The sequence below is a fragment of the Eleutherodactylus coqui genome, chromosome 5 (genome assembly GCF_035609145.1).
Source record: "Eleutherodactylus coqui strain aEleCoq1 chromosome 5, aEleCoq1.hap1, whole genome shotgun sequence".
Classification (NCBI taxonomy): Eukaryota; Metazoa; Chordata; class Amphibia; order Anura; family Eleutherodactylidae; genus Eleutherodactylus; species Eleutherodactylus coqui.
Window position 1 is genome coordinate 161,512,821 of NC_089841.1, and position 537,409 is coordinate 162,050,229.

Below are 537,409 nucleotides of genomic sequence, written 5' to 3' on the forward strand. Positions count from 1 at the left end.
TGGGGCGAGGGTGAGCGGCGGAGGGTAGTGGAGGGGGGAGAGTGAGAGAGATCTCTCTCCCCCCGCTACTCCTGCTCACCCCGCCGCCCCCTCCCCCCCCCCCCCGAGCATGCTCGGACCAGTAAGCAGTTACTCGAGAAGAGCGATGATTGCTCAAGTAACTGCTGTATCCGAGCGTGCTCACTCATCTCTAGTTCCAGTACATATAGAAATATCCCTGCCTATATGACCATATAATCTGATACATCAGTCCAGAATGCTATAATCGTGAATTAAGAACTATATTAATATAGATAACTATATTAAAGGGGTTGTCCCGCAAAACAAAGTTGGGGTATACACTTCTGTATGGCCATATTAATGCACTTTGTAATGTACATTGTGCATTAATTATAAGCCATACAGAAGTTATTCACTTACCTGCTCCGTTGCTAGCGTCCTCGTCTCCATGGTCCCGTCTAATTTTCAGCGTCTAATCGCCCGATTAGACGCGCTTGCGCAGTCCAGTCTTCTCCCTTCTGAATGGGGCCGCTCGTGCCAGAGAGCTGCTCCTCGTAGCTCCGCCCCGTCACGTGTGCCGATTCCAGCCAATCAGGAGGCTGGAATCGGCAATGGACCGCACAGAAGACCTGCGGTCCACCGAGGGTGAAGATCCCGGCGGCCATCTTCGCAAGGTAAGTAAGAAGTCACCGGAGGACGGGGATTCGGGTAAGTACTATCCGTTTTTTTTTTTGAAACCCCTGCATCGGGTTTGTCTCGCGCCGAACGGGGGGGCTATTGAAAAAAAAAAAACCCGTTTCGGCGCGGGACAACCCCTTTAATGTTGCCGCCAGTTTGCGCCTCAAAGTTTCACATGGGGCAGAATATGTTGCGGAATATGTTGTCCCTGAATTCTACACCAAAATCCTGTAGAAGGGCTTTAAGACAGGGGGGCACAACCCACAGCAGATTTCGGTCCTTGCCCCACTAGAGAGAAACAGTTGGTCACCTGTCTAGGTGATCAGCTATGTTTCTCTATGAAGATCGCTGGGACTGGCTTTAGCAGGACTATGATGAACAATTTCTTTGACTCATTGGTTAATACAGACTTCTGTCACACTTATTGGCTATTTCGGTGTGACAAGAGCATGTAAAATGTGTTATTGGGGGGAGATTGTGATGTGGGAGAAGACAAGAAGACATGGCTCCGTGAGGGTGAGAGGAAGTGCAGATTATGATGGAGAACACGTAGTTCTGTGCGGGGGAATTGTGATGGAGGACACGTCTTTCTGTGCAGGCAGATTGTGATGGAGGATACGTGGTTCTGTGTTGGAGGATTAGGATGGGGAGACGTAGTTCTATGAGTGAAAATTGTGATCTAGGGGGTGAAGCGATTTAGGGGGGATTCTTATGTGGGGGCATGTGGTTCTCTTGGGGATAAAGAGAAGGAAGTTGATGTCCAAGATGCTATAGTGGGTGGAGATGGTTCTTCTGAGGAAGGGAGTTAAATGATGTCGGACAAGGGGAAAGATGTCAACGAAGCATTGTTGAATAAAGTGAGGGCATGATAGTAGATCAGATAACAGGCACTCAGAGAATGATATGATGAATTAAGTAATTTTTATATTTAATCTATGTTACATTGTTTTAAATCAATGAGTTTATGACGTGTATGTTTTATTTTGTATTTTTTTCACTTTGCGCACATCCGCTTTGGCCATTTTATTTGTGCCAATATGCAGAGAAACACCTTTTTCTCCACTACTGTAGATGCATCCTGAATGCCCACAATTTGGCCCTCCAGTGGTGTAAATATCACACTCTAGTGACCACTCTGCCACTATATATGTTGCGTTACACATTTCAGTATTTTTTATGTTATCACACGCTAGCTTTAAATGCCTGGCTTGATGAAGCTACTTGTTGAGAATGAAAAGTACTTAGTGAACAAATTACCTTTCTAAACAGAAGTAGGAAACTTGATGTCTAACTCCTCTATAAAACAGCTGGGAGGTAAGGGGAGATGAGCAGCTTTCACACCTCTAGTATGACTTATCTTGGGGCATCTGTATATTGGGCATATCTGCTTCAGGCTTTCCGTAGTGGAAAATCTTAAGCAAATCCGCAGCTAACTGATGTGGATTTGGCCGTGGGTTTTGTTGCGGATTTGCAGCAGGTTTTAGCCCTTGTATTTCAAGGGTTGAAAGCCACAGCAAAAATCGGCAGCATACATAGGCATTAGAGATGAGCGAGTATACTCGCTAAGGCACATTACTCGAGTGAGTTGTGCCTTAGCCGAGTATCTCCCCGCTCGTCTCTAAAGATTCGGGGGCCGGCGGGGGAGAGCAAGGAGGAACGGAGGGGAGATCTCCTCTCCCTCTCTCCCCCCCGCAACTCACCTGTCACCTGCGCCGGCCCCCGAATCTTTAGAGACGAGTGGGGAGATACTCGGCTAAGGCACTACTCACTCGAGTAATGTACCTTAGCGAGTATACTCGCTCATCTCTAATAGGCATGTTTTGGATTTAGAATCTGCAGCATTTTTCAAAAACACTGTGGCTTCAGTGCAAATATTCTCTGCTCCATGTACAGCAGATTTAGCAAATCTCCTGCACATGGCTTGTACTATAAATGCTGCAGAATTTCCGCAGCATTTGTGAAGTGTGTAGTCAGCCTTATGGCAAAAGAGCACATTTGGACAGATAAGAAGCACTTTGTAAAGTTTTTTTTTCACCTGTCATCAGTCAAGATTATGGCTTTTCCCAAGAGATTGATAGAAAATTCAGTGGGGTCCACCGACCGTTATCTAATGGGCAGCTTTAGGTAATACAAAGAGACAATTCCATAAATGAATATTCACTGACATTTGCTATGCTCTTTGTGTTGTTATGTAGCTGAAGTCTCCATAATACAGTAACACACCACAGTATAAACTTTCAGTAAAGTCCTTAAGACTTCTTTCTTCTTCATTTTTTTTTGTTTATGGGAAGGAGATTAACCATCTCCCTCCTCCTTTTCCAAATGAACCCCTCTCCTTAGTCAACCCCTCTGTCTCTCTCCTTCCCAAACATTTAGCACGTGATGCTGTTCAGATGTGTCACTTCAGGCCATAAAAGTGAAGAGAGAGAACAAAGGGCACAGAGGAGTATAAATCCCCAGCAGGGATTCTCTGCTCACTGACACAAGCACCAGGCAGCTCCTCCACACATACACATAGAGGAGAGGAACACAGAAAGAGGAAAAGAAAGACAAAGAAAGAACAAAGAGTCTGTGGCACATCTAGTAGCACTACCTCCAGCAGACAACCTGTGCCAGGATGCATCTCCTTATCACCCTAACTGCCCTGTGCCTACTAGGGGCACAAACTGCAACTTTACCTCAAAGGAACTCCAAGCAGAAAAGCCAGGTGAGCTACATCCAGAGAAAGTTATTTTCACAAGTCTTTCATGTCATTCTGTATTTATTGACTCTGCACTTGGTATGTGATTGAATACATTGGCACAGTTCTGTAGGATGAGTTAACACATGGTGCTATGTGCTGAGACAGCAGTTTTCGTGCATGAGTTGTTCCTCTCTTGTACTGCTCTTCCATAATAAATCTGCATCTTGTATCTTGGTATAGTAGGTGTTTTCAGATATCAGCTTGCATTTTAAATATTCTACTCAATGTTTTGACCAGATTGCAAATATAATATCAGTAGAGTCTGTGTAAAGCATCACCTCAGGTGGACTTCATGCCTCTAGTGGCAAATTCACCAGAATGGATGGCATAAGGGATTAGTATAAATTAGCACATTTGCAAGTTTACCTTTATGAAAAAGGACTGCTAAACCCTTTTAAACCGAATAGTAGCCGCATGTACCTGGTGGTCACACTTAGCACAGCCATCCACTATATGGAGGTGCCAATGCTGGTATGCTAGGGGTGCTCCTTAGTGGAGTTGGAATTGTTCTTTGGATTATCTGCCACATTACAGAAAAAATAATAATAGAAATATGTAATTTTGTCCTGCACATGTTTCCACCTGGGAAGAATGTGCCGCAGGCTTTTAGCAGTGCGAGGGCGATGATTTTCTGATTGGATGAGTGTGACAGCCACAGGACGACTCTGGCAGACCCTGTTTGTATAAGGGATGTCATGTTTCTGTGCTGTCAGCTGCCTGGGATTTGGAATCTGCAGGCTGGCGTTTTTTATATATCTGGGTTAAGCACAGTGTATGTAATGACAGCTTTTTGCATATACAGAAAGCAGCATTTCAGCTGTAAACCCTTATGCCATCATGGGGATTTAAATTGAAACTCAGTCATGTGATGAAAATGTTGGAAAGACCGTATATAATTCCCTCATTCACCGAGCCGGCTTACTTGCATGATGTAGCAGCCTATACATAAAGAATAGGAAAGATTATGTCAAGCTGAAACAGTGGGAGTTGGAACAGTTGATATTTCCATGTCCTCAGTATATTGCATTGTCTCACAAAGGGGCTGTATGTGCCAAGGTTCTGCCTGGAACAAAGAACGGCATCTTCTTTTTGCATATGAAGTTCAGTAAGTAAAGAAGTAGCAATGGGAGGAGCTGCTAAACAAATTGATTCAATGGGCTGGATTCATTGCCAAAACAAAGGGGATAGTTCTCTACAATGCAGCGGTACCCAAAAATTGCTGTCCCTGCCTACAAGTCCCCTACTCATGTGTATTGCTGCCTAGAAAGTTGACAAGCTGGTGGCAGCTACAGGAGCCGATGCAGAACTTGCCCAGATGGATTCTGCGTTCTTGTTCAGAGTTATTTCCGATCTTTTGAAATGTTTATCCTTTGTATAAACAGGATCTAAAAACATAGCACAGATTGAATGTTCAGTTCTGTGGAAAAGAAGGGCAGAGGGTGATGGAGAGAGGACGCGGTTATATAAAAGGTCACAGCACTGCCATTAAGAAAGGCTTAGATACAAAGCTAGAAGTTTTTAATGAATTTTTGGTCTGTGGATGAATAACCCAGTAATCTTAAATATAGATATGCAGTGATGAATGTGTAATAGTGTTGTAGCACTGACTCACTGGACAGAGGCGCATTGTTGACTAAACCAATGTTTAATATAGACTGTTAATTCCTTAAGAGCAAAGCAATAACTGTATATACTTGAGTATAAGCCGATCCGAATATAAGCCAAGGCACCTAACTTTACCACAAAAAACTGGAAAAACGTAGTGACTCGAGTATAAGCCTAGGGTGGGTTTATACAAGGGGACTCCCTGCGGGCAGTAAAGAATCCCCTGCCAGTGGCCAAGGATTGCAAAACCCTTCTGATTGTTTTTAATGGGGATGCCTCTGCTGGAGGCCCCATTGAAAGCAATGGTGTGCTGGCAACCCCTGCAGTGATTTTCGGGGAAAGGCTTTAAATATAAGCCCTTCCTTGAAAATCATTCTTAGCTGTAGTAAAAAATTAAAAAAAAACATATATACTAACCTGTCGACCACTGCTGGGGCTCAGGCGCGTCTAGCCGCTTGTCATCCCAGCACTGTAATGAAGTTCTTTCAGCAGGCAGGGATTTAAAATCCCCACTTGCTGAAAGGGCTGCATCTGATTAGCTAAGCGCTCAGCCAAACACTGGCATCGCTCAGCCATTCACTCAATGACAGCTGAGCGCTGCCTGTGATGGGTCACAGCACTCAGCCAATCACAGGCAGCGCCTGGCCATTCAATGAATGGCCTAGCACTGCCTAGGATTGGCTGAGCGCTATGATCAATCACAGGCAGTGCTCAGCTGTCATTAAATCCCTGCCTGCTGAAAGAACTTCATTACAGTGATGGGACTCAAGCAGCTAGACGCACCTGAGCTCCAGCAGCAGCGGAGAGGTAAGTATAGATTTTTTTTAAATGTTTTACTACAACTAGGGATACTTGTCAGGGAAGGGCTTATATTTAAAGCCCTTCCCTAAAAATCACTGCAGGGATTGCTTTCAATGGGGCTGTCGGCAGCAGCCGTGGCCCCATTGAAGACAATGGTGCACAGGACCCTCAGTTAAGTATAAGCCGGGAAGGGGGGGGGGGCTTTTTCAGCATAAAAAATGGGCTGAAAAGTCGGCTTATACTCGGGAATATACGGTAATTATATATTTTAATCAAAGATAATGAAGAATACGTTCTAAAAGACAATACATCCAGCGCTGGTGAATTGTCAGTGTTTAAAATCTAAGAAGCATTTTCTCTTGGAATTTAAAAAAAAAAACCAACAATTTAAATTAAGTCTTTGTTTCCTCTGTAACTCTGTAAGTTATTGAAAAGTTTGCATAGTTGTATGTGTATGTCCAGGTTTTTACGCAGGTCACATCATGTAAAAAAAAATCGCAGCCGCGCTGCATTGCCACGATCTGATTTCAAAAGGCATTAGGGTTTTCTCGTACATTCACACGGCCGCATCGAGTGAAAAGGATACTCCTGTGGCGGTCAGCAGAATGGCTCTATTTAGCTGTCTTCTTCATCGAGGGCCGGACCCAGGTAAACGCCTCACTCTCCCTTTTTTTCAGCTCCCATAGGAATCAATGGGAGCTCCCTGTGATTTTTGCCCAAAGATAGGTCATGGCCTATCTTTTGACACTGCGAGGAAAAATCGCGGCTGAAAATCACCTACGTAAATGAATGCATTGGAATCCAGTGCTTTACATGGTCGCGATTTTCCGGCAATATTTTCTCATGAGTAACAGCTACGAGAAAACGCTCGCCTGAATGAGGCCTAAGGCTGCGATTCCACGTACACGAACTGGCTTACAGCTGAGACTCTGCCCAGCCATGAGCGCCAGTGGAAGAATGATCTTGCCAATAAGTTCCGCAGGATCATGTGGCTATTGGCAACTGCCGCGAAGCAGAGTCTCAACCGCAAGCCAGTACCTGTATGTGGAAATGCAGCCTAATCCAGCTAAGTTTCAGGTTTTTTCTTTCACCGATGTAACCTTTCCTGTCCTACCTAGTGCTAAGAGTACCAACAACCGGAACGGATAAACCTTATCTACAGCCAGTACCAGTATAAACTGCAAAGCAAGGCCGCATTCACATGGCCGGGAGCGAGGAGAGAGGCAGAGAGTCGGTGAGGGGGAACTGCTTAGATGGAAGCATATATAAATTTGGAACTATATGGTCACAAAATAGCTTTGTGTGGGCAGAGTAGTATGCCTTAGCTTTTGGGTACTGTGTGGCACTAACTAGACAAAGTGCTATAGGTACTCTCCAGGTAAAGTGTGCACTATTTATCTGTGCACTGTACGGCACTATTTACTGTATATTGCTGTCCATCTTTACTCTCTCAGATATTTGGTTGTTGTAAATTAAAAAGTTAATTCAAAACCTTGATTAAACTGCAATGCAGAAAAATGAGTTCTTAACCCACGCTAAAGAGTACACACCCAGAACTGATTAATTAAGGTAGGCAAGGCAATAGACTATTGTTCCTGCTAAGCTGTTGTGAAGCTTAAAAACTCCCCTTGCTCGGGGAGAATCCATGCCTGTGCAGACTCCTGACTCCCGCCTCAGTGATCAAGCAAATCACTTGTGATGTTCTCTGCCCTGTCATAAAGACATGTTGAAAATAACCCCTATACTGCCATAGACCACCAGAGATCCTCACATTAACCCCTTCACTACCCTAGACTACCAAAGATTTTGGTCTATGCAACTGTAGACCACAAGAGTTGTGGCCATAAACCCCTTAATTACAATAGACAAGCAGTGATTTCATCTTCACCCCTTAGACCAGCATGTCTTATCAAGGGGCTAGTCCCAGCGATAATCGTTCCGCATGCAGAAACTGAACAATGAACAAGAAGTCGACTTCTCATTTGTTGTTCAGTCGAGGCATGCATTTATACTGAACCATAATCGTTCAGATTCATGCTGGATCGCGGAAATCTGAACAATTATTGTTCTGCAAAATTTATATAGACACCCTGTGTACTGTATATCTCGCTGCTGTATACAATAGCTAATTAGTAGTGCAATTATACTGTAATATTAAAGGTAATAGTGTCCAAGTGTGTAACTAGCTATAAAGGCTACATTTAAACATACAAAGGGGGATGCAGCGATTTTTACATTTGCAAACTATATTTTAACACTGCAGAATTCCTTATGAAAATTTAAAAAGAAAAAGCAGAATTGAACCCCACATGTAAAAATCACTATTGTGACATAGTTTCAGGAACCTTTTCTGATACTGTGGCTACTGACCAAAGCAAAACTGCAACAAAACCGAACTACATGTGTTACCCACAGCCTTGCATTTTTTGATGTGGTTGTGGTCTAACTTTGGGTTGCATCACAATATACAGTGGGAACCTGGCCTAATAGCTATGAGTGGCAACAGGGAAATAGGTTGTCAGCAAACAATAATTTTATGGTGTAAAGATGTAATCAAGTAACAAACTTTTGTTTTCTAGTTTGTGGTTGATTTGCAGGGCCTTTTACACTAGGCAGTGATTGGGAATGAACATTCATATGAGTGCTTGGTTGGCCAATCACTGGCCAGAAAAAAGTGTGTTTAGGCCGGTTCACATCTGCGTTTGAGGTTCCATTTTCCTGTTCTGTTTGGAGAGCAGGAAAAGGGGATACCTGTAACCAAACGGGTCTGTCTTAGTTCAGAACTGAACAGCGCTGAACGGACCTCATTGACTATAATGGGGTTTGTTCGCTTTCCGCTCGGCTGTCTGGCGTGTAGCTCTTTTTCATCCAGTATTTTGTGCCAAATCTGCAACGGAACCTCCAATGCAGATGTGAAACCACCCTTAGTTATCTCCTCCAACTAGTCCATAATCCTAAATCTAGATATGCAGTGATGAATATGTAATATTGTAGTTACACTGTATGTAGTAGCACTGACTCACTGGACAGCGATGCATTATTCACTAAACCAATGTTTAAAACAAACTGTGTATTCCTTAAGAACAAAAGGATAAAGGCCCATTTAAACACAACGATTATCGCTCAAAAGATATCTTGCGCTCCGAGCAGAGGATGCAGAACACAAGCAGGCAAGCAGAGTATGCAGAACACAAGCGTGGCCGCTTGTCTTCTGCATCCAGCTGTTCCCTGCTCGGAGCGCCCGGCTGTTATACAGCCAAGCACTGCAAGCAGAGGATGCAGAAGACAAGAAGGGTATCCCCGCTTGTCTTCTGCATCCAGGTGTTTTCTGCACGGAGCACCTGGCTGTTATACAGCCGAGCACTCCGAGCGGGGTATGGAGAACAGAGCTGGACCGCTGTGTTCTTCATACCCAGCCTGTTATTAGGGAGCAGGACAGCTTAAACAATAGTATCAGCTGTATCCCTCTGTGAATCCCTGATAAGGCTCATCGTCCTGAAAGATGGCGATAAGCGACGGCTTAACGAAAACTGCATAATGTCAGTGCAGTTAAACACAACAATTATCGCTCAAAAGATGGCTTTTGAGCGAATTTTTAGCGATAATCCCTGTGTCTAAATGGGCCTTAAGATATATTTTTATCAAAGATAATGAATATGTTACAAAGGACACTGTGGGTGTACATGAAGTGCTGGTGAATCGCAAGCATTAAAATCTAAAGAACGTTTTCTCTTGAAATGTAAAAAAAAAAATCACACATGTGCCTGGAGCTTATTGCTATAAGGCAATGTATATCTCTTGTGGGAACAAACAATCAAGCATGGTAAAGTCCAATATGTCTAGTCCTTTTGTATGTCACTTCTGACCCACATCACAGGGCAGTCATCCAGCCAGCCTGCTATATACTGACATGAGGTAAAAAACCCGAAGCAGCCTGTCTGTACATAGTTATCTTTTTTTCTGGCAAAGACTTTGGTTTTGGCTTCTATTCCCAGTTATCTTACAAGACCAATTAGAACATTGACTTATAGGGAAATTACCCTCCAATAGGTGGCACTGCAGAGGCATTGTACCATCTCCCATTTCCATACAGGAATTCAGAGAATGTCAGAGAGACAATCCCAGTGTTATACAAAGCCCCATCATGCCATAAGCTAAGTGAAATGCAGATACAACACCACAAAGTTCAGGAATCCCTCCTGGAGTGTTCCTTTAAAGGGGTTTTCTGGGACATAAAAAAAGTTAAACAGTAGTGATGAGCGAGCATACTCGCTAAGGACAATTGCTCGAGTGAGCATTGCCCTTAGCGAGTACCTGCCCGCTCGGCAGAGAAGGCTCGGGTGGCGGCGAGGGGCGGGGGAGAGCGGGGAGAAACGGAGGGGAGATCTCTCTCTCCCTCGGTCCCCCCCACTCCCCCTGCTCACTACCGCAACTCGCCTGTCACCTGCGCCGGCAGCCGAACCTTTTCTCTTGAGCGGGCAGGTACTCGCTAAGGGCAATGCTTGCTCGAGCAATTGTCCTTCACGAGTATGCTCGCTCATCTCTATTAAACAGGCTTAAAATGAAGAAAAATTGAATACCCACCTATCCCAATGGCTCTCCGTCCAGCACTGCAGGCCCAATGCCTGCTGCATGGAACCCGGAAGAAGCAGTGGCAGTCACGTGTCTGTCATTTTGCATGTGACCGCTCAGCCAATCACAGGCTTCAGTGGCCATGGAATAATCACCTCTAAATTCTGAGTGGTTGAGCGGTCACGTGCATAATGAACGGCACGCGACCGCCCGATGCTCCCTCTGAGTTCCGGGCGGCAGGCATCGTGGCTGCAGCATCGGACAGGGAGTTGCTGGGATAGGCAAGTATTCAGTGTTTCACATTTTAAGCCTGTTTAACTTTTCTTAATATCCTAAAGCCCTTTTTAATTATATTTCACAAGTAAAAACAGATTCCTGAACATCTGTGGTGGAAATAGCTAGTAAAAGAGAGCAGAGTTTTGGTTTTCCTAAATATTCTTCTTAACATTCTCAGCACTTAAATATACTGTTTGCAAATACCACTTGCTTTTCCTGCAGCTGGCTGTAGATATGCGGATAGTTTGACTGATACGACTTGTCTGAGTGATACTCTTGGTGCTTACAAGTAATTTGCAACAGTTTTTATGTTCCTAAGGCCTCATGTCCATGGGAAAAATCAGGCCCGCTATGGATTCTTCATGGAGAATCCGTAGCGGGTCCCTCCTGCCCCGCGGATATGAGGGCTGAAAATAAGAATAAACTTACCCGCAGCGGACCATGGAGGTCTTCTCTTCTTCACGGCCGGATCTTCTTTCTTCGGCCGGCGGATGTGCTCGGCACGCCGGCAGCGTGCCGCGCGCATGCGCCGGGCACATCCGCCGGGCCGAAGAAAGAAGATCCGGCCGCGAAGAAGGGAAGACCTGCATGGTCCGCTGCAGGTAAGTTATTCTTATTTTAGGTCTACCGAGGATCCGGACGGCTTCCATAGGCTTCAATAGAAGCCTGTGGGAGCCGTCCGCGCGGGAGACCCGCACCTAAATGGAGCATGTCCATTTTTTTTCATGCTCCATATTTTTTTTAATTCACTTTTATTGACCATCCGCGGGTATTTATCTACCCATGGGTGGCCAATGCATCCCTATGGGATGCGGATCGGCGTGCGGGTGATCCGCTGCGGATTTTAAATCATCTTTTGCCCGTGGACATGAGGCCTAATATCTATTACAGTTTTCAATAAAATTCTTGGAACAGTTTAGAAAACCGTTATGTAAAGATGTCTCTTATTGGTATAATATAACTCGCCAATGGCAGACATGAATTGGTGTAATCCACGTTCTTCTCCCTGGCAGAAGCGCTGCCCACAAACATGCTGCAGCAGCCATTCTACTGAAAGTAACTAACAAGAAAATATTTTGACAAAGTCATGCAGATGCTGTGTTGTCTGTTTAATTAGGCAGCAGACCACAACTTGCCAAACAGTATGGGTGACTAATGTAGCCCTTGGTCAGATTCGAACTAAGTACCCCAGTGCATTACTGAATAAATGACCATTTACATATAGTTGATTGTTTCTTCTTTTCGAGAACGCCAAGTATGGAGACTTAGAGGCAATGGAATGCTCCACTGGGGAATGTGATTGCTCTCAGTGAGAGAAACAAAATAATCTTGTACAACCCCAATTCCAAAAAAAAGTTGGAACTCTGTGTATATTGTAAATAAATGTTTAAAAAAAAGAATGCAATCATTTGCAAATCTCATATTATTCACAATAGAATATAGAACATATCAAATGGTGCAAGTGAGACATTTTTTCCTTTAAAAAAAAAACGTATTTAGAAATTGATGGCAGCAACACATCTCAAAAAAAGTTGGGACAGGGCTAACAAATGGCTGGAAAAGTAAGTAGTATTAATGAAAAACAGCTGGGTGGAACCAAGCCTCTACAGCAGGGGTGCACAACTTTATTCTGAGGGCCACATTGCCATACTGAACCACTTCCAGGGGCTGCAGGCGTATTCCTATCTTAGACATTTATGGTATATCCTATGTATATGCCATAATCAGAATAAGTTCCACTTTCAGGACTCCCACCTATTCGGAGAATGGGGGACACCTTCCCTACCAATCAGCACTCCAGAGAGGAGGAGACAATGCATGTGGCTCTCTCCATTGTAGATAATGGATGTTGGTGTAACGGCCTTGTATTTCATAAGTTCTGTAAACTACAATGAAGAGAGCTGCATGTATGATGCTTCTAACTCATATACTCATTTCTGAAGTGCCAAATAGGTCAAAAAACTTTATTCTCCTAATATATTGGGGCCCCAGACATGACTACACAGTGCACCCTTAGTACTTGTCCTTATATACAGGGGACCCAGATATGACTACATAGTGCACCCTTAGTACTTGTCCTAATATATAGGGGACCCAGACATGGCTACACAGGACACCCTTAGTACTTGTCCTATTATATAGGGGGGCTAGTGCTACACAGGGCACCCTTAGTACTTGTCCTAATATATAGGGACCTCAGACACAGCTACACAGGGCACCCTTTGTACTTGTCCTAATATATAGGGACCTCAGACACGGCTACACAGGGCACCCTTAATACTTGTCCTAATATACAGGGGACCCAGACATGGCTACACAGTGCACCCTTAGTACTTGCCCTAATATATAGGGGACCCAGACATGACTGCACAGGGCACCCTTAGTACTTGTCCTAATATACAGGGGACCCAGACATGGCTACACAGTGCACCCTTAGTACGTACCCTAATATATAGGGGACCGACACATGACTACACAGGGCACCCTTAGTACTTGTACTAATATACAGGGGACCCAGACATGGCTACACAGTGCACCCTTAGTACTTGCCCAAATATATAGGGGCCCCAGACAAGGCTACACAGTGCACCCTTAGTACTTGTCCTAATATATAGGAGCTCCAGACACTGCTACAAAGTGTACACATAGTACTTGTCCTAATATATAGGGGGCCCAATGCTACACAGGGCACCCTTAGTACTTGTCCTAATATATAGGGACCCCAGTGCTACACAGTGCACACTTAGTACTTGTCTGTTCCTGTTGCCCTGCTCTGTGCCACTCTTCTTCACTCTGACATGGAAACTACATGTGAGCAGGCACACATAATATTTCAGATGACTGGGGCAACATGCGACCCACAGTGCACAGAATGGTATTATGGGCCACATGTTGTGCACCCCTGCGCTACAGCCTCACTTATTAGAAGTTTGCATACCTGCATGTCAATGTCTGCCTTTTTAACAGGCCTAGTAACAATGACTAGGAATATATGCCAAAGCTTTCTCCAGAAGGTAAAACTGACCATTAAGGGCTGATGGCCACCGCGCTCCTCGTGACGTAAATCTGTGGCAGAATAACACCGCTATTAGGTTCTATTGAACCTAATAGCTTTTCTGCCTGTTAGTGCTCACATGCGTGACTCTGCCATGAATTTCCGCTGTGGGGAAAAAAATCGTGGCATGTTCTATTTCACCGCGTTTTTCCGCAGCTGAGGTCTCCATTAATATAGTATTAATGAAGACCGCTGAAAAACATGTGTTTTTTTGCGATTACCAGCGGGGACTTTTTGTTTACTACCGCGGTACTCCCGAGGTGTAAATCCGCAGGTGTATCCCGCCCTGTCCGTGGGCATGAGCCCTAACAGACAGCTGTTTTGGGGGTTTTGCCCTTCATCAGTGTAAATGGGCTGCTGGTTAGCTGGGTGACAGGCCTATGATGTAGGTCACTAGGGGTAAAGTTTCTCCTTAGGGAGAGCAAGTGGAAAGTATTAGGAGACTTCTAACAACAGGCATGTTTCTTTGGGAAAGTTATATGCAAATGGTAAAATGGAACAATATCTCTACATCGCCACTAGCTGCTCTCACTAAGGAGAAGCTTTATCTGTCCCGACCCACGTCATAGGCTTCTCACCCAGCAACCTACTGTACACTGAAATACCCTGACTGTACATGGCTATCTTCTGGAGAAGGCTTTGGCTTATATTCCCAGTCATTGTTACTAGGCCTGTTAAAAAGTCAGACATTGACTTGCAGGAATGCAAACTTCTAATAGGTGGCGCTGTAGAGGCATTGCTCTATCTTCTCCTTTGCATATGGTTTGGCTGAGGAGCAGAGAGACAGCTGCTTTTTTGGCTGCATTGAAGGGTACTGTGATCTCTGTTGCTCTCAATGATTTATGTAACCCAAAGACTCAGAGGCCTAAAGAGCTGGGAGGGGAGCGGGTAGCATGTTATTCATCCTGTCTAGCTCTTGTATATGTAAGGTTAATTAGCCTTTACCTGTCTCCAGGTAACTTTAAATTTGAGTCGCTGATATCTTTAGACACTGATAAGTGGCATGTCAAAGAAAGAGGGAGAAGTTAGTCAAGAGCTTAAAGTGTTTAATGGTCTGAATCCTGAGGCAAAATTAAGGCCTCTGGGTCAAATAGTACAGACACAGACTGTTTACCATAGTCAGGCTGTAAACTCCAGAGAATAGGATGGAAAGTCAAGCATGACAAAACCATTAATTTACAACTGGCAATATCCCCACAGAAATCCATTTGTCTTCCGATGAAGGAACAAAACTAGTAACAGTGCTGCTGATTACACGGGCAGATCCTAATTTTCCACTTTGGCACTGAATGATCAGAGTCTTTGGTCACCAACCGTTTTCGAGGTCACTACTTGATTAGAAAGATCAGAGCCATATAATTGTGTGCCAAGTTTGAAGGTTATTTAGCAAGGACATAGAGGCATAGCATGGTTTCCAATAAAAGCTCAACAGCTCATGTTTATATACAGTATATACCGCAAAAGGTTCTGTTATTCCTATTGGTCACAGAGTAAGTGATGTCAGTGGCTGAAACGTTTCAGGGCAGTTGCCAGAGGGGTGACCCTGGGCACCTGGCTAATGTGAAGAGCTGGGAGGGATAAGTTCTGGCTTGTCATAGCGGCACTTACCAGGCTCTAGTCCCAGAGGGATGATACGCAGCCAAGGTCAGAGTATGCTTGCAGGCCAGCTTTGACACCCCTAGGATAGGGAATGCCAATAAACAAATTAATGGGGGTAGTACTACTTATCACTCATGACGCCACCGTTCCCACACACCGGTATGCTACGTGGCTGAGAAATGAACACAGAGACTTGTGTATAGTACCTCAAGTCCCCAGGAATGGTTACGGCCTAATATAACTTTTACTTGAATAATAAACTTTTTCAACAGGTAATGCAGGTACAATTCACTTTAAAACGTCAGCATGCTATAGCTCAAAGGTCAGGGAGGATACGTAGGATGAATACGGTCCTACAGGCCACGTTATCTGTATGTCATTGGTCCTGGATTGGGAGTACTCCAGAGGAGGAGGGGGGGGGGGTAAGGGTCACTCCACAGACTCTCTGGCAGAAAATTATTAACAGGAAGGCTTAGACAATAAACACATCACATGGCAGGCGCGTTGCTGTGACACAGTAAAGTACCTCTGTCTGGTGATCCTAAGTATGGACGGCCGCACAGGAAGAGCCTGTAGTGTGAACTGGTACCTGTTTAGAACTTTTTTGTATATCTCTCTCTCTCTCTCTCTCTCTCTCTGATGGTGGGACTCACTCCTTCACATCCACACTCCAAGCACTATGGGATATCGTTCCTTTACCTCCATCTTCACCTACATGGAAGCTGAAGGTGCTTCCATGTGGCTTTGTGTTAGCACTATCTCAGGTAGACAAGATGGAAGACCTCTTCCCATTTTTAAACACTCACATTTATAACCTTGCTTGTACCACATGATAAGACAAACTGATACATCTACATGCAGGCAGTGATTTTATTACTGTTAACCTCTCAAGCGTCGCAGCTGTGCAACACACACTGGATATGACAGGACAAGCTTTGCACAGTGCATCTACATAGGACAAAACATGTATGATGACATTTATGGAGGGGACCAGGATAGTGTTCTGGGCCACTACACAGTGTTCAAGAACAGGCCTATCTGTAAGTACTCCAATACATTTACAATAAAATATGAAGCAATTTTGTAAAACCGTTTTATTACTTATATTATTTATTTACAATTTCCTCTATATCACCAATTTTTTTGGTATAGAGATTGTCATCTGTCATAACAGTCCTTGTCTCCAATGGAGTTAACAATCTAATTTTCCCATATTAAACACACACGCAGACACCCTCTTTGGCCAATTCTATAGGATGGTTAGAGACTGCAAACAAGCCATGCTGTAGTCTAAGGAGGCCTTTACATGGGATGGAATATTCAGCAATCCATTGTGGAACATTTCCCTATCAGAATTCAAGGTCTGAATGCAAACTTTGATGCAGAATCACTGGCAGAATTCTGCCATTTTTAATTTTGACTCAAAATCTGCAAATTAGACATGTGGATTTTGGTGCAGATTTTTCCACATTGCAAAGTATTATATACAGCGTCCTACATAATATTCTGTGACATATGAATGCGCCCTTATCCTGCAGTCATGTGTTACTACTTTACATCTGTTTCCTCTTAGTAAGAAGAGCGAGCAGGTGGAAGAGAAGTATAGGCTGCAGAGGGGAAAAATGCAGAATACCAGCCATATAATGACCAGATATAGTGTTACACCTTATGAGCATGTAGCGTGCTGAATTGGGCCTTTGGCTGGGGAGACAGCAGGGAATAAACCTCTGTTGTGTCACGGGTGGCTTGATCATCTCTACCTTGTGTATTCAAAGCAGTGACCTGTCCAACCGCGTATAGGACCCAAAATTAGTAGCCTTGTTTAATGAGTTCTTTTACCTAAATGTCATGTGACACCAGTGCCTCTTATCAAGTGAGCAGTCACGTGCGCAGAATAAGAGTCCACAGTCAATTAATAGTTTTCAAACCGGAGGCACATGGTTTACTTCTACTCATGTTTTCAACTTTGACTTTCCAAGAACAGAATACGGTGACAGTCTTAGGAATAACACTTCTTACAAACTTTCCCTCTGACGCAATTCTTCAACACACACATTTCTAGGAGTTTCTTTTTTCTCCCGACACTTCAGGCATCCTCAGTTATCTGAGGTACAGTCCCTGTGGATAAACTCTTGACACAGTGGGTTAAAACACATCACTTATTCTTCTTTCTTACTTGTTATGTCCTTTCTTTGGTAAATTTAGTCACTCTCTATAAAGTCCTTGGTTATGCTCAACCTTGTCCCTTGACTCAGTAGTTAAGCAGAAGAATGTAGGATCAAAACCACCAACTTTTCCATAAGGCTCCGCACTCCAGGCTCCAGTCCCCAGAGGGGACATATCCTCTTGCAAGCGAGATAGCCTGAGGTTCCACTCATGCAGAAACACCAGAGTTTCGGCCTCCTGCTCACACGTCCTCTACCGACTACATCTCTCTTCGTCTCTCCTTAACTCCGCCCCTAACGTCTCTAGACCTCCAATCACACCACACACAATTTAGGGGAGACATACTTGCCATCACAAAGATTAGTAGCTCCAACACAGATAAACACAAGACAGATACACACTTCTGTAGTTTTTAATAATACCATTTCTTGGGTACATATAATGCATTATATAACTTTTATATAGATTTTCTTTAAAGGAAAGGAGAAAAAATCTTGCAATTGCTTTTGTGGGTTTTTTTACAGCGTTAAAAATGCAACATAAATGAAATGATACAATTTTTTTCGTGGTTTGAATCAATTACGACAATACCAAAATCATATTTTTTTTAAATGGTTTTGCCCTTTTACACACCAAAACCCTTTTTTACTGTTTTTTTTTCTGCATTACTGCATTCAAAGTCTCTGACTTTCTTAATTTTTCCATGGACGGAGCTCTATGAGGTCTTGGTTTTTTGTGTGACGAGCTGTAGTTTTTATTGGTACTATTTTGGATTACATACAGCTTCTTTGCTCAAGTTCCTTGTGGTTTTTTTGGGAGGTGAAATGAAGAAAATATGTATTTTGGCTCAGTTTTTTAAGATTTTTTAAAAAGTTTTTATGATTTCTGAAAACTTCTAAAGTCCTGACTGCTGTACCCTTCACTAACATCCCTATAATGTTTCTTGGCAGTTGGGACCTCATTTTCACCAAGTCCCTGACTGTATGTAATCCAGTGGAACTGATGAAGGGGTTTCTCCCCGAGAAGCGTATTTTAATGCTGGTTGTCTAAATCACCAAATAAAGGAGAATTTGAACCTATTCATTCTAGTAATTTGAGTGCTTCTGGAGCACTGCGCTGAGCCACCAGTTTTTTGTCTTTCCAGCAGGGATGTGGTGACCATCTTGGAAATAGTGATGTAGGGAAACATCCGAAAAGAAAGTCAGGATAAGAAGGCAATGGCTGCATGATTTCTACCCATGACACAAATACCTTTCATATCTGGAATTTTTGAAAATTCATTTCACAACCGAAATACCCCTTTAATTTACTTAGAATGTATGTAAACGTATATAATGGTGAAAGCATTGACATGGCTCGTGTCTCCATGTAGCTCCAGCCTTCTACTGAGCCAATGTAAAAGTACATACACCTTAGAAACTATCTTTTTATTGCTCAAAATTACTTACGTGTAACAATTGCGTCTAACAATGTTTTCTGTCCATTGCAGTACTGGGAGGACGGATTATCCATTTGTTTTTTATTTTGTATATCAATTTTGATTCGCTTGTAATTAAAAAGGGAAAAATAAAGAAAAAAATGCACCTCAAGTATCTGCCCCGAAGAGCACGTATGAGCATTCTTGTCTTTAGAAATGAAGATTGTTACTGACGTTTCAAACATTCAAAGCAAAAAAACTCTAGGTTTACTCTAAATAGCCTTGTCTTTGTAAATACCTAGCCGCAGTTTTGGTACTTTGAGCCTCTAGTCTGTTTTTAGATTGTAAGTATTTCAAATAGCATCTCTAAATATTATGATAAGAAAGGATTAAACTGTTCGGAGATTACAGTGTGCGCTTTCTTTCAAGGAGGAGGATATAGAAACATAGAAAATTAATGGCAGAAAAAGCCCACATAGTCCATCTAGTCTGCCCGTATATTATTTCCTTGTTATTTCTCTCTTAGGATAGATACTTATCCCAGAATGCTTGGATTCATTCCTTGCTGGTTTTCCAACAACTCCTGTTTTAAACATTTACTACTTACTCTTTCAGTAAAAAAAACATTTCCTGACATTGCTTCTGGTTTTCCCCAAATAATCTCAGATTGTGCCCCTCATTCTAGTGTTTAGCATCCTAATAAAAGCACTTCCCTCTTGAACCTTATTTCTACCTTCAACATATTTAAGTTTTCATCATGCCCCCTTCTCTACTTCAAGCTATACAGATTAAGTCTTCCTGATAAATTTTGTTCTTCAGACCTTCCACCATTTTTGTATTTAGACGTGTTCTATTTTTTAAATGTCTTTCCAGAGAAGAGGTCTCCTGATCCGAACGCTGTATTCAAGATGTGATCTTACCAAAGCTCTATATAGCGGGATCATAATCTCCCTCTTTCTACTGGTAATACCTCTAGCTATGCAGCTGAGCATCCTACTTTCTTTGCTGTGGACTCATTTTGAGACTGTTAGAAATCAGGACCTCTAAATCCTTCTCTTCTGAAGTCCTGGATAACAGAGAAAGCTAACTTGATACTCATTCTAAGGATTTCTTTTCCCTTAGTGCATTATTTTACATTTGGAAACATTATACTGCATTTTCTATTGTTTTGACCATTTATCCAGTAAGGCTAAAACTTTCTCCATGTTCATCCCACCACCAGGAGTTTCAACTGTATTGCACACTTTTGTGTTATCAGCAAAGAGACAAACCTTACTTATGAAACCTTCATAGGTTACCAATGAAAAATTATGAAACCTTCGCTTATGAACATATTAAAAAGAATGACCCTTGTGGTTACCACTTGTAACTTGGCCCTATTCAAAATACACTCAGTTAACAACACTTTGATATTCTTTTAAGCGATTATGAATCCACTGGACTATCAAAGGATTAAGTCCAGTTTTCAATAACTTGTCTATAAACTTTTTATGTGAAACTGTATCAAAGGTTTAACTGAAATCTAGATAGGCAATATCCATGGCATTACCTTCATCCATCACTTTTGTGACATAGTCAAAAGAAATCAGTGAGATTAGTTTGACATGTCCTGCCATCTCTATAAATCTCTATATACTATTGAGGAGGAAAGCACTAAAGGTCATTACGGGTCGTTGTATTTACATGACGTTTAAGATCTCAGGTTATAAGAACCATCCTGAATATATATTTTCCTACAGATCGACTACTTGAAACAATGTAGATCATAATAGAATATATATAGTACATATGCTTTCTTTTTTTACCTATTTTCAGTAGATAGTACTTTTGTGCTAGCACTTTATTCAGCAAACACGCTGAAGTTTGATTCCAAGGATTCCAAAGACACTCAGCCTTCTTGCACATGACTCAAAGATTGTACAGCATCTCCGCATGAGACTGCATGTCCCGCTTTATAATGCTTGGTTGGTTGCTGTGTTTGCAGAGCTATTCTCTCCTAGAAGCAATGCCTATAGGGGATAAGATCTTTGTACTTGCAGCATTCAATAAGGCATGTTTTTTTTCCTGTTGGATCGGAGTGAAGTTCAACAGAAAAAAAATCTCTCTATGCCTCCATATATAATTGAAGGCATAAACAAGTACAGTAAGGGCCCTACTCACATATAAAGTAGCTTTTTTATGGCTCTCTTCAAATAGAGCCAGAATACAGCTGTGTGCAAAAGGCCTAAAGGTAGGACTACAGTGTAACTGCATGTCACCTGCAACCGTGCCAGGATATTTAGTTTTTATTCTCCATCCCTGAGTCCTCCAAAATCTAGCATTTGGCTTTAGATATTGTGAGAGCCGCATTGCACTACAGTCATTTACAGATGTGTTCTAGTCACCTTATTCTATTGTGGGTTGCAATGTTGCTTGGTGATGACAACATATCCCATCGTGCAGCATACTGTACATCATGTGGTCGTAGATTTACGGCCATCGAGCCACTCCAGTATTAAAACATATCAAACACCATGGCCAATATTGAGCATGTATAAACTAGGAATCCTCACATTATCCAGTAAGGGTAAGGTCATACATTGCTGATAAAATGTGTGAAAAAATCTGCACCTAGTAGAATTCACTCACTGCAGTGAATGAATTCCATCGTGAAAATCCATTGCATTTCGCAAGAAATAGGGCGTGCTGCGGATTTCAGTATCTTCTATAACATTACTCTATTTTGCTGTGGATATTTCCCATGGTAAGTGAACAGGACCTGTTAAAACCCCATGCTTATACATGGCACTGTACATTGCTGCGGGATTTTGGCATGAAATCTGCAGAGAAAATTCTGCAACAAATATGCAATGTGTGAACTTATTGTAATGCCACCGTCCAGGAAATTGGGTGGTCTGAAAAAGAGATTGCCTTTTGGGAAGGTTTCACTGCATCTATCTTTTGACACTGTAAAGGTACCTTTACATGGAGCTGGAAACAGCAAATTAGGGCGATAATCATCCTGTGAACATACGGTCACCGAGCACAAAATCGCTCACTTGTTGGAGTCACTTCATTTTTAGCAGAACTAAAGTCCAACTGACTGTCGGTCCATGTAAACAGGCAGTCTTTCAACTATGAGTGACTGCCTTGTTACTGTGAATGGAGGCAAGCGCGCCGTAACGATCCTCTGCCTCCATTCACAGAACAAGTGTTACTCCCATGTAAAGCACAAGAGCGCTTTTTGGGCAAAAGTCCATGGCATAGCTGTCGGCCACTTATGTGTCTAACAGTCGTCCTGTGTAAAGGTCCAGTAAATCTGGATGCACACATTTAGAGAAACGTCAGCCTAAAAGCTTGTGCTTAAAGCTAATAGAAAATACACATTGTGACAATTATTTGCATCCCATTTAGGGTTTTCTAGTGTTCCCTATTGTATGAGTTTATGTTATAGTTTTCAATCAGTATTATTTTTAGCCTTGCATTCTTTCCCCAAAATACCAACATTAGTACATTTGGTAGACCTAGTAGAACTGCAGCAGTAACCGTTTTGTAGGACCATCTCAATCATATAGAATTTTTTGATTCTTGAAAAGAACGCTAAGGGAAATTCATATTATGCCCTGCCCAATGCAGTCCCTAATGATGTATGAGTTATATATTATACCCATAATATACCCATGGACTTCAAGTACAACCTTTCTCCTTTCTTTGTAAATAGGAGGTGGTAGAAGATGGAACTCATTAATTGAATTTCCAAAATCAGGCAACAAAGAGGACAAATTATTATAATGTCTACTTGAAAGGAAGAACTCAACTTCTTTTATCTACAGGAGCAGGATAATCCCTCCTTGAAGTCACGGTTATGGATGAGACAACCTCAAACAAAGGGAACTATCAAACCTCATAATTCTTGGAATCCTCCTCGCTGTGGAGTACCTGATATCCCTGTCCCTGCAGACTCTTCAAATGGTCGCAACAGACAAAAACGGTTCGTGCTCTCTGGAGGACGATGGGACAAGGCAAACCTTACATACAAGTAAGTTCACGCCTTTTATTTTGTTTTTGGATTATCAAGAATGATGTAAGAACTGGTGTATAAGTGGACAAAGAAGTAGTAATAATAACAGCAGTGACAAAAGTCATAATTGTTGGTTCAAACTGCGTTTGGTAGCACTCCTTCATGCAGGTCGGATGTGGTGCAGTGTTCCAGACTCAATCAGTATCAGAAATAAACGGTCGGACAGCACATACTGTAGTTCTTTTGAATGCTCATAAAATTTATTTGGACAGTCCAGATGTTCACATAAGGCAACGTTTCAGGCTCAACGCCCTTTATCAAGCATATGAAGAAATTTGAAATATTAGGGTTTATAGTTATTCGGCCTGGATATGGCTAACATCCAAAAGTGAATACAGTCAAAAAAAAGTCCTGTGACATGGTATAAAAAGGGGACCTCAGTCGCCAGTGCTGTCAACACGAGGAGTACTGGCCAGTCACAGCAGCATGTAGTGCTTTAGACTACCAACGTATACTATGCACAAAGTGTGTCAGCTAGTCAGAGAAGCACTTTGGCCAACTTAGTGACACTTTCTAAGGGAATGACAATGGCAAGTCTGCGACTTTGCTGGCCACTTCAAGACAGATGCTGAGGAACAGTGTAGACCGCTGACAACACTGGACTTTTTAGGAGGTTTAGCTAACATGGTAACAAGCAGGGGCAACATTAGCTCCACTTGCAGTGAGGCAGAGATGCCACAACCAGTTGGAGCTCTTTAATAAAGCAGCTGCAGCACAATGTTATATTGCAGGCCAGCACTGGTGATCAGGATCATATTCATATATTCACACTCCTCCTTGCAGCCTTGCTGCTGATTGACAGGTATTTCTGTGTTACAGTACATAGAGAGAGGTCTGTCAATCAGCAGCAGTGGGCAGAGAGGTTGAGGGAAATAGTGACTATATTAATGTTAATGAAACTCTTCAGACTCCTCTCTGCCAGACACTGCAAACTTAATAAGTATTATAAAACTTTTGTACTGATTGGTGTAGTCAGCACATCTATCACCATATTGTGCTGGCTGGAACAAGGGTAGCATCAGCATAGGTTTTAACACAGTTTGCACCCGCTCATTTTAAGGCGGTAATAGTCACACTTAAAATCAAAGTCTGAGGATTTAAAATCTGGATCACAGCAAAACTTTACACTGTAGATTTTTTTCAGCAACATGCAAATGGGATTTCTCAAAATCCCATGCACTCTACTGCTGCTGTAATAAGCTGTGGATTTTCTGCTGCAGAAAATCTATAGTATATTCGCTACATATGAACATACCCTAAGGAAAACGGACCAGCATGTCCCATCATGCACATGCTGTCACTGTGATATAAGAAGACGCAACAGGGAGGGGGTATAAGAGAACTACAACTCCCAGCACATTCAGACTGTAATTATAAGATGTCAAAAAGTATAAGAGGAGAGAACTATAATTTCCAGCGCTTCCATGGCTATAAGATCTCACTCAAAAATCCATCATCACAGGATTTTCAATCTCCACTGCTGAGCTCCTTTCCCCTTGTGATATCATCATAGGGCCTTCAGCCCCCTTCCCCAGCACACGTCATAGTCTATACTGCTAAGCTCTGCTCATCATGACATCATCGTAGGTTCTTATTCAATTACCATCTAAACACCATGAATGCTCCCCTCCACTTCTCTTGTCTGCCGCACTGCCCTCCTTTCCTCCAGCTCGGTCATGTCACTTGAGGCTGGAGGCTCATCATGCCTCATGGAAAGAACGCCCCTGATTGTGTGTTTAAAGGCCCATTTAGACACAACGATAATCGCTCAAAAAATGTCACTCAAGCGACTTTTGAGTGATCATTGTTGTGTCATTTACAGCGCAAGATCGCTCAAGATGATCACATTTTGCTGCCAGCGGAGGATGCAGAAGACAAGCTGGGTGCCCACTTTTGTCTACTGCATACAGCTGTTTACCCGCACTGAGCGCCAGCTGTTATACAGCTGAGCGCTAGGAACGGAGGATGCAGAAGACCAGCGGGGTGTCCCCGCTTGTCTTCTGCATCCAGCTGTTTCTCACTCCGAGCATCGGGCTGTTATACAGCCGAGCACTCCATCCCGGGTATGGAGAACAGAGCTGGACAGATCTGTTCTTCATACCCAGCCTGTTATCAGACAGCGTGATACAGCTGAAACAAAAGTATCAGCTGTATCCGGCTGTGAATCCCTGATAAGACTCATTGTCGTCTTTCAGCACACTGAAAGACAACGATGAGCGACAGGGTAACGAAAACTGCACAATTCAAGTGCAGTTACATACAACGATTATCGCTCAAAAGATGGCTTTTGAGCGAATTTTGAGCGATAATCATTGTGTCTAAATGGGCCTTTAGTAGAGATGAGCGAACGTGCTCGGCCCCGCCCCTTTTTCGCCCGAGTACCGCGATTTTCGAGTACTTCCGTACTCGGGCGAAAAAATTCGGGGGGCGCCGTGGCGGCGCGGGGGGTTGCGGCGGGGAGTGGGGGGAGAGGGAGAGAGAGAGGGCTCCCCCCTGTTCCCCGCTGCTACCCCCCGCACCGCCGCGCCTCTCCCCGCCCCCCGGCGCCCCCCGAATCTTTACGCGCGAGTACTGAAGTACTCGAAAATGGCGGTACTCGGGTGCGTAAGTACTCATTACGAGTACGTTCGCTCATCTCTAGCCTTTAGATATGAAGGCATGAAAACTATTGCAAAGAAAAAATGGAGGTTTTACTCCTAGTGACCACACTAATCACTGCTTTTATTTTCATATAAATGCTGAGATTTGATTGGTTGCAATAGTACTATGAGGGATATGTCCCATTCTTCTCTGCACTAGTTTTCATACTTTGTGTTTAGACACCATGCTCAAAGATTTATTTGCTCTCCGATAATATATACCTTCCAACATTTGAATTGCAATTTGTAGGGCATTTTAATCCCTGCTTGCTTTACACCCAGCAATGCCTCACAAAGTATTATGCAAATTTCCCAAACCCATTCCTTTATGAAATCTTGCTTACAGGACCCCTGACAGTTATGATTGATTGGGTCACTCCTGTTTATATCCAGAGGCTGAACACCCCTTCCTAGGCTTGATACTGTGGTTTAGGGCCCATTCAAACAGGTATATTTTCTGTCATTGTGCTGTCTGTGTATTTCACAGACAGCACACAGACCCATTTTGTCCAATTAGGCTATAAACACAGGTGCTCTTTTTTATGTGGACCGATGGTCCACTTTGAAAAAAATTCCTGCATGTACTATTGTGGTCCATGGGTCAGGAAGGGTATCGTTTCTCCTTAAGGAGAGCACCTAGAAAGTGTGTGAGGAGACTTAGAAAGCCGTCCATGCTCCTCTGAAAAATATGTAAATAGGAAGATGGAACAATACCTCTGTAGTGCCACCTATTGGAAGGCAGTATTCCTGCAAGTCAATATTAGACTTTTTAGACAAGCCTCATGACAATGACTGGGAAATGTAAACCAAACCAGAATACTATACACAGACAGCTGTTTCTGGCTTGGCTAGTGAGAGGCCTATAGACGTGGGTCAAGAAGGGTATAGTTTCTTCTTAAGGAGAATAGGTGGTCCTGCAGTGGTAATGTTGCATCTTCCCATTTGCATATTTCCCAGAGGAGCATGGATGACCTTCTAAGTCTCCTCACACAACTTCTAGGTGCTCTCCTTAAGAAGAAATTATACCCTATCTGATCCACATCTATAGGCCTCTCACTATCCAAGCCAGAAACCTCAGGATAGTAGAAGATCCTCCAGAAAGGGAGCTGCTCTAAGTGAATCCCCATTCTGGAACATAGAGGGAGGTCCTCTGTGAGTTGCTAAGCTATATGTCATATTTATATTTAAAGGAAACCAGACACGAATTACAGTAGAAGCACCGTATACTAAGTAATGGTGCTTATAGTTCAGATGATGTGGAGTCCGGGGCGCGTGCTAACTTTACTTGGATTCCCCATTCCTGCAGAGTCCCCAAATAAAGTCAGCACGCACACAGCCAACTTGACCCTTTTTAGAAGACTATGTGTACACTTCCATTCATCTCTAAGGGAGTGCGCTTGCACGGTCTTCTGAAACAAATCAAGCTGCTGTGTGTACACTGATTTTGCTGGGGAACATCAGAGAAACTGGGACTGGGTGAGTATGAAATGAGGCTCCCTGGACTCCACATCACCTAAACTATAAGAACCATCATTAAGTTTACGGTGCTTATAGTTGGTGACAGGTTTTCTTTAAAGGGAATCTGTCACCATGTTTTTGCAGTCCTCACTATAATGTAGTGAGAGGCACAATGATTTGCAGTAATTGTGTGCTGCTTAGATCTGTGTAATAGTTTTGGAAAAAAATACATTTTATTGGTAGCAGCCAGTTAAGGGAACTTTAGCAGTCCCTCTGTGCATGAGCAGCTACTGATAAAATGCAAGTTTCTCCCAAACTACTGCACAGATCTACACAACAGACCTATCACTGTAATCAGTGTGTCTGTCACTATCTTGTGCTGCCCCCAGAGAGGTGCAGAAAGATGGTGACAGGAAATTGGATATAATGATCTTGAGAGGTTCTTTAAATATATCTTGAATATTTGATGTTCAGGAAAGAAATCTCCACAAGTGCTTGTTTGGGGAACAGGGCAGTAAACTGACCCACACTCATTCATTGGAAACTTGCTTGAAAACAAAATATGAAGCTGCACAATTGAGAGTATGATGCAAGATAGTGGGGATTTATAAAAATGTCACAATCTCCACAGATTTCAGGCTGTGTACCTTCACATCCTCAGCATGCTGTAGTCTGCATAAGGTTCAGATTTCGCTATGGATTTCGCCCTTGGCATAATGATAGCTGAAATACTTGGCGATGTGATAATTACAAATCCTGTTTTGTCCCCAATTTGTCATAGACTTGCTGGCCTGTTCCAAACTGCAAGTGAACATAGTCTACCACTTCATGTTCTGTACATATGATTAGTAAATAAAGGTATATTTCAGTGTTGATATTGGTGTCCGTTTATAACATTGTCTCATGGTTTTAGGATTATCCGCTTTCCATGGCAGCTGAGCAAGGTAAAGGTGAGAAAGACTCTTGCTGAAGCACTTAGAGTATGGAGTGAGGTGACTCCTCTAACATTCACTGAGATACAGGAAGGACGTGCCGACATCAATATTGACTTCACACGGTAAGAGAGAGGAGTAGAGGATAGGCGTAGGTTGCGATGTGTACAGCTTGGAATCCTATTACTGTGTACTTAGTAAATAACACTAGCAAGTTATTTTTATTTTTTGATATACTATACCAGCTTTTAAATTTGTGTTTGTTTTATTATTAAAGCAGTTCTGTTAACGTCTCCCATGATCACTATTAGAGGGCAGCATAGGACATGGAGGGATTCTGTGCTTGGGGATATACTGTACAGTTTTCTATGATTTAATTATTTTTATGTAAAAAGTTGTTTGAGGACTTCTCACTTTACTTTGTAATAGTATGTAGTTCCCATGAGCCACCATACTAATAAAGCTCTGCCGGCACCAATGGCTGAGATTGGAAATCATTCCGATGCTAGCTGTTTAATCCCTTAGATGTTGTGATCACTGCTGACCAGGACATTTGAGTTGTTAAAAAGGTAAGGTGCTCCGATTTTTATCAAATTGGCACACTCTCAAAAGAACTGAAGGGTCTAATGGGTTGCTATTGCAGCTAGAAACATAACAATAGATTCAGGTCTTCCATGGCTGGAAGTATCTCACAAAAAGGTTCGTGGCAGCATCCAGGGCGTAATGCAAAAATAAATAATTTATTCCTCCAAGAACATGCTACGTTTCGACCCTCATGGGGTCTTTCTCAAGCATGAGATGCTTAAGAAAGACCCCATGAGGGTCGAAACGTAGCATGTTCTTGGAGGAATAAATTATTTATTTTTGCATTACGCCCTGGATGCTGCCACGAACCTTTTTGTGAGATACTGTGATATACTTTGGGGGGTCTTCTGAGGCTCTGACCCCCACATTGCTGGTGTGCACCCGTTGGACTTATTAGTCCCCTTTTCGGTTTGGTTTGAAGAACCCTGAGGTGTGCTGCGAGTTAAACCCGTGTGGATTCTTCCATGGCTGGAAGCCTATTAGGCTGTGCTAAAAGTTTCACAGGCATAATACATAAATATTGTAGCATATTATCTAATGATCAGGAGATTGGACAATCACATTTACCAGTCGGACTAAAAAAAGGTTCTGAAAAAGTTTCTGAAAAATTAAACAAAAATTAAAGTAAAATTACAAAGTACAGTACCTGTTAGTGAAAGGGCTTTAACAAACCCCATTCACTCAGTGGAAGAAGTACACTGTAAATTCTAGTCATGCTGTGGATTTTCAAATGCAGAGCATACCCTACTGTAAAGATCAACAGATTTCATTCACTTCAATACTGTGAAAATCCACAGCAAAATGGCCAATGAATACATGTGCCGATTTCACTGCAGATTTTAGTGCAGAATTACTTGAAGACACTTTCTCGTATGTATTTGTATACATTTAGGGCATAATTATGTAGCAAAGAGGGAATATTGTAGGTTTCACAGTTGAATGCTTTTCTGCTCAACCACGTATAAGCTTCTTGATCATTTTGAATGATTGGAGGTTGGGGGGGGTGGCGGTGATAACATGCTGCTGACATCGCTTCAATATATAATAATCATACAGACAAATAAAACCATGAAATATATATTACAGTTTTTCATGGCGAATGAATGAATTACAGAAACTGTTTCAAGCTTCTACTCCCAATAATAAACTTATCTCCCCATTCTAGTTGTTAAAAGTTCTACCAACCAGAGACATTCCAGTAGAGGTACTTTACTAACCTTTTCACTGCTTGGTGGACTGCCAAAAGGCTCAAGATCTCCTCCTGGGATGAAAGTCTTTCGCCTAATCATTTATAAATATAACTGTCAAGCATTTTATAAAGAACATAGGGGCTGATTTATAAAACTGTTTAAAAGAAAAGCTGCCTTTGTTGCCCTTTATGTTATTTTTAGTGTGTATATTGTCCAGCATCATTTCTTCTTGGTTGGTGGTTTATTTGCTAAAATAGAAAGGTCAGGATAGCTAACAGGTCCTCTGTAGGAGGGGCTATAGACATGAGATTTCTCTTCACGGACCTTGAATTCTTCTATAAGTTTAGTTTATGTGAAAATTGTCTGATGATTCCCCATCTTGTCACATCGGGAAAAGCAAAAGCTGGAAAAAACATTGGCTGGTGACCTGTAATCTGCACCATTGGTCTCAGGTAGCAGTTGAATACCCTCTCCCTATAGAAATAACATGTTTGTTTATGACCAGTTAGAAGCTCAATCACAAGTAGTTCGTCCTAGTATTGGTGGATCAGTTAAGAACCTGCAAGTGAGCCTAGTCTATGGTACCTGGGCACCTTTGTTGATGGTGATGAGTCAGATATGGTGACAATGGAAGCACATCCTTAGATCATAGACAGTATATGCTGAGTCAGCTCAGCACTAGGAACATAATAGTAACTTACTGAATTAAACTGTTATACGTTTGCAGGTACTGGCATGGAGACAACTTGCCATTTGATGGTCCTGGGGGCATCCTTGCTCATGCTTTTTTTCCAAAAACACATCGTGAAGGGGATGTACACTTTGACTATGATGAAGCATGGACCATCGGGAACAATTTAGGTAGGTACTGAACATGCAAATCTACTAATACAATGGCACTCATGACTCTCCTATTTCTCTATCCCTCTACTATTGAAACCATTACTATAGCTCTTATAGTAATATATTTGTTTCACTCCTTGCAGGAACAGACCTTTTACAAGTAGCTGCTCATGAGTTTGGCCATGTGCTTGGCTTACAACATTCCTCAGTCTCTAAGTCTTTGATGTCTCCATTCTATACCTTTCGCTATCCACTCAGCCTTAGCACAGATGATAAACAGGGAATCCAATACCTGTATGGGACTCCACAACCTCCATCTTCAGCTCCAACCATAAAGCCTGAAAGCCACCAGCCTGAGCCTGAGAGCAATGAGATCCCTTATTCTGAGGTTTGTCTAACAATGCTGACTTCTTATGTAAAATGTATTACCCTACTGTATAAAAAAAGGGTTGTCTGATCTTGACAACTCCTTTTCAAATGTCCTGTCCGGGTGTGTTCACACATTTTGGATTTATTGGGCAATTTCAGCTGTTTAGTGCACACTGATATTCTGCAACAAAGTACAGTACATGTTAGTGCAAGGGATCTAACAAACCCCATTCACTCAGTGGAAGAAATCCACTGTGCATTCGAGTCATGCTGTGGATTTTCAAATGCAGAGCATACCCTACTGTAAAAATCAACAGATTTCATTCATTACAATACTGTGAAAATCCACACCAAAATCACTAATGAACTACATGTGCCAATTTCACTGCAGATTTGAGTGCAGACTTACATGGAGAACATTTCTTATATGTATTTGCATATGCTTAGGGCATAATTATGCAGCAAAGAGGGGATATTGTAGGTTTCATGGTTGAATACTTCTCTGTACAACCACATATAAGCTTCTTGATCATTTTGAATGATTAGAGGTAAACAAATCAAGGTCAAATTCAAAATTTGTGTTGCAAACCGATATCTACACCAAAAAGTGACAGCATTTTTTCCAAAGAAGCATCTAAGAAAAGTCTCATTACAAAAAATGTGATTTCTGATTTTACATGATTTTTTTTCACACATTTTTTTTACCCTGTTGAAATCAAAGAGACAGAAAAGCCACAAGAGCCATGCCGTAAAGGCAGAACTTACACATCTCTTATGAGATTTGAAATGTACAAGATCTTCACCATATAATGGACAACCACAGTTCTTACTCATAAACAATAGCCCGTCAATAGTCTGCATTCACATTGTTTTGTAGACTTTTACCAAAGACGGGTCTAAATATCATTACCATAACATTCTTTAAGGGATCAAGCTCGCAGCCTTAGAGTGAATCTGTCACCTCAGACTAAGGCCTCGTTCACACGAGCGCTGTTTTAGCGCAGTATAGGCACATGAAAAGATCACGGCTATACTGCACTAAAGATCGCGTGAACAGGTGGATTCCAGCTATTTTAATTAGCCCGTTCACACGATCAGAGGTGTGTGTTGTGTGTTTTCCAGCTCCTATAGGAGTCTATGGAAAGCACGCACCAAAGATAGGTTGGGTCCTATTTATTCTCGCACGACAGACCTTAGATGTGAGCTTTACAGTCGCATGCTCTATCTTTGATTGGTACGAGTATTTAGCGTGTCTTAAATTCCTTCATGTGAACGCTTCTATAGGAAACCATTAGTTCTTATAGAAGTGCTCTTTTCACGAGCCTCTAATGCGTGAAAACAGCGCTAGTGTGAACGACGTCTTAACCATAAACCAAAGTGCTAAATGAACCGTATAACGGACACTGACTGCAATGTAATTTGTATCTTTATACCCCGTTCCCGCTGTGTGCCCACAAATCGGCTGTTTGTTGCATGCTGATGCATAAGAGAACTAGCATTTTTGCCTGAATGCACCAAAAATGGAGTATATGAGCTTACTGCATACTGTTTATACAATATAGGGGTATAGCCAAAATGGGGAAATCTCCTCCTGTTTCCAACTACCTGTCCGAAACAGCCAAGCACTTCAGCCCAGAGCTGTTTCTGTACCTCCCGTTTACTGCAAACTATGGAAACTGCATAGCATGCTGTGCTACACTGTTTCTGTAGCCCTCCTTCACTTCAGTAAGAGCTACGGAAACAGCGCTGGGCTAAAACACTTGGCTGCTTACATCAGCTCTGACCCAGTGACAAGTATATATAGCAGCGGTTTCCCATTTCAGCTATGAAAAGCCGAGATAGGAATACCCCTCAGAAAACAGTATGCAGTCAGCATCTAGGCTCCCCTTGTGGTAGTTACAGACAGTCAGAATGTAATAATTTGTGTCTATGCAGGGGATGTAGAGCTCTATATTAGAAAAACTGTGCTCCGATCGCTATAAAAATATATTAAGAAATTAAGACTTTTTAGAAGTTTTGAGTCTATAAGTGATGTTCATGGATTGACATTGCCTTTAAGCATAACGAAAATTATTCCATTACCAGAAGTATATTAGGGAATTGTACATAGCAGTTCCAGATTATAACTGCAGTTTAATTCACCCCATGTCTGTTGATTTTAATAAAAAAAAAGATTGGTCTTGGCATTCATATTAGTTTTTACAACTTTTTCTTTTTAGCCAGATGCCTGTACAACAGATTTTGATGCTGTGTCCACAATCCGCGGTGAGCTGTTCTTCTTTAGATCTGGGTATGTCTGGCGCCTGAGAGGGGGCAAACTTCAGAGTGGCTATCCAGCATTAGCTTCACGACACTGGAAAGGGATCCCAGAGTCTGTAGATGCTGCTTTTGAAGATTCTGTTGGGAACATCTGGTTCTTCCATGGTAAAAAGTATTACTAAACTGTTATAATTTATCCATAAAGGAGATCTACCACAAATGACATAGAAAATCAATATAGAGAAATCCCTTTAGTGTCTGTTAATGCCTTATTTCTATCTTGAATTAACATTGTTAGCAAACCGCTGTCCAGGGCAGCCATACATGTGAAGCTCTAATAATAGTACTCCTTTGATCAGGCACTTCATCATATGGAATCCCCCATATATTGTGGTATAAGGGCTGATTTTGCTGTATTTATTGGGTGCCGCACTGTTTGATGCTCCGCAGACATTCCTTTTCGGTACATGTTTTGCTTATTAGCTCTTCTTTATTCTCACGGTTGACTTATTTATTGTTATTCGTGTTTCTATTAGCATGCCTTTTTGCACATTACATCTTATTATAAGTTTGCACTATAATGGGATCCCATTGTTTTTGTCATCCCTTTGAATACTTTTTACTCCCTTTTGAATTACTTTTAATGTCGTCTCGTTGATGTGTTACTCTTGTTTTGTGGAAAATAGTAATTTTTTCATTATGGGTGTGCATATGCTCGTGAGAAGGTTCTCTGGTAGTCCATCCCATCCCAGGAAGTGGTTAATATGCGATGAGGGCATATATAGCTGTATGGTAATATAATCTGCTCAGTTATTTTTGCTGACATAAGGTATTCATCAGGTTTTCTTTGTTCTTGAAATTGAAAACACGAATATCTAGAAGTGATGATAAATTATCATTGTTGCCAAACCTACAGCTACAAAGTCTCTGATGGTACAAATTCATGTCTAATACTTTGGCTTACAAAACTGCAGATATACGTATATGTGGATAGATGATTTTATATAGCCCAATAACAAAACGGTGGTCTATAAATCCAGGGAATATAGAACTCACAATAAAGTAAATGCGGAATTTAGCTGTTTTTGTGACAAACAGTGCCCTATTGAGAGAGATTCTATCTAACAGCAAAGGAATGGATGAAGGTATTGCCATATAAAGAGGTACTTGTTAGCCTATTATAACAGTGTGCATTTTAGTGTGCAGATGCAAGCTAGGGCAGGTCCATGGATCATCTCACATTCTTAGCCTTTGTTGTGTGTCTGCACATTGGAGCTGCAGCATGTCCTACTAACCCTGAGGCACAGCAGATAATCAGGGTTCTGCCAGCTCAACTGCCCCATGAAGCAACAAACCCTAGGGCACAATATTTCAAACACTGCAAGAAAGAAGCATTGACAGACAGGTAGCAGACATAGGGAGTATAAGGTTTATAAAGATATGTACAACCCCAATTCAGAAAAAGTCGGGACGCTATGTGAAATGTAAACCGATGTACAGAAAAAAAAGAATGCATTGATTTTGGAATGTTGTGTCATCTTATTCAGAACACATATCAGAAGTTGAAAGGGAAATATTTTTCCATTTCATTAAAAAAATACTAATTTTGGGACAGGGTTGGGACAGGGTTAACAAAAGGCTGGAGAAGTAAATGGTACTAATGAAAATCAGCTGGAGGGTCAATTTTCTACTAAATCACATGACTGTATATAAAAAGAGCATGTTAGAGAGGCAGAGTCTCTCAAAAGCAAAGATGGTCAGAGGTTCACTAATTTATGAAAACTGTATAAAAATTGTGGAACTATTTCATAAAAATGTTCCTCAACGTGGAATTATGAAGACTTTGATATGCCACCATTTACAGTACATAATATCATCAAAAGATTTAAAGAATGTGGAAAAATGTATATGCACAAGGGACAAGGCTGACAATCAATATTGGATGCTCGAGATCTACGGGCCCTCAGGCATCACTGCATTAAAAGAAGGCATGATTCTATAATGCAAATCACTGAATGGGCTCAGGAATACTTCCAGAAATTATTATCTGTGAGCACAGTTCACGTGCAATCAACATATGCAAGTTAAAGCTGTATCATGCAAAAAAGAAGTGATATACAGTTTTATCACAATCAAGAAATGCCGGTGTCTTCTCTGGGCCAAATCGTTTTGGAAACCACGGTCGTTGTGTCCTGCGGAATCAAGAGGAGAGGGACCATCCAGCTTGTTATCACCGCACAGTTCAAAAGCCTGCATCTCTGATGGCATGGGGTTGCATTAGGGCCTATGGCATGGGCAGCTAACACATCTTGAAAGGCACTACCAATGCTCTTTTAGAAAAGGTCTTGCATATTTCCACAAGACAATGCTAAACCACATACTGCATCCATTACAACAGCATGGCTTCTCAGAAGAGTCCGAGTACTGAGCTGGCCAGTGGTAGTCCAGATCTTTCACCAACAGAAAACCTATTTTACGTATTAGGAAATGAGAAACCTGGAACAGAAAACCCAGGACTGTTTAGCTGCTAGAATCTTACATCAGACAAGACTGGAACAGCATTCTTCTCCCATAAATTTTTGAATTTGTTCATTTTTAAAAAATGAAATAGAAAAATGTCTCACTTTCACCTTCTGATATGTGTTATATGTTGTACTGTGAATAAAATATGGGTATATGAAATTCCCAAATCATTGCATTCTTTTTTTCTTTACACTTATTTATATTTTACAACTTTTTGAAATTGGGGTTGTAGAATTTTCTAAAATAAAGTAAAAATAATGAGCTGGCAAAGTTGGATGACACAGATGAAATTTTTTTTATAGTATCCCTAAGGTCAGAACTTTATTGGAGCATAGTACAGCATCATGAATGTAGTAGAGCTCGTGTCCTTTAACTGGATCTGTTTCTATAATCTTAAATGAGTTATTTGAGTTATGTAAATGGAATCTCAAATGGTACCCATTGTGTAGAATAACAAAACAGCTGATACTTGTCACGGATTGGAGAGGGGACAACCTCACCGATCCCGCCTCTATTACTGATTTGCCACAGATTGACTGCTCTGGGCGCTCTCGCTGCTATGTCCATGTGTCACTGCAGAGCCTTGATCAATCACTCTAGCAGGATTGGTAGCATTGAGTCGTTAGTATACAGGTGGATCTGTACCCAGCTTTTCCAGGCTTCTGCACGCATGCAGACCGAAAGCTCAGACCCCCCCTCAACTCTGTTCTAACAGTCCAGCACCCTGCAATACCCACACGCGCACACGTTACCACCAAAGCTGTTAAGGTAAACTAGGACTCAGACTATGAATTATGAACACAATCTTCAGAGTTATGGTTTGTTTTAAAACGGACAGGGCTTGACTAATAAATTGCAGATTTATTCAAAAATGACTAGCAATGCAAATATACATAATATATTATATATACATTACATATATATATATATATATATATATATATGATATACAAAAAGGTTATTACACGGGAGTATAAGGGTATACAGATATACACAACAATATAGTATTTTAAAATAAAACAAGGAGAAAAATAAACGAAAGTTACCAGATTTAGGATATCCGGCCTAAGGTTCTGATTGGCGGAGTTCCTGGAAACAAAACTGGACAGTCCATATGCCACAGAATACCTCCGTGGTCTGGAAACAGGGGTCTGTGGAACCCCAAATTATAAAGATCCCTCAGAACACACCTTCCCACGTCCTTTTGGATGTCATTCAGGAGGGTTGGGGTGGGGCCATGCATCCCTTGTGGAAAAATCATAATTTTGCATTTTCCTTATAGCTCAGTGGGAGGCCCTCCGATCGAGAATGTATGCCCGGCATATTTCTGGTCATAATTTTATCTACTCAGCGACATCAAGCATAACACGTAAATTATAACAAAGTACACGGATACGCTGTTAGGGGTGTTCTGGTCTTCGGACCTCAATGTGTCTAGATGCGTTTTATTCAGCTGGCCCGTCCGATTCCAAAAATATAACTCATATTGGAAAAGGATCTTCGCGTGATAAAAAACCCTTGTTAAAAGATTATCCATTAATCTGGCTTTATGTGACAGGGAGTCTATGTGAACTACCCGAGGTGTTAAGCCTCACTGGCAGGGGGTCAATTAACATCTACCTGTCACTGATTCAACTTTATTGCCTTTATGATCAAAAGATCTCCTGAGAAAGGATACATATCAGAGGCCTCTCAGATGTGAGGAAGGAAGGGGAGATTAAAACATTGAATTCATCTTTCCCAGTATCCTGAGCGGCAAGTTCCTATGGATAGTTGGGGGACACTTCACCAATAGCTCTAAATCACAATACTCAACGCTCCTCACTCTTCCCCTGCCGGCGGCTCCGTGTCTACCTACTGACATCATCTTTACAGGCTGATGTCAGTCTGAGCCATCTCCAAACAAGCTGCTGCAGCCGATGACAGTACTCCGCGATAATGCCTGAACACTGTCATTGGCTGCAGCAGAAGATTTACGGGATGTCACAAGCTGGTTGCCACCCGTAAACTAAGAGCACAGCAGAGACCCAGAGCCGCCAGCAGGGGATGAGCTGGAAGAGGTAAATATTAACTGCTTTGTTATTTTACACCATGGGAGATTGGTTGAGATGCCTTTACATAACTCAGACAATCATTTTAAGGGAGTTTAATTTGTAATCTGCAACTGTATTTATATTATTTTCTTTATAGGTTCAAAGTACTGGGTATATGATGGAAAGTTACAAGCCACAGGTCCCTTTCAGATATCGGATCTTGGATTGTCCGTGCCTAATGTTCAAGCTGCATTTTTGTGGGGCACTAACAAGAGTAAGAAAACATATTTATTTAGAGGAGCTGAATATTGGCGATTCAATACAAGCACACGACGAATAGAAAGCAGACACTCCAGAAGTATGAGTGATTGGAGAAGAGTTCCCACAAGCATAGATGCTGCCTTCCAGGATGAACAAGGTGAGATGATAGTAGCATAGTATCTTATGTCTTTTTTCAGCCTTTGTCCATTTAATTCAGCCTATTAGCCTCCCACCGCCCCACCCCAATGTTGATCCACAAGAAGGCAAAAAAAACAATGAGGTAGAAGCCAATTTTCCTTACTTAAGGAAAAAAAGTCCCTTCCAAACTCTAAGCCTGGGAATCAGAATAATCCTTGGATCACCGACCCTGCTAAAGTAATCAGTGACCATAACGTAATATTGTAAAGCTCAATAAAGGCAACCTGGTCCCTCTTCAAACTCTTATTGAATTTGCCAATACCACGTCCTCAAGCAGAGAGTTCCATAGTCTCATTGCTCTTACAGTAAAAAACTCCCTTCTATGTTGGTGTAGAAACCTTTTTTCCTTTTACATGTAGAGGATGCCCCCTTGTTACAGTCACAGTCCTTTATTTCAATGGGAGTATAGCTACCTATGAGACTTCTTGCTCTGACCCAGATAATGACATCTGGCCCCACTGTACTGATAGTGGGCTGGATGATCAGTCAATCACTCGGGATTTCGAGCGGTGGATCTCCAGTGATAAACTATTAATGTCTCAAACTGAGGATTGAGGTAATCAATAGTATTTGCCTGGAAAATCCCTTTAACCCTTTCCAATCCACTGTCTGATGTCTGAAGATATTATAATTTAAGGCTGTACAGCTCCTATGTTGGAAGACATCCGTCAGGGTTCTCTTACTGTATATTGCCAGCCTCTCTGCTGTCAGAGCCTATCCAACATGCCACCTCATGCAGTACTGGCTTTAGCCAGCATATAGCGCCATTGTATGATGGCAGAAAAAAAGTAAGCCCCCTAGGAAAACCAGGATAAAAATTGGATTGGAAAGGGTTAACCTGATTATGACCAAGTTCCATACTTGCACAGTGCTTAGTCTTGAGCTTTAAACCCGAGTCAATAACATGGAGCGGGTTTAAAGCCGCCCAACTGACCCTGAGGAAAAGACAGAAGTGGTTTATAATCACCAATGTCTTTTCTTCTTCAACCTGTATAATGCTTAAAGGGGTTGTCTCGCGAAAGCAAGTGGGGTTAAGCACTTCTGTATGGCCATATTAATGCACTTTGTAATATACATCGTGCATTAAATATGAGCCATACAGAAGTTATTCACTTACCTTCCCTGCGCTGGCGTCCCCGTCTCCATGGCTCCGTCTAACTTCAGCGTCTAATCGCCCGATTAGACGCGCTTGCGCAGAAGGGTCATCTGCCTTCGGGTCTGTCCGGCTGAACCCCTTTAATGTAGCACTATGTAGTGAACAGAGGAAGTGGCAGGCCCTCTCACTCTATTGGACCCGGTGGTCACATGATCACCCACATCTTCCCCAACAAGACAGAGCTGTTGGGTTTTAGTAGACCCAGTTTAGCTCTAACACTAACTAATATCACCATAGGGGGATTTTTTCACCTGTAACAAGGACTCCTATGGATTATCCAGTTACAGTGGAAAACTGTAAAATAAGAAAAACAATTACACTGTGAATGTCCATGAGATCTTATATGATATCCTGGGGAACATATATGTTAAAAAGAATATTAAAAAATTAGTAAAAAAAAAAAAATATATATAGATTAACATACAAATATATTAATGATAAAAATAGAAAAAAAACACTGCTAACGCCAACCCAATCTGTCACTATAGTCACCATATAATCCGAGAAAAACATTGGGCCATTAGAATACCACGTGCATAATATCACTAAAATTTGTCTGGTCATTGAGAATCCAAACACTATGGTTATTAAGGGGTTAATGTAACATAATGTACAGAACTTTTAGCATCTTTGCCTCTATCCTAGCAAAATATTCAGAAATATTTACTATCAACTTTACCATTTTTGACTTTTACTTGTAGGTTTTGCTTACTTCCTCCAAGGGCGATATTACTGGAAGTTTGATCCTGTACAAGTTCGCGCACTAGAAGGCTATCCACGCTTGGTTGGCCAAGATTTCTTCAATTGCCCAGTGGCATCATCATCATCAGCCAACTCATTATGATGAAACCAACTTCACAAGACTTTTCCTAATACATATATATATTCCTGCATAGCACTGAGGTAACACAAGCCTATGTTTCTTACCGGACTGCAGAGATTAATGCAAAGAACAGCCTTTTCTGTGAAATCAATCATTTTTTATTTTATTAACTAAAAAGCAAGTTTAGTTCAAAGTACGTAGTTAAGGCACATTCTAACCCTACCACATTCTAGTATGGCAAAAACATTATAACCTTGCTGCAAGCCATGTGATAGATTGTCAGGAAGCCTAGAATTGCATATCTGGGAAATAAATTGTTTCAATGAGTCAGTTCTAAGGGACACAGGAAACAAACGTTTCCCTAAAAGCTAAACATCTATTTTAGATTATAGTCTTTTTTTTTTTAGGAACTACAAGGAACAAGTGAGCACTAAGTGCAGTTATGTGCCGCTAGTTCAGATTTTACAGCATCAGTGACACCAACATCTAGAAGTAATAGTTTTATTGAAACACTGAGAACAATAATTTCTTCATCAGTTAGTGAAGAAGCCACATTGGCAAGATTCGCAACTGTATGTTTAAGGCTGGGCTCAGACTACCGCATGTTTACCGCTTATTACGCAGGCTCTGTACGTCTATGTTATACATGGTACCTTGCAGGCAATCAGTTACATTGCCTTAAGTAGTTTTGCTTACAATAGCGTGTCGGAAATGCGTAATATGCAAGCATATATATGTGAGATAAAGCCCATTGTTCCTTATGGGGGAAATATGTATACGCACGCCCATATGAAATTACATTGCGCATGGGCGACATGTATACATGCCGTCACTTGGCGACGGTGTGGGAAATATAAACAAAAGTACTGCACATAATAGCGGTCTGGTGCAGTATAATTTTGCCGACATACATGGCAGTATGCAGGGTCATGGTCACAGCTCCACAGCTGCGAAAAACTCTGTGGGACCCCCACAGCGTTTTACGTTTACGGCCATGTGAACCCGGCCTTCCTCATTACACTTTGGTAACAATTATGATATTAAAGTGGTAGTCCAGGATTTAAAAAATAAATAAATAAAAGGGTGACAGCAGCAAATGTGATAAAGTAAAAAATAACTAGTACTTAAGGCCCTTTTACATGCAAACGACTGAATGAACCTGAAGGGAGTTGCTGACATTTTTCAATAACAAATTAATTCCTGTAATCATCTGTGTTTTCCTCCACCAGTTGTTTGCTCAGCTGGGCGTGTGCTTAGGCGACTGTTATTGCATAAAGACTTCACCCAGCTGAGCAAACATCTGGCTGACACATTCCATTGTTCTCCTCCTGGATGAGTAAACACTACACTAATGGAACATGCACTGAACAAACAGCATTTAAACGGAAAGATTTTCCAGTGAACAAACGATGGATTTTATGCCAACCTAAAAACCTTGGCTAACGATAATTGAATGAATAGTGCACGACTGCTGCCGTTTACAAGTAACGATTATAGCTCATTTTCATCCGTTTGAATGAATTTTGAGCTATAATCGTTGCATGTAAAAGGGCCTGTACCTTTCTAATCCCTCACATTTTTGGGTGTTCTTGTCAACCCTTTGTTTTCCTTACTGCAGTGATGATCTGTACGTAACTGCTGCAGCCAATCACTGGCTTCAGTGGTGCCGTCTGAATACACAGCACAAGACCACTGAAGACCGTGATTGGCTGCAGTAGTCACATGGCTGTATGCCACATCATCATAGTGGCAGGGAATTCTAAGGTAAGTATTGGTTATTTTCTATTTTATCACATTTACTGCTGCTAGCCAAACGTTTTGAAACCCCAGGGAACCCCTTTAACACAATTTGCAACACTTACCAAGCAAGAATTTTTGTTTCTTTTTTATTTAATGTATGTATCTGTATATTGCCAATACCTCTTGCAGTGCTGGACACTGTGCCAGGAAAGGTATTGTGATACAAGATTGTTAATTCATGTTACTGTCTGGAAACAGTAGCTGTTTCCATACAGTTCCAATAGCATTTGTATGAGTTATACGTTTGTATTAATGAACTTATGTAACATAAACTAGAACTGCCTTATGATTGTTTTCAGTATAAACCAAGTGTATAATATTTCTCAAACTGTGTATCTTACAAGTTATTATTCCACAGGATGTCCCAGTGCCTTAACACTGATTCTTGACTCGACATCTACAACCACAGTCATGTGTTGGGAAATTTGTAATATGCCAAAGCACAATCTGCTTTTTAGGTTTTACAGGTCACATATAGCTCATCGCAATAAGTAAAGGGTTTTTTAACCCTTTGCAATCCATTATACAATGGCGCCATCTGCTGGCTAGAGCCAGTACTGTGGTATGTGACATGCTGGAGAGGCCCCCGACAACAGAGCGGCCAGTATTCTACAGTAAGAATACCCTGCCGGACATCTTCCAACATCGGAACTGTACAGCCTACAATCAGAATGTCTTTAGACATCAGACAGTGGATTGGAAGGGGTTAAATCAAGAGTGGCCGCTTTAGATTGTTTCCCTGCACAGTGCCGCTCTGGAACTGGTGCTGCAATTGTGACCTTTTACAGGGCTGAATGGAAGTTCTCTGCCCATCAGCTGGTCATGAACCACACTGTGCAGACTAAGGCCTCATGTTCACAGGCGGGACAGATTCCACCCACAGCAGAATCCAACTCTGTGCACGGCTGAGGGCCCTGCTTACCTGTGCAGGTCTTCTTGCGGATGTGTGTCAGCGCACCTCTGCACATGCGCAGTATGAGGGGTTTTTTTTTCAAACTCATGCTTTCCCGTGGAATCCGTGGCCGGTCCGCAGTGTCAATTGCAAATGGGATGGCTTCCATTGACGTAAATGGAAGCTGTCCGTGCTGAAACCGCAGCAAAATGGAGCAGAAGGTCTGCAGAACAAATCTGCATGCATTAATTAAGCTGTGGACGCCCATGTCTCCATATGGGCGGCTTGAATTACGGCACCCGAGCAGATTCCGCAATTTCAATTGGCCTGTGGACATTGGGCCTTAATGTCAATGGTATTGTGGCCCTTGTTCTAGAGATTGATCTAGAGAAGGTTCCAGCAGGGAAGCTTCCTTCAAGTAGATTTATATTAATGGTGGCCAAGCGGATAGATTCTTACGTTGTCAAATGCAACCCAAGACTCTTAATGTGTTACATACAAATCTCTGCTTATATTTTAAACTTAAAGGGGTTGTCTCGCGGCAGCAAGTGGGGTTATACACTTCTGTATGGCCATATTAATGCACTTTGTAATGTACATCGTGCATTAAATATGAGCCATACAGAAGTTATTCACTTACCTGCTCCGTTGCTAGCGTCCCCGTCGCCATGGTTCCGTCTAATTTCGGTGTCTTCTTGCCTTTTTAGACGCACTTGCGCAGATCCGTCTTCTCCCTTCTTCTCCCTTCGGCTCCGCTCGGCAGCATCAGCATTTTGGCTCCGCCCCCTTGTACGCATCATCGCGTAGCTCCGCCCCATGACGTGTGCCGGTTCCAGCCTCCTGATTGGCTGGAATCGGCACATGACGGGGGCGGAGCTACGCGATGACGCGAAAAGGGGGCGGAGCCAAAACGCCGATGCTTCCAAGACCAGCCGAAGGGAGAAGATGCATCTGCGCAAGCGCGTCTAAAAAAGCAAGACGACACCGAAGTTAGACGGAACCATGGCAACGGGGACGCTAGCAACGGAGCAGGTAAGTGAATAACTTCTGTATGGCTCATATTTAATGCACGATGTATATTACAAAGTGCATTAATATGGCCATACAGAAGTGTATAGACCCACTTGCTTTCGCGAGACCACCCCTTTAATATTTTAACCAGTCCAGCAAGTCAAACAGTGTACATACTATATATAAGGGGGCTATTACATGAGCGCAAGTGGCAGCCACTAGTGCTCACATTTTCCAGACAATTTGGGTGGCACCTGTGAGCCCAGTTGCCACCTGGCAATTGTCAGGAAAACGGGAACGTTAGCAGCTGACACTAGCACTCATGTAATAGATGTAATAGCTCTCATAAGAAATAAAGCACTACAAATAACAGCTGAAAAGATGCAACAGACTTAACCCCCCAGCAGTTTAGGATGAGCTCTTTTTGTTTTGCAGGAAAAGGACATTACAGTTTTGAATGAACAGACCTCATTGTACTTTAAATGGTTGTAGCGCTAGTTTTATTAGGGCTACCAACATGCTTTTGATTCTTGGCTTTAAAATGACACCAAAAACATGTTGGTAGCCAATAGAGAGCGAAAGCTACATCTGTTTGAATTGGGGTCAGGAATACAGAATTTACAGCTGTGCAGAGGAGAGATGGAGGGGAAGAGGGATAAGCAGGGAGCATAGAAGATCTGTGATTATCCTGTATATCCCACTGTCCGAGGGAAAGGTCAACAAAAAATTTTCTTTATACTTTCACTCCCTTTCCATCAATCAGAGGGCATACTTGCTCTCTGATTGTCACATATGGGTTTTATTCCCAGAAAATAGATGAAATGAGAACTTGCTCATTTAATCACTTCTTTACACCATTTAGTCCTGCAGATTCTGCAGCCATTGCTGATCATGGCATCTAAATGTTTTTACAGGAAAAAAATGTAAAACCTTTTATCACCTTACAAAAGGTTTTAAATATTGAAAAAATAAAAAGAACAAAAACAGTTCACATAACTGGTATCACCACATCCATAACAGCCCGTACTATAAAATATTAGGTTATTTATCCAGAACGCTAAATTTAAAAATAAAAAATATGCTAATATAGCCATTTTCTGATCATCTCACTAGCCCAAAACAGGAATAAAAAAATAATTTAAAAATCATATATGCCTCAAAAATGGTACCAATTAAATCTACAAATTGTCCCACAAAAAACATTCCTTATACAGCTCTGTCAACTGAAAAATAAAAATATTCTGGTCCTGGAATGGGGTACCACACAAAGTATTTTTGTAAAAAAAAAAGGGTTTATATTATGCAAAAGTGATAAAATCTAATAAAACCTATTAGGGCTCATGCAGATGAGCGTAGTTTTCTGCACTGCTAGCAGCGCACAGAACACGCCTCTAATAGAAACCAATAGGTTTCTATAGAAGCGTTCACATGGAGGTTGTTAGGTGCACCAATCACAACCAAACGCCTGTGTGAGGGAGATTTGAGATACCATCAGTAGCAAATTAAATTGCAGCACCACACTCCTATATCTTTTAGTTCACTACCAGTTGTTTAGATCCAGAGTCTGAAAAGCCTCCTTTATATAATTGGAATGGGGTTTTAGATGCTAGATGTAACAAAGAATGTCGCTATTCACTGTTGGCAAACAGAAATCTTGAAAATGGTGAAGAACTGACACAAAACAAATTAGACGGTTGCATGACATTACAAAAGAATGGAACTCCGATGTTCTGGCCACCGTTGCACTGACTTTTTATTATTTATTTGCTTTTAAAATACTAAATGAAAGGGGTTGTCCCGCGCCGAAACGTTTTTTTTTTTTATTCAATAGGCCCCCTGTTCGGAGCGAGACAAACCCGATGCATGTGTTAAAAAAAAAAACGGATAGTACTTACCCGAATCCCCGCGCTGCGGCGACTTCTTCCTTACCTTGCTAAGATGGCCGCCGGGATCTTCACCCACGGTGGACCGCAGGTCTTCTCCCATGGTGCACCGTGGGCTCTGTGCGTTCCATTGCCGATTCCAGCCTCCTGATTGGCTGGAATCGGCACACGTGACGGGGCGGAGCTACGAGGAGCAGCTCTCCGGCACGAGCGGCCCCATTCACCAGGGAGAAGACCGGACTGCGCAAGCGCGTCTAATCGGGCGATTAGACGCTGAAATTAGACGGCACCATGGAGACGAGGACGCTAGCAACGGAACAGGTAAGTGAATAACTTCTGTATGGCTCATAATTAATGCACAATGTACATTACAAAGTGCATTAATATGGCCATACAGAAGTGTATAACCCCACTTGCTATCGCGAGACAACCCCTTTAAGCAACAAAATGGTTTTTATTAAGCTTTCCAGCAATTTTGCTGCTGTGTCTATGCAAGGGGCCTTCCATATCCATGTTAGGGCTTTCCGTCTCTGTTCCATTTTTGGAACAGAGAAACGGAATTGAAACGGAAATACGCATTCCCATTTTTTCCCTATTCATTTCAATTGGTTTTCAAAAAAACGGAACACAAAAGGAAAGCTGTTTGATTCTGCCCCGTTTCCGTTTTTTGTTAACTGAACAAACAGTGCTGCGGGCTGCGTTACTTGTTCAGTTAAAAAAACTGAAATCAAACGGAACAGAAGCAAACTGAATGCTTTACGTTTGCTTTCAGTTTTTCTTTGAAAACCCATTAAAACCAATAAGGAAGAAACAAAAACATTTTAATTCTGTTTCTCTGTTCCGTTTTTGGAGCAGAGAGCCGGAAAGCCTAATGCAGGTGTGAAAGGGCCCTAACTCTTTACATAACTGGCTGTTCTGCTGATTCTGACACACATCACAGCACTTAGCCCACTGCTGCTGACTATCCTTCCCCCATCCTTTTCTCTGTGTTAGGCCTCATGTCCACGGGGAAAATCAGATCCGCTGCAGATTCTCCATGTAGAATCTGCAGCGGGTCCCTCCTGCCCCGCGGACATGAGCGCTGAAAAGGAGAATAAATAAGAATTAACTCACCTCCCATCCGCTCCGTTTCTTCTCTTCGCGGCGGCGTCATCTTCTCTCGTCGCGGCCGGATCTTCATTCTTCGGCTCGGCGGATGTGCATGATGACGTCGGTGACGTGCCCCGCGCATGCGCCGGGCCGAAGCAAAATGATCCGGCCGCGACTGAGAGAAGATGGCGCGGCGCCGAAGAGAAGAACCGGAGCGTGTAAGTAAAATATGATTTTTGTGTCCCGCGGATCCGGACGGCTTCCATAGGCTTCAATAGAAGCCTGCGGGAGCCGTCCCCGCGGGAGACCCGCACGAAAATGGAGCATGGTCCAGATTTTTCCATGCTCCATTTTTTTTAAAATCCCTTTTATTGACCATCCGCGGGTATTTATCTACCCCGCGGGTGGTCAATGCATCCCTATGGGGTGCGGATCCGCGGGCAGGAGAAGAGTTAAAATCCGCTGCGGATTTTAATTCTTATTTTGCCCGTGGACATGAGCCCTAAGGGTTCAGTCAGACAAGCGTACTTTAGCGTATTTTTGTGCACAGAAAAATCCTGCATGCAAATCGCAGAGAGTAGAACCCATTGATTTTAATGGCTTCATTCTCATTTCTTTTTTTTGCGCACACAGTCTTGACGGGAGAAAAAAAATAGGTCCTACTCTATGTTGTGCGCAATTGTGCACCAAAGAGGCCCATAGAGGTCTATAAGAGGTGCACAAATTCGCACACGTGTACTCACGAATATGCACAAAATGCTGCACACACCGGCACCTCATTTGGCTTAATAGCCATTAAATCATGCGGGGTGATTACTCCACCCATGTGAACTAGCAGTACGTGCACAAATACGCACGTTTGATCATCCGTTGTGTTTACACTGAATGATTAATATTCAAGTACAATCGATCTAGTGATTTCTTTGAATGATAAGCATTCCGTGTAAACGCACCTTTGGAGATGGCAGCAGGGAGAGGGAAGTGGATGTACACAGTAGACCAGAGTGTGGAGGGGGTGCATATATGTTATTGGGGAGCAGGCTGTACATATTCAAAGTATAAATAAGGAGAGGAGCACCCAGGACAGTTCTTATGGGCAGGGAGGTAAGTACACATGGCTTCGATAGGACAGTTCGCAAGAAGCCTCTCAGAAGTCCAGAGTCATTCCGTATCAGAAGCGGAACAACTAATGTGCAACGTCTTGCTCAGTGTGAACAGCAGTAATTCAATCTTTGAACAACTGGCTGGTTACTCTGAATGGAGTTGGGTGGCTGGAAGAGATCTCCGGCGCGCTGTGCCTCCATTCTCGGACAGACTGTCTATCGCTCCTGTGTAAAGGTATCTTATATCACACAGTCTGTGTAAAGAGAGAGGAGGACGCTCATGGCAAACACTACACAGAGGCGGGTAATCACTCCTTACTGTCTGTAAGCACATGGGAGAAGAGATCTCTCTTGGCTGCAGGAGAAATCAGATCTAGGATGATGTTGTACTGATACATGAGAACTTAGTGAAAATAGCGGATACACCATATCTTATCCAGCATGTAATAATGGGAGGGACATGTCTGAAACTAGGAGCAGGTTGAAAACTGAATATCAGGGGATCTGAAAATGAATGAAGGAATAAAGAGTATAGCCTGACACCTAGTGCAACTCTTTTAACTCAAGGTAACTACTAATATATGTAAATGTCATTTTTACTACGTCAAAAGTGTCCATATACTTCAATATGCTCTTTTAGGAAAGATGTATGTCCCGTCTATGAGAACGACTCCTCTTCTGGCTGGCTTGAGCCATCATTGTATTACATAGATGCCTATTCATCTGAATGACCGCCATGTAATACTACATTTCTCCTGCAGTGGACGCAGAAATGCTTGGCTGGTAGCAACTTTCCCTGGGAAAATCAGGTGTCTGATCAACTGATTGCCACACTGCTTACATTTTGAAAGGGTTGTATCTTAGGGTGCATTCCCACGAACGTATATCGGCTCGGTTTTCACGAAGAGCCGATATATGTTGTCCTCGTGTGCAGGGGGGGGGGGGAGGATGGAAGAGCCAGGGGCAGGAACTGATCTCCCGCCCCCTCTCTGCACTATTTGCAATGGGGAGAGGCGGGTGGGGGCGGGGCTAATTCTAGTAACTTAGCCCCGCCCCACCTCCTTTCATTGCAAATAGTGCAGAGGGGTGGAGAGGAGGCAGAGAGGGGGCGGGAGATCAGTTCCTGCTCCTGGCTCTTCCATCCTCCCCCCTCTGCACACGAGGACGACGTATATCGGCTCGGCATGAAAACCGAGCCGATATACGTTCGTGTGAATGCACCCTAATGTTGTATCTAATGAGACAACATCTTTAATTCCATTGTGAATAGAGAGCAAAAGAACATTTCAACATTGATAGCATTTATACTTTATCCAAATATTAATAAAACTTGTGGGTGCTTTTAAAAACACTAAATATGATTATGTAACAGTCAAATTTGGGATTAAGGTGCTAGCTTATCCAGTTTTTCTGTGGTTCCCTTAGAAGCTGGATAGGGGTTCTCTGACCAGAACATTTTACAGTAGCCAAGTTGTAAAGGTTCTCCAGAAGGATAACAATTTGCAGTGGTTACCCAATGTCGAAGACGTTGGGAATTACTGGACCATTAATAGTATTAGCAGGCTTCAACATTGAGTCAAGTACTAAGGACACTGCAGTTACCAAATATTTCCTGGGTAGGGACTATGTCTGGTATAGGTGCTTCTGAAATCATTTCAGGCTTTGTCAGTTCATACACCTGGAGGATTTGGGCTAACGGGCTAATTAACGACTAATCCTTTACTGGTACTAATATGTTTGAGAATGTTGCTGTATATTCTATCATTCACACATCAAGCCATTATGCAGTGTTCTTATTGCATGCTGTTATTTAAATATTAACTATTGTGAACCTGTTATGCTTTATTGTTGTATATAATCTTTTTATATGATCTGTAATAAAATGTGTTTTTATAGAATGGTTTTGTTTGTTTATTATTATTGTAAATTGCAACCAGTTTGATCTGTGGATGCTACTTTCTATATATCATTCAACCTAAAAATATGGGTAAAATCTTAAAAATGATTTATGATGCTTCACTTATTATATTATGTTACATCAGCTCTTACATGACTATTGATATACAGTAAAAAGGGTTTTACATGGTATTGAGGTCATCAATACTTGACTGACTGGGGTCTGCCATTTGGGAACCTGGGTGATGAGCTGTCAGCACTGCTATACACAGTGGTATGGAGTTGGTAACTGCACGTGTAGCTCCCATTGACTTGAATGAGACCACAACCTGCAGTTACTATAAATAATAATAATAATCTTTATTTGCATAGCGCCAACTTATTCCGCAGCGCTTTCAGGCTACACAGGGATTGGAGCAGCAGCTTCTGCTTTGACTTATGTAGTGGTGTTGACAGTGGGCATTTGATCAGCTGATCAGCCTGGGTCCCGAGTAGTGGACCCCAGCTGCTTAACTAGTAATGACCCGTCCTAAGGCGAGGTCATCAATAGTATTTCCCTGGAAAACCCCTTCAATGCAATTTTACCTGGTTGTCTCAAATAGTTTTGAAGAGTTTTCTTCTAGGAGACTGGAAAACAGAAAATGGCAACTGTGTAATATATGGTAAAACTTCAAATCTGTTGCATGAAATCTGATCTGGATATGGGGGTGGTCTTCTCAAAGAGGTGGTCATTTAGACCTGTTTTTCGTTACTTGAATATATGGTTTGGTTCATCACATACACTGATTATATTATTGCCAGTGTGTTGTCAAAGCGTCTACAAAAGTTTCCTACCCTCTTTGATCCATCCCTATTAGGAGGAATGGTCAACATCAGAAGAATCAATTTTCACATTGTAAAGATACAAAAAGACAGCCTTCTCCCGCTCAGTGTTAAAGGGGTTGTCTCGCGCCGAAACGTTTTTTTTTTTTTTCCATAGGCCCCCCGTTCGGCGCAGGACAAACCCAAGGGATGTGTTAAAAAAAAAAAAATATATATATTACTTACCCGAATCCCCGCTCTGCGACGTCTTCCTTCTTCCTACTTCTTCCTTCACCAAGATGGCCGCCGGGATCTTCACCCACGATGCACCGCGGGTCTTCTCCCATGGTGCACCGTGGGCTCTGTGCGGTCCATTGCCGATTCCAGCCTCCTGATTGACTGGAATCGGCACATGTGACGGGGCGGAGCTACGATGACCAGCTCTCCGGCACGAGCGGCCCCGTTCACCAGGCAGAAGACCGCACAGCGCAAGCGCGTCTAAAAACGCCAGAAGAAAGCGAAATTAGACGGCACCATGGAGACGAGGACGCTAGCAACGGAGCAGGTAAGTGAATAACTTCTGTATGGCTCATATTTAATGCACAATGTATATTACAAAGTGCATTAATATGGCCATACAGAAGTGTATAACCCCACTTGCTGCCGCGAGACAACCCCTTTAAGGCCCATTTAGACGCAGCGATTATCGCTCAAAATTCGCTCAAAAGCCATCTTTTGAGCGATAATCGTTGTGTGTAATTGCACTGACATCGTACAGTTTTCATTAAGCCGTCACTCATTGTTGTCTTTCAGCGTGCTTAAAGACGACAATGAGCCTTATTAGAGCTTCACAGTGGGATACAGCTGATACTATTGTTTCAACTGTATCCCGCTTCCTAATAACAGGCTGGGTATGAAGAACAGAGCAGTCCAGCTCTATTCTCCATACCCGGCATGGAGCGCTTGGTTGTATAACAGCCGGGCGCTCCGTACAGAAAACATCTGCATGCAGAAGATAAGCGGGGACACTCCGCTTGTCTTCTGCATCCTCCACTCTGAGTGCTCGGCTGTATAGCAGCCGGACACTCGGAGCAGGGAACAGTTGGATGCAGAAGATAGCCGGGCGCTCGGAGCGGGGAACAGCTGGATGCAGAAGTCAAGCGGGGACACCACGCTCGTCTTCTGTATTCTTGACTCTGAGTGCTCGGCTGTATAACAGCCGGGCGCTCGGAGCAGGGAACAGCTGGATATAGAAGACAAGCTGGGACACCCCGCTCGTCTTCTACATCCTCCACTCCGAGCGCTCGGCTGTATAGCAGCCGGACACTCGGAGCAGGGAAGAGCTGGATGCAGAAGATAGCCGGGCGCTCGGAGCGGGGAACAGCTGGATGCAGAAGGCAAGCGGGGACACCACGCTCGTCTTCTGCATTCTTGACTCCGAGTGCTCGGCTGTATAACAGCCGGGCGCTCGGAGCAGGGAACAGCTGGATATAGAAGACAAGCTGGGACACCCCGCTCGTCTTCTACATCCTCCACTCCGAGCGCTCGGCTGTATAGCAGCCGGACACTCGGAGCAGGGAACAGCTGGATGCAGAAGATAGCCGGGCGCTCGGAGCGGGGAACAGCTGGATGCAGAAGGCAAGCGGGGACACCACGCTCGTCTTCTGCATTCTTGACTCCGAGTGCTCGGCTGTATAACAGCCGGGCGCTCGGAGTAGGGAACAGCTGGATGCAGAAGACAAGCTGGGACACCCCGCTTGTCTTCTGCATCCTCCGCTCGCAGCGCAAGGTGATCGCTAAACTTGTAAATGACACAACGATGATCGCTCAAAAGTCACTTGAGCGACATTTTTTGAGTGATAATCATTGTGTCTAAATGGGCCTTTACAGACAACCCATATTTTGAGAATCTACACACACTTGTAAAAGAGCTCTAACTACACAGTCATACAGGTACACAAAGGGGAAAGGGGGCAGGAAGTATTTCCTGAACCAGTTTTATTTGCATAGTGATACCCGAGCAATCCTAAACAAGTCATTGTGAGACAATCCCACAGCAGCTCTAGACAAAAAGGAACCGCAAAGAACACACACAGGCTAACAATCCCAGATTTGTAGTACGAGGCCTTAAAGGTGCATTTTCATCTCATCACCAATCCAGAGAAGTCGACCCCAGTGTCTCCCAAACTTTTGACAGTGGTGGTCATGCACGCACGCCACTGCGCCATTCACTTTATGGGAAATCCGGAGATAGCAGAGTTTAAGTGACTGGCAATCTCTGGTGGTACAATTGAAGTAAATAGGACTGCTAGTGATTGGCAAGCACTTGGGAAACAGTGACCACAATATAATTAATTTCCAGCTGTCATTCAAGAGGAAGCCTTATTAGAGAGCAAAAAACCCCTAAACTTTAGTAAGGTAAAATTCGATCAGCTCAGAAGTACTATTAGCAACATTAATTGGGACAATGTCCTCAAAAACAATAGTACAGGCGACAAATGGGAGAAGATTAAAAACATCCTAATTACCGCATGTGAGCAGTTCATACCCTTTAAAAACAAAAGAACTACAAGTAAAAGGAAACCAATGTGGCTCGACAAGACTGTAAGAGGGGCTATAAGCGAAAAGAAGAAAGTGTTTAAATGATTAAAACAAGAAGGCAATTAAGAAGCGATAAAAACATACAGGGAAAAAACTAATTATGTAAGGAAAAGATAAAAACTGCCAAGGAGGAGGCAAAAAAACTGATTGCCAAAGAGAGCAAAATTAACCCTAAACTATTCTTCAATGATATAAACAGTAAAAGGATTTGCACTGAGAGCACAAATAATGCAGGAGAAATCGTAGCAGATGATGGGGGGGGGGGGAACGGACAAATGTATGAATTCGTTTTTTATCAGGTGTATTCACAAAGGAAAAAAAAGAAATGTCACACGAGATGCAGAGGGATAAAACGAACCCTCCCCCCCCCCAAAAAAATATCACCTGCCTAACTCAGGAGGAGCTGCAGAGCTGGTTAAAAAAAGATTAAGGCCGCCTGCACACGGGCGGAAATCCCGCGGGATTTCCGCCACTGAAAGTTTGCATAGGAGTGCATTACAATACGCACTCCTATGCAGACGGCCGCGGTTTGGCCGCGCGAAATCTCGCGTGGCAAACAAACTGCGGCATGTCCTATTTTTGTGCGGGGCTCGCACTCACCCGGCTGCCGGCTCCGGTCTGCGCGTGCGCCGGCTGCGCGGCAGCCGGCACATGAAAGAGCCGGGGCCGCCAGGCGCGGGAGAGTACGCGCTCGTCCCTGCAGGCTCTCGGGTCGGGTCCCGCGGCGAGAATTCTCGCTGCCGGATCCGACCCGCTCGTCTGCAGGCGGCCTTAAATCGACAAATCCCCAGGCTCAGATGGAATACACCCAAAGGTTCTAAGGGAACTAAGTGACGTGATAGACAGACCAGTACTAGACAAAAAGGAATAAAAAAACTGATGCTCCTGTGATATGGAAAAAGGGTAACTTACTTTGTAGGGGTGCCTGGTCCGCGGCACTCCTTAATCCAAAATGACATGTAGTGTAAGACAGATGATAGAGATGTTCTCAAATGTTCCAAAGTGACGGTTTATTCAAAGTATGCAACGCGTTTCAGCTTAAAAGCAGCCTTTATCAAGCATATAAAGTTCTCCCGGCCAGCTGACGCCCAGTCTCAGTGATGGCAGGCCTACCTGCAAAGTAAGTTTTTCCATATCACTGGAGCATCAGGGTTTTTTTTCCTTTTTGTCTAGTACTGCTCTTTTGTTCTCTCTGACGCTTTCCATCTGGGATGTTGCCAAGACCAGTGTAAAATGGATTTCCAATGTGGATGCAACTATTTGATACATCTCTCTGCCAACTAAGATTCATCGACGTACCGGGATCCCTAGAGGGTCCTGATGCGTTTGGGGTGAGTCCTCATTGTCTCTTTAAAGGGGTTGTCCCGCGGCAGCAAGTGGGTCTATACACTTCTGTATGGCCATAATAATGCACTTTGTAATGTACATTGTGCATTAATTATGAGCCATACAGAAGTTATAAAAAGTTTTATACTTACCTGCTCTGTTGCTGGCGTCCTCGTTCCCATGGTGCCGACTAATTTTCGCCCTCCGATGGCCAAATTAGCCGCGCTTGCGCAGTCCAGGTCTTCTCCTGTTCTCTATGGGGCTCCGTGTAGCTCCATGTAGCTCCGCCCCGTCACGTGCCGATTCCAGCCAATCAGGAGGCTGGAATCGGCAATGGACCGCACAGAAGAGCTGCGGTCCACGGAGGAAGAGGATCCCGGCGGCCATCTTCACCGGTAAGTATAGAAGTCACCGGAGCGCGGGGATTAAGGTAAGCGCTCCGGTAGGCTTTCTTTAGGTCCCTGCATCGGAGTTGTCTCGCGCCGAACGGGGGGGGGTTGAAAAAAAAAAAAACCCGTTTTGGCGCGGGACAACCCCTTTAACCTTTTCTTATACCATCCAACTCTGCCTTTGGAGCGCTATTAATCTGACTTTTTTGTTGCGATGGACAGACTGCTATTTGTTATATTTAGGGACACTATTGAGACCGAGATTGTACCACTGGATTGGCACATTGCCAGTGTGTTCCAATATTCAAAAAGGTGTCAAGAAGGGAGCCTGGTAAGTCTCACTTTAATAATTGTTAAAATATTTGAGGGGTTCATGGTAGACGCCATACTAGAATACCTCAAGGAAAACAATGGATAACTCCTTATCAGCACGGGTGCATGAGGGGTCAATCATGTCAGACCAATTTGATCAGCTTCTACAACAAAGTAAGTTCTAGGGTAGATCTGGGAGAGGCTATTGATCTTGTATATCTGAATTTCTCTAAAGCATGTGACACCGTGCCACATAGGTTGATAATAGGTTGATGTACAAAATGAGACAGCTTGGTCTGGGCGAAAATGTGTGTATCTGGGTAAAGAACTGGGTTGGAGATAGAAAGCAGACAGTGAAATAAATGGTTCGTACTCTGATTGGGCCACAATCCCTAGTGAAGTGCCACAGGGTTCAGTATTGGCCCCCATTCTGTTCAATATACTTATCAAAGACCTGATAGATGGACTGCAAAGATGATACAAAATTATACAAAGTGATTAAAACAACAGAGGACAATATGCGGCTACAAATGGACCTAGATAAGCTGGGGGCTTGGGTAGAAAAATGTCAAATGAAGTTCAATGTTGATAAATGTAAGGTGATGCACATGGGCAGGAGAAACGGATGTCACCAATATACACTAAATGGGGTACTGCTAGGGAAAAGTGAGATGGAAAAAGACCGAGGGGTACTAGTGGACTGTACATTTAACTGGAACAACCAATGCCAGTCAGCTACTGCAAAAGATAATATAGTCTTGGGGTGCATTAAAAGAGGCATAGGGGCAAAGGACGAGAACATTATCCTTCCACTATATAAGGCACTTGTCAGGCCCCACATGGAATACTGTGTACAGATCTGGACACCGGTGCTCAGGAAGGATATTGCAGTACTTGAGAGGGTTTAAAGGAGGGCAACTACACTAATAAACAGGATGAGAGGACTGGAATATCCAGAGAGGCTATTAAAATTGGGAAAAAAGACGGCTAAGGGGCAATCAAATAACTATATATAAATTCATGAGGGGACAATGCAAGGATCTTTCCCATGATCTGTTTATACCCAGGACTGCAACGGTAACAAGAGGGTATCCTCTACAGTTGGAGGAAAGAAGGTTACATCACCAACATAGAAGGGGGTTCTTTACTGTAAGAGCAGTGAGACTGTAGAACTCCCTTCCTGAGGATGTGGTGATGGCAAAATCGATAGAGGAGTTTAAGAGGGGACTAGATGCCTTTTTAGAGCGCCATGATACTACAGGATATAGACATTAAATAACCAGCGAGGTAGTTGATCCGGGTCTTGAAATCAGGTATTTTTCTGACTGCCATTATGGAGTTGGGAAGGAATTTTTTCCCCCAAATGGGCTAATTGGCTTCTGCCTCATTGATGTTTTTTTGCCTTCCTCTGTATCAACAAGGGGAAGGTGGAAACCGGCTGAACTAGATGGACATTGTCTCCCTTCAGCCTAACATACTATGTGACTTGAACTCAGCTCTTTCCAGCAGCTCCCATTAAAGTGAATAGTGCGGTGGCACACATGCGCAGCCACCAGTGTCAAAATTCAGCGACACGCCAGAAGTGATTTTTTTTAAACAAAACCACGGTTACATGTAGTAATCAATTGATGGAAACGGTAGGGGTGAGGGTCCGGCTCCAACGAGCTTACATACTACACATAATGGAGTGATACAGAAAGTAAGGGGGCTGGAGATATATTACGAAAGGGTAAGATAAGATACTGCCTGATCTAACATAATATATCTCTGTCAAGATTGATTACTGTACAGATTTCTATGCATGCACTATTCTGATCCATTTTGCTGAGGAGGCTCACCTATTCAAGTCAATGGGGATGCAAGAAACAGCACTCAGATGTTGTCCATATTTCATGAATCCATTGCTAAGAAATGCAGAAATAAAGGATTGGGCCTGTTACAGACATAAAAAACAGAAGATATACTGAAGTTAAAAAAAACAACATACAGACAGTGTATAGATGGCATACAGAACTGCACACAGATGAAAAACATCCAAGACACATCACGGAAGAGTTCTCATACAGTTGAGTGCCTTTTGCCTTACCCTGTTCTTTCCTTTTGCACCAGTACTTGCCTTTGAAACCTACAAGGTCAATGATCCAAATTGTGGAGTGTCCTATTCTTGTCCATTCTCACGGATGAGAATAGGGAATGCAATGTTTGTGAATGTCGGATAGCACATGGATGTGTGCCCGTGCGCTGCCGGATGCAAGTTACACTCAAGTTTATCATGCACAACACACATTAGGGCTGTGTTCCCTTTGTTTAGAATAACTTAGCGGTATTAGTGTACCTTGACACCACCAGGAAGTAGTGCTGGAGAGAGCACTGACAGCCCCGTGACGCCCCCAGTACCTTATTGGCTGTACAGAAAGCTTCCCAGCAGGTCCTGGAAAGACACTGTGATGCTGCTGTCCCAGCTCCCGTGGAAGTGTTATCCTCCCTGGTCATGCTGTATGTCTGCCAGTCTCCCCGGGCACTCCCAGAAGTGAAATCCGGCATGGAGCCATTACTGTGGCAGAGTCCCCGTCCTCAGGCTGCTCGTGTCCTTCGGCGCGCATCAGTTTTCTCCCAACCTCCGGCGCCAGGACGTCGCAGCTCCCTGTCAACAGTGTTTCTTGGCGCAAATGCAGTGTGTCTCCCCGGCTTCATGGTCGTCCAGAACTAGGTAGCACAATGGATCTACAGTTGTACCTGTCTCTCTGGCCGCACGATGCTCGACCCCTTCAGCACAGCTCCATTTTCTGGCAACCGCCGCCGGGAGGACATGCAGCGTATGCTCAACCAGCATCGGCGCTCCTGCTGCTCCCCGCTGTCCGTCTGCTTTCTGTCGCCAGCGCCAGTGGCGGTATCAGTAATCCACATTCTTCACATGCACTGGTGGCAGAAAAGTTGCGTCCCGCACGTTCTCCGCTGTCCGCGGTTTGCCCAGGGAAGATGGAAGGGCCACGGCTGGATATCAGTGTAGTTTGACGCCACCAGCAAGTACCTTTTAAAAATGTGCCAATCGCTATCTAGGGGTGTGACAGAGCGTTCCTTCTGTCAAACCCCTACCTTCCGATGGTGTCAAGATACACTTATTACCAACTTATCCCTATATGATAAAAGGAGTATTTAGCCACCTAGACCTGTGTTGACCTATAAAAGGGCACTCATCCTGCACCCTTCATGGTCAGAGATCTCCCTGGTGACTTATTATAATGTACTGTATATTTATAAAATAGAACATGTCCAAAGAACGAGTCCAAAGATAGGCTTCAAAACTGGTGGAAGGTCTCAAGAACAAAACTTATCAGGAAAGACTTAAAGGAGATGTCCCGAGGCAGCAAGTGGGTCTATACACTTCTGTATGGCCATAATAATGCACTTTGTAATGTACATTGTGCATTAATTATGAGCCATACAGAAGTTATAAAAAGTTTTATACTTACCTGCTCCGTTGCTGGCGTCCTCGTCTCCATGGAGCCGACTAATTTTTGGCCTCCGATGGCCAAATTAGCCGCGCTTGCGCAGTCCGGGTCTTCTGCAGTCTTCTATGGGGCTCCGTGTAGCTCCGTGTAGCTCCGCCCCGTCACGTGCCGATTCCAGCCAATCAGGAGGCTGGAATCGGCAGTGGACCGCACAGAAGAGCTGCGGTCCACGGAGGAAGAGGCCATCTTCAGCGGTGAGTAGAGAAGTCACCGGAGCGCGGGGATTAAGGTAAGCGCTCCGGTGAGCTTTCTTTACCTCCCTGCATCGGGGTTGTCTCGCGCCGAACGGGGGGGGGGTTGAAAAAAAAAAAAACCCGTTTCGGCGCGGGACAACCCCTTTAAAAGAATTTAACCATTTCTAATCCAGTGTCAGACCTCACCCGATATTGAGATTTCCCTGCATAGCTCCCACGTTGGGCAAGGCTGACACGTTTCTAACACCATGCAGAAGAGAGGTCCATCATCGGAGTTCTCATCTGTATATGTATATTACAGTATGCTGGAGAAAGGTCCAATGTGGGAGCTCTCCTCTGCATACTGTAATATACATATGCTGAAGAGAACGCCGATAACGGACCTCTCTTCTGCATGTTGTAGTACATAGTAACACATTTAATTTTCAATAAATTGCTAATAAAATCATGACAGATCATTTTTATGAGTTTCTGTTGAGTAATTCCAAGGAATCTACAATGCACTTTCCCACCCAAAATAAATAAGGGCTGCGGAGTGTGTGGGTGGCAGGGAAATTGGATTGGAAAGGGTTAATCTGTATAGTCTGGAGGAAAGAAGGGGAGCGGGACATGAACGAAATAACCGGACTAACTCGGACGGCATGCATGTGCCATATGATGTCTTTATAAAGGTCCCACTGAAAACAAGGGGCGAGGCGTTCTGAGGGAACCCCAACAGATAGGAGATGCTGTGATTTTTTTCCTCGCCCATGTGAAGAAGTCCAATCCAGTCATGAGACGGGTCCATTTGGCCAGGGGTGCCCAAAACAGAGCCCCCAATCACGTTGGTGAACGCACCCTTATACTTTTTTTATTACAACTCTGAGAGGACAACATCCTCTTTTCTCCACCCAGCATGTAGCTATAAGATCCATAAAACACTTCCATTACAAGATGCAACATACTGCAGACTACAGCGAGTATTCATCTGGATACTGGTATTTATTAACAGCAGCGCTGGAGAACACGCGAGCCACAAGGAACAGGTGACTAAGCGTCATTACGTTTCACAGTCGCTTCAAAGCGCATGCGCAGCAGACATGACGTAGACGCAGAGCAGCTCGAAGACTTCCGAGCGCGAGAGAAAGCGAGACTGCAGTACTGCGCATGCTCGCTGTCCAATTGTTCTAGCAGCCGCCGAAGCTAATTTAGCGCCCGCTCATTGGCCGAAATCCTTACGCATGCGCTTTGCTATGTTAATGTACTGCGCATGCTCGGTGAGCCGGGCCAGGCGCTGGAGACGGCAAAATGATTATGGCGCTGAGTAAAACATTCGGCCAAAAGCCGGTGAAATTTCAGCTGGAAGAAGATGGGGAATTTTACATGATCGGCTCCGAGGTAGGAAGCTGGAAAGTTCGAGTTGGGGGCCTTAATACACCGCAGAAGCAGGCGGTATAGGCAGGGGCGCAGACAAAGGCTGTGGAGGGGGTGGGGAGCTGCAGACAATAATGTGCGGTGAGGGGTGATCTCGCTGGTCCGTCTCCCTGGTAACCTAACATGGCTGCTCTCTGGAGGATGATCCCCGCTTCCTGTGATGACTCTGGTTTTTCTTGCAGGTGGGGAATTACCTGCGGATGTTCCGCGGCTCGCTGTACAAGCGCTACCCCTCGCTGTGGAGGCGCCTGGCTACGGTGGAGGAGCGCAAGAAGATCGTCGCCTCCTCGCACGGGAAGAAATGTAAGTGGCGCTGGTGTTAGTGTTACCGTGCTGGTCCTCCGCGGGGCGCTAGTGAGTTCGTAACAGGCAGTAGGGTCTCTGGGATATTTGCTGGCGAGTGCCGCAAAGTGGGCGCTACTTCCTCCCTGCTGCCGGCGACATTGTGCACCGCTGGGGGTGGGAGCGCCGCAGACTTTCCGCTATATGATGTGACCTACGGGAGGCGCTGTAGTTTAGGCCGTGCGCACACAGACGAATGGGCGGATCGGACCACGCATGGTTTTTTACAGCAGAAGACCTGCAATCCTCCGTGGAAAATAATCGCAAATGTGTGCAGTTCTCTGCGCGGATGTACGCAATGCACAGCGCCTCATCCGCGCCGAAGAAAGATCTCTCTCCAGCTGGCATTCCGGCTCTTCCATCAAGTCGTGAGCGTTTCTGCCGCTCGTACACCATGTTAATAGCGCACGGTCTGCGGATGGCTCGCACCCATGGACCTCTCCTGGGGCCGTCCGGAATCCGCGTTAATAGAGCTGTGACTTATCTTCCAATCACAAAACACGCAATTTGGTTGTACCTTGTGAGTGTGACGCAAAACTCACAAATGCATGCGTTTCAATGCCCGCGGTTTACCGCTGATGTTCCACGCAGACGGAAGTAAAAGCGCCGCACGCAGTTTTCTTTCGTCTGGAAATCGTGCAGCTGAGCGGAGAGCGAACAGACCCCATTGTAGTTCGCGGGGTCTGCCTGGCGCTGAGGAACTGTTCAGCCACGTGGATTCCGTTTCCTGTGAACGGCGCACGAAACGGTAACCCCCGCCGCAGCTGTGAGACCTCCCTAATCCAGGCCGCCTCCTGCTGCACTACGTCTGATCCGCGGTGAGGTATCCCAACCGTACGGAACATGGCTGCGCTCAAGGACTCTTGCTGGAAGGGCTTTTGCAGGTGATTAGTTTGACTGTAGAGGTCACCGCTGAGGCCCCCCCCATTCCCCAACCAGAATGGGGGCTTGGTGTCCCTCATCACTTCTCCCACCTGTAGTGATGTCACAATGATTGGCGCTATGGCTGCGCAATCACTTCAGTGTGGTTGATGGGTAATCGCCCATTGCTTGCCCTCTCTATGGGAGTCCCACTGTAAATGAGCGCATGCGTTGCTATAATTCATTCAGTCTCATCCTGGGGGTGCAGTGGGGAGGCCGGGCCCCGGTGGGCTCTCGGCATCAGTAGGTACAACTTAAGGGGGTATTCCCACTTCAGCAGTCAGACTGTAATGAGATTGGCCAGCTGTATGCGGTGGTGCCAGGATTATGGAGATGGCTGAGCTGGCTGTTCCAGAGGAGTGCAGTGAGCTAGACTGGCACTGTCTTGTTCCTGTGATGTCCGCACGCCAAACCTCCGACTCCTCAGTCCACCCAGACTCCATATATGACTCCTGTTTATAGGCGATACAAAATGGTAACCTCAGGCTCTTCATCACCATTATGATACAGTCAAACTATTTAATTGGGACGTAAAATATATTTATTGGAATAGAATTTCAGAACCCAAAACTTTACTAACAGCCGGGGGCGCTGCCGTTCACATCTGTTGGCGTTACAGAAACCGCATAGAACAACCCAATAGGTCCGGCTATTGCCCTAACCCCGGCTATCAGTGGCTGCGGAGACCACATGGATTTTCTCATATTGACCTTGATTTGTCTAGATGGAATCACTCATTTTGCAGGCGCTTTACCCAGGGTTACCTGCTCATTAATAGGAGTCGTGAAAACACTACAAACAGTCCGTTTTATTTTTTTTATGTGACACTTTTGTTCAAATTTTGTGCATTTTAAATTTTTTTTTTTTATTTCAAAATGCAGCGTGCTTTAGGCTATGTTGTTTTTCTAGGCGGATTGCCATAGACTTTGTAGTGTGTGTGTTTTTTTGTTGTTTTTTAAAAAAAAATTGGAAAAAGGAATGCGGGTCAAAAAATATAATCAGAAAATAAGACTGCCGAGAATTTTTTTTTACAAGCCCAATTAAAAGCCACTGATGGCGGACACCCGCTGGCGTTTTTTTTTTTTCTTCACTGCGCTGCGAGAGCAAGTGGAAACTCTCACCTCACAGTGCGAGGAAAAAAAACGGGATATCTCCATTCTTTTCAATGGGGCCAGCGGCAGCAGCACTAGCCCCATTGAAAAGATATGGAGAATACCACGGCATATAAGCCCTTCCCTGAAAATCATCAATAGTGGTAAAAAAAAAAGTACTCGCCTCTCCGCCGCTCAGATGCGTCCTCCAGCACTTTCAGCAGGCAAGGATTTAAAAATCCCCGCCTCCTGAAAGGGCTGTGCTGATTGGCTGAGCGCTCAGCAAGTAACAGCTAGTGCTTAGCTATTGGCTGAGCGCTCAGCCAATTACAGATAGTGCTTAGCTATTCATTCATGGGCCGCTGGCCCCATTGAAAAGACTGGCGATATCCCGGTCTCATTCCGGCATCTTTCTTGCGCTGCGAGGCGAGTGTTTTCACTTGCTCTCGCAGCGCAAGAAAGAAAATATCGCCAGTGGATGTCCTGCCTGAGTGGGAAAAATCTGCTTGCAAAATCTGAACCATGCTCCATTTTCGTGCGGGTCTCCCGCGGGCTTCTATTGAAGCCTATGGAAGCCGTCCGGATGCGCGGGAGACAAAAATCAGATTTTACTCACCCGCTCCGTTTCTTCTCTTCGCCGCGGCGCCATCTTCTCTCAGTCGCGGCCGGATCATTTTGCTTCGGGCCGGCGCATGCGCGGGGCACGTCACCGACGTCATCCTGCGCATCCGCTGGGCCGAAGAAAGAAGATCCGGCCGTGACGCAGAGAAGAAGACGCCGCAGCGAAGGAAGGATCCGGAGCGTGCGGGAGGTGAGTTAATTCTGATTTATTCTTATTTTCAGTGCTCATGTCCGCGGGGCAGGAGGGACCCGCTGCAGATTCTCCATGGAGAATCCGTAGCGGGCCTGATTTTCCCCGTGGACATGAGGCCTAAGGCCTCATGCACATGGCATGCATGGAATCCTCCCGTACCCGCTGCCTGGTGAACCTGCGTACCTGTTAGAAGTGGTCTCTTTTTTTTTTTTTTGTATACGGATGTGCCACCAGCGCACATGCGCTGTACAGATCTCCCCGCGCCATCGCCTAGGCGATGACACGGGTCCGTGACACTTATGTTATGCTCATTGCAGAAGTGTTGCCAGAGGGACGACTTCCATTGACTTCAATGGAAGTTGTCCCTGCATATCCACTCTAAAAATAGAGCATGCTGCGATTTGGTATTTCGGCACGTAGCGGCCGCAAATAAAATCTGCTGGTGTGCGTGGAGTGGAATCTCCACACACCTCAATGGGCACATTGAACAGCGGATCGCCCGCGCTGGTAACAAGCTTGGGATCCGCTGCTCAATTTGCCCCGTGTGCATGAGGTGTAAATGGGCTATCTCATGCCTGCGACCCCCACTATGAGCCAGCACGGATATATTCTCTACAACGACGTGGCCGTTCTGTGCATTACATGAATGGCCGTCATTTAAATGTGATCCTACACTTCCGCTGCAGCACTTGCATTGTTTGTTTTGTTTGTTTTTTTTTCTTTCTTGGTTTACTCCCTTTTTTTTTTTTTTTCCTCAACTAAATTTGATAAGTTTTAATTAGTTGACAGAAGTGGTAACCGGGTGCCATTAACAGATGATCATTTTAGTTTTTGTCCTTTTGCGAAGGTTTTCTTGTTGACGTCTCAGTCTAGTGCTAGAAGGGAGGACTGTCTGCTGCTTGATATTGTCAATTTCTGGAGCCTAACGTGTTCTGTATGTCTGCTTGTTCTTCCGTAGATCACGGGTACACAACGTTGGCTACTAGTGTCACCCTATTAAAAGCCTCAGAAGTTGAAGAGATCCTTGATGGGAATGATGAGAAATACAAAGCTGTCTCTATTAGCACAGAACCTCCAACTTACCTCAGGTCAGTATGACTTCAGCTCTGTGAAGATCTGGAGATCGGCAAAATGGAGTCTTTTTTTTCTTTTCTTTTTTTGTTTGTTTTTAAATTCCAAGTTTGAAGGCCCCCTTACATGGGACGACTAGAACTCAAAATTCATTCACACGAATGAAAATGAGCAATAATCGTCCCTTGTAAATGCAAAAAAATCGTTTACTATTCGTTCACCTCCTATCACTGACTCTAAGTCAGCATAAAAAACATTGCTGGCTTCTCACTGCATGTAAACGCTCCCGCTGAGCACTTCATGTAGAAGGTGAAGCACTGAGCGAGAAGCCCGCGATCCAGCGGTTAGCTCTGCCTGCTAAACTCTCTGCACAAGCGCTAAGTAACTAAGCGGTGATATCGGCCCTGTTGCAGTCGTCCCGTGTAAATGGACGTTAGTGGCAGTAAACAATCAGTATTCCGATAGCTGTCTGTGTGTGCCTTTAACTTGTAAACTGTGGGGAATCAGAAACGAGTTAAAATATTAATGAAGATGCAGCTAATATCGCTGTATGATAGATCTCAGATGGCCATAATACTGTTGCTGTATTACTGCCGCAGCACCTGGATCCCCCAGTGTTGTACTGAACTTAGGTTAGTTCTACACCATCTAAATAGTCTGCCCATAATATCCGTCTGACAGATGATTGTACCCTGCTTAATGCTGCTGTAGTGCAATGCTTCAGGAATGGACTAGTACTGGTCGGCATTGTGAGCAATGGCAACGGTCAGCCGGTGATCACATGGCATAATCATTACTTGTAGTTCCATTTTTGGATATACACGGACTGCATACTCTGCAGCAGACCAAAAAATAAAATTGGTGAACTAGCTGGCAGCAGCATGTGGTGTTTGAGCAGTGGTTTTTGGACTCTGTCTGTTACCGCGGACTGACACTAGGGCAGTTTAAGCCGCCTGCAGATGGCCAGGTCGGATCCCGTTGCGAGAATACTCGCAGCGGGACCAGACCCGAGCCCCTGGAGGGACCAGTGCGGCACTCGCCTCTCCCGCGGCTCCGACTCTTTGATGTGCTGGCCAGCAGGTGCAAGCGCGGAGCCAGCAGCCGGGTAGTGACATTTCTATAGAGCATGCCGCGATTTGTTTTCCGCGCTTGATTTTGCACGGACAAATCGTGGCCGTCTGCATAGGATTGCATTTTCTAATGCAATCCTATGGCTGCGGAAATTCTGCAGGAATTTCCGCCCGTGTGCAGGGGGCCTTAGGCTCTGGTAACATTTGAGTTGGAGGCTCATTTACAAGTCCTCCTTGCACATGCCATCAGATTTCAAGGGAGGAATAGTGCCGCTTACTGTGCTATTCTTCATAACGAAATGTGACGGACCGCATTGGAAGCCAATGGGTCGGCTGGGCATTATTTATATTTGTCCTATGACCTATCCAGCAGTTTTTAGTGGTTTATAAATGGAAGCTATCACCCAAATGTGAAAACAGCACAAAACCCTACTTTGTACTTTTATGTACCTTACAATATTCTTTTAAAAAACTTATTTTGTATTCACTTGTATCCTTGGCACATTCTGGACTGGACAACCAGTTAGGCATGGCCCAGTCAACAGTACTGAGAATTTTTTTTCACATGGATCGCTTGCACATGTGCTGGAGAGTATGATCACCAAGTTTCATTCAACAACTCCCAGTAGATGTCTCTCTAGATATCATTGAATACGGATACATTAATTCTGAGCTCTTATTTCTGCTTTATGAGCTACAGTTTGGATATTGCTGTATTTGTTTACTAAAAGTTTTAGTAAACAAACTTGTATCTGCAATTGTCTGATTGCTTGTACAATATATTTCAGCCTAATGTACATAAGATGTTTGCTAAAAGCCACGGCAGCCCTTGGAGACTTCACTCGGTCCCAGACTGCCATGCCATCCGAGCGGGGACAACGGGAGCCTTCTCCGTCTGTCCAGTCACTGGCTGGCGATAGTATGAGAAATGGCTTACACACTGCGGTTGGGTATCTGCTGTGTGGTATGGTTGCATACTGAGGCAAAAAGGGTTAGATGAAGATACTTTATTTTCTGTTCTGTGCTCCCATAACTTTTGGATGTACTTCACAAGTGTGTGTTTTCTTTACAGGGAACAAAAAGCAAAAAGAAACAGCCAGTGGGTTCCAACACTGCCGAACAGCTCTCATCACTTGGATGCTGTGCCCTGTTCTACTACTATCAATAGGAACCGCTTAGGTCGTGACAAGAAAAGGACTTTCCCACTCTGGTGAGATGTGCCTGGATTTTTTTTTTTTGTCTCTTTACATTCCTCTTCTTAGTAAGTTCTAATGGTTGGTTTAAACTGCAAAAAGTTATATTTTACATAAATCCCCTGTCTCCACTATTGTATGATGTGTTGTATTTAATTTGGTCATTCCTATTTTCCATTTATATACTTTTTAGCATGTCAGTTGCACCACAGCTGTGACACCTGATACAAGCAAGCCAGTGGATTTCCACTTCGAATATGTCTAGATTATTTCAGACTTGCTTGTCAACGTGCACTTTACCGTTGGCCTTTAACTGCATTTTTTTTCTTTTCCTCCATAATTTCCTGTTTATGAAAATTGAGGGTGAAGCCACTAGACTTGTGACCTTGTACATGGATGGGGATTAAACGCATAATGGAGTAACCTCAATTATGCTGACACTATAGATGAAAGAGCAGAAAGGAGTAATACAACTCCTTCATTTATATATCAAATTCCAAAATTGTCCATAATACTGTGCTAGTGATCATCTAGCTGCTGGAGCCATTTACAGCAGCCCCCTGGGTTCAGGACACAATTCTGTCCCTGGACCAAAGGAGGGGGAGTAAATTTCTTGCTTTCATCCTTTGTCGATGTTCCTCTGATCTGCTGGTATAAGATCCTATTTTCAGCCATCCAAGATAGCAACTGCAATTTTCTAGCTTCTTAAAAGCACACTGTGCACTGCTCTGTAATTGGCCAGTGCTAATCCCGTGAGCAGTGCTGGCCAATTAGAGAGCAGGCATTATTAGTCTGAGGCTGTATTTACACGGCCGTGTCCAGACAGATTCTTGTTAGTGACTTGCATTGCACAGAACAGACACCACAACCGCATATCTACATGCACTAGTCTCATAAGAGACTCGCACGAAGATAAGACATGTTGCAACCTCCTGTCTCGCAGCATCGCTGTGAGGAAAAATTGCCAAAGTAAATAGACCCGTTACAAATAATGAGGTCAATTTTTTTTTTTTGTGCAAGTTATATGCATCTCGCAACGCACAAAACATTCACGACCATATCAGACGTGTGAATATGGCCTCACGCTAACAATCAACAATGGAGATTAGTTAGTATTGAGGATTGCATCGTCCATCTTAAACAGCTGAAACTGGAACCTAGAATAGGTGGATCAGAGCGGCATAAGCACAGAAGACCAACCGCAGGTAATATAACTTCTCCCTCCAGCCCCAGGACAAGATACAAGGGGGTCACTTGCTATGTATGTTAAAGCACATTACGGTATTGCAGGTAACCGTTAAGAATATGTTCATACAGAATGTAAATGCACAGAAACATTTTTTTACAGTTAAGTCATGTATACAATATAAAGCTTCCAGCACACGGGCGGGTTGGACTCGGCAGGTGACCCCCCCCCCCTACTACCTGTCCGGTGTCTTCTGTTCAGGGATGTGGATGTGCCGGATGGCAAATCCGCTCGTGTGCAGAAGGCCTAAGACATGAGAGCGAGATTTAACAAGTGGTGAGAACTTTTGTGCGAATAGATATACTCTACAGACTTTAATTCACAGCATGTCAATTTTTTGCTGCAGATTTAAGTGTGAAATCCATGGCAAAATCTGTAGTGAATATGGGCTTTTTGAACATACTCTGAAACCCAGTGTAACTGTTGTTCCTGTTTTTACATTAAAGGTTTTATACAAAAACTAACTTATCACCTACCCATAGGATAGGTGATAAAAGTCTGATAGGGGTCTCCCTAGTGAGACTCCCACCAATCCTGTGAATGAGGGTCTCATGTTATACTCTCCTCCTAACTTGGCTTGCTGCACTCACCTGCAGTAATGTCAGATTGAATGGACCGGCAGTCACACATGTGCCACTCCACTCATTTCAGTGGGACTGACAGAAATGACCAAGTGCTCAGCGATCTCTGGCAATCTCATTGAAAATAAATGGAGCTGCGCATGCTTGACTTCCATTCTATTCAATCTCCTCCTTACTAATGGGGGTGTAGTGAGGAGGAAAGGGCGATGCAGGACCTCTGTTCTTGAGATCAGTGTGGGTCTCAGCAGGAATATCCCCACCAATAAGACTTATTACCTATCCCGTGGATAGCTGATGATACATCTTGGTACAACCACTTGAAGAGCATGAGCTGTCATGTTTCTGAAGAGCAATGCTTGCACCACTCAACAATAAATGTTGCCATTCTTTTTATAGTACAATTAAGTTGTCTTTTTGTTGGTTGTCCATATCTTACATTGTATTTCATGTTGTGTTTTGTTTGTTGTTTTCTCCTCTATTCACAGTTTTGATGATCACGATCCAGCAGTGATTCATGAGAATGCATCTCAGCCAGAGGTGCTAGTTCCTATCCGATTAGACATGGAAATTGATGGACAGAAGTTGCGTGATGCTTTTACATGGAACATGAATGGTACTTTTGGCTTCAAATTGAATACATTGTAATTTGTGATCAATGCATTGTAAAGTGCCTTGTAGCCACGGTATTTCACAGCAAGTAGTATATGCTGGTAGTCCTTCATAAGGTAGACTTCACGTGGTTTCTTCATTTTTATAAAGCATGTTGTACAGGCCTTGACAATTATTTTGAAAGAAATGTGCACAAATTAATATCTTCTAATGTATCACTGAGATGCGTCAAACAATGGTATTGGTCAGAGTGCTGAGACATGCACCGATTACTGCAACAGTGGGTTTCACAAATCTTCAATGCAGTGTTCATTTGTCTCCTGTAACTTTTGTTCAGTTACATTTGGGATGGACACTGGCAGTGCAAACTTTGATTCTGTATCTGTTGAGTAGCCACAGCTGATTTCAACCTTTTTAGGAGCCCCTCTCACCTCAGTGCAAGCACAGCTATTCTGTTTCTCGCTGCACGTATTCTCTGCCTCCTCACTGCCTGCACTCCAAGAGTTCAGCTGTCGCACATAACTGGGCACTGCCACTGGTCAGGTGATGTGGAAGCATTGCATTACCTGACCAGCAGTGAGGACTGCACTCATGGTATGCAGGCACTGAGGAGGCAGAGAATGTTTGCAGCCGAGAAACAGAATAATGCGCTGTTCTCTTGGTTTGTTGGCACTGAGATGAGAGGAGCTTCTAAAAAGCGGAAATCGGCTAAGAATACGCAGCAGATATGAGGTAAAAATCTGCATCAATGCTGCGGTTATTAATGCGGCTTTTGTTGCAGAAGATCTGCAGCTTTTCTGGTACGTGTGAACAAACCCTAAATGTTTTTTTTTTTTCCCCCCAGATATTGTAATATTGGTTCTGGAATAGCTCCACCTGCTGTTCCTATTTTGTGTCCACCTCAGTAATTGTTCCACCTACTCAGTGTTGCTTCTGTCTGCTCCGCTGGATATGTACGGGATCTCTGATGTAATGAGCGTCTGCTTCTGAAGTTGCTGCATCTTCTCTGATGTCAGAAGAGATACTGAGCAATTGATGAAAGTGACACAACGTAACAGCAGAGAAGTAAGACTGAATAGGTATGAACACTTTAAAACACTTACTGAGGTGGACCAAGCACAGCAAGGCTCTTCAATAGAAATGGTAGGTGGCGCTATTCTAACATAATTTCTGGGAATATAATATATTTTAATAAGCTTGAATGCAAAAATGTTTGCCTCTGGGCTAGTTTTACAGTAAGTATAAAGTTTCTTGAAGACAACTCTTTTAAGGGATAGACCATGTATATTGTAGTCTTGGAAAACTCCTTTAAAGAGTGATTCTCTGATTACATGTAGTATTACAGTAAGTTGCTCTGCATTTTCCTATCAAAAGCATAGCTCTGCTGTGGACAGGCTTAAAAAGTGACAATCTTGCAGGCACAACAAAGTGTGCAGTTTTTGCCAGGTGGAGGTCCTACTCAGGCTGGGGAAATTTAAGTGCAACACTTTGGAAAGTTGAACCTCGAAGTATGCTGTGATATTCATGCTATTGTACTGTGTTTTGGGTTATCACTTTTTTTTTTCCCCTTTTCATCTACAGAGAAGTTAATGACCCCAGAAATGTTTGCAGAGATTCTCTGTGACGACCTAGACCTCAACCCTCTTGCCTTTGTCCCAGCCATTGCTTCAGCTATCCGCCAGCAGATAGAGTCTTATCCTACTGACAGCATTCTGGAAGATCAGTCTGACCAGAGAGTTATCATCAAGGTACATCTGAAAAAGTAATCAGTCTTCATACTGTGCTGTAACATAGTAACAATGGCTTACGTGCATTTTCAGCTGACTCCATTGCATGTCATTGCAGTGTGTTGCATGGATTTCTTTTAGTATAGTTATGTAAGTTTGCAAGATGTGTTTGCCTTTTTTTTCAGACAGTTTGATTATTCTTGGACATTCTGTGCAGTTTTCACAGCTGACTTCATACTTGGATGATGTATTTGCATGGCACTTCTGGAATATGAATATTTTTTTTCCTAACATCAAAAAAGGCTGGCCGTGTGTCTTCCGAATCTGCATAACGTCTCTGTGTCGAGACTATTGCTGTGTTGGTGAATGAAAGATAGCGGCCTCACTTTGTGGTTTTGCGGTTTTTCTCCTTGTGCTCTTCCTCAGCTAAATATCCACGTTGGGAACATTTCCTTGGTTGACCAGTTTGAGTGGGATATGTCCGAAAAAGAGAACTCTCCAGAGAAGTTTGCACTGAAGTTATGTTCGGAGCTTGGCTTGGGTGGCGAGTTTGTTACCACTATTGCATACAGTATCCGTGGGCAGCTCAGCTGGCATCAGAAGACTTATGCATTCAGGTAGGAGATATTACCAGCCCAAATACACATTGTGTGAATGGAAATGAGTACTTCTCAAGTACATGGGATCACAGCAATTGTATTCACATAAAACATGTACTAAAAAGACAATGAATGCTTTGTGTAAAAACACCTTGACTTTAAGGGGTTAACCAAGATTAAAAATATATGTAAGTAATAGGGTTTATTGTAAAACCAGTGCTAGACCTGTCCATGGGTTTTCTAGTGTTGCAGCTCAACTCCATTGGAGTGAATGGGGCAGAGCTGTAAAGCCAACCTGTAGACAACTATGGCACTGTTTTTGGATGAAAGCAGCTCAGTTTTTCTAATTGAGGACAACTGTAAGTATGGTTGTACTTGGTGGTACTTTACTTACACATGCTTAAAGAGTGTTTAGGAAGCGTTCACTCGTGGCAGATTTGGTAATGATTTTCTGCCGCATAGAAATTTGCATTAAAATCTTCATTAAGATTCGCACCATCCGGTGCAAATTGTTTTGCTGTGGAAAATCTGCACCAAATCCGCTACAGATGAATGTACCCTCAAGAAGTTTTCCTTTTGCCTCTTTAAGCTTTTCATATAGACCTACTATGAACGTTTGATTGCCGTTGCCAGTCACAGTGAAGGCCCAAGTAGCCATTCTTGTTGGGGAGTGACCGCATGTCTCCACCAACTCCACTTTTATAATGCATCTTGGGCTCTCTACACATCTGTGTCACGGCTTCCCTTATAAACGGACATCGTGCCACAGTGCTGGTTTTGTCACATGACTGACACCAAAGAGCCTGATGACCTCTGTTGATACATATGTGGTGGTCATTTTGATGGTAAGAATAGTGCTGCTTTGCACTGCTCTTCCTGTGATGATATGACGGACTCTGGAGGAGTCTCTGTTGCAGATGCCGTGGGCAGAGTCTTATGACCTTCAGCATGCTAAAGTTAGAATAAGTTCTCTAGATAAACATTTATGTGTAAATGCGCAAAATCTATTTATTTTTGTGCCCTTCTTTCAGCACAGGCAGAATGTTTTCCGATGATGCAGTATTTGTGGTTGGCTGAAGTGCTGTTTTTCCTTTAAAATTGCTGTTTGTTTGCATATTCAGGAAATGTAAAACAATGTTTTTTGTGTCACTGTCAAGTTGGAATGCAAATGAATCCTTTTTACCCTCCTCTAAACTCCAAACAAAATAGTTCTCCCTTGGGTCCTTTCCAGGAGATATTAGGGATAACATTTTAAGCTTGGTGAGCATGAATTTAATCTTAAGAGATCTTCTGGAGTCACAATTATTCATTTGTTTTCATAGCAATCTAGTACTTCTAAGAGATTACATTGGCCTCTGCATAAAGACATATTTGTATAACATTGGGGCTAAAAGAAATCCAAACAGAAAATTATGTCTGGAGTGTTATGATGCAAAATGTTTACATAAAAAGTAGTGAATACTAAACACGGGGTCACTCACATTAGAGACATTTGTAAATTGATTTAACAGAGATTCATAAAGGGGCACTAACGTTTCAGTCAACTTCTGCTCACCTACTAACTTTCTTATTTCTGTAATATACTTGCATTACAAATGTTGCTTTACCGCTTTAAATCACATTTGAAGTGGCTGACACTAGGCATCTCTCTTCCAGCTTGCAATTCACGCTATCTGTTTTGGCTTATCTACACGAGCGTCTGTGGGCCGGCGTTTTCACGGCCGGCCAATATACGCTTCCCTCTGGCTAAGCTCCCGCCCCTTGTCCGCAGCCAGCAATGGGAGGGGGTGGGATGGGGGAGGAGCTCAGCTCTGTCACGCCCACTCCCATTGCTGCCTGTGGACAAGGGGAGTTGGCAAGAGCTTGGCTCCGCCCCCTCATTGCAAACTCTGGCGTGGAGGAGAGAGTCGGGGGGGGGGGGGGGGGGACTGCTCAGATGGAAACGTATATCGTCCGGCCATGAAAATGCCAGCTTATATACGCTCGTGTAAATCAGCCCTTAAATACAGAGCTTCTGTAGCAGCAGGGACACTGATGTTTCCTTAGCTCCTCCCCCATTGCTATCTTCAAAGGGGTACTCCAGGCCCACAGATCTGCAGACACTGATAATGATCTTCACAATCTTTGCCGTGTGTGTGTGTGTGTGTGTGTGTACATGTACACACACTATATTTAAGTGTTTTCAAACATATTCAACATCGTTTTTAAACGCAGCCAATCATTGTAATGGGTGATGAGGTGTGTTTAAAAAATCGCCGAAATGCACTAAAATAGAGCCGACAGCATTCGAAAATTAAACGCTCGTCTGAGAAGCACCATTGAAATCAATGGAGACATTTTACAGCGTTTGAAACGCTGCGGAGTTCAGCATTCCTGAATGAGGTGCACTAAACCTCAAAAATAGAACAGACTCAGCTCAAAAGACTGGTGTGAATGAGCCCTTACTGATACAAGGGCGCAGCAGCAGGTACAATCACAACTCCCTCTATTATACAGAAGGGGCAAAATGCTTGTGTACAAGATACACGGCCTATCGTGTTTTTATGTCCTGCAGCTGCCAGGACATGCATGAAGGAAGATCATGGGGTGATCTCTCTCCATACATCGTGGCTGACTGCTGTTTCTTACAGCTGACACCCGATGGCAACAGTCGCACGGCTCATCTGAGCTATTAACCCTTTAAATGCCCCGTATGCCCCCCCCCCCCCCTCCTTCCACAGTGATGATCGCAGGGAGCTGTGCGGCCTTCAAAAAGACCCCAGAGCTGTCATGGCAACTTGATAGGCAGAATGCCTATCAAGCTTGATAAACTGCCTGCTATGGTATTGCATCATACTGCAGGAACGATCAAAGCATTGCAAAAAGTAAGAATAAGATTGATCAAGTTTTTACTTTTTTTTTTTTGTTTACTAGTAGAGATGAGCGAACGTACTCGGATAAGCACTATTCGTCCGAGTAATGTGCTTTATCCGAGTACCGCTGTACTCGTGCTTAAAGATTCGGGACACGCTGTGGAGCGGGGAGCTGCAGGGGAGAGCGGGGAGGAACGGAGGGGAGATCTTTCTCTCCTTCTCTCCCGCCCGCTCTGCCCCGCTCCCCGCTGCGACTCACCTGTCAGCAGCGGAGCGCCCCGAATCTTTCAACACGAGTACAGCGGTACTCGGATAAGGCACATTACTCGGACGAGTAGTGCTTATCCGAGTACGCTCGCTCATCTCTATTTACTAGTAATAAAAGTTTAAAAAAAAAACAAAAAAACAATTTTGCCATGTTTATAATAAAAGTATCTAAATAATAAAACCAAAATACATATTTGGTATCGCTGCGTCTGTAAAAGGCCGATCTATCAAAGTACAGCATTATTTACCTCACACGATTAACTCCGTCAGAAAAAAAATAACGCCAGAAATGCTCTTTTTTTGGTCACCCGGTCTCCAAGAAGAAATGCAGTAAAAAGTGATCAAGAAGTCGTATGCATTCCAAAATGGTACCAACGGAAACTACAGGATATCCCACAAAAAACGAGCTCTTGCACAACTGTCAATGGAACAATATAAAATCTATTGTGCACAGAAAATTTTGGCAGAAAATTTTTTAAAAATTAAATATCTTTTAAAAAATACAAGTACTACAGCAAAAAAAACTACATAAAGTTTAGTATTGTAGCAATCGTACTGACCCATAGAATAAAGTCATCATGTCATTTTTGTTGCAGTTTGTGCGCCGTAGAAACAAGACGCACTGAGAGATGGCGGAATTTCATTTTTTTTCCCCATTTCTCTCCACTTAGAATTTTTAAAAGGTTTTTCAGTACATTATATGGTACATTAAATAGTACCATTACAAAAAAAAAAAAACCTTGCCTTGCAAAAAACAATCCCTCATACAGCGATGGCGATGGATAAATAATGGAGTTACGTTTTTTCTGGGATTTTGGTATTGATGGCTTGTCCTAAAGATAGGATTTCATTATCGGAACACTGGAGGTTCAGCTCTTGGCACTGCTACCCATCAGCTGATTTGAAGGGGCACAGTCTCCAACATCTGTATAGTCTGGCCTGGTGTCTCAGCTCAGCCCCATTCACTTGAAAGGGAGTGAGCAATAGTGGATTGTAATACCAAGCACAGCCACTAAGTGCACACACGCACGCACGCACGCACGCACACACACTTTTTTAAGGGTTGTGAATTACCTCACCAGTAAATCGGTGTTTGTGTACGCAACTGGATTACAAGACTGAGAATGCTTACTTTTGCCAAAATGCCTGTTTTTGTTGTTTTTTTTTTTCTTCAGAATCTCTGCATTCTTTTAGTTTTACCTTCTGTCTTCCCAGCTTATTCAATGCAGCCTCTTGTCTTTGTCATGAGTTGCTCCTGCGTACAGCACATAACTACCAGTCATCCAAATATTGTGTCACAGATACACGAAGTCATTGACAGATGGGGAAGAGAAGGCATTAGGGAGTTAGAGGTTTTATGAGTGTGTGTCGTTTCCCCCCCCCCCCCCCCCTTCATTCCAGCCATGGCCAAAAGTAAGGGCCTATACTTACCTGTCCCCCAAGTTCTGCAGCTCCAGTGCCGCTCATAGACTGACTGCAAAAAGTATACAGAGCTGGAGCTACAGAAACCCAGGATAGGTGAATATAGGCCCTCTTAATTTTTTTTCCCCTAAAAAGAATGAAGCTTGAAAAACTACTTTTTAATGGCTTGTCAAGTTTAAAAAAAAAAAAAGCGCTGTGATACAAGTTGTTGCGTAGGTTTAGTTATTTGGTGAACCTGTGCTCATATATTAAAGAACTGCATGTCCAATAATTGTTTTTTTACTTGTGTATATACCACATCTGTTAATTTAAAAATTAGAGGGATGCAAATAATAGAGATTCAGGACGGTATAATCCAATTTCTTGCACCTGTTCTGTTTCCATAAGTTCCATTATGTACTATGTCATCTATATTTACTGAATGGAGACAAGAAGAGTTTACTTTTTACCTTCCTTGTCAAATGGAGTTATTTTTAAGAGCGTGTTTAGGGATTGCAGCATATGCAGTTCTTTACTATAGTTGTATTTGACTGTGACTATAGAGAACAAGACCTAAAAGTTTAATCTAACTGCAGTGATGATCTAGAACATTCTCTCACTTACTGAGCCCCAATGCAAGTGCACATTTTATATTTAATCAGTGTTACTGAGTGAAGGATTGCTGGCTGTAGTGCTGTATATACCAGTCGCTCCTGTAGTGCCAGCCATCATTGTCACATTTGTCCTTTTAACAATTTGATACTTTATTTCAGTGAAAACCCTTTGCCAACAGTGGAGATCGCTATCCGAAATACAGGTGATGCAGACCAATGGTGTCCTCTTCTGGAGACTCTCACAGACGCAGAAATGGAAAAGAAGATCCGTGACCAGGACAGGAACACCAGGTGCCACCGTCGTTTCATACGCTTTTCCTTCCGGGCTTCTCGCCGGGGTAGAATATAGACAACAATGTGGCACTTCCTCGGAGCATCCGCGAGGAAGACTTTTCAGCTTTTGCGCACCAGCCTATGAAGTGATGTGTGTCTATCTGTGTCTGTGCTGTCGTGCTTCAGCCAGTGGAGCTGCTCTTTTACTCATTATCGCACTTTGCAAGTGTTGTGTTGGTATTTCATTTGACTTTAGCTGGTGGGATTGGACATTTCTCCCAGTGCTCGCCATTAGCTTAGTAGCACCATCTGTGCCCAGTTTCCCCCTTATTAGCAAAGTACTTCTGTTTTAAACACTATTCCCGGTACTTGGCCCTGAGGCTTAATGCACTTATAATTGATTTTCCAACTTCTAGCATCTTTGTCTCACATTGAGATAGTCACCCTCTTGCCTCATAACTTTATATTCCCCATTTAGCGGGACCTACAATATATGGGATATTGTTGGTTCCTCTAGCAGGAATACATCTGTGTAACTAACGAGTGCCCACAACAGAATCTTTACTGTCCTTTTAGTAGCTCTCATTTATGTTGATCAAGCTTTCAGTATTCTTCATATTGATAGATGATACTTAAAACTGGTGCCAAAAAATATGCTTGTGAAATGTCGTTCTAGATATAGCTTTGCTGCTTTAAACGCTAACCATAATCCTTTAACTTTTGCTGGATCCTGTAGAGGATAAGTCTACCGGTGCATGCTGGGTTAATGGAGAATGAAGCACCACTGGTTATATTACAGGCGGTGACTTTATGAAGTACTTATGTGCAGTATTACGACTTGCATTTTTACTTTTATGTGTATGACAGTGTAGTGTCAGTATTAATGTTTTCAAAGAAGGATAGGCGCTGGGTTTTAGAAAGTTGGGCTCACGCTGGTTGGAGAGCCTCTTTAAACGGTACATATGGATGGATTTAGCTGAGGTTTAGAGTCCCTTGAGTTACCTGTGCGTTACTTATCAAAAAGGGACTGTGATTAGAGAACACTCTCTTAATTGATGGAATTCATAGTGGGTATCTCTTATGAAGTAATGCACTGCAATACCCTTCTTGCAGTTTAAGGGCTTATGGACACGGATGTCTGTAGTATTGTCCACTTTGTGGTATAAGCTGGAGTTGCATGACTAACCGATGTGCTGTTATTGTTTATCATCCCCTTGTGAGTATCGAACGTTTAGCTTCTAGTTTTTGGTTTTTGGTATTTGAGTACATTTTGGCTCTATATATCCTCAGCCGTGTTTGTAGGCACAAGAGTTTTTGGGTCTGTATAAATGTTTTAGTGCAATACATTGTTATATAAACTGCAGCACGTGCCTTTTGTAGAGAGCATACGTGCTTCTAGTGGCGGCAGTGAGCTGTTAATAGCAAGACGTGTAAAATAAACTTCCTGGTAGCTTTACTGAAGGAACGCGGAAATGTCTGAATGTACTAATATTTCAAGGCTTTGCATTAATGCCTTACCTACCAAGGAGAGCTTTCACTTTGGCACTTTACCTAGTAGAATAATTACCAGAACCGTGAAAAAGGAACGTTATTGCCCCCAGTGTTATAGTAAAAAAAAAACACATTGGCTGCCTAGTGGTAAAACACACCACTATATCAGTGGGACGTAGTAAAGTAGTGCGAACTGTGTATAAATATTAAATCCTAGTCGTTTGTTTCTAACAAGGCTTATAGTTCAGCCTTGATATAGTCCATCAGCGGGTTAGTTTCTCCGCCGTAGGCTGTGCCAATACAAACATGGAAATCCCCACCGACTTAATCTAAACCAGAATTGTTAAGAGTTTGTCGTTTGACTACAGACGTGTATACAATGGACTGCAGTTGGCATTTCAAGTTGTGAAGCGGTGTGGTCAGACTTCATTTTATGGGAGGATTCTTAGGAACTATACTCTTTTTAGGAATTGATAGTTTCAGGATGTCTGAATTGGTTTTCTGTTGGTCGGTTTTGTTAGAGAGTGCCTGGAAAGGTATTGAGAGGTGTAGTCAGCACAGAATGGGTTTTTTTTTCGAGTGGCCAGTGTGAAAACTAAAATCCCCCCATGAACATAACCTGATCCTCTGCCTTAGTGTTAAGAATACACCTACAGCCTCCTTATCATTTACCTTGCCCCTCTTCTCTTTTCCTCCCTATAGGCGTATGAGACGTCTTGCCAACACTGCACCGGCCTGGTAAACAGTCCCCTCCCGACGAAACTCGCGGTTCACATCCTGGAGATGGAACCTCGCCCCATAAATAAAAAGTAACCATTAAAAAAAAAAAGAAAAATGTTTAAAAAAAAAAAAAGAAAAAAAAAATTCTAAGACTAAAGAGGAGGAGGAGAGGAGGGTTACCTTAGCACCTCTTGAGCCCAAATCAGAAGGTGCAGGGGACCCACACATTCCACTTTCAAAGCAGCTGGGTGCTGCCTAGTTTGACTCCCTCATCCTTTCCTTCCATGTACAGAGTGTGAAGCTTTAGTGCTACCTGACTACCGGAAGACCTGAGACAGATGTCCCAAGCCCTCCTTTATACCTGTGTACGTGATATGTAAAGCTATTTTGTGTTCTATTTTTAATTTGTATAGGTGCGTCACGCACTTGTAGAGAACTTTTTAAATAAACATAATGCTCAGTATTTTGCATTGAGGGTTTTGGTTTGTCTGTTTGTTTTTCTTTCCTATTTCTATGGCCAAGTCTGTTCCGGTTAAAGTGTCAAACTTTGATTTTTAGATTCAATCTGCTCCATCCAATTATGACACAGTTGTTAAAATTTCAGTGGACGGTAAGAAAATGGTGTATTTTGTTTATTAAAATGTTCTTCAAAAGTTAATTTTACAAAACCGTTAATAATCATCCTGCCTTGTCCCATATAACTCCTTTTAATCTTCATGAAGTGGGTCGTTGTCGTTCTGTTGGTTTACAATGTCTTCTGGTAGAGGGTTGTAGTTGGGGTCCAAATCGGGTTCATCAAATATTCGTTTCCTGCAGAAGACATAAGACAAGGCGCTCATTATATTACATTGCACAGTTCCTAGTTGCATTCATGCTTTCAGGAGCTAATGGGAATGCCTTCCTTGAGAATCCCCAGGCCACTATTACATTGTTTTTTGAAAGTGCACTCACCCTTGTTTCCATGCCATATTTTGTTTTTTATTCAGTACAAGATGTTCTGATTTAAAGTCTCAGCAAATAATGTGTCTTATGCCAACAACTGCCTATTAACTGAACTCCTGCCAGCATAATATATCAACAAATGGCTGGCGTGATGGTGCTTCGTTATCTGGGTTTATCATACTCACAAAATTCCTGGAGTCACTAAGAGCTTCTTTCCCCCTGGTTGGTTTGGGAAAACATCCTCAAGAAAGAAGTAAATGTGCCCAACCGCAATGCCTGGAACAACGACAAAAAAAGTATTATTATAGATCTCTACTGCCATAGAATAGGGTCAATCATGAATCTGTATTACATAGTGACTTTGCAGGGGACCTGGAAGCCAGATATCTTACCTAGCGCATCCACAAGAGCGGAATCGCCAGCCAGTAGTGAGAGGACCAGGATTAGCCAGGGCAGGTAAGCGGCTGACATTGACACTATTCCAAGAATATTGAGTCGAATAGAAGGATTTCTGCGGCACCAAATATACACCATCATCAGACTGAACGCCTGGCTCAGGAACAAGAGGTTGACGAAAAGGGCAAACACCTGCATCTTGTTTAGGAGAAGATGGGGTATTGAAATATTTAGACATGCATTATTAAGCTGCTCTCACACAGGCCTCTTTATACTGCAAATAGCGCAGTGTTTCAAACGCCATACTTGCCGTGGTACAACACTCCCATTGATTTCAATGGGGCTTCACAGACCAGCGCTCGAACGCGGTGTACTACAGATTACTACAAAAAAGGAAGATGAAAAATACCTCTGCAGCGCCACCTATTGGATGGCAGCATTCCTTACAAAGCAATGTGACTTTCTAACAAGTCTTAACAATGATTGGAAATAGGAAACCAGAAATCCATACACAGACAACTGTTTCGGGGTGCAGTAGGCTTCAGGCTTAGCTTGTGAGAGGCCTGCGAAGTGGGTCAGGAGGGGTGTCAATTCTCCTTAAGGAGAGCACCCTAAAAGTGTGTAGAGACACCTAGGGGGTGAGTGGATCAGAGGAGGGTATAGTTTCTCCCCAAGGAGAGCACCCAAAAGTGCTGTAGGGAAACCTAGAAGGTGAGTATGAAGATTTGAAAGGCCATGGTTCTCCTCTTGGTAATCTATGCAAACAAGGGAGATAGGGGTGTGGGGGGGGGGGGGGAATACCTCTGCAGCACCACCTGTTAGATGGCAGGATTCCTTAAAAAGCAATATGACTTGCTAACAAGTCTTAACAATGATTAGGAATAGGAAACTGATGAGGGCCAAACACTCAAACAGCTGTATGTGCATGGTTCTCTGCCTTGGTTTCCTATTCTCAATCAATGTTAAGAGTTTTAGAAAGTCATATTGATTTGTAAGGAATGCTGCTGTCCAATAGGTGGTGCTGCAGAGGTAATTTTCCATCTTCCTTGTTCCTTGCATAGATTATCCAGTGGAGCTAGCATGACCTTATAAATCTCCTTACTCGCCTTTCTGTGGCCCCACACCCCTTCTGGATGCTCTCCTTCGGGAGAGACTATACCATCCCCTGACCAACTCACCTCCTAGCTGTCTCCACACTTTTTGGGTGCTCTCCTTAAGGAGACACGACACTTCCCCTGACCCACAGATTACTAAAGTGATTAGTTACATTCTTAACCCTTTTATTGACCATCAATATGCCTTTTTACAATGGTTACTAAGGGTCCTTAATAGAGATGAGTGAACGTACTCGGTAAGGGCAATTTCGCAATCGAGCACTGCGATTTTCGAGTACTTCACTACTCGGGTGCGCTGTGGGTGAGCGGGGAGTTGCAGCGGGGAGTGGGGGGGGGGGGAGGAGGAAAGAGAGGGCTCCCCCCTGTTCCCCGCTGCTACCCCCCCGCTCCGCCGCGCCTCCCCCTGCCCCACAGCGCACCCGAGTACTTTTCACCCGAGTAGTGAAGTACTTGAAAATCGCGGTGCTCGATTGCGAAATCGCCCTTACCGAGTACGTTCGCTCATCTCTAGTCCTTAAACATGCACATATGCCTTTTTACAGCGCTGCAGGTTTAACATGGCATGGGTATTCTATGCCAGGAAGCACTGGAGCTCGGCAGTCTGACAACTCGGGCTCCTGCTTTAATGGCCCTTTAACTCCTTCTGTGCTAAGATTAATCGCAACTGAAGCATGGAAGCCGTTGACTGAGGGTGCTTCTCCTGTCCTCTATCGGTGCCTGACAAGGTGCCGACAGGTTGCCATCGCAGTCAGAGGCCTAACAAAGGCCCTTGCCATGTAACTTGTCCTATCAGACCCTTCCTCAAGCAGAATCTAATAGGGTTTAGTCATAGGCATACAGAAGTAATGCAGTGTACTGTGCTACTGATCTAATGGTTGAATCTTCAAGTCCCCTTGAACAACTAAAAGTAGTGAAAACAATATTCCCCACAAGAAACTTTCAATTAAAAACAAACATACACTTGTACGTACTGCAGAGTTTGTAAAGAACAATCAAAATATTTAGTTTCTATGGTGAGCAACATAAATTGTCAGAATTGCTATTTTTCATCAATTCTTCTAGAAAATGCAATACAATTTGGCCAAAATGTCCTATTTACACCAAAATCAGACGCTAAACTACAACCCTTCCTGCAAAAAAAACAAGATCTCACATTGCTTCGGTGGTGAAAATACTTAGTGCAAATACAAACTCCATTTTTTTTCCTTTTAACGTGTTTTATTGAACAAAAGTAGTGAAAAATTAAAACTATATACATTTGGTATCGCTGTACTTTTATTGACCCATAGCATAAAGTTAAGTGTTTTGGTTACCGGGGGTTCAGAAAAGTGACGCTGCTGTGGTCACCTAATTTCCAGTTTTTGAAAATGAGAAGAAAAAGAAGGGTTGGAGCAGTACCCACGAGGCTAGAGTCCATGAACCAGTGTCTTTATTTCTTTGCTTTTTATTTTGGGGGTGTACAAAATATGCAGCCAACCTAGACTACGTTGCACCTCTTAGGCCTTATGTCCACTAGAAAAATACAATCCGTGCAGAATCTGCTGCGGATTGCTTTAAATGGTTTTTTTTTTTTTTCTCATGCGGATATCAGCACCTATTGCTAGCTATGTGGCCGACCCGCGGTAAAATGGAGCATGCTGCGTTTTTCCCCCGTGCATGAAAACCGCAAATCTATTAAAAAACCATCCCCGGGTGCAAAATTCAATTGAATTGACCGTGGATGGCCAATGATTCCCTATGGGCAAAATTGAATGCGGATTCCGCAATTCACTTTTGTTAGTGGACATGAGGCCTTATATTAGTAAGGTAAATACGGGGAAAAATGGATCTAGGCACTTTTATTTATTTTAAGAGAAGCACGAGACCATGATGTTTAGCTCAACTCCTCTGTGGTTATTTTAAACCTGCATCCGCGTGTGTGTGTGCTCTGATATGAAATAAAGACGGAGGTGTAGTTTTCTAGAAAACAAAACGAAATTGCCCCGACACCCGCCTCCCCGGTGTTTACCTAACTTTCTGTGATTTTACAACAATCACCGGGACTACAAGGTGTCGGCAATGCTGGATGCATGTGGCTGCCGAGAGATAAGTATATCTCAGTTTATCATTTTATTACAGGGGGTCCTATTAAATAGGGATTGTATGGTAACTAGACAACTCCTTTAAACTAGCGATGCTGCTTAACAAATGCTGCGAAGCAAATTAAAAGTGTAGAATTGCCGGCTTAAATCTTACCTTTTTAGAAAGCGGAATTTTAAAAAAGCAATGAAAAGTCCTCTATAACTGAAATGGTACCAATGAAAACTACAGGTCATTCCACAAAAAATAAGTTCTCATATCGCTGTCGATGGCAAAAAATAAAAATGTTATGGGTCTTGACATGAGGCGACCCAAACACTTCTATTCAATCTAAGTGTTTTAAAGTTCAAAACTAGTAACACAAAAAAAGTATATAAAATTTGGGATCACTGTAATCGTGCCTAGCCAAAGGACAACTTTTTTTTCTAACCACACAGTGAACAACTGTAAAACAAGACCCCCAAAACTTTTTTTTTTAATAACCCCTCCCCCCCCCCCCCTTTAAAATAAATAAATAAAAATTTAGAACACAAGTACCGGATTGCTTCTTTCCCGAAGTGATGCAAGGCTGTTTTTGACATGAAAACTCCTCGCATCCTTGGGGAATTCACATGGTGGGGAGCGTGATATAGGGGTGGGATTCATGGCCAACATATCACGTTTGTCAGCTTGAAGTTGGCCTAAAGGTGTGCGCACACGGTACAGACAACTCATGGTTTTACTATGAACTGCTGCACTTCTGCTGGCTTTGATATCGTGCGATTTGTATTAAAACCTTTTGTCGTGTCTTTTTGCTGGGCAGTAAGAACCATGGCACAAATGCCCCGTGCGCATACACCTTTATGCTGGTATCACACTGTCTGAATATAGTTATGTATTTTTGTAGCAAAACCTGAGGCCCGGCATGTCTACTGAACCAAACGTGTGAATCACTAATAGGGTTCTATGGTTATTACTGCTGTTTTAGTATATGGACATGTTATTTGGGGGTAGAATGCCTCTTATATTCTAAGTATCTGCACGTAACTTGGGGAGAAAAAAAGGATACTGTAATAATGACTCCTCCAAAGAGAAACATGAATACAAAATCTGCTGTGCGCCCCCTAAAGGATGTATCTTCTAACATCTTGCAATATCTGTACCTGAATTGAAGAGATTTCTGTAAAGGAAACTAACAAGTAACATAGTATAATATAATGCATTTCACTGGGTGTCTTTCATAGTGCCATATTAAGGGTGGTTTCACACTGGCGATCGCGACTTTGCTGCGATTTTTGAGCGTCGGCGATGCTTTTTCTCCCAAAAACATCAATGCCTCTTGCGATTTTCCTCATGTGTTTTTTCACACAACATCACATGAGTGAAAATATCACAATTATGAAGGAAACCATTGAAAAGCATGGGTTTCATTAGTCTGCATCTTCACTCACACTCGCATTGCGCGTCTTTATCGCAAGTGTGAAGGCAGTCTAGGATGCATTAACATATCACTCATCTGCTGCGGATTTTGATGCAGAGCTGCAGCAGATTTCACCCCTTCAATATGAATTAAATCCGCCACAAAATCTTCAGCACATCAACCTTATATGAAACGACCCTTAGGCCTCTCTTACACAGGCGTTGCTGAAAGCGCCACGATGCGTCTGATGCCGGCTTCTAGCACTCCTCTTCATTAATGAGAAGCACTAAACGCCCTAAAATAGAAGAGACTCTGCTTGAAAATCGCGGCAGCGCAATCGAGTGGCTTTCTGAAGCTGTGTGAGGGGCAATGTTATACCGCGATTAGCGTGGCGCTGAAAGCGGTAAAAATCGTCTGTGTGAGGGAGGCCTTAAAGAAGTTGTCCAGGGACTAAAACTTTTATTATAGCTTTATTTACGGCTATAGGAAATGAGCCTATACTCCCCTACCGCTTTGGTTCTCCCAGTCTCCGCTTGCTTCACAGCACAGCAAATCACATCCCATCTAAGCATGTGACTGCTGCAGCCAATCACCAGCCTCAGTGTTGGTACTGATGAGACCAGTGATTGGCTGCAGCAATTGCATTCTTGACAGCATATGATCTACGGTGCCCGCTAGCAAGCGGAGCGGCAGTAGAACAAAGCAGGAGAGCATAGGCTTGTTTATGATTTTACAAGCCATCACTGAGGTTATAACACAGATTGCAGTCCCTGGACAACCCCTTTAATGTATTAGAGTAGGATTTCCCAACTCCACTCTTCAAGGCCCCTAACATGTCATGTTTTCAGGATTTCCTTAGTGCAGTGGTGCCTTGAGTTAAGAATTTAATTTGTTCCGTGACTGAGCTCTTGACCCAAAACACTCTTATCTCAAAACCAGTTTCCCCATTGAAATGAATGGAAAAGTCATTAATCCGTTCTGGATCACAAAGCTCTCCCATTGATTTCAATGGGGATGGCATTGCCCCATTGAAAGCAATAGGACGCCGGCACCCCCGCAGTTATTTTTCAGGGAAGGGCTTATATTTAAAGCCCTTCCCTGAAAAATCATCCCTAACTGTAGTAAATAAAAAAAAAAATGCTCGCCTGTCTCCCGGGGCTCGGGCGTGTCTAGCCGCCGCTTGTTCTCCCTGCACTGCTCTGAAGCTTTTCAGCAGGCGGGGATTAAAAAAGGAAGGGAGAACAAGCGGCGGCTAGACGCGCCAGAGCCTCGGCAGTGGTGGACAGATGAGTATATATTTTTTACTACAGCTAGGAATGATTTTTCAGGGAAGGGCTTATATTTAAAGCCCTTCCCTGAAAATCACTGCAGGGGTTGCTGGCAGCAGTGGCCCCATTGAGAGCAAGGCTCTAAGTTTTTGCTCTTAAATCAGAGCAAAAATTCGGGAGAGAGCCTGCTCTCAAGTCAAAGGGCTTGTAAGCTGAGGCACTCTTAACCCAAGGTATCACTGTATTACATGGGTGATATAATTATTATCAGTACTCAGACATTACCACAGGTGTTCTTACTATAGGATATCCTTAAAACATGACCTGTTAGGGGGGTTGTGAGGACTGGAGTTGGGAAAAAACGATTTAGAGGATGGGTCCTGAGTAGTAAGTGAGGATACGTAAAAAGTAATTTGAAAATAAAACTGAAACCCAGCTCTCCGAAGTATAGAAAACTGGTTAGCAGTCTCCAGATCTGTGAAAAGAAAACAATACAATTATTAATAAGCATGATCCGCAGAGAAGAACTGAGGAGGTCGGGGGATGTCGTGTTTTATTGTTGGATATGCACCAAGTAAAAATAATAAGGTTAATAACAGTAAAAGTAGTTCAAGGAGCAACAACCTCTTGTAAGGCAATAGCCCCTAATATTTCTGCAGCTGCTTTCCTTGTACAGCACTGTTCAGTATGTTACCACAATATACATGGGGACTAAGGGAATTTCATAGCATGCAGCATGACCAAACCATTGTTATATAAGGTGCACATTTTTTTGGTTGAGGGGCCACAATGTCAGAATGTACAGTTTTCAAGGACCATAATAAGACTTAGGCCTCATGTCCACTAGGAAATTCGTGCCCACTCGGATTTTCCATGCAGAATTCCGCAGCGGGTCCCTTCTTTCCCATGGACATGAGGCCTGAAAATTGATTTTACTCACCTGTCCGGACGCTGCGGGTTCCTGTCCGTTGCGGCCGGATATTCTTTCCTTCTGCCCGGTGGATGTGCACGGCATGCTGGCAGCATGCCACGCGCGTGTGCCATGCACTCTTTTTTTTTTTTTAACTCCTGCTCTCCCGCGGCAGAGCAGAAATTCAGCTGCGGGTGTGCCGCTGCTCCGGACGGCTTCCATAGGCTTCAATAGAAGACTGCGGGAGCCGTCCGTGTGGGAAGCCCGCAGAAAATGGAGCATGCTGCGGGTGTTTTCCCGCACGTGCGAACCGCGCGGCAGGGAAAAAGGACATCCGCAGGTATTTACTTACCTGCGGGTGTCCAATGCATCCCTATTGGGCGGATCACGCGTGCGGGGACACCCACACGGATTTACTAAATCAATTTACCTAGTGGACATGAGGCCTTAAAAGGGTAATTTCTCATCAGACAAGATAAAATTGAGTTGTTCCTTTAAAAGTTGGCAACCATGGTATGGTTTCTTGGAAATGTCCGGACTTCTTCGAATATTCACTACAGGATAGAAGGAGAGAGTAGGAGGTGAAAATCGCTGCGAACTAAAGTATATTTGTTCTTTTTTGTTTGTTTGTTTAAGCATACACCTCCCCACCCCCCACAAAAAGAGAAAGAAGACTTAAAAGAAAATAGCAGAAATACTTGATCGAGTTTTTGTAATCCGAACCTTGTGTGGATGTTAATTGCTATGTTTATACACTGAAAATGACATTAATGCAGCCCTGTGAGGGGAATTTCCTGGCAGATTAGTTTGTAATGATTTGCTAATTTTTCAATCCAACCATTTGAAATTAAAAGGTTATTTCCATCTGAGACATTTTATGCATATCGACAGTATGTGCCTCAAGTGTGGGAGATCAACTTTTAGAACTCTCACCTATCAAAAATACAGAAACAGCTGTGTGCCTCACAAGGTCCATAAGCCACAATGGAGAGAGCAGTATGGACTTGAAGGCACCTCTCCACCTTGTCCCCTTCACTATGGAGTGCCAAATATAGGATCAAGGAAACTCATTCTCCTTATAGATGGGACCCCACCTATCATATATTTATGGCATAGCCTGTAGATTTAAAAAAAAAAATCACTTTATGGGGAAATGATGCACTGTTTAACCCTTTGCCATCTAATTTTGGAAATCAGGTTTCATATGGGGTTTTCTCTTTCTGCCATTATACAATGGTGCCATATGCTGGCTAAAGCCAGTGCTGCGGTATGGGACATGCTGGAGAGCCCCCCGATAAACAAGCAGCCAGTAATATACAGTAAGACGTGTTCCGACATTGGAGCTGTACAACCTTCAATCAGAATGTCTTAATAAGTCAGACAGTGGATTGGAAAGGGTTAATGCCCGGTACAGGACCTGAGTGGCAGTGCATGACCTACGATTCAAAGAAGACCAAAATGAGAATGCAGGTCATGCACCGCTGTCCCCTCTGGCCTGCACTAGCTATAATGCAGTAACAGTTTGGCTTTTTTAAGTTTCTTAAGACTCACAGCCTCAAAATGCTTTCAGTGGTGCTCACATGTATCTTCCAAGACCTGCACTGACATCAACAGTTGCAAGATAAAGTAAGTGAACCCCATTTAATCACCTGGATTTCTGTATTTTTATTACTAAAATTTGGGCTGATTGTTAGCAAAGTCACAGTTTGGCCTCGTTCAGACGAACAATGGTTTAACGCAGTATAGGAGTGTGAAAAGATAGTGGCTATACTGCACTAAAGATCACGTGAATGGGTGAATTCTAACTATTTGAATTAGCCCATTCACCCGATCGGAGGTGCGTGTTTTCCAGCTCCCATAGGAGTTTATGGAAAGCACGCACCAAAAATAGGTCAGGTCTAGAGATGAGCGAGTATACTCGCTAAGGCACATTACTCGATCGAGTAGTGCCTTAGTAGAGTATCTCCCCGCTCGTCTCTAAAGATTCGGGGCCGGCGTGGGTGACAGGTGAGTTGCGGCGGAAAGCAGGCGGGAGAGAGGGAGATCTCCCCTCCGTTCCTCCCCGCTCTCCCCCGCCGCTCCCCGCCGGCCCTGAATCTTTAGAGACGAGCGGGGAGATACTCTGCTTAAGGCACTACTCGATCGAGTAATGTGCCTTAGCGAGTATACTCGCTTATCTCTAGTCAGGTCTTATCTTTTCATGCACCACGGACCTTAGATGTGAGCTCTGCAGTTGCATGTCCTCTCTTTGTTAGATGCAAGGATTTTGTGCGTCTAAAATTCATTCATCTGAATGGTTCTATAGGAAACCATTGGTTCTTATACAAGAGTGTTCTGTGCGCGCCTCTAATGTGCACAAACAGCACTCGTGTGAACGCAGCCTTACAGACAATTGCAATCTAACTAAACGTATTACAGAAGTAGTTGTACACGTCATGTCTTGTATTGAGCACGTTGAGTAAACATCTATAGCACAGGGAGAAAAAGTAAGTGAACCCCCTAAATTTAACTTGTAGATCCCCTTTTGCAGCAAATGTTTCCTATAGCTGCAAATAAGATCTGCACAGCGGTGAGGAAGATTTTTGGACTAATCCCTCCCTGTAAATGTGTTTCAGCCCTCTTCATATAATGCCACAGCGTCGCGATAGGGTTAAAGTCAGGATTTTGACTTGGCCATTCCAAAATGAAATGTTGTTTTTCAACCATTGTTTAGTTGATTTACTTGTGTGCTTTGGAACATTGTCTCGTTGCATCGCCCAACGTCTCTGCAGCTTGAGGTCATGGACTGCTGACCTTACATTCTCCTATACAATGTTCTGATACTCCTTAGAATTCATTGTTCCCTCAATGATTATAAGTTGTTCAGGTCCCAAGGTAACAAAGCAGCCTCAAACCATGATGGTCATTCCGCCAAGCTTCACGGTGGAGATGAGGTGTTGGAGTGCAGGGTTCTTTCCCCTCCAAACATAGCCTTGTGCATTTTTGTTGAAAAGTTCAATTTTGTTTCTCATCTGCTCATAAAACTTTTTCCCAAAAGTACTGACTTAGATAACAATGAAACCACTCTTCAGGTGGTCTCGGGGAAGCTTCAGACAAGCCACAATGAGGTGTTTTTTTAGACAGAAGAAGCTTCCTTTCATGACACTTCTTAGGGTGCTTTCACAATCGTTGAATTCCACAAGACACAATGAAAGATGTAGAAAATTCCACATTCCAAAATTAGCATGAAGACATGCGAGTATTAGAGTGGAATTCCACAGCTGCAGATTAAGCTGCGTCTTTCAGTGCGTTTTGCAGAATAATTCTGTTCCTGTGAAAGCACCTTTGGGGCTTATTCCAACAAGTGTATATCGGCCGAGTTTTCATGCGATATATGCTGTTCCTCTCTGCAGGGGAAGGAGGCGGGACAGGACGGTAGCTGTGCACTGAGCTACCACCCCCTCTCCGCCCCTCGCCACTATTTGCAATTGGAGGGTCGGGTCAGCGGCGGAGCTAAGTTCCACTCTCATCCCATCCTCTTCCATTGCAACTAGTAGCGAAGGGCACATATTTGGTATCGTCGTGTCTGTAACACATACAATAACCTGAACATGCTTTTTATCCTGCACGGCAAAAAGCGTAAAAAATGCTAAAAAACTGAGACAAAATGCTAATTTTTAGCATTTTGCCTCTCAAAAAATGCAATAAAAGTGATCAAAAAATCTGTATGTACCCCAAAATGGTACCAAATAAAAACTATAGCTTGTCACGCAAAAAATAAGCCCTTGCAGAGCTCTGTCCATGGAAAAATAAAGTTAGAGGACTTTGAAGGGTCCAAAAAAATGTTTTTTATTGCAGAAAAATGGAAAAACCTAAGAAAAAATATAAGAATGTTGGTATCGTTGTAATTGTACCGACCCGCAGAAGAAATCTATTGTGTCATTTATGCTGCATAATTAACGCTGTAAAAAAAAAATAATGGCAGAATTGATGGATTTTCTCTCCCTGTTATCATAAAAAAAATTGAAAAAGTTTTACAATATAGTCTATGTACCCAAAAATGGCACCAATAAAAACTACAGTTCACCACGCAAAAAACAAGCCTTCATTTGGGTTCATTGACAGAAAAATTAAAAATTTATGGCTTTTTAAAAATGGAAATATGTTGCAGAACTGATGCAGATTTTAACCCTTGTACAATGCATTTGGAAAGTCTTCAGAGTCTTTCATGTAGTTTTTATATTTTGTTATGTTGTAGCCTTGTGAAAATTAAAGACAAATTCAAGTTTTCCCCATTATTCTGCACTCAACACCCCATAATGACAAAATAATGATAAAAAACTTTGAATTTTTAAAAATGAAAAACTTAACATTTTGCATTAACATAAGTATTCACACCCTGCACTCAGTACTTAATTGAATCATCTTTGGCAGAGATTCCAGCCTCCAGTCTTCTTGGGTATGATGCCACAAGGCTTGTACACCTGGATTTAAAAATGTTCTGCCATTCTTCTCTGCAGATCCTCTCACGCTCTGTCAGGTTGGATGATGACCATCTGGGGATGACAATTTTAGATCTCTCTAGAGATGTTCGATTAGGTCAGGGCTCTGGCTGTGCCACTAAAGGACATTCACAGAGTTGTCCCTAAGCTACTCCTGTGCTGTCTTGGCTGTGTGCTCCAGGTCATTGTCTTGTTGGTGAACCTTCTGCTCAGTCTGAGGTCTCTTGGATCATATTTTCATTAAGAATCTCTACTCTGCTCCATTCAGTTTTCCATCAACCCTGACCAGTCTGTTGAAAAACACCTCCACAGCATGATGCTGCCACCACTAGGGTTCACTGTAGGGATGATATTGGGCAGGTGATGAGCAGTGCCTGGTTTCTTCCAGACACAACTCTTGAGACGAAAAAGTTCATTCTTAGCTTCATCGGACAATATAATCTTGTTTCTCACAGTCTGAGAATCCACTAGTTGCTTTTTGACAAACTCCAGGCGGCTTTCATGTGTGTTATACTGAAGAGAGGTTTCTTTTTGGCCACTCTGCCATAAAGCCCAGATTGGTGGAGAGCTGCAGTGATGGTTGACCTTCTGGAAGTTTCTCATATATGCACAAAGGATCTCCGGAGCAGAGCTAGAGTGACCATTGGGTTCTTGGTTACCTCTCTTACAAAGGCTTTCCTCTCACGATTACTTAGTTTGGTGGGTTGGCAGGCTCTAAAAAGAGTCCTGGTTGCTCCAAAATTCTTCCATTTAAAAATTATGCAGCCCACAGTGTTCCTGGGAACATTCGGTGCAGCACAAAGTTTTTGTAGCCCTCTCTATCTGTGCCTCCACATAATCTTGCTCTGCAAGCAGTTCTTTATTTCTCATGGCTTGGTTTTGGCTCTGATATGCATTGTGAGCTGTGAGACCTTATAAAGTCAGGGGTGTGCCTTTTTAAATTATGTCAAATCAACTGAATTTATCACATGTGGACTCCAATCAGGGTGTAGAAACATCTCAAAGATGATGAAGAGAAATGGTAGGCCCATACATCTAAATTTAAAGTGCCATACCAAAAGCTCTGAATACTTATGCCAGTGCAAAATGATACTGAGTGCAGAATGATGGGGGAAAACTTGAATTTGTTTTAATTTGCACAAGGCCACAGCATAGCAAAATGTAAAAAACTGAAAGGGTCTGAAGACTTTACAAATACATTGTACAGTGATGCCTAGGGTTAAGAGTTTAATTTGTTCTGTGATGGAGCTCTTAACCTAAAACACTCGCAAGTCAAATCAATCTTCCCCATTAAAGTGAAATGAAACGCCATTAATGCGTTACGGACCTCCCCAAAGCCCTAACTACACTACATGTAAAAAAAACCAAAAACATCAATACTCACCTATGGCCGGCGTTCCGGTACTCACTCGGGTCTCCGTCACTGCTGCAGCCTGCCGTGTCCTCCTTCACGCTGACAGAGCATTTCTTCCTGGAAGCGGGGCTTGAATTTCCCACCTTCAGCAAGCTAATGCTCTGAGTGGTTAATCCAGCACCGCGTCAGCCAATGAAAGCTGGCACTGAGTTAACCAATCACAGCCCTTCAATAACATCATTGAGCCCCCGAGCCAGACCCTTGTGTATAAGCTTGTGAGGAGGCTCGTAACCCAAGTTTTCGCTCTTAAAGCAAAAATTTGTGAGAGAGCCTGCTCACAAGTCAAGAAGCTCGCAAGCTGAGGCGCTCGCAAGCCAAGGCACCACTGTATTTCAAGAGTTGAAATCCGCTGCAAAAATAGCCTTCGAGGTGGAAATTTTCCGTTTGATGTGTAGGAGATTTTAGAAATCTCCTCCACGTGGCTTGTACTGTAGATGCTGCAGAATATCCGCAGCAAAATCTGCAGCCATAATTTTACAACATTTCCAGTCTGTGCCCAGCTGGCCTAGAAGGGTGCTGTCAGATGTGCGGGTTTTGTTCAAATTCTTTGATGAAAAAAACAACTAGTAGAAGTAGTATCTGTCATTTAGGCCACTTTCACATAGGCAACAAAATTATGCAATTTTCTTGTGATGCGACAATGCTACAAATCACATGTATGTAAAGCCCATGCTTTCCCGTGGGTTCCTTCACATTAGTGATGTTTTGTAGGCTGCTATATTGCAAGAAAAAAAAATCGCAGCATGCTGAATATTGCCGCGATTTGCAATGTTTTCTAGCCCATGTTTCCCTATGGAGCCTTCCTTCGTGTTGTATCGCATTGCACAAAATCACGTTTTTTGTGCGGTACGATGCAACTTTTACAGCAGAAAGTCCTACTGTTTTGTCCCTAACATAAGCCCTACCTGCATTTAAAAAAAAAAAAAAAAAAAAGCGATACATTACCTAACAGGCGCTGCCCGCTCTGCAGCTCTTCTCCTTCCGAAGACCAGACATACTTGTCTGCAGTCTTCAGCCCCCGCTTCCTAGTCAGGGAAATCATAAATTCCACCTCCAGGAAGCACTGGCTCTGACAGCGCTCGAGAACCGATCACTGCAGCGCTTGGTGAACTGATGACAGCCATTCAATGCGATGGCTGTGATTGGCTGAGCCACGGCGCTCGAGAGCCAATCAATGCAGCGCCTGATGAACCAATTGGAGCAAGCGCTTCCTGGAGGGAGGATTTATGAATCCCCTAACCAGGAAATAGCGGCTGAAGACTAACAACATGTGCCACGGAACTGCCAGAGAAGAAGTATGGTGTAGCGGACTCGAAGTGAACGGGTTTGTTAAAAGCCCATTTACTAGCATTGAATTGTACACTGCTGCGGAATTTCGGCTTCAAATCTACAGCTGAAATTCCACAGCATATCTGCTATGTGTGAAGTCACCCTTAAGCTGGACTTACAAGGGCATATGTGCAAAACGGATGTAATAGCGCATTTGTGTCATGAACAAAGTGCTTTTGCGTGCAACATTGCCCATATTACTGTCCTTTTTGTGCTTGCAGGACCTTTTTACATGGGCGCGGGACACAGCGGCGTCCGGTTTTAAAAGGTTATTTAGCCTAATTAGTTCCAGATGTTATTTTCCCTGCAAATATGCACAACAGATTGTGCAATAGCGTGGGTATTGAGTGCGCATTTGTGCACCTCCCATAGACTTCTATGGGGCCTTTGGTGCGCAAATGTGCACTAAAAAAAGAGTATGCTGAGTTTTTTTCCACACGTGAGGAATGCGCACGCAAAAGCAAGGAATGAGAATGAGCCCATTGAAATCAATGGCTTCTATTTTCTGCATATTGGGTGAGCGAACACGCCTGTGTGAGTCCACTGTTAGACTGTTTCAACACAATAAATCCTTGAGGCTGTAAACCGCCCAGCCGTGGCAGTCAGCCACACAATCTTGCCAACATTACTGGTAACACCATGCAGTTATTGGCTGTTTCACTTTTCTGTCCTGGTGAATAGAAGGATCCTGACTCACCCATTTTCTCATACAATGCAAGTCTATGGCAACGTAGTGCTGCAGTCTAGACATCCTGTTGCATCATCCTGTTTGACATGTTTTTTTTCTTTATACATGATGAAAATAACAGTCTTAGCCTTAGGGCAGCTTCACACAAGTGTAATATGCTGCGTGCCGCCTGCGTGTTTTGTTGCTGAATAGTCCGTAGGAGGGCATATTCCTCAACGCAGCTGTGGAATATTGCATCTCGTATGAAAGGTCCATGAGGGCGCTTTCACACATGCAGAGTATTTCTGCAAGATGCACCCCTAGGAGACCTTTCACTCGGGACAGGATATTCTGTAACAACATTGCGGAATATACCCCTCTGCAGAATATTCAAAGTCTGCACTGCTAACATACCGATTTTGGTGCGGAATTGAAAATAGCAGAATTCTGCTGCCAGTTCCACATCAAAATCCACAGTTAGCAGTATGGATTCTTGTGCGGAATTCCGGGACGGCATATTCTGCAACTTTGTTACGGAATATTCCATCCTGTGTGAAAGATCCCATATGGGCTCAACATGGACAAATCTCGGAATCCCTCTGCGCTGGGCTTAGGGGTATGTGACCCACAGTATGCTGCTGGTGAGAGATGACACTGGAGGGGAGCGATGAAACGGGGGGATAATACTGGATGCAGGGCAGAGATACCTGGGAGGATTGATACCTGGGATAGCAGTGACAGTATACAGATGGGGGGATATATCTATGCAGAAAGTGAGACTTTGTGGGAACGATGCTTGGAGTAGAAGGGATAGATGATATATAAGGGATAGTTAAGCCCCGCGATCTTTCTCCATACATACCCCGCAGCTGCAGGACGTAACTACGTCCTGTAGCGTTAAGGGGTTAACTACTAAGCAAAGATGCGTCTTCCTTCTCTGAAGATTTAGAATAAGAAGAATGATATTTCCTTCATTTTCTCCTTATTTTCCTTCACTTTCTTCTCCTCCTCTGTCCGCTTTCACACGGCCAAGAAAATCATGCAAGATTTTTGTGTTGTGAGACGCAAAAATCTCACACAAATATGAACCCCATTCTTTTGAGATATACATGAGGTAAAAAATCATGGCATATTTTAACTTTTCGCATCCCTCGGAACGCACCGCCCATTGTTTTCAATGAGGAAGAAAACACATTGCATGGCGTGCAAGGTGCACACGAGTGCAATGCGAGGTTTGCCTTTGAAAACACAAGCTAAAGGGCTTATTCACACGTCCGTATATCGACCGGGTTTTCACGCCTGGCCGATATACGGTGTTCCTTTCTGCAGGGGGAGGAGGCGGGCCGGGAGCAGTGCACTGATCTCCCGCCCCTTCTCCGCCCCTCGCCACTTATTGCAATGGATGGAACTTAGCTCCGCCCCTATCCCACCCCTCCCATTGCAAACAGTGGCGAGGGGCCCAGCCCGCCTCCTCCCCCTGCAGAAAGGGACACCGTATATCAGTCGGGCATGAAAACCCGGCTGATATACAGACATGTGAATAAGCCAAAAAGCTGCACCAGAGGATCGCAACTTTACTTCAGTGATGCAAGGCTATTTTGCCTGAAAAATACCTCGCACATTCACAAGCGCGATATTGGGCCGGGTTTCACAGTCAGATATCGCACTTGCCCATGTGTAGGAAGCCTCTAGAGGAGGGAAAGGGAGAAGGAAGAGGAGAAGCATGGTGGCTCAGTCATTAGCGCTGTTGCCTTGCAGTTCTGGGGTCCTAGGTTCAAATCTGATCAAGTGCAACATCTGCATGAAGCTTGTATGTTCTCTTTAAGTTTCTTCTTATTGTTCTTCTCCTCTGGAGATGGAAGAAGAGAGAACAATCTGTTGCCTTGCAGTGCTAGAGTCCTGGGTTCAAAGCTCACCAAGGACAACATCTGCATGGAGTTTTTAAAAATCCATGCAGATGTTGTCCTTGGTGTGATTTGAACCTAGGGTCCCTGCAACGCAACAGTGCTAAACGAGCCACATTCATTGAACTGCCACCCAAAAAACAAAACTGGAAATGAAAAACGGATTGCTTTTGAGTTTTCTCTCCCATTGACTACAATGCAATAAAAACGGATCTGTTTATATTCCGTCTTTGTAACTAGAAACAAAAGCATTCTGCGCTTTTGTTCAAGAGCGAAAAACGAAATGCCGATGGAAAAATACAGTAATGGATTGAAATAGAAGGTCTTCAGTTTCAGTACATTTATGTGGGTCACAAAACTGAAATGTTTTCTTTGCGTTTTGCTGTTCCCACGACGGAAATGAAAACGCTAGTGTGAAAAGTCCCTATAAGCAGGAGCGTCACTATAGGGGATGCGGTTGCACCCGGGCCCAGGAGCCTTAGGGGGCCCATAAGGCCTCTCTTCTCCATAAAGGGAGCCCAGTACTATGAATAAAGTATTATAGGTGAGGGACCTGTTACAGGTTTTGCATTGGGGCCCAGGAGCTTCAAGTTACGCCTCTGCCTATGAGGATGCTGGTCAATAAGGAGGAATACTTTGAACATATTTGCAGAGATAGAAGATGAAAACAGTTTTCAGTTTTGCAAATATTTGCAAACTTTTAAAAAAAGTGAAAACTTAGCGGAGCCCTCCTTATATCCATGGGAGCCATTACACAATAGATCAGTCATACATCCGTGATAGATGCTCCAAAGCCTGGGGCCATGGCACACAGCCAGCAGGAGTTTAAAGAAAGCAGTGCTATAAAGTTACATATAATGTAACATATGGGTCAGAAAGTATTGTTTTCTCACCATAGCCATCAATCTGCCCCCAATATATGTAGGAGCAGCCTGGCTGTCCTCCAAAGTAGAGATAACTAAGGTTGGGCAGGGGGGTACTATGCTCCCCCTACAATATATATGCTCTGCTGATCGCATGGAGGATACAGTGTATGGCCAGCTTAATAAGTTGCATTCACAATGGTTGTCAGTTGAAGAGTTAATGGTTCTCAGCAGCGATCACACACCTGGAGACATCTTCCAGCTGTCTTATAGACTTATCATCTTATAGACTCACCTGCAGCCTTTTGAAGATCAGAGTGGGGTTGAAATAAATCTGGAACGGGGTGACCAGGTCCATGTGCTGCAGAGGAGAAGGCAGGGGTGACACACTGGAGCAGGTGCGCAGGATGGCATATGGCATGAAGGGTGGCACTTACCACGGCGGCAGTGGTGAAGAAGCAGGCTGCGGTGTATGCCATGGAGACGCTACGGTCGGCGCGCAGAGCCATACTGCTGCCCAGTGTGTGCGGCGGCGGCTGCAGTCCCGGTCGCGGTGCGAGTTCTCTCTTGTCTGCTGTCAGTTCCTCCTGCCTCGGGCACACTTGCCGGTGTCTTTACTTTAGATGAGGAACAGGTTGTGTCCTCCTGAGTGACTCCAGGAAGCGCTGAGCATACAGATCCATCCAGTTCCATTATTTGTGGAGCCAACCTGTTGCAGCAGTGTAGTCTGCCAGGCTGTGTGCCCATGTGCTGGCAGGAGAGGGGTAGAAGCTTACAGGTGGCATTTACCATGTCATTATATTGGCAGACAATAGAACTTCTTTAATAGGGATGATGATCCTGCAGGGTGCATTCACACCAACGATTTTCCCTGCACGAATTCCATCCGATTGCAATATCCATGGATTACACAGGAAAATAAAGCGCTGCGGAATAAGTTGGCGTTCTACAAATAAAGATCAGTATTCCGATGGGTTAATTTACACGAGCCATCTTTTGCTCACACCGATAAGTGTGGGATTAAAAAAAATCTCTGCATGTCTCAACTTTTTGGGGCAATCCTGTACAAGAATTGCTCATTATGCTCTATGAGAGCAAAACCAAATCACATTGCACTGCTGTATTTGCGGGGGCGATTTTTAGCGCGTGAGCCTTGTGCACTGCTAGATGCACAAAGGTTGCACAGAAATAGAACCTATTTCTATGTGCGCTTTTTCTCTCGCAGCGATGCTGCAAGTATGGCCAATTTTGGGGCGATATCACCCATTGTTCACTATGGGAAGCAAAAATCGCATTGCACGCACGTGCCATTTGCGAGTGAGATACCGTTTTCGCCATTATAAGTAATAGAGCAAAATGCTATATATTATTTTTGTAAATGCACATGAAATTCACATATACCGTCATGCGGTGCGTTTTCCTTGCAAAATGCATCGCACGCACAGAGAACTCACAATATCAGTACAAGTTTCTTGGACCTGTATCGCGCTCGCCCATATCCATACAGGCTAAATGCGTATTTCACGCAAGTGCGATTTTCTATTGTTTACTATTGCAACAACATGTAATTTTCATTCGCATAACAATGACACGTCCCGCGATTTAATACATTTTTCTTGCAGAAAGTATCGCGCTACCAGGAAAAAAAAATCGCAGGTTTGCGAATGCGATATCGGTCTAGGTTTGTCAGACTGATATCGAGCTTCCTATGTGAATGCACCCTGAGGCCTTAGTCAGACGGGCGTTTTTTCGCGCGATTTGCGGATCGCATGACGGATGCGCATCCGCAAATCGCGTGACCGGTGCGCGCAAGTCGCCCGCAAATCGCCCGAAAATCTGCTCCTAGCCGCGTTTCATTAGAAACGGGCCGGAGCTGTCCAGCGCATTGCATTCAATGGAGACGGCAATAGAGCCGCCTCCATTTAAAGCAATGCGCTGCGGGCGAGCCCGGGATGAATTGTCGGTAAGGGCTTAAATATATAAGCCCTTCCCTGCAATTCATCCTAAAATGTGTTAAAATAAAAAAAAATTGTATACTCACCTTCTCCCGGCAGCCGGAGCTCCGTGCGGCCGTCCTGCAGTGGGTGTGAAGGGGGTGTGAGTCAGACCTGCCCCCTGATTGGCTCAGCGCTGAGCCAATCAGAGGCATGCCTCACTCACACCCATTCATGAATTCATGAATGGATGTGAGTCAGACCTGCCCCTGATTGGCTCAGCGCTGAGAGGCAGCAGTCACTCACCCATTCATGAATTCATGAATGGGTGTGTGAGTGAAACCGGCCTCTGATTGGTCAGGGCTGTGACCAATCAGAGGCAGATCATTCAGCAGGCGGGGATTTTAAAGCCCCGCCGGCTGAATAGTGCCGAGAAGCAGTTCAGGAGAACTGACAGCAGCTGCGGCTGGACTCCGGCTGCAGCGGAAAGGTGAGTATACAATTTTTTTTTATTTTAACACATTTTAGGATGAATTGCAGGGAAGGGCTTATATATTTAACCCCTTCCCGACAAGTAACCCCGCGCACGCTGGCAGCCCATTGCTTTCAATGGAGCGGCTGTATTGCCGGCTCCATTGAATTCAATGGGCAAACATCGTTCTTCTCTGTCACAGCTGTGGCAGAGAAGAATGATTTGTCTTCTATATGTTATCAATGGGGTCGGCGCTGCTGCCGCAGGCCCCATTGAGCGCATATAGAGAAGAGAACAGGAATCGCAGATCGCAGATAGGTGCGATTTTTTTGTTCTATAATTTATCGGACGAGCGCATAAAAAGCGCTCATGTGTCCGATACCATTGCAAAGCAATGGTTTTATAAAATCGCCGGACGCATGCGCATGCGCAAATCACGGCTAAAAACGCCCGTCTGACTAAGGCCTAAGGGTGACTACCCACTACAGTTTTTTTTTTTCCTGTGAAATTCGCAGCATTTTTTTTTCTGCAGGGGTCTATGGGACTTGTAATATTAAATTCGCGCAAAATTGCAATTTACCGCGAATTCGCTCAAATGAGCAATTACAGGTGACTTTCGGCCCATTTAAACACAGAACGCAACAGGGCAAGTGAGCAAGAATCAACAGAAATATGTTTTTGCTGTACTCCTTGTATTTTTTTCAAAGATCTCATTTCGTGTGGGACGTCCTGTAGTTCTGTTGGTACCATTCTGGATTACATCCGACTTTTTGATTGTTTTTTATGACTTTTTTTTTTTTTTTTGAGACAGCGTGCCGAAAAAAAAAGTGCAATTTTTCTGACGACGTTCACCGTGCGTGGTAAATAAGGTGTTACTTTGATGGATGAGACTTTTTTGGACGCAGCAATACCAAATATGAATTTTTGTTTTATTATTTAGATTCTTTTATTATAAATATGGCAAAAGGTTTTTTTTTTAAAGCTTTTATTAATTTTATTTAAACTTTATACTTTTTATTTTTTTTTTTATTCTCGCATCCAGACGGAACAAGAACATGCGATGCTTTGATCGCTCCTGCTGTATGATGTAATGCCATAGCATTACATTATACTGCGATCTGACAGGCATTCTATCCAGCCATGCCATAGGCATGACCTGATAGGCATTCTATCATGACAGCTCTGGGGCCCTTTCGGAAGGCCCTCAGCTGCTATAACACACGAAGAGCTCTCTGCAATCTAATCACAGGTGGGGTGCGTACGGGACCCCGAAACATCAGCCAGAAGATTTAAATGCCACTGTCAGAATTGACAGCAGCATTTAAAGGGCTAACGGCTTCGATACGCCGCACGGCATATCGGAGCTGTTGCCGTCGGCTGTAAGAAACAGCCGGCAGCCGCGTTGTATGGAGGAAGATCACACCGTGATCTTCTTCCATACACACCCCAAACGTGCAGGACGTAACCTTATGTCATGTGTCGTTAAGGGGTGAAACAGTCATACATCTATAAACAAATTCCTGTTTACTGTGAATAAGGCTGGGTTCACACAGGGCAGATTTGCCGCGGTTTTGCCGCGGATTGCCGTTGCATATCCGCACTGTGGCAAAACTGCTGCGTTTGCAGTGCAATGCAGCACAAATGAGATTTGCCAAAAAGCTGTTCTCACAGGACGGATTTTTTCCGCACAGCCGCAGTGCGGAAATGCAACTGCGTCGCGGTTTTAAAAGATGCAGCATGTTCATTCTGCGGTCTTTTCCGCAGCGCTTTTTTGTCCATAGACCTCTATGGACGCAGCCAAAACCGCACCAAATACGCAACAAAGTAAAAAAGCGCTGCAGAAAAAAACCCGTGCGGATTATTCCGCACGAAAATCCGCAGCAAAATCCACAAGCCCAAATTAACCTTTGAAGCGGTTTTGCCGCAGAAGCAGTTCTTCTGCGGCAAAACCTCATCGGAAAAACAGTGGCAAATCTGCCCTGTGTGAACCCAGCCTAACAGCCACCCGGAAGAGATTTCCGCCGCACTCAACTCAATTTAATGAGCGACTGTTGCTCCTGTGTGACACAGTGCACTGGAGCAATGATCGTTGGGACAACTGTCAGGAGCCTGCGCACCCAGCAGTCATCCCTAGTAAGATACCCTAAAGTAGTATTCCCATTTCAGCCAAATATGACTGAGATGGGAATCCCAATCCCTACACCGTGCTCAATGATGGCTGAGATTTTCCTGTGATTTTCTCACAGCAATATCGCGATCGCCAGTGTGAAGGAGCCCTTACGCTGTTTATGTAACTTCGATTCATGTCTATGGGAGTTATGGAAGCCGCATACAATAGCCAATTTGGCTGCTTCTCTTATCCTGGCCAACTGTGGCTGTGAGACAAGGTTGGAGAACCACTATTTTGGCATTAAGTGAGGATCCCAGAGGTGGAACCCACATCTATTAGACATTTATGGTATATCCTGTGGGTATGCTATAAATGTATGAAATGTGACTGACCTCTTTAACCCCTTCATGACATGGCCTATTTTGGGCTTAAGGTCGCAACAATTTTTGGCGGATTTTCTTCTCCGTTTATCAAAAGCCATAACTTTTTTATTTTTCCGTCGACGCGGCCGTATGAGGGCTTGTTTTTTGCGTGGCGAACTGTAGTTTTTATCGATGCCAATTTTGGGTACATAGACTATATTGTAAAATTTTTTTTTTTTTTTTTAATGATAGCAGAGAGAGAAAACGCATCAACTCTGCCATAGATTTTTTTATTTTTTTTTTACACCGTTAATCATGCAGCATAAATGAGACTTTCCATTTTTTCTGCAGACTGGTACGGTTACAACGATACCAAAATTCTAACATTTTTTTTAGGTTTTCCCACTTTTCTACAATAAAAACCCTTTTTTTTGGAAATCTTTTTTCTATTCTAAATTGCTGCATTCAAAGTCCCGTAACTTTTTTATTTTTTGATGTACAGAGCTCTATGAGGGCTTTTTTTTTGCGAGACGAGTTGTAGATTTTATTGGTACCATTTTGGCGTACATACGGCTTTTTTGATCACTTTTATTGCGTTTTTAGTGAGGCAAAATGCTAAAAATGAGCATTTTGCCTCAGTTTTTTAGCTTTTTTTTTAGCGTTTTTTTCCGTGCACAGTCAAAAGCATGTGCAACTTATTGTACGCATCGTTACGGACGCGACAATACCAAATATGTGGGGTTTTATTTATTTTTTTACCTTTTTTTATGCTAATCTGAGAAAAAGCATAAAAAATGGTTTTTTTACTCTTTTTTTTTACATTTTTTTAATTCATTTTTTAAATCTTTCTTTTTTTCACACTGTTTGTGTCCCTCTGAGGGACTTTAACCACTGCCCTGATGATCGCTGTCATAAGGCATGGCAGAGCTACTGCTCTCCCATGCCTTATCGCTCATACAGCGATCTCAGGCATAGGCAATACAGGACGCCAGTGTCTGGCGTCCTGTTGCCATGGTGACAGGCCGGGCTCTCGCGATGACATTGCGAGTTCCGGCCGGAGACACAGAGGGAGCCGCGCTCCCTCTTTGAACTCTTTCCCTGCCGTGATCTACTTAGATCGCGGCAGGGAAGGGGTTAACAGTGGCGGGCGCATCTCCGATGTCCCCCCGCTGTTGCAGCGAGACGCCGGCTGTGACTGACAGCCGGCTCCCGCTGCGGGATAGCGCTGGATCATATGTGATCTGGCGCTATCTCCAGGACGTAAGTTTACGCCCTGTTGCGGGAAGTACCCCGCTCCCAGGACGTAAACTTACGCCCTGCAGCGGGAATGGGTTAAAGGGGAATGATTAGCATAGGGGTGCACAACTTTTTTAAGTTGCCATATTGCCATATTGAACCACTTCCAAGGGCCTCAAGGGCATTCCCATCTGAGACATTTATGGTATATACTAAGTTCCACTTTAGGACTCCCACCTATAGGGAGAATGTGGGTTCAACTCCCTCCTCCAATCAGAACCCCAGAGAGGAGGAGACCACGCACATGGCTCTCTCCATTGTAGATGATGGATGTTGAGGTAATGGCTGGCATTTTATGAGTCCTATAAACTACAATGGAGATTGCGGCATGCATGTATGTTGCCTCTAACTCATATACTCATTTCTGGAGTGCCAAATAGGTCAAGACTTTATTCTCCTAATATATAAGGCCCCCAGACATGGCTACACAGTGCACCCTTAGTACTTGTCCTAATATATAGGGCCCCCAGACATGGCTATACAGTACACCCTTAGTACTTTTTCTAATATATAGGGTCCCCAGACATGGCAATACAGTGCACCCTTAGTACTTGTACTAATATATAAGGGCCTCAGACATGGCTACACAGGGCACCCAGGGTACGTGTCCTAATATCTAGGGACCCCAGACATGGCTACACAGTGCACCTGAAGTACTTGTCCTAATTTATAGGGGGCTCAGTGCTACACAGTGCACCCTTAGTACTTGCCCTAATATATAGGGGGCCGAGTGCTACACGGGGCTCCCCTAGTACTTGTCCTAATATATAGGGGCCCCAGTGCTACACAGTGCAACCTTAGTACTTGTCTGTTCCTGTTGCCCAGCTATGTGCGCTCCTCCCCACCCTGGAAACTACATGTGAGCAGCCACGCATGGATATTTGTGTCTAAATGATTGTGGCCGCAGGTTGGAACACCCCCAGATTAGCAGAATGAAGGGACAGCGGCACTCACTGCACTACCTAGCACTGTTACCTCCTTATAAGGCCTGGCTCACATGTCTGTAATGCACTGCATGCTGCACTCAAGGTGGCATGCATGAAAGTATGCAATGACATTAGGTACTTGCTGCATGCCACCAATCGCCATGCCCTATCTTGACGTGTATGCGTGAGTAATACGTGCCAAGATTGAGCATGCTGCAATCTTTCTAGTGCACATTTCGCACAATGTATGCGAGCAGCAATATGGGGGCCTGTGGCAGATTGGTATAGCATATTCCGCACACGAAACTCACCTGTGTAATGGGCTGTCACCACACACCCGTGTGAAGGAGCCCTAAATTTGGCTGTGTCTGGTGCTGCAGCTCAACAACGCTTAACCCCATTCACTTGACCTGCAGAACCAGTGACAGTTGTACGGATGCCGCTGCTCAGAGTACTGCAGTAAAGGAGCGGTGCCACGCATACTGTGAAGGCTTGTCCTAAGGATTGCTCATGAATGAAATATCCTGGAAGACTCCTCTTTAACAACCTAAACTTTTTTTATCATTGCTATTATGGCTATGGCACTGAGGGACAGAAATTCTAACATTGGCTGAGATGAGTACGAGGGGCAATACAGACAGCTTCATGCATAAAAGGTTAGTGCTGCACTGCTGCCCAGCAGCCAAGTCTCTTCATTCCAGAGATTAATTGAAACGCTCATTTAGGGGAAATTTCTGATCTGACAATTTCTTGACGATTTTTATGATATGTTTTTTGAACAATAAAATATTTCCAATAGTTGGAATTTCAGAATGTCTCAGCTTGCTGTGGACATTAGACTTGCTATTAAAATGGTGCCAAGCTGCTGATTGCTGGGGGATCCACCAAAGATCTTTGTTCTTGCAGGAAATAAGCCCCTGCCAGAGGGGGGATGCCTGTTCAGAGGAGAGAGCTGATCACACAGATCTTTTGCCACAGAGCGCTCCAGTCCATAGGAATACATTGTATCTACTACCTGCTATAGTTGCAATGAAATGAATATTCAGGTTAGACAACATATTTAGTAAAAACCCAAACCTTTCTTCAAATACTTCCAAACTGTCAGAACAGAGGGCGTGACTTTACAGTGGCATGCAATGCAACTTATTTACGTGAAAATAATGTCATATGGAGGCAAATCTGTAAGGGAGTTCATGTAGATGTAGCAATGTACTATACTGCACCCCCTAAACAAAAGTGTGAACTGAACTGTATCACCATTGTTGTGGACCGCCAAAGCCCTAGTAACCATAACTAGGACTGTCAAGTTAAAACTGCCATATTGCTCTTGCACTGTTTTGCCTTGTTAAGGCCCATTTAGACGGGACAAGTGTCGGGCAAACGATGTCTGACACTCGTCCCCACACATACTAGTTCCGGTGCACCTGCATGGGAGCTAGTATTGCTGGCTCACAGCGGGAAGGCTGCAGGAGATTTCACTCCTCGCTCTCCCCTCTCTATTGCCTTAACATAGCAGCCGTTCAGTACTGAACAGCTGCTATTTACACTGAGCGATAAGCAATGTGCCCATTGTCCATTGTTTATGCAGCATGAATGGCGTTAAAGGGGTTGTCCCGCGCCGAAACGTTTTTTGTTTTTTTTCAATAGCCCCCCCGTTCGGCGCGAGACAAACCCGATGCAGGGGTTTAAAAAAAAAAACGGATAGTACTTACCCGAATCCCCGCGCTCCGGTGACTTCATACTTACCTTGCGAAGATGGCCGCCGGGATCTTCACCCATGGTGGACCGCAGGTCTTCTGTGCGTTCCATTGCCGATTCCAGCCTCCTGATTGGCTGGAATCGGCACACGTGACGGGGCGGAGCTACCGGCACGAGCGGCCCCATTCAGAAGGGAGAAGACCGGACTGCGCAAGCGCGTCTAATGGGGCAATTAGACGCTGAAAATTAGACGGCACCATGGAGACGAGGACGCCAGCAACGGAGCAGGTAAGTGAATAACTTCTGTATGGCTCATAATTAATGCACAATGTATATTACAAAGTGCATTAATATGGCCAAACAGAAGTATATAACCCCACTTTGTTTCGCGGGACAACCCCTTTAACTATGTTTATTTACAGGTTTCATGAAGTCCAAGCACTTAACTGCCTGCTCTGTCATAATGTATGTAACTGGTTCTGGGTCACAGCTGCAGAGACTGAGTATAGCACTGCATGTGTCCCATCAGTGGTGTAGCTATAGGGGTTGCAGGAGTCATGCTTGCAACCCAGCCCCTGAGCCAGGGGGGCCCACAGGCCCCCTGGCTTCAGTAACAGTGTGTGCCATAAATCATTTAGTCTGCAAGCTCCTTCACCCTGGGTTCTATTGTCAGTATGTTATCGACCTATCCTGTCTGAGTAGAATAGACTGTGCAAACAGAAACAGATGAGTGCAGAGATCACACTGACAACGGTGCGCGGAGGAGGGAAGAAACTGCAGAAGAGATGATTTCTGGGGCATAGAAAGAGGGGCTGAGGAGGACGGTATGTGCAGGATGAGAGCCCGTTCAGCGCTGAACTCCTCTCTCACTGGCAGCAGATCTGAAGAGGCATCCAGGGCCCAAGTCTGCAGGAGGGCTCACAAAAAGGGCCAGCCAATATACTTGCCATTGGGACCACATTAAATGCAAGTAAGTATACAGATTATTCTGTCTGGTATATAAACATATTTGTTTTCATTGTGTATAAAAATACAGAATTGTCCCTGTGTATATATGTGTGCGTCAGTGCGTATATGTGTAAAGTGCGTGTCTGCGTATATGTACATCTAAAACTATGTGCCTGTGTATATACAGGTATATCATTGTGTGTCTGTATGTGAAAATGTACACACAAGTACAATAGGTAAAACTGTCAGTGGTGTAGCTATAGGGGTCCCATTTGCAACCAGACCCCCTTGCTACACTATGATCTTTGCTAGCTATCGGAGTCGCGTGGAACACTCTGAGCGCTGGAGACATGGGAGGAGTCATCTGTCGGGCTCTGATGCTGGAATCATGTGACTGAGCAAAGCAGCGTGACACTAATTTGAAAACAACAAAAACCAAACCATAAGAATCACCGCTTGCCACCGGGCAGTTGTCTCTGTAGGAGATTGCACCTAATGGTAGAGAAAGTCCTGCTGCACATGCTGTTGGCCCCGCTGACTTAATACTGCTAGGTCGTCTTGACTAAAACTCTTTCTTCCCCTCTGGGTTTCTTTTGCTGTGTTTTACCCAGCCTTTTACCACCAATTCTGGCCCTCACATGAACCAACTTAACACATTGTAGCACTTCTTGTAACTCTTGAACTACGCCTTCTATGCCTCCTCTTTCACAGTGGCACTGTGGTTTTTGAAAGACTGGAGTCTCATGGCACATGGGCCATAACGTCCATCTTTACTCTGAGCAACAGCTTCAGTGAGTACTTGGTTTAGTAGGACACTGCATAATCCAATTATATACTAGTCTCTCAGGATCTGGTCTACCTGTCTAATCATATCTATCCCAGTGAACTCTCTCTTCTGTAGGCTAGCCCAATATGTCTTGGAGGGTGTTGAAATATTCAGGCATATTCTCCTCCTCTCGCTGAACTTGAAAGAAGAACTGACCTCTAAGGTTTCCTGAACAAGCAGTTTCTCCATAAACTTCTACAAGCAAATTAACAATTTTGTCAATGGTCTGGCCCTCTGAGCGCAGGAGTACAGGTTTTCTAGTGCTCCCTCTAGCGCATTCAGAACACGTTCTGTCTGTAACTCTGGGGTCATATTATACAGGTGGATAAGACTCCATAGTCGAACTACCCAGTTCATAAGCATTACTTTGTGCCCATCAAATTTAGTAAAGTGGCTTAAAATTGCGCCATCTGGTAAGACCCTTGCAGGGGTTCCGCCACTAGCTGAGGGACCTGCTGCTTGTCATATTGACATCTGCACTATGCACCTCTGTGTCTGACATCGTATCTTGTTTGTGACACCAGAAAATGTCACGGGTGGTTGATGCAACAAAGTTTACAGGAATACGATGCAGACCCCGGAGTTACAAAAATAGAAACCTTTATTACAGTTATTAAACTGTAGAGGAAAATGGTTATGCAACTGGTGAACTAGTAATCACGGTTTGCCACATGCAGTCCATAATTATCGAAGAACGAACCGCAACTAGTGGATTTGTAGATACAATCAAGGCAATTATCCAATAGTCTCAAGCTCTTTCTCAGTAAAGTCTGTCTTTTCACTTATTGTTTGGGTCATGAATTTACCAGTGTCCCAAAGAACAATGTTATGACACCAGAAGGGCTGCGTAGTACCTAACAGTCTTTATATGTGTGCACACATATAGCTTTTCTGGAGGCCCAACTCATAATACGTGGCTGAGTGAACTCTATGTCCACTGGTGACTCCTGATCCGAAGAACTGTAGGACAGCTCTGACTTGCTCTCTTGTGGCACATTGCTCCATGTAGCAGTCTCTGTAATAGACCCTCCAGCAGTTCTGGTTGTTGCATTATAGCCTCTTATAGAATGTAGTCCTCTGGGTCTTCAGCGTGATATCCTGTAGACAATCTTTCCCAGCAGTACTTCCCAGTTGCAGCAGCACCTCTGCTGCAGAATAGGCTTCCTGCACTCTCCCAGCTCCCAGTGGGCTCACTCTCCTGAAGGCTGCTGGCTCCAATCCAGTCTCTGTGATGCCCCTTTCCTCACATGGCAGCTCTGTTTCAGCATTGTCATTCCATATCAAGTGGCCTAAGGGTCCCTGCTTGACCACCTTCAATCCTGCAGAATTTTTTACAGAATTTTCATATACAACCTGTATGAAGTTCTGCAAAGTTTCAGCTTGGTGTATAGCTTGGTTGAGGCTCTAGAGCCGTTTGTATCAAACTCACTCTTCCCTCGCAAAGGTTGTTTCAAAAAAATATCCAAGTTTGTGTCGCTACTGTCCTTGATCTAAGCAAGCTAACTCATTGATATGTGGTGCATTTGGTCAACTTTTTGTGTAGCATTCGAAAGTTTTACAGGCCAGGCTCCCTAAGGATTGGTTTGGTGGCTACTAAGGCCCAAAGTGGCTAGTAAATGTTGTTGTGACAAAGTTTGTCCACAAGTTTAGGAACCTATAACTTATTAACAAATAGCTTAAGTAAGCTGGAATTTGGCCAGTGAGTAGTAGAAGTGCTTCTTTGCATACTTGCTGTTTTATCCCCCACTGAAATTGGTAAAAAAAAAAAATCTGTAACTCAAAAAAGGACCTTTCCAGTTTTATTTTGCTTTATGCAGTTAGAAAGAGTAGGTTTTAATCTCTGTACCTGTAGTTTCATGTTGGTGTCTTTCTACTTACGGGGAAAAAATTCAGTGTGTGGCTTCCGGATCTCCAAACAAAATGTATAAAAATTTTACAACGCATTATATGTACCCAAAAATGGAACCTATAAAAACTACAGCTTGCTACGGGAAAAAAACAAGCCCTCGTATGTCCATGTCCATGGAAAAACAAAAGTTATGGCTTTTGAAAGTGGAGATAAAAATCGCCCCAAAATCGTTGCGTCCTTATGGTCAAAATAGGCCAGGACCATGAGGGGTTAAAAGGCCAACACTTTTAGTATTAATCTTTTTTTACGATTTACATAATTGAAAATCAATTTAGGGTTTGTTTTACTCTTTCACAATTAGTCTCTATGTCTCCATCTTTGCTGCTTTTTACATAATTTATTTTTTTTGTTAAGTTTTTAGTGCTTCTTTGCTGCCTTCTTGTTTTAGCAATTTAAGTGCTTCCTTTTTGCTTATTGTCCCTTTTGCATCTTTATTCAGCCACATTGGTTTTCTTGTATTCCTAACTGTTAGGTTGTGCTGCTGAGACCTGTAGTACTATGGCTACTAGCAGCACAGCCCCACAGGTGGTGAATAATTGTGCTAGCTGGGTGTGGTGATCTCCTGCTAGCCAATCCCTCAGGTCTTTGCTCACATATAAACCCAGCTCCTGTCTGTGTCTGTATTCCTGTCCAGGGTGATCAGTCATGTTAATTCTGTGTTGCAGCTTGCTGTGTGACTGGTGTCCAGTGTTTGGCAGGTGGCCAGACATTAGGTGTGGATAGCCCTGTAGGGGGTATATGGTGTGAACAGTGTCAAGTTCTGTATGTCTGAGCAGGTGGCTAGACATGAGGAGTGAATTGTCCTGTTCAATGTGGTTAGGTGTCTGGCATGCTAACCCTAGTGTGTAGCTGTGTGAACTGTGTCTGGTGCTGCTGGACTCCTGGTTAGTGTAGGGACTAGCGGTACAGCCAGGAGCCGTGAAGTGGCCCGCTAGCTTCCATGTTTTGATCAAAATGTGAACTAATACCTGGTATTTATATATAGCTATTAGTGGTTGTATTTTGGCTGTTGTATGCTGTGTTTTCTGTCTCTGTGCTCTGTCGCTGTCATCTGGCATGTGTATGTATCCTGTTCTGGTGCGTGGTTCCTAGGAGCAACTAGGGCCCAGATCCGAAGACCGCTAGGCCGCCCTTTATTGGGGCGATGTCCCCGCTTCGGTAGGGCCATGTCATCCTCCCGGCAGCACAGGGCAAGTTGTATGAAACCCGTGTGGTTGCATCTCTCTTGGTCACGATCGTGTGAGCCCCGTGCTTAGTTTGCCCACACGATCATAACACTAACCATTTTATTTGTGTCGGCTATGAATCACACACAGCGAATATTTTAGATGCTTTAAAAATTTCTCAGTTATTCTAATGCACTAACCCCTCTACCATTACATCCTCATTAACATTACTTAAAGGGGTGGTCTCGCGAAACCAAGTGGGGTTATACACTTCCGTATGGCCATATTAATGCACTTTGTAATGTACATCGTGCATTAAATATGAGCCATACAGAAGTTATTCACTTACCTGCTCCGTTGCTAGCGTCCTCGTCTCCATGGTTCCGTCTAAATTCGCCGGCAGCTTGCTTTTTTAGACGCGCTTGCGCAGTCCGGTCTTCTCCTTTCAGCACGAGCCGCTTCAGTGTGCTCCCCACTACAGCTCTTCTGCGCATGCGCAGATGAGCTGTCACTGCTCGGGAGCGCGCTGGAGCGGCCATTCTGTACCATCCTCTGTTAGAGGAAGGTGCAGAGCCGCCCAGCTGTCCGGAGAAGCCGTCCAGCTGTCCTGCCGTCCAGCTGTCCTGCCGTCCTGCCGTCCAGGTAAGTGATGGGCCGGGGGGGGGGGCTGTCGTCGCTGTCGCTGCGCCGGGGGGGGGGCTGCCGCTGCGATGGGGGGGGCTGTCGCTAGGCCGGGGGGGGCTGTCGCTGCGATGGGGAGGGGCTGTCGCTAGGCCGGGGGGGGGCTGTCGCTAGGCCGGGGGGGGCTGTCGCTGCGATGGGGGGGCTGTCGCTAGGCCGGGGGGGGGCTGTCGCTAGGCCGGGGGAACTAGCGCTGGGCCAGGGGGGTAAGTGATGGGTCGGGGGTGATGTTCACTGACAGGTGAAGGCCCCGGAGCCCAGCGCTGGGCTCCGGGGCCTTCACCTGGGCTCCGGAACCTAGCGCTGGGCTCCGGAACCTAGCGCTGGGCTCCGGGGCCTTCACCTGGGCTCCGGGGCCTTCACCTGGGCTGAGGGTCTAGCGCTGGGGAGCCGGGAGCGTAGCGCTGGGGAGCCGGGGGCTAGCGCCGGTTACCTGCTGCCTGGCGGTGGGTGACTGGTCGGCGGCTGCGGGGCGTCTGGTCGGCGGCTGCGGGGCATCCGGTTGCCATGGAGACACAGCTGGCAGCGTCTCGGGAGCGCGCACGTCGGGCTGCAGCGAGCGACGGGGAAAGAGCCGGTGGCCATCTTGGGGAAACTTTTATAAGTTGCTGAAACGCTGGAACGGTAAGTACGAACCAGCTAGGAAAGTCATTTACAGGGGTAATTAGTAATGTATGTTTAATTAGGGAGACTGGGCACAAAAAAAAAAATCACTGCTTCCTCGAGACATCTCCTTTAAGGCCCATTTACACATAACTATTATCGCTTGAAATCCGTTCAAATGACCAAAATGAGCGATTAATGTTACGTGTAAACGCGAGCATCGTGTACTTTTCGTTTGAACAATGATTTTAAGTTGAACTTAAAGTCCACCGTTTAGCTACTGGAGATAAAGCAAAGACATTTATCTCTCAGTAGACCGCAGGCTGTCCTCTCTGTGGGGAGCTGGCAAATAACATTATAAAGGGCTGCAGCCACAATGAGAACAATGCAGCTGTGTGCTGGGCGTGTGCGCAATCATATGCTGGGCTCTGCAAACAGCTCATGCAAATGTAGATGATAAAGTGTTAATGGCCATTCACACTTTATGCAAAAAGATAGCTAAATCTTTCAGCCGTTTGAAAGATTATCTTTGCGTTTTAAATGGGCCTTTAGTCCCAGGTTAATCTCTCTTCTTCTCTGTCTCTGATTGCCCTGTCTCCAGTCTCTAGTTCAAACAGTCGTTCAAACTTCTACTGCATTCGTTTCATATGTGGAGGGTGTCGGCTGTCTTTAATAGCTGACATCCACATAGCCGCAGCACCTGTGATTGGATATAACACTGATAATCATTTAAATGTCACAGGTAATTCTGACAGCACCATTTCACTGGCCCAATAGGCATTTGAATGGCCCAAATGTCTCGCTCACAAAGCGATCGTGGGCATTCACTCAGATGTCACAGCAACCTGGGGTCTTCTGGATGCTAGTCTTCATTGATCCCATTTTTGGGAACATATAACATTTTGATCACTTTTTATTCCATTTTCTCTAGAGACAAGATTAGCAAATTCTGCAATTCTGGCATGTTTTTTTCACAGCGTTAACTGTGCATTATAAATTATATGTTAAATTAATTATGCATGTCAATATGATTATGTTGATACCAAATTGATATATTTTGGGGGGGCAACTTTTTCACATTTTGCAATATGCATTTTTTTTATTGCCTCAGTCAATGACCTCTAGCATTTTTTTCTTCTGTCAGCAGTGCTGTGTGAGGGTTCTTTCCTTTGTGAGACAGGGTGTACTTTTTAAAGGCACTATTTGCGATCCATATGACTTTTTGATCGCTATCAATTCTGTGCAAAAGCACAAATGGGTTAAGTCCCCTAGGTACAACCTAATGGGTTAATAAAAAAAGGATTAACCAATAAATTAGCCTACCCTGTAAGCAAGGCAGAGGACTTGGAGTCAATGTATTTTTTCTTCTCTCCTAGGAGGATTAGTAGACAGGTTCCTTTCTGTTAGGAAGTCTCTACAATAAGGAATTGTCAGTATGATTTCATTTCTACTTTCCAAATCATATACGGGGTGTGATCTCTGTTCCTCAGCCAAAGGCCACGGCCGATATTTAATTGCGTTATCTGCGTCGATAATCCGCCTGCGGGTAGCGCATGAAATGCTTTCCATAGCATAACTATGGAAAGCGCAGCCCGATGTACACGAGTGGAAATCTGCTGTAATTTTCCGCTTGCGTATAAAACAAGAAGAAATTGCGGCATGCCACGGTTTTCCGTGATGAACCTATTATAATGATAGGGTTATCGTGGAAAATCGCGGTGAGTTTAGTGTTCTCCTGCGGCGGCGGAAATCCGCTGCGGTAAAATGCAATGCCCATGGACATGCGGTATAAAGGTATGCCGTGGGTCAGTGTTTCCCAACTCCAGTCCTCGGGGCATTCCAACAAGCAAAGGCCTAAAGGAAAGAATCTCCAAGATTCAGAACCAGTGCTACATATCCTGGCAGAAGAGAATTCATTGTAAGAAGAAACAAAACAGCCCTCTTCAATAAGTCAGTAAATATTCAAAAAACTTCAGATTGAGACCTGGTTTATAAAACCATGGCTAAGGGCAAGATTAAGGGCTTTTTCTTTTCAGTGATCAAAGACCTCATCTGATGCCAGAGTCTCATCAACTATATCAAAAAGTTTAGGGGATAAAATTCTCAGGTTTTCTCCAGATCATTTTGGTATCAACAAGAACTCAGTTATTTTTGTTTATATTCTTTCAAGAATTCATAGATAAGCCTGCTCTGGAGAAAGGCCCATCTACAGATAGAGACAAGAAGTCTATTCCAAAAAATTCCTGGTCCCAAAGTGAAGGCTGATCATAGATTTCACCTTCTGTAACTAATTCATTCACAAAAAGAAAATCAAAGTGGAAACCATTCGCTCAGTTATCACCATGCTGGAGGAAAGGGACTTCCTTGCCCCTGTAGACTTCACAGGTGCTTGCTTTCATGTGCCAATTTTGCCCAGCCGCAAGAAGTTTTTGAGGATTGCAGTTTACATGGACACTGGACTCCACGACTTTCATTTCACATGTCTGCTGTTCATCATATTATCAGTGCCAAATGCATTCGTGGTAGTACTAACTTCAGCTCTCAGAATGACGGGTATATGCATCATACCATATTTAAACAATTGGTTTGTGAAGGCCTCCTCAAGTCGGTTAATTCAACAGGGTCTTCAGGTAACAATTCAACTTCTGTAAGACCATGGATTTCTTATCATTGTCAACAAGTCTCATCTCATTCCCGGTCGACAATTGAAGTACCTAAGATGTATTAGAGGGATAATCAAAGAATGTTCGGCCTTATTAGGGCTACTTTCCCCTATGTATATCAGAGCACATTCTATAGCTACGCACTCATCTGAAGTTGGACATGCACCATTAGATGAAACCTGCTGAGCTACCAGATGAGTTACCTTTATCCTTGCCACAGGCTAGACAAACTCTCAACAGAGGACTCGAATTTTGGCAACAAAGTGCGATAATCAGCATCCAATGTCCCACTCAACGTTTTAGTGCTTTGTAAATCCCATTTTGTGTCTGTGCTGCCATCAGGAAAATGTAAATTAGCTTACCAAAATTTCTATTTTCTGTAGTCCATATGTAGCACAATTTTCCCACCATGAGTTATCATTTAATATTGCTTTATTATGATATCGTGACTCTAATGCCTTTGTCACATAGGGGTATTTATGCACGAAAATTTTGCACACACAATGAGCATAAAATAGAATCCATTGATTTGCATAGGTTCGTCCACATATTTTGCATGGGCAATTGCGCTGTGCCAAAAAAAATGCAACATGCTCTATTTGCCTGAGCATTTGCTCAGGAAGAACACATCTTGAAGTCAATAAAATAATTGGCCATTTCAATGGCTGAGACCATCGATGCATGTTTTTTTGACCGTGCAAAAATTACAGTTAAAAACGCTATTCCACATGCAAAAACATTTATGCCCAGTGCACAAAGATGTGCATACGCTTTTGTGACACAGGCCGGAGTCCTCTGCCTTGATTTATACAGTAGGCTAATTGATTAATTACTGCTTATAGACCTGTCTGTGTGTGGTTGTATCTAGGGGACTTAACCCATTTGTGCTTGTGCTGTCCATAGACTCCAGGAAATAGAAATTCCACTTAGTAAATTTACACTATTCTTGCTCGGTTATAAATTTTCGTTTTAATATCATACGGGTTAAATGCTAGCTTTTTAAAGTGGGTCAGACTCATTACCAATGTGGCGATACCTAATTTGTGTGTTTTTTGTTTGTTTTTTTTTATTCTACATACTAAGTGGGAAAAGGTTATTTTTCATAATTTTCTTATATATACTTCTTTTTTCACTTTCTGGATTTGTTCACCGTCAAACTTGAATGTTACTGTATTTGATCATTGGTTGAATACACTGCTATACTCTAGTATAGCAATGTAATATATTAGTCTAGAAGGCTCAGACAGGTGGCAAACCCAGAAGCCATCTTTAAGTCTCTGGGCAACCCAATGGGACTTCATGATCACATTGTGGGGTACCGATGAGTGACAAAGGGAGCCATTATAAATGTGATGGTGGCATGTAAAGGGTTAACAGCGGGGATCAGTGGTTTCTCCAGCACCCGCTGTTAGAGCAGTTAGTGGGCTGTCATCAGACAGCTAAGCCCCCAAGACCTCTTAACGACCCCCATAAAAAGACATATGGGAGGTCTTTAAGGGGTACAGACCTAACACACTTTAGATCACAACACACAGACATATGCAAGCACCCACACTCCTTTTTCTATTTGCTTTTAAAGCTCTTAGCTGCAGTAATGCCTGCAAATAAATCCTCTGTTTGTTCAGCTAAGGAAAACAGTAATTCACTAAGAATGACCTAAGGGGAGTTTATAATCTTGTCACAATCCGGGAGGGGGATGAATGGAAGAGAGACTTTAATAATCATACAGAACATTATGGGTGTCTTCTAGGACTTCACGGATGATGCATTCCAAGAGTTCTTGAGTCAATTTGTGGTGATTTACATGCATGATATTTAACTGCTTAGTGACAAGCCTAAATTTTTTGCCTTAAGGACCAAGTGATTTTCATTGTCACACTGCAAAAGCTATAACTTGTTGGCATCTTCGTATGAAGGCCTGTTTTTTTGAGACAGGTTGGATATTTTAATGGCACCACTCTGGGATACATATAATATGTTGTATAACTTTTATTACATTATTTTAGGGAGGTGAAGGAAAAAACATCCAGAAACTCCGCCATTGTTTTGGGGTTTTGTTTATACGGCTTTGTTTATACGGCGTTTACATTCCGTAAAAATAACATAACTTTCTTATCTGGATCAGCATGATTGTTGTGGCACCAAATTTATTTTTTACTACTTTTGCACAATAATATCACGTTTTTAAAGACAAACAATTGAATCTGCATCGCCTCATTCTAAGACCCATAGTATTTTTATTTTTCTAGCAACAGAGCTAAGTGAGGGCTTGTTTTTTGCAGGAAGAATCTTAGTTTTTATTGATACCACGTTGAGGTACAGGTGGCTTTTGGATTGCTTTTTATTGCGTTTTGGGAGGAAACCAGAGAAAAATGGCAATTCTGGCGTAACTTTTTCGAATTTATTTTTACAGTGCGAAATATATTAAATATTTTAATTATCTGTTATTATAAACGTGGTAATACCTATTATGTGTTAATTTAGGATTTTCATAGGGAAAAATGTATATTGACTTTAAACTGTGTGGCAACTTGGGGGTTACTCACGGGGATTGCCATCCTCTTCCATAAGATGGTTGGACCACTGTCACGTAGACTCTGGACAACTGAATTTCTTGAAACACTGGCTTCTGCAAGTTTTATTGCACACAGCAAAGGTTTTACAGCATCACACACTGTTCATATACACCAAAACAAAATACAACTTCAATACAACCCACAGTGGCCTTGTAGCTATATCATACCTGGGAATATAGGGGGCGTCCTCCCCTGACAGACACAGTCTGGTCTGCACCGGACCTCAGGCTTGCAGCACCTATAGCTGCCTTTGCAGCCCCTTTCCCCGGCTTTCAGCTGCCCCTGCAGTTCTGGCTTATAGCTTTCAGCAGGGAACTCAGTGTCTAGAGCTTTTAACTCCTCCAGACACACCCATACAGCTGTCTCTGCTGATTTAGCACACATTCAAGCCACCTCCCCTACAGGCCACCTTGTGTACTGGACTTCTGCATCCCCCCCCTACATTCTGATAAAGGCTGCAGGCCTAATCACAGCACTTGACCCTCCAGGGTCAAAAATCCAGAACCGAGGAACATTGCCATGCGCTGCCTTTTTTTGCAGGCAACTCTTCAACTGCTCCTGCCCCTCATGCAGTTTCTGAACAGTTTCTTCACTACTATTATTTACAGAAGCAATTTCTTTCAAGACTTTTTCAGTTCTCACAAACTGTTCACCTATAGCGCTTAGGCTACTTTAGAGACACAACTTGGCATACTTTGCTGCTTGTAACTCATTTTTAAGATCCTTTAACAACGTGTTCTTTTCTTTTATTTGCTGTATACACAGTGTTTCATCTTTGCGCTCAACTTCATAGCGAGTCTTTGAAATACAGCCTTTTCTTCTGACACCACTTCCAGGGTGCATGTCCAGGTGAGTACTTCGGTCCCTTTCTCATGAGTCCTTTCCTCAGCATGTTCAATGGCATATCTTGCATGGAGAGGATTTTCACTTCAGTAAACCACTGTTCACATGTAACTTATTTCACATTATTCTCTTCACACGCAACGTCTGAGGCCTCTTTTCCAGTCTCTGCTTCTATAGTTGCCTTCTCAGCTTCAGCAACCTCACCTTCTGACTTCTATTTGGTCTCTTGTACTTCAGAAGATTGCTTACCCTTCATCTGTTACTCATCCCTCGCCTTCTCAGTGTCTCTACTGAACTATTGTTCTGCATATTTAGCATACATCGTTTTCTCCTCACCAAGCAACTGATCAAACTTCTTCTGTTTCTGTTGGACACAATCTGATGTTGGCAGCCCACCTCCACAGTTATATATCTTCTACTTGCTGCTGAAGACTCAATTTAAATTTCTCTAACTTATAGGTGGCTGTTTTTCATACCATTGATCTAGCTTCTAATTCTCTTTTGAATTTTTCTCTTCTGCTTTTCAACAGAATCCAAACATACAGTTTTCTTTTCCATATCTGACACCTGAGCCTGAAGGGTTGAAATATGCTTTAACAGGTTTTCTTAGTTTCTGCATCTCCCTCTAACTGCCTAAGGAATACATTTCTCTCATCTTCCATTCTCTTTGGGTGTGCACTAAGACCAAGCTTCTAACTAATTTCTTCTTGCAACTATTTATGAGACTCTTTAATCTGAGCTTCCAACTCCACCTACAATCTGTTCACCTTCTCAGACAGCACTGCCTGTAATGTGTCCCTTTCACTAATTGTTATTTATTGCTCTTGAATTTGAGTCCCTTCCCTTTTTTCTCTTTGGAGTCGCTCTTGTCTTGCAGAAGTACCTTTACCTCACTCTTCAACTCACTATGATCCCTTTCCAGAGACTTTTTAGTTTGCTCCAACTGTTTGCATAATTTCTCCATAATGTGAGCATAATTCTATTTATTTAGGCTCCTGGACTTGAGCTTCACATACTTTTTAGCTTTCTCAATTAAGCCTTTCTTCAACTGGGTCACCCCTTGCTCATGTAGTGTGATCCCTGGGCTTCTTTAAAGTCCAGTACATTTTCCAAAACTATTGTTTGTTTTTCCTGCCTGGCTGCAATAAGCTTTCTCTGACTCCAGTTTTTTTTTGAGTTCACTTATCTGAGACTTCAATTCACCATTTTTCTTAGCTAACTGCATTTTCAATTCCGACCATTTGATTACAGTAATAATAATTTTATTAATCTTTATTTGTATAGCGCCAACCTATTTCGCAGCGCTTTCAAGCATGGGAGAACATAGACAATGCAACAATTACATGTGATATGCAATCAGTTTGAAATAAACGGGATGGGGGTGATACAGGGGGCACAAGGGGGGGGGAGATAAGGCATTGGAGGAACATGGGCAGTTCGGGAATTACATGTAGAAATAAGTTAAGAAGCAAATAGGGCGGGAGCAGTAAGAAGGGGCAGGGGTAGAGGTTGTATGCGATAAGCAGGGTGAAAGGTGTGGGGAGCTTATAGAGAGGGGCAGGGGGGACTAGGTCAGGAGAATTGGTATGCCTCCCTGAACAGGTGCGTTTTTGAGCTTTGTCGGTGAGGACAAGGAGTTTAAATTTACTTCTGTAGTGGATGGGCAGCCAGTGCAGCAACTGGCATAGCGCAGAGGCGTCTGAGAAACGGCTGGATAGAAAAATGAGCCTAGCTGCCGCGTTGAGTACAGATTGGAGTGGGGAGGGTCTGGTGCGGGGAAGGCCAATGAATAGAGAGTTGCAGTAGTTGAATTGGGAGTGGATGAGAGTGACAACGAGCGTCTTTAGTGTGTCCGTGGTGAGGAGCAGACGGATTTTAGCAATATTTCTGAGGTGCAGGTGGCATACCAAATGTGATTCTACTCCCAAAGAACAGAGCAGAGGAGAAAGAGGTACAGCAAGAAATGACTCTACCCACAAAGAACTGTGTAGTAAGCACACAGAGTCCTCTTGAATGGAGAAAAAGAAGTGCTGTTGAGAAAAAGAAAAGGAGAATGGTGGTTGTGGGGGTTTCCCTATTGAGAGGAACAGAGGCTGCTGTTGACACCTCACAAGGTGTGCTGTCTTCCAGGTGCACAAATCAAAGATGTGTCTGATAGGCTGTCAAGACTCTTCAGTCCTACAGACCACCACCCATTCCTACTATTACAATTAGGGACAAATGACATTGCAAAAAAGGACCTTGCAACTATCTGCAGAGACTTTGAAGACCTTGGAAAAAAGGTTAAGGAACTAGAAGCACAGATGGTCTTCTCATCCATCCTCCCAGTAAATGGCCACGGAATAAGAAGATGGAATAGGATTCTAGAGGTAAACAAATGGCTATGTTGACAGTGCCGTCAGCAAAGATTTAGATTTCTAGACCATAGAGTGAATTACCTATATGATGGACTGGTTGCTAGAGACGGGCTGCACCTTACAAAAGCAGGTAAGCATATATTCGGTGGGTGCCTTGCTTCACTCATTAGGAGAGCTTTAAACTAGAACAATGTGGGAAGGGAAGTGAAAGGCCAGGTAAAAATATACAGCTAATTAATACATTTGAGAACCTTGCTATTAGAAGTAGAAAGAAAGAACAAAGACAAAAAATTCTGAAGAAAGTAGAGGAGCAAGAGACACCGATCACAAACTAAAATGTTTCTACACAAATGCCCAGAGCATGGAAAACAAACAAACAAGGAGAATTGGAGCTCCTAACATGAAAAGAAAAATATGATGTCATAGGCATCACGGAAACTTGGTGGAATGATGCACATGATTGGAATACAAGGCTTGAAGGATACAACTTATTTATAAGAAACAAACTCAATAAAAGGGGAGGAGGTGTTGCATTGTATGTTAGGAAAACCTTCATCTCCACTGAGATTCAAGCTTCAGAGCATGGTAGTTCTGTAGAAACTGTTTGGGTAAGAACACAAGGAGAGAACAACAGAAAGGACACCATTGTAGGCAGACTGGGCAAGCAGAAGATATGGATGAACGCTTTCTCCATCAGATGGCCAAGCTCTCCAAAAAGAATGCTATAGTGATTGTGGGAAATTTTAACTATCCAGACATTTGTTGGGAATCTCTCTCAGGTAAAAGTAATGGATCCAACAAATTCTTATCCGCTCTTGCTGACAACTTTATTTTCCAAAAGGTAGAAGAGGAAACAAGGGGATCTGCTATCTCGGACATAATTCTCACCAAAAGAGAGGGAATGATTTCAGAAGTAAGGGTTGCTGGGACCTTAGGAGGCAGTGATCATGCTATCCTTGAATTCTGGATAACAAGAGGAGGAGGTCCCGAGAAGACTCAGACCTCAAGGTTGGATTTCACAAAGGCAGATTTTAATGGCCTCCAGAAAAAGGGTAGGAAGAATCTAATGGCTAGATGTTTAAGGACAAAAATGTCCAAGAAGGTTGGGAAATATTGCGAAATGAGATTCTCAAAACGCAATCGTTTAAATCCCTAAAAGAAGGAAGAAGGGGAAGCATTTTAAGAGACCAGGATGGATGAACACAGAACTTGCACACATGTTAAAAAGGAAGGAAAATTTGTTTATCAAATGGGAAGAGGGGGGAAATATCTAAAGAAGAATATAATGTGGTCTGCAGAAACTGTAGGGCAAGTGTCAGAAAAGCTAAAGCTCATAATGAATTGAGACTTGCAACAGAGGCCAAAACAATAAAGGACTTTGGAGGTATGTCAAAAGAAAAGTCAAAGATGCTATTGGATGCTTAGAGGATGAAAATAGTGAATTGGTTAAAAATGATGTTGAGTAGGCCGAATTTTAAATTCCTATTTTGTATCTGTTTTCTCTCAGAAAGTAGATGTAACATCAACTAATCATCCCTGTGCAATTGGGAGAAAAAAGAATGCAGGCTATCTATAAGCAGAGATATTGTGAGGGAACACTTAGCTAACTTAAATGAATTCAAGTCTCAAGGTCCAGATGAATTACATCCTAGGATACTAAAGGAAGCAGCGGAGGTAATTGCTGAACCACTCACTGTAATCTTTGAAAATTCACGGAGAACAGGAGAAGTCCCAGAAGATTGGAGAAAGGCAAATGTTGTCCCTACCTTCAAAAAAAGGAAGAAGGTGGATCCAGGAAATTACAGGTCTGTGAGCCTGACGTCTATACCGGGAAATATCTGTGAACAAATTTATTAAACAGCATATATGCAAGTTCTTGGATAAAGTGTAGTAATTTACCAGAGCAAGCATTGGTTTGTAACAAACAAGTCATGATAGACAAATCTAATTTCCTTCTATGACAGAATCGCCGACTGGGTTGATCAGGAAAATGCAGTGGATATAGTATATCTTGACTTTAGTAAAGCATTTGACAAAGTATCTCATACCATACTTATTTAAAAATTGACCAAATATGGGACTGACAAGGCAACTATTAGGTGGATTCACAACTGGCTGAGGGATCGTACGCAAAGAGTGGTCCTAAATGGATGCACATCCAAGTGGAACAATGTATCAAGTGGGGTACCACATGGCTCTGTCCTAGGCTCAGTGTTGTTCAACATTTTTATAAATGATCTGGAGGAGGAGATTGGGAACGGATCAAATTTGCACAAAGCTAGGAGGGTTAGCTAACACTAGAGAAGAGAGGGAAAGTGTTCAAAAAGATCTAGAAAGCTTGAACAGTGGGCAGCGACTAACAGAATGGTATTTAACAAGGAGAAATGCAAAGTCCTACATTTGGGCAAGAAAAATTAAAAAAGCACATACAGAATGGGAGAAATTGGTCTAAGCAGCAGCAACACAAAAAGATTTGGGTATATTAATAGATCATAGACTGAACATGAGTCAACAATGTGGTGCAGCAGCCAAAAAGGCAAACACAATTCTGGGATGTATTACGAGAAGCATAGAGTGTAGATCATGTGAGGTCATTATCCCCCTCTAATCTTCCATAGTTAGACCTCATCCGGAATACTATGTCCAGTTCTGGGCACCCAACTTTAAAAAAAGACATAGACAAACTGGAGCAAGTTCAGAGAAGAGTTACCAAGATAGTGATGTCTGGGGGTTATGATAGTGCCAGACACTGGAATGAAGATGTTGAGGGGAGATCAGTTGAAAGGCGGAAAGACGAGAAGGTCCGTTTTAGAGAGGTTAAGTTTGAGAAAAAGGGAGGACATAGTATTAGAGACAGCGGACAGACAGTCTGTGATATTTTAGAGGAATGGTTCAGAGATGTTACGGGAGGAGGTGTATAGTTAGGTGTCATCAGCGTAGAGCTGGTATTGGAGGCCGAATTTGCGGATGGTTTGTCCAATTGGGGCTGTGTAAATAAAGAAAAGGAGTCCAAGGACCGAGCTCTGGGCGACCCCAACAGTGAGAGGAAGTGGAGAGGAGATAGAGCCAGCAAAGGAGACGCTGAAAAAGTGGTCAGAGAGGTAAGAGGAGAACCAAGAGAGAGCAGTGTCCTTTAGGCTGATAGAGCGGAGCATAGTGAGAAGGAGGGCATGGTTGACAGTGTCAAATGCAGCAGAGAGGTCAAGGAGGATTAGTAGGGAGTAGTCGCCTCTAGATTTTGCCATCATCAGGTCATTTGTAACTTTTGTGACGGTGGTTTCGGTTGAGTGTAGAGGGCAGAAACCAGACTGGAGGGGGTCGAGGAGAGAGTTGTCAGAAAGAAAGCGTGTAAGGTGGGAGTAGACCAGGCGTTCTAGTAATTTGGAGATGAAGGGGAGGTTTAAGACGGGTCGGTAGTTTTGCAACGTCGTTCGAGTCGAGGGTTGTTTTGTTTTTTTTTTGTTTGTTTTTTTAGCAGCGGGGATATGATGGAGTGTTTAAATGAGATGAGTAAGGTGCCAGAGGTTAGGGACAGGTTGCAGATGGTGGTGAGGTGGGTAATGACAACAGGGGAAAGGGACTGGAGGAGGTAAGATGGGAGAGGGTCGCTAACACAGGTGGTGGGGCGAGCAGCGGACAGCAGCCTGGAGAGCTCTTCCTCTGTTGTTGGTTCTACCGTGTTTCCCCCAAAATAGGATCTACCCTGATAATAAGACCTACCCGGGTTTTCGTGGGGGGCTCGAAATATAAGACCTTTCCTGAAAATAAGACCTAGCTAACCTGCATTAAAAGAAAAAATCAATACTCACCTCATCCACAGCGCCCTGATTGGTCTCCTGCGGCGCTATGGCAAACTGCAGTGTCCTCCCCATCTGCCATCTCAGCTTCTTTCTGGTGACAGAGCTTTGAATACCTCGCCTCCAGCAAAGTGAGCGCTGTGATTGGCTGATCGAGCGCCAGCAGCCAATCACAGCCGGCGCTCGATGAGCCAATCATAGCCACTCAGTGAATGACACAGCTGCTCAGCGCACCTAGAGCACCACTGATTGAAGCGCGTTTGGGATGTGAGCCAAGGTTGCCGTGGTCTGTGGTTGACTGCTCGGATCATAGGTGGTGCTGCTTCATCCAGGGCGCATCTGAGGGTGGTGTTGTAGTGTTCGGCTGTCAGTTTAGGGCAGGAGAGAAGAGAGATAGGGGACAGGGAGGACTGGATGGTCTCAGCGAAATTATGGGTGCAGACGGACTGAAGATTCCTAGAGGTGCAATAGGTGGGAGGGTCACGGGAGATGCTAGGGTGCCTGATGGAGAAAGAAAGGAGGCTGTGATTCGAGAGTGGAAGAGGGTAGTTAGTAAAGTGGGAGGCAGAGCAGAGGCGGAGGAAGATCAAATCAAGAGTGTTGCCATCTCTGTGAGTGGGGAAGTCTGAGAGTTGCGATGCAGAGGGAGAAGGTGAGCGTTAAAAGCTGGGAGGCAGAGAAGGACATGGGGTCGTTAGTAGGGATATTGAAATTGCCAAGGAGTTGGGATTTCACAGGATAGGAAGTGGGGGAGCCAGGTGGAAAAGGGCTCTAGGAACAGGTGGGTGGAAGCTGGGGGCTAGTAGATAACTGCGATGCGCAGGGACAGTGGGTGGAAGAGTCGTAGGGTGTGGATTTCGAATGACTGGAAGGTGAGCGAGGGAGTCGAGGGAATGACCTGGAAGGTGCAGTTCAGCAAGAGGAGGACGCCTACTCCTCCGCCACGCCTGTTTTCCGATCTGGGGGTGTAGGAGAACTGCAGGCCATCGTAGGACAATGCAGTGGGGGAGGTGGAATTGGACTGCGGTATCCAGGTTTCGGTGAGGGCGAACAGGTTGAAGTGTTTGGTGAAGAGGTCGTGGATAGTTGGGAGTTGCACGCAGATTGGGAGTTTGATAGGGCACATGTGAATGGGGCAGGGGGGGAGCATGGGCTAGTGGGGTGGTTTGGTATGATTGGAGTGGATTTTGATAGAGAGCAGAACGGGGTGGGCCAGGGTTGGGGAATATGTCCCCTGCGGTTAGAAGTAGCAAGGTAGGGAGGGTGAGCAGGTGGTTGAGGGATTTGTGAGCGTGGCTAAGGTGTTTCTTGGTGGTATGGGGAGGATGGAGGCGCCTGTATCTGAAAATGCTTTGATATACAAGAGGACAGGAATTCCTTGTCCCACTGGCCATAAACTGGCTAATGACAAGCAGATGCTTAAATGATCCCATGCTGGTGTGGAGTGACACCTTGAATAGCTCACGCAGACATCCTGGAGCCCAACTCATATCAGAAGGGAATCTTCTGATTTAGGATATTTTGGCGTATGAATCTGTAGAATCTCCTTCTAACTTGCAGCGAGTCATCTCTAAAAATCAGCTCATTGGCAGTTTTTCAAAGTCCTGTTCATGCTGCGCAGCTTGTACTTCATGACATAATATGAGATCAGCTTCATCTTTGGCTACATTTCTGAGGTTCTCATTCTCTATTTCTGTTTTCAACTGAACTGCTTCTTTGAGAGCATCCTCCCTTTCCCTCCGGAGTCTTCCTGTTTCGTCTTCTACAGGAGCGATCATCGCTTAGGTTGCTGTCTGGCACTGAAGTGTCCAGCAGTCTTCCCATGCAAATGGGGCTTTACTCTTGTGGGGCTAGAATTCAGACCCCTTCCAAAGAAACCTGCTCAGCTATTGTTTGTTCCTAGCAATTTTAGGCCTGCTGTGCTCTTTGATTGTCATTGTAGTAAGGTGGCTGGTCATCCAGGTATCACTTGGATATATAAGACCTTGCCTGTTCTGTTTGTTGGCAGCTATGAGAAAAGATGGAGAAGTTTAATGGGGAAAGTGACACCTGTGCTTGCTATAAGACACCCAGGACTTTACCATCTGGGCAGTGAAGACTTTTACCCCCTCCAAAGAGACCATGGATACACATATTCATGGACTATATTGTCAAGTTGCCCAACTCAGGAGGGTGGGATACTATTTGAGTAGCGGTAGACAGATTCAAAAAGATGGCGCACTTCATACCCGTGTCCCTTTGCTGATATGCCGGCTACTCTTTTTGTCCAGCATATGATGATACTCCCTGGCATACCTGAGAACATTGTGTCTGACAGGGGTTCAGTCTGTAGCCGGATTTTGGAGGATTTGGGTATTGCTCTCAGCTTCTCCACTGTTTATCACACACAAACTAATGGATTGACCGAGAGAGTAAACCAAACTTTAGCGCAATATTACAGATGTTATGTTTCAGAATTACAGGATGATTTCTCAGTTTCTGCCATGGGCAAAATTTGCTCGTAATAGTTTGTGTAATAATTCAGAAGCCCCCAGCCTCTTTTTGGCTGTGGCAATCGTGGACCTCCTTTCAGAAATACTCTCAATTCCAGACATTGTTTACCTAGCACCCACTTTTTTCTTTTCTCTTCTCCTGCTCCCAGTGTTTGTGTTTTGTATTGTGTGGTCTTATCTGTTTTTTGTGTCTTGACGGATTTATTTTTCATGTTTCTAATGGCATAGCTGCTGTTTTTTTTCAGTTTACAGCCTTGCAACATTCGTTTACACAACATACTGATATTTGTAGGAGGAGAGTATTGATTCCATATACTCTTTCTTTCTCTTCTCTTTCTTCTTCTCCTTGTCATTTCAATGTTGCCCCAAGTTATTAAGTGTGATGTGTTTTGACTTTATTTCAAGGAAAAATATACACAGTACACCAATACAAAGAGATTAAACATAATTTGTGTTATTCATTCATTAAAGAAGTTATGTTACAGAGAATCAGGATATTAGTCAGTTTGGAGTAAGGTTCACAGGACTTTAGGCACAGCTGCCTTTTTTATTAGCCAAATGCAAATCTGATCTCCACCACAGGGCACATAAGTTTAAGGTGGAAAATAAAGTGTAGTTGAGGCAACCATGTTGCAAGTTGGGTCCTGATTTATTGATACTTTAAGATTCCAAGGCAAACCTATCCAGTCTTGTTTATGCTGGACTTGCCCAAAAGCATGAGAATTCCCAAGACTTTTCATTGAATTATTTTTAAGCCTATGTCTCCTTTCAGAAAGTCTGTCCGTAGACCGACACCTGATCTTGTCCATGGTCAGCCGTGATTAAGAAGATTCTTGGCTCTAAGTGGCATGGTATATACAGTAGCTCTATTATCTTGTAGATTGCCAGATTATGGTCTAGAGAAGAGGTATTGGGAACCAGCAAGAAATATCCATGTTGACACGCTGATTAGCGTCTTTCATGCAGCCAATCCAAATAAACCCAGGATTAAGGGCTCTTTGAAGGTACTATTCTGATCAGCAAGAATGCTCCTGCTGTATCATCATGTCTTGTTTTCTAAATTTTTGTTGGCTGTGGCACAGCTGCATAGAGACTGCCGCAATTCATTAATGGGTCAGCTGACCACACTGCTCAGCCCAGCCTCATTTAGGGAAAAGTTCTTCATTGGCTAGCCTTTCATTAAATATTTTTGGCTACTGCAGTGCAGTGTTGGTGATAGTGTAGCTACAATATGTGCATTTGGATCCAGTATTCTTTGTATGCTTCTAGTTTCTTGTTCCTAGTCTAGTCTTGTTTTTTTCTGTCAGTACAGCTCGTTCTTGTAGTTATTTTTAGTCCCATCCTTGCTTCTAGCTTTTTTAAGTTGTTTTCTAATTCCCATTTTGTACACTCATTGTCAAAAACAAACAATCAAGTACCTTTTTGAAGTATTTGTTGGAATAGAACAAAACTTTATATGTGTGATTGTAACGTTTTATGTAGGTAAGTGATTAGAGTATCAGGGCTATACTGAACACTTGAAGGGAGACTCCAGTACTCTGTTGGGATTCCTCTAGTTTGGTTACAATATGTGATACAGGAGGGCTTGGAGGCTCTAGTACCCGGTTATACCACCTCTAGTTTGGATGCAAGATATGATACGGGCAAGCATGACTGCATACTGGTTCCGTATGGTATCCTGCAGCATATCTGTCCGCATTTGCTGTAACTAAGCCTCTAGATTATAGGCTGTCGAAGTTGGCATCCCAGATGGTCCCATACATGCTCTATTGCCATAAATTTGGAGACCGGGTGGGCCACAGAAGTGCGTTGTGGAGGCTCCTGTGACCCCTTTGTGTGTGCAGCCAAGCATTATCCTGCAGGAGAATGTCTCTTGGAAGCCTCCTGCCAAGAGAGGAACACGTGGCTGCAGGATGTCCTGAACATATCACTGAGCTGTCATTGTTCCTCGTACCACTTCTAGGGGTGACAAACTGTTGAATGTGATGGCCCCCCAGAACTTTACACCAGCAGTGGGGGCAGTGAGCTGTTCCACAGCAAAGGCAGGATTGAGGCGCTCACCCCTAGGTCTCCAGGTACAAACTTGGCTGTCGTCAGTGGCCAAACTAAACCTGAATTCGTCACTGAAGGCAACGCCATTCAACTCTGTAGCAGTCCAGTTTTGTCGTTTACGTCACCACTGTAAATGGAGGGAATGGTGGGTGTCCAAGGCAATGCATGTAATGGGCACCGTGAGACAAAATGTCCTTCAGGTAAACACCTGTAAAAGGTTCCAACAGACACAGCGATGTAACTATGGTGCCACCTGTCTCTAGATGATGGACAGCAAAACAGTTGGAGCTGCTCATGCTTGTCGATCAGATGATCCTCTCTACTGGTGGTCTGTCGAGGGTGTCCTTAGCCCAGTTGCCTTGTATGCATGCCCTTATTCATCCACTGGTCCCAACACCTCCTAACAGTCTGATCAGAATGGCCAAGATGGTGGGCAATTAAACAATATGACCATCTAGATTCTCGCATTACAATAATACGCCCCTCTCAAACTCTGTTAACTGGGTGAAATCTCCTTGATTACATCATAGAGGCATCTAGTGGACAACCAGCTACACAAGTGGCCTCCTGAGAGCCTCTTTATAGTCCAAGGGTAGAACCACTTTTAGGGCCTCAGCTGGCAAGACTGTTGATGATCACATCACAACTCTAATTTGCATATCTGCTTGAGATGTAACTGCATGCTGTTTTTCAGAAAAATGACAATGTCTTCTAATTGCTTGATATTTCTTTTTGGCCTTTTCTGTTTCTATTTTAGTTTTGTCTTTGATTCTAAGTGCCCTCTCATTTCTCAACGTCAGTGTTTCAGTTACTGCTGACATTAGGGACGTCTGAGGGTCACTCAGGTATAGTCGCGTCTGGTATTAGTGTCAGTGTCGGGGATAGATTAGGGAAAGACAAAGAGAAAGCTTGCATGAGGTTTTGCCTAGTTGTACTTCTATTCCCATAACAATCATCCAATTACAAGCACCATTTTTTTTCCTGTCATTCATCAGTGAGTTCCTCGTCCTACATTAGTATTTTTCCTATTTGTGTCCACACATACCTGATATATTTGTTCTAGCTCCTGTCCAGTTGTAACACCATTTAGCTCTACTGTAAGTGCCGGGGGTATCTGAGTACTGGGAGACACCATTAATATCCAGAAAAGGGAACTGCTATAGATGAAGTCAAGTTCTGCAGTCCAGCTAGCATTGTTACATTCATATGGTTTTGTTACTTTGTTGAGTGTCTGCTTTGAACAACGTTATGAAGAAGTGTTAGAAATTATGGTTGTACTTTATTCTTGGTATGTTTTATGATTTGCGATAGAAGATATTCTCTTCTATTTTTCTTTAATAAAATGACCATCCAATAAAACTCACATGTCCTAGTACTTATTAGTACCCCAGGTGTTAGCAGTTGGTGAATGGGGATGACTTGAGTAAGTCTAGTCATAAGTAAGACTATGTTCACATCTGTTGCAGATCCTCTGTTGCAGATTCCATCATATTTGATAGCCCTGCACACAGGACTACTTTCTATCATCCCCGTTAATATAACGCCTCACTGAACATGCTGGGCATTATTGTAAATCAATGGCATCCTTTGGGCACTGGCAAGTGTTTGTCATCTGACAGATCCGACTCGGCATTTGTTTTTTTTTCCTACCTAAAGGCACCTTTACATGGCGCTGGAAGCTGTGGTTTTCAGCAATTCTCGACTTATGTACATATGGCCATTAACAGGGAGAAATCGCTCAATTGTTGGAGTTTCTTTTCTCCCATAAAAACCAAGCGACTATTGGCCCATGTAACCAGGCAGTCGTTCATTTCTGAATGCCTGCCTGTTTGCAGTAAATGAAGTTGGACGAACGGAAGAGATCTTGAGTGACTATCGCTCCTGTGTGATACTGTCCCGTGTAAAGGTACCGTAACACAACATATCTGTGACTTTGCTCAGTTAAATGAAGGGTCAGGATTCTTCTAATAGAGTCATACTGGGGGCACTGTACTGGGAATGGCAGAGAGCCACAGTCCTCCATGTGCAGAATTCTTTAGAAGAATAAAGGACCGGCCTGTAATACTACTTTTAGTATGTGAATAACCTTTTAGGGTCAATGTCTGGGACAATGAGTCAGTTTATGTTTAGCTTTAGCCAGCAATAAATTTTGAAGAATAATAAGAAGTCCCAAAAGGAGTGATGCGGCAGCTGCAATAAACTGCTACCAAAAGCAATTTTCTCCTTTTACAATTTCCATACCCCACTGACCTAATCTTACCTCGCTAATCACTCATCAACCACAAGAATGAGAAGCTATGTTGCTAATGATAAGTCGTCAACGTCTTGTTTCCATCTTCAGCTCTTTTTTTGTGCTTAATTTAGAAAATTTGTTTTTCTTTCGTCCCATAGCAGATATGCGTCATGGTTCTGGAGTTTACAGCAAAACAGGAACAGGGTCACGTCTGCAACCCATTAAATGTAGAGCGCACATTTACATCAGCTGTGGATCCTATGTGTCCTCAATCTATAGTTCAGCAGGATACAGAAATGTTTTAGAAATGGACTCTCAATTCATTGCTTTTCTTTTCTCACCGAACATTCTGCTCTTTCATAAAGTCTTGTTGAATGAAGTTGTTATACCACTTCAAATAAGACACAAAGAACAAATGTGATAGTCATGAGTCAGTGGTTGTTCTAGTATGTGAAACCGAGCAAGGCTGCAGTATTCCTGGACTCCTGTAATCTTAGTTCTGGTTAATTTATTGTGAATACAATTTATGCTTCTGTGCTTTCACTGCCACCTAGTGTTTACTGATGGGCATAGTAGTAGTGTCAATCAGGTTTAAACTATATTGGCACCTCCAGTGAAGTATCCTGTGTTTTCCTGATGCATTAAAGAAATAACAAAAAATGCATGATTTAATTTTAAATTCACATAATATATGTGAGCAATAGTTTTATGTAGCTTATTTTATCCTGCTTGATTTAGGGATTTACTTGCTGCCACGCAGGAAATTACATTATTGCTAAGATTTATTGTGCATTTTATAGTGCTGCATTGTGTATATCCACACATGCTTAAACGTACTCAGTGTTTTTCCTTAACTTTCCAGAGATGTCTTTTTTGTTTTTACCTGCAGTCCCTTTATTTTTAGTGTCTCTCACCAGGTGATTGTTTTTACCTGGTTCCCAGGGAAGGAGGCTGAAGTTGGAGTGCAGGTGCAGCTCTTGTTCAGCTGCAGGCACAGCTGCACTAGGCCCTGATGCCACCCAGCGCTGGCAGCACACACAATACCCTGATGCCACCCAGCGCTGGCAGCACACACAATGCCCTGATGCTGGACGGTGGTAGGACCCAGTGCTGCTGATACGCTACTGTACAAAGGCAGTATACATTGCTTTTTATTTATTCTTAATACCAAGGAGTGCCGCCTTTTCATCTTTCCTTTCTGGAAAGGCTGAAGCACCTGTGAGTTGCCATACAGAGTTGTGGTCAGCGGTGGTTGTCCAATGGTGTGTGCCGTTTGCCTCTTTTCTAAGTTGGATTTTTATAAATTTCTTATTTCAGTGATTGTATTGACCCATAGAATAAAGTTATCATGACGCCATTGAAACAAGAACCCCCCCCCCTCGAAAAAAATGGAATTGTGTTTTGTTTTTTTTTCAGTTCACCCTACTTAGATTCTTCAGTACATCATATGGTACATTAAATAGTACCAGTAAAAAATACAACTCGTACCCGCAAAAAACAAGACCTCAAACAGCTACATTGATGTGAAGTCATCATTTTTTGAAAGTGAGGAGAAAAAGCTAAAAATGAAAAGAGGGGGGCGGTCCTTAAGGTGTTAAAAGTCCAAGCTAGATTTCCTTCGATTTTAAACTTTTATAGGCAGAGTCCTCTTTTTTGTTTGATAAGGAATATGTTGATGCTACATAAAACAAGTTATTACTATTATTAATAGTAATAATTAAGCACTCTACAGTTGCAAAAAAAAACTAAGTGAACCCTTTGTAATTAACATGATTTCTGCACTGATTACTAATAAATAGTGTCGCTTATCTTGATCAGCGGGGCAATAAAATTGCCCCAACTTTAGCCAAGTCAAATCAGTTAGTCCAAACTCATTTTGGTAAAAATTGCATGATAATGAAATTTCTCATAATAACTGCTGCAGAGATCAGCATGCAACCAATCAGCAGTGCACAAATATACAAGCTATACCATGTGGCCTTCTGTTCATACATAACTATTTAGTTGGCGGTGGTGTTTTGTGTTAATATAAAAGATAGAGAAAACCAAACGGGGAAACAGCAAATACACACACTGCATGTCAACAGCCTTATATATTGTTCAGTCACAAGACCGGCCACTACGAATTATTTTCAGGTCTTACACAGCTAGCATTGAGGTGAGGAGAATTCAGTTATGCAACATCAAACAGGGACAAAGATACAAGCTATACTCTGTGGCCTTCTGTTCTTGCATATCGTGCTGCCCAGGGCAGCCTATTTACTTGGTGCTGATTTTTTGTTAATATAAAACAAAAAGAAAATTAAACGGGGAAACAGCAAATACATACAGTTCTGTGTCTGCAGCCTCAGATGATATTCAAAATTGCTATGAGTTATTTGCAGGCCGCATGCAGCTCGCAGTGGTTTTCTGCAAACTACAAAGTTAGCTGATAAGTTACGTAAATCCGAAAAACAATATTAATAGATAAAAGGGAAACCCTGAAGAAAGCAAGGGGTAGGTGATGTGTCGGTAGTCGTGGTGGTGGAGGACGGGCCAAGTTGGCACTTTAAGCAGCTCCCACTGAAGCAAGAGCTCCATGTTCTGCAGGAGACAAGGAAGGCAGGCCCACTGCCATTCCTTATAAGTGGTTCTGCTCGTGCGTTACATCTGCAGCACGTAGAACAGGTCATAGAGTGGATAACACAGCATGCCTCAAGTACTACCATCTACTCTTCTTCCCAGTCACAGGCACACAGCAGTCATGCATAGCAACATAGTTTTTTTTTTTCAGCCTTACATTTCATGGGTATTATTGTACCTTGACGCTACCAGGAAGTCCTGGTGGAGACAAGAATGAGTGGCTAGAGATGCCCCCTGCACCTCTTTAGCTTAAAAATATGGGTTGGCGGCAGGTCTTGGCAGGCCAGTATAGACTGCTGTCCCGACTCCCAGGCCCTTAACTGTGCTCCCCAGCTGCTGTACTTTTCTTCCCGATCCTGTGCTCCCCGCTACTGGTGTCGCGTCCCGGGCCCTCGGATGTCATGTCCTGTGCTTTACTGGCTGGCGCTATGCTCAGCGCTTATGCTGTAGACTCCCTGGCCCTCTGCTCCCAGCTGCTGTACTTTCATTCCCGGCGCTGTGCTCCCCCATACTGGTGACGCTTCCCGGGCCCTCAGCTGTTATGTCCTGTGCTTTACTGGTCGGCGCTGTACTCGCTGCTTGTACTGTAGGCTCCATGGCCCTCTAGTCCCAGCTGCTCTTGCAAACTTGCTGCCGCTGTCCCCACCCCTCCTGCTGTATGCTGCACAGTTTCCCGCTCCTGCTGTATGCTGGGTGGTGCACAGCTCCCCGCTCCTGCGGTATAGTCCCCGGCGCAGTGCAGCCCACTCCTGCACTTTTCTGACCTGACGTTCGGCTTCAGCTCCTTATTTTTCACACTGACAGGCAGAGTCAAAACTGGCGTCCCGGCTCCTCTGCACGGGATGGTGGAACTTAGCTCCACCCCCTCCCATTGCAAAGAACGAGCGGGGAGGAGAGCAGAGGTGAGCCTGCGAGCGGGGAGGAGAGCAGAGGAAGGGAGGGAGTTTAGCAGCCACGCTGCTAAATTCCCTCCCACCTCCAGCCGCTGTCATGGGCTCCTATAGGAGCCAATGCAGCGGCTGACGTATTCCGGCCCAAAAGATAGTACTGTAACGAAAAACAATATTAATAGATAAAAGGGAAACCCTGAAGAAAGCAAGGGGTAGGTGATGTGTCAGTATACGCCCGCCACTATATTGGTCTTGCCGGGCGCTTTTACGTCTCGTGGGAATAAAGCCTTACAGGCATTGCAGTAAGTCTCTGTATGTTGTGTGTGGGTGCCAGCTGGAGAAGCGGATTGACATTTTGGATCACTAATTTGACACGTTTAAAACTGAAATTCAGTGTTGGTTGCATATTGTTGTAGACGGCCCAGGAATCGCTGTGAACCGTCGAACCCGGGCGAAACACACACCGAAGCATAGGAAGGAGGGTTTCAGCACTTCTGTCAGGAACAACTGCCATATACCCTCAGCTGGCATTGTTGCCGGGTACACAATCCCAGGTACCCATATTTAGTGATCCCGGACACGACAATGATGGTACTTTTTAATCTGAACAGAATTACCAGGCCTTGAAGGAAAAAAAGGGTTAGTATGAATAGACCTAACATACTTCACGACAAAAGTTGTAACGTCAACTTTGGTGCGTTCAGAAATTGCAATCCGTCGTGCAGCTTGTTTTTCGGAGGTTTTTGGACACCAGCAAGGTATAGCCAGATAATGTGTGACTTTTCTAAGAAAGAGCCTTTTCTGATGGATATCCATGATGATGCACAGGGAAATGAGGGTCACTGACCAGGGGGACATAATCTTCACTTGGTCCCGCCTTGTCTTTTTTTTAAATTACAGAATGGTACAGCTGTCCTTCTCTCTTTCAATAATGAAAAGAGGGGCACAGCAAATAAACAAGTCCTGTAGCGTTGTACTCAGCAGCGGCTCTGTTCAGGCTGCGATTGGCACTGCGCATGCCCGGGATTCTGATGCCGTGGACATGCGCAGTGTAACTTTTTTTTTTTTAATTCCTCGCTCTGCACAGAGCGGGGCTGCATATTAAACGCTGTCCATTCACAGGCATTGCGAAGGGGCAGTGTTTCAATACACAGCCCTTCAAGGGTTGCGTTTGAAACGTGGAGAAATAGGGCATGCTGCGATTTATCCTTCGTTTCATACGCAGTGTCCACTTGCAGTTCCAGCGCATGTGTGAATGAAGGTCCATAGACTTTTATTGTCTACATTAACTGCATGTTAAGCTCCATTTAGACAGGATGAATGTCGGGCAAACGATGCCCTCCACTCGTCCTCGCACATACTCGCTCTCGTGCTGCTCCACAGGAGGTGGTATCGCTGGCTTACAGCGGGCAGGCTGCAGGAGATTTCTCTCCTCGCGCTCCCCCGCCCCTCTCCATTGACTTAACACAGCGGCCGTTCAATACTAAACAGCTGCTATTTATACTGAGTGATTAGCTCACCGTCCATCGTTTATGCTGCATAAACGATGTACAATGAGCTGAACGATCATCGTTCAGTGTAAATACCAGCCGTTCGGTATTGAATGGCCGCTATATTAAGTCAATGGAGAGGGGCGGGGGAGCGCGAGGAGAGAAATCTCCTGCAGCCTCCCTGCCCCACTCCTAGCCACTCTGTCAGCGAGCCAACGCTTCTAGCTCCCATACAACAGCACGAGAGCGAGTATGTGCGGGGACGAGTATCGGGCATCGTTTGCCCTACATTTATCTCATCTCAATGGAGCTTTATGCATGATGGGAAATGTGCATGCGTAATACACAGTAACAATACACCCATGTGAACAAGCCCTTTAGGGACAGATGCTAGATGTTACTTAAAGGTGCAGTGTAGACTCCCTACTGCTTTTCATTGTGAGCCATTAATTATAATACATGCAATCTCCCAGTCTCTGTATTGATTTAGTGAAGTGCAACATTCGTGTTGATTGGTAATTCTGCAGGGCCAGGCTTGATTCTCCTTAAAAAACATATTGTGTTTAAGAACCATGCAATCAATCACTGGGAATGACCAGAGCTGAAAGGCAAATCTGTCATTTACTCAGTATGTATTTTCTAGTGAGGGTTGCAGGATGTTTAGAATAATGAGGGTAATGACTTTCTGTTGTTTCCAACTGCAGAGCGCACATAAATGATAATGCCATACTGGCTGCTTGATGATGAAGGGGGGTAATTTTATGTCTGCAGGGTTTCCTAAACATAATCATTCTTCTAATACATTAGAGAATTCCTTGTGTCAGAACTAATGTGTACAAGATGTATGGTTTTGAGCTCATGATAGAACTTAATGTAACTTATTTTAGGTCTTTTCATATCAGTAGTTCTTTCATATAAATGTATGAGAACAAGACATTTCTAGTACATATAACATGGCCAAATCATTTATGTAATGGACAAGGATTTGTTCCAGATGCAGATCTCTCATGAGATTTTTCCATTGTGCAGTCTGATAACTCAGATTACTTTCATTTTTAAAGAAGGACCGTTGTATAGGAATACAGTATAGAGCACAGATGTCAAACACACGGCCCAACGGGCCGAATCGTGCCCGCCGCCTCCTTTAATGTGGCCCGCTGTACATGCCTAACAAAAAGGGGTTATTCAGGCAGCTCTCAACGGATACATCGGGGTCGGAGCAGAAGCTGCTGCTCCGACCCCTGAATAGTGGCTGACGCTTGTAATTGCAGGCACAGCTCTCATTGAAATCAATGGGACCCCAGCCTGCAATTAGAAGAGCAGCTACCATTGATTTCAATTATGAGCACTGACCACTACACGGGTGTAGGAGCAGCGGTTTCCACTCCAACCCTGGTTCATGGCGGCGGAGGCTGCCTCCACTCACCCCGCCTGCAGCTCCTGGCTGGGGGCACAATGCAGTCTGTAACCACTGACCTCTGTGCCGAGGTGAGGGGTAAGCAGTCATAGACTCTGCAGCAGCTGCTGCCACTGAATCGGAGCTGTAGGCAGGGTGAGTGTAAAGCTTGTAGGGATGCTGCCTGGCCGCAGGCCAATAGGGGGGATGCTATCGGTCTCTGGCTGGGCAGCATCCCTGGGACTACTATGGGGGTTACTACTGGGGCCACTTTGGGGGGGCGCGATCAATCTTACTACTGGGTCACTATGGGGGTAACTATTACTACTTGGGGCCTATATATAGCACACTGTTACTACTGGGACCACTATGGGGGCGCTGTTACTACTGGGACCATTATCAGTGGTCACTGTTACTACTGGGGCAAGACTTAATGGTACGGAGTGTAGTGGGATTCAGATCCCAGTCATGACCTGTGAGCTGTCAGCTTTAAATATCTGCACATTCTCTAAAGCTGCTATAGTCTCTGATGCCGTCCGTTCAAAAATGGGCCATTTTCACTCCTTCACACAAATTGTAAAGCTATGAGGACAACATCCAAAAAACTTTCATCATCATGTAGCCTGCTGTGCTGCACGGTTTGCTTAATTCCTAATTACGTCTACGGGAGTTATGGAAGAAGCATTGGCTGTTTCCATTCTACTGACCACCACCAGCCACCGCATTGACAGTGACAGTGGGGGCCACAATAGTGTAATATCCTGTGGATATTCCATACAAATGTGAGATGGTAATACCTCTTTAACAAGCATTCTAATAACTTGGGTATGAAAATAAAATGCTGTGAACATTCTGGAATCACTAGTTTGTCTAATGTTATATTACTACAGATTCTGAAAAATGTGGGGTAGTTGTAGAGGGTTCTGCTTAGCAGCCTGCAGTGTTGTAAATCAGAGGCGTAACTTGAAGCTCCTGGGCCCCGATGCAAAACTTGTAACAGGGCCCCCAACTATAATGCTTTACTCATAGTACTGGGTTCCCTATATGGAGAAGAGGGACCTTATGGGCCCCCTAAGGCTATTGGGCCCGGGTGCAACCGCATCCCCTGAATCCTCTATAGTTACGCCCCTGTTGTGAATTAATTTTAAGATGAGCACCACAACATAAAGCATAACGTAAAGTAATTATAACAGTTGCTCATCATTACAGGTAAACAATTTCTATATACAGACTGTAAAAGTTGTGTTTCCCACAGTAGTAACTACATAATGTGCTGTTGCCACATCCATCTTCAGTATTTACTTTATAGTAATACATGCCAGCCCAACTGTATGTGTTGGAGGAACAAAAAATAAGAAGGACATGCTAATTGACTGTGGACTTTGCTTAGTGTGTGAAATCAAGCACTTTACCCTCTTGTGTATAAAGGTCATTGCCCTATCTAATTACACTGGATCTACACACATTAACTTTAAGCTCCAGTTATTCTTAATAACATACACAGGAAACAGTAATTCTTTACCCCAAATTGCTGACTAGTAAAGGGTGTAACAGTGCTGAACCAATGTCCTCCGGGCTTGTTGAATTACAATAACTAGGGGGAGTATACGGTTACACATACATATGCATGAGTACCAGTGAAACAGAAGCTGGCTGAGTTCTCAGCACATAGATCTAAGGTTCATTGAGGATAATTATGTTGCAACCACAATCCTACGCATGGAGAGTTACCAGAGGTCACACTAGAACTCACTAAATGACTGCACACAATTAAAGTGAGGGCAAGAATAAGATCATACAGGATACTAGGCTGATGGGCTTGATGGATGTCATATATTTTTTTTTATTACATTACTATGTGGTACTACTGTAGACATGAGGGATTGGAATGAACTGACACCCTATACTTGCTAACACATCAAGGGCTGGAGCTATTGCCATACACAGGCCAGCAAACTAGAGGCTGAAATTAAAGTTTTTTTCCGAGACTTAGATATGGTGATCTAGCCTGAACAGTGGCAGATAGGGAAGATTGGGGCCGCTGCCCCCAGCTCGAGGCTCCAAGGGGGGGCGCACTGCTGTTCAGGTCCCCCCTACTATACCTAATATTTCTAGACACTATCAAGACCAGTGTTGTACCATTGGATTGGCGCATTGCCAACGTGGTTCCAATTTACAAAAAGGGGACCAAAAGTGAGCCTAGTAACTACAGGCCGGTAAGTCTCACTTCAGTAACGGGAAAAATGTTTGAGGGGATTCTGAGAGACGCCATCGATGAGCACCTCAAGGATAACGAGGGAATAACTCCTCACCAGCATGGATTCATGAAGGGTCGCTAATGTCAGACAAATCTGATCAGTTTCTACGATGAAGTAAGCTCTAGGCTGGATCTGGGAGAATCTATTGATCTCGTATATCTGGACTTCTCTAAAGCATTTGACACCGTGCCACATAATAGGCTAATATACAAAATGAGACAGCTCAGATTGGGTGAAAACGCGTGTAATTGGGTAAAAAATTGGCTCAATGATAGAAAGCAGAGGGTGGTAATAAATGGCTCATACTCTGGGCCACCGTCGCTAGCGGGGTGCCACAGGGTTCAGTATAGGGCCCCATTCTGTTCAATATATTTATGAACGACCTGATAGAGGGGCTGCACAGTAAAATATCAATATTTGCAGATTACACAAAATTATACAATATAATTAATGCAATGGAGGACAATGGGCGGCTACAAACTGACCTAGATAAGCTGGGGGCTTGGGTAGAAAAATGGCAAATGAAGTTCAATGTTGATAAATGTAAGGTTATGCACATGGGCAGCAAAAATGGATGTTACCAATATACACTTAGGGTGTATTCACACGAACGTATATCGGCTCGGTTTTCACGCCGAGCCGATATACGTCGTCCTCATGTGCAGGGGGGGGGGGGGGGGGAAGGATGGAAGAGCAAGGAGCAGGAACTGAGCTCCCGCCCCCTCTCTGCCTCTCTGCACTATTTGCAATTGGGAGAGGCGGAACAGGGGTGGGGCTAATTCGCGAAACTTAGCCCCACCCCGCCTCCTTTCATTGCAAATATAACCATGTATAAGTACATGAGGGGACAATACAAGGATCTCTCCCAGGATATGTTTATACCCAGGACTACGACGGTAACAAGAGGGCATCCGCTACGATTAGAAGAATGCAGGTTTCATCACCAACATAGAAAAGGGTTCTTTACTGTTAGAGCAGTTAGACTGTGGAACTCTCTGCCTGAGGACGTAGTGATGGCAAAATCCATAGAGGAGTTTAAAAGGGGACTTGATGTCTTTCTGGAGAGGAAGGATATTATAGGCTATTAATCTAAGGTTATTTGTTAATCCAGGTATACAGGCAGGTAAGAACTATTAGGGGTTGATCCAGGGATTAGTCTGATTGCCTTTAGGGAGTCGGGAAGGAATTTTCCCCCAAAAGGGCTAATTGGCTTCTGCTCTTGGGGGTTTTTTGCCTTCCTCTGGATCAACAAAACAGGAGGCTAAACAGGCTGGACTAGATGGACATTGTCTTCATTCAGCCTTACGAACCATGCTACTATTATAATCCCCATTGCTAAAACCCCAACCGTTACCGTCTCTGCAGGCCACAGATCTCCCATAGGCACTGTCAGGTGGAGGAGTGAGGAAGCCACGCTGTGTGAAGATCACGCACTGTGAAAGCCTTCAAAATAAAAAGAACAATGGCGCAATTACATTTTTGTTCTATTTCATGGACTCTTCATTGTTAACTGGTTTAACTGTTACAACTTCTTTGTTTTAAGGTCTTTTATTTTACGATCTAGATTTGTACTCCATGTTTACATCTGCAGACTCTGTACAATTATTATACACTGGCATATAAGATGTATACACTGCTTTTCTTTATTAGATTTTGTAACTCTTCTCTAAACATGCTCCAGTTTGTTGGTCTTTTTTTAAATTGGGGTGTCCATATTGCAGATGAGGTCTGACCAAGAAAGAGTAGAGGGGGATAATTACCTCAAGTGATCTAGACTCTATGCTTCTCTTAATACATCCCAGAATTGTGTTTGCCTTTTTTGCTGCTGTATCACTTTGTTGACTCATGTTCAGTCTGTCATCTATTATTATACTTCTTTGTACCATCCTAGGCTAGCCTTTGCTGTATCATTTGCTTTGCACTTAACCAAATTATTCTGATCCAACTACAAAACCATTATGGACCATCCATTCACTCCACGACATTTTTATGCCTCTGTTGGAGCTCATTTCAATGGGTGTCTATGTTTCAACGTTGTATACTATGAAAATAGGACACCGCGCTCCTAGGAATATCCACCCTCCGGACAACCGTCTCTTTCTTTTACTCCGTTTATTAGAACAACGCGTTTCGTCGGTTACGACTTCATCAGGTACAAATTATTGTACCTAATATTCCTAGGAGCGCGGTGTCCTATTTTCATAGTATACAGCTTTCAACTTCAGCGGCTCTCGAGGCAGAGAGACGGAGGACCTGCAGATACTCTCCCCTGTCTAGCCCAGTGGGATTTTAAGGGACCCACCGGCAACTCATTCTACAGGCTCTCCTGGACTAAGGGGTGTTGGTAAGGATCTTGGATAAGGTCTTTACCAAACACCGGGTGAGTGTGATTAATATATTTTGTTCACACATGGTCAGTATATAGCCTATCCACTCAGGAGCGCTAACCTGGTTCATTTACTTTGATATGTTTCAATGTTTGTATTCCTGATGTAAAAACTAGGAGCCACCCACGCAGGGCCATATTTGCTACTAGGCACTAGAGTATCAGGTTTTTTTTCAACCTCTCTTCCCTTCCTCACAGACCCCAGCCTTCCACCAAATTGGGAAGAAAGGGGGTCTGAACTTTCGACTGCTGCACTGTGCTGCAAATTTTATAACTGCAGACAAAAGAAGAAGCTGTTAGGTTTCTGCTTCCCTTCTGCTGTCTGGCACCAGTGCTTCGTTGGTGGAGCAGCATTGAATCAGCTTCACCACCAGTTAGGGGTACAGAAATGCTGCGACATGGTACTGTAGAAACCTCTGACAGTACTGGATGCTACAGGCTGGAGCACCGCAGCATCACAGCTATTGGCAGCCATCCATCCTGTTTGTCTAGATTAGGCCGGGTTCACATCTACATTGGATACTGTGGTCCGAGCTTCTATCGCAGATAAGGCACAATATTCCAGCTAAAAGCCAGGCAGCTGAGCAATAAGCGAATAGACCCCTTATAGTCAACGGGGTCCATTCAGCACTGTTTGGTTGAGTCCTAAAATGGAGCCATTTAGCTACGGGAATTCCCTTTTCCTGCTCCCCGAACGGAGCCATAAAGCGAAACGCTCAACGCAAGTATGAAACCACCCATAGTTTCCTGGTAGATATCCAGCCATTGGTCGGTCCTCGCAGTAGGATATGAGTGGTGAACAGCACAGCAGTGAAGTTGGGCTTTTGTTCTAATGTTGTTAGAGAAAGTTGCAACAGTACAGGCCTATTCAGCCATTGACTTGTCCTTGATACATTGCCTAACAGGCGCTGTCCACACCGCCGCACTTCTTCGGCAGTTCCCCCGTACTTGTTTGTAGTCTATAGCCAGCGATTCTTGGTCAGAAGGTTCAAAAATCCTGCCTCCAGGAAGCTGAGTCACGACACTCAGGAACCTACCATTGCAGCGCTCAATGAACTAATCACAGCCGTTAACTGCGATAGCTGTGATTGGTTCATCGAGTGCTGCAGTGATTGGCTGAACAACAGCGTTCAAGAACCAATCAGAGCCAGCGCTTCCTGGAGGCGGGATTTTTGAACGCCCTGACCAGGAAGCGCTGGCTAAAGACAGATATATAATTCGTACCTGGTCCTGGCATATACTTCTGCATAAGCACATGGAGTAGCTGGGGATGCGCTGAATGCATGAAGAGGCATGCACCTCTACATATATTCAGCACAATGTGCGTCCAGAGAAACTGTATTGAGGCTGGAGCAGGAAATGCCGGAATTAATACATTTTCCCAATAAAGTCTACGAATGTTGCCGTACAATATGCATAAGGCCTTATGGTCCTTTTACATGGACTGACTATCTGGCCCGAGTGTTCTCCTGAATGCTCATTCGGCCAATAAGTGGACTGTGTAAAGATACCAACAATCAGGCGACGAACATGGAAAACCTCATTAATTAGCTCGTTTACGTTAACGTAAAAATGCTCACTGATTGGAGATATATCTTCCCATGTGAAAAGGGCAATATAGCAACCGACCTATGGAGACAGCAATCGTTTGTGCCCATAAGCAAATAAGAAAATGAAAAAAAGCACTGATAACAATGAGTGTCAATTGGTGCTGGTTACATCAGACTGAAAATTCAAAAGGGCCATTAAAGTGGCTGCCTTCTTTAAACTATAAAAAATTTGCTATTTTTCTCTTCGACTTTTACTCTACTATTTTACACTAAAAGACTAACAGTTAAGCACAGACAGGGTGAAAGTTCAAAAAATGGTCCTGGGGCTTTTGCCTTTGTAAGGGCTCCTTCCCACTGGCGAGATAATCGTGCGTTTTCAGTGCGATGCGAGAGTGCGAGCTCTCGCAGGAAAGTCCCGCACATGTTGTTCTATGACAACCTTTTCACTAGCGATGTTTAAGGGCAAGCTGCGATGTGAGGATTAAAAATCGCAGCAGGGGGTTTGTTTCAGCATTTTGCGTTTTTCTCTCGCACATACAGTGCAATGGCAAAACAGATTCTCGCATCGCAACGCAAAGCAAAAACTTGCGATTTTTATCGCCAGTGGAAAGGAGCCCTAACTGAACTGCGAAAAGAATATGGAGAGTATAAAAATTGCCTGCCTGAGGGTGACTACCCACTAGAGGTTTTTTTTCTGCTGCGAATTTGCTGCTTTTTTTTTTTCCAATTGTCAATGGGACTTCCTAATGTTAAAACCGCAACGCAACTTTGCGTTTTTAACATTAGAAAGTCCCATTGACAATTGGAAGAAAAAATAGCAGCAAATTCGCAGCAGAAAAAAACCGCTAGTGGGTAGTCACCCTAACATTCATCACAGTGCAAAAGATAAAACACAGTGTAGCAGACTTGGATAATTATAACTGAAAACATCTCCAACAATATCCAGGTATTCAAGAAGTAAAGGACTCAGGTTGTTGTAAGAACAAGGAGGCACAATCTGAATTAGTTGTGGGAAAATCAAAGGCAATGTCAGAAAATATAATTTTACTGAAAGAGTAATAGAGTAATAGCTTGGAACAAACTTGGTAGGAAAATCAACAGGAAGTGAATGTAAGTGTGACTGGGATAAGTCCAGATCTATCCTAAGAGAGAAATGAGAAGAGAATAATCTAATGGCAGACTAGATGGACTATGGGGTCTTTTTCTGCTGTCAGACTTCTATCTTTTATCAATGTTCTCTCTAGACCAAGAGTGGGCCATCTTCTAACCCCTTGACCACATCCGATGTACATGTATGTCAGGTGCGCACAGGGTTTGTACACAGTGGGTGTCAGTTGTCTTTGGCAGTTGACTCACGCCTACATTGGCCGCGACTGGAGATAATGTCAATCAAGGCCATTAACCATTTAGATGTCGCTGTCCATTCCCCTCTAGATTTGGGTCTTGCACGGCAGGAGGAAGAACAGGATGCGAGGAGCAGAAGTACACAAAGCACAGGCTAAGCATCAATGTGACTGACTGGGTGAGTGATGTATGTGTCTCTGCTCTGTCCTGAGATGACTGTGTGTTTGTACAACAGGAGGATGGAGCAGACCACAGCTGTTCGGCCCTGCCTGTCATTACAGTCATTAAGCAGCTTTTCACTGCAGGATGAGGGAGGGCGGCATCAGCATACATGTCCACCAATGTTTTAAATCAGGTTAAAATCTCCTTAAGTTAGGGCTCATTTAGACCCAACGATTTTCACTCAAAAATCGCTCAAAGCCGTATTTTGAGTGAGAATCGTTGGTTTTAACTGCACGGACATCGTGCAGTTTTCGCTAACGAGTCGTTCATCGCTGTCTTTCAGCAAGCTGAAAGAGAACCATGAGCCTTATCAGTGCCGCGCGCTGAGTTCTCAGCAGGATACCGCAGATACTTTTTGTTTCAGCTGGTATCCTGCATGGAGAACACAGCCAGAGTGTGAAGAAGACAGCGCTCCAGCTGCATTCTATATAGCCTGCTCAGAGCACTCAGCTGTATTCCAGCTATGCGCTCCATGAACACAGCAGGAGTATGCAGGAGACAGCGCTCCAGCTGTGTTCTGCATACCCCGCTCAGTGCTCAGCTGGATAAAGGCTGAGCACTCTGAGAAGACAACAGGTGTATGCAGAAGACAAGTGGTCCTGCTTGTCTTCTGCATAACCACTTGGAGCACTCAGCTGGATAGCAGCTGAGCGCTCCGAGAAGACAACAGCTGTATGCAGAAGATAGCGTACCTGCCTGTCTTCTGCATACAGCGTGAGCCTTCATTTACACACTTATGCAAAGTGAACGCTCAAAACTGTCACTCAAACTGGCGTTTGAGTGAATTTTGAGCGATCATCTTGCCATGTAAATGCACAAACAAAAATGGCTCAAAAGATGTCTTTTGAGCACTAATCGTTTTGCCTAAATGGGCTTTTAAAACGATTAAATTCTTCAACTTTGGATAGATCCCCAGGCACACCCTAGTTAGATATTTTTGGAAAACCTTTGATAATTGTTTCGGATGCCTTAGGTGGAGGGCATTAAAATTGTTATTTTTTTTGATACAGAGAAGAGAAAAGGGGCACAAAAGGTGTTTTTCTTTGTTATTTTCTTTTACTTTTTTTGTACAATTTTTTTTTCATTTTTTATATTTATCCCTGTTGGGGACTTGAATCAGGAAAGCTCTGATTGCTATGATAATACATTGCACAATAGCGATCACTGACGATGGCAGTCCTGCACACCGGTGTCTGGTTGCCACTACATAGCAGAGAGCTGATGATGTCACAGAGGGAGCGTACTCCCTCTGTGTAGCCTTTACATGACGCAATCTACATTGATAGTAGAATGAAAGCGGTTAACAGCGGGGATCAAAGTTTTCACTGTCCCCCACTGTTGCAGCAGGAGGCTGGCGGTCAGTCACAGCCTGCTCCTGCTGCATTATGGTGCAGGCACACTTGAGCTCGTGCCATACACAGGATGCAAGTTTATGTCTTCTTGCGTTATCTACCACCCTGGCAAGATGTAAGCTTATGTCTTGTGGCATTAAGGGATTAATGGAGCGTATTGAGTCCTATGCCTATGGCAGCTAGAGTTATAAATACAGCCCTGACATTACTAAGTTAGTGCATCCACGTATCTCAAATTAGTAACCACATATTCTTCATGTTAGTAACACTAAAGTGAGGTTCATTATTAATTTATTTAAAAATATTATTAATTTAGTAACCCTTTGTGCCTCACATGACTAACCCTATTCCGCCTCATTTGCAGTATGTGCCTCACATGATCTATCATACAACTCGCATTAGGCACGAGATTACTTACTATTGTAACATGAGACACATGGAGGGTACCTATTTAGTAACTCCATGCCTCATATTAGTAGCAACACTATATGCTTGCCGTTAGGACCCTATGTGCCTTGTTTTAGCTTCCTAACCAGGGTCTGCCAGACCTTCACCAAACAGCAGACCCAAGTAAGTGGTCCTTTCAAATGTACTTGAGTACCCCTGGTCTAAGCCTTAATAACAGGGAACAGGAAAGTTAGTGGCCTGGGTGCTATTCCTTAAACTGTGCTATCCAAAACAACGTCATATAAATATTGCTGTACAGTAGCAAATAATTTGTCATAATTAGTTAGAGTAGTTAATGGGCTTATAGTAAAATCCCTGGGGTAGAGAAGGAATTAATGGCTGCAACCTTGGTGGCACTGAAGATGTTAATGCCAATATCCCTGGTGGCCTGGAGCAGAAAAAGAGCTAATGTCAGTACCACCGGTGGTCTATAGGGCAGTGTTCCCTAACTCCAGTCCTCAGGGACTGCCAACAGGTCATGTTTTCAGGATTTCCTCAGTGTTGCACAGGTGATGTAATTATTGTCAGTGCCTCAGACATTGCCACAGGTGTTCTTACCATAGGATATCCTGAAAACATGACCTGTTGGTGGTCCCTGAGGACTAGAGTTGGGGACCCCTGGTCTAGGGCAGTGAAAGGCTTAATGTTGCATACCTGGTGTCCAGTGGCCTACTCGCCCCTCCCGGCTCCAGTGTTGTCCCTGGAAGGTTAAGAATGGACAGACATCTGCCTGCTCATAAAAAAAAACTGCTCCCTGTGTATTACAGAGACTACTCTTATACCCCATCTCTCTCACTGATTTCGCTCCATGCCCCCTCTCTCACACGAACTACTCCCCAATGGCTCTCCTCCCGCAGATTGCTCCCTCTATCCCTCTACAGACTGCACTCCATGCCTGCCTCTCTCACATACTGCTCCTTATAAAAACAAGATCTGAACACATCTATAATGTCAATAATCAAAAGCGCAATTTCCGCTAACAGGAAAGAATCAGGGTGTCATTGTAAAATAAGACCTATTTGGATTATACCGCTTCCAGGAATAAGATTCTATGCTTGATATTCTTGGATCTGACTGCTTAGCATCAGCCCATAATGGATAACTAAACTGACATTCATTTAAGGCGAGGTCTAGAATTGTACAATATCTTAATATTTAACAGAGAAAAAGACTGGAAATCCATACCTTATAAGCAAGAGAATGGAAGAAAAGCAGAGTTTGGTAAGTTCCTGAGGGTGGTAGGTACCTGGAATATGTGCTTTATACTTTGACTGGAATCTCATACTTGCAGAATGTAACACAGGGCAGTTCTTCAGATGCTACAAATGCAGTATCATTCTTACGGTGCACATCTTATGTAATGCTTATATGACTGGTGAGCCGACCTCGTCACGCTCCAGCAGATCTTGGTAGCCACTACTCTTTTTTCTGTAATGGGGCCAAATGTAATGTGGGTGGAACACTTGCAGTGTGTGGCCCAATGAATCAGGGAACAGATTCTGTGCCGCTTGTGGTGCCAGTCATAGTGGCTTACACACTGCACCTTGCTGGCATCCTATTATCTACCCATTGCTTATTTCATATCTTGCCTATATTGTTGAACTGTGCTTTTAGTCTGGGTCTCCCTCTGTACCTCACCGTACATTCTCTGTGTCCTGACCTTGACTGCTTTGGCTTATTTCACACTAGCGCTTATCTTCCATCCAGGCTGGCTCTCTGTTCCCTTGTAGGACGGAATGAAATGATTCCCTTTTTGCTAACATTGATTTTAATGGAGTCCAAAAAGAAAGAAAAGCTTTCTGTTTGTTTCTGTTCTATCGGATTTCCACTTTTTAAACGGACAGATATTGCTGCTGACTGCGCTATTTGTTTCCTAACAGAACAGAATGCTTACGGTTTACTTTCCATTATTTAAAAACTCCCTTGAAACCATTGGTGGCAAAAGTAGAACCATTTAATTCTGTTTTAATTCCAAAAACTGAACAGAGAGCTGGAAAGCCTGAAAGGATAGATGCTAGTGTGAATGAGTCCTAATTATTTAGGGCCTCCTTGTGCTGTGTTCGGATATTATACTTCTTTGTACCATCCTAGGCTAGCCTTTGATCCAACTACAAAACCATTATGGACCATCCATTCACTCCACTACATTTTTCTGCCTCTGTTGGAGCTCATTTCAATGGGCGTATATGCTTAAATGTTTGTATTCCTGATGTAAAAACTAGGAGCCACCCACGCAGGGCCATATTTGCTACTAGGCACTAGAGTATCAGCTTTTTTTTTTCAACCTTTCTTCCCTTCCTTACAGACCCCAGCCTTCCACCAAATTGGGAAGAAAGGGTGTCTGAACTTTCAACTGCTGCACTGTGCTGCAAATTTCATAACTGCAGACAAAAGAAGAAGCTGTTAGGTTTCTGCTTCCCTTCTGCTGTCTGGCACCAGTGCTTCGTTGGTGGAGCAGCATTGGATCAGCTTCACCACCAGTCAGGGGTACAGAAATGCTGCCACATGGTACTGTGGAAACCTCTGACAGTACTGGAGGCTACAGGCTGGAGCACCGCAGCATCACAGCTATTGACAGCCATCCATCTTATTTGTCTAGATTAGGCCGGGTTCACATCTACATTGGATACTGTGGTCCGAGGTTCTATCGCAGATAAGGCACAATCTTCCAGCTAAAAGCCGGACAGCTGAGCAAAAAGCGAATGGACCCCCTTATAGTCAACGGGGTCCATTCAGCACTGTTTGGTTGAGTCCAAAGATGGAGCAATTTAGCTACGGGAATTCCCTTTTCCTGCTCCCCGAACGGAGCGAAAAAGCGAAACGCTCAACACAAGTATGAAACCACCCATAGTTTCCTGGTAGATATCCAGCCATTGGTCGGTCCTCGCAGTAGGATATGAGTGGTGAACAGCACAGCAGTGAAGTTGGGCTTTTGTTCTAATGTTGTTAGAGAAAGTTGCAACAGTGCAGGCCTATTCAGCCATTGACTTGTCCTTGATACATTGCCTAACAGGCGCTGTCCACACCGCCGCACTTCTTCGGCAGTTCCCCCGTACTTGTTTGTAGTCTATAGCCAGCGATTCTTGGTCAGGAGGTTCAAAAATCCTGCCTCCAGGAAGCTGAGTCACGGCACTCAGGAACCTACCATTGCAGCGCTCAATGAACTAATCACAGCCGTTCACTGCGATGGCTGTGATTGGTTCATCGAGTGCTGCAGTGATTGGCTGAACAACAGCGTTCAAGAACCAATCAGAGCCAGCGCTTCCTGGAGGCGGGATTTTTGAACGCCCTGACCAGGAAGCGCTGCCTAAAGACTATAAACAAGTGCTGTTGAACTGCCGGAGATGTGCGGTGGATCGGGCAGCGCCTGTTAGGTAATGTATTTTGTTTTTTTCATGCAGCTAGGGCTTATTTTAGGGACAAACAGTACGACTTCCTACTGTAAAAGTCGCATCACACCAGAAACGTGATTTCGTGCGATGCTACACAAAGGAAGGCTCCTTAGGGAAACATGGGCCACAAAACATTGCAAATCGCAGCTGTATAGAGCATGCCACAATTTTTTTTCTCGCAATGTAGCAGCCTACAAAGCATCGCTAATGTGAAGGAACCCATTGGAAAGCATGGGCTCCACATACATGTGATTTGTAGCATTGTCGTATCGCGAGAAAATTGAGTGATTTTGTCGCCCGTGTGAAAACGGCTTAAAGCAAGGCTAGTATCAGGGATGGTATTATTTTTTATTTTAATTTGCTACATTGGAAGACTAGTCCAATCCTCACCATTTAACCACTTAGATGCAACAGTAGAATTTAAGTGGTTGACTGAGAGAGGCAAACCCTATTAGCAAACCACGTGACGCAATTGCAATGGTTGCTCTCATAGCTTGAAGTGTGAGGCCTCTTCTACATGAGCGTTTTAACGTGGCTATTTTGCCGCGATAAAATGCTGGCCCGAAAATTGCAACCATCTGAAGCGTTGGATTCCAATGCATTCTTTCAGAATGGTGATTTTCCAGCGTGTAAAATCAGCTGGACGGAAAAGATAGCGCAGATGGTGCGCATTCCAGACGGCCGCTTTTATGCACAGCCAGAAAAGTTAAGACTTGTTATTCTTTTTGCAGGAATATGTAGTCGGTTCCCATAGATTCTTATGGGAGACTATGAGAGCCATCAGAAAAGGGCAGCGGCTCGCGATATGGGTGGCCAAAAATCGCAACGCCCATGTAAAAGAGTCCTGAAAATGGTATGCAATGCACTTAACTCTATTAGGCCACCAGTCAGCTTTTACCTACAACAAAGCAAACATTCACAATATCCAGGCAATTACCACAATTACTGTGCCAACTCACATGATAGCCACATCAGAGCTGCTATCTGGGAATCCACCCTCAGGATATAATAGGGACAGACTTTATCCCCTACCTGTGATTGACAAGGGAGAACTGTATCCCAACCTGAATAAAGGTCCAACCAATGAGACTATTCCAATATTCTGTGTTACGCTGCCATACTCATTAGTGAAATATCAGCTGGCCCTGTCAATTTCAGTAGGACTGGCCAACTGTCAGATGTGGATGGGAGCCCCCTAACAGATGAGGTCAGGGAAAAAAAGATCCAGTAAGTTGAATTTCAACACCTGGAGATAAGCTGTGTCAGACCCCTCTTCCCTCTGCCCATTGAAAAACATGAATGTTGGGCCGAAACAAGCATTCAAGTGTATGGGAGCGTCAGCAGAAATAGGTATCAGCGGAATGAGCAATTGTCCAACAGCTTCTGAAGGTGTATGGGCACCTTAAGAGGTAGATAATGTGGATACAGAGCAGTAAGATTCCTGCAGCTAACATTTTGTGTTATTGTTGGAATACTTTACTAGTTTTTCCTGATTGTTTGCTCAGACAGAAACCTCAGATCCTAGCTGTTTAACCCCTTAGACAAGCCAGTCAAGGTTCCAATGGGTTGCCATAGCAGCCAAAGGCCTGACAAAGGCCTACAGGGTAGCCATGCAACAGTCTATTAGACCCTGCCTCCATCAGGGTGTAGTAGGCTGCTCTCCTAGGCAAAGCACACTGCATTACAAAGGTAGCACAAAATAGTACTGTACACCAGTGACTGAATGACCGCATCTTCAAGTCCCCTTGGGGGGACTAAAAAAATAGTATCAAATAATGTTGAATTAATATTTTTAATGTGGATTTAGCAAATCCGTGCTCATAGGGATGCATTGGACACCTGCGGATGTCATTTTTCTCTGCCACGCAGATCGCATGCGCAGGAAATCACCCGTAGCATGCTTCAATTTCTGCGGGTGTCCCGCACGGACGGCTTCCATTGAAGCCTATGGGAGCCGTCTGCTCCCGCGGCACACCCGCAGCTGTATTTCTGCTGTGCCATTGGAGAGCAGGAGTTCAAAAACAGAAAAAGATGTGCCCGGCGCATGCGCACGGCACGCTGCTGGCGTGCAGAGCACACCTGCCGGGCTGAAAAAAGAAGATCCGGCCCCAACGGAGGGCAGATCCACAGCGTCCAGACAGGTAAGTAAATCTTATTTCAGGCCTCATGTCTGCGGGAAAGGAGGGACCAGCTGTGGAATTCTGCATGGAGAATCCACGCGGGCCCGAATTTCCTAGTGGACACGAGGCCTTACAAAGTTGCATGTACCCCAACGGAGCGGCAACAAACTTCAATTTGTGGAATAATAAACACGTTATGGTCTGGGAATGTGGTGATATTAACGCTGTGCGGTATGCGATAATCTCTGCTGATCCACAGAAGAGCACTAACATGTAAAGCTACATTCACACGGGCAAACGCGATGTCGGGCCAGACGAATATTGTGCTTATAAACATTTGTTTTACCCACGGGTGCGAGACGGTTTTCATGCAAAAATGCATTATTTCTGTGAAATTCTGGTTTGCACGCGCGATGGATGATTGCAAGTGTGTCCCATTGACTTCGATGGCGATGCCTTCCTGAGAACGTGAAATAATGGGACATACAGCATTTTTTTTACCTTGCAGCATCGCTGTGAAAGAGAACATAGTTCATGACTCCATTCAAAAGAATGGAGTTCACATTGGCGCAAGTTTTGAGCGTCTCGCAAATTTCGTGCTTGTGTGCATGTAGCCCGATTCATACTACACAGTGGTGGGGTTAAAAAGTACGATTTCTCCCACAAAAAATGAAAGAGTAATTGTTCTTCAAACACAACTATGAAAAAAGTGAAAGAAAGAAAAAATCAGTGCCAGGCGCTCAGGTAATAATTGTGTGCGGCTGCAGAGGGGGCCTCCAGAATAAGGCGCAATGTACACGGGCGGATTTGCAGTGCGGAATCTGGATAGGGCGCTCGCCTCCGGATTCCGCAGCAAATACTGCCCATACACATGCTATAGAAAATCGCTTCTCCCTGTCCACAAGCGGAAATCAATCGCAGCATGTTCTATTTCAACATGGACGGCTTCTATTGAAATCAATAGAAGCTGTCTGATACGTGGCCCGTCTGCAGCTGGCACTGCGAATGGGTAGCGAAATCTGCATTATCGCCTAGCAACGGTGCGGCATATTCTGTACTGCGCATGTGTGCCAGCCGACATATCCGCAGCATAGACAAAAAAGATTGCGGACAGGTATGCGTCAGCGGCCGGGCACCGGGTCGGACCCCACATGCAGAACCTGACCCGACCTTAATCTACGGCCATCTCACACGAGCGTATGTAAAAACTCCGTTTTCTGCACATTTGCCTGCATTTCTATGTGCAGTAGCAACGCAGACAAGCACGCTGATGATGTCACATCATCCCGGCGGCATAGTGACCTCTGTAAAAAATGTACTATAAGACCGGCTGTCCACGGGCGCTGCGATACACCTCCGCAAGAGCATTATCTCACCGTGATGTACCCATCATTACGATAGGTCCATTGAGAAATATCTGGCACGCCGTGATTTTTACACCCAAGTGGAGAATCGCCGCGTCGTCAGGCTGCGCTTTCCAGTTATCCTATGGAAAGCGTTACCTATGTTACCCGCGATCGGATTATCATCGGGTAACACAGTGACATATCGCCCGTGGGCAGGAGGCCTTACGTGTGCCATTGTGGATTCACTGCGTCTGTTACACACCCACTCAGCTCATTGGGCAATTTAGTGTGTGAAACGGGCACTGAAACGCCAAAAATAGGGCTTGCTGTGTGCGCAAAAATACTGGTGTGCGAGGCGCCATAGAAATAGACGGAGGCTTAGTGCTGCATAACCCGTGTAACGGGGGCGTAGGGGCGGCTACAGCAGCAAGAAACAATGTGTAAACCAGGAGTCAGATAAATGGTGACTACACCGGCACGGGACCGGACGATCGCAGTTTACACGTAACGAGGGGCCAATAATGATTGTTATGTATGCATAAAATTATAGGCGAGGACTGCGCATCCGTGGCCGCGGGCACTCCGCCGTCAGCACGCAGATTCGCACGATCCAACTTACTGGTGGGCAGCCCGCCGCCGGGACCCGCTGCTGGAGGGGCGTCTCTACATGGCTTTTGTACAGCGGAGACCATGGCATGAACTAAGCCGCGAGGCCACGTAACGCGCCGGGCTGTCGGCGCACCGAGCAGCAGCAGCTCTCACCTCGCGCGCGGTGACATCAGCAGCTGCCGGCCGCCGCACGTGTCCCCGCCCGCAGTCAGTGCACCTAGCCCGCCGAGCTCCCTGTCCCCGCCGCGCTTGGCTGAACTCACGGCTCCCGCCCGTGCATGGAGGAAGACAGGGACGAGGAGGACAGCCGGCCGCAGCGCACCGCTCGGACTCAGGTAAGACGGGGACGCGGTGCGCGTTGACATCTCCGGCCGCCGTGTTACTGCGGAATTAGTGGGAGCGAAGGTCAGCGGCAGAGCGGGCTTCATTCATTCCTTCTAACCCTCCCTGAGCCGCTATCATGATGCAGTGATGGCCGGCAGGTGCAGGGAGACCATGCTATGTCACTATGGCCGCCCACTGCAGCTGGATCGGGCTCTTCCGGCTTTCACCGCCTTAAAGGGCTCGTCCAGGGGATGGAGAGGCGGACCTGACCACAGAATATGCTAATAAAGGAAACCATTCTATAAGCGACCTATTAAATCCCCCCAATACACTGGTGGTCCCTGTTGCTCATCTGTGTGACCGCTGCTGCTGATTACCAGATCAGCACCGCTGCAGGGATTCACCAGATTTACCAGATCGCTATGGCTGTTATTGATAACATTGCCTGCCAGTAAGGCCAGCTTCTCATCAGCGGATTTGAATTACAGACTCTGCGATCGCCGTCCATATGATACGCGGGCATTGAAAGGCAAGGATTGAAAAGCAATTGTGGATTTCGCAAGCGGAAGAAAAATGGCAGCGTGCACTATTTTACCGTAGATTCGGCATGTATAAGCTCAATTGAGCTCTATAGGTGCGTTAGATCCGCAGTGCATAAGCAATTACATTGCATATGGATGCGGATTCCTACACGTGTTGCTAGGAGACGAGATAAAAAATGGTATAAAGAAAGCAGGAATTTGTGGGCAGACCACGCAGGATAGTCTGGGGAGCAACACCCCCATCCAGACTGTCTGCAGCCTCCGCTTGTTCTTCTGGGCTCTTCCTTCACAAGAAGAAGGGTTTAGACTACTTCCAAAATAAGTAGTATAAACCGCTAAGGTCAGAGAGCAGCATCCGTCCTGAAGGCTGTCAGAGCAGCTCTCACCACGACCCCACAAGACAATGTCGTCTGATGTCATTTTCTGCTTGTGGTCGGTTTTCCACACAGATGATACGCTGTACTTAAATGTACATGCGCACAGAAAACAGCACGCATACGCGAACATACGCAATTTCTTGTGATCACTCACAGCTCTTTGAATCCGACCCGCTCGTGTGAGCCCAGGCTAATGCAGTTTCTGAAACTCCCCCAACAGTCTGTTTAACTCCTTAGTGACTGACCTATTTTGCGACTTAATGACTAAGCTATTTTCTTTGTTTTTGGGGTACATAAAATGTGTAATATATAACTTTTATTAATTTATTTGGGGAGGGGATCGGAATGGGATTTTTATGGCATTCAGCATGCAGAACAAATAATGAAATGACATTATTCTGTAGCGCAGCACAATTTCAGCAATAACAAGTTTAGGGCTTATTCAGACGTGCGTATATCGGCCGGGTTTCCCACCTGGGTTTTCTCACCCGGCCAATATACGCTGCCCCTCTCTCCAAGGGAAGGAGGCGGGACGGGCCAGGAGCAGTGCACTGAGCTCCCGCCCCCTCTCCACCCCTCGCCACTGTTTGCAATGTTCTGCCCCGCTCCACCCCTCCCATTGCAAACAGGGTTGGAGAGGTGGCAGGAGCTCAATGCACTAGTTCCCGTCCCGCCTCCACCCCTTGCAGAGAGGGGCAGTGTATATCGGGCATGAAAAACTGACCAATATACGATCGTCTGAATAAGCCCTAAACTTGTTTTTTTTGTGTGTGTTTTGCTACTTTTTTACACTCAAAACCTTTTTTTATTTTTTATTTCTCCATCAACAGAGCTCAATGAGGGCTTGTTGTTTGCAGCCTGAGCTCTAGCCTTTATTGATCCCGGTTTTGGGAAAGTATTACATTATATCACTTCGTATTCCATTTTTTTCTAGAGGCAAGACTAGAAAAATCTGCAATTCTGGCATCTTTTTTTAATTTCTTTTTTTATGGCATTCACAATGCAGTATGAATAAGATGTTAACCCTTTCCAATCCACTGTCTGACCACTGAAGACATTATGATTTAAGGCTGTATAGCTCCGATGTTGGAAGACGTCTGTCGGGGTTCTCTTACTGTATATTGCCAGCCTCTCTGCTGTCAGAGCCTATCCAACGTGTCACCTCATGCAGTACTGGCTTCAGCCAGCATATAGCGCTGTTGTATAAAGGCAGAAAAAGAGTAAGCCCCCCTAGGAAAACCAGGATACAAATTGGACTGGAAAGGGTTAAATTAATTCTGCGTATCAGTACAATTACGTCAATGCCAAATATATACCAGGTTTTTAAAATGTTTTGCTACTTTTTCACACTTAAAAAAAAAAATCCAGTATTTTTTAACCTCATTAAGCAGTTAATACAGATGTTAAATTGCAGCAATATTACAGCTGTCTGATAGGTAAGTTTCCAGTGACTCCCCATACACAGGAATATTCAGCTTAGGTAGGCCCCAGGCAGACAGCTCTGGTGGCGGTTAATGTATCGAGAAACAACATGGAATCTTATGCTTTAATAAAACTTTACCAAACTCTTATAAATACCCGTCACAGACACCAATATTGGATAAAAAGGCCGCGATGTTTATTAACGGGGTTACAAACATTGGGGAGGAATGTAACCAATAATAACCATAACACTTGCTGTAAACTCTGTTTTACAGACCCAAGTTTATTAACCAATCAATAACCATAACAGTTCATGTAAACTCTGTCTTACAGACACGAGTTTACCACCACCAAACTCTCCCCAAGTTTACCTGCCCACCCGCCTAATGCGGGCGACAATCCCCCACCAGGCCATGACATCCACCTGCCCCCCCCCCCCCAACAAACCGCAGCCTCCTCAATCATCTACACAACTCCATATTAACAATATCCAACGCAATCTCTGACAAGTATACTATAACACTCCTATGGAATCCTGGAACCAAACCTTCCATATCAGCATGTCTAAAAAGGAAAAATCCACCCCTGGCATGAGCTTTTTTACTACCTGGTTAACCCTTCTCTGAATTCTCTCGCTATATCTAAACCTCGGCAATGACATAATAATTGAGGAACAATATCTGAAAAAACTATTAGGTAAAGTGTAAAATTAAAACATCAGGACAAGGCCCACGTGACTGTATACATGAGTTCAGCCATTATTCCACTCCACCTCATACCTCTACAACCGCACCAAAATATTTCAAACTGTGACCTGTCCAATAATACATTTTCAGAATAACAGCGATCCGCTGCCCTTGTCCAGGCCCAGTACACAAAGGAGTGTCCAACAATCCATACAATACTTTTCTGAATTCCTAGAATGAAAACAGAATTAGTACACCATATTCTTGGGCATATGTACAACCTAAAATGAGATGACCCCCACCACACCTATAAACAATTTTAAGCACCATTATACATTAAAAGCGAGATAATGACTGTCCATCTTCCCTGTCTCCCTGAAAACAAGACAGGGTCTTCTATTAATTTTTGCTCCGTAAGATTTTACTTTTGCCATGTATAGCTGCCTGGACACTATTTAGATTGACTTTTTTAATTAACTGTAACTAGGGCTTAATTTTGAAGTAGGGCTTATAGTGCAAGCATCCTGAAAAATCCTGCTAGGGCTTATTTTTGGTGTAGGTCTTATTTCCATGAAAACAGGGCACGTGGATCAACAAAGAACCTGGTGCTTGTGGGCATAGACACATAAACGCCTGCAAATTCCTAACCGGGCATATATGCTCATGCAAATTAGCAAACAAGAGAACCCACACCCGTTTACCCATTTTGTCTGTTTTTTTAAATTATTATAAAGCTACCATGGTTTGACACATGCTTAACGCCCCAAAGGCACATCTAAACAGCTGTATTCCATATGCTGATCTACACACTTCAGGCAATACTTTTACCAACTTCTCTAGTAAGCTAAATGTGGTAGCAGGGCCTTACAGCCCCATATCAATTGCTTTACATGAAAAACAGAATAAATACCGTAGGTACCAGATTATGCCATCTTTGAAAGAAAGCAATACCTTCAAAACTGAGCTATATGAGCACTGCATCCTAAATTTGACATTGCTTCCCTAAATTGTTGCATCTGCAAACAAGACTATGAAATAGCAGCTGCATTGATCTCACACTGACCATCTCTAATGCTCAATAACATGTTATGTCTTAAACATAACCTGACTAGCATACGAACTAACTCCTGCCGACCAGCTTTTACCAACAATCACTCCATAACCATTATCCACTGATGTCAGCACCTAATGATAACTCATCCACTTCCACAAACCCCGATTGCCAAGCTGACTGACCATTAAAAACTGTCAAAAATACTAGACACCCGCGATACATGGGACTTCCAACCACACATAACTTGCGGGAATACCTGCGACCAATAATCACCCGTGAAGCAAAAACGTACTGACCTGCTAGCTGCTGCAACTCCCTCAATGTAATCTTCCTTTTTACGTAATGTCTGACTAATTAAAGCCGTTAAACTATACACCATTGACTTTTGCAATTAGAAAAACCATCTCAACACTATCAATTTGAATACCTAAAAACTCCAACAGAATACATGGCCGTACCATTTTTTCCGTGCGCCAGCAGCATCCCAAAATCCTTCATCCCGACCACATACCCTCTAAAACGTGTGCACACCCTCATTACCCTGATGCCCCATAAACAAAGAATCATCTAAGTAGTGCATCACACCTGCATCAGGAAATTCCTTCCTCCCCCACCTACTCTAAAAATGGAATAGTTCAAAAATAGTTCAAAATAATAACCGGATGCCTTAACTCCTCGAGATGAGCGAACACACTTGTCCAAGCTTGATGCTCGTTCGAGTATTAGGGTGCTCGAGATGGCTGGTACTCGAGTCGAGCACCACGCGGTACTCAAGTCAATTTAATTTTCCTTCTCTGCATGTTTAGCACCTTTTATTAGCCACTAAACATGCGGGGAAGGCATTACCACTTCCTGCTGAGACGTGCCAGCCCTCTGCCCGCCAACAGCAGTGAGTGGCTGGCGAGATCAGGTGACCGCCGAGTATTAAAGCTGTTGTCGTCCATTACTCACCTCACCTTTTTTGGCTGGCTGGGAGCAGTAGTGCACCAATTTTTTTTTCAAGCATCTAGGCCTGTACAGAGCATTTCACATATACCATTCTCTGTGTGCGGTCAATTAGCCAGAGTTCTCATCGCTAAACAGTCCGCTAATTTTTTGGGGGGCAGTGCAGAGCATCTCACATCTCCCATTTGCTGTGCGCGGTCAATTAGCCAGAGTTCTCATCGCTAAACAGTCTGCTAATTTTTTCTGGGGCTGTGCAGAGCATCTCACATCTCCCATTTGCTGTGTGCAATCAATTAGCCAGAGTTCTCATCGCTAAACAGTCCGCTAATTTTTTCTGGGGCAGTGCAGAGCATCTCACAATACCTTTTCCTTGTGTGTGGTGAAGTAGCTGCAGTTATCGGCACTATCCACTGGGTTAGTAGTTTTCTGCCCCTGTGCAGAGCTTCTCACAATACCTTTTCCTTGTGTGCGGTGAAGTAGCTGCAGTTATCAGCACTATCCACTGGGTTACTTTTTCTGCCACTCCATACAGCCTCTCTTACGGTATCTACAAGTCTCTGTGAGCAGTAAATTAGCCCCAGTTCTCAGCGCTATACAGTGGGTTAATTTATTTGGTCCCTGCTCTATCCTTTATCCGACATGATGAGGAGTAGGGGTAAGGGTCGAGGACGCAGACGCGGGCGTCCAAGTGAGGGTGTGAGCACAGGCCGTGGTTCTGGGCGAGGTGAATCACAGCCAGCTGCTGAGTGATTAGGAGAGCGCCGCGTCTCTCCGCTCCCCAGCTTCATATCACAATTTGCAGGTCCGCGTGGTAGACCTTTATTATAAGCACAGCCGTGCAAGCAGGTCCTGTCGTGGATCGCGGATAACGCGTCCAGCAATGTATCGAACCCCCAGTCGTCCATGCAGTCCACTACTACCGGGCTAGGGACTGCACCTCTGAATCCTCTGGCTGCTCCTCCTTTCTCCCAGCCTCGTCACTTTAGGAAAATGACAGATTCTGAGCAAATCGTCAGAAGAAAAAAGGAAGGCGCGGCGCTCAAGCAGGAAAAAAACCCAATGGGAAGCTAAAGATCAAATTAATGATCTTTAATATCATAAAATTTTGTACAATATGTTTCGGCACGAACACTGTGACTTTTTCAAGTACAATGAACATAGATTACATCGTTTAATATATAAGTAAAAACAGGGACTTATATTCTCAAGCCGCCAATGGTCGATAGTCGGGAGGCGTCCGGGATGTGTGTGGACCACTTCTCGGTATCGTGACGAGCAGCGTGACGTGAGCACGCACGCCTGATACGCACATTCCGTCCTGGTGGAACGCATACATCAGAACCTCCGGATATTGTGCCAGTATAGTTGATTTCAACAGAAATTGCTGATCTAGGCAGAGCATATGTTTCACTGGATGCTAAACACATCCTTGATGTCTAAAGTATACTATGTTAGAAATGTATAACAAATATATAGTATTCGAATATTATTGCACTTAATGAAATAAATATTTAAATATTTGAATGTATCCAGTTGTATTATTGCGCATATAAGCATAGTGAACTGGACACTGAGGTGGAACATTGCCCTTGTAATTGATATAGAAATACTTGCGAACAGCATACAAATGTATAAATATAAATAAATGAATAAATCGATATCACAATGTCAATTTATAACTATAATGGTAGTCATAAAATGGATCATGAATAATTATAATTAAAATAATAATAATAATCATAATCTATTAGCAGTCTCGAGAGAAACCTCAAAAATGTTGAATAGATTCTGAGCAGGCAGACTCCCTGGAACTGTTCTCGGGTCCCTGCCCTGAGTGGGAAAAAACGGTTCCTCACCCACCTGAGGAGTTTGTCATGACCGATGCCCAACATTTGGAAATTTCCCAGAGTCTGGGTGATGAGGCTGGGGACTTCCGGCAACTGTCTCAAGAGCTTTTTGTGGATGAGGATGATGAGACACAGTTGTCTCTCAGTGACGTTGTTGTAAGGGCAGGAAGTCCGAGGGAGGAGCGCACAGAGGATTCAGAGGAAGAGCTGCTGGACGATGAGGTGACTGACCCCACCTGGCTTGCTACGCCAACTAAAGACAGGGCTTCAGAGGGGGAGGCAAGTGCAGCAGCAGGACAGGTTGGTAGAGGCAGTGGGGTGGCCAGGGGGAGAGGCAGGGCCAGAGCAAATAATCTCCCAATTGTTTCCCACAGCACCCCCTCACGGCAAGCCTCCGTGCAGAGGGCTAGGTGTTCAAAGGTGTGGATGTTTTTTAGTAAGAGTGCGGACGACCGACAAACAGTGGTGTGCAACCGGGGAGTCACCACTACCAGCCTCACCACCACCAGCATGCGCAGGCATATGACGGCCAAGCACCCCACAATGTGGGACCAAGGCCATTCACCGCCTCCAGGTCACACCACTGCCTCTTCCTCAGGACTGGTCACACCACTGCCTCTGCCTCAGGACGCAGGCACGAGCGCCTCCCAGCCTGCACCCACACCCTCACCTCCACGGTCATCCACTGCCTCCAGCAATGTCTCCCAGCACAGCATTCAGCTGTCGCTAACACAAGCATTGGAGTGAAAGTGGAAATACGCCGCCACCCACCCCATACACAATCTTTAAACGTGCACATTGCCAAACTACTCAGCCTGGAGATGCTGCTATAGAGGATAGTCGAAACGGAGGCTTTCAAAAACATGATGGCGGCGGTCCTGCGCTACTCGGTCCACAGTCACCACTATTTTTCCCGGTGCGCCATCCCAGCCCTACACCAGCACGTCTCCCACAACATAAATCGTGCCCTCACCAACGCGGTTACTGGGAAGGTGCACTTAATGACGGACACGTGGACAAGTGCTGGCGGGCAGGGACACTACATCTCCCTGACGGCACATTGGGTGAACTTGGTGGAGGCTGGGACCGCTCATGTGTTACCCACACCAAGGATAGTGGGTCCTACCTCGGTGATGGTTACTGCGTCGTATTATGCCAACTCTTCCAAACCCTCCCCCTCCTCCTCCTCCGCCACCTCCACTTCTCAATTAAGAAGTGTGAGCACGTTGCCAGCAGTCGGTAGCGTGCGGGAGCACAGCGGTGGGGAAGCGTTAGCAAGCCGTGCTGAAACTAATTAGCTTAGGTTACAAGAGGCACACTGCCCCACAGCTGTTATAGGGTTTGACCAAACAGGCCGACCTCTGGCTTTCGCCACTGAGCCTCCAACCGGGCATGGTCTTGTGTGACAACGGCCGTAACTCTGGTGGCAGCTCTGCAGCTTGGCAGCCTCACACAAGTGCCATTCCTGGCCCACGTGTTCAATCTGGTGGTTCAGCGGCTTCTGAAAAACTACCCCCACTTGTCTGACCTGCTCGCCGCGTGTGCGCACATTTCTGCAAGTCCACCACGGATGTTGCCACCCTCAGGACACTGCAACATCGGTTCAAGCTGCTAGAACACCGACTGCAGTGCAACGTGCCCACTTGCTGGAATTCGACGCTGCACATGTTGGCCAGGCTTTGCAGCGTAGAACAATTGTAGAATACCAGCTGCAACATGGCCGACGGAGTGGTAGCCTCCACAGTTCTTCACAGAGGAATGGGCATGGATGGCAGACATCTGTCAGGTCCTCGGAAACTTTGAGGAGTCTACACAAATGGTGAGCAGCGATGCGGTCATTATTAGCGTTACCATCCCGCGGCTTTGCCTGCTGAGAAGTTCGCTGCTAAGCATAAAGGCCGACACTTTGCGGTTAGAGCAAGACATGGGGAATGACAGTATGTTGCTTGATAGCCAGACCACCCTAACGTCTGTATCTCAGCATGTTTTGGAGGAGGGGGAAAAGACTGCTGGCCACACTGCAGAGGGTACCCATGCTGTTTCCCTCTCATCTGTTCATCATGTATGGGCTGAGGAGGAGGAGGATCATGAAAGTCATCCTCCTAGTGAGGACAGCGATGTGTTGCGTACTGGGACTCTAGCACACATGGCTGACTTCATGTTAGGCTACCTTTCCTGTGACCCTCGCGTTAGACACATTCTGGCCAACATGGATTACTGGGTGTACACCCTTCTTGACCCACAGTATAAGGAGAACCTTTCCACTCTCATTCCCGAAGAGGAAAGGGGTACAAGAGTGATGTAATACCACAGGGCCCTGGTGGAAAAACTGATGCAAAAGTTCCCATCTGACAGCACTAGCGCTAGAAGACGTAGTTCAGAGGGCCAACTAGCAGGGGAGACGCACGGATGAGGCAGCATATCCAGCGCAGGTAGGGAAACACTCTCCAAGGCCTTTGCCAGTTTTATGGCTTCCTAGCCTGACTGTGTCACCACTCCCCAGTCAAGGCTGAGTCTGAGGGAGCACTGTAAAAAGATGGTGAGGAAGTACATAGCCGATCGTACCACCATCCTCTGTGATGCCTCTGTTCTATACAACTATTGGGTGTCAAAGCTGGACATGTGGCATGAACTTGCGCTGTATGCCCTGGAGGTGCTGGCCTGCCCTGCCGCTAGCGTCTTATCAGAGAGGGTGTTTAGTGCTGCTCGGGGATCATCACAGATAAGCGTACCCGCCTGTCAACTGACAGCGCCGACATGCTTACACTGATTAAGATGAACAAATGCTGGATTTCCCCAGACTTCTCCACTGGTGGAAAGCAGCGGATCCTAAAGATTCTTTTAGCTGCAACAGGAGAAATATGCATCCTCTCTCTAACCCAAAAAAGGAGAGAAGTAGCTTGGTCTATCCCTTTTGGATCTTACTCCTCCTCCTCCTCCTAAAACAGCATATCATCATGCTGAACTGCCAATTTTTCTGTGGGCCAAATGGCTCTTTTAAAATCAACAACAACAACCTCTTTCTTTAAAAAATGTTTATGGGTTTCACCTGCCCTCGGGGTAAACCAATTTTTCAGGGGGACACTTGTACTGTTTGTACACCAATTTTCAGGCATTCGCCTATTCTCTTAGCAAAGTAATTTTTCCGGCCTTTGCCTATACTTTTTAGGTGTTCGCCTATACTCTTGGTACACAAATGTTTCAGGTGTTCGCCTATACTCTTGGTACACCAATGTTTCAGGGGTTCGCCTATACTCTTGGTACACAAATGTTTCAGGGGTTCGCCTATACTCTTGGTACACAAATGTTTCAGGGGTTCGCCTATACTATTGCTACAGAAAGGTTTGAGGGGTTCGTCTATACTCTTGCTACAGAAAGGTTTCTGGAGTCCGCCTATACACTTGCTACAGAAAGGTTTCTGGGGTCCGCCTATACACTTGCCACAGAAATGTTCTTCCGGGGTCTGCCTATACTCTTGTTACAGAAATGTTTCAGGGGTCTGCCTATACACTTGCCACAGAAATGTTCTTCCGGGTTCCGCCTATACACTTGCCACAGAAATGTTCTTCCGGGGTCCGCCTATACTCTTGCTACAGAAATGTTCTTCCGGGGTCCGCCTATACTCTTGCTACAGAAATGTTTCAGGGGTCCGCCTATACACTCGCTACAGAAAGGTTTGAGGGGTTTGCCTATACTATTGCCACAGAAATGTTTTTCCAGGGTTTGCCTATACTCTTGCTACAGAAATGTTTCAGGGGTCCGCCTATACACTTGCTTCAGAAAGGTTTGAGGGGTTCGCCTATACTCTTGCTACAGAAATGTTTGAGGGGTTCACCTATACTGTGGGTGCACAAAGGTTTCCCGGCGCGGTGTTCAGCTGTCTGGCACAAATACACTGAATGACTTGGGTAGGGCGCAGAAGGCTTTCCCATTGTGGTGTTCGGCAAACTGACACATATGAAGAATGAATTGGATAGAAGTGTGGGCAGAGGCCAAGGTCCTGGGCGGGGTGAAACTCTGCCATGTTTGGGTACTCTGATTTCTTTATATTTAATAGTGTCCCTGGGTTTCAGGGGCTCGCCTGTGCTGTGGGTGCACAAAGGTTTCCCATAGCGGTGTTTTAGCTATCTGGCCCAAATACACTGAATGACTTGGGTAGGGCGCAGAAGGCTTTCCCATTGCGGTGTTCGGCTATCTGACACATATAAAGAATGAATTGGGCAGAAGTGTGGGCAGAGGTTGAGGCCCTAGGCGGGGTGAAACTCTGCCATGTTGGGGCACTCTGATTTCTTCATATTTAATACTGTTCCTGGGTTCCAGTGGCTTGCCTGTGCTGTGGGTGCATAAAGGTTTCCCAGCGCGGTGTTCAGCTATCTGGCACAAATACACTGAATGACTTGGGTAGAGTGCAGAGTGCAGACAGCTTTCCCATTGCGTTGTTCAGCTATCTGACACATACACAGAATGAATTGTGTGAGGACGCATGGGTTTCCCATAGCTATGTAACTCACGGCACCTTGGGTCACACAAGGTGGAGGCTGGGACTGAGCCTGACCCTGGGCCCATTCACATGCTTCCCACACAGAGGATTGCGAGTCCTACCTCGGTCACAGTTCTCGGGCCTATTAAGCCACCTCCTCCTCCTGCTTGGGATCTGGGGATCAGCGCTGGTCGACATGTATTTGCTCTTGTGTTACCACAGTTATCTAAAAGACTGGTTTGGACCAATCATAGGAAGCGTAACTGAATTAATGAGACATTTACAGCAGTACTAGCATCCGAGTCCGCTTTATGCCCACGATTGCTGAGGGTGTGGGCAGAGGCCAAGGTCCTGGAGCTGTGGGGGGCAACTGCGCCAGGTTTGCCCCGTGGAATTTCTTCGTGGTTCATCCAGTCTTTGGAGCTATAAAAGCAACCACGACTGATTTAATGAGACGTTCACACCAGTACTAGTATCTGAGTCCGCTTTATGCCCATGGCTGCTGAGGGTGTGGGCAGAGGCCGAGGTCCTGGGAGAGGGGGGGGGGGGGGCGGCAACTGCGCCAGGTTTGGCCTGTGGAACTTCTTTGGGGTTCATCCCGTCTTTGAAGTGATGAAAGCAACTGACGGCACATTGGGTCAACCAGGTGGAGGCTGGAACCAAGTCTGACCCTGGGCCCGCTCACGTGCTTCCCACACAGAGTATTGCAGGTCCTACCTCGGTCACGGTTTCTCGGGCTTATTATGCCACCTCCTCCTCCTTGGGGTCTTGGGAACAGCGCTGGTCGGCATGTATTATCTCTCGTGTTTCGTGTTATCACAGTTATCCCAGATACTGGATTGGAGCATTCACACAAAGCATAACTGATTTAATGAGACTTTCACAGGGTCATTGTATACCTGTGGTGGCTACTTTTGCAATACCTCCTGCTTCAAACCAATCTTTGGTGTTAGTATGTGTTGCTGCATTGTGGAGATGTGTAGAAGTACTGGCATCTGAGTCCCCTTTATGCCCAGGCTTGCGACTACTGACAATTTTGTGACGGAGGTGGCACGGGATTGGAATTATGATCGTACGTCAATTTATCATCAATTCTCATCAGCATTGTGGGCTATCGCCCACACTTTCAAATTGGGTCGCTGCCAGGCCCTGCCAACCCTCTGCAGTGTGTGTCTCCAGGTTTCTCCTCATCCAGTACGCACTTATAAATAGACGTGAGGGTGGTGTGGCTATTAAACCAGCATGTGGCATGAGGGCAGCTGAATGCTGCGCATGGAAAATTTTGTGTGCGCTGTGGACGCAGGCTAGTGCGGGGGGTTGGACAGCAATGCCAGCATGTAACCCAGGAGAAGAGGCAGTGGTGTCACCCACAGGCGGTGATTGGCCTTGGTTGCAGGTAGTGTGGAGCTTAGCAAAGATGTGCCAGCGCGTATGCCTTGCTGCTTATGGTCTGTCCCAAGTAAATTGTTAGGGGGGTGACCGCCAGACTCTTGCCCCCAATTTGTCTTAATTGTGTGACCTGTGAGCCTCAGATGCAGCCATGCATGCTGCCCCTGCCATTCCCTATGCGTTTCTATGGTGTTTCTATGACTTTCTGATGTTTTCAGGTGTTTCACACAACCTCCCCCATGCGGAGCATCGGTCAGCTTGAAAAACGAGCTCTCGAGCATTACGAAAAGTTCGGCTCGAGTAACTAGCACCCGAGCATTTTGGTACTCGCTCATCTCTATTAACTCCCATTGGTAACGCCATGTCAAAATAAAAATAACCCTCAAACTGAAACCCAAAGAATTAAAACCCCAACAAATAAGAAGCCATCCAAATAATGCATTACCTGACCAAAGTGCTATGATAAGGGCTTATTTACACAAGCGTACATCGGACGGCGTTTTCACGGCCGGCTTATATACGCTTCCATCTGAGCAGTCCTCCCTCACCAGCTCTCTGCTTCTCCTTCCGTCCGAGTGGTTTGCAACGCCAGTGGGTGGGATGGGGTAGAGCTAAGCTCCCTCTCCCTCCCTCGCCCCTTGTCCATAGCCAGCAATGGGAGTGGGCGGGACAGAGTGCAGTTTAGCCCCGCCCCATCCCATTGCAAACGCCGGAGTGAAGGAGAGAAGCAGAGAACCCGGGAGGGAAGAGGGAAACTGCTTAGATGGAAGTGTATATCGGCCGGCCATGAAAGCACCGGCCGATATACGCTCGTGGAAATAAGCCCTGAAGCCAATGCAGAGTCACATGATGCATATCTTAATAACAGCAACTCTGGAGCAACCTCAACATTCAGAGAAAATTGCTTTTGGTAAGATAAATGATAAATCACCAAGAGGAGATAGACTCCGTCTTTGGTATCACCTCCCCTTTTTCAATTTGAAATTTCCGCCATTAAAGGTATCAAAATGACTGGCAACTCTGCCCTCATCTATTTCCTTATCAATTTAACTACCTCAGAATAGGAAATAACAGAAATTAAATTATTAACCCCTTCACAGTCAATTCCCTTAAACTCATGCACACATAAGCCATATCGGGAGCCTTCTTTAATGAGCTGGGCCTACTTCCAATATGATAGCCTCACCGTCTTCTTGCCTTTTGGCAGAAAATTCTCTTTTTTTCTGGATGCAGGAATTTTGTACTGATTTCTGACTAAAACAGCAATAAATGGATGAGACCGGCACAATATGAGCACTCATGTCACTACCTACAACTCTCCATTTACCTTGGTTCCCATTAAATGTTAAAGCACACCTTTTCACATCCCAGGTACTGAGGTCCCCCAAAGATGTCTAAAATCCACTTAATTACACTGAGGTAACACCAACATCCCTGTAACAAATATTAAAGATCTGTTTCCTCCAGTCATTAAAGGGGTTGTCCCGAGGCAGCAAGTGGGTCTGTACACTTCTGCATGGCCATAATAATGCACTTTGTAATGTACATTGTGCATTAATTATGAGCCATGCAGAAGTTATAAAAAGTTTTATACTTACCTGTTCCGTTGCTGGCGTCCTCGTCTCCATGGTGCCGACTAATTTTCGCCCTCCGATGGCCAAATTAGCCGCGCTTGCGCAGTCCGGGTCTTCTGCAGTCTTCTATGGGGCTCCGTGTAGCTCCGTGTAGCTCCGCCCCGTCACGTGCCGATTCCAGCCAATCAGGAGGCTGGAATCGGCAGTGGACCGCACAGAAGAGCTGCGGTCCACGGAGGAAGAGGCCATCTTCAGCGGTGAGTAGAGAAGTCACCGGAGCGCGGGGATTCAGGTAAGCGCTCCGGTGAGCTTTCTTTACCTCCCTGCATCGGGGTTGTCTCGCGCCGAACGGGGGGGGGGTTGAAAAAAAAAAAAACCCGTTTCGGCGCGGGACAACCCCTTTAACCTTCTGATTCTTTATGTGAAAGTAATAGTTATAAAATTAAAAGTAACTATAAACCAAATCTGATCAACACCAGCAGCCTTCTCAACCTCCGGCTGCTAAAGACTCCAAGCAGTGCTCAGTGTTACCTCAGAGCTAACAGACTCCTAGCAGTGCTCAGTTACCTCAGAACTGACAGACTCTATGCAGTGCTCAGTTACCTCAGAACTGACAAGACTCCATGCAGTGCTCAGTTACCTCAGAACTGACAAGACTCCATGCAGTGCTCAGTTACCTCAGAACTGACAAGACTCCATGCAGTGCTCAGTTACCTCAGAACTGACAAGACTCCATGCAGTGCTGTTACCTCAGAACTGACGGATCCAATGCAGTGCTCAGTTACCTCAGAACTGACAGACCCAATGCAGTGCTCAGTTACCTCAGAACTGACAGACCCAATGCAGTGCTCAGTTACCTCAGAACTGACAGACCCAATGCAGTGCTCAGTTACCTCAGAACTGACAGACCCAATGCAGTGCTCAGTTACCTCAGAACTGACAGACCCAATGCAGTGCTCAGTTACCTCAGAACTGACAGACCCAATGCAGTGCTCAGTTACCTCAGAACTGACAGATCCAATGCAGTGCTCAGTTACCTCAGAACTGACAGATCCAATGCAGTGCTCAGTTACCTCAGAACTGACAGACCCAAATGCAGTGCTCAGTTACCTCAGAACTAACAGACCCAAATGCAGTGCTCAGTTACCTCAGAACTGACAGACCCAAATGCAGTGCTCAGTTACCTCAGAACTGACAGACCCAAATGCAGTGCTCAGTTACCTCAGAACTGACAGACCCAATGCAGTGCTCAGTTACCTCAGAACTGACAGACCCAATGCAGTGCTCAGTTACCTCAGAACTGACAGACCCAATGCAGTGCTCAGTTACCTCAGAACTGACAGACCCAATGCAGTGCTCAGTTACCTCAGAACTGACAGACCCAATGCAGTGCTCAGTTACCTCAGAACTGACAGACCCAATGCAGTGCTCAGTTACCTCAGAACTGACAGACCCAATGCAGTGCTCAGTTACCTCAGAACTGACAGACCCAATGCAGTGCTCAGTTACCTCAGAACTGACAGACCCAATGCAGTGCTCAGTTACCTCAGAACTGACAGACCCAATGCAGTGCTCAGTTACCTCAGAGCTGACAGACCCCATGCAGCGCTCAGTTACCTCAAAACTGACAGACCCCATGCAGCGCTCAATTACCTCAGAACTAACACACCCAATGCAGTGCTCAGTTACCTCAGAGCTGACAAGACTCCATGCAGTGCTCAGTTACCTCAGAACTGACAAGACTCCATGCAGTGCTCAGTTACCTCAGAACTGACAAGACTCCATGCAGTGCTCAGTTACCTCAGAACTGACAAGACTCCATGCTGTGCTCAGTTACCTCAGAACTGACAAGACTCCATGCAGTGCTGTTACCTCAGAACTGACAGATCCAATGCAGTGCTCAGTTACCTCAGAACTGACAGACCCAATGCAGTGCTCAGTTACCTCAGAACTGACAGACCCAATGCAGTGCTCAGTTACCTCAGAACTGACAGACCCAATGCAGTGCTCAGTTACCTCAGAACTGACAGACCCAATGCAGTGCTCAGTTACCTCAGAACTGACAGACCCAATGCAGTGCTCAGTTACCTCAGAACTGACAGACCCAATGCAGTGCTCAGTTACCTCAGAACTGACAGACCCAATGCAGTGCTCAGTTACCTCAGAACTGACAGACCCAATGCAGTGCTCAGTTACCTCAGAACTGACAGACCCAATGCAGTGCTCAGTTACCTCAGAACTAACAGACCCAATGCAGTGCTCAGTTACCTCAGAGCTGACAGACCCCATGCAGCGCTCAGTTACCTCAAAACTGACAGACCCCATGCAGCGCTCAATTACCTCAGAACTAACACACCCAATGCAGTGCTCAGTTACCTCAGAGCTGACAGACTCCCAGCAGTGCTCAGTTACCTCAAAATTGACAGAGCCCATGCAACGCTCAGTTACCTCAGAACTGACAGACTCCAAGCAGCGCTCAGTTACCTCAGAACTGACAGACCCAATGCAGTGCTCAGTTACCTCAGAGCTGACAGACCCCATGCAGCGCTCAGTTACCTCAAAACTGACAGACCCCATGCAGCGCTCAATTACCTCAGAACTAACACACCCAATGCAGTGCTCAGTTACCTCAGAGCTGACAAGACTCCATGCAGTGCTCAGTTACCTCAGAACTGACAAGACTCCATGCAGTGCTCAGTTACCTCAGAACTGACAAGACTCCATGCAGTGCTCAGTTACCTCAGAACTGACAAGACTCCATGCTGTGCTCAGTTACCTCAGAACTGACAAGACTCCATGCAGTGCTGTTACCTCAGAACTGACAGATCCAATGCAGTGCTCAGTTACCTCAGAACTGACAGACCCAATGCAGTGCTCAGTTACCTCAGAACTGACAGACCCAATGCAGTGCTCAGTTACCTCAGAACTGACAGACCCAATGCAGTGCTCAGTTACCTCAGAACTGACAGACCCAATGCAGTGCTCAGTTACCTCAGAACTGACAGACCCAATGCAGTGCTCAGTTACCTCAGAACTGACAGACCCAATGCAGTGCTCAGTTACCTCAGAACTGACAGACCCAATGCAGTGCTCAGTTACCTCAGAACTGACAGACCCAATGCAGTGCTCAGTTACCTCAGAACTGACAGACCCAATGCAGTGCTCAGTTACCTCAGAACTAACAGACCCAATGCAGTGCTCAGTTACCTCAGAGCTGACAGACCCCATGCAGCGCTCAGTTACCTCAAAACTGACAGACCCCATGCAGCGCTCAATTACCTCAGAACTAACACACCCAATGCAGTGCTCAGTTACCTCAGAGCTGACAGACTCCCAGCAGTGCTCAGTTACCTCAAAATTGACAGAGCCCATGCAACGCTCAGTTACCTCAGAACTGACAGACTCCAAGCAGCGCTCAGTTACCTCAAAGATGCTACCATTAATAAAACACAACTGTTAACAAGACAGTAATTCCCCATCATCACCCCTGAACTAGCCCTTTCTTTACAGCCCAGTAAGGGTTAACACTGACACATCTAAAACTGACAAATCTACATTAGGGGTCCTCACACAACAGTTCCCACGTCCATCCCTCCATGAGCCAAAGTCAGGAGCAGAGAGAAAGTGTAATGGAAAGATTTGCATGTCCTCCCTATTTTGTACCCACTCCCGATTCTGGCCCACAAAAATCCGAACACAAAAACCACCACGCAAAATCGCCCCCCGCTGGTACACAAGCTAAATCCCTATATACACCGGGTCCAGTAACCAGGTATACCACCTGGTTACCAGGGGTCTCACCATCTTGTAGAGCTTCACCTGTACCCTGGACCTGCAGCAGCACAGGACTTTGCAGATGTGCTGTCACCATTTTGTAGCACTTCCCCTGTACCCTGCAACTGCAGCAGCACAGGACTTTGCAGATGTGCTGTCACCATCTTCTAGCGCTTCCCCTGTACCTTGCAACTGCAGCAGCACAGGACTTGGTGTTGGCATCTGGTGGGCACTGTTCCTGCTGGTATTTTCATCTGGTGGGCACTGTTCCTGCTGGTGTTGGCATCTGGTGGGCACTGTTCCCGCTGCCAGGTTACAGTTGCCTCCTATCAGATGAAGGTATAAGGTGGCTCTCTCCTTCCGCGTTCGCTGGCGGCTTTCTACTGACAAAACTTCCTCAGATACAAGTGTTCACACAATGTCTTCTGCCTGTTTAGCGCTCCTCCTGGCCCGCGCTTCTGACGGGTCTTAAAACTGAAGCGCAGGGGATTCCACACATCTGTGAAGCTATTCCTCATCGCCCGCTTCATCCGCTCCGACGATCATCCGCTGTAGAAGGTCCTCTATCTTCACAGAGGGTCTGAGGCTGTGAAAGGAATTGTGAGAGGAGCTGACAGGAACAGGGAACTGTCACTTGGATGCTGCTTCCTTTTCATCTCTGCATCTTCATATATCACTGCTGCTCCTCCCAGCTTGTTCCTCTGGGCCTATCACCAGCAGCTATAAGGCCACCTGATTTTGCCTGACAACGATAGTCCTGTTCCTGCCATTTTCCTTTGGCCAAGTGACTGCTGCTGTCAGTCACTCCATCACTGGGCAGAACTCACTCTCTTCCTTCTCATCTGACCCTGTAATGACCTTTGTAACATATTTTGGCAAACCAGAAAAACCCTCCATAGAAGGTGACATATCATCCATCCATCTTGTACCTAAAGCTCCCAGATTCCATGAGGCTTTCTCTCCTAATTGTCCGTAAAGCCTTCCAGGGGACGGGATGTTGAGCGACCCCCCCATAGACATTAGCGACTTTGTCTGGCAATATCGTTATCGGTGGGTTTAGATAACTAATCTCTAAGGCCAACTTCACATTGGTGTAAGCACAATTGTGCATGCGTTAGGGCTCCTTCACACTGGCAAGGGCGATATCTAGCCTTATGCAGTGTTATTATGCCCAGTGCGGGGCCTAATAACACAGGGATGAAGCACCACAGACAATACCTGCGTCATGCCCAGCCCTCATAGACCCGGCACTAAGAATATATAGCTGTCAGCCATTTCCGTCCAGCTTTGCTACATCTGCTGCAGTAATTGAGTTTACAGAGTATGGTCGTTCTTCAGTGGGGTCATCATCCAGCATCCATAGCTTCTATCGTATACAAGGTACAATGCTGTAGTGGTTTGTCCCGTTTTATGTAAAGGATCCTAAAACCTACATACTTACAAAGTAAATTGTGTTCATTGATGTTACTTGATTTATTGTTAATGTCTTGCTTTTTGTTTCAGGGATGGGTGCTACTCCTTACTATGTGCGCAGCAGGAATCGGAGGCACTTTCCAGTATGGTTACAATCTCACTATCATCAATGCACCTACAGTTGTATGTATGCCGATGGACCTTCTTTCATAACTTTTTTTAGATTAGTAAATTACTATATTGCACTTATTTACCCTTTTTGCACTCAAAATTTTTAAAAAGCCATAAAGTATGTTCACATGGCGGATTTTGGTGCTAAAATCCACGCCAAATCCATGTCCCATTCATTTGAATAGGAATCTGCGTCATTGCAAATTTTTCCACTGTGGATTTGAAATCTGTATTTCAAAAAAATGAATCACTTCCTCATATGGATCCACGTGGAATCTGCGTTGGAAATTCCAGAAGCAGATTTTGCCAATTCACAAGGGCTCAATGCAGGGGCTTAGCTAGAGGCTCATGGGCCCGGGTCCAAATGTTTAGCTTGGGGCCCCCCTCCAGACCCCTCCACCCCCCACTCCTTTTCACAGCTACTCCTTTTACATCACTTTTAGCAATTTTTTAAAATTCCCCATCAATGGGTCATTAGTAATCAGGATTTGCCAGAGTTTTAAAGCATCCAGAACAAAAGCCTCAAGACATACTGTGCTTCCCCAAGAAAGAAAAATTTATACATATAAAGTTATATATATATACCTTGTTTACCCCCCATGCCCCATCATACAGAGCACCCCTCGTTCTCCCCTCACTCCCCATCACACAGGATGCCCCTCATTCTCCCCCCACTCCCCATCACACAGGACGCTCCTCATTCTCCCCCCCATTCCCTATCATACAGAACACCCCTCATTCCCCCCATACTCCCCATCATACAGAACACCCCTCGTTCCCCCACTCCTATCACATAGGACGCCCCCTGTTCTCCCTCCCCCACTCCCCATCATACAGAACGCCCCTCTTTCTCCCCTCACTCCCCATCACACAGGACGCCCCTCATTCTCTCCCCCCCATTCCCTATCATACAGAACACCCCTCATTACCCCCCACACTCCCCATCATACAGAACATCCCTCATTCCCCCACTCCCATCACATAGGACGCCCCTTGTTCTCCCCCCTACTCCCCATCATACAGAACACCCCTCTTTCTCCCCCTCCCCCACTCCCCATCACACAGGATGCCCCTCGTTCTCCTCACCCCACTCCCCATCATACAGAACCCCCTCCACGCACACTCCCCATAATACAGAACACCCCTTGTGTCCCCCCACTCCCCATCACAGAGGACGCCCCTCGTTTTCCTCACCCCACTCCTCATCATAAAGAACACCCCTCGTTTCCCGCCCACTCCTCATCATACAGAACACCCCTCATTTCCTGCCCCTCCTACTCCCAATGACACAGGACGCCCCTCATTCTCATCCCCCCACTCCCCGTCATACAGAACACCCCAGTTTCCCCTTCCACACTCACCATCATATAGAAAACCCCCCGTCCCCACCCCACTCTCCATCATACAGAAAACCCCTAATTCCCCCCCCCCCCCAACTCCCCATCACACAGGATGCCCCTCGTTCTCCTCCCCCCACTGCTCATCACATAGGATGCCCCTGGTTCATTTCCACACACTCCACATCATACCAAACTCTCCTCGTTCTCCCCCCCATCACACAGGACATTCTGCTTACTGACCGCAGAGTTCATTTCACTAAGGTCTCTGCGCAGGCTGGCAGCTTCTCCTGCACACCAGCGCTTCCTCCCGGACCTCCACTCAGTCTCCTCCCCTGTCTTGTTCTCCTGCACTGAGATCATCAGGAGGGGAGGAGACTGAGCGGAGGCCCCGGAGGAAGTGCTGGTGTGCAGAAGAAGCTGCCGACTCGTGCACAAACCTTAGTGAAAGTAACTCTGCGGTCAGTCAGCATGTGGAAAGGAGGTTGTCTGTGCCCCCCTGGCTTAGGGGCCTTGTCACAATCGCGACCCCTATATGTACACAAGTGGCTCAATGAATGTGCAAATCCATGACAAAATACATAGCAGAAATATGTGGTTTAGTTGCGGTCTTCTGCTGCACTTTAAGAGGCGGAATCCACATGGCAAAATCTGGATTCCGCCATATGAACATATCCTTAAAGGGGTTGTCCCGCGCCGAAACGGGTTGTTTTTTTTTTCAACCCCCCCCCCCCCCACCCGTTCGGCGCGAGACAACCCCGATGCAGGGACCTAAAGAAAAATCCGCACAGCGCTTACCTGAATCCCCGCGCTCCGGTGACTTCTTACTTACCGGCTGAAGATGGCCGCCGGCATCTTCTCCCTCGGTGGACCGCAGGGCTTCTGTGCGGTCCATTGCCGATTCCAGCCTCCTGATTGGCTGGAATCGGCACGTGACGGGACGGAGCTACACGGAGCCCCATTGAGAAGATAAGAAGACCTGGACTGCGCAAGCGCGTCTAATTTGGCCATTAGACGGCGAAAATTAGACGGCAACCATGGAGACGAGGACGCGAGCAACGGAACAGGTAAGTGAATAACTTTTGATAACTTCTGTATGGCTCATAATTAATGCACAATGTACATTACAAAGTGCATTAATATGGCCATACAGAAGTGTATAGACCCACTTGCTGCCGCGGGACAACCCCTTTAAAAGAAATAAATAGAAGATTTACAACACATTCATTTTTTCATGTTAAAAATTAAATGTTTTTTTTATTGTCTCCATCAGTGGAATTACTTGTACATTGCTAACTATAACGTTAGATAATGTTGTATTTCATCATTGAGTATCACATACGTTTTATTAGAACATTTTATATTTTCTTCGCTTTACAGCACATTCAAAAATTTGTGAATGACACGTGGCTAGAGCGCTATGGTTCCCAGCTGGACAGCTGGGTAATAACTCTTATCTGGTCCGTAATAGTCTCTGTGTTCCCACTTGGTGGCTTCTTGGGAGCACTTCTGGCAGGTCCTATGGCTATTAAGCTGGGAAGGTAAGGTGCATTTTAATAATCAATGTATTAAGTAACGTTCGTTATTAGATGCGTGTCTCCCCTCCAACTTTCCATCCCTTGCTACCTGTGTCTGATATTTTTCTATCCATCTTGGTTCCATCATAGTTTCCGTCCCTGTGCAGTTCTCTGCATAAAAGGCGGAAACCAGGATGAAATAACACTGGAAAGACCCTAAGCAATCATATGTCAGTACTGACAAAATGCGCAGGATTTAAATAACACACACTATACTAAATGGCCTCATTTAATTTTGCTTTTGGTAGATATACTAAATCTGTCTAACACATTCATACTTATTTAGCGGTATAAAATCTTGACATGAGTTTCTCATACTTTCCTGTTTCCCTGAGACTTTGAATTTCCTTTTAGTACCCGTACGACAATGTGTGATGTTGCAGTTAGGCTGCCAAAGTGTTCTGCCAGTGATAGTTCTGACTATTGCCTTTGGTTGGTATATATAGAGAATACATTGGCTACTATCCTGTTATATAGTATCACATAACGCAAACTGCTGTTTTGCTTCTTGTTATTTTTAATATGAATCGCTATACATATGTGTCATTTTCTATTATTATCTTATTTATCATTATCTTAATTTTGCAGAAAGAAATCTTTGCTGTTTAATAATCTCTTTATCATAATTTCCGCAATATTTTGTGGACTCAGTCGCTATTCCAAGTCCTTTGAAATGATCATACTGGGGAGAATCCTAGCTGGTGTGAATTCAGGTGAACACAGTTTTTTTCAGGTTTGTGAGACTGGAGTTTTTGTGGTGTTTTTTTTTTTCTTAGCCAAAGTCAGGAGTGGATTCAAAGGGAATGGGAAATAGAAGAAAGGACTTATACTTCTCCTTCCTGCTGCATCTACTTCTGGTTTGGGCTACAAAAAAACTGGATCAAAAACTGCACTTCCAATGTCATCAAAACTGCGTGTATGGTTGTAGCCTCATAGTGACAATTCACACTTTTTTGTCATTTACGTCTCTCAAGGAGTCAGCATGAATATTCAACCTATGTATCTTGGAGAAAGCTCCCCCAAGAAACTACGTGGCACGGGAACTATGTCATGTGCAGTCAGCACTACTATTGGGCTGGTAATGGGGCAAGTGGTAGGACTCAGGTAACATGGAAATAAGTGAAATAAACGTTTTTGAGAATGGATAATGTGTCTTGTATAATTACTTACAATGGTTTTCAGAGTTATTTTTTTTTATATTGGTTTGGGCCGCCTGTGCCGGATACTATATAAAAGTAATTTACTCACCGCTTCGGCACTTCAGCGCCTTGGAATCTGACAGGTGATGTCACCAGGTCAGAGGGCCAAATACCTGTCACATGGGCTTCTAATTTAGGCATGATGACGTCCCTGTCGAGACTTTTCTTGGCTGCTGCATTCACATGAGTAAACAACCCATGTGACCTCTAATAGGGAAATATTCATGTTTTTTTTTTTTTTATACCTCATTCCCCCACTGCCAACAATTTATAGAATAATCGTAAAACCCGTTTAAAGAAGATCTGTCACCAATTTTCACATGTCAATTTTAGTAAGTACTTTTATTTCTCTTGAAATTACAATCCTGGAACGTATTTTCTTAGAACTCTGATAATCTTACAAGAAATTTATGAATAAGTTGACATTTGGGTGTTATCAGTTGGGGTTTGCCTTACACTGTCCAGTCAGTGCTGATAGTGTCATAGTGTGAAGGGACACAGCCATCTGACAAGGGGAACGGTAACACCCAGTTGTCAACTTATTCATCAGTTTCTAGGAGGAATAACAGAGGAATGCAGAATGCAAACTTCTAAGAAAAGATGCTCCAGAATTGCTTTTACAAGTATTTGTTAAAACATACCTGTCAGAAGTGGTGAGAGGTCCTCTTTAAATGTCATCTATTTTGTACTCCTTAGGTTACTTTGACCTCTAGTTCTGTAACTAGAAGGTTGTACAGGGCAACATTAATTGCTTTGCAATTCCCTGGAGCGTTGCAGGTTATTATCTAATTGATCCCATTTGTAAAGAGTGTAAATATAAGAGTATATTAAGGAATTGTAATTCCTTAATGCAATCTTTGATATGGCTCCAAGTGAGCATCACGTCAAATGCATGAACGCTCATTTTTTGGCAGCTTTCTCTGTTTAAATAGAAACCATAAGATGTGTGTTTTCAGTGACATCCAAATAAGGGATATGAAACAATACCTCCACAGCGCCACCTATTGGAAGGCAGCAATACCTAAAGTCAATGTTAAACTCTATACAAGCCTTGCAACAAAGACCAGGAATTGAAAGCAAAGCCAGACTCCATGTACAGACAGCTGTTTCAGGGTATTTGCCCTTCATCAGTGTACCGTAGGAGTCTGGCTTTGCTAATGAGAGGCTTGGGACGGGGGTCAGAAACACTATCTTTTCTCCTTAGCGAGAGCACCTAGACGGTGAGTGAAGAGACTGAAAGGCCATTTACGCTCCTAATTTAGGTATTAGGAATTTAGGACTTTAGGTATTGCTGCCTTCCAATAGGTGGCACTGTGGAAGCATTGTTTCATCTCCCTTGTCTGCATATTATCCAGAGGAGCGTAAATGGCCTTTTAAGCTATGGATTACAATGTGTAGTATACATTTAAACATAACAGTTTACCAGAATGTCCTAATGGCCATTGAAAGAATCTAATATAGTAAACAATGGCTCTTATGAAAGGGTCCTGCCCTTGCTGTATGTTCCTTGAATGAATCATTCAGTGCAAACATGTGAACACTAGTAGAAATTCTAGATAAACTCCAGAGCCTTTTCTTTTATTTGTAGATTGACATTTAGACAACAATTCTGGAATGATACTGTTTACTGGTTGTCACAGATGATGCCCAAGTTATTAATTTTGTATCTCATTTTAGGGAGCTATTGGGCAGTGAGGAGGTATGGCCTATTCTTCTAGCCAGCAACGTGTTTCCAGGTATCCTACAACTGATGCTTCTGCCTTGGGTTCCTGAAAGCCCTCGATATTTGTTAATTGATTTGAAGGACAAAGATTCCTGTGAAGTTGGTAAGAATTTTGTCAATAACTAGTTGAAAATTTATAGGTTGTACCATTTTCATACCAGCAATGTCTCATAACTCTGTAGTCCTGTTTGCTGAACTTGTTATTCTGTCCAGCTTTACGTCGGCTTCGGGGCAACTGTGATTTGAGTAAGGAGATGGAGGAGATGATGGCGGAGCAGACTGCTATACAAGAGCAGAAACCAAAGAGTCTTTGTGAGCTTATACGGGAGCCATCCCTGCGACGTCAGGTTCTCACCATAGTGGTTCTCAGCAGTGCCATGCAGCTCTGTGGTAATGACTCGGTGAGACAAAACATGTCCTGTCTTTTATACTTATTAATATTCAGCAATCCTAATCTTCCATTCAATTTTTCACTACTTTAGCATCACTCCCAGGGGCGCAACTATAGGGGATGCGGTTGCACCCGGGTCCAGGAGCCTTAGGGGGCCCATAAGGCCTCTCTTCTCCATATAGGGAGCCCAGTACTATGAATAAAGCATTATAGTTGGGGGCTCTGTTAGCACTTTTGCATTGTGGCCCAGGAGCTACAAGTTACGCCTCTAATCACTCCTCAATATTACCTCTTTTGTTTTCCTAGATGTATTTCTATGCATCTTATATATTTCAAGCAGCTGGGATCCCCTCGGAGAAGATACAGTATGTTGTGATTGGTACGGGAAGCTGTGAACTCATCACTTCAATCACTTGTGTGAGTAGTACTGCATTGTGCCATTCCCACTTAAGCTCATTTTGGATTACAGTATGTCCCAGGGTTTCACCTAAATTCCTGAAAACAGGATTTAAACTGAACCCTGGGACATAGGTTGAAACACTCTGTGAACACAGCATAAGGATATGTTCACATGGCAGAAAATATCACTGTGAAAATTGGTGGCATTTCAGCAACAAATAGAGCATACTGCAGATTTAAACATTTATACCATAACTATTTATCGCTGACCATTTTTCTTGCTGCAAGTCCATGGTGTTAAATCCCCATTCACTTACACTGTACTGTACATTGTAGGTGATGTGCAGCTTGCAGTCTGCAGCTGAAATTCCACAGCAATTCCCAGAGCACTAATCAGCTGATCTCTCTCATGAACATACACAGGATCAGCTCTCTCTCCCCTTTCCTCTTTCACAGCCTGTGTAGCATGGCCACACCCATTCAGTACTACACAACTATCTCTCTTCTTCTCTCTAAGCAACTGCTGGTTCTGCCCCCCCCCCCCCCCTCACTGTGATAAAAGCGGAAAATTCACCCAGAGTAAACTACAGCCCTCTGTAATAGTAGCTTTCTCTGCTCTACTTTCTGTAGTCCTAATCTTCTCCATCATTCCCCTTCACTGTCATACAGCCCACTGTAATAGCTCAGTGAAAATGCAGTGTATGCACATTCACAACAGGGGAGCTGACTAGAGGAGGGGCCAGTCAGTTGACTAGAGCGCTATGGATCAGAGCTGGACAGTTCCCCTTTCTGTAATGTCCAGACAGTGTAGCCAGTGTTCCTTTAACTTTCAACTTGCAAACTATGTCTCTAACTGTGTCTCTAAGAGCATTCAGTTCTTTTTCTATCCTTTTCCTTGTTTGTGCTAGGCAATGATCTCTTGGCACCCTAATCCTGAGACTGGAGTAGTCATTAAAACTGGCATTAAAAGAAACCACTCGTATTAGTTGTTATATTAGTTGTGTTAAACTGTTTCAATTTTACAAATTGTTTTATTGTTCTTGATTGATTTTTGCTTTGCAAACAGCCGAACGTTTATAAATCTGGCTAATCTGATTTGCTGGGGGAGTTGAATAGATTTGATTGCAATATATATATATACTGTATGTATATGTTAGACATAGAATTAAATAATATTGCTAATATTATTATGTATCTAACCATTATTTTATCTTCCAGACTTTAATCATTGACCGGGTTGGACGTCGTGTGCTGGTGATGGGAGGGTACAGCTTGATGTCTGTGTGGGCAGTGGTTTTTATGGTAGCCTTATCTCAGCAGGTACAAGCCTTGTGTATTCCTTCAAACCCACTAGGGCAAATGATAATAACTGGTGCATTTTTTTTACCTTTCTGATTTTTAAAAATAAGAAATCCATGTTAAAGTTAGATTTGTATTAATGACAAGCTATCATAGTTACGATCGTTCATTCTTGCAATTATCTGCTAAAGTAAAACCACTGTAACAAGCGCTGATTGACACGCTATAATGTTGGTTGGTGCTTGTTAAATAAGCAGATGTCTGCCAATGTAAAACCACCTTTAGATTTTATGATTGTGTACATTAGTACAAAAAGACATGGAAGGCCGGGCTGCCATGGGCATATGATTACCATGTATTACACATACGCTGTGCCCCGTGTGATACGCAGTAACTCGCAGGTCATCAATAAGATTGACTTATGCAGTTCTGGTCACATTAGCGTGTCGGAATTGCGTAATATGCGAGCGCAAAAAAGAAGGGAGCATGTCCTATTTTGCCACATGTATATATATGCGCAATAGAGCCAAAAAGAAAAAAAAACAGCCAATATCAAAACTGTATACAAGCTCATATAAAGCTGTTAATCAGCATGTGGATGTAGGTGGATCAGGACTTATAAGTCTTCACAAGCATGTACTTGGCTTTTTATACTAAAATGCGCCATGGTATAATCTATATAAATATAAATCTATATTGTATATGCCAGAACTCTGAGCTTTGCCATCCTGGGCTACTCATTATACAGCATTATAAACCTAACAGATGCACTTTAGGTTTATAATGACAGTATGGAAACGTTGCTTTGTTAACAGATACGTAGACTGTCAAGTTGTGGTGGTCACATGTATAATATAACACAATGCTGTGCACAGAGAACATTAAGCTGCACTTTCCATAGTAGTTTATTAAACACTAATGGACTTCCTTCGAGATGTGCTCAGCTACTGACTCTTTAATCACTTTAAGTCTTAATAAAAGTTTTTTGTTAACAGGAAAACATTGTATGGATGCCATATCTCAGCATGGTCTGTATTTTTGCCTACATCTTGAGCTTTGGAATTGGTCCAGGTAAATACAGAACAGTACTAAAATGTCCATAAATAGTCCAGAGGGCATGTTCAAGTATACAGCTCATGACTCTCATTTACTCGAATATTAGTGTTGTTTTACCTAAAAGTAAAAAAAATGTTCCTATAAAGTTACTGTTCACAAATATCTCTGTATTTTCAGCACCATAATCACTTGCTTTCCTATCTTCTCCTAAACTAAAAGCTGGGGTTACTGGTTTAATGCCAACTGAGATATTTGACCAGATGGCCCGACCTGCTGCCTACATGCTGTGTGGCTCCATAATGTGGCTAATGCTATTTGTGGTGGGATTGGCTTTTCCTTTCATTGTGGTGAGTATAGACTGTTGACATTTTCTGACAATGTATCCATATGTATATAGTGTATATAGCACGCGGTAACAACAACCATTACACTGTCATAACCTATAGGGTGGTTTCATGCACAGCTATTTTTGGGGCAAGAGTAAGCAGGGCACCACTGCAGGTTTTTGAGCCAAAGCCAGACGTCAATTCAGCTAGAATGAGAAGTATACGTCTTTGCTTTATATTTCCAATTTATTTGAAACCACTCATGGCTTTGGCTCAGACAACTGCAACAGAAAAAACACTTTTTGTGAAACAACCTATACAGTGAGGTAAAATAACTGAAAATCCATCTCTGCCATTTGCCTAGCTGCCATATCATATTTTACTTGGTTGTGTCATTGAGGACACAGTGAAGACCTTTGGTATAGGGTGACACTAAACAAAGGAAGGGTTGACTCCTCTTACCAGCTATACCCCTCCTGTAGCCACTCAGCTAAAGTTTTAGTTTAGTGTCCATAGGAGGCAGACCTTCCTTAGGAAGGTCTTCAAGATCCTGGAATTATTTGGGTTTTTTGGGTTCACAAGATGACAGAATCCCCCCACTATCTACTGAGAAGTGACACCAGGCTGCCACTAACTTGACCTGCTGCTTATCTACCTACCAAAGGCAAGGTGGCACAGAAAAAAAACAACTAACATGTGACTTGTCAGTGAAGATCTCTCACTTGAATCCCTGAGCTTCCCTCCCCCACCAAAGGGAGGCGAAATGTAGCGGAGAATGAGGCTGGAGTTGATACTTCCAGGGAAGGTAAGTATAAGAGCCCTCTATTCCTGTCCCTGTTCCAGTGTGAAAGACCTTCTTCAGATGAAATGAGTAGTAGCATCTGCAACCCCTGCCATTTATCTGTTCCCAGAATCCTTTCCTTCCTCCAATCAGGCATGGATATGGGATTGAGCTTCAGCTCATTAAAGGGTCAAGTCTCCGTGCTATCGATCTTTTCCAAGGTCTCCTTTCTTAGAAAGTTGCCTTACTAGTAGCCATCACTTCCGTCCACCGCGTCTCTGCACTTGCCACTCTATCATGCAGGTCTCCTTTTCTGGTCCTTTGTCCGGATCCATCATTTTTTCCTAAGGTGGTCTCATCTTTCCATCTCAATGAGGATATCGTTCTGCCCTCCTTCTGTTCCAAAGCCTTCATACCCTATGCAGATCTATCTTGCACATACAGAATCCTTCTACTGTACTAATTCTCTGTTCCTCATCCCTAATGGCCCTTGTCGAGGTCTGGCTGCCTCCAAGTCCACCATCATCCGATGGATCAGGTCAGCGATTAGGTATCTTACTGTGCCAAGAGCAGGATTCTGCCCAGGTGATGGCTCACTGCACACACGCGGTAGATGCATATTTTTGTATCCTCTGACGCTGCTTTTGGTTGCAGGATTCTGCAGGCGGCAGTACCCTGATCGCATCTTTTGGACCAACCCTAGGAACTGCTTTTATATGTCTACGTTGTGTTCCCCAGTGACACAGCTGAGAAAACCGCATTTTTTATTAACATAAAATCCTTTTCTCAGATGTTCATTGGAGGAAGTAGCACCTGCCCATTGTTTGAGGGAATCGGCTGTTTCTCTGTTCTGAGATTTCCATTTTTCACTTCTTCGTTTAATTGTATGTTGTTTTCAAGTTTTTCAATTAGCCTCTCATACTGCTTGTGTACAAACGGATTTAGCTGAGTGTGTGCAGGAGGGGTATAGCTGGTAGGAGGAATCAGCTCATCCTTTGCTTAGTGTCCGCCTCCTAGTGGCAGAAGCTATACCTGAGGTTTTTGCTATGTCCCTCAGTGAACATTTGAGAAAAGGATTTTACGGTGAGTAACAAAAACTTCTTTTTTATCTATGTCCTCTTCATGCAGCGTACCTATACTAGCATGTTTACTTATTATTTCTGATGAATAGATACAGTATCTAAAGGTTTCGTTTAACTGTACAGTTTTTTGATGCAACCAACTTAACATCTGCCAAACAAAGAATCAATATGCTACTAAAGTTGAATTATAGTGCACACATCACTGTTTTCAAGCACAGATTCAGTTGTACATGCAATATATAAGAAAAGTTAGACAATAAATGTATGCATTTACAAGACGTAGACTACCAATGCACAGTGTGCATCAGGCAGTCATGTGGCCATCCTTGTTTCTCCAGGCCTGGAATATCACTTTAACCACGTCCTTTCTGTATCTGCAGTGTATTCCAGTGCACTGCAAGCTAGAGGACTCAATTTCTGTTACATGCAGTTTATAAAAGTGGGGTTTGGGAAAGCAGATGCAGGTTGATGATTTTCTTACACTAGCTAACTAAAAAGTTTGGGGCAGACAGCTCTCCTGATTCCTTATCTTTACAAGCCGTGGATGCTAAGAACCATCTCCCTTCTATGGTCTATGGCAGCCAGCTCCACTCTGAGAGTGTTAAGGCAGCAAAAATGCAGTCCTAAGATCTTGCTCACAACCTGAAGGTTGCGGGTTCAATACCCTTGTGGTTCGGGTAGCCGGCTCAAGGTTGACTCAGCCTTCCATCCTTCCGAGGTCAGTAAAATGAGTACCCAGCTTGGTGGGGGGTAATAAACAAATTACCTGAAAGCACTGCGGAATAAGTTGTCGCTATACAAATAACAAATCTCTTCGACTTCTCTGCTCACATCAGTGTTAGGGACCAGGTGGCTGTTTGGCTGAGCGAGGTGGTGGTGGGATGTTGGACCATACCAACAACAGCAGCCTCTTGAGCAGGAAGGAAAAAAATCAATTAGCTTCCAGACTCCTAGCCTAGTGGCCAGCTCTCGTAATGACAGGCAGTTAGGAGTGCCCAGTAGACAACCCTTTTTAGTTAGTTAATGTAAAAAATCACCATCAGTCAGATAACTGATATGTTCCAAATCTCCTTCACCCACCCCCAGCCCTTGTGTAAATTGCATGTCACATATCTGCCCACCTGCTGTAAACTACAGATGGAAGCAGGTTCACAGTCTGTCAGTCAATCTGACTGATGGATTTTGCAAGACATTTAGTCCTCCAGCTTGCGGTGTATTTTAATACACTGCAAGTGCAGAAAAGAAACACTAAAAAATTTTAAAAAAATATCCAATTGCAAAAATTTTTTATAGATGAAAATATACGAATTAAGAGAAAAGTGAATAAAACCTTCAAGATAATTCAGTAAGGCCCCGTTCACACTGTACAAGTTCCGGCATATATTTTTGTAACTGTATTGAAAAGCAAACTTGTCCAACCTTTTAATGCTTTCCTGTCTGCTTAACCATATGCTTTGCTTTCCATTTCAGGTTTTGCCAGCAAATACTTACACTGTCACAAACTAATCCGTGTTCTATCTCTTTCAGCAAGGGCTTGGTTATTTTTGCTTTGTGCCATTTCTAGTGGTCTGTGTCAGCACCACTTTATATATTGGATTCTTCCTCCCTGAGACCAAAGGAAAAAGTGTGTTAGAAATCACTGAAGAATTTACAAGACACAGAGCTGAAGCACGCGCTGAGGAAAATGGCTGGATTGGTCCTCAGGAGATCAAATCCACTAGTTTATGATAGAAGCAATATTGTACATTGCAGAACTGAGTGCACAGAAATTGTGTAGCTCTCGCTTTACTTGCAGCAATGATGGATTTGGTGGAGTCTGCAAGTGAGAGTTGGACTTTAAGAGACAAATATAAAATACTATCTGAATTGCCTTCCGAATCTGCCTGTACTTCCAAAAATTGCACGTTTTTAATTGTCCTTTTCATTAATATGTGCCCATTTACTCCAAAAGAAAATTACCTCAGTAGAATCTTTCTAGATCAAAAGCTGCTAAAGAATTCAGCTGCATCTGTAATACTTGAATAAATGGCCCTTCCGATTCTCAGGACACGACATCTGATGGTTTATACCACTTAATGATGTTATTATTGCACGATTTCTTCTCCCAGTGCAGCTTGATATTGTTGTCCCTAAATCGCTGGATTTTATTATCAGCTCTAAAATGTACAGTATATTTATAGATTTACAATATTACATATATGCAATCAATGTGAAGTATTTGTGAAATGTTTTATATAGATATATATATTATTATTATTTGTTTTATTACAAATACTGCCTTGTACCTTTTCATGTGGATGTACAGTGTAATTTTAGTACCCTGTGGATCATTTATTTAATTCAGGAAGCAATAGTTTTGGAATAAGAAAAGCAAGCAAAAACCATGGAATTAAAACGACCCTACCCTTTTGAGATAAAATGCTGTCTCGGCATGTGGCCTGAGTGTAAAGGCTCTTGGGTTCTGTTAAGTTGGTTCTCCTTCCAAATATAGCTCTACATAATAAGTCCAATTGGATAGTAGCTGAACTTAATTTGCCATATTTCCCTACTAAGTCATCTAGGATTGGACATACACGTCCGCTTTCACCGGGAGGGTCATGGCATTGCAGTCTGATCCCTCTCTTGCTATGTGTGGCCTACACGCATATTCTCTTCATTTCGGGGTTATGTGGGCATTTTGCCAAATAGATAGATACATGTTATTCCAATGTTTATGTGTCAGATGGCTCGGTCGCCTTTCTCAGTGGTAAGAGGGAACACCTCTATCGTCACGGCTTGTCTTCTTTTTGGTGCCTAAACCCCGCACCGTCAAGTCTAGCAACCAAAACTTTCACTCCGGAGAAATCTTTTTTTATAATTACGGAATTACTCTTATCGGATATCCCTCTAGAATTTGGCATAGTTTCAACCTACAGGGTCACTTTTATTGGGAGTAACATGACAATGAATAAAGGCCCAGTCATTTGCTTGTCTTGTCTCACACGTTGACAATCCTCATGGCGGAGGAGAGGTTGACATAGGTGTCTTTCTGTTTAGCCTGGGTAGCTGCAGTCAATAAATAATGCAGATATATACCCCCGGGGGATTATGGATCTCCTCTGCAGTAACATTCTGCCTACATACATCTATTTATGATTTTATTTATAGAGTCTTCTATCCAAAAATGAGGATATGTATTCTATTTTAATGGATTCATAAGAAAACTAATTGATTGTAAACTCCCTGTTGGATTTAAGCTCAACTGGGACCTTTGGATCCATATTTTCTAACTGAATCATTGCTATGTACTGTAAATTCATTTGTTATGTTTGTATGATTATATGCAGGAAATCTTTTAATAAAAATAAGATTGCTTAAAAGAAATATTCTGTCCCAGGACCGGAAGGGTTAGAGGATATATTACCTGCACTTGTTTTATTCTGCCGTGCCTCCATCTGTCAGTTCCAGATCAGTTTCGGCCATTGAAGACAGCTAAAGCATTCTACAGACTGCATAGTCCCTGCAGTGCATTGGTAGTGTTAGACTACCAATGCACTATGCCTGCTCTCTGATTGGCCAGGGATGCTCATGTGATCAGCACTGCCTAGAGAGCAGTACACAGCGTGCATTAGGTAGTTAGAGAATTGCTGCTGCCCTCTTGGATGGCCAAAAATAGGTGTATTGGAGGGGCAGCAGAAAAAGCAACTACAGGTAATATAACCCCCTTCCCCTCTGGTCTCTGGATAGAATTTTGTCCTGAAGCTGGAAAGTTGCTTGAAAGGGTCTGAGATAAATAAAGATAAGGATGTTACAGCATGGAGAGTACTGAAATCTTGTGTAGTGCTTTCCATGTTATTTTGGCCCTTAAGACAAATTGTGTGTGACCCAGAATTTTGTGACTATCAAGAAAACAGCCATGAACCCTACCATTAGTGGAAAAACCCTGTGGTTACATTTCTATAACTTTAGAAAAATGTGTATTTTGTTGGATCCTGATCAAGATTTCAGTGGAATCCTCCAACAGGTTAATGGCTATGGGCTTTGTAGGCTACAAAGGTGTTAGACAGCCTCGCATTCCCCATGCTTTGTTGAAATGATTTGCACTTTCCTTCAAACTAAACATGCAGGAAGAATTGGGAATAATAGGGTGCTTTCACACGTGACGGAAAAATTTACAATGGACAAGTCCACGTGTTATACCTGTGGATCTTGCTGAGGTTTTGCAAAGGGAGAAATTTGCAGCAAATCTGCAACAAAATTTATATGTAAGACGTGGAGTGTCCGATTTTTCTACCAGGTATTAAAGCACCCATAATGGTCAGTATGGCAATTCTTCAGCCATCAAATATCTCTTTTCTTTGGCCGCATTAAAGGGCACCTGTCATCACCTTTAAGGCCCATAAACTAGGTTATCGGGCCCAAAGGTGATCACAGTGGCCCTGTAAAGCTTTCTGTATATATTCTTGCTAAAAATTCAGGCCTAAAGAGATAAAATTCTAATAACAAATGTGGTAAGTAGCAGGTATATGGTAATATCAAACATCTGTCAAATTATGTATGATATACTACTAGATCTCATTTAGAGATAGGTAGGCCGGGCTCACAGGACTAGATTTGAATTGCAGATTCCGGGATCGGTGTCCACATGGATAATCTGCGATAAAACGCAGGCATTGAAAGCCTTTTTGGATTTTCTTTCACACTCACAGATACGAATTGCAGATTCTGCGAGCAGAAAAAAAGTTGCAGCATGCTCTATTTTGCTGCGGGTACCCGTAGTCATGCGCAATACAATTTATTGCCATATGCAGGGTCACCATCAGGGCTCACAGCTGGAATCCGCTGCAGGGCTTCCACATGCAGAATCTGACCTGATTGTGTGAGCCTGGCTTCATATTATAGCTTAGTTTCTAGGTATATCAAAATATGTGCTTATACTGTATGCCTGTCATGCTAAACAAGTGCACTATTCAGTTTTTCCTTTTGCCATCCACTTAATATGATGCATGACATCCCCCATAAACCTATATACAACCCTATAAATAATAATAAAATGATCTTTCTAGTTTTCTAAGAGTCTGCCTTTTCTGTTTATATACATATGCTTGTGCAGATATACAGAATATTATATGAGATACATATGGGTGTCTTAGACTTTTATTTAACTTTGATTGATTTGATAATAGCTTGAAGGGGTTGTCCAGTTGGAAACAACTGATGGCCTAACAGCAGGATAGATCATCAATAGTAGATCAGCCAGTGTCTGCCACCTAGCACCCCCATCAATCAACTGTTCTCTGGGCCAGTGTGATGCACTGAGCTGATTTCTACAATTCTCACTGCAGTGGCCAGGCTTGGCATTACATGCAAAGTTCCTAATTTAAAAAGTTTAATAGAACTTATATATTTTCTCTATTCTGAATCCTATGAGTCTGCCCATAAAAATCAGGCACAAAAAACATCAGAGAGCTCATGGACACTGTTTGTGTGCTGTCTGATGTATATAGAGTCCCCTACACGGTATCTCCTATTCTCATCCATGAAAGCAGATCAGTGAAAAACTTCACTGGCTATTAGGCCTCTTTCACACAAGCTACATCATTACAAAATGCATATATGTGAAGCCCATGGTTTTCCAATGGGTTCTTTCACATGAGTGATGTTTTGTAGTCTAAAAGAACCCATTGGAAATAATGGGCTTCACATGCATGCGTTCTGTAGCAATGTTGCATCGCTACAAAATCTTGCAGCCTGTGTGAAAGAGGCCTTATGGATCCATGTGCTGTCCATGGAATGCACAAAAAGCACACAGATGTGAATTATGCAAAAGGCCTGTTACTTGTAGTATGTTATGACACTTTAATTGCCAAACTGAGTAACTACAGCTAACTCTAAGGCCTCATGTCCATGGCTAAAATACATTTAAAATCTGCAGCGTTTCACCAGCACGCGTGATCTGCGCCCCATAGGGATGCATTGGACACCCGTAGGTAGTTAAATACTTGCGGATGTCATTTTCCCCTGAGGCGCGGATTGCGTGTGCGGGAAAACACCCACAGCATGCTTCATTTTAGTGCGGGTCTCCCTCGCGGACGGCTCCCGCAGGCTTCTATGGAAGCCGTCCGGATACGCAGCACACCCGCAGCTGAATTCCTGCTCTCTAGCCGAGCACACCTGCCGGGTCGAAGAAAGAAGATCCTCCCGCTACGGAGGGCAGATCCACAGCGTCCGGACAGGTAAGTAATTCTTCTTTTAAGGCCTCATGTCCGCGGGAAAGGAGGGACCTGCTGCATGAAGAATCTGCGGCGGGCCTGATTTTCCCTGTGGACATGAGGCCTTAGACCTTATTCACACAACCATATAAATGCAGCTATTTAGCTTCGTCTCAAAATTGGGCAAAGATTGTGACCATCTGAAGGATTAGATTCCAATGTATTCATGCAGATAAGCAATTTTTGGCAGCATAAAAAAATCACACTGACAAAAATAGTGCATCGGCGACCGTTTTTGTTCGCTGATTTTATACGCGATGGCCAAAGATAGGTCTTGCCCTAACTTTGGCAGAGATACGCTGGAGACTCCCATAGACTTCAATGGCAGCTGAAAAAAAGGTGGGAGTTTATCTGTGTCCATTGCTGGGAAAAGAAGACAACTGTCTCTATTTAACCATTAGTAGTCATTCCGAGGATTTCCACGCTGCAGCATATTTTTTTGCGCTTCATTACGCTGCAGCCACCTGTGTGAAGTGCAGAAATTCCACGGCTAAAGATCAGGACTTGAACGCGACTCTTCTTCATTCATATAATTTTACAGCACATACAGATGACCATAAAAACGCATGCGGTCGTGTCAAAGAGCCCTAGGACACAGAGCCAGTCTTATCCCAGACTTGTTTTCGGTATTGCAGCTCAGCCCCATTCAATTGAAAAGAACTGTCCCACAATGCCGTGAACAACGCACAGACCAGAGTGGTGCTGTTGCATGGGGCTTAGAGGCAATACCAGATGCATTCCCTATAATGTAATCTAAAATTTATTTAGAAATCAATTAAATAACATAGATTTCTCTAATGATTACCAATAAAATGTGATTTAATTGTTATCTGTCACAATTATAAGCAAACACAATCTAACTAAACTAATAACCCAAACAATAAACATCCAAAATGCAGCAAAAGAGGTAAGTGCACCTCTGTTTTAATGACTTTTCCAAATGTTCATTTGCAAAATGTGTTTCAATTACGGAGATGATATTGGAACTGTGGGTTTCCTAAGTGCTTTGCCCATTAAATAAAGACATACAATGCCTGGACATTGACAGATGTGTTCTTCTCAAGAAACAGTTGCAGCATTCGTATTTTATTGCGTACATTGACTAAACATGCACAGTGCATGTAAAAAAAAGTTAATGAACCCTTCAATTTAATAACCTGTAGAAACTTCTTTAGCAGAAATGACCTCCACCAAACATTTCCTGCAGCTGCAGAGAAGATTTTCACAATGTTGAGTAATTTTGGACCATTCCTCCATGCAAATGTGTTTCAGTTCATCAATATTTCTGGGATGCTTTGCATGCACAGCCCTCTTTAGGTCATAACACAGCATCTCAAAATAATTAAAGTCAGGACTCTGACTCGGTCATGCCAAAACAAATTGTTTTCCTTTTCAAACATTCTTTAGTTGATTTACTTGTGTGCTTTGGATCATTGTTGCATCACCCAACGTCTCTGCAGCTTGAGGTCATTGACTGCTGACCTTACATTCGTATATAAAATGTTTTGATACACTTAGAATTCATTGGTCCCTCAATGATTTCAAGCTGCCCAAGTCCTCAGGCAGCAAAGCAGCCCCAAACCGTGATGCTCCCTCCACCATACTTCACAGTTGGAATGAGGTGTTGATGTGCAGTCAGTGCTATTTTTCTTCCAAACATACATTTGTGCTAAAAAGTTTCATTTTTGTCTAGTCTGGCTATAGAACATTTTCCAAGCAGTAGGTGGTCTCAGGTAAATTTAAGATGAGCCCCAGTGTTTTTTTTTAACCACTCTGGCTTCCTTCATTGTTCTGGATGGACCATAGACAGCAGCCATGAAGAGTAGTTATAGAGGAAGGGGATCAAGCTGTACTTTTCACTAACCATTGGCCTCCTAATCATTGGCCAACTCACCAACTAATCATTGGCCTTCTCCACGTGCTCAGAAGAGTAAGCATAGTTGAAGGTAAAAGGTCCAGGGGTTATACTAGCATTCTCTTCTACAAAGTATAGGGAGGGTACATAAGTGCTTGGCAGTTCTTTACTAGTGTTGTATTAGGGTTGTGGTATTCTTGACAAGTACAAGGTATAGACCACATTTTTGGATTTTCTGTGAGCTTTTATTCCTATGAAAAGCTGTGGTTGCAAATGACCTCCACAGACCCTAAAATATTAGATCTCAACTATGGTTTTGCAATCTCCACTACAAAAAGGCTGATTTGCTGATTGGCTGAGCAGAAAGTGTGCTCTGAACAGAAATGCACTAAATGATCAATACATAGGAAATTGTCACAGAATTCAAAGTCTTCTTTCTGTCCAATTGCAAATGCCAATTTGGTGCTAAAGAAGTGTGCTAAAAGGGCAATACATGCCAAATGGGCACCAACGGGTAACTGAACAGAAGAGAACTAAACTGGCCATGGGAGGCAATTGGCAGAAAGGGATCATTCAATGGAAGGAGAGGAAAGGGTCAATAAATGTCAAATGGGCACTAAAGTAGCAATGAATTCTCTGTCATTTGCCATTTATTGCCACCTGCAGGTCCCTTTGGCATGCAGCTCTAGGCACCCCCATTTAATAAATCAAATCCTACAGTGACTGACCTTCTGCTGGGTTTTGTACTTGTGCAAGCAATAAGCCGACAATGTACATTTTCACCTGTGCTGTGTCACCATGTGTCTATGCTGTACACTGGCGCTGGCAGCCTTGCTGTCCTACTGCTGCCACTCAACAGAGGACGACTAGAAGGCCTTCTGCCAGTGCACCCATTCTTTCTTACATCCTGAATTCTAATATAGAGCAGTGTGTGATAAACTTTAATGCGCCGCTCTGTATCATCAATATTAAGGAGTCAAGACATGAGAGGAGCATCATACAGAAGGTTTTTTCTTCCTTTTAAACTAATCTGCTGAAGAAGCAACTCTTTGGGGATTAAGATAACAAGTTCCACCCAACCTGTTGTCACCCCACCACCACATGCCCTGTGCGACTGCATGAGTTTGTACATAGATAAGACTGTTCATGACTGTAGTATCTGTCATTCATAGGTCCTAGATTAAAAGAATGCATACTTTCATACCTATACTTTTTAACTGCATGCTTCAGTATGATACGCAGGAGACTGTGTTATGGTATATGGATGAAAAAAAGGTACATATGAGCACAATGGAGACCAAAAGGGCATTTGGGCCCATATTGATGAATGGGGGATTATAGATACATCTGGCATATACAAAATAAAATAAACGTGTAATTTCAGCAAAATTTAGACCCTATGCTATATATGTTGCTGAAAATAACTTTTTTGTGTCCAGAAAAAATCTTCAAAATTTGTGATTTACACAAATGGTTAAAGTGGCAGTGATTTTGAAATTTCTTCAAATAACAAAGTGGCAGCTAATGAAAAGCCAGAAGTTATAGAGTGATCTCAACAAGGAGTGACTGCATAAATTTTATCACAAATCCTCATTAATCTACGGCTCAGATTTACCACTGCAGGATCTAGTGAAACAAATCTATGGCTCTACCTACCACTGGGGTATGTACTTCTTTAACCATTCCTTCATAGGCAATGGAGTATGGGGAAAATATGTATTACTAGTGATTACTTTGGAAATAATGAAAATGAATAGGGATTTATATTTAAATGTTTTTTTCCACATTACAAAGAATAAACTGGTAATATATTTGTTGTATTACAGAGACATTATGAATATGAATGTTCAATAAAAGATGATAATTTTTTCCTGAGAATTATTCCATATAGCTCAGCTAATCCAGCTTAGATGCAGACCTTCGAAACTTCTCCCCATGTAAGTTTCATTATGGGGGTATTGGGAAAAAGGTAAAAGAGGTATTACTTTCTTTATTTCTTGGGGAAGGGGGTTTGGGAGAAATAGGATGGGGGTGAGGGCAAAGGGGGCAACAACAGAGGCTTTTAACTAGGCCTCTGATAACCAATAACAATTAACCTGTCTGACGCCAAAATGATCCTTTTCGAGTATGTTTATATATACATTTTTTTTCCCCTTCTTGCTATTATCTCCAGTATATCTTGCTATTATCTCCGGTATAGGGGAGGTCTTAGGACCTGTCTCCACACTGTGATGCACGGGTCACCTGTCCCACCTCACAGAACACTCCTATGCAGTATTTATTGGCTGGTCTCCTACCATCACTGTCTCCAAGTACCAGAAAGTTAATTTAAAGGACTCCGTAATAGCTTCTTTTGCCCGTCGAGGCAAAATCTCAATAAAGCTTTCCCATATTTTAAAGAAATTTTGAACCTGCGCCACTTTTGCTAAGGTTGCCTCTGCCCAATCCCTGTGCATGAGAAAAGATAGTTTTTCCATAAAAAGCCGTAAGGGTGGGGGGAATGCGTTAATCCACGTCTGCAGGACTGTTTTAAGCCCGGCCATAGCCACCATGTGTAATAGTTTCCGACTGCCTGATGTACATCTGGTTTCTTCCTGGTCAATGTGTTCAAAGATTGCCCATATCGGGTTAAACGGGCAGGCCGATGTTAGATGTGTGGTACTGAATCTATATACTCTGATCCAAAAGGTCTGAACTACAGGGCAATCCCAAAGACAATGGCGATGACCCAAACCCTGCCTCCCGGCAGCAGAAGCAATTATCAGTTGTGAATATTCCAAATTTAAATTTCCAGAGGGGGAGGATGTATGCTCTATAGTAAATCTGTAAGGTCATCTCTGCGTATCAGCTTGAGGGGAGAACACTATATTTCAAGGCCCTCAGTAACTGCGATATAGTTAAGTCCGGAATACCAATGGTCCATTTGTTAATGGCTGTTGGATAAGTAGTGTGATTTATGGGTGTATGGAGGAGACTATATATTTTTGTTGTGTGTCTCCTCATGTGCGGGGGATGGTAAATGTTATCAGGCAGTAATCCCACCCGTGGTCGGATGTTAGCGAGCACTTTTTCAATGTAACTTTTGTCTTGTAGGTACGACAAGAGAGTTATGTGAACTTGTGGATATTTGTCTTGTAATTCTGCAAAGGTTAACATCTTTTGTGCTTTTCTTTGTAATAACCAGCCAATGTTAAGTATACCTCCAGCCCTCCATCGTAGGAATTCTCCCCGAGGTGCATTCCTTTGGAAACTGGGATTATTTAGTAATGTTAAGTAGGTAGAATAGTTCGGGTGTGAAAAGGTCAGTTTTCGTAATTTTTGCCATGCCTGCCATGTTGATAACAATAGGGGATTATCTCTGCAGTCTATCGGATAGTCTGATATGTGAGATGCAAAAAATTAGGGAGTGCAATCCCATGGAGGAATTTCTGTTCTATGTCCGTATCCACAATAGGGGAGTATGTTGTACCCAGTCGATGATTATGCACGTTAGAGTCGCTACGTTGCACAGATGTCTATTTCTCCCCCCCCTTCCAAATAAATGTGCACATCCGGTAGTTAATTTTTTTTTTCATCTTTCAGGGTGAGGTAAACGGGGAGTGCATGGAGTAGGTGTAGCAGGTGGGGGAATTCTACCATTTTTATTAAGTGGACTCTACCTATGTATGACAGTAGGATTTTGCGCCATTTTACTAAAGTCTGTTCTAGGGCTGTGATGCATGGTTTGATATTGAGTGCGTATATTTTGTGGTAAGATTTGGGTATCTGTACACCAAGATATGAGATGGTGTTCTCTTGCCCTCGAAAGGGGTATCTATGAATCCAGCTCGGTCGCGATGGGTCGTTCAGCAACAGAGCCACTGATTTCTCTATGTTAAGAGAGTATCCCGAGAAAGAGCCCAGTTCCTGAAGGTCTCGCAGAATCGTTGAGAGATATTCAGATGGGTTATTGATGATTAGAAGTACGTCGTCTATGATTGCTGCCACTGAAATATGGGGTAATCTCGCTTGGGCTGTCTGTACTGAGGGCACTGGCTGAAAATTATGCAGTAGGGGGTCCAGTGAGAGATTAATAGTAGAAGGTAAAAGGCCCGGGGGTCATGCTACCATTCTCTTTCACAAGGTATAATGAGGGTACATAAGTGCTTGGCAATTCTTTACTAGTGTTGTATTAGGGTTGTGGTATTCTTAACTAATGCATGGTAGAGACTAGAGATGAGCGAGCACCAAAATGCTCGGGTGCTCGTTACTCGGGACGAAATTATCGCGATGCTCGAGGGTTCGTTTCGAGTAACGAACCCCATTGAAGTCAATGGGCGACCCGAGCATTTTTGTATTTCGCCGATGCTCGCTAAGGTTTTCATGTGTGAAAATCTGGGCAATTCAAGAAAGTGATGGGAACGACACAGCAACGGATAGGGCAGGCGAGGGGCTACATGTTGGGCTGCATCTCAAGTTCACAGGTCCCACTATTAAGCCACAATACCGGCAAGAGTGGGCCCCCCCCCCCTCCCAACAACTTTTACTTCTGAAAAGCCCTCATTAGCAATGCATACCTTAGCTAAGAACCACACTACCTCCAACAAAGCACAATCACTGCCTGCATGACACTCCACTGCCACTTCTCCTGGGTTACATGCTGCCCAACCCCCCCGCACGACCCAGTGTCCACAGCGCACACCAAATTGTCCCTGCGCAGCCTTCAGCTGCCCTCATGCCACGCCACACTCATGTCTATTTATAAGTGCGTCTGCCATGAGGAGGAACCGCAGGCACACACTGCAGAGGGTTGGTACGGCTAGGCAGCGACCCTCTTTAAAAGGGGCGGGGCGATAGCCCACAATGCTGTACAGAAGCAATGAGAAATAGAATCCTGTGCCACCGCCATTAGGAGCTGCACACGTGGGCATAGCAATGGGGAACCTATGTGCCACACACTATTCATTCTGTCAAGGTGTCTGCATGCCCCAGTCAGACCGGGCTTTTTAATTCATAGACACAGGCAGGTACAACTCCCTATTGTGAAGTCCCTGTGGACCGACAGCATGGGTGGCTCCCTGGAACCCACCGGCGGTACATAAAAATATCCCATTGCAGTGCCCATCACAGCTGAGGTAGTAATGTAATGTTTAATGCAGGTGGGCTTCGGCCCACACTGCATGCCCCAGTCAGACTGGGGTTCTTTAGAAGTGGAAACAGATGCATTTATAATTCCCTGTGGACCCACAGCATGGGTGGGTGCCAGGAAGCCACCGGCGGTACATAAAAATATCCCATTGCATTGCCCAACACAGCTGGGGTAGTAATGTTGTGCTTAATACAGGTGGGCTTCGGCCCACACTGCATGCCCCAGTCAGACTGGGGTTCTTTACAAGTGGACAGATGTAGGTTAAACTCCGTGTGCACCTACAGCATGGGTGGCTCCCTGGAACCCACCGGCGGTACATAAAAATATCCCATTGCATTGCCCAACACAGCTGAGGTAGTAATGTCGTGCTTAATGCAGGTGGGCTTCGGCCCACACTGCATGCCCCAGTCTGACTGGGGTTCTTTAGAAGTGGAAACAGATGCATTTATAATTCCCTGTGGACCCACAGCATGGGTGGGTGCCAGGAAGCCACCGGCGGTACATAGAAATATCCCATTGCATTGCCCAACACAGCTGAGGTAGTAATGTTGTGCTTAATACAGGTGGGCTTCGGCCCACACTGCATGTCCCAGTCAGACTGGGGTTCTTTACAAGTGGACAGATGTAGTAACAACTCGCTGTGGACCCACAGCATGGGTGGGTGCCAGGAAGCCACCGGCGGTACATAAATATATCCCATTGCATTGCTCAACACAGCTGAGGTAGTAATGTCGTGCTTAATACAGGTGGGCTTCGGCCCACACTGCATGCCCCAGTCAGACTGGGGTTCTTTACAAGTGGACAGATGTAGGTTAAACTCCGTGTGCACCTACAGCATGGGTGGCTCCCTGGAACCCACCGGCGATACACAAAAATATCCCATTGCATTGCCCAACACAGCGGATGTAACGTCAGCTGTAATGCAGGTGGGCTAAAAATTCATTTGATTACACTGTAGGCGAGGGCCCACAAAAATTGCTGTATCAACAGTACTAATGTACATCCAAAAAATTGGCCATGGCCAACCAAGAGGGCAGGTGAAACCCATTAATCGCTTTGGTTAATGTGGCTTAAGTGGTAACTAGGCCTGGAGGCAGCCCAGTTTAACGAAAAATTGGTTCAAGTTAAAGTTTCAACGCTTTTAAGAGCATTGAAACATATAAAAATTGTTTAGAAAAATTATATGAGTGAGCCTTGTGGCCCTAAGAAAAATTGCCCGTTCAGCGTGATTACGTGAGGTTTCAGGAGGAGGAGCAGGAGGAGGAGGAGGAATATTAGACACAGATTGAGGAAGCAGAAATGTCCCCGTTTTGGATGGTGAGAGAGAACGTAGCTTCCATCCGCGGGTGCAGCCTACGTATTGCTTACATATCGCTGCTGTCCGCTGGTGGAGAAGAGAAGTATGGGGAAATCCAGGCTTTGTTCATCTTGATGAGTGTAAGCCTGTCGGCACTGTCGGTTGACAGGTGGGTACGCTTATCCGTGATGATTCCCCCAGCCACACTAAACACACTCTCTGACAAGACGCTAGCCGCAGGACAAGCAAGCACCTCCAGGGCATACAGCGCGAGTTCAGGCCACGTGTCCAGCTTCGACACCCAGTAGTTGTAGGTGGCAGAGGCGTCACGGAGGACGGTCGTGCGATCGGCTACGTACTCCCTCACCATCCTTTTACAGTGCTCCCGCCGTCTCAGCCTTGACTGGGGAGCGGTGACACAGTCTTGCTGGGGAGCCATAAAGCTGGCAAAGGCCTTGGAGAATGTTCCCCTGCCTGCGCTGTACATGCTGCCTGATCTCTGCGCCTCCCCTGCTACCTGGACCTCGGAACTGCGCCTTCTGCCACTAGCGCTGTCGGATGGGAAGTTTACCATCAGTTTGTCCATCAGCGCCCTGTGGTATAGCATCATTCTCGAACCCCTTTCCTCTTCGGGAATGAGAGTGCAAAGGCTCTCCTTATACCGTGGATCGAGCAGTGTGTACACCCAGTAATCCGTAGTGGCCAGAATGCATGTAACGCGAGGGTCACGAGAAAGGCATCCTAACATGAAGTCAGCCATGTGTGCCAGGGTACCTGTACGCAACACATGGCTGTCTTCACTAGGAAGATCACTTTCAGGATCCTCCTCCTCCTCCACTTCCTCCTCCTCAGGCCATACACGCTGAAAGGATGACAGGCAAGCAGCATGGGTACCGTCAGCAGTGGGCCAAGCTGTCTCTTCCCCCTCCTCCTCATCCTCCTCATGCTCCTCCTCCTCCTCCTGAACGCGCTGAGATATAGACAGCAGGGTGCTCTGACTATCCAGCGACATACTGTCTTCCCCCGGCTCTGTTTCCGAGCGCAAAGCGTCTGCCTTTATGCTTTGCAGGGAACTTCTCAAGATGCATAGCAGAGGAATGGTGACGCTAATGATTGCAGCATCGCCGCTCACCACCTGGGTAGACTCCTCAAATTTTCCAAGGACCTGGCAGATGGCTGCCAACCAGGGCCACTCTTCTGTAAATAATTGAGGAGGCTGACTCCCACAGCGCCGCGCAAGTTGGAGTTGGTATTCCACTATAGCTCTACGCTGCTCATAGAGTCTGGCCAACATGTGGAGCGTAGAGTTCCACCGTGTGGGCACGTCGCACAGCAGTCGGTGCACTGGCAGATTAAACCGATGTTGCAGTGTCCGCAGGGTGGCAGCGTGCATGTGGGATTTGCGGAAATGTGCGCAGAGCTGGCGCACCTTTCCGAGCAGGTATGACAAGTGGGGGTAGCTTTTCAGAAAGCGCTGAACCACCAAATTAAAGACATGGGCCAGGCATGGCACGTGCGTGAGGCTGCCGAGCTGCAGAGCCGCCACCAGCTTACGGCCGTTGTCACACACGACCATGCCCGGTTGGAGGCTCAGCGGCGCAAGCCAGTGGTCGGTCTGCTCTGTCAGACCCTGCAGCAGTTCGTGGGCCGTGTGCCTCTTCTCTCCTAAGCTGAGTAGTTTCAGCACGGCCTGCTGACGCTTGCCCACCGCTGTGCTGCCACGCCGCGTGACACCGACTGCTGGCGACGTGCTGCTGACACATCTTGATTGCGAGACAGAGGTTGCGTTGGAGGAGGAGGAGGAGGAAGGTGCTTTAGTGGAGGAAGCATACACCGCCGCAGATACCACCACCGAGCTGTGGCCCGCAATTCTGGGGGTGGGTAGGACGTGAGCGGTCGCAGGCTCTGACTCTGTCCCAGCCTCCACTAAATTCACCCAATGTGCCGTCAGGGAGATATAGTGGCCCTGCCCGCCTGTGCTTGTCCACGTGTCCGTTGTTAAGTGGACCTTGCCCGTAACCGCGTAGGTGAGGGCGCATACAATGTTGCGGGAGACGTGGTCGTGCAGGGCTGGGACGGCACATCGGGAAAAGTAGTGGCGACTGGGAACCGAGTAGCGCGGGGCAGCCGCCGCCATCATGCTTTTGAAAGCCTCCGTTTCCACAAGCCTATACGGCAGCATCTCTAGGCTGATCAATTTTGCAATGTGCACGTTTAACGCTTGAGCGTGCGGGTGCGTGGCGTCGTACTTGCGCTTGCGCTCAAACTGTGGCACTAGCGATGTCTGGACGCTGCGCTGAGAGACATTGCTGGATGGGGCCGTGGACAGCGGAGGTGAGGGTGTGGGTGCAGGCCAGGAGACGGTAGTGCCTGTGTCCTCAGAGGGGGGTTGGATCTCAGTGGCAGGTTGGGGCACAGGGCGAGAGGCAGTGGTGCAAACCGGAGGCGGTGAACGGGCATCGTCCCACCTTGTGGGGTGCTTGGCCATCATATGCCTGCGCATGCTGTTGGTGGTGCCTCCCCAGCTGATCTTGGCGCGACAAAGGTTGCACACCACTGTTCGTCGGTCGTCAGGCGTCTCTGTGAAAAACTGCCACACCGTAGAGCACCTTGACCTGTGCAGGGTGGCATGGCGCGAGGGGGCGCTTTGGGAAACAGTTGGTGGATTATTCGGTCTGGCCCTGCCTCTACCCCTGGCCACCGCACTGGCTCGGCCTGTGCCCACACCCTCACTTGGCCCTCCGCGTCCTCGGCCGCGTCCACATCCTCTGGCCTACCCCTACCCCTCAGCATGCTGTATTACCAGTGATTTGATTTCCCAGACAGGAAAGAAATTGGCGCAAGGCTGCACTCAACCGTAGCTGGTTGCGTCTGATTTTTTTACGTTCTCCACGCAGCACACACGTACCCAGAGCCCTTAGGACTGACACAGGCAGGGCAAATATACTTTCCTCCCTTTTGTTTAAAAGGATAGGCCCACTGCGTCTATTCACTGAATAATAATTTTAATAACTGTGTTGCGGCCCTGCAAAACTGTCACAGAACTTTACTGTTGCAGAGTTACTAACTGTGGCAGAGCAGGTATTTCCCAGGCAGGAAAGAAATTGGCGCAAGGCTGCACTCAACCGTAGCTGGTTGCGTCTGATTTTTTTACGTACTCCACGCAGCACACACGTACCCAGAGCCCTTAGGACTGACACAGGCAGGGCAAATATACTTTCTTCCCTTTTGTTTAAAAGGATAGGCCCACTGCGTCTATTCACTGAATAATAATTTTAATAACTGTGTTGCGGCCCTGCAAAACTGTCACAGAACTTTACTGTTGCAGAGTTACTAACTGTGGCAGAGCAGGTATTTCCCAGGCAGGAAAGAAATTGGCGCAAGGCTGTACTCAACCGTAGCTGGTTGCGTCTGATTTTTTTACGTTCTCCACGCAGCACACACGTACCCAGAGCCCTTAGGACTGACACAGGCAGGCCAAATAGAATTTTTTCCCTGCTTTTTACAAGGAACACCCACACTGCGTGTATTCAATGAATAATGTATGTCTTCTGGCCCTGCCTACACAATTCTATCCCTGTAGTATTAATGCCGGGTGCAATGGTCTGCACAGCCGGTTTTGAGAAAAAAAAAAAAATGCAACACTGCTAACAGCAGCCTGGACAGTGCTGCACACGGATAGATGTGGCCCTAGAAAGGACCGTTGGGGTTCTTGAAGCCTACACTAACTCCTAACACTCTCCCTGCCTAACCCCCACTTCTGTCCCTATTGCAGGGCGCAATGCTCTGCAGATCCAATTTTTGAAAAAAAAAAAAAAATACTGTGCTAACACAGTACTGCACACTAGTAGATGTGGCCCTAAGGAGGGCCGTTGGGGTTCTTGAAGCCTACACTAACTCCTAACGCTCTCCCTACAGCAGCTCCAGCACGATAGTCCTTTTCCCTCAGCTAAGTCACAAGGCATGTGTGGCGAGCCGCGGGAGGGGCCGATTTTTATACTCGGGTGACATCTGATCGCCCCAGCCACTCACAGCAGGGGGGTGGTATAGGGCTTGAACGTCACAGGGGGAAGTTGTAATGCCTTCCCTGTCTTTCAATTGGCCAGAAAAGCGCGCTAACGTCTCAGAGAGGAAACTGAAAGTAACCGGAACACCGCGTGGTACTCGTTACGAGTAACGAGCATCTCGAACACCCTAATATTCGCACGAATATCAAGCTCGGACGAGTACGTTCGCTCATCTCTAGTAGAGACCTAATTTTTTGATTTTCCTCTTTTATTTCTATGAAAAGCTGTGGTTGCAAATGACCTCCACAGACCCTGAAATATTAGATCTCAACTATGGTTTCACAAGTGATGAATATATAATAAAATCTCCACTACAAAAAGTTTGGCTATGAGAAGAAAGTGTGCTCTGAACAGAAATGCACTAAATGATCAATACATAGCAAATTGTCACAGAATTTAGTGTCCTCTTTCTGTCCAATCGCAAATGCCAATTTGGTGCCCTTCTGATACAGAGGTTTCTCTATCATTGTGACTGTTTTCTGTGTTCCCAGGTATTGCCCCTGAATCTGCCACTGCTGACTCTGGTTTTGGGTATTGGTGGTACGTTCCAGTATGGTCTACACATTTCTCTTATCAATTCCCCTTCAAAAGTAAGTTTTATTTTGTACTATACATCTATAACTTAGCTACTTTGTGACAACTTCTTGGTTGTGACTATCCTAAGTAGGCTTCAGGTTTTGAATGTCCTAGGTAAGCCTCAGCCTACAAAGAAATTAGAAGGTAATGCTATTGTTTGGTCTGATTATAATGTCTGCTTGGTGCAGGAAATATCATACAATGGAAACATTAGAGACTATATTGTTATGTTTCATAAGTTCATCTGGGTATACTACGTTTTCACTTCACTTTTTTTTGTTTAGTATATTCAAAAGTTTATCGACAGGACATGGGAGCAACGGTATGGCATGATCCTACATCCAGACACCATCATGTTACTTTGGTCTATCATTGTTTCTGCATACAGTATTGGTGGGCTCTTGGGCTCCCTAATAGTGGGATATCTGTCAGTCACCTTTGGAAGGTACATATGTGTTTGATATATCACTTTCAGCTTAATACAAGTAAATTGCATGGTCTAACTTGCAGCTGCCATGCTTCTCTTGCAGAAAGAAGACCCAACTATATAATAATCTAATTGCTATACTGGGAGCTGCATTGATGTGTATGAGCCGTGCTGCCCAATCGTTCGAGATGATTATGTTGGGGAGGTTTCTCTATGGAATTAATGCAGGTAAAATGAAACTTCATTCTCAACACAAACACTTTCTTTCTTTTTTTATATGATCCGTATGTCATAAAAATACTCAAATAATGAAGATTCTTATATTTTCCCTTTTTACATCCCTAATTGCAGAACATAATTTATTTATGGCAAATAGCATTAAAGGGATTTTTCAGCTTGAACATGCTGTCCAAACTGCAGGCATCATGTTATAGAGCAGGAGGAGCGGAGCAGATTGTTATATAGTATTATGGGGAAAGATTCAGTATAACTTGGATTTTATTAATTTACATGCACATTCTAAGCTGAATAGTCCAATAGGTGGTCCTATCAGTGACTGATAGCTTTCCCTGTATGTACAGTCATACATAGACATCTATCAACCACTAATAGGACCACGAATTGCACCATTCAGGTCAGAATGAGCATGGACATTAATGAATAAAATACAAGTTATATTGAATCTTTCCCCTTAAAAGTATATGTCTGTTTACTCAGCTCCTCCTACTCTGATGCCTGCAGTTTGAATAGCAAGTTCCAGCTGACATATGCCCTTTAAATACAACTACTGTATATGTTTCACACATGTCAACACAGCATTCCCCATGTACAAGTTTTTACCAAATCTGTAAATGATTGGGAATAGCACCCCTTCTGTGTGCTCTCCTTGGCAACAGATGATGCCATCCCCCAACCCACTCACCCCCAGGTGTCTCCACACAACCCCTGCGTGCTCTCTTTAGGGACACCCCTCTCGACATGAGGTCATTCCCAATCATTGTTTTACAGACTTGGTAAAAGCGCATTGATTTGAAGGAATGCTGCTATCCAATAGGTGGTGCTGCAGAGGTATTGTTCCATCTTCCTTGTTTGCAGGTCTGAAGGAGAGATTTCACATGCCTTATCACTGGACTAATTATTTACTGTTATGGTCATCCCTCCCTGGTATTTATCTAAATGCTATTAATCCCAACACGTCTGTCTCCTCTTACTCTCTGTCTCTGGTATTTATCTAGTGCAAATTAAGTTCACCATCTTCGTGCCCCCCATGTGATCATGTGTTATAGTAAATACATTTTTAGATTTGTTCCATTACGCCTGAGCAAGGACCCTGAGAGGTCTGAAAGCTCGCTGTATTTTCATGTATTTTTGTTAGCCATTGAAATGTATTATATCTACAAGACTGCTTGATTTCTCTTACTGAGAACAATCATATTTAAAGAGTACTTGCACTTTCACTTTGGAGTGCTTGTGTTCCATCGGCCATGATCGGCTCCTTTCGGCAGCTGAACACTGCTCCATATAGCTCCATATAGCGCTTTAATGGCCAATGGAACACAAGATTCCATCGTAAAAGTTTTTAATAAGTAATATTATAAAATGTTATATTAATGCAGAGAATACACTGCAGCAAACTCCCAAAGAGCACACTATTACCTTTTCCCAATGAAAGGATGATTCTGCAGGAAAAATATAAGATTTTTTTTATTCCTTAACCCTTAAGAGTTATTATTTTGTCAGCCTTGGAAAGAAAAATCACAAATGCCTACTGTATATTCTATATGACTATATACTTCATGCTTCCAGTTTTAGTATCATTGGTCCTATGAGTTTTTGTAAACATTTTTCTATCATTAGACCAGATTCTTGTTCTAATGATAGAAAATGCTCTAATTTTTGTCTGATGATAACATAGTATACAAGGCTGAAAAAAGACAAATGTCCATCTGGTTCAGCCTGTTTCCACCCTTCACCCTTGTTGATCCAGAGGAAGGCAAAAAAAAATTACCCCATTTGGTGGAAAAAAAATCCTCCCCTTCAAAGTCATGGAAGATAACAGAGATTACAGTACTTTCTTTGAACAGTGATATTTATCCTGTCTGTTTTACTATATGTTTCCATATTGCTGCTTGTTGTAGGTGTAAGTCTGAATCTTCATACAATGTATATTGGAGAATGCGCCCCACAGAGTAAGCGTGGAATGGTCACCGTAACTGTTTCTTTTGCCATTGCCTTTGGGAGGTTGATGGGGTTCGTTATAGGACTCAGGTACTATTAATAACAATTTTTTAATTAGTTCATTAGGTTCATTAGGTCCCCTATGATTCATTTTTCCTAGCAGCAATCGTTTTTCTTATCTCTCTCTCATTTCAGAATATTTCCTTCATTATAACGTTATTCAATTTCATTCTAGGGAGCTATTTGGTTCAGAAGAATGGTGGCCATACCTTTTGGCATGTAGTGCTGTTCCAGCACTCATTCAATTGGTAACATTACCCTTTTTCCCAGAGTCTCCCAGATACCTACTTATTGACAAAGGTGACAAAGATGGTTGTCTGAAAGGTATATTGAGGTTTCACTGTTCTCGGTAATGTAGTTGTTTTCTATACATTTACACATCAGATTTCATACTTATTAACTTTTTTCCAGCTATGCAGCAGTTGTGGGGTCCTGGGGAGCATAGTGTGGAAATGCAGAACATGTTGATAGAGAAAGAGGTAGTAGGAGAGCAGATCAAAGGACTGAAGGACCTCCTGGTGGATCGCACAGTGCGCTGGCAGATGATCACATTGCTGATCATTTGTGGTGCTATTCAACTTATAGGCATCAATGCGGTAATCACTGTATTCTCCTTTTATGTATCTTGTGTTTGTTTCGCTGTGGGTCTAAATATATTTTTCATTGTGAAAGATAGATTCAAATTTAAATAAGCTACTTTTGCCAAACTTATGGAAGCGCATATCGGCACTCTTACAAGCTTGGAGAGGTTCAAAGAAGTTCTCATGCTCCATTTTATGTTCCATGAAAAGTCATTTTCTAAGCAATAAATATACAGCAGCAAATAATGGCCATAAATGGTCTCATACTAATTGTTTGAGTCACAACTTAGACATTTCTGTACATTTTCTTCTTTCAAATGTGACACTGTAGCAAACTATATATTTCAATCAACACAAAAAAACTGTAAGCATAGTTTATGATTGTTAATCTATTTTCCCTTAGTCCTAAAACAGTATGACCATGGGCGTAAGTCTGCCCATGTGAATTGGCAGGAGAAACTGAATTTTTTAATAAAATAAGTAATTAGCTAATTAGTCCTTGTCCCGCCACCACACCATATTGAGGCTGACTGGACTGCTATACTAGCCTGTAATTAAAAAGACAAAAAAAGTAATAAATAATTAATCTGGGAAGCTTGTTCTGCTGTTAGGACTAAGGAAAAACAGGTTAAAAAACAGTAAGACTGTTACCATGCAGGGCGGCGCTGGGTCCCGCGGCCGGCGCGCGCCGCTTCGAGCTCGGCTTCGGCGTCCCGGAGCTGTGCTGTCAGGGATCTCCCGGAGGCGTGGAGCAGCCAGCGTGCAGCAGCGTGGAGCAGCCAGCGTGCTGCGGCGTGGGCGTGTCCGCCCGTAGGGCGCCGCCCGCTCTCATCCACCTCCCTTATGCAACAGTGGGAGAGTCGGCTCCTCCCACTCTCCGCCCCGGGGCGGAGGCTTTTAGTTAAAAGGCTGGCAGTGACCTGAACTCACTGCCAGTTATTGGTTCTGCTAGCCTCTAGTCAGGTCTATTCTAGTCTGTCCTAGTTGCTTGTCAGTAGCCTTCCGTTTGCCTGTGAGCTACACCTCCAGCCTTGATTCTCCTAGTTGTTTTGTTGGTCTGTTACACCTGCCTCTTCTGTCGGCACTCTGTCCCCTGTTAGTAGTTCCATCCAGGTAGTCGCCAGGTCCCTAGCCAGCGCAGGGACTGCCGCCCAGTTGTCCGCCTGGGGTTAGCCAGGGCCGAGGCAAGTAGGCAGGGACAGTGGGGTGCAGGAGATCAGGGCACCCCAACTGGCGCTCGGGGGGCAGAGTGCCGTAACATAATAACTGGCCCTTTAAAACCGTTTTTGTCATGGAGGCGATCAGTTCCCTCACGAACCAGCTGCAGGCCCTGGTGCCTGTGATCCAGGATTTATCCGCCCGCATGGTGGCCCAGGAGCAGCGGGGGGTGTCGCAGGGGTCGGACGCCTCAACCAGCCCCGAACCCAAGTGCCCTCTTCCCGAGGTGTTTTCTGGGGAGAGGAACAAGTTTTTTGTTTTCCGACAGGCGTGTCGCCTGTTTTTTCGCATGCGTCCCCGTTCTTCCGGGTCGGAGGCTCAGAGGGTCGGGCTGATAATGTCCCTGCTGCGGGGCTCGGCACAGACATGGGCTTTCTCCATCCCCGAGGGTTCCTCCTGCCTGCAGTCCGTGGACTCCTTTTTTCAGGAACTCGGGGGTATCTTCGACGAACCGGACCGAGCGGGGTTGGCGGTTTCACGGTTGTTGGCGCTACGGCAGGGGTTGTCGTGTGTGGAGGATTATTGCTCCAACTTCAGACGCTATGCGGGGGACACGACATGGAACGATAGCGCGCTGAAGGACGTTTTTCTGCAGAGCCTCTCGGACGCTGTTAAAGACCTGTTAATTTCCCATCCCGTTCCCGGGTCCTTAAGGGAGGCTATGGAGCTAGCGGTGAGAGCAGATAGGAGGCTCAGGTCTAGGGAGCAGGACAGGCAGACCCGTAGAGTCAGGGAGGTCAGTGGCCCTGGTCCCTCCTCCTTCTTACCAGTCTCTGCGCCCGAGCCGATGGAGGTGGACCCGCTGGACCCCAAAGAGCGACGCCGGATCCGTTTGTTGCATCGTCTCTGCCTCTACTGCGGGAAAGCTGGACATCGGGTGATAACCTGCCCACTGAAGTCTCAACGCCCGCAGCCGGAACCGGCGGAAAACTCCGAGTCCTAGGCGATTGCAGGGAGGATCGCCTAGGACTTCAGGTACTTCCTAAACTTTTGGTACCGTGTCATGTTAGATTCGGGGATTTTTCCCGATCAGGGCGGGCGTTTATTGATTCCGGAGCAGCCGCTAACTTGATAAGTCTGGGTTTTGTCCGTTCTCTGATGGCGGAATTTGTGGCGTTGAAGACGCCAATTCATTTTACCAGCATTGATGCTACCCCTCTCTCTACAGGCTTGGTACGATGGAGGACCCCAAGATTACAGTTCACGGTGGGGGTCCTCCACTCGGAAGAACTGTCTTTCTTGGTTATGGAAAAAATGTCGGTTGATGTGGTGCTTGGTATGCCCTGGTTGGCACTGCACAACCCCCAATTTGATTGGTCCACCCGGGAATTGACTCATTGGGGGTCATCGTGTCACAATCACCTGTCTACCATAGCTGTGTGCTCCGCAGATACGGTGCTCATTCCGGAGTATTTGTCAGACTTTCAGGATGTATTCTCCAAACGACTGTCTAAGGCTCTGCCCCCTCATAGGGAGTGGGACTGTGGTATCGACCTGATTCCCGACGGTCCCATCCCTAAGGGAGCCATTTTCAATCTGTCAGGTCGTGAGCATGAAGCCCTCAAGTCCTATGTCTCGGAAGCTCTGGCCAACCGACATATCCGGCCATCCAGGTCCCCTGCCGGGGCAGGTCTCTTCTTTGTAGAGAAGAAGGACGGGACACTAAGGCCTTGTGTGGATTATCGGGCCTTGAATAAAATCACTGTGAAGAACCAGTGCTCCTTGCCCCTAATTCCTGACTTGTTGAATCAGGTGGTAGGGGCTCACTGGTTCTCCAAACTGGACTTAAGGGGGGCTTACAATCTAATTCGCATCAGAGAGGGAGATGAATGGAAGACAGCGTTCAACACCCCGTTAGGACATTTTGAATGTCTGGTCATGCCTTTTGGACTCTGTAATGCCCCCGCTGTGTTTCAGGGTTTTATGAACGCAGTCTTCCACGACTTCCTGGGGGTATTTCTGGTCATTTATCTGGACGACATCCTGGTGTACTCACCTGACTGGGATTCACATGTGCGGCACCTGAGGTTGGTCCTGACCCGTTTGCGCGAGTATCAACTTTTTGTCAAATTAGAGAAATGTACATTTGGCTCTAAACAAGTATCCTTCCTTGGTTATGTAATTTCCCCCACAGAGATTCAGATGGAGTCTGATAAAGTAGCAGCTATCTCCCAATGGGTCAGACCCGACAACCTCAAGGCTCTCCAGCGGTTCTTAGGTTTTGCAAATTTCTACCGCAAATTCATTAGAAATTACTCAGTTATTGCTCAACCTCTGACCGACCTGACTAAGAAGGGGGCTGACTTGGGTAAGTGGTCGCCTGCAGCCCTTGAGGCCTTTAGCCGTCTAAAAAAGGCATTCACGACTGCCCCGGTGCTAATACAGCCAGACGCACGACTACCCTTTTTTATTGAGGTAGACGCGTCGGAAGTGGGGACAGGAGCAGTATTGTCACAGGAAGTCAGTGGGAGGTCTGGCTATAGCCCATGTGCGTTCTTTTCGCGAAAGTTCAATTCAGCAGAGCGCAACTACGACGTGGGTAACCGTGAATTGTTGGCTATCAAATGGGCTCTGGAAGAGTGGCGACACCATCTTGAGGGTGCTAGACACCCAATTACCGTATATACTGATCACAAGAATCTGGTATATCTCGCCAATGCGAAAAGACTCACTGCTCGTCAAGCCAGGTGGGCGTTGTTCTTCGCCAGGTTTAACTTCGTCGTGACATATATCCCCGGAGAGAAGAACGTGAAGGCGGATGCTCTGTCACGGAGTTTCGGGGTACCAGACAGTGGGACCATGACTCCCGAGAATATCTTAGCCCCCGGCGTGGTGGTGGCAGTGTTAGAGTCTAACTTCGTCCCTCAACTACAGGATGCTCAGCAGGACGCTCCGTCAGGGGTGCCGGAGGGCAGATGGTTTGTGCCAGAGACCCTACGCCCTAGAGTCATGGACGAGTCCCACTCGTCGGCTCTCGCCGGGCATCCAGGGTTCCAGGGGACCCTGGAGCTTTGCTCCCGATACTTCTGGTGGCCAGGCATGTCTCAGGAGATCCGCAACTTTGTGAGGGGTTGCTCGGTCTGTGCTCGCAATAAGAGTCGGCGGCGTCCTCCGGAGGGTCCTCTGAGACCACTACCGGTTCCTTCCAGTCCCTGGTCTCACTTATCAGTAGATTTCATCACTGACCTACCAGAATCCCAGAAATGCACCACTATCTTAGTGGTGGTCGACCGGTTCTCAAAGATGGCACATTTTGTGGCGTTAAAAAAGCTACCCTCGGCAAAAGAATTTGCCACGATTTTTGTAAAGGAAATAATTCGCCTACATGGGGTTCCCCAAAATATTGTATCTGATCGCGGGGTTCAGTTTGTGTCGCAGTTTTGGCGTGCCTTCTGCAGAAACCTGGGAACGTCGCTTTCCTTCTCGTCAGCGTTCCACCCGCAGACTAATGGTCAGACTGAGCGGAAGAACCAAGACTTAGTGCAATATTTACGGTTGTTTGCCAGCGAAAAGGCTTACCAGTGGGCAGAGTTCCTGCCGTTGGCAGAGTTTGCACTAAACAACCGCCTTTGTTCTTCTACTGGGGTGTCTCCATTTTTTAGTGTATACGGTCAGCATCCTCGCTTCCTTACAGCAATCCCTACTCCGTCGCTCTGTCCGGCAGCGGATGACGCCACAGATACGCTTCGGGGAGTATGGAAAGAGGTGCAGAGAAACTTGGAGGCAGCGGGGGCCCGTATGCAGTTGCGCAGTGGGAAGAGTCTGTCTGTGTCTGAACCTTACAGGGTGGGACAGAAGGTATACCTGTCTTCTAAAAATCTCAAATTGCGGGTCCCGTCCTTGAAGCTGGCGCCACGTTACGTGGGGCCGTTCGCCATCACACGTGTGGTGAACCCACTCGCCTACGAGCTGGGGTTGCCAACCACATGGAGGGTTCACAGGGTATTCCATAAGTCGCTGCTGAAACCTTTTGTCCCTTCGGTGATACCCACCTCCGGTCCCCCTCCGCCCACCCTGGTCCGGGATGAAGTCGAATACGAGGTCCAGGAGATACTGGACTCTCGTCGGTGTCGAGGAATCCTACAATACTTGGTGGCCTGGAAGGGGTTTCCACCAGAAGATCATTCCTGGGTGGCCGCATGTGATGTTCATGCTCCCGTGTTGGTACGGCGGTTCCACCGTCGTTTTCCAGATAAGCCTGGTCGAGTTTCCGGGGGCCCGGAGGTCCCCCGTCAGAGGGGGGGTAATGTTACCATGCAGGGCGGCGCTGGGTCCCGCGGCCGGCGCGCGCCGCTTCGAGCTCGGCTTCGGCGTCCCGGAGCTGTGCTGTCAGGGATCTCCCGGAGGCGTGGAGCAGCCAGCGTGCAGCAGCGTGGAGCAGCCAGCGTGCTGCGGCGTGGGCGTGTCCGCCCGTAGGGCGCCGCCCGCTCTCATCCACCTCCCTTATGCAACAGTGGGAGAGTCGGCTCCTCCCACTCTCCGCCCCGGGGCGGAGGCTTTTAGTTAAAAGGCTGGCAGTGACCTGAACTCACTGCCAGTTATTGGTTCTGCTAGCCTCTAGTCAGGTCTATTCTAGTCTGTCCTAGTTGCTTGTCAGTAGCCTTCCGTTTGCCTGTGAGCTACACCTCCAGCCTTGATTCTCCTAGTTGTTTTGTTGGTCTGTTACACCTGCCTCTTCTGTCGGCACTCTGTCCCCTGTTAGTAGTTCCATCCAGGTAGTCGCCAGGTCCCTAGCCAGCGCAGGGACTGCCGCCCAGTTGTCCGCCTGGGGTTAGCCAGGGCCGAGGCAAGTAGGCAGGGACAGTGGGGTGCAGGAGATCAGGGCACCCCAACTGGCGCTCGGGGGGCAGAGTGCCGTAACAAAGACGTAATCCCATGGCGAGGGACCTCATGCAGGTGCTAGCGCAATTGAGCACTACAGGTATATTCTTGTGTTCCAAATTTAAGGGTTAAGTACAAGCTGCTCATGGAATATATGACAGACAATAGTATTTATAGGTTTTAAACAAAATCATTGAAAACGAGGCTAGAAGACACTATACTTATACATATGCATAGCTTGTTACAATACATGCCTGCCTATCTGTTAGCCTAATCTCAAGCTGACGTCTCTCTCATCACGTAAACTATCTCTAGGGTCATTAGCTAGTTATATATATATATATTTCTGAGCTTGTAATTGGCAGTGTTTAGCAATCATCTAAGACTTACATGAAGGCTATAAGAAGTTACACGTGAGCAATATTCTTGCTTCAAGTGATACCATAAAGTATTTCTGCTCAAGTTCTAGCTGATCTCTTGTGTTGAGACAACAGCGTGGTGCCCAGGAAGGCAATGCTAGGCTGGTTTCACGTTGCATTTTTCCTCTGCCTCTCAATCTCAGGTTTTCATCTTCTATGTTGAAAACTGAATTTAGGTCAAAACCTTAATAGAATCGGTCTCCATTTCACGCATTGAGCCCTTTCCTTCCATCTAGATTTCCATCTAAATGCTGTTTTTGGCATAAAAGACAGAAAAGCCAAGCTGGAGGGGCGGGCCGAGAGTAATAATTAAAAATTATTTTGATGACTTCAGGAAACGTTGGGGGTATTTAAAAAAAAAAAAAAAAAGCTACATTTAGGATTAGAGTCATTTTAGAAAAAAAATCAAACTTTTATGGATCATTTGAGACTCTTGCTGATGTAGACAAAAAGAGCAAAAGTATTTTGTGAAACGATGAATATTCTTCCACTACATAGAGGTTTTTTTAGATGCTGTGAGTGTATTTTATTAGTGACGTTTACATTTAATATCGCCACCTAAAAGTAACTAATTCTTTATGCAATGACAGGTTTACTTCTACGCGTATGATGTTTTCCAGAACGCAGGTATTCCAGCCAGTGAGGCACCATATGTCTCTCTTGGAATCGGGATCACAGAAATTCTCACCACAGTGCTGTGTGTATGTATTGTTCTTCCTTTGATGTCCACCACATATTCATCATTGTATAGTGAACAAGACACATCTTTACTGGCACATGGGATTCTTTTTCTTGCCTTTCTTTTTCTTGCCTTTCAATATATTGAAAATTGTCTTTTTACAGAGCTTTTTCATTGATCGTCTGGGCAGAAAAACACTACTTTGGGTGAACTACGTGATCTTGGCTCTGACATTGACATTACTCACTGCCACACTCACCCTTCAAGTAAGAGATATGTTGCTGCCATCCTGTAAATATCGAATAAATATATCAGGCAGTCTGCATAGAAAAGATCAATAGCCTTTTAAGTAACATTCCCTATATTTACAGATGCAGAAAAGGCCTGTTCATCTTATACAACATTATACATCTTATACAAGGAAGGCTGTTATAATTTGTTTTTTCTTATTACAACATAGCAGAATCAGCAGAAAGGAAATCTTAAATTATTGTCTTCACTAAAAGCATGTACATATAGCGATGGGTCAGGGAGCTGCCTTATTTCCATGTCTGTAAATCTATACTGAGAAATAGGTGTTATTACATGGTTTTGCCTTGATTGATTTCAACAATTTTTTTCTGAAAGGAACGCAAAATTTTTCATTATGGTTTAAATATGTAGAGGGGTTTTCTCATTAAAGACAGTTATGCCATATCACCAGGAGGCTCCTTACAGTTGTTGTTATAGTAATAATATATGCATTTTATTGTATACTAGCTGATATACCCGGCTTCGCCCGAGTTAATTTGGTACTGGTGTTTATCTGGTGTTCACACAGCAAATCTTATGAAGTCGTGGTTACTTTAGAGATACTGAGGAAAAACATATGCTCACCATTTTGCATAGTTCTCTGTGTTACCCAGGAAACACCACGGGGAGGTAACCATGCGACGTTTCCTTTATATAAAATGACATCAGGAAGTGAGAGAATTAGATTCCATACGTAAAATTTGGACGCTAATTCTTTGGCGCTTAGAATTGAATAATCGAGTTGGGACCCATTAACTTTTCCTATTTATGACATAATCAATGCCCGTGCCAAATTTCATGTTTCTATGACATTGGGAAGTGAGAGATTTAGATTATGTACATAAAATTACATCGCTAATTATTTTGTGCTAGAATTAAATAATCGAGTTTGGACCCATTAACTTTTCCTATTTATGACATAATCAATGCTCGTGCCAAATTTTACGTTTCTATGACACCGGAAAATGAGAAAATTACATTCCGTACGTAAAATTTGGACGCTAATTCTTTTGCGCATAGAATTGAATAATCGAGTTGGGACCCATTAGCTTTTCCTATTTATGACATAAACAATGCTCGTGCCAAATATATATTGGCATATCTTCCTTCTTAGTAAATGGCAGCAGCTAAATGGTTAACTTGTTCTATATTATACACTAGAATGTATTAGATTCTTGTATTAACCTCCCACAGCCCTTTCTCACAAGAGAGGCATAAATTCTGATAAGAGAGGCTGCTCACCCCCCCTTGCAATCCTTAAGCCAAGCAGTGATGTTAATAAGTGTATTCTCTGTTTAGTTCCATTTCTCTTTGTTTCTTGGAAATCACATGTTTTAGTAGTAACATGCATGCACCTTAAGGCATTGACATATGTTAATCATTAGAAACTAGAGCCTATCCTGAGTTCTTAAGACTTTAGGGCTATGTATCTCTACTGCTATGACATTTGGAGTATATATACATACCATGATGCTATTAGTAAATCAGAAGTACACTGCTTTTGATACATGATCTGTGTCAAGTGTCAGCTGTATGCGTGCACACCTTCTCAAAAACAAATTTGGAACAGACAGTGAAATCAGAGGGACCCATTGGAGTTCCGATAAGACAGTCAGTGGCTGACCATGTAGGCTCTGTAAAAGTTGAATAAAGTTGATAGAAGACAAAGTGGCATAGCATTTCTTTGGTGCTGCTGCCATTTCAATCTAGTGACTGGCACTGATGTGGTTGGATCCCACTAATTGGGCATGGAAGGTATATTTTAGCAATATGCTATCAATGTCTTTACCAAGAAAACCCAGTTAAATTGTCATATGCTTTGTATAAGCTGAGCCTACATTTTAAAACTATCTGGTACACTTACAAAAGGTATTATGCCAATTTCTGGTGTAAAAATACCTCCGGGTATTTGCACAAAAATTTGCAACTTTTTGAAAATGTGCCAGTATTTTTAAAAGTTGTCAGGTAGAGATGAGCGAGCACCAAAATGCTCGGGTGCTCGTTACTCGGGACGAAATTATCGCGATGCTCGAGAGTTCGTTTCGAGTAACGAACCCCATTGAAGTCAATGGGCGACCCGAGCATTTTTGAAAATCTGGGCAATTCAAGAAAGTGATGGGAACGACACAGCAACGGATAGGGCAGGCGAGGGGCTACATGTTGGGCTGCATCTCAAGTTCCCAGGTCCCACTATTAAGCCACAATAGCGGCAAGTGTGGCCCCCCCCCAACAACTTTTACTTCTGAAAAGCCCTCATTAGCAATGCATACCTTAGCTAAGCACCACACTACCTCCAACAAGGCACAATCACTGCCTGCATGACACTCCGCTGCCACTTCTCCTGGGTTACATGCTGCCCAACCCCCCCGCACGACCCAGTGTCCACAGCGCACACCAAAGTGTCCCTGCGCAGCCTTCAGCTGCACTCATGCCACACCACCCTCATGTCTATTTATAAGTGCGTCTGCCATGAGGAGGAACTGCAGACACACACTGCAGAGGGTTGGCACGGCTAGGCAGCGACCCTCTTTAAAAGGGGCGGGGCGATAGCCCACAATGCTGTACAGAAGCAATGAGAAATATAATCCTGTGCCACCGCCATCAGGAGCTGCACACGTGGGCATAGCAATGGGGAACCTATGTGCCACACACTATTCATTCTGTCAAGGTGTCTGCATGCCCCAGTCAGACCGCAGTTTTTTATAAATAGTCACAGGCAGGTACAACTCCGCAATGGGAATTCCGTGTGCACCCACAGCATGGGTGGCTCCCTGGAACCCACCGGCTGTACATAAATGTATCCCATTGCAGTGCCCATCACAGCTGAGGTAACGTCCGATTAAATGCAGGTGGGCTTCGGCCCACACTGCATGCCCCAGTCAGACTGGGGTTCTTTAGAAGTGGACACATGCAGTTACAACTCCCTGTGGACCCACAGCATGGGTGGGTGCCAGGAAGCCACCGGCGGTACATAAATATATCCCATTGCATTGCCCATCACAGCTGATGTAACGTCAGCTTTAATGCAGGTGGGCAAAAAATTAATTGGATTACACTGTAGGCGAGGGCCCCAAAAAATTGGTGTACCAACAGTACTAATGTACCTCAGAAAAATTGCCCATGCCCAACCAAGAGGGCAGGTGAAACCCATTAATCGCTTTGGTTAATGTGGCTTAATTGGTAACTAGGCCTGGAGGCAGCCCAGTTAAAATAAAAATTGGTTCAGGTGAAAGTTTCAACGCTTTAATGAGCATTGAAACGTATAAAAATTGTTTACAAAAATTATATGACTGAGCCTTGTGGGCCTAAGAAAAATTGCCCGTTCAGCGTGATTACGTGAGGTTTCAGGAGGAGGAGCAGGAGGAGGAGGATGAATAGAATACACAGATTGATGAAGCAAAAAGGTCCCCGTTTTTGATGGTGATAGAGAACGATGCTTCCATCCGCGGGTGCAGCCTACGTATTGCTTACGTATCGCTGCTGTCCGCTGGTGGAGAAGAGAAATCTGGGGAAATCCAGGCTTTGTTCATCTTGATGAGTGTAAGCCTGTCGGCATTGTCGGTTGACAGGCGGGTACACTTATCCATGATGATTCCCCCAGCCGCACTAAACACCCTCTCTGACAAGACGCTAGCCGCAGGACAAGCAAGCACCTCCAGGACATACAGCGCGAGTTCAGGCCACGTGTCCAGCTTCGACACCCAGTAGTTGTAGGGGGCAGAGGCGTCACCGAGGACGGTCGTGCGATCGGCTACGTACTCCCTCACCATCCTTTTACAGTGCTCCCGCCGACTCAGCCTTGACTGGGGAGCGGTGACACAGTCTTGGTGGGGAGCCATAAAGCTGGCAAAGGCCTTAGAGAGTGTTCCCCTGCCTGTGCTGTACATGCTGCCTGATCTCCGCGCCTCCCCTGCTACCTGGCCCTCGGAACTGCGCCTTCTGCCACTAGCGCTGTCGGATGGGAATGTTACCATCAGTTTGTCCGCCAGGGTCCTGTGGTATAGCATCACTCTCGAACCCCTTTCCTCTTTGGGTATGAGAGTGGAAAGGTTCTCCTTATACCGTGGGTCGAGCAGTGTGTACACCCAGTAATCCATAGTGGCCAGAATGCGTGTAACGCGAGGATCTCGAGAAAGGCATCCTAACATGAAGTCAGCCATGTGTGCCAGGGTACCTGTACGCAACACATGGCTGTCCTCACTAGGAAGATCACTTTCAGGATCCTCCTCCTCCTCCTCCGGCCATACACGCTGAAAGGATGACAGGCAAGCAGCATGGGTACCCTCAGCAGTGGGCCAAGCTGTCTCTTCCCCCTCCTCCTCATGCTCCTCCCCCTCTTCCTCAACGCGCTGAGATATAGACATGAGGGTGCTCTGACTATCCAGCGACATACTGTCTTCCCCCGCCTCCGTTTCCAAGCGCAAAGCATCTGCCTTTATGCTTTGCAGGGAACTTCTCAAGAGGCATAGCAGAGGAATGGTGACGCTAATGATTGCAGCATCCCCGCTCACCATCTGGGTAGACTCTTCAAAGTTTCCAAGGACCTGGCAGATGGCTGCCAACCAGGCCCACTCTTCTGTAAAGAATTGAGGAGGCTGACTCCCACTACGCCGCCCATGTTGGAGTTGGGTTTCCATTATAGCTCTACGCTGTTCATAGAGTCTGGCCAACATGTGGAGTGTAGAGTTCCACTGTGTGGGCACGTCGCACAGCAGTCGGTGCACTGGCAGATTAAACCGATGTTGCAGGGTCCGCAGGGTGGCAGCGTCCGTCTTGGACTTGCGGAAATGTGCACTGACCCAGCGCACCTTTCCGAGCAGGTATGACAAGTGTGGGTAGCTTTTCAGAAAGCGCTGAACCACCAAATTAAAGACGTGGGCCAGGCATGGCACGTGCGCGAGGCTGCCGTGCTGCAGAGCCGCCACCAGGTTACGGCCGTTGTCACACACGACCATGCCCGGTTGGAGGCTCAGCGGCGAAAGCCAGCGGTCGGTCTGCTCTGTCAGACCCTGCAGCAGTTCGTGGGCCGTGTGCCTCTTCTCTCCTAAGCTGAGTAGTTTCAGCACGGCCTGCTGACGCTTGCCCACCGCTGTGCTGCCACGCCGCGCGACACTGACTGCTGGCGACGTGCTGCTGCTGCTGACACATCTTGATTGCGAGACAGAGGTTTCATTGGAGGAGGAGGAGGAGGAGGAGGGTGGTTTAGTGGAGGAAGCATACACCGCCGCAGATACCAGCACCGAGCTGGGGCCCGCAATTCTGGGGGTGGGTAGGACGTGAGCGGTCCCAGGCTCTGACTCTGTCCCAGCCTCCACTAAATTCACCCAATGTGCCGTCAGGGAGATATAGTGGCCCTGCCCGCCTGTGCTTGTCCACGTGTCCGTAGTTAAGTGGACCTTGCCACTAACCGCATTGGTGAGGGCGCGTACAATGTTGCGGGAGACGTGGTCGTGCAGGGCTGGGACGGCACATCGGGAAAAGTAGTGGCGACTGGGAACTGAGTAGCGCGGGGCCGCCACCGCCATCATACTTTTGAAAGCCTCCGTTTCCAAAAGCCTATACGGCAGCATCTCCAGGCTGATCAATTTGGCTATGTGCACGTTTAACGCTTGAGCGTGCGGGTGCGTGGCGGCGTACTTGCGCTTGCGCTCAAATAGTTGCGCTAGCGACGTCTGGACGCTACGCTGAGAGACATTGCTGGATGGGGCCGAGGACAGCGGAGGTGAGGGTGTGGGTGCAGGCCGGTAGGCGCTCGTGCCTGTGTCCTCAGAGGGGGGTTGGATCTCAGTGGCAGGTTGGGGCACAGGGGGAGAGGCAGTGGTGCAAACCGGAGGCGGTGAACGGCCTTCGTCCCACCTTGTGGGGTGCTTGGCCATCATATGCCTGTGCATGCTGGTGGTGGTGGCTCCCCAGCTGATCTTGGCGCGACAAAGGTTGCACACCACTGTTCGTCGGTCGTCAGGCGTCTCTGTGAAAAACTGCCACACCTTAGAGCACCTTGGCCTCTGCAGGGTGGCATGGCGCGAGGGGGCGCTTTGGGAAACAGTTGGTGGATTATTCGGTCTGGCCCTGCCTCTACCCCTGGCCACCGCACTGGCTCGGCCTGTGCCCACAACCTGACTTGGGCCTCCGCGTCCTCGCCCGCGTCCACGTCCTCTAGGCCTACCCCTACCCCTCAGCATGCTGTATTACCAGTAGTGCAGAAACAGAACGCTGTAATTAAATGTGCCGCTTATTGGCCTGTGGTTGGAGGCTGACTTCGCTTACGGAACGCACAGCAGAGGCAGGAAAGAATTTTGCGCAAGCCTGCTGTAACACTTAGCTGGCTGCATATGAATTAGGACAACTACCCCCAACAGAGACCCAGTACACTTGTGGACAGGAATACAGCGGTGATGTAAGAGGCAACACAGAGGCAGGAAAGAATTTTGCACAAGCCTGCTGTAACACTTAGCTGGCTGCGTATGAATTAGGACAACTACCCCCAGCAGAGACCCAGTACACAGAGGACGGTCACAGGCAGCCCAAATAGATTTTTTTTCCCAAATGTTTTTGGAAAGGCCCACTGCCTATATACACTAAATATGTCTTCTGTCCCTGCCTCACCACTACTGGCCCTGGACAATGTAAAATTACTGCAGGACGCAATGCTCTGCACGGCCGATATACAAAAAAAAAAAATGTGCAACACTGCAAAAAGCAGTCTCCACACTACTGTACACGGTTAGATGTGGCCCTAAGAAGGACCGTTGGGGTTCTTGAAGCCTAAAATAACTCCTAACACTCTCCCTATAGCAGCTGCGGCACCAGCAGCACTGTCCCTGATCTCTGTCAGAATGCATCTGTGGCGAGCCGCGGGAGGGGCCGATTTATATACTCGGGTGACACCTGATCTCGCCAGCCACTCACTGCAGGGGGGTGGTATAGGGCTTGAACGTCGCAGGGGGAAGTTGTAATGCCTTCCCTGTCTTTCTATTGGCCAGAAAAGCGCGCTAACGTCTCAGAGATGAAAGTGAAAGTAACTTGAACATCGCGTGGTACTCGTCTCGAGTAACGAGCATCTCGAAGACGCTAATACTCGAACGAGTATCAAGCTCGGACGAGTACGTTCGTTCATCTCTATTGTCAGGGCTTCTAGGAGGAGGCATGGTTAGCCCGACTGACTAATTTATGTATAATTTATGCAAGAAAAGTGGTGTAAATAATATCAGAAATGTATACTTTCACGGACCTGGTGTACATTTATGAGAAGGCTAATGGAACTGCTGGGATGCACTAAATACATGAAGAAACATGCGTCTCTTCATGTATTCAGTGAGTCGGCGGAAATCGCACTAAGCCTGGTGTCACAAATGCCAGGTATAGTAAATTTCCCCTTATGTTTATTAGTTTAATCTTATAGTTCAGCTGGAGTGTTCTTGGTGCAGATTAGAGCTGCTCCACAATTACACTATACACTGAGCACCGAGTATATTAGTGACATCCTTCTGGCAGCACGTTTGACTTCTTTTGGTATTCAAACCTGAAGCAGTTCATCATGCTATACATTCCACAAGGTGTTGACATTGTTCTGCAGGAATACTGGACCCTGGTTGTGCCAGAAAGACATTCCCCACATTATCACTTCACCTCCGCCAGACTGCACTATTGAAGGCTTCCTTGATTCATGTTGACTGTGCCAAATTCTGCCCCTCTCAATAGCATTGTGCAACAGAAATCTGGATTCACCTGACAAGGCAATGTTTTTCTATTACTCAGTGATCCAATTTTTGCTCTCTTTTGCCCAAACATATTAGTTTGGAGCACAATGGTTCACAGCTGCAGTTTTCTTGACTGTGCACCTCCTGTTCGTTAGAATGATTCTTGACATCCTCCTCTGATCCCTTTCATTGATTAGTTATTTACATCCACAGGATCCCCTTTCTATGGATATTTCTATTTGATCACACCATTCTCAGTATACTATCCACACTGTAGCATGTGAAAACCCCACAAGGTTGGCAGTTTTTCAAATACTGGCCCTCTAGTCTAACACTGATGAACATGCCTTACTCAAAGTTGTTCTGATTGCTCAATTTTCCCATTCTTATGTAAATTCACACTGAAACTAAAGGTGCATTTAGACTAAAAGATGATCGCTGAAAAATCGCTCAAATGGCAGTTTGAGTGACAGTTTTGAGCAGTCATCTTTGCATAACTCTTAAGTAGCTAATTAGCTGCTTAAAGAGTTAAATGCAGGCGGAGCGGAACACCGCTGATTGCAAGAACAAAGCAGCTGTTTTGCATAAACAAAACAGTTGCTTTATTCTCACAGTTATCAGCGGTGTCCCGCTGAGCTGATAGCTCCCAGAAACAGCAGGAGCACTGACAGCTCTTCTGTTCTTGGAGCTTTCAGCTAGTATCCCACTGGGAAGTCCCAGCAGGATACCAACTAAAAGAATGCTATCAGTGCCGCCCGCTGAGAAAATCAGTGTGCGGCGCTGATAAGAGTCATGGGTGATTTCTAGCTTGCTAGAAATCAGCGATGAACGAACATGCTTTTGAGCAAAGATGGCTTTTGAGCGAATTTGGAGCAATAATCGTTGTGTCTAAATGAGCCTTAATCCACGGAAAACTTGCTCATTTGCTTTGCCTGCAATACCACGCCAGGCCACTGCACGATGTAGAGAGCTACTGTGTCTGCTTCCTGTTCTATACAGGGTGACAGTGGCCCAACGAAAAGCTGATCAGGCAGCAGATCCCCATAGGTCAGCTATTGTTGACCTGTCCTGGGGATAGGGCATCAATTTTTAAGAATTGGAAAACCCCTTTTAAGGCAGCCATACACATTAGTGTTTATTCATCTGAACCGGCTGTTAATGGCCAGATGACTCTGAATGTGTATGGGGGCCACTCAACATTTGCACTGCATTAAGGACCACAGGACATTCTCCGTGACCCTCTGATTTTGGCATTTTTTAAATGTTTTATTGGTTGATTCATCTTCAGATATGCCCGTTTTTCTTTTCATATGTCGCTTTTTATATGCATAACCAAAAATTTCAAAACAATCCAGATTCGAGTAATCATAAAAATAGGACATTCAAATCCTCCTTATTCTAATGAATGGCAATGATAGCTATGCTTTTCCAAGGCTATTTACACAACCATTCTATTCTCATGCAGGATGTATACTCTTGGATGCCGTATGTTTCTTGTATGTTGATCTTTATCTTTACATTGAGCTACGGATTGGGACCAGGTCAGTAATCTGTTAGTAGGATAACACCATCATTTTCAGCTTCCTCATTCTATTTATTAAGTCATTGGATAGAAGTTAGTCTAAAATTATTGGCATTCTTATCACAGATTTCGGTTTTGCACATTATAAAAATATAGTATTGTGACTAGAGATGAGCGAGCACACTCGGATAAGGCAGTTACTCGAGCGAGCATCGCTCTTCTCAAGTAACTACATTCTCGTCCGAGCAGGCTCGGGGGGGTTGGTGGGGAGAGAGAGATCTCTCTCACTCTCCCCCCCCCCCCCCCCCCCCCGCTTCCCAGCTTGTCTGCTCGGGCGAGAATGCAGTTACTCGAGAAGAGCGATGCTCACTCGAGTAACTGCCTTATCCGAGCGTGCTCGCTCATCTCTAATTGTGACCTGTAGAGAAGGAAAATCCTGGATAGAACCAAAAGAATAATAGAAAATTCATATTTTCATGTCTGTTAATGACTAGCTTGTCAGTGATGGTTATTGTTCAATGTCTGTATCAGGAGGAGTCAGTTGCGTCCTGCCCACAGAGCTCTTTGTACAGTCCTACAGACCAGCTGCATATGCCATAACTGGAGCCCTCATTTGGCTGGGATTATTTGTGATCGGCTTGGCTTTTCCTTTCATTGAGGTAGGATATGCAACATAGTAATAGTGTAAACTAGCTGAGTACATAGAGAAATGGAGGCTCCATCATATCTAGCTGTTCATTTGTTCTGCACAGACTTTCTACAACTAAATCCAAATTGCTCTTCACAAGGCAGTTAGCAGAATTTCTATTGGATTGCTGCATGATCCGTGGTTCCATATTTCAAGAATTGCTATTAGAGGGGATTGTTATTAAAGAAGTATTCCCATTTCACCCTTTTATGGCATATCTACAGGACATGCCATAAAAGTCTGATAGTTGCGGGCCCCATGCCTATCTTTAGTTAGCCCCCCCCCCCCCAGCTGCCCTGAATCTAGTGGCTGGGTGGCGGTTGTGAGGTGAAAAATAGATGACCACTAGGCGCTATGCTATTTCCGTAGTTCCCATAGAAGTCAATAGAAGTTAAGCGAACAGTGTAGCACAGTGAGATACACTGTTTCTGCAACTCGGGAAGTGCAAAAATAGTGTAGCTGCCTGTGCTATGCTGTTTGCATAACTCCCATTGACAACTATGAGAGTTACAGAAAGAGTGTAGTTCAGGCAAAATTGGCTGCTTCCATCATCCCAGGCACCTGACTATCTAGTATTTATTGGTGTTCTGATCTTTGTTATGCTTGGCCAAAATGGGAACACCCCTTTAAATCAGAGATACCAATCACCAACAAAGTGGCAATTACAAGTGGCATACATGAGGCCCCAATCATGGCTGGGCATGGTTGTTTATAAAAAGATCAGGCGAGGTGGTAAATAATAAACAGGTGAACCAAGGATAAAAATTCCTCACCTGTTAAATCACGCACCACTCCAGTGATAATACTCTGGTGGTCCATGCGAGGCCTTTTTTTCTATCCCAAGAACGATATTGTGTCATATATATGACCTCTGCAACCAATCACTGGCCACTGCAATGATGTCCTAGGGCTGTGGTGGCGAACCTATGGCACCTTTCCTTTTTATAACGACGGAGGTAAAATCATACGTCTCGATAAGCCCCTCCCCCTGATGTGTTGGCACTTTGCGATAAATAAGTGGGTTTTAGGTTGCAGTTTGGGCACTCAGTCTCTAAAAGGTTCGCCAACACTGCCCTAGGGCAATCATCTCATCGGTGGTGTTCCAGGTGTCAGACCTCTGCCAATCTGCTAGAAATGGGAAAACCGCTCACTAAATATCTAAGGAAAAATTCCTGTATCATCAACTACCCCCCTCAGGACCTGAATCAGGTATAACACAGTGGAACAGATTTACCATTCAAAATGTAAGCTTTCTGGCACAAATTGCGACAATAAACTGTCTTACATGCTTTGTGCCACATTTACCATGTGGTTTTAGACACCTTTGGACAATCTTTTCGACTTGCCTGAAAGAGGAGGAAGGCTCTGTGAAAGGGGACATGACTTAAATTGTGCTGAAAATTCTGTGAAATTGTGCTTACATTTTCACACAATTTTTGTTGTAAAGTCTGTCAAATAATAAGTGGTAAAATCGCAGACAGATTTAGAATCCAGCATGAGTCAGTGTGATGAATATGGTAAATTTTAAGGCTGTCTTTGGTTGCACTCTAAAGCCCCATTTACACGCAATGATTATCGCTCAAAATTCGCTCAAACAATGTCTTTTAAGCTATAATCGTTGCGTGTAAATGCTACCATTGTTTGTTTTTTGGCCGAACGATGATTTTTTTGTTGAGTTTAGAAGCTAAGAAGCTACTATTGGGTATTAGTGCCCATTAGCAGCTTATGTAAAATGATCGCTCAAACTGTCAGTCATCCTTTCTTTTGAACGAATTTTGAATGATCATCTTTGCGTGTAAAGGGGCTTAACTTTTAGGGTTCATTCCCACGTATCAAAAAATGTTGTGTAATGCTCTCAACAAACATTTTGATGCAAAATAAGCCAATTGATAGTTCAAAGATAGACAAAAGTTTCTTTATGTCTGAAAAGATGCACCAAATGTATCATGCAACAAGAGCCACTGTGATAAATTGGCAATCTAACTTCCTGGTCTAAGTTTATGCTATGTAAATATCCTCAGGATTAGTAAATCCACCCCACTGTGTGTTAAAACCCCTTTTACTCTGAATATACATATATCTAAAGTCAGTCACAGACTCTCAATTATTCAGATGATATAACCAAAAGCAAAATTTTGTGTCAGAAAATCAGTAAATCTTTCACAAAAATGCATCTCATAAAAGGTTATTGCCATATATTTCTTGAGTTAGGTCTCTGGTGTATTTATTAAAATGTTTCACTGGTCATGTAAATATTTGTAGTTTATAGATTAGCCTGAATTGAATATGTGAAGAGATCCAACCATACCAGAAGGTACATTATTGTATTTTGCACTTGTTAACAGGAAGCCCTGGGAACATTCTGCTTTATTGTCTTCTTGGTTTACTGCATCGCTGCAGCCATATTTACCTTCTGCATACTGCCAGAGACCAAGGACCGAAGTATGATGGAGATCCTGGAATCCTTTAACAAGCTTAATTTTAGAGCTAAGGAAGTCAAAGAGGAGAAGCTTATTTGTACCAGACTTTAGTTCTTTTCACTTGAAGACATTGAGAAAGATTTATCAAGACTGAGGTTTCGTATTTCATATGCCAGCCTGGCATTTCATATGCCTGTCTTTGGGTTTGTTCACATGTAGCAGAAATGCTGCAAATCTTCAGCAGCGGTAAAATCTGTAGCATTTCCACATCAAAAAAACAATTCAAAATCCGCATTTTGGGGGTGATTATGACTAGGTTCCAGCTGCAGACCTGCAGCTGACTTTAGCCTGCAGTGCCGCTCTCCATACTGATCCCTGACATGGCTATTGCTACTGAGCCCTCCGCTGCTGGGGTTTTCGTGGCAAAAACTATTGATGACCTATACTCGGGATAGGTCATCAATAGTTAAAGGGGTTGTCCCGCGCCGAAACGTTTTTTTTTTTTTTCAACCCCCCCCCCCCCCCCGTTCGCCGCGAGACAACCCCGATGCAGGAGTTAAAAAAGAACACCGGAGAGCGCTTACCTGAATCCCCGCGCTCCGGTGACTTCTTACTTACCTGATGAAGATGGCCGCGGGGATCTTCTCACTCGGTGGACCGCAGGGCTTCTGTGCGGTCCATTGTCGATTCCAGCCTCCTGATTGGCTGGAATTGGCACGTGACGGGGCGGAGCTACACGGAGCCGGCATCCAGCACGAGCAGCCCCATTGAAAAAAGAAGAAGACCAGGACTGCGCAAGCGCGGCTAATTTGGCCATTAGACGGCGAAAATTAGTCGGCTCCATGGAAACGAGGACGCTAGCAACGGAGCAGGTAAGTGAAAAACTTTTTATAACTTCTGTATGGCTCATAATTAATGCACAATGTACATTACAAAGTGCATTAATATGGCCATACAGAAGTGTATAGACCCACTTGCTGCCGCGGGACAACCCCTTTAATCGCTGGGGACTTGCAGCTCTGGATCCCCAGCAATCAGCTGATTGCTTGGCTCTCTGTCAGCACTGCAGAGCCGAACATCATAATTTGAGATGGGAGTGGATGGGAATTCAATGTTAGCTGAAGCCTCCAATTCACGCCCGATCCTGGTGTTGGAGGTGAAAGTGTAGTAGCCAGCTTCAGCCTACATTAACTTCAATGGGAGTGAAGCCTTCTATGACAATTCTGCTCTCATCCCCAATGATGATGTCAGGCTCCACTGCACTGACACCGGGTCTCCGGTGATTAACTATTGATGACCTATCCTGAGGATAGGTCATCAATAACTTTTGCCTGGAAAATCTCTTTAGTCAAAAGTCTGTTGGAGTGAAAAGTGTCAAATGTGCAGTATTAACTTGGCACATTTTTGTTTGTCATTGCACCGGAAATTAAAATGAATATCTGCTTTGAGCAGGAGGTGATTTGTGCTATAACTTGCCCCATTTTCTAGTGAAAGATACAGTAAAACTGTCAGGCCACAGATGTTCCATCCTTAAACCCATCCCACTTTTCTTGCCATTTAAAAAAAATGGCGAGAGAAAGATTAAAAGGCAACAATTCAAAAAAATGTTAACGCAAAAACAGCATCCACGTAAATTTGTCACTTTTGAATGCCACAGAAGTGGCGCGGATTATTTAGTAAATTCTCCCTATGGTTTGTAAATATTTGTATTTATTTGATAACTCAGGGCCAAGCATGAGTAGGAAGTATAAAGGGATGTTATTGTTAGTTCTGTTACACTGGATAACCAAACTTTTGTTTTATTGTAGGATGGTTGTTTTGGGCAATTACTCCACAGTTGTCTTTACATCTAGAAATAAATCACACAATGTGTAATTGTAGTTTTGAGTAGATACATGGGGTTTGTAGATATATATAATGATAAAAGCTGAAGTGAAATGATAAGCCTCGTGTAGCGCAGAGTGCTAAGGCAGGAGAAATACAGTCCTAAGCTCTCGCTCACGACCTGAAGGTTGCAAGTTGTGAGACTACTGCACACCTGTGTGGAGACTCCAATACATGACACCTCACAAATTTATACATACACAGCTTGTCTGCTGCCAGGACCTGTGATGATGTCACCAGTCACATGGTCTCTGAGCTGAATGAGGGATTATTGGTGGATTACATCCCCCACAAATCCCTATAGCCTCAGTTGCTATGGATACAGCAGTACTCAGTCTGGCAGTTTGTATGTTGTGACGCAGCTGCACACCTGTGTGGAGACTCCAATAAATGACACCTCACAAATGTCCACATACATAGCTGGCGATGTATATTGACCAACAATATTGAAGCATAGTCCTTCACCAATATCTTCACATTTCCTGAACGTATCATGTCATCTCAAGCGCTAATGCCACCAACACCAGTCCCGCCTTGAAAAAAACCATCGTTGTTGTGCAAACATGTCACCACAGAGGCTTCAACACCGCCGTGAAGCTAATGCAGCTTACATGACACAGCGACAAGCTACAATTTCACTTCAGTGACCTGCTGAAGTTTGTAAATAACATGTAGCTCATATGCAAAAGCAATGTAGCAGAGCTGTGTGTGTGACATGCATGTAGCAAAGCTGTGTGGCGCATTGCACCAGCAGAAACACTGGTACTATAATTTCCCAATAATTACTAATATTTATTTATATAAAACTGAAACTTTGTGCCACAGCGAAAACCATATAATTGAGTCATGTGGTTGTGAATGTAAAATACAGACATGTTTTGTAACATGAGACAGTAATGTGATATGTCAATCATGTTTGTGATTGTACTGTACATTACATGTGGCTCTTTTATAGGAGGTAAGGGGGCTTGGAGGGGCACAATTTGGAACAAGAGTATGTAAGTTATTAGGGCCCATTCCAATGGCCGTATTATCTGTCCGTGTATTGTCTGTGCATCTCATAGACAGCACACGGCCCCATAATATTAGATGAGGTTATTCATGCAAATGATTATTCACACAGACCTACAGTCCATGTGAAAAAGATTGCTGCCTGTCCTAACCTCATCTGTTTTCACGGATGTACAATGTGCAAGGTTCATTGGGATCGGACAGCATGCGCACAAGTGTCTCTGTGCTGTCTGATGCAAGTTGTGCCCAACGTTTTGCGGTGCAGCACACATACGGTTGTGTGAATTTGGCCTTAGGGTGGACACCCACTTGCCTTTTTCCAGCGTGTTTTTTTCACGCAATATCGCTGCGTTTTTTTAATGCGATTGTCAATGGGACTTTCTAATGTTAAAAACACTTTGCAAGTTTGTGCTTTGCAATTTTTGTGCGATGCGTTTTTAACATTAGAAAGTTCCATTGACAAACGCGTGAAAAAAATGCGCAAGAAAAACGCAAGTGGTTGTCCACCCATAAACTCTTGGGCCAGCGCTGTGTTTGTAACCGTGATCTTTCTTTTTTTAAAGAATAGCAACTATTTTGAACAATATACATACTTTAATGTTAACACGTTTATGCAGGTTATATATGAGTACTTCTCATTAGCCTGCTCTTCAGTCTTGACCTGCTGTTCTGATCTTGTTTGATTCTGAAATATTTAACTACAAAGTTTAAAAAATTCTAGGAAATCAGTTTAGGAACTGTATTACAAGAACTGCGCTCCAGAGTCGTTACAATCAGCACTGTAGAGCTGCACTTTGCACTGACACTAAATTGCTGCTATTTGGCACTTGTCACTCTGAAACCTTTTTTTCCTATTTGTTGTTAGAAGTTGTAAATTATTAAGCAATTAAATAAATGTTTGGTGGAGTTCATTCCAGTTCAGTGTTTAACAATAGCCATGGTATTTTTTAATGGTGTAGAAAACTCGTATTCAAATACCTTATTAGGGAATTTAGAGTTTGGGACCTCTGTAGAGGAAACAACTACAAGGAGCATCAACAAGAGGAGAAAAGCCGGCTCCTTAAAAAAATGTATTTTACGTTAATCACAAAAAATCCCTAAAACTATAAATGATGAGTACTGTGTGATACCATGTCAGCACAGACGCGTTTTGAAAGACACTGCTTTCTTGATCACAGCCAATTGAAGATAATATTGTGTTATGTGTTTTGGAATCTACAAAGAGCATCCTTGCATTAAGGCCCATTTACACGAGCCGATGATCGTTCAAAGATCGTTAAACGACAGTTTAAATGACAGCTTTGAGCGATCATTTTGCATAAACTATTAAGTAGCTACTCAGCTACTTAATAGCAATTAAGTGTGCAAATGAAGCCTTAGCTGTAAGCAGTTAATAGCTGGAGGGCTCTTATCTGCTTTCAGTTCCATTGTTCTCCGACGGGAAACAATGCCATCAGCACTACCCATGAAGAACTCCTGATACGAAAGACGATTTTTAGGTTGGCCTGAATTTAACAATCAGCTAGCAGTGCACGAAAAGTGCACGATGGATGCGCGTTTAGACGCAACCATGATCGCTCAAATGATCGCTTTTTAGCGATTTTTGAGCGATCATCGCTCAGTGTAAATGGGCCTTTACACAGACGGCCCACTGAGTTTAATGTCCACCATGTAAACTTTCATTTAATCTGTTGTGGCGCTGCAAGAAAATGAAACACGTACTACCAAGTTTACCCACACGGAGCTGATCACTGGAGTTCTAGGGATATTTCAAGGCTGGCTTATTTTATTCCAACCATCCCCATAAAAAGGATGAGGACCTGCATCTTAAATTGTGAAGTGTAGCCTATATGTAACTGTGATTCTGCATAAGTAAGGCTGCCTTCACATCTGTTCTGATGTTCTGTCGCAGATTCGGCACAAAATACTGGAAGAAATACCGCTGCATGCAGCTCTTTTTCTTCAATAAATTGCTGGACGACTGAGCAGACACCGAATGGACCCTGTTATAGTCAAAGTTGCTTGTATTGCACAAAATGTGCAATACGGAAAGAAGATAACCCATTGATATCAATGGATTTATTCTCATTTCTTTTTTTTACATGCGCATTTCTCACATGCACAAAAAAATTGAATCTGCTCTATTTTCCTGCATATTTGCGCACCAAGAGTCCCCATAGAAGCCTATTGGAGGTGAGCAATGCACTGAGCAAACCCACCGGGAAAAGCACACACTGGGACATCATTAGGCTTTATAGCCATTTAAATGAGGATGGGAAGGTGGTGTCCTCCAACCATGTGAACACACCATGCCTGCGCAAATATGTACAGCAAAGTTCCCAGGCAAACGCGCAAATAAGCCTCATTTACTGTGTAAATACATAGCGAGGCAAGCGTGTTGGCACATAATCTCGTCTGAAGCTGCTTTTAGTGCTTTTCACTGCACTGTGGGATTCCATCTGGGGTTTCCGTTACAGGTGCCAAAAACTGCACTATGCTTGATCCCCAAGTGGACCCACTCATTGTCATTTGGTGTCCATTTGACAGTGGTTCAGTTTGTTTCCATTATATTTGGAGCATAGAATAATGTAGTTGACTGCGCTATTCCAAATATACTAAAGCCTTGTAATATGAACACAAAAGGGATATCCGTTTTTACAAATGACAATGAATGGTTCTGCTCAGGTTCTGTGCAGTTTTCGGCACCTGTAGTGGAACCCCCAGACAGAATCTTACAGTGTAGTGAAAAGCACTGAGGGAACACTCCCCTAGGGTATGTTCACACATAGTGAAAAAATCCACAATCAAAACTGCAACAAAAAACAGTGTATGGATTTTGATCTGCAGATATTTCACCCTTTCAATCAAACAATGAAGTTTGATGAAGATCCGTGGCAAACTGGTGCGGATTTTGATGCGATTTGTGATGCAGATTTTGGTGCAGATTTTCCACAGTGGAATGTCCAAACCATTTCTGCTACATGTGAAGGTATCTCTATATACATTGGTACAGTTTTAAACATACATACATACACATAGTGGCCCTTTTACATACATATAAACATACATACAATGATATACACACACATAAACATACTCACACTTCTGTCGGGCCGCCTGCAGTCTCCTACATGCCCCTGTTATTGAAGAGGGATCGGGACATCACTCTCTGCTCCCAGTCACAGGCATGCTTCCTGAGGGGAGCCATGTAACAGGAGCACTGTATTGTGATTGGCAGAGCAGCAGACTGACTACTGCTCCACCAATCAATGAGACTCAGCAGACACAGAGGGGAGAGAGAAGGAGCTTACTGCTCTACCTTTGATTTGTGCTCCTTCCTCCCTCCGGTAGTGGTGAACAGCGCAATGGGCCACTGCAGTTCATTAAAATAAAGTCGGCTGTTTCTAGTTACCTGTCAATGACAGCCGCCGTTCCTGTGCTCAGTGACCCACAATAGTCAGCCCAGAGTGTATTCAGGGGCGGTCATCCCACCAAGAAGTTTCCTGGTCGAATACATAGCCAATCTGTCCCTGCTCAAAGATGACCACTTCTCTGTCATCACGTGTGGTTTCAAAGAATGCTCAGGTTGCACAAGTCCTGTGAGCAGACCATGCTGTGGGCCTGATGTTGGTGCTGCTGCTGCAACTAGCAGTAACTAATGATGGCGCTGTCCTTTTGTTTTAATGCAACACCCTACTTGCTGTCAGTATTATTGTACTTTGTCACCACCAGAATAATGGGTGGGGACCTAAAGTGACAGCTTAGGGCTAGGGTACACCCCCAAAGGTTCCGATTGGCTGGCTGCCGGAAGGTCCCAGCAGCGTGGGGAGTGAAATTTGCCTTGGATGGAGGTTTAGGGTGAGGGTTTGTTTAAGTTTTAGGCTTACATTATTAGCTGTAAAAGGTCCAGAATGGAAGCATTTACAGCTAATAATGTAACCCTAACACTTAAACAAACCTTCACCCTAACCCTCCATCCAAGGCAACACTCACTCCCCACGCTGCTAGGACTTGGAATATCTCGGCTACCCGCTCTGCCGCTCTCCGGCTCCAGCACTGAGTGTCCTTGCTGGCGGTGGCCTCCCAGCAGTGCTCAGGGAAAAAAAATCATCCGTCAGCACTAATGTGAGGTCTGCACTGGGGAACTGTACAGCGGCGGAGCAGAGGGAAGAAGGCAGACCGCCTTACAAGTGAAAGCAGCAGGCATTATCTGTCTCTAGATCACTATTTCTTAACTCCAGTCCTCAATTACCTTCAACAGGTTGCTTTCAAGATTTTCTTACTACTCTACAGGTAATTATTGTCAGTGCCTCAGAAATTGTTACAAGTCCTCCAATCATGACCTGTTGGGGGTTCGAGGACTGGAGTTATGAAACACTGCTTTAGATGACCATTCACATCAAACATTGATAACCCTTTGCACTGTTTCCCAAGTCAAGGGGTGAAGTTCTCAGCACAAATAGTTTAATTGATGTCACAGAACTATTGGTCTTCTCATCATCAGAGTCATGGCAGGGCTCCTCTCAGACCTGGTAAGTTCATATATAATTAACTGTAGATGTAATAATATGAACAATATATTTTGGGCAATACTAAATGGAATTGGTTAAATTGCCAAAAATGTTTCAGTATAATGTTTGTAAAAAAAAGTGTACATAAGTTTAACTTTTATTTTTTTGTCTTAAGTACCAAACGATTTTTATTGCAAGAAGCATAACACATTGGCATAGTTGTATGAAGGCTTGTTTTTTGGGGGACGAGTTGTAGATTTTAACGGTACCACAATGGGGTACATATAATGTGTTGTAGAACGTTTATAACATTTTTTGGGGTCGGGAGATGGAAACCACCCCAGAAATTCTTCCATTGTTTTAGGGTTTTGCTTTTACAGTGTTTACTATTCAGTAAAATGACATGATAACTGTCTTAGGGTGCATTCACACGAGCGTGCGCGCATGTAGACATAGGTGCGCACAAAACCGCGTGAATGCAGGTCTGTGCAGAATTGCTTTCAATGGGGCCGCGGCTGCTGCCGGCAGCCCCATTGAAGCAATAGGATGCTGGCAACCCCTGCAGTGATTTTCAGGGAAGGGCTTGAAATATAAGTCCCTCCCTGAAAATCATCCTTGGTTTTTGTGAAAAAAAAAAATATATATATATACTCTCACCTCTCTGCCGCTGCCATGAAAATATTCCTTACGGGGAGTCCCTGTGTCACTGAACTCTGTGACAACACTGTCACAGTGTTCAGTGACAAGGGGACTCCCCGCGGGGAGTAAAGAATCCCCTGCCACAGCTGTGACAGCTGAAGCAGAGAATTGCCATGTTCTCCCATTACTTTCAATGGGACCAGCGCTTCTGCAGCCCAAATGAAAGCAATGGGCTGTCAGCAAGCCCTGCAGGAATTTTCGAGGAAGGGCTTTAAATATAAACCCTTCCCTGAAAATCATCCCTAGAATGTGTTAAAAAAAAAAAAATATATATATATATATATATATATATATACTCACCTCTCCACTATTGCATTTTACTAAGCCTATGACAGAAGGCTATCAGAATCTGCAGGAGGTGGAATCTAATAGGCTAAGCTCCATGGCAGGCTTCCAGCTGCCCTAGGAACCCATTGATAACTTGCAAGTGCACTGCAGGGTGCTGATGGGTGACAGAAAGAGACTTCTCCCGTTGTCTACATACATGCTGCAGTTGCTATTGATTCTGGCATATAAAGGATCAAACTTACAGGATCTGAGGTTTCTTCACTCCTAGCATTTAGAGCAGGAGCCTGGCTATCAGTACATAGCCAAATCACTGCCTTATAAACAGTTGTATGTGCAGGTTTAACACCTTAACGCTATATGATGAAAGTTTACGTCATGGCAGCGTGGTACTTAACACACCAAGAGGTAAACTTACATCATGTAGATAGTGTGGGATCAAAGCAATGCTTTATCATAGCTGCTATGGTTCAAGTCCCCTTTAGGCACATAAAAAGTGTAAAAAAAATAATAAAAACAGTGAAAAAAAAGCATGTAAAAACATGACAAGGAAAACCTTTTTGCACTCTTTCCCCTATTTGTATTAAAAAAACCTATTTTTTTTTAAAAATCCCACATATTTGGTATCATTGTATCCGTAACAACCCATACAATAAATTGAACACACTATTTATGAAAACACTATGCATGGCAAAATAATGTGGAAAAAAATGGAGGCAAAATGCTTATTTTCTTAATTTTGCCTCCCCAAAAACGCTATCAAAAGTGATAAAAAAGCCTTATGTACCCCAAATTAGTACCAATAAAAATACAGCTCGTTATGCAAAAAACAAGCCCTAAGCACTCAGTAAGATGAGCATTGATTGCGTGTATTTCTGCACGAAAAAAAAAACGAATCGCAGGTGCGGACGAAAATCCGCACCTGCCAAAGAAAGAACCTATGGGTCGCAATGGACATGGTCATGTGGATGTTCGGCCGCACACGGTGCATTTTTTTTCTGCGTGGAAATATGTGTGAATCGCTGCTTGTCTGACTGAGCCCTAACAGAGGTTCATACATGGAAAAATAAAAACGTTATTGAAATTTGAATGCAGTGATGTAGAAAAAAATTATTTCCAAAAAAAGGGTTTTTATTGTGGAAAAAGTGGAAAAACCTAGAGAAAAATAATAAGAATGTTGGTATCATCATACTGACCTGCAAAAAAAATGTAACATGCCATTTATGCTGCATAATTAACGTTGTAAAAAACCCAACAAAAAACGCAATGATAGAATTGATGTTTTCTCTCCCTGCTCTAAAAAAAATGAATAAAAGTTTTTCAATATAGTATATCTACCCAAAAATAGTGCCAATAAAAACTACAGCTCACCACGCAAAAAACAAGCCTTCATACGGCCATGTCGACAGTATTCATTGTGGATATTTTTTCTTAACTGCATACATAAAGGTTCTAATTAGAGATGAGCGAGCACACTCGGTTAAGGCAGTTACTTGAGCGAGCATCACTTTTCTCGAGTAACTGCATACTCATCCGAGCAAATGCGGGGGTACACGGGGGTGAGCGGGGGCAAGCGGGTGGGAGCAGGTATGGGTGGGGGAGAGAGAGATCTCTCCCTCCTGCTCCTCCCCGCTCCCTGCTGCCCCCCGCATTTGCTCGGACGAGTATGCAGTTACTCGAGAAGAGCGATGCTCGCTCAAGTAACTGCCTTAACTGAGCGTGCTCACTCATCTCTAGTTATAGTGTCATAAATATTTGTTTTCATGAATTTCACGATTTTCTCGTGACAAAATCGCGATCGCCTGTGTGAAACTAGCCATAACTAAATAGGATCCTTAGCCACTGGCATTAGGTGTATGCAGACACATTTTCTGGCTATTGTACTACTCTCATATTGAGAGTGTGTTCACTGTACTATTTAAAGGGGTTATACTATTAATGGCCTATCCTTAGGATAGGTCATAAATATCAGATTAGAAGGGGCCGATGCCAATCAGCAGTTCACCAGTGCTACTGCCTGCTGGAAACAACACAGCTCTGTACATTGTGTAGTGACCCAGAATGGTACTCCAAGCTCTGTCCGAATTCATTTCATCTGATATTGATCTATTCTGATGATTGGTCACAGTAGTATAAACCTGGAACCACTCTTTAAGCCAATATTGCTGTGTAATCCTTAGTTACAACATTCTAATCAAACTCTTTGCTTTACATTAGGTTAAGCACTGGAGACTTCTCCCACTGATTATTGTGCTAGGTCTCGGTAATGGTTTGCCATATGGCTATCATTTCTCAGTGATTAACTCATCGTCTTCGGTAAGTAATACCTCCTTTTTTCCATTATCCATCTATTATTCAATACAATTCCAATTAATTTACTAAATATACTGTAATAATAGCTATCCCAAGCATGGAAGCAGATTAATAAATAAATCAAGATCACAATTGAATCTATCATCATCATTACCCACCAAATAATTCTCTTTCTTTTCATCTAACTATTCATCCTTTCCCTTAGGCGTCATTTACATGAGGGTGAAACGCACTCTGTATAGGTCACGCAAAAAATCATGGCTAATAAAAAAAAATCGCACCTAAAATAATAGGACATGCGCCACTAAGATCCCGCAACTGAAATTCCCTGCTGCGTGTGGAGATAGGACCTGACCTATCTTTGGTGGGCGAGGTGCAGGAGTTTCCATAGACTCCTATGGGAGTTGGATAACAAGGGGGAGGTTGATCATTCCAATTGTTTAGTTTAAACTTCTAAACAATGGGAATAGGAGATGCAAGGAGATAAGGGGGGAGGGAGTGCTGCCCTGTCACCAAACACAGAAGCACATATGATGAGGGGACTAACAGAAGTTTGCAGTGAGACATTTAAAATAGAGGGGAGAGAAGGAATTCCTCTGCAGAGGAACCTTTCTCTCCCTGCAGGGACGAGAGATGGAGGTGAAGGAAAGCCCCCCTGCAGCGCTTCCCTTCAGTTCGCCGTCGGACATCTGCATTTTTAAACTCGTGCTTTTCCAGCGGAATCCGTGGCCTGTCCACAATGTCAACTGCGGCCGCGTGTCGGACAGCTTCCATTGAATTGGTTTCTGCTCGTGTGCATGAAGAATCACTTTTGCATTGTATCCTATGGGCGGTATTTGCTGTCGAATCTGGAGGTGGACGCCTGCTTTGGATTCCGCAATTCAAAGCTGCCCATGTGGATGAGGCCATTGTTTTCTATAGGCAACATGAGATAACAGCAAGGAAAACCTCACTGCACTTCCTGTTATCTGTCTTGGTGTCTCTGTTACTAGAGACAGACTTCATATTACATAAGGCAGTTGCTAGCAAATTAAGAAGAAGTAAAACACGTAGTAGCCAGCATTTTAGTGTGTTTCTTTGCATAAAATACAATTTTAGGTAAATAAAGTGATTTGCACTTTTCCTAGTTATCATATTGGCCATCACGTAATCAATTGTTTGCTCAAATTGCAGTGACCATTTAAAGACACAATTTACAGAACTTGTAGGAAAAACAAATTACTTTACTTTTTCACATTACAGTGGCACAATACACTTGATGGTTACAGTTCACACTGAAAAGTACAATAAGCTTCGTAGTTATACTTCAAGTAGTACAGATAAACTTGTTGGTTCCTAGTCACTACTAACACTCTCGCTGTTGGTCCCATCTGTCCACTAGTTTCACAAGACTGGAATAACAGGCTACTTACAGGTCACAGGGTAGGCAATCTTCACTTTTACCGGTGGTCACAATTCTTCTCAGTGCTGAACATTCTCACAACTCAGCCTGACTCAGCGAAATCCCTCCTCATGGCAGAAGATCCAGTACAACCTGCTCTGACTCTGAAAGTTGACTTTCTACAAGGCTGAATTGCTCCATTGTGTCTCACAGGCCTCTCAGAACTGACTTTTCCCAGAGCTGAAGATACACTGAGCAACACAGCTAAAGCGACTTTCTGCACTGGCCTTGACAACCTGTTTTTCCAAGACTGAAGGCACTCTTAACTTAGTCTGTTTCTTCATGATGATTTACAGACCTTGCTGCATGGTATCACAATGACATTTTAAGTCCTCTGGATCCAGAAAACACTTTAGGTAACCCACTGCACAGTGTTTCTTTATTCACCTCATCACTCACATTTGGCTCTAGCCCATTGTTTCTTTCATGATGGACAAGTACAGGCCTAACAGGTGCGTAGGCCAACAACAGGTTCACTAGGCACCTCACACTGTATAACCACACTCTTCACTTTGGCACCAAAGACACTTTCTTATATAATCCCTTTTGGCCCCCTAATTTTTTGCTGCCAGTCTAAATAGAACTCCTACGTCTATTCGCTTATTTCTTCGATACTCAAAAACAAGTGCTGTCTACTTCTACTAACAATCATTTTAGGAAAACCAATTAAGGCTAGGTTAACGCCACATTTGTTGATTATGTATGCTATATATGCCGGGAAAATCTACCGACATACAATATATGAGGTACATTCAAGTTCTACGTTCTCCTAATTTTTTTTTCTAAAAACTACTTATCCAAGAAATCTAAAAGTGTTATCACTTCTCAACATAATCTCCTTCTTGACGTACACATTTTTCACAACATCAACGCCATGATTGCATGGCCTCTGCGAACACTTCTTTAGGGGTCTGTTTTGCAAGAGCGACATGACTAGAAAATGTGTGACCATAGAGAACGTCCTCCATTCTTGGAAAAAGCCAAAAATTGCAAGGTCAAGAAAGTAGAGAACATGGGGAACCACTTCAAAGTAGTTGTCATGAAGAAACCCCTGGATAAGAGCTGTCCGATGAGCAGGGCATTGTCTTGATGGAAGACCACATGTGCAGTCTTTACCTGCTGATTTTACTGCAATGCTGGACGAAGCTTCTTTGTCAGTCCACCTTTACAGGATGCAGCTGTCACTGTAGTGCCTTTCGGAATACAATGAGTGAGGATTATTCCTTTGCCACCATCATTTTCTCAGCACTGGCAGTAAAGCAGAAAAAGTGGCCTTTTGACAATGTCATGCTACAGCGAAATCGTTTTAAAACATATTTTTATATATTAAATGGGAAAATGCCGATGCTAATCTTTCCTTCTTCATCCTCTCATCTATCCATAATTTTCAACAACTATTTTTTTGGACAGCAAATTGTAAATCTGTTCTTGCTTACTCCATTAAAACATGATCAGAATGCAAAACTCCCATTTATGAATGCTTCCAACATACGAGTCATATGTGTAATAGGGATGCCCCAGCAGTGAAATATCCACACTATGGTCATTAGATAATCTTCTCTTTTCTCTGGCCAGTGCATTGCCACAACACCTCAATTCATGTCCTCTGCAGTTTGTCAAAGGCTTTATCAACCAGACCTGGATAGGAAGGTATGGATCAGCTGTCCCCAAAGACACCGTCACCCTGCTGTGGTCTATTGCAATTTCAGTTTACAGCGTTGGTGGATTGCTTGGATCATTGGCAGCTGGGTACCTGAGCAGAAGGTTTGGGAAGTAAGTACTTTCTACAATTTGTGCCATGTTCAAATCAAAACCATCTAGTAGCTATATAAGATGGGAAGCAGGTCACTGTTGCAGACTAATAACTCTGCCTAAATAATATCGCCAGGTCTGCATGTTTGAATTATAAGAAACATAGAAACCCTCCCGACATGTTTTGCCAACATAGTGGCGTCCTCAGGGGTCAGGGGTTACTAGAAGAGCACCCTCCTAAATGACAGCTATTATATACCATGAGGGAGGGATTCTCCTATTTGACTGACCACACTGCATGCTGAGAGGCCAATGGAGAGAAAGCTAATGATGTAGGACAGGTCATAGTCAGTGTGTACCTTTTAGGACTTTAATAATTTTTCACTTTATTTTGTGGTGCATGTTCAGCATAAAAGCTCATACTAAGTGTGGTTTACCCAGGGCTGCAATATAGCAAGATTCTATGATTTATAGGGCATGCCCAGTTTGCAGGGATCCACACTTTGAAAAACTTTCTTGTGGCTTCAGTGCTGTGAAAAGAGATCCTACAATGCCCATTATCCAAGGAGCACCATGTGCCACTGACTGGGCTCTCAAGGCGTAGAATCCATAGATGAAGCTCTTACACTAAGTCAAAGGCAGAGACGTATGTTACACTAAGGGCAAAAACATATGCGCATTTGCGCTGATATGCTCCCTGCTACAAAGCGTATTAGCGAATGAACCAGCAATTTTTTCTGGACTATTCAAATGTTAATAATGCCTAACAGTATCATGATGCAGAAATGGAGCCATATGTTCTTCCTTATAAGAATCCTCTTTATGTTTCCACAGGAGATGGTGTCACAGACTCACTGACCTGTTGGGCATAACAGCCTCTCTGTGTCTTGGGCTTTGCAAGATTGCTGGATCCTATGAAATTATTTTTGTGGGAAGGTTTCTCTATGGCTTCACATTAGGTACATGTTAGGGCCTAGGGTTATTTCCATGTAGATTATTTACCAAAACGCGGGTTACCATGAGACTTATTATGCATCCCAGTAATAATCTTTAGTTAGCTGGTTTCATCTAGGAATGTGAATTGTGCCTGGATATTTCTACCTTAGGGCCCTTTTACATGTAACAATTATCATTCAGGTAATTGTTGGATTGTACGGAACTGAACGATAATCGTTCAGTTTTGTTAGACCAACAATTAAACAATAAACAATAATTTGTTTGCTTATCATTCATCATTCATTTTATGCAAGCATAAAAACCTGATGATGATCGACACATGTAAACAGGCAGTTGTTCAGCTATGAACGACTTCCTGTTTACTCTGAATGGAGGCGTGTGGCTAGAAGAGATCTCCGGAGTCCTCCACCTCCACTTGGTAATGGATATCGTTCCTGTGTGAAGGGACAAGAGCTGTCTTTGGGACAACTGTCGGTCACTTAAGTGCTCAACAGTCCTCCCGTGTGAAAGGACCCTTATACAAGTCTTTGTCAATTATAACATAGTAAGGCTAAGGAAAGACATAAGTCAATCTAATCTAGCCTATTTTTCTGCAATGTAGATCCAGATGAAGGAAAAAAATATCCATGAGGCAGGAGCCAATATTACCTCATCTCAGAAAAAGAAATTCCCTCATGACTTCAAATCTGGCCATCAGAATAAATGACTGGATCAATGACCCATCTCCAGTAAATTTGTAACGAAAGCTTGTAATATTATTATTAAGAGTTCCATGGTCTAACTGCTCTTACAGTAAGGAAACCTCTATTTTGGGGTAGAAACCTTCTTTTATTTAGCTGTAGAGGATGTCTTATCCAGACATAGTTACAGGGAAGTTTTTTAATTAAACCATAAGGCCCAGTATCAGAAAAGCCTATTACAGGCTTATTTATGGCCCCCTGATGTGGAGCTTATTTATGGCCCCCTGATGTGGAAAGTGTCCAGGCCTGACGACAGGTCTACTAATCCAAACTCAGAGCATTATAGGGTTCTATGATACCCTGAGTTAAGGTCAGTAGACCAATGGTCGGGCCGGAACAGTCATTCGTATTAGGGGCGCATAAATGAGCCCATAATGTGAAACTGTCTTTAACCACAGAACTGCCATCCTACAGATACAACAGCTGTTTATTTTTCAGCAGGTTTGGCAATTAACATATATGTTCAGTATCTTGGAGAGATCTCTCCCACTAAACTTCGAGGCTTCGTCAACACTACAGCCCCAATCTTCGTAACCACAGGAAAGCTCTTTGGTCAAATTGTTGGACTCAGGTAAGAGCTAGAATAAACTATAATCTAAAACATAATTAGAATATAATCTAATGGGCTCAGTCTATCTGCTCAGTATCTGGTGCTACAATTGTCCTGTCCCTGAACAATATATAGTATGCTTGTCACTTTCACTCAAAAGGGTAGACTTCTATGTTAAGCTTTAATTAAATAAATCAGCAGGGGGCTCAATTTATATTTTTACTATGGAGTCCTGTTTCCTCTATGTATGCCACTGCTGAGGCTAAACAGTTGAGGTATTTGAAAACTGTTCTTGTGTTACTTTACAAAGTCAAGTGGAGCACCCCTAACCCTGAGGTTTTTATGACAAAGCATTGTCCATTTAAACTCTACCCAGTGTGGCTTTTAAGGGCTCAGTCAGACGAGCGTTGTTTTCTGAGCACGTATGTGCGCAAAAGAAAACACTCCACGCATGTTAAAAATGTGAATGACTGAAGCTCCATGCCCATTGCTTTCAATGGGGCCGACACTACTGCAGCTAGCCCCATTGAAAGCAATGGGATGCAGGCAACCCCCACAGTGATTTGGGGGGAAGGGCTTGAAATATAAGCCCTTCTCTGAAAATCATCCCTAGCTGCTGTAAAAAATAATAAAAATATATACCCTGTTTCCCCAAAATAAGACAGTGTCTTATATTATTTTTTGCTACCAAAGATGCACTAGGTCTTATTTTCAGGGGATGCCTTATTTTTCCATGAAGAAGATTTCACTTTTATTGTTGAACAAAAAAATGAACATTTATTATATACTGTAGAGTAGTTGTCATCACAAACCAGCATAACCAGACAAACTGTGAATCCTATCAAGAATTTCTTGCTACTACCATTATTTCCATGTACAACAATTTATAGTAGATTTACCGATTCCGATATTTCTAAACACAAAGCAAGATTTATTCAGTGACAGTCATGTCATCATCTTCTGGAACATCATCATAACAATCCAAACCCTGAATTTCCTGGTGAATTTCTTGTGACTCCATTTCTTTCAGAATCATTGGCCCAAATCTCTCATGTCTAGCAATAGCACTGTGCTTAAATAAGTACTTCTTGTCTTGTCTGACTCACACACAGGGCCACAGAAAATAAGGGCTGTAAAGTACCTGACTCCCACACACTGTCTGGGGACTGTAACGATCACCCACAGCAGTTCCTGGACCACTTGTACAGCAGAGACGGTATTGCCGCTTCCAGACACCAGGGGGAGCTCATCACAGCAGACTCACATAGCAGGGACAGAGCTAGGTCTTACTTTCGGAAGGGGGGGGAGGGCAGCTAATCACAGGCAGTGCTCAGCCATTCATTGAATGACAGCTGAGCGCTGACTGTGATTGGTCACAGCGCTCAGCCAATCAGAGGCAGTGCTCAGCCATTTATTGAATTCAACCGTGGCAGAAGGTGATGTATATATTTTTTTATTTTTTACAGCAGCTAGGGATGAATTTCAGAGAAGGGTTTATATTTCAAGCCCTTCCCCGAAAAACACTGTGGTGGTTGCCTGCATCCCATTGCTTTCAATGGGGCATCTGCAGCGCCGGCCCCATTGAAAGCAATGGGAGAACATTGTGATCATTTGCCACAGCTGTGACAGCTGTGGAAGAGGAGTCTTTCATCCTCGTGGGGGAGTCCTATTATGACTGAACACTGTGACAGTGCTGTGACAGTGTTCAGTGATCAGGGGACTCCTTCCCGGCACACGGATGTCCTATCTTTTGCAGGTGCAAGTATTTTGTGCCTGTAAAAGACAGACATCTGAACACATCATAAGGAACTAATGGTTCTATCAGACGTTTTTTTTTTTGTGCACATAGGCAGGCGCAAAGAAACGCTCGACTGACTTCACCCTAATATTGGATTAATTTAGCAAATTCACATTTCTGCTTTTCAACATTTTTGTCCATAACAGTATTATTCTTCCATAGCACATGATTTGCTGACGACCTTTCTTGCCTTGCTGTGAGCAGTTTCCCCATGGGCTAACATAAAATATATTTGGTAACAATGTAGTTTAACTTGACTTTTTAGCTATATTACCATATTTATTACTTATTTGTTATTATTCTCTTTCAGAGAAGTTCTGGGGACAGAGACATTGTGGCCCTTAATGCTATCACTTTGTGGTTTTACAGAACTGCTACATTTCATACTAATGAACTTTTACCCAGAGACTCCTCCGTATCTGATATTAGTAAAGAAAGACCAGGATCGCTCTTTAAAAGGTAAATTACCATGATAATTATAGATGCATACTTAAATCTTCAAAACAAATACTGGTGCAAATATTGTCATAGATGAGGAGTCTTTAGCATGCATAAGGCCCAGTGCCCACGGCTGTGACGGGCTCCGCAAGCGGACTTCCGCAGCAGAGTCCGTCACGGCGCCCTCCCAAAGACCCCATACTCACCTCCGGATCCGCTGCAACGATGTCCCGGCGCATGACAGTACAGCGGATGACGCGCCAGCTGCGACATATAACGCGGGTGTTGGTGGACGGGGAAGCGTCTTCACGCTATCTTCCGCTATGCCAAAGCGGAAGATAACATGACAGATGGCTTCCATTGACTGCAATGGAAGCCGTCCACACGTATGCCCGCGGCAAATAGAACATGCCGCGGGTGATTACGGCTGATTTCACAGGGCTGAATTCCACGGTGGACCTACACACTGTGACTTATTTGGCATGAACTGTTATTTGTAAGACCACCTTCATAAAAAGATGTATATTTCTTGACGATTAACTCCTTGAGGACAATTCTATTTTTTTCAGTTTCATTTTTTTATCCTCGCCTCCGAAGAGCCATTAGCCACCTATCACTCTGGTAGAATATTTCCCCATTCTTCACCTGAAATCTGTGCCAGAATTTGCACGGCTCCATGCAGATTTTGATGTTTAATTGAAATGGCTTAAATCAGCTAGAAATCATGCATCAAAATCTACAGTTAGCCTTGTAGATTTTGATGCAAAATTCCGCTGAAATATTCCACCTGTGTGAAAGGTCCTTTTACTGTTATGCTTTTCCATACACATTGATGTATGATTGTTACTTTCGTGCAGGCTGTGAGAACAATGACCTACACGAGCGCAACCTAAATAAGGCTGAACGGAAACAGTATGTTTCATGAACAGACACCGTGCACACTAAAACATAAACCAAGCAACAACAACACAGACAATGACAACAGGCAGCAAAATACTTACCAAATGTACTAATGCACAAGCAGATTATAAAATAAATAAGTGGAAGGTATTGGTTTGTATTTTGGTCAAAACACATAAGCTCACAAGCATACGTCAAGGGTCCTCATTTTCTTGAGAGTCCCTACTCTAACAATACAACTAAACCACAGAAAGGGAACCCTGCCTACAAGTGGGGTGATTGTCCCAATAAGGACAACACCAAACTGGAACCTAGGGATACCTGGCTTGCCCTAAATGATAGTAGGCAAGAACATTAGACAAGGACATAACCCATAACAAATGTATGCACACCTACAACACAGGGGAATTCAAATATAGGACATGATTCATGCTAGGAGTGTGCACAACTACTGATGGACAGACAAAACAAAGCCCTACAGTCCACCTACCAACAGACAAAGAGGAATGAATAAGACAAGGCTCGGGCATCCACCCACCAAGGAACAGGTAGGATAAACAAACCAGGCTTTTGTCTACTAACGGAAGGGGGGATCAGACATAGGACGAAGTTCCGATACGGGACATAAGATAAAAAACAAACGCATGCATGCAGACTACAAACCAGGTGGACACAACTAGTCATAACATGAAACAAAAATCTGCACAGTATACATCCTAACACCTGGGTTTAGTTAGGAGATGTTGAGGTATAGTGACCAGCACTCTCTAGCAAGAATGGCTGTTATTTATGTGCACAGATTAATGGTGATTGGCTGGCTGGAGAACTCCACACCATCAGCCAGCCAAATCAACCACACCTGCAGGAGTGTACTACTGGAAGCCCATAGAATTACAGGTCCCAGGAGCACAATGTGACATCGAGACCTTGCTTTTTGCAGGATGAGCTGTATTATTTGAAGGAAACCATTTACAGTAGCATATAATATATGGAAAAATGTACAAAAAAATTATTTGTATTTAGCTATGCACAGGATTTGGGGACCTGGAAACTATCAATCTGAGATGGATCAAATTTTGGCAGAGCAGGAGATGCGCAAGAAGTCTAAGATCCTGAGTGTCATAGAGCTGGTGAAAGAACCATCCCTACGTTGGCAGTTCTACATTGTGATTGTTATTACATTTACTCTTCAGATGTCTGGCATCAGTGCAGTTAAGTAATTTCTCTACACAGTCAACATAACCATGGGGTCAGAAGACTTAGCGAATGTCTCCATGTTCAAATAATGATTGGAACCATTTTTTTAAGGCGATATCTATTCAAATAGATCTTTTGAAATTGTTAAACACAAGTGCAAAGATCTCTAGAAATGACAAAGTGGGAAAAAAATCATAACCAGCAGACAGGTAGAGCAACTACTGAAGTAACATTAACTTCATTTAAATATTTTAACGCTTTCCTTTCCAAGGCACACATCTTAGAGGGAACACTATACATGTACAGTAGCACTGTACTGTAATGCAGAGAGGCGCTACTAGGGAGACAATAGGTGCATGTACTTCACTAATACAGGGGATTACCAGTGAATGCCCACTGCAAATCTGCATTGTCTGTGGCATTATACTGAATGTAGTTTCTAATTTTGGTAATTCAGGAAAGACCACTGTATGTTGAACATATTACAAGGCCTTTGTAACTTGAGATACCGGTGTATTCATTTATTTTTTTTCTCCTTAAATTTTTTTCCAGATTTTCTATTATGCGAACAGTGTTTTCCTCACTGCTGGATTGCCCCCAGAGAAAATTCCCTATATTTCTCTAGGAATAGGATGTTTTGAGCTGATGGCTGTCTTGTTATGTGTGAGTATTTCAAAAGAAACGTATTCATTCACCTTTTAATCACTACAAAAACTGGCAATATTGTAAGAAGCTAATTCGAGTACAAACTGTTTAGATCCACTATTTATAACAATAGAAGGCCATACATAAACTAGTATAATGAGGACCATTCCAGCCCAAAGTGAGTGGCTGCTGCGTAAGTACTTGGGCTTAAGCAAATGATCAGACTGAAAGAAATCATTGTGGAATCATGTGAGATAATTACTGACAAGCAATCCTTGTGACATGATGTTTTATGATACTTTATAGTGGCATATAAGATCACATAGTTGGATGCCAGATTTTGGTATTCAGGGCTATAACATAGTATAGCAAAGTACTTTGATTTATTGTATACTAAAGGGCAAAAGTTATATGAGATTATGAAATAGTAGTGTGCTAGGGTTAGAAAATCCCTTCACTTAGAATTTTTTAAAAGTTTTTCAGTACATTATATGGTACAATAAATAGTACCATTGAAAAATACAACTCGTCTCGCAAAAAACAAGCCCTCATACAGCTACGTCAATAGGTAAATAAAGGAGTTACCATTTTTTAAAAGGGAGGAGGAAAAAATGAAAATAGGGGAAAAAAAGGGCCACGTCATTAAGGGGTTAAACTCAGCGTTCTGTTCATAATTATTTCCCTACCATTCAGCAAATTACATTTGGTTTTCTGTTTGCAGAGTGTACTGATAGAGCGCTACGGAAGAAAAGTCCTTCTGCTTGGAAGTTATGGGTTCATGGCTACTATGCTAGGTGGTCTCACAGTCACTCTGTCACTTCAGGTAATAAAACTTATCTTTATGTCCATCCATCATAACTGATCTCTGTCCCCATCCCATTTCCCTAAAGATATTAGGGATAAGCACAATTAAACAATGTATGTTCTCTCTTTACTCCAGGGCTGGGCTCATTGGATTCCATATTGCAGTGCTGTGTTCATTTTTTTGTTCATCTTTTTCTATGGCACGGGTCCAGGTATTTATTCACCTTGTGAAAAATGTAAAGTAGCATTCAAATGTTCTTAAGTTTTGTCCAGGTAAGTACACAAAAAATGGTACCCATTCTCATACTTTATTTTAGTGTAAATATACTAATTTGCAAAAAAAATTATAAATGTTAAAAAAATCATTTTTTTTTTAGCTTTTTACCCCCAATAAAACTAAAAAATGGGAAAAAAATCTGTGAAAAAGATATTTGAAAAATAGCCCTATATGTCACAGAAAAAAATGCAGTAAAATAATATTGGTAACTGAAGGAAAAAAATAGGGCAGTAACACCACCACATGGGTAAAATCCCTAAAAAGTGTCTGATCATTTAGGTACAAAACAGTCTGGTCCTTAAGGGGTTAAGGAAAGACACATCTGTACTTTAGATTATTATTACACTGTGAGGCCTCAGTCAGATGGGCGATTTTTCGCGCGATTTTTTAAAACCATTGCTTTGCAATGGTATCGGACACATGAGCGCTTTTTATGCGCTCGTCCGATAAATTATAGAGCAGAAATCGCAGATCGCACCTATCTGCGATCTGCGATTCCTGTTCTCTTCTCTATATGCGCTCAATGGGGCCGGCGGCAGCAGCGCCGACCCCATTGAGAACATATAGAAGACAAATCATTCTTCTCTGCCACAGCTGTAACAGCTGTGGCAGAGAAGAACGATGTTTGCCCATTGAATTCAATAGAGCCGGCAATACAGCCGGCTCCATTGAAAGCAATGGGCTGCCGGAAAGCTGCCCCTGATTGGCTCAGCCTGAGCCAATCAGAAGCAGGTCTCACTCACACCCATTCATGAATTCATGAATGGGTGTGAGTGAGACCTGCCTCTGATTGGCTCAGCGCTGAGCCAATCAGGGGCAGCTTTGAGTCACACCCCCTTCACACCCACTGCAGGCCAGCCGCGGTGAACTCCGGCTGCCGGGACAAGGTGAGTATATATATTTTTTTTATTTTAACACATTTCTGGATGAATTACAGGGAAGGGCTTATATATTTAAGCTCTTCCCGACAATTCATCCCGCGCACGCCCGCAGCGCATTGCTTTCAATGGAGCCGGCTGTATTGCCGGCTCTATTGAATGCAATGCGCTGGACAGCTCCGGCCCATTTCTAATGAAACGCGGCTAGGAGCAGATTTTCGGGCGATTTTTGGGCCCCGGTCACGCGATTTGCGGATGCGCATCCGTCATGCGATCCGCAAATCGCGTGGAAAAACGCCCGTGTGACTAAGGCCTGATTTGTGCTGTCTTATTTTCCATTGGTAATATAATTGGATACAGCCCTAATTGAGCTTTCTCCCAATTTTCTACTTATATCCCTGTATATTATGTAACTTGTGCTGCTCAGGCACTTGTTGAGGTCTGGTGATATTCTGGGCCTACAGATGCAGCAAGGTTTAACTGGAGTCTCATTTTGTCTTTACTCCATAGGGACATTAACTATTGCCATCGTTATTGAACTCTGTGGCCACTCTTCCCGTGCGGCAATGTTTGTGATTATTACTTGCCTCAACTGGATCGGACTCTATGTGATAGGGATGGTATTCCCGTATGTGGAGGTGAGTATGAACTTTTTAGACACCACTAACAGCGCAAACACTATGCAGTTCTATGGAAGTCTATATATTCAGCTTTACGGAAGTCTATATACAGTCTATGGATCCACTTCTAGTTCTGATCTTAACCCTTTCCAATCCAATTTGTATTCTGGTTTTCCTAGGGGGCTTACTGTTTTTCTGCCATTATACAACAGCGCTATCTGCTGACTACAGCCAGTACTGCATGAGGTGACACATTGGATAGGCTCCGACAGCAGAGAGGCTGGCAATATACAGTAAGAGAACCCCGACGGATGTCTTCCAACATCTGAACTGTACAGCCCTAAATCATAATGTCTTCAGAGGTCAGATAGTGGATTGGAAAGGGTTAAAGAAATGTAAAAAACCTGCACTGTTTGGAAGGGCATTTACCGTGGCCATAAAACTAATATATAACAAGATACTAAGGCCTCATGCCCACAGCTGGGTCGGATTCCGACTGCGAGATTCATGCAGCAGGATGTGACCCATGCCCCGGCATTCACCTCCTACTTACCTGTCCGGCGTCTTCTCTCTCTCCGCTCTGTGATGTGTCGGCTGACGCACAGCTGCTCGTGCGCAAATCAGAGCCGGCGTGTCAGCGGTGACGTTTCTGTGTGAGCCTCTGCGAGGCCTGCACAGAAATAGGACATGCCACGTTTTTAATACCGCGTGAGTTTTCATGTGATCAAATCGTGGCTGTCAGCTTAGAACCAATGAGTTTCTATAAAAGTGTTCACATGAACAATTTTTAGACTCACAAAATACTCGCACTGCCAAAGATAGGACATGTGAGTGCAACTCGCATCTAAGGTCCGTGGTGCGCGCAAAGATTTTTGTTACCAATAGCAACCAATCACAGCTCAGCTTTCACTTGTTATACTGCTGAGGTTAAATGAAAGCTGCGCTGTGATTGGTTGCTATGGGCAACACAGATTTCCTTTTGGACAGCTTTCATAAGAGTGGGTGCTGGGCTAATTTCTGTGTGGTACATAGTGGCTTAGTGCTGGTGGGAAGCTGTGTGATAGTTGGAGCAGAGGAGGAGGTTGTTTGTGTAAGATATTATTATTTGAGAAGCAGGAGGTCTGTGAAATAGATTACTATGAGAGGAGGAGGAGGTCGTCTGTGTAATAAATTAGTGTGTGATGAGGAGGAGGTCGTCTGTGTTAGATAAGACTGTGAAATAAAAACCATCTGCTCAAGTACAATTCCGGCATTCCCCTCTCCTCCCCCCCAGTGGTAGTGGGGCTGTCTTATCCCCTCAAATTTGTCCCCATGGGATGAGTTATATATGTACCAAGTTTGGTTGAAATTGCTCCAGGCGTTCATAAGTTATGGTGGCACATACACACATACATATATACATCCTATTTTATATATAAAGATTAGTAGTTACAGCTTAGGCAAAAGTTGACCATGCACTTTAGATATCTTTTTGTTGGACACTCGTTCAGGCAGCAGCTTTTCATCCTAACTTCACCATAAACACGCATGCTCGATTCGGCTGAGCATGTTGGTTTCTAAATGGGGGAGGCACAAGCTGCTGTCAGACACCTCTGGCAATGGCCTATTTCCTGCAAGAGGAATGGATCAGACAGGCTGAAATTCAGTATTCCTGATTCTTCTTTCCATAGATATTTGCTATCAAGTGAGATGCCCTTATACATTACATAGTTGACTTTTACCTAATATATATGGCCAGCTAGTGGATCTCCATTTTATTGTAACTGGGTAAATTGGGTTCTAGGTCCATCCTTCATTGCTCTCACTTTATTTCTCTCCTTTTCAGGCTGCTCTTGGCCATTATTGTTTCCTCATCTTTGTGGCCAGTATTGTTTGCTCAGGAACGTTCCTGTTTTTCTTCCTTCCGGAGACAAAGGGGAAGACATTACAGCAAATCACGGCAGAATTCAACAGGCTGAATTTTAAACATAAGAAGTTACCTATGGAGTTTTCCACCAGCCTATGATGAACTGTTAAGGGCCGTGTCACTAGAGTGGACTTACCTGCTCTATGTACTTGCTGCATTGAAGATGAAATAGAATGTGCATAGAGGCAATGTAAATGTTACCCTGCATGCTTTGAGAACGCTATATGCTCTGGATCCTCTGGAATAACATTGGGGTAATGGGCTGAATTAGATGGACATATGTCTTGTTTTTCAGGCTTACACTCTGTTACTATATATACTATATGACACATTTCTGTTCTAAAGTGACATAGACCTAGTATATATACTGCTTGCAATGTGTATATGTATCCAGCATGTAATCATCTCTTCCCCATTATGTCAGAGTGCATATTCTTGGGTTATCCTGTATGTAGTGTTCTCAGAGTATAATTGGAAGATGAAGGGATTTATTTTAATATGAGCTTTGTAGAGAAGCTCCCGCTATTGTACTGCTGTCCAGCATATAGGACTGATCGCTCTCCCTCCTCCTAGAACATTCAGATCTGTCAGATCTCCTATGCTGCCCTACAGAAGGAATTGGGTTAAAATTACTCTATATTCAGTGCTCCTGCACAAAGCTTAAGGCAGATTTATTGTTCTGCAGGGGATATTAAAAATAAAAGTTTAAATAGAAAATAATTTGTTTTAATTTTACTTCTCATTCTACAAGAGAGTGGAATAATAGCGACCAGTGACATTAGTAACCTATATGTACAGTATACTGCCACATGCAGGCAGGCATAAAGAAATTAAGCTTTCAAGATCTTAACCTGCCTTTAATAAGGCCTCATGTCCACGGGCACACACGGTTTCCAAGTGTGGAATCCTGTAGCGGTTTCCACCTGTGCCAGCAGCCATGAGGCCTAAAAAACATTTTCTTACCTGTCCGGAGCCGGTTTGGGTCTTCTTCGTCCACGGACAGATCTTCTTTCTTCTGCACTGCGGATGCACAGTACAATTTTTTTTTCAACTCCTGTTTTCCTGCAAATCCGCGTCACGTCCACAGTGTCAGCTACGGGTGTGCCGTGGATCGGACGGCTTCCATTGACTTCAATGGAAGCCGTCTGTGCGGGAATCCGCATGCTTTTAATTGGTTTGCATCACTATGGGTGGCTTGTTTTGTGGATTCCCACGCGGGTTCTGCAAATCGAATCCACCTGTGGACATTGGGCCTTACAATCACAAACAGCATACTAAAATGTATATTCAGTTGTGGGCAAAAGTTCTAGGAATCCAATGTATAAGCTAAAAATCTCATATTCTTGTATGATCTGTTCATAATGTGACAGCAGTAATATCCTTATTGGTTGTCAACAGACTTCCCAATAATGTGAAAAACTCAGTTTGAGGGTTGTTTTCATGGCCGGCTGATATACGATTCAATTTAAACAGTCTCCCTTTCCTCCCACTCACAGTCTCTGCCTCTCTCCTCCACTCCTGCATTTGCAATGGGAGGGGGCGGGCCGGGAACGGAGCTAAGCTCCGCTCTGTCCCGCCCACTCCCATTGCTGGCTATGGACAAGGGTCAGGGAGGGAGCGGGAGCTTAGCTCCACCCCATCCCGCCCACTTCAATTGGAAACTGTTCGAAGAGGAGGAGACAAGCAGAGAGTCGGAAAGTGGGAGGGACAGAGTATATCAGCCGGGCGTGAAAACCCAGCCGATATACACACATCTGAATAAGCCCTGAGTTATATGAAAACTTATGCAAAGGAATAAAAAAGGAGATGTGTCCATAACAAGCAATCAGGTTGGTACTTTAACCCTGTGGGGGGTCAAACTGAGACCGTTGAGCTAATGCTGTCTGCTTCCAAATTGGTCTTTAGGGGTGAGTACTCAGACGACACAAATGGACAGCCACATGCACGATGGGAATGCCATGAGTGAAGTGAAAGTTTATTCAAAGTTACAGATGATATAGGAAAGGTTTGCTGACGTATTGATTTGATTACTGTGCATGCCCAAGGCTACATAACATCTGCAAATTTTAATTAGCAATACACATCTTTCAAAGAAATCTCCTACATAAACAATACATCAATGTCCGGTGACAACTGTATCAAAACAAAATGTTCCTGGACGCTTCTTACTAGACGGGAGTGAGCTTTCTCAAGGAAAGAAGGCATGGGAGAGAGAAAGCTGATAAGGCATATGTGAACATATTCAAGGTCATTATTATAATTGGGATCTAACATCTTTCTAGGTAAAAGGTGAAATTTAATACAGATGCATGTATTAAAGCAAAACAAGCAAAGAGATACAAAATGGAGTCGCTGTAGTCTATTATTAAAGCGTCGGCCCTTACACGTATAAGCTTAAACCTTTAGCAGAAGAAGACGCAAATTATAAACACATAAGTATTCTGTGAAATACACTTATCAATTTAAAGGCATAAACGTGAATTAACCCCTCACATTCCCCCATTTTGGATATGGAGTCAAGACAAGTATGACTCCTAGTCCATAAACACGTGATTCATATCGGCGAAGAGAAAGCTTTTTTTTCAGTACATTTAGAAATACATGAAATTGTAACCTTAATTGCTCTATAAATGCATAATAAAATCATCACAACTTGTAATATACTTTGTAGAATCCCCATAAACCAACCTCCTAAACCAGAAAACCAATTGGCAGGGTTCAAAGAACTAAATGTGTTACCCCACCAGCTATCTCTGGTTTCTGAGTTTTCATTTGTCCATGCAAACAGTTCTTTTGACGGAACAGGAACAGCCAAGAAAGGAAAACCAGTGGCACCAGGTGTGTGTAAAAGTCCAACAGTACTTGGTGGTGTCTAACAAGGTGGTTCTGAGCATTGTCCCTTTGCACCCTCTCACAAGGGCGAAGCATGGAGTGAGGAGTCCAAAAGTCCATCAATAAACAAAATGTCCTTCATTTTCCTTTTCATGGGGGGGCAAAGGTAAGGCATGAAAAGTCCATTAGTCCCAAAACAAACAACAATTCCTTCAACCTACCAAAGTAGCTGCGATCAGCAGGACTCGATAGGGCCCCTCGAGTCCGGGCCCTAGGGTTTCCGGACACGCCTCTTTACGACCACCCAGTTTCCAGGGAATGAGATCCCTCTAGGTTGTCTGGGCCTGGAATGGGAGAAAAAGACTAGATTCTGGGTTACCATTAGTTGGTCACACAGGTGCTTTACACATCCGGCTACCATGTCATAGCCCTATTGTAGGACCTGTGGATGATACAGCCCCAATCTTGGCATAGAGCCAAACAACACTTCTTTTAACTTTGTCTAAACTCTGCAGGTGTGAAGTGTGTACCTTTGTTTGAGTCAATCACTTCCGGTGCCCCATCTCTGCAGGTTACCTCATTCATCAGCTCCTGTGCGATTACCTGCTTATTTACTTTGGTAACAGGGTAGGTCTCTGACCTGAAAAGACATCAACAACAAGCACGTATTCATACTTCCCAACAAGTGGGAGCTGAGTGTAGTCAATTTGCAATCCCTGAAATGGGTAGAGTGGTCTAGGCAAGTGTTATGTGGCAAATTTACTTCTGCCCTGTTGCTTACGGCAAAGATCAAGCAAAATTGGACAAGTGATGATGCAGCAACTACAGAAAACCCAGGAGCCACCGTCCTTGTTCAAGCGTCGACATCATTGCTGCTTTGAACAGGGTGCTGGATGAGGCAAGCATCGCCACCATGCTGAAGGAGGTGCTAGAAGGCCTGGAGTACCTGCATAAGAACGGCCAGATCCTCAGGGATGTTAAGGCTGGAAACATCCTCCTGGGTGAAGACGGTTCCGTGCAGATTGCAGATTTCGGCGTCAGTGCGTTTCTAGCCACAGGAGGCAACATCATCAGGAATAAAGTCAGAAAGACCCTCGTGGGCACGCCATGCCGGACGGCACCGGAGGCGACGGAGCAGACCAGAGGACACGACCTCAAGGCGGACTTCTGGACCCCCGGTAGGTGTGTCTTTCCATGCATTCGCTGGGCCATCATGGGGCACAGGGACCGTGGTGGGCAAGTTCTGTTGACTGTTCACCATTCACCGTCCCATTTCTGCTGCTCCCATATTTAGTCCATTTGTCTTTTTCTTCATTGCTGGCTTGTAACTGTAAAGTCTTTAGCATATCAAAGTCCAAAGTTTGTATCAAAGTCCAAGGTTTAGTCAAAGTCCAAAGTTTAGTCAAAGTCCAAAGTTATTGTTAAATTCTTCTTTTCTTCTTTTCTTCCACGGCTTAAGGGCCGCTGCCTTTGCTGTGTGGTCTGTGATGGCGTTGCCTCTTGTTTCTCTGCTGTAGGAATTGGTGTGAGCTTTCCACTTTGTCACCGCTGCACCATTCTTAATTGGCTGTCCTGCTGAGATAACAAGCTGTCTGGCCTTCCATGTTAGGCCGTAGTCATGAGCCATGCCAAATGCATACCGGGAGTCAGTGTAAATGTTTGCCGTCTTACATTCTACCACTCCACACGCCTCAGTGAGGGCCTGTAACTCCGCTTCCTGTCCTGGGACATGCGGGGGCATTCTGCTTTTAGGACATCTTGTTGCGTGATCACTGCATATCCAGCGTGGAGTCGTCAATTACCCTGGTACCATCTACAAAAACAACTCAGAATATGCATTATTAACAAGGGCTTTCAGTTAACATAAAGAAGAGACAGTGTCTGCAATTGCATCTTCCTGGACATGTGCCAGGGGGTACTGACGGACCAAGGGGGCTAAGAGCTTGTTCCTCTGCGTACGTAAGAGTGAGGACGGGTAGAGGTGTCGCTTGGTCTGCTGCCATCCGACATAAGGTCGGGTGACTTTCAGACCCGGGGTGTATACGAGCCTCACCGGACAGGTGAAGTTTGATACAACATCCCAAGGGTCCCATCACGCAATTCTCAATATGCTTTCAGGACCTTCCAGCATAAGGAAGCGCGTGAGGCATCGTGACCCTTTAAACATTACCTCAAGCGGTTCAGTTTCTGCCAGCTGAATTGGCACTTCTGAAACCCCTTGCACCGATTACTGCTAGACAATCAGGCTGGTATTCTATTTCAAATAGATCATAACTGTTACCATGCAGGGCGGCGCTGGGTCCCGCGGCCGGCGCGCGCCGCTTCGAGCTCGGCTTCGGCGTCCCGGAGCTGTGCTGTCAGGGATCTCCCGGCGGCGTGGAGCAGCCAGCATGCAGCAGCGTGGAGCAGCCGGCGTGCTGCGGCGTGGGCGTGTCCGCCCGTAGGGTGCCGCCCGCTCTCATCCACCTCCCTTATGCAACAGTGGGAGAGTCGGCTCCTCCCACTCTCCGCCCCGGGGCGGAGGCTTTTAGTTAAAAGACTGGCAGTGACCTGAACTCACTGCCAGTTATTGGTTCTGCTAGCCTCTAGTCAGGTCTATTCTAGTCTGTCCTAGTTGCTTGTCAGTATCCTTCGTTTGCCTGTGAGCTTCACCTCCAGCCTTGATTCACTCTGTCTGTTTTTGTTGGTCTGTTCCACCTGCCTCTCCTGTCGGCACTCTGTCCCCTGTTAGTAGTTCCATCTAGGTAGTCGCCAGGTCCCTAGCCAGTGCAGGGACTGCCGCCCAGTTGTCCGCCTGGGGTTAGCCAGGGCCGAGGCAAGTAGGCAGGGACAGTGGGGTGCAGGAGATCAGGGCACCCCAACTGGCGCTCGGGGGGCAGAGTGCCGTAACATAATAACTGGCCCTTTAAAACCGTTTTTGTCATGGAGGCGATCAGTTCCCTCGCGAACCAGCTGCAGGCCCTGGTGCCTGTGATCCAGGATTTATCCGCCCGCATGGTGGCCCAGGAGCAGCGGGGAGTGTCGCAGGGGTCGGACGCCTCAACCAGCCCCGAACCCAAGTGCCCTCTTCCCGAGGTGTTTTCTGGGGAGAGGAACAAGTTTTTTGTTTTCCGACAGGCGTGTCGCCTGTTTTTTCGCATGCGTCCCCGTTCTTCCGGGTCGGAGGCTCAGAGGGTCGGGCTGATAATGTCCCTGCTGCGGGGCTCGGCACAGACATGGGCTTTCTCCCTCCCCGAGGGTTCCTCCTGCCTGCAGTCCGTGGACTCCTTTTTTCAGGAACTCGGGGGTATCTTCGACGAACCGGACCGAGCGGGGTTGGCGGTTTCACGGTTGTTGGCGCTGCGGCAGGGGTTGTCGTGTGTGGAGGACTATTGCTCCAACTTCAGACGCTATGCGGGGGATACGACATGGAACGATAGCGCGCTGAAGGACGTTTTTCTGCAGAGCCTCTCGGACGCAGTTAAAGACCTGTTAATTTCCCATCCCGTTCCCGGGTCCTTAAGGGAGGCTATGGAGCTAGCGGTGAGAGCAGATAGGAGGCTCAGGTCTAGGAAGCAGGACAGGCAGACCCGTAGAGTCAGGGAGGTCAGTGGCCCTGGTCCCTCCTCCTCCTTACCAGTCTCTGCGCCCGATCCGATGGAGGTGGACCCGCTGGACCCCAAAGAGCGACGCCGGATCCGTTTGTTGCATCGTCTCTGCCTCTACTGCGGGAAAGCTGGACATCGGGTGATAACCTGCCCACTGAGGTCTCAACGCCCGCAGCCGGGACCGGCGGAAAACTCCGAGTCCTAGGCGATTGCAGGGAGGATCGCCTAGGACTTCAGGTACTTCCTAAACTTTTGGTACCGTGTCATGTTAGATTCGGGGATTTTTCCCGATCAGGGCGGGCGTTTATTGATTCCGGAGCAGCCGCTAACTTGATAAGTCTGGGTTTTGTCCGTTCTCTGATGGCGGAATTTGTGGCGTTGAAGACGCCAATTCATTTTACCAGCATTGATGCCACCCCTCTCTCTACAGGCTTGGTACGATGGAGGACCCCAAGATTACAGTTCACGGTGGGGGTCCTCCACTCGGAAGAACTGTCTTTCTTGGTTATGGAAAAAATGTCGGTTGATGTGGTGCTTGGTATGCCCTGGTTGGCACTGCACAACCCCCAATTTGATTGGTCCACCCGGGAATTGACTCATTGGGGGTCATCGTGTCACAATCACCTGTCTACCATAGCTGTGTGCTCCGCAGATACGGTGCTCATTCCGGAGTATTTGTCAGACTTTCAGGATGTGTTCTCCAAACGACTGTCTAAGGCTCTGCCCCCTCATAGGGAGTGGGACTGTGGTATCGACCTGACTCCCGACGGTCCCATCCCTAAGGGAGCCATTTTCAATCTGTCCGGTCGTGAGCACGAAGCCCTCAAGTCCTATGTCTCGGAAGCTCTGGCCAACCGACATATCCGGCCGTCCAGGTCCCCTGCCGGGGCAGGTCTCTTCTTTGTAGAGAAGAAGGACGGGACACTAAGGCCTTGTGTGGATTATCGGGCCTTGAACAAAATCACTGTGAAGAACCAGTGCTCCTTGCCCCTAATTCCTGACTTGTTGAATCAGGTGGTAGGGGCTCGCTGGTTCTCCAAACTGGACTTAAGGGGGGCTTACAATTTAATTCGCATCAGAGAGGGAGATGAATGGAAGACAGCGTTCAACACCCCGTTAGGACATTTTGAATGTCTGGTCATGCCTTTTGGACTCTGTAATGCCCCCGCTGTGTTTCAGGGTTTTATGAACGCAGTCTTCCACGACTTCCTGGGGGTATTTCTGGTCATTTATCTGGACGACATCCTGGTGTACTCACCTGACTGGGATTCACATGTGCGGCACCTGAGGTTAGTCCTGACCCGTTTGCGCGAGTATCAACTCTTTGTCAAATTAGAGAAATGTACATTTGGCTCTAAACAAGTATCCTTCCTTGGTTATGTAATTTCCCCCACAGAGATTCAGATGGAGTCTGATAAAGTAGCAGCAATCTCCCAATGGGTCAGACCCGACAACCTCAAGGCTCTCCAGCGGTTCTTAGGTTTTGCAAATTTCTACCGCAAATTCATTAGAAATTACTCAGTTATTGCTCAACCTCTGACCGACTTGACTAAGAAGGGGGCTGACTTGGGTAAGTGGTCGCCTGCAGCCCTTGAGGCCTTTAGCCGTCTAAAAAAGGCATTCACGACTGCCCCGGTGCTAATACAGCCGGACGCACTACTACCCTTTTTTATTGAGGTAGACGCGTCGGAAGTGGGGACAGGAGCTGTATTGTCGCAGGAAGTCAGTGGGAGGTCTGGCTATAGCCCATGTGCGTTCTTTTCGCGAAAGTTCAATTCAGCAGAGCGCAACTACGACGTGGGTAACCGGGAATTGTTGGCTATCAAATGGGCTCTGGAGGAGTGGCGACACCATCTTGAGGGTGCTAGACACCCAATTACCGTATATACTGATCACAAGAATCTGGTATATCTCGCCAATGCGAAAAGACTCACTGCTCGTCAGGCCAGGTGGGCGTTGTTCTTTGCCAGGTTTAACTTCGTCGTGACATATATCCCCGGAGAGAAGAACGTGAAGGCGGACGCCCTGTCACGGAGTTTCGGGGTACCAGACAGTGGGACCCTGACTCCCGAGAATATCTTAGCCCCCGGCGTGGTGGTGGCAGTGTTAGAGTCTAACTTCGTCCCTCAACTACAGGATGCTCAGCAGGACGCTCCGTCAGGGGTGCCGGAGGGCAGATGGTTTGTGCCAGAGACCCTACGCCCTAGAGTCATGGATGAGTCCCACTCGTCGGCTCTCGCCGGGCATCCAGGGTTCCAGGGGACCCTGGAGCTTTGCTCCCGATACTTCTGGTGGCCAGGCATGTCTCAGGAGATCCGCAACTTTGTGAGGGGTTGCTCGGTCTGTGCTCGCAATAAGAGTCGGCGGCGTCCTCCGGAGGGTCCCCTGAGACCACTACCGGTTCCTTCCAGTCCCTGGTCTCATCTATCAGTAGATTTCATCACTGACCTACCAGAATCCCAGAAGTGCACCACTATCTTAGTGGTGGTCGACCGGTTCTCAAAGATGGCACATTTTGTGGCGTTAAAAAAGCTACCCTCGGCAAAAGAATTTGCCACGATTTTTGTAAAGGAAATAATTCGCCTACATGGGGTTCCCCAAAATATTGTATCTGATCGCGGGGTTCAGTTTGTGTCGCAGTTTTGGCGTGCCTTCTGCAGAAACCTGGGAACGTCGCTTTCCTTCTCGTCAGCGTTCCACCCGCAGACTAATGGTCAGACTGAGCGGAAGAACCAAGACTTAGTGCAATATTTGCGGTTGTTTGCCAGCGAAAAGGCTTACCAGTGGGCAGAGTTCCTGCCGTTGGCAGAGTTTGCACTAAACAACCGCCTTTGTTCTTCTACTGGGGTGTCTCCATTTTTTAGTGTATACGGTCAGCATCCTCGCTTCCTTACAGCAATCCCTACTCCGTCGCCCTGTCCGGCAGCGGATGACGCCACAGATACGCTTCGGGGAGTATGGAAAGAGGTGCAGAGAAACTTGGAGGCAGCGGGGGCCCGTATGCAGTTGCGCAGTGGGAAGAGTCTGTCTGTGTCTGAACCGTACAGGGTGGGACAGAAGGTATACCTGTCGTCCAAAAATCTCAAATTGCGGGTCCCGTCCTTGAAGCTGGCGCCACGTTACGTGGGGCCGTTTGCCATCACACGTGTGGTGAACCCACTCGCCTACGAGCTGGGGTTGCCAGCCACATGGAGGGTTCACAGGGTATTCCATAAGTCGCTGCTGAAACCTTTTGTCCCTTCGGTGATACCCACCTCCGGTCCCCCTCCGCCCACCCTGGTCCGGGATGAAGTCGAATACGAGGTCCAGGAGATACTGGACTCTCGTCGGTGTCGAGGAATCCTACAATACTTGGTGGCCTGGAAGGGTTTTCCACCAGAAGATCATTCCTGGGTGGCCGCATGTGATGTTCATGCTCCCGTGTTGGTACGGCGGTTCCACCGTCGTTTTCCAGATAAGCCTGGTCGAGTTTCCGGGGGCCCGGAGGTCCCCCGTCAGAGGGGGGGTAATGTTACCATGCAGGGCGGCGCTGGGTCCCGCGGCCGGCGCGCGCCGCTTCGAGCTCGGCTTCGGCGTCCCGGAGCTGTGCTGTCAGGGATCTCCCGGCGGCGTGGAGCAGCCAGCATGCAGCAGCGTGGAGCAGCCGGCGTGCTGCGGCGTGGGCGTGTCCGCCCGTAGGGTGCCGCCCGCTCTCATCCACCTCCCTTATGCAACAGTGGGAGAGTCGGCTCCTCCCACTCTCCGCCCCGGGGCGGAGGCTTTTAGTTAAAAGACTGGCAGTGACCTGAACTCACTGCCAGTTATTGGTTCTGCTAGCCTCTAGTCAGGTCTATTCTAGTCTGTCCTAGTTGCTTGTCAGTATCCTTCGTTTGCCTGTGAGCTTCACCTCCAGCCTTGATTCACTCTGTCTGTTTTTGTTGGTCTGTTCCACCTGCCTCTCCTGTCGGCACTCTGTCCCCTGTTAGTAGTTCCATCTAGGTAGTCGCCAGGTCCCTAGCCAGTGCAGGGACTGCCGCCCAGTTGTCCGCCTGGGGTTAGCCAGGGCCGAGGCAAGTAGGCAGGGACAGTGGGGTGCAGGAGATCAGGGCACCCCAACTGGCGCTCGGGGGGCAGAGTGCCGTAACAATAACCTTGTTGTAAGAAGGAAAAGAAAAAAAATTTAAAAATTTAAAAATAGCTGACCTGCAGTACCTAGATCACCTATATCTTCTCTCCCCCCCTTTTTGAACTAGGGTACTTAATTGGAAGGGTAACCGAGTTCAAGGTAGTAGCAACAGTGAGAAGAATGACAAGAGCACATTGTAGCTGGATTTGACGGGCCAGAAATAAGTGCTTGGGTTGCACTTGCGTGTATATGCTCCGGGTGTCATGGGGGGGGGGGGGGGGGGGGCGAGGACCACTAGGGGGGAGTTGGTTCAATACCAACTCCGAAGATTTGTTAACCATTGCCTGTACTGCTGCCACCGCACAAACACATGAGGGAGCTCCTCGAGCCACTGGATACAGCTTCACGGAGTAGCATCCAGGTGGCCGTGGTTGTCCCCTGTGCTTTTGTGTCAATACTGTCGTCCCCTGGCCAGAAAATTCCGTACAGAAAAGAATAAAGGATAAAGTGTAAAAGGGTGAGAAATGAGCTTCAGGGGTGAGAGAGAGAAAAAAAAAAAAAAGAATGATTGAAAGGCAGTCATAGAGTAGTTGTATAAGAGCGAAAACAAAGTGGACCCATGAGCGGCAGTATGAAAACAAGGCCCAGAAAGGTGCGGAGTTTGGCAGCAGGTGTAAGTACAGGTATGGCCGTCCGTACGTTTCTTCTATAGAGCATTCTCAGAAACAGTATAATTGTGACTTGTTGGCAGGCTTCCAAATTATCAGCACACAGCGCCTACATCACACATTAACTCTCATCCGTTCATGCAGTCAAGTCTCATTCAAATATTAGTAAGAGTTCACACAGGACGTAACGCGTATGATGCAACTGTCCTCATCTTGCAAACAAATACATGCAATCACTCCCACCCCTCCCTGGAATCAGTCAAACTTTAACTGTCTGTAATACTAGAGAAGTATACCAGATTCCACAACACTAATATTTCCCATAAAAGGAACACACATTTAGCAATTATGCACACTTCCAACCAATTACAGAACTGACATTTACACAAAGAACAGTAAAACTAATATTCACTGGATTCATTACGGGTTTTATTCTATTCAAGCAAGCAGGGTTACTCGTCCAGTGTTCTCCGCTCTAATCTTTGGCCTTGAGAGGCATGCATTCCTTCTCTGTAAACTCTCACTATACCCCCCTTTCGGAGACAAGGGGGGGCGACTTGCAGCTGCGGTTTTTCACAAGAAGCACACATTAACCCTCTATCTCTCTTATATTCTTCCATTTTCAAAATCATACAATTCACACAATACATTCAACGTCTGTCTTTCTTCTATGACTTTGAATTTTCATCTCTCTCTGGAACAGAACAATAACTAAAATTTTTGGAAAACAGCCAGAATATCCAGGCTCCAAATCACAGATTCTTCATTTTCAGCAACAAGAAAAAACTAATATTTCTCTGCACAGACCATCAAACCCAGACGGCAGAGGAATAGTTAAACACATAAAAGAAAGGACAAAGAAGAACGTATAGATTACATAACATGAAGACATACAGACAATATTGGTTATTTGACACATAATTATCCACAGATTCTGCATGAACTTGCTTTATGTCCCGAAGGAACACAAACTATAAAAGAATTCCCTTTTTCTGATAATTACCGTATCTACACGTGCCTTACTCCATCTATCTAACATACGTTACCCAACTTTGGCTTATCTCTGAATCTTTTTGAGACTTGTGGGTCTCAGATTCCCAAAATTCTAACTTGCTTTTCTCAACAACTTGCTAGATCCTCTCCTCACGGCTAACTTGCTTTGTCTGTCCTTTGTTATTTCTCTAGCTGTTTCCCTATAGGCATACTCCTTGCCTTAAACATTTCTACTATTTCACATGAATTTTTGAGACAGGATTTGTAGCCCCAGTGTCTATAAGGAAGGGCACTTCCTCACCTCATATGGAAGCAGGCTCCAAAGTCTGAGTGCCTCTATCCTCTGTTTCCACGGTAGGGATACTGGGGCAGGATCGCCGGGGCTTATGAAAGCAATCCCTGGCCAGGTGGCCTATCTTGCCGCAATTATAACACTTGCGTTTTCCTCTATGGGGTCTGTCCCGGGGCTGAACCTTCCCCTCCTGGTTGCTATAGTATTTAACCGCCACTGCGGGGCGCTCCTCATCCATAGCAAACCCTACTGCCTTTTTATACAAGTCTCTGGGCTTGGCTTGTCGCCAGTCAGGGGTGCATGCTTTTATTTTATCTGCCAATGATGGGTCAATGCCTTGCATGAACGCTTCACACATCATTGGGTAGTACACTTCATCTGCACAGAGGGTAAGACCCATGTCTCTAGCCTTCGTTTCTAGTCTGCCAAAATAGCATTCAACGGTTTCATTCTTTTCCCGTCTACACATAGTTAAAGCTGTTTGTTTTTGTAAAGGGTTTTGTTGTCCGCACCTGGGACAATGCCAATAAAGTTTTTCTCTTTGGGGCTCTTGTCTGGCTGGATCAGGCACCGGGGATGCATACACAAGTATGCCCTCATTCCTCGGTTCACAATCCCACCGTTCTACGTTTACCTTTCTACTATATTTGATTATGGCCTCTATTCCTTTATCTAGACCGACGTCTTTGATAGCTTTCATGTGTTTTGTTCCGTACTGCCGCCAGAACTCATAGTTAAAAGTTCCTGCTCTTTTAAGCCCTATCAGCTTGTAGACTTTACGGGCTTGCTTATAAATATCCTCCCCCTCTCTCTCCCTAATTATCTCAATAGGGGTCAAGAAAGTCTTAGACTGTCCGGACCCCATACTAATAATTGGACTTGCCGTTTTTGATTTACCACAATCACGGAGTAGTGGGTAAATCTGGCGGTCGCAATGACCTTTTAGTCCCTTCTGCCAGGTCGCGGCTGGCAGGACACGAATGTTTACTATGGACTTGATGTCCGCTGTTTCTACCTCAGTCCTTCGGGTAGATCAGGACAGTCCCTTCTGCCAAGTACGCAGCTGGCAGGACACGTATGTTCACTTATTAGAAGACCTTTTTATGGAGAGAGAGGAGACCACGGCTCACCTCTATACGCGGCTTTTGTAATCTTATAACAAATTACAGCTAGGAAAATGAGTGTGGCAGTTAAAGTACAACAAAAAGCTATCAGTTCAATGCTTGCAGCAGACAGCATGGCAATATACACATGTGGGTTCTTCCGTCTAGCACGGTTACCAAGAACACCGTAAATAACAGGCAGAAGTATCCTATAAACATGCAGCAACAAACCGTTCTGTCGACACGTGACTTTTGAAGACAGGGGAGCTCAGATCTAGGGCGGTAAGTCAAATGCTTACCTTACACCGGTGTTTTGTAGATCTGAGGTCCCGTGGCCTCTGGTCCAGGTGGTCGGCAGGCAGGGTTGTCAGATATCGGCTGCAGGTAAGGAGTTAAATTCTGGCCCTCGTTGGTGCGCCAAGTAATGTGGGGGGTCAAACTGAGACCGTTGAGCTAATGCTGTCTGCTTCCAAATTGGTCTTTAGGGGTGAGTACTCAGACGACACAAATGGACAGCCACATGCACGATGGGAATGCCATGAGTGAAGTGAAAGTTTATTCAAAGTTACAGATGATATAGGAAAGGTTTGCTGACGTATTGATTTGATTACTGCGCATGCCCAAGGCTACATAACATCTGCAAATTTTAATTAGCAATACACATCTTTCAAAGAAATCTCCTACATAAACAATACATCAATGTCCGGTGACAACTGTATCAAAACAAAATGTTCCTGGACACTTCTTACTAGAAGGGAGTGAGCTTTCTCAAGGGAAAGGAGACATGGGAGAGAGAAAGCTGATAAGGCATATGTGAACATATTCAAGGTCATTATTATAATTGGGATCTAACATCTTTCTAGGTAAAAGGTGAAATTTAATACAGATGCATGTATTAAAGCAAAACAAGCAAAGAGATACAAAATGGAGTCGCTGTAGTCTATTATTAAAGCGTCGGCCCTTACACGTATAAGCTTAAACCTTTAGCAGAAGAAGACGCAAATTATAAACACATAAGTATTCTGTGAAATACACTTATCAATTTAAAGGCATAAACGTGAATTAACCCCTCACAACCCCTTCTTGCTGCAGTCCATTTTGCCTTTGGTTCTTGCTTTTTTTCTATTTTCCTATCCCCACTTAAAAAAAAATCATAACTATTTCATTTTATCGGCCACATGGCTGCATGAGGGCTTGTTTTTTGCCGTACAAGTTGTAGTTTTCAATGGTATGCTTTAACATGGCATATAATGTACTGGAAAAGTTTTTAAAAGATTTTTAGGTGGGGTAAAAGAGAAAAAAATGCAATTGCACTATTTTTGGGGACCTCTTATTCTTACAACATTTTATGTTTTGGTAAAGATGACATGTTATCTTTCTTCTGTGGGTCAGTACAATTATGGTAATACCAAATTTATAGCGTTTTTTAAGTTGTACTACTAAAAAAGTAAAATATCCTTTAAAAAAATGTTTTCTTTTGATCCTGTCTTACCTGCTCAAGATTTAGCAAATCTACAGCCTCATTAGCATACAAACTAAGCAAACTGAGACAGTTTTGAGGTAAAACAAATATAAACCATGAGTTTATTTACTCTTTAGTATATAAATTTAAGTGAAACTGTTAATTAACATATAAAGCATACAGATCACATGGGTAACAAAGATAAGCATCAATACATCACCGGATATTGTAGCATCACTCCGCAATCGGGGGATCTACAGGTACGATTGGTAGGAGGAAAACGCCAGCACGTCTGCTAGACCACAAGTTAAGTCCCGAAACTTCCCTGGAATCCCACCCTTATTTATACTACTTTTTCATTATGTAACATATCCGCTTCTGCGCGGTTATGAGTATATACGTCATTCTTATATAACTAATCAGGCTTTACGCATGTCCAATGCAATATCTGGCAAATTTTATCTCATGGTTTCTCTATGAGATAATAAACATCTGGATTCTATTACTTTACAACATCTGGTGACTATGAGTCATTCTAGCTGGTTTTAACTGGAATATGCTGCTTTTGTCCGGAGTGTAGTACAATGTTCAGGCCAGTTAAAAAGTTTATTGAACTTGTATAATGCAAATGGAAAATCATATGGCAACTAGTTAGTGGTCACTACCTACCTATACCTTTGCTATACACAGTCTCTCAGCTCAATCATGTCCCACATGTATCACAGATTGCTATAACTTTATTTTTCCATCTATGCAGCTGTGTGAGCTCTCATTTTTTGCAGGGAAGCCTGTAGTTTTTATTGGCACCATTTTGGGGAATATATGGCTTTTTAATCACTTTTTAGTCCGCTTTTTCTTGGAGACAGCATGACATTGCATATTTTATTCTCTGATGGCCTTAACCATGCAGGATAAATAATGTGATATTTTATTAAATTGGACTTGGAGATACCAAATGTTTATTCTATTCTATATTCTTTCTGGAAAAGTTTTTTAAATTATTTGTAATGTTTTTTAAATTTGCTAATATTTAAGAAAAAGTTTATCAATCTTATATTAGCTCTTTTTTTAAGTGCCCACATGGGACTTGAACTAGCGATCATTTAGTGTCTTATACAATATACTGCTATACTTCATTATTGCAGTATATTGTACTTCTGCAGGCAATCTAGTAAGCCATGCTCCAGGCATAGTTTAGTAGGCAGAAATATATGGAAGCCCTTAGGGCTTTCACAAGGCCCCAACTGCCATGACACCTGAATAGCTGATTGCGATCCTATGGCGTGCGAGCCAATAAGGTGACAGAGGTCCTCACTCTGTCAGTCCATTTAAATGCCCCTGTCAGAACTGTGTATAGAGTGGGCTGGGCTCTCAAGCCTTCTCTATACAATAGCACCTGGCATGTTGGGAAGGGGTTAATTTCCAAAGGGCTTGTAACAAATGAGTTGGCAACCAATTAGTATATGTCGTCCACTCCTAGGCTTCCTGCACATGGGCGGGTCGGGTTCTGCATGTGGAATCCCACAGCAAAATCTGGCACTGGCAGCAGCGGCACCTGTATTGTATCTTCATCTGTATTGCGGATGGTCCGCACGGCTCACCGTCAGACATGCGCAATACAGATTTTTTTTTAAACTCCTGCTTTTCCCACATCATTGCCTAGCGATGCTGCGAAATCCACGACCTTCCGGCAATGTCAAATGCAGAAGGGTCGTGGATTGGATGGCTTCCATTGACTTCAATAGAAGCCGTCCGCGCAGAATCTGCGCAAAAATAGAGCATGCTGTGACTTTTCCTCCATGAGCGGAAACTGCAATTGTTTTTCACTCGTGTGCAGGAAGAATCGCATTTCCATAGCATGCCATGGACGGTATTTGCTGCATACCCTACAGGAAATTTCATAGCATTAACAGTACAAGCCATGTGGAGGAGAGTTCAAAAATATCCTTCAAATAGAGCAGAAAATTTCCACAATAAATCCACAGTGTTTTTGAAAAAATCTGTGAATTACAAATCCATAACATGCCCAAATCCATAGCATGCCCATTTGTGCTGCGCATTTCAATCCTTGAAGTACGGGGGTGAAAAGCTGTTGCTGATCCGCAACATAAACCGTAGCTACATACGCACCATTAAAGTGCGTATTAGGCCACTGGAGTATTTGCTGCGGGTTTCTCTGCTGTGGAAAGCTCACAGCAGATATGCCCTGTGTTAAGGTACCCTTACTATGATGTACTGGATACTGCTCAGATGGCTCCAGTGTGTCCAACAGAAGCAGCTGATTGAGGATGGATCTGTGGTGGTGGTTACAGATCATCCCTCCGGTACTGTAAGCCACAGTCGTGTTGGGAAACACACAGTCTGCAGAGCATTCTTACATACATCTGTATGCATACTGTATGCAAAGATTGAGCACGTCTGTTTACTTTCGATTTTTTGTTTATTTATGTCACGGCCGCGCTCTCCTCTATGGGAGAGCCGGCCGCAACGGAAAAGCATGCGGTCGGGCCGCTTCAAAGCCGCCGCGGCTTAAACCGAGGCGGTTCTCCCGGTGGAAATCTTGCGGTTTTTGCTGCGGCCAAACCGCGAGATTTCCGACGGGAATCCGCCCTGTGTGAACCCTGCCTCAGTGTTCTAAGAAAATATAATCCAAAACTATTATTTCATACAAAAACAAGACATTTAATAAAATGGCCATATCAGGATAACGGAGTATTCTACTTTATTGGGATATTCCGGGTTGTGAAGCAAATTTTCAAAAATTCTACATAAGAAAGTTGTTTGTGCCATGTTTATGCACAGCTGGTTATGGGTATAAGTGCAGTCATTACCTTCTTATCCTGTCACCTTCTTATCCTGTCATCCATTTCTGATGTTTCCCCACATCACTATTTTCCAAGATGCCCACCACATTCCTGCCCACAAGCAGCTTGGAACTACATTTACTACAATTCCCCATCTGTACTTCCTTCCTGTGCGTGTCCCCACTAAATGCTGCCCTGCTATTGGTCAGCAATCCGGTCCAGGGAGCTGAAGAAATTAAAGGCATCCCTAGTCGTTGCTACTGAGCAAGCCCAACCTGTAGTGCTGGAGTGTCTACAGTTCATATCCAACGAACCTGGGAATAAACACTTCTGAGGTCCAGGAGAAGGTGATGTTTATAGAACTACAGACACTAAATCCAAAGCAGAACCACATTGCAGACTTTAATAACATTGGATTAGAATTCATTTGACAGCAACTTTGCATAATAGAATATTTAAGATACCTCTAACAGGCAATCTACATGCCTGGCATAATGTGCTATCTTGGATAACAGGCAGGCTCAGACAACACACTTCTAATGTGTATGACCTCCTTAACAGAGAGAAAGATAGGATGGGAAAGTGTATTTGAGGCTTTGCTGAGTCACATTGATATAGTAGAACTAGGCAAGTTACTGATTAGAATTTCAGGTCACTTCTCATACCTTTCCTCCAGTGACTACTCATGTAATGAGTGATTGGTCAAGTATTAACAAACAGAAGAGCATGCATGTATCATGTAAGAAAAACACTAATTACTGTTATGTCATATTCTTAGCATACACTATGTCTAAATGTGCACAATCAGGAGCGTACCTAAAGGCTCAGGGGCCCTGGTGCAAAGGTTCAGCGTGGTAATTAAATAACTGCAGATATCATTTTTCCCTGGCGCGTGGAGAGGCTACCGCGGCTTCCATGGAAGCCTAACAAAGCCGTCCAGTCCCACAGCACAGACACAGCTGTTACTTCGTCCATGCCGCGGGACCGCGGGAAAGCAGGAGTTTTTTTAAAAAGTATGCGCGCGGCATGCTGCCAGCGTGCCGAGCACATCCGCCGGGCAGGAAAAAGAAGATCCGGCCGTGATGGAGGGAAGAACTGCAGCGTCCAGACACGTGAGTATCATCTATTTCTTGGCCTTATGTCTGCGGGCCGGGAGGGACCCGCCGCGAGATTTTGCACAGGGAATCCGTGCTGGCTCGAATTTCCCCATTGACATGAGGCCTTATACCAGCGATAGATAGACAGATAGATAGATAGACAGACAGACAGACAGATGAATGAAAGATATATACACACTATAAATATACACACACTCTATATATACACACTATATATATATATATATACACACACACTATATATACACACACTATATATATGTGTATATAAATATATATATATATATATACACAAACACTATATATATATATATTTAAATATATATATATATATATATACAAACATACACACATATACACATACCCTGGACCACTTCTCCCTTTATAGCAGCAGATCAGGCAGACGCAGCAGCCTCTGTTCAGCAGGGGGCAGGGGCAGCACATGATGACCTCATCACTGTGCTGAACTCCCTACTGGCACTGTGGCTGCCTCCCTCCCCCCCCCCGCTTTTCTCAGCTTCCCTTTCAGGCTGGCCGCACTGTCTGCCCCGTGATCCGTGCGGCGCTGCAGACAGAGCGACTAGCACTGAATATGCATATATAAATGGTGGAGGGCAGCCTCTGGGCCCCCCGAGTGCAGGGGCCTTGTTACCACTGCAACCCCAGCGACCCCTGACTGTATGCCTATGTGCACAATTGTATATCAGCTCTGCTCACATCTGTAATGTGGCTTATGTTACAAATGACAACCATGCTGCATCTGTTAGACAAAATGCTCGGCTAATTGAAAGGATTTAAGAGATTTGAAGTGCCGAGCTGGTTTATGCGGCGCAGCTGATTCGAATTGTCTTACAATTTACAGCGTCACCCCGACAGTGATGGGTGGAGCGGTGAGCACCTGAACTAAGTACCTGATATATTTGCTCTGGAGAACTGCTGCTTGCGGTTCTGAAAAAATTCAGGCTATGCCTGTAGAGAGTTTAGCTTTGTTGCCAATGTCAGGGTCCACGGGTCAGCAGAAAATCTCGGAATGAGATTGAGAGGGGAGCTTTGGTCTGCAGAGCCGGCAACAGGGTTCTGCAGCAAGGAAAAAATTCAGGCTAGGCCTGTGTAGGGTTTGAGTTGTTAAGGTATTAGCCCCTATATTAGGGTCAGCCTGGTAGGCAGAGAGTCCAGTTTTAGCTGAGCAAGTTTGAACCGAAAAGCTGCAAGCTCTCTATAGTATTTAGTGCTCTGTCTGCTTTTAGTGCTTTTATTGCTTATAAGCTTTTAAGCTTTTGAACTTTTACAGGGCGAAATGTCTCTTGATTTAGATCTCAGATCTGCTCCGGGGAGACAAACTGAGTGGGGCCTTTCTTGTCTTGGTCCTCCTTTGTATAAGTGCAATTTTTGCGGACCGGAGATGGAGGGAGGAGGGGGGGAAGCATACAGCCTCAGCGGCAGATTCCTAGTGGGTAAGTGTATGTTACTTTTGGGTAGTAGGTTGTGTGCGGCTCACAAGTGCTAATAATTGTGCCCCCAGTCTGTGTTGGAGATGTTTCACCTGCCTCCCGTCTCTATGGCGCCGCTGCAGCCTCTTCACACTTTTCCCGCTTCTGAACGGACCACCGCTGTGCCGTGCCCCAGGAGACGAGCGCGCTCCCCACCTCCCGCTCCAAACCTGTTCCTGATGGTCCCTCTCCTGGCTCCGGGTAAGTGGGCAGCCGCTGGCACTAGCTGGTGTTTCTCCGCGAGTCCAGCTCCCCGCGTGCCTCCCGGTCCTCCGAAAATTTAGGTCCCGGCTTCTCTCGCGGGTGTAGGCCCCGATCGTTCTCGGCGTCCCTCAGCTGTCCACAGCGTTTCTTTCTGCTCCTTAGGCTGCAGAGCTGCTGAAGCAGGTGTTCAGCGGTGTCTCCCTCGGTCAAGGATGCCTGAAAAAGGTTTTATCCGCCTGGGTCACAGGAGCAGAGCTTCTGTGCGACCGCTACCTCTGCTGGCTAGGCCACGCCCCCCATGCTGCATCTGTTAGACAGCGGACACCAAGCAGGCCTGTTGGACCCTATTCATTTATAATGGAGTTTGTCGTTCGCAGTCTTGAAGTCCAAGATTAGTGATGCACACTGTTCTTTCCATCACATATAACAGAATCTGATGAGGAAGCTCCTGGTGCAGCCTCCGATGCAGGTGTGAGCATAACCTTAGCAAATACTTGCATTCTCCATGACATAACAACTTGGGAGCGTATTTACTTAGAACTCTGCATTATGCTATTATACTTTTCTTTCTAATTTTCACGCTGCTAGCAGCGTACAGAATGCGCTTCTATTAGGAACCAATAGGTTCCTATAGAAGTGTTCACATGAGAAAATTAGAGATGAGCGAACGTACTCGTCCGAGCTTGATGCTCGTTCGAGTATTAGCGTGTTCGAGATGCTCGTTATTCGAAACGAGCACCACGCGATGTTCGAGTTACTTTCACTTTCATCTCTGAGACGTTAGCGCGCTTTTCTGGCCAATAGAAAGACAGGGAAGGCATTACAACTTCCCCCTGCAACGTTCAAGCCCTATACCACCCCCCTGCAGTGAGTGGCTGGCGAGATCAGGTGTCACCCGAGTATATAAATCGGCCCCTCCCGCGGCTCGCCACAGATGCATTCTGACATAGTTCAGGGAAAGTGCTGTCTTGCTGGAGTTGCTATAGGGAGAGTGTTAGGAGTTATTTTAGGCTTCAAGAACCCCAACGGTCCTTCTTAGGGCCACATCTGACTGTGTGCAGTAGTGTGGAGGCTGCTTTTTGCAGTGTTGCACTTTTTTTTTTTTTTTGTATATCGGCCGTGCAGAGCATTGCGTCCTGCAGTAATTTTACATTGTCCAGGGCCAGTAGTGGTGAGGCAGGGACAGAAGACATATTTAGTGTATATAGGCAGTGGGCCTTTCCAAAAACATTTGGGGAAAAAAATCTATTTGGGCTGCCTGTGACCGTCCTCAGTGTACTGGGTCTCTGCTGGGGGTAGTTGTCCTAATTCATACGCAGCCAGCTAAGTGTTACAGCAGGCTTGCGCAAAATTCTTTCCTGGCTCTGTGTTGCCTGTTACATCACCGCTGTATTCCTGTCCACAGTGAAACAGTCTGCAGTAATTTTACATTGTCCAGGGCCAATAGTGGTGAGGCAGGGACAGAAGACATATTTAGTGTATATAGGCAGTGGGCCTTTCCAAAAACATTTGGGAAAAAAAATCTATTTGGGCTGCCTGTGACCGTCCTCAGTGTACTGGGTCTCTGCTGGGGGTAGTTGTCCTAATTCATATGCAGCCAGCTAAGTGTTACAGCAGGCTTGCGCAAAATTCTTTCCTGGCTCTGTGTTGCCTGTTACATCACCGCTGTAATCCTGTCCACAGTGAAACAGTCTGCAGTAATTTTACATTGTCCAGGGCCAGTAGTGGTGAGGCAGGGACAGAAGACATATTTAGTGTATATAGGCAGTGGGCCTTTCCAAAAACATTTGGGAAAAAAAATCTATTTGGGCTGCCTGTGACCGTCCTGAGTGTACTGTGTCTCTGCTGGGGGTAGTTGTCCTAATTCATACGCAGCCAGCTAAGTGTTACAGCAGGCTTGCACAAAATTCTTTCCTGGCTCTGTGTTGCCTGTTACATCACCGCTGTATTCCTGTCCACAGTGAAACAGTCTGCAGTAATTTTACATTGTCCAGGGCCAGTAGTGGTGAGGCAGGGACAGAAGACATATTTAGTGTATATAGGCAGTGGGCCTTTCCAAAAACATTTGGGAAAAAAAATCTATTTGGGCTGCCTGTGACCGTCCTCAGTGTACTGGGTCTCTGCTGGGGGTAGTTGTCCTAATTCATACGCAGACAGCTAAGTGTTACAGCAGGCTTGCGAAAAATTCTTTCCTGCCTCTGCTGTGCGTTTCGTAAGCGAAGTCAGCCTCCAACCACAGGCCAATAAGCGGCACATTTAATTACAGCGTTCTGTTTCTGCACTACTGGTAATGCACCATGCTGAGGGGTAGGGGTAGGCCTAGAGGACGTGGACGCGGCCGAGGACGCGGAGGCCCAAGTCAGGGTGTGGGCACAGGCCGAGCTCCTGATCCAGGTGTATCGCAGCCGACTGCTGCGGGATTAGGAGAGAGGCACGTTTCTTGCGTCCCCACATTCATCTCACAATTAATGGGTCCACGCGGTAGACCTTTATTAGAAAATGAGCAGTGTGAGCAGGTCCTGTCATGGATGGCAGAAAGTGCATCCAGCAATCTATCGACCACCCAGACTTCTGCGCCGTCCACTGCTGCAACTCAGAATCCTCTGGCTGCTGCTCTTCCTTCCTCCCAGCCTCCTCACTCCATTACAATGACACATTCTGAGGAGCAGGCAGACTCCCAGGAACTGTTCTCGGGCCCCTGCCCAGAAAGGGCAGCAATGGTTCCGAATCCTCTCCCACTGGAGGAGTTTGTCGTGACCGATGCCCAACCTTTGGAAAGTTCCCGGGGTCCGGGGGATGAGGCTGGGGACTTCCGGCAACTGTCTCAAGAGCTTTCAGTGGGTGAGGAGGACGATGACGATGAGACACAGTTGTCTATCAGTGAGGTAGTAGTAAGGGCAGTAAGTCCAAGGGAGGATTCGGAGAAAGAGCAGCAGGACAATGAGGTGACTGACCCCACCTGGTTTGCTACGCCTACTGAGGACAGGTCTTCAGAGGGGGAGACAAGGGCAGCAGCAGGGCAGGTTGGAAGAGGCAGTGCGGTGGCCAGGGGTAGAGGCAGGGCCAGACTGAATAATCCACCAACTATTTCCCAAAGCGCCCCCTTGCGCCATGCCACCATGCAGAGGCCGAGGTGCTCAAAGGTCTGGCAGTTTTTCACTGAGAGTGCAGACGACCGACGAACAGTGGTGTGCAACCTGTGTCGCGCCAAGATCAGCCAGGGAGCCACCACCACCAGCCTCACCACCACCAGCATGCGCAGACATATGATGGCCAAGCACCCCACAAGGTGGGACGAAGGCCGTTCACCGCCTCCGGTTTGCACCGCTGCCTCTCCCCCTGTGCCCCAACCTGCCACTGAGATCCAACCCCCCTCTCAGGACACAGGCACTACCTTCTCCTGGCCTGCACCCACACCCTCACCTCCGCTGTCCTCGGCCCCATCCACCAATGTCTGTCAGCGCACCGTCCAGCCGTCGCTAGCGCAAGTGTTGGAGTGCAAGCGCAAGTACGCCGCCACGCACCCGCACGCTCAAGCGTTAAACGTGCACATAGCCAAATTTATCAGCCTGGAGATGCTGCCGTATAGGGTTGTGGAAACGGACGCTTACAAAGGTATGATGGCGGTGGCGGCCCCGCGCTACTCAGTTCCCAGTCGCCACTACTTTTCCCGATGTGCTGTCCCAGCCCTGCACGACCACACCTCCCGCAACATTGTACGCTCCCTCACCAACGCGGTTACTGCCAAGGTCCACTTAACAACGGACAAGCACAGGCGGGCAGGGCCACTATATCTCCCTGACGGCACATTGGGTGAATTTAGTGGAGGCTGGGACAGAGTCAGAGCCTGGGACCGCTCACGTCCTACCCACCCCTAGAATTGCAGGCCCCAGCTCGGTGGTGGTATCTGCGGCGGTGTATGCTTCCTCCACTAAACCACCCTCCTCCTCCTCCGCATCCTCTGTCTCGCAATCAAGATGTGTCAGCAGCAGCACGTCGGCAGCAGTCGGTGTCGCGCGGCGTGGCAGCACAGCGGTGGGCAAGCGTCAGCAGGCCGTGCTGAAACTACTCAGCTTAGGAGATAAGAGGCACACGACCCACGAACTGCTGCAGGGTCTGACAGAGCAGACCGACCGCTGGCTTGCGCCGCTGAGCCTCCAACCGGGCATGGTCGTGTGTGACAATGGCCGTAACCTGGTGGCGGCTCTGCAGCTCGGCAGCCTCACGCACGTGCCATGCCTGGCCCACGTCTTTAATTTGGTGGTTCAGCGCTTTCTGAAAAGCTACCCATGCTTGTCAGACCTGCTCGGAAAGGTGCGCCGGCTCTGCGCACATTTCCGCAAGTCCCACACGGACGCTGCCACTCTGCGGACCCTGCAACATCGGTTTAATCTGCCAGTGCACCCACTGCTGTGCGACGTGCCCACACGGTGGAACTCTACACTCCACATGTTGGCCAGGCTCTATGAGCAGCGTAGAGCTATAGTGGAATACCAACTCCAACATGGGCGGCGCAGTGGGAGTCAGCCTCCTCAATTCTTTACAGAAGAGTGGGCCTGGTTGGCAGACATCTGCCAGGTCCTTGGAAACTTTGAGGAGTCTACCCAGATGGTGAGCGGGGATGCTGCAATCATTAGCGTCACCATTCCTCTGCTATGCCTCTTGAGAAGTTCCCTGCAAAGCATAAAGGCAGACGCTTTGCGCTCGGAAACAGAGTCGGGGGAAGACAGTATGTCGCTGGAAAGTCAGAACACCCTCCTGTCTATATCTCAGCGCGTTCAGGAGGAGGAGGAGGAGCATGAGGAGGAAGGATGAGGAGGAGGGGGAAGAGACAGCTTGGCCCACTGCTGAGGGTACCCATGCTGCTTGCCTGTCATCCTTTCAGCGTGTATGGCCTGAGGAGGAGGAGGAGGAGGAGGAGGAGGAGGATCCTGAAAGTGATCTTCCTAGTGAGGACAGCCATGTGTTGCGTACAGGTACCCTGGCACACATGGCGGACTTCATGTTAGGATGCCTTTCTCATGACCCTCGCATTACACGCATTCTGGCCACTACGGATTACTGGGTGTACACACTGCTCGAGCCTCGGTATAAGGAGAACCTTTCCACTCTGATACCCGAAGAGGAAAGGGGTTCGAGAGTGATGCTATACCACAGGACCCTGGCGGACAAGCTGATGGTAAAATTCCCATCCGACAGCGCTAGTGGCAGAAGGCGCAGTTCCGAGGGCCAGGTAGCAGGGGAGGCGCGGAGATCAGGCAGCATGTACAGCACAGGCAGGGGAACACTCTCCAAGGCCTTTGACAGCTTTCTGGCTCCCCAGCAAGACTGTGTCACCACTGCCCAGTCAAGGCTGAGTCGGCGGGAGCACTGTAAAAGGATGGTGAGGGAGTACGTAGCCGATCGCACGACCGTCCTCCGTGACGCCTCTGCCCCCTACAACTACTGGGTGTCGAAGCTGGACACGTGGCCTGAACTTGCACTGTATGCCCTGGAGGTGCTTGCTTGTCCTGCGGCTAGCGTCTTGTCAGAGAGGGTGTTTAGTGCAGCTGGGGGAATCATCACAGATAAGCGTACCCGCCTGTCAACCGACAGTGCCGACAGGCTTACACTCATCAAGATGAACAAAGCCTTCTCTTCTCCACCAGCGGACAGCAGCGATACCTAAGCAATACGTAGGCTGCACCCGCGGATGGAAGCATCGTTCTCTATCATCATCAAAAACGGGGACCTTTTTGCTTCATCAATCTGTGTATAATTATCATCCTCCTCCTCCTGCTCCTCCTCCTGAAACCTCACGTAATCACGCCGAACGGGCAATTTTTCTTAGGCCCACAAAGCTCAGTCATATAATTTTTGTAAACAATTTTTATATGTTTAAATGCTCATTAAAGCGTTGAAACTTGCACCTGAACCAATTTTTATTTTAACTGGGCTGCCTCCAGGCCTAGTTACAAATTAAGCCACATTAACCAAAGCGATTAATGGGTTTCACCTGCCCTCTTGGTTGGGCATGGGCAATTTTTCTGAGATACATTAGTACTGTTGGTACACCAATTTTTTGGGGCCCTCGCCTACAGTGTAATCCAATTCATTTTTTGCCCACCTGCATTAAAGCTGACGTTACATCAGCTGTGCTGGGCACTGCAATGGGATATATTTATGTACCGCCGGTGGGTTCCAGGGAGCCACCCATGCTGTCGGTCCACACGGAGTTGTAACTGCATGTGTCCACTTCTAAAGAACCCCAGTCTGACTGGGGCATGCAGTGTGGGCCCGAAGCCCACCTGCATTAAACATGACATTACCTGAGCTGTGATGGGCAATGCAATGGGATATATTTATGTGCCGCCGGTGGCTTCCTGGCACCCACCCATGCTGTCGGTCCACAGGGACTTCACAATAGGGAGTTGTATCTGCCTGTGTCTATGAATTAAAAACCCCCGTCAGGTTGGGATATGCAGTGTGGGCCGAAGCCCACCTGCATGTAATCTGACGTTAGCTCTGCTGTCCAGGGCACTGCAATCGGATACATTTATGTACAGCCGGTGGGTTTCAGGGAGCCACCCATGCTGTGGGTGCACACGGAATTCCCATTGCGGAGTTGTACCTGCCTGTGACTATTTATAAAAAAACGCGGTCTGACTGGGGCATGCAGACACCTTGACAGAATGAATAGTGTGTGGCACATAGGTTCCCCATTGCTATGCCCACGTGTGCAGCTCCTGATGGCGGTGGCATAGGATTATATTTCTCACTGCTTCTGTACAGCATTGTGGGCTATCGTCCTGCCCCTTTTAAAGAGGGTCGCTGCCTAGCCGTGCCAACCCTCTGCAGTGTGTGCCTGCGGTTCCTCCTCATGGCAGACGCACTTATAAATAGACATGAGTGTGGCGTGGCATGAGGGCAGCTGAAGGCTGCGCAGGGACACTTTGGTGTGTGCTGTGGACACTGGGTCGTGCGGGGGGGGGGGGGGGGCAGCATGTAACCCAGGAGAAGTGGCAGCGGAGTGTCATGCAGGCAGTGATTGTGCTTTGTTGGAGGTAGTGTAGTGCTTAGCTAAGGTATGCATTGCTAATGAGGGCTTTTCAGAAGTAAAAATTGTTGGAAGGGGGGGCCCACTCTTGCCGCTATTGTGGCTTAATAGTGGGACCTGGGAACTTGAGATGCAGCCCAACATGTAGCCCCTCGCCTGCCCTATCCGTTGCTGTGTCGTTCCCATCACTTTCTTGAATTGCCCAGATTTTCACAAATGGAAACCTTAGCGAGCATCGGCGATATACAAAAATGCTCGGGTCGCCCATTGACTTCAATGGGGTTCGTTATTCGAAACGAACCCTCGAGCATCGCGAAATTTTCGTCCCGAGTAACGAGCACCCGAGCATTTTGGTGGTCATGAGAAAAATTGCCCATGCCCAAACAAGAGGGCAGGTGAAACCCATTAATCGCTTTGGTTAATGTGGCTTAATTGGTAACTAGGCCTGGAGGCAGCCCAGTTAAAATAAAAATTGGCTGAGGTGAAAGTTTCAACGCTTTAATGAGCATTGAAACTTATGAAAATTGTTTACAAAAATTATATGACTGAGCCTTGTGGGCCTAAGAAAAATTGCCCGTTCGGCGTGATTATGTGAGGTTTCAGGAGGAGGAGCAGGAGGAGGAGGAGGAATATTATACACAGATTGATGAAGCAAAAAGGCCCCCGTTTTTGATGGGGATAGAGAACGATGCTTCCATCCGCGGGTGCAGCCTACGTATTGCTTAGGTATCGCTGCTGTCCGCTGGTGGAGAAGAGAAGTCTGGGGAAATCCAGGCTTTGTTCATCTTGATGAGTGTAAGCCTGTCAGCACTGTCGGTTGACAGGCGGGTACGCTTATCTGTGATGATTCCCCCAGCCGCACTAAACACCCTCTCTGACAAGACGCTAGCCGCAGGACAAGCAAGCACCTCCAGGGCATACAGTGCAAGTTCAGGCCACGTGTCCAGCTTCGACACCCAGTAGTTGTAGGGGGCAGAGGCGTCACGGAGGACGGTCGTGCGATCGGCTACGTACTCCCTCACCATCCTTTTACAGTGCTCCCGCCGACTCAGCCTTGACTGGGGAGCGGTGACACAGTCTTGCTGGGGAGCCATAAAGCTGTCAAGGGCCTTAGAGAGTGTTCCCCTGCCTGTGCTGTACATGCTGCCTGATCTCCGCGCCTCCCCTGCTACCTGGCCCTCGGAACTGCGCCTTCGGCCACTAGCGCTGTCGGATGGGAATTTTACCATCAGTTTGTCCGCCAGGGTCCTGTGGTATAGTATCACTCTCGAACCCCTTTCCTCTTCGGGTATGAGAGTGGAAAGGTTCTACTTATACCGTGGGTCGAGCAGTGTGTACACCCAGTAATCCGTAGTGGCCAGAATGCGTGTAATGCGAGGGTCACGAGAAAGTCATCCTAACATGAAGTCAGCCATGTGTGCCAGGGTACCTGTACGCAACACATGGCTGTCCTCACTAGGAAGATCACTTTCAGGATCCTCCTCCTCCTCCTCCTCCTCAGGCCATACACGCTGAAAGGATGACAGGCAAGCAGCATGTGTACCCTCAGCAGTGGGCCAAGCTGTCTCTTCCCCCTCCTCCTCATGCTCCTCCCCCTCCTCCTCCTCCTCCTCAACGCGCTGAGATATAGACATGAGGGTGCTCTGACTATTCAGCGACATACTGTCTTCCCCCGACTCTGTTTCCGAGCGCAAAGCGTCTGCCTTTATGCATTGCAGGGAACTTCTCAAGAGGCATAGCAGAGGAATGGTGACGCTAATGATTGCAGCATCCCCGCTCACCATCTGGGTAGACTCCTCAAAGTTTTTAAGGACCTGGCAGATGTCTGCCAACCAGGCCCACTCTTCTGTAAAGAATTGAGGAGGCTGACTCCAACTGCGCCGCCCATGTTGGAGTTGGTATTCCACTATAGCTCTACGCTGCTCATGGAGCCTGACCAACATGTGGAGCGTAGAGTTCCACCGTGTGGGCACATCGCACAGCAGTCGGTGCACTGGCAGATTAAACCGATGTTGCAGGGTGCGCAGGGTGGCAGCGTCCGTGTGGGACTTGCGGAAATGTGCGCAGAGCCGGCGCACCTTTCCGAGCAGGTCTGACAAGCGTGGGTAGCTTTTCAGAAAGCGCTGAACCACCAAATTAAAGACGTGGGCCAGGCATGGCACGTGCGTGAGGCTGCCGAGCTGCAGAGCCGCCACCAGGTTACGGCCGTTGTCACACACAACCATGCCCGGTTGGAGGCTCAGCGGCGCAAGCCAGCGGTCGGTCTGCTCTGTCAGACCCTGCAGCAGTTCGTGGGCCGTGTGCCTCTTATCTCCTAAGCTGAGTAGTTTCAGCACGGCCTGCTGACGCTTGCCCACCGCTGTGCTGCCACGCCGCGCGACACCGAATGCAGGCGACGTGCTGCTGACACATCTTGATTGCAAGACAGAGGTTGCGTTGGAGGAGGAGGAGGAGGAGAAGGGTGCTTTAGTGGAGGAAGCATACACCGCCGCAGATACCACCACCGAGCTGGTGCCCGTAATTCTGGGGGTGGGTAGGACGTGAGCGGTCCCAGGCTCTGACTCGGTCCCAGCCTCCACTAAATTCACCCAATGTGCCGTCAGGGAGATATAGTGGCCCTGCCCGCCTGTGCTTGTCCACGTGTCCGTTGTTAAGTGGACCTTGCCAGTAACCGCGTTGGTGACGGCGCATACAATGTTGCGGGAGACGTGGTCGTGCAGGGCTGGGACAGCACATCGGGAAAAGTAGTGGCGACTGGGAACTGAGTAGCGCGGGGCCGCCGCCGCCATCATACTTTTGAAAGACTCCGTTTCCACAACCCTATACGGCAGCATCTCCAGGCTGATAAATTTGGCTATGTGCACGTTTAACGCTTGAGTGTGCGGGTACGTGGTGTCGTACTTGCGCTTGCGCTCAAACACTTGCGCTAGCGACGGCTGGACGGTGCGCTGACAGACATTGGTGGATAGGGTCGAGGACAGCGGAGGTGAGGGTGTGGGTGCAGGCCAGGAGACGGTAGTGCCTGTGCCCTGAGAGGGGGGTTGGATCTCAGTGGCAGGTTGGGGCACAGGGGGAGAGGCAGCGGTGCAAACCGGAGGCGGTGAACGGCCTTCGTCCCACCTTGTGGGGTGCTTGGCCATCATATGTCTGCGCATGCTGGTGGTGGTGAGGCTGGTGGTGGTGGCTCCCCGGCTGATCTTGGCGCGACAAAGGTTGCACACCACTGTTCGTCGGTCGTCTGCACTCTCAGTGAAAAACTGCCAGACCTTTGAGCACCTCGGCCTCTGCAGGGTGGCATGGCGCGAGGGGGCGCTTTGGGAAACAGTTGGTGGATTATTCGGTCTGGCCCTGCCTCTACCCCTGGCCACCGCACTGCCTCTTCCAACCTGCCCTGCTGCTGCCCTTGCCTCCCCCTCTGAAGACCTGTCCTCAGTAGGCGTAGCAAACCAGGTGGGGTCAGTCACCTCGTTGTCCTGCTGCTCTTCCTCCGAATCCTCTGTGCGCTCCTCCCTCGGACTTACTGCCCTTACTACTACCTCACTGATAGACAACTGTGTCTCAACGTCATCGTCCTCCTCACCCACTGAAAGGTCTTGAGACAGTTGCCGGAAGTCCCCAGCCTCATTCCCCGGACCCTGGGAACTTTCCAATGGTTGGGCATCAGTCACGATAAACTCCTCTGGTGGGAGAGGAACCACTGCTGCCCAATGTGAGCAGGGGCCCGAGAACAGTTCCTGGGAGTCTGCCCGCTCCTCAGAATGTGTCATTGTAATGGAGTGAGGAGGCTGGGAGGAAGGAGGAGCAGCAGCCAGAGGATTCTGAGTTGCAGCAGTGGATGGCGCAGAACTGTGGGTGGACGATAGATTGCTGGATGCACTTTCTGCCATCCACGACAGGACCTGCTCACTCTGCTCATTTTCTAATAAAGGTCTACCGCGTGGACCCATTAATTGTGCGATGAATGTTGGGACGCCAGAAACGTGCCTCTCTCCTAATCCCGCAGCAGTCGGCTGCGATACACCTGGATCAGGAGCTCGGCCTGTGCCCACACCCTGACTTGGGCCTCCGCGTCCTCGGCCGCGTCCACGTCCTCTAGGCCTACCCCTACCCCTCAGCATGCTGTATTACCAGTAATGCACAAACAGAACGCTGTAATGAAATGTGCCGCTTATTGGCCTGTGGTTGGAGGCTGACTTTGCTTACGGAACGCCAGGAAATAATTTTGCGCAAGCCTGCTGTAACACTTAGCTGGCTGCGTATGAATTTGGAGAACTACTACACCCAGCACAGACCCAGAACACTGAGGACAGTCACAGGCAGCCCAAATAGATTTTTTTCCCCAAATGTTTTTGCAAAGGCCCACTGCCTATATTCAATCAATATGTCTTCTGTCCCTGCCTAAGCGCTTCTGGCCCTGGAGTATGTCAAAGAACTGCAGAGTGTTGCACTGTGAACTGCAATACAGCGGTGATTTAACAGCCCAGACAGAGCCAGGAAATAATTTTGCGCAAGCCTGCTGTAACACTTAGCTGGCTGCGTATGAATTTGGAGAACTACTACACCCAGCACAGACCCACAACACTGAGGACAGTCACAGGCAGCCGAAATAGATTTTTCAATCAATATGTCTTCTGTCCCTGCCTAAGCGCTTCTGGCCCTGGAGTATTACTGCAGGGCGCAATGCTCTGCACGGCCGATATACCAAAAAAAAAAAAAGTGCAACACTGCAAAAAGCAGCCTCCACAGTACTGCACACGGTTAGATGTGGCCCTAAGAAGGTCTGTTGGGGTTCTTGAAGCCTAAAATACTCCTAACACTCTCCCTATAGCAGCTCCAACAAGATAGCACTTTCCCTCCTCCATGTCAGAAGGCATCTGTGGCGAGCCGCGGGAGGGGCCGATTTTTATACTCGGGTGACACCTGATCTCGCCAGCCACTCACTGCAGGGGGGTGGTATAGGGCTTGAACGTCGCAGGGGGAAGTGGTATTGCCTTCCCTGTCTTTCTATTGGCCAGAAAAGCGCGCTAACGTCTCAGAGATGAAAGTGAAAGTAACCCGAACATCGCGTGGTACTCGTCATGAGTAACGAGCATCTCGAACACGCTAATACTCGAACGAGTATCAAGCTCGGACGAGTATGTTCGCTCATCTCTAGTAATATGCTAAAAACGCTTACTGTTGCCCTCATCCACTCCTGGCTCGATTATTGCAACTCGTTGCTAATTGGCCTTCCCTGCACCAGACTCTACCCTCTCCAATCCATCCTGAATGCGGCAGCCAGGCTCATCTTCCTGTCCAGCCGCTACTCGGACGCCTCTGCCCTGTGCTGGTCACTGCACTGGCTGCCCGTTAAATACAGAATTCAATTTAAACTCGCCACCTTCATCCACAAAGCCCTCCACAGTGCAGCGCCCCCCTATATCGCCTCCCTCATCTCAATCCATCAACCAGCCCGGGCTCTCCGCTCTGCTAACGAAACCAGACTGAGCGCCCCTTTAATTCGAACTTCTCATTCCCGCCTCCAAGACTTCTCCAGAGCAGCACCGGTCCTCTGGAACGCACTACCAAAGGCTACCCGAACAATCCAGGACTCGCAGAACTTCAGGCGTGCTCTAAAAACGCACCTCTTCAGGGAGGCATACCGAATTCCCTAAACAAACCCCTCTGTACTCCGCCTGATAACATGCTCCCTGCCCTAGTGACTGTAATCCCTGCTAGCCATCATAAACCGCTCCTGCAGTCATACTGTTTCTGCCGTCACACGGCTAAATGTCTGACCATTGTCTATGTGTATATCACCCCTCACTCTCCACCTTGCCATACCGTGCACATCTCCAGCCCCTTTACCTTCTGTATCACCCCATTACTTGTAGTATGTAAGCTCGTTGGAGCAGGACCCGCACCCCTATTGTTTCCATCAATTGATTACTATGTAACCGTGGTTCTGTAATGTTTGTACTTTTGTCTTTCTGTATCCCCCGTCTATGTAAGCGCTGCAGAATATGTTGGCGCTATACAAATAAAGTTTATTATTATTATTATTAATATGGAATAGGGTAATAAAATTTAGTTGCTGCCTATATCACAAAAATTAGAGCTAATAGGGGAAAATGGATGGCATATATGAAATCAGCACATGAAATATACCTTATATTAGCTATCAAATGCTCTGCACCAAAATACGTATTGGCCAGGGTTATTATTGTAGTTATTATTGCAAACTTTAATAACATTTGATTTGCATTCATTTGAAAGCAACCCTGCGGAACCGAAATACCACTTTAAAATACCTCTAACAGGCAATCTACATGCCTGGCATAATGTGCTATCTTGGATAACAGGCAGGCTCAGACAACACACTTCTAATGTGTATGACCTCCTTAACAGAGGGAAAGATAGGATGGGAAAGTGTATTTGAGGCTTTGCTGAGTCACATTGATATAGTAGAACTAGGCAAGTTACTGATTAGAATTTCAGGTCACTTCTCATACCTTGCCTCCAGTGACTACTCATGTAATGAGTGATTGGTCAAGTATTAATAAACAGAAGAGCATGCATGTATCATGTAAGAAAAACACTAATTACTGTTATGTCATATTCTTGCCCAGAGGCGTAACTTGAAGCTTCTGGTCCCCAATGCAAAATGTGTAGCAGGACCCCTAATTATAATGTTTTATTAATAGTATTGGGCTCCCTATATGGAGAAGAGAGGCCTTATGGGCCCCCTAAAGCTCCTGGGCCCGGGTGCAACCACATCCCCTGCACTCACTATAGTTACGCCCCTGCTGTTGCTATTTACAATGTCTATATGTGCACAATTGTATATCAGCTCTACTTACATCTGTAATGTGGCTCATGTTACAAATGACAACCATGCTGCATCTGTTAGACAGCGGACACCAACGGTGCCTGTTGGACCCCATTCATTTATAATGGAGTTTGTTGTTCGCAGTCTTGTTGTCCAAGATTAGTGATGCACACAGTTCTTTACGTCAAATAGAACAGAATCTGATATGGAAGCTCTTGGTGCAGCCTCCGATACAGGTGTGAGCATAACCTTAGCAAATACTTGCATTCTCCATGACATAACAACTCGGAAGTGTATTTTCTTAGAAATTGTATTGTGCCACTACACTTTTCTTCATCCTGGAAATATATGAATAATTGAGTATGGTACGTTATTATTCTCACAGTCAATGGAGGTGTCCCTACACCCTATATTGTCCAATCTGTACCCTATATTGTCCAAACGTCAGTGTTTAGGAACACATTCCATTGATAAAGGGTTAACGTTTAGCATTTCCAGTAGGTATATGTGAGGAATGGCAGAATACTAAGTTGTAAGACAAGATTCTCCAGAACTGTTATATCATTAGAAATATTTGACATATTTACTATAAGTGGCAAGACGGGATAGCCGGCAAGTATTTTTCAAGATGAATTTCTAAATATGCGGTCATAAGTGGAGAAACATTACCTTCTGAATAGTCACCATTTACCAGACTGGGTTCATATTTGCTCTGAAACTGATGTACACTACCTTAAATCTCATAGGGCACCACTACTGGTAGCATCAGTATAGCTATAATCAGCTGTAGCCAGCAGATGGCAGTCTTGTCATTCTTCTTGGCAGGCGAATGCAAAAATATCAATTAAAGAAATGTATACAATAAAGAACATTGATTTGATGCATTTTAAAGTCCCTTTACCTAATACGTAGGCCTATGACATGTGAACAGCTGATACAACAGTATTGCTACATGTCCCCAACTCCGTATGATTTGTTTGATCAATCATATAAGTTTTAAAGAAAAATTATGTTTTAATAGTTAAAAGCATAACCTGCTTTAAACAATCTGTGATGACAGCTGACTACAAGGTATCACCTCGCGTTCAGCTCTAAGCGCTAATCATACTCTCTTTGGCACCCTCTGTTTCACATACGGACTTTGGAATGTGAGACTTCCTCTACTAATTCTGTGGTAGGCCCTTTGACAATTGTTTACTAATTCAGACTACTCCTTCCAGGGTGCGTTTACATGTTACTGATTTTGTTGCAGATTTTTTTGCAGATCTGCAGTCGATTTCACACTTTCAATTTAATTCAAATTGAAGAGGTAAAATCTAAAGCAAATCAGTCATATGTTAACCCCCCTCCCCCTCCTAATTTCACACATAGTCTTTTTTGCAAAGGGGCCACGTTTTTTGGAATTTCATGTCTTTTATCAAGATATGACATATGCTCATATAAAAGTATACATATTACATTATACATGTAATGACTGCCAATCAAAAGCTGAAGGTAAGATAAATCCTAAGAAGCCTAGAACACAAATAAGCAAAAGTGTTAGGTTGTGCTGCTGGGACCTGTAGTACTAGTGTTTCTAGCAGCACAAGCCCACAGGTGTGGCATAATTGTGCTGGTTAGGTGTGGTGATCTCCTGCTAACCTATCCCCTGGGTCTTTGCTCACATATACACCCTGCTCCTGTCAGTGTCTGTTTGGTGTCCAGAGTGAGCAGTCATATATCCTTGTCCATTGCAGTTTGCTGTGTGTTTGGTGTCTGGTTGGTTCATGTCCATTCTTACATTTATTTTCTGTCAGTTTGTCTCTGCTTTGTCCTGCTGAGTGCAATTGCCATTTCTGAGCTAGGGTGGCCTTAGGGTCCTCTGATATATGTGTCTTGCTAGTGTAGGGACTGCAAGACACTAGGAGCCTTGTTGTGGCCTTGCAGTTTAAGTTCATTGGCCAATGTACGAACCAATACCTCATACTTTTATAGCTCTATCATCTGTGAGAGTTTTGGTTGTTTGTCAGTCCCTATGTTACGTCTGTCTGTCTGTCAATTCAGTCCGCAGTATGCAGTTCTCTGTCCAGTTAGTGTTTCCATCAGCATGTCCAGTCTGAAGTCTGTCTTAGGTCCTTGTTTTTGTGGTTCCTAACTCCTGTATGGGCACGTTCATGTGGGCCTGGTGCTTATTTGCCCACACGAATGTAACAACAAGTTTCTTCATTGAGATATGCTGCTGAAACTATATTTCTATGATTCCTGCGATAAAATGTTTCTGGACATTCGCTCCGGATGTTACAAAAGTAGTCCGCCATCATATGCATATCCCATCGTCCCCAGTACAGTTCTTCCACGGTCCTTATTTGCTGGTGAGATCGCTCACCCTGTTCATGACCTACATCACCAAGACAATCTGGAAACCGAGCCAAACTGCCTGCAGGTAATGTAAAATTAATGCTCATTTTACAGCCAAGTGTTCAGAAAAAGAAGTGAGTGTATGCTCCACAAGTAAATGCTTTACAAGCATACAAAACAACAACCGCACATGCGCATCAAGGTTGTCCACTGAATCTTGGAAATGCTGGTCTTTCACGAGTTCACGGATTTTGTGGTCATCTAATTTACCTGCTTTTAGCTTCTCCATGCTCATCGCAGGAAATTTTCAACATTTGTAGCTGAAACACGTTCCATTTCTCTTCAAATGTCTTTACACATTGTTTCATCAAAGCAAGTTTGATGGGCAGTGGTGGCAATATGTACCATATGTACTAATAGTAAGAAAATGCTGGCGGGAAAATAAAGTAAATACAACAAAAAATAGGTAATGACTAGAGATGAGCGAACGTACTTGTCCGAGCTTGATACTCGTTCGAGTATTAGCGTGTTCCAGATGCTCGTTACTAGAGGCGAGCACCACGCGATGTTCGAGTTACTTTCACTTTCATCTCTGAGACGTTAGCGCGCTTTTCTGGCCAATAGAAAGACAGGGAAGGCATTACAACTTCCCCCTGTGACGTTCAAGCCCTATACCACCCCCCTGCAGTGAGTGGCTGGCGAGATCAGGTGTCACCCGAGTATAAAAATCGGCCCCTCCCGCGGCTCGCCACAGATGCATTCTGACATAGCTCAGGGAAAGTGCTGTCTTGCTGGAGTTGCTATAGGGAGAGTGTTTTAGGAGTTATTTTAGGCTTCAAGAACCCCAACGGTCCTTCTTAGGGCCACATCTGACCGTGTGCAGTACTGTTGAGGCTGCTTTTTGCAGTGTTGCACATTTTTTTTTTTTGTATATCGGCCATGCAGAGCATTGCGTCCTCAGTCTGCAGTAATTTTACATAGTATAGGGCCAGTAGTGCTGAGGCAGGGACAGTGAAAAAGGTGAAAGACATATACTGTCTATATAGGCAGTGGGCTTTTCCAAAAAAATTTGGGAAAAAACATTCTATTTGGGCTGCCTGTGACCCTCCTGAGTGTACTGCGTCTCTGCTGGGGGTAGTAGTCCTAATTAATACGCAGCCAGCTAAGTGTTACAGCAGGCTTGCGCAAAATTCTTTCCTGGCTCTGCGTTGCCCGTTACATCACCACTGTCATCCTGTCCAGAGGGAAACAGTCTGCAGTAATTTTACATAGTATAGGGCCAGTAGTGCTGAGGCAGGGACATTGAAAAAGGTGAAAGACGTATACTGTCTATATAGGCAGTGGGCTTTTCCAAAAAAATTTGGGAAAAATCATTCTATTTGGGCTGCCTGTGACCGTCCTGAGTGTACTGTGTCTCTGCTGGGGGTAGTAGTCCTAATTAATACGCAGCCAGCTAAGTGTTACAGCAGGCTTGCGCAAAATTCTTTCCTGGCTCTGCGTTGGCCGTTACATCACCACTGTCATCCTGTCCAGAGGGAAACAGTCTGCAGTAATTTTCCATAGTCCAGGGCCAGTAGTGGTGAGGCAGGGACAGTGAAAGAGATATACTGTCTATATAGGCAGTGGGCTTTTCCCAAAAAATTTGGGAAAAAACTTTCTATTTGGGCTGCCTGTGACCGTCCTGAGTGTACTGCGTCTCTGCTGGGGGTAGTAGTCCTAATTAATACGCAGCCAGCTAAGTGTTACAGCAGGCTTGCGCAAAATTCTTTCCTGGCTCTGCTGTGCGTTCCGTAAGCGAAGTCAGCCTCCAACCACAGGCCAATAAGCGGCACATTTAATTACAGCGTTCTGTTTCTGCACTACTGGTAATACAACATGCTGAGGGGTAGGGGTAGGCCTAGAGGACATGGACGTGGACGCGGGCGAGGACGCGGAGGCCCAAGTCAGGGTGTGGGCACAGGCCGAGCTCCTGATCTAGGTGTATCGCAGCCGACTGCTGTGGGATTAGGAGAGAGGCACGTTTCTGGCGTCCCCACATTCATCTCACAATTAATGGGTCAACGCGGTAGACCTTTATTAGAAAATGAGCAGCGTGAGCAGGTCCTGTCGTGGATGGCAGAAAGTGCATCCAGCAATCTATCGACCACCCAGAGTTCTGCGCCGTCCACTGCTGCAACTCAGAATCCTCTGGCTGCTGCTCTTCCTTCCTCCCAGCCTCCTCACTCCATTATAATGACACATTCTGAGGAGCAGGCAGACTCCCAGGAACTATTCTCGGGCCCCTGCCCAGAATGGGCAGCAATGGTTCCGAATCCTCTCCCACTGGAGGAGTTTGTCGTGACCGATGCCCAACCTTTGGAAAGTTCCCGGGGTCCGGGGGATGAGGCTGGGGACTTCCGGCAACTGTCTCAAGAGCTTTCAGTGGGTGAGGAGGACGATGACGATGAGACACAGTTGTCTATCACTCAGGTAGTAGTAATTGGAGTAAGTCCCAGGGAGGAGCGCACAGAGGATTCGGAGGAAGAGCAGCAGGACAATGAGGTGACTGACCCCACCTGGTTTGCTACGCCTACTGAGGACAGGTCTTCAGAGGGGGAGGCAAGTGCAGCAGCAGGGCAGGTTGGAAGAGGCAGTGCGGTGGCCAGGGGTAGAGGCAGGGCCAGACCGAATAATCCACCAACTGTTTCCCAAAGCGCCCCCTCGCGCCATGCCACCCTGCAGAGGCCGAGGTGCTCAAAGGTCTGGCAGTTTTTCACTGAGAGTGCAGACGACCGACAAACAGTGGTGTGCAACCTTTGTCGCGCCAAGATCAGCCGGGGAGCCACCACCACCAGCCTCACCACCACCAGCATGCGCAGACATATGATGGCCAAGCACCCCACAAGGTGGGACGAAGGCCGTTCACCGCCTCCGATTTGCACCGCTGCCTCTCCCCCTGTGCCCCAACCTGCCACTGAGATCCAACCCCCCTCTCAGGACACAGGCACTACTGTCTCCTGGCCTGCACCCACACCCTCACCTCCGCTGTCCTCGGCCCCATCCACCAATGTCTCTCAGCGCACCGTCCAGCCGTCGCTAGCGCAAGTGTTGGAGCGCAAGCGCAAGTACGCCGCCACGCACCGGCACGCTCAAGCGTTAAACGTGCACATAGCCAAATTTATCAGCCTGGAGATGCTGCCGTATAGAGTTGTGGAAACGGAGGCTTTCAAAGGTATGATGGCGGCGGCGGCCCCGCACTACTCAGTTCCCAGTCACCACTACTTTTCCCGATGTGCCGTCCCAGCCCTGCACGACCACGTCTCCCGCAACATTGTATGCGCCCTCACCAACGCGGTTACGGGCAAGGTCCACTTAACAACGGACACGTGGACAAGCACAGGCGGGCAGGGCCACTATATCTCCCTGACGGCACATTGGGTGAATTTAGTGGAGGCTGGGACCGAGTCAGAGCCTGGGACCGCTCACGTCCTACCCACCCCTAGAATTGCGGGCCCCAGCTCGGTGGTGGTATCTGCGGCGGTGTATGCTTCCTCCACTAAACCACCCTCCTCCTCCTCCTACGCAACCTCTGTCTCGCAATCAAGATGTTTCAGCAGCAGCACGTCGCCAGCAGTCGGTGTCGCGCGGCACAGCAGCACAGCGGTGGGCAAGCGTCAGCAGGCCGTGCTGAAACTACTCAGCTTAGGAGAGAAGAGGCACACGGCCCACGAACTGCTGCAGGGTCTGACAGAGCAGACCAACCGCTGGCTTGCGCCGCTGAGCCTCCAACCGGGCATGGTCGTGTGTGACAACGGCCGTAACCTGGTGGCGGCTCTGCAGCTTGGCAGCCTCACGCACGTGCCATGCCTGGCCCACGTCTTTAATTTGGTGGTTCAGCGCTTTCTGAAAATCTACCCACCCTTGTCAGACCTGCTCGGAAAGGTGCGCCAGCTCAGCGCACATTTCCGCAAGTCCCACACGGACGCTGCCACCCTGGGCACCCTGCAACATCGGTTTAATCTGCCAGTGCCCCGACTGCTGTGCGACGTGCCCACACGGTGGAACTCTACGCTCCACATGTTGGCCAGGCTCTATGAGCAGTATAGAGCTATAGTGGAATACCAACTCCAACATGGGCGGCGCAGTGGGAGTCAGCCTCCTCAATTCTTTACAGAAAAGTGGGCCTGGTTGGCAGACATCTGCCAGGTCCTTGGAAACTTTGAGGAGTCTACCCAGATGTTGAGCGGGGATGCTGCAATCATTAGCGTCACCATTCCTCTGCTATGCCTCTTGAGAAGTTCCCTGCAAAGCATAAAGGCAGATGCTTTGCGCTCGGAAACTGAGGCGGGGGAAGACAGTATGTCGCTGGATAGTCAGAGCACCCTCATGTCTATATCTCAGCGCGTTGAGGAGGAGGAGGAGGAGCATGAGGAGGATGAGGAGGAGGGGGAAGAGACAGCTTGGCCCACTGCTGAGGGTACCCATGCTGCTTGCCTGTCATCCTTTCAGCGTGTATGGCCGGAGGAGGAGGAGGATCCTGAAAGTGATCTTCCTAGTGAGGACAGCCATGTGGTGCGTACAGGTACCCTGGCACACATGGCTGACTTCATGTTAGGATGACTTTGTCGTGACCCTCGCATTACACGCATTCTAGCCACTACGGATTACTGGGTGTACACACTGCTCGACCCACGGTATAAGGAGAACCTTTCCACTCTCATACCCGAAGAGGAAAGGGGTTCGAGAGTGATGCTATACCACAGGACCCTGGCGGACAAACTGATGGTAAAATTCCCATCCGACAGCACTAGTGGCCAAAGGCGCAGTTCCGAGGGCCAGGTAACAGGGGAGGCGCGGAGATCAGGCAGCATGTACAGCACAGGCAGGGGAACACTCTCTAAGGCCTTTGACAGCTTTCTGGCTCCCCAGCAAGACTGTGTCACCACTCCCCAGTCAAGGCTGAGTCGGCGGGAGCACTGTAAAAGGATGGTGAGGGAGTACGTAGCCGATCGCACGACCGTCCTCCGTGACGCCTCTGCCCCCTACAACTACTGGGTGTCGAAGCTGGACACGTGGCCTGAACTCGCGCTGTATGCCCTGGAGGTGCTTGCTTGTCCTGCGGCTAGCGTCTTGTCAGAGAGGGTGTTTAGTGCGGCTGGGGGAATCATCACGGATAAGCGTACCCGCCTGTCAACCAACAGTGCCGACAGGCTTACACTCATCAAGATGAACAAAGCCTGGATTTCCTCTTCTTCACCAGCGGACAGCAGCGATACCTAAACAATACGTAGGCTGCACCCGCGGATGGAAGCATCGTTCTCTATCACCATCAAAAACGGGGACCTTTTAGCTTCATCAATCTGTGTATTCTATTCATCCTTCTCCTCCTGCTCCTCCTCCTGAAACCTCATGTAATCACGCCGAACGGGCAATTTTTCTTAGGCCCACAAGGCTCAGTCATATAATTTTTGTAAACAATTTTTATACGTTTCAATGCTCATTAAAGCGTTGAAACTTGCACCTGAACCAATTTTTATTTTAACTGGGCTGCCTCCAGGCCTAGTTACAAATTAAGCCACATTAACCAAAGCGATTAATGGGTTTCACCTGCCCTCTTGGTTGGGCATGGGCAATTTTTCTGAGGTACATTAGTAATGTTGGTACACCAATTTTTTTGGGCCCTCGCCTACAGTGTAATCCAATAAATTTTTTGCCCACCTGCATTAAAGCTGATGTTACATCAGCTGTGCTGGGCACTGCAATGGGATATATTTATGTACCGCCGGTGGCTTTCTGGGACCCACCCATGCTGTCGGTCCACATGGACTTCCCATTAGGGAGATGTACGTGCCTGTATATACTTTTAAAAAACTCGAGCCTGAATGGGGCATGCAGTTTGGGCCGAAGCCCACCTGTATTTAATCAGACGTTAGCTCTGCTGTCCAGGGCACTGCAATGGGATTTATTTTTGTACCGCCAGTGGGTTCCAGGGAGCCACCCATGCTGTCGGTCCACACGGACCTCACATTAGGGAGTTGCACCTGCCTGTGTCTATGTATTAAAAACCCTGGTCTGACTGGGGCATGCAGTGTGGCGCGAAGCCCACCTGTATTTTATCTGACGTTACATCAGCTGTGCAGGGCAATGCAATGGGATACATTTATGTACCGCCGGTGGCTTCCTGGCACCCACCCATGCTGTCGGTCCACACGGAGTTGTAACTGCATGTGTCCACTTCTAAAGAACCCCAGTCTGACTGGGGCATGCAGTGTGGGCCGAAGCCCACCTGTATTTTATCTGACGTTACCTCAGCTGTGCAGGGCAATGCAATGGGATATATTTATGTACCGCCGGTGGCTTCCTGGCACCCACCCATGCTGTCGGTCCACACAGAGTTGTAACTGCATGTGTCCACTTCTAAAGAACCCCAGTTTGACTGAGGCATGCAGTGTGGGCCGAAGCCCACCTGCATTAAACATGACATTACCTCAGCTGTGATGGGCAATGCAATGGGATATATTTATGTACCGCCAGTGGGTTCCAGGGAGCCACCCATTCTGTGGGTGCACACGGAATTCCCATTGCGGAGTTGTACCTGCCTGTGACTATTTATAAAAAACCGCGGTCTGACTGGGGCATGCAGACACCTTGACAGAATGAATAGTGTGTGGCACATAGGTTCCCCATTGCTATGCCCACGTGTGCAGCTCCTGATGGTGGTGGCACAGGATTGGATTTCTCATTGCTTCTGTGCAGCATTGTGGGCTATCGCCCTGCCCCTTTTAAAGAGGGTCGCTGCCTAGCCGTGCCAACCCTCTGCAGTGTGTGCCTGCCGTTCCTCCTCATGGCAGACGCACTTATAAATAGACATGAGGGTGGTGTGGCATGAGGGCAGCTGAAGGCTGCGCAGGGACACTTTGGTGTGTGCTGTGGACACTGGGTCATGCGCGGGGGGGGGGGTTGGGCAGCATGTAACCCAGGAGAAGTGGCAGCGGACTGTCATGCAGGCAGTGATTGTGCTTTGTTGGAGGTAGTGTGGTGCTTAGCTAAGGTATGCATTGCTAATGAGGGCTTTTCAGAAGTAAAAATTGTTGGAAGGGGGGGGGGCACTCTTGCCGCTATTGTGGCTTAATAGTGGGACCTGGGAACTTGAGATGCAGCCCAACATGTAGCCCCTCGCCTGCCCTATCCGTTGCTGTGTCGTTCCCATCACTTTCTTGAATTGCCCAGATTTTCACAAATGGAAACCTTAGCGAGCATCGGCGATATACAAAAATGCTCGGGTCGCCCATTGACTTCAATGGGGTTCGTTATTCGAAACGAACCCTCGAGCATCGCGAAATTTTCGTCCCGAGTAACAAGCACCCGAGCATTTTGGTGCTCGCTCATCTCTAGTAATGACATCAGGGATATCTCATAAAGCTGCATATCAGGGCTAAAACATGCCCATCTGTTTAAGCCCTTAATCATACACCCAAGCAACATACAGTTAAACAAAATAGACCCGTGCAAAGTGGGGCAATTCTGCTAGTGGGAAATAAACATCAAAGAAAGTATGTCCGAATAATAAAACAGCACCAAATAAACACCAGCAAAATATGCAGGCATCACCCCCAAAACACTTGTAATTGTTCTGGTAGTTCCCCCCCCCCCCAAAAAAAAAAAACAGCTTAGCATGTAGAGTAGCCTAAAAGGTAAATTCAATCTTGTTGAGATCTGTTGCATACAGAACAACACAGAGTTGGCACCACTAATGAATAAACACAATGGGCTACTGCTATTGTGTCAAAAAGGATCATGTGTGAAAAAAACAACACAATATACACAAAGCGCACACCTCCCAAAAATAATAAAGCAAATATAAATGTTTACTGACAAGAACAAACTACAGAGCAAACATTAAAAACATTTGAAAACCGAAAATCGTAACTGCCCACACAATATAGGGCAGATAAATCTGTGCAATCAGTGATGGCGTAACAAAAAATCTAATCAATACTATAAAGACTAACCCCCTCCCAGAAAGAAGATATATGTAGAAGAGCTCTTACCCACTGGTGATAGGTTTTCTAGCGATGCGAGAGTCAGTGAAAACGCATGATTATGGTAGCCCCGCCCCCTCTCCTGGCCAGAGATTGAATCACTATGAGAATCTCTATTGTGCTGACCTTTTGCCCCCGCTTTCGGGGAAATCTTGGGAAAGCCCTTTAACTGTGATTCCTGTCTCTCCAAGATGTGGGGATATGTAAGAGATCCTCTGTAGCTCCGCCTCCTCTCTCTCCTCCTTATGGGGGATTCCAAGGCTGTTGCGCGATCTTCTCCTATTGATATCAATGGGGTCCCGGCCCCATTAGAAATAATGGGCAATATCGCAGCTTTTTGTATCGCAGCGAGGCGTGAGTGAACACATCGCAAGTGAGAATGAAACTGAAAATCATTGGTTTCATAATCATGAGTTTTCACTCACTCTCACATCGCTAGAAAACCTATCGCCAGTGGGTAAGAGCCCTAAAGCAGCAATAATCCCATAAATAAATAAATAAGTAAATCAGTGTCCAACACATAGAATTTACAAATAACACTCCCACCGATGATAAATTACTCTAGCCTGCAAAACAAAACTTTCTTTCACAAGAATAAGTAATGGTGATTCTAGTAGTATTTCACCTCCTGAATTCAAATTTGCTGTTAGAATTTTTTCATCAGGCAGGTTTTTTTTGTTACAAAAATTTAAAGTTTCAGAAAATTAGTACTTATGTAAGTCAACATTATGGGAAATACAGTTTACCTAGAAAGTTTGTGATGATGATTGACGGGAATATTTGGCTTCTGGGATTTCTCTCTTCATGGTCCAGCAATAGTCAGACAGCATCCTGGGACTCCACTTGGCTTGGTACCTCTGTTCCATTGTAGAAATCTGCTGCTGGAAACGCTCGGCATGCTGGTCACTGACTGCCCCAAGATTTTCTGGGAAGAAGTCCAGGTGATAAGTGACGTTTTAGGGACATACTGCACCCCATAGCTTGGTATAATTTCACAAGATCACTCACTAGATCTGATTTCCAAGAAAAGAGGAGGGGACATTTTTGAATGATAATCGGGCTGATTTCAGCAATGGATTTAACAGTTGCTGAAATTTTTCATCATCCATCACTGATCTTATTTGTGACCCTATAAAAATTCCTTCTTTTAGTTTTGCATCACTAACTTTGGGAAATTTAGATTTGAAATGCATAAATGCTTCAGAATTTCTATTAGTTGATTTTACAGATTGTTTAATCAGTCCCAGTTTTATATGCAGCGGAGGCGAAAACACTTTTTTTGGTCCAGAAATAAGCGATGCATGTTTAGGCCATTGTTTTTGAATATAGTGAGACTTCATATCCCTGCTGTTTCATTTACATAAAAACATTTAGGACACTAAATATAAAGGTAATTCATCCAATGGAAAACCATAAAAAACATCTAAATTAAAAAGAAAACATAAGTTTCACAAAAAATTCCAACAACATTTTTATTCAGGAGGTGAAATACTAGTAGAATCATCATTAGGCTGGGTTCTCACAGGGCGGATTCTCGGCGGAAATCTCGCGGTTTGGCCGCAGCGAAAAACAGCGAGATTTCCGCCGGGAGAACCGCTGCTGCAAAACCCGCGGTGGCTTGAAGCGGCTCGGCCGCTCGCTCTTCCGCTGCGGTCAGCGCTCCCAGAGAGGAGAGCGCGGCCGCAGCGGAAAATAAAAAAGGGACATGCTGCGGTCGGCAAATTCGCGCCACAGCGGCGGCTTCTGCCGAATAAGCCGCAGCAGATTTGGCGTCCCGTGCGGACAAGATTTCTGAGAAGTCTTGTCCACATGGCTGGCTAATCCCGGGATTAGCGGCCGCATGCGGATTTGCCGCGGCAAAATTCCGCACGAATTTCTGCGGCAAATCCGCCCCGCGTGAACTCAGCCTTACATATTCTTGTGAAAAAATAATGTTGACCAGTGGTATTATATAAATAGTAACGTTTAGTATCAACAAATTATAATAAACAAATTATAATATTAGTAACAAAATATGACATCCAATATAAAGAAAAAAAAAATCAACCTTTACCAAACCCCATGATAAGAACTAGGGATACGGCCAGGGGGGAAAGTAATTAAAAAAAACCCAACAGGCATTGCACAGGAAAAAAAATCCCCACACATATCGCTATATTTGAAAACTTTATTATTTTTATTGTTATGGAGGAGCAGCTGGTAGACTTTTAGGTGGAATATGGGAAACCTCATCAAAATCGAACGTTCCACTACTTAACTAATTAATTGGCATATTTGTCAACATAAAGCTGTTATTATTATGATTATTGTGATGATGATGATTATTGTTGTTGTTATTATTAACCCCTTAGTGACTGCCCATATGTGTTTTCATGTCCTAGATGTCTAGGTTTTAATCTACAGGGCCGTAAAACCATGCCAACCCTGTAGACTAAAGCCGCAGGGTCTGTCTATGTGACAGTTCCCTGCTATTGGCTGCTGGAGGTAGCCAATAACAAGGAGCTGTCACTGGGGGCTGCGGTGTGCTACACCCGGTCATGTGATCGCCGTTATCTAATAGATAATGACAATCACATAAAAGTTTTAAAAAAGTTTTAAAAAGTTAAAGTTTCATCTCCCTCACAGATCGGATCCATAAGGAGAGATGAAACTACTCACCTCCCGCGTCCGTGATGTCCCACAGCATTCTGGTCCTGCAAGGATTTGCTGTCGCCTTTTGCACATGCGTGCCAGATGTCAAAATGTCGGGCGCATGCGCAGCAGACCGTAAGGCCCGGGAAATTTAAAATCTCCCTGCTAACGGCTGCCAAAGTCTAGTTGAGAGCAGGTAAAAGGTCACCAGGAGCCACGGTATGCGGTCCCCGGTCACGTGATTGCTGTTATCCAATGGATAACAGTAATCATGTAAAGTTAAATAAAAGTTTTTGAAAAAGTTAAAAGTTTCATCTCCTCTCATGGATCATATCTGTGAGGGGAGAGGAAATTACTCACCTAAGGCCCCTGGATTTGGCCCTGATGGGATCTTTTTCCGTGGACCTTTTCCCGACTTTTGTGCATCAGCAAAATGCGGATGGATGTGCAGAAGTGGGGGAGGGCCCAGGAAATTTAAAATCTCCTTGCTCCTCATTGTGCGGTCCCTGGTTACGTGATTGCCATTATCAAATGGTACAAAAAGGTAACGAGCTACCTTAGGCCGTTCTCACGTGACCGGATAGGAATTGCGGATTCCGCATGCATTTGACCCACGGTAATACGCGGATCAATCAAATACATTGGTTTACGCAATTCTGCTCAAACTAGTGGTTCAGAATTACGTAATGCACTCACAGAAAACAGAACACAGTATGGTATATTTTACCGCGGATATCTGCGACATAAAGACCAATGTGCTCTGTCGTCGCAAATATACCCGCAGCCCATATGCAATTACATTTTGTATGGAATGCGGGTACCCACATCATCGACAAATGACGGGACAGGAAATATAAACCAAAAAAGGTGTACTGCCTGTGTGAGTACACAATTATGCGTAGTACATTTATGTGGCTGTACGCAGGGCCACGGATGGGCTCACAGCTGGGATCTTCTGTGGGCCTCCGCATGCGGATTCCACATATGACCATGTGACCCGGCATTATTGAAATCACTACCTGTAATGCGTACTTAATTTACAAGAAGTTCCCGGGAACGCTCACTTTCCTGCACTTCCGGGAGCAGCTCATTGAAACCTTCTGTTTGAGACTGCCGCACCTCAGCAAGCTTACAAAGCCTCACAGAGCATGACTTTACCCCATCCCTGCCGCTGAGGTCAAGAAATACCCTCCAAAAAAGGGATTGGGTTTGTAGCAAGCATGGTAGGAGAAGGGATACTCGGTTTTATTGTCCCATGTGTCCATCCCAACCAAGCCTCCATAATTACCCCTGATGCACTATTGAAAAAAAACCTGTCTTTAAAATGACACATTTGCAAAAATACAAAATTTTATTTTTCTCCTCTAAATTGCATTAACTCCTGAAAAAAAACTGTGGGGTCAAAATACTCGCGACACTCTCAGGGAATACATTAAGGCGTTTAATTTTTAAAATGGGGTCATTTATTATTCATTATTTATCATTCTGACACCTATAAGCCTTTGCAATCTTGGCTTGGTGTAGGAAAAGAAAATGTTCCTCAAAAGTTTAATAATTACTGTTAAATTTGTACAATTCCTAAATGGTTAAAAAAACTAGTTTTTCAAATGTGCTTCCTGAATAAAGTAAATAGATAGAAATATATATCTTATCAAAAATCTGTACAGTATGTTTGCACATATTTGACATATTGCAGTTGAAAATGGGAAAAATTACAAGTTTTTCAAAATTTTCCCAGTTTTGGCGCTTTTAATAAATATACACAAATTCCATTTTTACCACCTAAATGAAATACAAGATTGTCAGAAGACTACCCAGAGCACAGGGACTGCATATGAAAGTGTCAGCTTGGACTCTTTTCTTAGAGATGGCAGAGTTCCAGGAATTCCTACGGTAGGTGGATCAAAGCAGTCTCAAATATTGAGTTAAATAAGAACGACCAGACAGGATACGTTTTATCCCCCGACCTCCTTTTTACTACACCTTCCTCTGAAACCTCTCACCTCCATCTTTCCTCCCTCACCTTCTCTTTCTTTTTCTTTCACCCTTTTTTTCCCCCTTTGAGTCTCTTATCTCTTCCATTTTTCCTTCATTAAAGGGGTTGTCCCGCGCCGAAACGTTTTTTTTTTTTTTTTTAACCCCCCCCCCCCCGTTCGGCGCGAGACAACCCCGATGCTGGGTTAAAAAAACCACCCGCACAGCGCTTACCTGAATCCCGGCGGTCCGGCGTCTTCATACTCACCTGCTGAAGATGGCCGCCGGGATCCTCTGTCTCCATGGACCGCAGGGCTTCTGTGCGGTCCATTGCCGATTCCAGCCTCCTGATTGGCTGGAATCGGCACGTGACGGGGCGGAGCTACACGGAGCTACACGGAGCCCCATTCAGAAAAGAAGAAGACCCGGACTGCGCAAGCGCGGCTAATTTGGCCATCGGAGGGCGAAAATTAGTCGGCACCATGGAAACGAGGACGCTAGCAACGGAGCAGGTAAGTATAAAACTTTTTATAACTTCTGTATGGCTCATAATTAATGCACAATGTACATTACAAAGTGCATTATTATGGCCATACAGAAGTGTATAGACCCACTTGCTGCCACGGGACAACCCCTTTAAGGCCTCATGCCCATGGCCGTGACAGACTCCGCCGGCGAAATATCGCAGCGCAGTCCGCCACAGCACCCCCCAAAACCCCCATACTTACCACTCCAGGTCCGGCGTACACGTCCTGCATGGAGGGCCGGTGCACACGTGCAGTACAGCACATGATGCGCCAGCAGTGTCAGATGACGCGCTGGCAATGTCACATGACGCGGCTGGTGGTGGGCGGGGTGCGTATTAACGTGATACTTCCGCTGTGCTGCAGCGGAAATATAGCATGATGGCTGGCTTCCATTGACTATAATGGAAGCAGGCACGCGTATTCTCGCGGCATTTAGAGCATGCCGCGTTTTCTTTCACTCTGCGGAATTCCACAGCGTGAACATTGAGCTTTTAGCTTTAATAGAACCTAATAGCTGCGGGCAATGCCGCGAATTTCCACCTCGTAGAAATGCGGCAGAAATCCGTCCATGAGCATTAGCCCTTAGAGATTGATTATTACCAAATGTTTGTAAATGGTTATATTTTCTAATGCTATACTGACAAACATATGTTTGCAGTTGCTATGGATACGACGTTTGTGTTAAAATCTGTTATATGAGCAAGCGGGGGATCCTTAAGGGCTTCCTCCTAAGTTTTCAGTCCTAAACAGCTCACAATTACTTGACTGATATCTCATCATATATGGATACCTGATGTACTGCGAACAATCTATACGGACATTGTATTCCTGGGTAGCGAGATAAATCATTGCACCGTAAGTTGTATGACTATGTTACCTAATACCAATAAAACAGTTTAAACATAACTGAAGTACAATATGTGGCGAAAAAAACAATGTCAGAATCACTTGGATATGCAAAACCTTTACGGAGTTATTCTATGTTAAAGTGACACATGTCAGATTTCCAAAATTTGGCCAGGTCCTTAAGGCGCAAACAGGCTTGGTCACTAAGGGGTTATAAACCTGGGCTGGAAATGGCCATAGTAAAAATGGGATATAGAATAATTACAACCCTCTGTTTAATCTTGGCTGTATCAGTGTTTCTGCATCACTGTATCATACTTGCTTTGCACAGTTTTGGGTTCACTGACCACCTGGCGTCATCTGTGTAATGGCTGTTAATGTTTTGTCATACTCCAAGTCTTTCTTTATCTCCTTGCCATGCGGTCAGTTGTTGCCTTCAAACCTACTGCACTTCTTGCCATCTTCATAGTGTGCACTTCTTCCACCTGTCATCTACATGTCTTGTCACCAAACTGAAAGAACAAAAAAACAGATAGCATTTTAAGGACAAACTGCTGACTTTTTGGACAGAGCACAGTGTGAGTGATAGCAATAACTATTAACAGCATGTCTTCAGAACTGGTAAGTTTATTACATAATTCTAACAAACAATTAGGTACCTATTGCCCATTTATCTTCTCATTTTCTTGTATATATTCCAAGATCATCCTTTAAAAGTAATTCAAAATTTAGTTTTAGCTGAATGATGGACGACCTGGTCTCTTAAGTCTTACATTGAGCGCTACTCATTGATTCTTAGAGGGAGGTGCAGGAATGCAAATCAGGCAAATGTATTGCATGCAGCGTTATTAAAATACTGTGTGTGCTTATTTTATATACTGTGTGCAGAGCCCACAGAACATATTACAACCAGGAAAATATGGATGTAATAATTATCAAAAACTTGTCTGTGAAATCAGCCTGTGGCATTTAGCATTAGTGTAAGCCAAAATCATAAGTGGGTCCAAAACACAGAACAGATGCAAATCTTTCCATGATACTATGTCTCAGCAGGTTAAATTCCTGGATTTGGCTCACAAATACTAAATGTACAATAGAAGTGGCCTGTGACTGTATTGTCAGATATTGTTGTATCATGCCTGCAGTATTACAATTCTTCTCTTCTATGCTTGTGTGTCAGGTGCACTACCGGAAACTATTCCTGATGATTTTTGTGTTGGGCATTGGAGGTACATTTCAGTATGGTTACTACATGTCAGTAATGAATTCTCCTTCTCCGGTGAGTATGACACCAATGATTAACTTTCTTCATTCTATTCACTGGTAAGAATGTATACTCTAATGCGCTGTAGCACAGTTTTCCTCTCAGTATCCATAATGCATGGACCGTTCAGTTGTAGCACTTTGGATATTGGTAGTAGGCACTTAGGAAAAGCAGATATTAGAGAACTTCATAAATCACTAAAGTGTATGCTTACTTGTGAAAAGCATTTGGAAGTCTAATATAACCCATATAAAATCTTGTGATTTACACACACACACACATATATGTATATATATATATATATATATATATATATATATATATACAGATGTAGATATACATAAGATATGATATGAAGAAGTGTCATCAGTTCTAAAATCCCGGAATACCCCTTTAACTTAGTTCTTTTAAAGACTATGTGAACTCTTGCAACCATTTGTTTTTATTAATAATTGTGCTTTCCTTTCTAGACTTGTGCATCACTACGATAACAGACATCAAGCAACCCCCTCGCAGTCTGGTCCTGCAGTCATACCTCCTTGGATCCGTACCCTACATCTTGCTAAACAAGGGGACAGATAGAAGGGAGTATGTCTGCAGGATCAAACTACTCCGGTTTGCTTGCTTTCTGTTATCATGGAGATGCACAGATCTGCATTAGAGCTCTAAATATGAAAAATTAATGAAGAATGTTTGCAAAGTTGCTTTCTTTTTCATTCTAGATATATTAACAATAAAAAAATGCAGAATGCAAATCAGCAACAAGCTATGTGCAGCAGGTCTGCTTCTATATCTGCACTGGAATCTCCGTTCAAAGGTTCCGTCGCAGATCTGGCACAAAACACTGGAAGAAGAAGTTCTGCATGCAGCACTTTTTTGTCCAGTAAAATGCCAGACAGCTGATTGGGAACCAAATGTACTCCATTATAGTCAATGGGGTCCTTTGTTTCTGTTCAGTTCCATCATAAGACAGAACCGTTTGGCGAGGGAATTCCCCTTTCTTGCTCCCATAACAGAGCAGGGAAAGGAAACCCTGACGCAGATGTGAAAGCATCCAAAGGAATGCTGGGAGATTAAGTTAGGGCCATAAAACAGGCTTGATATGAGATAAGAAATGTTTTAACAAAGTTACTCAACCTTCTCTGTTTAAAACTCAATATATAAAATGGGCTTCATAAGGTGAACATTTGCTTTCAAAGTTTTTATTTACCAGTTTAGATTTTAAACCCCCCCACCCCCATGCCACACACTACAAGCCAACTTCATATTTCTACTGATTCTGTTCCTAACATTATATGCTGTCGCTTTCACATTAGTTCATCAAACAGTTCATCAATGACACATGGATAAGAAGATATGGGACCAGCATCCCTGATGCATCACTCACACTGATATGGTCTATGGTGGTTTCTGTATTCAGCATCGGAGGGCTAATAGGGTCCACTGCATCTGGCCACCTAACTGGAAAATTTGGGAAGTAAGTCAAAGTCGATATTGTTCAAATGTGCCTAAGGCTGCCTGTCCACGGGTGATTTGTCGCCCTCAGATCACGCTCTCTGAAGCTTTCCATAGAGTTGCTATGGAAAGCGCAGCGTTGGCGTCCACAAGCGGAGAATCATAGCAATTCTCCGCAAGCAAGATTTAAATCGGGGCATGATGTGATTGCCGTGATTCTCTGTGGAGAGCCTCCTCCTTCGTGGCAGAATATCGCTAGGACGGGGGGCTTAAAACTAAGTATTTGAGTATTCTATTTTGGGCTATCTTTGTTGGGATTCTCTCTTCTTAAAAGTGTACTTTAGGACTGTTCAATAATCTTCAGCATATGATAATCTGGTATCCATCAGTTCTCAGTAATAGTGGTTGAAATGAATTTCCTTATTGGTTTGGCTTCTTTGTCAATGGCTTTTTATTGCCTTCCTCTGGATCAATATTGGAGGTTAATATAGGCTGAACTGGATGGACATATGTCTTTTTTCGGCATTACATACTTTATATTGTGCTCAGAAAATGAATTTTCAGCTACTCTACTAAAGGCCCATATAGACACATCAACTATCACTCAAAAATCACTTAAAGCCATCTTTTGAGCGATAATGGATGTGTCTAACTGCACTGGCATTGAGTATTTTTCGTTAAACCTGAGCCTTATCAGGGAATCACAGCGGGATGCAGCTAATACTATTGTTTCAGCTGTATCCTGCTCCGTGATGACAGGCAGGGTATGAAGAATGCAGCTGTCCAGCTGCAATCTCCATACCGCACACAGAGCACTCGGCTGTATAACAGCCGGGCGCTCCGTGCAGAAAACAGCTGGATACAGAAGACAAGTGGGGCCATCCCGCTTGTCTTCTGGATCCTCCACTCAGAACGCTCGGCTGTATAACAGCCGGGTGCTCGGAGCGGGGAACAGCTGAATGCCCCCCACGAGCACAAGGTGATCGTTCAACGTTTAAGCGATCAGCTTGCGATATAAATGATACAACGATTATCGCTCAAAAGTCGCTCAAAAGATTTATTTTGAGCGATAATCGTTGTGTCTAAATGGGCCTTTACTTTCCTGAATTGTGTCCTCCTCTGCCCCACACTTAGGGATACTTATGGACATATAGGGGCTATATTGCAGGACACTTAACAATCAGTGCTCCGTTGAACTGCACTCAGGCTGTTGACAAAGAGTATATGTGCTGCATAAGAAGTAAGTAGAACTTTAAATGATGCATGACAATTGGAAAGACTGGGTACAGATTTTGCATTGCATTGCTACATTTGTCACCCAACGGATCCCCACATTGTGATCGCGAAGCCCTGATGGTTTGCTATGGTACCCGGAGACTTAAATATAGCCTCCAGGTCTACTAGCTACGGTGGCCTGGCTGAGCTTCATAGGCTTTCTAATGCACAATTAGGCCTCGGTCACACAAGCGTTTTTTGGTCCGATCTGCAGACGCGCTTGCGATCTGCAGATCTATAGACCCAATGCATCCCGATGGGATCGGTCACATGTCCGCTTTTTTTGCGGATGTCCGATAAATTATAGGACACAACGATTGTTATATTTGTTACCTTTATTGAAACTCAATAACTTTCTTGAAATAGAAAATTGTGAGAAATTGTAACACAAGTATAATAAAAAGTTGTCTAGCTTTACATTATATAACGAGTAAGCTTTTATACCTATTTAGGCCCAATGTCTACGGGTAGACATAGGGAAGCATGGGTGTCCACACCTCAATTAAAACGTGTAGATTCGTTTTCCGGTTTCCGTATGCGGAAAAAGAAATTGCAGCATGCAATCTCGGGGTCGATTCCATTCGGACGGCTTCCATGGAAGTCAATAGAAAAAAGCAGTCCGATCCGTGACCTGTCTGCACTTGATACTGTGGATGGGCCTCGGATTCCGTGGGAAAACAGTGGAAAAAAAAAACAACTGCACTGCGCATGTGCGCTGTGCGGTACTTCCACACACATCCGCAGTACAGAAAAAAGAAGACAGGCACAGGTATATGCGGTCACCGGCCATGGGCAAGGTTGGATCCTACTGCGGTCTTCCACCTGCGGAATCCAACTCGCCTGTGGACATGAGGCCTCAATGCTATATTCAATTCATGGAAATCATATCTTTCTGCTACACAATCACTTACTGCTCCTTACCTAATAGTAACAATGACTAAGCTAGAGGAGTGAAGCGGCCCTTATAGTAATGTCCATGTTTCTACTACAGGAAGAAGTGTCAGCTGTGTATTACAGTGCTGCCCCTGGTCAGTGCTCTTCTCATGGGTCTCAGCATCACTGTTGGCCATTTTGAAATGCTTGTAGCTGCACGTTTTCTTTGTGGATTTTACTCAGGTTTGTGTTAAATCGAACACTACAGGTCAGATTGCAGTGTCTGATTTCTAGAAAAATATAAATAGATATAAATTGTGGCCACAAAGGAAGGGGCCAACGATGATGAGAATAGAAAGCATGTTAAAGAAAAATGTCATGGAACATGGTGGGGGCAGCATGTTTAATTTACTCATTTCCTTCTGCTCTTAATCATGCTGCCTGCAGATCAGACACCATATTTAACATGACAGGTTCCCTTTAAGCTCATAATATGTGTATAGTGCCATCCACAGGGCTTTACTTTAAATCCGTTTAACTCATAAAAACTAGAGATGAGCAAGCGTACTCGTTAAGGCAAAATAGTCGAGTGAGTATTGCCATTTTCGAGTACATGCCCGTTCGTGTCAAAAGATTTGGGGGTCGGCGGGGGAGAGTGGGGAGAAATGGGGGGGAGATCTCTCTCTCCCTCTCCACCCCACTCCCCCATGCTCACTCCCGCAACTCACCGCTCACCCCCGCCGCCCCCCGAATCTTTTCTCACGAGCGGGCATGTACTCGAAAATGGCAATACTCGCTCGAGTATTTTGCCTTAATGAATACGCTCGCTCATCTCTAATTAAAACCTAAATTTTGTATTTCTGGCATGCATTTGCCAATTTAAAATAAGCAATAATTCTCCGAAAGGCCAGTTTCAGATGAGCATATTATAACATGGCCATAATACGGACATGTCACAGATGATATTACAACCTTATCTCATCAGTATTTGCCTCCATATTTACTGTCATTGGTTTTATTTTTTAATTGTTCTCAGCAAGAGAAACCAAGTAACTATGATATCTTTTAACAAAAATACATGATGTTATAGTGAGCTTTCGAACCTGCTCAGGGTTCTTCCTCAGGCTTATGAAAGAAAAATACATTTATATATACATGCACATGAAAAGGCACAGACAAGGTGTGATTAATTTACACTTAAAAAATTACCAAAACAGGATGCGTAGATGAGCAAATTACGTAACCATGTCTGTGCCTTTTCATATGTAAGTATATATAAATGTATGTTTCTTCAGCTCTGTTCCATAAGCCTGAGGAAGAACCTGAAGTAGGTTCAAAAGATCACTATAACATCATATATTTTTGTTAGCAATTAAAAGGTATCATATCCACAAGATTACTTGGTTTCTCTTGCTGAGAACATTAAGATTTTTCTCTACTGTCTAACACCATACTAAACTTTTTTGGTTTTGTTTTCTACTCCCAATAGAAAAGATTACCACTATGGAGGCAAGAACGGACAAAAATAGGTTGTGCTCCATTTTTAAAAAGCAGATGTTAAAAATATAGCCATGTGAATAGATACATAAATTTATATTAGCTGCATGTTATGGTCCCCAAAACACAGACCAAATACAAATTTAACATACACTTGTCTGAACCTAGCCTTAAGCACACTACATATACTGGCCATATACTTTTGATAACAAAGCATATTCAAAATCATCCATAAAAAGAGTTTTGCATGCAGCATTTAGCATTGTTTTTTGTGATGAAGAGTTAAGATGTCTTTGAAAGAATCAGTAACAGTCATTAAAATTCTGTAATCAGCAGGTTTTGTAATTTCTTTGTGGATGAGTCAGTTTACATTACCTGCAGTACAATCTTGTGTTCTGTTTCACTCAGGATTGGGAATTAATATTCATGCACAATATGTAGGAGAAACTGCCCCTCGAAAATTCCGTGGCTTTATCAATACAACTGGACCCATGTTTGTAACTTTGGGGAAATTTTGTGGACAGATTGTAGGACTAAGGTAAGCACAATTAAAATGCAAGCACACGGCCATAATGCTGATCAGTACAGCCTGCTTCGGTTCCATATTATAACTCCATGTGCCTCTGGTTTCATATGCAGAGAGATATTTGGAACAGAATTCTTGTGGCCTCAAGTTCTGCTCATCAGTGGCATTATATCCATTGTTCAGCTGGTTGCTCTGCCCTTCTTCCCAGAATCCCCACCGTACTTACTATTAGTACAGGGTGACAAGGAAGGTTGTCAGAAAGGTAAGTTAAAGACTATGGGCACCTTTACCATGGAAGAAATATCTTTACATATGTTAGTTCAACTTTTTTAAATTCAAGGTACCCACTAAGTTTCAAAATGCAATCTTCATTCCTTCATTCATTTTCAGACCCCTTGATATGCAGTTTACAGTCTGCTCCTACTTTCACATTCTTTTCATGGTGACTTTACCCTTCCAGTAATACATGTTGGCTGGGAGGTCTGTGTGTCCAGGATGCTGCTGCCTGCACTAGTCTTCATATAATATCACAGCTTAGTTCCCCATTCCTGTGATGCTTTCCCCTTGTACAGCCCATGTGGGATCTCTTTCCCCTTGTGCTCACAGACACTGATTACTTGGAATGTGTGATTTCCTCCCTTCTTGGGTGCTGTCCTCTCTATATACATCCTACACAGCCTGTGTGATTACCCCCACTCCCTGCATTATGCTATGTGTGTGTTCCTCCTTATCTATACTCTGATGCAGAACAGCATGTGTGATCTGCTCTCCCTGAAAAAATGTTTTTCTCCTCCTCCAATCTTTGATCTTCTATGTAAAACGTCTTCCCCCTCCCTGAGAGGGGGAAAGAGGGGGAAAGCAATACAGGAAACAGTAGTGTGGTGTCCAGTCTATGTCAGAAGTAGCCGGACAGCCAGCTATGTGAAGGAATTACTCAGACTCTACTACAACAAAATAGTAGGAAAGTTTTAATGAAGACTATTTAGAAAGTTGCTTCATTTTGCATTTAGGAAGCAAAAATCATTCAGTGCAAAGGTGTCCATAGCATTTGATTTATTTAATAAGAGAGTGGACCAGAGCAATTATTTAGAGGTACAGTAGAAAACAGGTACAGTATGTAACAAATACCTTTTTAACCCATCTTTTTTTTGTACGTAAGCCCTGAAACAGTTGTGGGGAGATAGAGATCACCAACCAGTCATCGATGAAATGATCAAAGAGCAAAATACCCAAATGAAAGGAAAAAGCATGGGTGTGTTGGAGCTCTTAAGGGACCACTCCAATCGAAATCAACTCCTTACTATGATTGGCTTAATCTTAAGTCTTCAACTTAGTGGTGCTAATGCAGTTGAGTATTATTTTGATTACTTCCTTAAACTTTACAAGAAACATATACCCAATGTCATCTACTGCCCTCTCAGATATAATACAATGTATCAGTTTTGCCTAGAGAGAGAGAGAGAGACCCATTGTCATATATTATACTAGCTGATATACCCGGCTTCGCCCGAGTTAATTTGGTACTGGTGTTTATCTGGTGTTCACACGGAAAATCTTATGAAGTCGTGGTTATTTTAGAGATACTGAGGAAAAACATATGTTCACCATTTTGCATAGTTCTCTGCGTTACCCAGGAAACACCACGTGGAGGTAACCATGCGACGTTTCCTTCATATAAAATGACATCAGGAAGTGAGAGAATTAGATTACGTACATAAAATTTGGACACTAATTCTTTTGCGCTTAGAAATGAATAATCGAGTTGGGACCTATTAACTTTTCATATTTATGACACAATCAATGCTTGTGCCAAATTTCATGTTTCTATGACATTGGGAAGTGAGAGATTTGGATTATGTGCGTAAAATTTGGACGCTAATTCTTTTGTGCATAGAATTGAATAATCGAGTTGGGACCCATTAGCTTTCCCTATTTATGACATAATCAATGCTCGTGCCAAATTTCCCGTTTCTATGACACCGGAAAGTGAGAAAATTACATTCCGCGTGTAAAATTTGGACGCTAATTCTTTTGCGCTAGAATTGAATAATGGAGTTGGGACCTATTAGCTTTTCCTATTTATGACATAATCAATGCTCGTGCCAAATTTCCCGTTTCTATGACACCGGAAAGTGAGAAAATTACATACCGCACGTAAAATTTGGCCGCTAATTCTTTTGCGCATAGAATTAAATAATGGAGTTGGGACCCATTAGCTTTTCCTATTTATGACATAATCAATGCTCGTGCCAAATTTCCCGTTTCTATGACACCGGAAAGTGAGAAAATTAGATTCTGTACATAAAATTTGGACGCTAATTCTTTTGCGCATAGAATTGAATAATGGAGTTGGGACCCATTAGCTTTTACTATTTATGACCTAATCAATGCTCGTGCCAAATTTCCTGTTTCTATGACACCGGAAAGTGAAAAAATTACATTCCGCACGTAAAATTTCGACACCAATTCTTTTGCGCAAGAATTGAATAATGGAATTGGGACATATTAACTTTTCCTATTTATGACATAATCAATGCTCGTGCCAAATTTCCCGTTTCTATGACACCGGAAAGTGAGAAAATTACATTCCGCACGTAAAATTTGGACGCTAATTCTTTTGCGCATAGAATTGAATAATGGAGTTGGGACCCATTAGTGTTTCCTATTTATGACATAATCAATGCTCGTGCCAAATTTCCCGTTTCTATGACACCGGAAAGTGAGAAAATTAGATTCCGTACGTAAAATTTGGATGCTAATTCTTTTGCGCATAGAATTGAATAATCGAGTTGGGACCCATTAGCTTTTCCTATTTATGACATAATCAATGCTGGTGCCAAATTTCCCGTTTCTATGACACTGGAAAGTAAAGAAATTACATTCCGCACGTAAAATTTCGACGCCAATTCTTTTGCGCTAGAATTGAATAATTGAGTTGGGACCCATTCGCTTTTCCTATTTATGACATAATCAATGCTCGTGCCAAATTTCACGTTTCTATGACACCGGAAAGTGAGAGATTTAGATTATGTACGTAAAATTTTGACGCCAATTCTTTTGCGCATAGAATTGAATAATCGAGTTGGGACCTATTAACTTTTCCTATTTATGACATAATCAATGCTCCTGCCAAATTTCACGTTTCTATGACATTGGGAAGTGAGAGATTTAGATTATGTACGTTAAATTTCGACGCCAATTCTTTTGCGCTAGAATTGAATAATCGAGTTGGGGCTCAATTTCTTTTCCTATTTTGGAGATAATCTATGCTTGCGCCAAATTTCATGTGTCTACGACATGGGGAAGTTGGAGAACTTTTGGCGAGTCAGTTAGTCAGTCAGTCAGTCAGTCAGTGAGTCAGTGAGGGCTTTCAGCTTTATATATATAGATAATTGACCAGTCAGCTTGAGCTGCAGATTTACCTACAGGCTGGGTTCACACTTGGCGTATTCCCGGCGGAAATCTCGCGGTTTGGCCGCAGCAAAAACTGCGAGATTCCCACCGGGAGAACCGCCGCGGTTTAAGCCGCGGCGGCTTTGAAGCGGCCCGGCCGCTTGCCTTTCCGTTGCGGCCGGCGCTCCCATAGAGGAGAGCGCGGCCGCGACGTAAATAAACAAAAAAACGAAAGTAAACAGACATGCTGCTTCTTTTAAAACAGCGGCTGCGGCGGTCACAGCCGCGGTTTCAACCGGATTTACCGCAGCGGATTAGCCGTCCTGTGTGGACGAGGTTTCTCAGAAACCTCGTCCACATGGCTGGCTAATCCCGAGATTAGTGGCCGCGGGCGGTTTTGCCGCGGGCAAATCTGCTGCGGCAGAACCGCGGCAAATCCGCCCTGTGTGAACCTAGGCACAGGGATGTTCTGCTAGCCTGATGAAAGTAACATTTGCAGATAAGATGTTATCCATATAATCATAATAAAGCCTTGCTAATTCCCCATAAAGAATTTATATATTGAGTTGGCTGCATAGTTGATAAAGATGTAATCGTGCCAAGTTGATGTAGAGGAAGGTAAACATTTCTATGAGGTGGTCCCCAATTGCCCCATATTAGCGAAAGAACTCTTTCCCGACTCCATATGTGGAAATCGGAGAAAAGTTTAGAACTGCACAAACAAGAGCTTTCAATCAGCCAAAGTATCTGATACCTGTTGAAAGTAAGTCAGTTCATTATTGTTCTGCTTTCAGTTCAAAAATATTCATCTAATCAAGACAAAGTCATTCCAGTTATGGTCAGATTGAAGGGGTTTTCACATTTTACGAACTGATGGTATGACACTAGGATAGGCCATTAGTTTATGATCTGCTGTGCAAGGAACTTCAGCACAGCACAGAATATCCTATATCTAGGCTGCTCTCACACAGGCGTCTGTAAAAATATGACGCGTCCGACAACGTTTTTTAATGCACCCCATCATTGCAATTGGTGATGGGATGCATTAAAAATCGCTGATACACACTAAAATAGAGCAGACGGCATTCGGAAATCGCTCCGTTAGAAAGCTGCGCTTGAACGCTCGTCTGAGAAGCCCTATTGAAATCAATGGAGGCATTTTACAGCGTTAAGCACGCCATTTGAAACGCTGCAATAAACGCTGTAAAAAACTGCCTGTATGAGAGTGGCCTTGCAGTACTGTGCAAAAGGTTTAGGTGTGCATAAAATGCTGCAAAGTAAGAATGCTTTCAAAAATAGTAATGTTAATAGTTTCTGTCAATTAACAAAATCCAAAGTGAATGATGAAAAGAGAAACGTAAATCAAATCAATATTTGGTGCGACCACTCTTTGCCTTCAAAACAGCATCAATACTTCTAGGTACTCTTGCACACTGTTTTAGAAGGAACTCGGCAGGACCTTTTTTTCCATACATCTTTCAGAACAAACCACAGAAGATCTTTTGTGGATGTAGTCATGCTCAAATCCTTCTGTCTTTCCATGTAATCCCTGACTGACTCAATGATGTTGAGATCAGGGCTGTATATATAATCACTTTCTAAGCTGGGAAATACCCCTTCAGGGATACATTCACACATGGCAGATCTACAGCAGAAATCTCTGAGACTGAAACTCCCTATATCTGAGTCAGGGCTTGGTCACAAGAGTGGAGATCCGTGCATATCTCTGAGCGAAAAAAAAAACCGTACCGCAAGTGCAGACGAAAATCCACACCTGCCAAAGAAGGAACATATGGGTGGCAATGAACGTATATTCCAATGAATGTATTTTTAACAAGTTCGAGTCCCAATCATAATTGGCGTTTTTAAAGTCATTCACACGGGATGCTGCATTGCGAATATCAAAAAACACGCTGAAGCAATGGCAAGCAATGATCGGAATACCCACGAACATCAGTTTAATGACTTAGTAGCCATGACTTAATGGCTTAATAGCTTAAAGGGGTTATGTCATTAAAAAAAAAATCAATACTTACCTATTCTTCCCCAGGCAGTCTACTTACCTCACATTCTCCCTGCTGATCTTCTCTAATTCCCCGGTCACCTCACCTCCAGCCCGCCGGATCCTTTTCTTGTTATGGAGCGTCCATTCTCGGCATTCTTCTACCGGCAGGTCAGTGTAGGTTATGTCACTAGTGATGTAATGTTTACTGCTTAGGAAGGAATGATGACCTCTATTGCTGAGACTGCGCATGTGTGCTGTCTCGCTGTGAGTGTTCATATATTATTGCAGAGAGACAGCGCACATGCACAGTCCCGGAAATAGTTCAGCACTCCCTGCTAGGCTGTGAACACTATGTTACTAGTGTGAAGAATGCCAACAATGGGCGCTTTGTCACCAGAAGACGAAGAATCGGAGGTGACGTGACCTGGGGGACTGTAGGAGCCAGAAGAAGATCAGCTAGGAGAAGATGCAGTAAGAAGACTGATGGGGGAGGAATAGGCAAGACTTTTTGTTTTCTAATGACAAAACCCCTTTAATGACTTAATAGACATTTAAATCAGGGTGGGGTGATTCCCCCGCTCATGTAAACAGTATCTGCACAGGCATTTGTGCAAAGTCCACTCGTTCCCTGTGCAAAAAAGTTGCGCAGGAGTGAGCGTATTTTGTAAAACGCTCCTGCGTCTCTGCCCTAAAGCAGCTCATTTTTCAAAACACAAAGAGCCGGTTCTGTCGGAATGAATGTCTTGGTGCAAAATCTCCAATACAATCCTTCACATTTGTTGGAGTGTACACTTCAATGCAATGAGTATCCGAAGTGTAGCGCTACAGTGAACATGACTGAATTGTTTCCCTTGTACACATTGCTGTATTTCTCATGTGCTTCTCATGACTCAACAGATTTACTTCTACGCATATGACGTGTTTCGTGAAGCTGGCTTCCCTGAGGACCGGATTGCATATGTTTCAGTGGGAGTTGGACTTTTTGAGTTTATTTCCACCATGATCTGTGTAAGTTTTTTCACTGAATCTTCATATGTGGTGAATTTAATGTGGACCTTCCATAACTGAAAATCCACTGCAAAAATTGCAGTGGTAAATCTACACCAGACGTTGTGGATTTTGGCTCAGATTTTGGTGTGGATGCACCATGGAATTCACAATCTCAATTGTGGGAAAAAAATCTGCAGTGAATCAGCACCAAAATCTGTGTAAAATCTGCACCATTTGGTGGGAATTTGCCATTGTGGATTTTCGACTGCAGAAAATCCACAGCACATCTGACACATGTGAATGTACCCAATGCATGTTCCACAGCGATTCCCTAGTGTGTGAAATTACCCTAAGGGCCTCTTCAGACAGCCTATGCGTTTTTGCGCACACCTCATCACAACATATGTGTGCTATGTATGAGGATCTTTTGGGCACGTATCAGTGTATATAACTAGAAAGATACGTGCAAGAAAGATAGGTCAAATCTTAACTTTTCTCACGCTTAACATTAACACACGAGAATCCTGATGGTGAAAACAAAACCAATGGTTGTGTTTCTAACTGTTTTGAGGCCGTGATTTTCACGGCCGCAAGACAGGACTAAAATACACCCATCTTTTTAAGCCCTAAAAGTTCTCATGGTTTGGGGTATCATACAGGTATCATACAGATAATAGCCCAAACCTGCAAGCATGTGAAAAGCATAATTGTATGTTTCTCTATTAGAGTCTCCTGATTGACCGCTTTGGAAGAAAGGTTCTAATGTTGGGAGGCTATAGCCTTATGGCTTTGACTCTGGGACTTCTAACTGTGACTCTTTCAATGCAGGTAACTATGTCACTGGATGCTTCGAAAAATTGTAATGCTAATCTGCTTACATTGACTTATTTAACCCCTTAGTGACGGAACTTTTTTGCTATTTTTGATTCTACTCCTCCCTTTTAAAAAATGGTAACTCCTTTATCCAATGGTCGTATGAGGGCTTGTTTTTTGTGGGACGAGCTGTATTTTTCAATGGTACTATTTATTGTACCATATAATGTACTGAAAAACTTTTAAAAAATTTAAAGTGGAGAAAAATGGAAAAAAAACTGACATTCCGACATTTTTCAGTGATAACTTTATTCTATGCATCAGTAGGATTACTATGATACCAAACTTGTATGTTTTTTTTTTTTTGCTGTACTACTTTTATTTTTTTAATGATATTTAATTTTTTCAGATTATTTTCTGTCTCTATTTTCTTTATTTTTCCGTTGACATAGTTATGTGAGGGCTTATTTTGTGCGATACATCCTGTAGTTTCCGGTGGTATCATATTTGAATACAAATGACTTTTTCATCACTTTTAATTAAATTTTTTCTTGGAGATAGGTTGACCAAAAAAGCGCATTTCTAGTTAGTTAGTTAGTTAGTTATCTCGTTTGGAGGACGAGGATCCGTAGTGCCGATCTAGAATGACCACGACTGAGAGCATTGTTCCATTCGGTGTTGATGACGGAGTAGTTACCGCATGAGTGCCGTGGATGACCAGGGGTCTCCGCCATCCGGCAGGGGGTCGTCTCTCGATTTTCCTAGCAATTGCTGCGGTTAGAGCACTGTGGGCCGGAACAGCTTCTGATAAGAGTGCAACATGAACAAAAAGTGCAAGTCGTCTCCTTGTTATTGTTTTTGTGATTGACTCAAGCCCCGTGCGAGCCTGTATCTCGCTGTTTTTGATGAAGTCAAACCAACGGACGCAGAGAATCTGGCATTGGCAGAGCAAGTGAAAGGACTCCAGACGCTCAGTGGTATGCGACAGCAAGGTCCAAGTCTCTGAGCCATATAATAATATTGGCATAACGCAGGTCTGGTAGAATCGAATCTTAGTCCTGAGTGTTATGTTCTGCCTCCGCCAAAGTTTATCCAGGGACCTCATCGCCGAGGCTGCCAGCGCTATTCTCCGCAGGATGTCTGGAAGCTCCCTCCCATCTGTGTGCTGAACGCTGCCGAGGTACACGAACTCACTGACCTTGTCGACTCTCTGTCCATTTACGTCTAGGTCCGGCGAAATTGCGCCGACTCCTATATTCTGCAGCTTGATTTTTTGCCAGGAGATGTGAAGCCCAAGACAAGACGCCTCAAAATCGAACTGTTCCAATGAGTGTCTCAGATTATTAGATGTGACATCCAAAAGTGCAACATCGTCGGCGTAGTTCAGCTCGGTAAAGTGGTACTCCGGAAGAGTGACCCCATAACATTGGACAATACTCTGAAGAATCCAGACGAGGTCTCAAAACTAACAGAGGTTGAACTGTTGATACGGACTTTGGCGGATGTGCCCTGATGCATGTCTTTTAGTAGGTTTAGAATGCATGTGGGGACATCAATGCCATGCAAGGTCTTCCGGAGAGCTTCTTTGTCGACCGAGTCGAACGCCGCCTTGCGATCGACATACGTGACGACTGGTTTGTTAAATTCTCTATATATCTCTTAGAGGAGCCTAAGAGCGAATATGGCATCCATGGTGGAGTGGCCTGCCGTGAAGCCTGACTGCTGGGGTCTCCACTTGGAGGTCAGGAGTGTTTGTACCCTTGAGAGTAGAACATGCGCGAATACCTTGCCGGGAACCGAGAGGAGCGTTATCGGCCTTTAGCTAGTGCATTTTGCTTTTGGGCCCTTGCCTTTGTATAGGGCAAGGATGATGGCCTCCTTCCATTCAATGGGGACTTTCCGACAAGACCAGATGCGCAGAAATAGTTGATGTAAAACAGTGCTTATCGGCTCAATTGCACATTTCAGCAGTTCAGGTGGAATGCCATCTGAGCCGGCGGCGCGTCCGTACCTAATTTTCTGAATAGCAGAATGGACCTCTTCCTGTGAAGGAGCATCTGTAGGCACAGAATGGTTATCCACAGCAACAGATGGAACGTCATCGAGGTCATGGCACGGGTCAGCCGGTGGATGGTTTAGGGCGGATAAGAAATGTTGCAGCGTTAAAGTGTCTCCTCATGGTTGGTACAAGGGATGCCATCGGATTTGTGGATTGGCGTATGCCGACTGGTCCCTGAGGACCCTCGGATTCTGGTGACTGCTTTCTATGCTGCTCTTAGATTGTTTGACTTTAGACCCTCCTCAGCTTCATCAGCCAGAGCATTATAGTACAGCCAAGACAGCTCCCTGTCTTTCTTGGCCTTTGCCCGGAACACACCCTTCAGCCTTTTACATTCTGCTTCGTCGTTTTTAAGGCGGGCTTTCGCCTTCACTTCAAGGACCTCCATAGTGTCGTCCGTTCACCAGGGCTGTCTACGGGGACGCCGGTATCCAAGAACGGTCTTTGCGGTTTCACGGATAGCGTCTCTTGTGAGATTCCAAGCTGCCTCTGGTGCATCTGGGAGATTTCTGGTGTTCTTTATTTTTTTTTTTGGACGACGTTCACCATGGGGAGTAAATAATGCAATACTTTGATAGATCAGACTTTTATGGACGCAGCGATACCAAATAGTATTTTTGCTTTATTATTTAGCTTCTTTTATTGCAAATATGGCAAAAGGGTTTTTTTTGTTTTTTTTTTATAATTTGTTTTTTAAATAATTAGTAAAACATTATTATTTTTATTTTTACACTTTCTTTTAGTCCCCAAGAGGGACCACAACCAGTGATGCTTTGATCGCTCCTGCAGTATGATGTAATGCCATATCATTACATCATACTGCATTCTGACAGGCAGCCTACCAAGCCACCCCACGGGGTTGGCTTGATGGGCAGTCTGCCAAGACAGCCATGGGGCCTTTCAGAAGAATCAGGGCTGCCATGACACTTGCACGGCTCTCCTGATCTCACCGCGGGAGGGGTCGTCCGGGGGTTGGCGCTGTCGGAGGATTTAAATTTTTTGCACCATGTTAAGGACATTTTTGAAATCTCTAACCGGCTTGTACTGTAAATGCTGTGGAATTTCCACAGAGAAATCAGTTGTGGGTATTCCACAACATTTATGGCAAATATGAAGGTACTCTTATGGCTGTATTTAAGCAAGAAACTCAGACCAATATGGTACTCTGACAAAATCACGCGACTTTTGTGGGTTGCGAAATGCACGAATATGAACCCCATTCTTTTGAATAAAGTCATATACATGAACAAAAAAATCATGGCATGTTCTAACTTTTGTCGTTCCTCGGAATGCATCACCCATTGTTTTTAATGGGACAGGAAAGCACATCGCACGCGAGTGTTATGCGAAGCTTCCCAGTGAAAACAATGGGAAACACTTGCCAATCCTCCAACGCGGCTGAAAGCCCCGCGGGAGGATGGCAACCTCCAAGACGTGATGGGAGGCATTTCTGACATAAAAACTACTCACATCCACGGGTACCTCACACATGCACAAGTGTGATATCGCGCTCGCCCGTATGCGCACACTTCAGTGCAATGTATTTGCACTATGAACAAGGTTGATTTGTACGCGTATCGGTGCACTTCAATGAACTTTTTGTGTACACAAGAAATGTTCATTTGAGCACAGCAGACAAACATGGCCTGATTTAAATGGCTATTTAGCCTAATGAGGTCCAAATATGTTCTTTTTTTTCACGGAATTGCACACCCCCATTAACCTTTATGGAGATATTCGGTAAGCAAATGCACACAAAAGTAGAGCATGCTGCGTATTTTTCCACACATACAAAAAGAGGAGATAAAAACGAACCCATCAAATTCTCTGTATTTTCCAGGGAAATACTATTGCTTTCCTGTTCTCATAATAGGTCATCAATAGTTGATTGTCTGGAGTCTGCCACTCAGGGCGCCCTCTGTCATTGCTGCTGCACACTGGAGTACAGAGTGGATGATGCTGCTCTGACCCTGGTCAAGTGGCTGGAACTTGTAACTACAGACCAAGCTCCCATTGATTTTAATGAGAGCTTCACATGCAGTTGGAAGCGCCAGCCACTACTTAGGGATCAGAGTAGCAGCTTCCGCTCCGTTCCCCTGTATGTAGCGTCAGTGACATAGGGCGCCCAACCAGCTGATCAGACAGACCCCAGCCGATCAACTATTGTTGACCTGCCTTCAACGGAACACCATCAATGATGTCCTGTATACAAGCCTGGGCTGATTAACTACAAGCCCATGTGACCTATATACAAAATGAGACATGGCATAGCGCCGGGTGATGTCATGGGTCACATAACTAGAGCACTGAAGTTAATCACCATGAAGCTCTATCACCATCTGAGTAATTTAATAAACTATTGTTTGGGGCAGGGGCGGCTAAATGTACGGTTAAATTTAAATGGAAAACCCCGTAGGAGAAAAAATTCCTCCTGTAGTAATGTTTTTCAACTTGCATCTAACTGAAGCTTTCCAAATTTAACAAGACCTCTCTTTGTGTTTGATTCTCATAGAAAGCATTTTACTGGATGCCATATTGCAGTGTCGGCCTTACCTTTACCTTCATTTTTCTGTATGGAGCTGGACCAGGTGAGTGATTTACATTTGGACTGCATTGATGGATACTTGGCATGTAAGGTTATGTATAACATAACTTTGTAGTAAAGCCTACACATATCACACACACAGTAACATGTTGTTTTGTAACACTGACTCCTGTCATCTACAGCTGGTGCCTCAATAGCTACATGTGTTGAAATATTTGCTCAGGCCCCTCGTGTTCCCGCCTTTGTCATCTCAGGAATTTTCAGCTGGGGAGGACTCTATATCCTGGGCATGATTTTCCCATATATTGTGGTAAGTTGGAGTTTTTAGTAAGTTGTACTAAGCTCTTCTTTGCAGGATAGACTAAGGTTGGGTTTCCACGCTGCGGTAACCACATGGATCTGAAACCCAGCCATAAATAGCTACACAATTTACCCGTAATATTGCTTTCGACTGACAAAATCATGCAGCCATTGTGTGGAAACCCAGCCTTAATAGGTAAAGGACTAGGTTGTACCTTATTAGTGAATGGGACTATATAAATGTAGGTCAGGTCTAACGGTCCATTTAGACACCATCTTTGGAGCGATAAGCGTTGGGTGTAAATGTGCCTATCTTTCAGTTTTCTGCCAAACGACGGTCATCAGTTCGGCTTAAAAACCGCCGTTCAGCAGAAAAGCTGATAAGCAGGACTGCACGCTGTGTTCTGCTCGCAGGGAGCTGATTACAGCTGAATGCATTGTCTTAGCTGTTAGCCCCCATGGCAGATCAAAGGAAATGTAATCAGGGAACAGCGGGAGGTCTGTTCCTTGAATATAGCTCCTGGTGGCTCACATGTTTCTACTTGGTACTAATGGACATTAGTACCAAGTAGTAGTTTATGCAAAATGATCGCTCAAAAGCCATCTTTTGAGTGATCATCTTTGCAGTGAAAATACACCCTAAAGCTGCCCCATTGTAGTTATACAAACAGATAAGATATATAATGCAATAAATCATAACAAAAGATAAGTAAATTACCATTCACTGCCCATTCACATCAATAAGCCTTAGACGTCATTTGTTGTGCTTCCTTGGACCACTTCCTTTTGGTAGGTACTAACCATTGCAAACAGGGGCAAACACAGAGTGCCAAGGGCCCCTGTACAAAAAATGTGCTTGGGCACCCCCCTTCGCTGCCGCAAACAGGTGGGCTCCATTGCAAAATTCTGAATGGTGCTCCCAGCCCAATGTTAAAGTTCAGATAAGGAAACACTTTCCTGCTGAGACCACCTAAAAATAAAAAGCTTAGGCCACTGAGTGTGTCCTGGGTGTGATGATCTCCTGCTAGCCAATCCCCCGGGTCTTTGTCCACATATATACCCAGCTCCTGTCAATGTCTGTTTGGTGTCCAGGGTGAGCAGTCATGTTTCCTTCTGTGTTGCAGTTTGCTGTGTGAGTTGTGTCCTGTTATTTCTGTGTAGCAGCTTGCTGTGTGACTGGTGTCCTGTTGTCTGTTCTGTACAGCTTGCAGTGTGACTTTGTCCTGTTGTCTGTGCTGTTGCTGCTTGCTGTGTGAACGGTGTCTGGTGCTGCTGGATCATGTGTCTTGTTAGATTAGGGACTGCAAGACATGAGGACCCTTGATCATTGGGCTTGCGGCTTAAGTTCATTGGCTAATGCACAAACGAATCCCTCATATTTTTATAACAGCAATTCCATCTGCTTTAGCGTGCAGCGATGTTTGGTGAGTGTGTTGGTCGTTTGTCCTATGTTATGGCTGAGTTCAGTCCGCAGTATTCAGTTCTATGTCCAGTTGGTGTTTCCATCATCACGTCCAGTCTGAATTCCATTTTAGGTTCCCTTGTTATCTCCACCTTTTTTGGGCATGTCCGTGTGGGCTTTGTGCTTATTAGCCCCACCAATTTAAATACTGATTTTGTGGCAGGGAACTCCAGATCGTTACCCCAGACTGACGCAAACTGGGTTGTAGACAGAGATATGGTCATGGAACAGAACCAAGGTCAGGAAGGTCCACTGGCCCTTTTAGCGGTGGGCTGTGTGCACATGCAGACACTTTTGGCGGCATTAATAGAATATCCATGACAGAGGAAGATGCTGCTTCAACCACTGGTGATAGAAGGAAAGAGACAGAGACTGTGACCGCTGGTGGGATGAGGTGAAGCAATTCAATGGCCATAGTCCCGAAACAAGACGCAACACATGGGGGCTTATTATCCATGCTCAGTGGTTTCTTGTGCAGTGTAATAGTCTGACTACGATGGAAACCCTTTGATTCTGTCCCTATGCAGTTTTCTGCATGGAGGAAGGAGCCCAGGACGGAACCAAAACACCATGTGAAACCAGCTGTATGGATCATTGTCTTCCACTGATTAAACGTCTCTCTAATGCTCTACATATTTTTGGGTTTATCTCTCCTAGGAGACTCTACAGCATTTCTGCTTCCTTCTCTTCCTAATGGTTATCGTTACTTCAGGAACCCTTATATATTTTATCATTCCTGAAACGAAGGGGAAAAGCATAACGGAAATCTCTCAGGAATTCAATAAACTGACCTGCAGGAGGAAAAAGATGGAAGCAAAACCTGCAGCCCCTGAGGGTGTACTGTGTAGCAGACTATAAGCACCAAGTAACAACGAAAGAACAGCCAGAAGATGCCTTGAACTTTGCACAAAATGCCAATAAAGGTATCCGAAAGTGACTAGATAGAATGTAAAGCAGGGATAAAGAATCAAAGTGTGCTGAGTCTGTATACAGTTGGGACAGCTCCAAGTGAACAGCATGGATAGTCGTTCCATTTATCATGTAAGTGCCAGGTTAGGAGGATGCAGATATGTAAGATTGTAATATCTAAACATTATACAGTATAGAGAACATGATTATGTCTAATAGCAATACACACATTTATGTGACCACAGTTGCATATTCATGTATTGCTTTGTGCCAAAGAAATCTATATGTCCTACGGTAGTAATGTATATATAATTTATTGCTGTCTACTTGTAGCTTAGGAATGATGTAATATTTCATAGCAGTATGTCAAAGGCTCCTCATCAGCAGGGGCATAGTCAAAGGTAGCATAGACATAGCAGCTAGGTCCTGGGTTTTCACAGGGAACAAAGTTCCCTCTGCCACGTAAGAAAAATCTGTATTATAGATGGCACGTGGTAAGTAGGGAGTCTTATTGGATACCACGGTTTTGCAACCTATTGAAACATCCTGATATTTTTTTTATCTTAAAAGCAGACTTTTTTTTACAGGAAACTTTTTAAGAACATCAGTCCATCAAAGTACTAATGACCACTTGTCTGTGAGTGAGTTTGTTACATGCTCCACCCCTGCTCACACGACGGTGATGTCATCAGAGGTCCTAAAGCATAAACACGCAGAGCCTGACAGCAGCCATGTGGTGACAGGATCTGAGATGATGTCACCGTTCTGTGATCAGTCACCTGGGCTCTGACCTCTGCCCCTGACCACATGACGGTGACGTCTTCACAGGTACTTCCCGTTATTAAAAAACTGGAGAGTTGGACAGCAGCTGTGTGCTGACAGGACCTGTGATGATGTCACCGTCATGTGATCAGTCACTGCCTCTTAGCTCTGCCCCTGATCATATGACAGTGATGTCATCACAGATCGCAAACCAGCAAAGGCCAAGGAAGAATGTCATTTTTGTAATTTGACTCCTATAATGGAGAACAAGTTTGGACAAAGCCTACTTAAAAAATTGCAAGTTTACTGACAAAAAAAAAAACTTCCAACAGATGGTACAACAGGATGCTAATGGCCATGTGCACATCTCAAGTAAAATAGAAGAAGCAATGGTTCCAGCACATGCCAGGCATATTGACTATAATGGGATCTGACGGTCTTCCGGCATGCTGTCTGGCATTTTTCTGGAGAAAGTAGTACCACATACTGCGCTATTTCATTTGGGATTTTGAGCCAGATCTATGCCAGAAACTCCCAACCTAGTCACCAACGCAGATGTAACCATAGCCTATCCTACAGTCTCTGGTTTTCACAGGACAGAAAATAAGAAGTCCCTGTTTGGAGGTTACAACAGGATAGCCAAACACAATGTGAACAGGCCTTATGTTTTGCCTCTCCTCATCAGGAAATTTGGTGAACTTCAGCCTAAATTTGGAAGTTGAAGTATCAGACTAGAGTGTATTTTTAAAAGGTTGGTACTAAAAGAAAAACCTTGAATTTCTTAAAAAAAACACTCCTTCCAAAACAGTCGTGTAACAACTGCATCAATATTCATGGCTTTGTTTGGATCTGAATGTTCTATGGTTTATCATGATGTAGCCTTCAAATCAAATAGGACGGACACCGTGTGTTCTTGGTCTTCGGGCGTAAATGTGGAAGGACACCTTTTTTTTGTAATGCAGCAAAAATGTGTACATATAACTCAAATTACTACGGTTTTGTGATGTGCGTGGAAACACAGTCACTTGCAGTAAATTGCACTTTTTTTGCCACACACTATGGCGTCCGACAATGGCCTGTCTTATGCTCTTCCTGCAAAGCTTCATGTTTCTAGCTAGAGATGACCGAACCTACTCGTTTAGGGCGTTTTTGCACTTGAGCACCGCTTTTTCCGAGTAATTGACTACTCGGACGAAAAGATTTGGGGGGTGTTGAGGGTGAACGGGGAATTGCAGAGGGGAGTGGGGGGAAGAGAGAGCTCCCCGCTGTTCCCCACTGCTACCCCTCGCTCCACCACGCCGCCCCCCGTTGCCCCCCGAATCTTTTCGTCCGAGTAGTCAGTTACTCGGAAAAAGCGTTACTCGAGTGCAAAAACGCTCTAAACGAGTAGGTTTGCTCATCTCTATTTCTAGCCTTTACGTACTTAGACCTGCATGTTCTCTTCTTTTTTATTTTTAGGTCTCAGAAAAATAAAAATAGCAATAAATAAAAATCATAGAGTTGTGCTTCTTTGTTAAGTTGCTGAAATGATACTGAAATTGTTTTTAGTTATAGAGAAAAATTGGAGTTTACCACCATCATCCAAATAACCTGGGACAAATCTGCAAAGAAGGACGGGCAAAGATCATTTCTGTGTGTATGGCGCAACATTATTAGATATATTCTGCCCTTGAGGCCATTTTTACACGGGCAACTTTATCTCGCAAGTTTGTCGCAATGAGACAGTGCTACAAACTGCTTGTATGTAGAGCCCATGCTTTCCTATGGGTTCTTCCACACAAGCGTTTTTTTGTAGCATGCGACATTGTGAGACTACAAAATCGTCACATGCTCTATACAGCCGCGATTGGCAATTTTTTTATAGCCCATGTTACCCTATGGAGCCTTCCTTTCTGTTGCATCGCATTACTTTTACAGTAGGAAATCCTACTGTAAAAGCCCTAAACTAATCGCTAGCTGCATCAAACAAACAAAAAAATAATACATCCCCTAAGAGGTGCTGTCATCTCCTGTGCACATCTCTTCTTCACCTCCAGCACTTGTCTTTAGTCTTCTGCCAGCCCTTCCTGGATTGGAGGATCAAAATCCCCGCCTCCAGGAAGGACTGGCTGTGATTGTTTTTTGAGTACCATGGCTCAGCCAATCAGAGCGAGCCCTCGATGAACCAATCACAGCCATTCAATGAATGAATGGCTATGATTGGTTCATCGAGCGAGAGCTTGCTCTGATTGGCTGAGCCACAGTGCTCAAAAACCAATCATGTGTGCTGTTCAATCTATATAGATAATACACATTGCTTGTCCTATTGTCATTCGTGAAAAAAGAAAGAAATTGGACAAGCAGTGATTTATTTTTACATGGAAAAATTGCTCACGTGTGTACCCTACCTATAATGGGTCTGTGTACTGCCTGTTATATACAGAAAGCACACAAACCGATAAAACTCCCATTTAAATGAGGCCAAGTCACTCTAAGGGCTTAAACACGGGGCGTGATTTTGTCCCAATTTGCAGCCGTGAAAATCAAGTCCGCAAAACAGAACGAAACAAAACCATTTATTTCAATGGTGTCATTTTCACTAGCGGGATGCTCTCGCATTAATACTGTGCATGAGAAAAGATAGGACTTGCCCTATCTTTATGGCACATAGTTTTTCTAAGTGTGAGAGAGAGACTACAGGAGTCAGGACCTATGTTAACGCTTTTTTTTTTTCAAACTCGCATGGAATAGCCCAGAGTTTGAATAGTCAGAAAAAACAAAAAGGAACCCTGGTTCATGCGCTAAACACTCCGTAAGAAAGAACATATTAGCGCCTGTGCCATCTGTTTAAGCCCTCAAACAGCTAAATACTATTATACAAACAGCTAAATACTTATTGTTGAGGCAGTGGTGGTAGTGAACATCCCTTTGTTGATGATGATGATCTGTGTCAGGTCAGCTTATTGAATGTAAAGAGTTGATCATTGTGTTTTCAAAACTGGGCTTCTGCTATGTATTTGAGCTATAGCGCTGTCAGAGACAGTGGATTATTTACTGTGCAGAGAGCAGAGTGGGCCCCGGTCAGGTAAGCTTGCTGCAGGTGTTTGCCATTTGAAAGCCTTGGCAAGTTGGCTGCATAGCTTCTCTCGATAATTAGTCAATTTTGCTTCCCTCTTAGAAAACGGAAAACATTTCCCCATTTTGGTTTTATACCGAAAATCGAAAAGTATGGCTATCCGGTAGTCATCTCTTTGCTTCATTCTTACAATACTGTTGTCAGTGCAAAAGCAATTAAGCATACAGATCACCATCCTCGCCAATGTTTCAGAGGGCCTGGTTGCTCCCATGGTTGTTAATCATAATCATATTCGTTGTTGTCTTCATCACAGTCTTCATGTTGGGTGTCTGCCTCATCCCCTATCTCTTCCTGTCATGTCTTCATCTCCCAATCCATCTCCTCCTCAACAATAGGACTTCTGTGAGCCAGATGTGATGATTCCTGCATCCCTTGCTGAATCATTGCTGTGAGCGTTTGCTACAGAATGGATATCAGTATAACATCATTTATTTTGCAGTTGTCACTGCTGACAACTCTGGTTGCCTCATACAAAAGGCCTCAACACAGCATGCGTCTCTTATTAGCTGCCAATGCCTAAGCTGAAAATTACACTGGCTCCAAAAGCTGCTCATCTGCTGCGTGAGGAAATCATTCATGGCTTTCCGCTTTTCATACAAGCGGTCCAACATGTAAGGTGGACATGGCCAGCACATGTTTCAAACTAATGTATGCTTAAAAAACGTGTTACGACCAGATTGATCACATAAGCCATGCACAGAGCATGTGTTATGTGACTAGACGCAGTGCAGTGACAATAGTTTTTCCATTATCAGCGACCACATTGCCCAGTATAAGTTTGTGAGGAAGTTTGAGCTAGTGTGATATTCCCTTCTTCATGCACAACAGCAACTCCTCCCCTGTGTGGCTTTTCTCTCCCAGACTCAGTAGGTGTTATACAGCATGGCAGCACTTCATCTGCCACCTCTGAAAGGGGGGAGGAAGAGTGTAAGCTACATTCTGCCAATCAGGGACAAGAAGACGCCTGTTGAGAAGGACATCAAGAATGAGGATAGGCGCCTGATATCAGAAGTTGAACCAGACCAGCACAACCATGGAGGTATCAGTAATACCTGGCCTTGTTACATTGGTGCATCATAATGCAAAATATTAACCCAGTGGGGCACGAAAGATATTTACTATCCCTGGCCATAGTTGCTGCTCCACGTGTTGACAGTGGAGTGTACCTTGCTGCACGCCAACACTTACTAGAACTGGCCCACCCTCTTCTCCATATGATTGTGCAAGGCAGGGATGGCTTTCTTGCAAAAATTAATAGTGGCTAGGCACAATCATTTTCCTAAAGCCAATAGACTCAATCACATGATACGGCAGCAACTGCACCAACAACTGGGCGAGGTGTGTGTTCAGCCGCACGACATCTAGATAACTTGACACATCTTGGCAAATTTATAGAACTATCTACAAGAAAAATTGCTTTAGTTGCCCATGGCAACCAATCTGAGCACAGCTTTCATTTTAGCAAACACTGTGACAGTTTTTTAGACTCCGAAATAGTATTTTTTTAAATTTCCCAAATAGTATTTTTTTATGTTATGGTTTCCGTTATGGATAACTGAAGGAACAGAGGTGGAGAAACACTAGATGACAACAATGAGATTGTATTGCTTATGGATGAGACCTGGCTACTAGACAGACAACAGGGATTCAGATCAGCAGCAGCAAGGTCTTCACGTATGGGGGCAATTTGATCGCCCCATGTGGCCTTGTGATGGCGTTCTATGTGTTTACGTAGAGCTGTAGTCTCTACATTTGTGCCCTGGCCACACCCTACTTTCTGCTTGCACATCCATCAGAGTGGCATGTTTCGTTTTTTCTGAGGAATTACAGAAGAACATGACAGAATACAAGGAAGAGCTTGTATTACCACCGTTATCACTCAAGCCGGCCCCTCCTCTGGCAGGCTTTCTTGTTGAGCCTACGTAAGCAGCAGTGTCGTTGTCACCTGTTCCTGAGCTGATCGTACTAGCAGGGCTACACCTGGGATGTTTTGCAGATGATCTGGCCCTACTTTAGCTTGGCTTTTTATCACCACCAATGCTGCCGCTACCCTCCACCTCTGACAACATCAACGACATCACCTCCACATTATCTGGTTTTCACATTCTGTCCAAAGCCACATCATCATCATCTTAGTCCTCATCACCCCTTCTGTCAGTCTGTTCTTATATCTCATGGGCTCCTTGCTCTCCCTCACCATATCAACCCTCATAACTGCCACTACCACCGTGGCTACCATCACCCCACTACTTTCACAGCTATGAGTCTAGTCCACCACTTCCAGCTCCACAACACACTTCAAAAGCTTATTGTCTTCACACAACTCCCCATCATCAGTATGTTATTGTTGAGTATCTTCCTTGTCCATAGCACCTACGGTGCTATCTCCTGGGAGAAAGGGTGGTGTCCACACTATGAGGGGGGGTGGAGGGTGTGAAGCCACACATGATGAAAGGGAAAGGTTGAAGGGGTTTTGTTATTAAAAAAAAAAATTTGATACTCGCTTAATTCTTCCCCGTCAGTCACCTTACCACATCTTCTCCTCGCTGAGCTTCTGCAGTGCCCCCGGGGTCACCTCACGGCATGCTGGTCAGCTTGTTATGAAAGCTGCATTCCTCACATTCCTTCTTGACGGTCAGTGAAGATCAGGTCCCTGTGCTGTGCGGTTCACTGCCTAGGAAGGAGTTCTGATCTATTGCCGAGACAGGAAGAAGACTGCCTGTGAATGTACGTAACATCACAGGAAGGAGAGAAATCAGCCAGCTGGAGATGAGGTGAGCCAGGAAAAGATAGGTAAGGTGAAGATCTGATAAGTAGACTGACGAGGTAGGAATAAGTAAGTATAGAATTTTGTTTTTAATGACAGAACCCCTTTAATGCCTCTAGCAGTGTGACAAGTAACTGTAGAGCAGTAAGAATACACTGAATCCTGGCTCCAGAGATGACACAGAGCGAGTCAACCAATCCACAATGGTCGTAGTATCCTCCAATAAAACACGTCCACTGGAGGAGATGGGCAACCCTGGCTTGCTGATGCTGCTACTACTACTACTACTACCAGGCACATGGCTGTTGCTGCTAGTACTAGGCCTCAACCTTGTCTGTATAAAAGAATATAATACATTGCGAGATTGATCTGTGCTGGATAGATATACATTGTGTCAAAAATCTCCACCTTATAGTGGTAGTTTTGTGTTTATTCAGTTTAAGGGCCACCCAATTGCTGCATTGGAATCTGGGACTCCACTAAATACTTCAGGGAAGTTTTCAGTAGATAGTCATTTGATATTGCAGCAGGGATTCAAATTTAGTGGAATTCCAAACAAACTAATTAAAAGACTTCGGGAAAGTTTGTGTTAAAATTTACCATTCGGCAAATGATATTTGCAGCTGCAACTCATCTGGGATGTGTAAATAAATGTCAGAGGGACAAAGGAGATAACCCAGTGGAGTTCATGCTCCATTCAAATGTACATTTTAGAAGAGCCAAAAGACAGGTAGGTCAAAGACTGGATGTTTGAATGTGGAAAGATAAAGAATGTTTGCAAGTGATTGTAAAGGCAGAATTAAGGGTTTCATATAGAAGTTTCTGCTTGGAAAGATGTGACATTTTGGTCAGAGCATGTAGAATTGAGGAGGAAAACAGTGAAACCAGTTATACCCCCTCTACTCCCCCTCTACTCTTCCTTAGTCAGACCTCATCTGGTATACTGTGTCCAGTTCTGGACACCTCACTTTAAAAAAAGACATATAGACAAACTGGAGCAAGTTCAGAGAAGAGTTACCAAGATGGTAAGCGGTCTGCAATCATGTCCTATGAAGAACGGTAAAGGATCTGGGAATGTTAAGCTTGCAAAAAAGAAGGCTGAGAGGAGACTTCATAGCTGTCTACAAATATCTGAAGGGCTGTCACAGTGCAGAGGGATCAGCCCTATTCTCATTTGCACAAGGAAAGACTACAAGCAATGGGATGAAATTGAATGGGAGGAGACACAAATTAGATATTAGGAAAAACATTTTGACAGTGAGGGTGATTAATGAGTGGAACAGGTTACCATGGGAGGTGGTGAGTTCTCTTTTAATGGAAGTGTTCAAACAAAGGCTGGACAAATATCTGTCTGGGATGATTTAGTGAATCCTCCACTGAACAGGGGGTTGGACCAGATGACCCTGTAGGTCCCTTCAAACTCTACCATTCTATGATATGCAATTCAGTTACTTGCCTAGAAGGAGTTAATTTCTTCTCTTCAATGTCTTAAGAGATAAGGTACATTCCAGTGGGAAGTGTGCACTCTGGTCAAACAGCAAAGTGTAATTCAGTGTTTAAAACTCCTTTTTATTATCATTTTCATAATAACAATAACAAAGCGAACATAAATCACAGCAGTGTAATATTACTCCTGGTAAATATTCACACATGTAAAAGCTACATCTTGCAATGATTACAAAAAAACATAACATAACTGAATAGTTCCAGAATTTCACATCATCCGTTGTCAGCTGTTGATCTGCTCGCGTAACTAAGTTAAAATTAAAAAAATTAAACAAAGAGAGAGAGAAGAGGGAAAAAAAGGGGGGGGGGGGGGGGGGGAGAAAAACAAAAACACATACACAGAAAAAAAGCAACCAAGTCCTGTCAACCACTAAACTAAATTTAGCAATCGTATGAATTATAGGTGGAAAATTACTGCCGTATCATCTTGTATCCTCTCAGTCTCATCTTTGTTTTAAATTTAAATTAAATTATGACTGTAATAAAATCGAATCTCAAGGTGTTTACTAGAGATGAGCGAGCACCAAAATGCTCGGGTGCTCGTTACTCGGGACGAAAATTTCCCGATGCTCGAGGGTTCGTTTCGAATAACGAACCCCATTGAAGTCAATGGGCGACCCGAGCATTTTTGTATATCGCCGATGCTCGCTAAGGTTTCCATTTATGAAAATCTGGGCAATTCAAGAAAGTGATGGGAACGACACAGCAACGGATAGGGCAGGCGAGGGGCTACATGTTGGGCTGCATCTCAAGTTCCCAGGTCCCACTATTAAGCCACAATAGCGGCAAGAGTGTCCCCCCCCCCCCCTCCCAACAATTTTTACTTCTGAAAAACCATCATTAGCAAGGCATACCTTCGAAAAGCACCACACTACCTCCAACAAAGCACAATCACTGCCTGCATGACACTCCGCTGCCACTTCTCCTGGGTTACATGCTACCCCCCCCTGCATGATCCAGTGTCCACAGCGCACACCAAATTGTCCCTGCGCAGCCTTTAGCTGTCCTCATGCCACACCACCCTCATGTCTATTTATAAGTGCGTCTGCCATGAGGAGAAACCGCAGGCACACACTGCAGAGGGTTGGCACGGCTAGGCAGCGACCCTCTTTAAAAGGGGCGGGGCGATAGCCCACAATGCTGTACAGAAGCAATGAGAAATCCAATCCAGTGCCACCTCCATCTGGAGCTGCACACGTGGGCATAGCAATGGGGAACCTATGTGCCACACACTATTCATTCTGTCAAGGTGTCTGCATGCCCCAGTCAGACCGTGATTTTTTATAAATAGTCACAGGCAGGTACAACTCCGCAATGGGAAGTCCGTGTGCACCCACAGCATGGGTGGCTCCCTGGAACCCACCGGCTGTACATAAATGTATCCCATTGCAGTGCCCTGGACAGCAGAGGTAATGTCATGTTTAATTTAGGTGGGCTTCGGCCCACACTGCATGCCCCAGTCAGACTGGGGTTCTTTAGAAGTGGACACATGCAGTTACAACTCCGTGTAGACCGACAGCATGGGTGGGTGCCAGGAAGCCACCGGCGGTACATAAATATATCCCATTGTAGTGCCCAGCACAGCTGAGGTAATGTCAGCTTTAATGCAGGTGGGCTTCGGCCCACACTGCATGCCCCAGTCAGACTGGGGTTCTTTAGAAGTGGACACATGCAGTTACAACTCCCTTTGGACCGACAGCATGGGTGGGTGCCAGGAAGCCACCGGCGGTACATAAATATATCCCATTGCAGTGCCCAACACAGCTGATGTAACGTTAGCTTTAATGCAGGTGGGCAAAAAATTAATTGGATTACACTGTAGGCGAGGGCCACAAAAAATTGGTGTACCAACAATACTTATGTACCTCAGAAAAATTGCCCATGCCCAACCAAGAGGGCAGGTGAAACCCATTAATTGCTTTGGTTAATGTGGCTTAATTTGTAACTAGGCCTGGAGGCAGCCCAGTTAAAATAAAAATTGGTTCAGGTGCAAGTTTCAACGCTTTAATGAGCATTGAAACGTATAAAAATTGTTTACAAAAATTATATGACTGAGCCTTGTGGGCCTAAGAAAAATTGCCCGTTCGGCGTGATTACGTGAGGTTTCAGGAGGAGGAGCAGGAGGAGGAGGATGAATAGAATACACAGATTGATGAAGCTAAAAGGTCCCCGTTTTTTATGGTGATAGAGAATGATGCTTCTATCCGCGGGTGCAGCCTACGTATTGTTTAGGTATCGCTGCTGTCCGCTGGTGGAGAAGAAAAGTCTGGGGAAATCCAGGCTTTGTTCATCTTTATGAGTGTAAGCCTGTCGGCACTGTTGGTTGACAGGCGGGTACGCTTATCCGTGATGATTCCCCCAGCCGCACTAAACACCCTCTCTGACAAGACGCTAGCCGCAGGACAAGCAAGCACCTCCAGGGCATAGAGCGCGAGTTCAGGCCACGTGTCCAGCTTCGACACCCAGTAGTTGTAGGGGGCAGAGGCGTTACGGAGGACAGTCGTGCGATCGGCTACGTACTCCCTCACCATCCTTTTACAGTGCTCCCGCCGACTCAGCCTTGACTGGGGAGCGGTGACACAGTCTTGCTGGGGAGCCATAAAGCTGTCAAAGGCCTTAGAGAGTGTTCCCCTGCCTGTGCTGTACATGCTGCCTGATCTCCGCGCCTCCCCTGCTACCTGGCCCTCGGAACTGCGACTTCTGCCACTAGCGCTGTCGGATGGGAATTTTACCATCAGTTTGTCCGCCAGGGTCCTGTGGTATAGCATCACTCTCGAACCCCTTTCCTCTACGGGTATGAGAGTGGAAAGGTTCTCCTTATACCGTGGATCGAGCAGTGTGTACACCCAGTAATCCGTAGTGGCCAGAATGCGTGTAATGCGACGGTCACGAGAAAGGCATCCTAACATGAAGTCAGCCATGTGTGCCAGGGTACCTGTACGCAACACAAGGCTGTCCTCACTAGGAAGATTACTTTCAGGATCCTCCTCCTCCTCCTCCTCCTCCTCCTCAGGCCATACACGCTGAAAGGATGACAGGCAAGCAGCATGGGTACCCTCAGCAGTGGGCCAAGCTGTCTCTTCCCCCTCCTCCTAATGCTCCTCCACCTCCTCTTCCTCCTCCTCAACGCTCTGAGATATAGACAGGAGGGTGCTCTGACTATCCAGCGACATACTGTCTTCCCCCGGCTCCGTTTCCGAGCGCAAAGCGTCTGCCTTTATGCTTTGCAGGGAACTTCTCAAGAGGCATAGCAGAGGAATGGTGACGCTAATGATTGCAGCATCGCCGCTCACCATCTGGGTAGACTCCTCAAAGTTTCCAAGGACCTGGCAGATGTCTGCCATCCAGGCCCACTCTTCTGTAAAGAATTGAGGAGGCTGACTCCCACTGCGCCGCCCATGTTGGAGTTGGTATTCCACTATAGCTCTACGCTGCTCATAGAGCCTGGTCAACATGTGGAGTGTAGAGTTCCACCGTGTGGGCAGGTCGCACAGCAGTCGGTGCACTGGCAGATTAAACCAATGTTGCAGGGTGCGCAGGGTGGCAGCGTCCGTGTGGGACTTGCGGAAATGTGCGCAAAGCCGGCGCACCTTTCTGAGCAGGTCTGACAAGCGTGGGTAGCTTTTCAGAAAGCGCTGAACCACCAAATTAAAAACGTGGGCCAGGCATGGCACGTGCGTGAGGCTGCCGAGCTGCAGAGCCGCCACCAGGTTACGGCCGTTGTCACACACGACCATGCCCGGTTGGAGGCTCAGCGGTGCAAGCCAGCGTTCGTTCTGCTCTGTCAGACCCTGCAGCAGTTCGTGGGCCGTGTGCCTCTTCTCTCCTAAGCTGAGTAGTTTCAGCACGGCCTGCTGACGCTTGCCCACCGCTGTGCTGCCACGCCGCGCGACACCGACTGCTGGTGACGTGCTGCTCCTGACACATCTTGATTGCGAGACAGAGGAGGAGGAGGAGGGTGGTTTAGTAGAGGAAGCATACACCGCCGCAGATACCACCACCGAGCTGGGGCCCGCAATTCTGGGGATGGGTAGGACGTGAGCGGTCCCAGGCTCTGACTCTGTCCCAGCCTCCACTAAATTCACCCAATGTGCCGTCAGGGAGATATAGTGGCCCTGCCCGCCTGTGCTTGTCCACGTGTCCGTTGTTAAGTGGACCTTGGCAGTAACAGCGTTGGTGAGGGCGCGTACAATGTTGCAGGAGACGTGGTCGTGCAGGGCTGGGACGGCACATCGGGAAAAGTAGTGGCGACTGGGAACCGAGTTGCGCGGGGCCGCCGCCGCCATCATGCTTTTGAAAGCCTCCGTTTCCACAAGCCTATACGGCAGCATCTCCAGGCTGATCAATTTGGCTATGTGCACGTTTAACGCTTGAGCGTGCGGGTGCGTGGCGGCGTACTTGCGCTTGCGCTCAAACACTTGCGCTAGCGACGGCTGGACGGTGCGCTGAGAGATATTGGTGGATGGGGCCGAGGACAGCGGAGGTGAGGGTGTGGGTGCAGGCCAGGAGATGGTAGTGCCTGTGTCCTGAGAGGGGGTTGGATCTCAGTGGCAGGTTGGGGCACAGGGGGAGAGGCAGTGGTGCAAACTGGAGGCGGTGAACGGCCTTCGTCTCACCTTGTGGGGTGCTTGGCCATCATATGTCTGCGCATGCTGGTGGTGGTGAGGCTGGTGATGGTGGCTCCCCGGCTGATCTTGGCACGCCAAAGGTTGCAGACCACTGTTCGTCGGTCGTCTGCACTCTCAGTGAAAAACTGCCAGACCTTTGAGCACCTCGGCCTCTGCAGGGTGGCATGGCGCGAGGGGGTGCTTTGGGAAACAGTTGGTGGATTATTCGGTCTGGCCCTGCCTCTACCCCTGGCCACCGCACTGGCTCTTCCAACCTGCCCTGCTGCTGCACTTGCCTCCCCCTCTGAAGACCTGTCCTCAGTAGGCTTAGCAAACCAGGTGGGGTCAGTCACCTCATCGTCCTGCTGCTCTTCCTCCGAATCCTCTGTGCGCTCCTCCCTCAGACTTACTCCAATTACTACTACCTGAGTGATAGACAACTGTGTCTCATCGTCATCGTCCTCCTCACCCACTGAAAGCTCTTGAGACAGTTGCCGGAAGTCCCCAGCCTCATCCCCCGGACCCCGGGAACTTTCCAAAGGTTGGGCATCGGTCACGACAAACTCCTCCGGTGGGAGAGGAACCATTGCTGCCCATTCTGGGCAGGGGCCCGAGAACAGTTCCTGGGAGTCTGCCTGCTCCTCAGAATGTGTCATTGTAATGGAGTGAGGAGGCTGGGAGGAACGAGGAGAAGCAGCCAGAGGATTCAGAGTTGCAGCAGTGGACGGCGCAGAACTCTGGGTGGTCGATAGATTGCTGGATGCACTTTCTGCCATCCACGACAGGACCTGCTCACGCTGCTCATTTTCTAATAAAGGTCTACCGTGTGGACCCATTAATTGTGAGATGAATGTGGGGACGCCAGAAACGTGCCTTTCTCCTAATCCCGCAGCATTCGGCTGCGATACACCTGGATCAGGAGCTCGGCCTGTGCCCACACCCTGACTTGGGCCTCCGCGTCCTCGCCTGCGTCCACGTCCTCTAGGCCTACCCCTACCCCTCAGCATGGTGTATTACCAGTAGTGCAGAAACAGAACGCTGTAATTAAATGCGCCGCTTATTGGCCTGTGGTTGGAGGCTGACTTCGCTTACGGAACGCACAGCAGAGCCAGGAAAGAATTTTGCGCAAGCCTGCTGTAACACTTAGCTGGCTGCGTATTAATTAGGACTACTACCCTCAGCAGAGACGCAGTACACTCAGGACGGTCACAGGCAGCCCAAATAGATTTTTTTGTCCCAAATTTTTTTGGAAAAGCCCACTGCCTATATAGACAGTATACGTCTTTCACCTTTTTCACTGTCCTTGCCTCAGCACTACTGGCCCTATACTATGTAAAATTACTGCAGACTGTTTCCCTCTGGCCAGGATGACAGCGGTGATGTAACGGGCAACGCAGAGCCAGGAAAGAATTTTGCGCAGGCCTGCTGTAACACTTAGCTGGCTGCGTATTAATTAGGACTACTACCCCCAGCAGAGACGCAGTACACTCAGGACGGTCACAGGCAGCCCAAATAGATTTTTTTGTCCCAAATTTTTTTCGAAAAGCCCACTGCCTATATAGACAGTATATGTCTTTCACCTTTTTCACTGTTCCTGCCTCAGCACTACTGGCCCTATACTATGTAAAATTACTGCAGACTGAGGACGCAATGCTCTGCACGGCCGATATACAAAAAAAAAAAAAAAGTGCAACACTGCAAAAAGCAGCCTCAACAGTACTGCACACGGTCAGATTTGGCCCTAAGAAGGACCGTTGGGGTTCTTGAAGCCCAAAATCACTCCTAACACTCTCCCTATAGCAGCTCCAGCAAGACAGCACTTTCCCTGACCTATGTCAGAATGCATCTGTGGCGAGCCGCGGGAGGGGCCGATTTATATACTCGGGTGACACATGATCTCGCCAGCCACTCACTGCAGGGGGGTGGTATAGGGCTTGAACGTCGCAGGGGGAAGTTGTAATGCCTTCCCTGTCTTTTGGGCAGAAAAGTGCGCTAACGTCTCAGAGATGAAAGTGAAAGTAACTCGAACATCGCGTGGTGCTCGCCTCTAGTAACGAGCATCTCGAACACGCTAATACTCGAATGAGTATCATGCTCGGACGAGTACGTTCGCTCATCTCTAGTGTTTACATTTCTCCTCTAGAACGTCTCATGCATATTTAGATGACCCTAATTATGTTATTCTTAATTTCCCCAGGAGGTTCGCTCCATCTTGAATATGATACCAGGTTGTGTTACTAAACGGCCTCATACATTCGATGATTTAATTTGGGTCTAGGAACTTTTCTATAAATATCTGCCACTTTTCAAAAAAAAAAACCTTGGCTTGGGAGTCTGCACACCTCTCAGACTCTAGTCTCTCCAACCTTAAAAGATATTTTAACTGTTGCAGGATATCAGACACTGATAGGGTTTTGGCTTGCAGCCAGTTTGTCAACAAGCATCTCTTACTTATTAAAAGAAGAGTGTGTGTCATTTTAGAACTTTTTGCCTGCTCACGGAGAGAGTGAAGTACACACTCTTGTAGTGTTAACTGTATTGTATGGCCCCCTGCTACACTCACAAGCTCCTGAGTACCTTTCAGAAATGATTTTATTTTGGGGCAGAGCCAGATACCATGTAAGAAATCAGATTTGGGCTTGGAACATCTAGGACACGCCTACAGTCTAGTCAGGCCTCCAGGATGTGGAGGGATATTGAATCCATATATTGCTCCATGTATAATTTAAAAATATGTTTCCATCTCTCATTTTTAATAGCTTTTCTTACAGAGGACCGCCCATCCACTCTCCCCTGAGGTATGTTAGGGTCCCGCAACTCTCGTGGCCACTTCTTGAACAGCAGAGAGTCATCCTATTGCACTCATCCGTCCCTGAATCTAAAGTACAGAGCCGAAATTGAGTGCCTCTGCTGGAACCCTCTTATAATTATATCCATAATAGAATGCTTAACCTCTGGTGGAAGACTAGAGAAACCCGTGTGTAATGGGGCATTTGGAGGATGAGATAGATCTGCTTCAAGGTCATAATTTAAAAAGCTATCAGCCTGCTGCAGCCAGTCTAAGGAGTGTCACATAAGGCTCGCCACATTGTATGTGCGTATATCTGGGACACCAAGCCCCCCCCTAATGTTGGAAAGAATGAGCTTTTTCAAAGCGAAGTGTGGGCGTTTGTGAGCCCAAATAAATGCAGAGAATGCAGAATACAACTTTCCCAATGTAGCAGGAGTGGGATAGTTTGTAAAGGATAGAGGAGCCTCGGGAAACTGATCATCTTGATTAGAGATGAGCAAGCACCAAAATGCTCGGGTGCTCGTTACTCGGGACGAAATTTTCGCAATGCTCGAGGGTTCGTTTCGAGTAACGAACCCCATTGAAGTCAATGGGCGACCCGAGCATTTTTGTATATCGCCGATGCTCGCTAAGGTTTTCGTTTGTGAAAATCTGGGCAATTCAACAAAGTGATGGGAACGACACAGCAACGGATAGGGCAGGCGAGGGGCTACATGGTGGGCTGCATCTCACGTTCCCAGGTCCCACTATTAAGCCACAATAGCGGCAACAGTGGGCCCCCGCACCCCCCCCCCCCACTGTCAGCGTAAAGATCGTTCTCCTCTGCCACAGCTGTAACAGCTGTGGCAGAGAAGAACGATGTTTGCCCATTGAATTCAATGGAGCCAGCAATACAGCAGGTTCCACTGAAAGCAATGGTCTGCCGGCGTGCGCAGGGATGAATTGTCGGGAAGGGGTTAAATATATAAGCCGTTCCCTGCAATTCATCCAGAAATGTGTTACAATAAAAATATATACCGGCGTATAAGGCGACGGGGCGTATAAGACGACCCCCCAACTGTCACCTTATACGCCGGCAATACAGTGGAGCAAAGAATAAAAATCATTACTTACTTCTTCTGACGTTCTGCGGCGCTCCTGCAGGCTGTTGCTCCCTCCTGGTCCACGGCAGAGTATTGCTTTCTGGACGCAGGGCTTGAAATCCCCGCCTCCAGAAACACAGCCAATCACAGCCATTCAATGACATCATTGTCATTGACTGTGATTGGCTGAAGGCACGTGTGTTTCTGGAGGCGGGGATTTAAAGCCCTTCGTAGAGAAATCAATGCTCTGCCGGGAACCAGGAGGGAGCAACAGCCTGCAGGAGCGCCGCAGAACGTCAGAAGAAGTAAGTAATGATTTTTATTCTTTGCTCCACTGTATTGCCGGCGTATAAGGTGACAGTTGGGGGGTCGTCTTATACGCCCCGTCGCCTTATATGCCGGTATATATTTTTATTGTAACACATTTCTGGATGAATTGCAGGGAACGGCTTATATATTTAACCCCTTCCCGACAATTCATCCCCGCGCACGCCGGCAGACCATTGCTTTCAGTGGAACCTGCTGTATTGCTGGCTCCATTGAATTCAATGGGCAAACATCGTTCTTCTCTGCCACAGCTGTTACAGCTGTGGCAGAGAAGAAGGATTTGTCTTCTATATGTTCTCAATGGGGTCGGCGCTGCTGCCGCCGGCCCCATTGAGCGCATATAGAGAAGATTTATGGCCTTAAGAAGGATCGTTGGGGTTCTTGAAACCTAAAATACTCCTAACACTCTCCCTATAGCAGCTCCAACACGATACCACTTTCCCTGAACTAATCTCAGAATGCATCTGTGGCGAGCCGCGGGAGGGGCAGATTTCAATATTCGGGTGACACCTAATCTCGGCAGCCACTCACTGCAGGGGGGTGGTATAAGGCTTGAACGTTGCAGGGGGAAGTTGTAATGCCTTCCCTGTCTTTCTATTGGCCAGAAATACGCGCAAATTTCTCAGGGAAGAAAGTGAAAGTAACTCGAACATCACGTGGTACTCATTACGAGTAACGAGCATCTCGAACACCCTAATACTCGAACGAGTATCAAGCTCGGACGAGTATGCTCGCTCATCTCTAATCTTGATCAACTGGCAGTGACCCAAAAGTGAGAGTGCGAGGTTATTCCATCTATTGAGTTCATTTGTAGTTTTGTGTATAATTGGGGGATAGTTCAACCTATATAAACTTGCGGAGCTCTTACCTATGTTTATCCCTAGATCTTGAATAGAGGTCTTTGCTACAGTGACGGGGACTCTTTTAGTATCTAAGATGTGAGTAAAGAGAGATGTCCAATACCTCATGCTTTGTGGTGTTGACTTTGAAGCCTGATTGCCCCCTAAATGACTCGAGTAAATCAAAGACCTTTGGCAAGTCTCTATGCGGTTGTGCGAGTGCTACTAAAATATCATCAGCAAACAGCATAGTTTTAAGAGTCTTATTGCGAATCCTAATGCCTTCTATCTCTCCATTTCCCTCTAGCGTACAGGCCAGTGGTTCAGTAGCGATATTAAATAACAGTGTGGAGAGGGGGCATCCTTGCCTGGTACCTTTCTGCAGGGGAAAACTCGAGGAAAGAAAACCAAGGGTGTATATTTGCACCAGAGGATTTGCATACAAGTTCCATAGATAGTAACAGAAAGGGCCTTTAAACCCCATTCTGTCCATCACTGTCCCAACCATTTCCATGAAACGTTATCAAACGCCTTCTCTGTGTCTATTGTGAGCAGGGCCCTGGAATGGTCTGATGGATTAATTTTAATCTCATCGGGATGGTCAGAATTTTCTTTGTATTTGCAATAGCCAGTCTACCTTTCACAAAACCCGCTTGCAGAGGGGAGATCAACTGTGGCATCACAACAGCAGGTCGATCTGACATGATTTTCGCAATCAACTTCAGATCAATATATATCAAGGAAATTGGTCTATATGCCTTTGCATTGCTGGGATCTTTGCCTGGTTTAGGAAGTAGCTTGATGTGGGCAGTATTAGTTTCGGGTGGTACGGGGGAATTGTTTCCAACAATGGGGTTGTCTGATCTTTAAGGATTTTAAGGAACTCTCCCGTATATCCATCTGGGCCCAGGACATTGTTGTTTTTTAAGTTTGAAATGACATCTTTTATTTCTAACTGAGAAATAGGGGAATTTAGAAAATCGCATTGTTCTGTGGCCAGAGTCGGTAGCAAAACTTCTGAAGGAATCGCTATTGGGGTGTCATATGGCATTGGCTTTTGTGTGTATAGTTTTAAGTAAAATTCAAAGAATATATCATTTATTTTCTTTGGATGGGATTGAAGTCTACCGCCTTGATCTTTCAGCCCTGAGATATTCGATGTATTAAATGATAAAGCAAATGTTCACCTTATGAAGCCCATTTTATATACAGAGAAGGTTGAGTAACTTTGTTAAAACATTTCTTATCTTATATCAGTCCTGAGTTCTAGCCTGTTTTATGGCCCTGACTTAATCTCCCAGCATTCTATAGGCTGCTTTCACATCTGCATCAGGGTTTCCTTTTCCTGCTCCGTTATGAAAGCAGGAAAGGGGAATCCCCTGACCAAACAGATCAAAAGATGGAACTGAACAGCAACGAAGGACCCCATTGACTATAATGGAGTACATTTGGTTCCCCATCAGCTGTCCGGCATTTTACTGGACGAAAAAGCGCTGCATGCAGAACTTCTTCTTCCAGTATTTTGGCCGGATCTGAGACAAAACCTCTGAACGGAGGTTCCAGTGCAGATATAGAAGCAGACCTGCTGCACATAGCTTGTTGCTGATTTACATTCTACGTTTTTTATTTTTAATATATCTAGAATGAAAAATAAAGCAACTTTGCAAACAGTCTTCATTAATTTTTCAGATGCAGATCTGTGCATCTCCATGATAACAGAAAGCAAGCAAACCGGAGTAGTTTGATCCTACAGACATACTCCCTTCTATCTGTCCCCTTGTTTAGCAAGATGTAGGGTACAGATCCCAGGAAGTATGACTGCAGGATCAGACTGCGAGGGGGTTGCTTGTTGTCTGTTACCGTAGTGATGCACAAATATGTATTGCGGCTTTAGAAAGGAAAACAGAATTCTTAATAAAAACAATCCACAATCAAAACAAATGGTTGCAAGAGTTCACATAGTCTTTAAAAAAAAACTAAGTTAAAGGGGTATTCCAGGATTTTAGAACTGATGACCTGGATAGGTCATCAGAAGTTAATGGACAAAAGTCTTCTGCTCAGGACCCCCGTCTGTCAGCTGATCGATTGGCCCGCTGTCATTGCTGGGGGCCAGATACATTCATCAGTGGACACAGCAGGAAATGGGAGTGATGACATTAACCCCCATTGAAATCAATGGGAGTGTTGCTCTTCTCTTACAATGCATGCTTCTTATGGACGGGACGTGACATCCTGCTCCGACCATAAGAGAAGACAGAAGTGAAATAGCAGCATGACGCTTTCATTGATTTCAATAGGAATGAAGCCGGCACTCCCAAAAATAAAAGCCCAAAATACCTCTTTAAGATGCTGAGAATGTGTCTATTAACAAGCTTGCCAACTTACAGAACTAACGATGCAGTTCTGGGCTGTAATTGAGGCTGACTCAGAACTCATATCAGTACATAATAAGTAATGACATATCATATATAGATATAGTTATAGAGAGAGAGAGAGATCTATATGTATGTGTAAATCACAAGATTTTATATGGATTATATTAGACTTCCAAATGCTTTTCACAAGTAAGCATACACTTTAGTGATTTATGAAGTTCTCTAATATCTGCTTTTCCTGAGTGCCTACTATCAATCTCCAAAGTGCTACAAATGAACGGTCCATGCATTATGGATACTGAGAGGAAAACTGTGCTCCAGCGCATTAGTAGTATACATTCTTACCAGTGAACAGAATGAAGAAAGTTAATCATTGGTGTCATACTCACCGGAGAGGGAGAATTTATGTAGTAACCATACTGAAATGTACCTCCAAGGCCCAACACAAAAATCTTCAGGAATAGTTTCCGGTATTGCACCTGACACACAAACATAGAAGAGAAGAATTGTAATACTTTAGACATGATACAATAATATCTCACAATACAGCCACAGGCCACTTCTAATGTACATTTAGTATTTGTGAGCCAAATCCAGGAATTGAACCTGCTGAGAAAAAAGTATAATGGAAAGATTTGCATCTGTTCTGTGTTTTGGACCCATTTCTGGTTTTGTCTTACACTAATGCTAAATGCCTGAAAAACAATTACTGGGTGCTGGCAGCTGGATCCACTACTGCAGCTGTCATCTGTGACAGCTGCGGTAAGGAATTCTTTATTCCCCGCTGGGAATAAAGAATTCCCTGCTGCACCTGTCACAGATGTGACAGATGCAGCAAAGGAATTCTAAATCCCCGTGGGGAATAAAGAATTCCTTACCGCAGCTCACACAGATGACAGCTGCAGTAGCGGATCCAGCTGCCAGCACCCAGTAATTGTTTTTCAGGGAAGGGCTTTAGGTATAAGCCCTTCCCTGAAAAAACAAGGCAAAATAATGCAAAAAATAATAAACACCGCATACTCACCTTCCTTCAGCTGCCAGGGCTCAGCTCAACTCAGCGTTCTCTCTGCTCTGTCCCTGGCTCTTCAAAGCAGTTCTTTAAGCAAGCGGGGATTTAAAATTCCCATCTCCTGAAAGAGCTGCTTTTGATTGGCTGAGGCACTCAGCCAATCAGCAAAGCCCTTTCAGAAGCAGGGATTTTTAAATCCCCACCTGCTGAAAGTGCTGGACAGCAGTGCAGGGGAGCCAGCCAGAGGACGCGTCTCAGCGGCGGAGAGGTGAGTAAAGATTTTTTTTGTTTTTTTTAACCAGCTAGGGATGATTTTCAGGGAAGGGCTTATATTTCAAGCCCTTCCCTGAAGATCATGCTGTGGGGGTTGCCACAAAACCACTGCTTTTAATGGGGCCGGCAGCAGCGCCGACCCCATTGAAAGCAATGGGATAGCATCCGACTTCTGCCACAGCTGTGGCAGAGGATTCCTTCATCCCCACAGTCCCCGTGGGGATGAAGGAAACTCCTGCCACAGCTGTCACAGCTGTGGCAGAAGTTCGTAGTATTCTTCCCCCCTGTTTTCAATGGGGCTAGTGCTGCCCATTGAAAACACTGAGCGATATCGCAGATTTCTTCTCTGCGATGTAAACCTCTGCTGAAACATCGCAAATGAGTATGAAACCATTGAAAATCATTGGTTTCGGAATCATCGCTGTCGCATCGCAGGGGAAAAAAATCGCAAGTGGGTGTGAGCCCTAAGGGTACCTTAACATGGGGCATATTTGCTATGAGCTTTCCACAGCAGAGAAACCCACAGCAAATACTCCAGTGGCCTTATACGCACTTTAATGGTGCGTATGTTGCCACAGTTAATGTTACGGGTCAGCACCAGGTATTAACCCCCGTATTTCAAGGATTGAAATGCGCAGCACAAATGGGCATGCTATGGATTTGGAATTCACTGAGTTTTTAGAAAACACTGTGGATTTAGCATGAAAATTTTTTGCTTTATTTGAAGGAGATTTTTGAACTCTTCTCCACATGGCTTGTACTGTAAATACTATGGAATTTCCTATAGGGCGGGCGTCTGCCCCCGGGGTATGCAGCAAATACGGTCCATAGCATGCTATAAAAAAGTGATTCTTTCTGCACACGAGTGGAAACTATTTGCAGTTCTGCTCACAGAGGAAAAGTCGCAGCATGCTCTATTTTTGCGCAGATTCTGCATGGACGGCTTCCATTGAAGTCAATGGAAACCATCCAATCCACGGCCTTTCCGCATTTAACGTTGCGGAAAGGTCGCATAGTTAGGTGATGCTGCGGGAAAAGCAGGAGTTTAAAAAAAATCTATACTGCGCATGTCTGATGGTGAGCCTCCACAATACAGATGAAGATAAAGAAAGACAGGTATGCACAGATGCCGCTGCTGCCAGATCCAGATTTCGCTGTGGGATTCCACATGCAGAACCCGACCGGCCCGTGTGCAGGCAGCCTAGGAGTGGACCACATATACTAATTGGTTTCCAACTCATTTGTTACAAGCCCTTTGGAAATTAACCCCTTTCCAACATGCCAGATGTTATTGTATAGAGTAGGCTTGAGAGCCAAGCTCACTCTATACAGAGTTCTGAAAGGGGCATTTAAATGGACTGACAGAGTGAGGACCTCTGTCACCTAATCAGCTCGCACACCATAGGATCCTGATCAGCTATTCAGGTGTCATGGCAGCTGGGGCCTTGTGAAAGCCATAAGGGCTTCCATGTACTTTTGGCCTGCTAAACCATGCCTGGAACATGGCTTACTAGATTGCCTGCAGAAGTACAATATACTGCAATAATGAAGTATAGCAGCATATTGTATAAGACACTAAGTTCCCTGTGGGAACTTTAGAGAGACAATATAAGATTAATACATTTTCTAAATTATTTGCAAATTTATAAAAACATTATAAATAAAAAACAAATTCCAGAAAGAATATAGAATAGAATAAACATTTGGTATCTCCAAGTCCAATTTAGTAAAATATCATTATTTATCCTGTATGGTTAAGGCCATCAGAAAATAAAACATGCAATGTCATGCTGTCTTCAAGAAAAAGTGGTCTAAACAGTGATTAAAAAGTCATATGTACCCCAAAATGGTACCAATAAAAACTACAGGCTGCCCTGCAAAAAATGAGGTCAAACAGCTGCATAGATGGAAAACTAAAGTTATAGCGATAAAAAGAAAGCAACTTTTTAAAGATATATTAATTTTTTAGTAGTACAACATAAAAACGTTATAAATTTGGGATTACCATAATTGTACTGACCCACAGAAGAAAGATAACATGCCATCTTTACCAAAACTTAAATGTTGTAAGAATAAGAGGTCCCCAAAAATAGTGCAATTGCATTTTTTTCAGTTTCACCCCACTTAAAATTTTTTTAAAAACTTTTCCAGTACATTATATGCATGTTAAAGTGTACCATTGAAAACTACAACTTGTACGGCAAAACACAAGCCCTCGTGCAGCCATGTGCCCGAAAAATGAAATACTTATGATTTTTATAAAGTGGTAATAGGAAAATAGAAAAAAAGCAAGAACCAAAGGCAAAAAGGACTACACCAAGAAGGGGTTAAAGTACCAACCTGATTGCTTGTTATGGACACATCTCCTTTTTTATTCCTTTGCATAAGTTTTCATATGTCTGAGGGCTTATTCCCACAAGCATATATCGGCCAGCGTTTTCATGGCCGGCCGATATACGCTTCCATCTAAGCGATCCCCCCTTCCCTCCCACTCAGTGGCTCTCTGACTCTCTCCTCCACTCCTGCGTTTGCAATGGGAGGGGGCGGAGCTAAGCTCTGCTCTGTCCCTCCAACTCCGATTACTGGCTATGGACAATGGGTAGGGAGGGAGCTTAGCTCCGCCCCATCTCACCCACTCCCATTGCAAGCCGCTTGGAGGGGAGGAGAGAAGCAGAGAGTCGGTGAGGGGGAGGGACAGTGTATGTCAGCTGGGCGTGAAAACCCGGCCAATATACGCATGTCTGAATAAGCCCTCAAACTGAGTTTTTCACATTATTACTGTTGTCACATTATGAACAGATCCTACAAGAATATGAAATTTTTAGTTTGTACATTGGATTCCTAGAAATTTTCCCCACAACTGAATATACATTTTAGTATGCTGTTTGTGATTGTAGGCCCAATGTCCACAGGTGGATTTGATTTGCAGAAACTGCGTGGGAGATCTGCAAATCAATCAAGGCATGCGGATTCCTGCATGGACGGCTTCCATTGAAGTCAATGGAAGCCGCCTGATCCGCAGCACACCCGCTGCTGACACTGTGGACGTGTTGCAGATCCACGGGAAAGCAGAAGTTTAAAAAAAAAATGTACTGTGCATCCACAGTGCAGAAGAAAGAAGATCCATCCGTGGACGGAGAAGACCTGCACCGACTCCAGACAGGTAAGAAAATGTTTTTTAGGCCTCATGGCTGCTGACACAGGTGGAAACCGCTGCGGGATTCCACATTTGGAAACCGTGTGTGCCCGTGGATATGAGGCCTTATTAAAGGTGAGTTAAGTGCAAAGATCTTGGAAGCTTGATTTCCTAATGCCTGCCTGTATGTGGCAGTATACTGTACATATAGGTTACTAATGTCACTGGTCCCTATTATTCCTCTCTTGTAGAATGAGAAGTAAAATTAAAACAAATTATTTTCTGTTTAAACTTTTATTTTTAACATTCCCTGGAGAACAATAAATCTCCTTAAGCTTTGTGCGGAGGCACTGAATATAACATAACTTTAATCCAATTCCTTCTGTAGGGCAGCATAGGAGAGCTGACAGATCTGAACGTTCCAGGAGGAGGGAGAGCGATCAGTCCTATATGCTGGACAGCAGTACAACAGCGGGAGCCTCTCTGCAAAGCTCATATTAAAATAAATCCCTTCATCTTCCAATTATACTCCGAGAACACTACATACAGGATAATCTAAGAATATGCACTCTGACATAATGGGGAAGAGATGATTACATTCTGGATACATCTACACATTGCAAGCAGTATATATGCTAGGTCTATGTCACTTTATAACAGAAATGTGTCATATAGTATATATAGTAATAGAGTGTAAGCCTGAAAAACAAGACATATGTCCATCTAATTCAGCCCATTACCCCCAATGTTATTCCAGAGGATCCAGAGCATATAGCGTTCTCAAAGCATGCAGGGTAACATTTACATTGCCTCTATGCACATTCTATTTCATCTTCAACTCAGCAAGTACGTAGAGCAGGTAAGTCCACTCTAGTGACACGGCCCTTAACAGTTCATCATAAGCTGGTGGAAAACTCCATGGGTAACTTCTTATGTTTAAAATTCAGCCTGTTGAATTCTGTTGTGATTTGCTGTAATGTCTTCCCCTTTGTCTCCGGAAGGAAGAAAAACAGGAACATTCCTGAGCCCACAATACTGGCCAAAAAGATGAGGAAACAATAATGGCCAAGAGCAGCCTGAAAATAAGAGAAATAAAGTGAGAGCAATGAACGATGGACCTAGAACCCAATTTACCCAGTTACAATGAAATGGAGATCCACTAGCTGACCATATATATTAGGTAAAAGTCAACCATCTAATGTATATGGGGATCTCACTTGATAGCAAATATCTATGGAAAGAAGAATCAGGAATACTGAATTTCAGCCTGTCTGATCCATTGTTCCTGCAGGAAATAGGCCATTGCCAGAGGTATCTGACAGCAGCTTGTGCCTCTCATCATTTAAAAACAAACATGCTCAGCCAAACCGAGCATGCATGTTTAGGGCTCAGTCACACAGGCGTTTTGATGCACACATTTTTGTACGCATAACTGATGCATTAAAAAATTTGCGTGACCGAAGCGGGCATTATGGCGGAAAAAACGCACCTAACAGTGTTTATCCGCTCAAAAAGATCACAGCCCGCTATCCCCTGCTGCAGCTGTGACAGCGGCAGCAGGTGATTCCTTGAATGTGAAACCCCTGAATGGGTAAGTGCTGCCTCTGATTGGCTGAGCGCAGGGACCAATCAAAGGCAGCTTTCAGCTGTCATTCAATAGCCAATTAGAGGCAGCCCTTTCAGCAGGTGGGGAGTTATCGCATTGTATGTTAGGAAAACATTAATCTCCACAGAGATTCAAGCTTCAGAGCATCGGAGTTCTGTAGAAACTGTTTGGGTAAGAATACAAGGAGAGAACAACAGAAGGGACACCATTGTAGGCATTTACTATAGGCCACCTGGACAAACAGAAGATATTGATGAACTCTTTCTACATCAGATGGCCAAGCTCTCAAAAAAGTGGTGAGTGGGAGATGGTGAGTTCTCCTTTAATGGAAGTGTTCAAACAAAGGCTGGACAGACATCTGTCTGGGATGATTTAGTGAATCCTGCACTGAGCAGGGGGTTGGACCCGATGACCCTGGAGGTCCCTTCCAGCTCTACCATTCTTTGATTCTATGATTCCTCATAGCAGTTCAGGAGAAAAGGCGGCCTTTTGCCTGAGCTGTAACGACTAATTTTTTATAAAGCAGCAGAGTAACCCTTTAACTAGAAGCAATGACGTCACAATCAGTTACATGCCATTTATGCACACCAGTGATTGACTGCAGTGGTCACATGAATGTGACTTAATCACTTTTGGTACCAGTAGGGACCAGAGTGGTGTGCTGGAGCAGAGTTAAAGGGTGACTAATTAAATGAATGACCCCTTAATGCAGCTTTTTATTACAACCATTAAGAGGCTTTATTTTGATGTATATGCCTTTTTACAGCGCTGCAACAAAATACCAGCCCTGGTCTCCTGAGGTGTATGATGTTCTGGGAGGCTGAGCCTGGCACCTGCTTTAACTTCAAGGAACTGAAAAACCACCAATCTCCGCTCGTTAAAGGGGTTCTGACATGACATTAAAAAAAAAAATTTTACTTACCTTGCCTGGCCAGGCCCGAACGCCAAGCATGTCCCCTCCATCCGGCATCTTCTTCTGTGGCTTTTGGAAGCAGAGCTGGAGCAGTCAAAATGATCGCTTCCTGCTCTGCTCCGTCTGTCAGCCACTTCCGAGGTGAACGGACGGGCACCACATCACAAGCAGTGCTTGCTGTGGGCGGCCCGTCCGTCCTGGCGCCTGCAGAGTGGAGAGGCGGCCCATCCTGACTCCTGTCAGAGGGCACCTGTCTTCTGCGCATGCGCGCAATCCAGCTCGTCGGAGGAAGAAGACTGCCTGCTGGGAGATGACCCCCGCAGCACAACAACAGAACACAAGGTAAGTATTAGGTTTTTATGCTTTAACAGGTCAAAAATCGTGGGTTCCCTGTGTCCATTAGGCAGACCATGGAACAAGGGCTGTTAAAGCATAAGAACATTTTTCGTGTCAGAACCCCTTTAATGCTTTACATGCTGAGGTCAATGCAACCACGGTGTGTTAATGGCTGACAGAGGAGGGGCTCCCTTTGTCAGCCATCAAACCACTGTGATGTGACGGTGAAGTCACGATGGTTTCATATGGCACCAGGAAACATGAAGATGGCCACCATATCTGCCCTCTATGATAGCCTAGGACATTTACAGAGCTGCATAGTGTTTGCTCTAATGTATAAAAAGTGCATACTCACCTCCATATACGGGAATACCATCCCTATCACATAGAGTCCGATCCAGTTGAGGCAAGAAATGATCACAAACATTGCCGCACGGGAAGAGTGGCCACAGAGTTCTATAACGATGGCAATAGTTAATGTCCCTATGGAGTAAAGACAAAATGAGACTCCAGTTAAACCTTGCTGCATCTGTAGGCCCAGAATATCACCAGACCTCAACAAGTGCCTGAGCAGCACAAGTTACATAATATACAGGGATATAAGTAGAAAATTGGGAGAAAGCTCAAATAGGGCTGTATCCAATTATATTACCAATGGAAAATAAGACAGCACAAATCACAGTGTAATAATAATCTAAAGTACAGATGTGTCTTTCCTTAACCCCTTAAGGACCAGGTTGTTTTGTACCTAAAGGACCAGGCACTTTTTAGGAATTTTACCCATGTGTTTGAGTTACTGCCCTTTTTTCCCGTTTTCCAGTTTTATTGGGGGTAAAAAGCTAAAAAAATGATTTTTTTAAAAATGTATAGTTTTTTAAAAGGAGTATACCGTATATACTCGAGTACTAGCCTACCCGAGTATAAGCTGAGTCAATAGGTTTTAACACAAAAAAAATGGTAAAACTTATTGACTCGAGCATCAGCCTAGTTGTACTCGAATATATACTAGGTAAAGAAAAAATGCAATGCTCGCCTCCCAGCCGGCGTCTGCATCCCCGATGCGATGGTCTCCCCGGTGGTGTGGCATGCTGCTTGAACACTTCCTGTTCGGCTTTGAATTCCTCCAGTGTCAGCACTGTGTAAGTAAGCGCTGTGATTGGATCGAGCGCCAGCCAAGCATAGCCGGCGCTCGATAAACCAATCACAGCCATTCAGTGATGTCATCCACTGAATGGCTGTGAATGATGGAGCGCCGGCTGTGATTGGCTGGCGCTCGATCAAATCACAGCACTTACCTGCACAGCGCTGACAGCGGGGGAATTCAAAACTAGAATGAGGTCAGGAACTTATCAGGAGATCTGACTTTGTAGGAGAAGGAAGCGATGAGAACAGAGTTAACAGCGCTAGTCATACGGTATGAGAAGAGTTCATTTATGTTATACTAAACAGCATGGAAAAAGATATTTTCCATGATACAAACAATTTTTCATGGTTGTCAGAGAAAAGTGCTGCCACCATCCTCCTGGCTGGTTGAATGAACTCGGTAGACACATTTACATTTTTTGTGTACTTACGTCAACTAAACTTAAGAACATTTGAATGGTACCTTATATTTTCACAAGGTGAATAAATACCTGGACCCGTGCCAAAGAAAAAGATGAAGAAGAAAATGAACACAGCACTGCAATATGGAATCCAATGAGCCCAGCCCTGGATTAAAGAGAGAACATACATTGTTTAATTGTGCTTATCCCTAATATCTTTAGAGAAATGGGATGGGGACAGAGATCAGTTATGATGGATGGACATAAAGATATGTTTTATTACCTGAAGTGACAGAGTGACTGTGAGACCACCTAGCATAGTAGCCATGAACCCATAACTTCCAAGCAGAAGGACTTTTCTTCCATAGCGCTCTATCAGTACACTCTGCAAACAGAAAACCAAATGTAATTTTCTGAATGGTAGGGAAATAATTTTGAACAGAAGGCTGAGTTTAACCCCTTATGACGCAGCCCTCTTCATTTTCCCCTTTTCTATTTTTTCCTCCCCCCTTTTAAAAAATGGTAACTTCTTTATTTATCTATCGACGTAGCTGTATGGAGGCTTGTTTTTTGCGGGTACTATTTACTGTACCATATTATGTAAAATGAAAAGAAAACATAATTCCACTATCTTTCGGTGTGCCTTGTTTCTACGGCACACAAACTGCAACAAAAATTACATGATAATTTTATTCAATGGGTCAGTACGATTATTACGATACCTGTTTTGCTGTACTACTTATTTTTTTCAGGCATTTAATTTTTTTATTTTTTTTTTGTATTTGCTGCCACCATCTTCTGAGCGCAATAACATTTTATTTTTCCGTTGGCATAGTTGTGCAAGTGCTCACTTTTTGCGGGACATCCTATATTTGCGTTGGTATGATTTTGGAATACATACAACTTTTTGATTGCTTTTTTCTAGGAGACCAATAAAGTGCATTTGTTTATTTTTTTTTCTGACGATGTTCATTGTATGGGGTATATAATGCATTACTTTGATAGATCGGACTTTTATGGATGCGGCAATATCAAATATGTATTTTTGTTTGATGATTTAGATTCTTTTTTTTTTATGAATATGGCAAAAGTTGTTTTTTTTAAACTTATTACTTTTTTATAATACGTAAAGATTTATTAATCTTATTTTTACTTTTTTTTAGTCCCCTGAGGGCACAACAACTTTCGATGCTTTGATCGCTCCTGCAGTATGATGTATAGACATAGCATTATAGCATACTGCGATCAGGCAGGCAGTCTATCAAGCGACCCCACGGTGGCTTGATAGGCAGTCTGCCAGAACAGTCCTGGGGCCTTTTAGAAGGCCCCCGGCTGCCATGACACTTGCAAGGCTCCCAGCAAGCTCATCGCGAGGGGGGGCTGTACGGGACAGAATTGACAGGAGCATTTAAAGAGTTAACAGCTCCAATTAGTTGTGAGGCCAGTTCCGTCATACATACCCTAAAGATGCAGATGTTAATGTACATCCTATGGCGTTAAGGTACTGTGGCATCCTTTGCTGCCAAAGTACATGGTTACTGCCCACCTATTAGATGTTGAAAGCCCATACCAGTATGATACCACCTGATATTTGTAGCTAACTGACAGGTCAGAACATGGTCTATCTATCTATCTATCTATCTATCTATCTATCTAGCTCTCTCATCTAGCTCTCTACCTCTTATTAACAAAAAATAATATGTTGTTGCAGAAAACAATATACTTCTATTGTTTTACAACCATATACCCTAACAGAAGGGATTTTCTAACCCTAGCACACTACTATTTCATAATCTCATATAACTTTTGCCCTTTAGTATAGATTAAATCAAAGTAGTTTCCTATTCTATGTTATAGCCCTGAATATCAAAGTCTGGCATCCAACTATGTGATCTTATATGCCACTATAAAGTATCATAAAACATCATGTCACAAGGATTGTTTGTCAGTAATTATCTCACATGATTCCACAATGATTTCTTTCATTCCAATCGTTTGCTTGAGTCCAAGTCCTTACGCAGCAGCCACTCACTTTGGGCTGGAACGGACCTCATTATATGGCTGAGTTCACACAGGGCAGATTTGCCACAGAAATTCCGTTCGAAATTTCGATGCGACAAGTCCGCCTGCGGACGCTAATCCCGAGCTTGGCCAGCCATGTGGACGAGATTTCTCAGAAATCTCGTCCACATGGGATGGTGAATCCGTCACGGCAGAAGCCGGCGTTGCGGCGTGAATTCGCCAGCTGCAGCATGTTCATTTTTTTTTATTAAGCTGCGGCCGCGCTCTTCTCTATAGGAGCGCCGGCTGCAACGAAAAAGCATATGGCCAGGCCGCTTCAAAACCCCTGGCTAAGTGCTGCGGGTTTTGAAGCAGCGCTTTCGCGGCAGAAATCTTGCGTTTTTTTGCTGCGGCCAAACCCCAAGATTTCCGCTGGGAATACGCCCTGTGAGAACCCAGCTAGTTTATGTATGGCCTTTTATTGTTATAAATAGTGGATCTAAATGGTTTGTACTCGAATTAGCTTCTTACAATATTGCCAGTTTTTGTAGTGATTAAAAGGTGAATGAATACGTTTCTTTTGAAATACTCACACATAACAAGACAGCCATCAGCTCAAAACATCCTATTCCTAGAGATATATAGGGAATTTTCTCTGGGGGCAATCCAGCAGTGAGGAAAACACTGTTCGCATAATAGAAAATCTGGAACAAAATTTAAGGAGGAAAAATAAATGAATACACCGGTATCTCAAGTTACAAAGGCCCTCCAATATGTTCAACATACAGTGGTCTTTCCTGAATTACCAAAATTAGAAACTACATTCAGTACAATGCCACAGACAATGCAGATTTGCATTGGGAATTCACTGGTAGTCCCCCTGTATTAGTGAAGTACATGCACGTATTTGCGCCTTTACTGTACATGTATAGTGTTCCCTCTAAGATGTGTGCCTTGGAAAGGAAAGAGTTAAAATATTTTAATGAAGTTAATGTTACTTCAGTAGTTGCTCTACCTCTCTGCTGGTAATGATTTTTTTTCTACTTTGTAATTTTTAGAAATCTTTGCACTTGTATTTAACAATTTCAAAAGATCTATTTGAATAGATATACCCTGTAGAAAAAAATGTAAATAGCCAAAATCTGATTAATGACACCTGTCTTTGTATTACTTTTTGGAGTTTTTATTCTTAAGATTTCCATTAGTTGTCATTGATTTTAGCAGGGTTTTAGATTAGGGGTTTAGCTCTTCTTCCATTGGGAAAAAAAGTATTTGCTACCAGTAAGCAGTTCTTACCATATATCACCTTGGTAGCTATGCAATCATTAATCACTATCGTATTTCTACAAAAAAAAAACTCAGCATGTACATCACTTTCCTCCATAAATATTAGAATTCTACACCACCTCTCTAAATAAACTCTAGCAAATATTATATTTGCCTGACTACACTGGGCTAATTTTTTTATCTTCTTTATCAGTGTATATCTTTAGTATTAACCCTGTGGTTCTTCAACTGTTGCAAAGCTACAATTCTTAGCTGGGGGTTGTACTTTTGGAACAAATGGTGAGCTACATATTGAATATCACTGGTTTGTAGGAATAAGCGCTAAAATTGTAGCAAAAATGTAATGTGAAAAATGTGTGCCAAAATTTAAAAAATGTGCAATCGATGGAGCTTACGACACTGTGATATGTAAGGAGCAAGACATATTGAACAGCATAAATGGCATTTAAAGTGTGTGGCAAATAAATGAGTAATCTTTGGAAAGTTTCATACTAAGTATGAAGAAAGGATCTTATTATTTGAGCATGGAGACATTCGCTAAGTCTTCTGACCCCATGGTTATGTTGACTGTGTAGAGAAATTACTTAACTGCACTGATGCCAGACATCTGCAGAGTAAGTGTAATAACAATCACAATGTAGAACTGCCAACGTAGGGAGGGTTCTTTCACCAGCTCTATGACACTCAGGATCTTAGACTTCTTGCGCATCTCCTGCTCTGCCAAAATTTGATCCATCTCAGATTGATAGTTTCCAGGTCCCCAAATCCTGTGCATAGCTAAATACAAATAGTTTTTTGTACATTTCTCAAAACATTATATGCTACTGTAAATGATTTTATTCAAAAAATACAGCTCATCCTGCAAAAATCAAGCCCTCGTTGTCACATTGTGCTCCCAGGACCTGTAGTACTATGGGCTTCTAGGAGCACCCTCCTGCAGGTGTGGTAGATTTAGCTGGCTGATGGCATGGAGTGCTCACATTGGTCTGCACTTAAATACCAGCCCCTCTTGCTAGACGATGTTCTATGTTTAAATTCTCCTGTGTCTGTAGGTGTGCAGACATTTGTTGTGGGTTATATCCGTGTCTAATGTTCTTGCCTATTACCATCTAGGACGAGCCAGGTATCCCTAGGTTCTAGTTTGGGTTCATCCTTATTGGGACGATCACCCCACTTGTAGTCAGAGTTCCCTTTTTGTGGTTTAGTTGTCTTGTTAGAGTAGGGACTCGCAAGACAACGAGGACCCTTGACATAGGTGTTATGGGATATAAACTGTTAAGTTTCAGAATGCAAAAAGTGTATGTTTCTTATCTTGTATTGGACTACTGGCCATTAAATAGAGGACTAAAACCTATGCTTTGTAGTGCTGGTGTTACGATCATGTGGGCAAACTAAGCACAGGGCCCACACGATTGTCACCAAAAGAGATGGATACACACGAGTTTCAGACAGGTTTCAGGCAACTGGGAGGATGACATGGCCCTACCTAAGCGGGGACATTGCCACAATAAAGGGCGGCCCAGCAGTCTACAGACCTAGGGCTTAGCTGATCCTAGGAACCACGCCACAGAACAGGAGACATACACATGCCACATAACAGGGAAGGAACAACAGGACACACAGAGCAGAGAACACAGCATACAGCAGCCAGAATGAAAAGACTAATAGCAGATGATTAGCTGAATATAAATACCAAGGTATTAGTTGATATTTTGTACAAAACATGGAAGCTAGCAGGACACTTCACGGCTCCTGGTTATAGTGCTAGTCCCTACACTAACCAGGAGTCCAGCAGAACCAGACACAGTTCCCACATCAAGCTGCAACAGGACAGGACACAGATCGCAGGTCATACAGCAAGCTATCACAAAACTGACAGAAAATAAACGTACAAACGGACATGAACCAGCGCACACTTCACACAGATGAAACTCACAGCAAGTCTATGTGTCCTCATACAGGGGGGATAGACAGTCAGCCAACCGAGCTGACATAGGGAGCAGTGTCAGGGATCCACCAACTGACACACAGAGAAAGACATAAGAGGTTTGGAGGCCGCACCTCTAAATGGGGAAGGAAAGGGGAGCTGCATGTGCTGCAGACCAGGACTAAAGGTGTCCAAACAGTCTTGAGGGAAGCAGAGAGACACAACCAGACCTACTTGCAAACGCAAATCTGAGTGGGAGCATAACAGTTACATCCAAACAGTACAAGACCAGCTTCAGACTGACAAGAGCTGGGTTTATATGTACTGGAGACTAAAGAGGATTAGCTGCTGGAGATTACCACAACTAGCCAGCTCAATCAATTAACCCTGTGAGGGCTGTACTGCTAGGAAGCTTAGAACTACAGATCCCAGCATCACACGTAACAGCTGGTAACTAGAATTTTAACATAGGAAGTCTACAGAAAAGTTAAAGAAGGCTAAGCTGTGTTAACATGGAAGACACACAAAAACAGACTGTAGTGAAATAACAATACCCTGACTGCAGATATTTACTTGTCTCGAGAAGCCTTAAGAACTTTGAAACTGTTGTGTCAGAAAGATGTCAATAATCCTCATGGTCAATCAACCTATGCAACAAAAATCTTTGTACCAAATAACTTTTGTATACACCCTCTTCTTTCTGTATAAAAAGTGGCAATGTACTTAATTAAACAGAATTCATTGAGATTCTCACTGGAGAAGTGTCTTGATGCTTTTATGCTGTTAATAGATAATTGCTAGCAAAATCTTATCATCATGCGTTTCCATATCTACCAATTTGGCACCTGACAACGAGGTCATCAGATCGGTACTAGGGATGAGCGAGCGTACTCGGAAAAGCACTACTCGCTCGAGTAATTTGCTTTATCCGAGTATCGCTGTGCTCGTCCCTGAAGATTCGGGTGCCGCTGCGGCTGACAGGTGAGTCGCAGCGGGGAGTAGGGGAGAGCGGGCGGGAGAGAGGGAGAGAAAGATCTCCCCTCCGTTCCTCCCCGCTCTCACCTGCATCTCCCCGCACGGAGCGGGGAGCTGCAGGTGAGAGCGGGGAGGAACGGAGGGGAGATCTTTCTCTCCCTCTCTCCCGCCCGCTCTCCCCTACTCCCCGCTGCGACTCACCTGTCAGCCGCAGCGGCACCCGAATCTTCAGGGACGAGCACAGCGATACTCGGATAAAGCAAATTACTCGAGCGAGTAGTGCTTTTCCGAGTACGCTCGCTCATCTCTAATCGGTACCTGTGTGGTCCGATAACAGCTGACAACCGGAACAGGGACCGAGTGACAAGAACTTCTGATCCAACTTACTCTTGAACGGACAAAATGCAGACCCATAATGAGGACAAAGCCGGCTGGTAAGAAACTGTTATTCTGATCCCTCATTGTGTCTCTGTGCTTTTGTCTGCTCAAAGTTGGTTAAGTGTTTTCATTAATATTAAGTGGTTTATTTAAGGTTTAAATTCGGTCCATTTTATATGACAAAGAACCCTGTCAAATAAGCTGTCTCATTGTTTAGGTTTGAATGAATGTGTAAGCCAGTGTGTTTGAAGGCCATAATAGTATTAATAGGTTGGTGTTGCATCCTTTCCGGACATGCGATACACATAAACCAAAGAATAAGCACAACTGTGCATAACATAACAAACAAGCACGACTGTACAATGTAAATAAAAAACTAGGGGAAATCTATACCCTGCACACCCCTATCCCGGGAGGGAGCTCTGCCTACTCGGCGGGCTGATCGCTTCTGATAGGTGCGGACCCACACTCGTACCTAGGCTACTAATAATTCCCTACCAGGGAGCCCTGATACAAAAAGGGAACAGTACACAGTAACCAGCAATGGTACTTAGCTGTAGCAGCAACTGCAGCAAGGAAGAGGAGCTCCAGTGGCAGGCTATGTTCCTCAGCAGCAATCCAGGTAGCAACTGAAAATTGACCAGCACTGGGGTCAATTCTAGCATAGCTTATATAGGGGCAGGGCCACTCAGAGACAAGTGAGGTGTGACATCACTCATCCAAACAACACCCCTCAGCCCCAAGAAAGGCAGTGTCACTGATAAAACCTGATCTGGCCTGAAAGCATGGCGAAGACCCCAGAACAGCTGCAACAATTGGATAATTGTCCTAGTGTGGATATTCTATATTCTAAGTTCCCTAATCTACTGGTAAAGTGTTCTGGATCCCTGACGAGGGACTGATGGTTTAGATGGGTCCTGCACTGTGAAGCCTGAGTTTTTAGGGTCACACAGCGGGAACACCTGTGTATATGATTTAGGTGGGTCCTGCACTGTGAAGCCTGAGTTGTTGGGGTCATGCAGTGGGAACACCTGTACTGTATGTTGTCTGTAGGACAGGTGTCTGACTTGTGACAAAAATCTCTTGCCATAGTCAACATGATATCCTCAGACGGGGTTACCCTCTCCTCAGATAAGGAGGAAAAAGGTTATTAAAAAGCCATATAGATGGGGGCGTGGCCTGGACGGCTTTAATGGCGGGCGCAACTCACTGAGCTCCGCTCAAGAACAGCATCCCAAGCGGCATAGAAGCGTCTGAGAAGCTCCTAAAGAGGAGGAATCGTAGCCGCAAGACACCAGGGAGGCAGCGGCAAGCTAAAATGAATAGAAGAAGACAAACAAAAACGGGACCAAAACGCCTGACTGATTTTTACCGGGCGCGCGGCAAGGAGGGAGAGACGGCAATAGAGGACGGAGCAGCCTGTGCAATGAGCGGTGAGGGGGTTGGGGCGATGGGAGGGGGGACCCTGCAGCGGGAGTAGAGGGAGAGCGGACTTCCTCCAGCCCCTCGCCCCCACAGTTACTCACGGAGGTCCCAGAGAAGCAGGGTCACCAAGCACTGCCACAAAACCAAGCAGTTTCAACACAAAACTCACTGCAAACTGACAACCCAGCGCTACAAGCCATAGAAGGGAAGGAGGGGGGGCCAGACAGCCCAGCACCGTCTATTTCTCACTCCCCACAGTCACAGCAACATCAGCAAGCAGCATGGGGAGAACTAGCAGGGGGAAGCAGAGAGGTATGCTCCCCCAGTACCAGCCCTGAAAAAAGAAAACCAAGGAGAGAAGTGCCTGGGCAAAATGAGCTCATAACCCAAAATAACCCTGGGGACACCACACTGGACCCTATTCTAAACATCGCCTGTTCGAGCCGTGCCGCCTCTGAATACTTCATCAGAGATATGGTGTTGGCGCTGAGGGGATCCCTAAAAAATGAACTCGCATCGCTCAACACACAAGTAAACACTGCCATAAATAATCTAGGAGAGAGAGTCGAGAAATTAGAGTGTAAAACAGGCGAAATAACAAGTTCGCACAACGAACTGATTGACGCCCACTACGGCTTGGAAGAAGAGGTGGAAGCCCTTAAGAATAAAATGGCCGACATAGAAGACCGTAGCAGGCGTAATAATATTAAGATTAGAGGCATCCCTGAAGAAGTAAAACCCGAAAATCTAAACAGCTTCGCACAAGACCTCATAAAAATATTAATACCAAACTCTAGGCCTGAAGTAAACATTCTCGACAGAATACATAGGCTACCTAAGCCCAAGAATCTACCAGATAACATCCCCAGAGATGTGATAGCGAGAGTACATTTCTATCACATCAAAGAAGAGCTAATGCGAGTCTCAAGAAATATGAAAGAACACCCTCAACCTTATAACAACATTAAGCTATTCTCAGATTTTTCGCAGATCACCATGCAAGCACGAAAGAAACTTTCCCCCATAACGGCAATATTAAGAGACAATAAAATCCCATACAGATGGGGTTTTCCAACCAAAATATATATAAACATGGAAGGAATCCCGAACAACATTACCTCATACGAAGCAGGAATAACCTTCCTAGAAAAATGGAATCTCCCGACGCCAAAAAACGTTACGCCCCCCTCCCGGATCCCCAATGACTGGTCCCAAAAACAAACGTCAAATAAACTCAAAAGACAGCCTCCCGCCCACCGCTGAACTTAGCAAAAACAACCTCAACAAAGGAGCACATCTGCAGAAAGGGTGCTACCCGTCCAGGGGCCGAAATTTACAAAACCCCATCTAATAATGGCCTTTACCTGCAGAGTCAAGATGGACTCTACACCTTACAAAGGTCCTTTTCTGTTACTCACGTACAACCAAGCACTTCAAAAACCGACAACTAAAAGTTTATTCCCTCAAACCAATCCTAAACTCAACCAAAACCTCCCCCCACTCAAGCCAAAAGCACAGGAATACCGCTCTACTAACCCACCTTATGATGCAACTGAATACCATCCAAGAAGCATCTTTGAGGAAAATATCAAGCCAATACAAGCTCACCACCAGACGCACAAATGGAGTTGAACCTACTCTCACTGAACGCCAAAGGCCTCAATTCACCCAATAAAAGATCCCAACTATGGAAAGAGGCCCTGTCCTCTAAGTCGGACATAATTTGTGTTCAAGAAACACACTTTGTTAAAGATGGAGCCCCTAAAATGTCACACCATAAATATCCGAAGGTTTTTTTCGCTAATGCTAACAAGAAGAAGGCAGGAGTCCTTATCGCAGTCAAAGACTCAGTGGACTTTCATCTCTCAGAGAAAATAGAAGATGAGGCGGGAAGATTCTTAATATTGGTATGCAAAATAGGGGAACTTTTTGTTACTCTAGCTAATATATACGCACCAAATTCAAGACAACTGAACTTCCTGAAGAAAGTGACGAGAAAGATTAAGAAAATCCAGAAAGGAAGCTTGATCATTTGCGGTGACTTTAACCTCATTGCGGATAGAAATATGGACACCAGCTCGCCAGACAAACGAAGAGGCCCGACTCTGTCCTCCTGGATGCAGAAGACAGATATGTATGACTCCTTTAGATGCTTAAATGCAAGCTCGAAGGAATATACCTTTTATTCACCATGTCATATGTCTTTTTCCAGAATCGACATGTTCCTGGTGGACCTACAAATCTTAAAAAGAGTACGAGAAGCAAACATCGGAGTGACCTCTTGGTCCGACCACGCTCCGATCACATTGAAAATTAAACTAGATTCCCAGATTCCCTTATACGGAAACTGGAGAAACAATACATTTTTAATGAAAACATCAAATTTTCAAATGAAAATAAAAGATGCGTTGGAGGAATATTTTAAACTAAACGACTCCCCAGGAACATGTCGGTTCATTCTTTGGAATGCACACAAGGCGGTGATCAGGGGAGCAATGATCCAGCAAGGGTCCATATACAAAAAAGAGAAAGAAAAATTAATAAAACACACTTTATCAGAGTTAGTCTCTGCAGAAAAAGAAGTGCAGGAGTCCCCGTCTGCCGGATCACACAAGAAGTTACTAGACTTAAGATTAAAAGTAAAAAACCTACTTGTTGATAGCTACGAAAAAACCTGAAGCACCTAAGGGCTACATACTATATGAGTAATAACAAATTCACAAAAACAATGGCCAATAGGGTCAAACAAAAAAAGGTTAAAACAAAAATTCATTTTTAAATCCATACATAGTCGACCCATCTTCAGGTAACAAAATAGCCAACCCACTAGAAATAGCGGAAATCTTCAGGAAATATTATGAATCACTGTATAATATAAACAAGGAGACCCACACTACGCACCCATCTGAGGAAGAAATAAATTTCTTTCTGTCCTCTATCCAACTACCCACATTAAATAAAACCCAACTGGAAAAGTTAAACATGCCTATATCCCCCCGGGAGATCTCCCAAGTCATAAATAACTCCAAAAAGGACAAAGCCCCAGGACCGGATGGTTTTACCTCCGAGTACTACAAAACATTCCAAAAACAACTAGTGCCCCACATACACAGCATGTTCAACCAAGCCATACGGGAGGGTCGCCTTCCCCGGGAAATGTTGGAAGCAAATTTAGTGACAATACCTAAGCCCGGAAAAGACACCTCTTCTACTACCAACTACAGACCAATATCATTACTTAATAATGATACTAAATTCTACGCGAAAATATTGGCGCTACGCCTCCTGGAGGTGATCCCAAATCTAATCCACAGCGATCAGTCAGGGTTTGTAAAAGGCAGACAGACATCGGACGCCACCAGAAGATTGATGGATGTGCTGGGGGAGGTGGAGGCCTGTCGGACGCCTTGTCTCTTCCTGACTTTGGATGCGGAGAAGGCGTTCGACAGGATCCACTGGGGATACGCCTTCTCAGTACTAAGGAAGCTAGGTTTCGAGGGGACGATCTTGGGAGCAATTCAAGCGTTATACGGTGCACCTTCGGCGAAAGTCCTAATAAATGGAGTTATATCAAATGCCTTCACAATCACAAACGGAACCAGGCAGGGGTGCCCCCTCTCTCCGGCCCTATTTATATTGACTATGGAGCCTCTGGCAGAGGCGATCCGTATGGAAGCTAATATTCGGGGAGTCCCGTTATCCTTAAGGCAACACAAAATCGGATTGTTTGCCGATGACGTTGTTTTGATGTTGACCTCCCCAATAGAATCCCTTAGAGCAGCATATGAGCTTCTAAAAAACTTTGGAAAAATTTCATATTACAAAATTAACCCATCAAAATCTAAAATATTAGCTATCAACACCCACAAAGAATTACTATCTCAACTTAAAAAAGAATTTCCCTTTGCACTAGAATCTAAAGAAATTCATTATCTCGGCATAACAATCACAACGCCATTGGGGAACTCGATGGAATCCAATATCATGTCCTTGACAAAAGAAATCCAGAAGAGTCTATACGAATACAACAAAGTGGAGTTCTCTTGGGTAGGGAGAATTGTACTGTATAAGATGATGGTTTTACCGAAAATATTGTACATATTTCGCACAATAGCAACCAATTGTCCCAGTAAACTCCTTAAAGGAGATGTCTCGAGGAAGCAGTGAATTTTTTTTTTTGCCCAGTCCCCCTAATTAAACATACATTACTAATTACCCCTGTAAATTACTTTCCTAGCTGGTTTCTACTTACCGTTCCAGCGTTTCAGCAACTTATAAAAGTTTTTCCCAAGATGGCCGCCAGCTCTTTTCGCATCGCTTGCTGTAGCCCGACGTGCGCGCTCCCGAGACGCTACCAGCTGTGTCTCCATGGCAACCAGACGCCCCGCAGCCGCCGACCGGACCCCTGGAGTGAACACGGCCGACCTGTCACCCACCGCCAGGCAGCAGGTAACCGGCGCAGCCCCCCCCCCCCCCCGTCACAGCGGCAGCCCCCCCCCGGCGCAGCCCGGCGCAGCGACAGCCCCCCCCCCATCACAGCGGCAGCCCCCCCAGCCCAGCGCTAGTTCCCCCATCACAGCGGCAGCCCCCCCGGCGCAGCGACAGCCCCCCCATCACAGCGGCAGCCCCCCCCCCCCCGGCCCAGCGCTAGTTCCCCCGGCGCAGCGACAGCCCCCCCCCCCCGGCCCAGCGACAGCCCCCCCCGGCGCAGCCCGGCGCAGCGACAGCCCCCCCGGCCCATCACTTACCAGGACAGCTGGACGGCGGGACAGCTGGGCGGCTTCTCCGGACAGCTCGGCAGCTCTGCACCTTCCTCTAACAGAAGGTACAGAATGGCCGCTCCAGCGCGCTCCCGAGCAGTGACAGCTCGTCTGCGCATGCGCAGAAGAGCTGTAGCGGGGAGCACACTGAAGCGGCTCGTGCTGAATGGAGAAGACCGGACTGCGCAAGCGCGTCTAAAAAAGCAAGCTGCCGGCGAATTTAGACGGAACCATGGAGACGAGGACGCTAGCAACGGAGCAGGTAAGTGGAATAACTTCTGTATGGCTCATATTTAATGCACGATGTATATTACAAAGTGCATTAATATGGCCATACGGAAGTGTATAACCCCACTTTGTTTCGCGAGACCACCCCTTTAACAGCCTACAAAAACAGATGATGACGTTCATCTGGGAAGGGAAAAAGCCAAGGGTGGCGGCATCCATCATGTACAGCCCTAGAAAACAAGGTGGCATGGGAGTCCCCAATCTAACCGCATACTATAAAGCAAACATAATCTCCCAGATAAGGATGTGGTGCATTCCACAACCAGGGGTAAGCTGGCCTAATATCGAGCAGGACATAATGGGGAAAAGATCCCTTAAAAATTTACTTCTAGCAACAAGCTTAAATCCAAATATAAAACCCACAACAAATCATACAATCAACACAGCAATAGTCACATGGAAGCTCCTAATACAAATATCAAAGAACCATGTCCCTAGAAAGCTAGTTCCCATCCCAATCGGAACACTGGAATACTGGTCAGATAATCTCAATGTACAACCATGGTTAAATAAGGGTATCAAACTAGTCTCAAATATCATGAAAGAGGACGGAGTAGCTATAAAAACATTCAAAGCCCTTCAATTGGAGTTTGGCCTGGCAGACGGAGATTTCCTAATATATTCCCAAATCCGAGGCATCTTAGCATCTTCCACCACCTGGAAACTATATCTCCCATCTTATCTATATAGTTTTATAGTTGACCCTCCACCATTTAAACTAAAACTTAGGAAAATCTACGAAATTTTTTGTGGGAACGGAACTCATGATCCAAATCCACAAAAAAAAATACATCTTTTAAATTGGGAGAGAGAGCTGGGCAAATCCTTCCCAATAGAACAATGGAACACAGCACACCACTGGGCCATCAAAGCATCTTCTAGCGCATCCCTCTTGGAGGTTCATAGCAAAACTATCACAAGATGGTACAGAACCCCAGTTAGACTTTCTGACTTCTATGCGGAAGTCTCCGATACGTGCTGGAGAAATTGTGGAAACCGGGGTACACTTCTCCACATTTTCTGGGGATGCCCCTACATTCAGGTTCTATGGAGGGAATTCTTCGCCCTATTCGAAAACATCACTGGATTAAGCATCCCACCCACACGTGAATTAGCATTGCTACTGATAGACATTAATACTCTCCAGAGAGAAATAAGGAAACTGGTGGCACATGGTATTCTCACGGTGAAACTATTGATAGCCAGAAACTGGAAAACAAACCGTGTTCCCTCTCTTACCGATTTGACGCACCTTCTTTCAGAACACTGCATTTACAAAAGAATATTCGCATTTAGGAACGACAAGGTTAACCAATTCATAGAAATGTGGAAACCATGGCTAGAATACTCCCAACTAGACAACTTCACTCCTCATCAAGTAAATACAATAGCTTAGAGGAACAAGAATAAAAATTACATGAGGTAGCTCCAACAAAACTTTGGCATAAAATACATACTGGCTTGACTTGGAACTTCAGAGCAAACTCTATCAATGTATTCCCTGTTTTTTTTTTTTGTTTTTTTTTGTTTTTTTTCCACCTCCCCCCCTCCCCCTCCTCCCCCCCACCACCACTACAAGTTTTACCGTTTTCACATGCTTAAGCTCATAAACAGATACAAAAAGGAAACGATTAAGCTGTAACTTTACATTCACACAAGTTTGATAACAGTTTATGATATCGTATATGTTGTTTGTAGGCAAACATGTGAGGAAAGTTTACTAACTGCATGTAATTTTATAATATGCAAAATGTTAAGAATACTCACTGATTATTGAGAATAAATAAATAAATAAAGGCACAATGTTATGTTAGACAAAAGTTTAAAATACACTGCAAATTTATTAAATACAATTTTAGCGGTCATAAAAGCAGGCCAAAATGCAACTTAATAGTTTATGTTTAGCAAATGTATGAAGAAATACATGTTAGTTATATTGAAATCATTACACTGTGTATGAACAATGTATAAAAATTTGCATGTCAAGATGTTATTTCAAATGCTTAATAAAAATTTACCGAAATTAAAAAGCCATATAGATTACCAGTGAAACATGGGTAATGGATGGTCTAAGAAAGCCACCTCGGATGAGTCAGAATGGATAATGGCCAAAAACATAGTAAGGAATATGGAAGGTAAAGAGATAGCTAAAGAATGCAAGGCTTTGATGTCTAGCATGAAACAAGACACCAGACATGGGACCTTTAGTCCCTGTCTGTGGTCAAATGCAATAATAGAATATAAAGGCAGTTTTAAAGATGCTAAACTCCTGGAGGTAGTTGAAGGCTGGGACAGATGTGCCCGCCTGCTTGCTAAAGGGGAGATAGAATAAAGAATTGAAAATGATGGTGTCAGTAAGTACAGAATAAAAAAGACAGTATCTCTAATAAGAATGCCAGATCCTGAGAAACAACCCATTGGGTTCTATAGAGCTTGCCTACAGTTAGCTGAAGTTTATGACTGTTGTTATAGAGACCTAGAAGAAGTGGCCAGACATAAGGCTGATGCTTTCTTCTTCCTCTTGATGGTGAAGGAGTTTTGACCCACCACTTAACCCTAAGGTGTCAGGTTCAGGGGCTACTTTCCTACATCATCTGAAAGACTGGATTTCGAAGCATATGACAGAGTTAGGAATTACTCTGTATGATGTTATGCAGGGGAAGACAGAATCTGCAGAAGATTTTTTTTTGTCTAGGATTCTTGTAGCATGGAGGGACTTGGGATACAGTCCTAATGTGCCTGCACATGCCCACATTCTTACACAAGCCTTTGTAGGAGGTCTCAAAAAAACCTGAAGGCCAAACTAGAAGCCGCCCATGCTGAAAGGTGTACTCTAGAGGCTCAGACTCTTCTTGAAGTTGTCCTTGGTTTGAAACTAGGCTCCTGTACCACGGTACTTGTAAACCTGGACAATGATGAATCCCGAAAACCTATCCCTTGCTACAACTGTGGCAAACAGAGCCACGTGCGTAGACAATGTAGGGCACCTCCTAAGGCTCAGAATTTACAGTCCAAACCCAGACCATCCTCCTCTGTCCATTAGCAAACAGGCAATGTGGTGTCTGTGCTCATTGATGACGTCTGCCCTTTTAGTTAGCAAATCCAGAAGGGGCCCATTACCTATTGTCTCTGACTGTAGGTGCAGAAGGTCCTCTCCCCTTTCTAGTAGACACTGGAGCAGCCACTAGTGTAATACAAAGCAGATATGTCAAAGAGATTGACGTCAGTAAAGAAAGCCTTTCATGTGTAGGAGCAGATGGAACACCAAAAGACACTCCTTTGTCTAAGCCAATAGAAGTGAAGTTCAAAACCAATTATTCTCTGACTACCCAATTGTTGGTTAGTGTGTAGAAGAAATGATGATTAATTAGCGTAAAATGTCTATTGATTTGTATAAACTAGATGTATTATACAGCTGCAGTGATTTAACTCTGCAGTGTGCTATAACAGTAGTCAAATGTAAAGTTCCAATGCAGCCACTCTAGGGTTAAATTCCATAGGTATGCAGTGAAACTGAAAGTAATGTTGGGTTTCTCTTCAGTCCTCCCCCACCCCCACCTAAACTTCTGAGACAAAGGAACTGGTCTTTGCCTGAGGAGGCGGGGTGGGGGGGAGATTCTTTATAGCTTAACCAATAAAAATAAATATACATTACGTATGTAATATGTTATACGCCCATAAAGGGTAAGTATTATGTGTTTTAATAAATGAAGCTCTGGGATTGTTTTTCCCCAGAACTCTCTGTAAACTTCAAACTGGACACGTGTCTCAGTCTGAATTCCTACTACGCGCGTATATCAGAGTTTTGCAATTGGGAAGCTACAGAATACCCCAGAACCTGCTGGAGAAATTCGTATCCAGAGCAGTGGCACCCCATGGGTGGGAGAGTAGGCTGTGATCCCCAGCGGCCTAGATAAGAGAGAGATTGGGAGATTAACAGACGGGATCAGTGGTCCCACTATCTAAAGAGCACGGTAAGATTGCTATACGTTAATCTACCTGTGTTAACCAACTTCCAACTGTTAACCTCCCTATCCCTAAGCCGACCACTGGCAATCACTAAAAGACAGGTAATTTAGTTTTACCTACTTCAAATTTCCACCGTGTAATCTGTCTAGGGGTATTCTGCATGCTGTGAATGTTGTGTTTGAAACGGATAAAGACAGTGTACACAAGACCGAGAGATAGATTTTGTGAGGGTTAATTTGTAGTAGGGCGGACTTGGGCTGTATAGCAGGACACAGTGTGTTCCTATACGCTTTGAGGGAGCACACCTGGGGCATACTCTCCTATGTAGTAGTGCATGCTTTGCCCTTATACACTTTGAGAGCAGGGCCAGGAAAATTTAAAATAGGCGTATTTACTTGTATGATCGAGCGCGTTATGTTCTCATATTTGAAGGGATACGTGGGGATTATACCCATGGTGTTTGACGGCTGGATACTCCAAATATTCTTGAGGTCTTGATCACCGAATATAATCGTCAGTCTTTGTGTATAGTCAAATGTCTTGTCCAAAGGGCGTGCAGGGTTTGTTACTGGGGATTACTAATAGAGGGTGGGCTGTTGCACAGATAGGTGAGAGGTATACTTCAAGCCACTGAGAGTATTCCCCAGTAAACCCATCTGTTCCTTTTGTTTTGTGTTATAGAGTTAATGTGCATTGTGATTTGCGGGGAAACAAGGGATTCTACCGGGAGGATTTAAGGAAGGTGGATTCTATTAAAAGGAGTACGGCTTTGCCCAGCAATTCAGGACAGGATAGAATGAGCAGGCAGAGTAGAATACGGCATCGATCCAGATTGTCCGGGTATTCCAGAGAATGGGGAACAAAGCGAGCAAAGATAAGGGGCATAGAGCATGTGATTTAGTTGTTGGAAGAAAGGAACAGAGTATGTTGGGAAATGAGAATAATGGAGGGGGGGTTGTAGAAAAAGAACACAGAAAAGTTTTGAAAGATAAGAAGTGGGCCCTGGCAGACAGGGAGGTGCTTCGGGCTGCTGAAGGGTGGTAAAGAGTAGCAAAAGGGGTTCACGAGCAGGATTGGGTGGAGGAGGAGGTGAGAGGGTAGTGGGGGATGTGTATTACCTGTGTCATAAACAATGTAATGCCTTTGTGTTGACTACACCCCTCCCTATGATGGTGGCTGCCTCTGCTGGACTTGATACGTTTTCAATGTTCAAAACCCCACATGGTGTGACTCTGCAGCAAATGTGGGGAGCCCCACCCTCATCCTGAAGTCACTTCCCCCCATGTGATCACTTCCAGGGTGGGTGACATCACTTCTGGCCCCTCCCATCCGGGACAACCCCAAGCCCCACCCCTTCCTCTTCCAGCAGCTATCTTGCCTTACTCGGAAGATTTGAAGCCCCAAGCCCCGCCCCTTCCTCCTCCAGCAGCCATCCTGCCTCACCCGGAAGATCTGCAGCCCCAAGCCCCGTCCCTTCCTCCTCCAGCATCCATCTTGCCTCACCCGGAAGTTCTGTAGCCCCAAGCCCTGCCCCTTCCTTCTCTGGTGGCCATCTTGCTAAACTCGGGAGGCCTAATTCCCCAACGCCACTGTATACAGTGCTAACATCATTATTGTCTGAAGTAAGGTCTTGTTTGACCAGACTTTATTACACTCCAAAATGTGGCCACTTTAGATGTGTGGTGGGTTCAGGAAAACAAACCTTTGTTCTTTGCAAAGATGCAGCTTAGGATATAGTAGATGACTAAGCTGGTTTATAGTGTATAGAAAATTGGAGTTGATGCATGGAGGATAGAAGCCAGGGACCCATGAGCAGGGGATGCCCTCTCATGGTGTGTTTCCAGGGGCTCTCTGTTTTCTGCTGCCTGCTTCTCCAGTACGTGTTCAGACAGATGATGTTAAGGAAGGCTCCTACAGATGGAATAATTTCCCTATAGTCACCCTGCAAATTTTTTCACACAATTTTGCAAAAGTAGTCTTGGTTTTTATGTGAGAAAGAGGGACTTAATTTCTCAGAGTAGGATGTCAATTCATCCGCATTCTTTAGTTTTTTTCTTATGTCTTCGTATATTCTAGTGTCAGTCTTCACTGAAACTATAATTTTATTCAGACAGTATAGTCAAAGACAAACAGTGTAATTCCCTGAATACCATTTAGACTGGGTGGCTGGTAATAGTTTTATCTCCCAGTATATTACACAACACGCCTCCACTCTGTTACTTGTGTTGCGCCCCTTGTGTTAGAAATGTTAACTGCGACCAAAAAAAACCCCAAAACACAAGGGTATTTTCGCTCAGATTTTGCTGCATACAATGTCACCTTGACCTACAATGTGCTTGTTTTTGTTCCTCCTGGCATCTTTTTTCAACGTTGTAATACCTTGAACCCGACTACTCTTTTTTCAATTGAGTATCCCTGTTCAAAAGGGGGAGAGGCATAGGTGTTCCAGGTGTTGTAGATCAGCTAATGGTTTTAAAAAAAATAATAATAATTTTTGCTACAAGATTCTGATCTATTTGAAATAGAACATCAACATGATTATTTAGTACTGATGCAGCAAGAAACTGCAGGTATGCAAACAGTTACTGGAACCCCCTGTTGACAATGCATATTTTGAGCTTTTTGTAGATGGTACCAGGGTGAGGATTGACGACTCCACATTGGATATGCAGTGGTCACACAGCAAGATGTCCTAAAAGCAGAAGCTCTGCCTCCGCATGTCTCAACACAAGAAGCGGAACTGAAGGCCCTCACTGAGGCGTGTAGAGTGGCGAACAGTAAGACGGCAACCATTTACACTGATCCCCAGTATGCATTTGGCATAGCTCATGATTACAGCCCAATATGGAAGGCCAGACAGTTTCTTACTTCAGCAGGACAACCAATTACGAATGGTGCAGCGGTGTAGAGTCTCATGGAGGCCCTACTTTTACCTGATAAGGAAGCAAGAGGCAATGCCCTCGCCGACAGCAAAGCAAAGGCAGCGTCCCTCAAGCTGTGGAAGAAAGAAGAAAAGAAGATACTGACAGCACGAGTTAGAGGCAAAAACTTGAATATTGAAAAACATTTGGACATTGATACGCTAAGGACTTTACAGTTACAAGCCAGCAAGAATAGTAAAGGATAAATGGACTAAAAATAGGAGCAGCAGAAACAGGACAGTGTATGGCTAACAGTCAACAGTACTTGCCTACCATGGTTCCTGTATCCAATAATGGCCCAGCTGACGCACAGAAAGATGCACCTAGTAAAAGCAGCAATGACGTCGATGCTTGAACGAGGATAGGTGACTCCTGGGTTCTCTGTAGCTGCTGCATCATTTGTCCAGTCTTGCACGATCTATGCCATAGGCGAGTCAGGACAGAAGGTAAAGGTGCCCCAAAGACACTTGCCTAGACCACTCTACCCATTTCAGGGATTGCAAATTGACTACATTCAGCTCCCACCTGTTGGGAAGCATGAATATGTGCTTGTTGTTTTTGATGTCTTTTCAGGTTGGAGGCTTACCCTGTTACCAAGGTAAACGAGTAGGTAACCACAAAGAAGCTCATGAACGAGGTAATTTGCAAATATGGAGTACCAGAAGTGATTGAGTTAGACAGAGGTGCAAACTTCGCAGGTTAAATAAAGCATCACATCATGTCTGCTCTGGGTGTATCCCAGGCCTTTTACACACCCTACCACCCATAGAGTAGTGGAAAGGTAGAGAGACTTAATGGCACTCTAAAAAGAAAGATGCTTAAAATGACGCAGGGAATAGGGCTACCCTGGACAGACTGTCTCCCAATAGTCCTATTCAGTGTTATATATACACCCAGGGGGGTGCATTATCTCCCTAAGAGATTCTGTTTGGGTCAGCCCCAAGGCTAGGTTGCTACTATCCCCAGTAGTTACAATTACAATCTGATGTGTTGACTAAGTATGTGATTTCCCTTGCTAAAGCACTAACCAAAGTCTATGCACAGGTGTTTTCTTCCAGACCTAGAGGCAGACACCGGGACACATATCTTGCAGCCTGGGGATTGGGTGTATGTCAAGAAAGTCCTCAGGAAGCACCCTCTTGAGCCTCGATTTGATGATCCCTACCAGGTGCTTCTGACTACTGCCACAGCTGTGAAACTAGTCGGAAGACCCACTTAGATCCACGCTTCACACTGTAAGAAAGCCTCAGATCCGGGAGACGAGGCTTAGTCATGCTGTGGACATTTCTTTTGTGTGAGCTTGTGAGAGAGGAGGGTGGCAACTGGAATCCTTGGTCGGAGGAATATGAGGGTACGGTTACCTTCTGGTGTAACTCATCCAACACTCAAGTAGCCACATATTCCTTCGACTATTGTACTATGGTCCCGTATCTAGGAGCAAAATCCTAACCGCAGGCCAGATCCAGGCTGGTCCAGCTGGTTATACGACTTATATACCCGGTGAATACAATATGTTTGTGTCACTGATAACGTCTGGGGAGAAGACTGCCGCTATAAGGGATATGGCAGATGCTCCCGAATAGAAGCCTTCACCTAGCCCCGTGCCCATAATTAACCCCCTACACCCTAAAATAAAGACCTTGAAAAACATGATGACCATAGCCAACCCTGCCTTCGAGGACACCATGGCAGTAGAGACTGGCTACTCTGACCAGAATCTCTGGTTGGAGCGGATGAGATACAATGCTAACTAGAGCGACAAGTCTAACTGTTTCGTGTGCGGTAGTGCCCGACCACACTTGCGGGCGGTCCCCGTAAATCTCCCTGTAGATGCTGAAGAGTGTTTCCTTAGTCTCTTCACTAACACCTCCACTAATTACACTACTTGTGAGAAGTGGAAAAAGGAATACTCTATAACCACTTAAGTGCCTTCCCCGGGGGAGAGCATTACTGTCTACTTCGGAAACTACACATTGCTATGCAAACAGGCAGGGTGAAGGGAGATTTTTGGGGAACTCACCAATGGGTATTGGTCCTCCTACAGTACGCTAGGAGGGGAATGAACGCAGAACCAGGTCCAGTTCTTAGGAGCTGTTTACTGGCTTTGTGGGGACATGAGGTTGAGGACCCGCCTGGAAAGTAATTGGACAGGGGAGTGTGCCTTAGCAAAAGCCCTTATGCCCCTCCACATCTTGTCAAACAGCATTGAGGATAGTGAGGTTACCCCCAATTGTTACCATAGAGCAAAAAGAGAGGCTCCTAGTGGTAGTTTTGATCTACAAGTGTACATTGACGTCATAGGAGAGCCAAGGGGGGTGCCTGACGAGTTTAAAGCTAGAGACCAAGTTAAAGCTGGGTTCGTGTCCATTTTTCCAATCATTACAGTAAATAAAAATGTTGACTGGATTAATAATATCTATTATAATCAGCAGCGGTTTATAAATTATACCAGAGATGCCTTACAGGGACTAGCCAACCAATTAGGATCTACCTCGACTATGACTTTTCAAAATAGAATGGCCTTAGATATGATTTTAGCTGAAAAGGGGGGTGCCTGTAAGATGATAGGGGAAACTTGTTGCACCTACAACCCAGACAACATGGGACCCACGAGTAAAGTCACAGTTGTCATTAAGAAACTGACTGCACTATCAGAAGAACTAAAAAGAAACTCAGGGATAACTGACCCTTGGAACCAGTACTCCTAATGGATGAGCGGGTGGCAAAGGATCCTGGCCCAGATAGGCATCACTGTTGTATGTGTACTGATTATCATTTCCATTCTAGTCTGCTGTATTATCATACCCTGTATCTGGAAGACCTGTGAAACTGCTGCTGAAAAACCCGCTCCCACAATGAGTTTTCTGGATGCATCCCCAGAAGGAGTGGACAAATCCTACACCCCCTTGAAGACCCTAATCCCAACCTACAATGCGCTCCTGTTAAAGGGCCAGGTCACCCTCCTTGGGATTACGAGTTAGTGACTACGAGGGACCAAGGCTAGCTGTGGTCCAGTCGAAAGGGCTGTGAAGAACCCGTGGTTGGCTCAGAGAGCTTGCCTTGGTTTGCTCGAAGGGCCTGCCTAGATTTGAGTTACCGAGGAGGGTCAGCTGGAGAGGACTGTGAAAATTACCAGGGAAAGTTAGAGAATAGACATTTCAAGAGGGAATTGTAGTAGAAATGATGATTATTTAGTGTAAAATGTCTATTGATTTGTATAAACTAGATGTATTACACAGCTGTAGTGATTTGACTCTGCAGTGTGCTATAACATTAGTCCAATGTAAAGTTTCAATGCAGCCACTCTAAGGTTAAATTACATAGGTATGCAGTGAAACTGAAAATAATGTTGGGTTTCTCCTCAGTCCTCCCCCACCCCCACCTTTGCCTGACCACATGTTGAGGAGACAAAGGCTAGTCTGTACACAGGGCCTGAGGAGGCGGGGGGAGGGGGGGCGGGAGAGATTCCTTATAGATTAACCAATAAAAATAAATATACATTACGTATGTAATATGTTATACGCCCATAAAGGGCAGGTATTATGTGTTTTAATAAAAGAAGCTCTGGGATTGTTTTTTCCCCAAAACTCTCTGTAAACTTCAGACTGGACAGGTGTCTCAGTCTGAATTCCTTCTACGCGCGTATATCAGAGTTTTGCAATTAGGAAGCTACAAAATACCCCAGAACCTGCTGGAGAAATTCATATCCAGAGCAAGTGAAACCACTCCTCTCAACCTATTAGGAATAGATTTGCTGCAGAAAGGGAGGATGGGTCGGTTAAAATCACAGATCAGTTAGCAGAGAAAAAAATGTGTATACTTGCTGCATGTTGTCAATCTTCAGAAACCCCTATAGCTGTATGCACACCTTTGTTGTCGGAGGAGGAGATGGAACAATGCTTATAACAAGTTCTAGTCTTGCCTTTGGAGCAAGGAAAGGGCAGATATAGAAAGACTAACAGTACCACCAGTTCAAGTTAGGTTGCCATGTATTTCTCTATCCCTCTGTATGAAAGACAGTAGGTATTTGTTTGCTTTAACACACAAAGACAAACAATATATCTGGGTTGTGATGCCACAGAGAGCTCAGAATCTACCCTCCCTGTTCTCACAACTCATGGGTCAAGTGTTGGAAGGCTGGCAACCTGAATCAAAGGCTGCTGTTTTGTTGCAATACGTTGATGACCTTTTGCTCTGTGACCAAACAAAGCTACATGTGTAGAAGCTTCAATTTCTCTTCCTCTATTCCTGGATGTAAGGCGTCAAAAAAGAATCTTCAGTTCTGATGTTCATCTGTGACTTTTATTGGACATTGTTTCACGACAGGAGCTCATCATCTCACCCAGGACCGTAAATCTGCCATTATGGACATTAAGGTACCCACTTCTGTCTCTAAAATATATATCTTTCTAGGACTTGTTTCTTATTGTAGACCATGGATTGTGAATGCCTCGCAGCTGATATAGCCACTGTATGACTGTCTCAAAAAAGAACCCTTCCAACTTACAGAAGAAGCCATCAACTCGTCACCAGCTTAAAGCAGCCCTCTTGGCAGCCCCAGCCCTGGGCCTGGCCAACTAGGACAAACCCTTCAGGCTCTACTGCAATGAGAACAATGGACATGCAGCAGCAGTCCTTACAAAGCAGCACAGAGGGCACCAACAACCTGTAGCCTACTACTCCAGCTGTCTAGACCCTGTCGCGAGAGGATCACCTTCCTGTCTACGAGCAGTAGCGTCAGTCTCCAGGATGTTGGACAAGTCAGCGGACCTAGTTCTGGAACATGAGGTACAAGTGTTAGCACCACATGACATCTCTGCCATTCTAACACAGGTTCAGCCCAAGTACTTGTCTGCAGCCAGTCTTCTGAGACTCCAATGTGCCCTCCTGATGCCTGCCAACTTTACCATCACCCACTGTTAGACTTTGAACCCTTCTACTCTCTTGCCGGAACAGGATGACACTGACCAAGTGACTCAAGAAGAACCTCATGACTGCGCCCAACTCATGCAGGCAAACTGCTGGCAGACTCATTTTAAGAATTTTCAGGCAACTGTCAAGCAATAAAAATATTTTTATAACACTAAATGACCTCCACTAATCAACTACTAATGACATATCATGAGATTAGGACATCAATAATAAATGTCATGGGAAACCCCTTTAAGAGTAATGTGTGCTTTTACAATTTTGTCACTACATATAGTTGTGTAAATATGTATATTGACAGCTTAAGGGCTCCTGCACACGGGCTCGCAGCGCGGCCACATTGGGGCCGAGAATTGATGATCGGGAGGCAGCCGAAAGTTGTGGTTGCATCTTCCATCTTAATGCCCATTCAGATGGCCGGGCTGCGGCGTGTATACGCCACAGCTCGGAATACTGCTAAACTCCCTCCCTCTTCCTTCTCCTAACCGTCCCTTGCCGACTACTGGCAAAGGGAGGAGGCTAGTGTGTTGAACTCCCGTCCCCTCTCCGCCCCTTGTTGGCTGTCAGCAAAGGGAGGGGGTAAAACAGGGCGGGAGCATAGCAGAGCTAGCATGCTATTCTCCTGCCCCACCCCCTCTATTTCCCAGCAGCCAGCAAGAGGCAGAGAGGGGGAGGGAAGAGGGATGAAGTTTAGCAGAGCCGCTGTTAAACTCCCACCCAACTCCCTTTTCCGGCAGCTGTCATAGGCTGCAATAGCAGTCTATAGGATCAGTTGGCATATTGCGGCGAAAGACAGGTCCAGACCTATCTTTTTCAGTCAGCATAAAAACGGACAGTCAATCTGTCCGATTTTACGCACCAAAAAAAATCGTCCATCTGAACAAGTGTATTGGAATCCAATGCTTCAGAGGGTTGCAATTTTTGGATGGCATTTTATCGTGGCAAAATAGCTGCGATAAAATGCTTGTGTGAAGACAGCCTTAGGCTTCTTTCCCACGAGAGTATATCAGCCGGCCATTTTCACGGCCGGCTGATATATGCTGTGATCTGATGTGTTGGATTCCAATGCATCAGATCACATGGCCGTATTCCTGAGACGTAAAAGCGCCCAGCCAGCCCAATATAGCGCCGGGCATTTTTATGTCGGGCCCAAAAGATAGTCCTGGAACTATCTTTTGGGCCGGAATTCGTCGGCCTCTGCATGGGCTCCTATGGGCTGCAAAACACCCTCCCTCTGCTCTCCTCCCACAGTGCAAGCTAACCATCCTTCTCCTCCCCACTGGCTCTCTGCAATTGGGAGGAGGCGGAGCTAAGCGCTGGCCTGGCCCACCTCCTCCCATTGCTAAGAACGAGCGGGGAGGAGAAGAATGATGAGCCTGCGATGGGGATGGAGGAAAAAGGGGGGACGGCATGGTAGTCTTGGCGCTTGATTTGTGCACCCGTTCACCAATTTTATCTCTCACAACATAGCGTATATCGGCCGGCCGGCTGATATATACGCTCGTGGGAAAGAAGCTTTATGTTGTAATTTTAACAATAGGTTGAATAGCATCAATATGGGAGCACCAAAAACCTTGAAGAAAGTTATCTATATCCAACTGTCCTGTTATCCACTTCTTTATGGAAAATTCATTGACAAAGTTATTTTCAACCAATAGTCTGCTATTAATATAGTTCTACTAATTAATTAATGCTTGGAGAAAGCAGTGAATCCTTTTTTCAGATCTATTGACAAGGAATGGATAGTCTGCTGCTGAAGTTGAGTGTTTCCACATCAAGTAGACAGCATGGTCTTCCTGGACCCAAATATTAGTAAAGGGAGTAATTTGCATGTTGCTGCATTGATGTGGTAGACATGCACATAATATTTAGCCAAATAATGCGTGCTAAAGACTCCTCATCTATGACAATATTTGCACCAGTATTTGTTTTGAAGATTTAAGTATGCAACTATTATTATGGTAATTTACCTTTTAAAGAGCGATCCTGGTCTTTCTTTACTAATATCAGATATGGAGGAGTCTCTGGGTAAAAGTTCATTAGTAGGAAATGTAGCAGTTCTGTAAAACCACAAAGTGCGAGCATTAAGGGCCACAATGTCTCTGTCCCCAGAACTTCTCTGAAAGAGAATAATAACAAATAAGAAATAAATATGGTAATATAGCTAAAAAGTCAAGTTAAACTACATTGTTACCAAATACATTTTATGTTAGCCTATGGGAAAACTGCTCAGAGCGAGGCAAGAAAAGTCGTCAGCAAATCATGTGCTATGGAAGAATAATACTGTTATGGACAAAAATGTTAAAAAGCAGAAATGTGAATCTGCTAAATTAATCGAATATTAGGGCGAAGTCAGTCGAGCGTTTCTTTGCGCGCGCCTATGTGCACAAAAAAAAGCACGTCTGATAGAAACATTAGTTCCCTATGATGTGTTCAGATGTCCGACTTTTACAGGCGCAAAATACTCGCACATGCAAAAGATAGGACATCCAGGCGCCGGGAAGGTCAATGTTGCGTGTAAAATATCCCCGTGGGGAGCCCCTTCATCACTGAACACTGTCACAGCTCCCCCACATGACCAAAGAATCCCCTGCCATAGCTGTCACAGCTGTGGCAGAGGATCGCGATGTTCTCCCATTGCTTTCAATGGGGCCGGCACTGCAGATGTCCCATTGAAAGCAATGGGATGCAGGCAACCCCCACAGTGATTTTCTCGGAAGGGCTTGAAATATAAACCCTTCCCTCAAAATCCTCCCTAGCTGATGTAAAAAATAGAAAAAAATATACATCACCTTCTGCCACTGTTGAATTCAATGAATGGCTGAGCGCTGCCTTTGATTGGCTGAGCGCTGTGACCAATCACAGGCAGTGCTCAGCTGTCATTCAATGAATGGCTGAGCACTGCCTGCGATTGGCCGAGCACTCAGCCAATCAGACCAAGCACTTTCTGGAGGCAGGGATTTTTAAATCCCCAGCCAGCAGAAAGCACTTCAGAGCAGTGCCGGTGACCAAACGAGAAGACGCGCCGAAGCCCTGACAGCGGTGGAAGGTGATGTATATATTTTTTACAGCAGCTAGGGAAGATTTTCAGGCAAGGGCTTATATTTTAAGCTCTTCCCTAAAAATCACTGCGGTGGTTGCCTGGATCCCACTGGGCAATGGGCAAGGAGCTTTGGTCACGTGCATTTTTAACATACGTGGAGTGAAGTTTTTTTGCGCACATAGGTGCGCAAAAAACAACGCTCGTCTGACTGAGCCCTTAAAAGCAGCACTGGATAGAGTTTACATGGCCAATGCTTTGTCATAAAAACCTCAGTGTTAGGGGTGTTCCACTTGACTTTGAAAAGTAACACAAGAAGAGTTTTCAAATACCTCAACTGTTTAGCCTCAACAGTGACATACATAGAGGAAGCAGGACCCCATAATAAAAATAAAAATTTTGTTCCCTGCTGGCCCGATTTATTTAATCAAAGCTTCATATAGTAGTCTACCCTTTTGAGTAAAAGTGACAAGATTACTATATATTGTTCAAGGACAGGACAATTGTAGCACCAGATACTGAGCAGATAGACTGAGCCCATTTGATTATGTTCCAGTTATGTTTTAGATTATAGCTTATTTTAGCTCTTACCTGAGTCCAACAATTTGACCAAAGAGCTTTCCTGTGGTTATGAAGATTGGGGCTGTAGTGTTGACGAAGCCTCGAAGTTTAGTGGGAGAGATCTCTCCAAGATACTGAACATATATGTTCATTGCCAAACCTGCCAAAAAATAAATAGGTGTATCTGTAGGATGGCAGTTCTGTGGTTAAAGAAAGTTTCACATTATGGGCTCATTTCTGCGCCCCTAATACGAATGACTGTTCCAGCCCGACCATGGGTCTACTGACCTTAACTCATAGAACCCTATAATGCTCTGAGTTTGGGTCAGTAGACCTGTGGTCAGGTCTGGACACTTTCTGCATTAGGGGGCCATAAATAAGCCTGTAATAGGCTTTTCTAATACTGGCCTTATAGTTTAATTAAAAAACTTCTGTGTAACTATGTCTGGATAAGACATCCTCTACAGCTAAATAAAAGAAGGTTTCTACCCCAAAATAGAGGTTTCCTTACTGTAAGAGCAGTTGGACCACGGAACTCTCAATAATAATATTACAAGCTATCGTTACAAATTTACTGGAGATGGGTCATTGATCCAGTGATTTATTCTGATGGCCAGATTTGAAGTCATGAGGGAATTTCTTTTTCTGAGATTAGGTAATATTGGTTCCTGCCTCGTGGATATTTTTTTCCTTCATCTGGATCTACATTGCAGAAAAATAGGCTAGATTAGATTGACTTATGTCTTTCCTTAGCCTTACCATGTTATAATTGACAAGGACTTGTATAAGTTGGCGTTATACAAATAAAGATTATTATTATTATTATAAGGGTCCTTTCACACGGGAGGACTGTTGAGCACTTAAGTGACCGACAGTTGTCCCAAAGACAGCTCTTGTCCTTATACACAGGAACGATATCACTTACTGAATGAAGGTGGAGGACTCCAGAGATCTCTTCTAGCCACCCGCCTCCATTCAGAGTAAACAGGTAGTCGTTCATAGATGAACAACTGCCTGTTTACATGTGTCGATCATCGTCAGGTTTTTATGCTTGTATAAAACGGATAATGAATAATGAGCAAACAAATTATTGTTTATTGTTTAATTGTTGGTCCAACAAAAATGAATGATTATCGTTACATGTAAAAGGGCCCTAAGGTAGAAATATTCAGGCACAATTTACGTCTTTAGATGAAACCAGCTAACTAAAGATTATTACTGGGATGCATAATAACTAGAGATGAGCGAGCATACTCGTCCGAGCTTGATGCTCGTTCGAGTATTAGGGTGCTCGAGATGCTCGTTACTCGAGACGAGCACCACGCGGTACTCGTCTCGATTAAACGAGCACTGACCATTGAATTCAATGGAGCCGGCAATACAGCCGGCTCCATTGAAAGCAATGGGCTGCCGGCGATCTCAGGATGAATTTTCGGGAAGGGCTTAAAAATATAAGCCCTTACCTGAAAATCATCCTAAAATGTGTAAAAATAAAAAAATATGTCAGCATAAAGATCGTTCTCCTCTGCCATAGCTGTAACAGCTGTGGCAGAGAAGAACGATGTTAGCCCATTGAATTCAATGGAGCTGGCAATACAGCCGGCTCCATTGAAAGCAATGGGCTGCCGGCGAGCGCGGAATAATTTTCGGGAAGGGCTTAAAAATATAAGCCCTTACCTGAAAATCATCCTAAAATGTGTAAAAATAAAAACATTTATGTCAGCATAAAGATCGTTCTCCTCTGCCATAGCTGTAACAGCTGTGGCAGAGAAGAACGATGTTAGCCCATTGAATTCAATGGAGCCGGCAATACAGCTCGAAACGAACCCTCGAGCATCGCGGGAAGTTCGACTCGAGTAATGAGCACTCGAGCATTTTGGTGCTCGCTCATCTCTAATAATAACTCTCATGGTGACCCGCATTTCTCTAACATGTACCTAATGTGAAGCCATAGAGAAACCTTCCCACAAAAATCATTTCATAGGATCCAGCAATCTTGCAAAGCCCAAGACACAGAGAGGCTGTTATGCCCAACAGGTCAGTGAGTCTGTGACACCATCTCCTGTGGAAACATAAAGAGGATCTTATAAGGAAGAACATATGACTCCATTTCTGCACCATGATACTGTTAGGCATTATTATTACCAAACTTGCCCAAAGGGCAAGGAACACCCCGGTTGAAGACCATCAATAAAATCTAACTTTTATTGAACTAAATTAAAATGCTAAAAGGCATATGAATAAATAATACAAACATCTGCCTAGCAAACCTGGGAGTGCTAAAACATCTATTATATATATCATTCAATGCTGGTGCAATATGCTAAATATTGCTGTACAGACTCTCTACATACGAGAAACATGGGGCAGGACCTATCTTCCCGTTGTTTTTTTTTGTTGTTGTTTTTTAACTTGTGCACACTATCATGGAGTTTGAGTACTCCAAAAAAGAAAAAATCCTGGTTTATGCGCTAATACGCTCTGTAACAGTGAGCGTATGAGCGCATGCGCACATATGTTTTTGCCCTTAGTGTAACAGTCCTCTCTGCCTTTGATTTAGGTCTTATTTACAACTTCACAGAGGGGGCAGTATAGAGTCAACTAGGAAATATAAGCCCAATTCACAGACGTGACTACCACTAAAAACGTATTTTATTAAATATATTAAAAGACATAAACTGGGCACTACAAAGACAACACACAGCAACCAGGTACCTCCAGACACAGATTCGTTATAGGAGGATAAGGACCTGGAGTTATTTGATACTTGATAAGCGATAAAAAAAAAAAAAAATGTTTTATGATAACAAACAAAAACACTCTACCCAAGATGGATTCAAAAAAGCAAAGGATAATTCAATATAGGAGCCAAAAGAGCTGGTTTATTCTATGTGTAAACAAGGCAGGGTTACCATTTGGACTCTCACTTGTGATGGAACACTATCACTATCAGTGATCAGGACTCAGGCTCCAACAATTGAGCGTCCTGAATTGTTATGGGTGTCGACAAGACAGGATCACCATCTAGGTATTCACTTATGATGATCAGTACTTGAGTAAGCCAGTACAAATACTCAGATCAGTACTTGAGTTGGTCAGTACTTATACTCTACGCGTTTCACCATTAATTTGTTGGATCATCAGGAGATACAGTACTTGAGTCATAGGTTCAAAGGTAGAGGGAATGAGAAATCCCCGAGAGAACATCAAACTAATATATAAAAAGCTGTATCTAAGATGAATACAGCAAAACTTGTGTAGTGATCAGGATAAATATCCTTATTATAGGAGAGTTCTATACTCTCAGTTAGGGCATTAAGGTAACTCTTAGGGTTGGGGGCCTGCCAAAAGGTACCTCTAAACAAGGAAGCTTATCTTGTGTGCTAGCGGTTAATAGCTAGATGATATATGTAGGTACATAACGAGAGGTGTTTATTTCAAAGTATGCCCGTCAATACACACACAGAGGTAGAGTAGAGCGTCCCCGAAAATATGGGGGGGCACTGCTCTCAAATATCTGAGCGCTAGAGAGATGGTATAATGCTTGTCATGCACAAGTAGGATACTCAAAGTAGTTAGCGTATCGAGTTAGAATTTAGGTCATCAATATGGGGATAAGGCATAAAATTATGTCCTGATCTCCTGACCCAATTAATTGCACTTAAGCAAACAAGAATAGCTAAAGTGCTAGATTCCAACCCAAAGTGCTCGCATTAGAGGTCATTGGTGTGGAGGTATGACATTAATATAAGTCAAACTCTCCTGACCTAATTGTAGAAGCACTTTTAGATGTCCAAATTGCTTGCATAGAGGTCATTAGTATGGAGGTATGACATTAGTATGAGTCAAACTCTCCTGACCTAGTTGTAGAAACACTTTTAGACGCTGTGCATGCTCTCAAGATAGACAAGCCATAAAGCTAGTTTCCTAGTAGTTAGATTTCAGGCAAGCAACCCCAGCAAACCCCCCAGATATTCCCTAGCCTACCATCAAGGCGATGGGTCATACCTTTTTCTTTGCTCTCTCTTGAGCCCTATATCTGGGGGGTTTGCTGGGGTTGCTTGCCTGAAATCTAACTACTAGGAAACTAGCTTTATGGCTTGTCTATCTTGAGAGCATGCACAGCGTCTAAAAGTGTTTCTACAACTAGGTCAGGAGAGTTTGACTCATACTAATGTCATACCTCCATACTAATGACCTCTATGCAAGCAATTTGGACATCTAAAAGTGCTTCTACAATTAGGTCAGGAGAGTTTGACTTATATTAATGTCATACCTCCACACCAATGACCTCTAATGCGAGCACTTTGGGTTGGAATCTAGCACTTTAGCTATTCTTGTTTGCTTAAGTGCAATTAATTGGGTCAGGAGATCAGGACATAATTTTATGCCTTATCCCCATATTGATGACCTAAATTCTAACTCGATACGCTAACTACTTTGAGTATCCTACTTGTGCATGACAAGCATTATACCATCTCTCTAGCGCTCAGATATTTGAGAGCAGTGCCCCCCCATATTTTCGGGGACGCTCTACTCTACCTCTGTGTGTGTATTGACGGGCATACTTTGAAATAAACACCTCTCGTTATGTACCTACATATATCATCTAGCTATTAACCGCTAGCACACAAGATAAGCTTCCTTGTTTAGAGGTACCTTTTGGCAGGCCCCCAACCCTAAGAGTTACCTTAATGCCCTAACTGAGAGTATAGAACTCTCCTATAATAAGGATATTTATCCTGATCACTACACAAGTTTTGCTGTATTCATCTTAGATACAGCTTTTTATATATTAGTTTGATGTTCTCTCGGGGATTTCTCATTCCCTCTACCTTTGAACCTATGACTCAAGTACTGTATCTCCTGATGATCCAACAAATTAATGGTGAAACGCGTAGAGTATAAGTACTGACCAACTCAAGTACTGATCTGAGTATTTGTACTGGCTTACTCAAGTACTGATCATCATAAGTGAATACCTAGATGGTGATCCTGTCTTGTCGACACCCATAACAATTCAGGACGCTCAATTGTTGGAGCCTGAGTCCTGATCACTGATAGTGATAGTGTTCCATCACAAGTGAGAGTCCAAATGGTAACCCTGCCTTGTTTACACATAGAATAAACCAGCTCTTTTGGCTCCTATATTGAATTATCCTTTGCTTTTTTGAATCCATCTTGGGTAGAGTGTTTTTGTTTGTTATCATAAAACATTTTTTTTTTTTTTTATCGCTTATCAAGTATCAAATAACTCCAGGTCCTTATCCTCCTATAACGAATCTGTGTCTGGAGGTACCTGGTTGCTGTGTGAGGTCTTATTTACAGGAGCGTATATCGACCACCGTTTTCAGGGCTGGCCGATATACGCTACTATCTGAGCTGTCTTCCCCCTTCCTTTCCCCTCACCAGCTCTCTGCCTCTCTCCTCCCCTCTGTCTGTTTGCAATAGGAGGGGGCGGGGTGGGGAGGAGCTAAGCTTCACCCCTCCCATTGCTGGCTGTGGACAAGGGACAGGTAGGAGGTGGGAGCTTAATTCCGCCCCTCCCCTCCCCCTCCCATTCTAAGCAGCCGGAGAGGAGAAGAGAGGCAGAGAGTCGGTGAGGGGGAGGGAATGGGGAAGACACCTCAGATGGTAGCATTTATTGGCTGGCCGTGAAAATGGCAGCCCATATACGCTCCTGTGAATAAGCCCTTAGAGTAAGAGCTTCATCTATGGATTCTACGCTTTGAGTGCCCAGTTAGTGGCACACAGTGCTCCTTGGATAATGGGCATGGTAGGATCTCTTTTCATAGCACTAAAGCCACAAGAAAGTTTCTTATAGTGGGGACTTCTGCAACTGGGCATACCCTATAAATCATAGAATCTTGCTGAATTGCAGCCCTTGGTAAACCACACTTAGTATGAGCTTTTATGTACTGAACATGCACCACAAAATAAAGGACACACTGAGTATGACCTGTCCTACATTATTAGCTTTCTTTCCATTGGCCTCTCAGCATTCAGTGCCTCTCACTGGTCAGTCAAATGGGAGAATCCCTCCCTCATGGTATATAATAACGGGTGCTCTTCTAGTAACCCCTGACCCTTGAGGACGCCACTATGTTGGCAAAACATGTTGGGAGGGTTTCTATGTTTCTTATAGTTCAAACACGCAGACCTGGCGATATTATTTAGGCAGAGTCATTAGTCTGCAACAGTGACCTGCTTCCCATCTTATATAGGTACTAGATGGTTTTGATTTGAACATGGCACAAATTGTAGAAAGTACTTACTTCCCAAACCTTCTGCTCAGGTACCCAGCTGCCAATGATCCAAGCAATCCACCAACACTGTAAACTGAAATTGCAGTAGACCACAGCAGGGTGACGGTGTCTTTGGGGACAGCTGATCCATACCTTCCTATCCAGGTCTGGTTGATAAAGCCTTTGACAAACTGCAGAGGACATGAATTGAGGTGTTGTGGCAATGCACTGGCCAGAGAAAAGAGAAGATTATCTAATGACCATATTATGGATATTTCACTGCTGGGGCATTCCTACTACACATATGACTCATGTGGTGTAAGCATTCATAAATGGGAGTTTTGCATCCTGATCATGTTTTAATGGAGTAAGCAAGAACAGATTTACAATTTACTGTCCAAAAAATAATATTATGTTTTAAAACTATTTCGCTGTAGCATGACATTGTCACAAGGCCACTTTTGAGGTGCATTCAAGTTCTTATGTGTCCTAATTATTTCCTCGAGCACAGGAACAGGTAGAAACATGGGGCATATTTTAGAATGCACAGGCATTCTATGGGGTGAGTGACCGATGGCATCATTCAGTGTACAGACCCCATGTGACAGCAGCTGGAGTTAAGGCCTTTTTACACGGGACAATTATCATTCTGGTTGTTCAGGCACCTGTGCTCCCACGGGGATTTGAACCAGGGGCGTACCTAAAGGCGCAGGGGCCCGGGTGCAAAAGTTCAGCTCAGGGCCCCCCCTCCTCCGCAGCCTCCACTCCCCCGTACCTATACCTACATTGTGCTGCATACAGCTGCAAAATGAATTTCCATACATGGTCTAACTCCTTAGCGTAATCTTTCCAAACATGATGCACTTTCTGCACATGAAAGTTTGTTTGTAGCCCCGCAGGTCACTCACAGACCGCTTTTTGCTATTATTAGCGCAGTGTCTCGAGCGCCATACTAACTGCAGTACAACACCCCCATTGATTTTAATGGGGTTACTCAAACCTGCACTCGAACACAGTGCTCCTAGCGCTGCGATTTTCGAGAGCGGTCTGCTCTATTTTTGCGGTTTCATGTTTTTTCACCTCCTCACTAGTGATGAGCGAGTATGTTCGCTAAGGGCAATTGCTCGAGCAAGCATTGCCCTTAGCGAGTACCTGCCCGCTCGAGATAAAAGGTTCGGGTGCCGGCGGCGGCCAGGCAGCTGCGGGGGAGAGCGGGGAGGAACAGAGGGGAGATCTCTCTCTCCCTCTCTCCCCCCCCCCCCCGCTCCCCCCTGCTGACTGCCGCTACTCACCGCTACCCTGCGCCGGCACCCGAACCTTTTGTCTCGAGCGGGCAGGTACTCGCTAAGGGCAATGTTCGCTCGAGAAATTGCCCTTAGCGAGTATACTCGCTCATCTCTACTCCTCACCCATCACAATGATGGGGTGCATTAAAAAGCGCTGTCAAACACTGTACCATGTGTTCAAAAACGTCGCTCGAAATTCTAATAAAAATGCCACGATTACAAGCTGTGTTTTCTGTAAGAGTGGCCTAAGGCTGAGTTCCCACAGGGAGGAATTTCAGAGCAGACTTTCTGCACGGAAATTCCGCCTGCAATTTTTATCCTGGGTCAAAGCAGCAAAGTGGACGAGATTTGCAAAAATCTTGTTTACACACTGCGGCCAGTCCATCGCGGCTGAGCCACGCTGAAGTTGACATGCCCCTTGTTGCTGTCACCTCGCCGCCAGGGAGCAGGGAGCCTACAGCAGCCAGGAGAGACACCCAGAGGAGGCGTACAGTCTCCTTGCAGTGCCAGCACATCGGAGCACACAGGCGGGGGATAGTGAGGGAGCGACAGCTGCAGGGGGTTACACTGAGGAAGGGGGATGGGGACCCTCTGGGGAAGGTTGAGGAGCACGGACACGACAGCGGCCAGAAGAGACAAGGAGAAGCGACGTACCGCCTCCTTGCACTGCGAGCACGTTGGAGCACACAGCAACTGTGGCAGACAGTGAGGGAGGGGTGGGTTTCAATCAGCAACGCTAACTTGATAAGTAAGTGTCATTCTAAACCTGCAGCTACACATTACATGTATGTACACGCTGCTAGGACCTTAAAACTTTGACCCAATCAAGAGCCAGGGTTGTGACAGGGGCGTTCATCCTGTCAAACCCCTAGCTTCCAGTGGCGTCAAGATACACTAATACTGCTTCATCCTGCATTGCAGTAAAATCAACAGGAAAAGGCTGCACACGTGGTCTTCCATCAAGACAATGCTCCATCTCATCTGACAGCCCTTATCCAGGGGTCTCTTCATGACAACTACCTTGAAGTGGTTCCCCATGTTCTCTACTTACTTGACATTGCAATTTTTGGCTTTTTCTAACAATGGAGGACACTCTCTATGGTCACACATTTTCTAGTCATGTCGCTCTTGCAAAACAGACCCCTAAAGAAGTGTTCGCAGAGGCCATGCAATCATGGCGTTGATGTTGTGAAAAATGTGTACATCAAGAAGGAGATTATTGTGTAGAAGTGATAATACTTTTAGATTTCTTGGATAAGTAGTTTTTTAGAAAAAAAATTAGGAGAACGTAGAACTTGAATGCACCTCATATATTGTATGTCAGTAGATTTTCCCGGCATATATAGCATACATAATCAACAAATGTGGCATTAACCTAGCCTTAATTGGTTTTCCTAAAATGATTGTTAGTAGAAGTAGACAGCACTTGTTTTTGAGTATAGAAGAAATAAGCGAATAGACATAGGAGTTTTATTTAGACTGGCAGCAAAAAATTAGGGGGCCAAAGGGGACTATATAAGAAGATTTCTTTGGTGCCAAAGGGAAGAGTGTGATTATACGGTGTGAGGTGCCAAGCGAACCTGTTGTTGGCCTACGCACCTGTAAGGCCTGTACTTGTCCATCATGAAAGAAACAATGGGCTAGAGCCAAATGTGAGTGATGAGGTGAATGAAGAAACACTGTGCAGTGGGTTACCTAAAGTGTTTTCGGGATCCAGAGGACTTAATATGTCATTGTGATACCATGCAGCAAGGTCTGTAAATCATCATGAAGAAACAGACTAAGTTAAGAGTGCCTTCAGTCTTGGGAAAAACAGGTTGGCAAGGCCAGTGCAGAAAGTCGCTTTAGCTGTGTTGCTCAGTGTATCTTCAGCTCTGGGAGAAGTCAGTTTGGAGAGGTCTGTGAGACACAACAGAGCAATTCAGCCCTGTGGAAAGTCAACTTTCGGAGTCTAAACAGGTGGTACTGGATCTTCTGCCATGAGGAGAGATTTCGCTGAGTCAGGCTGAGTTGTGAGAATGTTCAGCACTTAGAGGAATTGTGACCACCGGTAAAAGAGAAGGTTGGCTACCCTGTGACCTGTAAGTAGCCTGTTATTCCAGTCTTGTGAAACTAGTGGACAGATGGGACTAACAGGGAGAGTGTTAGTAGTGACTAGGAACCAACAAGTTTATCTGTACTACTTGAAGTATATTATAACTATGAAGCTTATTGTACTTTCTAGTGTAAACTGTAACCACCAAGTGTATTGTGCCACTGTTATGTGAAAAAGTAAAGTAATTTGTTTTTCCTACAAGTTCTGTGATTGTGTCTTTAAATGGTCACTGCATTTTGATCAAACAAGTGCTTATGTGATGGCCAATATGATAACTAGGAAAAGGGCTAATCACTTTATTTACCTCAGGGTGCGTTCACACGAGCGTAGGCGTATTTACGTTCGCACGAGCGCAACATATAATCGCCCGAGAGAACGTTTTTCGCCGATCACGACCAGAGCTAGAAAGCGTATTTTCGTTTGTTCCTACTCTGCAAACTATCTTTTCGGCCATCGAATATGTGTTGGCGCGTATTTCGGTCGCATATGTTTGGGTTTTTTTCGGGTTGCCGTTTTTACGCGCCGTAAAATCGCCCATGTGAACGAATACATTCAAAACCATTGCCTCAGATGGTCACGTATATACGTTTGGTCGCAAAAACGTGCCGTTTATGCGCTCGTGTGAACGCACCCTCAAATTGTATTTTATGCAAGGAAACACACTAAAATGCTGGCTACTACGTGTTGTATTTCCTCTTAATTTGCTAGCAACTGCCTTATGTAATATGAAGTCTGTCTCTAGTAACAGAAATACCAAGACAGATAACAGGAAGTGCGGTGAGGCTTTCCTTGCTGTTATCTCATGTTGCCTATAGAAGACTATGGCCTCATGAACACGGGCGGATTTGAATTGCGGAATCTAGAGCGAGCGTCCGCCTCCGGCTTCGACAGCAAATACTGCCCATAGGATACAATGCAAAAGTTATTTTTCATGCACGCGAGCAGAAACCAATTCAATGGAAGCTGTCCGACCCGTTGCCGCAGTTGACATTGCAGACAGGCCACGGATTCTGTGGGAAAAGCTGGAGTTAGAAAAAAAAATCTGTTGTGCAGATATCTGACTGGGAGCCGTGCAGACCATTCGCAGTACAGAAAAGAAGAAGAAAATACAGGTACGGGCACAGGGTCAGATTCTGCTGTGGGCTCCAGCATACAGATTCCTATGCAGAGAGAGGGAGGAGGAGGGAACTGCTAGAGAAAGAGAAAAGCAAAGAGATTCACACAGCTACAGCTAATAGCATTTTACCTTCACACATTTACACTGTTCAGTACTTCTCTATAATGTTTTTATGATGCTGTTACTTACTAGGCTGTGCTACAGAGAGATAGAGAAGATATCCTGCTTTCCTACGTGTATTAGATAAATTAGAGCAGTAGCCTCCACCCTTCAGCTTAGTGAAGACTCAAAATCAAAGATGGAGCAAGCAGAGGTGAAAGTATCTGAAAATGTTGGATACAAGACAGGATTGTATGCAGGTGTAAAAATTGAAGAGGCTGCAGTGCTCGAGCAAGTGCCACAATCCCTTCAATGAGCTGATTGGTCCTGATACCCATCAGATGTTTAATTCAACCACCTCTTACACTCATCCTTCCATTTCAAGTACTAGCAGTCTTAAGCTATCTCATTTGGCCTCATTCACACGAGTGTGAAATTCACGCTGAACTTACCCATGCAAAAAAATTGTGCCTAAGTGCACGAAAAATAGCATGAATGGACAATTTCCCTTAATCAAGCCATGGGGTTAATTAGTGGTGAAATTGCTCATTCACACGATGAGGAGCTGTGTGTTGCTGAAAACGAGCACTGCAGCTCTGAGAGAGGAGAGAGAGAGATGAAGGAAAGCCCCAGGGGAACCCTCTTCTCTTCTGGGCTTCTCTTCAGTCAGGCTTGAGAGATATTCCAATTGCGGTGATGTCAGGGTTTGCCTGGAAGGGAGAATAAGAAAATCTCCAGCAGCGCGGGATTTCCTTATTCTCCCCTGCAGGTGAACCCCAACATCGTGCTGCTGGTGATTTCCTTATTCTCCTCTGCAGGTTAACCCCGTCTCTTCGGGATTTCCCCATAGCAAGGAGAGAACGGGGTCAGGGCTAGAGGGGTTTTCCCAAGGTTTCCCCAATAGCAAGGAGAGAGAGGCTGCCTGCAGACGGGCGGGTCGGTTCCGGCGGCGAGAATTCTCGCCGCGGGACCCGACCCCAGCACCTGCAGGGACGAGCGCGTACTCACCCGCGCTTGGCGGCCCCGGCTTTTTCATGTGCCGACTGCCGGGCAGCCGGCGCATGTGCAGACCGGAGATGGCGGCCGGGTGAGTGACGTTTCTGTGCGAGGCTCTGCGAGCCCCGCACAGAAATAGTACATGCCGCGGTTTGTTTGCTGCGCGACATTTCGCGTGGCCAAACCGCGGCCGTCTTCATAGGAGTGCGTATTGTAATGCACTCCTATGCAGGCTTTCAGTGGCGGAAAATCCCGCCGTGGGATTTCCGCCCGTGTGCAGGCGGCCAGAAGGTGGGGCTAGAGGGTGGTTACCCCTCTCACCCCACACTTGGGGAAGCCTTCTAGCCCTGCTCCTCTCTCTCTCCCCACAACAGGGATTTCCTTATTCTCCCCTGCAGGGGAACCCTATCTGAGATGAAGGGAAACCCTGTAGAAAAGGGGTTCTCCCAGGGCTTTCCTTCACCTCTATCTCTCGCCGCTGCAGGGAGAGAGAGGTTCCCCTGCAGAGGAATTCCTTCTCTCCCCTCCTATGGGGAATTCCTTGACAGCTGAACAGCACATTTTAAATGTCTCACTGTAAACTCCTGTTAGTCCCCTCATCCCCATGGGGACTAACAGGAGCTAACAGCGGGACATTTAATATGTGCTTCTGTCTTTAGCAGCACGGCAACACTCCCTCCCCCCTTATCTCCTTTCATCTCCCATTCCAGTTGTTTAGAAGTTTAAACTAAACAATTAGAATGATTAACCTCCCCCTTGTTATCCAACTCCGACAGAAGTCTATGGAAACTCCTGCAACTCGCGCACCAAAGATAGGTCAGGTCATATCTTTTCACGCAGCAGGGAATTTCAGTTGCGGGATTTCAGTTCTATTATTTTTAGGTGCGTTTTTTTACGCACTTAAAATTCTCCCATCTGAACGTTTTCATAGGAATTTTGGTTCTATTAGCCGCAATTCTTTTGCGCGGCTAATACGGAGTGCGTTTCATGCTCATGTAAATGAGGCCTAAGGGAAAGGATAAATAGTTGGATGAATAGAAAGAGAATTATTTGGTGGGTAATGATGATTCAATTGTGATCATGATTTATTTATTAATCTGCTTGCAATAGCTATTATTAAAGTATATTTAGTAAATTAATTGGAATTGTATTGAATAATAGATGAATAATGAAAGAAAGGAGGTATTACTTACCGAAGACGATGAGTTAATCACTGAGAAATGATAGCCACGTGGCAAACCATTACCGAGACCTAGCACAACAATCAGTGGGAGAAGTCTCCAGTGCTTAACCTAATGTAAAGCAAAGAGTTTGATTAGACTGTTGTAACTAAAGATTACACAGCAATATTGGCTTAAAGAGTGGTTCCAGGTAAGGATGAGCGAGTATACTCGCTAAGGCACTACTCGTTCGAGTAATGTGCCTTAGACGAGTGTCTCCCTGCTCGTCCTTAAAGATTCGGGGACCGCTGCGGCTGACAGGTGAGTCGCAGCGGGGAGCAGGGGAGAGCGGGCGGGAGAGAGGGAGAGAGAGATCTCCCCTCCGTTCCTCCCCGCTCTCCCCCACAGCTCCCCGCTCCGCAGCGGCCCCAGAATCTTTAAGGACGAGCAGGAAGATACTCGTCTAAGGCACATTACTCAGACGAGTAGTGCCTTAGCGAGTATGCGCGCTCATCCTTAGTTCCAGGTTTATACTACTGTGAACGATCATCAGAATAGATCATCAATATCAGATCAAATGAATTCGGACAGAGCTTGAAGTACCATTCTGTGTCACTACATAATGTACAGAGCTGTGTTGTTTCCAGCAGGCAGTAGCACTGGTGAACTGCTGATTGGCATCGGCCCCTTCTGATCTGATATTTATGACCTATCCTAAGGATAGGCCAATAATAGTATAACCCCTTTAAATAGTACAGTGAACACACTCTCAATATGAGAGTAGTACAATAGCCAGAAAATGTGTCTGCATACACCTAATGGCAGTGGCTAAGGATCCTATTTAGTTATGGCTAGTTTCATACAGGCGATCGCGATTTTGTCACGAGAAAATCGTGAAATTCATGAAACCAAATATTTATGACATTATAACTAGAGATGAGCGAGCACCAAAATGCTAGGGTGCTCGCTACTCGAGTCGAACTTTCCGCCATGCTCGAGGGTTCATTTCGAGTAACGAACCCCATTGAAGTCAATGGGCGACCCGAGCATTTTTGTATATCGCCGAGGCTCGCTAAGGTTTTCATTTGTGAAAATCTGGGAAATTCAAGAAAGTGATGGGAACGACACAGAAACGGATAGGGCAGGCGAGGGGCTACATGTTGGGCTCCATCTCAAGTTCCCAGGTCCCACTATTAAGCCACAATAGCGGCAAGAGTGCCCCCCCCAACAATTTTAACTTCTGAAAAACCCTCATTAGCAAGTCATACCTTAGCTAAGCACCACACTACCTCCATCAAAGCACAATCACTGCCTGCATGACACTCCGCTGCCACTTCTCCTGGGTAACATGCTGCCCAACCCCCCGCACGACCCAGTGTCCACAGCGCACACCAAAGTGTCCCTGCGCAGCCTTCAACTCCTCTCATGCCACACGCTGGCCTCATATTTTTATAAATAGTCACAGGCAGGTACAACTCCGCAATGGGAATTCCGTGTGCACCCACAGCATGGGTGGCTCCCTGGAACCCACCGGCGGTACATAAACAATTCCCATTACAGTGCCCAGCACAGCTGAGGTAACGTCACATTAAATGCAGGTGGGCTTCGGCCCATACTGCATGCCACAGTCAGACTGGGGTTCTTTATAAGTAGACACATGCAGTTACAACTCCGTGTGGACCGACAGCATAGGTGGGTCCCAGGAAGCCACCGGCGGTACATAAATAATTCCCATTGCATTGCCCAGCACAGCTGAGGTAACGTGAGATGAAATGCAGGTGGGCTTCGGCCCACACTGCATGCCCCAGTCAGACTGGGGTTTTTAATACATAGACACTGGCAGGTACAAATCACTAATGTGAAGTCCCTGTGGACCGACAGCATAGGTGGCTCCCTGGAACCCACCGGCGGTACATAAACAAATCCCATTGCAGTGCCCAGCACAGCTGAGGTAACGTCACATTAAATGCAGGTGGGCTTCGGCCCACACGGCATGCTCCAGTCAGACTGGGGTTCTTTATATGTAGACACATGCAGTTACAACTCCGTGTGGACCGACAGCATAGGTGGGTCCCAGGAAGCCACCGGCGGTACATAAATAATTCCCATTGCATTGCCCAGCACAGCTGAGGTAACGTCAGATGAAATGCAGGTGGGCTTCGGCCCACACTGCATGCCCTAGTCAGACTGGGGTTCTTTATAAGTAGACACATGCAGTTACAACTCCGTGTGGACCAACAGCATAGGTGGGTCCCAGGAAGCCACCGGCGGTACATAAATAATTCCCATTGCATTGCCCATCACAGCTGAGGTAACGTGAGATGAAATGCAGGTGGGCTTCGGCCCACACTGCATGCCCCAGTCAGACTGGGGTTCTTTATAAGTAGACACATGCAGTTACAACTCCGTGTGGACCAACAGCATAGGTGGGTCCCAGGAAGCCACCGGCGTACATAAATAATTCCCATTGCATTGCCCAGCACAGCTGAGGTAACGTGAGATGAAATGCAGGTGGGCTTCGGCCCACACTGCATGCCACAGTCTGACCGGGGTTTTTATTACATAGACACTGGCAGGTACAAATCACTAATGTAAAGCCCCTGTGGACCCACAGCATGGGTGGCTCCCTGGAACCCACCGGCGGTACATAAACAAATCCCATTGCAGTGCCCTGCTCAGCAGAGCTAACGTCACATACAATACAGGTGGGCTTCGGCCCACAGTGCATGCCACAGTCAGACTGGTAATATGTACCTTAACAGTAACCGCGTTGATGGGAAATGGCCTTGCCGCCATCATGTCTTTGGGAAGCCTCCGTTTCCACACCACAGTGACATAGCATTAGCAGCGGTATAGTCAGAGCCCAGAATTAGTAACATTTCAGCAGTAGCATTAGAGACAGGCCCCAGTAACATATCACTAGCAGCAGTATAGGGGGAGCACAGTCTTAGTTCCATTTCAGTAATAGTAGCAGTCAAGACAGGCCCCGGTAACATATCACTAGCAGCAGTATAGGGGGAGCACAGTATTAGTTCCATTTCAGTAATAGTAGCAGTCTGGACAGGCCCCAGTAACATATCACTAGCAGCAGTATAGGGGGAGCACAGTATTAGTTCCATTTCAGTAGCAGTATCAGTCTGGACAGGCCCCAGTAACATATCACTAGCAGCAGTATAGGGGGAGCACAGTATTAGTTCCATTTCAGTAGTAGTAGCAGTCAAGACAGGCCCCAGAAACAATTCCGAAGCAGCAGTATAGGGGGAGCACAGTATTAGTTCCATTTCAGTAGTAGTAGCAGTCAAGACAGGCCCCAGTAACAATTCCGAAGCAGCAGTATAGGGGGAGCAAAGTCTTTGTTCCATTTCAGTAGTAGTAGCAGTCAAGACAGGCCACAGTAACATTCCCGTTGCAGCAGTTTAGGGAAATAACAGTCTCTTTCACATTTCAGTAGTTGCAGTATAGACAAGGCCCCAGTTATATTTATGTAGCAAAAGTGTAGGCCAACCCCACACACCTTACTGTACCATGAGTGCAGGAGAAGCCCATAAAAATTACTAGGATTACACTGTAGGCAAGGGCCCAAACAAATTGGTGTACCAACAGTACTGATGTACCTCAGAAAAATTGCACATGCCCCACCAAGAGGGCAGGTGAAACCCATTAATCGCTTTGGTTACTGTGGCCTAATTTGTAACTAGGCCTGGAGGCAGCCCAATTTAAAAAAAAATTGGTTCAGGTGGAAGTTTCAACGCTTTAATGAGAATTGAAACGTATAAACATTGTTTACAAAAGTAATATGACTGAGCCTTGTGGGCCTAAGAAAAATTGCCCGTTCGGCGTGATTACATGAGGTTTCAGGAGGAGGAGCAGGAGGAGGAGGATGAATATAATACACAGATTGATGAAGCTAAAAGGTCCCCGTTTTTTATGGTGATAGAGAACGATGCTTCCATCCGCGGGTGCAGCCTACGTATAGTTTAGGTACTGCTGCTGTCCGCTGGTGGAGAAGAGAAGTCTGGGGAAATCCAGGCTTTGTTCATCTTTATGAGTGTAAGCCTGTCGGCACTGTCAGTTGACAGGCGGGTACGCTTATCCGTGATGATTCCCCCAGCCGCACTAAACACCCTCTCTGACAAAACGCTAGCCGCAGGACAAGCAAGCACCTCCAGGGCATACAGCGCGAGTTCAGGCCACGTGTCCAGCTTTGACACCCAGTAGCAGTAGGGAGCAGAGGCGTCACGGAGGACGGTCGTGTGATCGGCTACGTACTCCCTCACCATCCTTTTACAGTGCTCCCGCCGACTCAGCCTTGACTGGGGAGCGGTGACACAGTCTTGCTGGGGAGCCATAAAGCTGTCAAAGGCCTTGGAGAGTGTTCCCCTGCCTGCGCTGTACATGCTGCCTGATCTCCGCGCCTCCCCTGCTAGTTGGCCCACGGAACTGCGCCTTCTGCCGCTAGAGCTGTCGGATGGGAATTTTACCATCAGTTTGTTCGCCAGGGTCCAGTGGTATAGCATCACTCTCGAACCCCTTTCCTCTTCGGGTATGAGAGTGGAAAGGTTCTCCTTATACCGTGGGTCAAGCAGTGTGTACACCCAGTAATCCGTAGTGGCCAGAATGCGTGTAACACGAGGGTCAGGAGAAAGGCATCCTAACATGAAGTCAGCCATGTGTGCCAGGGTACCTGTACGCAACACATGGCTGTCCTCCCTAGAAGATCACTTTCAGGATCCTCCTCCTCCTCCTCCTCAGGCCATACACACTGAAAGGATGACAGGCAAGCAGCATGGGTACCCTCAGCAGTGGGCCAAGCAATGGTGACACTAATGATTGCAGCATCGCCGCTCACCATCTGGGTAGACTCCTCAAAGTTTCCAAGGACCTGGCAGATGTCTGCCAACCAGGCCCACTCTTCTGTAAAGAATTGAGGAGACTGACTCCCACTACGCCGCCCATGTTGGAGTTGGTATTCCACTATAGCTCTACGCTGCTCATAGAGCCTGGCCAACATGTGGAGCGTAGAGTTCCACCGTGTGGGCACGTCACACAGCAGTCGGTGCACTGGCACATTAAACCGATGTTGCAGGGTCCGCAGGGTGGCAGCGTCCGTGTTGGACTTGCGGAAATGTGCGCTGAGCCGGAGCACCTTTCCGAGCAGGTCTGACAAGCGTGGGTAGCTTTTCAGAAACCGCTGAACCACCAAATTAAAGATGTGGGCCAGGCATGGCACGTGCGTGAGGCTGCCAAGCTGCAGAGCCGCCACCAGGTTACGGCTGTTGTCACAGACGACCATGCCCGGTTGGAGGCTCAGCGGCGAAAGCCAGCGGTTGGTCTGCTCTGTCAGACCCTGCAGCAGTTCATGGGCCGTGTGCCTCTTCTCTCCTAAGCTGAGTAGTTTTAGCACGGCCTGCTGGCGCTTGCCAACCGCTGTGCTGCCACACTGCGCGACACCGACTGCTGGCGACGTGCTGCTGCTGACACATCTTGATTGCGAGACAGAGGTTGCGTAGGAGGAGGAGGGTGGTTTAGTGGAGGAAGCATACACCGCCGCAGATACCACCACCGAGCTGGGGCCCGCAATTCTGGGGGTGGGTAGGACGTGAGCGGTCCCAGGCTCTGACTCGGTCCCAGCCTCCACTAAATTCACCCAATGTGCCATCAGGGAGATATAGTGGCCCTGCCCGCCTGTGCTTGTCCACGTGTCCGTTGTTAAGTGGACCTTGGCAGTAACAGCGTTGGTGAGGGCGCGTACAATGTTGCGGGAGACGTGGTCGTGCAGGGCTGGGACGGCACATCGGGAAAAGTAGTGGCGACTGGGAACCGAGTAGCGCGGGGCCACCGCCGCCATCATGTTTTTGAAAGCCTCAGTTTCCACAAGCCTATACGGCAGCATCTCCAGGCTGATCAATTTGGCTATGTGCACGTTTAACGCTTGAGCGTGCGGGTGCGTGGCGGCGTACTTGCGCTTGCGCTCAAACACTTGCGCTAGCGACAGCTGGACGCTGCTCTGAGAGACATTGCTGGATGGGGCCGAGGACAGCGGAGGTGAGCGTGTGGGTGCAGGCCGGGAGACGGTCGTGCCTGTGTCCTGAGAGGGGGGTTGGATCTCAGTGGCAGGTTGAGGCACAGGGGGAGAGGCATTGGTGCAAACCGGAGGCGGTGAACTGCCTTCGTCCCACCTTGTGGGGTGCTTGGCCATCATATGCCTGCCATAGACAACTGTGTCTCATCGTCATCGTCCTTCTCACCCACTGATAGCTCTTGAGACAGTTGCCGGAAGTCCCCGGCCTCATCTCCCGGACCCCGGGAACTTTCCAAAGGTTGGGCATCGGTCACGACAAACTCCTCCAGTGGGAGAGGAACCATTGCTGCCCAATCTGGGCAGGGGCCCGAGAACAGTTCCTGGGAGTCTGCCCACTCCTCAGAATGTGTCATTTTCATGGAGTGAGGAGGCTGGGAGGAAGGATTAGCAGCAGCCAGAGGATTCAGAGTTGCAGCTGTGGATGGCGTAGAAGACTGGGTGGTCAATATATTGCTGGATGCACTTTCTGCCATCCACGACAGGACCTGCTCACACCGCTCAGTTTCTAATAAAGGTCTACCGCGTGGACTTATTAATTGTGAGATGAATCTGGGGACCCCAGAAACTTGCCTCTCTCCTAATCCCGCAGCAGTCGGCTGCGATACACCTGGACCAGGAGCTCGGCCTGTGCCCACACCCTCACTTGCGCCTCCGCGTCCTCGCCCGCGTCCACGTCCTCTAGGCCTACTCCTACCCCTCAGCATGGTGTATTACGAGTAGAGCAGAAACAGAATGCTGTAATGAAATGTGCCGCTTATTGGCCTGTGGTTGCAGGCTGACTTCGCTTACGGAATGCACAGCGGAGCCAGGAAACAATTATGCGCAAGCCTGCTGTGACACCTAGGTGCGTATGACGGAGCTGCTGCAATTCACAGCGCAGAACCAGTGAAGTGGACAAAGCCCAGTGGTAGGCCTTCAGTATTTTGCCTCAATTTTTTAAAATGGGGAGGTGAGAAACCAGAGACACCGCATGCAGCGGATATAATGTGTACTGTTTCCCTGTGGCGGGATGACGACAATGATGTTATGGAACGCACAACGGAGCCAAGAAACAATTATGCACAAGCCTGCTGTAACGCTTAGCTGGGTATTAATTAGCGACTACTACCCCCAGCAGACACGCAGTAAACTGAAGACAGTCACAGGCAGCCCAAATATAGTATGTTTTTGAAAAAGCCCACTGCCTATATAGCCAGCATACCTCTTTCCCTGTACCACTGACCCTGCCTCACCAGTACTTCCCCTATACTCTGTAAAATGACTGCAGACTGAGGACGCTATGGTCTGCACGCCCGATATGCAAAAAAAAGTGCAACACTGCTAAAAGCAGCCTCAACAGTACTGCACATGGTCAGATGTGGCCCTAAGAAGGACCGTTGGGGTTCTTGAAGACGAATATAACACCTAACACTCTCCCTATAGCAGCAACAGCATCAGCAGCACTTTCCCTGATCTCTGTCAGCATGCATCTGTGGCGAGCCGCGGGCGGGGAAGATTTAAATACTTGGGTGTCATCTGATCTCCCCAGCCACTCACTGCAGGGGGGTGGGATAGGGCTGGAATGTCACAGGAGGAAGTTGTAATGCCTTCCCTGTGCTTCTATTGGCCAGAAAAGCGCGCACATTTCTCAGGGAAAGAAATGTAATGGAGTCGAGCACCGCGTGGTGCTCGTCTCGAGTAACGAGCATCTCGAACACCCTAATACTCGAACGAGCATCAAGCTCGGACGAGTACGCTCGCTCATCTCTAATTATAACCTATAGCCACAATGAATACTGTCGACATGGACGTATGAAGGCTTGTTTTTTGCGTGGTGAGCTGTAGTTTTGTTTTTTTTAACCATTTCTGGGTAGATATACTATATTGTAAAACTTGTAATCATTTTTTTTTAAGCAGGGAGAGAAAACATCAATTCTGTCATTGCATTTTTGTTGGGTTTTTTTACAACGTTAATCATACAGCATAAATGGCATGATACATTTTTTTCTGCAGGTCAGTACAATTATGATGATACCAAAATTCTTATTATTTTTCTCTAGGCTTTTCCACTTTTCCACAATAAAAACCCTTTTTTTGGAAATTATTTTTTTTTCTACATCAAGTGGTTAACCCCTTAGTGACGAAGCATGTTTGCGCCTTAGTGACGGAGCCAAATTTTGGAAATCTGACATGCGTCGTTCAACGTGGCATAACTCCGTAAAGGCTCTACATATCCCAGTGATTCTGACATTGTTTTTTCGCCACATGTTGTACTTCATTTAAATTGTAAAAAGAGACCAATATAATTTGTGTATATTTATTAAAAGTACCAAAATTGGAAAAATTTTGAAAAAATTGTCATTTTTTCACATTTTCAACCGTAATATCTCAAATATGTCCAAACATACTGTACAAATTTTTGATAAGATATGTATTTCCATCTGTTTACTTTATTCTGAATGCACACTTGAAAAACGTTTGTGTTTTTTTTAACCATTTAGAGGACGTACAAATTTAACATTACTTTTCAGCATTTTGAGGAACACTTTGTTTTCCTGCACCAAGCCAAGTTTGCAAAGGCTCATAAGTGTCAGAATAATAGATACACCCACAAATGACCCCATTTTAAAAACTACACCCCTTAGTGTATTCACTGAGCGGTGTCATGAGTATTTTGACCCCACCAGTTTTTTTCAAGAATTAGTTCAATTTAGGGGAGAAAAAATAAAATTTCATATTTTTGCAAATGTCATTTTAAAGACATATTTTTTTCCTATAGAGCCCATGAAAATGAGGATTTACACACCAAAATGGATACCCCCGTTTCTCCCGTGTTCAGAAACATACCCATTGTGGCCCTAATCTTATGTCTGGATGCATAACGGGAGCCAAAATGAAAGGAGTAGTCGGTGTCTTTCAGAACATAAATTTTGCTTGAAGGCGTTTTAGGCCCCATAGCACATTTGTAGAGCTCTTGAGTGGCCAAAACCAAAGAGAACCCCCACAAGTGACCCCATTTTGAAAACTAGACCCCTTAACGAATTTATCTAGGGGTGTACTGACCATTTTGACCCCACAGTTTTCTGAATGAATTCAAGCCAAGCAAAAGGAAAAAATTGTGATTTTTGTTTTTTTGTCAATTCTGTCATTTTAAAAACAGCTTTTTTTGTACAGCACACGCATGAATGAAGCCTTTCACCCCAAAATGGATACCCCTGTTTCTCCCGTGTTCAGAGGCATACCCATTGTGGCCCTAATCTCATGTCTGGATGCACAATGGGGCCCAAAACGAAAGGAGTAGTCGGTGGCTTTAAGAACATAGATTTTCCTTGAAGGCGTTTTAGGCCCCATAGCACATTTGTAGAGCTCTTGAGCGGCCAAAATCAAGGAGAACCCCCACAAGTGACCCCATTTTGAAAACTAGACCCCTTAACGAATTTATATAGGGGTGTACTGACCATTTTGACCCCACAGTTTTTGAATGAATTGAAGCAAAGCAAAAGGAAAAAATTGTGATTTTCGTTTTTTTGGCAATTCTGTTGTTTTAAAAACTGCTTTTTTGGTACAGCACACACATGAATGAAGACTTGCACCCCAAAGTGGATACCCCTGTTTCTCCCGTGTTCAGAGACATACCCATTGTGGCCCTAATCTTTTGTCTGGATGCACAACGGGGCCCAAAATGAAAGGAGTATTCGGTGGCTTTCAGAACAGAAATTTAGCATGAAGGTGATTTAGGCTCCATTGCCCACTTGTAGAGCCCTTGAGCGGCCAAAACGACAGAGAACCCCAACAAATGATCCCATTTTGAAAACTAGACCCCCTAATGAATTTATCTAGGGGTGTACTGTGTATTTTTACCCTACAATTTTTGAATAAATCTAAGCAAAGCAGTAGGAAAAAAATTACAATTTTCATTTTTTTGGCAGTTGTATCAATTTAAAAACTGTTTTTTTTGTACAGCACACATAGGAATGAAGACTTTCACCCCAAAATGGATACCCCTGTTTGTCCCGTGTTCAGAACCATACCCCTAGTGGCCCTAATCTACTTAAAGGACGCATGGCTAGGCCTATAATGGAAGGAGCACCCGTTGGATTTTAGGGTACAACGGAATAAATTCCAGGACCCATTGCCCACTTATAGAGCCATTGAGCGTCCAAAACTATAAAGAACCCCCACAAATATCCCCATTTTAAAAACTAGACCCCTTAACGAATTCATCTAGGGGTGTACTGCGTATTTTGACCCCACAGTATTTGAATAAATTTCAGCAAAGCAGAAGGAAAAAATTACGATTTTCATTTTTTTGGCAATTTTGTCAATTTAAAAACTTTTTTTTTGTACAGTGTACATAGGAATGAAGACATTCACCCCAAAATGGATACCCCCGTTTGTCCCGTGTTCAAAAACATACCCATTGTGGCCCTAATCTACTTACAGGAAACATGGCAAGGCCTGTAATGGAGGGAACACCAGTTAGATTTCAGGGCACAACTGAATAAATCCCAGGCCCCATTGCTCATTTGTACGGAATAAAAATTGACTCCCTAAAATTCCCCCCCTCCGCGCCCTTTTTCGGTGTTCCCCAAATCTTAGATAAAAGTAATAATGTGAACTGTGTAGTATTTCCAAAGACGGGTAATTATGGAGGCTGGTTGGGATGGGCACATGGGGCAATAAAATCGGGTATCCCCCCTCCTCTCATGCTTTTTGGGGGTCATTTTTTGACCTCAGTGGCGGGGATGGGGTGTAAAAAGTGGCGCACCGTGTGTCTTCGTAAGCTTGATGAGGTGCGGCGGTCTCACACAGAAGACGCTCAACAAGCTGCTCCTGGAACTGCAGGAAGGTGAGCGCTCCCGGGGCTTCTTGTAAATTGCGTATTACAGGTAGCGGTCTGAATAACGCCGGGCTTACGCAGCCGTAGGTGGATCCCGGCTGTGACCCTGCGTACGGCCGCGTAATGTACTGCGCATAACTGCGTACTTACACGGGCGGTCATGCGCAGTACACTTTTTTTGTTGTTGTTTGTATTTCCCGCAGTGTCGCTTAGCGATGACGCGGGTACCCGCAGCCCGTATACAAGGTAGTTGCGGCACAATGGGCTCTATGCTGCGGATATCCGCGGTAAAATAGAACCTGCTGCGTTTTCTTTTCTGCGAGTGGATTACATAATTCCGACACGCTAATGTGAGCAGAATTGTGTAATCCAATGCGATTGATCTGCGTATTACCGCTAATCAAACGCATGCGGAATCCGTAATTCATGTGAGACCGGCCAAAGGTAGATCGCTACCATTTTTTCACGTGACCGAGGACCGCTCAACAAGGCCACCCGTCACTGCTCATGGCTCTCGGCGACCGTTGGTCGCTGGGAGCAAGGAGATATTAAGTTTCCTGGGCTCCCCAACTCCCGCACATGTGTCCAGTGTTTTGCCGGCGGTCGCATGCGCAGAATACGGGAAAGTTCACGGAAGAAGATTGCGTCGGGGTGCAAATATGGAGGCCTCCGGTAAAAAGTTTTATCTCATCTCACTGATCGCATCGGTGAGGGGAGATGGACCTTCCCCTTTTTTTAACTTTTACGTGATTGCCATTATTCTTTGGATAACGGCGAACACATGACTAGGAACCGCTCACCGTGGCCCCCCGTGAAATCTCCAGGCTCTCGGCTAAGTTTTGTAGCCAGGAGGAAATAGATTTTTAAAAAACCACGGCTTTTGCGCATGCGCCTGCCACATTGGCGACGGGCGCGTGCGCAGAAGCTGGGGTGAGGTCCGCGGATAAATCCGCAGGCCTTAGGTACGTCATTTCATCCTCCCTCACGGATATGATCCGTGGGGGGAGATGAAACGCAAGCTTTTTTTAAACTTTTTAAAACTTTTTAAAACTTTTTTTTACTTTTTACCCCTTTTTTTATTTTATTTTTTTTACTTTTTGCACTTTTTTTTACTTTACATGATCACTGTCATCCATTGGATGACAGTGATCATGTCCCCAGTGACATCCCTCTGCTCTTGGCTACACATGGCAGCCAGGAGCAGAGCAATTTTGAATTTCCCGGGGCTCAAGCCCCTCTGTGCACGCGCCCGATGTCAATCATCGGGCGCGCATGCGCAGACGGGGATTTCGGGTCCCGGGACATCGGGACATCGCAGAGGACCGGGGGTGAGTATCTTCACCTCCCCTCATGGATCCGATCCACGAGGGGAGGTGAAACTTTACTTTTGTTTTACTTTTTCGCGATCACCGCTATCGCAATGGATAGCGGTGATCGCGGGCCCGGGGACCGCTCACAGTGGTCCCCGGTAACACCTCCTGGTTCCCGGTTACCTTCAGGAGCCGGGAGCCAGGAGATTTTAAATTTGCCGGGGACACCCGGGCTTCTGCGCGTGCGCGTGACGTCATCGTCTGGCGCGCATGTGCAGAAGGCCGCCGGCGGGTCCGGGAGGACCAGATCTCCGGGGGACACCGCCGACAAGCCGTGTGAGTATTTTCAGCTGCCGTGATGGATCCGATCCATCATAGCAGCTGAATTACTACTTTTTTACACTGTTTTCTTTACTTTTTTGCGATCGGCGCTATTCATTTTATAGCGCCGATCACAATGCCGGGGGGGACTGCCCGCATCCTGGGATGACAGCTCCATGCTGTCGGCTACCTGCGGGCACTGACAGCATGGAGCTGTCACGTCCTCAGGCCAGTGGGCATCAATCCAAAGAGGATGCATAAAACTACGTCCTCTAGGATTAAGGCCCACTTTCTGAGGATGTAGTTTCCCGATGGGGCCATCGTTAAGGGGTTAAACCTACACATACATCTGTTGAAGGCTTCTTTCACACAAGCGCATGTTGGCCGGCGTTTTCATTGGATTCCAATGCATCAGATCCCATGGGCGTATTACTGAGACGTAAAAAAGCGCCCGGCAAGGCTAATATAGCGCCAGGCGTTTTTACGTTGGGCCCAAGAGATAGTCCTGGAATTATCTTTTGGGCCGGAATACGTCTGCCGCTGCATGGGCTTCTATGGGAGCCCATGACAGCAGCGGTTGTAGGTGGGCTGCTAAACTCCCTCCCCCTGCTCACCTCCCACCCGTGCAGGCTCACCTCTCGTCTCCTCTCCGCTCGTTCTGTTCAATGGAAGGGGGTGGGGGCGGAGCTAAGCCGACTCCACTTCCTTGCATTGATGGCTATGGACAAGGGGTGGGACATGGGCGGAGATAAGCTACCGCCCTCCCTCCAGCCCTTTGTCCACAGCCATCAATGGGGGACACGGGGCGGGTCATAGCCCTGCCCCCTCCCATTGTACAGAATGAGTGGGGAAGAGACAAGAAGTGAGTCTGCGATGGGGAGGGAGGGGAAATGGGCGATGGCATGGTGAGCTCGGTGCATATGCATCGGGCCCCATGCTGTGTGAACGGGCCGAGCTCCTACGCCTCAGATGGAAGCATATGTTGGCCAGTCGTGAAAACGCCGGCCAATATGCGCTTGTGTGAAAGAAGCCTGAGGCAGTGATTTGGCTAACTACTGATAGCCAGGCTCCTGCTCTAAATACCAGCAGTGAAGAAACCTCAGATCCTGTCAGTTTGACCCTTTATATGCCAGAATCAATAGCAACTGCAGCATTTACGAAGACAATGGGAGAAGTCTCTTTCTGTCACCCATCAGCACTCTGCAGTGCAATTGCAAGATACCCATGGGTTCCCAGAGAAGCTGGAAGCCTGCCATGGAGCTTAGCCTCTTAGACCCCACCTTCTGCAGATTCTGATAGGCTGCTGTCATAGGCTTAGTAAAATGCACTACATAAGTAATGCAGTGTACTATCCTACTAATCGAAGATTCACATCTTTAAGTTCCCTTTAGCGACTATAAACTTCCTGCAAAAAAGATCAAGAAAGTTTAATTTAAAGAAGAAAAATATTTTATTTTCTCGACAAAAATCTGTCTTGAATGGACAAAATACCAACATTTCTTTTATAAAAAGCAACATATAATGGGTTTTACCCTGTTCATAATGACCCAGACATTTAAAATATTTTGTTATTTATCTTGGTGAACACTGTAAAAGGTTTTTAAAAAGTAATGCCAGAATTGTTATTTTTCTTTTGATTTTCTTCCCAAAAATGCAATAAAAAGTGACCTAAAAGTCACAGATACCTCAAAATAGTACCGATAAAAACTACAACTCTTCCCACAAAATACAAGTCCCCACATAGTTCCATTACTGGGAAAATAAAAATGTTATGGATCTTAGAATGCAGATTCCATTGTTTTCCTTTAAAAATGTGGTTTTAATGTGCAAAAATAGTAAAAATAAAAAAATCTACATAAACTTGGTATCGCAGTAATCATGCTGATCCAGATAAGGGTGCTTTCAGACAAGCGTGTGTGTATATAGGTGCGCACAAAACCACACGTCTATTAGAACCATTGGTTCCCTATGGTGTATTCACATGTCCGTGTTTTACAGGCATGCAAATGCACATACCTACAAAACATAGGACATGCGTGCACCATAGATCTGTGATGCGTGTCAATATTCCCCAGCGGGGAGTCCCCTTGTCACTGAACACTGTGACAAGGGGACTCGCCGCAGGGAGTAAAGAATCCCCTGCCACAGCTGTTGCGATGTTCTCCCATTGCTTTCAATGGGACCGGCACTTCATGCAGGGATTTTTGCAGAAGGGCTTTAAATATAAGCCCTTCCCTGAAAAGTATCTCTACAATGTGTTAAAAATAAAAAAATATATGCACACCGCTCCGTAGCTACTGGGGCTCAGGCGCGTCCAGCTGTGTCTTCTCCCTGCACTGCTCTTAATCTCTTTTAGCAGGCAGGGTTTTAAAACCCCCACCTGCTAAAAGGGCTGTGTTTGATTGGCTGAGTGCTCAGCCAATCACAGGCAGCACTCAGCCATTCATTGAATGACAGCTGAGTGCTTCCTGTGATTGGTCACAGCACTTAGCCAATCACAGGCAGAGTGCTACCTGTGATTGGCTGAGCGTTCAGCCAATCAGATACAGTCCTTTCAGCAGGCGGGGATTTTAAATCCCTGCCTGTTGAAAGAGATTCAGAGCAGTGCAGGGAGAAGGCACGACTGGACGTGCTCGTGCCCCGGCAGTTGCGGAGAGGTGAGTAAATTTTTTTTATTTTTAACACATTCTAAGGATGATTTTCAGGAAAGGGCTTATATTTAAAGCCTTTCCCCGAAAATCCCTGCAGGGCTTGCTGGCAGCCCTTTGCTTTCAAGGGGCTGCAGAAGCGCCGGTCCCATTGAAAGTGTTAGCGCAAAATTCGCTATTATAGATATACCATGTGTTCCAAATTAAATAATATGTGTACAGGCCTGGAGAGCCTTCAAAGACCACACGGACTACATCATGTGTTCCCCAAAGAGTCTGTGTTTATTCTGCGCGCGTTGAGACTTAAATAAGTTTCAACACAGGAAGTATACAGTTACATTATTTAGCGTGCTGATTGGTTGTCCTCAGAGGGAGGTATTTGTGAGGTAGCTTGTGATGTCATCCATCTGAGAGGAACTTCAGTGAGCACGCTCAGTTCATTCTTGAATTTAGCTTCATGAGAAGAACATCCTGTGTTTCTCCTCTCTGCTGTCCAAGACAAAGCACTCCTAAAAAGGTTTGGCCAGTTAGAACTGGTTTAACCAGTATTTGGGACAATAGGCACTGCTCCTTAAATTCTTGTGGAGGGGGGGGGGGTGATGTTTCTTCCCCCAGAGGTTTAAACCATTATAGACAAAATACAGTATATTCACAGTTGACAAAAATACAGAAAATACATATAGGATATCTCCCACAATTCCCTCCTTTGTTGTGCGTATTTTCATTCTCCTGGATAGTTTTTCCTTCCTATTTGTGTTCTCGGGCCTTTCCCTACCGCCTACAGGGAACCCTAGCTGTCACCTCCGCCATGGGAAATGCCTCCTGCCTTATCCTTTCCTACTGCTGGGTGATATCCAGGATAAGGAAAATACCTCACAACACGTTACAGTTTCCCAACGGTATTCTAGGTAGATGGCTCCTGAAAGATTTATCTTTTTTCCACGTTTTCTGCATAAGCCACCTTGTTCATAGTTTAGATGATACAACATGTTGAATGTGACTGGCTTTCCAAGGTGTGATTTCAGGTTATATTGTTTGTTACATATTAACATTGGTCTGATTACACAATATGGCTGAAACATTGGTACACTTACTGCTACCTTATTGTATCTGTTGACATTTTTGTACTATTTTATACACTAAAACTTGCTAGGTCATACACAAGCTTTGTAAACCAAGATGTTATCAGTCTGAGACCCCCCCCCCCCCCCCATCTGAAGGAGCCAGTTTCATTGATCAAAGGTTCAGAATCAACAACTCAATTCCCTAGACAATGATGATGGTATCACAGGATTAACAAGACAATAGATTCCTGGCCATACAATGTATATGGACAGAGTTCAAACAAACCTATACAAATGGAACTGTAGTTAATGCAGTTAGCATTGTTCTGTCACATTTCACAGTTACATCAAAGCTTCCTACACCAAACAGGGTTGAAGGCCACATGAATGTTCATAGCTATTCGTATGTAAGATACAAAATGGAGAATAAAAGGAAAATACAAAATGGAGGATGAAGGCCAAAATGGAGGGCTACAAATAGCCAATTATATTTGCACCACAACGCAATATTCCTAGATTTGTCATAATCCTCTTCATCAGTAGTTATGTATTTACCACATCCCTTATGAGGAAGAAGAGAAATGACAGCCCAATGACCGCAGGGGTCCTACATATAACAAAGGATTATGGGCCACATTTGTCTCCTTCCTTGATTATCTTTATTCAATGTCTGACATGAACCCAAATTAGCTTTTCTTGAAGTTTCACTGAGACCGTAGTGGTTAACAGCACTTGGAAGGATTCTTTGCATTTTGATCTGGAAACACGGAGAATACACATTTATGAGTGACAGATGATATAACTCCTGATGTTAGGCACTCACATGGGAGGTAAGGCCCTCCTTTTTGGCCTGGAATAGGCATAGGCCTATTACAGCAGCATTACCAAACAAAACCTTCATAGGGCCTCAACTTAGTCTTATATTTAGGCGTGGTTCTAACCAAGTAGATGACTAATAAAATGTTTACCTTTTTTATTTATTATTACTTCTGGTGTACCTAAATATTCAAAATTACTTTCATAAAACATTTTCTTAGGTCATTTTTTTTTTTTTTGCGTGTTAAAAATTATTATTATTTCTTTTTTTTTTCTTTTTCAAGCCACGCCTCCAAATAACATGAAAAGAGGTCTATGCAAACCAACAACTCCAAACACCTACCTGTGGTAGCTGTATGCTATCATCCTGCAGTCACTGATACAGATAGTCTGGCTCGCATCGAGAAGGTACCTTGACCAATTGGCCTGGATTGTAACGGGCGCATATTATGCATCCCTGTACAAACCCTATTGCAGCAGTGTTGAACCCTGGAGTAAGCCAAGCAGAAGACACCATATCACACATTACCTCCTTGGATGAATGGGTTAGCTTAGGGATCAGGTGTGACATCATGGAGTACAGCGTGCAGGGGAGGCACAGGCATTTACCTTTCTGCCAGACCCCAGTAGCATTCCGCTCGCTTTTCCACTCCTCCTTTTTCTTCTTTTGAGGCCTGTTCCTGTAATTCAAGCAACAGAGAAATATCTACACCTATTTCGGGTGCAAGCAGGTTACCAGCCGTTACCTCATTCAATGGAAGTCAGGCTGCTGCGGTGCCTGCTCTCTGGTTCCTTCCAGCCTCAGTGGTTGTCTCTTTGGCATAAGCCTGGACTCTGATGATAAGTCACCTGTGTGGAAAGAGCTAAAATCTTGTAGAACAAAAGACACTGCTTCTGCGTTCTGGATTGGCTTACTCGAGGACCCCATGAAACTTCCACTGTGCCATAAAGGATGTGAAATCGTGTACGATTCCCAATGTGTACCTTAAGTCGGTGCAGACACAAACAGTCTTACCTGCAGCCAGCTTACCTATTTCAGTGAGCGCCATCACCTCTATTTCCTGAGTAACTGAGTGTCTCAGGAGGGAAAGAGTGGTTTTTGTACAATTACCACTTTCTGTCGTTTACCACTGCATAGCCTGTTTTACTTGTCCATTTCGTCGATATTTGGAACCATCTATGGGTAAAACTCAAGATTTACATTAATCATGGTAGTTACAACATTAATGTTAGGACCCCTAGTTTCTCTTTTTATTAATCTTCCGACAATCATGTGCTTGCTATTTAATGTCATGGTCTGCACCTGCTGCCCCTTCCTCTCAACCTTCTGAATTCAGTAAAGGACATGAAACGGCATTTGGAACTATACCCCTCTTGATTGCGATATGTGAGGGTGCTAGCAGGGCAGTCTCATACATAGATAGTCTGGAAGCTGAAAGATGTTTAGTTTGCACTCTATACAGTATTTTATGACCCCTTGAGGGAGCATGATGTTACGGGCCCCACACCACCTCCAGTACCTGCACAAAAACGTACTGCAAACAGGATAGGAAATATTGTTATTACAATCTGCAACCATAACAACTGCACAAATGATGGTTAATTACTGGTTTACTAAGGGACTGGTATCCCTAATACCATTCGGGATATACTCAATTACTGGCATCAAAAATGTACTTATTTTTCAAATGTAACAATCTTTACGTAAAATACTGTTAATTGAAAATGAGATACACTCTAGAATAGAACTTTTGTTATTAATTTGACTAAAGTACTTATCAGGTGTCTCAAGTACACAATTTTCTCATTTTAGTATCTTAATTCAATAATATTCAAAATAACACGACTCAATATTTTTTTAAATTCTCCACATACTCAAAGAACCTATATATATATATATATACTGTGGCAATCTTGGACTATTATCTCACACAACTACCCTCAGGAATAAATTAGATGCCCCTCCTTTGGCCACCTACATTTGTTCAAGTGAGAGACTTAACATGGAGTCTAAGAGTGACCTTCCCTCTATACATTACCACAATATATATATATATATATATACCAACATCCACTTAAATGGAGACACACTTCTCTCCTAGGCTGATCTGTGTTGAGGGTGGAGCAAGACCTCTTCCTATTGTTCTTCCCTCCCATCTCCTTACATCACCTAGCTCCACCCCCTGTGGTCTGGCTCAGCGTTTTGTCTTTCTTGCCTCATTTAGCTTCTAGCCACCGAACAGTACACACCATATAACACAATCTAACTCTCATACGGGCCCTTCATTTATACACACAAATTCACACTCACTGGGGTTTTAATTCACTCGTACACAGACTGATAAGTATCTCATGTGAAGTAGAAACTGGGATTGTATTTACTGTACATAGGACTTCCCATATTGAACAAAGTATATATATATATAAGAAAACTCTTATGTACCGCGGTTTTTACATATTTTGTTCAGAATAGGCTATCCAATGACAAACATAATACAACTTATGCCCATTTCCACCCACATACTTATATTCACCACTCCAGATAGCAACCATTATCACCGTTCATTGTTAAACCTTCTACCTTTCCTTAACTCATTGACTTGCTTTTTCCTTTCCCATTTTTGTGTGTCCAGTTATGTTTACAAACATCATCTCACTGAATTTGCTTGCGAGTCATACTTCGATTTTTCCCACAACTCACGACACAGGTCTGGCTTACCACTAATAAGCACTTACAATTTCACCCCTGCCCATCTTGTCGTAATTGGAAAAATCCTTAATTAATTGAGATTCTCTACTCCTGTACCTCATGGCACAGATCTGTACTTTTGGCACCACATTGTGGAACCTCAACAGTCCGTTTGGCCTGCCATAATCGGAGCTGAATCTCTGGCTAGCCCACATCTCTACTCCAAGCCCAAATTCCCTTGAGTTGAGGTATGCCAACATGGCAAATACAAGCATTCCATGTGCACCCCTCCCCCCACATAACAAAGGGAGACCTCTTCAGCCACATGTTGCACAATGGAAACTCTCTGACCGCATGGACACTACTGTTTTTAACCAGAATCACTACTATAACCTTCAGCTAAAATTGCTTACATCAACTTTCCTTTTTGCTTTCTTTTAACAAGTTATACTACACTTTCTTTGTTCCTTATTAACCTGCACAGTCTGTTCACACCATTTACTTCTACAGAGACAATACAAAACCCCCCATAGCTCACACCTTCTTACACTCAGAACATTTTCTTCACATACAACATAAAAACAACACAGTATATCTATTTCATAGTTCTTTAGATACAGACTTATCATATTTCAACTCACCCGGCCTAGGGCGGATCATAGCAGAGAGGGAGAGATGGTATAGGTATAAGAATAGCTTATTACCTTGTTTGAGCTCATTATCTGTCCGTCTCTGCTTCGAAGTCCCCTTGTGTCCGGATAACGATGAAATATCTTCATATCTCTGTATCTTCATTATCCCAGCGGTGCCTCTAAATTTGTTAGCGCAAAATTCGCTATTATAGATATACCATGTGTTCCAAATTAAATAATATGTGTACAGGCCTGGAGAGCCTTCAAAGACCACACGGACTACATCATGTGTTCCCCAAAGAGTCTGTGTTTATTCTGCGCGCGTTGAGACTTAAATAAGTTTCAACACAGGAAGTATACAGTTACATTATTTAGCGTGCTGATTGGTTGTCCTCAGAGGGAGGTATTTGTGAGGTAGCTTGTGATGTCATCCATCTGGGAGGAACTTCAGTGAGCACGCTCAGTTCATTCTTGAATTTAGCTTCATGAGAAGAACATCCTGTGTTTCTCCTCTCTGCTGTCCAAGACAAAGCACTCCTAAAAAGGTTTGGCCAGTTAGAACTGGTTTAACCAGTATTTGGGACAATAGGCACTGCTCCTTAAATTCTTGTGGAGGGGGGGGTGATGTTTCTTCCCCCAGAGGTTTAAACCATTATAGACAAAATACAGTATATTCACAGTTGACAAAAATACAGAAAATACATATAGGATATCTCCCACAAAAGTAATGGGAGAACATCCAGTCTTCTGCCACAGCTGTGGCAGGGGATTCTTCACTCCCCGCGGGGAGTTCCCTTGTCACTGTGACAGTGCTGTCACAGAGTTCAGTGAGAAAGGGACTCCCCGCAGGGAATATTTACACGGCAGTGGCGGAGAGGTGAGTATATATATTGTGGGAAGATAGCTCGCTAGAGTGCGGGTTTGCGGTGGGAACAGCAGTCAGAGACAGGGACACGTTTAAAGTCCAAAATACAGGCGTAACCTGTGTTTATTTTTAATTTTAATAAATCAAAGGAAATACAGCCTTGGCTTCTGGCATGAAAACAACAGTCCAGCTTCTCCAGCATTAAGGCCTCATGTCCACGGGGAAAATCAAATCTGCTCCGGATTTGTAACGCGGATTTGGGCAGCGGATGCAGTGCGGATGAGCTTAAAATAGTATTTTATTGTATTTTATTGCATGCGGATGACACGCGGATGCGTTTTTTTTCACGCGTGTATGCACGTGGATGGCATTTTTGCATCTGCGGGTGAAAAAAAAGCTGCATTCAAAGTCCTGTAACTTTTTTATTTTTCTAAATACGGAGCTCTATGTGGGCTTATTTTTTGCGAAATGAGCTGTAGTTTTTATTGGTACCATTTAGGGGAATGTACGGCTTTTTTGATCACTTTTATAGCATTTTTTGGGAGGCAAAATGCTAAAAATTAGCATTTTGCCTCTGTTTTTTAGCGTGTTTTTTTACGCTTTTTGTCGTACAAAATAAAAAGCGTGTTCAACTTTTTGTACACGTCGTTACGGACGTGTCAATACCCAATATGTGGGGTTTTAATTTTTTTTCCCTTTTTTTATGCTAATATTAGAAAAAGCATAAAAAAAGGTGTTTTTTTATTTTTTTTTTACATTTTTCTTTTCTTTTCTTTTACACTATTTGAGTCCCTCTGAGGGACTTGCAGCACTGTGCCTATGATCGCTGTCATAAGGCATGGCAGAGCTACTGCTCTCCCATGCCTTATCGCCTATACAGCGATTATAGGCACAGGCAATACAGGACGCCAGTGTCTGGCGTCCTGTTGCCATGGCGACAGGCCGGGCTCTCGCGATGACATCGCGAGAGCCGGCCGGAGACACCGAGGGAGCGCGATCTCTCTGTCAACTCTTTCTCTGTCGCGATCTACTTAGATCGCGGCAGGGAAGGGGTTAACAGCGGGGGGGGGCATGCCCCCCCCGCTGTTGCAGCGGGACGCCGGCCGTGACTGACAGCCGGCTCCCGCTGCAGGATAGCGCGGGATCTTATGTGATCTCGCACTATCCCCAGGACGTACCGGTATGTCCTGTTGCGGTAAGTACCATGCTCCGAGGACGTACCGGTATGTCCTGGAGCGGGAAGGGGTTAAATCCGCAGCGGATCTCATGCACCCGATAAATTAGTATTTACAATCCGCAGCGGATCTCCCACACCCATAGAGGTCTATGGGGGCCATCCGGAGCGTGATCCGCACTAAAATGGAGCATGGCACGTTTTTTTTCATGCTCCAGATTTTTTAAATTCCTTTTTATTGACCATCCGCGGGTATTTATCTACCCGCGGGTGGTCAATGCATCCCTATGGGGTGCGGATCCGCGCGCGGGAGATCCGCTGCGGATTTTAAATCTCATTTTGCCCGTGGACATGAGCCCTTAGGCCTCATGTCCACGGGCAAAAGATTATTTTAAATCCGCAGCGGATCACCCGCATGCGGATCCGCACCCCATAGGGATGCATTGACCACCCGCGGGTAGATAAATACCCGCGGATGATCTATAAAAGTGATTTTTTTAAAAATGGAGCATGAAAAAATCCGGACCAGGCTCCATTTTCGTGCGGGTCTCCCGCAGAATATACCCACCTGCTCCGGATCTTTCTTTCTTCGCGGCTTCATCTTCTCTCCGTCGCGGCCGGATCTTTTTTCTTTCGGCCAGCACATGCGCGCGGCACGCAACCGACGTGCCGTGCACATCCATGGAGAATCCGTAGCAGGCCTGATTTTCCTCGTCGACATGAGGCCTAACTTCACAAAGTCCATCCCTGCCTGTACAGGTCACTTACGGCAGGTGCACAATACCACCAGTCTTTTATCTTCAGTAGGTACCGCATTTTTCGCTTTATAAGACGCATCGGATGATAAGACGCACCAGGGTTTTAGAGGAGGAAAATAGGAGGAAAATATTTTGAACTCCCCAGAGCAGGCAGTGAGGGAGGTATTACAGGAGAAATAAACAGCAGTAGTACCGCCTCGGAATGAAGTATATACCACTAAGTCAACCTGTCATTCAGGATCCAGGAAAGCTGAGTATAAATGTAATGGTGATCTCATTACTTGTCATCCAGCTTTCCAGGAGCCCTGAATCCCACATTGAATAGTAATGGCAATGCATGTGGTATACATGCTTGCAAAACTCTGCAGTTGGCATTCAGGATCCTGGAAGAGCTGAGTGACAATGTAATGATTCCATTAGTTGTCACTCAACTTTCCAGGAATCCTGCATGGCATGTATCATTATGGTTATGCATAACTAGGCACAAATATATACACAATACAGGCAGCTCTTTCTCCCTCTCCCTCTCCTATGTAGCTGGCAGATGTGAGAGTGTCTGTACATACAGCTGACTGCTGATGCAGGGAGGGAGGGGGAGCAGCAGCTCCCTCTTACTAATCAGCTGTTGTATGGGTGCTGGTGTGGAGCGGACCTGCTATCTTTATCACACTGTCAGCAATATAGCAGGAAGCGCCTGTCTGTGCAATAGCTTCCTGCTCCTCCCCCGCCCCCAGCAATCAGCTGTTGTGCGGCCGCTCTGCTCTACTGCTGTGCCGGCTTTGTATGCAAACGGCCGGCAGCTCAGTGAGAAGGATTCGCGATCCTTTTCAGCTCTGGCCGGGTCTGATCTCGGCACGTTCGCTCTATAAGACGCACTGACTTTTTCACCCAACTTTGAAGGGGAAAAAAGTGTGTCTTGTAGGGCGAAAAATACGGTATATCAGACGGGCTGGGTTCGCAGCCATCCAGACTTCCCTCTGTGTCTGTGAAACTGCCATTTATAGACCTCTTCCTGGCCCACCCACAACACCTGTGCTGATTAACCTTGCTCCTCAGCCTGGAGTGGAGGAAGTGGAATGGATCGCCCCACTACCAACCTGCCATCTATTCCCAAAAACCAGGCCCAAAGACTTTTAAAGAAAACATCTCCAGCAACTACTTGCTGGAAATTACATTGCAACCCTGAACTTTCATGTCTCGAACAGTGGGACATCAACTTCGTCCAGCCCAACTAGGCAGAATAGCGGAACCTAGAGGGAAACGTAATTACCATCCACTATTACACCCCTCAGTATCAGTATCTCAGTATATATATATATATTTTTTTTTTTACACAAACCAGGGATGATTTTCAGGAAAGGACTTAAATTTCAAGCCTTTCCCTGAAAATCACTGCAAGGGGTGCCAGAATCCTATTGTTTCCAATGTAGAATTCACAGAGGCAGACTATGTCCAAGTACTGAATTCAACACTAACCCTTTTGGACCGACAAACTAATAAAGTTAAAAATAAAAATTAGCTTTTATTGATTCACTTAAAATATGAGTAGACAAACAAACAAACACTTATATGCGAGGAATAATTCCACACTGGATAGTCTTAGTCCATTGATTTGGATATGAGGATAAACTATATGTCCAGTTACTAGCAAACCAAATATACAAATAATTCACGCGTGCCCTCTTATGGAGTGGCAAGTGTGACCAGTTCTCAGCCTATTTAGGCCACAAAAGCGCATGTCACTGTCGTATTAGATGAACGGAGAAATGACAGTGGTATGTGTTATGAAGGTGCCCTCAACCCTACGCGTTTCACCCCTAACCACACAGGGGCTCTTTGGGGGCCAACATCAGCCCTTCCCCAGATAGATGAGGGAGATATAATAAGGCTTAATAGCCTTAAAATGACACTCCCCTGATGGGAGGAACCCATTAACCTCTATAAAAACCACCGAGCTGTGATCCTTCATTATTGCTGTCAGTCCACCATCAGGGCTGACATGCTGCCTCTTTATTATTTTATCATTTGCTATTAAGCCTTATTATATCTCCCTCGTCTATCTGGGGAAGGCCTGATATAGGGTCGCCATCGACTGACTATCTAGCACTCGCAGGGAGATTAACTACTGTATATATCCAACTAGAAAAGGAAAAAACTTTCTAGTAACCGGTGCTATCAGCAATTATAATGAGGCAATAGTAATACACTGGCTACAAGTGGTTTTGATAGTGGTTATCATGCTGGGACGCATCAACGTCCCGTGATGTCCCACCGCTTTCATTATCCGTAATCTGGTGGATTACCCCAAAGTCTTGATTTGAGCTATATATTAAAAGAATCCTTTCCCCACGATTTTCTTTCGTGAGGTGACCATACTAGCTAATCTTGAATACACTTTTTTATAGTGAGGTGACTTGACCTCCCTTTAAATTCTTATCTTGCTATAACCACTTCCCAGCAGTCTCAGGGTGCATTCACACGAACGTATATCGGCTCGGTTTTCACGCCGAGCCGATATACGTCCTCCTCGTGTGCAGGGGGGGAGGATGGAAGAGCCCAGGAGCAGGAACTGAGCTCCCGCCCCCTCTCTGCCTCCTCTCCGCCCCTCTGCACTATTTGCAATGGGGAGAGGAGGGGCGGGGGCGGGGCTAATTCGCGGACCTTAGCCCCGCCTCCTCTCATTGCAAGTAGTGCAGAGGGGCGGAGAGGAGGCAGAGAGGGGGCGGGAGCCTCAGTTTCTGCCCCTGGCTCTTCCATCCCCCCCCCTGCACACGAGGAGGACGTATATCGGCTCAGCGTGAAAACCAAGCCGATATACGTTCGTGTGAATGCACCCTAAGTCTGGTGAAAAATTGTTGGCCCCCAAAGAGCCCCGTGTGGTTAGGGGTGAAACGCATAGGGTTGAGGGCACCTTCATAACGCATACCACTGTCATTTCTCCGTTCATCTAATACGACAGTGACATGCGCTTTTGTGGCCTAAATAGGCTGAGAACTGGTCACACTTGCCACTCCATAAGAGGGCACGCATAAATTATTTGTATATTTGGTTTGCTAGTAACTGGACATATAGTTTGTCCTCATATCCAAATCAATGGACTAAGACTATCCAGTGTGGAATTATTCCTCGCATATAAGTGTTTGTTTGTTTGTCTACTCATATTTTAAGTGGATCAATAAAAGCTAGTTTTTATTTTTAACTTTATTAGTCTGTCGATCCAAAAGGGTTAGTATTGTTTCCAATGGGGCTGCCGGCAGAAGCCGCGGCCCCATTAAAAGCAATGCTGCCAGACCTGCATTCACGCGTGTTTGTGCACGTGCGTGGGTACACGGTTTTGTGTGCACCTATGTACACATACGCACACGCTCGTGTGAATGCACCCTAAGACAGTTATCATGTAATTTTACTGAATAGTAAACACTGTAAAAACAAAACCCTAAAACAATGGAAGAATTTCTGGGGTGGTTTCCATCTCCCGACCCCCAAAAAATGTTATAAACCTTCTACAACACATTATATGTACCCCAGTGTGGTACCATTAAAATCTGCAACTCATCCCCCAAAAACAAGCCTTTATACGACTATGTCAATGTGTTATGGTTCTTGCAATGTGACAATAAAAATCATTTGGCAAAAATACAGGCTTGTCACAAAGGTGTTAAACTTATGTATACTTTTTTTTTTACAAACATTATACTGAAACATTTTTAGCAATTTAACCAATTCAATTTAGTATTGCTCAAAATATATTTGTTCATATTATTGCATCTATAGTTAATTATATGTGAACTTACCAGGTCTGAGAGGAGCCCTGCCATGACTCTGATGATGAGAAGACCAATAGTTCTCTGACATCAATGAAACTATTTGTGCTGAGAACTTCACCCCTTGACTTGGGAAACAGTGCAAAGGGTTATCAATGTTTGATGTGAATGGTCATCTAAAGCAGTGTTTCATAACTCCAGTCCTCGAACCCCCAACAGGTCATGATTGGAGGACTTGTAATTGAGAGAACACCTGTGACAACTTCTGAGGCACTGACAATAATTACCTGTAGAGTACTAAGAAAATCTTGAAAACAACCCGTTGAAGGTACTTGAGGACTAGAGTTAAGAAATAGTGATCTAGAGCCAGATACATGAATCAATAATAACAATATTTTACTGTAAAGCAGCCTGTTAATTAATTAGCATGGGAACATGAAAATGGATGTATTCGCTATATTATTAAGAGTAACACCAAGTGTAATAGTGAGACATATGAAGAAGAGAATGCATTGAATGGCAAGCATGCTGTAAGTGTTGGTCTCTATAATACTTAATCATGCAGCTACTGTGGTTTAGTGATTGGAAGGGCTATGCCCTGATTGAAAGTCATCCCCTTTTTACAGGTTAGGGAATAACTTTCAGAGAGGTGGGGACTCAACCACTGGGACCCCTCCTGATCCTAAGAAAGTGGCTAGAGTATGTCCTTAAGTGCAGGTAGCATTAGTCGCACATGTGCACTATCGCTCTGATCATCTCAATGGGGCCACCAGGGATAGCTGATTTCAAATGCTCATCTATCTCTGGCAGTCCCAGTGAAATGAATGGAGTGGCAGTGCGCATGTGCGACAGCTGCTGCCCTCACTTCAGGATGCGCCAGGGCAATTTGCTATTTATTCACACAAAATGACAGAGACCATGATGAAACCCAATGATCTCATTGTAAAGTCAAAGGGGTCCATTGGGCCTGTTGGGTTCTGTCATGTGGTGGACCTGTCACAACTTGAATTGGGGTTTTCTACTCTTGTGATGGAGCATAAAAATGCAATTATGCAGATGTGAACATAGCCTTACATGTCATTTTCGGAGGGACTACTAAAGCAGCTATTAGCACCCCGTAACTCCTGTTCTGGTGAATGTATAATAGGCACTCTGCTCATCCATTCTTATAAGGCTGCCTGTCCATGGGCGTTTTTGCATTGTGTTCCCTGCGGTGATAATCCAGTCACGGGAAACGCAGTGAACGCTTTCCATAGTGTTGCTATGCAAAGCGCAGCCCCCCTGTCCAAGAGCAGAGAATCATAGCAATTCTCCGCTCACGTGCAACAAATCTGTCAGATAGGCTCACCGCGAAGATCCGTCAGCTGGCTCCTGCTCCCAGGCGGCCATTCGCAACGCCCGTGGACAGGCAGCCTAACACTTTGGGGCCAAATCAACTTATACAAACCTATTTCAATGGTTTCATTTACCATGAGTATTTTTTTTGTGTTTCCCTCAGCATCATCAGCAGGACATCTTTAGTACTGGAGACCAAAAAACTGAAAGGGAACTAATTATCTTTATTATGGCATGTAATTGTTTTAGAACATGTCTGTTTTAGGAATCCTCTTTACTATAATTAGATTGACATTGTAATATCTGTGTAAGTTCTGGTAATATATTTGCAGATATTTCAGTTCCAGGTATATTCTACAAGGGTGAGTCAAAAATTATCCGCATACACAGGACTCTTGGTTCCAAATTGGACGACCCAAGCAGGCCCCGAGATATCGTGTGCCGGATACACTTTTTCAAGGACAAGGAGGCCATATTGAAGTGCGCTCGAGACATGAAGGATACATTAACCCACAATGGAGACCCCATCGCGATATTCCCAGATCTGGCTTGGCGGACCTTGGAATTACGTAGAGCAGTGAGACCAATCCTGGATTCCTAAGATTTAACAACATCATATATAGATGGGGGTACCCCTTCCAGCTCACAGCATCAAAAAACAGCAGATCAGCGACTCTCAGGTCTCCAGTGGATCTGCCTCGATTTTTAGCGGCACTGGAGCTGCCCATGGTAGCAATACCGGATTGGCAATATATACCAGCTCTTCCCACTGCTGCACCTAGGGAGGCTTGGCGGAGGTCGGAGCGCATTGTCCGAGAAGCAGCGGACATGCTAATACGGTAGACCGCCATGCTGAACATGGGATGGCTGCCTGGTTCTAGTTGCCTCTCGTGATGCTGAACATTTTTTGTTCTTTTTGTTTGTGAGCCTCACAAGCGCCCAAGTCAATATATGACAAATTATCTTTGATGTTGTAAGGTAGATTGTTGCGGTCTCAGCCGCTATGATATCTTAGTATCTTAGTGCTACTCTGCTCAATAGTCAGTAATGATATTATGTAGGTGTCAGTCATAGCGATACTATATAATTGTTTGAAAGTATAACATAATGGTGGGGTAGCAGGAGGGGATCGGACCTGGCACCCTTTATCTCCCTCTGTACCGGGTTGACACCACTTCTGTGCCGTTTGTATCTGACCCAGGTCAGTCACCTACCTTGTGAGATTGGGTTTCCGCAACTCAATCGACAGAATGAGTGTTTTCTGTCACCACTCCCTTAACCCTTTCTTCTATTTCTGGTTTCTACCCTCTTTCTCCTATCTCTTTTCATATGGTCTCCCTAATGCCTCATATCTAGAGATGAGCGAGCATACTCGTCCGAGCTTGATGCTCGTTCGAGTATTAGGGTGCTCGAGATGCTCGTTACTCGAGACTAGCACCACGCGGTACTCGTCTCGATTAAACGAGCACTGACCATTGAATTCAATGCAGCCGGCAATACAGCCGGCTCCATTGAAAGCAATGGGCTGCCGGCGAGCGTGGGATGAATTTTCGGGAAGGGCTTAAAAATATAAGATTTAAAATCCCCGCCTGCTGAATGAGCTGCCTCTGATTGGTCACAGCTTCACTGTCATTCAGCTGAGAGCAGCCCCTGATTGGTCCCTGCGCTGAGCCAATCAGAGGCAGCACTCACTCACCCATTCATGAATTCATGAATGGGTGAGTGAGAGCTGCCTCTGATTGGTGTGGCTGTGACCAATCAGAGGCAGCTCATTCAGCAGGCGGGGATTTTAAATCCTCACCTGCTGAATACTACAGAAAGCAGTTCAGGAGAACGCGGCTGAACTCCGGCTGCAGAGGAAAGGTGAGCATACATTTTTTTTTTTTTTACACATTTTAGGATGATTTTCAGGTAAGGGCTTATATTTTTAAGCCCTTCCCGAAAATTCATCCCGCGCTCGCCGGCAGCCCATTGCTTTCAATGGAGCCGGCTGTATTGCCGGCTCCATTGAATTCAATGGGCTAACATCGCTGTTACAGCTGTGGCAGAGGAGGACGATCTTTATGCTGACAGTGCGGGGGGGGGGTCTAACTCTTGCCACTATTGTGGCTTAATAGTGAGACCTCGGAGCCCGAAATGCAGCCCTGCATGTTGCTCCTCGCCTGCCCTATCCATTTCTGTGTTTTTTACATGACTTTGGTGATTTGCTAAGATTTTCACAAATGAAAACCTTAGCGGAGCACCAGTCATATACAAAAATGCTCGAGTCGCCCATTGACTTCAATGGGGTTCGTTACTCGAACTCTCGAGCATCACTGAAAGTTCGACTCGAGTAACGAGCACTCGAGCATTTTGGTGCTCGCTCATCTCTACTCATATCATATAGCTGCCTGGAGCATTTCTTTTGGTAATTTCCCAGTTATTGTCGCTTTGTTAAAGGGGTTGTCCCGCGCCGAAACGGGTTTTTTTTTTTTTCAATAGCCCCCCCCCGTTCGGCGCGAGACAAACCCGATGCAGGGATAAAAAAAAAAAAACGGGTAGTACTTACCCGAATCCCCGCGCTCCGGTGACTTCTTACTTACCTTGTGAAGATGGCCGCTGGGATCTTCACCCTCGGTGGACCGCAGGTCTTCTGTGCGGTCCATTGCCGATTCCAGCCTCCTGATTGGCTGGAATCGGCACACGTGACGGGGCGGAGCTACGAGGAGCCGCTCTCTGGCACGAGCGGCCCCATTCAGAAGACAGAAGACAGGACTGCGCAAGCGCGTCTAATCGGGCGATTAGACGCTGAAGATTAGACGGCACCATGGAGACGGGGACGCTAGCAACGGAACAGGTAAGTGAATAACTTCTGTATGGCTCATAATTAATGCACAATGTACATTACAAAGTGCATTAATATGGCCATACAGAAGTGTATACCCCCACTTGCTTTCGCGGGACAACCCCTTTAAACACTTTTGTCATGTATGGGACTAGTGTTGTTCTATGTATCTCATTTGAGAATCCATTGGGTCCTGGGGCCTTGTCTTTTTTGGATATATTTATGATTTCTAGTACCTCTTGTGGGAGGTTAAGTGAGTTTAGAAGATTAATTTGTTTTTGAGTTAGTTTGGACATCTATATGGGGCCAAGAATACTTTTATTGTCTCACTAGAGGGTTGGATTGTCCTTGGGTCATGTTTTAGATTGCATAGTCTTTATTAGAAGCTTCCTAATGTTTCTGCTATGTCTGCTAAGCTCAAAGTATTCCTGCAAAGATTGTTTGATCTTTTCCCGATGCACAGGGAGCCCCATTAAATATGTGTTATTGAACCCTGTCCCCGTTAACTTTTGTGGAGATATTTAGTGACAGACAGAACGGGACATGATCTGACCAAGAGATTGTTCCAATAGTAGCTTTCTCTGCACCAAGAAAAGATCAACCAGGAACATATCAATTCTGGAAAAGGTTCTCTTGACTGTGCATTCAGGCACCGGAATGAGTGGTACAGTTCTTCTTTGTTTATCCACAAAGAAAGTGAGGGCGCAGACATGCTGCCCTGGGCGCTATTATTCACTTTTCTAGCAGCAATTAAGTTGAAATCTCCACAAACTATTCAGGGCATTGCAATTTTCGTGCGATGCGCTTTTAACATTAGCAACACGTGTTGTCATCTATCGTGTGTGAAGAATTCATGCTGCTGCAATGTGCAATGTTTTTCCAGGAAAAAGGATCGCTGACCCTCAAACATCGCATGAACAAAAATGCAATAGTTAGTGCTGCGATTATCTCACGGCAATATGGCGCTCGTCAGTGTGAAGGAGACCTAACTCTGAACTCTCGCCAACGTTTCCTGACTCATTGGTATTTTGGAAACGGTGCTTCATAATTGTGGTGCTCAGTCTCAACACCGTTTTTTTCAATGTATTTAAACCCGACAGCTGTTGTATATAAAGCTCCAGACCCCCTGCATCCCATCGCACAGTACATGATAAATCACTGCCACATGAGCGCAGAAGGTGCTGTTGGACTTGGGTCCTGGAGCTCTAAGGGACCTATAAGATCTGTCTTCCCCGTATGAAAAGACCAGTACTATATATATAAAGCTGCTTCAAATTACGTTTTTGTCGCCACCAATAGGGTTATCAATTCATACAGCTCCTATTGAACTCAATGAAAGCTGTGAAATTGTGAAATAACAGTGGCTGCAGGAAAATGCCATGACTCCATGCCAAAAAGCTGCCCCCCCCCAACAGGCCGCCATACTACTGGCATGACCAGCCTTTATGTTAGGTGCTCTGCGGAGTGCTGAAGACTTTCTTTCTTTGTTTCTGTTTACATCTATAAAACCACTTGTCTGTAACGTAATGCATTGAAATTCTTATAGTTACCACTTTGTCTGTACATGCTGCATATAGTAACATAGTATGTTAGGCTGAATGAAAACAATGTCCATCTAGTTCAGCCTGTTAAAACCTCCTTGTTGATCCAGAGGAAGGCAAAAAAAAAACCAAGAGGCAGAAGCCAATTAGCGCATTTGGGGGAAAAAACATTCCTTCCCGACTCCATAATGGCAGTCAGAATAATTCCTAGTTCCTACCTGAATGTAAGACCCGGATCAACAACCTGCTGGTCACCTAATGTTTATATCCAGTAATATTGTAGCGCTCTAAAAGACATTTAGTCCCCTCATAAACTCCTCTATCGATTTTGCCATTGCCACGTCCTCAGGGCCCATTCACATTGGCATATGTGAGCCATGCGTCAGATTCTCTGGTGCAACTCGTGTCCGGCAACACACAGACATCCCATGCCTGTTCTGTCTGATCTGCACGGGCAGTGACAATTGCATGTCCGATTCTCATCCATGATGTGGACCAGAATAGGATGTTCTGTGAATATTTCATTGGCCCATGTGAGAAAGCACCTGCGTGAATAGTCTAATTGGAAAAAATGAGTCAGTTTGCTGTCCCTGAAATACACAGACAGCACACAGATGGGAAATACACACAGAATGGGCCCCTAGACTGAGTTCACATCTTCCGTGTTCCATGGGAGCAGCAAGATGTGTAGTAGTCCAGTACAACGGGGCCCCTCCTGAATGGTGTGTATGCTCAGTATTGTGTTGTCAGTGTCTTTCATGTTGAAAGGATGATTTGTATTGCCTAACCTGCAGCACTGAATGGGTTAAGTGTCTGAGTTATGTATCTTTTGTCTGTCATTAACAGGCTGAACTAGATGGACATTGTCTTCATTCGGCCTTACATACTATGTTACTATGTGACCAAGTCTATTTATGTGGTTGCACGGTCTGAGCCTGTAGTTGTTGTTTCAGGAAATCTACACAGGTACCTTCACCTGTGTGGTACAGAATGGAGGAGGCTAAGAGGATGGCCTATTGAATGTTGGGGACTACTACTCCCAGAAGTTCTGCAGTGTGTTTCTGTCCGTGAGTGTGAACCGGTAGAGACTGAGAGAGAGAGAAAAGTGTGGTACTGGGCCAGGACCTACAGATAACAGCGCCTGTGGTTTCTCCTGCCACCCGTGAGTTCTCCCTGTCACATCACTTGTCAAGAAGCTGCTGAACTGTTATGTTCTTGAAGTTCAGTAAAATGACCAGTTGCCCGTCCATTTCCGGAGGCTGTGCCACCTAGGAATTCCCCCACGGAAGCTACATGGGAGAGGATTTATTCCATCATCCAGGAATCCCCCACTGTGAAAGAAACAGTGGCGTCATGAAACAAAACAGGACTAAAGGTAATCTATTATCTGGGTTCCCTGTTTATTAACCGGCCCTTGGACATGTCATCGGTTACCCTCCGGGTGGGAGACGGTGAAGCCACCGTGACAAGGCCCAGACTCTACCCCGCTGTCTCCTAGGCCGTTGCCTGCTCCTCGGTCATTGCAGTTAATTTGGTGTGGCACAAACAGGATGAATCTCATGTGCCTGCACTAAAAAGACTGTGAAAATACTGAAAATGTATTCAAAGGGACGCTTTTCCGGTATTTTTCCTGATGGATTTTTTTTTGTCTGCACAGTGCTTAGGCAAAATTACTTTCACTTTCAATGCCATCTGTTGGTTCTCCCAAGTTGTCCAGGACAAGATCCCTCTTATAAATAAATTGCGATCCTCTGAGCCGATGGACATTTATCAGAGTGGCGTCACAGTAAGCTATGTATTCAGAATGCTGCAGCAGAGTGTGGAATCGTGTGTGGCGGGATAGCAGACTGCTTCCAGTTCTACTTCTTGTCCAGGGAGGCTTACCTCTCCAGGACCAAGCAAGCAGATGCGGCCTTTTCCTACTTATTACGCACCACCCAAAATCCGTCCACGGAGATTACAACACTACCGGACTACTACCAATGAGATGGAAAGCTGTTACCCTCCGTGGATCTTAGTGCATTGTTTACACAAGGGAGTTAGAGATTTGCTGCCGCCGCATCTGTTGCCCTTTGTGAAGGTGTTTGATAATAAAAATTTCTTGTTCGCCTTTGTGGGTGAGCCTATTTGTCGACCAACAAGTCCATCTCCAGAAAATCCTCCCTCACATCACGAGACACAAAACAGAGCTAAAGGTAATCCATCATTTGGGTTCCCCGTTAATTAACCTGCCCTCGGCCCTTGGACATGTCACCAGTTACTATCCGGTTGGGAGATGGTAGAGCCACCGTGACAAGGCCCAAACTCTTCCCCACTGTCTCCTAGGCCATGGCCCGCTCTTCAATCACTGCAGATGGAAATCAGGATCCATTGTATGACAGAAATGAACAGTGCTAGACAAATCACATTGACTATAAGATGGTCCTGTTCTATCCTGTGAATAAGCTTTTATACACAATGTCAAATCCGTAAATCCAGTTCCCACTTAAATTATTGGTATTCCTGGAAGAAAACCAACCATAGTATGGCCACATGCATAAACTTTAAAGGTGCTATTACATGTACCTTAAAGGTGCTGTTACACGAACGCTGTTAATGCTCATGCAGTAGCACTAATGCTGGGCTACACCTGCACTTGCAGGTTTAGCCCGGCAATGTCAGGAAAATGTGAGTGCTAGAACCCTGAGGCCCCTTTCACGCGGCCGAAAAAAATCTTGCAACGCACAAATCTCACAAAAATATGAGCCCCATTATTTTGAATAGGGTTATACACATGAGCAATTTTTTTTCCCGCAGAGTGGTGCAGGGAAAAATCGCAGCATGCCCTATCTTTCGTCATTCCCTTGAAACGCCTCGCCCATTGTTTTCAATGGGGCTGGCAAAGGTGTACACTTTCCTGAAGTGATGCGAGGCATTTTTAACACAAAAACGCTTTGCATTCCTGGGGACAACGCACGTTGGCAAGTGCGATATCGGGCCAAGTTTCATAGCCCAATATCGCACTCACCCGTGTGGAATTAGCCTAAGGCTGCCTTCACACAGGCAGCAAACGCTGCTCAAGCCACAGCATGTCTAGAATCCAATGCTGATGTTTTATAGCGTCAGTGAACGGGATTTGTTTATTCTATGATTAATTAATTCATTAATTAATACTGTACTTATGTAGGAGTCTCCTCTGGGCTACCCTTACATATGGATATCCCTTATTCCCTTTTAGGGAGAATTGTCTATGTTTAATGCATATTGTAGTAGTAGAACCCAGGTAACGCCGAAGTGTTAGCGACATTCCAGTAGTCAACTTATCAAACACAGAAATGAGAAGAACGAGTGAAGAATCTGTGGCCTGTAACAGGAACTTCTGGCTTCCTATCTGCTAACTACTCCCAGGTAAGTGTGTTACAAAAGTGTTATAACAGATCAGAAACATATTGTCTCACAGTGTCATAAGGGCAGTAAGGCACAGACTACTAAGATCATAAGAGACTCTGTAAGCCGGTTGCTGGTCCATATTATTCCTTATCTTCAGGGAAAAACAGAAGAATATTTCAGGTCAAAGGAAGCATTTTTACGTTGGACCCAAAACATAATCCTGGAACTATGTTTTGGGCCAGAAAACATGGCAGTGGCCGTAGGTGGGAAGGAGTTTAGCAGCGTGGCTACTAAACTCCCTCCCTCTGTTCTCCTCCCCTTCCCCATGCAGGCTCACCTCTCTTCCTCCCGCTCGTTCTGTGCAATGGGATGGGGTGGGATGGGGGCAGAGCTAAGTGCTGATCAATCCCGCCTCCTCCCATTGATGGCTATTGACAAGGGGCGGGACATGGGCAGAGCTAAGCTAAGTTAATGGCACTCATTGGTTTTTAAATTGGAGTTAAAGGACAGCTACGCTTAGATTGAACATAACTACAAGGTAATTAATGCTTTACAAACATCACTTTTACTTAATTGTTTGTAAATGTAAACAATTATTATCTGATAAAAACACCCTGTTATTATGTTTTTTTTAGATTGAATCATGGCTTCTTCGAGTAGGCATAAATCTAAGAATAGTCCTTCTGTTGTATATGTGGCTGCTACACATTTCAACATCAAAGGCGCAATATTTCATCATATGTGACACGTGCATACATTGCTTATTTTTAAGTTCCCCATGGCGATGAAGACAAAAATTGGGGTCCTCATATTGTGTGTCATTAATGTCAGGAAATGCTTCATGACTGGACAAAAGGAAAATGCAAAGGCATGGCTTTTGGTATTCCCATGGTGTGGTGTGAACCCAAGGACCACAGCAGTGACTGTTATTTCTGCCTGACCAATACAAAGGCATCGTCAAGAAAAAACGACGTATGATGACATATCCTAATATTCCTTCAGCAATACAATATATCCCACATTCTGAGATACTTCCGGTTCCAGTTTTCAATGGTTTTATCTCTTCTATGGACGAAGAAAGTAAACATGGTAATCAAGGGGATTTTCATAAGATACATGAGGAAATGGTTGTAGAATCTGAAGGATCTTCTCCTTATGCCAAGCAATCATTAACCCTCAGCAGTTTAGCCAAACGGAATTGAATGACTTAGTAAGGGATTTGGGCCTATCAAAGAAAGCAGCTGAGTTATTAGCCTCCAGGCTTCAAGAAAATAATGTACTTTACTGATCAGCTAAAGTATCTCATTTCAGGAAGCGTGAACAAATTTTTATGCCCTTTTTTTCTGAAGACAAACACATTGTTTACTGTCATGATATCAGTAGTCTCCTCAGCCTGTTAGGTGTTACCACTTACAGTCCAACAGAATGGCGGCTATTTCTTGGTAGCTCTAAACGGAGTCTGAAATGTGTTCTCTTACACAACAGGAATGTTTATGCAGCAGTTCCAATTGGTCATTCAGTTCATTTTGCGAGAAGATTATAATGACATAAAAATTGTCCTCAACTTACTGAAGTATCAGGAGCATAACTGGATCATTTCTGAGGATCTTAAAATGGTCAATTTCCTCCCTGGACAACATAGAGGTTTCACGAAGTATCCTTGCTTTCTGTGTTTGTGGGAGAAACACTGGACACAGAAGAAGTGGTCAAAACGTGAAGCTCTGGAGTAAGGGCTCCCACACACTTGCGTTTTTTTAATGCTGTGGGTTTTTTTTAACGCGATTGTCAATGGGACTTTCTAATGTTAAAAACGCATTGCACAAAAATTGCAAAGCACAAACTTGCAATGCGTTTTTAACATTTGAAAGTCCCATTGACAATCGCGTTAAAAAATACACAAGTGTGTTGGAGCCCTAAGGATGACAAATATTGGGAATGAACCTATAGTTAGTTGAGACGGGATCATTTTCCCACCATTTCACATCAAACTTGGCTTAAGGGTGGCTTCACACAAGTATGTTTTTGTGCGTACATAGGTGCGTACATAAGTGCGCACTCATGTGCGTGCAAAAGCACTCGTGAATGCCGGTCCGTGCATTGCTTTCAATGGAGCCACGGCTGCTGTCGGCAGCTCCATTGAAGGCAATGGTCTGCTGGCACCCCTGAATTGTTTTTCAGGGAAGAGCTTTACATATAACCTCTTCCCTGAAAAGCAAGAATTTTAGTGTAAAAAGAAAAAAATAAATAAATAATGCATTCATTCTCTTCAATGGAGCCGGGGCTCCTGCTGGCGGCTGCATTGAGGACAATGGTCTGCCAGAACCCCTGAATTATTTTTTGTGGAAGAGCTTTACATATAAGATCTTCCCTGAAAAATAAAAGTTTTAGTGTACAAAAAAAAAAATTCAGGCATTTTCTTCAGTGGAGCCGCTGCTGCTGCCGGCAGCTCCATTGAAGACAATGGTCTGCTGGCATACCTCAATTGTTTTTCTGGAAAGAGCTTTACATATAAGCTCTTCCCTGAAAGACAAAAATTTTTGTGTAAAAAAAAAAAACTGAAAAAAAATACTTACCTGTCCGCCGCTGCCGTGTCCCTGCGGGGATGAAGAACACATCTGCCGCATGCTTCATTCCCTGCTGCACCTGCCACATCTGTGACAGATGCAGCAAAGGAATTCTTCCTCCCTGCAGGGAATAAGGAAGTCCCTATCACAGCTGTCACAGATGACAGCTATGGTACGGGATCCAGCTGCCAGAATCCTGTAATTGTTTTTCAGGGAAGGGCTTTAAATATAAGCCCTTCCCTGGAAAACATGAAAAAAAGGTGATAAAAAAAAAAACATAATCACTTCTCTTTAGCTGCCGGGGCTCAGCCGCATCCAGCTGACTCTTCTCCTGCACTGCTCTGAGGAGTATTCAGAAGGTGGGGATTTAAAATCCCTGCCTGCTGAATGGTCTGCCTCTGATTAGCTGATCACTGTGACCAATCAGAGGCAGCTCTCAGCTATTGAATGACAGCTGAGTGCTGCCTCTGATTGGTCCCTGCGCTCAGCCAATCAGAGGCAGCACTCCTCCATTCATAAATTCATGAATGGGTGAGTGAGTGCTGCCTCTGGCTAAGAGCTGGGACCAATCAGAGGCTGCTCTCAGCTATTGAATGACAGCTGAGAGCTGCCTCTGATTGGTTCCTGCGCTCCGCCAATCAGAGGCAGCACTCATCCATTCATAAATTCATGAATGGGTGAGTGAGTGCTGCCTCTGATTGGCTGAGTGCTGGGACCAAAAAGAGGCTGCTCTCAGCTATTGAAGGACAGCTGAGAGCTGCCTCTGATTGGTCCCTGTGCTCCGCCAATCAGAGGCAGCACTCATCCATTCATAAATTCATGAATGGGTGAGTGAGTGAGTGAGTGCTGCCTCTGATTGGCTGAGTGCTGAGACCCAAAAGAGGCTGCTCTCAGCTATTGAATGACAGCTGTGATTACCTGTAGTCCTGCTTATAACATGTGTTAACCATGAGACCCCCACGATCAACAAGTTATCCCCTATCTTATAGATAGGTGATAACTTGTAATTGTGGTACAATTTCTTTAAGTATACAGTTGGACTGAAAGGCACAGTTCACTACACATTTCCATAGAGTAGAGGTAACTGTATATAGAGCTATACTGGCAAAGTGTCTGCCAAAAGGACACTGTTCTGCCATATGTTCAGTAATTGAAATGTATTGTCAGGATTCATATTCGGTATACACATGACAATGACAACTATGCACCCACACTGGGTGGGAATTGAGTGTTAAGCTGTTTATAGCTGTATCCTTAATTTGTTATACTGTATACTGGATGCTTAACCATGCTTCTGTCGTGGATTTCCTTTGTGGGTCCACGGCGTAATCAATAGGAATGTTTGCACCCTTTCAGATTAGTTATGAATTGTTTGTGCGCACAAGAGGATTTCACACTGACACAGGTTTAGCATGTATAAACTTCCTCAATTCTGCTTTATTTGTGGGCGCGCAGCCTCTTTTAAAGAGTTTAACATATCTGCCCTTTTTGGGCAGGTCAAAGATTACATAGATACAACGTATCAATTGCTTATTGGATAAGCGTCTTGAGATTCTTCCTTCATCCGGTCATCTGTTATTGCCCTTCATGTGATAGCAGTCCGGAGAGGGCAGGACGAGATGGGTGGTTTGTCTTGGACACCACGTGTGGATGGTCCGATATGATTGGAGGTTATAACTTGCACTTATTATTAGTATAAATTTTCCATAGCTATTTGCGTCGACTAGAACATCTGCTAAAAAGTGGTAATGTTTCAGACTGCGGTTATGGGTGTCTGACTTTACTTCTCCTAAAGCTTACCAAGAATCGGGAAATAGAGGTTCTTGCTAAATGTCAGCTTCTGTTTATATCTATAGGAGTTTAGAGAACGGAAAGTTTCATTGCATATGAGGAAGTGGATATATATAGACTATAAGAATATATAAGAATATCTCTGAATATTTGTGTTCTAAGCAGACAAGATGGAAAAGTACTGTCATTGGTATACAGAATGCATAACATATATAAAAACAGGTCCACTGTCCACTACATATAAAATGTATGTCCATTGTCCCGAAAATATAGATATTGAGCATATCCACTACACTTCTACTTTAAAGGATTGTTGGTATTAGAGACAAAAGTTTCAATCTATCTATCTCATCTATTTATCTATCTATTGTATTAGTGCAGTATCAGGGTGACTACCCACTACAGTTTTTTTTCACAGCGAAATTGCGATCTTGTGCGATAGCGATTTTAACATTACAAGTCCCATAGACCCCTGCAGAAAAAAAAAAGCTGCGAATTTCGCAGTGAAAAAAAACCTGTAGTGGGTAGTCACCCTTAAAATGGCTTATAGAGGGTGTTACACAGGCATTCTGATACCTGCAAAAGGAATAGAGAGGGTTAATACCTGATGGGTGTAGCCGAAATTGGTTGCATATATGCCAGTTCCCGCCAGAAACAGGGGGAGAAGTGACAGCTTGGCAGTGCTGGACAGGCTGCAAGCTAGGATCCAGTGAGAACCAGCAAAAGGCCCGAGTCAGACAGGGACAATAACCCTCGACTCAGACCCAGGTGGGGTGCGGAAAGTATGGACTTTATGTTAGACTGTAGTATGCGTTGTCTACATTCATGCTGATTAATAAATGCTGGCGGGCACCAGATAAAGAGAATCAATGTTTCCTGAGCATTTCTGCATGGTTGGAAGCCATTCCAGTCCGAGAGGTTGGCGATCCAGTGGCAAGTGAACCCCTGCTTTGCTACACTATCTATCTATCTATCTATCTATCTATCTATCTATCTATCTATCTATCTATCTATCTATCTATCCTATATCCATATAGGCAGTGAAACCTTTTAGAAATGACCACTTAAAATTGCAAGGTGTCCCGCTGAGACCAAAGCCCAATACACATCGATTTTTATTTACCATATACCCTATCACCATTTTCAGTAGCAAACCTTTAATTAACCCTGCCATGACTGTATTCTTAATTTAGAAGGAATGGCTATAGACGTTGCACACTGGGATTTCACAGCCCGACTTTCCTGTAATAGTTAATAGAATAGGATGGAGAATATTGGATCATATGACCTATAATGAAATCCCTAACATTGTCATATTATTTTCATTTTATGTGGTATTTCTGAGTTTTATAATATCTCTCATTGGTATTTATATAAAATGTCTGGTGATAATTTCTGCTAAAATGTTTAACATCTGTATTTCTCAAAAACACAACATAATATATAACAGAACAGACATAAAAACATATTGTCTGTCTATCTATCTATCTATCTATCTATCTATCTATCTATCTATCTATCTATCTATCTATCTATCTATCCTGATTGATTAGTCCTTCCTATTAGTATGTGAGGACTTCTCTCCATGAGATGCTGGAATGATGCCTTATGGTAACTCCGGCAGATAAAAGTTGTATTATTCCCAATAAATGGACAATTCCTTGCATCCTGGTATCTTCTAAATAAATGAGGATTCGGACACAGAACTCCATTCATACTTGCATCCAGGAAGCTGGACATGCCCTTAGTCATGTGCAGGAATGAGCTGATCTCTTCTGAAGAGTTAGCCCTGGAAAGAGAAGACATCTCCAGAGCATCCATCCTGGAATCAGTGCAGACTCGCCCCCTTCAGGTCCTGGATAGCAGGTGAACTACTTGTCTACGGAGGTGTGTGAGTCAGAGATGGACTCAGCTCCTATCTGCTGCGTGCTGATCCTCCCCCCAAGTATGCTGATCCCCCTGATCAGTAAGGCTGTACAGCCCCTTACTCTACTTTTCTCACTGCTACTACTGTAGTCCCCTGTTACCAGACAGCATCAGGCTGTTACTACTTGTATCAAGTATGGAAAATAAAAAAGCTGTGAAATTGTAACAATTGTTTCATTTATTTGGAAAAGCAAACAAACAAATCCAGAGAGTTAAAAGATGATGTATAGAGTGTGTGCGCCACCTAGTGGTCAGAAAGTGGTGATTTCCAATGACTGTTTCTGAGAATTCCCGCAGAATGTAAATCAGTGTTAGTCTAAGTTGTGGGAATGTCTATACCTACCATGTTTCTCTGAAAATAAGACCCTTTCTTATATTAATTTTTGCCCCAAAAGAGGCGCTAGGTCTTATTTTCGGGGATGTCTTATTATACTTACCTAGCATGTTCAGTCGAGGTCCCTCTCGCTGCTCTTTGGAGCTCCGACGCACTGAGCCACAGCATTGATTGGCCAATACATAAATGCCGCCTCTACAATGCGATGGCTGTGATTGGTTCTTTGACCACTGATCAGCCAATCAATGTGGTGGTCAATAAACCAAACCAATCACAGCCATCGCATTGGTTCATCTCATCAAGCCTGATTTGATCGGCTGAGCATCGCTCGAGAACCAATTAGAGCCATCGCTTATTGGGGGTGGGATTTATGAATACCGTACCCAACAAGTGATCTTCTGTGGGTGGCTGAGGACTGCAAGAAGAGCATCAGGGCTCCTGAGAGCAGCAGGAGGGACCTGGATTGTACCTGCTAGGTAATGTATTCCTTTTTTTAATGTAATGCAGGTAGGGCTTATTTCCGGGGTAGGGCTCATATTTAAAGCCTCCCAAAAATCATAGTAGTAATTATTTTCAGGGTAGGTCTTATTTTCAGGAAAACAGGGAATATGTTTAAGTCTTGCCAGAAAATCGATAGAGTCTTATAGAAAAGATCAAAATGGACCTTTTATTAAAGTGCTAGATTTTGACATCTAGGACAGAAAGGTCTGGCGTTTGTTTTCCCCTCCACTCTCGTTTGATGAACTTTAAAGGGAAGCTGTCATCGACAATGACTACCATAAACTAGTTATGGTGCTTACAATTTAGGTGACGTGGAGTCCGGCACTCTCTTTTTCCTACTCGCCTGCTCCCCCATTCCTGAGGTGTCCTCTGGGGAAGTCACTGTGCACATAGCCACTTTGACTATTTTTAGAAGGCTTTGCATGCATGTGCATTCCCATTTATCTCTATGAGAGTTTACTGCCATCGTTGCATTCAATTTGACGTGACTGCAAGTAGGAGATGCATCCCCACAGTGACAGAAGAGGGGGATGTGGGACTCCAGTTCTCCAGAATTGTGGTGGTCTCAGCGTTGAGACCCCCACCGATCAGACTTTTATCACCTATCTTAAAAGTCTCTTGGCACAACCCCTTTATGCTAACTAGATTCCAACTTTCAAGAGGTATTCTGGCCAGAAAAATCTTCTTGCTATGAGATATGTATGTTTAAGCTAAACAACTTGCTAAAATAGTTGCTGAATTAAGGATTTTTTGTAAGACCTTTATCTCACTCACCCCTAGCCAAAAGTCCTGCAGTTTCTAATTTTTCACAGTGTGTCATTACAGTACTCTACCCTCTCTTTTGGGATACTACTTCATATTTTACTGTCACTTTTGTATTAATGCACTCCAGATCTGCAGTCGTCTGATTGAGAACCACAATGACCAAGTGTTGTTATGTTCTGGAGAAATTATGACAAGACCAAACTCAATGCAAGAAACCAAAGTTTTCAGACTTAAAGGGAAAAGAGGAAGCAGATGATCATAAGAGAAGCCTGAAGAGGTCACAGACAAAGCTGGTCCATCTCAGGGGCAAAGTTAGTGTAACCCCCAGGGCTTGGCTGGCATCAGCACCTGGTAACCCGGACAGGTGCTGGGACCCACTGACTCTGGGGGGTGTAGATAAGTGGCCTGTATATAGGAGTAAGGTGGGCCCACTCAAGGGTGGGATTGACCCTGTCTTTATTCTCCCAAATTAATTGTAGCCACGTCTTTAAGGCACAGATAAAATTCACTATGCAAGCAGCACTACAATAAGCCAAGCACTTCCTGTTCCGCTGCTCGGTGTCTTCTCTGTCACAATGGGTATGAAGATTTCATCATGCAGCCTGCGGCATTCCACATGAGCTTGGACAATATAGGCCAAGGCAGAGGATGGGGGATGCCGTAGGATGGTGAGGTAGGTGAGTGGGCCTATAAATAACTTGGGGGGCATAATGAGGCCTTATTAATTTCTTAGAGGGTACAATGGGGTCTTATTAATGACTCAGGTTACAGAATGGGGTCTATAAATTACTAAGGTGGCCCACTGAGACTTTGTTGCCCAAAGGCCCATGTAAACCTAGAGCTGGCTATGGCCAAGGGTCTGGTTCACTCCTTCCTTGTGCACTCATGCTGCAAAGGTCCAGTACAAGTCCATCCATTTTTTAAAATGTTTTTATCGAGTAGAGAGTTATGGAGGTGGGGGACAGAAGGAAGATTGGAGAATGGAGCCGTGCACTGCAATGAATTGATTAACATTTGTTTAATGTTGTTTCTCTGTCACAAATGCCCTTTGCCTCTCAAATGTGATTCTCTGATGAGGGAGAGGAGGGGAAGGGGAGGGAGAGATTTATGAAGATGACAGAAGGGTGGGGGAGTGGAGGGCATTGGGGAGAGGGTTATGGGGTTATATCTATCTAATATCCCTAACTATCTATCTCATATCCCTAACTATTTATCTCATATCCCTATCTATCTCATATCTTTCTCATATCCCTATCTATCCTTCTGATATCCCAAACTATCTATCTCATATCTTTCTCATTTCCCTACCTATCTTTTTGGAGTGGCTATAGACGTTGAACACTGGGATTTTGGGATGAGGATGGGGGAGTGGAGGTGATTGGAAAAGGGAAAGATTTATTGGGTGGGAGAGGGTTATGTGGGTGGGGTGAGAGAGGGGAGGGGGATTAGGGGAGGCAGGATGTTTCAGCTGTTATGCGATGTTTTGCAGGCGCAGCAGGAAAATAGTCATCGGAAGGCTCTAAATAAAAAAGAAAACAAGTGTGAGTCACTGGGAATACTGGAGAATGAAGGGTCAGGGGAGGAGTCTAATGGGGCAGAAGCCAAAAGTTCAGGGTCAGAGAAGTGGTGATATATATAACGTTTCAATTCCAGGTAATTCAATAAACCATTACCTATAATCTGTAAATAGGGGGGTATAGGTGAGGAAATAAGGCTTTGCTGACATCAGTGCCATAGGTTCTGTCCAGAGCCCCCAGCGCAGATCATGCATGAAATGGACAAAAAAGTCCTATACGCAGAACATTTATGTCTGGTAAATGCTGAACAGGATAACAGGAACCAAACAAACTCATTATAGTCAATGGGGTCTATTTAGTGCCATATAATCCCATTATACGATGGAACCTTTTGGCCCTCCTGGAGCTATGGCAATGGAAAAAAATAATACGGCTCTTGGAATGCTGATGAACGCCGTAAAAATGAAATCGAAAAACACAAATGGCAGAATTTCTTTTTTTTCCCCCAATCTCCCTACAAATTTTTTTACAAAAGTTATGCAATACATTATATGTACCCAAAAATGATACCATCAAAAAGTACAACTTGTCCCGCAAAAAACAAGCCCTCGTATGGCCATGTCAATGGAATAATGAAAAGGTTATGGCTCTTGGAATGCGACTGGAAAATTAGTTGAAATCAAATGATTGGACCATTTAAAAAACCTGCCCTGGTGGGTCTGACAGGGGGGTAAGAAACCCGCCACTCAAGGGGTTAAAAGTGCTATAAACGTATTATGTATGTATGCATTAGTTATAATAAAATATAGATATATATGTTAGTCCACTCTGTGAAGTAGTGAACCACAACATAAAAAACTCTTTGATACTTTAAAAATGCTATAAACATATTTAATATGTATGCATAAGTTATGGGAAAAAAAGGGGGAGCTTAAATTTTTTTTTTCTAAAACCTCATTCAGACCATGAGGAACCAATGTACGCATCCTGTAAATCCAAAACATTTCCCTTCAGACCCGGTTTAACTTTTTCTAATGGCGTGATCTTCAAACCGGTATAATCTTTGTTATGAGCATTCATGAAATGACGAGAGATGCTGTGATTAGCAAATCCCGGTATGATGTTATTCTGATGTTTACTGATGCGTATGCGCAATGGATTGATCGTACGGCCAATATATCTATGCCCACAAGGGCATTCTAGAAGGTAAATGACATATCTAGTGCTACAATTGATTAAAGACCTGATTTTGTGGTTTCTCTTATCAGAAGGTATTGGGGTTTCCTTTCTACCGTATGTGATTAGAGGACAACATTTGCATCTAGGTATGCCACATTTAAAGGCTGCCCGTATTGTGTTCAAAAAGGTTTCGTCCTTACGTTCAGTATGTTTATTAGGCTTATGAGGACAAGAAGGGGCCACAATATCTTTAATAGTTGTGTTCCTCTGGGATGTCATTAAAGGGGTTGTCCCGCGAAAGCAAGTGGGGGTATACACTTCTGTATGGCCATATTAATGCACTTTGTAATGTACATTGTGCATTAATTATGAGCCATACAGAAGTTATTCACTTACCTGCTCCGTTGCTAGCGTCCTCGTTTCCATGGTGCCGTCTAATTTCAGCGTCTAATCTCCCGATTAGACGCGCTTGCGCAGTCCGGTCTTCTCCCTTCTGAATGGGGCCGCTCGTGCCGGAGAGCTTCTTCTCGTAGCTCCGCCCCGTCACGTGTGCCGATTCCAGCCAATCAGGAGGCTGGAATCGGCAATGGAACGCACAGAGCCCACGGTGCACCATGGGAGAACACCTGCGGTCCACCGTGGGTGAAGATCCCGGCGGCCATCTTCGCAAGGTAAGTAAGAAGTCACCGGAGCGCGGGGATTCGGGTAAGTACTATCCGTTTTTGTTTTTTTTAAACCCCTGCATCGGGTTTGTCTCGCGCCGAACGGGGGGGCTATTGAAAAAAAAACAAACCCGTTTCGGCGCGGGACAACCCCTTTAACGGTCTATCCGGTAATACCTCTTGTAAGAAGGGATCTTCTTTGAGAATGTTCCAATGTGCCTGGAACATCTTCCGAATTCCTGCGTGCTGTTTATTATATTTGGTAATAAATAGAGATGAGCGAACGTGTTCTTCCGAGCTTGATATTCGTGCGAATATTAGGGTGTTCGGGATGTTCGTTATTCGTAACGAACACCATGCGGTGTTCTGGTTACTTTCACTTCCTTCCCTGAGACGTTAGCGCGCTTTTTTTGGCCAATTGAAAGACAGGGAAGGCATTACAACTTCCCCCTGTGACGTTCAAGCCCTATACCACCCCCCTGCTGTGAGTGGCTGGGAAGATCAGGTGTCACCCGAACATAAAAGTCGGCCCCTCCCGCGGTTCGGCTCAGATGCCTGGTGAGTTAGCTGAGGGACAGTGCTGTTTGTACCGGAGCTGCTGTAGGGAAAGAATTGGTAGTTAGTGTAGGCTTCAAGACCCCCCAAAGGTCCTTATTAGGGCCACTGATAGCTGTGTGTTGGCTGCTGTTAGCAGTGCCATTTTTTTTTTCCTCAAAATCGGCTCTGTAGAGCGTTGCACCCGGCATTAGGGACAGAAGTGCTGCATAGGCAGGGAGAGTGTTAGGAGTGAGTGTAGCCTTCAAGAACCTCAACGGTCCTTTCTAGGGCCATATTTATCCGTGTGCAGTACTGTCCAGGCTGCTGTTAGCTGTGCTGCATTTTTTTTTGCTTCTCAAAATCGCCTCTGCAGAGCATTCCACCCTCCATTGATACTGCAGGGAAAGAATTGTATAGGCAGGGCCACAACACAGTTATTATTCATAGAATATACGCAGTGCTGCCTTTTGCTTGTAAAACAAGTGAAAATAATTCTATTTGTCCTGCCTCTGTCCGTCCTAACGCCGGTGGACACGTGTCGGCTGCGTGTGCAACCTGTAAAAATCATACGCACCCAGCTACGTTTTACTCCTGGCTTCGCCATTTGCTTTCCTTAATTGGGAAAAAAAATACCTGCTCTGCCACAGTTAATAACTCTGCTACCCTCACGTTCTGTGACACATTAGCAGGAAAACAGCACAGTTATTAAACTTCTCATGTTCATAGAATATACGCAGTGCTGCCTTTTGGTGCAAAAAAACGGAAAATAATTCTATTTGTCCTGCCTCTGTCCGTCCTAACGCCGGTGGACACGTGTCGGCTGCGTCTGCAACCTGTAAAAATCATACGCACCCAGCTACGTTTTACTCCTGGCTTCGCCATTTGCTTTCCTTAATTGGGAAAAAAAATACCTGCTCTGCCACAGTTAATAACTCTGCTACCCTCACGTTCTGTGACACATTAGCAGGAAAACAGCACAGTTATTAAACTTCTCATGTTCATAGAATATACGCAGTGCTGCCTTTTGCTTGTAAAACAAGTGAAAATAATTCTATTTGTCCTGCCTCTGTCCGTCCTAACGCCGGTGGACACGTGTCGGCTGCGTCTGCAACCTGTAAAAATCATACGCACCCAGCTACGGTTTACTCCTGGCTTCGCCATTTGCTTTCCTTAATTGGGAAAAAAAATACCTGCTCTGCCACAGTTAATAACTCTGCTACCCTCACGTTCTGTGACACATTAGCAGGAAAACAGCACAGTTATTAAACTTAGATTATTCATTCACTAGAGGCAGTGGGGCCTTTCGTTTTCAAAAAAGGGAAAAAATTATATTTGGCCTGCAGTCTTGCGCCAATTTATTAGCTGCCTGTGAAATCAAATCACTGGTAATACAGCATGCTGAGAGGTAGGGGTAGGCCTAGAGGACGTGGATGCGGCCGAGGACGCGGAGGGCCAAGTCAGGGTGTGGGCACAGGCCAAGCTCCTGATCCAGGTGTGTCGCAGCCGACTGCTGCGCGATTAGGAGAGAGGCACGTTTCTGGTGTCCCCACATTCATCGCCCAATTAATGGGTCCACGCGGGAGACGGTTATTAGAAAATGAGCAGTGTGAGCAGGTCCTGTCCTGGATGGCAGAAAGTGCTTCGAGCAACCTATCGTCTACCCGCAGTTCTGCGCCGTCCACTGCTGCCAATCCGAATCCTCTGTCTGCTGCTCCTCCTTCCTCCCAGCCTCCTCACTCCACTACAATAACACCTGCTCAGGAGCGGGAACACTCCCAGGAACTGTTCTCGGGCCCCTGCTTAGATTGGGCAGCAGCGGTTCCTCTCCCACCAGAGGAGTTTATCGTCACTGATGCCCAACCATTCGAAAGTTCCCGGGGTCCGGGGGAAGAGGCTGGGGACTTCCGCCAACTGTCTCAACAACTTTCTGTGGGTGAGGAGGACGATGACGATCAGACACAGTTGTCTTGCAGTGAGGTAGTAGTAAGGGCAGTAAGTCCGAGGGAGCAGCGCACAGAGGATTCGGAGGAAGAGCAGCAGGACGATGAGGTGACTGACCCCACCTGGTGTGCAACGCTTACTCAGGAGGACAGGTCTTCAGAGGGGGAGTCAAGGGCATCAGCAGGGCAGGTTGCAAGAGGCAGTGCGGTGGCCAGGGGTAGAGGCAGGGCCAGACCGAATAATCCACCAAGTGTTTCCCAAAGCGCCCCCTCGCGCCATGCCACCCTGCAGAGGCCGAGGTGCTCTAAGGTCTGGCAGTTTTTCACAGAGACGCCTGACGACCGACGAACAGTGGTGTGCAACCTTTGTCGCGCAAAGCTCAGCCGGGGAGCCAACACCAACAGCCTCACCACCACCACCATGCGCAGACATATGATGGCCAAGCACCCCGCAAGGTGGGACGAAGGCCGTTCAGCGCCTCCGGTTTGCACCCCTGCCTCTCCCCCTGTGCCCCAACCTGCCACTGAGATGCAACCCCCCTCTCAGGACACAGGCACTACCGTCTCCTGGCCTGCACCCACACCATCACCTCCGCTGTCCTCGGCCCCATCCAGCAGTGTAGTTCAGCGCACCGTCCAGCCGTCGCTTGCGCAACTGTTGGAGTGCAAGCGCAAGTACGCCGCCACGCACCCGCACGCTCAAACGTTAACCGTCCGCATAGCAAAATTCATCAGCCTTGAGATGCTGCCGTATAGGGTTGTGGAAACTGAGTCCTTCAAAAGTATCATGGAGGCGGCGGCCCCGCGCTACTCAGTTCCCAGTCGCCACTAGTTTTCCCGATGTGCCGTCCCAGCCCTGCACGACCACGTCTCCCGCAACATTGTACGCGCCCTCACCAACGCGGTTACTGCTACGGTCCACTTAACTACGGACACGTGGACAAGCACAGGCGGGCAGGGCCACTACATCTCCCTGACGGCACATTGGGTGAATTTAGTGGAGGCTGGGACAGAGTCAGAGCCTGGGACCGCTCACGTCCTACCCACCCCCAGAATTGCGGGCCCCAGCTCGGTGGTGGTATCTGCGGAGGTGTATGCTTCCTCCACTAAAGCACCCTCCTCCTCCTCCTCCTCTGTCTCGCAATCAAGATGTGTTAGCAGCAGCATGTCGCCAGCAGTCGGTGTCGCGCGGTGTGGCAGCACAGCGGTGGGCAAGCGTCAGCAGGCCGTGCTGAAACTACTCAGCTTAGGCGATAAGAGGCACACGGCCCACGAACTGCTGCAGGGTCTGACACAGCAGACCGACCGCTGGCTTGCGCCGCTGAGCCTCCAACCGGGCATGGTCGTGTGTGACAACGGCCGTAACCTGGTGGCGGCTCTGCAGCTCGGCAGCCTCACGCACGTGCCATGCCTGGCCCACATCTTTAATTTGGTGGTTCAGCGCTTTCTGAAAAGCTACCCACGCTTGTCAGACCTGCTCGTAAAGGCGCGCCGGCTCTGCGCACATTTCCACAAGTCCCACACGGACACTGCCACCCTGCGCACCCTGCAACATCACTTTAAGCTGCCAGTGCACCGACTGCTGTGCGACGTGCCCACACGGTGGAACTCTACGCTCCACATGTTGGCCAGGCTCTATGAACAACGTAGAGCTATAGTCGAATACCAACTCCAACATGGGCGGCGCAGTGGGAGTCAGCCTCCTCAATTCCTTTCAGAAGAGTGGGCCTGGTTGGCAGACATCTGCCATGTCCTTGGTAATTTTGAGGAGTCGACCCAGGTGGTGAGCGGCGATGCTACAATCATTAGCGTCACCATTCCTCTGCTATGCATCTTGAGAAATTCCCTGCAAACCATAAAGGCAGCTGCTTTGCGCTCGGAAACGGGGGCGGGGGAAGACAGTATGCCGCTGGATAGTCAGGGCACCCTCCTGTCTATTTCTCAGCGCGTACAGGAGGAGGAGGAGGAGCATGAGGAGGATGAGGAGGAGGGGGAAGAGACAGCTTGGCCCGCTGCTGACGGTACACCGGCTGATTGCCTGTCATCCTTTCAGCGTGTATGGCCTGAGGAGGAGGAGGAGGAGGAGGAGGAGGATCCTGAAAGTGATCTTCCTAGTGAAGACAGCCATGTGTTGCGTACAGGTACCCTGGCACACATGGCTGACTTCATGTTAGGATGCCTTTCTCGTGACCCTCGCGTTGCACGCATTCTGGCCACGACGGATTACTGGGTGTACACACTGCTCGATCCACGGTATAAGGAGAACCTGCCCACTCTGATTCCCGAAGAGGAAAGGGGTTCGAGAGTGTTGCTATACCACAGGACCCTTGCGGACAAGCTGATGGTAAAATTCCCAGCCGACAGCGCTAGTGGCAGAAGGCGCAGTACCGAGGGCAAGGTAGCAGGGGATGTGCGTAGATCGAGCAGCATGTACATCCCAGGCAGTGCAACAGTCTTTAAGGGCCTGGCCAGCTTTATGGCTCCCCACCAAGACTGTGTCACCGCTCCCCAGTCACGGCTGAGTCGGCGGGAGCACTGTAAAAGGATGGTGAGGGAGTACGTAGCGGATCGCACGACCATCCTTGGTGACGCCTCTGCCCCCTACAACTACTGGGTGTCGAAGCTGGACACGTGGCCTGAACTAGCGCTGTATGCCCTGGAGGTGCTTGCTTGTCCTGCGGCTAGCGTCTTGTCGGAGAGGGTGTTTAGTGCGGCTGGGGGAATCATCACAGATAAGCGTAGCCGCTTGTCAACCGACAGTGCCGACAGGCTAACACTCATCAAGATGAACAAAGGCTGGATTTCCCCAGACTTCTGTTCTCCACCAGCGGACAGCAGCGATACGTAAGCAATACGTAGGCTGCACCCGCGGATGGAAGCTACGTTCTCTCTCACCATCCAAAACGGGGACATTTCTGCTTCATCAATCTGTGTCTAATATTCCTCCTCCTCCTCCTCCTGCTCCTCCTCCTGAAACCTCACGTAATCACGCTGAACGGGCAATTTTTCTTAGGGCCACAAGGCTCACTCAAATAATTTTTCTGAACAATTTTTATAAGTTTCAATGCGCTTAAAAGCATTGGAACTTTAACTTGAACCAATTTTTCGTTACACTGGGCTGCCTCCAGGCCTAGTTACCACTTAAGCCACATTAACCAAAGCGATTAATGGGTTTCACCTGCCCTCTTGGCTGGCCATGGCCAATTTTTGGGATGTACATTAGTACTGTTGATACAGCAATTTTTGTGGGCCCTCGCCTACAGTGTAATCAAATTAATTTTTAGCCCACCTGCATTACAGCTGACGTTACCTCAGCTGTGTTGGGCAATGCAATGGGATATTTTTGTGTACCGCTGGTGGGTTCCAGGGAGCCACCCATGCTGTAGGTGCACACGGAGTTTTTAACACATCTGTACACTTGTAAAGAACCCCAGTCTGACTGGGGCATGCAGTGTGGGCCGAAGCCCACCTGTAATACACACAACATTACTACCTCAGCTGTGTTGGGCAATGCAATGGGATATTTCTATGTACCGCCGGTGGCTTCCTGGCACCCACCCAGGCAGTGGGTCCACAGGGAGTTTAACCTACATGTGTCCACTTCTAAAGAACCCCAGTCTGACTGGGGCATGCAGTGTGGGCCGAAGCCCACCTGCATTATGCACGACATTACTACCTCAGCTGTGTTGGGCAATGCAATGGGATATTTTTGTGTACCGCCGGTGGGTTCCAGGGAGCCACCCATGCTGTAGGTGCACACGGAGTTTTTAACACATCTGTACACTTGTAAAGAACCCCAGTCTGACTGGGGCATGCAGTGTGGGCCGAAGCCCACCTGTATTACACACAACATTACTACCTCAGCTGTGTTGGGCAATGCAATGGGATATTTCTATGTACCACCGGTGGCTTCCTGGCACCCACCCAGGCAGTGGGTCCACAGGGAGTTTAACCTACATGTGTCCACTTCTAAAGAACCCCAGTCTGACTGGGGCATGCAGTGTGGGCCGAAGCCCACCTGTATTACACACGACATTACTACCTCAGCTGTGTTGGGCAATGCAATGGGATATGTTTGTGTACCGCTGGTGGGTTCCAGGGAGCCACCCATGCTGTAGGTGCACACGGAGTTTTTAATACATCTGTACATTTGTAAAGAACCCCAGTCTGACTGGGGCATGCAGTGTGGGCCGAAGCCCACCTGCATTATGCACGACATTACTACCTCAGCTGTGTTGGGCAATGCAATGGGATATTTCTATGTACCGCCGGTGGCTTCCTGGCACCCACCCATGCTGTCGGTCCACAGGGACTTCACAATAGGGAGTTGTACCTGCCTGTGTCTATGAATTAAAAAGCCCGGTCTAACTGGGGCATGCAGACACCTTGACAGAATGAATAGTGTGTGGCACATAGGTTCCCCATTGCTATGCCTACGTGTGCAGCTCCTGATGGCGGTGGCACAGGATTCTATTTCTCATTGCTTCTGTACAGCATTGTGGGCTATCGACCCGCCCCTTTTAAAGAGGGTCGCTGCCTAGCCGTGCCAACCCTCTGCAGTGTGTGCCTGCGGTTCCTCCTCATGGCAGACGCACTTCTAAATAGACATGAGGCTGGTGTGGCATGAGGGCAGATGAAGGCTGCGCAGGGACAGTTTGGTGTGTGCTGTGGGGGGGAGGGGGGGCGGTTGGTCAGCATGTAACCCAGGAGAAGTGGCAGCGGAGTGTCATCCAGGCAGTGATTGTGCTTTGTTGTAGCTAGTGTGGTGCTTAGCAAAGGTATGCCATGCTAATGAGGGCTTTTCAGAAGTAAAAGTTGTTGGGAGGGGGGGGGCCCACTCTTGCCGGTATTGTGGCTTAATAGTGGGACCTGTGAACTTGAGATGCAGCCCACCATGTAGCCCCTCGCCTACCCTATCCGTTTCTGTGTCATTCCCATCACTTTGTTGAATTGCCCAGATTTTCACACATGAAAACCTTAGCGAGCATCGGCGAAATACAAAAATGCTCTGGTCGCCCATTGACTTCAATGGGGTTCGTTGTTCGAAACGAACCCTCGAGCATCGCGGGAAGTTCGTTCCGAATAACGAGCACCCGAACATTTTGGTGTTCGCTCATCTCTAGTAATAAACCTTGACTGTTTTTTAGATGTTGTTCCTCATCTTTATTTGTCGTCATTGTGTTTGTAGTCCCCTCATTCCTTCGCATCACTGCCTTTGCATATGCAGATTCTATTAGGTGGATAGGGTAATTCTTCTCCTTGAATCTCTTTTTTAAGATGGATGATTGTGAAACAAAGTCATCCATTCTCGTGTAGTTTCTCCCTATCCGAATAAACTGCCCATACGGGATATTATTCTTCCAACCTTTGGCGTGGCAGCTGGTGTATTTCAAGTAACTGTTAGTGTCAGTCTTTTTGAAAAACGTTTTTGTATTTATCAAATTATCCTCTATAAAGATCTTGATATCTAAAAAGACTGCACTAGTCCGACTAAACTCACCTGTAAATTCTAACCCCCAGCCATTCATGTTCAGGCCTTTAATAAACCTTGAAATATCTTGTTCTTCTTGTTCCCATATAAGAAATATTTAGTTGAAGAAATGACGATAACATTTAATATTATGTTCATGAATTTGTTCCTCCAGTGCTCCCATGAACAAATTAGCATTAATATTTCTCCTTCCCATATAAGAAACATATGACAACAACAAACTGGTAAAAAAATTATAGCGCAAATCTATGGCACAGCAGACATTTACATACTTGGCTAATGAGCAGCCAAGGATGTGTCAAGCTTATTAATAGGTTGATGTGCAGGGAAGGGGAGGAGGTGAGCTGTGATCAACACCCATTGTGAATCCTTTTATCTATATGCAGGCATTAAATTTCATTGTAATCCCACCTGTGTTGATAATGAGATGACTGCTTAAAAGTTTTATCTGCCGAACAAGAAATGTCAGACTATTATCAGGCTCACAGGGCAAATAGCAAGATATTATTGGATAATGGCAATCATGTAAAGTAAAAAAAAAGTGTAAAAAAGCTTAAAAAGTTTAAGTTTCATCTCCCCTCATGGATATGATCCATGAGGGGAGATGAAATGATGTACCTAAGGCCCCCCTGATTTATCTGCGGACCTTACCCCAGCTTCTGCGTACGTGCCCAAAGTCGTAATGGCAGACTCATGTGCAAAAGCCACAGATTACCTGGGTAATTTAAAATCTCCCTGCTCCTGGCTACCAAACGTAGCCGAGAAACTCGAGATTTCACAGGGGACCGTGGTCCCTGCTGATCTATATCCACGAACCTTTCCCTAGTTTCGGTGCATGCACCCATCAGTAAAGTGGAGGACGCAAGTATAGAAGTTAGGGAGGGCCCTGGAAATTTTAAATCTCCTTGCTCCTGGCTACTAAAGGTAGTCAAGAGCCTGGAGCAGTGACCAAGGGCCATGATAAGTGATCTGGATAACGGACACATTATCGCCATTATCCAATGGATAATGGTGATTACGTAAAAGTTAAAAAAAAGTTGAAGTTTATGCGATCGGTAAGGGGAGATGAAACTTCTTACCGGAGGCCTCTGCATTTGAAACCCGATGCGATCACTCTCCACGGATCTTCCCCAGCTTCTTTGGATGTGTCCACTGGCAAAATGCTGGATACATGCGCAGGAGTTGGGGAGGGCCTGGGAAATTTAAAATTTCCTTGCTCCGAGAGGAGCGACCGGTAGCCTTGTCAAGCAGTCCCCGGTCAAGAAAATGGCGCCGCGCATGCGCGGTAGCGTGATATGTCCGGTGGCACTTCTGCATATGCGCAGGAGCGTCTTTTAGACGCCGGTGACATGAGGCAACATGTAACATGGAGGAGGCACGGATTACCACCAGCATGTAAGTTTACTATTGGTGTAATTAATTAAATTAACTGCATTCTAGCTATAAGATATCTGTCTAGACTATGTTATGTTAGCATGAGGAAGGCTTGTTAAAGCCGAAACGTCGCTGTCTGTGGATGATGGGAAAATAAACATCTCTTGATTTCATTGCATCCTGAAGTGCTGCCAGATCTTCTTTATTCGCAGTCCCCGGTCACGTGATAAAAAGGTAGCGATCTACCTTAGGCCGGTCTCACAGATAGGAATTGCAGATTCCGCATGCGTGTGAACCAAAGTAATACATGGATCAATCAAATGCATTGGATTATACGATTCCGCTCACATTGACGGGAGTAGAATGCCGTAATCCACTTGCAAAAAACAGAACGCAGCATGTTCTATTTTACATGCCATCAACATAGAGCCTATTGTGCACTATGGTCACAGATAAACCCGAAACCCATACGCAACTACATTGTGTACGAGCGGCGACGATGCAGGAAATATAAACAAAAAAGGCATACTGCGCATGACTGCCTGTGTGAATATGCAGTTATGCGCAGTACATTACACGGCCGTACATAGGGCCACATCCAGACTCACAGCTGTTATCCACTGTTGGCCTTCACAAGCAGATTCCACATATGGCCGTGTGATTCCAGCAGACTGATACCTGTAATACGTAATTTACAAGAAGCCAGGGGAACGCTCGCCTTCCTGCAGTTCCAGGAGCAGCTTGTTGAGTGCCTTCTGTGTGAGTCCCAAAACAAAAAAGAATAGAGCAGCTTATGAGGTGCAAAAGGAAATAGGATGACTATTTTCAAAAAATCATCTTTTTTTGATTGCAAAAAAGTTCCACTTCATAACAGGGAACGTTTCAGCTGCCATCTGCAGTCTTTATCAAGCATATGTACACTGATACAAAAAGATACTTAAATACAAAAACCAGCACCAATCACATTACACCAATTACTAAAAGCCAGTCCTACTCACTGCAGTTGTATGCGCAGAGGAATCCATACACTGGTTTACACCTGTGTGCCATGATATAAAGTAATAAATATCCAATTAGGTTGCTAGTCCGCGTACAGGCGGTATGAGCGCTAGCGTCTCCGACAGTCTATAGCACATACGTGGGATAAATCCGAAGATATCGCGTATGCACAAAACATGTGGAATACTCCCCGGCGTCTCTAAGCATACAGTGCATGCGCGAGATATATTTTGGGATCTCGCAGGATTAGCCACTTTACGGCCATCACGACTGCCCAAACCACACAGTCGCCTCACTCCACAGTACGTCTGGGCCTGCCCCGTCAACTTGTCTATCAGATGGTATATATTATCTGCGCATGCATTAGCATGCTTGACATCCCATCTGTTGTACTATCATATCTCATCCGTGGCTGTTAAAAATTGCTGGAAAAGTGGCAATTGCATGTTCAATGCATACATTTTAAGAATTGTATAACTGAGTTTTATAGACTTGCTGGAACCATGGTAATATCTGGACATAGTGTCACTATTGTCTTGTAATTCTACCACCATTGTCTATAGAGTCTTGCGATTCTATTGTCTAATTAATCATGCAAATCTATCATCATTGTCTTAAGACTGAACTGGGGCCTTATGTATTTTTGGAGCTTAGTGTTGTCAGTGTTTTAAGAATCAGTTTTGTTTGTCTGATCTGGTTCTATTTAAGGAATGGTCACTTCAGAATGTGACCTTTTCAAGCAGACAACTTTATGCATTGATATTTGCAATACAAATATTTAAGCAATAGATCATACAAAGTATGAAAAACAGGAGAAGGGTTTGGAGAGTTAGAAGCATTTTGGAACTGTGATGGGAAATGCCCTCTCACAGTATGGTTCCCAAGAGGCCCCCTGGGTATTAGTGTATCTTGACGAACCAGCAGAATGGGTGGAGTCGAGATACACATCCCCCAACGAACGCCACTACCAGGATTGGCTGCCCAGGAGAATGGGTGGCCATCATCTGCCATGGCGATAATGTTGGCTGTAGGTTCCACAGAAATCCCCCTCCGCCGCTGGCCATTTTTCCCTTTGCAGCCTCCTGCGCTGTTCCGCTGCTCATATAATTGGAGGCCGCGGAGGAGACACTGCCAGAGCATGGAGGGGTGAAGCCACAGCCGCGGATCCACTGACAGTTGAGCCCATGGAAGTGGTGCAGCAGGAGCAGTGGGACACAGCGGCGGTGAGTGTCAGCAGCAGAACGGACAGCACAGGAGTCACACACCACCAGCGGGGAGCTTAAGGAGCAGCACTGCCATAAGCCCCAGCAGAGGAATGAGTGAGCTGAGCTCTGTTGGCCAGTCACACAGCAGCGGGAGAAATCGGCGGGGAGCGTCTGCTGCAGGCCCGCTGGAAGCCCCAGCAGAGGAGTGACTGACCTGACCTACATCGGCCAGTCACACAGCAGCGGGAGAAACCGCCGCAGAGCGTCTGCTGTGGCCCCGCAGCAAGCCCCAGCGGAGGAGTCCGTTGCCGTAGCTCCCACAAGCAGTGACACACCGGTGTAAGGGTGACACCGGCGCAGTCTTCCGCTTTGCTGCAGAACGAGGGAAGCACGGCGGCGGGGACACTAAGTAGCCAGGAGCTTCGGGGTAAGCAGGAGGAGAGGAGTGAGGGACTCAGTACACTGCTAGCAGCGGTATTATTGAGCCTCTGGGGAGCTGGGGGTGTGAGAGGGGCATTCCTTCAGTCAAACCCCTAGCTTCCTGGTGGTGTCAAGATACACTAATACACTAATTCTCTGACTTTTCACCGCTGCTTCTTTTGAGCAATCTTTCACTCCGGACGCATGCGCAAAAGTAAAAGATTGCCCAAGAAATTTAAAATCTCCCTGCTCCTGGCCACCAAAGGTAGCCAAGAGCCTGGAGATGTCACGGGGAGCTGCGGTATGCGGTTACTGGTCACGTGATCGCCGTTATCCAATGCATAATGGCGATCACGTAAAAGTTCTTTAAAAAGTGGAAGTTTCATCTCCCCTCACCGATGCGATCGGTGAGAGGAGATGAAACATCTTCTCGGAGGTTTCCGCATTTGAATCCAGATGCGATTATCCTCCATGGATCCTTCCGGCTTTTGCGCATGCGCCTGCCGGCAAAATGCCAGACACATTCGCAGGAGCCGGGGAGCCCAGGAAATTTTAAATCTCCTTGCTCCCAGCGACCAACGGTCGCTGAGTGCTTGGAGCAGTGACCGGAGGCCTCGTTGAGCGGTCCCCGGTCATGTGATAAAGTAGCGATATAACATTAGGCCGGTCACGCATGACCGGAGAGGAATTAAGGGTTCTGCATGCGCTTGATCAGCGGTAATCCACGGATCAATCACATGCATTGGATTACACAATTCCCCCCTATTAGTGGGTCGGAATTACGGAATCCACTTGCAGAAACAGAACACGGCATGCTATATTTTACCACGGATATCCGTAACCTGGAGCCCATTGTGCTCTATGACCGCGGATATACTCGCAGCCCATATGCAAACACATTGTGAACGGGCTGCGGGTACCTGGGTCATCGCTAAGCGACGGCACGGGAAATATAAATTAAAAAACGTGTACTGCGCATGACCGCCTGTGTGAGTAGGCAGTTATGCGCAGTACATTACGTGGCCATACGCAGGGTCACAGCCAGGCTCACAGATGGGATCCGATGCGGGCCTCCACAAGCGGATTCCACCTACGGCTGCGTGACCCCGGCGTTATTTAGACGGCTACCTGTAATCCGTAATTTACAAGAAGCCTCGGGAACACTCGCCTTCATGCCGTTCCAGGAGCACCTTGTTGAGTGCCGTCTGTGTGAGACTGCTGCACCGCAGCAAGATTACAAAGCCTCAGAGCACCACTTTTTACACCCCATCCCCGCCTCTGAGGTCACGAAATGACCCCAAAAAGGTGAGAGAGGAGGGGGGATACACGGTTTTCTTGCCCCATGTGCCCATCCCAACCAGCCTCCGTAATTACCCCTGTCTTCGGACATAAAACGCAGTTTATATTATTACTTTTATCTAATATTTAGGGAATGCCAAAAAATGGAGATGGCGGGGGGGGGGGGATTATTTTTAGGAAGTCAACTTTTTTTCCGTATAAGGGCGCCTACCCACTTGCGTTGCCGATTTTCGCGTGTGAAAAACGCGGCGTTTTCGCACGTTTTTTGCGCGTTTTTCGCGACGTTTTTCGGCGCATTTTTTGCAGCCCTCCATTGACAATCATGGGTGCATTAAAAGAAAAATAAGGAGACATATGCAACTGACAGTTCCTATGTGAAAAAAACCCACGAAACGGAAAAAAACCCCAGATGGACAAGAACACATTCTATACTAATTGCTCTTGAGAAAAAACGCAAAACATCACAGGAAAAAAAATCGCAAGTGGGTAGGCACCCTTAGTGGGCAATGGGGCCTGGAATTTATTCAGTTGTACCCTGAAATCCAGCGGGCATTCCCTCTATTATGGGCCTAGCCATGTGTCCTGTAAGTAGATTAGGGCCACAATGGGTATGTTTCTGAACACGGGATAAACTGGGGTATCCATTTTGGGGTGAACGTCTTCATTCTTATGTACACTGTACAAAAAAAACTGTTTTTAAATTGACAAAATTGCCAAAAAAATGAAAATCGTAATTTTTTCCTTCTGCTTTGCTTAGATTCATTCAAATACTGTGGGGTCAAAATACGCAATACACCCCTAGATGAAATCATTAAGGGGTCTAGTTTTCAAAATGGGGTTATTTGTGGGGGTTCTCTGTCGTTTTGGTCACTCAATGGCTCTACAAGTGGGCAATGGGGCCTGGAATTTATTCTGTTGCACCCTGAAATCCAACGGGTGCTCCTTCCATTATAGGCCTAGCCATGTTTCCTTTAAGTAGATTAGGGCCACAATGGGTATGTTTCTGAACACAGGACAAACAGGGGTATCCATTTTGGGGTGAAAGTCTTCATTCATGTGTGTGCTGTACAAAAAAAACTGTTTTTAAATGACACAACTGCCCAAAAAATGAAAATCATGATTTTTTCCTTCGGCTTGGCTTAGATTCATTCAAAAACTGTGAAGTCAAAAAAGTCATCGTACCCCTAGATAAATTCATTATGGGGTCTACTTTTCAAAATGTGGTCACTTGTGGGGGTTCTCCATCGTTTTGGTCACTCAATGGCTCTACAAGTATGCAATGAGGCCTAAATCTCCTTCAAGCAAAATTTCTGTTCCGAAAGCCACCTGTTGCTCCTTTCATTTTGGGCCCAATTGTGCATACAGACGTAATACTAGGGCCGCAATGGGTATGTTTCTAAGCACAGGACAAACAGGGGTATCCATTTTGGGGTGAAAGTCTTCATTCATATATGTGCTATACAAATAAAACTGCTTTTAAAATGACAGAATTACCAAAAAAATGAAAATCGGAATTTTTTCCTTCTGCTTGGCTTAGATTCATTCAAAAACTGTGAGGTCAAAAAAGTCATCGTACCACTAGATAAATTCGTTAAGGGGTCTACTTTTCAAAATGGGGTCACTTGTGGGGGTTCTCCATCGTTTTGGTCACTCAAGGGCTCTACAAGTGGGCAATAGGGCCTGCATCTTCTGCAAGCAAAATTTCTGTTCCGAAAGCCACTGGCTGCTCCTTTCATTTTGGGCCCCATTGTGCATACAGACGTAATACTAGGGCCAAGATGGGTATGTTTCTGAGCACAGGACAAACAGGGGTATCCATTTTGGGGTGAAACTCTTCATTCATATATGTGCTGTACAAATAAAACTGCTTTTAAAATGACAGAATTACCAAAAAAATGAAAATCATAATTTTTTCCTTCTGCTTGGCTTAGATTCATTCAAAAACTGTGAAGTCAAAAAAGTCATCGTACCCCTAGATAAATTCGTTAAGGGGGTCTACTTTTCAAAATGGGGTCACTTGTGGGGGTTCTCCATCGTTTTGGTCACTCAATGGCTCTACAAGTGGGCAATAGGGCCTACATCTTCTCCAAGCAAAATTTCTGTTCCGAAAGCCACTGGTTGCTCCTTTCATTTTGGGCCCCATTGTGCATACAGACGTAATACTGGGGCCACGATGGGTATGTTTCTGAGCACAGGACAAACAGGGGTATCCATTTTGGGGTGAAAGTCTTCATTCATATATGTGCTGTACAAATAAAACTGCTTTTAAAATGACATAATTACCAAAAAAATGAAAATCATAATTTTTTTCCTTCTGCTTGGCTTAGATTCATTCAAAAACTGTGAAGTCAAAAAAGTCATTGTACCCCTAGATAAATTCATTATGGGGTCTACTTTTTAAAATGGGGTCACTTGTGGGGGTTCTCCCTCGTTTTGGTCACTCAATGGCTCTACAAGTGTGCAATGAGGCCTAAATCTCCTTCAAGCAAAATTTCTGTTCCGAAAGCCACCGGTTGCTCCTTTCATTTTGGGCCCCATTGTGCATACAGACGTAATACTAGGGCCGCAATGGGTATGTTTCTAAGCACAGGACAAACAGGGGTATCCATTTTGGGGTGAAAGTCTTCATTCATATATGTGCTATACAAATAAAACTGCTTTTAAAATGACAGAATTACCAAAAAAATGAAAATCAGAATTTTTTCCTTCTGCATGGCTTAGATTCATTCAAAAACTGTGAGGTCAAAAAAGTCATCGTACCCCTAGATAAATTCTTTAAGGGGTCTACTTTTCAAAATGGGGTCACTTGTGGAGGTTCTTCATCGTTTTGGTCACTTAATGGCTCTACAAGTGTGCAATAGGGCCTAAATCTCCTTCAAGCAAAATTTCTGTTCCGAAAGCCACCGGTTGCTCCTTTCATTTTTGGCCCCATTGTGCATACAGACGTAATACTAGGGCCACAATGGGTATGTTTCTGAGCACGGGACAAACAGGGGTATCCATACTGGGGTGCAAATCCTCATTTCCATGTGTACTATGGAAAAAAGTCCTGTCTTTAAAATGACATATTTGCAAAAATATGAAATTTTAGTTTTTCTCTTCTAAATTGCATTGACTCCTGAAAAAAACTGTGGGGTTAAAATACTCATGACACCCCTCAGTGAATACGTTAAGGGGTGTTCTTTTTAAAATGGGGTCACTTGTGGGGGTATCTATCATTTTGACTCCTATGAGCCTTTCCAATCTTGGCTTGGTGTAGGAAAACAAAGTGTTCCTCAAAATGCTGAAAAGTAATGTTAAATTTGTATGTCTCCTAAATGGTTAAAAAAAACGAAAGTTTTTCCAATGTGCACCCAAAATAAAGTAAACGGATAGAAATATATATCTTAGCAAAAATTTCTATATTATGTTTGCACATATTTGAGATATTGCAGTTGGAAATGTGAACAAATGACGATTTTTTCAAAATTTTCCCAATTTTGGCGCTTTTAATAAATAAACACAAATTCTATTGGTCTTTTTTTTTTCGCCTAAATGAAGTACAACATGGGGAGAAAAAAAAAAGCTTCTACTTGATAACCCAACTTGGATGCCAACTCAACTTAAGCATCAATTGCCCCAACTGGAGAAAACGGAGAACTGGTCACTCAGCAAGGCTCCCAGAATCCCGAAACAAAAAAAAAATCTGCTCGTTAGGGCTGATTTGATTACATTGTCAGACACCACTTGAGACTAATGGTGGGCCTCCCCCCTCCCTCCCCTCTCCTTCTCCCCCACCTCTCTTTTTAAATTTTCTCTTTGTTTTAGATTCACATTACATCTGCAGAATCGGAGGTGGAGGCGGGGTGTGGTCCGTTGAGCGGGGATGCCGGCCAATGTGGTACCAGTGGAGCACGCTGGGCAGGTAGTGGGTGCTGTGGGGGGGGTTGCAGGGCGCAGTGGTTGATATTGGTGGTCCCTAGATGTGGGGTTGCATTTTTTGTCCTCTTCTGTAGAGCGTCGGGATCCAGGATCCGGTGCATTAAACTAAACCTTCGGGCCTGTGTGCCCCCCTCCCCAGGCGCCCTCTGTGCAGGCAGATGCTCTTCTATGTTTGCTCTCTCAGGTTTTTTAAATTTCTTTTATTTTTAAGTTATATACTGAAAATGTACATGTTTTGTTGCTAACTAAATCAGATCAGAATTATATGTTCATTTAAAGTTATAATAGCTTTGTATCGGTCTCAGGGGTTGTTCCGACTTGAATTGGAGTGCGTCCAACCACCCCCGCTGAACATGGTGGGAGGGGGAGGCCACGGAGATTTTTCTTCGTTCTTGGTTGTGGTTGAGGAACAGACTCAGGACCCCTTTTGGGGTGGCTTTTCCTTCACCCTGTGTTTTTCAAAACTCCTCATTCTGCCACAATTTGTGGCTTTCATAGTTAATAATTGTTTATATGGCGAAATGATATACTATGGAAAAGTGAGGTTGCAGACAGACCATCAACTCCATTGCGTCCACTTGAGATCAACACATGGCAGAAATTAAAATCACATCCCTTAATATTAGAGGTTGAAATGTCCCACAAAAAAGGTCGCAAACCCTCTCTCTATTGAAGAAATACAAAGCGGAAATAGTGTTTCTTCAGGAAACACACTTTCACCACGATCGAATCCCTAACCTTCAATCCTCTAATTATACCCATTGGTTTCACAATACACACTCCTCAGCTTCTAAAGGGGTCTCAATCGCAATCAGCAAAAATATTCCCTTTGTCTTCTTACAGTCGATTTATAGACCCGTTGGGTTGATACATCTTTTTCAAAAAGGTTCAATAGGACATAGTAAAGTCTCCTTCGCCAACCTTTACGCTCCAAACAAAAGTCAAGTCCCATGGCTAATGAAGGTTCTAACCAAATTCAGAGATTTCGCAGAAGGCCTGGAGGTGGTCGGCGAAGACCTAAACTTGGCGTTGGATAGCCTGAGGGATACCACTTCAACTTCCCCATTGATACCCCATAAACAGATTTGCAGACTTAAAAGCCTATTATCAGACTTAAATTTACATGATGCTTGGAGGGCCCTAAACCCCGAGGTTGGAAAATATTTATATTACTCGCACATCCACGCCACATTTCACAGAATAGATTACCTACTCATTTCTGGCAAATACATACACTCAGTCACTCTTGCGGATATTGGATCGATTAGTATCTCTGACCATGCCCCGGTCTCCATGACATTGCCAATTGATAGCTTGCCAAAGAAGGAATGGAATTGGCGCTTGAACTGTACTTTAATTAGCGGAAGAGATAACTGTTCATTCCTCTCGAAGAAATTAAAGGAATTTTTTATGACTAATGATACGCAAGATATACCAACCCCAATTTTTTGTGAAGCCCACAAAGCCTTCATTAGAGGGGAATTAATCTCTTTGGGCACTAGGTCTAAACGTCAGAGAGAAGACAAAATTAACTCCCTCCTTATCCAAATTTCCAATAAGGAAACTATATATAAAAAAAATACTCTTAGTAGTGACACACATAAGGAATTAAAACAGCTGCGAGACAAACTTAAAAACATTTTAAACATTAAATCTGCTAAGACCCTGTTCACCTCTAAATACAAAACTTATGTGCACGGAGATAGGGGCTCAAAAATGACAAAGCTTATCAAGAAACAAAAAGAGAAATCTTTCATCTCACAGATCAAGACATCTTCGGGCTCAGTGGTGACGTCCACCGCAGATGTGGCCAGGAAGTTTGAGAAATATTATCAAACATTATATAATTTACATGGGGTTGCTGAGATGAGTTCATATGCCTCTACAATCCATACCCCAATTGCTTTCCTCGATACTCTTGGACTTCTGGTCCTGAGTTTCTAAGGAAGAGGTGACCGAGGTCCTAACCTCTATCCTCAATGGAAAGAGCCCAGGCCCAGATGGACTCCCGATCCTCTACTATAAAAAAATTTGCGCATACCCTCACCCTATATCTCACTAAATTATGCAATGCACTTCTATCTGGCTTGGCCCTACCCAAACAGTCCCTAGAAGCCTATATTGCTCTAATACCTAAAGAAGGGAAGGATCATGCTCTTTGTGGCAATTATCGTCCTATCTCGCTATTAAATACAGATCTTAAACTCTGGCCCAAGCTACTTGCACGACGGATAGCACCCTTTCTCTCCAAACTAGTAAATCCAGACCAAGTGGGTTTTGTTCCAGGCAGGGAAGGGAAGTCCAACACGACTCGAGTTATCCATGCGGTGCATTTTGCTAAAACTAATAAATTTCCACTTGTGCTGATATCCACAGGTGCAGAAAAAGCGTTTGACAGGGTTAGTTGGGACTTTATGGAACACACCCTGACAAAATTTGGTTTCCCTACTCATTTCATTAGAGCCATCCTTTCTCTTTATTCAGACCCTTCCGCTAGAGTTCAGGTTAACGGCACCTTATCCAAACCCTTTGACATAAGAAATGGTACTAAGCAAGGATGCCCACTTTCTCCAACACTTTTCATCCTGGAGACATTGCTTCAGGGGATTAGACAGAGTCCAAACATAGAAGGACTGAGAATTGGTAATACTACACACACTACGGCAGCCTTCACTGACGACCTTCTCGTCCTTTACACAAATCCTAAAACTGTCTTCCCGGCGCTCATGGAAATATTCATCCTCTTTGGCAGGCTATCTAATTTTTAAGTTAACTTCGACAAATCTGAAGTACTAAATATTTCTACACCTGATCACATCACCTCTAACCTAAAAAAAAAGAATACGCCTTCAGATGGCCCCCTACAACCATCAAGTATTTAGGAATTTCTTTGACCTCAACTCTATCCCAATTATATGAGGCTAACTATGTGCCATTAATTACAAAAATTAAAGAAACATCAGAAAAAAGGTTAATCTACCTTTTATTTCTTGGCTGGGCAGGAAAAATTTAATTTCTACCTATATTCTGCCGTCCATTATCTACACCCTTAACACAGACCCCATAGAACTACCTGGTTCTTTTTTGAACAGATACATAAATTGTTTAGGAGGTTTGTCTGGGATAGACACAAACCATGCCTAGCCTTTTTATACCAAACCCAGAAGAGACACCAGGGAGGAACTGGCCTACCTAATCTCCATTTATATTCATAAAGCGTTCCATATTGCCAGATGAATTTCTCTAGTCAGTGCTAAATTGACATTACCCACTCTTGAGATGGAAAGAGCTTTGCTAAAAGAAGAACACCGGTTGCTTCTTTGGGCAGATGGTCCTTTTCTGGGCAAACTCTTGCACCTCAGCCCCATCACAAGGGGCCAATCAAAGTGCTTAGATCATTACGAAACAAATTAACAAGTATAGCAGGTAACAAGTTACTCCCCCCAATGACACCCGCCTCCCTAATTCCTGCCAGTCTAGCTAATGGACCTGTTAAGTTGGAGAGGATTTGGGATAAACTAAAAGACGTCTCTGTCTACGATATCGCTACGGGTCCTAGGTTGGAAGACCTGTCACAAATTAACACACTCCACTGGATTTCCTGAGTAGAGGCGGTCTTTACCACTCCTTGAGGAAATTCCTGAGCTCCAGCTTTAATAGAATGAGGGATCCCCTCTGGTTAGAGACCTACCTCTCTCTCCCCTCTCGTCCTAAGAAAATTAAAAAAAAACATCTGTACAATGGTCTTCTCTTGCAGTCTCCATCAGACAAGCCTTGGTTTCTCAGAAAGTGGAAGAGAGAGTTAGGAGTTAATCTTGATAAAACTGTAACTCGCCAGGTTCTACAGAACTCACATGGGTTTTCACATTGCATCCGTATACAAGAAAATTCATACAAAATCTTAACCAGATGGTATAGATCGCCTGCTGCCTTGTCAAAGATGAAATCGAAGATCTCTGACAGATGCTGGAGATCCTGGTCAGATAGGGGAACCCTTCTACACATATGGTGGCATTGCTCTAAAATAAAACCCTTCTGGGACTCGGTCACTGACCTCATGAACACAATATGTGGAACTTCCTTTTCCTTCATGCCTGAGGAAATCTTGATTTGGCAACCAACAAGCCAGTTTAAACCCTCACACAAAAACCTACCAACAATCTTAATCTCAGCAGCCAAACTTCTTGTTCCTCTCTGCTGGAAAGAAATGGAACCCACTCAAATATCACAATGGTTAGAAAAAGTGGATCAAATTTTCTGTTTCGAAGAGGTTATATCCTGGGAAATGGGTTCAAGAGACGTCTTCACGTGTATCTCGGCGTCCTGGATTGTTTTTCGTGTGAAAAGGAATACTCTTTCTACTCAATAGCCTATTTTTTATTGCCTTACATTGCAGGAGTGGTCTGTCTGGGCCTCCTTTTGATCACTTAAGATATTGCAGTAATATCTGCTGTTTGTTATCTTGGTTCTGAGGTTTCGTTCGTCCTGTTACCGTTCCCTCCTCCCTCTTTAGCCCTTCATCCACCCCACCCCCACACCCTCTTCCTTTTATTTTTTTTCCACTCTCTCTTTCCCACCCAATTTTTTCTTTAACTCCCCCTTGAAGACCTCATTTTCTTTTTGTTTTTATAATGTTATCATTTGGTTCTTGCCTGACTGTATATACAGAATGTAGAGTTTAGCTAAGGTCCTGCGTGACCCTTCTTGTCATAAATTTGGCATTTATCTGTGGTTTTTATATTCAATAAAAACAAAATGTTTAAAAAAAACAGTGACTTAAGCTCAAACAGAAACAGCAGGGTGCTTCACTAAGGGCACCAACAAAATATTAGAATACTAACTATAAAGTGCAAGCTGAAAAAAGTAAAGAATAAAATAGAATAGTAAAGAAAGATAAAGATAAGAAATGTGAGGAAAATGCAAAGGCAAAAGATAAAGAGGGCGGATATGAGGAAAATACAGTCCTAAGGGTGGATTTACACTTGGTCACAAAATCCTCAACAATACTTATGTAGCAAAAGAAACACGAGTAGAATGTCACATATCCTTGAAACCTCTGATTAAATTCCAGATTCAAGCTCCACAGCACATTGAGGAAACTATTTTTGCGGCGAAAAATAATTTTGTGTGAACATTTAAATCATGTACAGTGTGTGTTGTGGTGTAAATTTGTGCCGTGTATTTTTCCGCTACAAAAATTGAGCCACATGTAAAACCAACCTAAAGATTCTTTATTTTTCTGCATCCATTTGATAGTCTGGAATAATGCTTGGAAATTTGGCACATGTCAGGTCCTGAAGATGTTGGATTGAACAATGTTGTAATATAACTGTAAGCTATTAAGAAAAAATAATCATTAATTAATAATGTGGATATAGTTAATGAATAATATTTATGGTGTTTTCTACCTGCATGTAGTTTGTAATCCAAGTTTAACAGAGCAACTCGCTGCTGAATGACCTCCCCCACGCCAGACTCTCCCCCCTCCAATCCATCCTGATTGCAACAACCAGGCTCATCTTCCTGTCTAGCGGTTACTTGGACGGCTCTGCCCTGTGCCAGTCACTGCACTGGCTGCCTGTCAAATACAGAATTCAATTCAAACTCACTACCCTCATCCACAAAGCTCTCCACAGCACTGCACCACCCTACATTGCTTCCTTCATCTCAATCCACCACCCAGCCCGCACTCTCCACTCCACTAATGAAATCAGATTAAGCTCCCCTTTAACTCGAACCTCTCATTCTCACTTCAAAACTTTTCCAGAACTGCACCAGTCTTCTGGAATGCACTACCCAAAATTATCCGGGCAATCCATGACACACAAAACTCTAATAATGCGCTCTTCAGGGAGGCATATCACATCTCCTAAACAGAACCACTCTGTACTGCACCTGATAACATGCTCCCTGACCTACTGACTGCAATCCCTGCTAGTCGCAACCAATCGCCCCCTGCAGTCATAGCAATTCAGCCACTTTACGGCTCAATTTTGACCATTGTCTATGTGTATAGCATCCCACACTCTCCACCTTGCCATACCGTGCACATCTCCAGCCCCTTTACCTTCTGTATCACCCCATTATCTGTAGTATTTAAGCTCGTTGGAGCCCCTCACCCCTATTGTTTCCATTAATTGATTACTACACGTAACCATAGTTTTGTTTCTGTTCCCCCTGTCTTGTAAGTGCTGCGGAAAATGTTAGTGCTATATAAATAAAAATTATTACTCTATATATATATATATTCAAAGTTCCACAGTGTTATGACAAATGAATAAAAAGCTGAGAAAATAAAAAAAAAATCTTTAACAGAAACATCTTATTTTAACAATAGGTCATTTCTTTTAAGAGCTGTCAATCATTAGGCTTCCTAAAACTTGTGGATGCTAGAACCGAATACCTAAGAGCTTAATAGAATTTAAAAGCCAAAAACAATAAAATGTATGATGTTTGTATATTCTCATGAGTAGAATTGGCATAGAAAGGCACGGATCTTTATTTGTCATAGGCAGAAAAGAGAACTACTCATGTAAAAATAAATTCAAAAAACATTTCTGACATCCCACTTTTAAGGTCTCATAGATTAAAAATATGCAGCATATGATGTAATTAATTGCCAGTCATTTCACACTGACTGGAAAAAATGACAAATCACATTCTAAATCTTAATCTGAAATATTTAATCCAGTGTTAACTATAAACCAGTGTATGTAAAAATGTAACTTCTTTCCAGTTTTTGATGTGTGTCTTCTACTAAAACTTGCCGTGTTCAAAGACGAGACAAGAAAGAGAGTTTGTGTAATCCTTCCAAAATGTCACTTAGGCTGAAGGAACTGGTGAGTATCCATTTTCATTAGTGGGCAACAGAACAGATGAAAAACTAGAGGACATGACTGGGGTGAAAATGTGACTTAATAATGAAGAAACCTGACAAGTATGAGTGACTTTTATCATAGATAGTAGGAGAGATTTAGCAAAATGGAAGAGTAAAGAAGATTCCTGTAGTAACCATTCAGGCTCCATATCCCATGTGTTCGTACATGTGTGGAATAAGTTATACCAGTTTTTGGTATAAATTATACTTAAATCTCTCCCGACAAGCACCGCCCACTTTTTGGAAAAGTGGAGAGGCCAGGACAAAATGCTGAAAAGTCACAAAGTGGGACTTGTGCAAAAATGTATGACTTTTTAACGCCAGAATTCTGACGTAAAAGCCTTTATAAATGCCCCTCATTGTCTTTTACAGTTATGGTATACTCATCTATACTCACAAGAGCTCTCTAGTCAGAGTATAGATGAGTCATGTAAATGAGCAGTATCATTTACATGACTTTATATTATGGCCAACACTTGCCCCAAGGAATCACATTACCTTGAAAGCCCCTGAAATGTAAAAGCTCTGTATGCTACATCTCTGCAGGAGACTTGAGCAGTCATAACAGTTGATGTTTAAAAGCCCTTTCAGACAGAACAATTAGTTTTAAAAATCATCCAAGCGAGCAAAAGTTAATGATAACACAGGTCAACAGTGAAAATCTTTCTGACTTGAAAATAGGTATTTCTTAATCATTTCATCAGGGAAGAAACGAAAATGACATTGAAAACCTTGAGTTAGCTCTTGACTCTGAGATGCAACCCATTTAAAAATATGTACCTTTATTCAGATCCACAAGGTTGGATGAGTGACAATGGGACAATCAAGAAAGGTCTACTCACTACAAGATAAAAGTCTGGACCCCAAGGGAAAATCTCTGCCCCAGAGAGAAAAATGTCCAGCATGATCCTATGGTAGAAAGAAACTAAATTCTTTTGCCCCTCTGCACATAAAACTTGGACTCATGAAGAACTTTGTGAAGGAGATAACCCGGGGTGGAGAAGCTTTTCAGTACCTCAGAAGACAATATTCACCGCTCAGCGATGCTAAAGTTAAAGAAGGTATCTTCATTGGCCCACAGATTCGTCATCTGCTTAAAGATAAAAACTTTGAGCAAGTTCTTCAGGGTCATGAGAAAGCAGCACGGAAGGCATTTAAAAATGTTGTGCATGGCTTCCTGGGAAATCGAAGAGTTGACAACTACGTTGAGATTGTGAATAAACTTCAAGAAAAGAACCATCAATTAGGTTGCAACGTGTCACTCAAAATCCCTTTCTTACATTCTCACCTGGACTTCTTCCCTGAGAACTGCGGTGCCGTGAGTGACAACAAGGAGAGAGATTCCATCAGGATATATCGAAAATGGGACGAAGGTATCAGGGAAAATGGAACACTTCTCTGCTTGCGAACTACAGTTGGGCAGTGACAAGATACGCCCCAGAAAGGGAGTACTAGCAGAAAGAAGCCGTTCACATGGCTAAGCCCTTTTATTTGAAGTTAGTGTACCGGTATATACAAAACCAGAGTTAGGCCTACTAAACAACATATAATGTCACATTCATTTTCCTTGCACCAAAATTAAGGTAGTTTAGGTATTTTGAGAATAGAAAGAACTTCAAAGCGTATTTTTAGTATTTTGATTTGAGATTAGTATATCTTAACAACCAGAGCTAATAAACAGAATGACATATTCTTGTTTCCCGACCCAATATTAGGGTAGTTTAACTATTTGATAATGGAAAAAATGTCAAAGTGCATTTTTGTTGTCCAGTGTAATAATTCAGTCAAAAATGCAGCCAACGACCGAAAGAGAAACTATAGTTGTTTGCTTTTCGTTCATCGTTAATTTTATGCAAGTATAAAAATCATCATTGGCTTGTTCACTAATCGTTTGATTTAAATACTGATCGTTCAGTTTTTCTCACTTAGGGCACTACAGAGTGTGGGCTTAGTCACATGGGCGTTTTTTCACACGATTTTTTGTGCGCATAAGTGATGCGCTCAAAAAATCGCATGACCGAAGCCAGTGGCATGGCGGAAAAAAACGCTGCTAGTAGCGTTTATCCGCCCAAAGGGCTCAGTCACATGAGCGTTTGTACGCTCAAAAAGAGAGCTGCCCGCTATCCTCTGCCACAGCTGTGGCAGAGGAGAGCGATGTTCTCCCATTAAATTCAATGGAGCCGGCAATACAATGAAAGCAATGGGCTGCCGGCAAGCGCTGTATTCATTTTCGGGGAAGGGCTTCAAATATAAGCCCTTCCCTGAAAACCATTCTAAAAAAGTGTAAAAAAAAAATTAAAAATTACACTCACCTTTTTGCAGCTGCCGGGGCTCAGTCACGTCCAGCTGGCTCTTCTTCTGAACTGCTTTCAGTAGTATTCAGCAGGCGGGGATTTAAAATCCCCGCCTGCTGAATGGGCTGCCTCTGATTGGCTGAGCACTGTGACCAATCAGAGGCAGCTCTCAGCTATTGAATGACAGTTGATAGGTCACAGTGCTCAGCCAATCAGAGGCAGTCCATTCAGCAGGCAGGAATATTAAATCCTCACCTGCTGAATACTACTGAAAGCAGTTTAGTAGAAGAGCCGACTGGACGCGGCTGAGCCCCGGCAGCTGCGAAAAGGTGAGTATAGATTTTTTTTAAAAATCTTTTTTAGAATAGCTTTCAGGGAAAGGCTTTTGTTTTTGAAGCCCTTCCCCGAAAATTAATACAGCGCTTGCCAGCAGCCCATTGCTTTCAATGGAGCCGGCTGTATTGCGAGCTCCATTGAATTCAATGGGAGAACATCGCTCTCCTCTGCTACAGCTGTGACAGCTGTGGCAGAGAAGAACGATCTTTAGTATATATTCTCAATAGGGTCGGCACTGCTGCCACCGGCCCCATTGAGTGCACAAACACAGAGCACAACGATTTGTCGCAGAACGCAGTTACATGCGTTCTGCGAATCGTTGTGTCCTATAATTTTCACCGCATCCGATTAAAAAACAGACATGTGACTGCTCCCATTGCAAAGCATTGGGCTATATAGATGCGCATCGCAAACGCACCTGTAAATCGTGCAAAAAAACGCCTGTGTGCCTAAGCCCTGTAGTTGTTCATGAACCTTGTTTCTTTTCTTGCCATTCAAACTCCGCGCCATGGAGCATAAATTTGAAAAAACAGCAGTAAGATACGTCCAGCTCGATCTTTCTCACACATAGTATTAACTACGTATGGGAAAGATATGGTGAGTTCTATATTTTCTTGCCTGTACCATTAATGGGCGAGAATAGCGCTAATGAAAATGAAACCATTGAAATCAATGGTTTTGTCTCGTCCCATTATGCGCTCACTTAACGGGACTAAATCACGCCATCTGAAGAAGCCCTTGTAGAGTAAATATGAACGACTGAACAATTTCTCGCTTAAGCGAGCGAACGCTAAATCTGCCTGAACAGGCTGCATGAGTGAACAAGCTAACGGTGATGTCACTCGATCATTCAAACCATAATCATTTGGTGTAAACAAACCCTATCACACGGGCAAAGAGTTAATCAAGCTCATCTTTCCATGGTGAGCAGGAATGGTAGGCGAAGGGTTCTCTTTAGAGATAAGCGAACGTGCTCGGCCCCGCCCCTTTTTCGCCCGAATACCGCGATTTTCGAGTACTTCCGTACTCGGGTGAAAAGTACTCGGGTGCGCCGGGGGGCGGGGAGAGGTGTGGCGGCGTGGGGGGTAGCAGCGGGGAACAGGGGGGAGCCCTCTCTCTCTCCCTCTCCCCCCCACTCCCCGCTGCAACCCCCCGCGCCGCCACGGCGACCCCCGAATTTTTTCGCCCGAGTACGGAAGTACTCGAAAATCGCGGTATTCGGGCGAAAAAGGGGCGGGGCCTAGCGCGTTCGCTCATCTCTAGTTCTCTTGCTTTTGATGATTAACTGCCAGGTTAAGAGAGTAATATGGGTAATGATGGTAGCAGACTAGTTTTTGTTCTTTGATGGCAAATAACTGCACTTTTTCATTGCACATTATGAAGTATGTATAATGCTTATGTGATATATAATATTGTATATGCGAATGTGCATTTATTTATGTATCTAGCTGAATGTCTTAAGGCCCATTTAGACGTGACAAATGTTGGGCAAACGATGCCTGATACTCGTCCCCGCAAGTACCTGCTCACATGCTTTTGCACAGGAGCGGGTATCGTTGCTTCACAGCGGGGCGGCTGCAGGAGATTTCTCTCCTCGCATTTCCCCGCCCCTCTCCATTCACTTAACATAGCGGCCGTTCAATACTGAACAGCTGCTGTTTACACTCATCGTTCAGAATTTTAAACTGCATAAAATTCTGAACTCTGATCGTTCAGTGTAAATAGCAGCCGTTCAGTACTGAACGTCTGCTGTGTTAAGTCAATGGAGAGGGGCGGGGGAGCGTGTGCAGCAGCACATGAGCGGGTACTTGCAGGGACGAGTGTCGGGCATCGTTTGTCCAACATTCGTCCTGTCTAAATGGGCCTTTATTATTTTACCCACGTTTTGTTAAATACATCACAGAGCAACAAACACAGTCATATTTTCGTGTCCCTCTGTGTTTTTCAGGTACAGTATCATGGACTCTTCATGCTGATATTTGTACTGGGGATTGGAGGATCTTTTCAGTATGGATTTCATATTTCCATCATGAATTCTCCTTCTCAGGTCAGTATGTAACTAAACTTTATAATTGAGTGTGATTTTTTTGATGATGGAGACTTTCTGCTGCCTGAGGGGAACAGCAAAAATGTGACCCAATCCTCCACCCTACTCCACCTATAGGGGGAGGGATTCCATCTGTTGTCAACGAAAAATGAAGTATATACACTTTGAACTGTATTCAAAAGTTTTCCAATGGAAATCTATTCCATACACTTTAAGGCCGCTTTCAGATGAATGCTATTTTTATTCGGTATTTGGTCCGTGTTTTGGGGACCCTGATATGGAGCTAAAGTATATCTATGTATTTATTTACATGGATACAGACGTTTTTTTTTAAACGCAGCATGACCTATTTTGGGGCGTTTTTGCCTCCATATTACTATTCTTTTCTATTGGGAAAATACTGATTAGAATTTGACAATTAGAAAAAAATATATAGAGAGGCAAATACTGATGACATAATGTCATCTGGAGCACGCCTATAATACCTGTTTCCTTACACTCGGCTGAAATCGGCCTACTATAAAAAAATACAATACAAATTTTACCTATCGTAATGCAAAAGGTGAAATCTGTTAGAAATTAAAATATTAGAAAAATACCCTTTTAATCCACTAAAGTTGTGGTTTATTACTAAAATGTGGAATCGGGTACATGCTTATACATAATTATGTAAATTAGTTCTCCTCCAGAAGGGAGGTAGAACTATAATGGGTACACAGGATGCCGTCACACCTGGACCCTCATGTTGTAGGGTGCTTTCACACGGTTGGAATTAGCCTGCCATCGGTACCACGGCACAGGGTAAATTCTTCACCAATATCCACAGGGTTTCCTTTACCACAGGTGGATTTTGATGCAGTATTGAAAATGGATTAAATCTGCATGCAATTCTGCATCAATATCCACAGTTAGACCTGTGGATTTTGGAATGGAATTCCTCAGTGATAGATTAAGGCCGGCTGCACATGGACGGGTCGTATTCCACATGCGGGATCCCACAGTGGAATCTGACCCTGTGCCCATCCGGTGATCCCCGCGATCCTGTCCGGAGTCTTTTTTATCTGTGCTGCATATTGACGGGCCGGTACGCCAGCGTACATGCGCAGTACAGATTTTGCTGCACCATCGCTAGGCGATAATGCGACCTTTCCACAATGATGATTGCAGAAGGGCCGCGGGTCGGACAGCTTCCATTGACTTCAATGGAAGCCGTCCACACAGATTCCATCTAGAAATAGAGCATGTTGCAATTTTTCCTCCTCAAGTGGAAAATCGCAATTGATTTCCACTCATGTGCAGAAAAAAAAAATCGCTTTTCCATTGCATGCTGTGGGCAGTATTTAGCAAAACTTACTGCGTGGACCCTCAAACTAATAAATTTAAAATATAACTTTTATTCGCAATACTTAAAATAAAGAAGAACAAACACACATACATATATAATATAAGATGAGGACGTATCAGAAAAAAATTTATATAAATTCTGATCGATGCCACTTATAAGTGGGTGTGGACCAATCAAGTGTGGTAGCAAAAAAGGTTTTCTTTGCACTCAACTGTTCTGTAATGATGGTCCTGAGTCAATAAGATGGAGAAAAATTATTGCACAGGTGTCATCCTAATAGGGGGTGACCTTGCCAATGCCTGAGCAATAGTATGACCTGATGCCACTTTTTTCAAGGAAGTGAAGACCAGCCAGGTCGAATGACAAAAATTTGCACTCAACTATTATATAATCTTTGTCCTGGGATTTACAGAAAGGTAATTAACATTGTTGCTCAGGTGTCATCCTAATAATTAGGGACTAACGTTGTTGCTCAGGTGTCATCCTAATAATTAGGGACTAACGTTGTTGCTCAGGTGTCATCCTAATAATTAGGGACTAACGTTGTTGCTCAGGTGTCATCCTAATAATTAGGGACTAACGTTGTTGCTCAGGTGTCATCCTAATAATTAGGGACTAACGTTGTTGCTCAGGTGTCATCCTAATAATTAGGGACTAATTATTAGGATGACAACTGAGCAACAACGTTAATTACCTTTCTGTAAATCCCAGGACAAAGATTATATAATAGTTGAGTGCAAATTTTTGTCATTCAACCTGGCTGGTCTTCACTTCCTTGAAAAAAGTGGCATCAGGTCATACTATTGCTCAGGCATTGGCAAGGTCACCCCCTATTAGGATGACACCTGTGCAATAATTTTTCTCCATCTTATTGACTCAGGACCATCATTACAGAACAGTTGAGTGCAAAGAAAACCTTTTTTGCTACCACACTTGATTGGTTCACACCCACTTATAAGTGGCATCGATCAGAATTTATATACATTTTTTTCTGATACGTCCCCATCTTATATTATATATGTATGTGTGTTTGTTCTTCTTTATTTTAAGTATTGCGAATAAAAGTTATATTTTAAATTTATTAGTTTGAGGGTCCACGCAGTAAGTTTTGCTAAATCTTTTCTCTGGACTGATACTGCCTCTGTAAAATTTCTGTGGGTAGTATTTGCTGCGAAATCTGGAGGTGGACACCCGCTCCAGATTCCGCAATGCACATCAGCCCGCGTGCAGTCAGCCTAAGTTTTGGTGCATATTGCAGGCTAATTCCAGCCTGCGTGAAAGTACCCTGATGGGGCACATAAAGACTTTCTTCCCCATTCTAAGTAGACCAGAGCTATAAATGAAGCATTATAGTTGGGGGGTCCTTTAACAGATGTTACACAGGAGCTGGGCAGCTTCAAGTTACACCTCTGCAGAGCTCTGGGAAGAAAATCAGAGACTCTTCATAAAGAGAAGAGTCTCCAGTTTGACTGGTATTAGTTAGTTTTCTACCTCGTGGAGAAGAGCTCACATATGTGCATACTTTTCCTCTACAGAATTGTCTGAAGTAAGCCTCTGTACACTGCTGTATCTCTTCAAAGAGAACCAATACCCCCCCCCCCCCAAAAAAAAAAAATCTGACCAGTAAAATTACCATTGTCTGAGATTAGTGATCCATAGAAATTTCTAAGCAATCTGCAAATATTTACATTTTAAGGACTACTCAATAATTCTCTTCTAGTTTGTGAAGAGTTTTATCAATGACACATGGATACATCGCTACCACCTACCTATTACTGACAACAGCCTACGGTTACTCTGGTCATTTATTGTATCATCTTACTGCATTGGAGGGCTGCTTGGCTCTCTGGGATCTGGATATTTAGCGTCTAAATATGGGAAGTAAGTATGGAGCTCCCAATATGTTTACAGCAGTGACATCTTGCAGGTTCTAAACTAATCAGGGTTTCAGGCTTTACATAAAGTGAAATCAATGTAAAATTAAATATTCTCCAACTTTCCATTATACTTTGTTTCAATTCTGCATTGTTGTCAAGAATTCTGTTTGCTGTCAGCGAACAGGAAAAAAATCCTCCTAATTACATTCATCCTAATTACATTCTACTCAGATGGGGAAGTTTTATACCGCTGTATAGATAGATGAATTGGGCTATTAGAATAAAACGTAACCTATCCATAACTCACTTATTACAGGAAAAGATGTCATCTGTACAATAATGTGATCCCCATAGCGGCAGCTTTATTGATGGGTCTCAGTGCCAATGCCAAATCTTTTGAGATGATTCTGATCGCCCGCGTTCTGTATGGCATAAGTGCAGGTACGGACTTTTTGGCAAGGGCTCATTTACATGTTTTGGTCCGTAATTATGCAGTATTTTCTCGGACTGAAACCCAGCTATTCAGGGTGTATTTCAGCCATTCTAGCGACTTGTTTTTGCATGAAAAAGTGGTGAATATTTATGCATGCAAGGAAAAACAGTAGAAGGGACCATTGTTTTTCTGCGAAAGTACTTGGTGAACAGATATGTTTTGTGCATATTTACTGCATATTTTCGCAGTCCCATTCAGTTCTATGGCCTGTTTCAGGGCTCCTTCAAACAAGCCTGATGCATTAATGCTCGGAAGAGCGTGACGTGATTGAATGGAGCGCTATCACGTCCTCTCGCGAGCGTAACCACACTCCTTTACTGTACTTTTTTGTGCTGTCGGGCCTGTTCACATCAGCGTGGGACACAGACACGCCATGTTTGAACACGTGGGGCAGCCTACTTAGTCGGCAGGGAAACCAACTTAATAGGCGGGGAAGTCGACTTAGTAGCTGAGGCAAGCTAATTAGTCCCAGGTGTTATCGATTAACACCGCGAAATCGCACAGTTCAGTGTCGAATTCGTTCAGGATAAGTGCACATTCTCACACCCCATAGATGCCTATGGGGCCTAGGGTGTACAAAAAAAATAGAGCATGGTGCGTTTTTTTTTTCGCACAACCGAATTTAGCATGCAAAAACACTCAATGGGTTTTTATTGATTCAGTTTGTGCAAAATCAACCATGTGAAGGAGCCCTCAGTCTGCAATACAGACTAAAATAGGACATGATACATTTTTTCCTGCAACCCGAAAATACGCATATTTGAAGAAGCTAATTGAAATCAATATATTCTAATCACTCTGTATTACACAGTTTAAAAATACACATGTAATATAGTGCATATTTACACGAGTGTGAATGAGCCATGAGGCCCTGTGGGCTGGTAACTGTGAAGTATAAATATGTACCTAGATAAAGCTGTTTTATGAATTATATATCTACTTCAGGTTTTGGAATCAACATCCACTCTCAGTACGCAGGAGAAATTGCAGACAAGAAACTACGTGGATTTACTAACACTAGTATCTCCATATTTGTGACAACTGGCAAGCTGACTGGGCAAATTTTAGGGCTCAGGTGAGAATTCAGCTGATTATTTGTCAAATTATTGCAATTATCTACAAATCCCTATATGATATTGCTCTAACGTTATATTGTTGTTCTAATCTTAATCTGGCCATACATTATATGGCCCACCGATTTCAGAGGGATAGGTCAACCATAATGTTTTTGAGGGTCTTCACATGGGGAATAGTAGGATTGGGCAGCTAGATTTCAATGTGCCCGATCCTTTTGTACTTGGGGAGATAAGTCTCTACTAAAGGTGTCTGGCAGTAGCTTACTTCCTTTCTCCCATTGAGAACAAACACACGCTCAGCTGATCTAAGGGTGCATATGTATTGGGGGTCAGCAATACATTAGATTTTAGTTATTAGTATCAGTTTTTTTACACTCTTGATTATAAAATGCCTAATAGTCTGCCTTTACATTTTGTCCTTACCTCAGGGAGATTCTAGGGGTTGAATCTCAGTGGCCTCTGCTCTTAGCTTTTAGTGGGCTCTGGGCAATTGCTCAGATGGTTACCTTGCCATTCTTTCCAGAATCCCCACCATACCTCTTAATGGAAAAAGAAGACAAAGATGGCTGCACAAAAGGTAAGCAGGAGCCCAGGGCTACTTGGGTACTTTGGCCATGACAAGAGTCGCGAAACCAAATATCCCTGTTTAGCACTGTAACCTTATACTGCATTTGATCTCAATGGAGTTGCAGTGTGAGTTGCAGGTTGGATTTTTTGACACTTGCACATCGTGAACCTAGCAACCTGCGACTCCACTGAGTTCAATGGAAAAGGAAGGGCCAAATCACAGTGCTTCACAGCAATCTTTGGACACAGCAACACCCCCCACCCTCCCCCACACACCCCAGTTGCAGTCAAAGTCGCACTGTAGTCAGTGTCCTCTAAATGCATGGGCCTGATGAGCACTTGCCAGGGGTCCAACTAGCATAAGGGCCCCATACTAATCTGTGTATGTTAACATTTCAATGCACCTTGTATCATATATGATGTTGTGTGGCAGGATATGAACTTGGCTCCAATCTGTCTATGCCACGTGGGAAGACTTTAATTGTTTTCACCTTCTGTTTCACTTTCAAATTATCCATAACTCCTATTGTAAATTATCCATAATTTCTATAATAAAAGAGAGAAGCGTAGTACATTGTCTCGTTACTTTCTAGTGTAAAGTAGCCTGGCACTATGAATAAAGAGATGTCTACAGTGCAAGACAAAAATGGACCCTAGAGACTTAGACTTCTGGTTACTAACTTGCTCTTCCGCTTTATTCCTGTGAGCAGTTGTCGTAGGCACCCCAGTACACTCCTTTGCTCGGAGGCCCATAATGGTGTTAAGAAGGCAGTGAGTGTAGTCCTAGCCTAGTGCTGATCTCTACCTTAAAAGGACTGTCAAGAATTAGGTAAACATGGCTACTGTCTTCCAAAGACAGCAAGGAGTTATACAACTTACTTTTTGCCCACAAAAAGTTGTTGTGTGATATAGGTAGATTGCACATTAGTTCTAGTCAGGTGCCATATAACGTTTGCCTAACGTGAGCAAAACTTCTTGACTCTTCTGTTACAAAACCTAGCCCTCCCAGCTACACCCACCACACAGTGAGCCTGCTCTCTGATTAACTAACCCCTTGCTGTTACCACCCCAGTCATACTTCTCTTCTTCTAATAACAAGGTATACTGGCCTCATTCTTCGGTGCAGTAATGTGCAAGTACTTGCTGGCCTATGGAGCACAGCACTCATAGTTGTCATAGACTTCATTCGCACATTATGGTGGGAGGGACTTAGCATAAAAGAGGATAATTTTCACTGTGAAAAGAGAAGTAAAGCTATACCTTTTCAGTAATTACAAATGCTTACCTTTAAAGTACAAGGTCTTCTAGTAAAGTAATAGTGTAAGAAGATAGTTACTTTTCTTGTTGCGCACAGTATAGCCATTTATTATTATGCTTCTCCCACCAAGCAATGAAACAACTGTGGGGAGATCGGAACCATCAGAAAGAGATTGATGAGATGCTACAGGAACAAGCTTCCCGAAGAAGTGGTCGTAGTCTGACCGTCCTGGAATTACTGAGAGAACCTTCACTGCGCTGGCAGCGGTATATACTTGTCACCTTGACCATAGCTCTGCAACTATGTGGGATCAATGCAGTAAGGCCGAATTCTCATCTTTTCCACATTATAAGTAAATCCAGATGTATATTTCATAATGTAATAATCAGTTTAACCCTTTGCAATCCAATTTTGGATTCAGTGTTTCCTAAGGGGCTTCCTCTTTCTGCCGTTATATAATGGTGCCATCTGCTGGCTAGAGCCAGTACTGTGGTATGGGACATGCTGGAGAGGCCCCCTGACAAGCGGCCAGTAATATACAGTAAGAATACCCTGTCTGATGTCTTCTGACACCGGAGCTGTACAGCCTTCAATCAGAATGTCTTTAGACGTCAGACAGTGGATTGGAAAGGGTTAATGTATAAAAGGCAAAGGGTATTAGCAACAACTCACTTCTTAAAAACTACAGCAAAAATCCACGGGCTCAAATGTAAATTTTTTTATACGGATTTATACTATACTCAACTGCACATCAGTATATAAATTAGCTTAATTCATTTTATTGTTTGCCAACGGGCTTTATTACTAGTATATACATAAAGGTGATAATATCCTTACAAGAAAAATCCAGTCAAAATGATATACCACATGGCTAGATGTGGTGGCGGCCTTTGCAGACGCAGTTAGAGAGGCAGAGCAGTGTATCTTGACGCCACCAGGTATTCCTGGTGGAGCCAAGATTGACAGGGGGTGACAGCCCCTGTACCTAATTGGCTGACAGGCTGTGGGGCGGCAGGCCCTGCAAGGGCAGTAAAACGTTTGCTAAGAAGCATACAGTGGCCGGCTGCGCTGCAGCCACTACCAGGCTCCAGCGCTGGGACAATCTATCCACACAGTGTGCTGCTAGAACCTATCTGCCTTGAGCCAATCGGGAGCTAGGAAAAGAACTTCTCTCTGAAGTGCTTTCTGCTCAGCCCATTGATCTGCTGCACAACTCTGATTGATAGCTGCAGCATCCAACCAGGAGACAGCTATAGCAGTCAATCAATGGAGGCGCTCAACAGAGCACAGTAGATCACAGAGAAAGTCCTCCTCCAGAGCAGTTGTGGTTCCAACAAGCAGGTGAATCAAAGTTCAGTTTCTAACTCCTGGGGTTCTTAAAATCCTCATCAAAGGTACCTTTACGACCCCCCACCCCACTTAACTAGCACTGTCCGCAGCTGGATGATGCTAAGCTGCTGACAGGCTGCTTTTCCACTTTAGGATTTACCTACATAATGTAAGTTATTTATACATAATCATGTTTATAAACAGCCCAGAACAATGGATTGGGTAATCTGTAAAGTATTCCATGTTTTTTAGGTCTATTTTTACGCTATAGACGTTTTTAAAGCCGCTGGCTTTGCAGACAAAGAAATCCCATACTTAACAGTTGGCATTGGAGCATGCGAGTGCGCCTCGGTGGTCCTGTGTGTAAGTGACAACAGAACTTTCTTGCATTTTTGTAGCAAAGCAATAAGTAGAATTTTTGTAGCAAAGCAATAAGTAGAATTTCTAGAAACCTATGGATATGTTACTGTGTGTAACGTGACTACAATACCCACCATATTTTACTACGTTACATCACTTCTTTCTTTTCTGTTGTATTTAAATGCTTCTGTCTGATAAATGTTAATGTAATAACGCTCCAAGCCCAGCAGGTCCTTAGTGGTCTGTTCATTGGGTTCATAAAGATCTACAGGAATAGCGCAAAGGAGTGAGAAATGAAGTATTTTATACAGGAAGAAAAACTCTAAAGCATAGCCGGACACTGTGGTTTACAAATCCATAAAACAGTTTGCAATGAAATCTGCAATGGAGCAAATGCAGATTTTGTTGTGAATTTCAATGTGGATACAGAAGTAATTGGACACTCGAGCAAGAATCAAAAGTAGTATTTAATTATATATGTTAATGCTAAGCGTTTGCAAATTTGCTGCGTTTTTTTTTTTTCAGGGGTCTATGGGACTTTCTAATGTTAAAAACACATTGCGGCAAAATCGCAATTTACAACGAAATCGCGATTTTGCGCGATGCGATTTTAACATTAACAAGTCCCATAGACCCCTGGAGAAAAAAAAAACGCTGCAAATTTCGCTGTGAAAACGAACTGTAGTGAGTAGTCATCCTTAGTAGGGTCTCCTTTGACTGTAATGACATTGGAAACGCTCTGTGGCATACTTTCGACTAATGTCTGATACACTTGAGCTAGCATGTCCCTCCATTCATCCTGCAAACGTCTGGCACGGTCTCTCAAAGAAGATGCATCTGCACATCCATAGGGTGCAAGGAGCGTCGTCATTGGGTAGTTCAGCAGTGGAAGATGCCTGGGGAACTCCTTTTGCCCATGTATGTTGTGCCAACAGTTAAGTATGGCGGAGATTCTGTTATGGTCTGGGGATGATTTATATGGCATGGTCTCAGTCCGTTCGTGGTAGTGGCAAGAACAATGAACGTGGAGGTTACCTTGTCCTTCTAGACAACAATATGCTGCCGACAATGTGACAATGCTCTGGGAGTGGTCAGTAATACTTCCAACCAGACTATGCGCCTTGTCACTACACTGTTTTACATTGGTTTGAGGACGTGGATGGTCCCCGATTAGACTGGCTGTACAAAGTCCCAACCTGAACCCTAGTGAACATCTCTGGGATGAACTGCATCGTCGGGTCAGAGAAATACCAACAGCATCCATCTTCTTTGATAAATGGAGGGAAATACCAGCTGAACTTTATCAGACATTAGTAGAAAGTATGCCATGGAGACTATCCGATGTCATTAGGGCCAAAGAAGGATCCATTAAGTATTAACATATTAAAAAAAGCTACTTTTGATTTTTGCTCAGGTGTCCAGTTACTTTTGGTAGGATAGTGTACCTGGGTAACTCACTCATTGCATTGCAATCAATGGCATTCAGGGTAAAATCCTTTGTGTAGACAGGCACAGTGGCTCATTCATTCTTGTGGCTCTGCCTGGTACTGCAGCTCAGCCCCATTCGAATTACTAAAGATAAGGTTCAGTATCATGTACAGATATTTATTTGTCATTCTGGAGTCAGTGACAAACGGTGTGAAAGGTTCAATGGCTGTCATTTTCAGACACTTTGGGAGAAGACTATAATCAGGGTTTTGCACACGTGTCTGCACATAGTACTATAATTATTGCACAAAGGGCAAGTTCAAAACGCGAGTGACACAACCTTTCCGTAGAATTGAATAGCTATTAAAGTTTAATAAGGCCTCATGTCCATGGGCAAATTATGAATTAGGATAAGCAGCGGATGACCCGCATGCGGATCCGCACCCCATAGGGATGCATTGACCACCCGCGGGTAGATAAATACCCACGGATGGTCAATAAAAGTGATTTTTTTTTTTAAATGGAGCATGAAAAAAAATGGACCATGCTCCATTGTCGTGCGAGTCTCCCGCGGGGACGGCTCCTATTGAAGCCTATGGAAGCCGTCCAGATCCACGGGAGACCAAAATCGGAATATACTCACCCGCTCCGGATCTTCCCTTCGCCGCAGCTTCATCTTCTCTCCGTCGCGGCCGGATCTTTTTTCTTCAGGCCGGCGCATGCACGCAGCACGCAACCGACGTGCCGTGCACATACGCCGGGCTGAAGAAAGAAGATCCGGACACGACGGAGAGAAGATGAAGCCGCGGCAAAGGGAAGATCCGGAGCGTGCGAGAGGTGAGTTAATTCTTATTTTAAGCGCTCATGTCCGCGGGGCAGGAGGGACCCGCTACGGATTCTCCATGGAGAATCCGTAGCGGGCCTGGTTTTCCCCGTGGACATGAGGCCTAAGGGTCAAGCTGTCTTCTTTGTCCTGCGTTTTGTGCAGTGTCACACCCTTCCCCTTGCATATTTGCACCCCCCCCCCCCCATAGACTTCTGTGGGACTTTTGCTGCGCAAAACGCAGAAAGATATTTTTTCTGCATGCACTTATGAGAACACACTCATTGAAAGTAATGGGTTTTATTCTTCGGGTTTCACTTGCGCAGATTTTGCAAGTAAAAAAACGCTTTTGTGAAGAAGCCCTAAAAGTGGTAAGAGAGCAACGGGTCGGTGGAAGTGGAAATCTAACTTATTATGTGTATTAAGGGATTGATTGACATTTGTAAATGTAGCCCCAAAACTAACCTAAACTATGATCTATGATTTAAACCATGATTTGGGCAATCCATGTACACAGGGACCCAAGTATCCATTCATGCAAATAAAAGACTGTGTTTATTTCTTCTTAGTGTCATTTTTGTACAAACATTCTCTCCTCAGAGTCTGGTAATTGATCATTTTGGCAGAAGACTTATTTTGCTGACGGGGTATGCATGCATGATTTTGGCTCTGGGGCTTCTGACGCTGACTATTTCACTGCAGGTAACGGTCACATTTCTGTTCCGACAAAGTCATTGAAATCACCCCAAATCAGTATCTTTTAACGGTTTTGATATTATGTAGATAGATAACATACAAATATAACAAATTCTGAATCATCGTTGTTTTGGGTTAACAAGTCCTGAAGGGGTTATTCCCATTTTATAAAGTGATGACATCTTTAAAAGCAAATGCCAATCCTAGGAATGAAGGGGACACCACACTGCATCCTGTTCATTGTTTTTCCTCTGCACAGAGGCACCCGAACCACCTGCTGTACAGGTAACTACAGTGCCATCATATTCAGAGGTTCTCTCCCCCGGTCCCACTCATTTTAGCCAAAACAGAGACGAAAAAGAACATCTCTCTAGAGAACATAGATGCCCATTTATTTCCATGGAAATCGTGTAATGCTTCTTTTCACTTGCTGATCCCTTCTTTATCATTGTCAGGAACTGGCTTACATGGGAAATGGTTGTCCACACTAGACATTCCCTTTAACTACAGCAGCTACTTAACATGACCTGAATTTCATTAGCTACAAACTCTGTGTGTTGACACTCACTGTAACAGTAAAAAAGAGTCATGGCGCAAATTGGCTTTTACACATGAGGCAGCAAGATTCAGTTGAATCAATGGCTACCCTAGATATCATCACCAAGTCCTGCCATTTACTTCCATTCTCATTCTATAGATGTTTGGAACATGGCCCAGAAGAACGATCTTTTATGGCTTTTTATTAAAATGTTAGTGGAGTGAAATTGTCAGACAGACGGATGTGGATCCGCTTTGCCACACATTGATCTGACTTTGGGTTATATCTGGAGGTACCCCCAAAAAAATGGATTTGGCCTACACTGCAAGGTCCTCTGCATTACATGCAGAAATAGTCTCAGTAGTGTGGCTGTTGATGCCTCACAAGGCCAAGGAGCACTAACTGAGGGTGTGGATACAAGGTAACCAGAAGACAAGCGAGGGTCGGGATTAGCAGCATATACTTCAATACAGATTTCAGGCAATAGGTTAGCACCGGCAGAGCAGGTGCACGTCCACCAGATATGTAATTGGGATCCCATCTCCATACATCCCCTGAAACAAAAGGGTGAAGTGGAGGGGAAGAATTTATTTATTTTAACCGGTACTAGATAGGTGCAATGCAGAATCTTTATAGATGTGTCCATTAAGGTGACCCGATGACTGCCTTTAGAGATAGTACCACTGCTGTGAAACTATCTTCTGACATAATAATTCGTAAATCTGTTTCCCATTTTAGCATAAACGGAAGCTTGCCTTCTATGTTAGGGTTATTCAGTATGCTATATACCAAGGACAGAGTGCCCTTTCTCAGGGGATCGTTCCTACTTAGTCTTTTAAACATTGTCAATTCGGAAATTGACATATGGCAAGTTCAGCGAGTGCAAAAAATGGAAAACCTGATTGACTCGAAACATCTCTGCTTCAGGGGTATTGAACTTATCCAGCTCTGCTACATGGTACATGCATTATGATCCCCACTCATCACACACACAGCAGCTTGAATACCACACAAGACAAACACAACTTGGCTCCTCCCACAGCAGTGACATCACCACAGGTCCTTCAGCCCACCAGATCTCTGTGGTGGTGGTAGGTCAGTGTCTTCTGTCAGGACTGCTGAGTTGTGTCTGCGATAATAGCAGTTTAATTGTATTCTCATTTTGTTATTTTCATCCTCCCCCTAAGCCTAACTGTGTTGTTCTTCTGTCTGTCAGACTCTGTGTTTTATATATGTTGTAGGACCTTCAATGACATCACCAGGGGTGGAGCGATGACATCACCAGGGGTGGAGCATAAGAACCACACACTCACAGACAAGTGGTCATTAGTAGTTTGACTATGACTAGCTAGAAACCAGCCACAGAATATTCTTCCATTTTAAAAATATTACCTATGTATACAGCTGGCATAAATAAATAAATAACAAGTGACGGACATGTCTGAAGTTAAGATTTTATCATAAACTTGTAGTAGTCAATTTACAAGTGTTTTCAAATGCACCATTTCTCATTAATACTCAGGCCACTTTCTCCTGGATGCCATACTGCAGTGTAGTCCTTCTCTTTATATATACGCTATCATTTGGTATAGGAGCAGGTGAGTAATAACTTATATGGCTCTGATGTGAACTGTGTATACAGGCATATGAATGAAATCTTAGGTCCCTTTCACACTTGTATATTTTGGTCAGTATTTTCATCAGTAAGCCAAAACCAAGAAAGGACAAACAACAAAACTATTTTCTAGTTAGAAAAGTGTTGAAAACCTTTAATAAATGAGTCCCACTTTGTGTGCCCCTTTTGTTGACATATTTGTATATGAAGGAAAAAGGGACGCATGTATATGTCAATGGTGCATAACTGTGGCATGAACCTGGCCTTCTGTAGTAGGTGGATCCAGATAACATCTGTGGGATTAGCCAACGAAAAACTGTAATGGCTATCTTTACTAGAAAAAAAACCCTAAGTGTATCGCCATCATACATTATAAAAACTAAGTGTGTTAGGTCTCATGTCCACTTGCACGCATGGATTCCACTGCTGAATCCCGCAGTGGAATCCAGCCGTGCCCGCAGACATGGTCAGAGAAAAACATTTTCTTACCTGTCCTGATGCAGTGCTGGGCTCCACTGTGCCGGATGGATCTTCTTTCTTTAGCATGGCAGATGTGCCCAGCTGTAATGCACCAGGGGCATGCGCAGGGCGCCTTTTGTTTTTGAAAGCTCCTGCTTTCCTGCGCATCCGCGGCACGTCCACAGTAACAGCTGTGGATGTGCCGCGAAACGGATGGCTTCCATTGACTTGAATGGAAGCCGTCCAGCGGGATCCACAAAAAAAGTGGAGCATGCTGCAATTTCTTCCCACAAGTGTGATCCGCCTGTCGGGAAAAAAAATCACATCCGCATGCTCTAAATTGTTTTGCAGATGCTAATGCATCCTTATGGGCGCCTAGAGCTGTGGATCTCCTGCGCGGGAGACTTGCGCGGATTATATAATTAAGATCGGCTCGTGGACTTTGGGTCTTAGGCTGCTATCACACCTGTGTTAGCGCTCAGTTCAGGGTTTATATCGCTCTGCTCCATTTTTGGAGGAGAGAAACTGAAGTAAAACGGAAAAAATGTTACCTTTTTTTTTCCCAATTGATTTCAATGGAATTTTTAAAAAATGGAAAGGCTTCAGTTTTCTTCCATTCCATTGGGTCATTAGGTTTCTGTTTTTTTAAATAAAAGAATAGCGCAGTCTGCAGCGTTATTTTTCTATCAAAACAAATGGAAACCTAGTGGAATGAAAGCAAAAGGGAGCCTTTCCATTTTTAGACCCCTTTGACATCAGTGGGGGAAAAAGGATCAGTTTCTCTCCTTCAAAAATTGAGCAGAGAGACGAAAACCCTGAACCGAGCCCTAACGCAGGCATGAAAGCAGTCTTACTTAGCGTCATCTCACAATTCTTTAAACAAACTACTAGGGCAGGCTCACATGAGCGCAATTTCACAGCATAATACGCAGTGAATGGAGTCTATGAAAGTACGTTGATTTTCACTGACCGACTCACACTAGCGGTTTTTAATTGCATATAATACGTGCGTAAAGAAGAACACATGTCTTATTTTACCGCATATTATGCATGATAAAGCCCTATTGTTCTCTAAGGGCGCACAATAAACGCTGTACATACGCAATTACATTGCATATGTGCGGTGTTTATATGCAATGCCACTAAGAGGCAAATTAGCAGCTGACACAGCGATAAAGTGCCGCGTTATACATCCACCGTTTTACGCAAACTCTCTAGTGAGCCCAGCCTTAAAAGAATAAGGACACACTTTACAGACAGTTAGTGACTTGTCCTATTTCTAATTCATACCTCTTTATGCAAAGATATTTTACTATACTGAATTCGGACAGCCCCTCTCATTTTTGTATTGTCATTGTCCTCAATTCTGAACTTAGCATGTTGGACTCCTTGCAATCACTATACACTTTCTTCTCTCAGGTGGGACTTCCATAACTATCAATTTGGAAATCTTTTCTCAGGAAGCCCGTGCAGCCGCAGTGGTGATACTGGGAGTAATAAATTGGCTGGGTCTGACGATCATTGGTCTGGTCTTCCCCTTTGTGGTGGTAAGAGAGAACACTGAACACTGTTTGCATTGACTAAGTATTGACTAACACCCACATTATCATTTTTTCCTTTGAGATTTAAGATACTAAAAATTGTTTTTGGGTGCATTGTCAACAAAATTAGAATTATGGAATGCAGTTTCAATTCGCTAATACATGTCCAGTTCACCATAGTTACAGCAATGTTGTCTTTTTAGAGCATTTCCTGGAATAGATTGAGCAATATCTGGACACAAAGTGTCCAATACTGGTGGGAAACAAACATACCACCTCTTGTATTCTAAGTTCAATTATTTTTAGTGAATCGTGAAATGGATGCCCCACCAGTCCCCAAACTGGAGATGGAAAGGTGTTGTGTTGGACTGTATATGTGCCAAAATACTGCACCCCAGAAATTAGGGGTGTATCCTACCTGTGGCAAGCACTCACCTACAGTCATGGATGGTGCACCACCTTGTTAGTTTGGTGCAATGTTGACTGGGCTTCTGGTGAAAAGCGTCAGAACAATTTCTCGAGTTTCATCCAGGATGTGGCCATATGTGTTATAGAAGAGGCTGGGAAGTGTACAGTTTTCCATTGTGGAGATCATCAAGTAGGTGTGATGAGACTTATAAGGCTATGCAATGCTTCTCTGGGAAATTTGGTATGCAAATGGGAGATGGTTCAATGCCTCTGTGGCATCACCCATTGGAGAGCAGCTTACCTATAAAGCAATGTCCAACTTCTAACAGGCCTTATAACATTACTGGGAATATAAGTCAAAAATAGAATCTTCTCCAGAAGAAACAGATAACCATGTAAAGACAGCTGTTTAGGAGGTTTTGCCCCTTATCAGTGTACAGTAGGTTTCTGGCTGGCTGAGAGACCTGTGATGGGGGTCGAGAGGGGTACAGTTTCACCTTGTGGAGATATTAACATGTAGGAAAGCTGCTTTCCAGACCACCAAATATGCATGATGAGACTGAGGAGGCCATGCAATGCTCCTCTGGGCAATTTGTCATGCAAATAGTACAGGTATCTTACTATTTGCATACCAAATTGCCTCAAGGAACATTACATGGCCTTCTAAAGGCCCATTTACACACATAGACAATCTTTCTAATGATTGAAAGATTGACAGTTTTAGCAATCGTTTCGCATTAAGTGTTAATGGACACTAATGTCTATTAACACTTTATCAGCTTCATTTGCGTATAAAAGGGCCTCCAGGAGCTGTTTGCAGAGCACCGCATGTGGTCTAAGCTTTGCACACAGCTCCATTGTTCTTGCAGGGGCTGTTGGCAGAATATAATGTAATCTCCGACTCCCATGCAGAGCACAGCATGCAGTCCCTATTATCTCTCTCCAGCTGACAACTGGATTTTAAGCTCACCTTAAAATCATTGTTCAGCTGAAGAGTGAATGATGGAAGCATTTACACACAGCGAATATCCCTTGAACGAATTTTGAGCGATAATCATTGTGTTTACATGGGCCTTAAGTTTCATCATGCATTTTTGGTGGTTTCTATAAGGAGAAATTGTACTCCTTCCAACCGACACCATAGCAGCTGAGCCTGAGAGTGCTGTTGTGGGTTTTTATGCAGACCTGGACATGGCTCTAGCGCCGCCATTGAGCAACCCTGCGTGCAACAGCTTCACCAAGAATCGACATGTCCATTTTTTTTCTTCCACAATATTGATTTTTATAGCATTCAATAGTATTGGATGTGGAACCTGTGCTTAAATCTGGCATGTGAACGAGGCCCAATATGGGAAATCCTCATGGCTTGTTGAGTAGTCCACCATCTACAAATAATGGCGCAGTGCTTAAGACAAGTGTAAGGGCTTATGCCCACAGAAATATAGTGTCCACAGAAGTAATAATAATAATCTTTATATAGTGCCAACATATGTGCAGCGCTTACAAAACAGGGGGAAACAAACAAAACCACAGTTACATGTAGTAATCAAATGATGGTACTGCACAGACTGCAGCTCAGCAGAACAGACATGTCAATGGGCTGAGGGATACACAGAGTGTGAAAAGTCAGGGCGGTTTCACATCTGTGTCTGGACCTCCAGCTGCAGCTTCCATCATAGATCAGACGGCAAATAACAGGAGAACAAGCACTGCATGCTGTGCTATTTCATCTGTCCCAAAACGATGCTGGACGGAAAATGGGCGGACCCCATTATAGTCAATGGGGTTCAACCAGTGCTGTTTGGCTTCGTCCAGAGATGGAGCCAGAAAGTGGAATCCCCAGCACAAGTGTGAAACAGCCTTAATCTGTTTCTTTCCTCGCAGCTTTCCTTTGACCTGAAATATGCTTCTGTTTTTCCCTCCAGGCCACTATGGAGCAGTTTTGTTTCCTCATCTTCCTCTTCATCACTGCCATCTGTGGGACATTCCTCTATTTTTACCTACCTGAAACAAAAGGGAAATCTTGGCTGCAGATAAGAGATGATTTTAATAAGTACAATTTCAGAGACCAGCACCATACAGAAGACCAATCAAAGACCTATTCGATATCCACCCCATTCTGACCTCAGAGATGCTCATCCTGGTCACAAGCCCATTTTCTGGTTTTGGTTCGCATCAGCCATGACGCTGAGGAAGCATACATATTTGCTAAATAATGGATTATTAATGGAAGCAGCTGACAATAAGTGTGAGTCCTTTCATTTCTGAGCGCCCATGTGAGAGCAACAAGACTGAATGTTGGATGAGTTCCTTCCATGAATACTCAGTGTGTACTCAGCAGCGGTGTTATATTTCTGGTGATCTCTTAGTGTGAATGATGGATTATGTGCTAATATCTACCATCGTATGCTGATGCATAAAATACATTGATGTACTGAACAGTTTGTTTCCTTCTTCAGTGTTTAATAATCAAAGTATAAGGATGGATTCTCACACTGTGTGCTAGTTGCAGAATTGACACTAAAATTCTGCAACTAAGTGTAAACCCCGTGCAGCAGGAGAGGATGGGCTCGTTGGAGGAGAGAGTATCTAAGCTATAACAACCTGTGGGGGACGCACCGGGGTCCAGACCTCCGCGGTAGTTGGCATAGGCATACCTCTGGCTCTCACGGCCCTTTCCTTCTGACACCATGGCCACATTATTAGCTATTATAAAGGAAGGTTTATTTCCATTCAATAGGGTGCAAGCTGTAGCAATAAAAGAACTGCAGGAAAGGAATATTATGGACCATAGCCTCTTATGATCTTGGTAGTCTCTGCCTTGCTGCCCTTATGACACAGTGGGACCATATGTTTCTGATCCGTTATAACACTTTTATATTATAAGACACTTCATCTGGGACTAGTGAGCAGATAGGAAGCCAGCAGTTCTTGTTACAGGCCACAGAGTCTTCACTCACTTCTCCTCCCCCTGTTCTGTGTTTGATAAGTTGACCACCGGAATGTCGCTAACTCTTCAGCGTCATCTGGGTTCTACCACTACGTCTTAGGAGTGTTGGAGCAACATTACTGCTTACCAGCTACAGCAGCTTCCTCTGGTCCAAGTTGGTACCAACTTCTTGTTCCGCTTCAAATGTCCCGGGGCGTCCGACCTTCTTAAAGGCACAACACCCGTAAACCAGACAATATGCATCAAATATAGACAATTCTCCCTATGAGGGAATAAGGGGTATCCATATGTAAGAGTAGCCCAGAGGAGACTCCTACATAAGCACCCTTAAGGTTCATGCGTGTGGTCATACTATGGTTGGTTCACTTCCAGGAAATCCAGTAATTTAAGTGTGAACTGGCTTTATGTATTTGACATTGTGTCTACAAGCTTATTCACACAGGCGACAACACACTGAGGCCTCAATCACACGGGCACATTGGCACCCGTAAACACCGGTGCCGATGCGCCCGTGTGAATGACAGTTAGAAGACGGGCGTACCTGAAGACGGCCGTCTCTCAACAGCGCTGATCATAGAACATATGACCGGCAATGGAGCCGGTCACATGTTCTTCCTCCCAGCGCTGCAGAGAGACGGCCGTTCTCAGGTACGTCCATCTGCTGGTGTCAGTCACACGGGCGCATCGGCGCCGGTGTACGGGTGCCGATGTGCCCGTGTGATTGAGGCCTGACCTTTTAGGGGTTATGCAAATATGTGCTTATTCTACACACACCACTGTTCTATGTGAAAAAAATGGCAGCATGTCCTATTCTGGTTCAATGTCTCAGTTGTCCATCACTCACTCAAGTAAATGGGTGTACAAAATAATACATAGTGCACACGGGTGGCATCGGTGTGCGTTCTGTTTGTCACAGATCACTGCTAAGCAATGCTAGAAAACAAACTGCTCCAGCTTCCATTTTTTTTTTGTGCACGAGAAAAAAAAAAAAGAGGGCAAACAGAATTAAAAATCAGATACACAACACATACAGACGTAACACGGACATACACGTGGATTAAAATTGGTCAATTTTTCACGGACTAAAATTGGACGCACTCATCTGAATACGCCCACAGCGAATCCACCGCTGATCCCCAGTGTATGTCAGCTCCACTGCGGATTCCATGCAGAACTTTTCCGCACCATGTGGGCGAGATTTTACAAATCTCATCCACATTACTTGGAGTGTAAATGCTGCAGATGTTCTTTTGCAGAAGCCCCCTAAAAACTCTGAACTGGATGTGACCACTATCTCTACACCCCTGATTAGAGACACTTCTTACATGACCTCATTGATGTCGTCATTCAGTAGCTTGCAGCAATTCTTTTACAAATATCCGGAGGAACCCCGCCGCAGAATCCGGCTCTGGCTGCAGCGGTGTCCGCGCGTCCCTTCTTTGTCGGCTTCGTTTCTGTACTGCGGATCGACCTGGCAGCTCACTGTCGCAGTACAGATTTTTTTCCCCCAAGTTGTCGCGGTGGGGACGCCCGCCGCAGATTCTGCAGCACATATCCGCCCGTGGGCAGGAGGCCTACGGCTGGGTTCACACAGAGCGGAATGGTCGCGAAATTTCCGGGCAAACCCTCTGTACGATTTTGAAAATCTCGTCCACAAACTGCAAAAATAACCTGCACAAAACCCGTGCGGAAACTGACTTGCGCAATTCATATCTGTAACGTCAATTATGTCGCCATCCACGCTGCAGAATTTACCCCTTTTCAATGAGGGGGTGAATTCCACACAGGAATTCTCAATGAAACCCGTTTCAAAGCAAGCAGGCATTCTGCAGCTGTTCTGCAATGGAATGTCCACTACGGAAATCAGCCCTGTGTGAGCGCAACCTTAGAATGCCAATGCAAGTATATAGCTGCTATTACATAACAGACAAGTGAAAGAAATAAAGTGGAGCCCTGAGCATAAAGGGCAGTCATGCCATAACTGTGGGGCGAGGGGCACAGCTTCTTGGCATGGAGTCATGGCATTTTCCTACAGCCTCTGCTATCTCACATTTTTGCAGCTACCATTGAATTGAAGAGTAGCTGTATGCACTGATAACCCTAGTGGTGGCGACAAAGATGGAATTTGAATTTACGCTCCGACCTCTGTGTATTTGTGGCCCTGTCAGTGGACGCACAATCAGCTGATCAGTCGGGGTCCCGAGGGATGGACTCCAGCTAATCAACTATTGATGACCTATTCTGAGGGGATCGGTCATAAATAGTATTCTCCCTGGAAAACCCCTTTTAGTCTGGCTGCACACAATCAGGTAGGATCGGCGGGATCCCGCACCGGAATCCGACCCTGTGCCCAGCCGGTGCCCCTATGTACCTGCCTTTCCTTATCTCTTTCTGTACTGCGCATGGTCTGAACAGCTCGCTGACGGACATGCGCAGTACAGATTTTCCCGTGCCATCACTAGGCAATGACAAAGGTCCTGCACACGGGCCGTGGGTCGGACGGCTTCCATCGACTTCCACACTAAAATAGAACAAGCTGCAATTTTTCTTCCTTTGTGAGCAGAACGATTTCCACTTGTGTGCAGGAAAAAAAAATCGCTTTCCCATAACATGCTATGGACAGTATTTGCTGCGGGACCTGGAGACGGTCGCCTGGATTCGGCAATGTAAATATGCCCGTGTACAGGCGGCCTAAGTAATGTGGTCACTTGGTGCCGCCCGATCTGCCTCTTCCCATTCTGCAGCATTTCGGGGTATCCCATCTTATAAGGTAACACTGATGGGACACGCCATGACTCTATGATCGGTCCGGACAACGTAGGGGCCCCCATGCTGGCTTTGGCCTCATTCACACAAGTATATAAACGCCGCGGATTTTCGCTTGCCTTTTTTGAGTGCATAGTGCCAATGAATAGAGCCCGCTGATTTCAATGGGTTCATTCAGATTTGCGTATCATCGCAGCGTATTTCAGTCATGTGAAAACATTGCGACATGTCTTATCTTTGTGCGTATTTACGTCCCGAGATACTGTTTTATGGGTCTCTTTCACGCGGGTGATTTTGAGTGCGCACAAAATCACGCCTGCAAACCGCATTCATTAAAACCCATTGATTTCCCTCGCATTTCCGTTGGGCGAAAAAATATGCAACATGCTCTATTTTTGTGCACATTTGCGCACCCGAGGCCCTATAGGAGCCTATAGGGGGGAAATGCGCATTTGTCACGAACAAAACCGCACACTGAACTGTGCAATATCTCTGTGTTAATCAATAGCACAAGGAACTAGGTAGGCTGTCCTGCCTGTTCAAATATGGCGCAGGTGTGTCCCGCGCCGATGTAAACAGGCCCGGCAGCGCAAAAAAAGTACAGTAAGCAGTGTGGATCCACGAACAAGAGGACATGATAGCTCCACTCAGAGCGCAATTACGTCACGCTCTCACAAGTGTGAATACGTCTCGCTCCTGTGAAGGTATGGAACGCAAAAATACACTGCGCAAAAACACGTGCACTTGTGTTTATACGCTGCGTTCTTGTGCAGCGCTTTTATGCATCTGACCCTGTAATACACGTGTGAAAGCACTCTTAGGCGGTTAAATATATGTATAAACCACTGCTTTTCCCGTAGAAGCCGTCCATGCGGAGCCGCAAGGAGATGGTGCATGCTGTGATTTTTTCATCCGCGAGCCGAAAAAGCAAGTGGTTTCCGCTCGTGTGCAGGAAGAAACATTCTTCCATAGCAGCTATGGAGGGTTATTGCTTAGGAACCCGTATACCGCAGTACAAATCTGCCTGTATGCATTTGGCCTGTTTTTCCTGCAAGCGCCGCCCCCGGCCACCTGGCTGTGTCGGGAATTGCAGGCAGCCCCATTTACTTGCCTGGGGCTGCGCTGCGATTCCTGATACAGTGGGAGTGCATGGAGCGAAAACCAGCCAGTGAAGGGGAGGCAGCACTGCCGCCCTCCATCCTCAGGACCGCTGTCAGCCCCCACTTTATAAGATGGGAACACTCCTGAAGGAGACTCCATATGTAGCAGTTCTCCATCTTATGCCTCAGGCCAGTGTCTCCCAACTCCAGTCCTCACGGACCCCCAACAGGTCATGTTTTCAGGATCTCCTATAGTAAGAACACCTGTGGCAATGTCTGAGGCGCTGACAATAATTACATCACCTGTGCAACACTGAGGAAATCCTGAAAACATGACCTGTTGGGGCTCCATGAGTATAGGAGCCGGGCAGCACTGCCTCAAGCTCGGAGCTTATTTCCCAGCGCAGTATATGCCGTATCCCTCGTATAATCTCTTCTTTATTACAAACTTCCCTCTTCCTGCGGAGGCCTGCAGGAGGGAGATAAGGACATGTGCGGGCACAGATATACGCAGTGATTCACGACTAGCATCCAGCGAGACGTGACGGCGCCATCTCACAGTTTATAGCCGGGCCTGTGAGGCTGCCGCTATTACAACACAGCAAGACGCTGCTACTCTCGCTCTGTCCAGCAGGGGGAGCCGCGTCTCCGGATTGGCTGACCCTTTGTGGGCACACGTGTTCTATATCGGCCTGCCTTAACCTCAGCCGCCCGCCACCACACGGAGATATCATGCCCACCTTCGAGCTGTTTACCAACGTCCCCCGGGATGCCATCCCCGAGACCTTCCTGTGCAGCCTGACCGAGCAAATCGCTAAGGCGACTGGCAAGCCGGCTGAGGTGAGAATCCCGGAGGGTAGCGGGAGCCCGTAGTGCGGAGGCAGGCCGCGCTGACAGCAGCCGGACATAATCACATGGGTGACCGTCCCCCCGCCGGGTGGTATCATGTAACAGCCCCTTCTAGCATCGCACATACATATATACAGCCGTACACACCCATGTCCTGGCAGCCTGCACTCATCCATTGTAACGTGATAGACTGCAGTTACAGCCACTTGTCACCAGAGGGCAGAATGCGAAGGCTTCAGCCCACTGACAGCAAACAGATCTTGTATGAGCAGTGAATGGAACCCCAATGATATCAGAGCTCTTCGTTATAAAAGGGATTTCCTCTTAAATGCCCCAGTTTTACCATAAATAGCGGGTTACAAGGATTATAGTCCCACCCTCTATGGCCGTGTTCACACGGGAGGCCCTGTGCAGAGTGATCACAGATCTGCAGAGCCACAGCGGGAAACCTGCAGCAAAAACTGCGTTCAGTGTGGATTCTAATGCAGATTTTGGTGCGGACGTCACCCCCTCATTAGAAGAGGTGGATCCTGCAGTGTATCCTGCGCTGTATATGACATGCTGCAGATTTACATGTATGTAGCTGTATGGCAATGAGCACAGAGTGTTAAGGCAGCAAAGGCAATCCTAAGCTCTCGCTCCTCATGACCTGAAGGTTGCGGGTTCAATCCCCGCGTGGTTCAGGTAGCCGGCTCAAAGTTGACTCGGCCTTGCATCCTTCTGAGGTTGGTAAAATGAGTGCCCAGCTTGCTGAGGGGTAAAGATGACTGGTGAAGGCAATGGCAAACCATCCCGCAAAAACAGTCTGCCAATAAAATGCCACAATGTCAGTCAGGACTCGGTGCTCGCACCAGGCGACTTTACCTAGCTCTACATATACAAAAAGGACATGACTCCAACCAAAACCGTCACTGTATGCGCCCTGTAATCCCAAACTATACACATTATATATCAAAATGTCAGAAACAATATAGAATCCAATCCTGTACAGTATTTTACCATAAATGTGTTTATTTTTTTTTTTTTAGCTTTTTACCCCAATAAGACTAAAAAACTTCAGTGAAAAATTTAGCGCAGCTAAAGGGGGGAAAAAAGTGCAGTAAAAGCACCACATGGGCAAAATCCCTAAATAGTTTCTGGGCCTTAAGGGGTTAATCCAGTTTAAAGACAGAAAATACAGCAGCGGATTGTTCCCAGAACAGAAAGCAAAACGGAACTGAAGCCACCGGGGTATTGTGTGTTTAGTAAAAAAGCTGAAACTGAACGGAAACAACCTGAAAGCATTCGGTTTCTTTCAAAAACCCCTTGAAATTGATGGGGAAAAACGAAAACCTTTATTTCAGATTTAACTCCATTTCTCGGCTCCAAAAACAGAACAGAAAGATGGAAAATCTCAATGGAGGCAAATCACCAGTGTGACCCGCCCTTAAAGGGGTGTGCAGCTCCAGGTGCAGTTGTGCTCTCATAAGACAGTATGCCCGTTCAGCCCTGATAACCCTGTGCCCGGCAGCCTCCTCACGCCCGGCTCTCGGATTCCTAATCTATATGTGTTGTGTTATTTTGGTGATTTATTGTTTTTCTATTTCCCCACTGATTGACTGTTCTTGCTCCCCCAGTACATTGCGGTGCACATCATGCCCGATCAGATGATGAGCTTCGGGGGCACCACAGAACCCTGCGCCCTCTGCAGCCTGAAGAGCATCGGCAAGATTGGGGGGTCACAGAACAAGACCTACACTAACCTACTGAGTGATACTCTGACCAAGGAGCTGCATATCTCTCCCAACAGGTAGAGTCGGGGTTTATTATACATGATCCACAACACATACCCTTCCTGAGCTCCCACGCTTGGGGCGCAGCTGCTCCATTCTTTCTTATTTCTGTAGAACAGTGCCCGCAGGTAGAGTTAGGCCTCATGCCTACGGGCAGACGTGGATTCTGCATGGGGAATCCAGCATAGAATCTGCCTGTGCCCACAGCCGGTGACCCTGCTTACCTGTCCGGGTCTTCTCTCTTCTGTAGTGCAGATGTGTGCGAAAGTACCGGCTCGTGCAGAAGCACAGTAGAAACTTCTTTTTTTTTTTTAATGTGTTGATCCGCGGTGTCAACTGAGTACGAACCGCGGATCGGACGGCTTCCATTGACTGCAATGGAAGCCGTCTGTGTGGGAACCACAATAAAATGGAGCATGCAGCATTTTGTCTTATTTTTCATCCACCGCAGTTGGTTTCCACTCGTGTACATGAAGAATAATTTTTCCATAGCATCCGGATTCTGCAGCAAAAATCCGCCCGTGGACACGAGGCTTAACTCAGCCACGGGCTCCTCCACACAACCGTATTGTTACAACTAGAGATGAGCGAGCGCCCAAATGCTCGGGTCCGCGTTATTCGAGCCAAGCTTTTCGTAAAATTCGAATAATTTTATTTTTTTCCCCAAAAAATTGTATTTTTCAAAATTAGTACAGCCAAAAAAAATAAATTCTTGTATCATCATACTCTTACTGAGCCATAGAATGAAGTTATGTGTCACTTTTGCTGCAGCGTTTACACCAAAGAACCAGACACCCCCCCCCCCCCCAAAGATAGCAGAATTGCATTTTTTTTTTTCTTTTTAACTTCACTCCACTTAGAATTTTTTTTTCAAGTTTTTCATTCCATTATATGGTACATTAAATAGTATAATTGTAAAAAAAAAAACGACTTGTCCCACAGAATGCAAGCCCTCAGACAACTACATGGATGGATAAATAAGAGTTAGGTTTTTAAGGAAAAAATGGAAATGTAAAAAAGTCCACGCCCATAAGGGGTTAAACAGCATATCTATTGCACTGAGCATATAAAGAAAAAAATAACTTGATGAGTATCAGGCTGCAGAATAGGCTCCTGGTCTTAGCATAGTGCTGGAGCTAAAAGCCCTTGGATCAAATAAAGATGCGGTTTTATAGGGTTCTTAAAGTCTTGATGGCAGGTCCGCAGGATGGCTGGAATAGTAGACTGGTGGGTTTTAGGGTTCTGTTCTCCAAGACACCTACTGATTAGCTGTTCACTGGACCGCTATGCTCCCGCACTGAGCTGATTTCTGCAGGAAGCAGACAGCGCCTTTCCTATTGCAGTGGCCCGGCTTGGTATTGCAAGCCAAGCTCCCATTAATTTCAAACCGAGGGAGATTTGAACTGAGTAGCATTTCTATATTTCTTTGGGAATTCTAGAATGCAAAACTTCAACAGGAGGAATTTTGGGGAGAAACAGCTGGGTGGCCTGATGTTATTGTAGGACGTAACTTTTACAATATCCTTCATTATTCTAGTATAGAATGGTTTCACAATAGTCCCTCGTATTTTAGATACTGCTTACGGTATTATTCCCCCTATACCGCCACGTGGTTCAGCTGTAGGTTGTTAGGTGATGGATGGGGTGGTTACCCTCCCGTATGTCTGAAGCTCACAGTCTCTTCATTTACAGGGTTTACTTCAATTTTGTGGACTTGAATCCAAGTAACGTGGGCTGGAACAAATCTACCTTCGCCTAACCGTGGCCAGCAGATGACTTCCGTACCGCAGCCGTATAAATGTTATGTCTGTGCCATACATTCCATAATAAATACCGTAAAAGAAATCGGTTTTGCGTCAGTCTGTTACCTTCACCTGTGATTCTGAGTCTCTGGTTTACGGTTCTTCATTACAACATTTAGTATGTGTTTAAGGCCACCTGCACACAGGCAAATTTGCATTGCGGAATCCAGAACGGACGTCCACCTCCAGATTCCGCAGCTAATACTGCCCATAGCATGCAATGGAAAAGTGCTATTTCCTGCACACAAGTGGAAATCTATTTCAATTTTCCGCTCATGGAGGAAAAATTGCACCGTGCTCTATTTTTCAGGGCATTCCACTCAGATGGCTTCCATTGAAGTCTATGAAAGCCATCCGACCCACGGCCCTTCCGCAATTAACATTACAGAAAGGTTGCGTGTTCCACATGATCGCCTAGTGACGGCGTGGTAAAATCTACCGGAGGAGAGCCGCCCGCACACCCTTCTCCTCACCTCCATGTTGATTGACAGATCTGTGCCTATACAAGATACTCATGTGATAAAGGATACCGTTTGTATATTTGCCATGTGTGCAGGGCTCCATAGTGAAAGGGCAGATCATAGCTGTAACACTTCACCTACTCTAGATCTGTTGTCTCCTCCAAGACCCTGTTTAATGGATGCTCTAAAACAATTACAGTAAAGGCATGTCTGTTTTATAGCTTTACTGATGATGAAAAGCAGTAGCCTGTTTAATGTGGAGAAATACACCTTTAGGGTGCCCACCCACTGGCGTTTTTTTTTTCACTGCAAAATTCGCAGGTTTTTTCTTCTGCAGGGGGTCTATGGGACTTGTAATGTAAAAATTGCGATCGCGCAAAATCGCGATTTACCGCGATATCGTGATTTTGCGCGATCGCGATTTTAGCTTTGCATGTCCCATAGCCCAAAGACCCCTGCAGAAAAAAAAAACGCTGCGAATTTCGCAGTAAAAAAACGCTAGTGGGTGGGCATCCTAAGGCTGCTAGTGTGTGCTGAAAACATGTGAACGGGCAACGTTTCATGTGCGCATCACACGAAACATTGCCCATTCACTGGAGCTGCTGCGCTTGGAGAAGTGCAGCTACTCCAGGAGGAGAGAAAGAAGCCCCGCAGGGCTTTGGGATTTCCCCAAAGCATGGAGAGTGAGGGGAGCTATGGGGGGGTTTCCCATAAAGCACAAGAGATAGAGCAGGGCAAAGGGTTAATTAACCCCCCCCCCCCCCCCCCCCCCCCCCCCCCAGGTGCTTCTGGTCCTTCTGTAAGCAGCAGGGGAAGCCACTCCGTGCGCAGGAGTTTTCATTAACTCTTCCTCCCATAGGAGTCTATGGAAAGCCCTGCCGTTGCGCACCACAGATAGTGCATGCCTTATCTATCTTAGGTGCGCTGCGTTTTGTGCCCCTAATTCCGCACATATGAACGCTTGTCTAGGCACCCATCGGTTCTTTTAGAAGCGTTCATTTTGCGCACAGAAAAAGCTCACTCGTCTGACCGAGGCCGTAGTTCACCCTTCATTTTGTGTGTTTCTGACCAGATTGTTCTGTTTGTCGTGGCATGGACTCGCCTGGGACCGCCTCACGCTCTTCTATATAACTAGAGAATGGATGAATGGCGTTTAGATGGAACGATTAGTGTTCAAAAAGTGCCGATCGTTCAGTCTAACCGTGAGCCCACGACCGAACAAGAATTGTCCGCTTCTCGTCCGTCCAGTCTCCGCAGGACTGAATCCTCGCTGCTCGTTCACTTGTCGTTGCGTCTTAAACACTTCTTGTACGGTGTTTTACATGGGAAGGTGAGGAAGAAGTGAATGAGTCTCGTTGAACAGTGATCAATCTGTGTAAACAAGCTGCACAAACGAGCTGGTGATGACATCACCAACTCGTGGAAATGACAATCGTCCAGTGTAAAAACAATAGGCTATACTTTTAACCATAACTAGAGCAATGAAAGGATCGCAAGTTCAAGTCCCAAATTGGGGACCAAAAAAAAAAAAATGTTATTAATCACTTTTTTTTTTCAAGAAAAAATATGTAAAGTCATGCGCACTACAAAATGGTATTGTAGAAAGTACACGACATTCCGCCAAAAAATTGAGCCTTCACACAACAATGGTATGTCAACGGAAAAATAGAGCTATGGTTATCAGAAGATGGAGTCAGAAAATAATTTTATGCTTCCCAAAGATATTTTACTTATATTTTTTTTAAATGTACAACAAAAAACTACATAATTATACTGACCCATAGAATGAAGTTATCTTGTCATTTGTGCTGCAGTGTGTACACCATAGAAACAAGACACCCCCCCCCCCCCCCTCCTCCCCAAAGATGGTAGAATTGTGTCGGTTTTTTTCCCATTTCCCTCCACTTAGATTTTTTTTTTTTAGTACGTTAGATAGTGCCCCCTGTGCTAAAATAAGGAGAGGAGCTGTCCTGATCTAGTACTGCAGCCCCGCTGTGGTTCCAGTGTTTGTTGTGACAGATTATGTCACCATAAATCCAGTGACCGCTGCGGCATCGCCACTTCTTCTCCTGGCATCAGCGTTCAAATCCTATGCAGCATGATGCCAGGAGTTCTGGGAGATGGCACACAGTGCAGCAAGGGTGCATTGAAAGGGAACGGCCTAAATATTGCTTTTACTCTTATTTCAGCGCAGTGGGCACTAAAAGGTGGCATGTTGTCCAGTAACCGGAAAGCCCATTTAAGACTCCGGTTCAATATGCTTGCAAGCTCTGCAGCCCCGATTGTTACGCCATTGATAGTCTGGTTCTCTACAGTAGTTTTGCTTATCACAAAGATGTTCTTGTTGTGCTGCCAGAACAGCGGTTCATATTCAGACCATGAAAACAGATTTGAGTAAAAATCATGTGAGTTAATTAGTAACTACTGAGTGTGGCAAAGAGGCGCTGCAGAGAGGCTCAGCTCGAAAGGCTGATTTACTATCACTTTGTATACAAGACTGAGAAGAACCTCCTTGGCTTCTCTGTATTCGTTCTCCTCTTCCATCATCATGCCCATCTTCACCCTGCACACTAACATATGCCAGAGCGCGATCCCCCAGACCTTCATGTCTGATCTGGGCCAGCTACTAGTACAGGCCATGGATGTACCAACTAAGGTAAGAAATGGGAGGAATTTACCAAGTAGATTGTATATAACAATTAATGTTTCAGAACAAATGGGATTATGTAGTTATTTCAGGTACAGTCTGCCTGCCTCTAGTAGTGGTACCAAGTACTGGATAGAAGTAATGCTCACAGTAATGTTTAGGAAGAGGCAGAATTCTCATTTTTATTAACAAGAATACATTTCCACCATATTACTGGATTTGATTAGGTTAATAAGAATATGTTGGAATATGATTGCTTAACCCCCTAATGACCGCCCATATGCCTTTTGACGACTGCTGTTAAGGGGCCTCATACTGATGCATGCACCTTTTTACTGCGCTGCCGTGCCAGTAGAAGCAGGTGCTCATACAGCTAGGACAAGAGCAATGTCCGAACCCCACAGTTTAACTGTTTACATGCTGCGGTCAATACGACTGCCTCATGTAAAAGGCTGACAGAAGGATGATCTGTTTCTGTCACCTATCGGACCCCAAGATGCGATCACCGGGTCCCGATGAGTGACACGTCACCTGCAGGCTTAAAGATGACCTCTGGGTCTGCCATGTGCAGAGGCCTATGAGGCTCAGTGTTTAGCTGAGCTTCATAGGCAGTATAATACACTGCAATACAGACGTATAGCAGTGTGTGATAAGTCTCAAAAGTAGAGATATTGAAGTCTCACAGTGGAGAAAAAACATAAAGTTAGAAAAGTGAAAGTAACAAGGTTTAAACTCTCCCTTTACTATGTACAAAACAATGTCATTAAGAATCTGGTATCACCGTGTTTGTAATGAGACAGAAGAAAAAGTTAATTGTAAATTGCTAATCTTGCCTCTAGAAAAAAACTGAATAAAAACGTATATGCCGGCAAAAAAGGCTATGAGCGTAAAAAATATACAGCAAAATATGCACACGTGTGCAAGAACGCAAAACCCATCACGTAAATGTGCACATATATGCGCTTACGCCCGTATGAACCCAGCCTGCATATTATTTTGTGTGCACGAAATTCACAAAAATGACGCTCATGTGAACAATGTGTCTATTCACTGTGTATACTGCGCGCAAATGCATTCATGTGAATAAGCCCCTAAGCTGTAAATCTGTCAGCACTGGTTGTGCACTGCTATAGTTACTGTATATTGTGTCTATCTCTTCTGTAGTCTATTGCAGTGATGATTCACCCTGATCAACAACTTACCTTTGGTGATACAAAAGACCCCTGCGCCCTGTGCAGTCTGCGCAGCATTGGAAAAACGGGTGGTCCACGCAACGAAAACTACTCCAAGATCCTGTGCGAGTTTCTGAACAAACAGCTGCGAATCCCCCCTGACAGGCAAGTCTTGTGTATATCTGTACAGATTGACCATCCACACCCATTGAATGATGCTGCTGCAGAAGCTGAAATGGAGTGCATTTAACCCCTCGGTGACTAAGCTTTTTTTTTTTTCGTTTTTCCATTTTTGTTTTTTAATTCCTCCCTTTTGAAAAATCATAACTCCTTCATTTATCCATCGACGTAGCTGTATGAGGGCTTGTTTTTTTTGCAGGACGAGTTATATGTTTCAATGGTACAATATAATGTACTGAAAAACTTAAAAAAAAATTCTAAGTGGAGAGAAATGGGAAAAAAAATGAAATTCCACCATCTTTCAGTGCGTCTTGTTTCTATGGCGCACAAACTGCAACAGAAATGCCATGATAACTTTACTCTATGGGTCAGTACGATTACTAGGATATCAAACTTATATATATATTTATTTTTTTTTTTTGCTGTATAAATTTTTTTTTCAAAGATATATATTTTTCATTATTTCCTGCCGCCACCTTCTGCGCCGAATAGCTTTTATTTTTTCGTCGACATAGTTGTGCGAGGACTCATTTCTTGTGGGACGTCCTGTAGTTTGCATTCGTACCATTTTGGAATACATACAACTGTTTTATCACTTTTTATTGCTTTTTCTTCTTGGAGACAGGGTGAGCAAAAAAGCACATTTCCAGCATTCTTTATAGATTTTTTTCTGATGACGTTCATCGTGCGAGGTAAATAATGTATTCCTTTGAAAGATAGGACTTTTACAGATGCAGCTGGCTCTTCCATCCTCCTCCCCCTGCAGACGAGGACGACGTATATCGGCTCGGCGTCAAAACCGAGCCGATATACGTTCGTGGGAATGCAGCCTGAAGTTGTAACTATAATTTGCTTTTACAATATAATATAGTATTAAAATGCTTGTGTATGGCAATTAGTAATTTCATTTGCTTACCCATTGGATGGGGCCGCCTAGATGCACGGTCACATCACCACGCCGACAACAGAAATATTATATATATATGGCCAATTGGTAAACCAATTATACGCTAATTACTAGCTGCCATACCTTTGTTGTAGTTGACCTATAAATCTGTCTGAAGCTATACAGCTAGTTGCTTAAGAAAGGAGGTAACTTGTAGCGTTCGAAACGCGTTGCACAGTATATATATGTCGTGTTTTGTAATCTTATTGAATTGTCTTTTGGAATAAACCTGTTAAAAGCTACCTCTACATCTGATTCCTTATCTCCATACCTGGACATAGAGGAGATCTGTTGGTTCATTGTAGAGCTCAACTTTTCTTCTCCGGACAATCATTCAGGGGGTTTCATCAGATAAAAACTTTAAGGCTGGATTCAGACGACCGTATATCGGCTCTGTTTTCACGCCGAGCCGATATACGGTGTCCTCATCTGCAGGGGGGGAGGATGGAAGAGCCAGGAGCAGGAACTGAGCTCCCGCCCCCTCTCTGCCTCCTCTCCACCCCATCTCCGCTCCTCTGCACTATTTGCAATGAAAGAAAGCGGGGCGGGACTAAGTTCCGTGAATTAGCCCCGCCCCCATCCCGCCTCTCCCCATTGCAAATAGTGCAGAGGGGCAGAGAGAAGGCAGAGAGGGGGCGGGAGCTCAGAGCACTGCTCCTGGATTTCCAGGCTCCTCCCCTGCAGAGAGAGACAACGTATATCGGCTGGGCGTGAAAACCGAGCCGATATACGTTCGTCTGAATCCAGCCTAAGGCGTGTTTTTTGGTTTTTTTGTGTGTGCGCACAATTATAAGCGTTGTAGGCAATTGGAAATGCCAGTACTGTAATAACATAAACACAAAATCAATCATCTTAAGGCCTCCTTCCCACGGATGGATTTCTGCCACGTTGCCCGCTGCTATTAGGTTCTATTGAACCTAACAGCTCAAGGCTCACGGTGCGGAATTCCATCGCAGAATTTCGCACCGTGAAATCTCCCGTCCTCACCCGCGGCATGCTCTATTTGCCGCGGGTGTACGCGCAGCCGGCTTCCATTGCAGTCAATGTAGCACAGCGGAAGATAGCGTGAAATCGCCTCTCCGCCTACCGCCGTTGCGTCATGTGACGCTGTGGGCGTGTCTTGTGACGTGGCCGGTGTGTCACATGACGCTGCGGCGCGTCATGCTGAAGCGTCATGCAGGACCCAGGAAGCCCGTCACGGCCGTGTGCAGCCGGCCTAATAGTCCAGCCAGGTAATAGCGTTCATGAAATTGCTGCTATAATATTGCCCATACAAGTATGCAGCCACATCAGGCAGAAATCAGTAGTGGAGAAGCCTGGCATAAAAGGCTGCTTTTCACACGAGCAACAAAATCGCGCAATTTTCTCGCAATGCAACAGTGCTACAAATCTCATGTATGTGAAGCCCATGCTTTCCTGTGGCTTACTTCACATTTGCGGTTTGTAGACATTGCGACAAAAAAATTGTGTTGCGATTTGCGGTTTTGTTTTTTTCTCCCATGTTTCCCTATGGAGCCTTTATTTTAGTAGCCTTACATGTCAAAAAATTGTGGTTTTCATGCAGTGCGATGCTACTTTAACATAAGAAACTCATACCCTAATGTAGTGGGATTTTTAGGGGGACTTGAAATATAAGCCCTACCCCCAAAATAATCCATAGTTGCATTACTTAAAAAAAATGTATATACATACATACACACACACACACACATTACCTGACAGACGCGGTCCCGGTCCTTTTGCTTGTCTCCAGCTCAGCACACGTGCTGACCGCGCTCAATGAACCAATCACAGCCCTTTCATTGGCTCTCGAGTGCTGCGGCTCAGCCAAACAGCATTAATTGGCTGAACCACGGTCAAGAGCCAGTCAGAGCCCTCGCTTCCTGGAGATGCAATTTATGAACCTCGTAGCCAGGAAGTAAGTTTGTGTTCGCAAGAGAGAACTGCTAGCACATATGCCGAAGCGCCAGAGACGAGCAGGAGAAGCGGGACCACGTCTGTTAGTTAATGTGTATATGTGTGTGTGTGTAGTTAATGTGTATATATGTGTGTGTGTGTGTGTATGTATATGTATATACATTATTTTTTTTTTAAGTAATGCAGCTAGGGGTTATTTTTGGAGTAGGACTTCTATTTCAAAATAAGACCTACACCAAAAACGCAGCAAAGTCGCAGTATCGCCATGATAGAATGCAGCACAGTTGTGATATCGTGGCTATATCACTGTCGCCCGTATCAAAGAGGCATAAAGATCATGGATATAGACTAGGCATGCATGGCATACTTTAGCCACAACACGGCGGTTGCACGATCAAGGAAAGCTGTGTAGCCCTGAAACTTTACATACATTAAGCTCAGTGGAGTTGCAATCTGAATTGTAGCTTGTCATGATCTCAGATGGCAAAAAACCCACTGAAGTTGATTGTTTGCGACTAGGGATGAGCGAGCATACTCGGAAAAGCACTACTCGCTGGAGTAATTGGCTTTATCCGAGTATCGCTGTGCTCGTCCCTGAAGATTCGGGTGCCGGCACGGAGCGGGGAGCTGCAGGGGAGAGCAGGGAGGAACGGAGGGGAGATCTTTCTCTCCCTCTCTCCCGCCCGCTCTCCCCTGCTCCCCGCTGCGACTCACCTGTCAGCCGCAGCGGCACCCGAATCTTCAGGGACGAGCACAGCGATACTCAGATAAAGCACATTACTCGAGCGAGTAGTGCTTTTCCGAGTATGCTCGCTCATCCCTATTTGCGACCTGCATTCATGGCAACCTGTGCCTCACAGCGCAACTCTATTGGCCTCAATGTGGGTGCAAAGTAGCAGTGCTACATAGGGATCCTTGGTCCTACAACTGCTGTCACTGCCAAAGGTCACCTGGCCATACTGTGTTCTAAGACAGTGCCAGGAATCCAGGACCGTCTCTCTGATTCTGACCACTTGCCTGCCAAGCTGCCTAGATGTGCTCTGATCAGAGTTCAGGATTGTCAGTATATATAACGATGGCATCATATTTATAGGGAACCTGTCATCAGGTAAGAGCACTATGAACTAAATAATGGTGCCCATACGGCAGGTTCCCTGGAGGCCAGGGAGGTATTTCTTATACATACCTGACTCCCCAATCCAGCGCTGTTACCCCTGAAAGCTAGTGCGGACCATGCAGACGGACCACTGGTGGCACACTCCCATAGCAATCAATGCTGTATGAGCGCCATAACTTAGTTTATGGTGCTCATACCTTTGTGACAGGTTCCCTCATACATGATCACATGGTTGAGTGCCATAGCGCTATGCCAGCTGTACCCTCTCTGATGTTGCAGTGAGATTTTCATATCAATTTATGTAGCTGTTTTAACATGATTTCCTTTGTCTTTTTCAGGGTTTACATCAACTTTATAGATGTAAGTGCAGGTAATGTTGGCTGGAACGGTTCTACCTTTGCTGGAGTTGCTCTTTAACACCTTGGAATACTTCCACTTATACCTGCCGTGGATTTTAATTCTTCCTCTGATTATACTGTACTTTATTCAATAAACAGACATTCACTTCACTTGTGTTATGTATATATGACAACTACAGTGTTTGTATATACTGCCCCTTCTTTACACTATTTATACTACGAGGAGAACCAAAGCGGAAGCGAAGATGGGAGCCCTCATTCAGTATATAAGGCCTCCGGCACATTAGCGTGTTTGAGGTATGTGCGTTGTAATTCACAAGCAGCACACCGCCATATTATAGCCTTTACCTGGACCAATGATACGTGAGTAAAGTCATCGAATTTTCCTATTCCTGTCCGTATCACAGACGAGAAATAGGACATCTAATGCACGCTATAGGGCTGTGTCCGTGTAATGCCTTATACATGCTTATGGTATTAAAAGGTTATCCCAAGATAGAACCTGGAGATGTCTGCTCAGTGAGGCTCTGACTGCTGGGACCCCTACTGGTAAGGAGTATGGGGGTCTCATGTCCCCAGTATGAGTGGGGTGGCTGTGAGCATGTACACTACCACTCCATTTATCTCTATGGGACTGCTGGAGATAGCTGATTGCTGTACTCAGCTTCTCTTTAATAGCCCCATAGAGATGAATAACGGCCTTTTTACACAGACCGCTACATTCAGGTTCTCCTTGAATCGTAGGGATCTGAACAGTTATCAATGTAAATGATTGAAGTCAATTGAGAATTCATTAGCTTATCGTTCAGTTGCTGCAGACATAAAAAGTTGAACAACAATTGGCAATTATTCATCTATGAACGACTGCCTATATACTGTGAATGCAGGTGGGTGGCCGGAGCGATCCTGGCCCAGTCCGCCCCCATTCACTGAGTGATCATCACTCCTGTAGAAAAGCACAGAAGCAGTTGTCGCTGGGATGGCTGTTGGGCGCTGTCACGTCCGATAAACGTCCCGTATAAAAGGGCCCGGAGTCACATTATAGCGCTGGGCAGGAATTATATGATGCTTTATCTGTCCCTACACATTAGGGGTTTTCCATGAGTTGAAGCATTTTCTGAGGTTCCCCTGAACCATTGGGAATCCCTGCTGATTATACATTGTGACTACAAAATCTAAGGGCTAGTTTATGTATTTTGTCTAGACATAACCATTAGATGACATGCAGCCCTTAATACGTTCCCCTGGGGTATTTTTAGTATTTGTCCCATAGCTACTATATGTACGGCATGTTTCTATATAGTTTCACCCATGCTTGTAGAGAAAGTGATCTGGCTGAATACATATCTTGGGGAACTGCCTATAACGTGTTATATAAAGCAGCACCGAGCTGGAGGCTTATTCATCATTTTCACACAATTTAGTAATAAGTAGTTGAATTTCCAAATTTGCCTTCCTCTGGATCAACATTTGGGGGGTAATAGGCTGAACTGGATGGACACATGTCATTTTTCGGCCTCATATACTATGTTACCACAGATCGGGTCACAGTTACTGACTACACTGGCATAGTGTAACCCCTGGAAGGCTTCACTGAACAGCAATTGATTTTCTGATAGTGAAGGTTGACAGTTTCCATACGCATAATGCCATTTTTCTCTTTGGTGACCTTGATGTCTATACAACCGATGGGCCACAGAGTGGTGGTCACTGCTAGTTATTCTGTGTCGCTCACTGGATCACCCACAATGCAGTCTGTCCTTGGTTATTGTCGGAGGACAGATGGATGTATGGTTGTCTCGCCTGTCATTTATTGAATGGCCGAGAGCTGCCTGTGATTGGCTGAGCGCCTCAGCCAATCAGAAGCAGCTCTTTCAGCAGGCGGGGATTTTAATTCCCTGTCTGCTGAAAGAACTTCAGTGCAGAGCCGGTCACAGAGCAGACAGGACGCGGCTGAGCCCGGCAGCTGAAGAGAGGTGAGTATGGTTTTTTTAAAAATTTTTTACACCAGTTTGGGTTGTTTTTCAGGGAAGGGTTTATATTTAAGGCCCTTCCCTGAAAAACAATTAAGGGGTGCCAGCAGCTGGATCCGCTACTGCAGCTCTCATCCGTGACGGCTGCGGTAGGGAATTCTTTATTCTTGAGGGGATGAAGAAAACATCTGCCACATGTGGCAAATGTGTTCTTCATCCCCGCGGGGGACATGGCAGCCCAACCAAAATACTGGCCTGTAATAAGGCCAGTAAAAAAAAAATACTGCCACTGGCCTGGCAGGAAAAATACTGGCCCAGCTGGTGAAGTACCAGCCAGGTGGCAACCCTAACTGCAGTGTGGGTTCACACACGGCATCTTTTGGAAAAACAACATTCTTTTAATGGTGTATATTGCTGCAAACGCTGTAGTAGCCGGATGTTAGGGTGGTCTCACACCTGCCCTCCAGGTTCCGGTTTCCTGGTCCGTACGGGGAGCAGCAAAGGGGAATCCCTGCAGCTAAACGACTCCGTCTCTAGATGGAACCGAACAGCGGTGGACGTCTCCCACTGACTATAATGGGGTCTGCCCACTTTCCGCCCGGCTTTTGGACGGATGAACAAGATCTGCATGCAGCGCTTTTTCTTCTGATATTTTGAGGGTTCCTGGACAGATATGAGACCGACCGTAGCTGCAGGGGGGCAGGAGACGGGTTACGAGACTTATTATGTGCCCCTTGTTTCCCACTTGTCGTGTTTTGTGGGCACTTTTTTTTACAATTACAGCAGGGTGTGGGTTCTTTACAATTACAGCAGGGTGTGGGTTCTTTACAATTACAGCAGGGTGTAGGTTCAGCATTTTGTTCCTGTCGTTTTGCTTAGGTTTCTCTATTGGACTAAAAAAAAAAAAGCCAGAAAACAATACATTAATAAAGATAAACCCCCAAGGAGCGGCTCTGAGAACACAAGGAGACGCTAAAAAATAGTTTTATTTCATGCATTTTAGGGCTAAAAAAATGGCGCCACAAAGTGTGTGAAGGAATGCTGAGGCGTAGTTTAGTATATCTGCCTCTCAGCTCTATTACATATTTCATGCTCAGCGCCATTACTGACAGGCCCGCTTCACAGTAGAGCACTGAGCCGCGTGTGTCATCTTCGCAGAGACCCTGCAGGGCTCTTATACACACAAGCAGGGGGCGGGGCTGTTACTGGGCAGCCTGACGAAAGCGCCGGCCTAGCTAGCAGTAAACACGTTCGGAGCCAGTAGAGGGCGCTCAAGCGCTACAAGACTCTCTATACACCGTGCAAAGGCGCTGGCCGCTTCCTGACGTCACTGAGATGCGCCCACCATGCAGCACCCCACGTGGTGTAATGCTGCGATCTCTCGCTGGTCTCATCCAGGATGTCTCTGTTTGTCATCGACAGGTAATTATACAGTCCTTTCTCGGAGGCAGAGGGTTAGTAGCGCTACCTGCAGGAAGCTGTCAGCTCGGCGCACACTGCACAGCTGCTGCATTATCTGTATAGGAGAACTATTTCCCTGCCTCTCATCCCCACGTTGCTGTCATTCTCCTATCTCTCCATCATAAAAAAAGTCCAATGATGAAAGTCTGATTTCTGCATCTGATATACAGCAGGGATTTGTAGTGCCACATTGGCAGCTGCACACAGGTGTACTATGCTGCCTGCATGTGACAGTCGCATGGCGCGCAGCGAGTAGGCAATGACGTACTCGCTGTGGGCCTCCAATTGCCATGTACTATCTTGGTGTGCATGCCTGCGTCACACGTGCCAAGATAGTGCGCAATAAAGATCTCAGTATGTTCTATGTGTCATCAGCAGAATGGGAACCTGTGGCAGATTGGTACAGCGTGACATGCACGCGGAATACACTGTAACAATACGGTCATTTGAAGGAGCCCTTATAAAAAGAATGTTCTGGATATTTTTCATTTAATTGAATCTTTATCTGTAGTTATCACACCTTATATATCAACTCTCACTGTTCTTGTTTAACCTATGTGCGGAAGTGATTGTGTAAAACAGACCTAGATGAATTGGGAACCGGGGTGAGAATAGGTGGCAGAAACATCAACAATCTCCGTTATGCGGATGACGCAACGCTGCTTGCAGAAACAGAAGCAGGTCTGAAGCAGCTGATATGGAAGATTAAAACTGAAAGTGAAAAAACTGACCCTCTATCTGAATTTAAAGAAGACTAAAATTATGACAACTGCAAAAAATGGCTGAATCATATAAGACCCGATATATCACTGGAGGGTAGGATGACCAGACTCAGACTCATGGATTTTGGCCATGGAATGCAAGCAGAGTCATTAGAAAAATCTATAATGCTTGGACAGATCAGTGGGAAAAGAAGACCTGGATCCAAAGAACACGATGGCCGATACTGTCAGAGCTGATACTGGCATGGATATCACACAACTGAAGGAAGCAGTGCAAAACCGAAAAACATTTGTACAGTAGACACAACGATTATCACTCAAGATTCACTCAAAAGCCGTCTTTTGAGCAATAATCTTTGTGTATAATCGCGCGCTCATTGTGCATTGTTCATTACCTATTCATCATCTTTCAGTCCGCTTAAAATCCATTGTTTGGCAGTTCGCTTTTCGTTTGGTTTAAATGACATTCGTTCAGCCATTTGAAGGGAGTGTTTAATCATTTGGCAGGGCGTACATTCAGCCGGCTAAAGGCAGAGTGATTGGCTGTCGGGAGGACAAAGCTTTGATTTTTTTAACACGCCCACCAATGCTAAACCATTGGCCGTGCCGTTGTGACGTACCCTGCAAGCAGCAACCAAGACCATTGAAACATTAATTTGCCATTTTAAACGCACGTGCTGGAGTCTTGGATTCACGGATTATTTTTATTTTTGCTCGCTAATAGGTCAATACTCAAAACTACACATTTTTGATACGGATGACCACGAGATTACATTACAATGACAAATATACTATAGTTTGTACCACCTAGTTTTTTTCATATAACTCTTTCGCAATTCCTTAACATGGATCGCCTATAATAGGTGTCTCTTTTTTACTTCTATATTAAATATTAATTAGTTTCTTTCTGTCGCTGCTAAACAGCCAGGTCTTTTTAAAGACACGATAAGCGCAGACCCATGATTTTCACGAACCAATACAAAGAAGCTCTTTTTTTCCCTTCACTAAATGCACACACCTTTCAAACAAACTATCGCTCAATTACCGTTTAATGCAAACCCTACAAAACAGTAATTTAGCAACTGAAATGCCGGCCGCTACGTCTATTTTCCAACGATTTTCGTTAGGTTAAAACGTCCGTCTTTTAAAAGCAAAACCATCGCTCACTTTTGATCGTTATAATGAATTTTGAGCGATAATCTTTGTGTCTAAATGGCCCTTTAGTTATGGACGTCAGTTATGTGACCCCTGGGGGCAGAAAGCAGTGACAAGACACAGGCTGGGGTGGGGGAGGTGTCTTCTGACAGAGTATATGAGCAGAAGTAGTGAGAAGACACCTCTCCCCACCCGACCCACCAGTTTGTGTCTTGTCCCTGCTTTCCGCCTCTTTAGATGTCACCGTGAAAGTTCAGGTTTAAGGTACTTCTGCACATGTTGTTTATCGCTCAAATGATCACTTGACATGGTGATTCTCAGCAATAGTCGTCTCGTGTACACACAACCAGTGACAAGGAGCTGAGCAATTAGCAAGCGACTACTTGCTTAATGTATACAGGAGTTGTTCAATCTTTGAATGACTGGCTGTTCGTAGTGAATGAAGGAGGGAGGCTGGAAGAGATCTCTGGCCACTTGCCTCCATTCTCCGACAGACTGTCACTCCTGTGTGAAAGCAAGGAGCAATAATCGCTGGGATGACTGTTGGGCACCTATGCCCTGTGTAAAGGTACCTTTTAGATGGGCCTTAAGCTCTCCATCCTGCAGAAGTGATGTAATGTGACAGCAGCCATTTTCATTTCCCAGCGACTGGAGTTTGAATTCCTTGAGCGGTTTCCTAGGATGTGTTTTTATTTTTGTACTGTATTTTAAATTGATGGAATAATTGTCATTGGTTTTATGTTATGTGGACAAGTGACAGATACTCCCCTTCTAAGAGGAGGACCTGTCGCGTCTTCTGACAAGCCAGACTGGCTGGATACATTTTATATCCCTCCTGATTCCACCAGTGTCTTTATTTTGGTGTTAGGCCCCCCACAATGGTTTCCACTACTTTCAGAGCCTGATACTAGTCCGCTGTCAAGTGCACAGTTCGCACCCCTCAGTGTCAATCATAGTTTTGAAGTTTGAGTGACACTTTTAAGCAGAACGCATCGGGCTCCGAAAGTAACCAGAGCCATTGTGGAATGGACACTGCTGTAAAGGCATGTAGGCCGCTCCTCATGTCAGAGGTGCTGTCGTGTCCTCTAACTAGTCTGGTATTTAAATAAGAAATTGTGATTGGTGGTGGTCTGCAACTGGAGACCCCCATCTAATGTGTGTAAGTACTTTGCCCCTTTTGGTTTTTGTCAAATTTCTTTAGACATTACTCGGTTGTATGGTTTGTCGACGAGAAAAGCTGACGAGCTAAACATTTATGCCCCTTAATTCTGGGAGATAGTCTCAGATTCATTTGATCAGTCAAATTCTTGTCAGAATGTCAGAAATGTGTACTTTTTTTTTTTGCTATAACAGGCAAAACTGTAATTTGAACCTCATGAGCCAAAATGCAACATTTTTAGTAGCATCTCCCTCCCACTATGTGTCATTTGTAATACTAGTGTGGGTAAGGGATTTTTACGAGTGCCACCTCAGCACCCCCTATAGCTACACCATCAGTTTTCAGTCTTGTTTGTAGAGTTCAAAATTTACATTTTCACAGCAGTAAATCAAGATGTTTGTGCACCTCATAGGGTTAAAATATGATATAACAGAACTTTGATGCGCTCTACTTATTATGTAACCATTATCCTTCTATACCTCCTAGGTACCTTGGTGATGAGGTAGATTCCACTGAAGATCGTGCCAAAGCTTTGCTAGAGAAGTTACATCAGCAAGCCAAGGTTCGGCAGTTACAACTAAAATGTAAGGAGCAAAAAGTGAAGGGTGTTTCTAAATCCCACAGTGAAGAGGAAGTTGTGGATACAGTTGAAATCCAAGATCATAGTGAAGACTCTGAAAAGAGAAAAAAGTCTAAGAAACGGAAGAAAACTTTCAATGAGGAGACATCTGTTGAGGAGGTGAATCCTGGTCTTGATGCTGAACCAGAGGAAGTAGAGGACTTGAAGGCAAAGAAGCCACGCAAGAGAAAAATCAACAAAGATGAACAAGAAAAGAGCATAAGTCAGGAAGCAGAAGCTGAAAAAAAGGAGCATAAGAAGAAAGTCAGTAAAAGAGAAGCAAAAAAGAGTTCCAGCTTTGAATCAATCCATAGTGAAGATGCAAAGCCTGTTCACAAGAGCAAACACAAACCAGGAGATGAGAAGTCTGGCAAAGGATCGAGAGCTGCAAGTGAAGATACAAAGGTAGCGCCTAAAAAGAATGAGAGTGCTGAAGTTGAAGTGAGCACAACCCAAAATGAGAAGGACGGAGGTAAAAAAGATGCTTCAGTAGATCCCAACTTCCTGCTACTTGGAGGCTTTGAGGCCAAACCAGTTCAGAAGGTAAAGTCACATGTCAGGCGATTTACAAACCCTTGGAAGCTATAAGGCATGCTGAACTTATAAAATGACTCCACATTTATTTTGTAGGTTCTTCCAGTTCTGCCACAGTGGTTAGCAAAACCTAATCTGGTTCAGAAGGATATTAAGCAGAACCTTGTCTCTATTCATGATGTTCCTTATTTGAAACCAAACATGCTAAAGAAGATGGAAGCCAACAAAGTGAAATCTTTTTTTCCGGGTAATTATTCCAATTTGCTATTCCTTTTCGAGCTCCGCTCCATTGTAGGTTCTTTTGACTATTAAAAAAATTAAATCTTGACAACAGTGGGGGATTAGGGAATATTCATTCTTCTACATAGTAACAGCATTAGAAATTTTATTTCCCTTTGTAAAGGAATTTAACAATTACCTAAAATGCAACTTCATTATATAAGATGTTTTTATCTTAAAGTGTACCCCTCATTTCAAGTGACTTTTCAGAATAAGCTGCTGTTTGTACATGAGGAACACTATTATTTCTGGTCATTATATGACTTGTAACGTACATTTTCCCTTCCAAAGACTACATCTATAATTCTCAGTTTTCCCTGAGCTGGTGGGTGTAGACTAGTAGCTGTGATGGCTCCTATGCACTGCACAGAGAAATTATAACAGATCTTGCTTCCCTGTCATTAGCTGTGATATACGGAAAAGCAGCGACATGAAAGACTGTATACAACAGTACTGAGCAGAGCAGGTGTGATTTCAGTAGCTGCAGGACCGTAAAACGCTCACTATTTGCTGCAGCACTGTGTGTCCTTTGGTCTCACTCAGCTGCACCTTCTTCCCTCTCCATAGACTTCTATATGTGTGAGCTGTTAATCAGTCTTGTCTACCAATATGGATGTTCGAAGTTTTCAGCAGTGAGTGACGTTTAGAAGGACAGGAGGGAGAAGTAAAAGAACTTATGTGAACCATTTTTCTATGATATATTACAAAGTTCCTTATTCACCTTTACTATTAATTTATGTAAAGTTCATTACAATGAAAGTGAACATTAGTATACATAGGGGAAATTGTCTGAAAACTATGTAAAAAAAGAACAACCAGTCACAGCGCAGTCCTTTAAAAAGGACTATAGTAAATGTTATGAATGTAAGCTTATGTTTGGAACATAATGACAACTCAATAAAAAATGACTGAACTTAAAAAAAGGACTATAATAAATGAAAGCTTCACTGTGATTGGCTACTGTGGGCAGTAAAGGCAGTTTTTATTTTATACAGTTTCCTAAATGGCCCCCACTATCTACAATTATGTATGAGAAAAAAAATCTCAAGGTTTTCCACAGTGGACGCATTGGAGATAAAGTAGAGGTCCTGGGAATGGACATTTTTCTGGACATTTCCCCAGTAATGCCAGTTGTGTAAACTATAAACTGTCAACCCAACTTTATTGTCCCTTTTTCATTAATTTAGCTTTTTTCCACTCTTGTTTAGTTCAAGCTGAAGTCATCCCAGCTATTTTGCACAGCTGTCTCCATGGCTTCCTTGTGGGCAGAGGTGGATATCGCCCAAATGACATTTGTGTTTCTGCACCTACTGGAAGTGGGAAGACCTTGGCATTTGTTGTTCCAATAGTGCAGGTCAGTTGGTTAAAATGAGTATTTAATCCTCTTTGTTTGGTTAAAGGAGTTGCTCATGAAAACACCCATCTGCCCTGTTAGGCTGGGTTAACACGGGGCGTATTCCCGTCGGAAATCTCGCGGTTTGGCCGCAGCAAAAACCGCGAGATTTCCACCGGGAGAACCGCCGCGGTTTAAGAAGCGGCCCGACCGCTCGCTTTTCCTTTGCTGCCGGCACTCCCATAGAGGAGAGCGCGGCCGCGACGAAAATAAACAAAAAAGTAAACAGACATGCTGCATCTTCTGAAACCGCAGCTGCCGCAGCCGCGGTTTCAGCCGGACTTACTGCAGCGGATTGGCCGTCCCGTGTGGACGAGATTTCTGAGAAATCTCGTCCACATGGCTGGCTAATCCCGAGATTAGCGGCCGCGAGCGGATTTGCCGCGGCAAATCCGCCCTGTGTGAACCCAGCCTTAGGGCGTTTAAAGATCATAGAGAGGAATTCTACCTTTGCAACTCTCTTCTATGAGCCAGAATGGAGGACTGCTGTAGGGGATCTGGAGGGTCTACACATTACATTGGCAGCCAAATATTTGAATAACCATCAGGGAATTCTACGCTACCCCTGGCAATAACCTGAGGGTTAGGGAAGGCAGCCTACAGCTAAACAGGGGTTGTCTTCAGCAGGCAACTTAATTAGTAAGCAAATAATTTGAGTACTACTGCTTGTTTACAGGTTTTGTCGGCACGTGTTGTATGTGAAGTTCGAGCTCTTGTAGTGCTGCCCACCAAGGAGCTGGCACAACAGGTAATTAAATATCTCAATGACAAGTCAAATCATGGCACTCAACTATAATTCCCCTATTGTTTTTACTGCCATTACTCTGGATGATTTAATCACATTTACGCCTTTTTTTTTTTTTTCTCTCATCAGGTTTGCAAAGTTTTTAATGTATACGCAGATGGTACTGGTCTCAAGGTTGTCCTGATGGCTGGGCATAAGTCTTTTTCTAAAGAGCAGGAGACTCTGGTTACTAAAAAGTAAGTGTTTTTTTTTTGTTTTTGTTTTTTTTTAAGTTCGTAAAACTATCATTTTATAGAACTTCTGACATGTCTTTAGTAACGTATCATAAGTTTTGTTTGGTGGGGCTCCTGGTGCTGATATCCGCACCGATTGAAAAAACTAAGGCCTCTTGTCCACGGGGAAAATCAGGCCCGCTACGGATTCTCCATGAAGAATCCGTAGCGGGTCCCTCCTGCCCCGCGGACATGAGCGCTTAAAATAAGAAACTCGCCTCTCGCACGCTCCGGATCTTCCCTTCACCACGGCTTCATCTTCTCTCCGTCTCGGCCGGATCTTCTTTCTTCGGCCCGGCGGATGTGCATGGCACGTCAGTTGCGTGCCGTGCACATGCGCCAGCCTGAAGAAAAAAGATCCGGCTGCGACGGAGAGAAGATGAAGCTGCGGCGAAGGGAAGATCCGGAGCAGGCGAGTATATTCTTATGTTAGGTCTCCTGCGGATCCGGACGGCTTCCATAGGCTTCAATAGAAGCCTGCGGGAGCCGTCCCCGCGGGAGACCCGCACGAAAATAGAGCATGGTCCACATTTTTTCATGCTCCATTTTTTTTTAAATCACTTTTATTGACCATCCGCGGGTATTTATCTACCCGCGGGTGGTCAATGCATCCCTATGGGGTGCGGATCCGCGGGCAGGAGAAGAGTTAAAATCCGCTGCGGATTTTAATTCTTTTGCCCGTGGACATCATGAGGCCTAAGGGGCAGAAGCTCCCAGCCGAGTAATATGCCCCTTTGTCTCTCGAGCTCTGTTTGGCTGTTCTTGGAGGTCAGAACAAGTGATTACTTTTACTTGTAGCGTAGCTGGTGCGAAATTTTATATGAATGTACCCTGAATGGGGGGGGATACACAATCTCTTTACGTATGAGGGCTGCACTGTTATACTGTACTACTACGCAGGTCTGCAATAAAACGTAAGCAGATTAAAACATTATACAGGGAACAGTAACATCTTCGGCATTAAATAATATAAGCACAATAGACACTCTGCTGGCACTTTTTATAATGGGGGGGGGGGTCACTTTGCTAGCATTGGAGCTGCCATCTTTAAAATGAGTTTGTCACTCCTCTCAAACAGACACAAGCTATGTCTGTGTGGCAGGAGCTTGCAATACTGTCCAGCAGGGCCCACCTCAGCGTCGTTATACAGAAATACAGCTGATCATACAAGCAGATGATTTGTCCAGCAGGGTGGGGCTGCAACTAATGGCAATGTGGGCCACTGTTTGTGTACCCCCTTCCTTTTAAAGGCATATCTCAGTGAGAGATTTAGAGCATATCTGTATGTTATGCTATAAATGTATTCTAGGTAGTAGCCCCATGTCTGGGGCGCCATACCCATTTAGCTGTAGAATGTGGCTGGCAGGGACAAATTGGAGGGGAAAATCAAAGCACATGGTGTACATGAGAGATATGGATTAAGCCAGGCATGCATTTACTTGTTAGGTGAGGGCATCCCCTCTGGGACCCCACCTATTGAATACCCCCCCCCCCCCCCCCCCCCATAACTGACCTCTTCTCCTTTACTTTGTGTATGAATATTTGGTTATTGTTGGATATTTACATTCTTCTACTTTGCACCGTAGGAGCTTTGGATTTTGCAGTTTGGCTGATATTCTTGTATGCACTCCAGGTAGACTTGTTGATCACATTCATAAGACAGAAGGCTTCACCTTGAAGCATCTACGATTCCTGGTAAGCTTTACTAAGCTGTAAAAACTTGTATCTTGAATTTTACTTGTTTGTTGTGCAGCATCTTTCTCATCCGCTGTATTAGGGGACACAGCTTAGAACCGTGGGTATAGTTACTGCTGCTAGGAGGTGGACACTAAGCAAAAAAAAAGTGTTAGTTCCTTTTACTAGCCATACCCCTCCTGCAGACACCAAGCTGGCCAGTCTTAGCTTAGTGTCCATAGGAGGTAGACCTCCACTTTCTTCGGTTTTCAGTTGTACCTTTCTGACTCTTGGGACTATTGGGTTGGCATTAGACTTTCCCTGTTTACCTTGCTGAGGAGGACAAACAGACTGGATTTAACCTCTCTGTTGTCATCCCCAACCTCGGCAGACAAGGAGCAACGGTCAACATTAGTTTGACCCTCGCCCACTAGCCATAGTGACCCCCACATTGGAGCTCTACTTTCCTTCTCGAAGGCAGGCAAGCACTGGGGCGTACACTGCTGAAGACCTGGCAGAAAGGTAAGTATTCCTGTTCACTGGGGTAAATATTCAGCCCTTTCCCCTTCTAGCCTGTTTCCTTCCCAAGCCGTCCTCTCCTCCCATTACCCCCACCACTGTTCTGCCCACAACTCCCTTTTTCCTCTATAGGCATGTAAGCATGCCTCCTTGATGGGCTTACATCTTTCCCCTTATGGGCATGAGGTGTGTGCCGCTTCCACATCAGCTCAGGACCAGATAAGCACTGCCTGGTGGTGAGCTCTCTTTTTCCATAGCAGTGTCCACAGCAGTAGGCCCATATAGAAGTGCTCTACTGACTACGGTAGTATGCAGCACTTGGCAGCATGTCTGACTCCAGGGCTGAAAGAGCCACGCATTTTGCCTGCACGCACTCTAGTACCAAATTTCCATGCGAACAATCTGAGCTGTTATGCCCCAACTGTCTTCCATCGAGACAGGCTTTCGGTGAACGTCTGCAGACACTCCTATCCAACCTCTGTCATCTGGCGAACCGGAATGGGTACGCTCCCTCACTCAGGCAGTATTGGACCTTACTAAAGCATCCATCACCATCATGGACAGATTGGACCGCTCTGTCAGCCGCCATCAAGCGTGTCTGAAGATGATGATTTTGCCATGCAAGGCCTACCACATGGTAGATCCCAAAAACAGGCTAGGCTTCCTCGCTTGAGGCACTCTTCTAGCTCCGCAGGATTAGCGTCCCCCTAGTCCCTGCAGGGGCGCATTCAGAACTCTGTTCCAGAGACTAAAGTGATTTCGAAGGTGAGCTTTCTGAGTCTCATTTGGATTTTGACCTGATGTGGAGCACGTCTCTAAGCTTTCCCCTTTGGCCGATAGCCTGATATTGGTAGTGAAGGAGACCCTTCAGGTAAAGGAACAGCCGCTGCATTCATCCGCGTAAGCCATTTCTTTCTGAAATGTTTCCTAAAAGTCTTCCCTTCTCATACAGAGTTTGAAGACATTTTAGCTAGGGAATGGAACCTTCGCAACAAACGTTTTACCAAGCCAAAGAGTGGATGTTATGTATCCTTTTCCAGAGGATTTAATAAAGAAGTGGTCATTTTCACCAAGCATGGACCACCCCCAGTGTCCCGTTTGTCAAAATATTCCATCTTCAATGTAGCTGATGCTTCATCCTTTAAAAAAAAAAAAAATTGCAATTCCTTGCCAAAGCTTTCTTTGAGGCAGTGGGTTCTGCACTTCAGCCTGTTTTTGCCTCTACGTGGGTCAATAGGGCCACTACTTAGTGGGCTAAGCAACTATGTTAAAGCATTCTTGCTGGCTCTCCTCAGAAAGAATTGCAGGCACTGACCAGCAAATGGATCAGGCGAGGAAATTTATCTGAGAAGCCTCACTAGATTTGGCCACACTATTAGCTCACGCCTCAGTAGCTGCTTTTGTAACCTCTCACAGAACACTATGACTCAAATCCTGGGCCGCAGATCCGCCTCTAAGTGATCATTAACACATCTCCCATTCATCAACTTGCGTCTCTTTGGCGCCAGACTGGACAAATGATTTCTGAGGCCACTGGTAGGAAGACTTCACATCCCTCAAAGAACAAATCCAGCCTTGTGAGATCTGTGCAGAAGAAACTGCTTTTGGTCCTTTCGTCGCTCCAGCCCCAGGTTCACGGATAACAAGAAATCCTTACAGGACCAAAATTGAAGGCCCTCCATTAAACCACATCCTTCCTGGCATCCCTGTCCACAATCTCCCAAGTCCTTTTCCACAATGTTCTGCATTCAGGGTGTGGGGATGACTTTCCCTGTTCAGAAAGACATGGCTTGCTCATGTTGCAGAGCCCTCAGTTTGGAGGTCATCTCTTCAGGCTGCTGTCTAGAATTTTTAGCTCTATTCCAGTTTACTACACCCTCTAGTCAGGCAGTGGGTGCATCTTGGGTGGTGGGCAACAGTGCCTCCGCTCTGCCAGTGTTAATTTTCGGTCTACTAGTGGCAATAGCTATGGTCCTCAGCTGTGTCCCCCAATGAACGAGACGAGAAAGAGAATTTTCGGCTACAATGAAAATAATATTTTGTTCGTTTGGCAGGTTATCGATGAGGCAGATCGTATGATTGACACTATGAGTCAAGACTGGCTACCTCAAGTTATCAATGCTGCATATAAGGTGGAACCACATGATCAAGGAATGCTTTTTACGCGCAAGATGCCTGGAGTACCAACTGCAGCAAAGTAACTAACCTGTTATATACTCCTCTTTAGTCCCTGTTGTACCACCTCCAAGGTTGCTTTGAATCCACTTTTATCTTTTTATCTTCCCATGTTACTTTACAGTTATGGCCAGCTTCAGCTTCCCTTGCAAAGACTGCTTTTTTCCGCTACCCTGACGCACAATCCAGAGAAACTTCAAAAGCTGGGCTTGTATCAACCTCGGCTCTTTACATCCATATATAAGCAGCCAAAATCAAACACTTCTGAAGATCAAAAGGGGCCCTCCACTTCTGAAAACTTCTCCCTCCCTGCGGGGCTCACGGTGAGCCGCTTCTTGAAGATTATCTTATATTGAAAACTTTCGTATTGCTGAATAATATATTATAAAGAATGTGTTCTTAATGTCTTACAGCACTACTATATTCCCTGCAACCTAAACTCCAAGCCTCTCATCCTTCTTCACTTCTTACTCACTCTACGCTTTTCCCGTGTACTCTGCTTCACCAACTCCAGGGAGTCTTCACACCGGTAAGTGACTGGACTGGATCCTGGTGCCTCTTAAGAAATGTGCTGGTTAAGGAGACTGTCATCAGGTTTATGGTGCCTGAGCTAAGGACCGTATAAAGCAGGGACAGACACCCTGATTATAGGACATACAGCAAAAAACAAAAGTCTGCACATCCAACAAATAAATGTGAACGTACCCAAAAGCTATGGCTGCAACAAAACCCAGTATCAAACACGTGCTTCAGCGCTCATACACACTTAATATCTGCATAAAACTGCACAACTGTTGATGCATATAAAAAAGGAACTTTGCACACAATTAAAATTATGTGGGCCCATCTGCATACAAAGAGAGGTGTCTATAGAGCTTAGCATGTGGCAGATGGGCCCACATAATTTCATAAAATTGTGCACTAAGAACCCCGTATTTCTATGCGGTTAATATAAACAGTTATGTAGTTTATGCAGATATTAAAGGTGCAGGATCGCTGAAGCATGTGTCCGCTATCATGATTATAGTGATGAGTCACTTACTTGTTTTTTTCCTTGCAGTACTTGTCTAAATCCAAGCTTATAAGTGCAGCTCGAGCCGAGCGCTGGACTCCTCTCAATGATGTCCACATGCTCTGGAGTCATTGATCCTATACATGTCCTATGCACAGTAGAGGGAGAAAGCTGTTAATTGGAGGGTGGGGGAAGCCTGCATCCCATGAAAACAAAGACTCCATGCTTTGCTCACACTGTACCTGATGAACCCTGATTTTATGAAAATTGCTACAAGACAACAAGTGACACACCGCTATAATCGGGAGTCTCTGTCACTACTTTATGCTGCCCTTAGATTTGGCAATGTAAAGTGGGTGACAGATTCCATTTAAAGAGAACCTGTATTGTCCTCTGATCACTGGGTTGGCAGTATGCCTTTGAGGCCACATCCCTGCAGACTATAATGCACTTTCTCTTTGTACACCCCTGTTTGCTCACATCAGCTCCCATTACATCTAGAGCCTGACACTAGTATTCATGTAGACAGCCTTCACCATTTAGGGACCATTTAGACGGAACAATTATTGCTCAAAATTCGCTCAAAAGCCATCTAATCTTTGTGTGTAACTGCACTGACATCATGCAGTTTTCGGTAAGCCATCGCTCATCGTTGTCTTTCAGCATGCTGAAAGACAACGATGAGCCTTATCAGGAATTCACAGCGGGATACAGCTGATATTATTGTTTCAGCGGTATACCACTCCCTGAACACAGGCTGGGTATGAAGAACAGAGCTGCCCAGCTGCGTTCTTCATACCCCGCTCGTAGCACTCGGCTGTATAACACCCGGGCACTGCGAGCAGAGAACAGCTCAATGCAGAAGACAAGCGGCCCCGCTTGTCTTCTGCATCCCCCGCTCGGAGCGCAAGGTGATCGCTCAACGTTTGAGCGATCACCTTGCTCTGTAAATGGACACAACGATTATTGCTCAAAAGCCATCTTTTGAGCGATAAACATTGTGTGTAAATGGGCCTTTAGTGTCACTCAGTGTGACATCAGCCATTGCAACTGAGTTGATGAAGTCCACCCACATGAAATGATACCAGTGCCAAACTCCTTTTATAATGGCAGGCTGTTTGGCTGGCCATGGGAGTGTAGAATGGAAAGAAAAACTGCAATGGATTCAGCGGGAATGCGGCTATAAACACATGTGGTCAACCTTGATGATCTATAATTAAATAAAAATACATATATGGTATCACCGCGTCCGTAAAACTCCGATCTGTCAAAGTAGTGCATTATTTACCTTGCACGGTGAACGTCGTCCTAAAAGAAAAATAAACGCCAGAAATGCACTTTCAGTCACCCTGTCTCCCAGAAAATAATTGAAAAAAATTAAATGTCATTGAAAAAAAAGTAGTACAGTAAAAAGAAAACTATACAAGTTTGGTATCGTAGTAATCGTACTGACCCATAAAATAAAGTTATCATGTCATTTTTGTTGCAGTTTGTGCGCCGTAGAAACAAGACGCACTGAAAGATGGCGGAATGTCCTTTTTTTTTTTTTTTTTTATTTTACTCCACTTAGAATTTTTTTTAAGTTTTTCAGTACATTATATGGTACAGTAAATGGCACCATTGAAAACTACAACTCACTTTGCACAAAACAAGCCTTCATACAGTGACATCGATGGATAAATAAAGGAGTTACGCTTTTCTTTTTTTTTTTTTTAAGGGGGGGAGGAAAAAACGAAAAGGGGGGGGGGGGAAGGGGTCCGCGACATTAAGGGGTTAAACATGGTCTATACATTTATTCCATAGCAGAATATATCGACCACAAATCACTCCAAGGATCGTGATTTTATTGCTGTGCCCAGTTTGACTGATTTTAAATGCTGGTTTATCGTATTTTACATACATTTAGATTGTGATACTTTGTATTTTACAGACTGTTCCTGCTCATCAAACTATTTGGAGGGGTCAATGTAGCAGAGTTCTCTTCTCGCCTTACTCCTGGGGAGAGGAAGAAAGCCCTAAAGGAATTTGAGCAAGGAAAGCTGCAGCTGTGAGTTGGCATAATATGACTGTGATTTCGGGGAACTTGGTTGTCTTGCATGCTTTACAATGGCATGAGGGCTTGGGCATCAACAATGTCATTTGTACAGCATATTTGCTGTTGTCACAGTTCTGACGAACTGATATGACTTTGATAAAAATTATTAAAGTGGGTCGTAACCTTATTGCAAGTAGGAAGCAAGGAGCTTTGATAATTGGGATGAGTTACATGGCACAATATATACTAGTAATGTTTTAAATACCACATTTTTTATATTTAAAAAAATGATTATTCTACAGATATATACAAATCCCTTTAAAGATAGTACTAATACGAGATTCGTAGACCAGGCAAATGCACATATACTGGCCTTTCTCTGGTTCTTGCATCTCCTGCAGCACAGCTCGGTCCTCCATGCTGGGTCTGTGTTTACAGGCTTACAGGACATCAAAAGCTGCTGCAGCCTGTCACAGACCTCAGTGCCCAAACACTAAGATGTGTGATTGGCTGCAGCAGCCTGTAAACATCACATCCCAGGGTATCCCTGGAGCTGCCAGTATGGGAGATGTGGGGAACTAAGAGAGGTGCGTAGAAGCTCATTATTTTCTAGCCTGGGGAATATGTTTTTCAAAAATTATCTTGGACAATCCCCTTTAATGGGCAAACCTCAACAGCAGCCATTGGGGCTTTCACAAGGCCCCAGGCTGGCATGATGAATGAACCTCTGCGGCAATATTGCCTGATGTTACTAAACAAAAAAAAAACTCTGTAAATATTTCATAGAGGAAAACACAAGGATATGTATATTTGCAAACTTCTAGTCTTCCCAGCTATTGTAATACTATTGTGAAAATGACTAGAAAGGAGATGGTGTTACATAAAGCTGTTTGGCAGTGCGTAAGGAAGCAATAGCTACACCCTCCTTCTTCCATGTTGTTTGACATATCGGATGGGGTAGTCATCTATATGTAATTTGTAGCACTTTAAGTGGTTGCGTTGTGAAGGAGACAGGACTTTTCCAGATCCCCGATTAGGACATAAGAACATCATTCATTTGAATGTTCAAAAATCAATGTACAAACCTTCTATACATCTCTGAGGCCATCTTCGGCTGTCAAGAGGAGCCAAATGTAGCGAGGACAGCCGCAGGGGCTCAGTGCTTTGGTGAGTGCTACAGCCCCCCAGTTCTAGTGATCGGCAGCGGTCTCGGCAGTGATGGGATGTCAAAAGTCCAGTTACTCTTTAATGTCGGAATTGGGATTGTTCTTGTCTAGACAAATGAAATAAGCATTTACCAAAGTCTTGTTTGGCTGTGCTCCCTACTTTGTCCCTATACTTGGCACAGTATATAAGGCTTAGAGCTGTACTTTGACTATCTGAATTCAGCCTAACAGAAAAAAAAATTTAGTGAGTTTTTTTTGTGTGTTTTTGTAAAGTTTTATCTTCTGCTTGCTGATAGAATTTCCCATTCTCATGTTTTACAGGCTAATAAGCACAGATGCCACAGCAAGAGGAATAGACATCACAGGAGTGAAATGTGTGATAAACTATGATGCGCCGCAGTACATAAGAGTCTATGTTCACAGGTATGTTCATCTTAAGTGTGTAAATTAACTTAGATTTTGTAATGTAATGTCTCTATGGAAATTACTTTACATCAGTGGCTCTCAACTCCAGAACACCTCTGGCAATGTTTGAGGCACTGACAATAATTTGTGTAATACTAAGACTGTATTTACACGGATGAGTGGGATATAGGTCCAAGACATGATTGTTCCCAGCAAGAGAAACCACGTAATCTTGTAGATATGATACCTTTTAATGGCTAACAAAAATACATGATGTTATAGCGAGCTTTCGGACCTACTTGGGGTCCTTCTTCAGGCTTAAAGAACCCTGTGTTGGTTTGCAAGCTCACTATAACATCATGTATTTTTGTCAGCCATTAAAAGGTATCACATCTACACGATTACTTGGTTTCTCGTGCTAGGAACAATCACATTTTGCTCTACTGGCTAACGCAGTACTAAATCTTTATATTATAGGTCCAAGAAAATCAGGCCTATTGCGTGTAAACCGTGCAAATTGCATCAGATCACTTGCATTTTTCACAAGCATGAAAGAATCGCAAGTGGTTCCAATAGTTAAAATGTAAGAAAATTCATTACACTAGCATGAAAATCATATTTGCATACAAGTGCAATGTGGGTTTTCTGGCTCCAATAGGAATTAATAGATGATTCTTGCAGTGGAATCGGCCAAAAATAGGACATGCAGCAATTTTTCGATTTAACACCATCGATGCAAACGAAATATCGCTTGTGTAAATCAACTCATTGAAAATAATAGGTTGTCTTCACATGTGAGTTCTTTTTGTCTTGCAATGTGCAGAACTCACCTGTGTAAATACAAACATTGGAAATCTAGAAAACGTGACCTGTTTGCTCGTACTTGAGGACTGAAGTTGAGACATTGTTTACATCTCATGAATTACTGTCTTCATACTCGGTCAATTTCCAAACGTTGAACAAGCTGTATTAAAGGCCTTAATCCTGGGTATATCTAGGGGTAATAAAAATGAACTTACTTTTTTTTTTTTTTTCGGCAGCCAGACTGGCCATATTTCGGAGTTGGAAAACCTCCTCAGTGCCTTTTAGCTAAAAACAAGTTAGGTTGAATATTGGTGAATGACAGGTTAGCCGGTATTGTAAATGACTCTAAAAGTAATCTTGAGGCGGTATGGAAACCGTGGATGTCTTATCTTATTAATAAACATGTCCTTCCGTGCAGTCAATACCTCCACACCCTCTTTTTCTTGACTGTATCAAAGTCTTAACTGCCGGTTATCAACTCAAATATGTTAAGAAATGTTAGTGAAAATAAATTACTGGCTGATGTTTAAGTGATCTACACTTTTAATGTGTCCATACTGTGAAAATCGATTGCTAGGCCCGACCTTCATGTAAAAGCTGGATGTTCTTACACTTGTAGGGTGGGAAGGACGGCGCGAGGAGGGACGGCTGGCCTGGCATTCACAATGCTGCTGAGAATACAGGTCTGTAATGTGTTCCCTTGCTGTGTGTGGGAAAATAACATGGTTTGTCTTTTGACTGAAGCGTATTACCCCTCCAGGAGCAGAGATATATGAACATGATGCGGGAAGCTGGTGTCCCAAAGTTACACAAGCAACTAGTGCTGAATGATAACCTCCGGCAGTACGAGCAGCGATATGAGGAGGTGCTGTCACAGCTACAGAGGGTTATTAAGGTGACCAACTCTTTTTTTTTTTTTCTTTCTCTAAAGTCGAGAAACGGTAAATTTTAATTGCGTTTTATCACCAAGATTTTATTTATATTATTTTTTTTTACAAATTGAAACCAGATACCATTACATTCTATCTGTTTTTATTTTATTGATTTGCGGATTTTTTTTTTTTTTTTTTTTTTTACTTGTATTTATATCCATGACTATGGGGGCTGCCATCTTGCCTTTACAGCTGCCTCAGCGACCATAGGAGATAATGGACAGGAGATGTTCATTGAATTCTATGGAGGAATATTCTAGGCAGCGGTGGGATGCCAGCTGTGGCCACATAATATCAGTCGTGGATCCTGTGTTTTCTGTGATGATGAGATGTCTGCTGGGAAGTGATTTTAGAGCATGATGTCTCAGGACCAGTGAACAGAATGAAACTTGCAAGCTTTCAGGGTTTTCTAAAAGGAAAGAGTAACATGGAATTAGAAAACAAACCCCAAATATTTAACATTTTTAATGTGTTGTGCCAAGATACAGTCATATCATTCTGTAATAGAAATGATATTTTAACATTAAAGTAAAGATTTGTATATATAGAACCTCCCATATACCGAATATGGCAGTTTTTATATTCTTGAATGCCAGAATTAAATAGTGACTTTTGAATGTGTGCTGAAAATCTGAAAGTTGTCAGCTTACTAAGAAAGTTACATTGTTAGTAGAATTATTTCTGTTTTGGAAATTGTACAGAATTTCTCCGTTCTTTTCTATTCACAGGAAGAACAAACTCAGAAGCGCTGCTGAATTTTGGAATAGTAACAGAAAAAATATTTGGTTCCATTATAAGGAGCTAGCAACGTTTGTTCAATGGCTCGCGTTAGTTTCTTTGGCTTCATTAAGAATGAAAACTATTTACAAAGGCCAGACTGATTCAGATGCATCTGTTGGCGATGTGTGCTGATTCACCAACCTGGCATGAACGGGCACTGTTCACTGGGACCAGGCTTCTATGAAGTGGGGACTTGGTGTGTGAATGCTTCACAGGAAGCCATACATAGGATTTACCTGCTATTTTCATGTACAGAATTACTTTATCTTCTATTTCAAAGTTTCTATTGATTTTCAAAATGTGGCATTATACTGGAAAATGGTATTGGAAACAACATGAGCATTTTATTCCTTTCCAATCCAGTGTTGACCCTCGTCCGACATTAAGATTTCCCTACATGGCTCAGATTTCAGAGCACTGTCCTGTATACTATGTAGCATACATATGCAGAACATCAGAGCACTGTCCTGCATACTGTTATAAATGTGTTGGCCCTCATCCGACATCGGAGCTAAGCAGGGAAATTTTAGTGTCGGACAAGGGCCAATACAGGATTGAAAATTGTTAATTTTTTACGAAATTGCTAATAAAATCATCATGTCAGTTCATTTTTTTTTTTTTTTGTTTCTGTTTATGTGATTCCAAGGAATCCACAATGTGCTTTTCCACCCAAAATAAATAAGGGCTGTGGATTGTGCGGGTGGCAGGGAAATTGGATTAAAAAGGGTTAAGGCTCACATTGAAACCATTAAAACAGATAAACTGGTAAGTCCAGGTAATAAAATTTAGGTGCGGCAATCCCTTGGAGTCGGGAGGATGGGAGCAGTTATCCAATGAACTCTGCTCAAAAGTCCAGAGGCAAACAGAAGTATAAGATTAGCAAAGGCCTGTGCTGATGTTCAGTAGGACTGGTGATTTTCGGTGACTGCCTCGGTTAAAATTGACAGGGAGCAGCTTCAAATATATCTGCTTAGTAGACAAACTGTGAACTAGAGGAGAGAACATAGAAAAAGGCAGAAAGAGAACAAGGTGTTAATGAGTCATAATGTGAAAAGGAAAGGGGAAGATGAGAAGAGGGGGGGGGGGGGGTGAAGAAAAGTGAAAGGACCTAGGCAAGCCTGCCAAGAAGGGCCACTTTAAGGGAGTACTATGCCATGGGGCAATAAAAGAGGTGAGGAAGGTATAATTGATCCAAGGCTGCCAGGTATTGAAAAACAAATTGTGTTGTGTCCAAAAAAATACTAGATAGTTTCTTGTTTATAAAGAACTCATACATCCAAGATTTAACCTTTTTATAAGGGAATGACCATTATTTTTCCATCAATGGGCTATAGTTTGCTTAGCTGCCAGAAGAAGAAAAGTAAAGAGGTGAAGCTGGAAATGAAACAAGGTTTGTGTGGCATGATGCAGTTAAGGCCACCCATGGATCACGAAGAGGGATAACATGAACAAGGCTATGAGCTAGACGGTAAAATCTAGACCATAAGCAGAGCACCTGAGTGCATGTCCACCCAATATGAAACATAGTACCCAAGTTGGCCAAACCCCTGAAACAGGAGGCCAAGTAACTGGGGTACCCAAGTAACTGGGGTACATAATGAACACTCTGCAGGTACCATCTTATGAACACTTTGTATCTGATTCTATAGAGCTGATGTTGATGGAACATTTAGAAATGGTAAGACACATTTTGTTCAAGACAACGGGGTCTCTATTCTAAACCAAATCTCTTTCCCATGCCCTCACATACAGATGTTGAGAAGAGTGTGTAGACTTGTTTAGGGAAGACTATAGGATCAAGATTGGGCGCTTAAGATGTTGGGAGTAGACACAGATCTGCTCATAGAAAGTACATTTATAAAAGACTTAGCTGCTTATTACAAGGGTAGAAGCCCACTGCTTAAGTTGGAGATAGCAGAAAATCTCACAACAGGCATGTGAAGATTGCAGGTACTGAAACAACATTATTTAAGCGATGATTACAATTTAGAAAAACCATTGGTGCACTACTAACCGAGCGAGGAAGGAGAGGGCAATCCTGGAAGAAAGCTAGGGTTGTTCCAGATGTGGGTAAGGGGCAAATGTGGAGACTGCAAGTTAGAGTATTTGACTTATCTCACATGCAGAGAAAGTGGCATATAAGCAGCCTAAAAAGAGAAGGCCTAGACTCTGGATGTATCCAGAGAAGTGAATCAATGGGGATTGCGTCAACATTAGAGATGAGTGAGCATACTTGGAAAAGCACTACTCGCTCGAGTAATTTGCTTTATCCGAGTATCGCTGTGCTCGGGTCTGAAGATTCGGGTGCCGCTGCGGCTGACAGGTGAGTCGCAGCGGGGAGCAGTGGAGAGCGGGCGGGAGAGAGGGAGAGAAAGATCTCCCCTCCGTTCCTCCCCGCTCTCCCCTGCAGCTCCCCGCTCCGGGCCGGCACCCGAATCTTCAGACCCGAGCACAGCGATACTCGGATAAAGCAAATTACTCGAGCGAGTAGTGCTTTTCCGAGTACGCTCGCTCATCTCTAGTCAACATTTAAGAGTTTGAATGGGGTCCAGAGGGGGAGCTGACGTAGAAGAATGCAAAAGGGTAAATGTAGGCAATTACTTCTGTGTGGTAGTACTTCAAGAGGATAGGTACATCCAGTCTGCCCTGTAATCTACGGGCATTCATCATTAACTTAGAGACTTTCGGTCTACTAGAACTCCAAATAAAGGAAAGTAGTTTCCTTTTAGATTTCTGAAGATGAATGCTGAGAAGGGCACATGAAAAACCTGAAAAAGATGGATTATTTTGGAAGCCAAGTCATCTTGATCGCATGGATTCATCCAACAAAAGGTTTAATTGGTTTTCAAGATTCCTGATGGGAAAGGGATATGTTAAGTGCAACTGATTTTTTAATGTTTACGCTGCGGCCAGAGATTCGGGCAAAGCTAGATAAAAATTGTGGGAGATTGGGAAGAGAGATGTGGGGCTGGATATTGAAGAGAAGAATATTGTCAGCAATAGGTTTAATTTGTGGTATATACCACCAACTTATATGCCCATTATGTGAGTTGTTAGTACATAATGTAGATAGAGGTTCAAAGGCCAGTACAAATAGGCTGATGATAGGACACCCCTGTATCAACCCTCACTCAGTGGGAAAGGATGGCGGGGAATAGCCAGCATACCGAACCATGGTGGAAGGTTTTGGCGTATAGTTGAAAAGGCCCGTGCACAAAGTGGTGACCACAGCCCCATTTTTGAAGAACTAAATACAGAGTCATGCTATGTAATCAAAAGCTATAATATGAAGTGATAAGAAGGGACCATTCAGTCCACTTTCAGCCATCCTATGGGCCAAAAGTATAGCCCTACAATAAGCTATTCCCCAAATGGAAGCCCAGTACAAAGCCATACTGATCTTTGTGAATCAGATGAGGCAAGAAGGGGTTGAAGTGACATGCAAGAATGCCAAAATTTTCATCTCTTTATTAGAGATAAGCGAGCATCCAAATGCTCGGGTCCGCGTTATTAGAGTTGAGCTTTTCGCAAAATTCGAGAGCTCTACTCAAGTAACGACTACAATGGGAGACTGGAGCATTGTTGTATGTGGGACGCCAGGTCCCGAGCTTTTTTTTTCTTGGTTCGTTCTCTCTGCCTGCCAAAAAATTTGCCAATGATGTGCGCTGCGTCGCTGCAGGGAGGGGCCAAAACAGGCACGTCACAGCGGGGAGGAGCCAAAAACTGGAGCGGGGTCGAACACTGCTTGATGCTCGTTTGAGTAACGAGCACCATCGAGTCAAGAGGCTAGAGATCTGCACGGTATGGAGCGTGAGGGATGCTATACACACAGACAATGGTCAGGCCGTAAATTCGCAGAATCGGGATGACTGCAGGTACCGGTTGATTACGGCTAGCAGAGATTGCAATCTGTGGGACAGGGAGCATGTAGATGGATGCTTCACTTAAAATCCAGCTCCTCCTGCCATAAAATGACAAATAGGTTTATACTCCTCACTCCTGCTGTGTTGCATGATGCTGCTCCAGGGCTCCCCTCTGATATTACATTTACAGGCTTCTCGACTCGAAACCCTGTCATAGGCTGCAGTGCTTGTGACGTTCCATAAACCGGGAGAGACTGCTGCAGCTTGTACCCATAAACAGCAGGACCGAGCAGTGATGTAGGACACAGCGGGAACTGCGAGCGGTGAGTAGATAGATCTACAGGATGCTCCAAAGGTATGGAGACACCTGAATGGAAAACTGTTGAATGCCATCCTGTGTGCGACATATTGCTAAGGCTAAAGGGGCACATCCTATAAGGCAGAGGTCCCCAACTCCAGTCCTCAGGGACCGCCAACAGGTCATGTTTTCAGGATTTCCTCAGTGTTGCACAGGTGATGTAATTATTGTCAGCACCTCAGACATTGCCACAGGTGTTCCTACTATAGGAGATCCTGAAAACATGACCTGTTGGTGGTCCCTGAGGACTGGAGTTGGGGACCTCTGCTATAAGGGACTGTGTCAAACATGGTGGCCATTTTGAAAGATGCCATTTTGGAACAAAGTTGATACTTTCAAATGTGAAGAGATGCATACAACGTGTATCCGATAAAGAATTTGATAAGGAATCAAAATCTGTGCTTAAATGTGACTTAACTTTGGCGGGAATAAAAGGTATCAATTTTATTTTTGTTACTGACACACACGTGGCTGTGAGATCAACATCCATGGAAAAGACAGAGATTGTGATGACCTCCAGGGAGCACAGTAACAGAGTCATTGCAATCAATTTCAATGGTCCGCATTCTTACAGATGTCCCATCCGTCATGTCACAGATGGCAAATTGCTTGCCAAATTTTGTCAAAACTGTTCTTTGTTGGACCTGCAAAAAAGTATACATCACAAACTGCCACAGACAAATCAACAACACTGGCTCACTTAGCGTCTTACTACAAGAGCCCACATCGTAGCAGCCGGCGTCTGTCACAGGAGAGCAGGATGAGTCAAACCACCATCACACAGATGCTAGCTACACACAAATGGCACCTGTACAAGATCCAGTTGCATCACCTCAATGAGGACAGTACGAGTGTTGAGTTGAATTTGTGAATGAGTGTCACAGCAACTGCCACGGGATCCACATTTCACCCACAAGTGATGAAGCAAACTTCTACTTGCTACTGTCCAACACAAACCTACACTGGACAGATCCCTTTCAGATGGTTGGTGCACAGAAAGTCATATGGTGGTCTGGTGTTTGAGGCACAAAGATAGTCAACCAATTCTTCATCGATGGTAGCCTTACTGCTGCCAAGTATATGCAGTTATTATGTGTCTAGGTATTCCCGTCACTGTTTGAAGAAGACTCCACATTCACAGAGATCTTCCAGCAGGATGGTTCTTCACACACATTATGGATGTGATGTCCGCGAGCTTTTGCGGAGAAGTTGATGGGATGTCGTAGCCCCCGCATTCGCCGGATCTCACTCCCTTGAACTTCTTTCTACCTGTGGGCTGATTTCAAGTCCAGGGTTTACACAGTGAAAACCCAGAGTATGGCGCACATGCAACAGGGACTCCTGGACGTCTGTCCAAGCATTTCTGCTGAGGTTTAGCCCTGTGAATAGGAAAGGAGGATAGCCTTGATGATTTGACACAACGGGGAACACATCAAGCATATCCTGTAGTCGATCATTAGAACTTTGGCAGGAATAAAGATACATGACATACAATTACAGATTTGGATTTCTCATCTAATTCTCTTAAATACATATGTTACCTGTTCCTAATTTAAAATATCGACTTAGATGGGGTGTGTTAAAAATGCTGTCAAACGTGTTTGAAAATGTCGTGCGAAATCACTGTAAAATGAATGTTTGGGAGCGGCCTTGGGGAAGATCTCTCAACGCCCCTACCTACTGAGACGTTCCTTTCCTCCATCCTCTGCTCTGGGCTGAGAACAACAGGAGTCCCTTAATTCACCTCTTACAATACAAGAATTTGTGAAATGCATACACACTTCTAAAAAAGAAAAAGCCCCAGAGCCAAACAGGTTTTCAAATGACTTTTATTACACTCCCACAAAAAATGGTTCAAGCTACAACAGACAAAGACCCTTCTTCCCCAGCAAATTATATAGACCAATATCTCTGCTTAACAGCAACACTAAGATATATGCAAAAATATTAGCGTGCCGCCTACTTCACATCATCCTGACAATAGTTCATAACTACCAGGTGGACTTTGTGAGGGGTCGACAGGCTTTGGATGGAACGAGAAGGATCATTGATTGCTTGTGCCGGGAACCTTTGGACACGTTCTCTGCTCCTTATATTGGATGTGGAGAAGGTGTTCGACAGGATCGTTTGGGGATATGAATTTGCAGTCCTGCAGAAATTTGGTTTTGGAGGTAACATACCAAGAGCAAGTCAACTCCATACCTTCTGCCAAGATACTAGTAAATGGAACCCTATCCAGCCCTTTCGACCCGTCCAATGGCACGCTCAGAGAATGCCCCCTTTCGCCCATGCTGTTTATATTAATAGTGGAACCTTTTCACGGAAAGCATATGCACAGATATCAACATGTCAAGAATCCCACCCCCTCTTAGGCCCAATATCCGTGGGTAAATCTGATTTGCGAACTCTGCGTGGGTCACCCGTGCGGAAGATCTGCAAATTAAGCTGCC

General features: G+C 44.7%; 12 protein-coding genes and 1 long non-coding RNA gene across 15 annotated transcripts; 10 read left to right on the top strand and 3 right to left on the bottom strand.

The window, feature by feature from the left end:
- The first annotated feature begins 3,176 nt into the window (after positions 1 to 3,176).
- Positions 3,177 to 43,501, top strand: MMP11 (matrix metallopeptidase 11). Its single transcript, XM_066603537.1, has 8 exons — positions 3,177 to 3,385; positions 22,725 to 22,930; positions 27,983 to 28,126; positions 30,504 to 30,637; positions 30,763 to 31,007; positions 33,208 to 33,412; positions 37,961 to 38,221; positions 40,120 to 43,501. Exons 1-8 carry the CDS (start codon positions 3,296 to 3,298, stop codon positions 40,260 to 40,262), a joined length of 1,428 nt encoding a protein of 475 aa, XP_066459634.1. The 5' UTR covers positions 3,177 to 3,295; the 3' UTR covers positions 40,263 to 43,501.
- A 16,777-nt stretch (positions 43,502 to 60,278) lies between these two features.
- On the top strand, positions 60,279 to 79,808 carry SMARCB1 (SWI/SNF related, matrix associated, actin dependent regulator of chromatin, subfamily b, member 1). The gene is made up of 9 exons (XM_066603540.1): positions 60,279 to 60,427; positions 60,646 to 60,766; positions 64,590 to 64,719; positions 66,845 to 66,982; positions 69,278 to 69,405; positions 70,983 to 71,149; positions 71,555 to 71,745; positions 77,021 to 77,152; positions 79,328 to 79,808. Exons 1-9 carry the CDS (start codon positions 60,338 to 60,340, stop codon positions 79,365 to 79,367), a joined length of 1,137 nt encoding a protein of 378 aa, XP_066459637.1. The 5' UTR covers positions 60,279 to 60,337; the 3' UTR covers positions 79,368 to 79,808.
- Positions 79,809 to 79,962: 154 nt separating this feature from the next.
- DERL3 (derlin 3) lies at positions 79,963 to 234,908 on the bottom strand. 3 transcript variants are annotated; one of them, XM_066603542.1, is made up of 9 exons: positions 234,823 to 234,873; positions 228,817 to 228,893; positions 188,140 to 188,254; positions 142,067 to 142,155; positions 86,946 to 87,019; positions 84,926 to 85,019; positions 80,680 to 80,875; positions 80,473 to 80,563; positions 79,963 to 80,155 (listed from the first exon to the last, which is right to left on the bottom strand). In XM_066603542.1, the coding sequence occupies exons 4-9, from the start codon at positions 142,091 to 142,093 to the stop codon at positions 80,053 to 80,055; spliced, it is 585 nt and encodes a 194-aa protein (XP_066459639.1). In that variant the 5' UTR covers positions 142,094 to 142,155; positions 188,140 to 188,254; positions 228,817 to 228,893; positions 234,823 to 234,873; the 3' UTR covers positions 79,963 to 80,052. The 3 variants fall into 3 exon arrangements, with proteins under 3 accessions (XP_066459639.1, XP_066459640.1, XP_066459638.1); XM_066603543.1 differs by lacking the exon at positions 228,817 to 228,893 and having other exon boundaries at positions 234,823 to 234,908; XM_066603541.1 differs by lacking the exons at positions 142,067 to 142,155; positions 188,140 to 188,254; positions 228,817 to 228,893; positions 234,823 to 234,873 and adding exons at positions 98,408 to 98,473; positions 98,550 to 98,811.
- Positions 155,522 to 191,659, top strand: SLC2A11 (solute carrier family 2 member 11). Its single transcript, XM_066603538.1, has 12 exons — positions 155,522 to 155,815; positions 175,398 to 175,490; positions 178,196 to 178,356; positions 178,981 to 179,105; positions 179,367 to 179,496; positions 181,269 to 181,417; positions 181,528 to 181,715; positions 182,012 to 182,122; positions 183,323 to 183,424; positions 184,399 to 184,474; positions 184,679 to 184,806; positions 188,176 to 191,659. The coding sequence occupies exons 1-12, from the start codon at positions 155,759 to 155,761 to the stop codon at positions 188,374 to 188,376; spliced, it is 1,521 nt and encodes a 506-aa protein (XP_066459635.1). The 5' UTR covers positions 155,522 to 155,758; the 3' UTR covers positions 188,377 to 191,659.
- Positions 205,520 to 228,937, top strand: LOC136628825 (solute carrier family 2, facilitated glucose transporter member 11-like). Its single transcript, XM_066604918.1, has 12 exons — positions 205,520 to 205,531; positions 205,699 to 205,836; positions 206,107 to 206,267; positions 206,353 to 206,477; positions 208,388 to 208,517; positions 208,663 to 208,811; positions 208,899 to 209,083; positions 216,117 to 216,227; positions 216,370 to 216,471; positions 225,662 to 225,737; positions 226,250 to 226,377; positions 228,752 to 228,937. The coding sequence occupies exons 1-12, from the start codon at positions 205,520 to 205,522 to the stop codon at positions 228,935 to 228,937; spliced, it is 1,503 nt and encodes a 500-aa protein (XP_066461015.1).
- A 744-nt stretch (positions 234,909 to 235,652) lies between the features above and the next one.
- On the top strand, positions 235,653 to 255,154 carry LOC136627981 (solute carrier family 2, facilitated glucose transporter member 9-like). Its single transcript, XM_066603539.1, has 12 exons — positions 235,653 to 236,253; positions 239,434 to 239,532; positions 242,583 to 242,743; positions 243,557 to 243,681; positions 244,861 to 244,990; positions 247,078 to 247,226; positions 249,129 to 249,316; positions 249,855 to 249,965; positions 250,669 to 250,770; positions 250,888 to 250,963; positions 252,417 to 252,544; positions 254,352 to 255,154. Exons 1-12 carry the CDS (start codon positions 236,230 to 236,232, stop codon positions 254,529 to 254,531), a joined length of 1,473 nt encoding a protein of 490 aa, XP_066459636.1. The 5' UTR covers positions 235,653 to 236,229; the 3' UTR covers positions 254,532 to 255,154.
- A 19,800-nt stretch (positions 255,155 to 274,954) lies between these two features.
- Positions 274,955 to 326,749, top strand: LOC136628826 (solute carrier family 2, facilitated glucose transporter member 11-like). The gene is made up of 13 exons (XM_066604920.1): positions 274,955 to 275,087; positions 305,860 to 305,891; positions 306,451 to 306,549; positions 307,851 to 308,011; positions 310,256 to 310,380; positions 312,043 to 312,172; positions 312,274 to 312,422; positions 313,320 to 313,507; positions 318,456 to 318,566; positions 319,275 to 319,376; positions 323,933 to 324,008; positions 324,148 to 324,275; positions 326,385 to 326,749. Exons 1-13 carry the CDS (start codon positions 274,955 to 274,957, stop codon positions 326,583 to 326,585), a joined length of 1,635 nt encoding a protein of 544 aa, XP_066461017.1. The 3' UTR covers positions 326,586 to 326,749.
- Positions 326,750 to 351,848: 25,099 nt separating this feature from the next.
- On the bottom strand, positions 351,849 to 358,245 carry LOC136627984 (solute carrier family 2, facilitated glucose transporter member 9-like). Its single transcript, XM_066603544.1, has 5 exons — positions 358,219 to 358,245; positions 355,908 to 356,009; positions 355,715 to 355,790; positions 354,436 to 354,563; positions 351,849 to 352,301 (listed from the first exon to the last, which is right to left on the bottom strand). The coding sequence occupies exons 1-5, from the start codon at positions 358,234 to 358,236 to the stop codon at positions 352,122 to 352,124; spliced, it is 504 nt and encodes a 167-aa protein (XP_066459641.1). The 5' UTR covers positions 358,237 to 358,245; the 3' UTR covers positions 351,849 to 352,121.
- A 27,787-nt stretch (positions 358,246 to 386,032) lies between these two features.
- On the bottom strand, positions 386,033 to 397,177 carry LOC136627985 (uncharacterized). The gene is made up of 3 exons (XR_010792836.1): positions 397,117 to 397,177; positions 390,361 to 390,558; positions 386,033 to 386,147 (listed from the first exon to the last, which is right to left on the bottom strand). It is a non-coding gene; the product is annotated as an uncharacterized lncRNA (long non-coding RNA).
- Positions 397,178 to 468,334: 71,157 nt separating this feature from the next.
- LOC136627990 (solute carrier family 2, facilitated glucose transporter member 11-like) lies at positions 468,335 to 491,312 on the top strand. The gene is made up of 12 exons (XM_066603548.1): positions 468,335 to 468,358; positions 472,975 to 473,073; positions 476,139 to 476,299; positions 476,612 to 476,736; positions 477,734 to 477,863; positions 478,293 to 478,441; positions 479,820 to 480,007; positions 481,271 to 481,381; positions 484,230 to 484,331; positions 486,386 to 486,461; positions 488,357 to 488,484; positions 490,812 to 491,312. The coding sequence occupies exons 1-12, from the start codon at positions 468,335 to 468,337 to the stop codon at positions 491,007 to 491,009; spliced, it is 1,491 nt and encodes a 496-aa protein (XP_066459645.1). The 3' UTR covers positions 491,010 to 491,312.
- A 5,026-nt stretch (positions 491,313 to 496,338) lies between these two features.
- LOC136627988 (macrophage migration inhibitory factor-like) lies at positions 496,339 to 500,168 on the top strand. Its single transcript, XM_066603546.1, has 3 exons — positions 496,339 to 496,542; positions 498,168 to 498,340; positions 500,016 to 500,168. Exons 1-3 carry the CDS (start codon positions 496,435 to 496,437, stop codon positions 500,080 to 500,082), a joined length of 348 nt encoding a protein of 115 aa, XP_066459643.1. The 5' UTR covers positions 496,339 to 496,434; the 3' UTR covers positions 500,083 to 500,168.
- Positions 500,169 to 503,036: 2,868 nt separating this feature from the next.
- LOC136627986 (macrophage migration inhibitory factor-like) lies at positions 503,037 to 509,058 on the top strand. The gene is made up of 3 exons (XM_066603545.1): positions 503,037 to 503,242; positions 504,398 to 504,570; positions 508,904 to 509,058. The coding sequence occupies exons 1-3, from the start codon at positions 503,135 to 503,137 to the stop codon at positions 508,980 to 508,982; spliced, it is 360 nt and encodes a 119-aa protein (XP_066459642.1). The 5' UTR covers positions 503,037 to 503,134; the 3' UTR covers positions 508,983 to 509,058.
- A 3,179-nt stretch (positions 509,059 to 512,237) lies between these two features.
- DDX51 (DEAD-box helicase 51) lies at positions 512,238 to 531,346 on the top strand. Its single transcript, XM_066603547.1, has 15 exons — positions 512,238 to 512,319; positions 515,881 to 516,556; positions 516,644 to 516,794; positions 518,035 to 518,180; positions 518,896 to 518,967; positions 519,094 to 519,200; positions 520,823 to 520,931; positions 523,484 to 523,626; positions 523,729 to 523,927; positions 524,018 to 524,133; positions 526,547 to 526,663; positions 528,139 to 528,240; positions 529,646 to 529,709; positions 529,787 to 529,921; positions 530,687 to 531,346. Exons 1-15 carry the CDS (start codon positions 512,297 to 512,299, stop codon positions 530,711 to 530,713), a joined length of 2,187 nt encoding a protein of 728 aa, XP_066459644.1. The 5' UTR covers positions 512,238 to 512,296; the 3' UTR covers positions 530,714 to 531,346.
- Positions 531,347 to 537,409: the final 6,063 nt, after the last annotated feature.

Coding starts and splice junctions, on each gene's coding strand:
- MMP11 (XM_066603537.1), top strand. CDS start 3,296: ATGCATCTCCTTATCACCCTAACTGCCCTGTGCCTACTAGGGGCACAA. Junction 3,386..22,724: donor ACTCCAAGCAGAAAAGCCAG/GTGAGCTACATC, acceptor TTTTATCTACAG/GAGCAGGATAATCCCTCCTT. Junction 33,413..37,960: donor GAACATCTGGTTCTTCCATG/GTAAAAAGTATT, acceptor TTTTCTTTATAG/GTTCAAAGTACTGGGTATAT.
- SMARCB1 (XM_066603540.1), top strand. CDS start 60,338: ATGATTATGGCGCTGAGTAAAACATTCGGCCAAAAGCCGGTGAAATTT. Junction 60,428..60,645: donor TTTACATGATCGGCTCCGAG/GTAGGAAGCTGG, acceptor TTTTTCTTGCAG/GTGGGGAATTACCTGCGGAT. Junction 77,153..79,327: donor GACCAGGACAGGAACACCAG/GTGCCACCGTCG, acceptor TCCTCCCTATAG/GCGTATGAGACGTCTTGCCA.
- DERL3 (XM_066603541.1), bottom strand. CDS start 98,621: ATGGCTCTGCGCGCCGACCGTAGCGTCTCCATGGCATACACCGCAGCC. Junction 87,020..98,407: donor TGATCTTCAAAAGGCTGCAG/GTGAGTCTATAA, acceptor TTCTTTTCACAG/ATCTGGAGACTGCTAACCAG. Junction 80,876..84,925: donor TTGGAGGAGTCATTATTACA/GTATCCTTTTTT, acceptor AACAAGATGCAG/GTGTTTGCCCTTTTCGTCAA.
- SLC2A11 (XM_066603538.1), top strand. CDS start 155,759: ATGGAGGAAGACAGGGACGAGGAGGACAGCCGGCCGCAGCGCACCGCT. Junction 179,497..181,268: donor GGGCAAGTGGTAGGACTCAG/GTAACATGGAAA, acceptor ATCTCATTTTAG/GGAGCTATTGGGCAGTGAGG. Junction 183,425..184,398: donor TGGTAGCCTTATCTCAGCAG/GTACAAGCCTTG, acceptor TTTTGTTAACAG/GAAAACATTGTATGGATGCC.
- LOC136628825 (XM_066604918.1), top strand. Junction 216,228..216,369: donor TTCTCACCACAGTGCTGTGT/GTATGTATTGTT, acceptor GTCTTTTTACAG/AGCTTTTTCATTGATCGTCT. Junction 226,378..228,751: donor TGGCTTTTCCTTTCATTGAG/GTAGGATATGCA, acceptor ACTTGTTAACAG/GAAGCCCTGGGAACATTCTG.
- LOC136627981 (XM_066603539.1), top strand. CDS start 236,230: ATGGCAGGGCTCCTCTCAGACCTG. Junction 249,966..250,668: donor TGATGGCTGTCTTGTTATGT/GTGAGTATTTCA, acceptor TTCTGTTTGCAG/AGTGTACTGATAGAGCGCTA. Junction 250,964..252,416: donor TTTCTATGGCACGGGTCCAG/GTATTTATTCAC, acceptor TTTACTCCATAG/GGACATTAACTATTGCCATC.
- LOC136628826 (XM_066604920.1), top strand. CDS start 274,955: ATGGCGCCGCTGCAGCCTCTTCACACTTTTCCCGCTTCTGAACGGACC. Junction 306,550..307,850: donor TAATGAATTCTCCTTCTCCG/GTGAGTATGACA, acceptor CTTTCACATTAG/TTCATCAAACAGTTCATCAA. Junction 324,009..324,147: donor TCTGTATGGAGCTGGACCAG/GTGAGTGATTTA, acceptor TGTCATCTACAG/CTGGTGCCTCAATAGCTACA.
- LOC136627984 (XM_066603544.1), bottom strand. Junction 355,791..355,907: donor CAGTCACTCTGTCACTTCAG/GTAATAAAACAT, acceptor TCTTTAATCCAG/GGCTGGGCTCATTGGATTCC. Junction 354,564..355,714: donor TTTCTTTGGCACGGGTCCAG/GTATTTATTCAC, acceptor TTTACTCCATAG/GGACATTAACTATTGCCATC.
- LOC136627990 (XM_066603548.1), top strand. CDS start 468,335: ATGTCACTTAGGCTGAAGGAACTG. Junction 476,737..477,733: donor TCTGTATGGCATAAGTGCAG/GTACGGACTTTT, acceptor TATCTACTTCAG/GTTTTGGAATCAACATCCAC. Junction 480,008..481,270: donor AACTATGTGGGATCAATGCA/GTAAGGCCGAAT, acceptor CATGTTTTTTAG/GTCTATTTTTACGCTATAGA.
- LOC136627988 (XM_066603546.1), top strand. CDS start 496,435: ATGCCCACCTTCGAGCTGTTTACCAACGTCCCCCGGGATGCCATCCCC. Junction 496,543..498,167: donor CGACTGGCAAGCCGGCTGAG/GTGAGAATCCCG, acceptor TTGCTCCCCCAG/TACATTGCGGTGCACATCAT. Junction 498,341..500,015: donor CTGCATATCTCTCCCAACAG/GTAGAGTCGGGG, acceptor CTTCATTTACAG/GGTTTACTTCAATTTTGTGG.
- LOC136627986 (XM_066603545.1), top strand. CDS start 503,135: ATGCCCATCTTCACCCTGCACACTAACATATGCCAGAGCGCGATCCCC. Junction 503,243..504,397: donor CCATGGATGTACCAACTAAG/GTAAGAAATGGG, acceptor TCTCTTCTGTAG/TCTATTGCAGTGATGATTCA. Junction 504,571..508,903: donor CTGCGAATCCCCCCTGACAG/GCAAGTCTTGTG, acceptor TGTCTTTTTCAG/GGTTTACATCAACTTTATAG.
- DDX51 (XM_066603547.1), top strand. CDS start 512,297: ATGTCTCTGTTTGTCATCGACAG. Junction 516,795..518,034: donor AGTGAAATCTTTTTTTCCGG/GTAATTATTCCA, acceptor ACTCTTGTTTAG/TTCAAGCTGAAGTCATCCCA. Junction 520,932..523,483: donor TGAAGCATCTACGATTCCTG/GTAAGCTTTACT, acceptor TTCGTTTGGCAG/GTTATCGATGAGGCAGATCG.